At 37.3% G+C, this 433,284-nt stretch overlaps 6 protein-coding genes across 12 annotated transcripts; 3 read left to right on the top strand and 3 right to left on the bottom strand.

Moving 5' to 3' along the window:
* The first annotated feature begins 16,101 nt into the window (after positions 1–16,101).
* LOC117338381 (serine/threonine-protein phosphatase 4 regulatory subunit 1-like) lies at positions 16,102–38,735 on the top strand. Of its 6 annotated transcripts, none has more exons than XM_033899721.1 (21): positions 16,102–16,332; positions 16,417–16,461; positions 17,993–18,104; positions 18,709–18,818; positions 19,176–19,318; positions 19,503–19,563; positions 21,514–21,599; positions 24,126–24,230; positions 26,124–26,189; positions 29,020–29,178; positions 29,457–29,584; positions 30,085–30,956; positions 31,409–31,473; positions 31,834–32,019; positions 32,932–33,093; positions 33,230–33,330; positions 33,813–33,933; positions 34,062–34,177; positions 34,682–34,842; positions 35,003–35,187; positions 35,512–38,735. In XM_033899721.1, exons 1-21 carry the CDS (start codon positions 16,326–16,328, stop codon positions 35,521–35,523), a joined length of 3,003 nt encoding a protein of 1,000 aa, XP_033755612.1. In that variant the 5' UTR covers positions 16,102–16,325; the 3' UTR covers positions 35,524–38,735. The 6 variants fall into 6 exon arrangements, with proteins under 6 accessions (XP_033755612.1, XP_033755610.1, XP_033755608.1 ...); XM_033899719.1 differs by having other exon boundaries at positions 30,085–31,007; XM_033899717.1 differs by having other exon boundaries at positions 16,103–16,332; positions 30,085–31,007; positions 31,813–32,019.
* Positions 38,736–39,640: 905 nt separating this feature from the next.
* Positions 39,641–84,152, bottom strand: LOC117338309 (carboxypeptidase B-like). Its single transcript, XM_033899601.1, has 12 exons — positions 84,043–84,152; positions 72,804–72,865; positions 70,301–70,376; positions 67,744–67,880; positions 63,201–63,297; positions 59,542–59,646; positions 59,195–59,299; positions 56,608–56,700; positions 55,738–55,825; positions 49,272–49,474; positions 42,921–43,008; positions 39,641–39,878 (listed from the first exon to the last, which is right to left on the bottom strand). The coding sequence occupies exons 2-12, from the start codon at positions 72,863–72,865 to the stop codon at positions 39,685–39,687; spliced, it is 1,248 nt and encodes a 415-aa protein (XP_033755492.1). The 5' UTR covers positions 84,043–84,152; the 3' UTR covers positions 39,641–39,684.
* A 4,791-nt stretch (positions 84,153–88,943) lies between these two features.
* LOC117338266 (carboxypeptidase B-like) lies at positions 88,944–109,792 on the bottom strand. Its single transcript, XM_033899537.1, has 12 exons — positions 109,782–109,792; positions 108,624–108,700; positions 103,723–103,798; positions 102,302–102,438; positions 99,809–99,893; positions 99,114–99,215; positions 98,187–98,291; positions 96,300–96,401; positions 95,218–95,314; positions 94,522–94,727; positions 93,909–93,993; positions 88,944–89,415 (listed from the first exon to the last, which is right to left on the bottom strand). The coding sequence occupies exons 2-12, from the start codon at positions 108,695–108,697 to the stop codon at positions 89,231–89,233; spliced, it is 1,254 nt and encodes a 417-aa protein (XP_033755428.1). The 5' UTR covers positions 108,698–108,700; positions 109,782–109,792; the 3' UTR covers positions 88,944–89,230.
* A 12,009-nt stretch (positions 109,793–121,801) lies between these two features.
* LOC117338496 (circumsporozoite protein-like) lies at positions 121,802–126,298 on the top strand. Its single transcript, XM_033899852.1, has 2 exons — positions 121,802–121,807; positions 125,837–126,298. The coding sequence occupies exons 1-2, from the start codon at positions 121,802–121,804 to the stop codon at positions 126,296–126,298; spliced, it is 468 nt and encodes a 155-aa protein (XP_033755743.1).
* A 10,705-nt stretch (positions 126,299–137,003) lies between these two features.
* On the top strand, positions 137,004–148,839 carry LOC117337615 (dysbindin protein homolog). Of its 2 annotated transcripts, XR_004534876.1 has the most exons (9): positions 137,004–137,133; positions 138,913–139,008; positions 139,539–139,599; positions 140,406–140,538; positions 144,290–144,445; positions 144,821–144,961; positions 145,061–145,174; positions 146,095–148,001; positions 148,051–148,839. XR_004534876.1 is itself a non-coding variant. In XM_033898678.1 (8 exons), exons 1-8 carry the CDS (start codon positions 137,093–137,095, stop codon positions 146,337–146,339), a joined length of 987 nt encoding a protein of 328 aa, XP_033754569.1. In that variant the 5' UTR covers positions 137,004–137,092; the 3' UTR covers positions 146,340–148,839. The 2 variants fall into 2 exon arrangements, 1 of the variants encoding a protein (XP_033754569.1); XM_033898678.1 differs by having other exon boundaries at positions 146,095–148,839.
* A 5,727-nt stretch (positions 148,840–154,566) lies between these two features.
* LOC117338495 (ATP-dependent DNA helicase Q4-like) lies at positions 154,567–418,209 on the bottom strand. The gene is made up of 23 exons (XM_033899851.1): positions 418,077–418,209; positions 385,780–385,865; positions 385,522–385,555; positions 385,217–385,257; positions 383,642–384,316; positions 383,055–383,369; positions 382,315–382,424; positions 379,846–380,039; positions 379,211–379,384; positions 378,865–378,981; positions 377,337–377,429; positions 373,685–373,821; positions 357,668–357,931; positions 340,615–340,797; positions 340,189–340,351; positions 338,417–338,688; positions 176,304–176,441; positions 175,478–175,868; positions 174,616–174,746; positions 171,017–171,185; positions 167,383–167,569; positions 156,482–156,623; positions 154,567–155,236 (listed from the first exon to the last, which is right to left on the bottom strand). The coding sequence occupies exons 2-23, from the start codon at positions 385,861–385,863 to the stop codon at positions 155,000–155,002; spliced, it is 4,251 nt and encodes a 1,416-aa protein (XP_033755742.1). The 5' UTR covers positions 385,864–385,865; positions 418,077–418,209; the 3' UTR covers positions 154,567–154,999.
* Positions 418,210–433,284: the final 15,075 nt, after the last annotated feature.

Genomic DNA, 433,284 nt, shown 5'->3' with positions numbered 1-433,284 from the left:
AATACTGTGTAATTCATTAGAGATGCAACGTAATACTGTGTAATTCGCTAGTGAGATACAATGTAATACTGTGTAATTCGCTAGTGAGATACAATGTAATACATGTACTGTGTAATTCGCTAGTGAGATGCAATGTAATACCATAATTCACTAGTGAGATACAATGTAATACTGTGTAATTCACAAGTGAGATACAATGTAATACTGTGTAATTCACTAGTGAGATACAATGTAATACTGTGTAATTTACTAGTGAAATACAATGTAATACTGTGTAATTAACTGTGAAATACAATGTAATACTGTGTAATTCATTAGAGATACAACGTAATACTGTGTAATTCGCTAGTGAGATACAATGTAATACATGTACTGTGTAATTCGCTAGTGAGATGCAATGTAATACTGTGTAATTCACAAGTGAGATACAATGTAATACTGTGTAATTCACTAGTGAGTTACAATGTAATACTGTGTAATTCACTAGTGAGATACAATGTAATACTGTGTAATTCACTAGTGAGATACAATGTAATACTGTGTAATTCACTAGTGAGATACAATGTAATACTGTGTAATTCACTAGTGAGATACAATGTAATACTATAATTCACTAGTGAGATACAATGTAATACCATAATTCGCTAGTGAGATACAATGTAATACTGTGTAATGCTCCTTGAGATGCAATGCATATTACTAGTTCCGTCATACAGTAAACAGTACAAGTCTTCAAAACAAATACATCCTCATCACTTGCTATAAAATATCTTATCTACATTCTTTGTTGGCCGACACTGTTTATAGCTAAATACAAGATGTGTATCATAGGATACCCTCACTAGGATCTGAATCTTGCTTTACTAGAATTTTAATTTAAACAGAGGCAATTTGTGATGCTATAATATTTCCATTTTATAACATAATAATATTGCACGTACAGTAATATACTATTAACATGTTCGATGCTCCCTACCCGCATCAGTTTATGTTTCTCAGATAGCAGAGAAATGGGCCAGTCTCTGCTGTTATGGTTGTGTCTTTGGGCAAGATATTTTACCCTTATTACTCTAGATGGCATGCAACAGGCCTCCCATATGATGTTCAGTGAGGTAGTCACCAACTACTACAAAGAGACCCCCAACCCTCAAAATGACCCCCAACCCTCAAAATGACCCTGGCTGGTCATGGGGAGATAAACCCAGCAAACAAACAAAGAAATATAAAAATGTCATAAATATGTAACATCCAGCTACAGTCAGGAAAAAATGTGTCGTTTTATCAACCACATATAGAGAAATACAGTAAGTATAGATATACAAAATACATGTGTAAGCTTGCTTCTGAAAGTATAAGATATCTAAAACTTAATGTTGTCCCCTATTGGTGAAACTATACATTCTCTCCGTTTGTCTTGTATGTACGTACACATACAACACCAAAGTTTGTCTGCTCACTAGCGTCATCATTCCTTGAGGGATTTTGGGTCAAGGTGACGATTACTATTTTTAGCGGAGGCCAGTAGGGGACATATGTGGCTTTAGCAATACACAGTATGCTTGTTGAACCTAATAGTTTGTCCTGAACATTGGTGTTAGGTCCTCTATATGATATGTTTAGTATACACTCTGTATGATGTATTTTGTGTTATTTATATTTATATATTTAAAGGCTGAGTGATTTGTTACCACTTGTTACACTGATTTTATTGTCATGAGGACAACACAAATCATTTTTAACTGAAATACAGCAGAATTGTGTATAAATAAATAATCTATTGTGATAATTCTGATAAAAGTCTTTTAACATGACCAATATATATCAATTTTACATGTTTTATGATATTGTTGGAATCAATTCAAATTGGTTTGTTTCCAAAAAACAATACAAACTTGAGTAATTTAAAACCTTTTACTGTCTCCTACACTGGTCACATGATTATCACATGATAAACTTTTACTTGCAATATGGTCACATGATATGATATACACAAAATTCTTCTCTGCTAGTTTTATAGAAGATATTTAAGCTAATTTACATACCTAGATAATTTTGCCAAACATATCTCATGCTTTGATAAATCCTGCACTGTATGTACTCAGTAGAATATACAATCAAACTATGGATGCCTGAGCTATGTACATTTATGTGAACGAGTGGCAGTTCAGCGAACTCCATGATTATTTTTTTTAATCTTTTATACTAACGTGCATTATTTTTTGTAACAGATTATGGCCACCATCTTAGATGACACTGAAATGTTTTTGAGCTTTAATGTAGGGTGTCCCACCTCTTTCTCTGTATACAGCCTATAAAACATTAACCATGATATTTTCTCTATATTTAACAAAGAAACAAAACAAAATGGAGAAGGAACTCAGAAGATTCTACTTTAGTACAGCTCCATGATAATGTGCAACAGTTAAAGGGACATAACTCCTTTCCTGAGTTTGTGTTTTGATATATCCATTTAGCTATCTCAGAGACATTGCATCCAATATGCCATTACTTACATTAAATCCTGTTTGATGAATGTCTGTATGATGGGACTATTATATGTGTTGAGATGATTGCCACGCCCTGACATATGTAGTAACAAGTTCTGTATCTTCAAGTTTTACTCTCACATAAAATGTGTTTGTTAATATCCTTTTCATCAAAGAAGAATAAAAATATAATTCAGCTGGAATAATTTATGGTTTAGCATGAAGTAACTGCCAGTGCTAAGGTCTATCTTTCTGGCTAGGTATGTAGTCTACTGACTAGAAGTTCTTTAGGGTTCTACCATGCTGGCTAGTTCTATAGTCTACTGACTAGAAGCTCTCTAGGGTTCTACCATGCTGGCTAGTTCTATAGTCTACTGACTAGAAGCTCTCTAGGGTTCTACCATGCTGACTAGTTCTGTAGTCTACTAACTAGAAACTGATTGGAGTTCTACCTAATCATGCTGGCTAGAAACTGTCTGGAGGTTTAACCAATCTTACTTGCAAAAAAATGTCTGGAGTTCTAACCAATCTTGCTGGCTAGAAACTGACTGGAGTTCTACCTAATCATGCTGGCTAGAAACTGTCTAGAGTTCTAACCAATCTTGCTGGCTAGAAACTGTCTGGAGTTCTAACCAATCTTGCTTGCAAAAAGCTGTCTGGAGTTCTAACCAATCACGCTGGCTAGAAACTGCCTTGAGTTCTAACCAATCACGCTGGCTAGAAACTGTCGGGAGTTCTAACCAATCTTGCTGGCTAGAAACTGTCGGGAGTTCTAACCAATCTTGCTGGCTAGAAACTGCCTGGAGTTCTAACCAATCTTGCTGGCTAGAAACTGTCGGGAGTTCTTACCAATCTTGCTGGCTAGAAACTGTCTGGAGTTCTAACCAATCACGCTGGCTAGAAACTGTCGGGAGTTCTAACCAATCTTGCTGGCTAGAAACTGTCGGGAGTTCTTACCAATCATGCTGGCTAGAAACTGTCGGGAGTTCTAACCAATCTTGCTGGCTAGAAACTGTCTAGAGTTCTAACCAATCTTGCTAGCTAGAAACTGCCTTGAGTTCTAACCAATCTTGCTTGCAAAAAGCTGTCTGGAGTTATAACCAATCACGCTGGCTAGAAACTGCCTTGAGTTCTAACCAATCACGCTGGCTAGAAACTGTCGGGAGTTCTAACCAATCACGCTGGCTAGAAACTGTCGGGAGTTCTAACCAATCTTGCTGGCTAGAAACTACCTGGAGTTCTAACCAATCTTGCTGGCTAGAAACTACCTGGAGTTCTAACCAATCTTGCTGGCTAGAAACTGTCGGGAGTTCTAACCAATCTTGCTGGCTAGAAACTGTCTGGAGTTCTAACCAATCACGCTGGCTAGAAACTGTCGGGAGTTCTAACCAATCTTGCTGGCTAGAAACTGTCTGGAGTTCTAACCAATCTTGCTGGCTAGAAACTGTTGGGAGTTCTAACCAATCTTGCTGGCTAGAAACTATCGGGAGTTTTTACCAATCATGCTGGCTAGAAACTGTCTGGAGTTCTAACCAATCATGCTGGCTAGAAACTGTCTGGAGTTTTTAGCCCACCATCATCAGATGGTAGGCTATTCAAATCGCCCTGCGTCCGTGGTCCGTGGTCCGTCCCTCCGTCCCTCCGTCCGTAAACAATTCTTGTTATCGCTATTTCTCAGAAAGCACTGAAGGGATCTTTCTCAAATTTCATATGTAGGTTCCCCTTGATGCCTAGTTATGCATATTGCGTTTTGAGACCAATCAGAAAACAACATGGCCGACAGGCAGCCATCTTGGATTTTGACAATTGAAGTTTGTTATCGCTATTTCTGAGAATGTACTGAAGGGATCTTTCTCAAATTTCATAAGTAGGTTCCCCTTGGTCCCTTGTGTTGCATTTTTGGACCAGTCTGTCCTGAAAACAACCTGGCAAACAGACAGCCATTGTTAAATCTCAAATTTCTTATATAGCTAGGATTCCCTTTTTTGAAAAGTACTGGAGGGATGTCTCAATTTGCACAGATTAGTAAAATGAAGGGAAAAGTAGAGAAAAGATCAATCTGACATGGAACCTATGAAGATCATTCAATGGTGGGCGCCAAGATCCCTCTGGGATCTCTTGTTACCAATCATGCTGGCTAGAAACTGTCTGGAGGTCTAACCAATCATGCTGGCTAGAAACTGTCGGGAGTTCTAACCAATCTTGCTGGCTAGAAACTATCGGGAGTTTTTACCAATCATGCTGGCTAGAAACTGTCTGGAGTTCTAACCAATCTTGCTGGCTAGAAACTGTCAGGAGTTTTACCAATCATGCTGGCTAGAAACTGTCGGGAGTTCTTACCAATCATGCTGGCTAGAAACTGTCGGGAGTTCTAACCAATCTTGCTGGCTAGAAACTATCTGGAGTTTTTACCAATCATGCTGGCTAGAAACTGTCAGGAGTTGTTACCAATCATGCTGGTTACACACATTATGTGTTCTACTCAATCATGCTGTAGACATTTTCTGGAGTTCTACCATGCTGGTGATACAATATAATTTCATTTAGACAAATATGATAACCATGTTTTCCTGAGTGAATCCGGTACAATTACAAGGGTATACAGCAGCAGTATACGGAAAATACTAAAGATACAGTTAAATGCTTTAAATTAATGTTAGGACAAGGATTTAAACATAAATGATGGGCTATGTAATCCTAAACAATTTAATCCAAAAGTCTTTACATAGATTTTCTTTCACTTTCTTTTTTTGAGAAAATAATAATATTTTACAAACATTTACTCACAAGGTGATCTTAATCAATTTCATTGTAATTATTATCACTGTTAATAAACACTGTTTTCTGCTTATTTTGTCGTTCAATGTTACTTCTGTAATGAACATACCTGGTAAATACATTATTGTGTCTGATAACTACAAACACCGTAATAATGTAATCCATGATTACAAGGAAGGAAATGGTTCCCTACAGATGACAAAGGGAGGTAATTCTGATCACTACAAACACCGTAGTAATGTAATCCATGATAACAAGGAAGGAAATGGTTCCCTACAAATGACAAAGGGAGGTAATTCTGGTCACTACAAACACCATAATAATGTAATCCCTGATTACAAGGAAGGAAATGGTTCCCTACAGATGACAAAGGGAGGTAATTCTGGTCACTACAAACACCGTAATAATGTAATCCCTGATTACAAGGAAGGAAATGGTTCCCTAAAGATGACAAAGGGAGGTAATTCTGGTCACTACAAACACCATAATAATGTAATCCATGATTGCAAGGGAGGAAACAGATCCCTACATACACCTTCATATAGTGTATTGGTAGTGATTACCAGGGGAGGTAATTCTCACCACTACACACATCATTATGGTTTAATTGATAGTAATAGCAAGGAGAGGTAACTCTGATTCAGACACTAGTGACTTTACAAAGTTTATTAGTCCCCTACCATGGAAACCAGTATCATTACACAAGTGCTTTTAAACTTCACACAATGATAAAAGACCATAATAACTTAAATTAAAGTTTTAAGGTTTTGGGGACAATGACACTGTTACTATTTTTAGCAAAGACTGGTAGGGGACATGTATTGCTTTATGGATATCTTCATCTCTATCCATCAGCCATAGCTTATACAACTAATTGTACAATATTGTATTGATTAACCAAGGGTGTCATCTTAGTACAATATTTAAAAACAAATGTGAAGCCCACATTCGAAATGATACCTGTTTCTTGTGTTTATTCATCTTTAAGAAAATTAGTGTTCCGGTTCAAAGATGTTAAAATTACATTTAAGTAAACTGGAATCAACAAAAACACCCTTTTTTTACAAAAGGCACTTACTGTTTAATCTTGGTTGTTCATTCAAAACTATTTGATAGGGGTGACACAACCCAGTGGGATTGACATTAAAACAGTGTGCTCCATACGTCAATGTTGTATGCTAAATTCTCCCACACACAGTGTCTAACTATACTAACTACAACCTAAGAAACAGAGATGACTATCAAAATCCTTACTATAGACTGCAAATTACAAAATCATCTTTTATCCCAAACACAACTAATTCTTGGAACAACCTACCAACTGAAGCAAAATCATCGCAATCCATCAGACAATTTAAGACCTTTCTAACTCACCAAGATACTAATCCACCACAAATTCAACAATTCCTTGAATATGGTTCAAGAAAAGCCAATATTTTACATTGTCAATTACGTAATCGCTGTAGTCCTTTAAAGCACGACCTTCATAAAGCCCATCTTTCAGAAAACGCTATCTGTGACTGTGGACACTATTGCGAAAATTCTTCCCACTTCTTCCTACACTGTAAAAACCATGAACATTCCCGTAACAAAATGATTGATTCCTTGAACTGGTATAACAGAATCACCGTAGAACATCTTTTGTCTGGGGACCCAAATCTAGACACTAACCGTAATATTCTTATCTGTAGGTCTGTACAAACGTTTATTCTAGATTCCAAAAGATTCAACATATAGTATCTACTTGCTTGTTTCTACTAATAAGATATCTACCATTTGTATCAAAAGCCGGGTTGTTAGTGCTATTCTTATGTTTCTTCCTTTCTTTTTTCTCCTTACTGTTTTCTCCCTTTTCAATTATTTTTTTTAATAAATCTAAACCTCTTTTTCGAACACCATAAGTATATCATAAGTATCCTAAAGTATCATTTAAATCATATTACTTTATCATGAAATTACATATATAGACTGCATCGTGTTTCAGTGGTCCTGCCGGCGAAGTAAGGTTAAGTAATTAGGTATTCCATGGAGTGATCAAAGATGGACAACGTCAGACTGGAGAAAGCTTCTAAGCACAGGATGTGACGAACTCTTAGAAAGTAGAAGGATCGGAGTGTATGAACAGTAGTGTTTTACTTGCGCCGTCAGGGCCACTGAAACCTCTTGCATGTATAAACGATAAACATTATATCATACTTGGTGTTCACAATCTATTTCGCTGCTTTACATTTTCCAACCTTTTGTTTAAAAAAAAGTTTAATAATTATGTCACGTGAAACATTGTATATACACATTTGTTACGGAAAGGACGTTGGTAAGTTGCATAACTTTTGTCCAATCCATTTGCCATTATGCAATAAAATTGATTTAAACTAAACTAAGAAATATTGTGTACTGTACTGAAGACAGACTGGAGAATTAGCCTAGAAATCACTGTCTACAGAAACACCTGGGTGGATTCTAAAATCATACACACAGATGAAAAGATGCAATCCTACTCATTCTCTTGACTTATTCTTTAATTGACTTGCACCATTGAACTTTTGACTGATATGAGCAGAAGATTTGCTTTTGAGTAAGTTTTATCTCTTGTCCTCCTATCTTAACCTAATTCTCTTTAATGATTAATTATAAAGCAATATATTCTACAGTTTTTGTGCTGCTTTGTTTGAAATTATTCAAATATATTTCCCAGGACATCGGAGTGTAACAAGAAAATGTCATGCTCATGATGTTGCATGCATAACTATAGGTTCCTTATTATGAATCACTTAAGTGGTTTTGACAAACAGTAAAATTTACAAAATGCTAGGCTTCCATAGAAAAGAGGCACCCAAAACTAGGACATATACTGAAAGGTCTTTCATGTTTTAAGTACACATGAAGTCACCTCTCAGTCCTGACATCAACATGGTGGGGAACACATGTAGTCACATCTCAGTCTTAACTTTATCATTGTAGGGAACACATATATTTACCGCTCAGTCCTGACATTATCATCGTGGGGAACACATGAAGTCACCTCTCTCATGGGGAACACATGTAGTCACCTCTCAGTCCTGACATTGTCATTGTAGGGAACACATATAGTCACCTCTCAGTCCTGACATTATCATTGTAGGGAACACATACAGTCACCTCTCAGTCCAGACATCAACATGGTGGGGAACACATACAGTCACCTCTCAGTCCTGACATTATCATTGTAGGGAACACGTATAGTCACCTCTCAGTCCTGACATTATCATTGTAGGGAACACATACAGTCACCTCTCAGTCCTGACATTATCATTGTAGGGAACACATACAGTCACCTCTCAGTCCGGACATCAACATGGTGGGGAACACATACAGTCACCTCTCAGTCCTGATATTATCATCGTGGGGAACACATATGGTTACCTCTCAGTCCTGACATTATCATTGTAGGGAACACATGAAGTCACATCTCAGTCCTGACATTATCATCGTGGGGAACACATGTAGTCACCTCTCAGCCTTGACATTATCATTGTAGGGAACACATGTAGTCACCTCTCAGTCTTGACATTATCATTGTGGGGAACACATACAGTTACCTCTCAGTCTTGGCATTATCATTGTGGGGAACACATGAAGTGACCGCTCAGTCCTGACATTATCATCGTGGGAAACACATGTAGTCACCTCTCAGTCTTGACATTATTATTGTGGGGAACACATGTAGTCACATCTCAGTCTTGATATTATCATTGTGGGGAACACATGCAGCCACCTCTCAGTCTTGATATTATCAGTTTAGGGAACACATGCAGTCACCTCTCAGTCTTGATATTATCATTAGGGAACACATGAAGTCACCTCTCAGTCCTGACATTATCATCGTGGGGAACACATGTAGTCACCTCTCAGTCCTGACATTATCATTGTGGGGAACACATGTAGTCACCTCTCAGTCCTGACATTATCATTGTAGGGAACACATGTAGTCACCGCACAGTCCTGACATCAACATGGTGGGGAACACATGCAGTTATCTCTCGGTGTCACATGTAGTCACATCTCAGTCCTGACATTATCATTGTAGGGAACACATATAGCTACCGCTCAGTCCTGACATTATCATTGTAGGGAACACATGTAGTTACCTCTCAGTCCTGACATTATCATTGTAGGGAACACATACAGACACCTCTCAGTCTTGACATTATCATTGTAGGGAACACATACAGTCACCTCTCAGTCTTGACATTATCATTGTAGGGAACACATGCAGTCACCTCTCCGTCTTGATATTATCATTAGGGAACACATGAAGTCACCTCTATCATTGGGAACACATGCAGTCACCTCTCAGTCCTGACATTATCATTGTAGGGAACACATACAGTCACCTCTCAGTCTTGACATTATCATTGTAGGGAACACATGCAGTCACCTCTCGGTCTTGATATTATCATTAGGGAACACATGAAGTCACTTCTATCATGGGGAACACATGCAGTCACCTCTCAGTCCTGACATTATCATTGTAGGGAACACATACAGTCACCTCTCAGTCCAGACATCAACATGGTGGGGAACACATACAGTCACCTCTCAGTCCTGACATTATCATTGTAGGGAACACGTATAGTCACCTCTCAGTCCTGACATTATCATTGTAGGGAACACATACAGTCACCTCTCAGTCCAGACATCAACATGGTGGGGAACACATACAGTCACCTCTCAGTCCTGACATTATCATTGTAGGGAACACGTATAGTCACCTCTCAGTCCTGACATTATCATTGTAGGGAACACATACAGTCACCTCTCAGTCCTGACATTATCATTGTAGGGAACACATACAGTCACCTCTCAGTCCGGACATCAACATGGTGGGGAACACATACAGTCACCTCTCAGTCCTGATATTATCATCGTGGGGAACACATATGGTTACCTCTCAGTCCTGACATTATCATTGTAGGGAACACATGAAGTCACATCTCAGTCCTGACATTATCATCGTGGGGAACACATGTAGTCACCTCTCAGCCTTGACATTATCATTGTAGGGAACACATGTAGTCACCTCTCAGTCTTGACATTATCATTGTGGGGAACACATACAGTTACCTCTCAGTCTTGGCATTATCATTGTGGGGAACACATGAAGTGACCGCTCAGTCCTGACATTATCATCGTGGGGAACACATGTAGTCACCTCTCAGTCTTGACATTATTATTGTGGGGAACACATGTAGTCACATCTCAGTCTTGATATTATCATTGTGGGGAACACATGCAGCCACCTCTCAGTCTTGATATTATCAGTTTAGGGAACACATGCAGTCACCTCTCAGTCTTGATATTATCATTAGGGAACACATGAAGTCACCTCTCAGTCCTGACATTATCATCGTGGGGAACACATGTAGTCACCTCTCAGTCCTGACATTATCATTGTGGGGAACACATGTAGTCACCTCTCAGTCCTGACATTATCATTGTAGGGAACACATGTAGTCACCGCACAGTCCTGACATCAACATGGTGGGGAACACATGCAGTTATCTCTCGGTGTCACATGTAGTCACATCTCAGTCCTGACATTATCATTGTAGGGAACACATATAGCTACCGCTCAGTCCTGACATTATCATTGTAGGGAACACATGTAGTTACCTCTCAGTCCTGACATTATCATTGTAGGGAACACATACAGACACCTCTCAGTCTTGACATTATCATTGTAGGGAACACATACAGTCACCTCTCAGTCTTGACATTATCATTGTAGGGAACACATGCAGTCACCTCTCCGTCTTGATATTATCATTAGGGAACACATGAAGTCACCTCTATCATTGGGAACACATGCAGTCACCTCTCAGTCCTGACATTATCATTGTAGGGAACACATACAGTCACCTCTCAGTCTTGACATTATCATTGTAGGGAACACATGCAGTCACCTCTCGGTCTTGATATTATCATTAGGGAACACATGAAGTCACTTCTATCATGGGGAACACATGCAGTCACCTCTCAGTCCTGACATTATCATTGTAGGGAACACATACAGTCACCTCTCAGTCCAGACATCAACATGGTGGGGAACACATACAGTCACCTCTCAGTCCTGACATTATCATTGTAGGGAACACGTATAGTCACCTCTCAGTCCTGACATTATCATTGTAGGGAACACATACAGTCACCTCTCAGTCCTGACATTATCATTGTAGGGAACACATACAGTCACCTCTCAGTCCGGACATCAACATGGTGGGGAACACATACAGTCACCTCTCAGTCCTGATATTATCATCGTGGGGAACACATATGGTTACCTCTCAGTCCTGACATTATCATTGTAGGGAACACATGTAGTCACATCTCAGTCCTGACATTATCATCGTGGGGAACACATGTAGTCACCTCTCAGCCTTGACATTATCATTGTAGGGAACACATGTAGTCACCTCTCAGTCTTGACATTATCATTGTGGGGAACACATACAGTTACCTCTCAGTCTTGGCATTATCATTGTGGGGAACACATGAAGTGACCGCTCAGTGCTGACATTATCATCGTGGGGAACACATGTAGTCACCTCTCAGTCTTGACATTATTATTGTGGGGAACACATGTAGTCACATCTCAGTCTTGATATTATCATTGTGGGGAACACATGCAGCCACCTCTCAGTCTTGATATTATCAGTTTAGGGAACACATGCAGTCACCTCTCAGTCTTGATATTATCATTAGGGAACACATGAAGTCACCTCTCAGTCCTGACATTATCATCGTGGGGAACACATGTAGTCACCTCTCAGTCCTGACATTATCATTGTGGGGAACACATGTAGTCACCTCTCAGTCCTGACATTATCATTGTAGGGAACACATGTAGTCACCGCACAGTCCTGACATCAACATGGTGGGGAACACATGCAGTTATCTCTCGGTGTCACATGTAGTCACATCTCAGTCCTGACATTATCATTGTAGGGAACACATATAGCTACCGCTCAGTCCTGACATTATCATTGTAGGGAACACATGTAGTTACCTCTCAGTCCTGACATTATCATTGTAGGGAACACATACAGACACCTCTCAGTCTTGACATTATCATTGTAGGGAACACATACAGTCACCTCTCAGTCTTGACATTATCATTGTAGGGAACACATGCAGTCACCTCTCCGTCTTGATATTATCATTAGGGAACACATGAAGTCACCTCTATCATTGGGAACACATGCAGTCACCTCTCAGTCCTGACATTATCATTGTAGGGAACACATACAGTCACCTCTCAGTCTTGACATTATCATTGTAGGGAACACATGCAGTCACCTCTCGGTCTTGATATTATCATTAGGGAACACATGAAGTCACTTCTATCATGGGGAACACATGCAGTCACCTCTCAGTCCTGACATTATCATTGTAGGGAACACATACAGTCACCTCTCAGTCTTGACATTATCATTGTAGGGAACACATGTAGTCACCTCTCAGTCCTGACATTATCATTGTGGAGAACACATACAGTCGCCTCTCAGTCCTGACATTATCATTGTGGGGAACACATACAGTCATCTCTCAGTCTTGACATTATCATTGTAGGGAACACATGTAGTCACCTCTCAGTCCTGACATTATCATTGTGGGGAACACATACAGTTACCTCTCAGTCTTGACATTATCATTGTGGGGAACACATGTAGTTACCTCTCAGTCCTGACATTATCATTGTAGGGAACACATGTAGTCACCGCTCAGTCCTGACATTATTATTGTGGGGAACACATGAAGTCACCTCTCAGTCTTGATATTATCATTGTAGGGAACACATGAAGTCACCTCTCAGTCTTGATATTATCATTGTAGGGATCACATGTATACATATATATATAGTTACCTCTCAGTCTTGACTTTTTCATTGTGGGGAACACATACAGTCACCTCTCAGTCGTGACATTATCATCATGGGGAACACATGAAGTCACCTCTCTCATGGGGAACACATGTAGTCACCTCTCAGTCCTGACATCAACATGGTGGGGAACACATGAAGTTACCTCTCAGTCTTGACATTATCATTGTAGGGAACACATGTAGTCACATCTCAGTCTTGACTTTATCATTGTAGGGAACACATACAGTCATCTCTCGGTCTTGACATCATCGTGGGGAACACATGTAGTCACCTCTGAATCCTAATATTTCCCGGTAACATCGTTATGTTATCATGGTGGAAAACTCGTGTAGCCACGTGCACCTCTCTATCCTGACATTTCCCGGTAAATATCGTCAACTTGGTCGTAACACATCTATTACATCTTTATCTTAGCACTAGAGTTCCCGGTAACATCGTTTTCATGGTTTGGAACATGAGAAGTCATCTCTCTATTCTGACATTTCCCGGTAAAGATCGTCAACTTGGTGGGGAACACCACAGGTACTTGGGGTCAGGAACTAAAATTATTATGGAATTGTCTAATTTTAATTTGTAAGATCATTTCATGTCTATTTATGCACCGATACAACATTGGAATCGATTATAAAGCGCTTTTTAAAAAACACCCGTTTCTGGTTGTTATAATATAGAGTATAACAACCAGAAACGGGTGTTTTTTAAAATTCCAATGTTGTATCGGTGCATAAATAGACATGAAATGATGTTACAAATTAAAATTAGACAATTCCATAATAATTTTAGTTCCTGACCCCAAGTACCTGTGGGGGAACACGTGTAAATACTGAATATGTCATCATGGTTGGGAATATATTTTGGAGATCGATAATATAAACTTCTAGATTGTTTTCTTCAGTCAAAATGAAAAGGCTGTAATTATATATTTTAAACTATTTGATAAGATATTGTTTATACTAACATTTCCTGGAAAATATTGCCGGGTCATGCACGAATTGTTCATACTAGGCGCTGTGGCAGCAGCTTCAGATATGAGTTCGAGGCTCGATCAGAGCAGCCCTGAGTCAAAAAATGTCTTGCTTTTCATTTGTTTTTAATTTACATGACTAACATTTGATCAGCCATGCATTTATAATGACAGCTGCAGTAATGTCGAATCATGAACAATACATGATTCTTCAATGTTATGTTCGATGCTAAAAGTGTGGAAATTTAGAAGGAAAGTTGGGGAATCCTAGCTAGGAGGGGGCGCGTAAACATTAAACGTGGTGCGCTGGGTCAGCACTGGTGTTGTTACCGACCAACCATTTCAAACGATTTTACAAAATTATAGAATTAGAAAAAAAAAAAAAAGATAAACAGATTAATACATTACAATACATTTTGCTTTATTTATGAAATATTATAAAAATTATAGAGTTCAAAATCAAAGATTTGATTGTAGTTTCCATATACCCCCGAGAAATTCAACTGAAATGTTTTAATAGTTACTGTGCTAATTTCACAAATAGGTTGAAATAGCATACTAATTACTATAGATAAACGCTGTACCCCAGGGGAGGGCGGAAGTGATTAGTAAGGAGAACAAACCTACCTGTCGAAAGATACCTACTATACACAGGTAACAGGTGTGATGGAGATAATTAGGGTGGAGAGGTGCTAACGTTAACAACAATATGCCACTGGCTGTTGTATTTGGGAATATATGAACAAGGGACAAGGAAATCCACGTGTAGTTGTACGTTTGTATACGTCACAAGTATATCCTTATTCTAAAGTATCTTATACAGTCTGAGAGGAGTACAAAGTTCAGGAGATGAACATATAACCTAATTGAGATGAGATTGATACTAGGTAAGTTATATTCGTTGTATACAGAATGCAACTTCTTGGAATTTCTTCACACCTGTATTAGTGCCGGGATTAGAATGGATTCAATGGTATTTTTCGTTCAGTATTCAAGGACTATTCCTATTATGGAGATAACCATATACGTAATATTAATTAGCTATGCAAAAACACTTTAATATAATTTAGGACGACTATTAAGGTATATGTAACTGATAGTATTTCAGCAGACAAAACATCTTCTGCTATAGCTATACTTAATACACAGGGGAGTAATAAACTACTTATACTATGTATATATATATGTGTACATGTACCATACATGTATCCGCCATTGGTTGTATCTGCAGAGACTAGTCCTTTTCTCAAAAAAACGTAGTAGGAGTGTATTATTTATACAGAAAATAATGATAATAAAATAAAATAGCTAACGTGCACATGAAGATCCACAACTATATAAATCTCGTTATAATATACACACACGTGTCGTTGGTATTATTCGTCTTTCGTCATCAGTGTTTATCATAGAATCTCAGGAACTAATAATATAACAATATCAGTATTATTACAGATAGGTGTCATTGCATGCATTTGCATTTAGGTGACATATTTAACTAACAACAAATGGCGTAATTTATGTCCGCGATAAGCGATTGGTATCGATCGGTTATTTGGTAATTATGTAGGCGACCGTTGTTTTCACTGGCATCAACCTAATCACGATGGTAGCTTTCCTGCTACATTACATATAATTATATTTTGTCGACAAACGATTCTTCATTAAAAACATAAAATATTACAAACAACAATGCAATAGGGTAATTATTGTATTAACATTAGCCAAATTTGTGCGGAAATAAATATTGTCAATTATGTAGTACACAAAAAAGTTTATTTATCTGGCCTATTTTCACTACGCGGACGCACCCACTTAGAACCAAATTGCACCAGACGCCCTATCACACCCTACCAGCACACCCCTTTGTCTTCCTTGAAGATGTAACCAAGAAATGACGACAAGGTACACACATTCCTGTGTACAGGAAAGGTAGTGCAACCCATATGCAACAAATAACAAATCGATGTAACAATATGCACCACAATAAACGACGAAAATGCATTAGTAGTACGATGCAAATGTCAGACAAATAACCCGATTTTCTGACTCATCGTGAACCTTCGGTAAATTTCGGCACGATCCGAAAAACAAAATATTACCAACCAATCAAATACGGAAAATTCCAACAAGCCGACCAATCGTATCGCCTGTTACATATTGATGGGCCTTTTCCAACATGGCGGGTGAGTCCTCCTCACATATCAATAGTTTGTTATACGAAATTTGAACTTTTGCGCCTTCACTGACGTAATTATATTACCTTTCAGATATTGACTTTTATACCGACTTAAACGATGACAACCCCGAAGATGGTATGTATTGCCTCCATTATATTATAATCGTATGTGGGTCAGTTTTGATGATGCGGAGAAGAAAAATGCCGTCCCAAGTTCTATATAGATTCGATATCCTTTCGCGCCGTTATTTGTAAATTTCTCATTCATAAAATCGTTTTGTGATATGATTTTTGTGTTATAGATAAGTTTATTTTTGTATTTTGAGTAAGAATAGTGTGAGAATTGTTGAATGGTATCTGTGCACGTGTAATTTAGTCGAAATTCAAACACGACGCCGAGTTTTTCCGAATATCGTGATGCCATGAAGGTGGGTCACGTGACCTTGGGTTTCCCTGACCTTTTGAACTGTTGTGTTCGCGCGCACTGATGTCCCGTTCAATTTCGGGGTGATTGTATTCGTGATTTCGTGTATCATTTACATGTTTTCACATGGAAATCTTTTAGTATTCTATCTTTCGATGGTGCTTACTTGGATTGTGTCACAGTATTGATTTCGAAATTATGGCACTTAGTCATATATGAGTAAGAACATCTTTCATGAGTGGTTCTGTGATTAATGGTAAATTAGGTCACGCTGCCATCTACTTCAGCGGGGGGATTCGACAGGAGCCCGCCAATTTTGGGGCTTTTATCTTGACGTGAGTATATTGAAAATTGTACAGCATGTGAAAACAATTCATTTTGCAGATAAGTATGTTTCATAAGTAACACATGAGATTATATTGGAGGGTCAAAGAAACGTCGGGAGAACAAAGCCATTGTGCAGGAAGCCATCTCCCAATATAAATAGTCCGCGCACATGTCCCATGACTATTACGGGCAGGTGTGGCTGTAACCGTAAATACTTTTCACGATTTTTTATCAATTTTAATTCAGTTTGCACTTGAGCAGTTTGTTTACATGTTTTTTAATCCATTATCAACACGTGTTAACCTAGTAATTCGGCATTTGTAAACAATATTGTCCCACATCTTGCCCTGTGTTGAACTACAAAACTGACTGGTATTATTTACGAAAATTACGTGGTGGAAGCACACGCACACCGACTATATACTGTTTTCCTTTCAAATTCATTAAGTTTGATCCATAAAAGATGGAAAATGTGCTATTACTAGTTTGAATAAATTGGTTATATGAATTTGTTAATTTTCACTATTTTACCAGGATCTCTTTTGTAACTGGCATTTATGAATGTTATCAAGACAAGTAATTGTTAATAACAATATCTTTTTATTTCTTCAATGAAACTAATGAACAATTTAGTTGTATGAGAACTATTATTAACAAGATTTTCATTTTCAGTTTAATATAATTTCCACCAAGCTATGCTGTAAATTTTATTATCCTATTTCTGTTAAATTCTGTTCAGAATGGTGAGTTTTACCACTTTTCTCTCTTCAGTTAATGGGCATGTTTGGATTTTAGATTTGTCTGAAACTTGTAAAAGTAAACTGAAATCACTGAGTTGAATGATTGAAGTTGGAAAAAATTCAGACTTTTCAGATGACTTGCTCTTTACATGATAAAAAAAAACATCTGTTTGTAGGATTTGGACTGGACGACAGCCTTGATGGAGAAGATAGTTATGGAACAGACGACAAGCTTACTCCACTACAGAAGCTTGAGAAATACATGCAGAGCGACAATGTTTACACAAGGTAAAGAAGCGTCTTGTAGGGCCCAATCAAATGCCAAATTGATTTCTGGTTTATCTTGTTAATTCTTTGGTAAAAATGACATCAATTTTATGTCCATCTTGACTTGGAGTTTGACTTTAAGAATGCTGATGGTGAATGTTTACAGGGCTTTTTCTCACTAGTTTGGGAAGGGTCCTTTTTGTCTCATTTTGGGAAGAAAATTGGTGAATTGGGAAAGACTTTTTCAGGAGTAAACTGCAAATTTTGTGAATTTGGCTTTAAAATGAAATATTTCCAATTGGGAATGGGGCCTATTCACGGCCCCAGAAAGCCCTCAGAAAAAGCCCTGGTTTAGCACCCACAAGTTTACTTTTGCAAAGTATGAATTCATTCATTATGAGCTTCAGCTGCCTTTCAGTATTTGCATATTTAGTAATGACACCATAATGTATGTATCTTCAAAGGTTGGTATCAAACACATCACACGCAATGTTAATGATTACTTTATTCTTTATAAAGCCAACTATGTATTTGCTAATTACATAATTTTGCTATCTGCCACATACATAGATTCTAGTGCATAATTACTTAGTAAAATAAATGACAACCTTATATTTATGAACAGGCAAATGGTGGCAAGAGGTCTGCTGGACACTCTACGAGCTGTGGAAGACACAACTGATGGAGAATGTGTTGCCGTCCTCAATGCAATGGTCCGGCTGTCAGAGGACAGTGGTCAGTATCTGCATGTTCTTTCTTGACCACATTTTCAAAATCAACCTGTTCAGGCCACAAACTGGTCATTTTCAGTTTTTCTGCACAAAAAAGTAGATGGAGAAAATTATTTAAAATGCTTGTTCCCATTTTCCAAAAAGACCAGGGAACACTTAATACTAGTATGATGCTAAATTAATGGGTGAAACAAGCTTTCAGCATTTTGGGTAAAAACGTGTCTGTTTGATTTTGGCAATACTGACTTAAAGTATATTTTAGAATTTGACACTTTCACTATGTAAATGTCAGATGTATATATAAGAAATAAATGCATTCAATCATTTGATTATAATCCAAGTTTGTATTGGTTTATTTCAGATCCAATTGTTCGATCCGAGTTGATGGAACAGGTTCCACACATAGCAGTGTATTGCCATGAACATGCTATAGTGTTTCAAAACTCTGTGCCTTTGTATGTCCTGCCTATGGTAGTAAGGTACCTAAATGACCACCATAATCAGGTAATTGACCGCTGGTAATGCTATACTAATGATCATTTAAAATCCTTGTTCCTATCATTGAAAGTTAATTGAATTTAAAGCTGATATTCAGTGAGGGTAAAATTCTAAGTAAATACTTGATACTGAAGTATTAAGTTTCTGATAGCATTCTGCTTGTTGTTCATATTTACTTTGATGGTTTTAGGTTAGAAAAACGAGCCAAGCTGCCCTATTGGTGCTGTTAGAACAAGAGTTAATAGTGAAAGGTGAGTGTTCAGTCTTTTCTGGAGAGTTTAGGGCCTATAATTGGTTTGATTACCATTTGAAAATTGGTAGAAAAGGTACCCATGGCAGCAAACAGTTTTCTAATTTCATTTCATAAAAACTGTTATTAATGTTAGTTTGCACTCTGGTCTTGGTTTGTAAGTATTTAACCAACTTGTCTGTGAACTTTGAATTGAATGACATTTAAAAACTTAATTACTAATTATCTCCATGTTAACTCTGCCTGCTAACATCAGAAAATCATGTCTAGATGCCAATGGTTAGTTCCAGTAGTTTCAGAGTTAGTTGTTGCTAGAGCTGAAACGAATAGCAGATTTTGGCATTCGAATATTTGTTTGGTATATTCGAATAGTATTCGAATATTCGGTAGTGTACAGTCGATACTTAAGAAAATGTAATAATTTCTGATTTACTAAGCTTGATAGACGACTGAAAAGCTTTAAATAAGTAACAGTGATATATACAACTGAAGAATGGCTAGAACTAAGTCGGAAGCTCACTTTAATAATCGTAAAAAATTCACCAAGTTCGCCTATTGACGACAACGTAAACATGGCTGGCCTACCTGATTGACGAGCTTGTGTCTGTCATATTGTCAATGTCAAGAGAAGGAATATTTGCATTATAAGACCAATAAATAATTAAAAAAATCAACGTTCACTACATTCGGTCCGTATGTAAAATAACATGAAATAAAACGACCGCGAACTGTCCACATGGTAAATTTCCTCTGTCGGTTGAGCGCTTGTAACCGAGGAATGTTGCTATTGTTTCAAAGCGTTTTATTGACACTGACGTAATGCATATGTCGCACCACATGGTTGACAGTACTGTACACAGTACGGATATGAAAGATAGCAGCACTGTACCTTATTTACGATGTCATGTCAGAAAAATGTTTATATTTTTTCATTCAAGCGTTTTGGAACCTATTCATGTCAAAATAGTTGTATATACATGTATTTTTATGTTAAACTGAATGCTGGATTGGAACGCAAATCTGACGTTTGAACACGTTTTCAATGAGTTTGGCCCGGAGATGATTTGCTATGTTGGATGTATAGTACCTTTGTACGTTAAAACCCCTAAGCATAGCTTACATTCTGCTTAAGAATTATTGGAATTTAGCTGGAAATGCTCCCAAACTCAAATGGAACGTTTGTACATGTTTCAGATCAAAGGAGTAAGGGAAGTAAATATCGTACCGAATATTCGAATACGATTCCACTATTCGAATATTCAGGGAATTGGTATTCATTCGCGAACATTCGTTTCAGCTCTAGTTGTTGCACATAGATGGGGTTTATAACTGCTTTACAATAAAAACTATTTGGAATCAATTTCTGGGCAACATTTGTTAACAGGGCTCAAAGTGGATATTTTTACCAGGTGGCCTATTTGGCTACCAAGTCATAAAATCTATGAGCAAATTGGAAAAGTTTGTTGCCTGGCCTAGTTGTCTTAAATTTGGTGAGGGGGAATCTTTTCTTTACATCAGTATAACATCTCTGTAACTTTTTCAATTGTGAATGTCATTTTAGCATTGACTACAACCTAGGCTTTGAAAAATTAACCAAATCACAAATTTACACAATTTTTCAAGTGGCCATACAGGCGCCTTATAGGTCAATAACTGGTCGCCAATGGTGAATTTAAGGCACCATGGCCACTAAAATAGGCTCCACTTTGAGCCCTGGAAGGAGTCAGAACATTTTCAGCTGCTTTTAATCATTAGACATCAGAGATATCACATTAAAAATGAATTAAAATAAGATTGATCTTGCAATGATTCAAAACTTTGGAATTGGAAAACTGTTAAATTTCAGGAGGTATTACATAGTAGCTAAGAAAATCATATAGGGGTGATTGTTATACTACACAGCAGACAGGGGGGAAATGTTGATCTGAAACTTTCTGTTTTTGTATTGCAGCGGATATAGAGCAACAGGTAGTGAGTGTCATACTAGACCTTGCCAGTCCAGATAGTTTGGACGACTACAGGACAGAAGCTGTGGCTGTAAGTTTTATCAATTATCACTTTGAAATATTCGCTGTGAAAATGAGAATAACATCGTTGTGAAGGTTACAGGGATCTTAAATTTGCAATATTGTGAAGTATCATTATTTAGAATTGAAAGTCTATTAGTTCCCTTTTTCCCCTCATTCTGAAGAAATGCTGCATTTAGGAATCTGCTGAAGTCTTGTGAAGGATCCATTTACTTCTACTTTGTGAAAGACATGGGTAGTGAGATGTTAACTATAACATCACCTTACTACCCTGTCTTTTGCGAAGTGGAGGGGTGTGCTGCCATAAGTGAAAGTTAGTAGGACAAAGTTAAATTGCATTACTACTTTTTTCATTTGAACAAAAATAATCTCTAGTTGCAGAATGGGTAAATGTTGTAATTTGTTTAAGTTGTTGCAGGTGATAAAATTGTATTGTGAGGATTGTGCCTACCGGAATGCTTGACATTGTAAGACTTCTGTCAGTCGGGTGTGACTGTCAATGCTGGATGTTATAGTCAGCTATAAGCCCTATCACAGCCAGCTTTGATGAGCCATACTGTCTGTTTTCTCACCATTATTATTGTTCATTGGCTGCTTAGGTCCACAGTCCCTATTATATTTTACTAGGTTTCTTCCTGCATGTTTAATGATATTTCAGGTTTGATGGAAACCTGTTGAGCTGAATTGAGGTTCTGACTAAGTGGTTGTGATTCATTGATATTAATTGTATCACAGCCTGCTTGGATCAGTACCTGGGTTTGGAATTACCACTTATACGTCTTTACCAGTAGCCTTGTCAAAATGTTCTCATCAGATTCATTAGAAACATTATCTTCATGATTATGCTACCTTTGCATAAATGATAAGAGATATCTATTGCAGCTGTTGAACTTCCACAAAGTGGTTATAGCCAAAAAAGTTAATTTCACAGTATAAAGTTTTTATCAGAAAGCCTAGAGTGGCAATAAGAAAACTTTTAATTGAGGTAGGTTGGGTTTATTGCAAAACATTGGCGTTTGCTGATTTTCCTACTGAACTGCAATAGATATGATGGACCTATTACAAAGTATGCTTTCCTTTGCTAGATGGAAATACATGATTTGTCTAAAAATAATCAAAATGCCTATGCATGAGTTATCTTATTTTCCTTTTTGTTGCATGTTGTGTATATTTACACCATTTTGTACCAATCGTTTGCTGCATTTTAAAATTATTAACTGTTGTACTGTGTTGCAGTTAATTCTCTTTTAAACAGTTTAGGGTTGCATCATTTGTGCCTATAGTATTGGTCAGAGGCATCAAAGTGGTTGTGAAATGTTCGTCATTATCATATCACAGCCAGCTTTGATGAGCTCAGGGCAGTATCAACCTCATCTTGCCATATCACATCAAGAATCCTTTTTATAGCATGTTTTCTCTGGTAGGTGATTCTGTGAAACCTTTGAATTGGGACTGACAGAATACAGACTTCTGACTCGTCAAAGTGGCTGTGGTTTATGTTGTTATAAATTCATATCACAGCCAGCTTTGATGAGCTCAGCAACTGTAAATAACATTGTCAAGTCTCAGAATAACCTGTTATGTGCGGGCATGCTGTAGAGCATTGTAATAATACCTTTAACAGTTTATTTTGTTCACGTTCAGGAAATGATAAAATGATATAAGAATTTGATGTTCATGAGCCCATTAAAGTGGTTGTGATGTGTTTTATCTAGTTCATATCACAGCCTGCTTTGATGAGCTATTGGGCATATGTTGCTGCAGGAGAAATGATATCGGCAATGTACATAGGTAAATGATATACCTAGTATGGAGAACATGTCCCATCTAGACTTTTAAAGTGGTCATGTGCAGCTGAACCAGAATCAAGTCCTTTAGGACTGGCAGCTAGTGTGACTTGCCAAGTGTAGGCTGAAGCAGATGTGGAATCCAGTCTGTCAAGACTGTCAAAGTGGCTGTGATGTGCTACACTTTCCCATATCACAGCCAGCTTTGATGAGCTTTGACAGGAAAACCAAGCTGCAACCTGTTGCCAAATCTGGAAATAGAAAAATGGCAGTTTGTATAATTGAAGATTTCACTGTCTAATGATGAAGTGATAATTTATTTTCATGAACCATTGGAAGGGTATTTATGTACTTATATGAATGTTCAAATATAATAGAACTTTATAATAGAACTTTAAGTCTTGCTAGATACATGTTTTGAATGGTCATTGATCTTCAGAGCCCTTATTTCAGCTGATGTCATTTTGTTGTCAAGACTTGTTTTTTTGTTTTATTACATTTCTCATGACTTTGAAGGAAAAGACAGAAAATGTTGCTGTCAAAGTGGCTGTGATGTGTTAATATCTCTCATATCACAGCCAGCTTTGATGACAAACATTTCTGTCCTGTCAACATTTATTTGTGGGTGGTTTAATGTCTTCAACATCTCCATTCATAACTGAGCATGAAATACATAATAAAGTCTTATTAACAGTGTATTTTGGTTTCCTTTCAACAAATTTAAATTCAGTGAATTTTAACTGTTGCAGCTGATGAGCAAAATGGCTCCATTATTAGGAAAGGAAATGACAGAGCGAGTATTCCTACCCAGATATTGTGAGATGTGCACAGATCCCCTTTTTCACGTTCGAAAGGTAATTTTTTATGCCATTGTGACTTGCCTATGATGTTCAAATTAATACTGTAGCTGTTTTGATAATAAACAAAATAAAGTTTTCAGCTTGCTGTGGACTTGTTGCATATTGACCTCTGTATATTTTAAAAGGCAGCCAATATATTATATATTCACTTTGGTCAGATTTTGTGTTTCATTATGTAAGAAAATGTCCATCAGAAACATTTCCGCACCAGTACTTACATGTACACCACATTGCCTCTCAATTTTGTAAATTAGTTGAAGAGTGTGAGTTGAGGGGTATGGTGTATTAAAAGATAATGGCAAGAAATATCCTGGTGGTATAAACTTAATAAGACAAAGTTTTTTCCAATTCAAAAAAATATAACTGCAAAAGAAGGAAAATTTTAAGGCAACATTGCCATGCAACACATGGAAGATTTACCATTTTGAGCATTGATAAAGATTTTAAAATTAAATCCATAGTGTTACAAAGGTGTCAGATGTAGATGTTGATTTAATTGAATAAATTTGACCATTATTCCACTGAAAATATACCTAATATCATTTTATCCGACTGTTATCTTTATGTATGATTGAATTACAATCTCAGAAACAGTAATTTGTATGTAAGATCAGATTCAAACCAGTTACCAGCATGAAAAAAACTTATAAAACTGTCCAGCTAGTAAATTGCTTTGAACTCTTAACTAGATTTTGTCCCTAGAGACCGAAATGTCTAAGATGCTTCCTTGCTGCTTTTCATCTCTGATTTTCAAAGGCATACATACTATTGATAAACGATGCAAGGCAGAGGGTTCATGGAATGCAAATGGTTCCCATTAAAATGAGTATCCAGTCTTGTCAAACTTGAGTTACTATATGCCAGTATGATGAAAGATCAATTTAGTCATGCTGTTTATTTATTCTGTTGATGTTTCATTATTTAAGTGAATGAACTTTGACCATATAGTCTTTTACCTTGGCATGGTGAAAATGCAGATATGAATCCGGTCTATAATGCAAAACATAATAACATTAGGGTGGCAATTTCACAAGATGTCTGACAGATTTTGAAAAATAATACTAGACCTAAAGAATTAATTGATCATTAGAAGCCATCCAAGATTGTTCGACCGTTAATGACACAATTTAGGTCATCAATACATGGTCAGCACCACAGTTTACATAGGTACACTAAAATTCAAAGTATTTTGTAACTGACACTTAAAGTGTACAAAGATACATTTCATGATGATTAAAATACAGCAAATGAAGGTTGTTAAGATAGATGCAAAATTGTTGAGATTTTGACAAAAAAAATTGACATGGCTATCCCCGAAAATGATAATGGGGCCTGTGATGAAACTGTAGGAAATCATTTTTGTTTTCCAAATTATAGCTTTAAAATAGTCACAGAATTTTGATCTTGTTTTCTGCACAGATACCTCCCTAACAAGAGAGACAAATCTATTGATAAATTACATTTGTACCAATTGCCTCGCTTTTAGTTATTGTGTCTGCAACTGTCATCCAGCATGTACCCATTTGACCACAACAGACTAATACTGATACAAGATACATGCATGAACACAATCAACTGGATACCTGTATAAATGGTTTGCACAGACAAAGGTGCTGGAAGTTTGGGTCAGTGCTAGAATTTGCTCGCAAGTGCTTGAAAGTGCTGGAATTCTTAAAATAGAAAAAAAAAAATGATTCCTTTGAAAATATCAATCACGGGAAATATCCACATCTAATTCCGAGACCGAAGTCAACAGGTATTTTGGTAGGAAAAATGTGTACAAACCAGGTATAATTCCTGACACCATTAATTGGGGGTAGGGTTTTATGTTTTAACTGATTGCAAAAGTGTTTTTCTCTATTTCATAAAGATCTGTTGAATTTTCAGGTGTGTGCTGCAAACTTTGGAGACTTCTGTACTGTGGTTGGACAGGGAAACACAGAGCAGCAATTGGTAAGGGCAGTGCAAGGTGGTGTCACAATATTGACTGCACTTCTATTGTTTTTCTGACTCTATACGGTAAACCTCCGATTAATTCGAACACGCGGATAGTTCGAACACACATTTTTTTCTAGAAAAACAGTAATTTTTTAGCTAGTAATAGTTCGAACTCTGGCTGTTTATAACTGACACCATTTCGGATAGTTCGAACTTGTCAAATGAAGAACGTAAAGTAAGGTTTTTTTTATCGGCAAACTCAATTGAAAGCTCGCGACGACCCGGCCCCGATGACCGGCCCAGAAAAAATGCCAAGATTTAAATTTGATCAACAAGCACGTTTAGGTTAAAAGATTGTATGCGTGATCATTAGAATGCGTCTGTGATTTAATGTATATGCCACATATTTTAGCTTTAATTCGGTTTTTGTTACATTGCAAAATACACCACGCACGATGATTGCAAAATTTAGGCCCCGACAATGTATAAATAACATGCGATATTTGTATTAGCGCTGTGTATGGCAAACTTAGAAATCATCCGTGTATTTTCACATATAACTAGTGTTAACTTAGCATTATGATTATTTAATTGTGACTGGACAATCTCTTAAGTATTGCCAATCAAGGTATTACCTGAAAACCTGCGACCTCACGCTAGGTAAGCAGGCCACGCGAGGTGTCGCTTGCCGTAAAGTTGAAAGGATCGACCGCCCGATCGTGCTGAGTGACGTGAAGAGCATTCATATCCAGTCAAAACAATCCACAGGTGTCCCAATTAGTGATGGATAATTTTGCAGGTATCAACTATGTTTTGTAGATAATACGACTGGGCATATTTACATGTAAAAGCAGACATGTTGATGTTCTGACCTAATTTTACCAACACATATCGCCTATTTTTACAGTAGTGGTTTCGTAAACGGAACAGGTTATGAAGACTGCTTTTGATGTATTTTAAGAGACCATTTATTACAATAATAAAGTGATAGTTTCTCATTCAGATAAAAAATATAATCATGAAAAGAGTATACTGTACAAATGTTTAACTTTTGTGTCACAAATGAAACGTGTACTGTAGTGTTATGGGGCCTACTGTAGCTACGCATTGCCCGATCCGCGAGCGACTTCGTGCAAAAACCATCATAATTATCGCGAAATGAAGAACGTTTAACGATCAATTAATATTGAATTAAATGAAAAACTATCATTTTACTTACTTATAAATGTGCCATTGTTCAGGCCGCCGTTGTTACGTATCGGATTTACGATGGATGTGTTTGTGTCTAATGATTTTACTCTGCCGAGATTTTCGCCGATATTGTCTCGAATAGTTCGAAATGACGCATATTTTCTGGAGCATAATTTCGAATAATTCGAACAGGTTCGTCAATATTTATTTAATTTTGTTCGAACTAACCGGAGGTTTACCGTAATCACTTTTATAGTTTGAAACACTCAAGCCTGCAAAACTGTTGTCATGATTTGGATATTTCAAAGGAATATGAATTAAAAAGAATATAGAATACTGGTCATTACTGAGGTTAAAATAGAAATTGTGACTTGTCCTAGAGTGAAAAGACGAAACAGATTACCTTTATAGATATTAAAGGCCACTTTTGAAATGGTGATTCTATCCTTAAATGATCATAGCTGTTGATAGGATGTCAAACAATACAAAATCGAACTAAATCTATACCTGATTAGATCAAAGGTCACACTTGACCAGTTTAAATGAAAAATAGAAAAACTTGTGAGATTTCTCTTTGAAATCCTGGATAGATTTGGTCCATATTTATGCATAACATCAGAACATGAGATTCAACATCCAGTAAGATTTTGGTAATTTCTACATCGGACAAGATTTTGGTGTCATTGGTCAAAGTTAAAGGTAAGAAGATCAGTGATCTAGAAATCCCTTGAATCCCTGGATAGATATATCATAATGATGGAGGTTGAGGTATTTCTATGCGAGCCCCTGCACACTTTGCTTTTATTGTTTCAGAATGTTTTCATTTTTGCATAAAGTTTCTTTTCGGACAAAATACTGATGTGAAATTAAGGCGTAAAAGATACCAAAATGTTCTCAAAGTTATCAACTTTTTATATGGGTTGAATTTCACATTTCTGTAGAATTTAGGACATGGTTCGTACAGATGATGAAAGGGCTCAACAAGTTTTGGAATTCTTACTTGCTGTAAAAATGTTTTCGGATTCCTTAAAAATGATTAATTATCTTTTAAGAGATTATGAAAATATCTTAAATCATCAGTACTATTTGCCAGTATTTGGTTATTTATTACAAATGCAGTCTTTTGAGCACTTTATAAAATACAATTTTGAGTTTTTTTTTTTTAGCTCACCTGGACCGTCAACATTTGCTTCAAATCGCTACTAGTCAAAAAGTTTTGCATTAATGATGATTTTGACCCCTAATGGGCCAAAGGGGTGGGGCCCCATAGGGGAAATAAAGGTAATTCCTTTAAATCAGTACTACTACTAGTCATAAAGTAATGAATGCATGTTGTAAAAACAATCCTTGAGGTCTTTCAGACCCTAAGAGAGTCTGGACTTCGTTATTTCTTTAAAGCAGTTGGGATCCTCACACTTTTTCACCATCTATAGCGTTAGGAGATTGACAAATTGAACATGAACATTATTTTGACATTTGGTCAAATCCAACCAGGTGTGCGATACAGGCCCCGTGGGCCTCTTGTTATCATATTTCAAAAAAAAAAAAAAAAAAAAAACAGTTCCATGCAAGTTTGGACAATATGTAGGGCATATGTGTTTCCCAAACATTGTCTACTCTTTGTGTTGAATTTAATTGGAGATTTGTTTTCTAGCTTCCAAAGTTCTACTACCTTTGTGAGGATGGCGTTTGGGGTGTGCGGAAAGCCTGTGCTGAATGCTTCATGGCCGTGTCGTGTGCCTGCTCACCAGATGTCCGACGAGGAGAACTGTCAACACTTTTTGTCAATTTGCTCTGTGATCTCTCTAGATGGGTATGTCTTTGAATTTAAAGAGTAATTCATTATTTTTAGCCCCCTGGTTACAAGTAACCCTTCTTATTTGGTTTAATCATGAAGAAAAAAATTGTGATATTGCTGCTGGTGAGCTTCACAATCATTGATTGTACTTGTTTGATTACTGGTGCTTACAAATAATTCAGGGGAATATAGATAAAAAGATTAACAAAATGATCACAGAGAAAGAAAACTTCATATTTAAGGTTATAAGCTACTTGCAGTAAGTTTGAGAATTGTTCTGGTTATATTTGAAGGTACGGATGGCAGCGTTTCAACAACTTGGCCCTTTCATTTCTACATTTGCTGATCCAGGAGTGACAGGACTATATGTTGATGATGATGGCATACTTTGCATCAAGAATCCTGAAATATTATTAGCATTGTAGGTATATGTAATCTGGTGAAAAATATCACCTGTCAGAAATTTTTGAAGTTTGGGTATGCTCTGAGAAAGGTCCTTTGTGACTGGTTTTAAAATTCCATGAAAATGAAAGATGTTCCTCAAAGATGTGTACTTCTATACACTGAATATAGAACCTATTGAGATGAAATTACACATTTGTTTTGTTTGCACGAATATATTCTTAGTATTGATTCTGAAGAATACATTAGTTTTATGGTATGTTCTAGTTGATCAATTTCAGGAAATTATAATCTTTCAGAATATATACCTGAGCATCTTTGTTTTAGTTGCTGAGAGCAATGTCTAAAATCTTATATGACCAGGAATAGAGGTGGCCAAAATCATTTATTGTGCCATATTTTTTACTCATCATTCAGCCAGGATTCAGTACAGGATTTTCGTTTAAATAGGTTTATTTTCATATACTCTGTAAAATTAACTCTTCAGCTTGAGGTAATATTGTTTTATCCTTTCTGCAGGGAAAGTGGTGAAAGACTACAAAACATAGTAGGACAGATTGACAAAGACGACATGCTTGCGTCTCCTCCAGTATGTGAAGATGAGGCTGATGGAAAAGATGAGGAGAATGTGGATGAGGAAAGTGGTAGTTTGAACCGTGACTGTGATAATGACAATACAGGAGAACCAATGGAGATCTCCACTAATGACAATGAAAATGATGTAGGTATTCTTAAATCAGAAACAAGAGACACGCCAGATATTTCACCTGAAGAGTTGCGAGCGAAGTGTTACAAAGATGCAGAAAAGTCAGTGTCGCATGAAGATTCCAAAGTTGATGTAGCTGTAGACAATAGTGAACCGAGTGAAGTAAACAAATGTGAACAGGTCTGTGATAGTGAGGAGCCAGTTTCTGTACAGCAACAAGTGAAGGAAGAATCGAAAAATATTTCTGAAAGTTTTTTATCAGACTCTGCAATGGAAAAAGAAAGTTCTTCTGCTGGACCAGAAGATGTAGTGCATATACATTTAGATAATGTAGGAACCAATTTCAATTCTTTCCAGTATTGGCGAACTCCATTACCTGAGATTGATTTAGATTTTGATATTGTTAACGGAGCTGCCACAAACTTTCAAGTGACCACCAAAGTACGGGAGGATAAGATGTACAGTATGTCGGGTCCCCAGGACAGTAGTACGACTAACAACACATCAAGTAGCAATACACAAGCATCTAGTGATACATTGTCGGACACACTCAACTGGCTTAATTTGGGTGAGGATAGGGAGTCCAAACAGTCTGTGATAGAGGAGGGAGTCACTTTTCACACTGCCTGTGTAAATACAGTGTGTGATGAAACAGTTGATAACATTGGAAGTACACATGTCCTTGGTGAGCATTTGAATGAGACCACCAGTAAAATTGTGGATGGTGTTGTAAAAGGTTGGTTTCTCATCAGATGAATTATGAGTAGGTGTAGAAACCATTTTTCACAAGACACTTTCTTTGTTTTCAATTTCAACAAGATATTTTGCTAGCTTTTTTTTTGGCAACACTTGTGTAGCAAAGGTCTGGACAAAAAGTTTTATGTTGAATAATAGGAATTGTACATAAATCATAGTTAAATGAACGTATACGAGAGTCAAGTGATTATAAAACCCGCTGCTTGAATATCAAAGGGAGATGAGCCAGAATTAAATCAATTTGAATGAAATGATTCATTTGATAAAATTGGTTATCACTAAATAAGTCAAAAGATTCCCATTTCTCTTTGTGACATTTGCAAGTCTCGGGTTGTTTATTTTGCAATTAAGTATATATATATACGTTTTCATTTTCTACAGATATGAATGGAAGTAGTTTATCGGAAAATGCAGAAATGGATGAGGCTCAACTAGCTCAACAACAGGTATTAATTCTGATCATGCTACCTCAGATGATGTTTTGCTTCTATACTTAGCCAGTCATATTTCAATATTAAGTGAAATAATACCATTTGTCACATGAAGTGTTGTTTGTATACCCCCACCTATTAACAGACTCGATAATAATCATAAAATCACACTGTGCACCTGATTAGATTTTGGTGGTCATCACTCAAGATTAAAGATTCGATGCTTGAAATAAAAATAGTTACATTTTGTATCTAAAATTAAATTTTTGTGCTTAAAGAAGTGTATATTCTTATCTGGTATAAGAGAAGCTATTTTGTTTGATTGGTGAAGAATAGGTTGTTATATTGAAGCAGATGTTGATGTGTTTAAACCAGGATATAGTGCCTCAGAGCCTGCTAGAAAGCTACCTGGGAATGGCAGACCCTTCTCGGGCCCAAACAGTCGACACAGAGATCACTCGTCACTGTGCCTACAATCTGCCAGCGGTGGCCTACACCTTGGGTCGGAAAAACTGGAACTGCATCAAGATGCTTTATGATGTGCTGGCCACAGACATGCAGGTAGGTTGTGAGGCATATTACTGTGTACTGAAGTAGTTTTGCCATCTTGTACACAATCAAATTCATATAAAAGCAAGTTATTTTGCGTCGGTTGTTTCAGTTGAAACTAATAATCTGTCCATCATGCCTAGTTTAAGGGGAATAGTCATGGCATCAATTAAGTTTCTGAAAGGAGTTTCTGACTTCATCCTGATTGATGTTGGACTAGTAAACTGGTAGAACATTGTTCCTTCAGATGAAAAAATTGCTGGAATTTGCTCACAAGTGCTTCAAAAGTTCTCAAATTCATACATGTCCTTCTTGTAAAAATGCTTTTCAGATTATTAATCATTGGCATTATTAGCTCACTTCCCATCCGTCAGCATTTCCTTTAAATTGCTTAATTGATTTCGATGAAATTTGGTCTGGAGAATGATTTGGCAAAGGAGATCTAATGTGTAAATGTAGGGTGTGGCTCCCTTGGGGCTGGAGGGTCAGGGTCAAATAGTGGAAATTAATGTAAATCTTTTAATTGATTCATGTCCTTAACAACTGTCCTCTTGGCTATTGTTTACTTTGATTTTTCCATGATGTCGAGATGGCTGTGTTTGCTTATGTATTACAATGCTGTCTTTTTAGCACTTCACCTATTTGTTATTGTGTTAAAGACAAAAATTTCCTCAATTCCCAACAAGTTTGGAGGAAATTGCTTGAATTTTGGTATGAATAATAAGTACAAACCATGTTAAATACACTGCACAGGTCATTGTATGCAGTGAAAGGTGTTTTAATTAATGTAGGTTTGACAAATATTTCAAAGTTATTGGTACATTATCTTTGATAACTGTTTGTGCCTTGGCAAAAATATTGTTGTGATGTTAGGAACTCGTTTGACAGAATGGTTACAATTAAATTTTGTATACATTTCCACAGTGGAAGGTAAGGAGGACGTTGGCCTTTTCCATACATGAAATGGCATTGATCCTTGGAGAAGAAATAACACACAGAGACCTTGTTCCTGTGTTTGATGGATTCCTAAAAGATTTGGATGAAGTTCGCATAGGAGTTTTGAAACACCTAGCTGACTTTTTGAGAGTAAGTAGTGATTTTCTAATCTGGTACCCTGTCATTTGTACAGATGCGTTTGCTTTTCTGTTTTTTTGACACAAATTTCTATCGAATGATGTAATAAGTTAAAGTGATTTAAATGTATATGCATTTGACATTGCAGCTTTTGAAACCCGACATGCGACAACAATACCTTACCAAAGTGGAATGTTTCATGAACACAGACAATTGTCGCAATTGGCGATTTCGACTGGAATTGGCAGAGTAAGTGAATGAATTTGATAAGGAATTGGCTAAATACAGGACTTGATGGATTTGAAGGAGTAAATTTAAAAATCCAAGTTGATTTTATGATTCTTCAAGTCGAAGTAGTTATGGAGTGTTTTAGCCCATCAGTAGATTGCGGACTGATCAAATTACCCTTTTTCGTAAATAATCCTTGTTATCATCTGAAGCTTAATATGTAGGTTTCCCTTGATCCCTAGTTGTGCTAACTCAATTTTTTTGAGTGGGATTGGGAAATATTAAATCATAAACAGGTGCTATCTTTTTTAAATTGCTAAATATTTCAATTCCATATTTACCGCCATTTCTTGAAATAAGGAAGAAAAGATTTTATCTTGGGTGCCACACTTTTTGAATTGTACTGTTATATATGTCAAATGAGGTTCAAGATCTAGATCAAAATATTGAGTTTCCGATTGATTTACAGAACATGGATTGATATTGTTTTGTTTGCATTGTAGTCAGCTGATGTTGATGTCCGAGCTTTTCTCGGCCCATGAAGTTAGCCACTACCTCCTTCCCTTGGGCATCACTTTAGCCGAGGACAAGGTGTCAGAAGTGCGTCAAGCAGCATTTAGACTGGTAAGATGGCTGTCTTCTCACTCTGCTTACAGTTATTTGAAACTATTCCTAGTGCAAGATTTTAAATTGTACAAAGTCTAGTTATGTGTCTGAAATTGAGATTAAGTCCTATGTTTTATTATTTACAGCTCAGTATCATGATGAAACGAATGGCTGATCAGAATGATGAAAAATTGACTGTAGGTCTGGTGAAGGCCTTGAAGGAAAAATTCGCCGAGAGCAACAAATGGGCTAGGAGACAAGTGTAAGTGGATTAACATGCTCGTTTAGATAAACACTACCTAGTCCAGTTGGAGAGCTGGAGTTAATAATGCTAGCACTGCTAGAATGGGTAATTTCATAAAACATAACAAATCATATTCCTTACAAGATTGAGGCAAGAACAGGTATCATTTGTCATATATATAGTTTGGCTAATTCATTGTTTTCTTTTTTATCCTATATCAAATATTATCTCATTGGGAAATCTTTTTCCTTGTAGGATATGAAGTTGTGAATGTTATTTTCAGCTAAAGTATGAACGTTTTGCCAGCTATCCCAAAAACTAAGATGTGAAAGAAAAAAGTAATTGTTTCAAAGTCTTTATTTCCTACCAATCTTGCTGCTTTTGACAGATTTTGATATAAATTGGTAAGGTTCAATGCACTTATTAGTTGTCATCATCATCTAACCCATTCAATAACCTTTATGATCATGAGCTTTAAAAATATTTTTTGAGTATAAATAAAACAAAAAAATTATCTTTCAGGTATGCTCAATTAATAGAATATGTACTGGAGGAAGATGCTGTTCCCATAGAGATCTTCACTACAGAACTGGTGCCAAGTCTTTTATCTCTATGTCATGATGTTGTGCCAAATGTGAGAATTTCTGTTGCCAAAACGATGTCTCGACATATATTCACTCGTGGTAAGACACCAGATTAACTAAGTTTACAAATATTTACTTTTGAGTGCTTTGTATTGCAAACATTTGTACTTTTGAAAAGGTGATTCTGAATAGAATAAGTAATATCCTGCAGGTTTTGTATCATCTGTCATAACCTGTAAATTCTCATTTTTTATTTCAGAATATTTCACATCACCAAAGAACCCTTTGTATGATGAGATGTGTAGGACCCTGCAGAATTTACAATCTGACAGTGATCGTGATGTGCGTTTCTTTGCTTGTCCCCAGCAGGATACTTTTGTTGACCACGAGGAAGACTTTCATCTTGATCATATACAAGAAAATAATTTTTCACAGGAAGAAACGGTAATTTTGTTACAGTTCATCAATGGAAAAATATCTAAATATCTAGGTTAATGAAACACTGACCCAAATTTAAAGGGGTTTGGCTATGAAAGTTAAAGAAAAATAATGCAAACTGTAACTGCTGTTTCATGTAACTACCTTGTTTATGTAGAGAGAATTGATTTATAGGTTAGATATATAATATCATACCTTGGATACCATAATGTTATTCATACAGTAAAAATCTATCATTCTCCCCAGCACTTATTTTAGTTAGCCTTTGTATTTAGGTCTTCTTTCAGACAGGGAAATTTGTATTGTTAATATTGCTATATTCTTTTACAGCTTCCTGTGTAAAAGAGGAACCCAGATGTGTCCATTGTATCTGGACTCAGGGACCAAGATTCAACTGTATGCAATGTGACAGGCTGTGATAATAGCTTTGCACATGTAAATTGAACGATTTGTGATAACCATGCCAATAGTACAAGACAGATGCTGGTGTCTTTAGGCCATGTTTGAAAAATCTCCTGTTTTCTATATACATAATCCAACATCATGCATGAAGTCCAAAAAACACACAAAAAATGCATTGCTTCCAAGACTTGGATCACCATTTTAACAACATGATGTTAATGCAAGCTATTGAAAGATGGACCAACAAGTTTGTGCTCCCCCAAAACGTCTTGACCTGTTTATAGGAATCACATATTTTTTTTACTTGGCCTAACTTGTACAATATATATATTATAATCCAACTGGGGCTGTGACTTTTATGTTGTGTTTGTGTGAGAAATACGGTCTGCATCTTTATTGTTTGGAGTGGGAGGAATGCGACGTGTGAAGTTAGAGAAGTGTGTGACTTTATGTTGTATGTCATGTGAGAAGTGTAGTATGTGACAAAGGTTGTGTGATGTAGAAGAGACTTGTGTTTATGGTAATATGAATGCAGCTGAGTTCAGCATATAACATTGTTGTTTGCCATATTGGCATATTCATATTACTTCAGTTATGAGATATTATTGTCAAGAGAAAATTTTAAATGCCTATATGCCAAACTTGTGTATCTAAATTGAGCTCACCTTGGTAGATTCTATAGAACTCATTGACAAAGGTTTTTTTCCTCCCTCAGCTTTATTTTTCTTGTTATTAAAAGGGAAACAAATACTATTATTGGGGAATAAATCTCGAGCTGTTGGTTGTCTTAATTCTTAGGTATCATGATACCAATGACTAGAAAATGATGCATCAATTATGTCCAACTATCCACCATTCGACCTGTGGAAAGATGACACTGTAAAGACTACATAGATTTGGTTGGGGATTTGAAAGGATGGTGAACTCAGAAGCTTTATTTCAGGGCTTTTACTCCATCTATTTAGTTTCATTTTTTGATTGGCAGTTGAGCTACACAAGATTATCAGTTTTAAGTGCTGTGTAACTGTTAAAAACAGAAACAAAAAAAACTACAGTTTAATTGATCTTAGTCCCTGAATGCTGGTAAGTTGTGCTGGTCATGTCACTAGTTTAGAGTACAATGTTGATCTGTCAAAAAGACATGTTCTTAAGTCCAGATTAGAGAACATCATGAGTGACAGAACCTGGTGGCCATTTGGTTATTTATTTGTATGTTGTAGGGATTTATGTACGGGTTTATATGGAAATTATTTTATGTAGACTGCTTAGGGACCAGTTGTTACAAGTTTATGAATTAATTTCAATTAAATGGGCCAATACCTCGGAAATTTTAAAATTTAATTGTTTTTAGCTAGCTGAAACTAGAGGCCACCACAATTTAAATTTCATTAGCCATGGACATGCATTATATTTGAAGCTTTTGATGTCTGGTAACAGCACTTAGGGCAACTGGACCCAGATATTTAGTGCTGACTTAGAATCCTGATGGCATATATTCTTTTTCATTGTGCCTTAAAGATGTTTTACTTTAATATATATCCTCCTTTGGGTTACCAAATGATTTTATCAAGTTATATTTTTATTGTTTTGGCAATAGAATTGTAAGAATAATATATATCGTAAACTAATCATCTTTTTCATTCCCATTTTCTGTTTGGCAATACTTAAAAGATTAAAGCAAATTGTGCATTATCATGGGATGATCCAAGGTGATAAATTTGCTATAAATCTACCTCGTACTAGTCATTGGTGAATCAAACCAAACCCTTTCAACAGTATAAATTCATTAGACTAATGATATTTTTTACCTGGGAAATTTTAACATAACCTGGTAGGTCACTCAATCAAGCCGTGGTCAGTGTTTAATTCACTTGTAATGCATCTTTATTGTTGACTGTTTTGCTGAAAATATTAATAGAAGCAGCAGCCAGTTGCCATGTACTAAAAAGGCCTTCAAACATGTTTTCATAGGACCTTTGGGCTGGGCCAAAATGGTCAAATTGACTGAAAAAATGCTTAAATATAATACTCAACTTTGAGTATACGGAATAAGTCAGTTTACTAGTTTTTTATAACAGTTTGAAGCTGTAAAGTAATATGTGTGTTGATTATGTCGATAAATTCACAGTTGCTTTATTAGCTCATATGTACTAGAGAACTTATGTTTATGTGATAATTGTCATATTGGAACACTACAATAAAACAACGATCAAACTCGTGTGACTGTTGAGGCCCCTGGTCTGCTGCTTTTAAGTGGGTATTAAGCCAAGATTGCATAGTATGCATAAGAGATGTCCCAAGAAACGTATTATGTAGGGTGCTAAGAGTTCAAAGATTTGTAGGTCTGAAATGCTAATAATACTATTTATACTTATTTAAGAACCCGCAAATTAACACCATGTTGTTGGTAAAATTATATAAGATGGTTACTTAAAAACCTGTTTAATTTAATTTTGAGGTTGAATAAAATTTCTGTGCATTATGAATGTTCTGGAGTTTCAAATTGATAATGAGTGATTATATATACTTGCTAAAGAATGGAATTCCTACACAAGATAATGAAATTTCTAGTATATATTTTGTGGGCAAAAATTCATCTGCAAGAGAAAAATTAAGTATGTAGATGAAATATGTGTTGTTGATGCGATAATTCTTTATAACTTCAACAAGTTGTCTGTACAAAACCTGGAAATATCAATTTACAGCACCTTAACCTATCTGCTGTGTTTTGACAAGGCAAGAAGATTAATTGAGAATTATTTTCCTATAAAAATGGTTGGCTTAAAAGTTGTTTGGTTGGATAATGAATGATGTTGCTGGTTGTATGTATATTGTTCACATGGAATGGAAACTGATCTAGACTGATCATGTTGAAGCAATATTTATACCTTTGAATGAAGTGCTGCGTTTAACGAGACATACTGGAGTTTTGGGATATTTCTGATTGTCTTTCACAACCTGAATCCATTAATTTATTGGATATGTGATTTTGAGTGACCAAGTATTTGATATTATTGATTTTAAGTGGTAAATAAAAACCTAAAATGATTGAAGTGTTCTAAAGTTGTAATAAATATTTATCTAATTTTATGTATTCTGTTTGATAACCTGTTCCTGCAATAATAGGTGATAAAACATTTTTAATAATCCCATCAGCCTTTTTTTTTTCCTTCTTTTTCTTTTACAACCAGATGGACATGGGCAGTTTTCGTTGTCGCGGTACAAACGGATGGACCCGAGTTGTTGGTTTAGGAAATAAGGACGAACCTAGTGATTTTATCTTTATTTTAAACTAGTCTTGATAAGTGTTTCCAATGCCTGTAATAATAACTACAGGCTCGTCAAGATTCGGTATTACAATTAAAAATTGACGGACCGTTTTGTCCGCATTAACGAACATGCCAATGTCTTTCGTTAGGTTCACAATTTTATATCCCTTTCCTTCCTGGATGTTGCAGAAACGTAATGTTTTCACGAATTTTAGTGACTGGTGTTCCACAACATCCAAAACAGTAACGGAAATGACGAGGCTTTGTATGCAGCGAGAGTCATTACTACTTGTCAATAGGTGGCGTCCGAGCTACATGTATATGAAGGTGCGCTCGTGCATGCATGCAGATGCTACATGTATTTCATTCATACCCAGGATTGTCACCTCAGCTACTGTTTTGGATATTGTGGACATGGAAATGAATGTAGTTTTGTGACGTTTCCCGCCTGGTTTCTCAAAAAAAAAAAAATCGATAAATTGATAAGTTAAGAAAATAATTTATATTTCATAAAACGAGAATGCTGCAGCCCCGTGAACACTGACAAAATGTTATAACTTTTAATGAAAACGACAAATTTCACTTGTGCCATCATTTCCCCATTATTTTATCCTCTATTAGCGCTAGTGAATAAATAATTTAGTGTAATAACCTTTCTATACATGTTTTCTGAATAACCTAATGGTGTCGGCCATTGCACTCGGCAATACCCCTTAACCTGTTTTAGTGTTCTTTGCTTTTACTAATGGGAGTGGTCTTTCCATGATTCATGATTAAGAAAAACTAAGAACCATTTGGAAATGTTTATTGGAAGTTTTCGTTACGTAACTCGTCAGTTACATGTATTTCCGGAAATGGCACAAGCCATGGCCCGGACACCATCCCAGGTCTCCGCCACAGTATCTTCGATCTGATCTTCAGGCAATAGAAAGGCATATTGTCCTTTATCCCTCAGCTCCAGCGCGTAGGAATATTTCACACCCAAGTAACCTTTTGCCCAATCATATGCGCCCCCAGCAGCTGAATCTAAAAATAAAAAGAACAGGACGTGATCTAGGACTGACTTCGACATCCGTCTTTAATCGCATGCACCAATTATGCTAGGATATTGCAAGTTGTGAAAAGTTTGTGTCAATACTGGTGTGTGGTGTTAAGTGCAGACAGGTCAAGACGATAGCCAGATACATATCTTAAACAAATACTGTTGCTACATTCTTCAGCCTTATTTAATCACCGTCTAATACGAAACAAACGCAAATTTCAGTTTCCATGTGACGCGTGCCTTGTTACCACGATCGAGAAGACGCTAACCACAAGCCTATCGCACGTTTTCGGTCAATCTACGAAACGTTTCAAAAGTCACCGCCTTGGTAACTCAATAGTTAGATTACAAGTTAAACTACGTTTAAGTAAATTAAACTACGTCAAATTAGGGGTTAATTTTAAAGTTAAAGTACGGTAGATTGAGGGTAAATTTGAATGGTAACTCGCTTAAACGACGTCAAATTGGGTGTTAATTGTAAAGTTAAAACTGTCAAATTACGGTAGATTGAGAGATAAATCGCTTAAACTACGTCAAATTGAGGGTTGATTGTAAAGTTAAACTCGTTTAAAGAGTAAACTCGGATGAAGTACGTCAAATTGAGGGGTTAATTGGTAAGATAAGCTCGAATAAACTACCAAAAGTGCGGCAAATTGAGCGGTTTATTGTTAAGTTAAAATACGTCAAATTGAGAGCTTAATTGTCGAGATAACCTCGTTTAAAATACGTCAGTTTGAGGGGTTAATTGGTAAGATGAACACGGTTAGACTACGTGAAAGTACAGAAGATTGAAGGGTAATTGTTAAGTTATACTCTGTTAAAATACGCCAAATAGGGAGGTAATTGTCGAGATAACCTCGTTTAAAATACGTCAGTTTGAGGGGTTAATTGGTAAGATGAACACGGTTAGACTACGTGAAAGTACAGCAGATTGAAGGGTAATTGTTAAGTTATACTCTGTTAAAATACGTAAAAGGGTGAGGTTATTATCAAGAAAACCTCGGTTAAACTACATTGTACGTCATTTTGAGGGGTTAATTCTAGGATAGACCCGGTTAGACTACACCGTTGAAAGTACAGCAGATTGAAGGGTAATTGTTAAATTATACTCTGTTAAAATACGCCAAATAGGGAGGTAATTATCAAGATAACCTAGGTTAAACTACGTCAGTTTGAGGGGTTAATTGTAAAGTTTAAAGTACGATAGGGAGAACGGTGAACTACGGTAGGTAGACCCCTATAGAACGCTATAAACTAGGAAGTTCCGTTACTGGAATATGTTAAAAGTACGTTCAAAAAAATGTGCATGCCGTATACGTAGTTATCTTTTGAACATGTTTAAAAGATAAATCGTCACTCACGGCTCTCCCGAGATTTAGCAAATTATTTGAAGTAAAACTGTGACAAGCCACATCAGATAGTACGTTAATATACGTTATCTAACAAATATGCGCGAGTCGTTATTTTAGCTCGGCATTGTCGGAATACCTCCTGTGCAACGTGCGTGGGTGCGAGGGGAAGCAGTGCGTTTTTATGTTAAAAAGAGGATCATTGCAATGAAGGGAACCAATGTTCAAGGGTTGGTCTGGCTCCCAGGGGCCTGAGAGTCGAGGCTAAACAGGGGAAATATAACTTAATGGGAATAAAAAAAAAAAAATCGAATAAACGGTGGGTCTGGTCACCAAAGGCCTGAGGGGCGGAGAAAAATTAAGCTTTAGAGTACTTCGGAACAGTCTGGTGGATATATCAAATTTCGTTTGGAGGATTACTGGGTGAAGGAGACACAATGTTCAGAACGTTGTATAAATTGAGGGTCTATCTTCCTTAGAGGTGGAGGGGCGGGGCCAAAAAGTGGAAAAGAGGAATTTCTTTGAAAGCTTTCTTCTACAGCATTGATGGTATTTTTTTGGCCTGCAGAATTCTTGGGCATTATGAACTTAAAACGGAATTACTTTTTCTGCCTTGAGACAGAGGGGAGGGACCCAATAAAGGAAGTCAATTGGTTAATTTGAGTGGTTCTCAACTTAATTATGTCTTGAATCTTCATTGGATCAAGAAAGCGAAATCTTACTGTAATAGAAGTGTTACAATACATGGAACTGAGAGGCAAATCCCAAAACGGGAAATGTATTTGTTGTAATATAACTTGGGAGTCCTTTACCATAATCACTGAAATATCAATGTCCGCAATGCAGTCCCATGGTCTTCCTGTTAAAGAGGACATGTTGAACGGGGATATGGAATCTAGTTATTCGTTCAACAAGCCTCGTCTAACTACCCCTGTCACTAAAACACTAACACTGCCCCAATATACCCAAATAGCTTACCACTAACTCACTTCAATCACCAAAACATTGTTGGTCTAAATACCACAGGGACCGGATACTTATAAGAACAGGATACATACAGAGACCGGATACTTATAAGAACAGGATACATACAGAGACCGGATACTTATAAGAACAGGATACATACAGAGACCGGATACTTACAGAGACAGGATACATACAGAGACCGGATACTTACAGAGACTGGATACTTATAGGGACCGGGTACTTACAGAGACCGGATAATTACAGAGACTGGATATTTACTTCGACCGGGTACTTACAGAGACTGGATACTTATAGGGACCGGATACTTATAGAGACTGGATACCTACTGGGACCACTTACGTACTGAGCCTGGATTCTTATAGGGACTGGATATTTACTTGGACCGGGTACTTACAAAGACCAGATACTTACAGAGACTGGATACTTATAGGGACCGGATACTTATAGAGACTGGATACCTACTGGGACCACTTACGTACTGAGCCTGGATTCTTATAGGGACCGGATACTTATATGGACTGGACCGGGTACTTACAGGGACTGCAGGTACTTATAGAGACCGGGTAGTTACATAGACAAGGTGATTTTAGGGACTTGGTACTTACAGGGGCCGTGTACTTATATGGACTGGATACTCACAAAGATCGGATATTTATAGGGACAGGATAATTATAGGGACCGAATACTTACAGTCAAGTACGTCCCCAGGAGGGCCGACTTCATAAGAAGTGCCGCTTCTTTCAGCGATTGCAGCTGTTGCTATGGATGCTATACGTTTCTGAAATGATAATAGAACACGCTTTTGTAATAACACCTTTTAGGAGTATATTTTAAATTAACCATCTCGTATTCAAAATCTCACGTTGGAAGACTGCTTTTACCTATACATATACAGTAATACAGCAGAATAAACTGTACCCCTCTCTGCGAAGTTGTGTTTTGTTATCACACGAGGCTAATTTCCTCCGAATACATTCTATTTCATAATTAGATACATATTTGTAACATGTTAGGCTCGTTGCACTGAGTGAGCATGTCGCGTGTAAGGTCGAGCGAATACACGAGTATCTCGATGCTCGAACCAAGCCTATGGTGGGTGACATCCGTATACCATAGTAATAATCATGTACATAGAGGTTACACAACGAGTGGTTGTTGGATATGGAATTTATTTCACACGAGTAAGTTATTTTTTAAAAGTTACAAAAGACACGAGCTTTAGCGAGTGTTTTTTGCAGCTTTTAAAAAATAACTTACGAGGGTGAAATAAATTCCATATCCAACAATCACGAGTCGTGTGACCTGTTTCTACCACAATAATATCGGTTTGAATCAAAGGGAAACGTGGCCAAATATAATTTCGCGTATGCAAATAAAGTGTACCGGTGACGTCCGGGACCCGGTGATGTGACGTCATTAGATTATTGATGACATCAATAACAATTGCAGCTTGGGTCAAAGTTCACCGTGTTAGCCAATCAAAATGCGTACAGAGTTTATACCACGTGTGGTATAAACAGATTGTTAATCAACAGCTGTAATGATTAACTGATGGTCTGAGATTTGAATAACACAGGGTATTGTGGTAGAAATAGAGGTTACACAACGAGTGGTTGTTGGATATGGGATTTATTTCACACGAGTGAGTTATTTTTTAAAAGTTACAAAAGACACGAGCTTTAGCGAGTGTTTTTTGCAACTTTTAAAAAATAACTTACGAGTGTGAAATAAATTCCATATCCAACAATTTCGAGTCGTGTGACCTGTTTCTACCACAATAATATCGGCTTGAATCAAAGGGAAACGTGTATAATTTCGCGTGTGCAAATAAAATGTACCGGTGACGTCCGGACCCGGTGATGTGACGTCATTAGATTATTGATGACATCAATAACAATTGCAGCTTGGGTCAAAGTTCACCGTGTTAGCCAATCAAAATGCGTACAGAGTTTATACCACGTGTGGTATAAACAGATTGTTAATCAACAGCTGTAATGATTAACTGATGGCCTGAGAGTTGAATAACACAGGGTATTGTGGTAGAAATATACCACAATACCATGTGTTATTCAACTCTCAGACCATCAGTTAATCATTACAGCTGTTGATTAACAATCTGTTTATACCACACGTGGTATAAACTCTGTACGCATTTCGATTGGCTAACACGGTGAACTTTGACCCAAGCTGCAATTGTTATTGACGTCATCAATAATCTAATGACGTCACATCACCGGGTCCCGGACGTCACTGGTACACTTTATTTGCATACGCGAAATTATACTTGGCCACGTTTCTCTTTGATTCAAGCCGATATTATTGTGGTAGAAACAGGTCACACGACTCGTGATTGTTGGATATGGAATTTATTTCACACTCGAAAGTTATTTTTTAAAAGTTGCAAAAAACACTCGCTAAAGCTCGTGTCTTTTGTAACTTTTAAAAAATAACTCACTCGTGTGAAATAAATCCCATATCCAACAACCACTCGTTGTGTAACCTCTATCAGCATAATACATAGTGAACATTATTACATAATGCGATTGATTTTCCTTAACTATACGCACAAGGTATATTTCGAAATTTTTACATCTCTCCCTTCTTCAGTTTAGGAAACTATGACTGCGAATAAATTAGCATATACGCAGTGAAAAAAGGCTCAGTGGATTAATAAGCGCGGGAATCGGTAACATAATGATGACGTGGTCTATTGGTGACGTTACCGGAACGTCAACTAGACGGCGCCATTTTGAAAGGACTGGTCAACGAAATTTTAGCGTTTTCTCCTGTTACCCGATGATCTCGGCACAAAAAGCTAACGTCAAGTGAGTATTTTGTCACAAACTAAACTGAATATTGCGAAAATTGGTGAATATTTAACTTTTCCACGTGGTAAGCTAAGGACAAATTGCTGAAGCGTACAGAACATTTGACCACGTCACTACTAAATATGTGTCAATACACGCTGTGTTTGACAACCATAGTTAATCTAAGACGGAAATTGTGAATTGTGAATATATCAAATAATTAGAAACGTAAAAGGGTTCTTTTAATTTTGTTGAAAATACTGGTGTCTTTAAGTAGATTCACTGAAACTATATTATCTTAGCAACCACGGATGTCGTAGTTACCAACGTCGCAACACACACTGAATTTTATTTCTTTGTAGTGTATTTAAACAATTTGTTTGATGTAAATATAAGGATTGTACCTCATTTTTACTGCGTATACGTTAGTATGGCCGCAGTTGGCAAAGAACATTTCCTATGGAGCTCTAAAGCGCTAACCATAGGGAGTGTTCGTTGCCAACTGCGGGGCCTACCTTATTCGCAGTCAAAATGAGGTAAAATCCTTAATTGTTATATTAGTGTATATAATTTCCTATTCAAACTTTAATAAACAAGAGGCCCAGGGGGTCAGTCAGGGCCAACATGTGCATACCATCCAGCTGTCATCCCATGCTGATATTAGTGATTATGTTGACAAAGTAAGAATGAATTCCGATAGAAATCAAACAAATGATAGTCAAAATTGTGATTTCCCTATATAAACTAAAGTAAACTTTACCCCCTCCCCAGGGGCAAACGTGAGACCCCAGGGTCATGAAATTCACAATTTTGGTAAAGTACCCTAAGACCCTTCCATCTATGAAGAGTATTTAATTCTACGTTATTTAGGTCTTGAGAAGAAGTTTCTTGAAATTTCAGTTAATCTTACCCTTTTTGGCCCCGCCCATAAGCCCTGCTGGTCAGTCAGTGTCAATATACATGTAGTTTACAACAGGCATCCCATACTGATAATTCTAACTAAGTCTGTATTATTTCCAATGACAATTGGAACAAATAATGCTCAAAAATGTGATTTCCTTATAAATAAACTTCAGTAAATTTTACCCCCTCCGCAGGGAGAAACATGAGACTCCAGGGTCATGAAATCCACAACCACGGTCATAGTGACTTTTAGGCCTACAGGAAAGTCGAGATTTCAGTGATTCTAAGTGTGTTTTAGCGATTATGTAAAACAAAATCAATTATATCATGGGTGTCGGTGCAATAGTCCAGAATATTTGACCCACGGTAATTGTAATTGACCGATGTTCTATTGCACTCGGCCTTTCGGGAATATTACACAGACACCCATGACATATTTGTATACTATTGCACGGCTAAAATGACTATTGCACGGTCACGTGCGAACCATCGAACACCTGTGACCTCTCGGAAATAAGTGCTACCATTTCAAGCGTAGCCCGACTCGATTTGCACTCTTCTCAGAAGAGAAGCTTTCTAAGAAGATCGAATTCCGTTAGATGTAAATCGAGTAAACCAGGAGAATATAACCCAAAATAAACAAGTTTTTAAGTTTTCTCAAACACTATGATACAAACACATGCATGTATGTTTCATATATCCTTCTCTAGTGAAACTCATCACTCGCACACTTAAAACATGGTCGCCGCCATCTTGGAAGAGAAATCTTCCAGCTTCGAGAGGGAAGAGGTCAAAGATCTTCCAGAAGCAGAAGAGCTTCAAATCGAGTGACCGGAAGATATATTCTAGACGGAGAAGAGTGCAAATCTGACGACTCTCATACTCATGGCGACTTCTATGCCTACAGGAAAGTCGAGATTTCAGTGATTCCTAGTGTGTTTTAGTGATTATGTAATAAAACAAGTATATCATGAGTGTCTGTGCAATAGTCCACAATATTTGACCCTCGGGGTACCTCGTGTCAAATATTCTGCACAGACACTCATGATATATTTGTATATTATTTAATATTCAATAAAAAAAACATAATTCATATCTGTATAAATTAACACATGATAGTTAAAGTACGAAACTACGTCATGTACATTCTAGTTTCACTTTGTACAATGGTGAATGTTATATTCATAATGCTGTTTCATGTAAAGAACAGGAACCAAACAACCCGTGTTCTTATATGAGTAACGGCGTTACATGTTGATAAATCTTTTTTTCTATAAATAGCAAAAATATTACTGACTGTGGTTAGGGTATACCCGGAGAGCTTGAAATATCAGTCGCTTACGTAAATTAATAGCTGATTACCCTGTTGTTAATATTCCATTTCTAGATAGTAACATATTCCTTCCTCAACCTACAATGTTTATATTTCACATCTGGTTCAGTATTCAAGAGTTTGGTTCTCAATATTTTGATTTCTGGTATAGATGTCAACTGATGATAAAAATAAACAGGAGTTTCGAGAGATGCCGGATATTATCGCTATGGGAAGCGGTATGGTCAGTTTTGTGACTTCAATGGGGAATCTTTTAATTATACTCGTGATTTGAGGCAGTTCAATGTCCCATTGATAAGCCTGGCGGTTCATTCTGCACCAATCTATTTCTAATTTTGAGAATGAAAGACGGCAAAGATAAAGACAAGACCTTCATACTCTGAAATGGGTGTCGGCGCTTAAGGTTTTGTTTTTTGGATTTAAAGCCCCGTGAACAATCAGGGTCATTTTGAGGCGAGGTCTCCTTGTAGTGACATTAAAAAAAAAATCTCTTCACAAACTTTGATGTACAGAGAAAAACATGTTGGCGAAGCAAATTTGATGCATATGGAGGACAACTTTTTGACATTTTTTGTGTTCATTATTTCTGAAAATTTGATAACATTTGATATTATAGGAGATAAAGACAGTATTGTATCGGCGCTTACAGGAGACAAGGACAGTATTGTATCGGCGCTTATAGGAGATAAGGACAGCATCGTATCGGTCCTTACAGGAGATAAGGACAGCATCGTATCGGTCCTTACAGGAGATAAGGACAGCATTGTATCGGTCCTTACAGGAGATAAGGACAGCATTGTATCGGTCCTTACAGGAGATAAGGACAGTATGGTATCGGCGCTTATAGGAGATACGGACAGTATTGTATCGGCGTTTGGGAGCTTTAAGGGGGCAAGAGTATTGGCATATCGGCAAAATACGCGCTTGGTAGGGACACAAATTGTCGTATTGGCACAATTCGCGCTTGGTAGGGGCACACGTATGGTCGTATTGGCACAATTCGCGCTTGGTAGGGACACAAGTATGGTCGTATTGGCACAATTCGCGCTTGGTAGGGACAAAAGTATTGTCGTATTGGCACAATTCGCGCCTAGAAGGGACAAAAGTATTGTCGTATTGGCACAATTCGCGCTTGGTAGGGACACAAGTATGGTCGTATTGGCACAATTCGCGCTTGGTAGGGACACAAGTATGGTCGTATTGGCACAATTCGCGCTTGGTAGGGACAAAAGTATGGTCGTATTGGCACAATTCGCGCTTGGTAGGGACAAAAATATTGTCGTATTGACACAGTTGGCGCCTAGAAGGGACAAAAGTATCGATGTATTGGCACAATTGGCGCCTTGTAGGGACAAACGTATTGTCGTGTTGGCACAAACAGGAAGCGTATAGTTGTCATTGTAGGCAGCGCTACTACCGCGTTATAGCTTAATGGAAACAAAGCCAATACCGTATATTGGAGAGATGTGAAGACGATATGGCAAAATATGTAAAGAAGCTCAAACGTGTTATAAATAACATCAGAATAAAAACCATCTACAGCAGAGATAATGACGCTTTTCTTTTTTGATTTGATTGCAATGTCATTGCTGTACATAAGGCTGGAGTGTAGGCAATCCTAGCTGTTGATTTGATTGTTATCTAGCTTCACAGTTATACGTTAAAGTTGTTAATCGAACGTATTCATTAACAGAGGAGTAAGTATATTTCAGCATCACACTTTCTTTAACACTTTTGTCAAACATTTTAAGTTCTCTAATACACTTGTATTTTTATTCACATGAAGTTTCTTAAGTAATTTTTCTAACAGACTTGCATTAATTGAGCACACTTAATTTTTTTCAGGCATACTAATATCTTAATAAATTACAATTGCAACCCTATTGCTGATAGATAATGAGTTTACAGTCTGCCTATAGCGCCATATTCCCGTAGTCGGAGTTCATGATGACGTGTGTAATTGTTTTCTTCGCGCTTGTGATTATTCAAGCAACTTACCAGCTCATTGTAGTCCGAAGGCTTTGCATTAATAGTATAACCCCAGGGTGTCATCCAATACTGACCAAACGCGTGCACGTTCAAGTAGGCAACGACTTGGTTAGCTGACTGCAAGGCGTTCATCATTGTAACAGATTCTGATTCACTGAAAGCCTTAACACCTTTGTAGATGTCGGAGCACGTATTGGAGCTTGTCCCAGTATCTAAAATGATGTAAAATACTAAGTTTACGTATCAGTAACAATGTCGCATTAATGTAGACAACATATGGAATTACAAAGACACCACTCACCGTTATATAGACAGCACGGGATGGGACCCAGTATTACACATAGAAAACACGAAATCACAAAGACGGTATTACATAGATAACACGATATTACATAGACAACACGACATAACATAGATAACACGACATTACATAGACAACACGACATTACATAGATAACACGACATTACATAGATAACACGACATTACATAGATAACACGATATCACTTAGATAACACGACATTACATAGACAACACGACATTACATAGACAACACGACATTACATAGACAACACGACATTACATAGACAACACGACATTACATAGACAACACGACATTACATAGATAACACGACATTACATAGACAACACGACATTACATAGATAACACGACATTACATAGACAACACGATATTACATAGACAACACGACATTACATAGACAACACGACATTACATAGACAACACGATATTACATAAACAACACGATATTACATAGACAACACGACATTACATAGACAACACGACATTACATAGACAACACGACATTACATAGACAACACGACATTACATAGACAACACGACATTACATAGATAACACGACATTACATAGATAACACGACATTACATAGATAACACGATATTACATAGATAACACGACATTACATAGATAACACGACATTACATAGATAACACGACATTACATAGACAACACGACATTACATAGATAACGCGACATTACATAGACAACACGACATTACATAGACATCACACAGTGTTATATAGACATCACACAGTGTTATATAGATATCACAGTGTTATATAGACATCACACAGTGTTATATAGACATCACACGGTGTTATATAGACATCACACAGTGTTATATAGATATCACAGTGTTATATAGACATCACAGTGTTATATAGACATCACACAGTGTTATATAGACATCACACGGTGTTATATATACACCACACAGTGTTATATAGACACCACATGGTGTTATATAGACATCACACATTGTTATATAGACATCACACGGTGTTATATAGATATCACAGTGTTATATAGACATCACACGGTGTTACATAGACATCACACAGTGTTATATAGACATCACACAGTGTTATATAGATATCAGTGTTATATAGACATCAGCGTTACATAGACATCACACAGTGTTATATAGACACCACAAAGTGTTATATAGACATCACACAGTGTTATATAGACATCACACGGTGTTATATAGACATCACAAAGTGTTATATAGACATCACACAGTGTTAAATAGACATCACATGGTGTTATATAGACATCACACAGTGTTATATAGACATCACACAGTGTTAAATAGACATCACACGGTGTTATATAGACATCACACAGTGTTATATAGACATCACACAGTGTTAAATAGACACCACACGACATTACATAGATAACACGACATTACATAGATAACACGACATTACATAGATAACACGATATTACATAGATAACACGATATCACTTAGATAACACGACATTACATAGATAACACGACATTACATAGATAACACGACATTACATAGATAACACGACATTACATAGACAACACGACATTACATAGATAACACGACATTACATAGATAACACGATATTACATAGATAACACGATATTACATAGACATCACACAGTGTTATATAGACATCACACAGTGTTATATAGATATCACAGTGTTATATAGATATCACAGTGTTATATAGACATCACACAGTGTTATATAGACACCACACGACATTACATAGATAACACGACATTACATAGATAACACGATATTACATAGATAACACGACATTACATAGACAACACGACATTACATAGATAACACGACATTACATAGATAACACGATATTACTTAGACATCACATTGTTATATAGACATCACACAGTGTTAAATAGACACCACACGACATTACATAGATAACACGACATTACATAGATAACACGACATTACATAGACAACACGACATTACATAGACAACACGACATTACATAGATAACACGACATTACATAGACAACACGACATTACATAGACAACACGACATTACATAGACAACACGACATTACGTAGATAACACGACATTACATAGATAACACGACATTACATAGATAACACGATATTACATAGATAACACGATATTACATAGACAACACGACATTACATAGATAACACGATATTACATAGATAACACGACATTACATAGATAACACGACATTACATAGATAACACGACATTACATAGATAACACGACATTACATAGATAACACGATATTACTTAGACATCACATTGTTATATAGACATCACAGTGTTATATAGACATCACACAGTGTTATATAGACACCACACAGTGTTATATAGACATCACACAGTGTTAAATAGACATCACACGGTGTTATATAGACATCACACAGTGTTATATAGACACCACACAGTGTTATATAGACATCACACAGTGTTATATAGACATCACACAGTGTTATATAGACATCACACAGTGTTAAATAGACATCACACGGTGTTATATAGACATCACACGGTGTTATATAGACACCACACAGTGTTATATAGACATCACACAGTGTTATATAGACATCACACGGTGTTATATAGACATCACACGGTGTAACATAGACATCACACGGTGTTATATAGACATCACACAGTGTTATATAGACATCACACAGTGTTATATAGACATCACACGGTGTTATATAGACATCACACAGTGTTATATAGACATCACACAGTGTTATATAGACACCACATAGTGTTATATAGACATCATACAGTGTTATATAGACATCACACGGTGTTATATAGACATCACACAGTGTTATATAGACATCACACGGTGTTATATAGACATCACACAGTGTTATATAGACATCACACAGTGTTATATAGACATCACACAGTGTTATATAGACATCACAGTGTTATAGAGACATCACATGGTGTTATATAGACATCACACAGTGTTAAATAGACATCACACAGTGTTATATAGACATCACACAGTGTTACATAGACATCACACAGTGTTATATAGATATCACTGTTATATAGACATCAGCGTTACATAGACATCACACAGTGTTATATAGACACCACAAAGTGTTATATAGACATCACACAGTGTTATATAGACATCACACGGTGTTACATAGACATCACACGGTGTTATATAGACATCACACAGTGTTATATAGAGATCACAGTGTTATATAGACATCACATGGTGTTATATAGACATCACACAGTGTTAAATAGACATCACACAGTGTTATATAGACATCACACGGTGTTACATAGACATCACACAGTGTTATATAGACATCACACAGTGTTATATAGATATCAGTGTTATATAGACATCAGCGTTACATAGACATCACACAGTGTTATATAGACACCACAAAGTGTTATATAGACATCACACAGTGTTAAATAGACACCACACGATGTGATATAGACACCACACAGTGTTATATAGACACCACACAGTGTTATATAGACATCACACAGTGTTATATAGACATCACACAGTGTTATATAGACATCACACAGTGTTATATAGACATCACATAGTGTTATATATACACCACATAGTGTTATATAGACATCACACAGTGTTATATAGACATCACACAGTGTTATATAGATATCACTGTTATATAGACATCAGCGTTACATAGACATCACACAGTGTTATATAGACACCACAAAGTGTTATATAGACATCACAGTGTTATATAGACATCACACGGTGTTACATAGACATCACACGGTGTTATATAGACATCACACAGTGTTATATAGAGATCACAGTGTTATATAGACATCACATGGTGTTATATAGACATCACACAGTGTTAAATAGACATCACACAGTGTTATACAGACATCACACGGTGTTACATAGACATCACACAGTGTTATATAGACATCACACAGTGTTATATAGATATCAGTGTTATATAGACATCAGCGTTACATAGACATCACACAGTGTTATATAGACACCACAAAGTGTTATATAGACATCACACAGTGTTAAATAGACACCACACGATGTGATATAGACACCACACAGTGTTATATAGACACCACACAGTGTTATATAGACATCACACAGTGTTATATAGACATCACACAGTGTTATATAGACATCACACAGTGTTATATAGAGATCACACAGTGTTATATAGACATCACATAGTGTTATATATACACCACATAGTGTTATATAGACATCACACAGTGTTATATAGACATCACACGGTGTTACATAGACATCACACAGTGTTATATAGACATCACACAATGTTATATAGATATCAGTGTTATATAGACATCAGCGTTACATAGACATCACACAGTGTTATATAGACACCACACAGTGTTATATAGACATCACACAGTGTTAAATAGACATCACACGGTGTTATATAGACATCACACAGTGTTATATAGACACCACACAGTGTTATATAGACATCACACAGTGTTATATAGACATCACACAGTGTTATATAGACATCACACAGTGTTATATAGACATCACACAGTGTTAAATAGACATCACACGGTGTTATATAGACATCACACGGTGTTATATAGACACCACACAGTGTTATATAGACATCACACAGTGTTATATAGACATCACACGGTGTTATATAGACATCACACGGTGTAACATAGACATCACACGGTGTTATATAGACATCACACAGTGTTATATAGACATCACACAGTGTTATATAGACATCACACGGTGTTATATAGACATCACACAGTGTTATATAGACATCACAGTGTTATAGAGACATCACATGGTGTTATATAGACATCACACAGTGTTAAATAGACATCACACAGTGTTATATAGACATCACACGGTGTTACATACACATCACACAGTGTTATATAGACACCACACAGTGTTATATAGATATCACTGTTATATAGACATCACACAGTGTTATATAGACATCACACGGTGTTATATAGACATCACACAGTGTTATATAGAGATCACACAGTGTTATATAGACATCACATGGTGTTATATAGACATCACACAGTGTTAAATAGACATCACACAGTGTTATATAGACATCAGACGGTGTTACATAGACATCACACAGTGTTATATAGACATCACACAGTGTTATATAGATATCAGTGTTATATAGACATCAGCGTTACATAGACATCACACAGTGTTATATAGACACCACAAAGTGTTATATGGACACACACAGTGTTAAATAGACACCACACGATGTGATATAGACACCACACAGTGTTATATAGACATCACACAGTGTTATATAGACATCACACAGTGTTATATAGACACCACACAGTGTTATATAGACATCACACGGTGTTATATAGACCACACACAGTGTTATATAGACATCACACAGTGTTATATAGACATCACACGGTGTTATATAGACATCACACAGTGTTATATAGATATCAGTGTTATATAGACATCAGCGTTACATAGACATCACACAGTGTTATATAGACACCACACAGTGTTATACAGACATCACACGATGTGATATAGACACCACACAGTGTTATATAGACACCACACAGTGTTATATAGACATCATACAGTGTTATATAGACATCACACGGTGTTATATTGACATCACACAGTGTTATATAGACATCACACAGTGTTATATAGACATCACACAGTGTTATATAGACATCACACAGTGTTATATAGACATCACACGGTGTTATATAGATATCACAGTGTTATATAGACATCACACAGTGTTATATAGACATCACACAGTGTTATATAGACATCACACAGTGTTATATAGACACCACACAGTGTTATATAGACATCACACAGTGTTATATAGACATCACACAGTGTTATATAGACATCACACAGTGTTATATAGACATCACACAGTGTTATATAGATATCAGTGTTATATAGACATCACACAGAGACATCACACAGTGTTACATAGACATCACACCGTGTTATATAGACATCACACAGAGACATCACACAGTGTTATATAGACATCACACAGTGTTATATAGACATCACACAGATACATCACACAGTGTTAAAACAGACAAATACCACATATACAAGTCTTACATCCAAACATATAGCCAAAATTTCTGTTGAGATCCACTCCATAGCAATTCCCAATATTGGGTCTCCTTCTATTTTTCCTCCACATTCGCTAAAAAATGTAGAAATTAATAAATTAAAAAAATTGAGGTTTTTTTCTAAGTTATTGTGGTAATATTGAAAATGTGGACAAATATATATATATAAGAATCAACAGAGAAAGGAAGTCGGAATGAAATGCAGTGGTGAGTTATGAATCGAGATGAGTGGGCCAGTATAATATCGTGGCATAATCGATTTGTCATTTCGTAGATTGTTGATATTAAGTGTCGTACGCCTAAGCATTAGCCGAATCAACGTATTAATTTAACTATCGTATCGTACATTTACATGATAAAGGTGGCTGGGTACATACTGTGCTGGTAACCGAATAATCCGAATAAATCTGACAATCTTTCCTCCCCTAGCCATCTATTAAAGCGGATCATTCGGACTAGTAACCGAACACAATGTACTGACAATCTTTTTGCCCGTGTGGACATACTAACTGACTACCGAAGCAGCCGTCGGCCGGATTCATCTTACCATGTATATATACACCACACAGGACACTATCTCGAATTTCACGAAGATTAACTAATTGAATATCAGACCGGGTTTGTTGTTTAATAATACACTGCTGGCTTATGATTGCTGTGTTTGCAGGGATTTTGAAAATTTAAATCATCATAGCAATATAGCAATATGTACCTAAACGAACTCACATATATATAGTATTTGAGATGCATAATTCAGTGCTTTCAAATGGAGCAAATTAGATATGAAACACATCTTGATTTAAATGGTTCGGATGGATAACTGATAGGTGTAACATATTAATCACAGATCACGAACATCGAAGGTGTGTGAGTAGAAGTAACCGTCCGGGTTAGAAACGGGGATGATAATCCAGTCGTACAGATCCAGCATGACATCGTCCATCGTCAACTGTAATCAACAAAGTATTTCTATAGAGTAATATTTCGTCCTCAGTTGTAATCAACAAAGTATTTCTAAAGAGTGACATTTCGTCCTCAATATAATCAACAAAGTATTTCTATAGAGTAATATTTCGTCCTCAATTGTAATCAACAAAGTATTTCTAAAGAGTAATATTTCGTCCTCAATTGTAATCAACAAAGTATTTCTATAGAGTAATATTTCGTCCTCAATTGTAATCAACAAAGTATTTCTATAGAGTAATATTTCGTCCTCAATTGTAATCAACAAAGTATTTCTATATAGCAATATTTCGTCCTCAATTGTAATCAACAAAGTATTTCTATAGAGTAATATTTCGTCCTCAATTGTAATCAACAAAGTATTTCTATAGAGTAATATTTCGTCCTCAGTTGTAATCAATAAAGTATTTCTAAAGAGTGACATTTCGTCCTCAATTGTAATCAACAAAGTATTTCTATAGAGTAATATTTCGTCCTCAATTGTAATCAACAAAGTATTTCTATAGAGTAATAGTTCGTCCTCAATTGTAATCAACAAAATACTTCTATAGAGTAATATTTCGTCCTCAATTGTAATCAACAAAGTATTTCTATAGAGTAATATTTCGTCCTCAGTTGTAATCAATAAAGTATTTCTAAAGAGTGACATTTCGTCTCAATTGTAATCAACAAAGTATTTCTATAGAGTAATATTTCGTCCTCAATTGTAATCAACAAAGTATTTCTATAGAGTAATATTTCGTCCTCAATTGTAATCAACAAAATATTTCTATAGAGTAATATTTCGTCCTCAATTGTAATCAACAAAGTATTTCTATATAGTAATATTTCGTCCTCAATTGTAATCAACAAAGTATTTCTATAGTGTAATATTTCGTCCTCAATTGTAATCAACAAAGTATTTCTATAGAGTAATATTTCGTCCTCAATTGTAATCAACAAAGTATTTCTATAGAGTAATATTTCGTCCTCAATTGTAATCAACAAACTATTTCTATAGAGTAATATTTCGTCCTCAATTGTAATCATCAAAGTATTTCTATAGAGTAATATTTCGTCCTCAATTGTAATCAACAAAGTATTTCTATAGAGTAATATTTCGTCCTCAATTGTAATCAACAAAGTATTTCTATATAGTAATATTTCGTCCTCAGTTGTAATCAACAAAGTATTTCTATATAGTAATATTTCGTCCTCAATTGTAATCAACAAAGTATTTCTATAGAGTAATATTTCGTCCTCAGTTGTAATCAACAAACTATTTCTATAGAGTAATATTTCGTCCTCAATTGTAATCAACAAAGTATTTCTATAGAGTAATATTTCGTCCTCAATTGTAATCAACAAAGTATTTCTATAGAGTAATATTTCGTCCTCAATTGTAATCAACAAAGTATTTCTATAGTGTAATATTTCGTCCTCAATTGTAATCAACAAAGTATTTCTATAGTGTAATATTTCGTCCTCAATTGTAATCAACAAAGTATTTCTATAGTGTAATATTTCGTCCTCAATTGTAATCAACAAAGTATTTCTATAGTGTAATAGTTCGTCCTCAATTGTAATCATCAAAGTATTTCTATAGAGTAATATTTCGTCCTCAATTGTAATCAACAAAGTCCTCAACTGTAATATTTCTATAGATTGACAGTTCGTCACCAACACAGGGATAAGACGCGATACAAATTTCATCTCATCAACAAATAACCTTAAAAGTAAATTAATTTGTAAAGAGGGTAACATCATCTTTGACCTCTGCTACTTGAAATGCAAATTCGTAAAAGAGATGATTGTTAAGAAGCCGGCTGAGTCGTCGAAAAGTCTATTCATAGTAACAGTGGCTTCAATTTTGACTCCAGTTGGTTGAAACACATTCTCGTACAAGATTGTGGCTATGAGTGAGTGTACGAAGAACTAGGTATAGCGATGATTTTTAAAATGATATTTATAGTAACAATTAATAACCTCAACTGAAGACATGTGGTTAAGGTGGCAACAAGATGGTCGTGAGTACGAAGTTTCATGATACAAATGTAATTAATGATTTTTTGGTTTGTTTTTGTTCAATGTCCTATTAACAGCCAGGGTCATTTAAGGACGTGTCAGATTTTGGAGGTGGAGGAAAGCCGGAGTACCCGGAGAAAAACCACCGGCCTACGGTCAGTACCTGGCAACTGCCCCACGTAGGTTTCGAACTTGTAATTAATGAAGTCTCTTGATGGCGGACGTGGTTTAGATATATGATACAATGACTATACTGGGGTGTTGTAACGCACATTCCTTTATGATATCACATATCATGTTCAATACATTGTTTACTGGTGATTGAGCAAATGAATCAGTTAAACTTTTTAATAAATTCGCCATTCGTTATCAAATAATATCACGAAGTGTAAAGAAAGAGATACCATATTATAACACATTTCGGAATTGACACATTTTAGCTATAGGGGTACACCTGCGATAAAATGTGTACTTACCATCTCGATAAGGTACAGACAGAAGGCTGGTGTGATCCACTCCCTGGCATGTATTCCACAGTCTATAAAGATGGTTTCTTTGTCTGTGGATCCTTCTCGTGACATCTGTCATATGATATTTATAGTAATTACATCATGTAATTACTCTTTAATTACATAAGTATAAGTATAAGTACAATTGATATGATGTCATAATTAATCTCCAATTACATATACATTTGTATTAGTATAGAGGCTGTCACGTAACTAAGTATGTTTAATTCCTGGGTACGGTATTTGCCAGGTATTGATGGCCAGTCTTTATCCATCAAGTCGTTTTTAATATACTTTCTCATGCTTTTACTTACAGTGACGATGCGAATTCTTCGATTATCCACCGTTGTGTTCTCCGATTGGCTCACGGTTATTTTAACATTGTCCACGGACTGCAGGTCATCCAAATGTGCTTCTATCTAAAATTAAACAAATATGGCATACTAAAGTAGTTCAGGATATTACATTAACAGTTTATTTGGTATCCTTGATTATGAATACTTAGAGAGAACATGTTCCCCTACTTTTCAATTAACGTTTTATATATTACTTATTACTCATCATGATGACGTCATTCAAGGAATGAAATCCACGATTTATGGTAAAATGTCCAGGAAACCAATGTTGCTATGACCTCATGAATGTTGAAAAAAAAAAGTTTTATTCTTTATATTTACATTACGATTATTTTAGATTTTATCTGTAAAAACACTCAATAATTTATAAAAAGAAAAATGCATTCTTTCATGTTTTTATTTGGGAGTGACGTGGGAGAGAGAACGGCCATTTTCGCGGGAAAACTTAGCAACCGTCATAACAACAACACAAACAAAATGTAGTTCCATCTAGAACAGTTATTATGTGAGAGTGATTTTTCTGTTTTGAACATTTAGAATACCATACCAACAATGGATTTATGTAAATGTTACACGGACAGTGTTTATTCAAATGAATACGAGAAGAGGGAAAAAATCCGACGGCGGATAGTACTACCCGTGGTAACGCGATTCGCGACATCATTACACACTGTGGTGAGGCTAATGTTATGAAAAATGAATACGATTTTCACCAATGCATTTAAGCATGCTGAATGTATATATATTTATATATATTTAGTATGCTTGAAATGGTTTGAAATAGTCTTATGGTTTGAATTATGCTGGCTGGTTTCTCCGCTTTCTTGTTAAATGAAATATTTTGTAATATGTATGTTTGTTAAAATCCTATATGCTACTGCATACGGAACAAAATGAAATAATAAATAATACTAATTGAAAAGAATACCCTCCGATAATTCGGAGACAAGGTCGTTTTGGGACAGAGACACTAACAGGAAAGCAGTGATATTTCGACTTGATTTATTAGTCAATCCATCCTAATTATACTGTTTATGTTTGTGTTCGCTGTATCTGGTTTGTATAGACTGTATCTGATTTATATATACTGTATCTGGTTTATATATACTGTATCTGAGTTATATATACTGTATCTGGTTTATATATACTGTATCTGGTTTATATATACTGTATCTGGTTTATATATACTGTATCTGATTTATATATACTGTATCTGGTTTATATATACTGTATCTGATTTATATATACTGTATCTGGTTTATATATACTGTATCTGATTTATATATGCTGTATCTGATTTATATATACTGTATCTGATTTATATATACTGTATCTGGTTTATATATGCTGTATCTGATTTATATATGCTGTATCTGATTTATATATACTGTATCTGGTTTATATATACTGTATCTGATTTATATATACTGTATCTGGTTTATATATACTGTATCTGAGTTATATATACTGTATCTGGTTTGTATATACTGTATCTGATTTATATATACTGTATCTGATTTATATATACTGTATCTGATTTATATATACTGTATCTGATTGATATACACTGTATCTGGTTTGTATAGACTGTATCTGATTTATATATACTGTATCTGGTTTGTATAGACTGTATCTGATTTATATACTGTATCTGATTATATATTCTGTATCTGATTTATATATACTGTATCTGATTATATATTCTGTATCTGATTTATATATACTGTATCTGATTTGTATATACTGTATCTGGTTTGTATATACTGTATCTGATTTATATATACTGTATCTGATTTATATATACTGTATCTGATTGATATACACTGTATCTGGTTTGTATAGACTGTATCTGATTTATATATACTGTATCTGGTTTGTATAGACTGTATCTGATTTATATACTGTATCTGATTATATATACTGTATCTGATTTATATACTGTATCTGATTATATATTCTGTATCTGATTTATATATACTGTATCTGATTTATATACTGTATCTGATTGATATATACTGTATCTGGTTTGTATATACTGTATCTGATTTATATATACTGTATCTGATTTATATATACTGTATCTGATTTATATATACTGTATCTGGTTTATATAAGCTGTATCTGATTTATATATGCTGTATCTGATTTATATATACTGTATCTGGTTTATATATACTGTATCTGGTTTATATATGCTGTATCTGATTTATATATACTGTATCTGATTATATATTCTGTATCTGATTTATATATACTGTATCTGATTTATATATACTGTATCTGATTATATATTCTGTATCTGATTTATATATACTGTATCTGATTTATATATACTGTATCTGGTTTATATATGCTGTATCTGATTTATATATGCTGTATCTGGTTTATATATGCTGTATCTGGTTTGTGTATACATGTACTTTATCTGATTTATATATACTGTATCTGATTTATATATACTGTATCTGGTTTATATATGCTGTATCTGATTTATATATACTGTATCTGGTTTATATATACTGTATCTGGTTTATATATGCTGTATCTGATTTATATATACTGTATCTGATTATATATTCTGTATCTGATTTATATATACTGTATCTGATTTATATATACTGTATCTGATATATACTGTATCTGATTATATATTCTGTATCTGATTTATATATACTGTATCTGATTTATATATACTGTATCTGGTTTATATATGCTGTATCTGATTTATATATGCTGTATCTGGTTTATATATGCTGTATCTGATTTATATATACTGTATCTGATTTATATATACTGTATCTGATTTATATATACTGTATCTGGTTTATATATGCTGTATCTGATTTATATATACTGTATCTGGTTTATATAGACTGTATCTGATTTATATACTGTATCTGATTATATATTCTGTATCTGATTTATATATACTGTATCTGATTATATATTCTGTATCTGATTTATATATACTGTATCTGATTTATATATACTGTATCTGATTATATATTCTGTATCTGATTTATATATACTGTATCTGATTTATATATACTGTATCTGATTTAAATATACTGTATCTGATTATATATACTGTATCTGGTTTAAATATGCTGTATCTGATTTATATATACTGTATCTGATTTATATATGCTGTATCTGATTTATATATACTGTATCTGATTTATATATACTGTATCTGGTTTATATATACTGTATCTGGTTTAAATATGCTGTATCTGATTTATTACTGTATCTGATTTATATATACTGTATCTGGTTTATATATACTGTATCTGATTTATATATACTGTATCTGGTTTATATATGCTGTATCTGATTTATATATGCTGTATCTGATTTATATATACTGTATCTGATTTATATATACTGTATCTGGTTTATATATACTGTATCTGATTTATATATGCTGTATCTGATTTATATATGCTGTATCTGATTTATATATACTGTATCTGGTTTATATATGCTGTATCTGATTTATATATGCTGTATCTGATTTATATATACTGTATCTGATTTATATATACTGTATCTGATTTATATATGCTGTATCTGATTTACATATGCTGTATCTGATTTGTGTATGTAAATATACTTACATCAGCTAGATTGTGATAGGTGTAAAAATCTGTGATTCTTGGTCCAGTCTTGGCTCGGCGTTTTCGTCGAAGTTCGGACGTTTCACGGTCAATAAGCCTGTAAGAAGTATTCAATTCTACACATTGTATACACATTTATCCAGCGATTGTCTAAACAGGTATCCAATTGTTCGTATTTTTCACAAACTAAGAATCCAATTGTACGAATTGTATACAAACTAAGTACTGCATTGTAGAAATTATGCACATTCAAATTGATGTATCGTACAAAAATTAATTTGTCAAATTGATATGATATACACAAATTGATTGTTGAAATTGATATAATGTACACCAATTTATTGTTCAAAACTATGTAAGGTACAAAAACAAAAATTGATTGTTCAAATTGATATAATGTGTACAAATTGATTGTTCAAATTGATATAAAGTATACAAATTGATTGTTCAAATAGAAATAATGTACACAAATTGATTGTTCAAATAGATATAATGTACACAAATTGATTGTTCAAATTGATTGTTCAAATTGATATTAATGTGTACAAATTGATTGTTCATTTTGATATAATGTATACAATTGATTGTTCAAACTTCATACCATTACTTTTTTGAATGCTGCTTATATGAACAGCAAAGGCAAGAGTTGAAACAAAATATCAATAACCAGCATCATCTAACCACTATAATATTAGCACATGGAAATTACTTGTTGTCTGATGAAATTAATATCAACATTCTGAATGCCGTTCAAAAATACATTAAAGATAGTAAGAGATTTGATTAAACTCAAAATTAACCATACTTATTCAAATGTTATTTTCTAGACCCAGACGCGCTCAATTAGTTTTTGATTATTATTTTACCTGTATTTACATATATTCTATATTGTTCATTATATCTTGATATAAGAATATGGTGAACCTGCGACCTGCTTCAAAAGTCAGCTGATCCCTGAATATCTCTGATTGATTTACTTAATTCAAAACTAGTATATTCAACTAGAATCTTTTTATTCAAATGTATAATTACACAGTTTGTTATATCTAACATATGAAAGCTTTGCTTGGATGCAGGGGCATTCAGTCTGAATCTAGCACACTAAGATGGATGGCTACAGAAGGAGGAGTAAGACATTTTATGCCTGAACATCTATAGTGCTGCTGGATTTAAGGTTGGGTGCCAATCCTGTATCTAAGCAATAGCTATTAACTGAGAACAAAATCTTTTTATAACTCTGTAACATGATCATAATTTGACAAAGGATATACTAGAACCTTATTACCTCCCTTTTCCACTAATTGTTAGTTCTTTTTATAATTACCTCCCTTTGACCATATATAAAAATCAATATATTCATAAAAAAAATTTCATCTCCATAGATATTTCATCTCCATTGACTTAATTTATATACATATTTCTTATACTTTTCACTTTCAATTGTTGTAGTTTAATTATACTATTGTTCTGTTTGTATTGGGGAAGACTTATATAGGCCAAGCCTGCTGTCTAACCCATTTGTATAAATGTTATACAATAAAATATGTTGAAATGAAATTGTTCAAATTGATATAATGTACACAAATTCATTGTTCAAATTGATATAATGTACATAAATCGATTGTTCAAATTGAAATGATGTACACAAATTGATTGTTCAAATTGACATAATATACACAAATTGATCGTTCAAATTGACATAATATACACAAATTGATTGTTCAAATTGATATAAAGTATACAAATTTATTGTTCAAATTGATATAATGTACACAAATTGATTGTTCAAATTGGTGTTTGTACACAAATTGATTGTTCAAATTGAAATAATGTATACAAATTGATTGTTCAAATTGACATAATGTACACAAATTGATTGTTCAAATTGACATAATGTACACAAATTGATTGTTCAAATTGATACTTGTATAATGTATATAGATTGATTGTTCAAATTGACATAATATACACAAATTGATTGTTCAAATTGGTGTATGGTACACACATTGATTGTTCAAATTGATATAATACATTTGATTAATGTACACACAAATTAATTGTTCAAATTGACATAATGTACACAAATTGATTGTTCAAATTGATACTTGTATAATGTATATAGATTGATTGTTCAAATTGATATAATACATTTGATTAATGTACACACGAATTGATTGTTCAAATTGATATAATGTACACAAATTGATTGTTCAAATTGGTATAAGGTACACAAATTGATTGTTCAAATTGATATAATGTACACAAATTGATTGTTCAAATTGATACTTGTATAATGTATATAGATTGATTGTTCAAATTGATATAATACATTTGATTAATGTACACACAAATTGATTGTTCAAATTGATATAATGTACACAAATTGATTGTTCAAATTGGTGTAAGGTACGCAAATTGATTGTTCAAATTGGTGTATGGTACACACATTGATTGTTCAAATTGGTGTAAGGTACACAAATTGATTGTTCAAATTGGTGTATGGTACACAAATTGATTGTTCAAGTTGATACATGGTACGCAAACTGATTGTTCAAATCGATTTATCATACAAAACCTGATGTATTGTAAACAAATTGATTGCATAAATAGAAGTATTTTATTGAAATTGATTGTATGGATTTATGTATTTGGTTCAAATTGGTTGTACACATTCGTCCAGAAAGCCTCTAAAGCGTGTCCAGTTGTACATACTATTCACATTTTTGTCAGCATCTCCATTAAAATGTGTTAAACTGTACACAGTCATTAATTAAAACTGTTCTCAGTGTATATCTCTGGAGTGTGTGTGCCGATCAAAATACAGAATTCGTATGTAAAGCTCTACCGAAACATAAAAGTCACTTATGGCATTATCAAGGAAAATGAAACATGGTACTCTGTGACATAGACTAGTCTGAGGTTTGTAGTCCGTGTGACCACAGCTAGTATCAGAGTTTCCATTCAATGTTTTGTGGATTTGACGCGTGTCATTTATATGGTATATAAGTCGCTCGTATCCTATCGACATTTCAGGTGTTAAGGCCCTTTACAAGTTAGAAATTGTTGACATCTGTCAGGTGTGGGAATGATAGTGTGTGATGCAGCGTTGAGAAATGAAAAATGCTTTATTACAACACATTATGAACCTGTAATTTTCACTGGCGGACAAACCTGCTATACCTTGGAAACATTGAACCACGAAATGTTAACCACCATATGTACAACTTCATGTCAAAGCCAAGACGCATGTGAGATTTCTTAAATTCGTATATAAATTGATCGTCGGTCTCTTCCTACGTGCCTATTTGTTTTAAGGGTCATCTATAAAGGAAAACATTGTCGAATTTCAAACACAAATAACTACCTAAAAACGTACACAAAAATCGTCATGTAATATACCAAAATGTTTGTTTGAACATGAAGTTTCTTAAAATCAACAGCAATTTCCTGTAGATGTTAACAGTTTCTTGTGGTAAGATGTAGCACAGAATAATTCTGAGTCACACAAATAACCAAATGTGAAATATATCCAAGCTGTGATACCCACAAGTGTCTATAACACAGGGTAGGAGCATTTGTTCGACCGGATTTGACTGTATGTACGTATAAACACTTATTTTGTTTTGACCTTGAAATGCAAATGGCGGCTGTAAATAATATTACACAGATATGATATAAAGGGAGGCATTTCAATCAATCAAAATACTCCTATATAATACTTTTAAGGCATCTGACTATAGTAAGAGGGACCTTTTCAAGACAAATTGTTAAAGTGGTGAGTTTGGGGCCCGTTTCAGAAATATTTTACCCCAAACTGAACGGTTGAATTTTTTTTAAAGAAATCTTCTTGCCATGTTCTTTATAGTATCTAATAAGAGCATTTTTGATGTTTGAAATACCTCCTTCCACGCCATATTTGAGTGATATCATTCATAACCGCCATTTGCATTTCAAGGTCAAGATAAAAACAGTGTTTATAAACTCAAATCTGGTCACACCAATGATCCTATTTTGTTCTTAAGACTCTTGTGAGCAAATAGACATGGCTACTTTGTGCAATATATGCGAAAGAAATGATCTGATTATGTCCCACTGAAAGATGCATTTTCGCATGTTTTGTTTAAATTTGCAAACATCTTAACAAGTTACATGTCAACAGCAAGTCCCACGGTTTGCCATGATACATACTAAAAGTATATTACTTCTGTTAAATTGCGCCATAGTAGGACTTTAAAGGCTTGTAAAATATCACTGTTTTGACTGGATGTGCTGTTTAGATACCCCTTAAGAAATATACACACAAAGGTTTTAAGGAATTAAACTAATCACCTTTTGAACAACCGTACCCTGGCCATACTCTCCTTGTAATTTTTCACGACTATCTATGATAACGCTTCATTTGTTGACGTCCTGTACTAGTCCCATGTCCTTTAGATATAAGCACATGTTAATTTACACGTCATTAGCCTAGCAATGCCTGCCACTCGTTTCTTATGTTATATAATTGTTTTAGTAATATTTGTACGGTAATCAGAACACTTACTTTTGTACATCATCGATCAACACGTCGACACTCAGTTCTAAATTTCTGAGTCCTGTCAGGAAAGGGCCAAAGCCTTCCGGGGACACTCGCACGTGGAAACTGTCATTCCCGTGGTGAGGATAGTGCCAGAAATCAACCTAAAACAGGATTAATAACATAACTAGGGGTTCTGTTTCGATTTTCAGTCTTTTTTCTCTCGATTTTTCCATTTGTTTTTATGAGGGGTTTTTTTGTTGCTTTTACTGTTTTTTGTTTGTTTTGTTTTTTCGAGATTTATTTCACAATAGAGAAATTCGCAATTACGATCATTGTACCACCCGATTTTATGTTTTCTTTGTTGTGCTGTTCGGCCTCGGTACATAAAGGCTCGCGGTATATCAAGTTATTGAACTTGTTTGATAAATTCCGTTTGACATAGGCACAGATGTAAGCCTCTACTGAGAAAACCAAGCCATACATCAACTATGTTGGCTGATTTCGGCAATCTCGCATTTAACTGTGGTATACTACTGTCCATCACATGCCTGGGTTAACATTCTCCTGGTCATTCCGTTCGTTCGTTAGATAAAACGACATTTAAATTTTTATTTCATCCTTTGACCACATTATGGCTGAAAGGAGGAGAAAGGGAGTGGGTGGGGGCTGAAATCTGTTTGAATCCTAGATATAATTCTAAGTATCTTGAAATTTAATGCATTTTCCTATTCTATCATATTGGAATTTCAATATTAGTATTACAGTTAAAAAGTAAATGATAGGTGTATTCGATAGGAAAACCACACTAACAGCGTTGATCAGCAGCAGGGTTGGCTCTAAATAAGTGTTAATTGCGGAGATTTATCGGGGCGTAAAGGAGATGTATCGTCAGCAAAAGGTTTTGAGAAGCTAACAGTATTGTCGGTTATATCACTGTTATATATGACGAATAAAAATGAGTCAAGGACGGAGCCCTGAGGTAACCCAACATTTGTATATTTTACAGCAGATTTACTCCATCAACCAGCTTCTTACCTACCTGATACACCAGAACTCTTTAGTTTTACTTCAGATCCCCTATGACACAACCTGTCGAAAGCCTTGGAAATATCACAGAAAACTACACCTGTATTCGTTTTCGTATTTTTACATATTTTATGGCAAATTCCTATGAGCTGGTGAAGAGTTGAATGACCTGGTTGGAAACCTGACTGATAATTGTCACAGAAATGATTAGAAATATTTAGTTACTTCTCCTTCAAATACCTTACCAATAGTACAAAGTAGTGCAATAGGTCTTTACATTGGAATGATCTTGCTTATCTCCCTTCTTAAAATTTGTGTTGGGGAAAAGATCCAAATTAAATGCGAAAGATTAACGACAAAGGATAAACATCTGAATTAATAGCAATGATTTTATGTATAATGTGACTTTATTGTATCTTAATCTACAGCTTTGCTATGTTTTAATGCTTGAGTATGACAGTGATGTCATTTATAATGAAAGGTGTGTCAAAAATTCTAGAGTCAGATCTTGATTCAGTATCGTCAATAGTTGATATAGAAACAGTATAATCCCATAGTTCACTAGCTTATCTCCAGTTTTAGACGTGAGAGATTTCTCCGTCAACCCCTAGGGTATGACAGATTGCATGTGCTAACCTTCTGAACCGGAAGTACTTGCGGAGGTACTTTATGAGTGACGTCACTAATAGTTCCCGCGTTGTTATTTAAGCAAAGTATGAAAAAAATCATAAGATAAGAAAGCCGCATTCTGCGTACAATCACTGGACAATTAGTTATTTAATGTTAAATATGCGTATGAGACACAGAGTTTTATGAAATGACAAAATGTACTGTTGCTAACATCAAATAGTATCACTGATACCTTATTTCAGTGTATGCTTGAAAAAATATTGTAAATTAATTTTATACCTACTTCTTCAAATGAGGATATTCCATCGCCGACCATGTGCATTTGTTTACAAACATACCTTAACCACCGATTTCATATGCAATTGAAAATAATCATTCCCTACCTAGGAAGTGTGACAAAGAAATATCGGCAAGCCTCGGGTTGGATGTTCATGAATTCCCCCTCGGGTTGAGATTTCTTTGTCACACCCCCAAGGCAGGGAAAGATTTTAGTAGTCATTTGATATATTTGTCTTTATGTTATCGTCTATTTCTATATTCCCAAACGTGCTCATCATTAGTGTAAAATATAGCTTGCCGTCACAGTTTAGAATTTCTAAAAATAGAATATTAAATCACGATTTGTTTATAATTTTGTATCACATTTTTTCTGAATCCTGAAAGTTCAGCGACATGAAAATTTTCCTTTTAAAGAAAGATGACTCGGATTATGTATGACGTCACACCTGAAGTTCAGAGAAATGAAACTTCCCCTTTAAAGAAGGATGACTCGGAATTTGTATGACGTCACACCTGAAGTTCAGAGACATGACACTTTCTCCTGAAAGAAAGATGACTCGATTGTGTATGACGGCATACCTGAAGTTCAGAGACATGACACTTTCTCCTGAAAGAAGGATGACTCGGATTTTGTATGACGTCATACCTGAAGTTCTTCTCCCAAGGCTGCCACGGCATCCACGTCGCTTTGAAGTTTGGGGAACACGCTAAGGACCTGATGGCTGTAATTGAATATTTAAAATCTTAGCGACATATCTTGTATCCCTTCACGATATGTAATATAAAATGAACATTGTGTTTATCACACAAGTCACTCTAGCATTCAAGCATCAAACGAAACAATTTTGGGACTTACAGAATGTGTTGGTACATGTAACCTCCAACAAGCAAGAGACCAATATACTATTATCCCATAACTACAAAAACTTCAAAACATCAACATGAACACGTTTTGTGGATTTACCGGGAGGTCAACCTTGGCATGACTGGGTGAGAGGGGTGGCCTCATGGAAAGGTCGATTAATCTTGGGTTTGAGTCTTGCAAAATTAAAATATGATGTTGGAAAATAAGACTACGCGCGGAAGTAGATATACATTTAACATTTACATTTGCCACCACAGTCTCCCATTGCCTCAGTGTTATTCTGGGCTGTATCTATGAGCGTATAGATACAGTCACATGGTGTGATTGTTACGTCATTTTGATAAACATCATGGAAATGCTTCGCTATGCGCTACGAATGAATCAAACCCATTGAGGATAATCATTGAGAACCATTGCTTTATTATGACGTCACTTTTGGCGCTTTGTTGATCATCCTCACGTAAAGACTTTGTACTGTGTGACAGATTCGTTGCAATTCAATCACAGAAAGGGAGTTTGAACATACAAGGATATACAAGGACATACAAGTAAATGGATGAATATTAAGAACGTATTTATTTAAGAAAGGCAGAGTTTAACATAAGAAGATGTAAATATAACATTCGTTCATTCATTGTAAGAGCAAAATTCCTAGATAAAGTCCTTAAAAATCCTTGTCAAATGTCAATATAAGCATTGAACTGCTTTCAGTTGGAAGTTATTGGCCAATGAATGCCAACTGGACGAAAGCAAACTAAACGTATTTCATTAAATTTGCCTTTGTTCAATGCTTATATTTACATCTGACAAGGATTTTTAAACAACGAAAAGTACCAATTATCAAATCTGACAGTGGTTAGTCTAATATTCAGCTGTGAAGCTCGACTTTGCGGTGTCATCAAACAAGTGTTACACTAATACGTATGTATGTTTTTCTTAACGTCCTATTAACAGCCAGGGTCATTTAAGTACGTGACAGGTTTTAGAGGTGGAGGAAAGGCGGAATACCAGGAGAAAAACCCAGAGATGGAGGGCTAGTGATAAAGTGTCGGGGCACCTTAACTACTCGGCCAACGCGGCCCTTACATTATTACAAACACAAACATAATGGTTATCATACTAATATTTCATATTGTAAAGTATATAGGTAAAATTACATGTTTTACGAATTAATTACGGTATAATGCGGCTAATATTTACAAGGGTTACACACAATGGTTAGTCATCTAAAATAGATAATAAACTTTCCTTCATTACAAAATATATTTTGTCGTGTAGTGATTCGGCTCACATAATTTAGTCGATACGTTGGGAGAATTTGAACTCGGTACATTTGTAGGTAAAGAATTTATGGGATAAGCATGTTCCCTAATGAGCGAAAGTTGTTTATCATGTTTATCTATCACTCGTTAATATTTAAATTTAGAAAAGACACTTGCTACATCTCGTGTCTTTGCTAATTTTGAACATTAACTAACTCGAGTGAGATTTAACATGATAAGCAACCGTCACTTGTTGGGGAACCTCTATGTACACCACTGTATAGAATTTTGATATGTGGTAAAATAAGTCAATACATACACGGTCATCCAAGTCAACAAAACGTTTGACACAAAGGTATTGCATATTTGTACTGTTTTACGGCCCATTGGCAATTTGAGTAATTTATGGCCAAACACAAAAAGTAAAGTAAGTGAATTATCGATTTTATAACTTTACCTACTGGCGTTTCATATCTTGATATCACATATTCAAATGCTTTTAACACAAGGTTTTAGTGGTCTATTTCAAACCACGTCACTCACCCACGGGGATTTTTCTAATGAATATGTATCATACTCTACAATTTCTGACCTGTTTCCTTCATTATATATACAATTATTCTGTTTCTAAATTGCTTTCTACTATGCTAAGATAACAAGAGGTTTGCCAAAACGCTCAATATCAATATTACTCATTATTTGCCATAACATCAATTACCCATCCGGTCGCGAGCATTGGACATACACCCAGACTTACCCCTTTATACGCCAAAATGTACCCACCGTATCCTCCGGCAGTGACCATTAGATACATCCCCAGACCTACCCGCCGTATCTTATGGCCGAGACCACAAGACAAACATATACCCTCAGACTTACACATCGTATCTTAATGCCGAGACCATTTGACATATGTATACCCCCCCTCCCCCCGACTTACCCGTCGTATCTCCAGGCCGAGACCACTGGACATACGTATACCCCCCCCCCCCCCCCCCCCCCCCCCCCCCGCCCCGACTTACCCGTCGTATCTCCTGCCCGAAACCACAATCGCAGCTAGCAACAGCAACAACACAGTCGTCATCTAAAAAGGAGAAAATTTTTGATGTACCATTAAAGGATGAAATACCTACTAAATCAACATGTCCTATATACTGATTTAGTTAACTGTTATCTATAACCTATATACTGATTTAGTTAACTGTTATCTATTACCTATATAATGATTTAGTTAACTGTTGTGTATTACCTATATACTGATTTAGTTAACTTGTATATTACCTATATACTGATTTAGTTAACTGTTGTATATCACCTATATAATGATTTAGTAAACTGTTATCTATTACCTATATAATGATTTAGTTAACTGTTGGAATATTACCTATATACCGATTTAGTTAACTGTTATCTATTACCTATATAATGATTTAGTTAACTGTTGTATATTACCTATATAATGATTTAGTAAACTGTTGGTCTATTACCTATATACTGATTTAGTTAACTGTTGTATATTTCCTATATAATGATTTAGTTAACTGTTGTATATCACCTATATAATTATTTAATTAACTGTTGTATATCACCTATATAATGATTTATTTAACCGTTGTATATCACCTATAAAATTATTTAGTTCACTGTTGTATATCACCTATATAATGATTTAGTTAACTGTTGTATATCACCTATATAATGATTTAGTTAACTGTTGTATATCACCTATATAATTATTTAATTAACTGATGTATATCACCTATATAATGATTTATTTAACCGTTGTATATCACCTATATAATGATTTAGTTCACTGTTGTATATCACCTATATAATGATTTAGTTAACTGTTGGTATATCACCTATATAATTATTTAGTTCACTGTTGTATATCACCTATATAATTATTTAGTTCACTGTTGTATATCACCTATTTATTACATTTTTACCAGTGAAATATCAAAAATATTCATTCTATAAAAGTGATATTTTTCACCAGTGAAGAATATCATATTTTTCACTAGTGAAAAATATCACTTTTGCTGATTCGACCAATCAAATCAATGCTTAGAAAATACCAAAATAATTGACCAATCAGAAAGCCTGACATATATGTCAGCACCTGCACAGGGGGAACTCCTTTTTTTTTGTATGCAAACTTTCGTTGTAGGCCTAGTTAGCATGCGGGTAGGTTTTTCGTTGATAAAAAATGTAATAAACAGAATATCTAACAGTGTCTCCAGTAATACCAAATATATTTCACTCGTGTGGCTAATATTTTGATATTTTTCACTCGTGCTGCGCACTCGTGAAAAATATCAAAATATTAGCCCCACTAGTGAAATATATTTGGTATTACTGAAGACACTGTTAGATATCCTCTATATAATGATTTAGTTCACTGTTGTTTATCACCTATATAATGATTTAGTTCACTGTTGTATATCACCTATATAATGACTTAGTTAACTGTTGGTATATCACCTATATAATTATTTAGTTCACTGTTGTATATCACCTATATAATTATTTAGTGAACTGTTGTGTACCACCTATATAATGATTAAGTTAACTGGTGTATATCACCTATATAATTATTTAGTGAACTGTTGTATATCGCCTATATAATTATTTAGTTGACTGTTGTCTATTACCTATATAATTATTTAGTGAACTGTTGTCTATTACCTATATAAGTATTTAGTAAACTGTTGTATATTACCTATATAATGATTGAGTTCACTCTTGTATATCACCTATATAATTATTTAGTTAATTGTTGTCTATTACCTATATAAGTATTTAGTAAACTGTTGTATATTACCTATATAATGATTGAGTTCACTCTTGTATATCACCTATATAATTATTTAGTTAACTGTTGTCTATTACCTATGCTTCGCATTCGTGAAAATATCGATATATTCTGTCATACGATTTAAATATATGTTATATCCAATGGGAAACCATTCAATTTTCATTTAAATGCATTTTTAAGCTAAAAAGTAATGTTAGTGTCAAAAAGTGCGGGAATCAGTGACATAATATTCATGACGCCGTCTGTTGACGTTAGGCCTACTCCATGTCAACTTGACGGCGCCATTTTGAAAGGATTGCAATTTAATCGGTGTTTTTTTACCGGAGAATCTGTGCATCAAAAAATAACGTCAAGTGGGTATTTTATAAAAAAACAAACTAGTCTCGATATTTCAGAATTACAGCAAAATAACCCATCGGTCTCTCTTCGCTTCGATTGGAGAAACCAGCAAGTTTCAATGAGGTAAATACAAAGTTTGATCTGACTGGTCAAAAACGAAAAACTAACTCAGTATTTAGGTAATACACAACAGTTAACTAAATCAGTATATAGGTAATAGATAACAGTTAACTAAATCGGTATATAGGTAATAGATAACAGTTTACGAAATCATTATATAGGTAATACACAACAGTTAACTAAATCAGTATATAGGTAATAGATAACAGTTAACTAAATCATTATATAGGTGATATACAACAGTTAACTAAATCAGTATATATGTAATAGATAACAGTTTACTAAATCATTATATAGGTAATACACAACAGTTAACTAAATCAGTATATAGGTAATACACAACAGTTAACTAAATCAGTATATAGGTAATAGATAACAGTTAACTAAATCGGTATATAGGTAATAGATAACAGTTAACTAAATCAGTATATAGGTAATAGATAACAGTTAACTAAATCAGTATATAGGTAATACACAACAGTTAACTAAATCAGTATATAGGTAATACACAACAGTTAACTAAATCAGTATATAGGTAATAGATAACAGTTAACTAAATCAGTATATAGGTAATAGATAACAGTTAGCTAAATCGGTATATAGGTAATATACCAACAGTTAACTAAATCAGTATATAGGTAATAGATAACAGTTAACTTAATCGGTATATAGGTAATAGATAACAGTTTACGAAATCATTATATAGGTAATACACAACAGTTAACTAAATCAGTATATAGGTAATAGATAACAGTTAACTAAATCATTATATAGGTGATATACAACAGTTAACTAAATCAGTATATAGGTAATAGATAACAGTTAACTAAATCGGTATATAGGTAATAGATAACAGTTTACGAAATCATTATATAGGTAATACACAACAGTTAACTAAATCAGTATATAGGTGATATACAACAGTTAACTAAATCAGTATATAGGTGATATACAACAGTTAACTAAATCAGTATATAGGTAATAGACAACAGTTAACTAAATCAGTATATAGGTGATATACAACAGTTAACTAAATAATTATATAGGTGATATACAACAGTTAACTAAATAATTATATAGGTGGTACACAACAGTTAACTAAATCAGTATATAGATAATAGACAACAGTAAACTAATTCATTTCATAAAAACGAAAATTATCACATCCTCTCACTGTGCTGTAATAGAGAAATGGCGGTTCCCATGTTTGACGAGACGTACTTACCTGGGGTAGTGACATGTTTACCCGGACCCTCCAAAACGTTTGGTAGATAATCAGTAATTTCGACTATTTAATACATTTCATCAAGTCCCGCCCATCTCCTCATCTCGCTTCTATCCGACACATCAACACGTGGGAACGCGCACATGTGTCAGAATGCACGTCACAAGACAGACACTAAAGAAGTCATCGAGTAGCCACGACTATGACCGAATTTCTTACACTGGACAGTTTTATGACGGTTATTTGTAACTAAAATGTGTTTTTGAATTATATTAAAACGTATCAAGGTCCATCCATGTTATAAAACAATGGATAAACACGGAGTTTGTATTTAAAGTGGATGATCCATATATCTGGGGAAACTGTTGTTAAAACTGAGGTTATAGAGGAACTATATATGAAAGAAAGTTCTCTAGTTGGGGATGATAGCAGAAACAATTCTTAAGATAGAGGATGGTCACAATATCGGGAAAAAAAGTTGTTAAACTAGAGGGAATGTTACAATATCGGAAAAAAACAGTTGTTAAACTAGAGGGAAGGTTACAATATCGGAAAAAAACCAGTTGTTAAACTAGAGGGAAGGTTACAATATCGAAAAAAAACAGTTGTTAAACTAGAGGGAAGGTTACAATATCGGAAAAAAAGTTGTTAAAATAGAGTGAAGGTTACAATATCGGGGAAAAAAGTTGTTAAAATAGAGGGAAGGTTACAATATCGGGGAAAAAAGTTGTTAAAATAGAGGGAAGGTTACAATATCGGGGAAAAAAGTTGTTAAAATACAGGGAAGGTTACAATATCGGAAAAAAAGTTGTTAAAATAGAGGGAAGGTTACAATATCGGGAAAAAAGTTGTTAAAATAGAGGGAAGGTTACAATATCGGGAAAAAAGTTGTTAAAATAGAGGGAAGGTTACAATATCGGGAAAAAGTTGTTAAAATAGAGGGAAGGTTACAATATCGGGGAAAAAGTTGTTAAAATGGAGGGAAGGTTACAATATAGGGAAAAAGTTGTTAAAATGGAGGGAAGGTCACAATATCGGGGAAAAAAGTTGTTAAAATACAGGGAAGGTCACAATATCGGGAAAAAGGTTGTTAAAATACAGGGAAGGTCACAATTTCGGGGGAAACAGTTGTTAAAATAAAGGGAAGGTCACAATATAGGGGAAAACAGTTGTTGAAATAGAGGGAAGGTCACAATATAGGGGAAAAAAGTTGTTGAAATAGAGGGAAGGTCACAATATCGGGGGGAAAAGTTGTTGAAATAAGGAAGGTCACAATATCGGGAAAAAAGTTTGATAAAGGGAGTTTACAATATCAAAAGTATTAAAATACAGATTAATTAAAGTTATTTACACGGTTACACGGAAGAAAGTGTTAAAATTAAAGTTTTTCAAAAAGTTATAAAAGGGGAAGGTACATCGGGAAGTACAATTTGACTATGGGGAGTGTCCGACTGGGGGGAAGTGTTTACAGTCGGTCATGTACAAATCGTGGGGATAAAAGATTTTAAAAAAGCGGAATTAAAAGGCAAAATATCTTAAAATACAGGGAAGGTTACAATATCGGAAAAAAGTTATTAAAATACAGGGAAGGTTACAATATCGAGGAAAAAAAGTTGTTAAAATAGAGGGAAGTTTACAATATCGGGGAAAAAAAGTTGAAATAGAGGGAAGGTTACAATATAGGGGAAAACAGTTGTTGAAATAGAGGGAATGTCACAATATCGGGAGAAACAGTTCTGATGCACGGTCAGTTTTCGCTATTATATCAAATGTACGCCCACATAAAAACATTGATTTAAGCCTTCATTTTAACCGTTCCCCAAGCAGTGTTGTATACCAACTTAATTGTTTTCCAGCATTATCACAAGGCTGGTGGCCTCGAAGTACCCATTTGCCCTATGGGTTCTGATGTCCGGCTGTGTGGAGTGTCTTCCAGTTTCGTTTCCATCGTCAACATGGTGAGTATGTTATTAAAGTAGATTTCCAAGAAAATCGACTTAAAACCACATATACTCCCGAAGAAACATTTTTACAGTTTTCGGACTTGATACATACCCAACAGATTACCGTGAATCAGAAACTGAAAGAATTATTTATAAAAGTATACGGGGAATTCCCAAAAATATTAACTGTGGCTGCCGGACCAAGTTTCTCTGAAAATTAGTCCCACAATGCAACGGCTGGTTTTAGACAGTCCATACATAATGGCGGAACTCCGCAAGCGTGGACCTGCGAAAACGCAGACAGATTCTGCCAAAAAAAGACGCAAAAGTGAGTGGAATCGGCAAAACGCGAGTATTTCCTTTGGAAAGGAAATGAATCGTTGGAACTTAGCGAGAGAAGGAAAGAGAATAGACTCGAATTCCGATTTTAGATTGCTTGTTAGCTTTTGTACATTGTCAACTTCACCGATCTAAAAATTATCGATATTTTGTTGTATGCATATTGCTTCATTTTTAAATCAAATATTTAAATATAAACTATGTTTATTTTGTTCAGTTACCTGGGTATTAGGCGAATATTTTGTTGATAGCATTATGAGGCAAAGTTCACGTATGCTCGATATGTAAACAACGGCCATGTGTGTAGTTTATGTGCAGCGCACGTTGTTATAGCCTCGTTCTCGGCTCCGTGACAAATCTCGCGATAAATATAAATGCGGCGAGTTATTTTTATACACTGATGTCTCAAGGAATCGCCCCGGTCAAGCGTCCAGGCCAGTGGTCATTTTAATGTGAGGAGAGCGTGAATGAGCATCTTGGATTGCCATTAATACATGTGTGCAACTAGAATTTTAGGTTGTTTGGGAGTATGTGGCTTTAATGCAAAAATGTGACGGTTTTATTGAATACATAACATTATACGTATATCCAAAAATTTATATACAGAAATGTATTCATATTTTTGGCGAAATAAAAAGGAATCTTTAAATAAATAAAGCACTGTTTCATGACGGTAAAACTCTGAAGTGCGCTAGACAATTGTGGAATTTTTACCTGTAGAAAGGAGACGGTTAGGCAGCTTTCGTCTAACAGAACATCTCTGATACCATTCTATTCTTCATTTGACTATATAAGTAAATATGTCAATGATTTATTGGGTTTTTGGTTTATCTTCCAATCTTATCTATCACCAAACCAGAACATCGTATCATTGCTGGCATCAATTTTTAAAGCTTTAATGTTTTTCTGATCACTGTTGCACTGTCTCTGTTTTTAAGAAATTGTCTTAAACTCAAGGAACAAGAAATACGTCCGAAAGTAAACTGCGTTGGGACACACGTACAAATTAGAAACACGACTACAACGACACGCTGTGCTATTCCACTCTCGGATCCTTGTATATTGATGTACCACTAGTCGTATATGGCCTTCGTGGTATTTTGATTGGTTGAAATTTTGAGCTTTGAGCCGATATGCCTTTACACGTGTACTTTATGTAACGCAATCTTTTGTTTACGTCACCAGGAATCGCTTCAATGTCATACCCTCGTGTCCAGGTTGTGACTCGGCGTTCTCTCCATCGTTGCAAAATTGTCAATGGAAGACTTGTCAGGAATTCTCTCGATTATCTTGAGATGATTCATTGAATCAGAGGTAAACACAAAAAACTTTCAATGATTATTACTGGTTTGTATGGCTAGTCTAACACTGGAAAAGTCAGTCTATATATAGAAACCTGTTAAATACTGAGCCAGATGGTTAACCTCTTTGTACAGTTAAATCTTGTAATACTATGAGAAAGCAAAATAAACGTATCATAAGTTAAAGACACATTTGGCGAACATTCATCTAGAGTAATTCTATGTATAGTTATATTCATCCACATAAGGCAATGCAAAAACACAGTGAACAACTTTGTGTATTGGTGCTAATAAATGTCATAAACAAGACAACTCCGCAAGTTACAGTCCCACAACCGAATGTTAAATTATTTGACAAGAATGCACAATGATAAGTTTACAATAAAACGGGTGAACACATACACCAAGTATGACATTCCAGTGACAAGTAGTGATTGAGATGGAGCCCGGACAAACGTTTTCGTTGATGTTGGTCAAAGGTAAAAATGTAGGTCAGGAGGACTTCTGTTAGAGGGACATTACTCATAAATGAAGATAAATTGGTCTGTTATTTTCCTTGCTCTCAATCATTAACACTGTTTTGGTAGGGTTAAAGTTAACAAGCCAGCCACTTTTTCAACCAATAACTGATCAGTGCACGTGCAATGTAAAATGATGTTACTTTATAATACGTACATATTAAGTGAAACCGTGTTTGTATGTAACAGCGGGTGCGTTGCCGAAAGAACATAGTGGATGTTTAGAACCAAAAATGTTTTTTTTCTGATGAAAAAGTGTGCATAGAGTTTGTAGAATTTATGAAATTGTGTGGATTTAACGATGGCGAGTAAAATTAGTAAAAGGACGGAATAGCCATTTCATCCCTGGTTTGCAGCAACTTATTCTGGTTTTAAAATTAATTATTGACATCTATATAAAACCAATGGTTTAGTGTTAAAGACATGTGCAAACTACGACATAGATGTCACTTCCCTCACTTTTTGTCGCCATTGTTGCCTGGGAGCTGGTATCCTTTTACCACTGTGTGTGTATGATGCGGGTCTGTCACAGACATGGACCAGGAAGTTGTCACTGTTTATACTTATTCCTTACCTACACGTCCAGGAGTTGCGCCATGTCTACCTGTTGGTGATCTAGCTCCCTATATCCACTGTATCAACAATCACTGTTATATATCAGGATATGTATATGCATCAATGGTGGTATAGATTTATTTTGAAAACAAATTTTAACATATGTTTTGAGTTATTGGAACATTTCCGGTTACCTGTATTAGACGTGTTTGTCTCCATCTCATAGCTGTCTACCGACCATCCTGTTAGGTAGGGTGGGTGCTTCCGTCTCCATTGCCATCAATCCATTGACAACAGACATTTGTCCCAATTCCAGGTCTGTTACCCTGAATGTCTTTATCGGTGCCAACTATACGACACCAACACTGTCCTGTGGGTAGGGCACAGGGAATCGTAAGAGGCGACTAAACTTGGGATGTTCTTTCTCGCAACTAACTTTTCTTAAATTAAACTTATTCCTAATGTCTCTTTTGTTACTGTCTCATATTTGGCCTTAAGGTGACCGTTCGCAACTGTGTTGAAGACCTTGGGTAATGTTCCCTGCCCGAGACTATAATATGGTAATTACGACTCCTGCTTAGCGCAGTGTCTTTGGGAGTGGTGCTACTAGTTTGGTCGTAGTCATTATAACGTGTCCGGATGGGGTGTCCTGCTGGGTGTCTTCGTGAGGTAGCATTATAAAGTCAGGATCAGGTCCGCGCTGTTACAAGGACACAAAACACACAAATGTATCTCGTAAAAAGGGGGAGACCGTCCTTAAATTATCTTAGCGGTTTGATAGGATATGTTAAACAATAGCAAACCAAGCCACTATCGTTAACGTGGTATGGAATGGTCTTTTTCAAGATGGCGGACCAGGAAGAGCGAAGAAGGTAGGTCTTAACTTCAAGCTACCAGATAAGTTCTTTGTCCACACATTGTGACCATGACACGTACCATACTGAACTGAAAAAGGGTTAACAAATTATATTATTGTGTATGTGTCGTTCAGATCTAAAATTCTTGTAAATCCACTGTGAAGTTGACCGAATTGTTTAAATCGTAATCGAGGTGGAACCTGCCATGACATTTTGCCGATATTGAATTATTTATCAGAAATACTCTCACTAGAAAATTAAGAGACAAACGCTATAGATTGGTTGCAAAAAATCAAGTTCTTTGGCCTTGTTCTGAATTCAGTAAAGTACTTGGCATGGTCACAATTTGTATTCAAACAACTGATCTGGTAGCTTGAAGTTAACACCTACCTTCTTCGCTCATCCTGGTCCTCCATCTTGAAATGACCATTCCGTACCACGTTATCGACAGTGCAAACCATACCAACACAGGGGAGGCCGTCCTTAAATGACCGTAGATGTTGAGAGGTTGCTAAACAATACTTAACCAAATCCTACCCATACAGGGGAGACGTCCTTTAATGACCGTATATGTTGAGAGGTTGCTCTACAATACTTAACCAAACCATCCCCATACAGGGGAGGCCGTCCTTTAATGACCGAAGATTTCGATAGGCTGTTAAAAAATACTTGACCAAACCATCCCCATACATGGGAGGCCGTCCTTTAATGATCGTAGATGTAGATAGGTTTTTAAACAATACTAAACCAAACCATACTCACATAACCAAAACCATCCCCATACAAGGGAGGCCGTCCTTTAATGATCGTAGATGTAAATAGGTTTTTAAACAATACTAAACCAAACCATACTCACTTAACCAAACCATACCAACACAGGGGAGGCCGTCCTTAAATGAACGTAGATGTTGAGAGGTTGCTCTACAATACTTAACCAAACCATCCCCATACAGGGGAGGCCGTCCTTAATGACCGTAGATTTTGATAGGCTGTTAAACAATGCCAAACCAAACCATCCCCATACAGGGGAGGCCGTCCTTAATGACCGTAGATTTTGATAGGCTGTTAAACAATGCCAAACCAAACCATCCCCATACAGGGGAGGCCGTCCTTTAATGACCGTAGATATTGAGAGGTTGCTCTACAATACTTAACCAAGCCATCTCCATACAGGGGAGGCCGTCCTTTAATGACCGAAGATTTTGATAGGCTGTTTAACAATACTAAACCAAATCATCCCCATACAGGGGAGGCCGTCCTTTAATGACCGAAGATTTTGATAGGCTGTTAAACAATACCAAACCAAACCATACTCATGCAGGGGAGGCCGTCCTTAAATGACCGTAGATGTTGATAGGCTGTTAAACAATACTTAATTAAACCATACCCACATAACCAAACCATAATACCATTCAAAATATGCATTAAGGATACTACATTTTTCTATCCGAGCCCAAACTTGTACAAAAGACACTACCACTTTATGCTATATCTTAGAAAGACATACCTGACATTGGTATCCCTATCTACTTTATAACGTATAACAGATGTTATCCTGAAGAGTGTACATGTTGGTTGTTACTATTATAAACTATCTAATGGGCCACGTGAACACTCAGGTGTGAGAAAACACCTGGTGACATTAATCATACCTCAGGTGTCGTATTAGTTTATACCTATAGTCTCTACTTCAGAATCAATAATGCACTTCAACATTCGATGAGCAGCAGATGTTTCAATTTGTATCGAGATGTTAAACATTAAGTCCTAATTATATTCCGTTTTGAACACGGTCGTGTAATTTCCATATAGTTATTTACACAGTCTGCTTTCGTATTTATAGAAATACCGTGACATGAGCCAAAACCACAAGATTTTTCTTTCTTTCTTTCTATTTTTTTTTAGATTATATACTCGAGTTATAAATCTGTTATATATATTGATATACATTCAACCACAGCAGTTCTTGGAATTCTAATTGGAGATTTAAGTACTACTGGAGGGGACTATAGGTTTGTACTCATAGTTGGTGAAAAGTGCAATGGTTGCTTTTAGTTCTGATAGAATATTGATAAATCATGTGTTATACAACTGAAAAGTAAAGTAAAGGTAGCTTCAAAGTACTCAAATGGAAAAAAAAAAACCAAACAAACAAACAAAATAAAAAAAAACCCAAATAATAATAATACTAAAAGAACAATTCTGTTCAATGTAAAACAATATGCTCGATTATAAAATTTACCAACCTCATTCACAATTAACTACTGGGCGTTGTGCTGCGTCATATTACTACTGAGTCGGAGAATTGTACCACGATGTATGTTAAGGTCTGCATTGCTACGTCATATTCGTTCTAGTGAACACGTGTTTACAAATTATTCGAATGTTAAGGTATTTATTAGTTTTGTGTTCGTTACTTGTTAAGAAGAAGGATGGGAAGAGTTTGCTTAATATTACCCAAAACATAAAACAGCACATCTCTCAATAATACAAACTAGGAAATAATAAACAATTAAGAACCCGTCTCCTGTCAATACGGTGGGAATTATCGAGGAAATAATTCCAACGTATAATGCCCTTACACTGGGAATATTACATGCATGCACAAAACGAGCTCACTGAATGTAAAAAACATGAAATGCACCTGCATGACTTTACATGTACGTTGTGTACAGCCCATTTTAGATATCAGGATCTGATTAGACATTAATCATTGTTATCTTCATACAACAGAGAATACCTACATTAAAATGATAAAACAAGAGCAACTACGAACAAAAATATAGATTTAAATGGAGACCCATGATAAAGTACAAAACGAATAAGGCCCGGTGTTCCGAAGGGGCCAGAGTCTTCATACACGACACATGCCATGTATGTCTATGTTACAATCTTATATTAAGAACTAAGATGGTAACAATGGAGTCACAGTTCGTATATATATGGTAGCCATCTTAAGCCTTTCTAAAAAAAAAATCAAAATGTTTTGGAAGTCTCTGTTCTTCATACGTCATTCACCTTATCGATATATATAGATTTACATGACACGTCATTCACCTTATCGATATATATATAGATTCATTTGAAGCGTCATTCACCTTATCGATATATATAGATTTACATGACACGTCATTCACCTTGTCGATATATATATATTTATATGACACGTCATTCACCTTATCGATATATATATATAGATTTACATGACACGTCATTCACTTTAATACCAGGTTCTACCTGACCCATACTCTTGTTTACAAACTTTCACCATTTCCCCTTATAATTCCTCCTCAACTCTTTTGATTTCCTTCCTAATCATTTGAAAGAATTTTATTTCCTCTTGTGTCTTCAGTTTCTTACATTGCTAAAAATGGGAAATAGAAAATCTCCCTGTCTTCGTCTATCACCAAGGATAATCTAACAACCACAGAGCGCAAGGAATGATCCCTTCCCTTTCCGGTCTTCTTCAGCACGTTCTTGTTCTTATCGGCATACAGTGTCTAACTTCTTTTTTAGAAGAAAAATCTGACTTAATATGCATCTGTGTTATATTCTTTCAGATTACAGGTAAATAACGGATATGGTGCTGCCTCATTTATACTGGATTGCTAAACTTAACAAGAAGTCTCCTTAACGATATAATATCTCTTCTACAGCATGTTGTTCAAATAAACCATTATTCAAACGTCTGAATGATATTATAATTGTGCTGGTTACAGACATATTATGTATATTTACATCTCTCCCTCTCAGCTTAATAAACTCAGACTGCGTTAAAATCAGTGTTATACATATATTTGTATTACATTTGAATGCATGCTCTTAGTCAACTATTGAATTTAAACGTGTCTATGAGGGCATTTGACATTTCGAAAAAGGAAAACAATTCACTTAGAAGAGTTTAATGTATCATTGAACGTATCAATATCAACATGGACAATGCGTTACTTCTTATTTGAAGACATCCTTATATTTGAAACGAAATGCATATTTAGGTTCATATGAAAACAGGAAAAGTCAACTAAAAGAGGGGCAGGTGAAAAAAATAGATAAGTGAATCACTATGGAAGATCTCGTCAACAAGGCTATTGTCAACATGAACTTCTCTTATCATGCAGTTAAATGCATTTTATGTTTCATCTTTGCCTAAGTCGCATTTTCATAAAGTGTTCTCCAGTTAACTTCTCAAGCACGTTTTGATAGTCTTTCGACTTTTTATAAGAAGAAGAAAAACTTGCATTGTTTTTTTTCCAAAACATAGAAATGGACAGGATCGCATAACCTTTATAGCATTGAGAATGCCAATTGATGAATTATTGGCAGGGCCCTTTCCTTATAAAGAAAAACCTTTCGGATGTCATCTTCGTTATCTGTAAACCGGGCAGTAGGCATCAACAGGTCGTCCATTTTAATCGTCTTAAGCCCTGTTATGAAAGGGATAATAGCGCAGAGCTGGTGAGGAGGGGGTGGGGGGCTTCCGAGGAGACATAGGGAACTTCCAGAGAGGGGTCCATGCGAGTTGACCGAGCTGGAGGGATTGGAGACAGTTATTCCGTTGTAATTGGATCCTGACTGGCCAGAGGCGAGTTCATTCGGATACCCAGCTCCTCGGGTCGGAAGCCGTCGAAGACGTCCGCCTGACTGGATGCGGTCGGGGTTTATGACCTCACCTCATTGTCACTATCATAATTAAGTCTTAGTTATATAGCTAATATATATTTTTTTCAATCCTGGGTTGCTGGGACCCCTCTGACCAGGGAAGGGGAAACCCGGAAGAGGACCCAGGCCCCTGTGACCATATGGAGCTCCAACACATGTCTGCATGCAATATCCCTATTCGGAAAGACACTTAACTTCCCGAGGTGCCATGACCTTAGACAGCACATGACGTTTGATCAATATGGTGAATGTTTGACGGAACCACATGGGAATTGCATACACACTTTTGGAAATACCTTTGGAGACCCGCCTAGGTTGAGCTATACGATGGTGGATGTGAACACAGGACATTGGGGTAGTCAACCTCGCCCCCGGGTTGGCCGTGACCCATAACCGGGGAGTGCTTTATCTATATCAAAAAAGGGAATCGGAGACGTCCTCATGAACTTTCATGGGAAACAAAGGTATATTTTGTGTACTTTTGTAATTAGAGAACTTTTAGTTGATTACAGTTTTTCGACGGGCAGGCAACATTGGCAGGGCAATGGAGGACACCGCGTCAACCCCTGAAATTGTTCCCTCCCCAGGAAGCGTATCAGTGACATTCTATTGACCATAGTACTTGAGAAGGGAACAGGGTTATTATGGTAAGTTGTGATGACTTGTAATCTGTGAAATTAATTAGTAGCTGTCACCCATTCTTTCCTAAAGTTGATATTAGCCTGTCTGCTGGATATTACTTGACACTATCGTACATACATTTCATTTATTCTTATATGTAATATTTCGATGTATTTTCGATGTAGAAATTGGTGTTTACTTTGGGTCTCGTGAGCCGGTGTGGTGTCGAAAGTCAACTTGTTGATTGTAAGGAATTATTCCTTTATTAGAGGACTCGCGGAGTGGCTAGTGAATATTTCCGCCACTCGGGCTGTTGCTTTACCGGTAAGGCGAGTGATGGTTGTTGAAAAGACGGATGGTCAGCAAATGTTTAATTCTGACCGGACATGCCACGTGCATGAGACACATGGTGATAAGACGTACCTCATATTTCATTAGTGATTAAAACGATGGTTGACAATTGAATATCTCTAGCGTATCTTTATTTGAGTAAAACCATCATTGCGTCCCGCGGGTTTTTTCTTTTCTTTTCTTTTCTTTTGTTGAACATGGTCATATTATTCTATACCTATTAATACATTTTTGCATTTTATCCGATGAGTCTATTTTCGTTCTCACCAGCTTGTCTAATCACTTCATAATTCATTTCTGTACTGAATCCGCAAGCGAAAGCGGCAGTCGAACCCTGTGCAAAAACTAGGTAGCAGGACGAGGAACGTGGGGCCCCCTGCGGTACACGTGCTGTGCGTTACATATGCCTAATGCTTTTAATGAAATATTTTCGATATATTGGAAACTGACACGGTAAAAGAGTTGAATGCTGTTTCCACGATATGTCCGTCTTCACTTCAACCCAGAATAACAGTCTTACCAGTGGCAATAGATGACGAACAGAACATCCTCTTCTTGTTCATCCTGTCAAGGCTTTACAATCTGCATTATCGACAGAGGAGAAACGCAGAGAAAAGAAAGACTTCTGCTTTGATCGCATAAGTGATAGACCCAAAAAGATCATTGATGATATCCTGTGGCCTAGCAAGTAGCTGGGAAGTCAACATTTCTTTTTCATTGGTGCAGATTTCAACGTTAGGATTAAGATATGAGATGGTGTGAACAAATGCGTTAGGACCAAGGACTCAAAAGACTGTGATGAAAGAATAGTTGGTCTTTTGCGAACTTGGACAAAATGAAACTCTTCATACATATTGTGCATTTGTCATGGGAAGACTGGCCAAAAACATATCCTCTATGGATAATAATGGGATGTTTCGCCACGTATCATCATCAACACCGACGTTGTGATCTTTAGGTTGCGGTTTCGTTTCTGATAATCCTTGAAACACCACTTTGCACACATACCAATCTCTTGATCATCAATAAGTAATTGCCATCTGCTTTTAAAGCAACTGATTGTGCTTGGGAAGGCTTATGTTTCTAGCAGATTTCCTTGTGTTATTGTCTCTCCAAGAGACAAATTTACAACCCGCACCTACTTACCTACATCTCATTGTGAAAACGGTACGGTATTAGGTATTTAAAGTCTCTTTCAGCTTTAATGTATATATTTTTTAATCATGAACATATTTCTTTAGTAATTCTGTTATGTAATTCGCTATCGAGGAAAGTGCATCTTCGATTAATTTGGGTTAAATGTATAGCCAAGGGAATTTTGATGACACAAAACAATGTATCGGTGAGTGGTCTGTAAGTGTAAACAATAATCTGCTGGAAAACCTACCTTAGACGGGCGTATAAAACATATGTATATTGCAAGGAGAGGAACGGAATATTTTATGCAAATTACACCCCAGACCAGTTATCGATAACACTAGCTGAATGATCGGAAAATAATTGAAAATAGAACTGTTTTAGCTGTTTATACAGATGTCATAGGAACAATCAAAAAGAGAAAGTACTGCTACTTTTTTTAAACATTTTATTTCCAGCTTTTAATTTTAGAAGCTTAAAAGGAGTCTTGTTTGTCTGTATTTCCTCCCAACGTTCTACGTGGATGACACATATAGTGAAACTTAAAAGGCTCGCTTGCCAATCTTTTCACAGCAATAACAAAAAAGAACAATATCCGAGTTAACAACATGACTAAAGGCCACTTGACTGTTAAGAGGAAACACGAACAAGACATCATGACCCCTTTTACTCGTTTGCAATGAAGAAGGCCAGAGCTTTGACTCCTTCCCATGTCTCTAAAACGGTGTCTTCGATCTGATTTTCAGGAAGTGTGAATCCAAAGAACCCCGTATCCCTCAGCTCGAGCGTGTACGAATATGTAATATTAGCTCCGCCCTTAGCCCAGTCGTCGGATCCTCCTGCTGCAGAATCTAAAAAAAATAAAAATAAACAATTTAATTTTCTTAAAATATGTACGTTCAAACTGGAAGTATTTAATCGTATCAATACAAAAATATTATAGCATTTATTGTTTAAATAACAAATGCCTTTCAATTTAGAAGGTTAATTATTTTGCTGGGGTTATTTGCCTTCGTCAATTGGATATTATTATAGAGCCATTAGCTTAAAGTTATGGTTCTTGAAATTCTACTTACGTCTGGTACCCGTCATTTTAATAACCAAGCTATATACGAGGTAATATATCCTCGTTAATTGGTTTATGTTATTGATTTTTTGATTCAATTTAATACAGTGATTAAGTTTAAAATGTATTGAAGAGGGATGAGTCACGATTGTTGTTGAATGTTACAGTTTTGATATATTGATGAATAATTGAAATTAAATATTTGACCCATTTTGCATGGCGAGATGCCATTGTCCGGTAAATAATTCAAACTGCTATAGAGAATGAAAAGGGGGGTTGATCTAAGATGTCTAATTTCTTGTGTACCTGATAGTCGGAATATTTTTTATGGAAACGTTTTCGTTATTGATTTACTTTTGCTTAGTACTCTATATACAACTACGTTAATCAATTTAGATGGACTACCGGATATCCGGGCTGACCTTGCTAGCATCATTTGAAATTGGGGGGTCATTTCAAATCGAAAGTTGGTTAATTTTGGATCGTTATTGCTCAGAGTGCGAGTTAGGACCTATTGTTTCTTAAAAGAGGCAGTATACTTGGACTTCATTACCGTGGATATATCCGTGATATGTTTTTGTCGTGTATCCATTTGTGTCGTAAAGAATTGGCACTTTCTGGTTCGGTATCTATGTAAGTTCTATAGTAAGTATGCCTATATACAGTAAGTAATAAACATGAAATAATTTCAAATTATTATGTTGTTCTGGAACATGTATCATTAATTTAAGCTATAGTAATATAGGTATGTCATAATGCAACTACTTAATTTTAACAATGTAATGTAAAAAAATATTTACAGAAATAAATTATGATGTAAAACTACATAGCTCTGTCTACATATTTTGTATATATATATATTATATATATATAATCTGGTGCTCGAATAAATCCTATTCATATAAAGGAAATACTTAATAAGAACACTATTAAGTAACAAAATTGTAAAATATAAACAAACTTATTATTGTTTTATTCCTTGTGTGGACAACAGGTCAAGCGGAAAGAAAAGGCGAACGAAAACAACGGCGAGGGTACAAACAGATGTTGAATCCGGGAGGGTGAAGACCACAATATGACTAAAAGCCGATTACCAATTACTCATCATCTGGCACGATTTATTGATGTCAAAGGATTTTGAATCAGACCAGGGTGTGGCTCCGCAACAAATACTGTACGGTTCTTTGGGGGCAAATGTGTCAGAAGCCAATAAAGAGACCCCCCCCCCCCCCCCAAAAAAAAAACAAAAAAAACAGGCCAATACATTGATCTTGGTTCGATGACACAACATGGGGTGAGGACAAAGATCCAAAGATTTCATGTAATAAATAGGGACAGTTCGTGGAAAAATATGATGCATCATCAGAAAAAATCTTCACCATAGAAAGGTGGACTGATACTTTCTGATCTTTATAACCATATATGGGTAAGAAGAAAAAAAAACCAACAATTCAGATTAAAGATGAGTTCAGACCCAAAAAAACTTGGGCAGCAGCTGACAATGAACTCTGGTTATTATATATATGTTTCGAAACTCTTACCAATCAACAACCCCTGTCTAGTGTCCTAGTTTTGGGGGTAATTACCGGAGTAATCATTGCTATGATTGCAATTACTAGGGGTCGTGTGCAATTCAAATACCCATGAACATTTTTGCATAGCTGTATGCAGTTTTCAGGGAATCATCCTTTGATCAGTTAGGTGTTATGCTTGACGGTGCATATTTTGAAGACAAATGTCGGCCAATGGGCTGTGCTATATCTTGAAATATATTTGAGACGATTTCATCTTCCTTCATTGACTAATAGAGTTTAGATCCAAGCTTAGTTCTCTTAACCATTTCCTTGATGACTTTAGATTTGCTGGATAATCTCCATCTGATAGTTGTAAAACATTGATGATTTGAAGTTTGTCAGGAGCTAGGCGTTCCTATTTCCTAGAAAAAAAACAGCAGACCCTTAAATTGCTTAGTATTCCTAAGTCTGGAGATTAAAAAAGTAGAAATAGTGGTTCAAATACTGAAAAAGAAAATACGAGGGTTAAAAAAACCATTTGAGTGATCTTACGGGTAGAGAAAAGATAACTTTAGGAGGACTCCAATAAGTGATGGGAAGTTTGAACTTCTTTTGTAGAGCTCTTTGAGCAGCCAGGACTTAACTTATCTTAGAAGATTCTATGATGCTATGAGGTTACTGAGCCAAATAATTTTGTGAAGATAATTATACTGATATGACGTCAGATGTACAAAAGTGGTTACAACTTTTGGGGACATTTTCAGGTCAAGCATATTATCCTAAGTTTTCTTAGACTCAACTGAGCATGGTTGTGTGGCATTTTTAATGGAAAATGGGCATTTTATCAGTGGCCACATGATTGGGCAGGAGAGGCTGCTATGAAGATATTACTCTTTTGAATGGGTACATGTTATGTTAGCATTGGTTCTCTGGGGTTCCATGCTTAAGAAAAATGAAATCGAAATGAACATTGACATTATTTCGCTAGTGTCCATTTAAATACTTCAAAATCAAAGTGGGTAATGCATTTGGTAAGGTTTGTTCTCTTGGTGACGTAAACTAATATTTCATATACAGGTATTTTTATTCTTAGCCACCATACTGAAAACCATTTTCAATTCTTTCATGTTTAACATTGTGTTGTGTTGGTTCGTTCATCGGTAAAAGTGCACAGTTTGAGGCAATGCAGAGACCTCGGTGTACAGACTTTGGATTACAATGGTTAGATTGTAAATATTTTGTTGCAAGGTTATGGGCGACGTAAGCTTAGGGACCTTGATAATAATGGAGGGTTGCATCCAAGAAGAATATGATGCAATGGACAACTGTAGGGTTAGATTGAATAGTGCCTGTGCAAAAAAACTGTTATAGTAAATGTTTTTTTTTATACCAAACATCCAAATATTACTTATAAGAGCCATAACCTGTATTGTGACGGGGTTCATTTGTCTGTCACAGGGAATAATATGTTTCTGAATGGTTTACAAGAAGGCCATGAAGATCTCTTAATTAACAAAAGGAATGGTCTATTTTTCCTCCAGATACAGCTTGAAGGGGTTTATTGAACTTTATTAATAAGTTCTATAAAAATCATAAGGAGAGGCATATGTGGTCACTAGCAGTAAATTTTCCGTTCCCACCCACTAGTGTGTGGCGGTGGTATCAGAGGTGCTGGCGTCGCACATTGACCATTTGTTAGCTTCACGGCAAATGCTATACGTTCTTGGACAATTAATCAATGTATTGTTTTTGATTACCGTTATCGGTTTCAAAATATACTTCTTTAACAAATGATTGAAGTGAATTGGATTGGTTAATTCTTATTATTTACTGAATATGTTGAATCGAGTGAATACTGCTGAATATTCATTGATTCAATAAGTGAATGCAGTTGAATACGTTAAATTGAGTGAATAGAATTAAAAAACTGAATTTGAATGAACTAAAGTGAATATCATATTCAATGAATTCAAATGAATATTGAATTAAGTGAAAATTGAATTGATTGACTATTGAATTGAGTGAATATTGAATTACGTGAATATTGAACTGATTGATTATTGAATTAAGTGAATATTGAATTTAGTGATTATTGAATTGAGTGAATATTGAATTGAGGGAATATAGAATTGTATGTAAATTGTGGCTGACCATTTGCGGCAGCCAAACATATATGAAATATAACAGCCGTTACCAAACATCGCCAAACAATAAAAAAACATTTTAGTAGTCTTTATTACTGTGTTGCTTGGTCCTTTCTAAAATAATACAGCTTCAGGTCAAATAGTGTTAGCTTAATAGTCCAGCTTCTACGCCACCATTAAACATATCAGCTTGATTTTTAGCAATAAGTGTAGCTACTTTCTTCTGTGGTAGATTACCGTGCGAACATGACTTCTAATCTACTCCCTTAATCCGTAGTAGGTATTCTAGGTACTTCATACGTACAAATGGACTTCAACTACCTTCGTTCCAATTGATAATCCGATCAACTTAACTCCCAATAGATAATACAGGTATATCCACTTCAGTAGGTTATCCAGCATATTCCCTCTCAAATATAGATTTAGGTCGTTAACATTAATGACCAAGGTCTTTAAATGGACATTGGGAACGCATTGATGATGACGTTTCTTTCTTTTCTTTTCTAAGATAATCATTGCTATCTGATAATAGAATGTGTGCTTTTATTCAGGGTTTTTTTCGGGCTGACAAACTAGACAACTCCCAGATTCATCTGGAATATATGGATAGTCATACTTACATAATATCTCTGTTGATGTTCCTTCTACATAGTCTGTTCCAATGACACTCTTAAGTGCAGCAGTCGCATACTTAGCAGCTAAACTCTGATATACATAAAAGGTGTGTTATTACTTCGTCCCGACAGACATAAAGGGTGTGGTATTACTTCGTCCCGACAGACATAAAAGGTGTGATATTACTTCGTCCTGACGGACATAAAACGTGTGATATAATTTCGTTCTGACAGACATATCAGGTTTAATATTGCGTCGTCTCAAATGGTCAAGTTGAAAAATAATCTGTTAAACTCCTTTTGATGATAGTGGTCTATATTTGTGGATTAAGCTGGTTGACGATATTGTTATCAAAGCTCGATTCAATAATTTGATTATAATATTGCTTAGAAAGCTATAGAAGTAACTACTCTAAAACTTAGAATTATACTATTTTATACGGACGTGTTGCATCAGAAATGATACTATTTGTTTGCAATACGATTGTGTAACATCAGAATTGATACTATTTTGTGCAATACGGACGTGTTACATAATACATGATAATGTTTTTTGGAAGCGCTGATGTTTGGGTATTGATGGGAAATTGAGTTGACAATCTAGTGGAGCTATACTTACCAAGTTTACAACGTCATCGGGATATTCAGCTTTATATCCCCAGGGGTAAAGCCACATCTGACCATACGAATGAATCGTCAAATAGGATAGGAAATTTTCGTCCAGATTATCCATGATATAACGACGCAGACCATCCGACTCCGCTTCACTAAAGGCATTAGCACCCGTGTATATCTGCGAACAGTGCCTTTTGCTACCCCCAACACCTGCATCACCAGGTAATCATTTATAAATATTTCATGTGTGCATGTTCTGCGCAAACACGTCAATTATTAAATCAACCAAAACACAAAAATGAAGAAATGAAGCAGATTTATTGTTACGTCATTTGCTTGTGAGCGTAACGTCATTAGTTTTAATTCTAGAAAAAAACTAACCCTACACTGTAACGTAACGTATGGAGAAAAATTAAGTCATCCCAATTTCCAAGACTTTTTGCGAACTTTGATACGTAAAATGTAGAAAGGAAATAAGATTGTTAGGTTATTGAAGTATTCCATCAATGACTGCACATCATTTATAGTAGACACATCTGAAAGGATATCATAGTAATTCATTGAAATTCTAGTTCCTACGCCCTGTCGATTACAAATCCGCTAAATATTTTTATTGGGCCGCATGTGTCTGAGGTATTCAAATAGATGAAAATTATGTCACATTCCAGACGAGTCTGCTCATAGTCTTGTTTGTTTATACCTGGGTTGTATTCGTAACCAAAGTTACGGTTTAAATCCACTCCTGGACACTTGCCGTTGTTGCGGTTTTGCCTACGGTTCTTTCGCCAAAGACGATTCTAGACGCCAAAAAAAGAGAGTCCCGTTAAGGGAGCTAGTGACCAGAATAGACATTTGATACAATGATAATGCCTTAAAAGTAAATATGCCACCGCGTCAAAATATACTAAAACAAACATATATTTTCACAAAATGAAATTGTCAAATCCTATAGTTTAACACAAAACTTTTACGCAAAGATATAAAACAGTAAGATTATAGCTTTGACCGATCTATTCATGTTACATTTTAATTTCAAAGCTAGGCGTTAAGAATTGTAAAATCCTACTTCAACAGAATAAAACAAACAAGCTTAAAATTAAACCCTTTCAGTGAGTTGATAATATATGATACATCAGCCATGTATAGATCTCTATACTCACGTTAGTGTGACTAGATACCTATACTCACGTTAGTGTGACTGTAGATCCCTATACTCGCGTTAGTGTGACTAGATCTTTATACTCACGTTAGTGTGACTGTAGATATCTATACTCACGTTAGTGTGACTGTAGATCCCTATACTCACGTTAGTGTGACTGTATATATCTATATTCACGTTAGTGTGACTGTAGATATCTATACTCACGTTAGTGTGACTGTAGATCCCTATACTCACGTTAGTGTGACTGTAGATCTCTATACTCACGTTAGTGTAACTGTATATCTCTATACTCAGGTTAGTGTGACTGTAGATATATATACTCACGTTAATGTGACTGTAGATATCTATACTCACGTTAGTGTGACTGTATATCTCTATACTCACGTTAGTGTGACTGTAGATATCTATACTCACGTTAGTGTGACTGTAGATCCCTATACTCACGTTAGTGTGACTGTAGATATCTATACTCACGTTAGTGTGACTGAAGATTCCTATACTCGCGTAAATGTGACTGTAGATACCTATACTCACGTGAGTGTGACTAGATCTTTATACTCACGTTAGTGTGACTGTAGATACCTATACTCACGTTAGTGTGACTAGATCCCTATACTCACCTCAGTGTGACTGAAGACATAGCCATCCGGGTTTAGTACTGGAACAATATGCCAATTGTACATGGCGAGGAGGGCGTTTTCCTGCCTCTTTCCTGACAGTAACTGTTATAAGATATAAACGTTTAGCATAGACGTTTTTGGAAGTGAGGAGTTCGTATTCAGGAAAACAATGGTGTTATGAAAAAAATGCGCATGCATTATGAATTTATCGGACAAAACACAAATCAGCATAAAAGTCCCTCCCCATGTAGAGAGATTACATGTGATATCTATACTGGCCATTATCTAAACCTATACTTAATATGAACATTGATTGACGTGGGGACGCCATGTTCTCACAGGACTGAACAAAAGGTAGAATATATCAAGAAGACAACGGGACCATATGACATATCAATAAGCATTGATATATATTCACATGAAATCGTAAATCAGAAACATCTAAAGTTTTCATCAATCTGCATCTTTTGAAATCTTGTATTGTCAGCGAGTTGTTCAGTCAGCAGTCGACATTTGGTAAACATGAATCACAATATTTGGAAGAACTGCTTGATTTCCGAGTCAACATTAACAATGAATGTTGGGAAGCAGGGATGTCACTATATATTCATCACAGTACGACTACGACCGGAAGGAAGACAGCTTTATGACTCGTGCCCTGACCGGGCCTCGAACTTACGATCTACGGCACCCAATCGCCTAGCCAGAAATATAACCGCAGCTTATACCGCTTGCAATGGCGCGGTGATGGTCGCCTGGGACCCTGACATGATTATAGTGAAAGTCGGCTATAAGATGATATGAATACCAGGGTCGCAATGTAGATACATACATGGATGCGGATTGTAAACATATTATAAATATTCACCACAGTACAACTACGACATGTACAGGAACTTCAAATCTTTACCCTCGGACCAACAACACATATGATACATTGTGCTTATATAAGATATATGACATAGTTACCCGCCATTTGTGTTACTGTATATTTATATAACTTAGCAACACAAATGACGAAGGAAGACAACTTTTTGACTCGTGCCCTGACCGGGCCTCGAACTCACGATCTACGGCACCCAATCAAATACATGGATACGAATTGTACATATATAATATATTTCTCTCGGTACAACTACGACGGCAGGAAATTCAAATCTATATCTTCGGATTAACAACACATAGTGTATATGATGCATTGTGCTAATATATATATATATATAAATGGAGAATTGTTCACTAGTGATTATTAACTTACCAGATTAAATTAAGGCATAGTTGTAAGGAAAGATCAAGATTAGATAAAAGGATATAATCTGTGTGAAGTTGGCTCAATGTTCAACATACGACATTCATCATTCAGAATTTGAATATCTGGCCAGGTCGACACATGGCATTCAACATTCAGAATTTGAATATTGTGCCAGGTCGACATAAAACAGTCAACATTCAGAATTTTAGTATCCTGTCAGCTCGACATTCATTATTCAGAATTTGAATCCAGCTCGACATATGACATTCAGCATTCAGATAGGAATATCGAGTTGGCTCGAATAGGAATTCGGCCAAGAGAAGGCGAGCAGCTTTAAACGTATGTAAACTGTATGTACAGTCCAGAAAATGATTGGATTTCTGTTTGAAAATGTATGTTAGGTAGGAAGCAAGAGATACCAAAATACTTTTGGAAAGATATTTGAATGTCGTGCCAGCTCAACATACTACATGCAACATCTCGACATTCAGATTCTGAACTATGTAGTTGTATAGCTGCTTGCATTTCTTGGAGAAGGACATTTTCTTGACTTAATTCCTTTGAAGAAGGCGTGTAATAAACGCAAGTGTTAAAATAATCAGTTGATCTAACAGATTGATAAAAAAATCTGGTACCTTTTTGATAACAAACAAACAAAACGCAGGGGATATCCACTCTCTGGCATGTATTCCACAGTCTATGAATATAGACTTGTTAGCTTCTTCAACCAGGTTAGTAATCTGAAAAATTAAAACGCAATTCAAAATTAAGCAGAAAAAACATGAACGTTAAAATAAATAAAAAATGTATAAACCTGACAATTTGGCGAATTACTGTCCTCTACTGGATGTGAAAATATACCAAGCAAGCACAGATGATGAATTCGTGAAGGAAGTAATTCTACGCTCTGAATGCTTGAAAAACCTACCATATTTAACAGTTCAATTTGATATTGCCTTTGGTGGCGTAATGTGAATGAATGCCCCAGGTAAGACGTTGCAGGAGATGAGGTCCGAACACACGTTTTCTCTAATTTAGATTAACCGTCTTTTGGAACATGGCACACTGGCCTAATGTGGGTAAACCATGTCCTAAGAATGAAGTTCCAGTGACTAGTAGGTTATGAGACTGAGACCAGATAAGATAAATTGGGGAGAAATTGGACGGATACAAAGCAGAACTTTAGTCCTCCCGATTCCCGGTGAGGAGTAACATGCACCAAGCACAGACAAATGTTGTTTTTTATGATTTATACCAGCGCTGTATCCATGTATCTCAGTCACTTCTAGTGTGTGTGTCTGTCTGACCCACACCTACCTTTACTACAGGTATGTACCTCACCTGAGTCTGTCTGACCAACACCTACCTTAACTACAGGTATGTACCTCACCTGAGTATGTATGACCAACACCTACCTTAACAACAGGTATGTACCTCACCTGAGTCTGTCTGACTCACACCTACCTTAACTACAGGTATGTACCTCACCTGAGTCTGTCTGACCCACACCTACCTTAACTACAGGTATGTACCTCACCTGAGTCTGTCTGACCAACACCTACCTTTACTACAGGTATGCTCTTCCCCAAATATGTATTGTTTTGGAGATAGGACACTTTCATGTTTGAGTGTTGGGCAGCTTGTCCGGCAATATAGGCGTTGATCTGTAATGGTCGATGTGGCCGCAGTTTATTGTCATGTGTTGAGGTAAAACATAGATGTAATAATTCAATCTACACTCTAATGAAGTTGTGTGGAATATTGATGTCATTATCACATACATTTGTTACGAGATTTCTAGTATTATATTTGCATTTCACATTGCGACCTCTCTTGAACTCTTTGCTATCTATAGATCTTATTTATAGCAGTATACAACAACATGATGTCATGTTTGCAGCATATTGACGTACGTTTCGTCGACACTTTCAACACCGCTTCAGATAACATATATTATAGATTTGCATCAGTCTTTTTAGATGAATATGATTTTTCAGGAAATTTTCCTGTTAGTTAACATATAAGAAATATCTTTTTTGTTAGACACGATCATCGTTTCTTAACTATCTCAGCAATGTTCAGTGTAAATACAGTTGATAAACGCTCGTCACATTACGTTTATGTCGATAGGAATGTAATGTGAATGAACCATCATGGAAGGCATTTTATTTGTCCACCAATTATGACATTGATATCGACAATAAATGACGATCAAAAATGGTTAAATATTCCAGTTATAAGATCAAATTAAACATACTTGATCAAATGTGAGATAGGTCTTCAAAATATCAATCTCTGTTGAACGCCGCTCTCGTCGACGTCTTTCCTCCATGTCCACCATTCTGTAATTAACGCCATATAATGTCAGCACCTATTATAGTCAGTCTAATGTATTATATTATATGACTTCATTGTGTTGTTCCGTTATTATACCGTTGCATGCTTTTTTGTGTCAAATTATTATAGATAGATTAAAAAAGTTCTCAAAGTAACATAACCCGTGATCCATTACAAATGTTGACTAAAGTAACTTAACCCCTGATCCATTACAAATGTTGACACAGATAACCTTACCCGTAATCCATTACAAATGTTGACTAAAGTGACCTAACCCGTAATCCATTATAAATGTTGACCCAGATAACCTAACCCGTGATCCATTACAAATGTTGACTAAAGTAACCTAACCCGTGATCCATTACAAATGTTGACCCAGATAACCTAACCCGTGATCCATTACAGATGTTGACCCAGATAACCTAACCCGTGATCCATTACAAATGTTGACCCAGATAACCTAACCCGTGATCCATTACAAATATTGACCCAGATAACCTACCCGTAATCCATTACAAATGTTGACTAAAGTGACCTCACCCGTAATCAATTACAAATGCTCAGTCAAAGAAACTTAACATGCAGTCCACAGCTCTGTTAATGAATCCATTTAAAATGTTGCTTAAAGTTATGTTACTCAATCAATTTCAACCGTTGACTTGAATTATTATAACTCTATTCTATACAGATGTTGACTCAAAGTAATCCAAATCAAGCTATTGCCAATAGTGAATAATGAATGCATGCATATGTTAAAGTTCGTCGGACCGCTATAACGTAAAAATCGTTACAGTACGGTAAATTAAGTGATTACCTGTTAAGTTTAACTCGATTAAACTACATGGACTTTTAAGGACGCGCGAATACCCTAAAGGACGCTAAACTAGGTGTGAAAGTTCGTTAAAAAGTCTTTCATAAAGTAGTTATCTTTTGAACATGGATTATCCTGAATATGTTCAAAAACAAACCACTCACAGCTCACTGACTAAAGGCACAATTTAATTTGGATGTAGTTAATATTCACACCATAGCATCATACCATCAAGTTCTCCGTCTGATTAGATTTTGGTGGTCATCGGTTGAGAGTAAAAGGTCGTACTTGATCTCTTTCGAAGTAAAACATACTAATGAACAAACTATATCATGGTGTGGAGGTGGTGGGTTTGATAGCAAGCCACAGACTTCAATATCTTCTTTAATATATACATGCATGATATGGCAATGATATGTATACCATATTGAAATTCATCACAAAAGAAGCTTTTTTTCCAATTTATTTTGTAAGTCTATGTTATTTTTGTACGCCTTATGCCTAATTATTGAAACTTTATGGGATATGCGTTCAAAGAATAAATGGTTCTTTACACTTGAAATGTTAATTTCATTTTCCAAATATTTTATTTTAAACAAGTATTGTTTAATCAGTAGTAAAATAAGATTATCCACAATCAAATCAGCTTCATTAAATTTGAATGGCATTAGCTGCAAGCAGTTGTTTTAACTCTCTCAATATAGAACAAACTTTACCACAATCACAAAAAAAATGTTCAATGGTTTCTGGATTGGTTTTACAAAAGGTACAGGATGGATTTTGTTTAATGCCTATTTTATGTAGAAGTGTATTCGTCGTTAAAATTCTATGATTAATTCTATATTGTAAACATCTTAATTTAGTACTGAGTGTTGTTCTGAAAGGAGATGTTAAAAATTAAAGACCATTTCATTTGTGAGGTAGGTTTTATCTCATTATGGCATAAGACTCTATATATAAGACTCTATATATACCATGTACAGCTTTGTTTCTTTTCAAGGGATTTACCTTTTTGATTCCCCATATCTCATGGACCCCTGGACAGATTAAGTGTACTGATGAGTGGGATTTACATTGTTGATTCCCGATATATCATGGTCACCTGGACAGATTAATTGTACTGATGAGTGGGATTTACCTTTTTGATTCCCCATATCTCATGGACACCTGGACAGATTAAGTGTACTGATGAGTGGGAATTACATTGTTGATTCCCCATATATCATGGACACCTGGACAAATTAATTGTACTGATGAGTGGGATTTACGTTCTTGATTCCCCATATCTCATGGACCCCTGGACAGATTAAGTGTACTGATGAGTGGGATTTACATTGTTGATTGCCCATATATCATGGTCACCTGGACAGATTAAGTGTACTGATGAGTGGGATTTACATTGTTGATTCCCCATATCTCATGGACCCCTGGACAGATTAATTGTACTGATGAGTGGGATTTACGTTCTTGATTCCCCATATATCATGGACCCCTGGATAGATTAATTGTACAGATGAGTGGGATTTACCATTTTGATTCCGCGCTATCTATGCTTTGTCTTAGTTTATACTATGGTCATCCATATCACACATTCGTTCTTACCTTTGTACGTCATCAATCCAAACTCTTACGGTTGCTTCCATCTCTCGGAGTTTAGACAGGAATGGTTCGAGATCATTTGGACTCACTCTCACGTGAAAACTGTCGTTGATGTACTTGGGATAATGCCAGAAGTCAAGCTGATCGGCACACAGAGAAAGACAACAGTTACATGTATATCAACCATACGGACAAATTTTGCGTTGCTTTCATATATATATTAACGTCAGCGAAACAGTTAATGTATACATATATTTTAAAGGTGCAATTCGGTAGATACTGTTTTAGATATTGAAATTAACGTAGAGCTGGGCTTAACACTGAGGGGATCGGATGTTAGAAAACTAACATAATGTGCTGAAAATATAACATACGATTACAGCTTTATTGGACTGGACTTCAATATATAACCAAAATAGTTATCACATGATCGACATGTTATTGACGTGTCATTGTCGTGTTATTGACATGTTATTGACATGTTATTGACGTGCTATTGACTTGTTATTAACGTGTTATTGACGTTATCAACGTGTTATTAACGTATTACTGACGTTATTGACGTGTTACTGACTTGTTATTGACGTGCTATTGACATGTTATTGACGTGCTATTGACTTGTTATTAACGTGTTATTGACGTTATCAACGTGTTATTAACGTGTTACTGACGTTATTGACGTGTTACTGACTTGTTATTGACGTGCTATTGACTTGTTATTGACGTGCTAATGACTTGTTATTAACGTGTTATTGACGTTATCAACGTGTTATTAACGTGTTACTGACGTTATTGACGTGTTACTGACTTGTTATTGACGTGCTATTGACTTGTTATTGACGTGCTAATGACTTGTTATTGACGTGCTATTGACTTGTTATTAACATGTTACTGACGTTATCAACGTGTTATTGACGTGCTATTGACTTGTTATTAACGTGTTATTGACGTTATCAACGTGTTATTAACGTGTTACGGACGTTATTAACGTGTTACTGACTTGTTATTGACGTGCTATTGACTTGTTATTAACGTGTTACTGACGTTATTAACGTGTTATTGACGTGTTATTGACGTGTTATTGACGTGTTATTGACGTGTTATTTCCGTGTTATTCACGTGATAATTTGGTTACGTCAATGTAAATTTTGTTCGTTTAGCACTAAATTGCCACATCATCAAACGATAATGAAATGACGTCATGCTCTCACATATTACAGTATAATGTCACAATGGAAATAACAATTAAAGAACCTTCATCACTATTTGCAAGCGGTTTGGATTACATAAAAAAGAGTTTCCATATCATGCGCGATTTATATAAGAATATAAAAAGGTATATCTATGCGCTTTGTCAGTACTAGATATGAAACATTTCGCAGTTCGGCATTGTCTCGAAATTAAGTGAATTGCTCGTTTGTTACCTGGAATTGCTCCTCCATATTTGCGATGTTGTGAACATCGTTTGCTGTCTTCGGAACAATGTCCAGCACCTTGTGGCTATAACAGACAACCATAACAGTTATGAATATTTCGCTACACACTTTTTTCCTAGTCTATTTTATACCGAAGCGACTATAACTGCAAAAATAATAATTCGAAAGTATTGTCAGGCGTAAAAAGGAAAAAAGAAAAAAAAAGACTTTCCCTTATTTCAATACATAAATGAGTGCAAAACAGTAGGTAGCTCCTAACAGTAGGTAGATCCTAACAGTAGGTAGTTCCTTACAGTAAGTAGCTCCTACAATAATGCAAATGTTACCGCTTTTAAGCACCTACGTGGCACATAGGTTATTTACGTGTATCATTCTTTAATAACATCATTCGGTGCTTTAAATCACGTAAAGATATATTTACAGAACTTGTTTACGATATATGCTCGTGCATCGCTTTTTTTGAACCCATATTTCAATCGCAATATAATGAGAATGAAATTATAGCATAGTCGCTTTAAATAAAACTACTTCACATTCAATGAAATATCATTAATTTATGCAATAGCAAATGTGAAAACTAGCAGTAAAACCTTTAAGAAAAACAATAAAATAAATAAATATATATATATAAATACAGAAATCAACCAGAAACCTCTCATCTCAAGAAACATCATAGAAATGTTTTCCTAGAGATTTTAACACACTGAAGATATTCCGTTTATGTTACAGGATCAACGTTTTTGTCGTTACTGTACCATATTGTTATAATAACAGCATTCAGAGGACATGCTGTTTCTTTTTACTCGTCAGAAGGGACATTATCGCAGCCATGGACATATTCATTATTAGCCATTCACATATATGTCTAATTCTCAATTCACATTCGAAGGTCATTTATACTTTTTCCGGATTGTTGGGTGGTAAGGATTGTCACATTAATACTTGACTGACGGGAGTGATGCTCGGGTACTACACATTATATTACATGATCCCTGTGAAATTATTAGATTCCCGAAAGTTCCAATATCGATTAAATAAGGGGGCAGTTATACTTCCCTACTCTATTAAGAAGAATAAAAAAATCCAAATTGCTGGATTTCCATAATTCCGACCCCATGTATCGCTAACATCGCAGCAGTATGATGCAATACTATATACATTATTCTTCATGTTCTGTATACATCACCGAATTCACATACTGTATACATCACTATATTACACACTACATGTATCAAATTCATCTACTCTATATATAACTAAATTCAAATATATTATGTATCACTGAATTCATATATAGTATAAATCACTAAATTCATATACTTTATGCATCACTAAATTCACATATTTTTAAACATCTAAATTCATATGTTATATAAATCACTACTTTCTTATATTGGATATATCACCAAATTCATATATATTGAACTATATATACAACAAAATTCATATATATATTATGTAACACCGAATTAATAAATAGTATAAATCACTTAATTCATATATATTGTATGTTAAATCCTATATATCGTGTATATATCACTAAATTCATAATAGTAAACATAAATAAATTCATATATAGTATATATCACTTCAATCATATATAGTAAATATCACTAAATTCCTAATTATATAGTACATATAATTTATAATGATATAAGCTGCGAGTATTTCTGGCTAGGCGATTGGGTGCCGTAGATCGTGAGTTCGAGGCCCGGTCAGGGCAGAGTCAAAAAGTTGTCTTCCTTCGTCATTTGTGTTGCTAAGTTATATATCTATTTATTAGCACAATGTATCATATACACTATGTGTTGGTGATCCGAAGATATAGATTTGAATTTCCTGTCGTAGTTGTACCGAGAGAAATGTAGATCATTTAATGCATATATTCATATTTTCTACTGTATATATAAATATATCCCATATTTTTTTTTATATTTATCTTAATTTATATGCTGTATATCTCACTATATTCATGTATAGTACACATCAATAAATTCATATATATACTATATATCACTAAATTCATATTCTTAGTATTGTGTACATCACTAAATTCTGAAAAAGTATACATCAATAAATTGCTATATAGGGTATATATCACTTCAATCTTTTATAGCTCATATCCATAAATTAATTTAATGTATATATCACTAAATCCATATAATGTATATATAACATACTCATATATTGTATATATAATTAAATTCATATCCTTATTATTGCATATATCACTAAATTCATCAAAAGTATACATCACTAAATATTCTTTTTAATCAGACTTTTATGATATTATGGATGAATATGAATAAATGAGACAATTTCTCCTGTCCATACATGTAGCCAGTAACTGTAAGAAAACAAAGGTAATTAGTATCAATAATGTTCTACGTCAGAAGTGCTTACGATCGTTTTAATTAAAAGAAAACGCAATAATTGAATTTGGAGGACCTAAAAAAGACTTTTTATTCAACATGATGCCTTCCAGTAAATGGATTTTTAATTCGGGTTTTTATGAATTCAGTGAAATAGAATGAATGAAACGAAAACGTTCATTCCGGATGGATCAAATCCATTCGGTCCATGAATATTAAAGGAACTGGTAGCTTATAATCCAGATGGAAAACAACGCCCAAATACCATTGACGTGATCCTGATGGCCAAACCACACTTAACGTCCTACATAGCCATTCTTCCAACGACGAAATAATAGTAAGTCTTACTTCAGAATTGCAATCTTTCAAATTACCGATTAATGATAGAGATTAGGACTTGCCTCGCTTGCATTGGTTTCCAAACCTTCATCGTTTAAAAAAAGTTTCGTATTGTCTGCTTGGCCTGGTGCGCAGTAAAGCCTTTTTCTCTTACCATTTATGATAATATTTGATTCAACGTTGCATATGTATTATGATATTTAATGGAATATGTTTTATAAAACTTCAAAGATATTTTGAACATTCTTAGACATCCACACCTTATCCTTCTATTAAAACATTTACCGTTTTCCTAGTTATCTCTCTTTAATCCAAAAAAGGACGAACGACGTTACAATTATACGGTTATGATATATACCGGAGCTTAATTAGAGAAACACGCATATGGCCAAGGTTAAATGAAACACACATATGGCCAAGGTTAATGAAACACACATATAGCCAAGGTTAAATGAAACACACATATGGCCAAGGTTAATGAAACACACATATGGCCAAGGTGAAATGAAACACACATATGGCCAAGGAGAAATGAAACACACATATGGCCAAGGTTAATGAAACACACATATAGCCAAGGTGAAATAAAACACGCATATGGCCAAGGTGAAATACACCGAGGATGAAGTCTCGAGAATTGTTGAGTTTGGTGACAAGATTGGAGTGGAAACAAAATGTGTCCCTCTTCTGGACGGAGTTTTCTATTCAAACAGGTTACAGAAACCCCGTAAATACCTTCAGTTAACCTTATTTGATGCTAGATAACAAAATCTTGTTTTAGTATTAAACACAGTTTATACCGAATCCTGAATATGGCTGCGGCATCAAAATTTGTTTTGTTCTTCTGCGAGTCGTCATTGATGTTAGGAGGTTGTACAAAAGTCACATAAGATATTAGCACCTTTCGGAACAAATTGAGACTTGGATACTGTAGAGTCATAATAAATCAGACTGCAACATACAACTACTTCGTCATTCCAGGACTCGTCAGTGATATTAGGGATATCGAACAGCTGTGTTCTACTTCTAGTGCTTGTCAGCGATGTTAAGGTTTTGTCGTTCTAAAGCTCGTCAGTGATGTAATGGACACCATACAGTTATTTGGTCATTCTAAAACAAATAAAAAATCTAAAAAATACAGCTGTTTCATCCTCCTAGGACTCGTCAGTGATGTTAGGGCCACCATACAGCTGTTTAGTCATTCTACGGCTTATCAGTGATATTATGGGCACCATACAGCTATTTCGTCATTCTATGACTCGTCAGTGATATTAGGGACATCATACAGCTGTTTCGTCATTCTAGGACTTATCAATAATATTAGGGGCACCCTACAGCTGTTTCGTCATTCTATGACTCGTCAGTGATATTATGGACAACATACAGCTGTTTCGTCATTCTATGACTCGTCAGTGATATTAGGAACAACATACAACTATTTCGTCATTCTAGGACTCATCATTGATGAAAGTTACCAAAAACGAGGAATTCCATAAAGGAACACGCAACTCAAGTCCTTAATTTTGGATGTTGGGTAATTTAGATTTAATAAAATGTCGAATAAGTAGGCAAACATAAAAGTTATATTAACGCAGATTATGTCTGCGAGGATGCATAGATATATAAATAATAAAAAACAGGTTTATATAAATCTTCGAGATTCCGAAATTTTATTGGTTTGTTTTTCGAAATCTGTGACAAATGCTGCATTATTTTTTTTTATTTCTTTATGTGAAGTATTTCAACACTAGTTGATTATTTAACTGACGTGCGATTGATTAGATATTAAAATCGTAAACTGCACGGCAAAATATTAAATTATTCTAATTAAAACACATAGATGAATACCCTAACAATATGGAGTTAGTGAATACAGTAGATAGTGTATGGTGATCCATCCATCAAACTGGATCATACGGCTCTTTCTTTCAGAGGTCTTAATTAATTAAATATTTTAAACAATAAAATTTGGCCTTTTCCAAGAAACAATTTACATGTAAGGATCTTTCATTAATTCCTTTAATTAAAATATATGCCACTTAGGGAGGTCGATATACAATTACATACACAGCACAGTAGTCCCATTTTGACATAATCTCATCATTTACAATACTGACACACAATTAAACAAATTAATAAACATCTACACATTGTTAATAAAACAGCTTGTATACATACCCATCGAACCGTACTTTCTCAGCAAGGATGACATCCAAGGCACAGAGCAGCGTTACTATTCCTAATATCTTCATTGTCTGAGGAGCAATGAAACGGGCATCAGTCGAAATTAATAATAAAAAAAATAGCACGGGTCGTTTGTACAAATTGGTCTGATTGAAGAAGCAAGGATTGGTGACATGTCTTATAACTAAGGCCATCGATTATAATACGGGCAGGCTATCTAAATAATTTATATTTCTGTAAGACGCCTACAATAGTGATTCCTTGGTTCCTTCCATACGTAAAGAATCACAAGTTTAGGAATTCCAGATTTGATATCAAGGGTAACATCTATCGAAAGACACGGCGATAGTGAAATCGGGTGCAATTTCAGTGAAATTACCTGATAAGTACTTTTAAAATAGGTACTATAGGACAATTCAAGATAAACATAAGTTCACATGTTATATATACACTGTCAAAACAAATTCATAGAGTAATCTTAACAAATAAATAGTTCCCTGATTACACGTACATATGGACGGCATTGAATAATTCCACACCTATCTATCAAATCAAGAAGTAACGTAGCCAAATGTCTGCAGTCTTCACCGATCAGTCATTATCTTAAAACGGAATTTAGCCAGCAAATTACAATTCATATAAGGTATATGCTACAGGTAACCAAGGAAATGCTTCGTTCATGTTGGCGACCACCCAGTGAATACTTACCTGTGCAGATGTTGGCGACCAACAAGTGAATACTTACCTGTGTAGATGTTGGCGACCACCCAGTGAATACTTACCTGTGTAGATGTTGGCGACCAACCAGTGAATACTTACCTGTGTATATGTTGGCGACCACCCAGTGAATACTAACCTGTGTAAATGTTGGCGACCACCCAGTGAATACTTACCTGTGTAGATGTTGGCGACCACCCAGTGAATACTTACCTGTGTATATGTTGGCGACCACCCAGTGAATACTTACCTGTGTATATGTTGGCGACCACCCAGTGAATACTTACCTGTGTAGATGTTGGCGACCACCCAGTGAATACTTACCTGCGTAGATGTTGGCGACCTACCAGTGAACACTTACCTGTGTATATGTTGGCGACCACCCAGTGAATACTTACCTGTGTATATGTTGGCGAACACCCAGTGAATACTAACCTGCGTAGATGTGGCAGAAAACTCGGATGGTATTGTGTTGTTGGTCAGTCTAATTTATATCTAGCTCAGAGTTATAAATTACTCTTGTGACGAGATAGTGGGCACGTGCAGAACACACTTAGAAGTGGCTATAGTCGTCAATGTATAATTTACAATGTGAAATACCTCAACTGTTAAGTACTGTAAAACAGTCAATTTTGCCGATCTTGTTTTTCGTTTCCCCCCTGGTTTATCACAATGATGCACGGCAAAATAGGAACTGATAAATATGTTTATTTAAATAGAATAATGAAGGTGATGAAACAGATTACCTTACTATTTGATAAAACACTTTTTCATATGGTTTGGGTCCTTTGTTGAACCAAATACAAAAGGTCCAATTGGCGTTTACAAAGAACTGTTGATGTTTTCGCGTAACGAATTGAAACTGACAAACGACAGGCAGAGTTAGTGAGTGGGGCTGGGGACTAGGAACTACCGATACGTGTTGGTTAGTGGGTCCAAACATGCTTATACCAAACTAAACAACTAACTATCGCCAGTTTTCAGAATTGTTTTTCAAAACGAGGTCGATACTCATATATTTTCTAAAATGTTATATATATTACGTGTAAAAGATTACCTTTAATTGTCTTGATTATTTTAAACGTGACAAACGAATCCAAAACAGTGCATTTTGAGCTTGTCATGTTAACCATATCCAGTACAGTGTGTTCGCCCGTGCCATTTTGATCGGGTAAATCGAAAGCCTCACATGGAAATATTGTGAAAATTACTTGAAATCGAACTATAAGACTGCGGGCTATTTTTTCTAACATTATAACAATGTAACATTCAAGCACATTGCACCGATATCTTGAAAAAGTGACAACGTGTATTCATAAGGAAAATGAAATATTAATCTACCACTGTATCAGTGCTATAAAACATCAATGCTATGATTAATATTACCGATATTTGCTTTAGCCGCATCTCTTTGTTATAATTAGTCTATAACACCTGTTCTACCATTGTAATGTACGATTACTGGTGCACCATTGGCATACACAACTACGAGTGTATCATTGTCATCTAAAATAACTGGTGTACCATTGTTATCTACAATAACTGGTGTACCATTGTCATCTACAATTACGTGTGTATCATTGTCATCTACAATTACTGGTGTACCATTGTCATCTACAATTACTGGTGTACCATTGTCATCTACAATTACTGGTGTACCATTGTCATCTACAATTACTGGTGTACCATTGTCATATACAATAACTAGTGTACCATTGTCATCTACAATTACTGGTGCACCATTGTCATCTACAATAACTGGTGTACCATTGTCTTCTACAATTACTGGTGTATCATTGTCATCTACATTTACTGGTGTACCATTGTCATCTACAATAACTGGTGTACCATTGTCATCTACAATTATTGGTGTACCATTGTTTTCTACAATTTCTGGTGTATCATTGTCATCTACAATTACCGGTGTACGATTGTCATCTACAATTACTGGTGTACTATATTGTCATATACAATTACTGGTGCACCATTGTCATCTACAATTACTGGTGTACCATTGTCATCTACAATAACTGGTGTACCATTGTCATCTACAATTACTGGTGTACCATTGTCATCTACAATAACTGGTGTACCATTGTCATCTACAATAACTGGTGTACCATTGTCTTCTACAATTACTGGTGTATCATTGTCATCTACAATTACTGGTGTACTATATTGTCATATACAATTACTGGTGCACCATTGTCATCTACAATTACTGGTGTACCATTGTCATCTACAATAACTGGTGTACCATTGTCATCTACAATTACTGGTGTACCATTGTCATCTACAATAACTGGTGTACCATTGTCATCTACAATAACTGGTGTACCATTGTCATCTACAATTACTGGTGTACCATTGTCATCTACAATAACTGGTGTACTATTGTCATATACAATAACTGGTGTACCATTGTCATCTACAATAACTGGTGTACCATTGTCATCTACAATAACTGGTGTACCATTGTCATCTACAATTATTGGTGTACCATTGTCATCTACAATTACTGGTGTACCATTGTCATCTACAATTACTGGTAAACCATTGTCATATACAATAACTAGTGTACCATTGTTATCTACAATTTCTGGTGTACCATTGTCATCTACAATTACCGGTGTACGATTGTCATCTACAATTACTGGTGTACCATTGTCATCTAAAATTACTGGTAACCATTGTCATATACAATAACTAGTGTACCATTGTCATCTACAATTACTGGTGTACCATTGTCATCTACAATTACTGGTGTACCATTGTCATATACAATGACTAGTGTACCATTGTCATCTACAATTACTGGTGCACCATTGTCATCTACAATAACTGGTGTACCATTGTCTTCTACAATTACTGGTGTATCATTGTCATCTACAATTACTGGTGTACCATTGTCATCTACAGTTATTGGTGTACCATTGTTTTCTACAATTTCTGGTGTATCATTGTCATCTACAATTACCGGTGTACGATTGTCATCTACAATTACTGGTGTACTATATTGTCATATACAATTATTGGTGCACCATTGTCATCTACAATAACTGGTGTACCATTGTCATCTACAATTACTGGTGTACCATTGTCATCTACAATAACTGGTGTACCATTGTCATCTACAATTACTGGTGTACCATTGTCATCTACAATAACTGGTGTACCATTGTCATCTACAATAACTGGTGTACTATTGTCATCTACAATTACTGGTGTACCATTGTCATCTACAATAACTGGTGTACTATTGTCATCTACAATAACTGGTGTACCATTGTCATCTACAATAACTGGTGTACCATTGTCATCTACAATTAACTGGTGTACCATTGTCATCTTCAATAACTGGTGTACCATTGTCATCTACAATAACTGGTGTACCATTGTCATCTACAATAACTGGTGTACCATTGTCATCTACAATTACTGGTGTACCATTGTCATCTACAATAACTGCTGTACTATTGTCATCTACAATAACTGGTGTACCATTGTCATCTACAATAACTGGTGTACCATTGTCATCTACAATAACTGGTGTACCATTGTCATCTACAATTATTGGTGTACCATTGTCATCTACAATTACTGGTGTACCATTGTCATCTACAATTACTGGTAAACCATTGTCATATACAATAACTAGTGTACCATTATCATCTACAATTTCTGGTGTACCATTGTCATCTACAATTACCGGTGTACGATTGCCATCTACAATTAATGGTGTACCATTGTCATCTAAAATTACTGGTAAACCATTGTCATATACAATAACTAGTGTACCATTGTCATCTACAATTTCTGGTGTACCATTGTCATCTACAATTACTGGTGTACCATTGTCATATACAATAACTGGTGTACCATTGTCATCTACAATTACTGGTGTACCATTGTCATATACAATTACTGGTGTACCATTGTCATCTACAATTACTGGTGTACCATTGTCATCTACAATTACTGGTGTACCATTGTCATCTACAATTACTGTTGAACCATAGTCATCTACAATTATTGGTGTACCATTGTCATCTACAGTAACCGCTCGGCTGACTTCCTTACAAGTCTCCATACATCGACAAAGTAGCCGTTATGATAAGAGGTTAATATGAGGGGTTGATGAATGTGTAGCTATCAGGAGAAGCGAACACATGTCAGCTGTATAACAGCTTTCAAATGTCAGATACTCAAACAGAAATATATAATTTTATGGGGACACATATCAGTTAAGAGGAAAGTTCCGAAACTCGTGACAGCAGATCGGTATGGTTTGATGTGAACCTTTCAATAGAATGCAGACTTCGTGATGCTACCAAGCATAGCAAAGTCTCGTCTATTTATCGGGACTGTTAATCACACGCAAAAAAAACTACGGATTTCGATCATGTCTTGCCGTCTTCAACGACCTTGACGTTAAACAAGACTTGAACAATCAACATTGCATCATATTCACTCAACACACTTAATATGATATACAACTCTTTTCAGTTCAATCAACATTTGCATTACTGCACCATCGTTTTGTGCATATCATTGTGATATATCTTGTAGCCCAAAATTATCAAAATAAGAGATTTTATTTACAAGTTTCTAATTGCATTTATCTTTGTTTTTTTTTTTATTTCTTGACCCATGTGTTGATCAACACTAATGGGGTTTTTTTGGGAGAAGACGGATTTTTTTTAACTTGTGTCTGTTCCTATCTGTGTATTTACAAATAAAATATGATCAAATCAAAGTTTATTTTATTTCTCCATTGAACAAAAAATATTCTGCAAAACCGTCCAGTAAAATCCAATTTCACAAACGTCAGGAATGCTTTCATAGGATTGTGTAAAAAGGCACACAGATACTTGGCTTGTTTTGATACGAATGTATTAGACCCTATACATTAAATATCAAATGATGAATCTTAAACTCAGCATATAGTTGCTTCTTCCATCTTGACTGATCAGTGACTGCGATACTAGTACTCTATAGTGTAGAAACCCATTAGTGAATCTAGCGGGATCTGAACGGGCTAAAATGTATAGAATTGGTTCATTTACCTCTTAATTGTTTCATTTTGACATATTATTCTGAAATATACAAATATGAGTAATGTGATATCTTTTCTGAACAGATTTATCTGTATTGTTTACAGTCTTACCAATTATCTGAGGTAATTAAATTTGACCTGGTATTGTTAATATACCACGAAATGATATATATATATATATTGTTCAGTTTTACTCTACTGAATAAAACATAACTGTTAAGTATCAAGAAAGAATTTTCGTTTTATTTAATGAAAACTGGGTTTCTCCCAATTCTGAGAGGAACTAATTGTGAAGTACTTTAAGCCGATCTGCATTGCTGTTGTTTTACTGATAAAACGGCAGTCCTATACAAAAGTACAATTCATTTGTGCTGGTAGGTATAAGAACTAACGGGGAAAGATTTTAACTACTTCTTGCGCGAACCAAACATTGAATGCCCCCTATTAATGTCGATAAAGACAATTTAAAGATTTTTTCAAGTCGATATCCTCATCTCATTTGAAAGTACAGTAACCCTTTATACCGCCACCTTTTGTCTCGTGCCGATTTTACAGTTGGATGTTCGATTTGACGTGTCCAATGCTTTTTAGTATGTCTGAATGTTCAGTTTTCACATAACACCCATTTCTTGCTATGTGGCATTACCCGGATTTGATTAATTTTAGACATTACCCGGATTTGATTAATTTCATACATTATCGGGATTTGGTTAAATTTCAGACATTACCTGAATTTGGTTTAATTTCAGACACTACCTGGATTTGGCTTACCAGGTAATTTCAGACTTTACATGGATTTGGTTTGATTTCTGACATTACATGGATTTACTTTGGTTTCAGATATTACCTGTATTTGGCTTAATTTCAGACATTACTGAGTTTTGGTTTAATTTTAGACATTACCTGGATTCGACTTATTTCAGACATTACAAAAAAAAGTGTACTTGCTTTTGGTTTGATTTCAGACATTACCTGGATTTGATTTAATTTCAGACATTACCTGTATTTGGCTTAATTTCAGACATTTAAAGTTTGAATAAAAGGCGGCATTCTCTTGTAATGTTTAATGTGCTTCATACCTAATTACCATGTACGTGGTTCTATGATAAAACACATTACTTTATGGTTACTTTATATAGTATGTCTATGAAACCTATGAAGACGTCGACCAGAAAAGCACCACGAGTTATTGTATTCAGGATAGTTATTTATGGCTCACCTCCGATAAGAAACCCACATTCGGAAGTATTGTCCTCTGGGAGTATGTTCTTTACCCATCTGTCAATGAACACTTGTGCTCAAATAAATCGTTGTAATAGGGTAGCTTTGGTTACACCGTATGAAGGACACGTGACAGTGACATATAACATGCGCACTGTAGTTTCCTTCTGGGACATGCTCAGTATCCGGCCGTGTCGCCATTTTTTTTTGTATTTCTTGTTGTTGATGAAGCTTTCCTTTTAAATATACTTCAACTTTTCGTGAATGATGAATGAATGTCCCAATTTTGAGAGTCATAGGGCAACAACTAGGGTAATCAGACTATATGTACATTTTATTTTAGTAAAGTGTCAATATATTGTTTTCTTCGGATATGTTACAGCTTACATGTATGATAAGCGTGATGCTTTCAATTTCTCATTGTTAATTTTCCATTGATAGATAGTAGCATCTATGCTTCCCGTCCGTACGGTGTTTATATCTATAAGTCCAGTCAATTCGATGTTCAAGGACGTGTGTCTAATATCTAGTCTGCTGTGACAGATGTCGACTGCTGACGGAAAAAAAGCTTTCGAGAGTACAAGTGATGGAGATGATGGAAAACGTTTTTGGTCCACCTCACGGTCTTACGTGGAAACCTTATTTTCTTGTACAACATGACGTCTGACCTGTTCGATGCACGTTCATATAGCTGTTGGTGCCAATGTCACATTTCTGCTAGTTCTCATTTGATTGTGACAAAATAAAGCAGATTTGAGCGATATTTGCATTGCGTGAATATAAGGAGGACGATTACCATTCCGGAACCTATAGTCTGATTATCTTTGTAATTTTAAGGGTTTCCATGCGAAAAATATTTTGCTCATATAATGCCCTCATTTGATGAATTTTGAGTTAGAATTGCGATTTCGAAGGTATGTCGGCATTCTCTGATTTCTAGTACATTTTGGAGATTTCCTGTAATTACATGTTAGTACTTTATGGTATTTTGTAAAGTGTTTTTGTAATTACTGTACAATTTACTTTCGCAAAGTACGAGTTTATTGTAAAATTTTCTTGTAATTACTGTACAACTTACTATAACAATGTACGAGTTTGTTGTAAAATGTTCTTATAATTACTCTACAATTTACAATGGAGTAAATTTTATTTACATTTTAATTTATATTTTTTATCATAATTAAGTTATAGTACAATTTATCTCATAAAATATGCTTGTAATTGATTCATATTTTGTTATGTTGAAAAAGTAGTATATTGTTACGTTTTCTTGTACTTCCTGGACATTTTAAATCATACCTGACAAAATATGCAAAACGATATTACTATTACAAAGCACAGTCATTTATATAAATTCTCCTAAAGGGAAAGCAATACCACTTCGCAAACAGCTATTTCAATCTCTGCGTCAAACATCCCACAGCCAACAGCTAACAAACAAGTGTATACGTTCCCCTGTACGGTCAATCACTCGTATTCTGAAATAACAGGAAGTTATAGATCAAGCATGATTGGCGTAGTTCCGGTGACAATGTAGAAATCATATCGATAGTACCTAACGCTTCTTGTGAACTTGAGATTAATTAGTGGTATTAGTTCAGCTGATACGCGAGTTGTGAATGTGTTTGGTCAATAAATCCTTTAGATGATAGGTGTTTTCCGTGTCGACAATCATTTCCTCCGAGACTTGAGGAAGTCTCGCGGAGTCTCGTACTTACATCCATCATTTCTTAGCCCACGTGTTTTGTATGATTAATAGTCTTCGATTCGTTATTTCAGGTCACATATGCTAGCATGTTGTAATCTACAAATTCTGTCAAAAGAAGTAATGTCTTGATATAATTGTAAGCATTGGAAAGTTCAAACTTAAATTTAGAATACAATTAAATACATTTAGCATATTTGGTGCCTTTTTAAATAATTGCATCTCTGCTTCGTTGAGATATAGAGTAAGTTTCTCCTTTTTGACAACAATATAAGTCTTATATACACTGTGAGTATGAGCAAAGCAATTCCTCCGTAACTTTATTGGCATGCTATGATACATATATGTTGTATTTATTATCTTTGGTTCAAATCTTCTATCAATCTGCTGAAATCTTAATTCGGTTTAAACCCAACATGAAAGACAATTGTAATGAAAAGATAACATTTAAGTCTTTTATTACATGTCCTTGAAACAACTCTGACGCTAACAGACTACATTGTGTCATATCTGAATAGAAAGAATTGCATGTTATACTTTAGTTTTGATATATGTACAGTTAACATATCTATAGCATGTTTTCATTGCTCATGTACATTGTTTATATATAGTTTGTTTGTTTGTTTGTTTTTGTTTAACGTCCTATTAACAGCCAGGGTCATTTAAGGACGTACCAGGTTTTGGAGGTGGAGGTAAGCCGGAGTACCCGGAGAAAAACCACCGGCCTACGGTCAGTACCTGGCAACTGCCCCACGTAGGTTTCGAACCCGCAACCCAGAGGTGGAGGGCTAGTGTTAAAGTGTCGGGACACCTTAACCACTCGCCAACGCGGCCCCTTCATTATTTATATTGTTTATAGGAGAGATAGGTAGAAAGCGACGATTGTAAATTCTTGGTAAATTTAGAGTTACATCATATCTACTTGAATCGACATCATAACATCAAAGTACAAAACACACACAAGATATTAACACCTTTCGATACCAATCGAGAGCTAGTACAGTATAGACAAAATAAATCAAAACTGGACCTTATAGTTGTTTCGTTTTTTTTTTTTTTTTATTATTCAGTGATGCTAAGAACCTGAAGTGCTGACGCCTAAGTGATAAAAATAAAACAATAGGAAAGAAATGCCAATATCTGGATGGGGAGGTTCAAGAGATTTGTAATTCAATAAATTTCATAATTTTCAATACTGGGTTTAAAAGAACCTTTACATATACATTAATAGAGAAAATTATTATATTTAAATGGATTACACCATATGAAATGAGCACTCAGTGATTGTGTCATCAAAATAAACAGTTTGTGAAATGGACATACGGTACATGTATAAGTGATAGTGACATTGGTGCGGTTTCAAACTTGTAATGATTTAAGAGCATATATTGAAATATTATTTATTAAATGAAGATTATTATTAATTAAATTGTAAGAAACAAACAATTGTCTTTGATTTTATTTAAAGTTAAGACTATGGCATGTATTTAGCCAAATCTATACAACTTGCACCTGAGTTCAGTCAATTAAGAGTTACGGTTCCTGATGGTCTAGCTCAATTTGGTCCACCTCGGTATTGAGACCACCTCGCTATTAAAACCACTTTGACCCGGACCCCCAGGTGGTCTTAATAGTGAGGTTTCACTGTATATATATTCTGAACCGTGTCACTTTTCAGATATACATGACAAGATACTATAAACATTGGGAACTGAAATGTCCAACAGTAGTGTCTACTACTGCAATCACGAGGGGTTGTACAAAAGAAATACACGACATCAGATCATCTCAAAACAAGCTTAGGGTTAGATACAGTAGGTTTGGTTTATTTTGTTTAACGTCCTATTAACAGCTAAGGTCATTTAAGGACGGCCTCCCGTGCGTGTGGCATGCATGCGTGTGGCGAGTGCGTATGTGTGATTTGGGAGGCTGCGGTATGTTCGTGTTAAGTCTCCTTGTGATAGGCCGGAACTTTTGCCGATTTATAGTGCTACCTCACTGAAGCATACTGCCGAAGACACCCAGTAGATACAGTAGATCATAAAGCTGTGTGATACATCTAGGACTCGTCAGTGATGCGAAGGTTAAGAAAAAAACAAAACAAATGGGTCACTATCACCTGGTTAGTTGGAAATCTACAGAAATCATTTATGATTCATTAAACACGTGTGTTTTACGAGATAGTGTTTCATTTGACGGTATACATTAATTGATATATATTACTTGAGTTGGGATGGGTTATTCAGCCCTAGAAAGGATTATAGAGAATACATCCTGCTGTTACTGTCCGTACAGTACTGAGAGGTTGTAAAGCGACAATTATGTTGATAAGCCCCATCCTATTTAACAACAGCAGGGGACTACTTCTACTCGACAGGAACACGTGGTTCATGCTGGGCCTGTATCAATTGGACAATCACACACAAAGCAGGCACGCCGGTCTATTATGGGGGCAGGCGTGTATCGATGGCGCCGATCACAATCTCGGGGTATATCTTGTATGCAAATTACACAACAGGATTCGCCGACAATATCCATTTCCGATTAGATGCTTGATGGAATTAAATCCATTTTTTGCATTTCATGATACAATTAATTGACGGCAAACACATTAGAGTACTGTTCGTACAAAATATTGTCTAATAAAACTAACAACAAATATTCTACAGAAAGCAAGACAAAAATGTGTATGATATACTATACGAAAATAACAGAATACCGACTTAATAACGAAACCACAATTCTAACCGAAAATCGATTAAACAATGGCATATTATGAACAAAAATAGATCACTGAACAACTACAAGGACAATAAGACCAGGTGTCTGGAAGAGTAAGCGTCTTCTGCTTCATCGACGACATCAGCCATACAGTCTAGGTCACGACGACATCAGCCATACAGTCTAGGTCACGACGACATCAGCCATACAGTCTAGGTCACGACGACACCAGCCATACAGTCTAGGTCACGACGACATCAGCCATACAGTCTAGGTCACGACGACACCAGCCATACAGTCTAGGTCACGACGACATCAGCCATACAGTCTAGGTCACGACGACACCAGCCATACAGTCTAGGTCACGACGACACCAGCCATACAGTCTAGGTCACGACGACACCAGCCATACAGTCTAGGTCACGACGACACCAGCCATACAGTCAGTCTAGGTCACGACGACACCAGCCATACAGTCTAGGTCACGACGACACCAGCCATACAGTCTAGGTCACGACGACATCAGCCATACAGTCAGTCTAGGTCACGACGACACCAGCCATACAGTCTAGGTCACGACGACATCAGCCATACAGTCAGTCTAGGTCACGACGACACCAGCCATACAGTCTAGGTTTAACCCGGGTTAAGCCACATATCAAAATGAGAGCTATGGTGGTGAAAACGGAACCACTAGACATATCAACAAACGTCGGACACGTCTGACCATATCGCCCAAGGAAGTAGAATATTTCCGTATGAGATCATGACGTGGACTATTAAAGTTTCCAGTGGTCTTCATCAACCTACATCTCTCGAAAGGCCGTGTTGTTAATTTCACAGTCGGTAGTCAACATATGTTATGGAAATAATGATAATGGGGACAAACCCTTAAGTATCGAATCAACTGAGACATGTAAACACCGTAGTTGAAGGATGCAGTGATGTTGCTATCTAGAAATGGAAAAGTAACGACTGGAAAACTGAAATCGTTATGCTTATCATACAGCTGTAAGCTGTCCCTGTTGATTGCGTTTAAGTAAAGATCGAGTAAGCAGCTGATATTGAAGAATCTGTGGTGTGCTTCATTTCAAATTATGCAGGGTATATCCGGCCGACATGGTCAATTAGGTTTTGCATTTATCTATAGGTGAAATTAAAAGACGTTTCAAGGTTTCTGTTACCTGTTCTGTTAAGGTCTCACACAACGTTTGCGGCCTATCAGCTGATGTTCCAACGGAACCAAGTCAAGCTGTTTCTAAGGTTTGTAGCTAATTCCTTGAGTAATAAACATATGGAATAGGTACTTCCTATAAACGACAATAAAGAGTGATGTCTTAAGATTTGAAAAACAAAAATATACACTACTAATGAAAAAGAATGACGTAGGACTGCAGGTAAAAAATGCGGGAATTCACCTGGTGGGGCTCCCCTGTCCACAGCGAATAACTGTGAGTTACGGTCTTTCGAGTAACCATGAGTTTTGATATGCCATTAAACATATACAATAACATCATTTCTCAAGTAGTGAAAACTTCCAACCTTAATTTGATATAAATTTTATACCATTTGATCTTCGAATGAGCAATCGAGGTGATGGAACCACAAGTAATAATATATAATAAACTATTTTGTTGTGCGAGTCCTAAAGCTCTGCCTCGTATAAAAGTAATAACAAGTCGGACAACAAAGGGGCAATACATATATATGTATATCACCTACAGTACGCCTGCTCTACAAGTAGGGCGCAAGATGATCGTAAGAGGCGACTAAATTTGGGATCTTATCTTTTCTCTTCTTTCTTAACAACATTCTTCTTCCTAATGTCTCCCTTGACAATGCCTCACTTTTGGCCTTTAGCTGAGCGTTCGCCCCTGTGAGGAAGGATTAGGGTTCTGTCCTCTTGCCGAAACATACCGGAGTCTTTTAAAATGGTAGTTGCTACTCCTGCTTCGCGCTCAGCATGTTAGAAGACTGGTTCGCCCGTTGTCAGTATAGTGTGACCGGCTGGAGTGTCTTGCTGGGTGTCTTCGGCAGTATGCTTCAGTGAGGTAGCGCTATAAATCGGCAAAAGTTCCGGTCTATCACAAGGAGACTTAACACAAACATACCGTAGTCTCCCAAAACACACATACGCACTCACCACACGCATGCATATCGCACGCACAGGAGGCCGTCCTTAAATGACCTTAGCTGTTGGACGTTAAACACTTCAACATATACATGTGTACGTATATGATATGGTCTACGGAAATTGCATCGCATACGTATATGAAATAGTCTACGGAACGTACAACATATATGCATATGAGATGGTCTACGGAACGTACAACATTATGTATATGAGATGGTCTACGGAACGTACAACATATATGCATATGAGATGGTCTACGGAACGTACAACATTATGTATATGAGATGGTCTACGGAACGTACAACATTATGTATATGAGATGGTCTACGGAACGTACAACATATATGCATATGAGATGGTCTACGGAACGTACAACATTATGTATATGAGATGGTCTACGGAACGTACAACATATATGTATATGAGATGGTCTACGGAACGTACAACATATATGTATATGGAGATGGTCTACAAGATATAGTCTACGGAGAATATTATGATATAGGCTAGTCTACAGTAAGAATACTACACATTGATATGCGACTGTCTATAGAGAGTACAATACAGTGATACATTATAAACTTACAGCCTACAAATGTATACAGAATATTATAATGTACAGAATACACAACACATACTTTGATGTATATCCTTTATCCTTCCAGATTTTCGGAAAATCATTCGCTATAGATACAAATGTACATGCGGCATCCTCAAATCATGGTCTAGTCTCATAATATAATTCCAGTACAAACAAAGGTCTTTTTTAGATATTTTCTTGAATGAAAGTTTTTTTTATTTATAAAACACTCGAGGGAAAACGAAATATAAAAGGGATAAAGTTAAGGGATATGATATAATGTCATGTTTTTTTTACTATTGCATATGTCTTTTTACATATGTATGGAATGAAGTAATACTACTCTTTTGATAATAATCTAGAAACTATCAGAAAGAAACTACTACTTGTAATAATAAACTCACCTTTATCCGTATTTATGATCGATGTTGATTTCACCTGAATTTCGCTGTCTTCCTGTAGCACCCGTCTACCTTCAGTCCTTTCACTAGCACCGCAAACTTTTGACCAAAGTAATATACAGTATAGTGATTCCATAATTGAATTCTAATTTGGAAAACATGTTTGAGCTGTCCAGAGCAAATGTCACTATTATAGTATGGCTGTCCTGATAATTAGTCGCCCACATACACAAAAACACAAGTAACACTTCAGCACCTTTTTTGCGCCATACCTCGTTGTCAAGCACACGCCAAGTCCTTCTCCATCCCGCGAAATTGATCGTTGTTCGATAAAACACCGGGGAATTTCAGTTTGTGAAAAGTAAGAAATGAATACATGCCGAAGCACTATCGCTTCTTTCTTGATTTGCAATAAAATACTTGGACGGAGGGTGTCTTCCTTAATTAGCTACATTGAATATAGCGAGCACTGCAACACCGCCATTATTTCTAGGAACCAAGACCGGTTATCGGGTGTCCACTTTCGACTGAAAGTCGCTATTCTATCACGAAAATCCCTTTGGTTGATTAAATGGCGAAGTGGGATCCATCTTGTTTGTGTATGGTCGCTTCCTACATCACTGATTTTAGTTTAGTTTTTATCGCCAGTCTGTTTTTTATCGGCTAGCTAATTGGCCGGTGTTATCTGGATTGGTGACACCCAGGTTAAACTAACCAATATCTTACATGTGTTTTATTGAGCATGGCCGACAATCAATACCACTATCTAATTATGCTAAGGTCTGATGTAACGGTTTCTAACGGATTAAAATATCCGAATTTAAATTAACTGATATGGAGGTTTTTGTGAAATAATTATCTATATTCCGATGGTATCAAGTTAACAACACAACGACAACGACGACGACTACGACAACGATGACGACAAAAGTATTCCTTACAACAACAACAACAACAACAACAACAACAATAATGACGACGACGACAACAACAACAATAATGACGACGACGACAACAACAACAACAACAACAAAGTTCTGACAACAAGACCCAAATTGGTCCAACGCTTCATATGTGCTAAAATGTGGATATAAAAGGGGAACTATAAAATTAATTTTGATCAAAACAAAAGCCAAGGAGTTGAATAATCTTATAAAGAAATATAGCAAAATGCGTTAAGTATATTTTAAATACCGCTAGCGCCAAGTACGCATTAAGTGTTTTAATTAATAGTAGAGATAGCACAATTAGGCCACTTAGTACAAACATGCATAGTTACACAACGTCCATCAGCCAGAGTAAATAAGATTAATTTGGAAATGGCAACAACATACCACAGATCTCAATGTATTCATCGTCTCAGAAAAAAGGCAAAAACAATTTCCATACGTTTTGGCCCTTCACACCACTAACGAGTCCTAGAAGGACGAGCAGGTTATGAAGCAGTTCTATGTTCATTATTCTGTATTAACTTTACTTAATTAATATGTTCTCATGCATTCTTACATATCCAAATGACTTTATACTGACACGTAAACATTGAAAGAGTGACAATGTGAGAGTTGGAGCGGGACGTGTTGTGACAGTAGAACTTTAAGCGACAACTCATTTAACTGTTGTCCGCGGTGGATATGGATTCTGCCGGAAATCGAACTTCCTAAGTTTAAAGAATAAATCAATCAATCATACGTGGAGATCAATACAGTAGATAACCTTTATATTGTTGGTTCTAATTATTTTTTGATTTACTCACGGAAGCTGAAAGATAAGGTTGTATAGGCGCATTGTAGATAGCGGAGAGGGGGAGCGGGGAATGGCGATGATTTGTGGGCACACATATCGACGCCAGTAGAGGCGAAGAAAGTGGTGATATAGAGAGAGGCGAGGGAAGTGGTGATATAGAGGGGCAAGGGAAGTGGTGATATAGAGAGGCGAGGGAAGTGGTGATATAGAGAGAGGCGAGGGAAGTGGTGATATAGAGGGGCAAGGGAAGTGGTGATATAGAGAGGGGCGAGGGAAGTGGTGATATAGAGAGGCGAGGGAAGTGGTGATATAGAGAGAGGCGAGGGAAGTGGTGATACAGAGAGAGGCGAGGGAAGCGGTGATATAGAGAGGGGCGAGGGAAGTGGCGATATAGAGAGAGGCGAGGGAAGTGGCGATATAGAGAGGGGCGAGGGAAGTGGTGATATAGAGAGAGGCGAGGGAAGTGGCGATATAGAGAGAGGCGAGGGAAGTGGTGATATAGAGAGAGGCGAGGGAAGTGGTGATATAGAGAGGGGCGAGGGAAGTTGCGATATAGATAGAGGTCAGGAAAGTGGTGATATAGCGAGAGGCGAGGGAAGTGGCGATATAGCGAGAGGCGAAGGGAAGTTGTGATATAGAGAGAGGCGAGGGAAGTGGCGATATAGAGAGGGGCGAGGGAAGTGGCGATATAGAGAGAGGCGAGGGAAGTGGTGATATAGAGAGGGGCGAGGGAAGTGGTGATATAGAGAGGGGCGAGGGAAGTGGTGATATAGAGGGGCGAGGGAAGTGGTGATATAGAGGGGCGAGGGAAGTTGTGATATAGAGAGGGGCGAGGGAAGTGGCGATATAGAGAGAGGCGAGGGAGGTGGTGATATAGAGAGGGGCGAGGGAAGTGGCGATATAGAGGGGCGAGGGAAGTGGTGATATAGAGGGACGAGGGAAGTAGTGATATAGAGAGGGGCAAGGGAAGTGGCGATATAGAGAGGGGCGAGGGAAGTGGCGATATAGATAGAGGCCAGGAAAGTGGTGATATAGCGAGAGGCGAGGGAAGTGGTGATATAGAAAGGGGCGATGGAAGTGGTGATATAGAGAAAGGCGAGGGAAGTGGTGATATAGAGAGAGGCGAGGGAAGTGGTGATATAGAGAGAGGCGAGGGAAGTGGTGATATAGAGAGGGGCGAGGGAAGTGGTGATATAGAGAGAGGCGAGGGAAGTGGTGATATAGAGAGAGGCGAGGGAAGTTGTGATATAGAGAGAGGCGAGGGAAGTGGTGATATAGAGAGAGGCGAGGGAAGTGGCGATGTAGAGAAAGGCGAGGGAAGTTGTGATATAGAGAGGGGAAAGGGTGAAGAATGTCAGAGGAAGAGATATGTGGTTATTCGGGTGGCATGATTAACACCCAGAGGGAAGAGAAGGAAAGTGGTGAGTTAGAAACAAGGACAGCTAATTGGGGAAGTCCACTAAACGGATGTGTTGTTCGGGTAAGGAGATGAGTATAGGTTGTAAGGAATGTTGGATGAGGAATAGCATTTGAGGCTCTCTAGGTAGAAAGGAAACGAAAATAAATGAAACGACGAAAGAGACTAAGTGAGATAATGGCTTAGGACAACGTAGGGACGACGTGGCGTTGGTACTATAGGACATGTGTCATGTATCCTGTTGACGTGGAATATTTATAACTGGTGGAGATATGAACGGAAGGAGTAGTTGCCGTGGTGTATAGCCCTATCAGTTATCTATTAAACCATGTGTCGTGTTGATATCGATGAAGTAGTGCAATAAAGAGACGTGGAATATGTGTTTTATATCTGGTTAGTTTCATAGTCAAGAGTCAAAAACATGTATCATGGTGTTGGTTCCAATACCGAGAGAAACTAGGTTTGATTGCTTACTGAAATTAAAGGCATGAAACAAGTATTTTGTTACCCGAATGACCAAAAATAATCAGATATAAGCCATTTAAAAATGACATTATATTTGAACAAAACTATTTTTCTAGAAATTGTTGGCCAACAATTTGACGAGCTTTTCGCCTACATTACACACAAAACTTAAAGGCTTTAAAAAGTAATATCTAGTGCAAAAATAATTCATAGACATCAATCCAAATTCTATAGTTTTATGGCTAAAATTAAACCACCATCGGAGATGTTATGAGTTTTCTAGGGAAATTAATGATTGGAATAGGCATATCATTTATACGAGAATGAAAGGTTACGACTAATTTGGAAAACAAATACATACGATCATATCAAAACAGCATGCATTGTAAGTCAGGTGCGAGGGGGAAATATTCGAAATTGCGTAACACGTTAACGGCAAATGTTACCGAAAACTAGTGACACCAAAACCATTGGAATGACATACTATATCGATCTATGAAAGATTTTTTTTAAATGTTGAAAAATAAAATTTTTCTAAAAATAGACTTTGACCCTTAGCGAGCTTTTTAATTAGACATATTTTATCTTAATATGGCACGAGAAAAAAATAGCCTCAAAGATATTCTACAAGTGATATAATTGTATGAACCCTTTCAAGTCAACGGTTTTGGGGCTAAAGCCATTAAAAACGTTTAAGGTATGACGTCAAGGCGACCATATTGGATTATTGATCTACTTTTTGATAGGTGACTTCACTCCTTTGACATATGCCATACAATGGAAAAAACATTGACATACCTCTTACCATTGTGGAGAGTTATTCGGACAAAATCGAGAGCAGAAGAAAAAGAAGAAGGACCGAACAGAACAATAGCCCTAAGTATATCAACTGAATGCCTGGACGCGCTGGGATATTCCATGACGGTTAACAGTTTTGGATATTAACCGGCTTGTTACAATTTTGTAGCATTTTGCCATGGAAACAGTCGAAAATAATTATTTTAGCATCTTCACTAAATATTGGTTTGTGGATAAATTCAACAAATTTTTTCACGAAAGATTGCTCTTAATACAAAGGTTTAGTAATAACAATAAATGCAACCCTTCACGCGCTGCTGTCCGGGAAAATAAGTGTCACCAATATAACTTGATATATAACTACTCCGCCATTGTTGTAAAATAAATAAAGTCTCTATCTACAGAATCTTGATTTGAAATAAAATAAATGTTGATATATTGTTGTCCTATTTGGTATACTATGGGAAAAGGTATGGGCGGCGGAATGGGCAAAAATCCATTAAAACAAAACCAATGTCAAAATTCATATCAATAGACATCCTTTTCAAATCAACATATGTGTAACAGAGCACATGATAAATTAAATTTTAAATTAAATTTAAATCACTGCCTCCGTCAGGGTTCGAACCCGGGACCTCTGGCTTATTAGTCTTACGCTCAACCGATCGAGCTAAAGAGAAGATCTCCCTAGCCGAGCGGTATATTGCGGCTAGTATTTACCAGGGTTACATACTCCCCCTCCAGGAAAGAACTCGTCCTCGAGTTTCCAGGGGTAACAGCGATGCTTTCGCAAGCAGCGATGAGTATCATTCCCGAGTCCCTACATGGGCGCCAATTGTAACAGAGCGCATGATAATTTAAATTTAATTTATCATGCGCTCTGTTACATTGGCGCCCATGTAGGGACCCGGGAAAAATACTCAGCCTTGCTCCACAAGCATCGCTGTTACCCCTGGAAACTCGAGGACGAGTTCTTTCCTGGAAGGGGAGTATGTAACACTGGAAAATACTAGTCGCAATATACCGCTCGGCTAGGGAGATCTTCTCTTTAGCTCGATCGGTTGAGCGTAAGACTAATAAGCCAGAGGTCCCGGGTTCGATCCCTGACGGGTAAAAATAGGCGATATATGTTGATAAAATTAGGTCAGTACGTCATCATGTCTGCTTTTAAATATGGCCAGAGGATGTATCTACCAAACATTATTGATACCTGCAAAATTATCCATCACTAATTGGGACACCTGTGGATTGTTTTGACTGGATATGAATGCTTATCACGTCACTCAGCATGACCAGGCGGCCGATCCTTTCAACTTTACCGCAAGCGACACCTCGCGTGGCCTGCTTTCGGGTAATACCTTGATTGGCAATAATTAAGAGATGTCCAGTCACAATTAAATAATCATAATGCTAAATTAACACTAGTTAGAAATTTAAATATTAAAAAATATTTGAAAATACGCGAATCATCGTTAATTATTCCTTAAATATACAATGTTATATACTCAATAACTATATATTGCCGACAAAGGCATGTGTAGTCTACGATCACGCGAGTGAGGTACGTAAATGAGATTTATTCATCGAGTCGTTGTTGAGAAAAAAATCAATATTCCTAGTACGGGGATCGGATCCGGGTCCGGGTGCGGCGTACACGAAATCACGGGGACCTGTATCGATGGCGTATACTGAAACACAACGCCATCTAGCGTCAGTTTGTGAGTTCATTGATTTAGATTTCTTGATTCTGCAGTCGTGACTATTGATTTCCGTTTGTCTATTGGTTTAGTTTTCATGTCTTTTGGTTTGGTTTTCTTATCTATTGGTTTGGTTTTGAACATTGATTGTTCCATAACATATGTTGATTTGAAAAGAATGTCTATTTTGATATCATTTTTGACATTGGTTTTGTTTTAATGGATTTTTACCTTTTCCGCCGCCCATAAAAAGGCCTACAGAACGAGCTGTGTTAACCGTGCCCGTCTCTCAAAGGGACATTCCGTCATTGAAAGGAGTTTATGCTTTAAAAATAAAGGTAAACGGAAATCTAGTATTTTATCAACCAGTAACAAGTTATAAACTTTACGGTAATTCAACACTCAAAGTCCAAAGTTAACCCAAAGTTATTAAAAAAATGAAAATGTAACTTCGTCCATTGCGAAATTTAATTGCCGGCAAAGACTATCAAACAAGTAAATGATGGACGCGTCTCCCCGAGGTAGTGATTCGCTAATGGGTCACTGAAATCGGAATTAGCGAGAAAATGAGGACAGCGAACGTCATAAAAAGTCATATAAATATCGGCAACTAGATGGAAGGATGGGAGAAAGCGAAGATGGTCGCGTCGGTCGGACCGAATTGCTTCTGCGGGATACTCGACTCGACAGCCCGACAGGTTCGTAATGAAGTTATGCTCGAAGTTACATCATACCACAATAAACGATTTTACAAACATATTGTGTATTTGTCTTATCTTGGTACTAAATCTATAGCTATTTCCGTCATTTACATGCATGTCACATGTTTTGTTGACACGGCACACGTGTTTGTGCAGTGTTGTGCTTATATTTATGCGACTGCGCACTTGTAAGTTAATTTGTGAATGAATAATTTCAATCAAAATTCTGAACTCATTTATTAGCGATACATATTACCAAAACATGTTGTGATCTGTTTACGGTGGTCTGTTTACGGTGATCTGTTTACGATGATCTGTTTACGATGATCTGTTTACGATGATCTGTGCTGGCACGTGATATCTTAATGGTCCAGTGCGGATGCTCAGCGGCAGATTTATTTAGGATTTTCTGTAAAAATATGATATTTATTCCATCACAGTTAGTCACAAATATGAGTGCTTCTTTCATTTATAAATCATATGAATTACTGTACGACTCATATCTGCTGTTCGAATGGATTTTGTATATGTCTATTAAACGCCGAATTAATTAAAGAGCTTTTCAGAATAGCTTAAAAACAAGAGAAAGTAGATAAAACGGGGCAAGATATCAACAAAATATAGCTCTAAACGAATGTTTTTGAAAACGTACAAAGGGAATAAACAAGGGGTATCCGAGAGTACGAGTTTTCTGCTTCATCAACGACACCTGTGAGGTCATTCTATATCAAAAACAGGTGATTGATAGAAACCTCCTCTACTTTGACGGTGTGATAGAGAAATCTCCAAACCGAGGGATAATGATCACTCTGTCATGTCCTCAAGGTAGGGGTGATTATTTTTCCTATTACACTATTTTAATTACGCAGTGTCCAGTTGTTCCAATATTGAAAAAGTATCGCAATGCAACACAATGTTAACCTGACGTCATCGTATTGTCGCCGCGGCATCAATGTATACGTAGTATTGCAAGAACTTGCGATCCGTCATAACCTAGGGGTTGACAAAGATATCACACCCTAGGAGATGATAGATTTATCTTAAACAAGTAAAATGTAAGACAAAGAGATGTTAGAAATAATGTTCTCAAAATGAGAATCATGCTGGTGAAGATGGAACACCCGGGCATATAAGCAAGCATCGAAAACGGCTTACATCGTATAAAACAAAGAAAATATGTCCCTTGGAGATTATAATGTTGAAAATAAAGATTTCTCCTGATCTCCACTACTCTATCGAAACCCTGTGCTGGTAGTTTAATCAGCCGACATCTATCACGGAAATTGTGATACTGGGAATTAGCCCTTGAATATCAAAGCTTGTTAGAGATATAAGCACTAGAATCTAAGATTAATGATAGGGAAACTTAAATCAACAAACGCAGTAGAAATCTGCCACCGTTCTTAAGAAATTCTCTAAAATTTACCCGATCACTAAGGTCCATATAAACGAGATTCATAAAAATCTCATAAGAAATGAAAACAAAGAGTTTAAGATACTTTTTTTTATTTTGACAGGTTTTATAATCAAAAAGGGTTTGCTCAATTCACACCTGATATTATATACACATTTTACCTAGTGTCTGAATATAAATTTTGTTGTTCATAGTGAGTCCTCGTTTTCAGATTATGAGTTAAATCTACTATTTTCAGTACGATCATACCAGAAGTTTCGGTTTACAAATTGTGTTGCTGATGCTGATTTCAGTACAAAGGAAGTAGTACAAAGCAATGTAATTGAAAGTTCCCAATAACAGAATGAGAAACAAAAAGCAACTCACGTGACTAGACAATGGCAGAAGGGCTACATCCCTACACATTCCAAATGGGCCACTGTCGGCGGAAACTCTGGTCATTTCAAGCTTGTCTTGGGGTCGTTACGTAAACACAAACTCATTTTTGGGGTGGACTAGAACGGAACGACTTCTTCCTTCTTTCCTATACCCAATATATTCCAGCTTGTCTTGTGGTAGTAGGGGCCGCGGTGGCCGAGTGGTTAAGGTGTACCGACACTTTATCACTAGCCCTCCACCTCTGGGTTGCGAGTTCGAAACCTACGTGGGGCAGTTGCCAGGTACTGATCGTAGGCCGGTAGTTTTTCTCCGGGTACTCCGGCTTTCCTCCACCTCCTAAACCTGGCACGTCCTTAAATGACCCTGGCTGTTAATAGGACGTTAAACAAAAACAAACCAAACCAAAGTCATGTGGTAGTTACACGAGCTGGAACTCATCATTCGATTATACTAAAACGGAACAACTTCTTATTTCGTTTTTTCTAACTTCATCATGTCGACATTTGTCCTCCTGTATTTCTTTTTCTGAAATTATAAAACCCCATTTTTATCAGGTATAGTACACAACGATTCATGCAACAGTGATAAGACAAGCAAAATACAAAGCATATACATTAAAAATCAGACTGGTGATGCATAACCGGTTTATTTGTGAGTAAACATTTTATAGCAGACTAGAAATCTATGGAGGCATCTACATTCCCGGTCACCAAGAAAATTGTCATCAATGGTTGTCGCTTTAAAATGACGTTTTTCTTTTTATACGCTCCCTACATTCCTATGGAATTCTAAAACTGTTGCATTTTTAAATTCCGTAATTTCACTCTAATTGCAGGCATTTTATTTATTTTGCGTAAACATCGTTAAAATTAGGTAAGCTTTATCCTACGTGTGGCATTTTGAGGTAGAGTGTTCATCTGGTGTCCTACTACACTATCAGTGTCTGTGTATGGTCTGGTGTCCTACTACACTATCAGTGTCTTTGTATGGCCTGGTGTCCTACTACACTATCAGTGTCTTTGTATGGCCTGGTGTCCTACTACACTATCAGTGTCTTTGTATGGCCTGGTGTCCTACTACACTATCAGTGTCTTTGTATGGTCTGGTGTCCTACTACACTATCAGTGTGTTTGTATGGCCTGGTGTCCTACTACACTATCAGTGTCTTTGTATGGTCTGATGTCCTACTACACTATCAGTGTCTTTGTATGGTCTGATGTCCTACTACACTATCAGTGTCTTTGTATGGCCTGGTGTCCTACTACACTATCAGTGTCTTTGTATGGTCTGATGTCCTACTACACTATCAGTGTGTTTGTATGGTCTGGTGTCCTACTACACTATCAGTGTCTTTGTATGGCCTGGTGTCCTACTACACTGTCAGTGTCTTTGTATGGTCTGATGTCCTACTACACCATCAGTGTGTTTGTATGGCCTGGTGTCCTACTACACTATCAGTACTAGTGTCTGTGTATGGCCTGGTGTCCTACTACACTATCAGTGTCTTTGTATGGCCTGGTGTCCTACTACACTATCAGTGTCTTTGTATGGCCTGATGTCCTACTACACTACCAGTGTCTTTGTATGGCCTGGTGTCCTACTACACTACCAGTGTCTTTGTATGGCCTGGTGTCCTACTACACTATCAGTTTCTTTGTATGGCCTGGTGTCCTACTACACTATCAGTGTCTTTGTATGGCCTGGTGTCCTACTACACTATCAGTGTGTTTGTATGGCCTGGTGTCCTACTACACTATCAGTGTGTTTGTATGGCCTGGTGTCCTACTACACTATCAGTGTCTTTGTATGGCCTGGTGTCCTACTACACTATCAGTGTGTTTGTATGGCCTGGTGTCCTACTACACTATCAGTGTCTTTGTATGGCCTGGTGTCCTACTACACTAACAGTGTCTTTGTATGGCCTGATGTCCTACTACACTATCAGTGTGTTTGTATGGCCTGGTGTCCTACTACACTATCAGTGTCTTTGTATGGCCTGGTGTCCTACTACACTATCGGTGTCTTTGTATAGTCTGATGTCCTACTACACTATCAGTGTGTTTGTATGGCCTGATGTCCTACTACACTATCGGTGTCTTTGTATAGTCTGATGTCCTACTACACTATCAGTGTCTTTGTATGGCCTGGTGTCCTACTACACTATCAGTGTCTGTGTATGGCCTGGTGTCCTACTACACTATCAGTGTCTTTGTATGGCCTGGTGTCCTACTACACTATCAGTGTGTTTGTATGGCCTGGTGTCCTACTACACTATCGGTGTCTTTGTATAGTCTGATGTCCTACTACACTATCAGTGTGTTTGTATGGCCTGATGTCCTACTACACTATCAGTGTGTTTGTATGGCCTGGTGTCCTACTACACTATCAGTGTGTTTGTATGGTCTGATGTCCTACTACACTATCAGTGTCTTTGTATGGCCTGATGTCCTACTACACTATCAGTGTGTTTGTATGGCCTGATGTCCTACTACACTATCAGTGTGTTTGTATGGCCTGGTGTCCTACTACACTATCAGTGTATCTGTATGGCCTGATGTCCTACTACACTATCAGTGTGTTTGTATGGCCTGATGTCCTACTACACTATCAGTGTCTTTGTATGGTCTGGTGTCCTACTACACTATCAGTGTCTTTGTATGGCCTGATGTCCTACTACACTATCAGTGTCTGTGTATGGTCTGGTGTCCTACTACACTATCAGTGTCTTTGTATGGCCTGGTGTCCTACTACACTATCAGTGTCTTTGTATGGCCTGGTGTCCTACTACACTATCAGTGTCTTTGTATGGTCTGGTGTCCTACTACACTATCAGTGTCTTTGTATGGTCTGGTGTCCTACTACACTATCAGTGTCTTTGTATGGTCTGGTGTCCTACTACACTATCAGTGTCTTTGTATGGTCTGGTGTCCTACTACACTATCAGTGTCTGTGTATGGCCTGGTGTCCTACTACACTATCAGTGTGTTTGTATGGTCTGATGTCCTACTACACTATCAGTGTCTTTGTATGGTCTGGTGTCCTACTACACTATCAGTGTCTGTGTATGGTCTGGTGTCCTACTACACTATCAGTGTGTTTGTATGGTCTGATGTCCTACTACACTATCAGTGTCTTTGTATGGCCTGGTGTCCTACTACACTATCAGTGTGTTTGTATGGCCTGGTGTCCTACTACACTATCAGTGTCTGTGTATGGCCTGGTGTTCTACTACACTATCAGTGTCTTTGTATGGCCTGATGTCCTACTACACTATCAGTGTCTTTGTATGGTCTGATGTCCTACTACACTATCAGTGTCTGTGTATGGTCTGGTGTCCTACTACACTATCAGTGTCTGTGTATGGCCTGGTGTCCTACTACACTATCAGTGTCTTTGTATGGTCTGGTGTCCTACTACACTATCAGTGTGTTTGTATGGTCTGGTGTCCTACTACACTATCAGTGTCTTTGTATGGTCTGGTGTCCTACTACACTATCGGTGTCTTTGTATGGCCTGGTGTCCTACTACACTATCAGTGTCTTTGTATGGTCTGGTGTCCTACTACACTATCAGTGTCTTTGTATGGCCTGGTGTCCTACTACACTATCAGTGTGTTTGTATGTTCTGATGTCCTACTACACTATCAGTGTGTTTGTATGGTCTGGTGTCCTACTACACTATTAGTGTCTGTGTATGGTCTGGTGTCCTACTACACTATTAGTGTCTGTGTATGGTCTGGTGTCCTACTACACTATTAGTGTCTGTGTATGGTCTGGTGTCCTACTACACTATCAGTGTGTTTGTATGGCCTGATTTCCTACTACACTATCAGTGTGTTTGTATGTTCTGATGTCCTACTACACTATCAGTGTGTTTGTATGGTCTGGTGTCCTACTACACTATTAGTGTCTGTGTATGGCCTGGTGTCCTACTACACTATCGGTGTCTTTGTATGGCCTGGTGTCCTACTACACTATCAGTGTCTTTGTATGGCCTGGTGTCCTACTACACTATCAGTGTCTTTGTATGGCCTGGTGTCCTACTACACTATCAGTGTCTTTGTATGGTCTGGTGTCCTACTACACTATCAGTGTCTTTGTATGGCCTGGTGTCCTACTACACTATCAGTGTCTTTGTATGACCTGATGTCCTACTACACTATCAGTGTCTTTGTATGGCCTGATGTCCTACTACACTATCAGTGTCTTTGTATGGCCTGGTGTCCTACTACACTATCAGTGTCTGTGTATGGCCTGGTGTCCTACTACACTATCAGTGTCTTTGTATGGCCTGGTGTCCTACTACACTATCAGTGTCTGTGTATGGCCTGATGTCCTGATGTCCTACTACACTATCAGTGTCTTTGTATGTATGGTGCTCTACTACACTACTACTGACTTGGGAAATGACCATACCAAAATCAATATAGGGAACGCCATATTCATGGAAGTTTAAAACTTGAAATCATCCACGAGCAGAAAAAATCTTAAACCTTACGTATTATGAACTATAAGTGAAAGAACAAGACAATAATTTCACTTATGCACATTATACAGCTGACATTTTGTCTTTAGAAATGTTGTTTAACTTACCTCACAGGAAGGAAACATTCAAATCACCTTAATCGCACAATAGTTACTTATATATATAGGCCTACTTTGCAACGACGTCGATTCTTTTTTTCGAAACATCTAGGATAGTCTAGCTTGTTCAAACACCTATTTCTATGCATACAAATCATCAATATTTATTTACTTAGTGATGTTAACAAATAAACGAAAAAAAAATTGTTACGAATCCCTAAAAGCTCCATAAGAATCCATGACGTAAGCTTTATTCTGTACATCCAGAAATTTGAAATCAATATAGACCTAGACGTATATCTGTATATCATATTTCGATTTATTATTAATATTATATCGGCTAGAGTAGCTTACCTTTTTTGTTTGCCATCCGAATTGTTTACTCTTATGTAAAAAGTGTAGGCCTATTTTACAGGACTTCCCTCTCGTTCGTGTTCATTTTCAGTAAGACCTGCATTGTACCGCCTGATTCTGGATTTCTCCTCTTCTGTTATTCATTTATACAAAAAGACTACTATAAATTCCCTCCGTTTTCTGTAAAAAAACATAATTAATATTTATTAGTATATAGAGTAGACTCGTATTTCCCCGCCATTACATATTTGCCGCGAACTCTTCAATTAGTCACATGACAGTGCATGTGATCATTCAAAATGGCGGCGTTGTGACTGTCAGACCAAATTTTCTGTTTCAGATACTGTATTTGGTAGTATCGACTGACAGCAATGTAAAATGAGTGTCTTTCAAAGCATCAAAGGGACTTTTGCAGCAGGGTAAGGCTAATGTCATAGGATATAGTTTGTTTATGTTAAAACACGTGGACACTTCGAAAGTGTGTGTATTCATCGGCGACCTAAGATGATAAGGGCGGATTAAAACCTATTATATTGTACGTGTATATAGGCCTATTACATGGTGTTCATAAATCGCTATCGATTATATTCAGGAATCATTCTATTACAGAAAGTGTGTAGTATCCTGCCGGGTCCATATGTTAGACTAGCTTATACATGTATTCTTGTATCATAATTTTCTGTAGCACGCGTTTCGTCTGGCCCAAACACCATGTCTGCAGATCATGTCAGGGCAAGCGGAAATCCGGGCAACATTTTCTGACATCTAATCTTCTACATGTATGATGTATTTGTATTCCAATATTACTGGTTATTTTAGTATCCTTTTGTACATGTAGGCAACACATTATATATGCTACATATGTAAAAGTGGAGAGCATTTACGGTCACCTTACTAGCTCATCAGTTTAGAGTACAGTGGTGGATTTCTTCTAGCATTGCAAATTAGTGGTAGAATGCATATGTCTGTTTGGAGAGCAAGAGATTGCTAGTTCAAGTCCTAGTGCGGGCAGGACATTGCCCATTACTCCACAATGTAATAGGAACGAGTAATCACATGCGTCTTCTTCTGGTAAGGTATTTATAGAAAAAAAATATTAGTCCCTACACTAATGTAGCGGAACTGGTCACGGCACCAAATGTAATAGGAGTGGGAAAATGCACGGCCAGACCGGGGTTCGAACCCGGGACCTCCGAACACTAGCCGGATGCTCTACCGATTGAGCTAGCTGGTCGCCGATGATCGACCGGTCCAGTTACTCGAAAAAGTCGGAAGTGGAGGTGATCATGACCTTCGATTCACTTTGAATTGAAGTTCAATACAACTAAACTCAAATGCGCACAAACTTCTGTAACATATAGCTTGGATTAGAATCCTTAATGTATGTTATTATTTTGACGTGTGACAATGATTTAAAGATCGAATAGATAAAAAGTGGTGTGATAGCTGATGATGCATCGACTGTGGAATGGATGTAGTCTGTATATTTTAGAGCGGTATGCAATTGGTCAACATCTCTAGATATAATCAATACTAATTATAATTGTCTACCAAACATTAGTCTACTTCTGTTCCACAGTCGATGCATCATCTGATCTTCAAGTGTTACACCTTGTTGATATAGTAAGAGTAGGGGCTAATATTTTTTTCTATAAATACTAACCAGAAGTAGACATCTGTGAATATGACCTTCCTATAACATGCATCACTCAAATGAAAGTAACCATGCAGATCTCCAATTGAAGCAACAGTTATGAAAGTCCAGACACTCACCAACATGATCAACTCCTTCCAGATTCCTCACCAACTTGCAAATTCTCTTTATTTCCAAGAATTGGATAAACTGCGATCTGATCTTGTATCATTCAAAACTCTTGACATCCTTAAATCTCAACTTCCTCTCAAAATCAATTCATTCTCCCTGTCTTGCAACAGAATTAAGTATAGATTAATTAACTGGTAGAAGTTGAATATCGTAACAAATTTAGATACCCAATACAATTACTTTCTTAGCATTTATTAGAAAGTTAGTAACCCAAATCTACCTCCAAAAAGCCTTATGATATAATGAAACATGTCCTTGATGACACTCAAAATTTTAAAAAACTATTTCCAAAATATTGGAACTCCAAAAGTAGATAAACAGTGAGTAGTTGGTTTCCAATATTCAAGTAAGTAAGTAAGTTTTAATATTTTAGATTGAAGTCTATCACCTCTCGTGATGATAAAGAGGAGAAGCTGCATCATGTAAAATCAGGAGTATGTGTGGATGCTGGGGCTGATCTATTGGACAGGTGAATATCAAGATCTAGGCAACTTTATTTACAAAAAGGAAGTTGATTTTTACCCGACATACATGTAAATGACCGGGTATATTGCATTTGCCTTCTCTGCTGACATCTATGTTAACGGCTGAGGCTTAGAAGTTTATAGGCTGTGACTATAAATTTGTTGATAATAGTTGATAGATTAATTCTGTAAACTCCTAACTTTTATGTATGTCTGTCCGTCATCCATCTGTTGGCCTGTCCATCACACCTTGGTTAAATTTTGTGTTTAGGTTACTAAGGTTCAATTGGCATTTGTTGTTATTGTTATGAAGTTCAATTGATTTTTTTTTTTAAAATTTTTGTTTAAAGTTTTGAACTTTGTATGTAGCTCCATTTATGGAAGCGGAGGTGGTATTATAAATATTCTCTAGTTAATTGCAATAAAACTTTAATTTGAGCTTGATATCTTTTTATGAAAAAATATGATAACTCACATGTGTGTTTTTAACGACTGAAAATTTTAACCAAATAATTCAACATCTCTAAATGTACAGGTACCAGAACAATTGGAGAGAACTTCACCAAGATGCAGAACAGAATGCTACATTAGCTGAGGTAATTACAATGTGTTCAGATAGTGGCTGAATATATAACCTGACAAATCTGGATTGATTTGGGATAAAACCCTGGACTGTTGGGCTACTACCTTAATGATCTACTGATTAAAAAGAAATAATTCCTTGCTAGCTGAGTTGGTAGGAAGCAGTTAGTATTTATATATACCAGGTTAACCAATAGATGTTCAATCCTAAATCTTTCCTGATCATTTTGAGCAGATTTTTAGAAAACAAATTCTGGTCAAAAACATAAATATAGCTTCTATTTTCTTTGTGATTATTACTTTTTGCAAACCTTCAGCTGTTTATATTTTAAAATCAATTTTACTGAAACAGGAGATATACATCTTACAAAAGATATATAGCTTACACGGAAGTTATTGCCCCTCAATCAGACATTTGAAGTTCTATAATCGTGATAGCAGATTCTCTTCAAATACCAAATAGTCTAATAGTCTTAATGTTGGTTTTAATATAGGATAAATGTTGATCAAACACTTGATATTCGATGCTGTGGTTATATATAATTTAATATTTTAAATACATTGTAAATTTCTTTAATTGCAAATGTAATAAAGGATGAGTTATAATTATTGGTACATCATGTTCTACCTCGACTTTCCTGTTGTGGTCATGTCATACCATCCTGGATCCTCCAGGGGTTAAAATTACATATGTTCTCACCTTCAAGAAGAGTGTATGTGATCGAGTATTGAGAATGATGTCAGACATTCTCTCCAGGACCAGAGTGTTGACATCACAAAACCTTGACCTCTTAACCTTGACCTCTTTTCTTTCCTACAGAATGTGGATAGTCAAATCACACAGTTGTTTGTGACTATTGATAGACAGGCAGAAATGTTGGGACAGCTCCACACCACCGTGGCTGATCTCCCTGTTATACTAAACAAGCTTCAGGAGCTCACAGATGTACTAGGTTGGTAATCAACAAATATATCTTTAATAACCTGTATTTATGTAACAAAGGTACACAGTATATAGCCTCTGTAACTAAGGTAACAGTATAGTCTCTGTAACTAAGGTCACAGTATAGTCTCTGTAACCAAGGTCACAGTATAGTCTCTGTAACTAAGGTAACAGTATAGTCTCTGTAACTAAGGTCACAGTATAGTCTCTGTAACTAAGGTCACAGTATAGTCTCTGTAACTAAGGTAACAGTATAGTCTCTGTAACTAAGGTCACAGTATAGTCTCTGTAACTAAGGTAGTAGTATAGTCTCTGTAACTAAGGTAGTAGTATAGTCTCTGTAACTAAGGTCACAGTATAGTCTCTGTAACTAAGGTCACAGTATAGTCTCTGTAACTAAGGTAGTAGTATAGTCTCTGTAACTAAGGTCACAGTATAGTCTCTGTAACTAAGGTCACAGTATAGTCTCTGTAACTAAGGTAACAGTATAGTCTCTGTAACTAAGGTAACAGTATAGTCTCTGTAACTAAGGTCACAGTATAGTCTCTGTAACTAAGGTAGTAGTATAGTCTCTGTAACTACGTAAGGTAGCAGTATAGTCTATGTAACTATGGTCACAGTATAGTCTCTGTAACTATGTAAGGTAGCAGTATAGTCTCTGTAACTATGGTCACAGTATAGTCTCTGTAACTAAGGTAGCAGTATAGTCACTGTAACTAAGGTCACAGTATAGTCTCTGTAACTAAGGTAGCAGTATAGTCTCTGTAACTACGGTCACAGTATAGTCTCTGTAACTAAGGTCACAGTATAGTTTCTGTAACTAAGGTAACAGTATAGTCTCTCCAACTAAGGTCACAGTATAGTCTCTGTAACTACGTAAGGTCACAGTATAGTCTCTGTAACTAAGGTAGCAGTATATAGTTTCTGTAACTAAGGTCGCAGTATAGTCTCTGTAACTAAGGTAACAGTATAGTCTCTATAACTTAGGTCGCAGTATAGTCTCTGTAACTAAGGTCACAGTATAGTCTCTGTAACTAAGGTAACAGTATAGTCTCTGTAACTAAGGTAACAGTATAGTCTCTGTAACTAAGGTCACAGTATAGTCTCTGTAACTAAGGTAGCAGTATAGTCTCTGTAACTAAGGTCACAGTATAGTCTCTGTAACTAAGGTCACAGTATAGTCTCTGTAACTAAGGTAGCAGTATAGTCTCTGTAACTAAGGTAACAGTATAGTCTCTGTAACTAAGGTAACAGTATAGTCTCTGTTACTAAGGTAGCAGTATAGTGTCTGTAACTAAGGTAGCAGTATAGTGTCTGTAACTAAGGTCACAGTATAGTCTCTGTAACTAAGGTCACAGTATAGTCTCTGTAACTTAGGTCACAGTATAGTCTCTGTAACTAAGGTCGCAGTATAGTCTCTTTAACAAAGGTCACAGTATAGTCTCTGTAACTAAGGTCACAGTATAGTCTCTGTAACTAAGGTCGCAGTATAGTCTCTGTAACAAAGGTCACAGTATAGTCTCTGTAACTAAGGTCACAGTATAGTCTCTGTAACTACGGTAACAGTATAGTCTCTATAACTAAGGTCACAGTATAGTCTCTGTAACTAAGGTCACAGTATAGTCTCTGTAACTAAGGTAACAGTATAGTCTCTGTAACTACGGTCACAGTATAGTCTCTGTAACTAAGGTAACAGTATAGTCTCTGTAATTAAGGTCACAGTATAGTCTCTGTAACTACGGTAACAGTATAGTCTCTGTAACCAAGGTAACAGTATAGTCTCTGTAACTACGGTCACAGTATAGTCTCTGTAACTAAGGTAACAGTATAGTCTCTATAACTAAGGTAACAGTATAGTCTCTGTAACTACGGTCACAGTATAGTCTCTGTAACTAAGGTAGCAGTATAGTCTCTGTAACTAAGGTCACAGTATAGTCTCTGTAACTACGTAAGGTCACAGTATAGTCTCTGTAACTAAGGTAGCAGTATAGTCTCTGTAACCAAGGTAGCAGTATAGTCTCTGTAACTAAGGTCACAGTATAGTCTCTGTAACTAAGGTCACATTATAGTCTCTGTAACTAAGGTCACATTATAGTCTGTAACTACAGTCACAGTATAGTCTCTGTAACTACGGTCACAGTATAGTCTCTGTAACTAAGGTAACAGTATAGTCTCTGTAACTAAGGTAGCAGTATAGTCTCTGTAACTAAGGTAACAGTATAGTCTCTGTAACTAAAGTATTAACAATATAGTCTCTGTAACTAAGGTAGCAGTATAGTCTGTAACTAAGGTCGCAGTATAGTCTCTGTAACTAAGGTAGCAGTATAGTCTGTAACTAAGGTAACACTTAAGTCTCTGTAACTAAGGTCACAGTAAAGTCTCTGTAACTAAGGTCACAGTATAGTCTCTGTAACTAAGGTAGCAGTATAGTCTCTGTAACTACGTAAGGTAGCAGTATAGTCTCTGTAACCAAGGTCACAGTATAGTCTCTGTAACTACGTAAGGTAGCAGTATAGTCTCTGTAACTACGGTAACAGTATAGTCTCTGTAACTAAGGTAGCAGTATAGTCTCTGTAACCAAGGTCACAGTATAGTCTCTGTAACTAAGGTCACAGTATAGTCTCTGTAACTAAGGTCACAGTATAGTCTCTGTAACCAAGGTCACAGTATAGTCTCTGTAACTAAGGTCACAGTATAGTCTCTGTAACTAAGGTCACAGTATAGTCTCTGTAACCAAGGTCACAGTATAGTCTCTGTAACCAAGGTCACAGTATAGTCTCTGTAACCAAGGTCACAGTATAGTCTCTGTAACCAAGGTCACAGTATAGTCTCTGTAACTAAGGTCACATTATAGTCTCTGTAACTAAGGTCACATTATAGTCTGTAACTACAGTCACAGTATAGTCTCTGTAACTACGGTCACAGTATAGTCTCTGTAACTAAGGTAACAGTATAGTCTCTGTAACTAAGGTAGCAGTATAGTCTCTGTAACTAAGGTAACAGTATAGTCTCTGTAACTAAAGTATTAACAATATAGTCTCTGTAACTAAGGTAGCAGTATAGTCTGTAACTAAGGTCGCAGTATAGTCTCTGTAACTAAGGTAGCAGTATAGTCTGTAACTTAGGTAACACTTAAGTCTCTGTAACTAAGGTCACAGTATAGTCTCTGTAACTAAGGTAGCAGTATAGTCTCTGTAACTAAGGTAGCAGTATAGTCTCTGTAACTACGTAAGGTAGCAGTATAGTCTCTGTAACCAAGGTCACAGTATAGTCTCTGTAACTACGTAAGGTAGCAGTATAGTCTCTGTAACGACGGTAACAGTATAGTCTCTGTAACTAAGGTAGCAGTATAGTCTCTGTAACCAAGGTCACAGTATAGTCTCTGTAACTAAGGTCACAGTATAGTCTCTGTAACTAAGGTCACAGTATAGTCTCTGTAACTAAGGTAACAGTATAGTCTCTGTAACCAAGGTCACAGTATAGTCTCTGTAACTAAGGTCACAGTATAGTATCTGTAACTAAGGTCACAGTATAGTCTCTGTAACCAAGGTCACAGTATAGTCTCTGTAACCAAGGTCACAGTATAGTCTCTGTAACCAAGGTCACAGTATAGTCTCTGTAACCAAGGTCACAGTATAGTCTCTGTATATAATCACTGCGCTATCTATTTTGGTGATAGTTTGTATATTACCAGTTTATAGGAGCTAATGGGAAAAATAGTGGTTTCGAATATAATTTGTTGCTCTCTTCTGCATTAACAGCATCTTTGGACGAGGAGTATGAAAATGTAGAGGTGGCCTTGATTCGTTTAGAGGACATGTGTGAGGAACAAGAGCTTGCACAGGCCAAGGTGTACGACGCTCAAAAACTGTCCACCTACACTCACAGGAAGAGTGAAGATCTCCAGAAAATTAAAGGTCTATATCTTTAATTAAATAAAAGTTAAATTTCAAAGTAACTTTTTTCTTTCTAACCATTTTTGTGTGTTTAGTATACATGTGTTGCCGCGGTGGCCGAGTGGTTAAGGTGTCCCGACACTTTATCACTAGCCCTCCACCTCTGGGTTGCGAGTTCGAAACCTACGTGGGGCAGTTGCCAGGTACTGACCGTAGGCCGGTGTTTTTTTTTCCGGGTACTCCGGCTTTCCTCCACCTCCAAAACCTGGCACGTCCTTAAATGACCCTGGCTGTTAATAGGACGTTAAACAAAAAACAAACAAACATGTGTTGCTCGGCATTTGTCTGTATAGAATGCATTGATCATGTTTCAACATCAAATTTTTCTAATTTTAGTGGAGTTAGCTAAAGATCATGCCAAAAAGATGGAGGGTTACGAAAAAAATCGTCAGACAAAACTGAAGGAAAGACAGGAAGTTTTTGAACAGCAATTTAACAATGACCTTGATTACTTCAAATCCCATGGTCGACTAGAAAGTAAGTAGTAAACAACTTCAGGACTTTATTTCATTAGTATTCAGACAAAAACTTAAAAAGAATTACTGATAATATTTATGTATGTTTGCTTTCTGACAGGACTGTCCACTAGCAGTAATGATAGCAGTAAAAAGACAGACCTAGCGGATATCAGCTGGGAGATGGAGAACACAAGCCTCGATGAATTCCTGGAGACAGACACTACAGTATCAGGTGATAGTCAGACACATTTTGCAACTTTGTTTTAGAAGGGATGTGTATGAGTGATAATATTTAAGGATTAACATCAATAATTTTTTCTGTTATACAGTCATAACAGAAAAAACTGGAGTGTACTCTAAATAAACCGCGAAGCAGTTTATGAAGAGAGTACACTCCAGTTTTTTATGTTATGACTGTATAACAGAAAAAATAATTAATGTTAATTCTTATAATTTAATTTCGTCTTATACACACCAAGATATTTCACTTTCTTTGGCGAACTCTTTTCTGTGATAAATTATTACGCAACGTCATCAGCCAATCAAAAATGACGTTACATTTCGCAACATCAAAATTTTGTTATGGAGGTATAACAAAATTATTTCAGCCAATGAAAATGCATGTTTCATACAAAATTAAATTATATATGGATGATTGGAGAGTGGTGATGTAGGCCAGAATGAGATATAGATAAAAACAGAATGAACTTCTGGATGGGAGAGTAGGGATGATTGATTATAGATGGTGGTCGACGTGGGTAGATATATGACAGATTTCTGTACAGTAAGGATGATTGGCTGTTGATGAGAATATTAATATAACTCATTCAGTTATTTTGTTCCCATCAAATACAAGAGCTGCATATCTTGTCTATTGATGGCAGATTAATACAAATTGATATTAAAAGATATACCTCTCTCCGAAGCACACTGTAGCCCGGTGAAGAATTTACTGTAAATAAACATGTCAAAATTCCACATAACTTTGCTAAATGAATCAAACAAGTGGAAAATACCTTCATATATTAGCATCCTAGAGAATTTCAGTGCTTGCAGCAACAATCTCTCCCCCCCCCCCCCCCCCCCCCCTTCCCTTCTTCAAATGGGTGTGGGAAAATTATGCTTTAGCTAATTCTGGACATACCTCAACAGGTAATGTGGATGTTGAACTAGAAGATGAGGTTGAACAGATCTCCGAGGAAGAGGTGGAGGAAGAAGACAGCGAGGAGGAGGAACGCATTGATGTGACATTGCCTTACAAAACAGGAGGGGAGACAACTCAGTCTGATAATGTGGAACAGGAAAGTGGTGATGCATCAGAGCAGACCAGTGAAAGGAACTCAAATGTTGACGACTCGGTTGGGAATCACTCAGTACCCAACACAAGTGGCGTCTAGTACAGGAAACAGAGCCATATTTTACAGACATTCCTGGAGTGGATATGATAAATGTTTGGTGCTGACCGTAGGGAGCCTGTAGCTGGCTCAGCTCTAGATAAAACATTGTATAAATTAAAATTCATAAGACTATAGCAGGGAGTCAGGCCCTGAATCTGGATATAAATTAAAGTTTATAAGACTATAGCAGGGAGTCAGGCCCTGAATCTGGATATAAATTAAAGTTCATAAGACTATAGTAGGGAGTCAGGCCCTGAATCTGGATATAAATCAAAGTTCATAAGACATTAACAGGGAGTCAGACCCTGAATCTGGATATAAATTAAAGTTCATAAGACTATAACAGGGAGTCAGGCCCCGAATCTGGATATAAATTAAAGTTCATAATTTGGGATATGAATTAAAGTTCATAAGACTCTAGCAGGGAGTCAGGCCCTGAATCTGGATAAAATATTGTATACATTAACTAAGAATGTAAGTCTTAGCTATAAGTACCCTGATGGTAGTTATAGTCAAGTTATATCAACTGAAAACTTAACTCTGAAGACATTGCAGTTAAGATATATTACCTTCATATTTTTGGAAGAAGTGAAATGGTGATCCATGTATGGTCTTTTGATTGATGTATGATACTTTGATTTAGAAAACATGATCTTGCTCTTGTTGACATACTTGTTCCACAATTTGGTTAAAAATTGTTGTTTTTTTTCTTATATAAATTTGTTGTAAATATTTCCCTTGGGGAGAATAAAATTATAAAATTGATACTTTTTCTTTCATCATGAATCTGAATGAACCACTTTTACTGTACATGTCAATCAAGACAAATGTTGATCCCGTCTAAGCTTGAGGTCCTTGGGAATATAAACCATTGTTAGGTAAGAACAGGTATTATCGACTCTCATGTCGCCATATACGTGTAACATACTTTATATACTGTAAAGTGTTGTTTTGTCAAGAGGTCAAACTTAAGAAGTTTTGTTCTAGGACTTTAAGTTTCTACAATATCGTTATAAGTATAACTCCATATTAATATCTGCTTCTATACTGAATTTTACACAGTGACCAAAACAGCAAAACTTACACTAAAGGCCACCTAAATGTGACAAAAACCTGTCAATAAAGGTCACCTGTATGTGACAAAAACCTGTCAATAAAGGCCACCTGTATATGACAAAACCTGTCATTAAAGGTCACCTGTATGTGACAAAACTTGTCAATAAAGGCCACGTTATGTGAAAAACCTGACAATAAAGGCCACCTGTTATATGACAAAACCTGTCACTAAAGGCCACCTGTATATGACAAAAACCTGTCAATGAAGGCCACATTTATGTGACAAAAACCTGTCAATAAAGACTGTTATGTGACAAATCTGACAATATAGGCCACCTGTCTCAGTTCCCAAATGTTAATTATAAAAATTCAGTGTATATGGACCCCTATTAGAGAACCTGCCTATGAAGGTTAAAGTTCAGTGTATATGGACCCCTATTAGAGAGCCTGCCTATGAAGGTTAAAGTTCAGTGTATATGGACCCCTATTAGAGAGCCTGCCTATGGAGGTTAAAGTTCAGTGTATATGGACCCCTATTAGAGAACCTGCCTATGAAGGTTAAAGTTCAGTGTATATGGACCCCTATTAGATAACCTGCCTATGAAGGTTAAAGTTCAGTGTATATGGACCCCTATTAGAGAACCTGCCTATGAAGGTTAATGTTCTATGGTTCCTTGATGGCTGCTATAGACAGGTTTGACTGGTGATACAATTTTAGGTAACGTACAGTTTACGTTTATATCTAATGATACATATATGGTATATAATATGATGGTGCTCTAACATGTACATATTGTCAAGTGAAAGTTAGCATAATGTTGTCTGAACTTGGAACAATTCTAGCAGAAATTGATCCAATCGTCAGAAAGGGAACTACACTACTGTGGGACCAGGGTACAGTTAGACACTGGTGTGGGACCACGTCAAGGAAACATTATCTTAACTCATCTTAATATAGTTTTGTTTGAACAAATGCACAATTGTATTGTTATTGTGTGGCGGGAGGCATAGCATTCACCCTGTCTATCCGTCCAACATGTTCTTAGTTCATTGTTTTGTTTAGATTTGCCTCTTGATCGATAATCATTTTGGGATTCAGTTAGATTTTCTGCATTGAGGAAATAATTTATATGTCTAACATTAATGGAATTAAATTAAATTTTCATTTCAAATCTTCATTTTGGACTTTTTGGGCTAGGTGATTTTTGTTTGGTTTTGTTCATATCCATCTCACCGAATTCTCTTGTATTCAATTTTGATCTCCAGACACGAGTCACATTCCTGTATCATGTATTCCCTACACTTACCACAGATCAACACCTCAAAGTTATTTCAGCTTATTGTCATACCGTTTTGTGGATTTGAACCAGTGTTAACCGTTTAAATGTGATGTGTTCAGGTTGTAGAACACGATTTATAGATGTAAATAAATGATGTCCTTGATCATCATGTGTTTGTGTTACATGTGTAAGTAAAGTGAGCTGTGCAGCATAAACATGTGAAATTACCTGGTAAGTTGTTCAATTTCCAATGTTTACTTTTTAACTTTTCTTCGCATCAATGAAACTGGTAAACTATGATCACTTCATTTCCTGATGATTTTGGGTCACGGCGTGTGAATACAGTTCGCTTCGCAGTTCATTTCATTTGCACAAAATTCACTTCCCTTCATCAGTCCATGCAAAAGCAACAAAATTGAAAATCCTTAATTAGTTCACCTTGTCCTTGTGACAATCCTTGATTAGCTCACCTGGTCCTTGTGAAAATCCTTAATTAGCTCACCTGGTCCTTGTGACAATCCTTGATTAGCTGACCTGGTCCTTGTGACAATACTTAATTAGCTCACCTGGTCCTTGTGACAATCCATAATTAACTCACCTGGTCCCTGTGACAATCCTTAATTAGCTCACCTGGTCCCTGTGACAATCCTTGATTAGCTCACCTGGTCCTTGTGACAATCCTTGATTAGCTCACCTGGTCCTTGTGACAAACCTTGATTAGCTCACCTGGTCCTTGTGACAATCCTTGATTAGCTCACCTGGTCCCTGTGACAATCCTTGATTAGCTCACCTGGTCCCTGTGACAATCCTTGATTAGCTCAACTGGTCCTTGTGACAATCCTTGATTAGCTCACCTGGTCCTTGTGACAATCCTTGATTAGCTCACCTGGCCCTTCATTCACTACTTGATCTATGTACAATGAAGTGGTAAGTAGTGTACACATTAACTTAATTGGGGCTTTGCTTTTATCTTCCTGTTTTGGATCCGCCCCTCTCTCTATGGGGACAGATAATATATACTACTCAGTTACATGTTGCTTTACCAAAGAATGCTGCAGACCAAATTTGATAAAATACATTCATCCAAACAAACAAAGAAAGTCTTTATCAAAATCAGTTTCCCCACCTACCTAGCCAGCCATAGACTTTAACAAAATACATGTACTCAATTTCCCCACCTACCGTTACCTAAAAGTGGAAAAAAATTGTCTAAGGCTGGTAGGAGTTATCTACCCTTGACCACACATGTATTCCTCTTCTATACTACATATATATAGCATCTATAATAGTTACAGGGAAAACTGGTTTTCTTCCCAGAGTGAGATGAAGTCAATAATTCTTCATCACTTCACACCAAAGACACTATTATTGGGAATAGTTCAATCTGACACAAGTAAACTGGTCTTACAATTCCATATCAACATGGTCAGAGCATTGAACTGTACGTCAGTGTAAACACTCGATGAATTCGAAAGTAATTACCTTTTTGAAAGCAATGCATAAAAAGATACATATAGCAAGAGACCTATTGGGCCTGTATCACTCACCTTTTATCTAACTTTAAAAGTACCAGGTAAGTGATATTAAATTAAAACAACATATTAGAAATGTGTATTTTGTTTGTCTTACAACATAGAAATGTGTATTTTGTTTGTCTTACAACATAGAAATGTGTATTTTGTTTGTCTTACAACATAGAACAAATGTGTATTTTGCAACACATCATCAAAACTTGGTTGGACAATTTTAACTTAATTTCAAAGAAAATCTAGATAATATATTTGGAACAATGATAAATAATTTTAGTATGTTACTGGTCTGCCAAGGTTATGACTTTCCTGTTGTCATGAACGTTAAGACTTGGGTTTTGATCAGTTTCTTGGAGAGCAAATAAACTTGGAATATAGACAAACCTTATTACGTTGTATCTTGAGCTCTGATAATTATCTCACAGACCCTGCTTTAATGCCATATAAACATTCAGTTCCATGGTAAAATTCTATGTAAAATATAACTTAACTTGAATACCCGGGATATCTCAAAAGTCTTTTCATGGCCACGTTGACTTTGAGATAATGAGGTTGGACTGTATGTGTAAAAGTCAAAACATGATGAACTAACAGATCTGGAACATTCATACTTAAATGGTTCAATTTTTTAGAGTCTTTCATTGAACAATGTACAGTGTACTTTAATATATAAAGCATTCTTTTAATCAGAACTTAATTTGAGTTTCAATCAGAACTTAATTTAAGTTTTCTAATTAGGTTTTAGATGTTTTGAGACTTAATCATTTAACAGAGTCATATATGAAGCCTGGACAACAAGATATATCTTAATAGTTTTTTGTTCTTGTGGTCATCAACAAACTATTACAAAAGAAAAACATTTTTTTCTTTTCCATTTAATGATAACAAACACTTGCATTTCATTCAAAAATATAATTTTTATCACAAATCAGTACATGTATATTGAGACTTAAATACTTCAGTGATATAATACAGGTAGACAATAATAACACGCTTATCACCTGTATACAGGTATCAACATTAAAACAAGAATTCCACGAAAGTGGATGTGTCGTCAACATGGAAGCAGATTTTCTATTTTTAGTAACAATGACCTTGACCTTTGACCTTCTGACCTGAAAAGCAATCCCAAGCAAGCACTTGTGATAAGGTAGATCTGCATGCAGTTTGAGTTTGATCGACCAAAGTGAACTAGAGTTATGCTTTTTGCAGGCGACACAAAAATGATGGAACTTCAATAAACATCTGATTTTACAACATAACATGGCGTAATGCATTTAACATTATTTTCCCAACAATTACTACTTTGTACTGTTATATCAGCTTTACTGTAATAAGCTTGCCAATAATCTTGTATTTTAGAAAGAGTTGTCTTTCTTAGGACAATTTTAAGAATGAACAAGAGATTCCTCACATTAAAGGGGATTCCTACAAAAAAAGTATGCAAATACTGTATGTCTTTGCGGTAAATAGTGATAAGGTCGACTTAAGAATTTTCAGGACTTAATACTCAGAGAACTTTGGTTTATCTTGAGAGTAAAACTGCCTTATTAATGTAAAGATTATAACTTTTACTACCTGGAAAAAATACATATTTTCCAGTAAGTTTAATTTTTACGACCTAAACTTTATTCAAATGACGGAATGCCCCTTTAATAGAATCTTTCACCCTCTTGGGAGTGAGACAGGGGAATCTCAACCAAAGGGGGGACATTCTAAAGTTGCCAGATGAGAGGCTTACCGAGAGAAAATGGTACATCAAAGAGAAAATGGTATATAAATGCCATAAAAACAGACAGACCTTCCCATACACTGGTATAGGTTACAGACTTTCCCATACACTGGTATAGGTTACAATCTATACCAGATTTACACAATTTATCTAGCCCATATAGAATTAAATTGTGAACAATACCAGATGAAAGTTGGTATAACTATTTCCATATTTCTCTTGCATGACTGGTACACGCCCATCACATGACTGGTACACGCCCATCCGATGACTGGTACACGCCCATCACATGACTGGTACACGCCCATCACATGACTGGTACACACCCATCACATGACTGGTACACGCCCATCACATGACTTGTACACGCTCATCACATGACTGGTACACGCCCATCACATGACTGGTACACGCCCACGCCCATCACATTACTGGTACACACCCATCACATGACTAGTACATGCCCATCACCTGACTGGTACACACCCATCACATGATTAGTACACGCCCATCACCTGACTGGTACACACCCATCACATGATTAGTACACGCCCATCACCTGACTGGTACACACCCATCACATGACTAGTACACGCCCATCACCTGACTGGTACACACCCATCACATGACTAGTACACACCCATCACATGACTGGTACACACCGATCACCTGACTGGTACACACCCATCACATGACTAGTACACGCCCATCACCTGACTGGTACACACCCATCACATGACTGGTACACACCCATCACATGACTGGTACACACCCATCACATGACTGGTACACACCCATCACATGACTGGTACACACCCATTACATGACTGGTACACCCCCATCACATGACTGGTACACACCCATCACATGACTGGTACACACCAATCACATGACTGGCCCCTGCGAGATGATATTCATGAGTTCATGAATGTTCATGAATCATTCATGAACTTTCAAGAATACTGTAAGTTTTTGATTCATGAAAAAATGTTCATGAATATTCATCAAATACCTCTCATGAACTCTTCATGAACTTTTATGAATAATTTTACAAATTCATTAAGATTCATGATAGTTCATCATATGTGATTATGAACTATTCATGAACTTTCATGCATAGATGATATTCATTAAAATTCATCAAAATGAATGAAATAGTAAGAACAGTTGATAATGAATTTTGAAGAACTTTAATGAATGAGAATATTATGTGATTATGAACTATTCATGAATTTTCATGCATTGATGATATTCATTAAAATTCATCAAAATGAATAAAATAGTAATGAATTTTGAAGAACTTTAATGAATGAGAATTTGACCTTAAAATTGAACATTTTCTTGAATAAAAAAATACCTTACATTTTAAATTGAATAACAAACTTAATATCTAAAAAGTTTTAAATTTAATTCCATGTCTATATTACAATTTTGATGTTGGCTTAAAGAAGAATAAGGAAACAATAAGAAAACTTCAAATTTCCCGCCAAATTTTCCCCGCCCAAAAAGTTCTAGCAGGAGAGTTCCAATACATGGCAGCCATGAGGCTTTTCTCACAGAGATGAATAACATGTTATTTTACAAATGAAGGCAAGTATTTATCTTTCATACCTGTTTCATGATCAATACAACACTACCAGGAAATGAAATATTCAACTCTGGAAATATGTCAACCTGTTTATAGGTAAGAATTAACTTAAAATCAATCACCATGCATGTGACCTAAATTTACATAGTGTACATAATTTTCAAATAGCTTTGGCATTTCTTAAATTGCATTGCCCATTTAACTAAATTGTTCAAACACACATCATATGTGCAATGAGAATTAATGCAATAATGAAAATAAATCACTCTTATCTGAAGAATATTAAAAGGATTTTCCATCCAAATGATTGTGTGAATATACTCATTTCAAGCAGTTATGAATTTTGAAACAAGTGATGGATCCATTTGAATGCAATTTTTAATGGAAGGACTACAAGGATATTGTCAAACATGCATAGTGATACAGTTCATGACAAACTTTGATGAAATTAAGTGGTAAAATGCATGCAAATTCATTTTCTAAATAAGTTCATAACTCATGAATTAATCATGAATTATCATGAATAGAATAGTTCATGAATATTCATGAAACATGATGATTTTATGAATGAAAATCTTGATTTCATTCATGAGTATTCATCATAGTTTTAAGTTCATGAATATTCATGAAGGGATCATGAATGTTCATGAATATTTCATTCATGAGTATTCATAATAGTTTTAAGTTCATGAATATTCATGAAGGGTTCATGAATGTTCATGAATATTTCATTCATGAGTATTCATCATATTTTTAAGTTCATGAATATTCATGAAGGATTCATGAATTATCATGTATGGAAATGTTCATGAACATTCATGAACTATGATGATTTCATGAATCCAAAACTTTTTGATATAATTCATGAATGTTCATGAACATAATTTCAAAAAAATATTCATGAAGTTTTAAGTTCATGAATTTCATGAAAATGTTCATGAACAAATCAAGAATATTCATGAACTAAGTTCATGAATAATTCATGAACTATTCATGAATGTTCATGAATTATTCATAATCGTTTCGCAGGGGTCAGGTACACACCCATCACATGACTGGTACACACCCATCACATGACTAGTACACACCCATCACATGACTGGTACACACCCATCTCAAGCAGAATCAGACATTGATATGCATTTTTTCCTGATCTATTTCCTCACACTCTTGTTTCTGATGCCTTTTTATGGTTTACTTCAAAATGTTGATATTTTAATATTGTACAAGCTGTGGCAAGTTAACGACGAAACACGATTAAAAGTTGAGCCGATTATACCTGTTATATGATGGCACAAACATCTCTTGGAGTAATATGGCAGTGTGTGTCGACATAATGTCAACATCTTTTCATCCAGTGTTGACATATTCTGGCAATTAATTTAGACAAGTCGGCAGTCTGCATAAAGGAGGAGCTGTTACAAACCCAATTAGTCCATACCAAGTGTTTGTGTTGGTTGAGAGTTAGGAAGGGGTCACCTCATACTGATTAGCTCCTTAGTCGCTGTCTTCACCACCAAATTAAAGTCAATGTTCATGTATGCTCGCCAATAGCGACGGTTTCGTCCCCACACATTGGCAGGGAAGCAGGGACTACCAATTCCGTGGAACACTCTGGCAATCGCTCGACCATTAAGCTTGTGCTCTGTACCGTAAACGTTCACAAATTGACGAATGTCTGACACAAGTTGTCCCAGCTCATATTGTGGAACCTATCAAAGTAAAGGGAGAAAACTCTGTAGGACTGCATTATAATCAACGTTTTTTTAAATACCCTAATGAGCTTCCATCTGGGCCAACCAGAGTGATTTATATAGTTGAAAAAAATATTTTTGCAATTGTTAAAGGAATTATTTGTGTTTTTTTTTTTTATTGTTTACTGGTGAGTAAACTGCATTTTTTTTTGATACTTTAAATGACACACGTTAGTATGTCATTGAAATATCTGTAAAAAAAATGCAACAAGAATTATTCCTTATATTCACATTTTAACCTGTCTTTATTGTTATTACAAAATTAAATCGGCATTCTTTTTTTTGGCGTTATACAAACAGACCTAACAGCAAGACGATTAATGGAATCGCTAAACAGTTGACTCCAATTTTGTGGGAAAAGTTTGTCAACTGTAGGAATCAACAAAATATAGTTTCACAGTAACATCATATTTTTTTCCGATTCCTTAAGATATTTCAAACATTTTATTTTTTCACTGTCATATTCAAGTTTATTCTACCATATTGCATTCATATTTTATTGGAAAAAAAGTCAAAACAAAAAGGGGGAAAAAAAAAAAAAAATCATTGTGCATTCACAATAATTGCGCATGTGCACTGATCTGGCTTTTATTCCTATGCATCGATCAAATTTGATGTTTACACACTTGTAAATGATGTTTTGGTAAGTGAAGTTATATAACGAACACATACCGGAAATGAAAATATTGTAAAACAAATAAAGTTTGATATATTTAAAATATAGTATGCATATCTGTGCCCAATTGTGAATTGTCCTATCAATTTCAAGAAGATCCTGTAGTCATTCTGAAAAACTAGTGGTAACAAACTTCGAAATTTGCAAAAGGCCATTGGGCTTAACAATTATTTGACTTTGAAGACCCAAGTTAACTAGTCAAATATTCATACTAGGTACCTGCTACTGAATAAGGTGAAAACTGTTGTGCAATATATAATTGCTCAGAAAAATAAGAATCCTCAGTCAACACAATTTTTAGATCATTCCAAGTAGGTTTCAACTAAATCCCATTGGTTGAGCTGAAGAAGTTTAAAATATGTTTTGTTTTTATGATGGTGGCCATCTTAGATTCCAGATTAACAAAAAAAAACAAAAAAAAACAATAAAAAAAAATTAAAAAATAATAAAAAATAAGGTAAAAAGATGACTTGTAGGACCAATATAAAATCTTTGAAGTTTCAAACAGTTCCTGTCAGTTTACTTACCTCTGGTGTGTCATCTGCTTCCTGTTGGGCCTTCTTTAACAATGTCTGTTCCTGAAAGTAGTCCACAATAACCACCTTCAATTTCTCATCTTTCCTTTTGTCAAATTCGTCTGAGCACATCCAGTAGTTTTTGTGGGAAACACTGAAACAACGCACAAACATTATTGTAGTAATTTTGGCTGTTTGGTTTTATCAATATTTTCTCTCTGGATATATAGTTTGATATCATACAGAGTATAATACTGGGGATCTGGAAACAAGAATAGGCTCTTATTTAAACCATCTCCCAAAATTTGGCTGTTTCGTGATGGAGACATTTCTAGGATCAATTATTTGTTGATGATGAAAAGTGTGGAATACATATGAGTAATGGAAACATCTCCATGAAATAATTTTTGTTAGTGACAGAAACAATATTCCAGGGATTACATATTTGTTAGAGATAGAAACAATATTCCAGGGATTAAATATTTGTTAGAGATAGAAACAATATTCCATAGATTAAATATTTGTTAGTGACAGAAACAATATTCTGTAGATTAAATATTTGTTAGATAGAAACAATATTCCAGGGATTAAATATTTGTTAGAGATAGAAACAATATTCCATAGATTAAATATTTGTTAGTGATCATTATCATATCTTAATCATTTGATGATAAATTACTGATCGATCATGAATAAAATTAAGGGAGATATCTGCAAAAACATTAACCAAAATGGGGGAAATGCAGCTGATATGTTTTAAGGCATCTAGCTATGTTTTAAAATGTTGTTTTCATGAATTTTGATTTCAATTTACCATGAGTGATATTTTTCACATATAAATATTGTTGAAGTCGGCTGTAAACATTGAAAATTTCCATGTTATATTCAAACCATGATCACTCTAAAAAAATCATGACTGATTTTAGTCATAGTCAGAAGTAAAACGACCAATCATCGATTTAATTGATTAATGAAAACATTCCTGTGAATTAGATGTTTGGCCGAGACTTAAATTTACGGAAGGTTTAGAACCGGTGTCATGCATAATATGTACCCCCCTACCAAAAGGTATCCGGATACTTTTTATTCCTGCATAAAATGTACCCCCCTACCAAATTATTTTAAATTTTGACTTTATCAATGTGAAATTGGGAAGATATGATAAGAGGACCCAAAGGATGTCATTTTCAATGTTTCTCACCTCTTAGTCATATTTGGAAGTTTAAGCAAAAAAAAAATGTTTTTCATTTTTTTGGCCCTGGGGTGGGGATTTGGTGGGATGGGGTCAAAAATATTGAAAATGACATCCCTTGGGTCCTCTTATCATATCTTCCCAATTTCAGATTGATAAAGTCAAAATTAAAGATTTTTGGTAGGGGGGTACTTTTTATGCAAGGGGGGTACGTTTTGGTAGGGGTATAAAAAGTATCCGGTTACTTTTTATGCAGAATAAAAAGTATCCTGATACTTATTATGCAGGAGGTACATATTATGCATGACACCGGGCACCAGCATATCAACTTTGACTCTAGATAGAGTGGGCCTATTACCATTTTCACTGAACTGCGATAAACAATTGACTGGACCTTTTGCTGGTTAACTACAGTACAATCACAAATCTCTAATTGAGGGTTGAAGTATCTGTTTTAATCTCGAGCTAGTCAATACAGTTATTGATGATCTTCAAATCCTCAAAATGTAACATGTTTGCAATTTCATGTCTTTAGACATTTTGCTTAATTGAGATTGTTGAACAGCCAGGTCATTTTGAGGCAAGGTATCCTTGTAGTAGTTGTTGACTACCTCTCTGAACAACACAGCAATTAGGATAAAGTGTTTTGCCCAAGGACGCAACCAAAGACCATCTGATTTCTTAGCTTCCCAAGAAACACCAACCTACACAGGTAGGGAGCATCGAACCATGAACCTCAGATCTTCACCTGAGGTTATGTGGCCAGCACTATACCGACTGAGCTATCACAGCCTTCTTATTCATTTATCAAATTGAGAGCATATAATCACAGAATAACAAAATTTTTGGAAGAGATATCTTCATAGTGTAAAGTTATGATATGTTACATCTTTCAAAAAAACTTTTTTATGCATTTTTAGAATATCTTGGAAAATACCCCGTAGGTCCCTCCTTGGCCTTCTCTGATACTTAATGAGGTTGGTTATTTTTGTAAAAAATTGCAATTATCACTGACAAATTAATAAAAGTGCAAAGTTAAAGTTTGTGATGCACTTATAATATTTCAACAAGTCAAAACATTGTGTATATATATATATATTTTATGGATGGCAGTGCTAAGATTCTAGATCTAGATATAGTTGTGTTATCAAATTATTCATTGGAATGCATTTTCTACAATCAAGATCCAAACTTATCTTTTCCATTAAAAATTTTCAGCTTGAAATAAATTTTGAATTTGAAAACATTGCTGAATTATTAATGCAAATGCAACATTTTACACAAATTGATTCTTTCTGTTTCCGACTAATTTTATAGACTTTATATAACTACAGAACTTTTAAATACAATGCTTTTAGCACTTTATATAACTTGATTGTTCCATATGTGTTGTAAATGTGTGATCGTGAATGTACCATTCTCTACATGTTTAACACACAATGTAAGTCAAAATACCTAATGGTTCAGTGTATACAGCCATTTCCATGTCATGGTAAAATAAATTCAAACCCCATGGTAATGTGAAACTGCTATTTATTTCTTGAATACTTCAATTATTTCATATTTCCCCATTAAATCCATATCATTTTATTGTTGCATAGTTGCTGATAGAGCAGTGAGGAAGGAAGTGGATTAACTTTACCTAAGTTTTCACAATACCATACTACACTAGGTCTTCAGGCAAGTACTGTATAAGACAGGGGTAGTCTGGAACACTAGGTCTCAAGACACTTAGAGCATGGTATACCAGGTCTAGAGACACTTACAGCCTGGTATATATTATAATAATCTAGCGACACTTACAGCCTGGTATTTATATAATAATCTAGCGACACTTACAGCCTGGTATATATATATAATAATCTAGAGACACTTACAGCCTGGTATATATATAATAATCTAGCGACACTTACAGCCTGGTATATATATAATAATCTAGAGACACTTACAGCCTGGTATATATATAATAATCTAGCGACACTTACAGATGCCACGACACTTCACAGCTGGTATATATATAATAATCTAGCGACACTTACAGCCTGGTATATATATAATAATCTAGAGACACTTACAGCCTGGTATATATATAATAATCTAGAGACACTTACAGCCTGGTATATATATAATAATCTAGCGACACTTACAGCCTGGTATATATATAATAATCTACCGACACTTACAGCCTGGTATATATATAATAATCTAGAGACACTTACAGCCTGGTATATATATAATAATCTAGAGACACTTACAGCCTGGTATATATATATAATAATCTAGAGACACTTACAGCCTGGTATATATATAATAATCTAGAGACACTTACAGCCTGGTATATATATAATAATCTAGCGACACTTACAGCCTGGTATATATATAATAATCTAGCGACACTTACAGCCTGGTATATATATAATAATCTAGCGACACTTACAGCCAGGTATATATATAATAATCTAGAGACACTTACAGCCTGGTATATATATAATAATCTAGAGACACTTACAGCCAGGTATATATATAATAATCTAGAGACACTTACAGCCTGGTATATATATATATAATAATCTAGAGACACTTACAGCCTGGTATATATATATAATAATCTAGAGACACTTACAGCCTGGTATATATATAATAATCTAGAGACACTTACAGCCTGGTATATATATAATAATCTAGAGACACTTACAGCCTGGTATATATATAATAATCTAGAGACACTTACAGCCTGGTATATATATAATAATCTAGAGACACTTACAGCCTGGTATATATATAATAATCTAGAGACACTTACAGCCAGGTATATATATTAGATCAAGAGACATTTACAGCCTGGTAAATATACATGTATTAAATCTACAGCCTGGAAGTACGGTATTTGCCGCAATAAGTGCTAAGCAGCTACTTATCGTGAAACAATTTCAAAATAAGTCATATTACGTACATTTTTCTTAGTGACTTCCAAAGACTTTTTTGTTCGTAACATAGATTTTAAAATGATATCTATAGAAATAATTAATTTACATGAAAAGGAAAGTGAGCGAGGCTTATATGGATTTACCCTACGGCCACTGAATTCATCAGTAAATACCATTTCTATGAGATCATTAAAGGGCTAAACTGTCTTCTGTGGAAAGTTATTAGATAAGGTAAATGTACTTCTGGGTCAGGACTTATATATATAGGCCTCCACACCAGACTCAACGAGCTCCGCATGCGGGAGCATGATAAGTCTGTCACTAGAAAAGCTACCATAGGGAAATGTAGCGATAAGTAACGAGGTAGATATGTTGGAAGTTTAAATTTAAGTTCCCAGGTTGGAATTATATGTTTTTATCCCCCCCCCCCCCCCCCTCTAATTTTTTTGTTTGTGAATACAAATGTATTTGTATATTTCAAGTCAATACACAAATTTGATATATTGCTTCGTTTAAAAATGAAAATAGCTGAATTGGAAAATAATATGACCTGTCGCGTTGACGGGCGTATAAATACCCTTAATATATGTTGAACATAATTGCTTCTTGTTGTAGTGAACAAAATCTTAGAGATATTGAATAAGAAATAGAAAACTTGCATATTCTACACAATGCCCATATGTGCCAAAGAATATTTGAAGCAAGTTTCATATCTGTTAAGGCTAGAGAGCTAGCGCTACATGTAACAAGGAAAAGTTAACGGACTGCCGATCTTATCGAAAAAAAGAATTTTTCCTTAGCGTGGTAGAAGAGCATTTTGGGTATATCATTTTGAATTTACTCAAAGATTGTGTCGTTGAGGGGCGTCTTCCCATATCACTACAGCATTGTATGGTTTGTGTTCTCCTTTAATAGTTATTGATAGTTTGATAGTTAATAGTTAGTAATGGTTATAGCTGATGTACTTCTATCATGACTTTAATAGTTATATCTGATGTACTTCTATCATGTGTTTAATAGTTATAGCTGATGTACTTCTATCATGATTTTAATAGTTATAGCTGATGTACTTCTATCATGATTTTAATAGTTATATCTGATGTACTTCTATCATGTGTTTAATAGTTATATCTGATGTACTTCTATCATGTGTTTAATAGTTATATCTGATGTACTTCTATGTGTTTAATAGTTATAGCTGATGTACTTCTATCATGTGTTTAATAGGTATATCTGATGTACTTCTATGTGTTTAATAGTTATAGCTGATGTACTTCTATCATGTGTTTAATAGGTATATCTGATGTACTTCTATGTGTTTAATAGTTATAGCTGATGTACTTCTATCATGTGTTTAATAGTTATATCTGATGTACTTCTATCATGTGTTTAATAGTTATATCTGATGTACTTCTATCATGACTTTAATAGTTATAGCTGATGTACTTCTATCATGTGTTTAATAGTTATATCTGATGTACTTCTATCATGACTTTAATAGTTATATCTGATGTACTTCTATGTGTTTAATAGTTATAGCTGATGTACTTCTATCATGTGTTTAATAGGTATATCTGATGTACTTCTATGTGTTTAATAGTTATAGCTGATGTACTTCTATCATGTGTTTAATAGGTATATCTGATGTACTTCTATCATGTGTTTAATAGTTATAGCTGATGTACTTCTATCATGTGTTTAATAGGTATATCTGATGTACTTCTATCATGTGTTTAATAGTTATAGCTGATGTACTTCTATCATGTGTTTAATAGTTATATCTGATGTACTTCTATCATGTGTTTAATAGTTATATCTGATGTACTTCTATCATGTGTTTAATAGTTATATCTGATGTACTTCTATCATGTGTTTAATAGTTATATCTGATGTACTTCTATCATGTGTTTAATAGTTATATCTGATGTACTTCTATCATGTGTTTAATAGTTATATCTGATGTACTTCTATCATGTGTTTAATAGTTATAGATGATGTACTTCTATCATGACTTTAATAGTTATATCTGATGTACTTCTATCATGTGTTTAATAGTTATAGCTGATGTACTTCTATCATGTGTTTAATAGTTATAGCTGATGTACTTCTATCATGTGTTTAATAGTTATATCTGATGTACTTCTATCATGTGTTTAATAGTTATAGCTGATGTACTTCTATCATGTGTTTAATAGTTATATCTGATGTTTTTCTATCATGTGTTTAATAGTTATAGCTGATGTACTTCTATCATGTCTTTATAGTTATAGCTGATGTACTTCTATCATGTGTTTAATAGTTATAGCTGATGTACTTCTATCATGTGTTTAATAGTTATATCTGATGTACTTCTATCATGTGTTTAATAGTTATATCTGATGTACTTCTATCATGTGTTTAATAGTTATAGCTGATGTACTTCTATCATGTGTTTAATAGGTATATCTGATGTACTTCTATCATGTGTTTAATAGTTATATATGATGTACTTCTATCATGTGTTTAATAGTTATATCTGATGTACTTCTATCATGTGTTTAATAGTTATATCTGATGTACTTCTATCATGTGTTTAATAGGTATATCTGATGTACTTCTATCATGTGTTTAATAGTTATAGCTGATGTACTTCTATCATGTCTTTATAGTTATATCTCCCCTTACTCTTCAGAAGGCTGTAAATGATGATAGATGTAGTCTCCAGTCTCTGGCTATAGCTGAGGTTACTGACCTATAATTCTCACAGCATTGCTGACAAATTGAATAACATGTGTTATGATTAATTTGTCTGCAATCCTGTGAGAATTATAGGACAAATAACTCTCTACAGAAAAAAAGTTCAATATTTATTTTCCAATTTTAAATCTAAGTATTTAAATTTCGAGCTGTCAATGGGACGTGTTCTTGTGACCTATTGTCTAAATGCAACCGTTCCCGGCAAAAACACATAGTTCATGGAAATAAAATAAACACGAAATCATCAATTTAGTTCAATTTCAACATTTTTTTTAACACATTCCACCGTGAGGATATTTACCTTTTATACAACATAACTACATAAATTGTTGTTTACATTGATCAATCAGAACTAATACAAGTAACGTCAGGCAAAACGATGTCATATTTAGTGACAACATCACAAACATTGTGCTTCATATCACTACACTAATGGAAGGTTTGGGAGAATTATGATCTGATAACTAACCAGACACTATATACAAGAGGCCCAATAGGCCTGTATCGTTCACCTGCTTCTAATGTAATGCATTTGAAGTTGATCTAGGTCATTTATGCAGATGCTAAGCTGATAAATACTTCATTTTATTTACACTGTACAAGCATTTAGGAGATAATGTGTTATTGATTTTTTTAGGAAGAATAATTTCCAGTCCCATCCTGAATTCTTCAGGATTTATCATAGAAATAAATGATATTTTGATTCCCAAGAGTTTCAAATGAAGTTGTAGCGCGACTTCTCTGGAAAGTTGGCAATTTTAGTTATGTATAGGTGACTGTGTTCCACAGTACCTAAAAATGTATTAAACACATTTGACACCTGTTAAAATTTACTTGAAAATAGGCCAAGGTAATCAAGTCATTCATTTGATCAAACTTGGTCCTTCATCCCAGCATATGCTACTGTTCTACTATCTTTACCCTCGACCTTTCGGTTATAGAGCAGAAATCGAAAATGTGAATTGTTTACTGAAGCATGACGATAGACGAAATGCAATTAGAAAAGGTAACTTGAGCTTTGTCTCAGGTGGCCTAACAATATTGTAACAGGTTAAATCAGTCTCAGGTGGCCTAACAATATTGTAACAGGTTAAATCAGTCTCGGGTGGCCTAACAATATCGTAACAGGTTAAATCAGTCTCAGGTGACCTAACAATATCGTAACAGGTTAAATCAGTCTCAGGTGACCTAACAATATCGTAACAGGTTAAATCAGTCTCAGGTGACCTAACAATATCGTAACAGGTTAAATCAGTCTCAGGTGGCCTTACAATATCGTAACAGGTTAAATCAGTCTCAGGTGGCCTAACAATATCGTAACAGGTTAAATCAGTCTCAGGTGGCCTAACAATATCGTAACAGGTTAAATCAGTCTCAGGTGACCTAACAATATGGTAACATCAGTCTCAGGTGACCTAACAATATCGTAACAGGTTAAATCAGTCTCAGGTGACCTAACAATATCGTAACAGGTTAAATCAGTCTCAGGTGACCTAACAATATCGTAACAGGTTAAATCAGTCTCAGGTGGCCTAACAATATCGTAACAGGTTAAATCAGTCTCAGGTTGCCTAACAATATCGTAACAGGTTAAATCAGTCTCAGGTAACCTAACAATATCGTAACAGGTTAAATCAGTCTCAGGTGACCTAACAATATCGTAACAGGTTAAATCAGTCTGAGGTGGCCTAACAATATCGTAACAGGCTAAATCAGTCTCAGGTGGCCTAACAATATCGTAACAGGTTAAATCAGTCTCAGGTGGCCTAACAATATTGTAACAGGTTAATTCAGTCTGAGGTGGCCTAACAATATCGTAACAGGTTAAATCAGTCTGAGGTGGCCTAACAATATCTTAACAGGCTAAATCAGTCTCAGGTGGCCTAACAATATCGTAACAGGTTAAATCAGTCTCAGGTGGCCTAACAATATTGTAACAGGTTAAAACATCAGCTGATACACCTCTCAATTTTATCTGGAGTAATAAAGTAAAACTAATATACAAATCAGTGAGTCCTTAATCAGATTATGTTTCTCAAAATTTTTAATTGATGAATTTCGGATCCAAATTTCACCTTAGGACCATGTAGCCATGGTCTCGTTCCACCATGGAAAGATGATTTTAGAATTGAGAACTATTTTCAATTGTATGAAAGGCACCTGATCTGCATTCCCTTTGAGAAATAATGGACCTAACAATAAAGCCCTACAGTGTTGATTAACACTATAACCTGATTACCTCCTATATAAGTGGTTCCTCCTTTACCTTTCTCATCATTTAACCTTCCTCTACAATCCACGTACACAAGGAGACACATTAGGCCTAGGATGAGGACTCCAGCAGTCCTATTTGATTATAGCTTAATAGAAAAGTACATAACCATAAATTGATGTTTTCCTGGAAATCAATTTGAAGCTATACATACTTTAGAGAGAAACACACACGAGGCTATCTACTAAAGGGAATGAATTGAAATGTTTGGCACCAAATGTGGATTTGATTTTTTAACAATAATCATAAATGTGTATCAAAACACAAGTCTACTTTAGCTCACAAAATCTGTTAATAGATAGAACTGTCTATATATGCCCCAGGCTATCAGAGTTTCAATGAATGACTTAGAAATGTCTACAGAGAGTGTTGTAGAGATATTTGAGTTACATATCTACTGAGAGTGTTGTATAGATATCTGAGTTACATATCTACTGAGAGTGTTGTATATATATCTGAGTTACATATCTTCTGAGAGTGTTGTAGAGATATTTGAGTTACATATTTACTGAGTGTTGTAGAGATATTTGAGTTACATATTTACTGAGAGTGTTGTAGAGATATTTGAGTTACATATCTACTGAGAGTGTTGTAGAGATATCTGAGTTACATATCTACTGAGAGTGTTGTAGAGATATTTGAGTTACATATCTACTGAGAGTGTTGTATAGATATTTGAGTAACATATCTACTGAGAGTATTGTAGAGATATTTGAGCTACATATCTCCTGAGTGTTGTAGAGATATTTGAGTTACATATCTACTGAGAGTGTTGTAGAGATATATGAGTTACATATCTACTGAGAGTGTTGTAGAGATATCTGAGTCACATATTTACTGAGAGTGTCGTAGAGATATTTGAGTTACATACCTCCTGAGAGTGTTGTAGAGATATTTGAGTTACATATTTACTGAGAGTGTTGTAGAGATATTTGAGTTACATATTTACTGAGAGTGTCGTAGAGATATTTGAGTTACATACCTCCTGAGAGTGTTGTAAAAATATTTGAGTTACATATTTACTGAGAGTGTTGTAGAGATATTTGAGTTACATATTTACTGAGTGTTGTAGAGATATTTGAGTTACATATCTCCTGAGTGTTGTATAGATATCTGAGTGACATACCTTCTGAGAGTGTTGTAGAGATACTTGAGTTACATACCTCCTGAGAGTGTTGTAGAGATATTTGAGTTACATATTTACTGAGAGTGTTGTAGAGATATTTGAGTTACATATCTACTGATAGTGTTGTAGAGATATTTGAGTTACATACCTCCTGAGAGTGTTGTAGAGATATTTGAGTAACATATCTACTGAGAGTATTGTAGAGATATTTGAGCTACATATCTCCTGAGTGTTGTAGAGATATTTGAGTTACATATCTACTGAGAGTGTTGTAGAGATATATGAGTTACATATCTACTGAGAGTGTTGTAGAGATATCTGAGTTACATATTTACTGAGTGTTGTAGAGATATTCGAGTTACATATCTACTGAGAGTGTTGTAGAGCGATATTTGAGTTACACACCTACTGAGTGTTGTAGAGATATTTGAGTTACATATCTACTGAGAGTGTTGTAGAGATATTTGAGTTACATATCTACTGAGTGTTGTAGAGATATTTGAGTTACATATCTACTGAGTGTTGTAGAGATATTTGAGTTACATATCTACTGAGAGTGTTGTAGAGATATTTGAGTTACATATCTACTGAGAGTGTTGTAGAGATATTTGAGTTACATATTTACTGAGAGTGTTGTAGAGCGATATTTGAGTTACATACCTTCTGAGAGTGTTGTGTAGGTACTTCAGCTGTTGTAACTCAGTTTTCTCCTGGGTCTGGACTCTGTCATGTAAGAACTGAAGAACATCATCCATCTCTTCGTCCTCAAGATCACCAGGTGAGCGAAAGTGAAATGCAAGGTCGGAAAACTCCACAAGTACTCCACTTCTAACTGGACCTGTGGAACCTGTCAGGGAAATATACACAACTGAGACAACACAGCAGGGTCAAAGGTGAAATACACACAGGTGATACAACACTTAGAGCAAGGTCAAAGGTAAAATACACACAGGTGAGACAACACTTACAGCAAGGTCAAAGGTTAAATACACACAGGTGATACAACACTTACAGCAAGGTCAGGGGTAAAATACATACAGGTGAGACAATGCTTACAGCAAGGTCAAAGGTTAAATACACACAGGTGGGACAACACTTACAGCAAGGTCAGGGGTAAAATACATACAGGTGAGACAATACTTACAGCATGGACAAAGGTAAAATACACACAGGTGATACAACAGTTACAGCAAGAACAAAGGTAAAATACACACAAGTGACTCAAAACACTTACAGCAAGGTCAAAGGTAAAATACAGACAGGTAATACAACATTTACAGCAAGGACAAAGGTAAAATACATACAGGTGAGACTACACTTACAGCAAGGACAAAGGTTAAATACACACAGGTGATACAACAGTTACAGCATGGACAAAGGTAAAATACACACAGGTGATACAACACTTACAGCAAGGTCAAAGGTAAAATACACACAGGTGATACAACACTTACAGCAAGGACAAAGGTAAAATACATACAGGTGAGACTACACTTACAGCAAGGTCAAAGGTAAAATACATACAGGTGAGACAACACTTATAACAAGGTCAAAGGTTAAATACACACAGGTGATACAACACTAACAGCAAGGACAAAGGTTAAATACACACAGGTGATACAACACTTACAGCAAGGACAAAGGTAAAATACATACAGGTGATACAACACTCACAGCAAGGACAAAGGTTAAATACACACAGGTGATACAACACTTACAGCAAGGTCAAAGGTTAAATACACACAGGTGATACAACACTTACAGCAAGGACAAAGGTAAAATACATACAGGTGATACAACACTCACAGCAAGGACAAAGCAGATACTTGTTTAACCAGGAAATCGTTGCCCTGTGTATGTCGTAAACGTATGCACCATGATTAGATTTGTTCTGTGTAGACAGAAATCTACACTTCATGAATTTCAATGCATGATTCAGGTTATTAGTTTGATCAGGACAAATTTACGTAGAGGAACAGAACAATATTTCTTCCTGTAGGGAAATATACTAATTCATGGAAATGTCAGACCAGACCTATCATTCAGTAACCTGTTTACCTCGGGTTACACCAGAAATCAGGGCCCAATACCAATATCCTCTCAACGTAAATCTGCTGTTTAACTGTCTCTGTTACAACTGTTTCAATTAGACTAAATCTGCCATGTCCAGAGGAATAAAAACCATCCTATCTATAAACTGAGTCCCAATCTATTTTATTATCCTTTTAAGGTATACCAACTAAACCTGTTATGTCTATATTGCTCTACTTGTTACGTTACAAAAGCTCTGGTGCCATTCAAACTATCATTTAATTGGATTTTGTATCTTTTATAGAGAGAAAATGCTTTTCTTTGAAGTTGAAATTTAATCAGAAGCATTAGGACTCAATATCTGTGTCCAATAAATATTATTCAAGGTCAAATTTACATCACCAAGCTATTGTCTGTAGGAACAGCAATACCAGCAGATCTGAAGGTCATAGGATGTGGACAACAGGAATACTCGATATCATCTGTATGGAATCAGAGTATTGTTCATGTTGAATGAATATCAAGGTCATTAATTTGAACAATCTTGATAGCCCTTTACCTCAGCATACTTTAGGCCCAATATCAAGTTTCTGGGGCTCTTGCTTAATGAGAATAAGTCATTTAAAGGTTTCAGCATATCTGACCCATGTGACCTTTAATGAAGGTTAAGGTCATTCATTTGAACAAAATTGATAGCCCTTCACCCTAGCATGGTAAAGGCTCAATTTCAGGTCTCTAGGCCTCCTGGTTATTGAGAAGAAGTCAAAAACGTAAATTGTTTACGAACTGACGATGGACGACAATGCACAAAAGACAATTAGAATAGGCCACTTGACACTTCATCTCAGGTGACCTAGAAATTCTCACAAAACAAGAATAAGACCAGGTCTGGGATATTCTGGAAAGAGAACAAGAGGTCGCCAGAGTTTTCAAATATTTGTCAATTCCATCCTTTTTGACCCCGCCCATCAGCCCAAGGGGGTCAGTCATGGACAACATGTGCAACCCATCAAAATCTCATCCCATCCTGCTAATTTGAACGACTTTAAAATGAATTCCAATAGAAATCCAACAAATGATAGTCAAAAATGTGATTTCCCTTATAAAAACTATAGTAAAGTTTACCCTCTCCCCAGGGGCAAACATGTGACCCCAGGGTCATGAAAGTCACAATTTTGGTAAAACACCTCAAGATCCTTCCATCTATGAAGAGTATTTGATTCTACCTTAATTGGGCTTTGAGAAGAAGATTTTTAGAATTTAAGACATTTTGACCCACCCCTCAGTCTCCTGGGGGTGGGGTGGGGATGAGGACCATATAATTCACGGTTTTGGTTGACCTTAAATAGAAAACTGTCTTGTAAATCTAGGTCAAGTAGTGCCCCAACTTGTATGTCTAGGGTGGAGACAATGGTACCACAATTGTATATCAACAAACATAGAACATATATGTCATATCGCACAAAGAGTTATTGTATATGACCTAATAAGGGCATCCCTACATTTTTCCAAAGAAAAAAAAATCTTTGACCGAGTGTCAAAATGGTGTTCAAAAATAACAATCCATGTGAAATGTTTTGCTACTTATGTTAAATTTTCTTCAGCAAATTAAGTCACTGGAACAGCAGTTTTCGCCACATTTTGTCTATTCATACAGATGTCAGTACAAAGTGTGCCCGAAACTAATGCTAAAGACACATACAAATTCATGTTATTAACTAAATGTTTTTAAGAACAGAAAGCTAGTAAAAGACACTGTAAATCAACGATGTCTGATATGATCTGGGAAATCACCTGTGTCTATAAATAGAACACAAAAGAGTTCCATTTGGACATAAATGGTGGACCACACATTCTCTGTTCTGGAGAAGAGCTAGCATGGTTAACAAGTTTACAGGAATATTCAAGTGATGTTTATGCTTGATAAATGATAATGAATAGATATCTTAATGTTTTTATTACTGAATATTTTACCGTTTCCACAGACTTGGGTATTCTGCTATAAGGTATAATCTGTTTCATAAAACCTTAGAAGAACGAATCTTAATAAGGGCGCCCCTAATGTCAATTACCCGCGCCCTGTGCCCTTCTTAGGTCATATACGGTATGTGTTATTAATATAAAACATATAATATCACCTAGCTAAACATGCTGATGTCACATGGCCAAAATATCGGTGTAACAGTATTCATACAGTTCTACCAAGCAAACAATGGGATGAATCGTACACAATAAGGCAGCCATATTGCTGTACTTAAAGTACCTGGTTGGTTGAAGTCCCAAGCTAGTGTCTTAAGCTCTTGCTTGACCGGCCCGGATGCCCAGCCCATACAGTCACTGACCTCCACGACAGAAAAAGACAGGCTGTTAGTGTCACTGAAGGTCTTTCCACTCTTCTTAGCCTTTGCAATTGCCACGGCAATAGGTGGACACTGTAGAAACAATGGTATATACTAAGTTAACCTCAAGTGTATTCTTCTGTCTATTGTATAACAGTTGGCTTTAATTTTATTTCATTGATTTTGTTTGAGTTTCTGTAACTGACAGGGCCTTAAGAACACTGTTTAGTACATACCCTGGTACCTCCCTAGTTCTCCCATGTGTCATTGATAAAAAACCCTGTGTTTTAACACATTTGTGCTGTCATCAATTAGCAGACCCAGCTAGCAGACATACGTTGCAGAAACGTCATAGATGGTTGCAAATGTTGCAGTTGCATTTCAACGTTCGTTTAACGTTACATTTCTGTAATGCCAAACGCAGTTTCTAACGATTAAACTGCAACGGGCAATAAACGTGATTAAAACGCCGACGTTTTTTCAGTAAATATTCCAATTCTTCGGTTGAAAGTTAAACGTTTATGAAACGTTTGTCCAACGTGTAATCTTTTAGCATATAAATTTCCATGTTTTACGTTAAAACATAACGTTTTCAGACGTTGCTGAAACGATTGTTTTCCCACTAAAAGTCATAATATTAACCGTCTTACTTGCAACGTCTACATAACATTTTCTTAACGTAGCAAATCAATACGATGATTTTGTTTCAAAAGATAAAAATTAAGTTAAAACGTTTCACAGGCGTTGTTAAAACGTGTCGTTTTTGAAACAAGCAATGATTGATGCACTTCATGGTTAAGTTAATTTCACTATCGTGTAATTCACGATTTTTCAAATTAACATTTCGTGTAGTTAATATATATTATCTTTAACGTATATTTCCTACTCTACAATTGAGTTTTTTAAAACATACAATTAAGACATCTAGATATACATTTAACATCCTAGCATGATGGTAATATATTTTATATTTATGTAACTGATGTACGTTATTTTTTATATTAAATTTATTAAGTATTAACTTAATGTCTATGCCACGTTTGGCAAACGTAACAAATTTTTGCGATTTTCCCTGTATTACTGAGGCCTGTTGAACGTTTCCCTAACGTTAATGAAACGGTATGTTCTCAAAACAAATCGTTTGGTATGACTTAATTGTGTCGTCTTAATTAAACTCGTATATTTTGCGTCAGTAATTGTTTCTCGCAATAGTCATTTCAATGCATATTTTTATATATGTGGTCAAAGAAGATTTATAAAAATAAGTCTTTAACATATAATCCATGCCAATTACCACATTTTCTTTGAAATAATATTATATTATGATATCATAAATATTCAAAAGGAGTTAAGGACAATGTTTTTTTTTTTTCTTCGTTTTCTGTTGTGATATATATATACGCATACAAATAATTGCTAGTACTGATATTACCCGGGCCCTCACTAACCATCAATGTATGTGTGGTGTAATGTCCGGAGGCTGACCACATGTGTGTCAGTGATATGTCGGTCAGATGATTATATAAGCCTCGGTCGCAAATTCCCGCTCGTAAAATTTCTTTGTCTACCCATGCACTCCATCTTTAACTGAGCTGTACACAGCTGATAGTTTTTGTACTTTTATGTCTGGCACTTTTCTGATGGCTTTTGAAACAATTGTCTACTTCAAAATATCTCTCTAGTGGTACATTTCGACGAGCAAAGTCCGTAGGAATACCACAATGCAAGATATAATTAGATTAACTAAATATATTACTATAAAATAAAAATAATGGCTGAAATACAGCTCCCATAGGCTAAACAGGCGGAACCAATGACACAACACAACGTAACAGACCAAATGATATGCTACTTTTAAACCTTTTTAGAAGTAACAATGAAAAGTGTACTATCTAATCAATCATATTACACGTACAGATAATTCTTGCATGCAAGTTATTTATCATTCTAGACAACCTATTAAGACGCTAGTTCCGGGTCCATCCCTCTTAATAAGAACTGGAACTATAGATTTTATTAATTCAAAATGCAAAAACAGAAATGACCGAGCATAAAAATGGTCTCGATGTTTATTGCTTTTATGTTTCAGAAGGAATGCACGACACTGTGACGAGCAGCAACGAGTCGGAGTGAGACGAAGAAGGGACTGGATATTAAATGATAAATAAATAGATATCACTAAAATATATAGCAGGTCATGTTTTGTATAAAACAGTACATTGGTGTACACTGGAAAACGTAGCATGTTGAAAAGACTTGAAGTGAAATACAACGTGGCGATCCATTCATTTCAACAGATTTCATTTTGTTACGAAATTTTCTGTATAAAGTCTATTTCCAACTAAAATACGTTTATGCAATGTTGCAGAAACGTCGAATAAATGTTGCAGAAAAGTTACATTAACGTCGTACGGTAATTGCAAAACGTTGCCTAAACGTTTACCTACATTACGAAATAATTAGAGAAATGTCCATTTAAACTTAAGTACGTTTATGCAACGTTGCAGATACGTGAAATATATGGTAGATAAACATTGCGGAAAAGTTACATTAACGTTACATAAATGTTGCAGAAACGTTATGTTAACGTTACATTAATGTCTGTGCAACGATTCGTGGTACGGTAAAGAAACATTTTTTCGACGTATGTCTGCCAGCTGGGTGATAGCCTGATGACCACAAATGATGGTTTTGGTAACAGAAAACTCTGTTACTGTTGGAGTCGGTCTTAAAATAGGGAAATACCATTTTCATAAATTAGATATGTGTTACCCAAAATCTGATTCTTGTGTCAATATTATGTGGAATTTATTAACTTCTTACATAATCTAATAATGTCACTTAAACTGACTAAAGTCCTCCTAAAATTAAAAATATTGAACGTTTTATGAATTTTGCATGGCATTGACACTAGTGGTGTACCGATAACCGGAAACATCGATTAAATCGAGTTGGACCCAAGATCGATTGGATAATCGATTTTGCACTTAAAAGATCGATTGTGAAATTTGGCTATGAATAGATCGTTTCATATGTTTCTTATTTGAATGGCTGAAGTTATTCAGATACGTACTGTTGTTATGAATGCTTTTATTTTCAATAAACCAAAATAAAACATCCATTTCGCTTGTTCTTGTTATGTCTCGCTTGAACCACGCCGGCATTCAAGCGTTGTAGCTACCTTACGTAATCGTGGTCGATGCAGCGTTTTGTACAAAGCTATACTAATTTGCTAATATATGACGAAATCCGGACTTTCCAGAATTTATTTAACACATGGTCGGACCTAATTAAAAACCATTTCCAGCCGATAATCGATTATCGATCGATCTTGACAGCCCGATAATCGATCTTCAATATCATGGCGATTCCCAGCACTAATTGACACTCATACGATACTGTATCTTCTATATATGACAGTTTGGATACACTTGATGAACTTATACCTTATTTACAAGTTTCTGTAACTGATTGGGGCAACCTTAACTGTATATGACAGCTGTCATACACTTTACGTACTTACCTTCTTTGCCAGTTTCTGTAACTGGCTGGGGCCACCATAACACTGTATATGACAGTTGACGTAAATATTTGACATGGATGATAGCCACATCTGAGAATGGTTCTCCAAATAACACATCAGTGTACATAGTCCTTAAACAAACAGAAAGTAAAGAGACTAAATGAAAAGGATCCCTATCAGACAGACTGAGGACCGAGACTGGATCAGATAGACCCCTATCAGACAGACTGAGGACGGTACTGAGACTGAATCAGACAGACCCCTATCAGACAGACTGAAGACTGAGACTGAATCAGATAGACCCCTATCAGACTGACTGCATGAGGACTGTAAAGGACTAACATTTACTTTCTAGAACAAATGTAAACAAGAGAAAGTTTTTCATCAGTGAAACTAAGGTTATTTGGAATTAATGGAAATCTGGTGATAGGGAAAAATAATAATGGAATTACGAGCAAGTTTCAAAGAGAAATAATAATTTGAACACTTCTGATGTAATAAACAATAGGCCTATGGGCCTTAACGGTCAGTTTTGATATATATTTTAGCATATTTGACCCCTGGGACCTTGAATGAAGGTCAAGGTCATTCATTTGAACAATCATTATAGCCCTTTACCCATGAATGCTACAAACCCAATATCAGGTCTCTGAGCCTCTTGGTTATCAAAAAGTTGTTTAAAGATTTTAGCATATTTAACCCCTGTGACCTTGAATGAAGGTCAAGGTCATCCATTTGAACAAACTTGGTAGCACTTCATCCCAGCATACTACAGGTCAAATATCAGGACCCTTTTGGGTTATTGCATAAGAAGAAGTCGTTTGAATGAATGTAAATGTAAATTATTGTTCTGTGAACACACCTTCCTCCTTCACATCCATACTTGTGACAGTGTCCTCTATAGGCATGGCTCTCTCATGACCCAGACAAAGCCGAGGCTTTGTTGATACACCAGTGTCTCCCCCTGGTGTTGGTACATCAGTGTCTCCCCCTGGTGTTGGTATATCAGTGTCTCCACCTGGTGTTGGTACACCAGTGTCTCCCCCTGGTGTTGGTACACCAGTGTCTCTCCCTAGTGTTTGTACATCAGTGTCTCCACCTGGTGTTTGTACACCAGTGTCTCCCCCTGGTGTTGGTTTATCAGTGTCTCCACCTGGTGTTTGTTTTCTAGTCTCCTCCCCTTGTGTTTGTTCATCTTCTTCATCCCAGTCTGTTGCAAAAATCTTAGCAGCTTGCTCAAATTCTTCCTTCTCCTGTTAAAACACAACAGAAAGTATTTTGCTTTGCAGGTATGAAATTTGAATGGGTTGATACCAAGAAAAAGGCTGCGAACATCACCCCTCAGACCTTTCAAATTTCATCAAAATTGGTTCAGAAGTTTTTGGGAAGAAGTTGAAAATGTGAAAGTGTAAACTAAGAACGGACAGGGACAGATGAGGTCAGATTGGAAAAGGTCACTGAGCTATGCTCAGGTGACCTAGAAATGTAAATATGAATATCATTACTTTGAAATATTAAGGTTAGTTCAAGCACCATTCAACACTCTATATTACAAAGTTAAGAACGACTTCTAAACCCCGACAGTGGCAGACGAGGACTACATCTATATCCAAAACTTGCTTGTTGGCATATCAATATACTATACTTTATAAGCTACAAGTCTGATATGTATTGGAATGCATACTTACCCTTTGAGCCTGTTGTTGAAGTTTTTGTACAGCCTTACAGTGACAGGGTACAAAGATGTGCTGAATGAACCTTTTCAGAGTGCGATAGTCAACAGTATTGGCATAGGTGTGACGGCGCAGTTCACACAGGTCTTTTCCCTACAACACATGAAACAGAGGAGGTAAGTCAGGATATTGGCCCTACAATACAGGAAATAAGTCCGATATCTAATGTCAGGATCATATTATTATTATTAAGACCTAACCCTACAATACAGGAAATAAGTCGGATATCTAATGTCAGGATCATAAGACCTAACCCTACAATACAGGAAATAAGTCGGATATCTAATGTCAGGATCGTACGTCCTAACCCTACAATACAGGAAATAAGTCGGATATCTAATGCCAGGATCGTACGTCCTAACCCTACAATACAGGAAATAAGTCGGATGTCTTATGTCAGGATCGTAAGTCCAAACCCTACAATACCGGAAATAAGTCGGATATCTAATGTCAGAATTTTAATACAGGAAATAAGTCGGATATCTAATGTCAGGATCGTAAGTCCTAACCCTACAATACAGGAAATAAGTCGGATATCTAATGTCAGGAACGTAAGTCCTAACCCTACAATACAGGAAATAAGTCAGTTATCTAATGTCAGGATCGTAAGTCCTTAACCCTACAATACAGGAAATAAGTCGGATATCTAATGTCAGGATCGTAAGTCCTAACCCTACAATACAGGGAATAAGTCGGATATCTAATGTCAGGATCGTAAGTCCTAACCCTACAATACAGGAAATAGGTCTGATATCTAATGTCAGGATCGTAAGTCCTAACCCTACAATACAGGAAATAAGTCGGATGTCTTATGTCAGGATCGTAAGTCCAAACCCTACAATACCGGAAATAAGTCGGATATCTAATGTCAGAATTTTAATACAGGAAATAAGTCTGATATCTAATGTCAGGATCGTAAGTCCTAACCCTACAATACAGGAAATAAGTCGGATATCTAATGTCAGGAACGTAAGTCCTTACCCTACAATACAGGAAATAAGTCGAATGACTTATGTCACGATAGTATAAGTCCTAACCCGACAATACAGGAAATAACTTGGATATCTAATGTCAGGATCGTAAGTCCTAACCCTACAATACAGGAAATAAGTCGGATATCTAATGTCAGGATCGTAAGTCCTAACCCTACAATACAGGAAATAAGTCGGATATCTAATGTCAGGATCGTAAGTCCTAACCCTACAATACAGGAAATAAGTCGGATGTCTTATGTCAGGATCGTAAGTCCTAACCCTACAATACAGGAAATAAGTCGGATATCTAATGTCAGGATCGTACGTCCTAACCCTACAATACAGGAAATAAGTCGGATATCTAATGTCAGGATCGTAAGTCCTAACCCTACAATACAGGAAATAAGTCGGATATCTAATGTCAGGATCGTAAGTCCTAACCCTACAATACAGGAAATAAGTCAGTTATCTAATGTCAGGTTCATAAAGTCCTTACCCTACAATACAGGAAATAAGTCGAATGACTTATGTCACGATAGTATAAGTCCTAACCCTACAATACAGGAAATAAGTCGGATATCTAATGTCAGGATCGTAAGTCCTAACCCTACAATACAGGAAATAAGTCGGATATCTAATGTCAGGATCGTAAGTCCTAACCCTACAATACCGGAAATAAGTCGGATATCTAATGTCAGGATCGTAAGTCCTAACCCTACAATACAGGAAATAAGTCGGATGTCTTATGTCAGGATCGTAAGTCCTAACCCTACAATACAGGAAATAAGTCGAATATCTAATGTCAGGATTATAAGTCCTAACCCTACAATACAGGAAATAAGTTGGATATCTAATATCAGGATCATAAGTCCTCACCCTACAATACAGGAAATAAGTCGGATATCTAATGTCAGGATCGTAAGTCCTAACCCTACAATACAGGAAATAAGTCGGATATCTAATGTCAGGATCATAAGTCCTAACCCTACAATACAGGAAATAAGTCGGATATCTAATGTCAGTATTGTAAGTCCTTACCCTACAACACAGAAAATCAAACTGATATTTTCTTTTTTTTTTTCTGGAAAAAAGCTGATGAGTCAAATTTCAAGCATTGACAGATTACACCTGATGAACTATGGGCCATTACACAAAACCTGTGACAACAATTTTTTTTATAAAACAAATCAAAACAAAACAAACTTGAGTGCACATACAAATATGGTTCCTAACATTCCTGTGCAGCTTCACTAAAAATAGTTTACAAATTCAGGAGTTATCCAGACAAAACCTCAATGACAGATAAACAAGATGATTCCAGTATTACCCCAACTTTGTAACTGGGGTATAACAAGTCAGGGTATCTACTGCCAGGGCTGGCTCATGGTTTCAGAGCTCAAATCATCATTACAAATTCTGGTGAACTCACAACACTCTAATGAACTCCTATAGACTGGTGTACCCATAGATTGGTGTACTCCTAGAGACTGGTGTACCCATAGACTGGTGTACCCACACAGACTGGTGAACTCCTACAGACTGGTGAACCCACACAGACTGGTGTACCCATAGACTGGTGTACTCCTACAGACTGGTGAACCCACACAGACTGGTGAACTCCTAGAGACTGGTGTACTCCTACACACTGGGTGTACCCATAGACTGGTGTACTCCTATAGACTGGTGTACTCCTACAGACTGGTGTACCCATAGATTGGTGTACTCCTAGAGACTGGTGAACTTCTACCGACTGGTGAACCCACACAGACTGGTGTACTCCTATAGACTGGTGTACTCCTACAGACTGGTGTACTCCTATAGACTGGTGTACTCCTACAGACTGGTGTACTCCTACAGACTGGTGTACTCCTACAGACTGGTGTACTCCTATAGACTGGTGTACTCCTATAGACTGGTGTACTCCTATAGACTGGTGTACTCCTACAGACTGGTGTACCCATAGATTGGTGAACCCATAGATACTGGTGAACTCCTATAGACTGGTGAACTCCTACAGACTGGTGAACTTCTACAGACTGGTGAACCCACACAGACTGGTGAACTCCTAGAGACTGGTGAACTCCTACAGACTGGTGAACCCACACAGACTGGTGAACTCCTACAGACTGGTGAACTCCTACAGACTGGTGTACCCATAGACTGATGTACTCCTACAGACTGGTGAACTTCTACAGACTGGTGTACCTATAGATTGGTGTACCCATAGATACTGGTGAACTCATAGAGACTGGTGTACTCCTATAGACTGGTGTACTCCTACAGACTGGTGAACCCACACGGACTGGTGTACCCATAAATACTGTTGTACACATTCAGAAAGTTGTACTCATACAGGCTGTTGTACTCATACAGGCTGTTGTACTCAAATGGGATATTGTACTCAAATAGACTGTTGTACTCATTTAGATTGGTGAACCCACACAGACTGGTGAACCCACAAAGACTGGTGAACCCACACAGACTGGTCCACCCACACGGACTGATGAACCCACACAGACTGGTGAACCCACATGGACTGGTGAACCCACACATACTGGTGAACCCACACAGACTGGTGAACCCACACGGACTGGTGAACCCACACGGACTGGTGAACCCACATGGACTGGTGAACCCATACAGACTGGTGAACCCTTACAGACTGGTGAACCCACACAGACTGGTGAACCCACACAGACTGGTGAACCCACAGAGAATGGTGAACCCACACAGACTGGTGAACTCCTACAGACTGGTGAACCCATATGGACTGGTGAACCCACACGGACTGATGAACCCATACAGACTGGTGAACCCATACATACTGGTGAACCCACACAGACTGGTGAACCCACACAGACTGGTGAACCCACACAGACTGGTGAACCCATACATACTGGTGAACCCACACGGACTGGTGTACCCACACGGACTGGTGAACCCATACAGACTGGTGAACCCTTACAGACTGGTGAACCCACACAGACTGGTGAACCCACACAGACTGGTGAACCCATACAGACTGGTGTACCCACACGGACTGGTGAACCCACACGGACTGGTGAACCCACACAGACTGGTGAACCCATACAGAATGGTGAACCCATACATACTGGTGAACCCACACAGACTGGTGAACCCACACGGACTGGTGAACCCACACGGACTGGTGAACCCACACATACTGGTGAACCCACACAGACTGGTGAACCCATACAGAATGGTGAACCCATACATACTGGTGAACCCACACAGACTGGTGAACCCACACAGACTGGTGAACCCACACAGACTGGTGAACCCATACAGAATGGTGAACCCATACATACTGGTGAACCCACACAGACTGGTGAACCCATACAGAATGGTGAACCCATACATACTGGTGAACCCACACAGACTGGTGAACCCACACAGACTGGTGAACCCACACAGACTGGTGAACCCACACAGACTGGTGAACCCACACAGACTGGTGAACCCACACAGACTGGTGAACCCACAGAGAATGGTGAACCCACACAGACTGGTGAACTCCTACAGACTGGTGAACCCATATGGACTGGTGAACCCACACGGACTGATGAACCCATACAGACTGGTGAACCCATACATACTGGTGAACCCACACAGACTGGTGAACCCACACAGACTGGTGAACCCATACATACTGGTGAACCCACACAGACTGGTGTACCCACACGGACTGGTGAACCCATACAGACTGGTGAACCCTTACAGACTGGTGAACCCACACAGACTGGTGAACCCACACAGACTGGTGAACCCATACAGACTGGTGTACCCACACGGACTGGTGAACCCACACGGACTGGTGAACCCACACATACTGGTGAACCCACACAGACTGGTGAACCCATACAGAATGGTGAACCCATACACACTGGTGAACCCACACAGACTGGTGAACCCACACAGACTGGTGAACCCACACAGACTGGTGAACCCATACAGACAGTTATACTGATTCAGACTGCACGGTGAACTTAAGACTAGGTAATGGGATTACTAGACAAAGCAGGTGAATGACAACATAATTAAAGCTCCTTGTTTGCTGTGGGCGATGCCTCCTCTATATTCTACCAAAGGTATATCTTTCTTATTTCTAGGATGGAACCAAATAATTACAGAGAAGGTGACAAGGTATATCTTTCTTATTTCTAGGATGGAACCAAATAATTACAGAGAAGGTGACAAGACTAATTAACAGACAGTCATTGTTATCACTGGCATCACTGTAGGAAACCATCTTTTTCTGTCAGACAGCTAACAGTTCAATAGCTACAACTATTTATATTTCTGAGATGGATGCTACTGGCTGGGACTGAAGCGTAAATTGCCTTGGTAACTTGAGTAGTTTGACTTTAGCTGGATGAATTTAAACATTGATTTTATATTAATGTAATTAATTAGTTGCAGTATTATAAGCTCATCTGTTATTGTTTTTTTATATCTTATATCAGGTGTATTTTGAGCGTATCTAATTTACATGAATTTAACACCCCTATTACAATCACAATCAAGAGATCCCACATGGATCTGTGTGCTCATCATTGAATGATCTTTATTGTTTATATGACAGACTGGTATTTCTCTACTTTTCCCTTATTTCATCTTTTCCTTTTGATTATTCAGTAACAAGGGGAACCTAAAAATAAAATCTTAGAGGAGTCCAGGAAAAACTTTTAGTGAACAAGAAATAATGATTAAGTTTATCTGTCAAAAACAAAGATGGCTGCCTGTCAGCAATTTTTGTTTTCAAATCAAACTCTGAATTAAATGGGCACAAGTAAGGACCAAGGGGGACCTACACATTAAGTTTGAGAAATATCACTCCAGTACTTTTGAAGTAATAGTGATAACAATCTTCAACTGTCAAAATCCAAGATGGCCATATGTTAGCCATTTTTCCAATCAGTTTCCAAATTCAAGTTGAAGCAACAAAAAACAAGAGGCCCAGGGGCCTTAACGGTCATCTGACTCTAAATTAAAACCCTTATATTATTGTAGTATGCATTCTCTGTAGCAAGTATATAGTGGCACTGTTGGCCATGGTGGCCATCTTGGATATCTGACCGACCCAATAAATAATAACACTTGGTCTGGACCATCTAAGGATCATTTCTGGTAAGTTAGAGCTGAATCCCACCAGTGGAATTTGAGAAGAAGTTTGAAATAGGTGTTGTTCAGGAAAACCATGATTGCGCAATCATGTTACAAAATGGCTGCCATTGCTGCCATGCCAAAGTTTTTACAAGGCCGAAAAAATAGCAACACTTTGTTGGCACTCCTTCCTTAACATCCTCACCAATTTCAAGCTCAATGGCACCAGTGGAACTGGAGAAGAAGTTTAAAATGTGTTTTTTAAGATGGCGGATATGGCGGCCATCTTGCATTTCAGACCAATCTAAAAAATAACAACACTTGGTCGTGATCATCTCAGGAACATTTCAGGCAAGTTTCAGCCCAACAGCACTGGTGGAACTTGAGAAGAAGTTTAAAATGTGTTTTCAAAATGGCGGCTATGGGGGCCATCTTGGATTTCGGACCGACCCGAAAAATAACAACACTTGGTCGGGATCATATCAGGATCATTTCAGGCAAGTTTCAGCTCAATAGTACTGCTGGAACTTGGGAAGAAGTTTAAAATGTGTTTTTCAAGATGGCGCCTATGGTGGCCATCTTGGATTTCGGACCGACCCGAAAAATAACAACACTTGGTCATGATCATATCAGGATCATTTCAGGCAAGTTTCAGCTCAATAGCACTGGTGGAACCTGAGAAGAAGTTTAAAATGTGTTTTCAAAATGGCGGCTATGGCGGCCATCTTGGATTTCGGACCGACCCGAAAAATAACAACACTTGGTCGGGATCATATCAGGATCATTTCAGGCAAGTTTCAGCTCAATAGCACTTGTGGAACTTGAGAAGAAGTTTAAAATAAGTTTTTCAAGATGGCGGCTATGGCGGCCATCTTGGATTTCGGACGGACCCGAAAAATAACAACACTTGGTCGGGATCATATCAGGATCATTTCAGGCCAGTTTCAGCTCAATAGCACTGGTGGAACCTGAGAAGAAGTTTAAAATGTGTTTTTCAAGATGGCGGCTATGGCGGCCATCTTGGATTTTGGACCGACCCGAAAAATAACAACACTTGGTCGGGATCATATCAGGATCATTTCAGGCAAGTTTCAGCTCAATAGCACTGGTGGAACTTGAGAAGAAGTTTAAAATATGTTTTTTCAAGATGGCGGCTATGGCGGCCATCTTGGACTTCAGACCGACCCGAAAAATAACAACACTTGGTCGGGATCATCTCAGGATCATTTCTGGCAAGTTTCAGCCCAACAGCCCTGGTGGAACTTGAGAAGAAGTTTAAAATAAGTTTTTCAAGATGGCGGCTATGGCGGCCATCTTGGATTTCGGACGGACCCGAAAAATAACAACACTTGGGCGGGATCATATCAGGATCATTTCAGGCCAGTTTCAGCTCAATAGCACTGGTGGAACCTGAAAAGAAGGTTAAAATGTGTTTTTCAAGATGGCGGCTATGGCGGCCATCTTGGATTTTGGACCGACCCGAAAAATAACAACACTTGGTCGGGATCATCTCAGGATCATTTCAGGCAAGTTTCAGCTCAAAAGCAATGGTGGAACTTGAGAAGAAGTTTAAAATGTGTAGTTCAAGATGGCGGCTATGGCGGCCATCTTGGATTTCGGACCGACCCGAAAAATAACAACACTTGGTCGGGATCATCTCAGGATCATTTCAGGCAAGTTTCAGCTCAATAGCACTGGTGGAACTTGAGAAGAAGTTTAAAATGTGTTTTTCAAGATGGCGGCTATGGCGGCCATCTTGGATTTTAGACTGACCCGAAAAATAACAACACTTGGTCGGGATCATCTCAGGATCATTTCTGGCAAGTTTCAGCCCAACAGCACTGGTGGAACTTGAGAAGAAGTTTAAAATGTGTTTTCAAAATGGCGGCTATGGCGGCCATCTTGGATTTCGGACTGACCCGAAAAATAACAACACTTGGTCAGGACCATCTCAGGATCATTTCAGGCAAGTTTCAGCTTAATCCCACTGGTGGAACTTGAGAAGAAGATTGAAATGTGAAAAGTTTACGGACGGCGGACGGCGCACGGCGCACGGCGCACGGCGGACGACGACGGACGAAGCATGATGGCTATAGGTCATCCTGACCCTTCGGGTCAGATGACCTAAAAACCAAACAAACAAAAACTCAAGAAAGATCTATAAGAACTGTATGAGAAATAGTGATAACAAACTTCAAGTGTAAAGATTCACAACAGTTGTCAGAAGACAACAGATCTTGCTGAGTGTTGAAATTCAGAAATATTATTTCAAAAGTAGGTCAAAGGTCAGCAGATGTAGTACCAATGGAAAGGTCTTGTCACATGTACAGAACACTCATGTCAAATATTAAAGACCTAATAATCTTGCAGTTTACACACTGTGACCAAGGTTAAAGATTTTTAAATGTAGGTGAAAGGTCAGCAAGTCCCCAAATGTCAATGTCAATGAACACACATGTCAAATACCTCACCATGCCGCTGATGGTATCGCAATAGCTCCGCTAGACTTCCTCCAAGCGAGCTAAAAATGTCTGTCTGTCCGCCATTTTGTTTCCAATCTCCAAATAAAACATATATTGCACAACTAAGGATCAAGGGGATCAGTACATATGAAATTTGAAAGATACATTTGTATATACAGTACTTTTTGAGAAAATAGCAGTAGGTTCAACCTGTCAAAAGTCAAAATGGCTGCCTGGAATTGAACATGCACAACTAAACACAAAGGGCAAAGATATATTCTGTACTTCCTGAGGGCAACACTTACATATAAAATTTGAGAAAGATATTGTCAGTACTTCCCAAGAAACAGCTTAGAATCGTTTACTGTCAGGGACAGAAGGAGATTTGAAGTCAATCAGCTGATGAAGGTAAAATTTACCAGTGTCAGTTAAATTGTCTGTAGTTACTTCCCTTGAATTTGTGTGTACATGAAATAATAGTCCTTAGTACGTCTCAAACTAACTATACCACTCTAATGGTCAGTTGGATATCTGTAATTGAACTAATGGTCAGTTGGATATCTGTAATTGAACTAATGGGCAGTTGGATATCTGTAATTGAACTACTTGTACTTCTTCAAAGCCAAAAGTACCCAATGTTGATTCTAAAGTATCTTAAATCCATGAAAGAGACCAAAATTTTCCCAGATAGTTACAAAATCCTTTTAAAAAGTGTTTAATGAGCTTGCATGGTGAGGTTGAAATGAGTCACCACAGCTGAATGGACCAGTGTGGGGACCTTAACAATCTTGATTCGAGAACCTTTTTTTCCCCCACACACGAGCAATTTTGCGAATGGTTTTTACTCTATCTGTGGTTGACAGTCATTCAGATTTTGACTTCATATATTAATATCAATATTTTGTGGGAGAATGAAAGCGTTTGTGTGTTATGCCTGGCAATGCTATACTTGTGAAACCATCTAATCGACATTATCGAATACCATAACAGGAATATCTACACAACACCAAACCTTATATAAAATCGACATTATCGAATACCATAACAGGAATATCTACACAACACCAAACCTTATATAATCAGCAGACTTTTCCTCAAACAGCATAACTAAGTTACATCATCACATATTTCAAGATCTCAGATGAATTTTCATTTGCATGGCTGCCATGTAGATTAAAGGCTTTGATTAAGGATATTGAAAGTCAGAGATTCGGTCTCCAGCCTAAAGTCTACAATGCACTAGAGATTAAGATGCATGCACTCAACCTGATTATGTTAAAAAAAAAAAAAAAAACCCCAAAACCCAAATTAGATTGTTAAAAAACAAAATGCATGCTTTGTAATTATTTTCCCATCACACTGGAAATCTGTCTGTTTATATCATCAAAATTACATTTGTGCTACAAGGCCAACGAAGGTCATCAAAGGTCAGCTGCAGCAATTCCTGTCCTGGTGTTTCTACATATCATATAATGGTGTGTAGAGATTCTATAATGGGGTATAGAAATTCTATAATGGGGTATAGAGATTTTATAATGGAGTATAGATATCATAAAATGATGTATAAAGATTCTATAATGGTGTATAGAGATTCTATAATGGTGTATTGATATTCTATAATGGTGTATAGATATTCTATAATGGTGTATAGAGATTCTATAATGGTGTATAGAGATTCTATAATGGTGTATAGATATTCTATAATGGTGTATAGATATTCTATAATGGTGTATAGAGATTCTATAACGGGGTATAGAGATTCTATAATGGGGTATAGATATTCTATAATGGGGTATAGAGATTCTATAATGGAGTATAGAGATTCTATAATGGGGTATAGAGATTCTATAATGGGGTATAGAGATTCTATAACGGGGTATAGAGATTCTATAATGGGGTATAGAGATTCTATAACGGGGTATAGAGATTCTATAATGGTGTATAGAGATTCTATAATGGGGTATAGATATCATAAAATGGTGTTTAGAGATTCTATAATGGAGTATAGATATCATAAAATGGTGTTTAGAGATTCTATAATGGTGTATAGAGATTCTATAATGGAGTATGGATATCATAAAATGGTGTTTAGAGATTCTATAACGGGGTATAGAGATCCTATAATGGTGTATAGAGATTCTATCACGAGGTATAGAGATTCTATAATGGAGTATAGCTATCATAAAATGGTGTTTAGAGATTCTATAATGGAGTATAGATATCATAAAATGGTGTTTAGAGATTCTATAATGGAGTATAATATTTGGAAAAGTGCTCACTATGAGTATCAAATACATCAATCATCCCCCCCCCCCCATTTTTAATTATATTGGAACTCCTTGATCTTTCTTCGGTGAGAAAATGTTATTACTGTGATTCAAGCATTTATATGCAATTTAGCATCGAGCCCAACCTCAGTTTCCACCCAACGTCTCGTTGAAATATGTTGTTACCGGCTTCTTTGTAACTGCGGTAATTGATAATATTCATATGCGGGACTGCCATGCCACATACCACTCCCGCCTGCTTTATTATTACCGCATCAGTATAACACAAAGCCTATAGCAGATTCTCAGTAGATTGAGCCCATTTCAGTAAAAATCATTTGTATAACACAAAGCCTTCAGCAGATTCTCAATATATTGACATTTCAGTAAAAATCATTTGTATAGGTCTATTTGTGAGATTTTATATTTCATAAAATTGAGTCTTAATTTCATGCGGAGTAGACCTTGGTCCCCACATGCTATGCTTCCTCTCCAGTGTTCGGTGATCTCTCTCGATCAGTTGTACATCCCTTTCAACATCATATGTTTTTTTTTTGTCTGAATACTGTATATCCTAAATAAGCCCCCTCCCCTAGCTTAAAATTGAAGTATGGGTTCGGCGTATTTGTGAAACATAATTTTAGCTTACTTTTTAAAAATTCATAATTCTGCTGAAATGAAGGAGGTAGGTTCTTTTTCGTCAGGGCTTATTTTGTGTTTAAATACGGTATATATTAACTGACCACTCTATCCTCTTGTGGCTCCTCTTCACAGTACTCTCTCCCCATTGGTCTATAATATAGTGACCACTTTGGTCTCCAGTCTGTGAGGACCTGATTAATGCCAAATAAATTCTGACCCTGATTAAGTTCTTGAGATTGATCACAACAGGGTATTGACCACCATGCATGAAGCAATCTCTTGACTTTGTATAGGATGGTTTCCTTTCTCGTCCAAAATCAACACATCACTATTGCAAAACATTACATACGCATGGGCACGCATCGCACACAGATATTGTGTAAGCAGATTCATTGTACGTGAAGAGGATTAGCCATCACACAATGATATAAAGTTTACCAATGAAATCAGATACAAAGTAGTTAATCACATCAATTTCTGACAGTAATGATATAGAATTGCTGCTTGAATTGAATCCCTTTGACGGAATTGACTTGTAGTTATCCTGGGAGAATCCATAAACAGACAATACTATTCTTTTATAATGACCAACTTACTGATGCCTTTAGAGAGATGTGCACTTTTAACGAGACTAATGTAAATTTTACCTCACCTCTGTAGTCAGCCATTTGCTGAATATCTGTTACTTCATATAAGTTATGACATGTGTCCTGATATAGTTAGTGTATGGTTTCTCTAACGACCCCCAAAGGTATCCATCTACAGCCCAGTCAACTCCCTACAGCCCCAAAATATATCCTACAGCCCAAAGTCATCTCCCTACACCCCAAAAATATATCCCCCTTTTATAGCATCAAAATGTATCCTACTTCCTTCAAATGTATCATATTGTCCTACAACTGCTAAATAAATTCTCCTACACCCACCAAAGTATAATTCTATAGCGTCTAAATTTATCTCTCTACATACCCCAAATGTATCCTCCTACAACCACCAAAGGTATCCTTCTACAACTGCTAAATATATCCCCCTATAACTTGATTGACATGCTCCTACAGCCCCAAAAGTACTAATGGTGTCCTCCTACATCTACCAAAGGTATCCTCCTACGACTACAAAATGTATCCTCCTACATCTACCAAAGGTATCCTCCTACGACTACAAAAAGTATCCTCCTACATCTACCAAAGGTATCCTCCTACGACTACAAAATGTATCCTCCTACATCTACCAAAGGTATCCTCCTACGACTACAAAAAGTATCCTCCTACAGCTACCAAAGGTATCCTCCTACGACTACAAAATGTATCCTCCTACAGCTACCCTCTTACTTAAGGTATCCTCTTACTATTGAAGTTTTACCCACATATTTTAGATGTTGTGTTGTAATGTTATTTTTGCTCCTATCTGCATTGAAAATATCAGCTGTATTACAACTGGCCTAATTTCAATATTCAGTGACAATTATTGTTGGTGCAGGAACTCACCAATTAACTCTGTTATAATTTGATATTGCACTGAAATTTGAGTGTGCACAGTGGGCAGGACTATAAAAATACCTCCTTTACTCTTCTGGGTTTTTGAGTTAATTAATGCATCAATATTCCTGTAATACAAAGCTGTAATATTTGTAATTTTCTATTAATAATACTTTTGATCAGACATTAAATGGAGCTGGAATAAACCAGGCAAGAGTGCTTTATCCACTTGTGTTGCAAACACACCTGTGCATCTGTCAGGTAAATATTGATTGTTCGGAAGATGACAGAGTGACACAGCTAGAAGCAGTTGCATTTCAATTAATTGTGGTTCAGAGGACAAGGGTGCTTAGTTAATTAAAACAGTTTACAGTAAGACTGGCCACATAGTAGGCCTAGAGCTTCCATATATGGGTACACATTGAGGAAATAGGTACCTCTTTGTACACATATATAATCCTAATAGCAAGGCTGGTATTGAATCAGCAAAGGACGATATACTGTATAAAAGGAATGTCACAAAAACAGGTATTGTTAGACAAACACAGCAATATCACTGGGTATCTAACAGTGGAGATACAGACCATGTAAACTATCACCGGGTATCTAACAGTGGAGATACAGACCGTGTAAACTATCACTGGGTATCTAACAGTGGAGATACAGACCGTGTAAACTATCACTGGGTATCTAACAGTGGAGATACAGACCATGTACACTATCACTGGGTATCTAACAGTGGAGATACAGACCATGTAAACTATCACCGGGTATCTAACAGTGGGGATACAGACCATGTAAACTATCACCGGGTATCTAACAGTGGAGATACAGACCATGTAAACTATCACCGGGTATCTAACAGTGGAGATACAGACCATGTAAACTATCACCGGGTATCTAACAGTGGAGATACAGACCATGTAAACTATCACCGGGTATCTAACAGTGGAGATACAGACCATGTACACTATCACTGGGTATCTAACAGTGGAGATACAGACCATGTAAACTATCACCGGGTATCTAACAGTGGAGATACAGACCATGTAAACTATCACCGGGTATCTAACAGTGGGATACAGACCATACAGACCATGTAAACTATCACCGGGTATCTAACAGTGGAGATACAGACCATGTAAACTATCACCGGGTATCTAACAGTGGAGATACAGACCATGTAAACTATCACCGGGTATCTAACAGTGGAGATACAGACCATGTAAACTATCACCGGGTATCTAACAGTGGGGATACAGACCATGTAAACTATCACTGGGTATCTAACAGTGGAGATACAGACCATGTAAACTATCACTGGGTATCTAACAGTGGAGATACAGACCATGTAAACTATCACTGGGTATCTAACAGTGGAGATACAGACCATGTAAACTATCACTGGGTATCTAACAGTGGAGATACAGACCATGTAAACTATCACTGGGTATCTAACAGTGGGGATACAGACCATGTAAACTATCACTGGGTATCTAACAGTGGAGATACAGACCATGTAAACTATCACTGGGTATCTAACAGTGGAGATACAGACCATGTAAACTATCACTGGGTATCTAACAGTGGAGATACAGACCATGTAAACTATCACTGGGTATCTAACAGTGGAGATACAGACCATGTAAACTATCACCGGGTATCTAACAGTGGAGATACAGACCATGTAAACTATCACCGGGTATCTAACAATGGAGATACAGACCATGTAAACTATCACTGGGTATCTAACAATGGAGATACAGACCATGTAAACTATCACTGGGTATCTAACAGTGGAGATACAGACCATGTAAACTATCACTGGGTATCTAACAGTGGAGATACAGACCGTGTAAACTATCACTGGGTATCTAACAGTGGAGATACAGACCGTGTAAACTATCACTGGGTATCTAACAGTGGAGATACAGACCATGTAAACTATCACTGGGTATCTAACAGTGGGGATACAGACCATGTAAACTATCACTGGGTATCTAACAGTGGAGATACAGACCATGTAAACTATCACCGGGTATCTAACAGTGGAGATACAGACCATGTAAACTATCACTGGGTATCTAACAGTGGAGATACAGACCATGTAAACTATCACTGGGTATCTAACAGTGGAGATACAGACCATGTAAATTATCACTGGGTATCTAACAGTGGAGATACAGACCATGTAAACTATCACCGGGTATCTAACAGTGGAGATACAGACCATGTACACTATCACTGGGTATCTAACAGTGGAGATACAGACCATGTAAACTATCACCGGGTATCTAACAGTGGAGATACAGACCATGTAAACTATCACCGGGTATCTAACAGTGGGGATACAGACCATGTAAACTATCACTGGGTATCTAACAGTGGAGATACAGACCATGTAAACTATCACCGGGTATCTAACAGTGGGGATACAGACCATGTAAACTATCACTGGGTATCTAACAGTGGAGATACAGACCATGTAAACTATCACTGGGTATCTAACAGTGGAGATACAGACCATGTAAACTATCACTGGGTATATCTAACAGTGGAGATACAGACCATGTAAACTATCACTGGGTATCTAACAGTGGAGATACAGACCATGTAAACTATCACTGGGTATCTAACAGTGGAGATACAGACCATGTAAACTATCACTGGGTATCTAACAATGGAGATACAGACCATGTAAACTATCACCGGGTATCTAACAGTGGAGATACAGACCATGTAAACTATCACTGGGTATCTAACAGTGGAGATACAGACCATGTACACTATCACTGGGTATCTAACAGTGGAGATACAGACCATGTAAACTATCACTGGGTATCTAACAGTGGAGATACAGACCATGTAAACTATCACTGGGTATCTAACAGTGGAGATACAGACCATATAAACTATCACCGGGTATCTAACAGTGGAGATACAGACCATGTAAACTATCACTGGGTATCTAACAGTGGAGATACAGACCATGTAAACTATCACTGGGTATCTAACAGTGGAGATACAGACCATGACTGGTGCCATTTAAATTCAACTGAACAAATAACACAAAATATGGTGAGTTTCTATTTGCCTAAATCATACAAAAAGTCTATCAAATGTCTATACTATAAATAATTCATATACCTTAAAAAATGTCCAAATCATAAAACAGACATTCCACAATATAGAAACCATTCAAAACCAAATGCCTTCTTTTTAATTTGTCCAGACAATAGACAATTTTTCTAAAATCAATTTCTAAAATGTCCAAACTAATACAAATTAAGACACTTTTTAATGTCAAAATCATACAACCGCAGACAATTTCTAAAATATCCAATTCATGCAGAAAAAGAGACCTTTCTAAATATCAATATCCACCAAAAAGTCTTCAATGTCCAAATCATAAAAAAATTCATACCTTCTCACATAGCTGTAGTTTGTAATGAAATCCTGTTTCCTAGTTCTTTTGTGTCAAGGCTGTTTGCTATTAATCAAATTGTTTTTGTTCTCTGAATTTTTCTGTGTTTACCAAATCGAGCAAATATTGCTGACACTGGTTTCTATAGAACATGTTCTCTGTGATTAACTTCTACAGCGAGTGGATGGAATGCCAACTCTGGACAATCACAACACTATATCTCCCAAAAGCAGCAGTCTGCAAATTCAATTGTGCACCATTTCTATTTTTTTTTACATGACATCTAAAAGATGGTATTGATAAAAATATAATATAAAGTGATGACATTTTGCACTCAATATCTTCTGATAAACTGGACGATTACAATTCAACACAGCATCATTAACATACTGTTTTCCTATATATTTTCTTTTATGTAATTAGACTATCAAATCAACTCCTTTATATGTGTAGACATAAAACCTGATTATAACCAAAGCTGTGAAGATAATCTCCAGCCTTTTACACCAATAATGTATATTCTCCCATTATTTTACATCAATAATGTATATTCTCCCATTATTTTACACCAGTAATGTATATTCTCCCATTATTTTACACCAAAAATGTATATTCTTCCATTATTTTACACCAGTAATGTATATTCTTCCATTATTTTACATCAATAATGTATATTCTTCCATTATTTTACACCAGTAATGTATATTCTCCCATTATTTTATACGAGTGATGTACTCTCCCATTATTTTACACCAGTAATGTATATTCTCCCATTATTTTATACGAGTGATGTATACTCTCCCATTATTTTACACCAGTGATGTATATTCTCCCATTATTTTACACCAGTAATGTATATTCTCCCATTATTTTACACCAGTAATGTATATTCTCCTATTATTTTACACCAGTAATGTATATTCTTCCAATATTTTACACGAGTGATGTATATTCTCCCATTATTTTACACGAGTGATGTATATTCTTCCATTATTTTACACCAATAATGTATATTTTCTCATTATTTCACCCATTATTTTATATCAGATCTATATAGACTATGACTTGGGTACCAGATCTATATAGACTATGAGTTGGGTACCAGATATGTATAGACTATGACTTGGGTACCAGATCTATATAGACTATGACTTGGGTACCAGATCTATATAGACTATGACTTGGTACCCGATCTGTATAGACTATGACTTGGGTACCAGATCTATATAGACTATGACTTGGGTACCAGATCTGTATAGACTATGACTTAGGTACCAGATCTATATAGACTATGAGTTGGGTACCAGATCTATATAGACTATGACTTGGGTACCAGATCTATATAGACTATGACTTGGGTACCAGATCTATATAGACTATGAGTTGGGTACCAGATCTATATAGACTATGACTTGGGTACCAGATCCCAGATCTATATAGACTATGACTTGGGTACCAGATCTATATAGACTATGACTTGGGTACCAGATCTATATAGACTATGAGTTGGGTACCAGATCTGTATAGACTATGACTTGGGTACCAGATCTATATAGACTATGACTTGGGTACCAGATCTATATAGACTATGACTTGGGTACCAGATCTATATAGAATATGAGTTGGGTACCAGATCTATATAGACTATGACTTGGGTACCAGATCTATATAGACTATGACTTGTGTACCAGATCTATATAGACTATGACTTGGGTACCAGATCTATATAGACTATGACTTGGGTACCAGATCTATATAGACTGACTTGGGTACCAGTTCTATATAGACTATGACTTGGGTACCAGATCTATATAGACTGACTTGGGTACTAGTTCTATATAGACTATGACTTGGGTACCAGATCTATATAGACTGACTTGGGTACCAGATCTATATAGACTGACTTGGGTACCAGATCTATATAGACTGACTTGGGTACCAGTTCTATATAGACTATGACTTGTGTACCAGATCTATATAGACTGACTTGGGTACCAGATCTATATAGACTGACTTGGGTACCAGTTCTATATAGACTATGACTTGGGTACCAGATCTATATAGACTGACTTGGGTACCAGATCTATATAGACTGACTTGGGTACCAGATCTATATAGACTATGACTTGGGTACCAGATCTATATAGACTGACTTGGGTACCAGTTCTATATAGACTATGACTTGGGTACCAGATCTATATAGACTATGACTTGGGTACGAGATCTATATAGACTGACTTGGGTACGAGATCTATATAGACTGACTTGGGTACCAGATCTATATAGACTGACTTGGGTACCAGATCTATATAGACTGACTTGGGTACCAGATCTATATAGACTGACTTGGGTACCAGATCTATATAGACTATGAGTTGGGTACCAGATCTATATAGACTATGAGTTGGGTACCAGATCTATATAGACTATGACCTGGGTACCAGATCTATATAGACTATGAGTTGGGTACCAGATCTGTATAGACTATGACTTGGGTACCAGATCTATATAGACTATGAGTTGGGTACCAGATCTATATAGACTATGACTTGGGTACCAGATCTATGTAGACTATGACTTGGGTACCAGATCTATATAGACTATGAGTAGGGTACCAGATCTATATAGACTATGACTTGGGTACGAGATCTATATAGACTATGACTTGGGTACCAGATCTATATAGACTGACTTGGGTACCAGATCTATATAGACTATGAGTTGGGTACCAGATCTGTATATGATGCTCTCAGCTGACTCCAGCAGCTGTTGTGGTATGTTCCTGTCCAGCACCGTATGGATTATTGATACGGTCACAGAGAGAATCTCAACTTTGTCAGTTGCACGATACTAGTCGTTTATTCCTCTAACATATTGTGTTAATTCATTACCTTTTATTTGACAGTAATGAACAGCTGAACCATTCTCGTAGATTAATTCAGCATAACCCAGACCCTTTTTGAACGTGCTAACTGGGCAAGTTTTCTGGACACTCGGACATAACTGGACCTCACAGTGACCTCTCTAACACCGATATCCAATGGCTTCATTGACACAGAAGGAATATGGAGAGATGAAGGTAAGATATTGTACTAATTAGTGTTTTGACTGTGTGATACACATATTGTCACCTTTACAAATCTCAGAAAATGCATTGTAAATTCTGAAATTTGATCTCATTTTTTTTTTTTATCTCTTAGTCATATTCCAGTATATTGCCAAAGATTTTTGTAGGCCTTTTAAAAGACAGAAGCTTGATAACCAGGAAATTCTGATATTGTTGTCGATATTATGTATATGTTGTACACAAATTCAACATTGTTGTTCATAGCACAATACCACAAAAATAGCATGAGATACACCCATCCCCCTAAAAACTGTATACTACATTGTCAACTTCTAAAATTGATCACAATGTATCATTAGATGTAGACAGAAGATTTGGGAAAAAAATCCTTTTCTATTCAAGATTTTTAAGCAATTAATGGCATAATTACAGTCAAATGTTCCAGGTTTCATACATCACATGACTTACTTAATATATCAATTATTGTTTAAACAGATTTTTTTTTTATCTTTGGTGTATTTATTTTATTTTCTATACAAATCTGCACACTATATGCATGAAATTTTGTGATAAAAATTTACGGTAACCAAGACTATAAGTAGCCCTTTATACAATGTAACAATGATATTGACTGTATCCTTCCTTGGTCATATATACCAAGTATGTCTTTTTGGAACTGCTATTATCTTGTTGTGTGAAGTCAATTTAAGTTTAAGAAATATTTGTGTTTGTGTGAAGATTTGAATGAAAGTGCAGTGCATGTTGAAATTAGATATTATTATGTAAATTACATATATTTATACTTGGGCTCTCGACGCCTGCAATTTGAAGATTACCAGGGAAATGATTTTCATCTTACCATGAAAACATGAAATTGTGCATAATTCTATGTTCAGTGTAGCAGTATTATGGGTGATTTTTGATGACTTCTGTTAGGGGAATCCAATATAATGAACCATCATAGAAATTCTGACAATGGACATCTCTTGTCAGGTTTGTAAAGAATATGGATGAAAACGTCTTTAACCATATTACTTTGTTAATGTGCCAAGAATGTAGAGCTGGGCAGGAAAAATAATTTCAGCATCACTATCCTTCAGGCAAAGTTTGGGCTCAGAAGTATTTTCTCAAAGGTGAAACATAGTGGTCCAATTAAATTGAATTATTGTAGTATCTTAAAATTCCTCCGACGTTTATATTAAATATCTCAAAACTGACTGTCACTGAAAAAAAAAAAAAATTTTTTTAGAATTCCATAGAAGTGAATGTGTCGGCTGCATCCACTAAATCGAAAGAGAGTAATTTTGAAAAATTTCATGGTAACCATATAAAAAGCATCATGATTTCTGTTGTTATTTCAATGAAGAGAGGAAATATTGGACGACCCTCCCAGATATGTGACAAAGTTAGGCTCGTTAACTGGTACCAAACAAACAGTGACTTTACTGTCATGAAGATTTCTCAGGCATGATATTTCATACATTCATTTCCAATGAAATATTTTAATACATCACAATCCAAATAAATTTATATGCCGAAAATTTTTGGTAAACTTAAAAATAAATGACTGCAAACAAAATTTTGGCTTTCACACGAGTCACGATTTCAGAGATAATCATTGCAATATTGTTGATTAAGAAAATGTGACAGATATTTGTAACACATACTTCAAGTCTAATGATAACGATGTTTCCAATCAAGTTGAATTTCAATCAGCAGTGCAGAAATCGAAATTGTTGACATCTGGCATGGCATTTTTAGCTCGCTCACCTTGGTGGACTGATAACTATAGTGAGTGGGCACTCACATTGATATACCCCCTCCCCCCACTCCCCTTATTAATAAATCATATCTACTCAGAGGTTCACAAGTTTTTGTACACAAGTTTTTGTACACAAGTTTTTCTTATTTCAAAGTAGTTAAGTGTGACCTCTGACCTCAACCTTGAACCATGAACATCAAAATCTAAGCAGGTGCACAATATTATGGTGTGAATATGAACTAAGTCTGTTCAGGGGTTCAAGAAATATCTTGTGTACTAAGCTTTTTGATTTCAATTAAGTGGGCAAGTGTGACCTAGCTTAGACCTTTAAACTTGACCAATGACCACCAGAATCTAATCAGGTGTAGAATCTTATACTGTGATGTTATCGTGTGAATTATATGATCTGAATCAGTCCAGGGATAACAGAGATATCTAATGTACAATGCTTCATTTATTTCAAAAGTGGTCAAATGTGACCTTTAACCTTGACCAATGAGATAGTGTGACGTTTATTAGCTAAATCTGTCCAGGAGTTAATGAGATATTTTGTACACAAGCCTATCCTGGACAGATGGATGCACAGACAAAGTGATTACTAACATACCTCTTTTACTATAACCACATTTTTATCTGTCCAGAAAGACACCACTTATGAAATGCCCAGCATAAACCATTCAGGCCATTTTTCACAAACATTGTCAAAGTTGACCTCCCATATATATAAGATGATTCTATAAGAAGTTGTTGACTCACTTGCCCAGTGGCCTTTTGGGTCCATGTAATCAACCCATATCCCCTCCTTTACCTTTCAATTTCTAGTGTCATGTGAAAATGGAAAAGTGAAAAGCATATTCCTCAATGTACATATCAGGTATTGTTAGCAGGATTGGGGCCTTAAGCTGGGCATATAATATATTAACGAAGATACATGTTCTGAATACAACTTTTCAAAATTCACAAATAAACTGCCATGCATAAACAAGAGGCCCATGGGGCCTGTGTCACTCACCTGGATATTTCAGTAGTTATGGCAATTAAAGCACTTTTAAGTTACATATCAAATATTTTTCTCATTTTGGGATCTGCCTATCAGTACATGTATTTCTGTCAACTGTTTCCTTTAACTAAATTTGGTGTTCTGGTTCAAAAGAAAATTCAAAATATACCAATATATTACTCATTTGTACTTGATTTATTTCATCTAATCCAGAGTCCTTGCCTATAGGACCCAAATGGCCTTGAACTTTAATCTGTTGACATCTTGTTTGATTCAGACAAACTTTGCTTCGTAATATCCCCGTTACTTTGACCTGTGGTTTGTTGACTCATAAAATTCCCACCAACTTAACTTCATTATTGTGGAAAGATATTTTATTTGACCTTGCATGACCTTGGACCCAGTGACCTTCGCCTTTGGTTAGTTGATTTAATTCTGACCAACTTTGCTTGATAAATTCATAACAAAATTTGACCTTGGCCTATGGTCAGTTGACTCTATATTTAATTACAAACAACTTTTGATTCATAATGTCATAACAAAATTTTCACCAGTGAAAAGATACAAAATTTGACTCTGACCATGACCTTTGACCTTGACTTCTGGTCCTTTAAATTGTTTAATTTTAACCCAAGGTTTATACAAAACTGATTCCCCTCCACCCAATGATGCTTCGAGCCAAATATGGACCACATGTATCCTTTCATTGCTACAGAAGAAGAATGATTTGCTATATTTCTTGTATTGGGGCCTGCCCTCAGAGCCCTGGCCTCAGAGCCTGGCCTCAGAGCCCTGCCCTCACAGGCCTGTAGGACCAGACTCACTGTTTATACCCTTCAGGCCGGTGAGCTAAAAACTATACACACTCTGTTGATTTATTGAAATATTATCAGTGCATCACAAACTTCAACCTTCCACTTTTATTAATTTGTCAATGAAGATTGCAAGTTTTTATGAAAATAACCAACCTCAATGAAATTCCAGAGGGTCAAGCGAAGGACCTATTTTCCAAGAAATATTTCCTAAGATGCATAAAAGCCTTCTTTTGAAAGATGTAACATATCATATGTACTATTCTTTCCAATATTTTTTTTATTATTCTGTGAAAATTTAATACGCTCAGAATTTAACAAAATTTCTAAAGAAAACCATAATATTGCAAAATTGTTATTTGAGGATTTGTAGATCATCAGTAACTGTATTGACTATTCATTGACTATAACAGCATCATGATCAGACGAATTACAAGACAAAAAAAATGTACAACACAAATATTATAATCTTATTGATTTAATTAAAAAATGTTGTCTCCAAAGTGACACTTAATGGATGGCTGCGTACAGTGAGGGCACTATACTGACCTGTAGATTATGTCAGCGTACAGTTAGGGCACTATACTGACCTGGAGATTGCATGGCAGTGTACAGTTAGGGCACTATACTGACCTGTAGATTACATGGACGTACAGTGAGGGCACTATACTGACGTGGAGATTGCATGGACGTACAGTGAGGGCACAATACTGACCTGGAGATTACATGGCAGTGTACAGTTAGGGCACTATACTGACCTGGAGATTACATGGACGTACAGTGAGGGCACAATACTGACCTGGAGATTACATGGACGTACAGTGAGGGCACTATACTGACCTGGAGATTACATGGACGTACAGTGAGGGCACTATACTGACCTGGAGATTACATGGCAGTGTACAGTGAGGGCACAATACTGACCTGGAGATTACATAGACGTACAGTGAGGGCACAATACTGACCTGGAGATTACATGGATGTACAGTGAGGGCACAATACTGACCTGGAGATTACATAGACGTACAGTGAGGGCACAATACTGACCTGGAGATTACATGGACGTACAGTGAGGGCACTATACTGACCTGGAGATTACATGGACGTACAGTGAGGGCACTATACTGACCTGGAGATTACATGGACGTACAGTGAGGGCACTATACTGACCTGGAGATTACATGGACGTACATTGAGGGCACTATACTGACCTGGAGATTACATAGACGTACAGTGAGGGCACAATACTGACCTGGAGATTACATGGACGTACAGTGAGGGCACTATACTGACCTGGAGATTACATAGACATACAGTGAGGGCACTATACTGACCTAGAGATTACAAAGACATACAGTGAGGGCACTATACTGACCTGGAGATTACATGGACGTACAGTGAGGGCACAATACTGACCTGGAGATTATGTCAGTGTACAGTTAGGGCACTATACTGACCTGGAGATTACATGGATGTACAGTGAGGGCACTATACTGACCTGGAGATTATATGGACGTACAGTGAGGGCACTATACTGACCTGGAGATTACATGAACATACAGTGAGGGCACTATACTGACCTGGAGATTACATGGACGTACAGTGAGGGCACTATACTGACCTGGAGATTACATGGACATACAGTGAGGGCACTATACTGACCTGGAGATTACATGGCAGTGTACAGTGAGGGCACTATACTGACCTGGAGATTACATGGACGTACAGTGAGGGCACTATACTGACCTGGAGATTACATGGACATACAGTGAGGGCACTATACTGACCTGGAGATTACATGGCAGTGTACAGTGAGGGCACTATACTGACCTTGAGATTACATGGACGTACATTGAGGGCACTATACTGACGTGGAGATTGCATGGACGTACAGTGAGGGCACAATACTGACCTGGAGATTACATGGCAGTGTACAGTGAGGGCACTATACTGACCTAGAGATTACATGGACGTACAGTGAGGGCACTATACTGACCTGGAGATTACATGGACATACAGTGAGGGCACTATACTGACCTGGAGATTATATGGACGTACAGTGAGGGCACTATACTGACCTGGAGATTACATGGACGTACAGTGAGGGCACTATACTGACCTGGAGGTTATATGAACGTACAGTGAGGGCACTATACTGACCTGGAGATTACATCGACGTACAGTGAGGGCACTATACTGACCTGGAGATTACATAGACGTACAGTGAGGGCACAATACTGACCTGGAGATTATATGGACGTACAGTGAGGGCACTATACTGACCTGGAGATTATATGGACGTACAGTGAGGGCACAATACTGACCTGGAGATTATATGGACGTACAGTGAGGGCACTATACTGACCTGGAGATTACATGGACGTACAGTGAGGGCACTATACTGACCTGGAGATTATATTGACGCACAGTGAGGGCACTATACTGACCTGGAGATTATATGAACGTACAGTGAGGGCACTATACTGACCTGGAAATTATGTCAGCGTACAGTGAGGGCACTATACTGACCTGGAGATTACATGGACGTACAGTGAGGGCACTATACTGACCTGGAGATTATATGGACGTACAGTGAGGGCACAATACTGACCTGGAGATTATATGGACGTACAGTGAGGGCACTATACTGACCTGGAGATTACATGGACGTACAGTGAGGGCACTATACTGACCTGGAGATTATATTGACGTACAGTGAGGGCACTATACTGACCTGGAGATTATATGAACGTACAGTGAGGGCACTATACTGACCTGGAGATTACATGGCAGTGTACAGTGAGGGCACTATACTGACCTGGAAATTATGTCAGCGTACAGTGAGGGCACTATACTGACCTGGAGATTATATGGACGTACAGTGAGGGCACTATACTGACCTGGAGATTACATGGACGTACAGTGAGGGCACTATATACTGACCTTGAGATAACATCAATTTTCTTCCACTAATTGCTTGTTACATTGTAAGATGGCAGTGGTAGGTGTTTTTCAAATCAAAGCCAGAAATAGGATTCCACTTTGAATAATTTGGAAGCGAGATGTCTATTTTGAGGTTCCACAGAGGGTCACACAAAGTGTATACCCCAGAGAATATTCATTATTTGGTGAGTAACCTAATTAACCTTACTGCCCTAAATGTTGATGTGACTGACACCTCCTGTATTTAGAACATCAAACATACATTTGTCATTATACTGAGAAACATCAGTCCCATGGCCATTTTGTAATATAGTGCTGTAGTTACTCATAACTTAGTGATATTTACTGAAGTTTACTCAATTGTACAAGGATAATTCATAACTGAAGTCTGAAGAACATAAGTAGTATCTCAGCAGAAAAGAATATTTTTATTTTACAAAACTGCTGACAAACAAATGATTAGGGAAGCAAAACTGTGATGTTGACTTATGTCATAATTAGGAGTGAGGGAGATGCCATTGTGTTATTTTAACTTTCAAGTTGTCACAACTCACACCACAATTCATAACCCTGTGATTGATGGAGCTTATAAAGACCTCAATATTGCTCTGAATTAAGTACACCGTAATATTGATTTAACATAGAAATATACTGGGAAAAAGGACTGTGGTCTGAAATGCACCCTTCTGACCCTGGCACTTGTTGAGTGTCCCGAGAACATCCAAATTTAATATTGAAGCTGGCTGTTTCATCTTAATTGTTTCAATAATTGTTTTCTTTTATAGGCAAATATTTCACTTTTTTTCTGGGATTCCTTTGATTGATCTGTCAATTTGGCTACATCAAACTCTTGCTGATATTCATTACTTATGTGTTCATGGGTTTTATGTGATCAAACTCGAAACGATGGATCAGTTGAGAAGATATTAATGTTGACAATAGACAATTGATGTTCAGGCTGACAAATATTAAGAGGAATAAAACCATATATAAAACATCACCAGCTCTTAGTTTAATGACAAATCAGAAATAACATTAAGCATTCTCATTGAGCCATTAATAAATAGCAGTGACATAGACTCATTGTTTTACCATCCCATCGGGCCTTCTCCAGGAATCCCAGCATAGCAGTATAATTACATGGGTGTAAACTTTATACCCAGTGCAACTCCACCTGAGAAATCCTCTTACCAATGGCAAATTGACCTTGAAAATTCATTTGCTAAGGGTCAATATGCCATAGAAACCCACTTGCCCATGGCAGGGTTAATCCACTTGCCCAATAAACAGGATTGGGGACTTAAAAGCTGGGCATATTGTATATTAATGAAGATTACATGGATTTTCTTACATTAAATGCTGGTAACATCATAAGAGTACAGTGGTGGTCTTTTCAACCTCAAAGCCAGAAATAGGATTCCACTTTGAATAATTTGGAAGCGAGATGTCTATTTTGAGGTTCCACAGAAGGTCACACAAAGTGTATACCCCAGAGAATATTCATTATTTGGTGAGTAACCTAATTAACCTTACTGCCCTAAATGTTGATGTGACTGACACCTCCTGTATTTAGAACATCAGACATACATTTGTCATTATACTGAAAAACATCAGTCCCACGGCCATTTTGTAATATATATAAAGTGCTGAGGTTGCTCATAACTTAGTGACATTTACTGAAGTTTACTCAATTCTACTAAGATAATTAAGTAGTACGTATCTCAGCGAAAAAGAATATTTTTATTTAGTAAAACTGCTGACAAACAGATCATTACGGAAGCAAAATTGTGATGTTGACTTATGTCATAATCAGGAACTTTCAAGTTGTCACAGCTCACACCACAATTCATAACCCTGTAATTGATAGAGCTTAAAGACCTCAATATTGCTCCTAAGTAAATCACAATATTGATTTAACATAGATGAAATAAACTGGGAAAAGGGGCAGTGGTCTGAAATGCACTCTTCTAACCCTGGCATTTGTTGTGTGATCAAACTCGAAACGATGGATCAGTTGAGAAGATAATGTTGACAAAAGACAATTGATGTTCAGGCTGAAAAATATTAAGAGTAATAAAACAATATATAAAACATCCTCAGCTCTTAGTTTAATGACACATCAGAAATAACAATAAGCATTCTTATTGAGCCATTAATAAATAGCAGTGACAAAGACTCATTGTTTTACCATCCCACTGGGGCAATCTCCAAGAATCTCCAGCATAGCAGCATAATTACACGGGTGTAAACTTTATACCCAGTGCAACTAATCAGACCGTAGAAATCCTCTAACCAATGGCAAATTGACCATGGAAATCCACTTGCCAAGGGTCAATACATCTTTAAATTCAAACTGTCCAGGCTCGATATGCCTTGGAATATATTTCCTTAGTGTAGCACACTCATAAATTAGTGTTCTTGTTTAAAATAGGTTTACAGGTAAAGTCAAATTTCAGATAAACAACATTCTCAGAGCTCAATCTCATATCTGTCGACTATAGTATATTACCAGTACATGTTGGTGGTAAGTATATATCACCCCATGCCTCTTTGGACAGATCTTTAGACAGATCTTTGGACAGGACTTTGGACATATTTTAAGGTGTACATGAAATAGAAATTGTGTCTATTGCTAAAATCTGACCTCTGCTAAACAATACACCATTATAGAATTCAGAGGACAAAGTACACTATACTGTTTTAAAATATTTGATGTTACAGTAGTGTGACCTTGAACATCGGGCTGACATCTGATTTAACTGAACAAACTTCATTCTTCAATAGCAGGATGCTACTGGCCAAATATCATGACCCGAGTCTCCTTTGAGAAGTGAACACATTTGACCTAAAAACTGTGATTAGTCCATACATGCAGGTAGCAAACCAAAATGTCTGGTCTATTGGACATTACATATACTATAGGAAATGTTTGTTTCAGACCAGACAGGTTCCAGAGATCTCCAGGAAACCGTGTATTATCTCACAATAAATCAGTGTTAGAATTAGCCATGCTATATATCCCCATGTTGTAAATGTCTGCCATCATTCCTGATTGGAACACAACACTTACATTTTTCCTCTCTGATGGCAATTAAATTATATTGCTGTCTACATCATTGTTGCCAGGGGCTACAGAATCAGAACTGATCCCTATTTCATATTTGTGATGGTACAAGTGTACCCCTGTCTAGTGACGGTACAATGTGTCACACTGTCTAGTGACGGTACAATGTGTCACACTGTCTAGTGACGGTACAATGTGTCACACTGTCTAGTGACGGTACAATGTGTCACACTGTCTAGTGACAGTACAATGTGTCACACAGTCTAGTGACGGTACAATGTGTCACACTGTCTAGTGACGGTAATGTGTCACACTGTCTAGTGACAGTACAATGTGACACACTGTCTAGTGACGGTATAAGTGTACCCCTGTCTAGTGACAGTACAAGTGTACTCCTGTCTAGTGACGGTACAATGTGTCACACTGTCTAGTGACGGTACAATGTGTCACACTGTCTAGTGACGGTACAATGTGTCACACTGTCTAGTGACGGTACAATGTGTCACACAGTCTAGTGACGGTACAATGTGTCACACTGTCTAGTGACGGTACAATGTGTCACACTGTCTAGTGACGGTACAATGTGTCACACTGTCTAGTGACGGTACAATGTGTCACACTGTCTAGTGACGGTACAAAGTGTCACACTGTCTAGTGACGGTACAATGTGTCACATTGTCTAGTGACAGTACAATGTGTCACACTGTATAGTGACGGTACAATGTGTACCCCTGTCTAGTGACGGTACAATGTGTCACACTGTCTAGTGACGGTACAATGTGTCACACTGTCTAGTGACGGTACAATGTGGCACACTGTCTAGTGACGATACAATGTGACACACTGTCTAGTGACGGTACAATGTGTCACACTGTCTAGTGACGGTACAATGTGTCACACTGTCTAGTGACGGTACAATGTGTCACACAGTCTAGTGACGGTACAATGTGTCACACTGTCTAGTGACGGTACAATGTGTCACACTGTCTAGTGACAGTACAATGTGTCACACAGTCTAGTGACAGCACAATGTGTCACACTGTCTAGTGACGGTACAATGTGTCACACTGTCTAGTGAAAGTACAATGTGTCACACTGTCTAGTGACAGTACAATGTGACACACTGTCTAGTGACGGTACAATGTGTCACACTGTCTAGTGACAGTACAAATGTGCCTCACACATGTCTAGTGACAGGTACAATGTGTCACACACTGTCTAGTGACAGGTACAATGTGGACACATGTCCTAGGGACAGGTAACATGTGTACCCACTGTCTAGTGACGGTACAAATGTGGCACACCCTGTCTATGACAGTACAGTGTACCCCTGTCTAGTGACGGTACAATGTGTCACACTGTCTAGTGAAAGTACAATGTGTCACATGTCTAGTGACGGTACATGTGTCACACTGTCTATGACGGTCACATGTGTCACAACTGTCTAAGTGACGGTTACAATGTGTCCCACTGTCTAGTGACGGTACAATGTGTCACACTGTCTAGTGACAGTACAATGTGTCACACTGTTTAGTGATGGTACAATGTGTCACACTGTCTAGTGACAGTACAATGTTTCACACTGTCTAGTGATTGTACAATGTTTCACACTGTCTAGTGACAGTACAATGTGTCACACTGTTTAGTGATGGTACACATGTCACACTGTATTCGAGCAGGAGCAACTCTTTTTGGTTAAATGTTATGTGCATACTGAATCTTAATCTGCGATATCTAGCTATGTTAATTAGTTATGAACATGTAATGGTTTATAAAGACACAGACACCAGATTTTGAGCATTTCTAATGTTGTTTAGAAATGTGTTTTGTTAAGAAATGGGACGACAGCAGGACTGTTTATGCCCAGTAGTAGCAGATCCTTTTTAAGGAAACTGTTCACAGGAAAAACTGATGGTGAAAAGGTCAAGAATACTGACCGAGTAATTGTAAATACATCCAGAAGAGATGTGAATACTCGTGGTCACTTTACTATTGGTAGCCAGTGGGCAGGTCAGACTGAGGTTAAATACTCTGTAAGGTGATTATCATTTCTAATTACAGGATAATAACAGAACACCACCTGATACTCAAACAACCTTTAGTTTCCTGGTTTTAATTGAATACAAATCAAATAAACACATTTCAATAGAGATGGAAGACTATAGGGTGTGGCTGATTTGTCCCCAGACTCTAGGGAGTGGTTGATTTGTCCCCAGACTCTGGGGGGTGGTTGATTTGTACCCAGACTATAGGGTGTGGTTGATTTGTCCCCAGACTCTAGGGTGTGGTTGATTTGTCCCCAGACTCTAGGGTGTGGTTGATTTGTACCCAGACTCTGGGGGTGGTTGATTTGTACCCAGACTATAAGGTGTGCTTGATTTGTACCCAGACTATAGGGTGTGCTTGATTTGTCCTCAGATTATGGGGTGTGCTTGATTTGTCCCCAGAGTATAGGGTGTGGTTGATCTGTCCCCAGATTATGGGGTGTGCTTGATTTGTCCCCAGATTATGGGGTGTGCTTGATTTGTCCCCAGAGTATAGGGTGTGGTTGATCTGTCCCCAGATTAAAAGGTGTGGTTGATTTGTACCAAGACTATAGGGTGTGGTTGATTTGTCCCCAGACTCTGGGGGGTGGTTGATTTGTCCCCAGATTATAGGGTGTGGTTGATTTGTACCCAGACTATAGGGTGTGCTTGATTTGTACCCAGACTATAGGGTGTGCTTCATTTGTCACCAGATTATGGGGTGTGCTTGATTTGTCCCCAGAGTATAGGGTGTGGTTGATTTGTACCCAGACTATAGGGTGTGGTTGATTTGTACCCAGACTATAGGGTGTGCTTGATTTGTCACCAGATTATGGGGTGTGCTTGATTTGTCCCCAGAGTATAGGGTGTGGTTGATCTGTCCCCAGATTAAAAGGTGTGGTTGATTTGTACCCAGACTATGGGGTGTGGTTGATTTGTCCCCAGAGTATAGAATGTGGTTGATCTGTCCCAGATTATAAGGTGTGCTTGATTTGTCCCCAGATTATCGGGTGTGGTTGATTTGTCCCCAGACTATAGGGTGTGGTTGATTTGTCCCCAGACTCTGGGGGGTGGTTGATTTGTCCCCAGATTATGGGGTGCGGTTGATTTGTCCCCAGAGTCTAGGGTGTGGTTGATTTGTCCCCAGACTCTGGGGGGTGGTTGATTTGTCCCCAGATTATGGGGTGCGGTTGATTTGTCCCCAGACTCTAGGGTGTGGTTGATTTGTCCCCAGACTCTAGAGGGTGCTTGATTTGTCCCCAGATTATGGGGTGTGCTTGATTTGTCCCCAGAGTATAGGGTGTGGTTGATTTGTACCCAGACTATAGGGTGTGGTTGATTTGTCCCAGACTATAGGGTGTGCTTGATTTGTCCCCAGATTAAAAGGTGTGGTTGATTGAACCCAGACTATGGGGTGTGGTTGATTTGTCCCCAGAGTATAGGGTGTGTTGATTTGTCCCCAGATATAGGTGTGCTTGATTGTCCCAGAGTTATGGTGGGTTGATTTGTCCCCAGACTATAGGGTGTGGTTAATTTGTCCCTAGACTATAGGGTGTGGTAGATTTGTCCCAGATATAGGGTGGGTGGAAGTACCATTATGGTTCCCCCCAGATTATGGGGTGTTGTAGATTTGTCACCAGATTATGGGGTGTGGTAGATTTGTCCCCCCCCCCCCTTCCAGGTTATGAAAAGTGAAGGTTCATCCCCTTTCAGGTGATGGAATGGATTTGAAATGTCTCCTAGGTAAGGTATGGTTAGCTGACACCACTACACCCCATAGTACAAGAAAGGTATGGTTAGCTGACACCACTACACCCCATAGTAAGAGGAGAGTATGGTTAGCTGACACCACTACACCCCATAGTAAGAGGGGAGTATGGTTAGCTGACACCACTACACCCCATAGTACAAGAAAGGTATGGTTAGCTGACACCACTACACCCCATAGTAAGAGGGGAGTATGGTTAGCTGACACCACTACACCCCATAGTAAGAGGGGAGTATGGTTAGCTGACACCACTACACCCCATAGTACAAGAAAGGTATGGTTAGCTGACACCACTACACCCCATAGTAAGAGGGGAGTATGGTTAGCTGACACCACTACACCCCATAGTACAAGAAAGGTATGGTTAGCTGACACCACTACACCCCATAGTAAGAGGGGAGTATGGTTAGCTGACACCACTACACCCTATAGTACAAGAAAGGTATGGTTAGCTGACACCACTACACCCCATAGTGAGAGGGGAGTATGGTTAGCTGAGATCACTACACCCCATAGTAAGAGGGGAGTATGGTTAGCTGACACCACTACACCCCATAGTACAAGAAAGGTATGGTTAGCTGGCACCACTACACCCCATAGTACAAGAAAGGTATGGTTAGCTGACACCACTACACCCCATAGTAAGAGGGGAGTATGGTTAGCTGGCACCACTACACCCCAAAGTACAAGAAAGGTATGGTTAGCTGACACCACTACACCCCATAGAACAAGAAAGGTATGGTTAGCTGACACCACTACACCCCATAGTACAAGAAAGGTAAGGTTAGCTGACACCACTACACCCCATAGTAAGAGGGGAGTATGGTTAGCTGACACCACTACACCCCATAGTACAAGAAAGGTATGGTTAGCTGGCACCACTACACCCCATAGTACAAGAAAGGTATGGTTAGCTGACACCACTACACCCCATAGTAAGAGGGGAGTATGGTTAGCTGACACCACTACACCCCATAGTAAGAGGGGAGTATGGTTAGCCGACACCACTACACCCCATAGTAAGAGGGGAGTATGGTTAGCTGACACCACTACACCCCATAGTACAAGAAAGGTATGGTTAGCTGACACCACTACACCCCATAGTAAGAGGGGAGTATGGTTAGCTGACACCACTACACCCCATAGTACAAGAAAGGTATGGTTAGCTGACACCACTACACCCCACAGTAAGAGGAGAGTATGGTTAGCTGACACCACTACACCCCATAGTAAGAGGGGAGTATGGTTAGCTGACACCACTACACCCCATAGTAAGAGGGGAGTATGGTTAGCTGACACCACTACACCCCATAGTACAAGAAAGGTATGGTTAGCTGGCACCACTACACCCCATAGTACAAGAAAGGTATGGTTAGCTGACACCACTACACCCCATAGTAAGAGGGGAGTATGGTTAGCTGACACCACTACACCCCATAGTAAGAGGGGAGTATGGTTAGCTGACACCACTACACCCCATAGTAAGAGGGGAGTATGGTTAGCTGACACCACTACACCCCATAGTACAAGAAAGGTATGGTTAGCTGACACCACTACACCCCATAGTAAGAGGGGAGTATGGTTAGCTGACACCACTACACCCCATAGTACAAGAAAGGTATGGTTAGCTGACACCACTACACCCCATAGTAAGAGGAGAGTATGGTTAGCTGACACCACTACACCCTATAGTACAAGAAAGGTATGGTTAGCTGACACCACTACACCCCATAGTAAGAGGGGAGTATGGTTAGCTGACATCACTACACCCCATAGTACAAGAAAGGTATGGTTAGCTGGCACCACTACACCCCATAGTACAAGAAAGGTATGGTTAGCTGACACCACTACACCCCATAGTACAAGAAAGGTATGGTTAGCTGACACCACTACACCCCATAGTACAAGAAAGGTATGGTTAGCTGACACCACTACACCCCATAGTAAGAGGGGAGTATGGTTAGCTGACACCACTACACCCCATAGTAAGAGGGGAGTATGGTTAGCTGACACCACTACACCCCATAGTAAGAGGGGAGTATGGTTAGCTGACACCACTACACCCCATAGTAAGAGGGGAGTATGGTTAGCTGACACCACTTCACCCCATAGTAAGAGGGGAGTATGGTTAGCTGACACCACTACACCCCATAGTAAGAGGGGAGTATGGTTAGCTGACACCACTACACCCCATAGTAAGAGGGGAGTATGGTTAGCTGACACCACTACACCCCATAGTAAGAGGGGAGTATGGTTAGCTGACACCACTACACCCCATAGTAAGAGGGGAGTATGGTTAGCTGACACCACTTCACCCCATAGTACAAGAAAGGTATGGTTAGCTGACACCACTACACCCCATAGTACAAGAAAGGTATGGTTAGCTGGCACCACTACACACGAAAGTAAGAGGAGAAACATGAAATTATCATCCTAATATCGGTCCAGGAAGGAACACTCAGGGAAGACGTTTTTGTTTCGATGATCAATGAAGCCAGCTATCATTGCAGTATCTGCCTGATCAACATTGGTATCCCCTTAAGCTCTTAGCAATAATACATTTTCTGTTGCATTGAACATAAAAATCTTGCCATTTGATACCTTTATCCTGCTGGATATCATTGTTAAGATCATGGAATACACTGGGCAGAAAATTTACAGAAGAAAGCTTTCCACCAATGGAATGGAGGCACGATGGTCTACTTTAATGGAAGGATGAAGTGCTGTGTGACTGAAAGGTCATTAGTTGGAGTCTCGGCATGGATACTGTACATCCTTAAGATACTTTACTCTGTGTTGTGTTCCAGTCGACTCAGCTGTAAATGAGTATGTGGTAGCTGGGCAGTGTAAGAAGTATTGTAGTTGGGTGTAGACTAAAGGTTACACAAAGTGCACTCCGAGTGCACTCCATTTGGACTTGGAGTGCACTCTGTTTGGACTCCAGGCATATTTTTTTTGTATGTTCCAAAATGGCAGCTCTAACTGGTATGTTCCCCAAAGAGTTGAGAAAGTCATTGGCTGGTTGCATTTGTTAAAGGCCTTATAACCACACATACTAATTTGTGAACCACTTTGATTTGGCTGTATTGGTGTGATATAGTGGTATACAAGAGATCTCAGGGGATCTTGTACCTGTCATTGAATTATCTTTATCAGTCCTATGAAAGACTGATCTTTTCTCTAATTTTCCCCTCTTCCTCTTTTTAATTAGATTACAATAGGAACCTATATACATGAAGTCTAAAAAGAACTATCTAAATCCAATATTTCAACCTTAGGCTAATACGTTTTCACAATCACACCAAAAAGAGAATGGGCACTACTAGTAACCAAGGAGAATCTTCTTGTGAAGTTTGAGAAATATCCCTCCAGTACTTTTTAAGGAATAGCACAAACCTCATAAAACTAAATAAACAAATACTAACATCTGAATTTCAAATCAATGAATACATATGTATGTACAGATAAAGGAGAATTACTCCCTTATTACTTAAATCATCAGGAGAGGTATTTTTATAGTAAGTTTTTGGTTGTTGTCAATTTTTAGAAAAAAGTTATAGGAATTACCTCCCTTCCTCCCATATTTTTTATTAATGTGCAGGCCATATCTTGTCAGAAATTCCCATATTTATTATACATAATATATTAATGTATACATACAAAAGATGAGTCATAAATATATAGTTATCAATTGTAGCTGTGGTCATCAAGATCCTATACTTTAATTAAACAATAGGCCCATGGGCCTTAATGATCGTCTGACTATAAAATCCCAAGTATGGGGTACTAGTGTATTGTATACAAGCTCATTAGCAGTATAATGGTACTGAGAATAATAAAGATTGCATTCAATATGGGACTAAATTGGACCAGCTTGAAAAAATATCAACACTTGGTCAGGAACATCTAAGTATCATTCTTGGCAAGTTTCAACTAAATCCAACTTGATTTTTTTTCTAAAGTGCAGCCACAGCAGCCATCTTGGATTTTAAATCAATCCAAAAATTAAAAAAAAAACAACACTTGGTCAGGATCATTTCTGGCAAGTTTTAGATAAAGTCTACAGGTGAAACTGGAGAAAAAATTAGAAATAAATTTTTCAAGATGGTGGCCATCTTCGATTTCAGGACCAGCTCAGCCTAATTTCAGGTAAGTTTGAACTGAATCACACTTGTGGAGCTTACAGACAAGTTTCGACCAGATTGTTCTGTGGGTAAATTTTTAGTACAGGTGTTCCTAAACAATTTATTAAATGTACAACTCCTAGTAATGGTATTTATGTGTGTGTACTCTGGATATGTTGGTAATACCATACATTACACTGGTCGCTAAAGACAGGCTATAAAGTGGCGTAAACAAGACTGTTTCTAGCCTTGCATTCCCATTTCACCAACATGGCTGGTGGATATCTTGCCTTCCCATCTCCTAATGTGGACACCGTTTGGACAGAATGGCCCTATTTGTGTTTGGTAACACACCAATTATATTTCTAGCCCATTAAACTCACCATAGTCTCAGACCAGATAAACATTACCATACTTCACCGTGTAATGTATAGGCAGTGATAACACACATTTCCTACATTAGCCCTTAGATACTGTCTGTAATATGAATCTTATTAACTAGTGTATGGAAGGTCATCAAGTCTTAATAACTTCCTTCCTTTATCATATTTATATACTTATAATACAACGATAATCAAACAACTTTAATTAACTCGGATATTCACACCCCAGCCATACTAGTCAACTTTCATAGTTTCAAACTACTTGTAAAGTAGTCACAAACCTATCATCTTCTCCGATTCAGCAATAGTTAGGTAATTGAGGGCAGAAGGACTGAAACGGTCCTCACTACATATTATGTGCATATATGAAATGCTGAAAATTTTGAGTCGGTTGAGAATTTTCATCTCGGTTGAGGTGAGTTTTCATAAAGGTTGAGGAGAATTTTCATCTCGGTTGAGGTGAGTTTTCATAAAGGTTGAGGAGAATTTTCACCCCCCTGTTCTAACTATAACGATGAAAAGATAAAGTATCAGTGGAACTGATGAATGTTCCCCTAAAACAATGGAGGCTTTTCCTGTCTGTGACTTTAGTATTTGGTAATATTAATGACACATTTTACAAGTAAAAATAGCTAGGATAAATGGAGTTTGGAAGAAAAAAAAGAATAATATTTTAACATAACTTACAAACCTGTATTTTTGTCCGTCACATACTTATACTTCAGCTATGAAAGTTAGGTTTTATTCCGCTCAGTCTGATAATTCATGTACACATCACCTATAAGTTTCATCTGCATCAATTCAAAATACAGTGATAACAAGGCATCGCAAACGATACAAATCCCCTCGCGTACTAACACATGAACTCTGACGCAAAATGGGGGGTGGGGTTATTGCAGGACATTGAAATAACATCAGTTGTCATTTGCACTGAACTGCAATAGACATGGATGGGCTTATTATCAGGCATGGGCTATCGAGGTATTGCCATGCTGGACCAATATATGAAGTTTGGTCAGGATCCATTCAAAAATGAAGTCGCAACAACGCTGACAAAGATTTTCTATAAATAGTAACGGTGACCTTGACCTTAACCTTAGCGCCCTGAAACACGAACTTGCTTGAGGTATTGCAATGCTTGACCCATATATGAAGTTTGGTCAGGATCCATTCAAAAATGAAATCGCATTACAGCGCTGACAAAGATTTTCTATAAATAGTAACGGTGACATTGGCCGTGACCTTGGCGCCCTAAAACACGAACTCGTTCCAGGTATTCCCATGCTGGACCCATATATGAAGTTTGGTCAGGATCCGTTCAGAAATGAAGTCGCAAGAGTGCTGACAAAGATTTTCTATAAATAGTAACAGTGACCTTAACCTTGACCTTGGCACCCTGAAACACGAACTCGTTCGAGGTATTCCCATGCTGGACCCATATATGAAGTTTGGTCAGGATCCGTTCAGAAATGAAGTTGCAAAAGTGCTGACAAAGATTTTCTATAAATAGTAACGGTGACCTTGACCTTGACCTTGGCACCCTGAAACACGAACACGTTCGAGGTATTCCCATGCTGGACCCATATATGAAGTTTGGTCAGAATCCATTCAAAAATGAAGTCGCAAGAGCGCTGACAAAAAGTGAACATACGTACGTACGTACGTATTCTTACGTACGAACGGAACGCTATATCCCCTCCCCGACTTTTGTCGCGAGGGGATAATAATACAGACAGTAAATTTTAACAAAGGGCAATAACTCAGTAATAAAGGGGTTGTGGGTCCTGAAGTTCACTGCACATCGTCTTAGCATTACAATTTAAACATCGAACATTACCGGGGGGAAAAAAATGACCCATTTAGTAACTGTTCACAACAGGGCATTATTATCTCCCTTGATTCAAGACAAACTTGTACTTTTGACATAGTGCTTGGTACAGTTAGGGGGAATTATCAAATATTTGCTTTGGGATCAAAGTTACCATATCCTTTTAGTACATATTTGATCAGACAAGCTACGTGTTCTGGTGTAAATATTTCACTTATCTTCTTCTCCCACAAGGGGACTGGACACTGTAAGATGACCAGTGTAAAGAATAGTAGAATTAGGCCAGGTGCTACCATCACTTAAACCCGTCAAAATATGCTCTCCTTTCTTTATTAATGAACAAAACAATTCAGAATCAAACTGAAGTTTTATAATATCATAGCATTCTACTTGGCATACTGTTTGCACATAAATGCAGAGGTATTTGATACATAATATATAACAATACTACACACAGGACCATATGATTGCCATTATCTATAACAATAATACACACACAGGACCATATCTATAACAATTCTACATTACTACCATTTGTATTTTTACCGTATATCAATCCAGAATACAAATAAAATCAGGAATGAATACCTTGACAAGGGCGTTAACTCTCAGATTCTTTATTAGAGCATGAATACCTTGACAAGGGAGTTAACTCTCAGATTCTTTATTAGAGCAGAGTACTCCAATTTGAAAAAAATCCACAAAAAAACACAACCCCCCCCCCCCCCCCCCCCCAGACTTTGAAGTGGAATTTGTGATCATAACTGATAAAGTTGTATGCTGAAGAGGAAGACTACAATAAGATGACATATCATGGATTTGGCTATTGTTACCCTGGATTAGACATCAGACAATACTAGAACAACCATGATACAATCACACAAAGGTATATACACTTCATTAACAAGGATTTCTGTCAGATGTACAGAATCATTATGGACTACTGATATTATCATTCTGTACAAACACTTGAAAGAAAAAGTGAAAATTAATGCAGCAAAAAATGCTACTTTGTTAATTGGCCTCTTTGAACACAGGAACATCAATATACACATGTATATTTATATATAGCATGGATACCTTTTATGTTGCCAAGTTTGATTTTACCATGAATTGATTTCACCATGAATAAACTTGTCTTAAGATTAATTTGCTATTAGTGTTCAATATATGTTAATTAGCATTAAGGTTACAGTGTTCAATATATGTTAATTAGCATTAAGGTTACAATGTCCATCAATGTCCATACACAACACTGATGGTGTCACCATAGTTACATAAAACAAGAGGCCCCTTGGCCTTAACAGTCACCTGATTTTTGAAATACCTCAGTTAATTTGAACCTTTTTAGCCCACCAACTCAGGGGGTCAGTAAGGACCAAAGTGTCCCTACCATCAAACTGTCATCCATAACCTGCCAATTTGTACCAAATTAGAATGAATTCCAATAGAAATTCAACAAATGTGATTTCTCTATACATTAACTTTAGTAAAGTTTGTCCCTTCCCCAGGGGCAAATGTGAGACCCCTGGGTACTGAATTTTTACAATTTTGGTAAATTTCCAGAAGACCTTTCCCTCTATAAAGAGTATTTGATTCTAATATATTTGGGTCTTGAGACAATGTTTCTTGAAATATCAGTTAATTTGATCACTTTTGGCTCCTTCCATCAGCCCCTGGGGGTCAGTCAGGGCCAACATGAGCATACACAATCAAACTGTCATATCCTATGCTGATAATGTTAGCCAAGTTGAAATGAATTCCAAAAGAAATCAAACAAATGATCATCATTAATGTGATTCAATTAGAAAACATCACTTGAGACTTGTCTCAGGTGACCTAACAATGTACATACATGACATTGATGGTGTCACCATAGTTACATGTATGTAACAATGTACATACACGACATTGATGGTGTCACCATAGTTACATGTATGTAACAATGTACATACACGACATTGATGGTGTCACCATAGTTACATGTATGTAACAATGTACATACACGACATTGATGGTGTCACCATAGTTACATGTATGTAACAATGTACATACACGACATTGATGGTGTCACCATAGTTACATGTGTGGTGTCCAGATACTACAGACTTGAGTGGTTTTTGTTACTTGGTGATATATTACCTAGCTAAGTAAGGCATTCAACCATCAGTGTGATCACTTCAGGGAAAAATAGTAGCAGCTTTAAGTGTACATCAAATCTACATTGTAGTAGCTCTAAGTGTACATCAAATCTACATTGTAGTAGCTCTAAGTATACATCAAATCTACATTGTAGTAGCTCGAAGTGTACATCAAATCTACATTGTAGTAGCTCTAAGTATACATCAAATCTACATTGTAGGAGCTTTAAGTGTACATCAAATCTACATTGTAGTAGCTTTAAGTGTACATCAAATCTACATTATATCGTCTTTAAGTGACAGAACATTGGTATGCTATATTAATTAAACAAGCACAAATAAAAACACCTTAACAAACCAACCATGTAACCAGGATACTTACTGTACTGAGCACAGAAGACACAATAGTGTTAGTGTAATGACCATTGTAATGATTATCTCCACACCTTTAAACAAGGAATCCAAGTCATCCACAAAACCAGCTTTATATCACGTAAATATCAACTTCTCAGGAACATTTTCAGCTGTATGGCACTGTCAAAGTTATATATTTACAATGTATTTCCATAGGTAAGTTTCATAAAAATTACTGTTTGAATCTAAAAAACAACTAAAAGTGGTTGTAGAAGATAAGATCTCTCCACGGTATGCACTGTTAAGCTGTCAAAGCTAAGACTGATAGGACCTTGGACTTTAATATGGCTCTCTCCAATAGGCTCTTGTCTGTACCTCAAATTGGTGTTCGAAACATCATTACTGCAAATAGGTATTGATTGTAATGTTCCACCACTAATTTCTGTCATTAAGAAAATCTTTTGTCCAGAACATAATTTGTTTAATGAAATTTACAAATATTTCAATTTTAAACAACACAGAAAATTTGTGTTGTAATTGTTATCCTGGGGGATGGAGGTGTGTTCTCCTGGGGATGGAGGTGTGTTCTCTTCAGGGATGGAGGTGTGTTCTCCTGGGGGATGGAGGTGTGTTCTCTTGGGGGATGGAGGTGTGTTCTCCTGGGGGATGGAGGTGTGTTCTCTTGGGGGATGGAGGTGTATTCTCTTGGGGGATGGAGGTGTGTTCTCCTGGGGGACGGAGGTGTGTTCTCTTGAGGGATGGAGGTGTGTTCTCTTGGGGGATGGAGGTGTGTTCTCTTGGGGGATGGAGGTGTGTTCTCTTGGGGGATGGAGGTGTGTTCTCTTGGGGGATGGAGGTGTGTTCTCCTGGGGATGGAGGTGTGTTCTCTTGGGGGATTGAGGTATGTTCTCCTGGGGGATGGAAGTGTGTTCTCTTGGGGGATTGAGGTATGTTCTCCTGGGGGATGGAGGTGTGTTCTCTTGGGGGCTGGAGATGTGTTCTCCTGGGGGATGGAAGTTTGTTCTCCTGGGGGATGGAGGTGTGTTCTCTTGGGGGATGGAGGTGTGTTCTCCTGGGGGATGGAGGTGTGTTCTCCTGGGGGATGGAGGTGTGTTCTCTTGGGGGATGGAGGTGTGTTCTCTTGGGGGATTGAGGTATGTTCTCCTGGGGGATGGAAGTGTGTTCTCCTGGGGGATGGAGGTGTGTTCTCCAGAGTGATGGAGGTGTGTTCTCTTGGGGGATGGAAGTGTGTTCTCCTGGGTGATGGAGGTGTGTTCTCTTGGGGGATGGAGGTGTGTTCTCTTGAGGGATGGAAGTGTGTTCTCTTGAGGGATGGAAGTGTGTTCTACTGGGGGGATGGAGGTGTGTTCTCCTGGGGGATGGAGGTGTGTTCTCCTGGGGGATGGAGGTGTGTTCTCTTGGGGGATGGAGGTGTGTTCTCCTGGGGGACGGAGGTGTGTTCTCTTGGGGGATGGAGGTGTGTTCTCTTGGGGGATGGAGGTGTATTCTTTTGGGGGTTGGAGGTGTGTTCTCTTGGGGGATGGAAGTGTGTTCTCTTGGGGGATGGAGGTGTGTTCTCTTGGGGGATGGAGGTGTGTTCTCTTGGGGGATGGAGGTGTGTTCTCTTGAGGGATGGAGATGTGTTCTCCTGGGGGATGGAGGTATGTTCTCTTGGGGGATGGAGATGTGTTCTTTTGGGGGATGGAGGTGTGTTCTCTTGAGGGATAGAGGTGTGTTCTTTTGGGGGATGGAGGTGTGTTCTCCTGGGGGTTGGAGATGTGTTCTCTTGGGGGATGGAGGTGTGTTCTCCTGGGGGACGGAGGTGTGTTCTCCAGGGGGATGGAGATGTGTTCTCTTGGTGGATGGAGGTATGTTCTCCTGGGGGATGGAAGTGTGTTCTCTTGGGGGATGGAGGTGTGTTCTCTTGGGGGATGGAGGTGTATTCTTTTGGGGGTTGGAGGTGTGTTCTCTTGGGGGATGGAAGTGTGTTCTCTTGGGGGATGGAAGTGTGTTCTCTTGGGGGATGGAGGTGTGTTCTCTTGGGGGATGGAGGTGTGTTCTCTTGAGGGATGGAGATGTGTTCTCCTGGGGGATGGAGGTATGTTCTCTTGGGGGATGGAGATGTGTTCTTTTGGGGGATGGAGGTGTGTTCTCTTGAGGGATAGAGGTGTGTTCTTTTGGGGGATGGAGGTGTGTTCTCCTGGGGGTTGGAGATGTGTTCTCTTGGGGGATGGAGGTGTGTTCTCCTGGGGGACGGAGGTGTGTTCTCCAGGGGGATGGAGATGTGTTCTCTTGGTGGATGGAGGTATGTTCTCCTGGGGGATGGAAGTGTGTTCTCTTGGGGGATGGAGGTGTGTTCTCCTGGGGGACGGAGGTGTGTTCTCTTGGGGGTTGGAGGTGTGTTCTCTTGAGGGATGGAGGTGTGTTCTTTTGGGGGATGGAGGTGTGTTTTCTTGAGGGATGGAGGTGTGTTCTTTTGGGGGATGGAGGTTTGTTCTCCTGGGGGATGGAGGTGTGTTCTCTTTGGGGATGGAGGTGTGTTCTCTTGAGGGATGGAGGTGTGTTCTCCTGGGGGATGGAGGTGTGTTCTCTTGAGGGATGGAGGTGTGTTCTCTTGGGGGATGGAGGTGTGTTCTTTTGGGGGATGTAGGTGTGTTCTCCTGGGGGATGGAGGTGTGATTTCTTGAGGGATAGAGGTGTGTTTATCTATAGGAAATAGTACAGTGTATATAAAATCAGTTCATTGGTTGAACAGTCAGTGACATTTAAATTTTCTATAATCTGATATTACACCTGATGAAGATAAAACTAGTCTTCAATTCCTTTCATAGGTGATGATTATATATAATGCAATCTAGACATTAAATTCACCACTGATCCTAATAATTACTTATATAATCACTGGGTACACTACTGTAGTTTTCTTTATATGCAATGCTAGATACAAATAAAACAAAAACAAGCAAGAGGCCGATTTGGGCCTGTATCACTCACCTGGTTCTACTACAACTTTGAAGCTGATCTAGGTCACTTCTGCAGATGATATGCTGATTACCACTTTATTCAAATATCAGATTAGTTAATTCATGTTGATACATTTTCTAGTCCTTCATTCCAGCATACTATTGCCCTAATATCAGGTTTTGCAGTCTCTTGGCTGTCAAGAAATCATTGTTTGAAAAATAAGTGTATTTGAACCTTGTTAACTTGAATGTAGGTCAAGGTCATTCATTTGAACAAATTTGGTAGCCCTTCACCAAGCATGCTACAGGCCTAATATCAAGTCCCTGGACCTTTTGGTTATTGGAAGATGTTTGAAGGAAAAGTTGATGCCAGCCGGACGACAGACACCACACCACGGCATAAAGTCTCTTGCCTTTCGGGCAGGTGAGCTAAAAGCAAAAACAAAGACAAACAACACGCCCATGGGCCTTAACAGTCACCTGAGTTTTGAGATATTTATAAGTTTATTCAATTGACCCTTTTTGACCCTTCCCATCAGACCAGGGAGTCAGTCAGGCCAACATAAACCATCCAGCTGTTATTCAATATTGATAATGTTAACAAAGTTAGAATGAATTCCAATAAAAATCAGTGAAGGTTTTTACATCACGCAGACTATATATACATCAATGCAGGGAATATCCAGGAAATTAGGGTCGTTACAGAGATCATTTGCATCCTACAGGATATCGAAGTGGAGTGAGGATCATAAGGACTCTATATAGTTACACCTGTACGATACACCCACATACATTAGGACTTGACACCTGTATGATACATGTCACCCACACACATTAGGATCTTTCAAAGTAACCAACCATCTCTAACAGTAAACCTATGTTTTTAGGGATCATTTAAATCCTTTTCCTCCCCTCAATAGCATTTTTACTATATGTCATATATGTCATACACCATTTATTTGTTGCAGCAAATTACTATGCCTTTCCATGCTGATTTTCTTGATGTCTAGACATTTTGGGAAAATCATGCAATGATTATTTCAAAATAAGGATGAAAAAACCCAACCTTTCTCTGTAAATGTTTATTGGTTACATGGGGGATCATATACTAGTTGACAAATCTGCAAGTACTGATTTTATTTTTGGGAGCAATTTTATTTCACAAAAATATTGAAATTTGAACATTTTTTGCAAAAAAAATAAATAAAATTTGTCCTGAATTAATGAAAATAATGCAACACATTATAGTGGTTTTTTTTTTATTTAATCACATAAAGGAGAGTTATATCACTCAAATATAACACTTTGCTCTGTCATTTTCCTGGTGTCACAAAACAACATGCCACTTATATACATAATAACAACATCCTAATATGTATCAGTGCTCACAGGGGGGATAACTCTTACTCAACAAGTGCAATCAATGATTGTGAAAGCTCACCGGCAGCAGCAATATACTACGCATTCATTTTTTATGCATGTATAAGCATGTCATTTTGAAATTGTACATCACATAATATCGCTCCTAGACCTGTAATGGATGTATAAACCAAATTAGAAGGGTGTGGACTTACAAGCTTTCCAAAAACTTACCCCAAAAACTTTAAGCAGGTTTTGGTGCCAGGTTTTGGTGCCAATAAAATTAAGTCCACAAAATGGTAAAATGCGAAAAAATCACAATTTTTTGTCTGTATGATTTTGCCACAACATCACGCCTAGACCTCCAATAAATGTAGACACCAAATTAGAAGGGTGTGAGGTGTGTACCTTTCGATTTACAAGCTTTCCAAAAACTGATCCCAAAATTTTAAAGTGAGGTTGGGACGCCAACGCCGATGGTACAGCATTAGCTCACGGTTACTCATAACTGGCGAGCTAAAAATATAAGGTCCGATGTTCAATTGGAAATCTTTTTTCTCAAGAGATAGCATTTAATGAGTGTTTCATATCCCATTAAACACACAACAATCACTTATGAACAGAAAGGAAGATATCTACAAAAATATTCACCGAAATGAGAATAAATATTTTACGGTATTTAGCTATAATTTAAAATATTGTTTAAATGTATTTTGATGTAATTTACCAGTGACTTTGTTCATTTATTCATTTTTCAAGTCTGAGCATAGATCTCAAAATCTCAGAAAATGTCCATGTTATAGTCAAACCATGATCAATCATGGAAAATCGGAGTCAATCAGTCACAATGAAATTTTCCTCTGTATATGCTTCAACCACAAGTCTGTGTGACTTGTTTCTGAAATAAAGGAAAAGCTATTCTGAGGATGAAATATGACTGATGTTCTTTTCACAATAGCAGGTGAGGTGTAAGGAAATGACCTAAAGTAAAATGCTGCTGATTAATAAACAAAACTGACAATTTGAGAAATGTGTGGCAATTCTGCGACTCAATTATCGCCCAAAGGGGTGATAAACACAAACATAACGGTATTGTTTGTTGTTTATCTAATAAACCGGTATAACTGTTCCATGTCTGTATGTCATCATTTGTAATCTACTTGTCTGTACTTTTGTTATATTTGATGTATATATAATTCACTTGGTATATATAGAGGTTACACAACGAGTGGTTGTTGGATATGGAATTTATTTCACACGAGTAAGTTATTTTTTAAAAGTTACAAAAGACACGAGCTTTAGCTTGTGCAAATAAAGTGTACCGGTGACGTCCGGGACCCGGTGATGTGACGTCATTAGATTATTGATGACGTCAATAACAATTGCAGCTTGGGTCAAAGTTCACCATGTTAGCCAATCAAAATGCGTACAGAGTTTATACCACGTGTGGTATAAACAGATTGTTAATCAACAGCTGTAATGATTAACTGATGGTCTGAGAGTTGAATAACACAGGGTATTGTGGTAGAAATAAATCTTATATATGCTACACTCAATTATTTTTATGGAAATTAACTCTATATAGAGCTACACTCTGAATAACTCAGTATACCAGGTATTTTTCTCATATACCTAATTTTCATGAATTTTGCGACCAAAATCAAATTATATTGCTACAACACAGCACTGAAGAGACCAGTATTTTGCTGAATAAAAGCAATAATCTGTAAAAGGAATCTGTGATGATATAGGTCAGGAAGAAATCAAGAAAATGAATCCAGACATTGTAATTAATGGATTTGTAAAGTTTGTGAATCAAGACTGAGCTGATTGAAACAAGGCTATTGAAAAAAATAAATTGCAAAAATTGTAAATGGTCCAATCTAATAATTTTTACAAAAAATGCATCTCGTGAAAATGCCACAATATATGGTATAATATTTATGTACATTAGCAAAACATATAAATTTAAGGTAAACTTCATAGATTATAGACCAAGATAATTGGTATCACCATACCTTTACTGTAACAGCATGTCAACAGTAATCTAACTAATCAGGATCCAGTCTTGATAGAACATCACAAATCGTGATTTACACGTTTATGAGAGCCCTAATCTGCAAAAGTGGAGCAAAATTTGATTTGTTATTGCACAAAGAGAAATTTGCAGCAGTATTCTCAAACAACTCTCAACAAGTTATCAAGAGAACCTGTTTAGTTCTATTGATCTGTGTCATACACATGCTTGTCCTTTTATTGATTGATCATCATTCTGGCGTCTGGCTCCATGGCGAAATCCAACCTCCGTTATACAAGTAAAAGTACATTAGTTTACCTTCTTGTTCACACAATATCAAATTATATATTCTATCTTCCACTATATCAAGTCTTTAGGTAGCAAATGGATTTCTGATCTATAGATATTTCACCATTCTGCAGATTAATTCAAAATAATCAGGACATAATTCTGGAGACCTTTACTACAGCAGTATATATTCCATGTCCTCAGGGAGTCGTTCACACTATGTGCAGCACGAAGATATGGAATTGCAATAAGATCTCATTAGATTGTATTTTAAACAACATTTTCATCTACAAAGAATTTGTTCCTTCCTACAGATATTTCTACTTTTATCTTACCACTAACAATTTAAAATGCGAGTTCTCATCTTAAATGATAATGAATTTTCATTAAAAATCTTCTAAATTATTTCTTTTAAATCAAGTAATCGATTTATACTGATTAAGCAGTTAAATTGACTGATATTACAATGCAATGTTGAGGCAGAATTTACCAGGACATTTTGTTATCTACAATAAGATCAGTCAATCTTAATTACCAAAATCATTCTCCCTCCTCCTACGATGCCATCATTACGACACGACGGAAAATTATCTAACTCCTTTGATGCCAGCATTATGGGCATTACAGAACATTATCTAACTCCTATGATGCCATCATTACGGGCACGACAGAACATTATCTAACTCCTACGATGCCAGCATTACGGGCACAACAGAACATTATCTAACTCCTACGATGCCAGCATTACAGGCACGACAGAACATTATCTAACTCCTAAGATGCCAGCATTAGGGGCACGACAGAACATTATCTAACTCCTACGATGCCATCATAACGGACACGACAGAACATTATCTAACTCCTATGATGCCAGCATTACAGGTACGACAGAACATTATCTAACTCCTATGATGCCATCATTACGGGCACGACAGAACATTATCTAACTCCTACAATGCCATCATAACGGCATGACAAAACATTATCTAACTCCTATGATGCCATCATTAACGGCACGACAGAACATTATCTAACTCCTACGATGCCAGCATTACAGGCACGACAGAACATTATCTAACTCCTACGATGCCAGCATTAGGGGCACGACAGAACATTATCTAACTCCTACGATGCCAGCATTAGGGGCACGACAGAACATTATCTAACTCCTAAGATGCCAGCATTACAGGCACGACAGAACATTATCTAACTCCTACGATGCCAGCATTAGGGGCATGACAGAACATTATCTAACTCCTATGATGCCATCATAACGGACACGACAGAACATTATCTAACTCCTATGATGCCAGCATTACAGGTACGACAGAACATTATCTAACTCCTATGATGCCATCATTACGGGCACGACAGAACATTATCTAACTCCTACAATGCCATCATAACGGCATGACAAAACATTATCTAACTCCTATGATGCCATCATTAACGGCACGACAGAACATTATCTAACTCCTACGATGCCAGCATTACAGGCACGACAGAACATTATCTAACTCCTACGATGCCAGCATTAGGGGCACGACAGAACATTATCTAACTCCTAAGATGCCAGCATTACAGGCACGACAGAACATTATCTAACTCCTACGATGCCAGCATTAGGGGCATGACAGAACATTATCTAACTCCTATGATGCCATCATAACGGACACGACAGAACATTATCTAACTCCTACGATGCCATCATTACGGGCACGACAGAACATTATCTAACTCCTATGATGCCAGCATTACGGGCACAACAGAACATTATCTAACTCCTACGATGCCAGCATTACAGGCACGACAGAACATTATCTAACTCCTAAGATGCCAGCATTAGGGGCACGACAGAACATTATCTAACTCCTACGATGCCATCATAACGGACACGACAGAACATTATCTAACTCCTATGATGCCAGCATTACAGGCACGACAGAACATTATCTAACTCCTATGATGCCATCATTACGGGCACGACAGAACATTATCTAACTCCTACAATGCCATCATAACGGCATGACAAAACATTATCTAACTCCTATGATGCCATCATTAACGGCACGACAGAACATTATCTAACTCCTACGATGCCAGCATTACAGGCACGACAGAACATTATCTAACTCCTACGATGCCAGCATTAGGGGCACGACAGAACATTATCTAACTCCTACGATGCCAGCATTAGGGGCACGACAGAACATTATCTAACTCCTAAGATGCCAGCATTACAGGCACGACAGAACATTATCTAACTCCTACGATGCCAGCATTAGGGGCATGACAGAACATTATCTAACTCCTATGATGCCATCATAACGGACACGACAGAACATTATCTAACTCCTACGATGCCATCATTACGGGCACGACAGAACATTATCTAACTCCTATGATGCCAGCATTACGGGCACGACAGAACATTATCTAACTCCTACAATGCCATCATAACGGCATGACAAAACATTATCTAACTCCTATGATGCCATCATTAACGGCACGACAGAACATTATCTAACTCCTACGATGCCAGCATTACAGGCACGACAGAACATTATCTAACTCCTACGATGCCAGCATTACAGGCACGACAGAACATTATCTAACTCCTACGATGCCAGCATTAGGGGCACGACAGAACATTATCTAACTCCTAAGATGCCAGCATTACAGGCACGACAGAACATTATCTAACTCCTACGATGCCAGCATTAGGGGCACGACAGAACATTATCTAACTCCTAAGATGCCAGCATTACAGGCACGACAGAACATTATCTAACTCCTACGATGCCAGCATTACAGGCACGACAGAACATTATCTAACTCCTACGATGCCAGCATTACAGGCACGACAGAACATTATCTAACTCCTATGATGCCAGCATTAGGGGCACGACAGAACATTATCTAACTCCTAAGATGCCAGCATTACAGGCACGACAGAATATCATCTAACAAGAGAACACTCCCTACCTATGGTCATTACAATGGTATATGAAGTGAGGGGAACGGTGGCTTCAACATTGAAGATGATGGAGAGTTTGTAGTAATTAACTCATAATGCACGTTATTTTGAAAGACAATAATAAAACAAATACATTGTATTTAATTAACTATGCTAGAATAACATGTTGGAAAAACTCCACAATACACTTGTATCCTCCGGAGTATTCTAGTTTTATTGACAGAACAAGTCCCTCTGAGACTTTGTTACCTCTTTATGTGCCATAAATGTACTTGTGCAAGTGGACAAATTTGTTTCGTCCAATCAGATTACAGGACTGTCACATAAACCATCAAACCTGTTATCAGAAAAACAAGGATTGGGGATTCCCCGATATAGACACAAATGCCTAAAGTAGTGTTCAAAACATATAATGTTATAACAACATATACCACAGGCTAGGTGCATAGATGTCAACCTCTGAAACCGCAAACCTGCAGGCAGATCTACCTCATTCCATATCCAAAATGAGAGAGAGAAAGTGTGTGTGTGTGTGTGTGTGTGTGTGTGGGGGGGGGGGGGGGGGGGGGGGGGGGCGGGTCGGAGTCACCATTTATGAGAAATCTGTTTCCTATATTCCCCAATGATGTTTCTGGCCAAATTTGGTTTGAATCCATTCACTACTATATGTGTCAAGTAGGAAATGTTGACAGACGATTGCATGGGCCAGGTAATCTTAAAACAAATAACTGTTTTCTTTATAGAGGGGAGTTGTATTAAGAGACAGTTTAAACGTGTGAAGTATTTCTATTTTGCTACAAAATATTTCTAAATGTATTTGTCAGATTATCTTCCTACTACTAGTTCTGTTGAGATATAAACAAATTTTTCAAAAGACATATATTTCCATCTGACCCAAAATAAAATCTAGAATTTTATGGAAGTTTATGACGTTTTATTAGTATTGTCCAATTAAAGATGGGGCAACAAAAAAAAAAGTAATGACAGCTATGATTAAGTATGGCCTTCATGGCAGGAAATCTTGTTCACAGATTTGACCACTGTTTGTTCTTCAAGTGATGGATTCTAGTTGTATAATCACAAAATTAACCGACCATGTCAAATGAAGCCACCTATAAGCACAATTGTAGTACATACCAGGCCAGGTCAGGTCTAAGTGTCCCATTTTTCGACAGGTTTTATGAGGGATAAGTTTTCTGGAGCTATACTCATCGTAAACATAACACAGACCCTGGCCAGTCCTGACTGGCATCCAAACATCACACAAACCCTGACCAGTCCTGACTGATGTCCAAACATAACACAGACCCTGACCAGTCCTGAATGGCATCCAAACATCACACAGACCCTGGCCAGTCCTGACTGGCATCCAAACATCACACAGACCCTGGCCAGTCATGACTGGCATCCAAACATATAACACAGACCCTGGCCAGTCCTTACTGGCATCCAAACATAACACAGACCCTGGCCAGTCATGACTGGCATCCAAACATCACATGAACCCTGATCAGACCTAACTTCACCAGACATCCAAACAATTCACACGGACCCTGACCAGTCCTGACAAGTGTCCAAATATAACACAGACTCTGACAAGACCTGACTGGTGTCCAAGTATCACATAAAGTATGACCATTAATGACACATGTCCAGACATCTCAGTAGTTTGCTATCTTTTTTTCTAACACTGGGTTACCTATACATTGGTCACTGCTGTCAATGGTCAAGTTTTGATAAACTACAATCATTAGGACAACTAGATTGATTTTCCCGAACTCAAGTGTGCACTTAATCCGGTAGCATCCAAACACAGAGCGATGGCAACAATTTACATGATCACACGCTGCCAGTGACAAATAGAGGTCTATACAGTGTACAATCGGCTGCGACGGATCTCTGTAATTATAGTCGTACCACTTAACACACGTAGATATAGCTTTCCTATTCTAATGTAATCTAAAAGTAGTCTCCAACCGGGTTAACAAAAACCCACAACCTTATTCTCTCAGAAATCTTCACCAATTTTCACTCACCATTTTACTACCAACTTTTAATTCAGAAGGTGATGAGACAATTTTGCAGCAAGCCCACATGTATTTATCTTCTGTAGGGCTTTGGTAAATATAACTGAGTCTTTACAATTGTCTAGTGCATTCCATAATAACCATCATGATAAAATTTAACATAAAATGTTAAAATACATGCTCTGGACATAAAGTAGGTATATTATTTAGCAATGGGAAAATTTATTATCAGAGGTTAAATGTTAGAAATTAATTGATGTTATGAAAATGATAGAACAGAGAGAAAACAGATTGTAACTAGAACTTGTAACTAGAACTGTCGCCAGGATGGCTGACTAATACCCCCGCAATCTGCACCAATCAATGGTGAATTGGAACTCTTAATTAGAGGCTAACTAAGATAACCCAGTAATATATATGGTGACCAGTTGCCATAGCAACCATAATTTTGAGGAAAAGAAAGTGAGATGCACATCTGCATATGGTCCTCTATATTTGTGTGAAGTTTCATTGAAATCGGCCCTTCGGTTTAGGAGGAGTTGTCTGGACAAACTTAAAGTGATGGTTCTTATCGGAAAACCTGTTTATAGTGACCAGTTGCCATAGCAACCATAATTTTGAGAAAAAGAAAGTGGCATGCACATCTACACATGGGTCCTCTATATTTGTGTGAAGTTTCATTGAAATGGGCCCTTCAGTTTAGGAGGAGTTGTCCGGACAAACTTAAAAGTTATGGTTCTTATCAGAAAACCTGTTTATAGTGACCAGTTGCCATAGCAACCATAATTTTGAGGAAAAGAAAGTGAGATGCACATCTGCATATGGTCCTCTACATGTGTGAAGTTTCATTGAAATCGGCCCTTCGGTTTAGGAGGAGTTGTCTGGACAAACTTAAAGTTATGGTTCTTATCGGAAAACCTGTTTATAGTGACCAGTTGCCATAGCAACCATAATTTTGAGGAAAAGAAAGTGAGATGCACATCTGCATGTGGTCCTCTATATTTGTGTGAAGTTTCATTGAAATCAGCCCTTCGATTTAGGAGGAGTTGTCTGGACAAACTTAAAGTTATGTTTCTTATCGGAAAACCAGTTTATAGTGACCAGTTGCCATAGCAACCATAATTTTGAGAAAAAGAAAGTGCCATACACATCTACACATGATCATTAATATGTGTGTGAAGTTTCATTGGAATCGGCCTATCGGTTTAGGAGGAGTTGTCCGGACAAAATGTGTCTACAGACAGACGGACGGACGGACAACCTGATTCCAGTATACCCCCCTTACTTTGTTGCGGGGGTATAATAACACGGTGATATTGAGAACTGATGTGATTTTAAATAAAGGAAATGTATACTGTAGTTAAAAGAGGAAGGGAGATTAGCATCATTAGGTATATAAGTAGTCTGAGATCCTCCAGTGTGTTAGTGCCATATGACCACCTAATGTGTTTCTGTCTCAATCACACAGTGCAACCATATAAAGTAATTGACCAATAGAAATAATCATTATGTAATTTCCATTCTATACCAGAGCCAATAAGCCCATTCACACATTTTTCCTGGTAAAGAGAATGATAGAATGCTCTGTACATGATTGATATGCCGACAAAGTCAGATAAATCTTTGCAAAATGATGTTCTAGAGGGCCAATATAGAAAATATTTATTTCATATGCTTTTCGCAGTTTTTTTTTCAGTCCTGATTTTACATAGAAACATTATCCCAGTAATTGATTCATAATTGTGCAACCCTTTGGTGTGTTGGTATAGCTTAAAACGACCCTAGCTCACAACAACCCTAACTCGCAATGACCCTAGCACACAATGATCCTGGCTCATAATGACCCTGGCTCACAATGACCCTAGCACACAATGATACTAGCACACAATGACCCTGGCTCGCAAAGACCCTATCTCACAATGACCTTAGCTCAATTACAAGGTAATAATCTAATTAATATTCCATTACAGGGTTATCATCTAATTAATACCCAATTACAGGGTTATCATCTAATTAATACCCAATTACAGGGTTATCATCTAATTAATACCCAATTACAGGGTTATCATCTAATTAATACTCCATTACAGGGTTATCATCTATTTAATACCCCATTACAGGGTATCATCTAATTAATACTCCATTACAGGGTTATCATCTAATTAATACTCCATTACAGGGTTATCATCTAATTAATACCCCATTACAGGGTTATCATCTAATTAATACTCCATTACAGGGTTATCATCAAATTAATACCCCATTACAGGGTTATCATCTAATTAATACGCTATTACAGGGTTATCATCTAATTAATACTCCATTACAGGGTTATCATCTAATTAATACTCCATTACAGGGTTATCATCTAATCAATACTCCATTACAGGGTTATCTAATTAATACTCTATTACAGGGTTATCATCTGATTAATACTCTATTACAGGGTTATCATCTAATTAATACCCAATTACAGGGTTATCATCTAATTAATACCCAATTACAGGGTTATCATCTAATTAATACTCCATTACAGGGTTATCATCTAATTAATACTCTATTACAGGGTTATCATCTAATTCCAATCCTGACATTTCCATGGTAACTGATACCTGATATTAAAAGCTTTAGAGTGTCAACATAAGTAAGATACTTATACTGTATAGATGTGTTCAATGATATAATTGATTATATTCAAATACAGAAGCTGATTTATTATCTTTTTTTATTTAAATATTCTTGAACACTTCATCATTTAAGATTTAATGAGAAGGGGCTACCAAGCTGACAAATCATTGGTCTGTTAATGAAATAGTACCTGTAATATTACTCCCCAATAACAGGTATGAATAATTAACATACACTATAGTTTGTCCGTAAGGAGGCGAAGCATCTTTTGGATATGAGGCGACGCTAAAATTGTCTTTTAACTTTCGTCATGAAGATCTACCCTTCTTTACATAAAGACAAGTATGTTACGTTGGTTTCTCAGTATGACGATCCAAACCTGGCACGTCCTTAAATGACCCTGGCTGTTAATAGGACATTAAACAAAACAAACCAAACCAAACTCAGTATGACGGTTGATAACGGAGGTCTGTGACATATTATATCTGTAACTTTTATCTGTCTTAGTGGGAAGTATAGAAGACTCGATCTAGTCTCGAAATAATTATATCTCCAAATGATAGGTGTAAAAAGGACAGGATATTGAATACACGTTAAAATTATACTGCCATTACTGGCCAAACAACGGCCTCTGCTTGTTAATATGACCAATTAATTCTTTGAGCATTGATTGATGATAATTTGATGTTTATATACAGATATGAAAAAATAGGTAACAGATTCTTACAAAGCTGAATATATTGTTCTTTTAAATAGCATGTCAGTGCTGATTCAAAATCAATATTGATATACTTTGGAAAATAAACATGATCAGAAAAGTGTTTAAAATACATGTATCCCCTTTTTACTGTGTACACAATACAACATTGTCTTATATTTCACAAAGACAAGCTGTTTGATGATAAATCATATGGCATTTTTGAAATGATGATCATTTCTATCAGTAGGACATTAAAATGTGAAGTTTGACAGCTTATTTTTGGAGGAGAGTTTATTTCTTGTGATGGTTTGCTTTATAATTTATAAACGGTATGATATCTGTGACATGTTGAGCGGACCAACATAAGAAAGATACTGGACGTTTCCTACAGGAATTCTAGGTGATATAGACCTATCATTAGATGCCTTTTACATTCGTACATTTTGATGTTTAGAGGACTTTTCCATTAGACAAACTGATACTATTACCGAGACATTTTCTTATGTTGGTTGATACAGTTTAACATCTTATCAACAAAAATATGATGCCTTCTTGAATTAAGGGCTGTTTTTTTTCCAACGAAATGTCACATATAGCAGGCACAATTCCTCCGTCAATTACAGCGACACATGAGAACGATAAGCTGTGTTTCCCTGTGTATCCATTACACTGTTAAAGGACAATCACAATGGGGAACAATTCACAGAAAGCCATGGAGATCTTATCCTTTCCCTCGTATAACTCCAAGGGGAACGTCCCTTGAAACCACTTATTACCAAAAATCCCTCCGAAAGCACGATCTGTCGCATCAGTAAATAAGTGCATGTGAGCCGCCTGTGTAACATTGTCGTTGAGAAAAAATGAAATCCCATTCCACCGCGAGAGAAACAGGAGCCACATATTTAAGTCCAGTCTACATGACTCAGTTAACTTGACGTGATGATGTAATTCTCTGACTTTGGTAGATAAGCTGATGAGATATGACACAAATGAACGACCATGTGGAATAACTCTACTCGCAAAATTTAAATGTCCAAGTAAGCTGAGGAGTTCACGTTTAGTACAACATTTTTTGTCTTTAAACTCAGTTAATATCTCACAAATTCTGAAAATCTTTTCTCCGGGTAGTCTTGCCTGCATGAGATCACAATCCAGGGTAACTCCCAAATAATCTAAACATAGTGACGGCCCCACCGTCTTATGTTGAGCAATGGGAATACCTAACGATTCGAACAAACACATAAGTTTCTCCATGGTACTGGTGGCTTGGTGAAAGTTTGGTGGATCCACAGTTAGGAAATCATCTAGCAGGTGAAGGATATTCGGAATGTTATATCGGTGAACTGCTATCCAACACACAGCTTGTGATAAACAGTCAAAAATCTTGGGACTCGATCTACTTCCAAACACCAGTCGAGTATAGAAATAATACAAACCATCCCATTTGATACCATGGAAAGGCCACAGAGATGGGTGAATGGGTATTAGCTTAAAGGCGTCGGAGATATCTGTCTTACATAAATAGCTGCCTTTACCAAATCGCTTAATGATATTGATAGCGTCATCGACAGTCACATATTGCAGAGAAAACTCATCTTTGTTGATTAAGTCGTTTAAACTCGGGTTATCATCATTGTTGTGTGGAGAAGACAAATCAACGATTAAACGTTTTTTCCTAGAATATTTGCTCTCCGCTATGCCTATAGGATTTATCCTGTAAGTGTCGAAAGGGCACTCATGGTAAGGTCCTATCAGAAAACCTTTGTCAAGCTCTGATCCTATCAGTTCCTTCACAACGTCAGACTGATTCCTAGCGGACAGCAAATTGGCACACTCAATGGAGTTTCTAGGGAGAGAAGTAATTCCGGTGTGGAAACCCGACCTTAAACCAGTTAAAAGGTAAGAAACAAAGTCTCTGTCTGGATGTAATGCTAGATCTCGTTCAAGCTCCTGAATGTCAATAGGTGTCGAAGCAACCTGCATACCCCCTACTGTCTTCCCTGATGTTGTTTGTGGTAGGGGGTCGAGTCGTTTTTTGTAGAAGAGTGTTGGGGACACACACGTTTAGAATGGTCTTTTTTACATACCAAACACACATGAAGATTATTACATCTTGCGCGATGACAACCTCTGTCGTTGAAGTTATTACAAATCTCACTGCCTTTGTACAGCACTTTGTGTCTTCCATAGCTGTCTGCGTTGGGAGAAGATTTATATTGGGGATTTGTAGACTGTTGTTTCATATCCAAGGTGTTAAGTGTCATAAGAGGGCAAAAACCAGCAGTGTGACTGGTACTCTCGCACTGTGAACATGCCAACGGGGGGAGATTTGTGAAAATGTTGCAAAACATGGTATTGTTCCTTAAGGACCAGTCAACCATAACGTTTTGAAAGCGTAAATGAGCTGCAGCCTTACTACTAAATTGTTTATGGTACTCATAGAAACCCTGGCCGCCGTAACGCGACGCCATGTCGACCACGTCTCTCTCGTACATGTCTAATTCATATCGTCTATTGGGGTAGGCCTGACACATCACATGTTTAAATATACTGAATGCCTGTACAAATTCCCCGATGGATAAGTTCCTCATTAACCTGGGGTCGGGTTTGTCGGGGTTATGGCCGGATGCTGGGCCGTTGAAATATGGGATCAACAAACACGCCAGGTTGATATCCTTACCTTCCACTATATGTTTCCTTATGGCAGGTGAGATAGTCTCCACGAATGGTAAAGATTCCGATGAAAATCCAAATTGGGTCCTCCCCGACGTACTTGATGTGGCGGAAGGCGTTTGGAAAGCTGCCATGGCCGACTGCAGGGTGAATGACTCGCCGCCCGAAGGTCCCTGAACGGGTACTAAGCCAGGATCTGTCGCTATTTGCGATACACCGCCTGCTGCTGCTGCTGCCGCCGGGACCTGCCGTTCTTCCAGAAACGACATCCTCTGTCTAATGGATGACATATCTTGTCGCATGGACGTTAGCGTATCAGTCAGCTGTGAAAGCATCTCCGTAACTCCGCCATCTTGGTGTGTATTGCGCGATGCATTCTGGGAATCCGTAAACTCCATCCGCCCAGGGGTCGGGTCAGATGTCATGGTTGAATGAACCCCGTTTGAGACTTGGGTTTTGTCTTTGTACAAAGCCAATAAACGTGACTTACGGTAATTGGAAGGAACGACCACACCGAGTGAAGTTAACTCTTCTCGTAATTTCTTTGCTGTCCAATTCTCGGGCATAGAAAGGTCGTACGGCGCCGATCTCGAGTTATTACGTGACGGTCTCATCATGATCCTTTGTTTCAGAGAGGATTTAGCCGTAGGTCAACAAAGCTCAAAACAGTTCATCGTACAAGCACCGATATCGTAGTAGTTCCAAGCACACACGATGTATAATATGTATGAAAGTATCCCCTATAGCAGTGATGGAAAAAAGATCGTGGCAGGAACCGTGCGGTGAGATATGTTGACGATCAAGCAGATGAACTATCTCTAGAGTCTGACTTATCCTCGCATCACAAAGATGGCTGACTGGATGCTTCCTGCTGACCATTGGTCAGTTAGGTCACGTGACTACTATAGCAGTTACTTCCTCTTGGCCTAATTAGCATATATCTCCCTTACGATCTACCTCCAATATACTAACCTATTTAATAACATGTTTAGACGATAAGAGGATGGACTTTTCACACTTGTATAAACTTAAATTAAATAAATTAAAATTTGATAAGAAAATAAAGAAAGAAATCAAATTATTCATCAAGTTGAAGAAAAAAAATATGATATAATTTTAGAAAACAAGTACAGCTAGTCAAACAATCCAATTGTTAAATCTGCTGATGGGATACAATTAAACTGGCTGGCAGTATAAAGTTACCACTCTGATGAGATTAAGAACCCATCTTCAGAGTTGTTATTTTTAACACGAAATGATGAGCTCAGCCTAGCTGTTGTAAGTCACAGATGATCGTGTTGATCCAGTTTGAGAAGAAGCTGAACTCTACCTAATTAAGTGACTTAACACTTAAGGGTATAGCCAGTGTCTCTCTTGTAGAATTATTTTTATACCATCAATTGGAACTGATTGCAAGAAGGACCAGAATAATGAAGATTACAATGACTGTGGAAGCAAATCTTCCACTACATGTAATAAACAAGAGGCCCATGGGGCAAAAGTTATATCTTGGCCATCTTGGATTTCTGACCGACCCAATAAATAACAACACTTAGTCTGGACCATCTAAGGATAATTTCTGGTAAGTTAGAGCTGAATCCCACCGGTGGAATTTGAGAAGAAGTTTGAAATAGGTGTTGTTCAGGAAAACCATGATTGCGCAATCATGTTACAAAATGGCCGCCATTGCTGCTATGTCAAAGTTTTTATGAGGCTGAAAAAATAACAACACCTTGTTGGCCCTCCTTTCTTAACATCCTCACCAATTTCCAGCTCAATGGCACCAGTGGAACTGGAGAAGAAGTTTAAAATGTGTTTTTTAAGATGGCGGATATGGCGGCCATCTTGGATTTCAGACCAATCTAAAAAATAACAACACTTGGTCGGGATCATCACAGGCAAGTTTCAGCCCAACAGCACTGGTGGAACTTGAGAAGAAGTTTAAGATGTGTTTTTGAAGATGGTGGTTATGGTGGCCATCTTGGATTTCGGACCGACCCCAAAAATAACAACACTTGTTTGGGATAAAATCAGGATCATTTCAGGCAAGTTTCAGCTCAATAGCACTGGTGGAACTTGAGAAGTTTCAAACGTATTTTTCAAGATGGCGGCTATGGCGGCCATCTTGGATTTCGGACCGACCAGGAAAATAACAACACTTGGTCGGGATCATATCAGGATCGTTTCAGGCAAGTTTCAGCTCAATAGCACTGGTGGAACTTGAGAGGAGTTTTAAATGTGTTTTTCAAGATGGCGGCTATGGCGGCCATCTTGGATTTCGGACCGATCCGAAAAGTAACAACACTTGGTCGGGATCATATCAGGATCATTTCAGGCAAATTTCAGCTCAATAGCACTGGTGGAACTTGAGAAGAAGTTTAAAATGTGTTTTTCAAGATGGCGGCTATGGCGGCCATCTTGGATTACGGACCGACCCCAAAAATAACTACACTTAGTCGGGATCATATCAGGATCATTTCAGGCAAGTTTCAGCTCAATAGCACTGGTGAAACTTGAGAAGTTTACAATTTGTTTTTCAAGATGGCGGCTATGGCGGCCATCTTGGATTTCGGACCGACCCGAAAATTAACAACACTTGGTCGCGATCGTATCAGGATCATTTCAGGCAAGTTTCAGCTCAATAGCACTGGTGGAACTTTAGAAGAAGTTTAAAATGTGTTTTTTCAAGATGGCGGCTATGGCGGCCATCTTGGATTTCTGACCGACCCGAAAAATAACAACACTTGGTCGGGATCATCTCATGATCATTTCTGGCAAGTTTCAGCCCAACAGCACTGGTGGAACTTGAGAAGAAGTTTAAAATGTGTTTTTCAAGATGGCGGCTATGGCGGCCATCTTGGATTTCTGACCGACCCGAAAAATAACAACACTTGGTCGGGATCGTATCAGGATCATTTCAGGCAAGTTTCAGCTCCATAGCACTGGTGGAACTTGAGAAGAAGTTTAAAATGTGTTTTTCAAGATGGCGGCTATGGCGGCCATCTTGGATTTCAGACCAATCTAATAAATAACAACACTTGGTCGGGATCATCTCAGGATCATTTCTGGCAAGTTTCAGCCCAACAGCACTGGTGGAACTTGAGAAGAAGTTTAAAATGTGTTTTCAAAATGGCGGCTATGGTGGCCATCTTGGATTTTGGACTGACCCGAAAAATAACAACACTTGGTCAGGACCATCTCAGGATCATTTCAGGCAAGCTTCAGCTTAATCCCACTGGTGGAACTTGAGAAGAAGATTGAAATGTGAAAAGTTTACGCACGGCGGACGGCGGACGGCGCACGACGACGGACGAAGCATGATGACTATAATAAAATAGAATTTATCTTATTATTCCTATGTAATAAAACAAGTATTTCCTGGCTTACTGTGCTAGTCCAGAATACTTTACCCGAGGGGGTGGTAATCAACATGTGTTAAAACATTAAAGGCCAAAGTGAAATACAACACTTGCTGATTACCACCACCTTGGGTAAAGTATTTTTACTAGAGCACAGTAAGCTACAGAGTATTTGTATAATAAATCCCTCACAATTATCAGAAAGCCATCTGCCCATATTGCTGAGGTTCAGTTTAACATCTGACATTTTGACTTCAAAGGCAATTGCAAATTAAGGAAGCAAAATATATACACATACATGTACTTTAATGTGACTCTTGTTTCCTCCACCTCCATATATACCAGTATAACACTCATTTGCAATATTTGATTTGTTTTATCAAATCCAGAGCTATCATATTTGTCCTTGACCTTAGAACCCAAATGACATTGAACTCAGACCTAGTGACCTTCACCTTTGGTCAGTTGACATCTTGTTTAACCCCAACCAACCTAATTCTTCATATTGTCATGGTAAATGTTAATCAGTAAAAAATAAGAAAATGTGATCTCAATGGACCCAGTAACACTGGCCTTTCCCTGTTAACCTGGACATTTTTTATGTTCATTAGTAAAAAGATAGAAAACTTGACCTTGATCTCTGACCCAGTGATCTTGAGCTTTGGCCAATTGGCTTATATTGTTTAATTCAGACCAACTTTGCTTCATAATGTCATCACAAATTGTTCATTTGTGAAAAGATACAAAATTTGACCTTGACCTTTGACCTTGACCTATAGTCAGTTGACTCATGTACTTTCATGAAAGAATGTCAATAGATACTTTATTTGACCATGACCTCTGACCCCGTGACCTTCACCTTTGTTTGGTTGATTAAATGTTTCATTCCCTGACCAACTTTGTTTCATGATGTCATAAATTGTTCCTCAATCAAAAGATTCAAAATGTGATCTTGACCTTTGACACAGTGACCCTGACCTGTGGTTAGTTGAATCTATGTTTGAATCGGATAAATTTTGTCATAACGAAATGTTCATTAATATAAAGATACAAATGTTTTCCTTGACCTGTATATAGTATGAAAGATTTAATTTATGCCAATAAATCACATCATCAATGCAAAACAAATTTTAAAATACTCATTATTCCATAGCATCAACATTACCAGGTAGACTTGGAAAAAAACTTCTATACCAAAATATCAGTGCCCGAAATACAGCCAGGATGTGATTGACAGGTAGTTCATTGGTAGGGCATCATATTTAGTGGCTAGATAATGACAATAAATGTTTATTTTTTATCCAAGTTATGTCAGTGTTGAATGTGTCAATATATCTCTTTACTGAATTGCTCCCCACATTCAGATTCTGCCATCATGGAGGGCGAACATTACGTATGTGTTGTTTGTTCTTCAGCAGAAAGCCAAGAAAAGCAATCACAGACATATGAATACACTTGGGGTCATTCAAATAATTTTAGGTAATATTAACTTCTTACGATCATGTCTGGACAAGCTTATTGGAAAATCTGATTATTACGTTTCACCAAACCTGTCAGTACAGACAAATGTTACAATGTCTGCAATAGACTGAACTAATTTCCTAAGAGATAATTTTCCAAATATCACAGATTTTATTTTGTGTTATTACAATATGGTGGTGGAATAAGGCTTGGCAATAATGACAAGACACGGCCTCGGAAATGTAACCTTAATGAAAAAAAGTTAGCGTCTTTATAGAGTATCTCATTACAACAAGGTGTTACCATGGAAACAGATCGCTTTGGAAATTGGGCAGGCGGCAGTGAAATAAAGGAGTGACCACTAAAGACAAGGCCTGGAGACTTGACAACAACAGTCTAACAAGGCAAGCTCAAATTCTCTATCTGTCCTCAGACCAATGAACTCATTATCACAACTAAATTATGCGTCTTCTTCCACCAAAAAACATGTTTACAAATAAATAGTTCTCAGGGATCAACAGATTTCTATGTAGTCTAGTAAAGTTCCCAAAAATCAACACATATTTGCCTGAATTCTTGAATCCTCCTTAATTTCATTTTGAAAAAGTTCAAGTGCAATCTTTCACCTTAAACCTTGACCACCAAAATCTAATTAGGTGTAGCAGATCATGGTGTGATGTTATGGTGTGATGTTATGGTGTGATGTTATGGTGTGATGTTATGGTGTGATGTTATGGTGTGATGTTATGGTGTGATGTTATGGTGTGATGTTAGGGTGTGATGTTATGGTGTGATGTTAGGGTGTGATGTTAGGGTGTGATGTTATGGTGTGATGTTAGGGTGTGATGTTATGGTGTGATGTTATGGTGTGATGTTATGGTGTGATGTTATGGTGTGATGTTATGGTGTGAATATGGTGTGATGTTATGGTGTGATGTTATGGTGTGAATATGGTGTGAATATGGTGTGATGTTATGGTGTGATGTTATGGTGTGATGTTAGGGTGTGATGTTATGGTGTGATGTTATGGTGTGATGTTATGGTGTGATGTTATGGTGTGAATATGGTGTGATGTTATGGTGTGATGTTATGGTGTGAATATGGTGTGATGTTATGGTGTGATGTTATGGTGTGAATATGGTGTGATGTTATGGTGTGATGGTGTGAATATGGTGTGATGTTATGGTGTGATGTCATGGTGTAATGTCATGGTGTGATGTCATGGTGTGATGTTATGGTGTGAATATGAACCAAAAATCTGTCTAGGAATTCATGAGATCGTATACACATGCAATCTTATTGTTTTAAAAAGTGACTGTGACCTTTGACATATGATTGACAGGATATGAAACAGGAGATAAAGATATCCCCCCCTGTCAGATAAAGATATCCCCCCTGTCAGAGCTGATACATATTAGATACAGACAGATAAAGATATCCCCCCTGTCAGATAAAGATATCCCCCCCTGTCAGATAAAGATATCCCCCCCTGTCAGATAAAGATATCCCCCCGGTCAGATAAAGATATCCCCCCTGTCAGATAAAGATATCCCCCCTGTCAGATAAAGATATCCCCCTGTCAGATAAAGATATCCCCCCTGTCAGATAAAGATATCCCCCCTGTCAGATAAAGATATCCCCCCCCTGTCAGATAAAGATATCCCCCCTGTCAGATAAAGATATCCCCCCTGTCAGATAAAGATATCCCCCCTGTCAGATAAAGATATCCCCCCTGTCAGATAAAGATACCCCCCCCCCTGTCAGATTAAGATATCCCCCCTGTCAGATAAAGATATCCCCCCTGTCAGATAAAGATATCCCCCTGTCAGATAAAGATATCCCCCCTGTCAGATAAAGATATCCCCCTGTCAGATAAAGATATCCCCCCTGTCAGATAAAGATATCCCCCCTGTCAGATAAAGATATCCCTCCTGTCAGATAAAGATATCCCCCCTGTCAGATAAAGATATCCCCCCCTGTCAGATAAAGATATCCCCCCTGTCAGATAAAGATATCCCCCCCTGTCAGATAAAGATATCCCTCCTGTCAGATAAAGATATCCCCCCTGTCAGAGCTGATACATAGTAGATACAGTCAGAGGTATGTTGGGCTATGTCTCTATGAGGACAAAACAAGGTGATGACGTATATACAAAGCTTGTTCAGATTTTACAAACCAAATTCAAGCACTTTTACAGCACTTTATCCTGGTGCATTTTTTGTGAAATTTGTAGAGAATTGAGGTAATTTTTGTCTTTAACTTAATGAAAAATAACAAAATTGTTTAAGTAAAGTGGTAAAAAGTCTGTAATAAATAACCAAACATCGGAATCTGTAAATAATCCTGATAACAATCTTTTTATAATTTTCTCATGATAAATGACCTATTTTTAAGGAATCTGAAAACCATGTTTTCAAAAAGTATGAATTCCAGTAATTTTCTAGCACGTGTGAGCAAATTCACACACTTTTAAAGCACTAACTGACCTCAAATTCCAGCTCTTTTCCAGCACTGACCATATATCAGCTTTTTTCCAACACTGACCCCAAATATCAGCAGTTTTAATCATCTGTATGAACCATGATATAGGGGAGACAACTCCCCTTTATGTGATAAAAAATGTGTTGTTGATGGTAAGGTCATATTCTATTCTTCAATTATCTAATATTTATCATAATCTTTTCCTGCAAGAAAAGTTATATAAGTTCATTCATGACCAAATAGTTCTTTTTGTAAACAAAGTTCAAATTTCAACATTTTTGTGAATTAAAATTCACCCCAAAATAAATTCTTACTTGTAAGGTAAGTTTCTTAACTAACATAAAAATCCTCTGGTAACAACGAAACATTACAGTGAATTAAGGCATTGTTTCATGCTCATTTTGAAATAATCACTTATTAAAAAAGAATTGAATGGTTTCTCCAAAAAGTCTACATATCCTGAAAATTAGCAATGGAAAGGTATAGTAATTTTTGGCAAAAAAACAAATGGTGGCACGAAGATGACTCATGTTAATTTTCATGACAATCCGTTCATTATTTTTTGAAAGTGTTGTATCCCCTTAACCTTGACCAGTGCATTGCATAGACTGATGCACAAAGTAATTGTGTGTGTGCATGGGTGTTTATGCGTGTGTGTGCATGTGTGGGAGGGGACGGAAATGAGGTAATCGGCACAGTTATAAAACTATGCCTCTTACCAGCAAATCCAATGAAAACAAATGTTAACATAAATTTTCTGTAAATTTTGCTGAAGGATTTCAATTAAGAACCCCAGAATCAATTAGAATGATAAAACAAATAAGAATTAGAAAATTTCATGAAATCCCATCTTGATGCCTAAAAGTAATTGTTATGTAGGTGTGTAATGGGACCATATCACTTTATAGTGTGTGATGAAACCTGATCTGACCAAGCACCATTTTGCAGAATGTTTTGAGACATTACAACAGTTTGAAGGCTCTTTGAGGATCCTCTCTAACACCGAGACACAGATTATCATTCCCAGATGACAGTGCTAGTCACAAGAGTTGTTGGGGGGGATTGCATACAGCTTTCCACTCTTCAGCACACCGAGTTAAATTTTAATCAATGAAAAGACATTGATGAATGTTAACATCACCTTATATTAAGCTGGCATAAAAACTCGACTTTCTTGTTAGATTTGTCAACATTCAATACCTTGATAATTTGCCCATCGTGACTGCTGCTGATAACCGCGCCTCAATGTTTCCATACATGTCAGACTCCATGTAATCAAACACTCTTTAGGAGAAAACCAGAGTAATGCTACAATCTTCATGGCACCAGATTTTTGCTTAAATTAGTATATATCATTTAAAACAACGACAGAAAACGAATAGAATTCTATTCAACTTTTACCAGAGGTAACTTAAAAATTGGCATCCACCAAATACAGCAACATAAAAATTCAGAGAGATGTATTTTGCCTTTTGTTAGCCTAATACTTGTACTTTTATTGAAAGGAATGTAAAAGTCACCTCCAAGGCATTGGTCCTCCAGTCTGCATCAGTATTTTGGATGAATGAAAAGATTGCAATATAAATGTGATTAGGTATTGAGATTGATGAACGCTGTTATAAACTGCTGGCAAGATTCCCTTCATGTCATGGATTAACAGCTTTACCTACCAGAATCACAAATATTGAATCAGAAATTTTGGTTTTATAAACGAAAAGAGATCCCAGAAGGATGTTTGCACACCAAGTGATCGCAGACCAATGTTGACACAATAAGAAATCTGACAAATGTTAGCACAACAAGAAATCTCAGACCAATGTTGGTGTATGAAGTTTATTGGTTCTCTGTAATTTTGAACTTTTCTGTACTTTTCTCTGCCCTTTTCCTCCTAAATTATCTGTTCAATGAAATGTAGTATTCAATAAATATTTGAGTACTTTTCCTCTTCTGATAAGAAACAAGAGGCCCAGAGGGCCTGCATCCTTCACCTGGAAATTTCAGTTAGCATGGCAAAATACTCTGATTTAAGTTAAATTTCAAATATAGAATAATTAATCATGTTATTCTTGAAAAAGAAGAAGCATTTTAAAGTTTGTTTGTGTTTTTTCCCTTCTTTCCCTTATTGGGCCCCCTTTCTCCCTTTTCTGGTTTCTCAAGACTAATAGCGTTTTTAAGAGATTTACCCTTTGGGCAAGGTGAGGTAAAAAATTATAAATAATATTAATAATATTATTACAAAGGGCAATAACTCTGTTCGTTACAACTTGATAAATTTTCAAACTCGTCCAAGATCCTGTTGATATATGGCTGCATACAAAGTTTTGTCAAATTTGGTTGGTATTTTTTCCAGTTATTATGTTCACAAGGTCCAATAATGATATTATTACAAAGGGCAATAACTCTGTAAGTTATTGTCAAATAATTTCAGTTTTTGTATTGGTCGGAGATCTTGTCGATATATCGCTGCATACAAAGTTTTGTCAAATTTGGTTGATATTTTTTCCAGTTATTGTGGTTACAAGGTCCAATAATATTATTATTACAAAGGACAATATTTCTGTAAGTAACGTACCGTTGATCATTTCAATTTTCAAACTTGTCTGAAATCTTGTTGATATATGGCGGCATACAAAATTCAACACATTTGGTTGATATTTCCTCCAGTTAGTGTGTTATCAAACTTCAACTGTCAAATACAAGATGGCTAACTGTATTAACTATATTTTCAAAATATAATTGACAAAGTTAGAGTTTAATATCCTCCCAGTATTTAATTCTCATTAAATAGTAATGTTAAAGGACAGACGGATGGACAAACTGACAACTAACAAGGGATAAAGAATGGTTTAAATAGCCCGCCATCAGATGATAATGGGTAAAAAGCCTTGTAGCCCTATCTTTTCTGGGTTATTATGTTACCAAATCAAATCAACACAGAGAATTAGCTGGATGGGAAGAGTATAGCTAGGTCTCGTGGGGAGAAGCCTGATTGAGAGAGGTCACCCTCCAACAACTTACATCCGGACTAAAACACAGTGATACGTAAACTATCGTTTCACATCACCCAGAGAAGAATGCTTAATGACAATTACAGAGACATTCTCCAATACAATTCCAATTACTATAAAATCCCAGAGGAAGCGATGCCCTGAGAAGTTGAAATCCAGATTTACATGTCTAATATCTGGATTTCACTTTCATTCAATGTAACAGATACCGCAGGGCTACACAACACTGCCTTACAAAGCCGTGAGTTGGTAGGACACATTCACCGGATCCATGTGACATGTTCAGATAACACTCTGCAACAATGGTTTTTTATTTGTTTTGTTTACTGTTTCTTGTTTTTAATAAAATCAATAAACTATAGAAATTATACAGTGAAATAAGCACACATGCTCCATTAAGTTGCCAAGTATACTAATCACCTTCCGTATACAGTCTATATGTCACTGTATAGTTCCTTATATAACTATAATCTATCTCTTATCAGCAGTTTATTCTAATTATATATATCTATATCCAAAAGTAAATAATACAACATCCCTAGAGGTAATGGTGTTTGGAACAATAAACTTTCTAAAGATTTAAAGACGAAGAATGTGCTGATTGGCAGATTGTTGTGGAGACTTTTGGGATGCAAATTGCAGTTTGGGAACAATTAAGTCAGTTTTTAAATTAGCTCATATATTTTTTCACATATCTTTCATCAACTTTTAGTTTTTTTGATTACTGAATTTAACTGTTGACATATTTTTATTTACCACTTGAGTTACTGTAAACGTGATTATTTTCGCGGGGGGTTAAATTCGCGATTTCAATATGTAAACTATATGCGTGGGGGTAATTTTCACGACGGATCCACTTCCGCTTGTAGTTCAAGATTACGCAAATTGATATCAAAATAATACGCATGGGGGAAATTTTCGCGAACAAATTTTAGAAGCCAGCGTAATTAGCGTGAATTTTCCCCTCGCGTAAATTTCAACGTTTACAGTATATATAGTTATATATCTTGGAAGAAAACAATAGATCACTGCTAATTTTAAAATAACCTCCAGCTACATGTACCTCTAGACTACGACACCCTGTTATCTCTGAACCATACCAGACCAAAAATAACCCTAACACTTTGACACCCTGTTATCTCTGAACCATACCAGACCAAAAATAACCCTAACACTTTGACACCCTGTTATCTCTGAACCATACCAGACCAAAAATAACCCTAACACTTTGACACCCTGGTATCTCTGAACCATACCAGACCAAAAATAACCCTAACACTTTGACAACCTGTTATCTCTGAACCATACCAGACCAAAAATAACCCTAACACTGGGAACACCCTGTTATCTCTGAACCATACCGTCCCAAAAATAACCCTAAACCTTGACACCCTGTTGTCCCTGAACTATACCAGACCAAAACAAGAGGCCCATGGGGCCTGTATCGCTCACCTGGTTGAATTAGACCAAATTTGTAAATCTCAAATAATGCTATATATGGTTATAGTGTGGGAATCGGAACTGCTTTAAAGATTAATGAAGTCCAGACTATCTAAGGTCTGAAAGTCCTCAAGAATTGTTTTTAGAACATGCATTCATCACTTTATTAGCAATTTAAAGGAATTACCTCTATTTCCCCTATTGGGCCCCGCCCCTTTGGCCCCTTTGGCCCCTTTGGGGTCAGAGTCACCATTTATGCAAAATCTGTTCCCCTTCCTCCAAGGATGTTTCTGACCAAATTGGGTTCAAATCCATTCATAACTTAATAACTAGTAGCGATTTAAAGGAATTACCTCTATTTCCCATATTGGGCCCCTCGGGGGGTCAGAGACACCATTTATGCAAAATCTGTTCCCCTCCCCCCAAGGATGTTTCTGACCAAATTGGGTTCAAATCCATTCATAACTTTATGACTAGTAGCGATTCAAAGGAATTACCTCTATTTCCTGTATTGGGCCCCGCCCCTTTGGCCCCTTTGGGGTCAGAGCCACCATTTATGGAAAATCTGTTCCCCTTCTGCCAGGATGTTTCTGACCAAATTGGGATAAATCCATTCATAACTTTATGACTAGTAGCGATTTAAAGGAATGACCTCTATTTCCCTTATTGGGCCCCGCCCCTTTGGCCCCTCGGGGGTCAGAGTCACCATTTATGCAAAATCTGTTCCCCTCCCCCAAAGGATGTTTCAGACCAAATTGGGTTCAAATCCATTCATAACTTTATGACTAGTAGCGATTCAAAGGAATTACCTCTATTTCCCATATTGGGCCCCGCCCCTTTGGCCCCTCGGGGGACAGAGTCACCATTTATGCAAAATCTGTTCCCCTTCCCCAAAGGAAGTTTCTGACCAAATTGGGTTCAAATCCATTCATAACTTAATAACTAGTAGCGATTTAAATGAATTACCTCCATTTCCCATATTGGGCCCCATCCCTTTGGCCCCTCGGGGGTCAGAGCCACCATTAATGCAAAATCTGTTCCCCTTCCCCCAAGGATGTTTCTGACCAAATTGGGTTCAAATCCATTCATAACTTAATGACATGTAGCGATTTAAAGGAATTACCTCTATTTCCCATATAGGGCCCCGCCCCTTTGGCCCCTCGAGGGTCAGAGTCACCATTTATGCAAAATCTGTTCCCCTTCCCCCAAGGATGTTTCAGACCAAATTGGGTTCAAATCCATTCATAACTTAATAACTAGTAGCGATTCAAAGGAATTACCTCTATTTCCCATATTGGGCCCCGCTCCTTTGGCCCCTCGGGGGGTCAGAGTCACCATTTATGCAAAATCTGTTCCCGTTCCCCCAAGGATGTTTCTGACTAAATTTGGTTCAAATCCATTCATAACTTTATGACTAGTAGCGATTCAAAGGAATTACCTCTATTTCCCCTATTGGGCCCCGCCCCTTTGGCCCCTCGGGGGTCAGAGTCACCATTTATGCAAAATCTGTTCCCCTTCCCCCAAGGATGTTTCAGACCAAATTGGGTTCAAATCCATTCATAACTTTATGACTAGTAGCGATTTAAAGGAATTACCTCTATTTCCCCTATTGGGCCCAGCCCCTTTGGCCCCTCGGGGGTCAGAGTCACCATTTATGCAAAATCTGTTCCCCTTCTCCCAAGGATGTTTCAGACCAAATTGGGTTCAAATCCATTCATAACTTAATAACTAGTAGCGATTTAAATGAATTACCTCCATTTCCCATATTGGGCCCCGCCCCTTTGGCCCCTCGGGGGTCAGAGCCACCATTTATGCAAAATCTGTTCCACTTCCCCCAAGGATGTTTCAGACCAAATTGGGTTCAAATCCATTCATAACTTAATAACTAGTAGCGATTTAAATGAATTACCTCCATTTCCCATATTGGGCCCCGCCCCTTTGGCCCCTCGGGGGTCAGAGCCACCATTTATGCAAAATTTGTTCCCCTTCCCCCAAGGATGTTTCTGACCAAATTGGGTTCAAATCCATTCATAACTTTATGACTAGTAGCGATATAAAGGAATTACCTCTATTTCCCCTATTGGGCCCCACTCCTTTGGCCCCTCGGGGGTTAGAGTCACCATTTATGCAAAATCTGTTCCCCTTCCCCCAAGGATGTTACTGACTAAATTGGGTTCAAATCCATTCATAACTTTATGACTAGTAGCGATTCAAAGGAATTACCTCTATTTCCCCTATTGGGCCCCGCCCCTTTGGCCCCTCGGGGGTCAGAGTCACCATTTATGCAAAATCTGTTCCCCTTCCCCAAAGGATGTTTCAGACCAAATTGGGTTCAAATCCATTCATAACTTAATGACAAGTAGTGATTTAAAGGAATTACCTCTATTTCCCCTATTGGGCCCAGCCCCTTTGGCCCCTCGGGGGTCAGAGTCACCATTTATGCAAAATCTGTTCCCCTTACCCCAAGGATGTTTCAGACCAAATTGGGTTCAAATCCATTCATAACTTTATGACTAGTAGCGATTTAAAGGAATTATCTCTATTTTCCCTATTGGGCCCCGCCCCTTTGGCCCCTCGGGGGTCAGAGTCACCATTTATGCAAAATCTGTTCCCCTTCTGCAAAGGATGTTTCTGGCCAAATTTGGTCAAAATCCAATAAGAACTTTTTGACTAGTAGCGATTTGAAGCAAATGTTGACGGACGACGGACGGACGACGGACGCTGCGCCATGACATAAGCTCACCGGACCTTCGGTCCAGGTGAGCTAAAAAACCTTAACGCTGGGATGATTATTTCTGAAGCACATTACATTAAGAATGATTCTAAACACAAATATTTATCCTTGATCTACTTGAATAATGGTTTTATAAACTACCCTGTAGGGATATTATAAGCTGAGTCTATTATGTCCCGTCTGGCTTTCAGATCAAGTCAAGGAGCACATCAAGATAATAAAACAAGAACAGCACAAATCTTTTACATTTACAGAAACAAGGCCAAACTTTGAGAACAGGCTCCTGACACGATGCATAAAGGTTATGTTACACAGGGGTTTGAGGGATGTTCTATGTTACACAGGGGTTTGAGGGATGATCTCCTGACAGGGTGTATATAGGTTATGTTACACAGGGGTTTGAGGGATGTTCTATGTTACACAGGGGTTTGAGGGATGATCTATGTTACACAGGGGTTTGAGGGATGATCTCCTGACAGGGTGTATATAGATCATGTTACACAGGGGTTTGAGGGATGATCTCCTGACAGGGTGTATATAGGTTATGTTACACAGGGGTTTGAGAGATATTCTTCTGACATGACAAGAGATAGATTAGTTATATAAGTAACTATACAGTGACATATAGACTGTATACGGAAGGTGATTAGTATATTTCACAATTTAATGGAGCAGTTGGGCTTATTTCACAACGCTATTGTATAATTTCTATAGTTTATTGATTTTATCAAAAACAAGAAACAGTAAACAAAACAAATAAAAAACCATTGTTGCTGAGTATTATCTGAACATGTCACATGGATCCCGTGAATGTGTCTTACAGAACTCTGGTTGAGCAGTTTGTACTGACCCACAGAGAACCCTGGTTGACCTGTTTGTACTGACCCACAGCGAACCCTGGGTAAGCTGTTTGTACTGACTCACAGAGAACCCTGGTTGACCTGTTTGTACTGACCCACAGCGAACCCTGGGTAAGCTGTTTGTACTGACCCACAGAGAACCCTGGGTGAGCTGTTTGTACTGACCCACAGAGAACCCTGGGTGAGCTGTTTGTACTGACCCACAGAGAACCCTGGGTAAGCTGTTTGTACTGACCCACAGAGAACCCTGGGTGAGCTGTTTGTACTGACCCACAGAGAACCCTGGGTGAGCTGTTTGTACTGACCCACAGTGAGCTCTGTGTGAGCTGTTTGTACTGACCCACAGTGAGCTCTGTGTGAGCTGTTTGTACTGACCCACAGAGAACTCTGTGTGAGCTGTTTGTACTGACTCACAGAGAACCCTGGGTGAGCTGTTTGTACTGACCCACAGTGAGCTCTGTGTGAGCTGTTTGTACTGACCCACAGAGAACTCTGTGTGAGCTGTTTGTACTGACTCACAGAGAACCCTGGGTGAGCTGTTTGTACTGACCCACAGTGAGCTCTGGGTGAGCTGTTTGTACTGACCCACAGTGAGCTCTGTGTGAGCTGTTTGTACTGACCCACAGTGAGCTCTGTGTGAGCTGTTTGTACTGACCCACAGAGAACCCTGGGTGAGCTGTTCGTACTGACCCACAGTGAGCTCTGTGTGAGCTGTTTGTACTGACCCACAGTGAGCTCTGTGTGAGCTGTTTGTACTGACTCACAGAGAACCCTGGGTGAGCTGTTTGTACTGACCCACAGTGAGCTCTGTGTGAGCTGTTTGTACTGACTCACAGAGAACTCTGTGTGAGCTGTTTGTACTGACTCACAGAGAACCCTGGGTGAGCTGTTTGTACTGACCCACAGAGAACCCTGGTTGACCTGTTTGTACTGACCCACAGAGAACCCTGGTTGACCTGTTTGTACTGACCCACAGAGAACCCTGGTTGACCTGTTTGTACTGACCCACAGAGAAACCTGGGTAAGCTGTTTGTACTGACTCACAGAGAACCCTGGGTAAGCTGTTTGTACTGACCCACAATGAGCTCCGGATGAGGTGTTTGTATATGGACAGACAATAAATCAGGCATGTTGTCTAGTGTATAATCAGAAATGCTTTCCCTATCATCAAACAGAAACAAACTCTCAAACATGTTTTATTCAGTTAGAACACCATACATGCCATAGTTTTTGGAGACCAATAAGGGAGATTGATTATTGCTTTAAGGGACTTTGGTCTTAAACAAGGGAGATTTATGCGCATCACAAATATAAAAGTTTTACTCAACTTCAAAGCATTGAATGAATTTGAAAGTTAAAAAGAATGTTTATACCAGTCCCGCTATTTGTTAGAGATATTATATGAAACCAACAAACAGTTGTATAGGGTAAAATGCAATTAATATACATTTAGATAATCTAAAAAAATAAATTTTATGTTACACAAAAGCTTCACGGCTTTGTGTATACATTACATAAAGACATCTGAAGGCTACATACATCTATCAGTTTGGAGTTTCTCTAAAACGTGAAAGCTCCTCTCTGAGGCAAAACATCAGTTTGGAGTTTCCCTAAAACGTGAAAGCTCCTGTCTCAGGCAAAACATCAGTTTGGAGTTTCCCTAAAAAGTGAAAGCTCCTCTCCGAGGCAATACATCAGTGGTAAAAAAAATGCCATAAAATGCCATTTCAGTAGGATCCCTAATGATGGACCATTCAGATCTAAAAATATTCCAAGTGTAAGTAGTCATGGGAACTGAATCAAGATGTTTGTGGTAGGATTTCTTATAATAAGGCCACTGCAGTAAATCTTGTCAAGAAACATTTAGATATTATTGTCTCTGTTGGGGAAAGTAGTCAGTATCAACATCATTAATGACCACTTTGACCAACTGACGCGCTAGTTTTGTAAAAACAAACTACCACTGATCCATGATACATGTTTTATATCAGCAATTATCAGGTTGGATTCAATGAAAACATGTGATTTTGTGGTCAGATCAGGCTAAAGTTTTGGCATCTCTCACTGACCTAAACGAAGTTTCTTCCTGTAGAAACAGACACTATACACCAGCCAGAGCTTCGTGTGGAGCATGTGTCTATATATAGTTTTGACAAAATGATCACTAAATTAAGCCAAATCTTATAAAATCTTGTAGAAAAAACTAGTGAGTTTGTGAATAAAAACGGAGTCTGTCAAATACTGGAGGGAATTATAAATATGGGAAATTACTTAAAAACAAGTATGCTGGCCTGGTACGTACATGTCCCCTACTGGCCCCTGCTAAAAATAGTAACAGTGACCTTGACCTTGACTCAAAATCCCTGAAACTCAAACTTGATCTGTACCTACTCATACTTAAGATGCATACTAACTTTCATCAACATACCTTGAAGCATGGCTGAAAAAAGTGAGGAAAACTGAGTGGACAGAGAGTGGACAGTGGAAACCTATAGTCCCCCTGTTTCATTGGTGGGGGACTAATAAGGGAGATTTTGTCCCCTGACAATACATACAAATATATGAACCAGCTATTCATATTTTTCCTCTGTTGTCTTGTGACTTCTTATCCTTCCCCTGTTCCCTCCTGAGTCTTTCCCATTTTTTTTTGTTGCTTCCTCACAAGTTCTCCCATTTCCTCCTGTTCCTTCCATGTTCTCAATGTTCCTATTTCCCTCCTGCATCCCCCATGTTCTAAGCTACCTCCTGAATTTCCCACCTTTTCTCTCTAATCCCACTAGACTTACCCCATTTTTCCTCTGTTCCCCCTGAATTCCCTTCTTTTTACTTTGCTCCTTCAGGAGTTCTCCCCATTTTTCTTCTGTTGCCTCCTCAGTTCCCTAACTTTTTTCTCTGTTCCTTCTGGTGCTCTCCCAATTTTTCTTTTGTTCCTCCAGAGTTCCCTGCTTTTCCCCCCTTGTTCCTTTCGGAGTTCTCTTATTTTTCCTGTTTCCTCCTGAGTTCCTCACCTTTTCCCTCTGATCCTTCCAGAGTTCTCCCCATTTTCCCCCTGTTCTCCTCTAAGTTCCCCACCTCCTTCCTCTGTTCCTTCCAGCATTGGCCCATTTTTCCTCTATTCCCTTTGGGGATCCCATTCTTTTCTCTCTGATCCTTCCAGAGTTCTCCCCATTCTTTTCCCTCTGATCCTTCCAGAGTTCTCCCCATTTTTCCGTCTGATCCTTCCAGATGTCTCCCTATTTTTCTCCCTGATCCTTCCAGATTTCTCCCCATTTCCCCCCTGTTCCCTCCTGAGTTCCCCATCTTTTCCCTCTGATCCTTCCAGATTTCTCCCCATATTTCCCTCTGATCCTTCCAGAGTTCTCCCCATTTTTCCCTCTGATCCTTCCAGATTTCTCCCCATTTTCCCTCTGATCCTTCCAGATTTCTCCCTATTTTTCCTTCTGATCCTTCCAGAGTTCTCCCCATTTTTCCCTCTGATCCTTCCAGATTTCTCCCCATTTTCCCCTCTGATCCTTCCAGAGTTCTCCCCATTTCCCCCGTTCCCTCCTGAGTTCCCCACCTTTTCCCTCTGATCCTTCCAGAGTTCTCCCCATTTTTCCTTCTGATCCTTCCAGAGTTCTCCCCATTTTTCCCTCTGATCCTTCCAGAGATCTCCCCATTTCCCCCTGTTCCCTCCTGAGTTCCCCACCTTTTCCCTCTGATCCTTCCAGAGTTCTCCCCATTTTTCCCTCTGATCCTTCCAGATTTCTCCCCATTTCCCCCTCTGATCCTTCCAGATTTCTCCCCATTTCCCCCCTGTTCCCTCCTGAGTTCCCTACCTTTTCCCTCTGATCCTTCCAGAGTTCTCCCCATTTTTCCCTCTGATCCTTCCAGATTTCTCCCCATTTCCCCCTCTGATCCTTCCAGATTTCTCCCCATTTTCCCCCTGTTCCCTCCTGAGTTCCCCACCTTTTCTCTCTGATCCTTCCAGATTTCTCCCCATTTTTCCCTCTGATCCTTCCAGATTTCTCCCCATTTTTCCCTCTGATCCTTCCAGATTTCTCCCCATTTTTCCCTCTGATCCTTCCAGATTTCTCCCCATTTTTCTCTCTGATCCTTCCAGATTTCTCCCCATTTTTCTCTCTGATCCTTCCAGATTTCTCCCCATTTTCCCCCTGTTCCCTCCTGAGTCCCCTCCATTTTCCCCTGTTCTCTTCTAAGTTCCCCACCTCCTTCCTCTGTTCCTTCCAGCGGTGTCCCCTTTTTCCTCTATTCCTTCCGGGGATCTGATTCTTTTCTCTCTGATCCTTCTGGAGTTTTCCCCATCCATTTTTCCCTCTGTTCCTTCCCCCTAAGTTCCCCATCTTTTTTCCTCTGTTCCCCTAAGTTTCCTACTTTTTCCCTCTGTTCCTTCCTCTGTTGTCTGTTCCTTTTCCAGTTCTCATTTTCCCCCGTTCCCTCCTACATTTCCCTATTTGTACCCTGATTCTTCGTGAGTTTCTGTTTTCCCTCTAATCCAGTCCTCTTACACTCAAGGTCTATCTGTTCTCCCTCTAATCCAGTCCTCTTAACACTCAAGGTCTATCTGTTCTCCCTCTAATCCAGTCCCCTTAACACTCAAGGTCTATCTGTTCTCCCTCTAATCCAGTCCTCCTAACACTCAAGGTCGCTATCTGTTTTCCCTCTAATCCAGTCCTCTTAACACTCAAGGTCTATCTGTTCTCCCTCTAATCCAGTCCTCTTAACACTCAAGGTCTATCTGTTCTCCCTCTAATCCAGTCCTCTTAACACTCAAGGTCTATCTGTTCTCCCTCTAATCCAGTCCCCTTAACACCCAAGGTCTATCTGTTCTCCCTCTAATCCAGTCCCCTTAACACTCAAGGTCTATCTGTTCTCCCTCTAATCCAGTCCCCTTAACACCCAAGGTCTATCTGTTCTCCCTCTAATCCAGTCCCCTTAACACTCAAGGTCTATCTGTTCTCCCTCTAATCCAGTCCTCTTAACACTCAAGGTCTATCTGTTCTCCCTCTAATCCAGTCCCCTTAACACCCAAGGTCTATCTGTTCTCCCTCTAATCCAGTCCCCTTAACACTCAAGGTCTATCTGTTCTCCCTCTAATCCAGTCCCCTTAACACTCAAGGTCTATCTGTTCTCCCTCTAATCCAGTCCTCTTAACACTCAAGGTCTATCTGTTCTCCCTCTAATCCAGTCCTCCTAACACTCAAGGTCTATCTGTCCTCCCTCTAATCCAGTCCCCTTAACACTCAAGGTCTATCTGTCCTCCCTCTAATCCAGTCCTCTTAACACTCAAGGTCTATCTGTTCTCCCTCTAATCCAGTCCCCTTAACACTCAAGGTCTATCTGTTCTCCCTCTAATCCAGTCCTCTTAACACTCAAGGTCTATCTGTTCTCCCTCTAATCCAGTCCCCTTAACACTCAAGGTCTATCTGTTCTCCCTCTAATCCAGTCCCCTTAACACTCAAGGTCTATCTGTTCTCCCTCTAATCCAGTCCTCTTACACTCAAGGTCTATCTGTTCTCCCTCTAATCCAGTCCCCTTAACACTCAAGGTCTATCTGTTCTCCCTCTAATCCAGTCCCCTTAACACTCAAGGTCTATCTGTTCTCCCTCTAATCCAGTCCCCTTAACACTCAAGGTCTATCTGTTCTCCCTCTAATCCAGTCCCCTTAACACCCAAGGTCTATCTGTTCTCCCTCTAATCCAGTCCCCTTAACACCCAAGGTCTATCTACAGACATGTCATACTTGTCTCATTCCTGGTACAACAAAATTTAGGTGAAAAAAATAACACAAGAAAATAAACAGGAAAGTTATTCCTGAAATTGCAAGTATTTGACATTAAATCAAAATGAGGAATTTCTTGTACAAACTATGACTAAAACTGTACTCTTACTAACCTGTGCATCCTAGAGATAACTCTATAACCACACATATGATAATAATGGTCAGACAGGAAGTAAAGGTCCTGCGGGACCTCCTAACAGATTCATGCTGACAGGTGACCGATGATTTACAGTATAGTCACCGGTCTATAACGACAATAATGAGAGCAACAATAACTCGGCTGGACTTTTTTAATTAAATAGATGAGCAGATATACGTTACACGATCCACAGCTTTGTGTCAGGCAGGCAGGGAACGTAATAACAGCGGTTGTTAAATCCTAACTGTCATATACATTACCTAATTATATTTAATAATTAATGGAGGAAATTACTATTTAATATACTGTTAGTCAGTATGCATTCAATACCTGGCATCCAGGAAAGTTATGTTTCTGCTGTATTGCCAATTAATTTAAACATAAAATGGTTCAAACATTGTTATCTATAATCGACCATTCTTTGGGAGTATCAACCCTGGTCTCCATGGTTATTCTAAAGCAATGACTTAAGACTTTAACACATTAGACACAGTTAACCTTGAAAATAAGTCAAGGCCGTTCACTTGAACAAACTTTGTAGCCTTTCATCACAGTATGCTAATCTGAACAAATGTCATGACCCTTGGCTATTTTTCATTCACAAGAAGTTGTTTAATTTTTTAAATAGCATATTTACCCTAGCCAAGACCTTGAAAGTAGGGCAGGGTCATTTATTTGAACTAACTTTGTAACTCTTCATTCCTGGATGACACTGGCTCATCACTGTTAGCTTTATCTTATTCAGAAGCTGTTCAAATAAAAATGTTTACACCATACAGGCAGTGGACACATTCACCCCACAACACTTGGACAGGAGTTTACACCATACAGGCAGTGGACACATTCACCCCACAACACTTGGACAGGAGAACTCACAATGTAGCATGGGTATGTTGGGGACACTGTCACAAAAGATGGATGGAAGGGATGACTAATTTCATGAAATCTTATATGTGATGGAATTCAAGGGGCAAATTACTCACACATGTTATATATGCATGGATACCACAGGTTGTCCAAAACAGAGAAATATTGAATTTATTACAAAGAGAAAAAATTCCCATTTATTGATATCGATTTGAGGCATTCCATTAACCCTGTGAATACTTGACAAGTCAATGATACACCATGTTCACATGTAGAGAGTGTAAAATGTGCCCTCTGAGATACAACATCCATCTCCATGAAGCGCTGCATTCACACTCGTGTTGTAGCATATCAGATAAATATTTCAAACTATTATCCACTGTAATGGGCGAGAGCATTGGAACGAGGACAGCATAGGACATTTTTATTCCAAGGGAATGTCCAAAACGAAATGAAAAAAAAAATGTTTAAATTTTTTTTTTATTAAAATGCAGGAGGATGGTTTGAAATAACTACGTTACATACACTGTATTCTTTTATGAGGTATTGATAAGGAAACAGCAGAAAGGAAAAATAAAACGTCATGGTGTAATCATCCGTGTTATACAGAAAAATGGTGTTTATGTAAATGGGAGTCAAAGTGTGAATGTTACAATTCATCATAAATATTTCAATATGTCAGTCAAGTTTATGATCAATTTTTACTCTGTCGGGGTATCATATGACATTTTACTGGTACGTCAGCATCATTGATGATATGGGTGTACCTTTTATGGAAGGCAGGAAATTACTCCAAATCAGATACGAAACTTTAAGTACTAGAATCATTATACAGTACTCCAGCTGACAGTTACCTGTTTGATAAGGTTAATAGATCAGCCATGTTAAAATACAAACATTAAAGTTACAGGCTACATAAACATCTTATCAAATAAATATCTGATTACCTGTTCTACTTCCTCCCTATAACTTCATCTCCAACTATTTCACAGGGCACTTTCAGAATTTAGACTAAAACCGTTAACACAAATAGTCATATTAATGACTAAATGTTGTTTATTTTTTCACAAGTCATTCTCAGAGTTATGTTAAAAAATCATTTCACAAGTCATTCTCAGAACTATGATTAAATGATTATTTCACAATTCATTCTCAGAACTATGATTAAATGATTATTTCATAAATCACTGTCAGAGTTTGAGTAACTGTTGATTTTATAATTCAGATTTTTGACTAATTGTTGATGATTATTTCATGAGTCATTATCAGAATTAAGACAAAATGTAGAGAAAATAAATGTTGGGGTATCAAATGTTGAGATTAACTTTCAAATATTTCATTAATAAAGGCTAAATATTAAAATAGATAAGATTAATATTAGCAAAATTTTATAAATCTACTCTTCATTTTCCCATTCAAATGCCCAGAAGATGTGATATGCATTTCGAAACTATAACACCATTTGGTCATGTGACTAAGTGCTTGTTACAGTAAAATCTGTTTATAACGTTTTCCTTGGGACTCAATAACTAAAACGTCCCCCCTAACTTTGTTGTGGGATGGGTTGGGGTGGCAGTGGGGTTATGATATCTTGATATGTCACCAACTTTTATATCAGATTCAGTTAATCATATATATATATATATATATATATATGAGTATATAAGTGAAAATGCTTCACATCGATCTCGTATATCAGACAGGTGGATTTATGTCTCGCTTGGTATGTTTTTCTCCTCAGAGACAATCAAGTGACAGCATATGGTAATTGTGATGTCATAAAATACATATGATGTCACATTAGTAATATTACACACGTATTTCAATATTATGACATGGTAGAATGGGCCAGTCATGTGATACATACAGGTTCTAGTATAATACAAGGTTTACTTAAGGTGAAGAAAATTAATCATGGTAAAGCAACCTTCATCTTTAAGACATTATTTAAAAATCACACTTTTTGTATCAAAGTGTAATATAAAATGTTCTACCTATTTCAATCATTGCATAATTTCACTAGTAGCTTTGACAAAAACATCACATTTGTGTAAATAAATCCATCATTTACTTCAAAATTAATTATAAAATCTGGCAATAAATCCATTATCAATGTGTCAAAACAGCAACAAGCAATATAATACACTGCTATAGGAAATGACTTGATCTGGCAATCATTAACTCTATTGACAGTTACATGTACAATCTTAAAGCAAGCTTTATTTACCTCAACATGATGGCTAAGTTCAGATCAATTAATTTTCAAGTAGTTGTATTTGAGATAAAAAAAGACCAATGAACTTTCTCCACAGGGATAAAACACTTTGTAAACCCAGGGATACAGGGGGATACAGCACCCTCTCACAGGTGTTATTTGCTGGTGGTAGCTGTAAACATGGACTGTATACCCAGGGATACAGTATCCTCTCACAGGTGTTATTGGCTGTAAACATGGGCTGTATACCCAGGGATACAGCATCCTCTCACAGGTGTTATTGGCTGTAAACATGGGCTGTATACCCAGGGATACAGCATCCTCTCACAGGTGTTATTGGCTGTAAACATGGGCTGTATACCCAGGGATACAGCATCCTCTCACAGGTGTTATTGGCTGGTGGTGGCTGTAAACATGGGCTGTATACCAAGGGATACAGTATCCTCTCACAGGTGTTATTGGCTGTAAACATGGGCTGTATACCCAGGGATACAGCATCCTATCACAGGTGTTATTGGCTGTAAACATGGACTGTATACCCAGGGATACAGCATCCTCTCACAGGTGTTATTGGCTGTAAACATGGGCTGTATACCAAGGGATACAGCATCCTCTCACAGGTGTTATTTGCTGGTGGTAGCTGTAAACATGGACTGTATACCCAGAGATACAGCATCCTCTCACAGGTGTTATTGGCTGGTGGTGGCTGTAAACATGGGCTGTATACCCAGGGATACAGCATCCTCTCACAGGTGTTATTGGCTGTAAACATGGGCTGTATACCCAGGGATACAGCATCCTCTCACAGGTGTTATTGGCTGTAAACATGGACTGTATACCCAGGGATACAGCATCCTCTCACAGGTGTTATTGGCAAGATAAAGTACCATCCGTGTGTTGTTATTACCACGTCTATAGAAAACATCTCACTACCTTATACCACTTACATTCAAACCTCTTTATCTCAAACTCTGATAACAAGAACATGCACCCTGCTTAACTTCAAGAAAACTTTCAGTTACGATGGTAGAAATTTTATGTAACATATACTTGTTTACCTCCAATACTCTGAATATCTCGGATATCTTAAGTTTTTCATGACCCAGTGAATTCAGGAAAAAGAGTTCCACTGTACAGGGTTTGGTTTTGTGTTGTTTTATTTCCTCTAAACAGCTATGGTCATTTATGGACAGAATCTGATCCATCTTCTGCTGGTGACCACCCGATGGTCAATGTTGACCAACTCCACATATAATAGCTAGGTCAGTTTTGACCGGAGAGAGATATATCACTTGTGTATAATTGAATGGACAAGACATATAATTGGTCAATAATAACCTCCATTGCTGGACAATCTGTCTGGGTATTTTTTATCAGATATATTATGTCGATACACTGAAGAAAAACGTGAATGGTGATTCTGCTGTAATCGGTGAGAATTAATAGATATTAGCTTCTATAAAAGAGGTGATATTAGCTGCTAAAAAGGCCTCTGGTGAATCCAGGGCCATCCCTGACAGACACTTTCTGGTATATACCAAGTAATATCTTTATGATGGTGGAGATTTCAGGAATTTAGTGCTCATTAATATCCTCCATGAATGTTATAGGTTTGGACAGGAAGATCCTCTAGCAATGCTGAGGTATATAAGTAAGTCACTCAGACAATAGACCATTGTCTTAAACAACCTCTAATTAGACAATAGACCTTTGTCCTAAACAATCTCTAATTTGACAATATACCTTTGTCCTAAAAAACCTCTAATTAGACAATAGACCTTTGTCCTAAAAAACCTCTAATTAGACAATAGACCTTTGTCCTAAACAACCTCTAATATTAGACAATAGACCTTTGTCCTCTAAACAACCTCTAATATTAGACAATAGACCTTTGTCCTAAACAACATTAAGACAATAGACCTTTGACTTAACAACCTCTAATTAGACAATAGACCTTTGTCCTAAACAACCTCTAATTAGACAATAGACCTTTGTCCTATACAACCTCTAATTAGACAATAGACCTTTGTCCTAAACAATTAACCTCTAATTAGACAATAGACCTTTGTCCTAAACAACATCAAGACAATAGACCTTTGACTTAACAACCTCTAATTAGACAATAGACCTTTGTCCTATACAACCTCTAATTAGACAATAGACCTTTGTCCTAAACAACCTCTAATTTGACAATAGACCTTTGTCCTAAACAACCTCTAATTTGACAATAGACCTTTGTCCTAAAAAACCTCTAATTAGACAATAGACCTTTGTCCTAAACAACCTCTAATATTAGACAATAGACCTTTGTCCTCTAAACAACCTCTAATATTAGACAATAGACCTTTGTCCTAAACAACATCAAGACAATAGACCTTTGACTTAACAACCTCTAATTAGACAATAGACCTTTGTCCTATACAACCTCTAATTAGACAATAGACCTTTGTCCTATACAACCTCTAATTAGACAATAGACCTTTGTCCTATACAACCTCTAATTAGACAATAGACCTTTGTCCTAAACAACCTCTAATTAGACAATAGACCTTTGTCCTAAACAACCTCTAATTAGACAATATATCTTTGTCCTATACAACCTCTAATTAGACAATAGACCTTTGTCCTAAACAACCTCTTATTAGACAATAGACCTTTGTCCTATACAACCTCTAATTAGACAATAGACTTTTGTCCTAAACAATTAACCTCTAATTAGACAATAGACCTTTGTCCTAAACAACCTCTAATTAGACAATAGACCTTTGTCCTATACAACTTCTAATTAGACAATAGACCTTTGTCATAAACAATTAACCTCTAATTAGACAATAGACCTTTGTCCTAAACAATTAACCTCTAATTAGACAATAGACCTTTGTCCTATACAACCTCTAATTAGACAATAGACCTTTGTCCTATACAACCTCTAATTAGACAATAGACCTTTGTCCTAAACAATTAACCTCTAATTAGACAATAGACCTTTGTCCTTAACAACCTCTAATTAGACAATATACCTTTGTCCTAAACAACCTCTAATTACTGGCAATTGGTAAGTACATATGCATTCTTGTAGGACCTTCTGAATTGTAATGATATTGTTTTGCACTGACTTACTGAGGTATTTAAAAAACAAGGTGGCAGACACTTTTATTATCATAATTAAGGGAAAGTCTAATTTGATGATACATTATTTAAAAATATTAGCCCTAACAAAAAGCAGTGATTTTTATAGTAAAAGTCCCTTTTGAAGTGCAGAACAGGTAAACAAACACCTTGAGGAAACCTAGTCTATGCTGTTTTGACTGGAACCTTTACGTGATGTGAATGACACTACAAAATGTCTGTCTTGGCTTTATTTTGTCCTTCATATTCTGACTTTAAAACTAGTCAAAATGTAAGTTCTCTGAGTTATTTGATAAAAAGTATCTTGAATTTGTTTTCATTTCCTATGTGATTTTATGAAACTTGTCTCAAAGTTTTAATTTTTGGCTTGCAAAAATAAAATTTCTATGACTCATTTCAGATAATCTCATGAAAAGAAAACTCATCTAGGGTTCCTTCATATGTCAAACATCTAGAGGCTTGTGTGTCCCTAAATAAATGATGTCACAATTATATGATCGTTTCTGCGTGGCGTACAGTCTGAATCAATATTTACCAGTTTGATATTTTTATTTCTATGATCAGGTGTCATACCATATGGCAAGTGAATATTATATAGCACATCAGACTAGAGTTTTTTGGTTTTTTTTTTAATTTCAATATCTTCGGTATCAAAAGATCTATTTCAGCCATGCAGACTAGTTTTGCTGCCAACAAGCCCGAAAATAATGACTGTAGTTTATAAGCACATGACTGACAAAAGAAGATCTTTATACGTCACATGATAGTTTGTCTCTGGTGACCTAAAGAACCCAATCTAAATGACTTGATCCCTTAATGAATGCCTTCAGCTTATGGGGAAAGGCTACATCTATTCAGAAAACAGTCTAGCTTCAAAGCATTTTAACTTGCAATGCCAGCTTTATAGGAGTAAAGTTTCGACAGATCAATAGGGTTTTGATAAATAAAATCATCAGCTTACCTAAAGTAAACTGTCATCGTAGCGTAGGCAAATCACAGCCAAGAAGACACCACTTCCTGAATTTATTGAATTATACAAAACAGGCAGACATATTTATTATAAGTCTCACAAGCCAGACAGAATAACCTATTGTGCAATTATAAACATCAACGGTTTAACAATGCCGCAGTATTCCCAGATACTGAATAGACTCTCCCCTCAGCCAAGTCTATTGTGTATTGATAGAGTACACAGTATACCCTGATAGGATATGAACTCAATTTCCAATCCCTTCAACTCCTGACAAGTTGGAGGGATTAGAGCTCAATGCTCACTTCCTTCAAACTCATTACATATTAGAAATATCAGAGCTCAATACTCACATGCTACAAACTCCTGAAAAGTTGGAAAGATGAGAACTTATTGTTGACACTTCCTCCAAAGTCCTGACAATTTTGAGATCATAGTTCAATGCTCACTTCCTTCAAAGTAATGACAATTAAGTTGTTAAGATCTGAGCTCAAATTGCTCACTTTGCTCAATTGCTACGAAATAACAGACAAGTTGGAGATCAAAACTTAAATCATACTTCCTGATAAGCCAGACAGGTTTAAACTTAAATTAAGATGCATACTTCCTGATAAGCCAGACAGGTTTAAACTTAAATTAAGTTACATACTTCCTGATAAGCCAGACTGGTTTAAAATTGAATTAAGATGCATACTTCCTGATAAGCCAGACTGGTTTAAAATTGAATTAAGATGCATACTTCCTGATAGTCAGACTGTGTTTAACTTGAATTAAGATGCATACTTCCTGATAAAGCCAGAGCTAGGTTTAAGAAATTGAATTAAGATGCATACTTCCTGATAAGTCAGACTGGTTTAAAAAACTTGAATTAAGATGTATACTTCCTGATAAGCCAGACTGGTTTAAACTTGAATTAAGATGCATACTTCCTGCTAAGTCAGACTGGTTTAAACTTGAATTAAGATGCATACTTCCTGATAAGCCAGGTCAGTTTAAACTTGAATTAGGATGCATACTTCCTGCTAAGTCAGACTGGTTTAAACTTGAATTAAGATGTATACTTCCTGATAAGCCAGGTCAGTTTAAACTTGAATTAAGATGCATACTTCCTGATAAGCCAGGTCAGTTTAAACTTGAATTAAGATGCATACTTCCTGATAAGCCAGACTGGTTTAAACTTGAATTAGGATGCATACTTCCTGATAAGTCAGACTGGTATAAACTTGAATTAAGATGCATACTTCCTGATAAGTCAGACTGGTTTAAACTTGAATTAAGATGCATACTTCCTGATAAGCCAGGTCAGTTTAAACTTGAATTAAGATGCATACTTCCTGATAATTAAGCCAGACTGGTATAAACTTGAATTAAGATGCATACTTCCTGATAAGTCAGGCTGGATTAAACTTGAATTAAGATGTATACTTCCTGATAAGCCAGACTGGTATAAACTTGAATTAGGATGCATACTTCCTGATAAGCCAGACTGGTTTAAAATTGAATTAAGATGCATACTTCCTGATAAGCCAGACTGGTTTAAACTTGAATTAGGATGCATACTTCCTGATAAGTCAGACTGGTATAAACTTGAATTAAGATGCATACTTCCTGATAAGTCAGACTGGTTTAAACTTGAATTAAGATGTATACTTCCTGATAAGCCAGGTCAGTTTAAACTTGAATTAAGATGCATACTTCCTGATAATTAAGCCAGACTGGTATAAACTTGAATTAAGATGCATACTTCCTGATAAGTCAGGCTGGATTAAACTTGAATTAAGATGTATACTTCCTGATAAGCCAGGTCAGTTTAAACTTGAATTAAGATGCATACTTCCTGATAATTAAGCCAGACTGGTATAAACTTGAATTAAGATGCATACTTCCTGATAAGCCAGACTGGTTTAAACTGGAATTAAGATGCATACTTCCTGCTAAGTCAGACTGGTTTAAACTTGAATTAAGATGTATACTTCCTGCTAAGCCAGGTCAGTTTAAACTTGAATTAAGATGCATACTTCCTGATAATTAAGCCAGACTGGTATAAACTTGAATTAAGATGCATACTTCCTGATAAGTCAGGCTGGATTAAACTTGAATTAAGATGCATACTTCCTGATAAGCCAGGCTGGATTAAACTTGAATTAAGATGCATACTTCCTGATATGCTGGTTCGGTTTAAATTTGAATTAAGATACCAAGATCAAGTAAAACAAGATGTTAGAAGTAACAAAATGTGTTGATAACAGATATTCTAATAAGAACACTGTAACATACTGTGGAGTGAGAAGATATAAAAGTTTCATTTTATACTGGAATTAAACCCTAACTGACTTGAATGGGGAGTGTCGGTAGATATTACGTTTGACACAAATTGTTTCATCAATGAGGAATAAATGAAATATTTAAGTAAAAAAACTGTTATATTTGTTCTGTTTCCTATTTACCCTTTATATACTGAACTAACTCATATGTTTTAATCATTTACCGGAGGCTCTCTGGACAATAACATGTAAATCATTCAGTTTTCTTTAAAAAAAAAATTCAATTACGGAACATTATGCTTACTGAAGAGGGTTTTTAACAGGAAACAGGGCGACTGATTGGGCTGTAACGTTGAACTGATGAGTCTTCTGTATAGGCTGAAACACTTGTACAGCTATCTACACCATACACAGAGACGCTCTTGACACAGGAGATGGAATCCCACACAAACACTACAGACTTTACTTCAATTTAACAAATTATGTTTTGTCATCTGAAAAGAATATGTACACATGTATGACTTCAGTTTTCTTCTGCAAATACTGTATAACGAACTACTCAGAAACAAGAGGTCCAATGGGCCTGTATTACTCAAATGATACTATAATAGAATGCCACTTTAAATTTGTTCTGTCATTTATGTGGCTGTTTATGAAAGCATCATCCTTTTTGATAAACTTTGCAGCCTTCAACCCAGTATATTCCTGGCCCATATCAAGAACCCAACTCTTTTATTCATTTAGATAAATAAGAGGCCTAATGGGCGTGTATAATTCACGTGTTTCTAATGCAACTTTAAAGATGATCAAGGTCATTTATGCAGATGCTAATCTGATTACTGCTTTAATCAAATATAAGAGTAAGTTAGGTTTGTTTATCCACTAAAATAAAGTTTGTAGCCCTTTATTCCAGCATACTACAGGCCCAATATCAGGTCTCTGGGCCTCTTGGTTATTGAGAAGAATTTGTTAAAAGATTTTAGCCTAAAGGCCCCTGTGACCTTGAATGTAGGTAAGGTCATTCTTTTGAACAAGCATCATAGCCCTTTACCCCAGCATGCTACAGGTCTAACATCAAGTCTCTGGGCCTCTTGGTTCTTGAGAAAAAATCATTTAAAGATTTTAGCCTATTTGACCCCTGTGACCATGAATGTGGGTCAAGGTAGTTAATTTGAACAAAGTATCTTTGTCCCTGCATGCTACCACCCTAATATCAGTGAGGTAAGGAACTTTTTTTGCTTATTGCATCCACTTTTTTTTCTGAAAAGGTGAGGGTGCCCTTATCGAGGCAGGTGTACTTTTTAGGCCGAATACCATAACAATTTTCATACAGAACATGAGGATCCAGCCATTACTATGACATGATTGCCTACATCAGAAAAGCTTCATAACAGGATCAGGACTGACTGACAAATTTAGTACAACTAGATTTCCCTGATCAAGACAGAGTGACAAATTCAGTATCATTAGGTTTTCCTGATCAAGACAAACTGACAAATTCAGTACCATTAGGTTTTCCTGATCAGGACAGACTGACAAATTCAGTTCCATTAGGTTTTCCTGATCGAGACCGACTGACAAATTCAGTATCATTAGGTTTTTATGATCAGGACAGACTGACAAATTCAATACCACTAGATTTCCCTGATCAAGACAAACTGACAAATTCAGTACCATTAGGTTTCCCTGATCAAGACAAACTGACAAATTCAGTACCATTAGGACTTCCTGATCAGGACAGACTGACAAATTAAGTACCATTAGGTTTTCCTGATCAGGACAGACTGACAAATTCAGTACCATTAGGTTTCCCTGATCAAGACAGAGTTACAAATTCAGTATCATTAGGTTTTCCTGATCAGGACAGACTGACAAATTCAGTATCATTAGGTTTTCCTGATAAGGAAAGACTGACAAATTCAGTACCATTAGGTTTTTATGATCAGGACAGACTGACAAATTCAGTATCATTAGGTTTTCCTGATCAGGACAGACTGACAAATTCAGTACCATTAGGTTTCCCTGATCAAGACAGAGTGACAAATTCAGTATCATTAGGTTTTCCTGATCAGGACAGACTGACAAATTCAGTACCATTAGGTTTTTATGATCAGGACAGACTGACAAATTCAGTATCATTAGGTTTTCCTGATCAGGACAGACTGACAAATTCAGTATCATTAGGTTTTCCTGATCAGGACAGAGTGACAAATTCAGTACCATTAGGTTTTTATGATCAGGACAGACTGACAAATTCAGTATCATTAGGTTTTCCTGATCAGGACAGACTGACAAATTCAATACCACTTGGTTTCCGTGATCATCAGCCGAATCAGGATAGGAATTGAGAATCTTACATGATTGACTTGTCATATTGAAGTTACTGAAGTAGTTCAATAATTTGGCATATAAAAATATGAAACAAGTTTAATTGATTCCGTATGACATAGTCACAAGTTTAAGATTATGTTTATAACAATTAACTCCTCATATTCATGAAATATAAAACAAGAAGCCCATGGGCCTTAACTGTCACCTGAGACTTCTTACAATGTATTTCTAAACATTTCTTAAATAAATAGTAGTATAGTTTTGCCCTCATATTTCTAAAAATTTTGAATCATTTCCATTAAAATGTGACTTCCCTGCATAAAATATAGTAAAGTTTAAATTAGCACCTCTTCAGGGAGAAACATGAAACCTATGGCCCATGAAATTGACAATTTTGATAAATCACCTTAAGACCTTTCCATCCATGCAGAGCATTTGACCTAAAACATGGGATTAACATCAAGGAAATGATCTAAGATATGTTATCGATCTGAGGGTCACATTAAAACGCTATACCTATGTTTTCTCTTCATTTCCGTTCTTTAACCAGTCATTTGATTACTGTGACCTAGAACTTTGTTGGTCGAGGTCAACTATTTGCATAACTATTGCAGCCAGCCACTTGTGCTGTGCTAATGAATAGCAATTTATGGATAATTTTGCATTTTGGCGGGAAAACATTCTTCAAAGTGCCGTATCTGTGACATTTTTTATAATTTGACCTAGAAACCCTGCACACACCTTCATAAGAGCAGGTTCTTTAAAATGTGACCCAAACAAATCATTTTAAAAGAATTTGGAATTGAAACCCCTGTGACCTTGAATGAAGGTCAAGGTCAAAGATAAGCGTTATATTTGTAGCAAGTCATACATACTATGCTACATGTGCCAAATATTCAGCCTTAATTTATATAGATAAAAGAGCAGAAACATTTCATGTGCAGTTTTGAGTGATTTTTGAAAATTTTGGCAGGATTTTTTTCTTCTTTTTTTTTTTCCAAATAGCCATATCTGCCTAAGTTTGATTACTTGACCTTGAAACATTGCACACACCTTCATAAGAGCTAATTCTTTAAATGTGATCCAAATAAATCATTTTGAAAGAATTTTGAATTTTTTGAATATTTCATCAATGGACTCCTGTGACCTTGAATGAAGGTCAAGGCCAAAAATAAGAATAAAGTTTGCAGCCAGCCATACATACTATCAAAGTGCCAAACATCAAGCCTTCATGTGTTAGATAAAAGAGCAGAAACCTTTTATCTGCAATTTTGGATGAATTTTGAATTTTGGCGGGAAAAAAATTACTTTAATTTTTTATTTTTTTCAAAGTGCAATATCTCTGTCATTTTTCATCTGATGATCATAAAGCTTACACATTCTGTTTCAGTGGATCATGTTCTTTCATATAAGATGAAAAAAATTACCCAATTTGAGATTTGTATTTTTGACCTACTTTTGACCCCATAACAAGGCCTTGACCTTGACATTCTCTCATAACATGTCACTAAGAAAAGTTAGCCCTGACCAAATGCTAACCAATTTCCAATGAATACGATAGAATTTATGCTAAAATATGTGAGTTTCCTATATAAACTATAATAAAATTTATCCCCTCCCCAGGGGGAATGTGACACCCAGGGGCCATGAAATTTACAATTTTGATAAAGCACCTTAAGAACCTTCCATCCATGAAGAGTATACCATGCTGCCATATCTGGGTCTTGAGAAGAAGACTTTTGAAATATCAGTCAATTTGACCACTTTGAGCCCGCCCCTCAGGACCCTAGGGGGTAGGGACCATATAATCTACAATTTTGGTAGATGTTTAGCTAAGGATGGTTTCTGCAAAATTTCGTCAAAAATAGTTCAGGAGTTATTGAGAAGAAGTTGAAAATGTGAAATGTTAACTAACGATGGACGACAACGGACGACGACCGACGAAGGCGGATTGCTGACCTAATAAAACTCGCAACTTACTTTCTATATAGACAGGCAAACTCAGATAATATGTTTTCGAGACAATTGTATGGTTATTATGATGTCATCAAGTATTTGTGATGTCACAATAGTGTTATTGCACATATATGTCTTACGTTATTTATGACCTGACCATATTACGTAGAACAGGTCAGGAAGGTGATAAGATAGGGTGTCTTACAAGATGTCAGTGATTTGTTACATTTTCAAAATATGGACGGATTTACAGAAGAATCCTCCTGTTTACAAGTCTGTACAGTCATATACTGTTCATCATAGACAGCAAAGGTTAGCATGGTCACTGGGAAATACAGACCTGCCAACACATCAATGGAGAATTTTTCAATTCTTGTGTATAAAACAGAAAAAGACATATGTCTTTATACCAAATATTTGACATTTGTAGCTAGAGTATGTAATATGCTTTGAAGTTTTTATCTTTCTTTAGAGAGGACTTACATCATTACAATGGACACACGTCTCCTTTACTTCTGGCAATTCATCACTTCTCCATTTATTGCATGAAGATCAATATATCTTATGAGTCAACATGACATTTTCAAAGAATTAACAGAAGAACAGATTAATGTTCTAAGGAAGTGATAAGCATTTATCATGCATCAAATAATCAGAACTTGTATTCAATGCAGCAAAATTCAAGCACAATACTATTGTTCTGAAAACATTACCAAGAGAACAAGGACATAGTCGTCAAGATCCCCCGCCCATACAAATATTGTATTACATGAAATTTAAGTGGGCAACATGCATAAATACATGAAACACATGACATAGCATTCAGAATCATTACATGTATTTGTGTTCAGTCATCAAGTTCCTGTGAAAGTAATCAACATAATTAGTAACAAGTCTACCAAGCGAGTTTCATTAAAATCTTACCATTCCTTCAAAAGATATCGTGCTGAAAGCTATTAGCCAATCAAATCACAGCAGCCTCATTAAATATGTGTGGCATACGCCGATAATCAAACGTGAGCAAGGGATTTAAGTAATATAGTCTACCAAGCAAGTTTCATAAAAATCCGATTATTCCTTCAAAAGATATCTTGCGAAAAGCAATCAGCCAATCAGATCAGAGCAGCCTCATTAAATATGCAAAGAATATGCCGATAATCGAACGAGAGCGAGGGGTTTAGGTAGTAAGTCTACCAAGCAAGTTTCATCAAAATCTGATTATTCCTTCAAAAGATATCTAGGGGAAAGCAATTAGCCAACAAGATCACATCAGCCTCATTAAATATGCACGGAATATGCTGATAATCGAACTTGAGAGAGGAGATCAGGTAATAAGTTTAGCAAGCAAGTTTCATCAGAATCCGAGCATTCCTTCAAAAGATATTGTGCTGAAAGCTATCAGCTAATCAGATCACAGCAGCCTCATTAAATATGCGCGGCCTATACCGATAATTGAACTTGAGCGAGGGGTTTAGGTAAGAAGTGCGATATCTGTTTACGGTAACACTGATATCCCTGTCTACGGTAACACTGTGATATCTGTCTACAGTAACATTGTGATATCTGTCTACAGTAACACTGATATCTGTCTACAGTAACACTGTGATATCTGTCTACAGTAACACTGTGATATCTGTCTACAGTAACACTGTGATATCCCTGTCTACAGTAACACTGATATCCCTGTCTACGGTAACACTGTGATATCTGTCTACAGTAACACTGTGATATCCCTGTCTACAGTAACACTGTGATATCCCTGTCTACAGTAACACTGTGATATCTGTCTACAGTAACACTGTGATGTCTGTCTACAGTAACACTGTGATGTCTGTCTACATTAACACTGTGATATCTGTCTACAGTAACACTGTGATATCTGTCTACAGTAACACTGTGATATCTGTCTACAGTAACACTGTGATATCCCTGTCTACAGTAACACTGTGATATCTGTCTACAGTAACACTGTGATATCTGTCTCCAGTAACACTGTGATATCTGTCTACGGTAACACTGTGATATCTGTCTACGGTAACACTGTGATATCTGTCTACGGTAACACTGTGATATCTGTCTACAGTAACACTGTGATATCTGTCTACAGTAACACTGTGATATCTGTCTACAGTAACACTGTGATATCTGTCTACAGTAACACTGTGATATCTGTCTACAGTAACACTGTGATATCTGTCTACAGTAACACTGTGATATCTGTCTACAGTAGCACTGTGATATCTGTCTACAGTAACACTGTGATATCTGTCTACAGTAACACTGTGATATCTGTCTACAGTAACACTGTGATATCTGTCTACAGTAACACTGATATCTGTCTACAGTAACACTGTGATATCTGTCTACAGTAACACTGTGATATCCCTGTCTACAGTAACACTGTGATATCTGTCTACAGTAACACTGTGATATCTGTCTACAGTAACACTGTGATATCTGTCTACAGTAACACTGTGATATCTGTCTACAGTAACACTGTGATATCTGTCTACAGTAACACTGTGATATCTGTCTACAGTAACACTGTGATATCTGTCTACAGTAACACTGTGATATCTGTCTACAGTAACACTGTGATATCTGTCTACAGTAACACTGTGATATCTCTGTCTACAGTAACACTGTGATATCCTGTCTACAGTAAACACTGTGATATCTGTCTACAGTAACACTGTGATATCTGTCTACAGTAACACTGTGATATCTGTCTACAGTAACACTGTGATATCTGTCTACAGTAACACTGTGATATCTGTCTACAGTAACACTGTGATATCTGTCTACAGTAACACTGTGATATCTGTCTACAGTAACACTGTGATATCTGTCTACAGTAACACTGTGATATCTGTCTACAGTAACACTGTGATATCCCTGTCTACAGTAACACTGTGATATCCCTGTCTACAGTAACACTGTGATATCCCTGTCTACAGTAACACTGTGATATCTGTCTACAGTAACACTGTGATATCTGTCTACAGTAACACTGTGATATCTGTCTACAGTAACACTGTGATATCTGTCTACAGTAACACTGTGATATCCTGTCTACAGTAACACTGTGATATCTGTCTACAGTAACACTGTGATATCTGTCTACAGTAACACTGTGATATCTGTCTACAGTAACACTGTGATATCTGTCTACAGTAACACTGTGATATCTGTCTACAGTAACACTGTGATATCTGTCTACAGTAACACTGTGATATCTGTCTACAGTAACACTGTGATATCTGTCTACAGTAACACTGTGATATCTGTCTACAGTAACACTGTGATATCTGTCTACAGTAACACTGTGATATCTGTCTACAGTAACACTGTGATATCTGTCTACAGTAACACTGTGATATCTGTCTACAGTAACACTGTGATATCTGTCTACAGTAACACTGTGATATCCCTGTCTACAGTAACACTGTGATATCTGTCTACAGTAACACTGTGATATCTGTCTACATTAACACTGTGATATCTGTCTACAGTAACACTGTGATATCTGTCTACAGTAACACTGTGATATCTGTCTACAGTAACACTGTGATATCTGTCTACAGTAACACTGTGATATCTGTCTACAGTAACACTCTGATATCCCTGTCTACAGTAACACTGTGATATCTGTCTACAGTAACACTGTGATATCCCTGTCTACAGTAACACTGTGATATCCCTGTCTACAGTAACACTGTGATATCCCTGTTTACAGTAACACTGTGATATCTGCCCACAGGAACACTGATATATGTCTACAGTAACACTATGATATCTGTCTACAGTAACATTGTAATATCTGTCTACAGTAACACTGTGATATTTGTCTACAGTAACATTGTGATATCTGTCTACAGTAACACTGTGATATCTGTCTACAGTAACACTGTGATATCTGCCTTAGTATCCCTCTGATACCACTATCTTTCACTACAGACTAGTATAGGTGGTATTATTGATCCCAAGCATCCTGTGAATGAGTTGCTAATTTCCTCACTGAAGCAGAGAGAATTTCCCGAAACCTTTACCTGGTGTATGGTAGTTATTAACTTTATAACAGTGTAGGAACTCACTGTAACCTGTCTGTATCCCGGTCTGACATCCTGTAACCGGTGCTACCTTACGTGGACGTATGGATAAAAACTCAGAAATTTCTAGTTAATGGAGCTAATTACTCTCAGCCAATTCCAGTGGAGTCTGTGATGTGTGCAGTACAAGGTGAGCTTTGCAGTGTACCAGATGTTTTCTAGGATTATTTTGTGAACCATGCAGAGGTATGTTCTAATCTACATTTCTTACAATCTTTAAAAATTGTCTGGCATTATCATTCCAATAACTCAGTAATATTCACTTAAGTTAATCTATAGTTGTTTGTATGTAATTATTTCAGATAAGACAGATTAAAAAGGATATATTGAATTTAAAAATGGTCTTATGCACTTCTTCACCTTAATAAATTACATCATGGTTATAAGTTAAACAATAGCAAACTACTTTTTTTCTCAGTAAGACACTACAATGCAGATAAATTCAAATGACCATTGAAGACCAATTCGCTAGCTCCCCAAATATTTAACTTCTTAACAAACAAATGCTGAAAACTTGTTCAATACCTTATTTTTATCTTTTTGTCACCCTCTATTATATCACATTTTAAAGTCATCCTCTATTATATCACATTTTAAAGTCACCCTCTAGTAAATCATATTTTAATGTTATCCTCTAGTAAATCATATTTTAATGTCACCCTCTAGTAAATCATATTTTAATGTCACCCTCTAGTAAATCAAATTTTAATGTAACCCTTTATTATATCACATTTTGATCTCACCCTCTATTACATAACACTTTAATGTCACCCTCTATTACATAACACTTTAATGTCACCCTCTATTACATCAGGGCCGCGGTGGCCGAGTGGTTAAGGTGTCCCGACACTTTAACACTAGCCCTCCACCTCTGGGTTGCGAGTTCGAAACCTTCGTGGGGCAGTTGCCTGGTACTGACCGTAGGTCGGTGGTTTTTCTGTGGGTACTCCGGCTTTCTTCCACCTCCAAAACCTGGCACGTCCTTAAATGACCCTGGCTGTTAATAGGACGTTAAACAAAATAAACCAAATCTATTACATCACACTTTAATGTCACCCTCTATTACATCACATGTTAATGTCACCCTCTATTACATCACATGTTAATGTCACCCTCTATTACATCACTTTTTAAAGTCACCCTCTATTACATCACATTTTAATGTCACCCTCTATTACATCACTTTTTAAAGTCACCCTCTATTACATCACATTTTAATGTCACCCTCTATTACATCACATGTTAATGTCACCCTCTATTACATCACTTTTTAAAGTCACCCTCTATTACATCACATGTTAATGTCACCCTCTATTACATCACTTTTTAAAGTCACCCTCTATTACATCACATTTTAATGTCACCCTCTATTACATCACATGTTAATGTCACCCTCTATTACATCACTTTTTAAAGTCACCCTCTATTACATCACATTTTAATGTCACCCTCTATTACATCACATGTTAATGTCACCCTCTATTACATCACATTTTAATGTCACCCTCTATAACATCACATTTTAATGTCACCCTCTATTACATCACTTTTTAAAGTCACCCTCTATTACATCACATGTTAATGTCACCCTCTATTACATCACTTTTTAAAGTCACCCTCTATTACATCACATTTTAATGTCACCCTCTATTACATCACATGTTAATGTCACCCTCTATTACATCACTTTTTAAAGTCACCCTCTATTACATCACATTTTAATGTCACCCTCTATTACATCACATGTTAATGTCACCCTCTATTACATCACATTTTAATGTCACCCTCTATTACATCACTTTTTAAAGTCACCACATTTTAATGTCACCCTCTATTATATCACATTTTAATGTCACCCTCTATTACATCACTTTTTAAAGTCACCACATTTTAATGTCACCCTCTATTACATCACATGTTAATGTCACCCTCTATTACATCACACTTTAATGTCACCCTCTATTACATCACATTTTAATGTCACCCTCTATTACATCACACTTTAATGTCACCCTCTATTACATCACATTTTAATGTCACCCTCTATTACATCACATTTTAATGTCACCCTCTATTACATCACATTTTAATGTCACCCTCTATTACATCACTTTTTAAAATCACCACATTTTAATGTCACCCTCTATTATATCACATTTTAATGTCACCCTCTATTACATCACTTTTTAAAGTCACCACATTTTAATGTCACCCTCTATTACATCACATGTTAATGTCACCCTCTATTACATCACACTTTAATGTCACCCTCTATTACATCACATGTTAATGTCACCCTCTATTACATCACATTTTAATGTCACCCTCTATTACATCACATTTTAATGTCACCCTCTATTACATCACACTTTAATGTCACCCTCTATTACATCACATTTTAATGTCACCCTCTATTACATCACATTTTAATGTCACCCTCTATTACATCACTTTTTAAAGTCACCACATTTTAATGTCACCCTCTATTATATCACATTTTAATGTCACCCTCTATTACATCACTTTTTAAAGTCACCACATTTTAATGTCACCCTCTATTACATCACATGTTAATGTCACCCTCTATTACATCACACTTTAATGTCACCCTCTATTACATCACATTTTAAAGTCACCCTCTATTACATCACATTCTAATGTCACCCTCTATTACATCACATTTTAAAGTCACCCTCTATTACATCACATTTTAAAGTCACCCTCTATTACTTTTTAAAGTCACCCTCTATTATATCACATTTTAAAGTCACCCTCTCTTACATCACACTTTAATGTTACCCTCTATTACATCACATTTTAATGTCACCCTCTATTACATCACATTTTAAAGTCACCCTCTATTACATCACATGTTAATGTCACCCTCTATTATATCACATTTTAATGTTACCCTCTATTACATCACTTTTTAAAGTCACCACATTTTAATGTCACCCTCTATTACATCACATTTTAAAGTCACCACATTTTAATGTCACCCTCTATTATATCACACTTTAATGTTACCCTCTATTATATCACTTTTTAAAGTCACCCTCTATTACATCACATTTTAAAGTCACCCTCTATTACATCACATTTTAAAGTCACCCTCTATTACATCACATTTTAAAGTCACCCTCTATTACTTTTTAAAGTCACCCTCTATTACATCACATTTTAATGTCACCCTCTATTACATCACATTTTTATGTCACCCTCTATTATATCACATTTTAAAGTCACCCTCTATTACATCACATTTTAATGTCACCCTCTATTACATCACATTTTTATGTCACCCTCTATTACATCACATTTTAATGTCACCCTCTATTATATCACATTTTAATGTCACCCTCTATTATATCACATTTTAATGTCACCCTCTAGTAAATCATATTTTAATGTTACCCTCTATTACATCACATTTTGTCACCCTCTATTACATCACTCTTTAATGTCACTCTCTATTACATCACATTTTAATGTCACCCTGTATTACATCAAATTTTAATGTCAACCTCTACAACATCACATGGTTGATGGTTTAGTAAATATCAGACATACTTTACATATAAATTATATTTAAGGGTTTTAAAGAATCGAAAGATATTTTATACTTAGCTAATCCGTACAGAACTTATGATATTGTGTAGAAATGGTGATCCAAACAGAGAAATCTGTCTTAGAGAATTCATCTATCTTAGAGAGCAGAAACTAATTTTTTATCAAAAGTAACATTGAGAAATCCTAGTTAAGCTTTCCCAATAAGTGAAAGTTGAGCTGTATCAATCCTCATTATATCCCAAGTAAGCACTCCCAAAGACTGAAATTTGAGCTTGTTCCATCCTCATTAACTTGAGTTATTGTCTGGAAATGAGGATGTGGAAGGAAGGACAGAGACATCACAATTTATCTACTCTGGAGGAGTGGAGGGTGGGGGGTGGGGGGGTGGGGGGGGGGGGGGGGGGGGGGGGGGGGGGAGGTACCTAGTTTTTGTAGGAACAATATCATGATGTTGCATATGAATTAATATCACGTTTATATATATTTATTTGTTCACACCTTGGTAGCAAAAAATATGTCTTGCATGGAAAATACATTTATAATCAATAAGCAAAACCCTGTTCCTGTTAATACATAAACTTACTCATTAATTTCACAGGAAACATGTTTCATATACAAGATTTAATGTCCAATTATACATATAATCCAACAGGATATGTACGTTTGTGTTAGGTCCTCCATAGAAGTCTCTAATGTTTTTCTGTGATCACACCACACATTCATATTTCAATTTCTACTCAAGTTGGACTCAATGAAACTACCAAACTTAATCTGTTTCATTTGCTCATGAATTTGACCAGATTAACACTGAATACATGGTTAAAATCCTTCCGCGGAACGATTTCACTTTTTCTACATTGTTGTTATAAACATGGAATAATTATTAAAATTATTAAATTTGTAATGTATTCTTGTATTTTATGAAAGGCCAGATATGCTAAATACTTTTATTTTGACAAAATAATCCTGTTTTTAATCCTAAAATTGCGGCCTATTTTACTCGACCGACTAGACATGCATAATTCGGAACTCCTCTGGCTTTTCCGCATTTGGACTTGCACATGCTTCGAGACATTAATGTCTAGACCGACCTTTTTATTCCAAAAAAAAACCAATTGAAATATAAGGATTGAATCTTGATTTGGTCGATTTCATGGGGTCATGAATTGAGTTGCTCTTGAGACAAATTCAACATGAACTGCTTTGCGGTTCATTAAATTTGTCTCAAAAGCAACTCAATACATGACCCCATGAAATCAACCAATCAAGATTCAATCCTTAAATATATCTACTCTTATCGCTAAGATCACACACACAATGATACATCACCTCGATGAACTAAGGGAACCGCATTAAAAGGCTTCAGTTTGATTTCAACACAATAGATAATGTAGGTAAACAGAATAATGTATGTCAATTTATTAATAAAACACCCAATAAAAAGCCACCCACTTGGCCTAGATCGACTGTTCCAACTTGACCTTGGTGTCCCCATCCTCAATCATCTCAGTCGACAGTTCATCATCATATCAGCTTAATATTTCTAATATTTAGATATTTTGGGAAAAAAATTCTCACATACTTCACTGGGTTATCCTGCGGTTGCTAGGGAAAAGATAAATTGATCTCATACAGGGGGTAAAGACAGCTGGCACGCGCTATATGACGTAACGTAATCATTTTACGTTGAGAAGTTATGTTGTAAATTATGACGTCATTAATTTTGACGCACATTCCAAGGAGTATTGTAGATGGCATGATGATAACTTTCATAAAAACATACATTTGCTTGCAAGTTATGTGAGAAAAATAATCAATCATTATTGATATATATATTGAATATTGAATATAGATTCAACGAATCCCTCCACAAGTAGGTCAGTCATTGAACATCTCAATATAGATTCAACGAATACCTCCACAAGTAGGTCAGTCATTGAACATCTCAATATAGATACAACGAATCCCTCCACAAGTAGGTCAGTCATTGAACATCTCAATATAGATACAACAAATTCCTCCACAAGTAAGTCAGTCATTGAACATCTCAATAGATACAATGAATTCCTCCACAAGTAGGTTAGGCATTGAACATCTCAGTAGATACAACAAATCCCTCCACAAGTAGGTCAGTCATTGAACATCTCAATAGATACAACGAATCCCTCCACAAGTAGGTCAGTCATTGAACATCTCAATATAGATACAACAAATCCCTCCACAAGTAGGTCAGTCATTGAACATCTCAATATAGATACAACGAATCCCTCCACAAGTAGGTCAGTCATTGAACATCTCAGTAGATACAACAAATCCCTCCACAAGTAGGTCAGTCATTGAACATCTCAGTAGATACAACAAATCCCTCCACAAGTAGGTCAGTCATTGAACATCTCAGTAGATACAACAAATCCCTCCACAAGTAGGTCAGTCATTGAACATCTCAATATAGATACAACAAATTCCTCCACAAGTAGGTCAGTCATTGAACATCTCAATAGATACAACGAATCCCTCCACAAGTAGGTCAGTCATTGAACATCTCAATATAGATACAACAAATTCCTCCACAAGTAGGTCAGTCATTGAACATCTCAGTAGATACAACAAATTCCTCCACAAGTAGGTCAGTCATTGAACATCTCAATAGATACAACAAATCCCTCCACAAGTAAGTCAGTCATTGAACATCTCAATAGATACAACGAATCCCTCCACAAGTAGGTCAGTCATTGAACATCTCAATAGATACAACGAATCCCTCCACAAGTAGGTCAGTCATTGAACATCTCAATATAGATACAACAAATTCCTCCACAAGTAGGTCAGTCATTGAACATCTCAGTAGATACAACAAATTCCTCCACAAGTAGGTCAGTCATTGAACATCTCAATAGATACAACAAATCCCTCCACAAGTAAGTCAGTCATTGAACATCTCAATAGATACAACAAATCCCTCCACAAGTAGGTCAGTCATTGAACATCTCAATATAGATACAACAAATTCCTCCACAAGTAGGCCAGTCATTGAACATCTCAATAGATACAACAAATACCTTCATGACTCGTTCTGTATTTGAACATTTCATAGATTGGAACAAAACCAGTTAATGCATTCTTCAACACATAAGCTGGAAGGCGTCTTTCTCGAAAAAAGCTTATTGCGTTAATTTCCAAAAGAAAGCTGGAAATATTTATCAAACCTGAACCCCTTAGTTGCCATCACTGTGATAAGAATGTTCCATTGACAATACAATTAACATTGTCTATACAACAAGGTATTAGGTCATTACTGTAACAGATTAACATGGCAGTGATGATATGTTTTATCCCGTTGATAATATACGACATTCCAATAGCAAAAATGTAATCAATATATTGTAGGCTCGGTCTTATCGGTCCCCTGAGTTACATTGAATCAGTCTCATCGGTGAACACATTTAACCTCTTAATGATATAAAACTAAATACTAAATTTATCTACATCCATTCATATTTAATCAAATCAGCATCAGTTCACATGGCCCTTACAAGAATTACACGTAATTATATATGATTCATCTGTTCTATTTTTTGTGAGTACGTAAGTTTTAAATAAATAGAGGATATCTAACAGTGTCTTCAGTAATACCAAATATATTTCACGAGTGGGGCTAATATTTTGATATTTTTCACGAGTGCGCAGCACGAGTGAAAAATATCAAAATATTAGCCACACGAGTGAAATATATTTGGTATTACTGAAGACACTGTTAGATATTCTGTTTATTACATTTTTTATCAACGAAAAACCTACCCCGTATACTAACTAGGCCTACAGCGAAAGTTTGCATACAAAAAAAGTAGTTTCCCCTGTCCAGTTTTTTTTAATTACTGTATTACAAAAGGAAGACAATTATCTGCTGTTCTATCTATTCTGGTTAATATGAATTGACAGAATCACAAAAATATGTAGGAATGTCTTCCAATATCAAAATGAAAACGACCACTGTTGTTCGATATCCCAATAAAACCTCATTTAACTTCTTTCAAGTAATGGATGATATGGTGCATGTGATACATATATTTACGTTGCACATAATCCTCTATTAACGTCGCTTCATATTGTCATTTAGTAATTTGGTTTTACACAAAAAAATAGAACTTCCATTTTTGTTCATACATACTTATATTAGAATTGTATCCATATAACAAGAGGCCCAATTGGCCTGTATTGCTTACATGGCTCTACAACAACTTTGAAGACGATTTAGGTCATTTCTGAAGATACTATGCTGATAACCACTTTATTCAAATATCAGAGTAGGCTAGGTTTATTCATGTCAATAAATTTTCTAGTCCTTCATTCCAGTATAAAATTGGCCTAATATCAGGTGTCTTTGCTAAACATTGCTAGAAGAATTTAGCCTATATGACCTATGTGATTTCGAATAAGGTCAAGGTCATTCATTTGAACAAACTTTGTTATCCTTTACCCCAGCATGCTACAGGCCTAATATCAAGTACCTGGGCCTCTTGGTTATTGAGAAAAAGTTGTTCAAAGGAAAAAGTAGCCCTTCATCCCTGCATGCTATAGTAGACCCAATATCAGGCTTCTCGGCCTGTAAGTAATTTAGAAGAAGTTGAAAACGCAAATTGTTTATGACGGACAATGCTGGACAAAAGGCGATCCCTAGCAATAGGTCAACTTCGTCTCAGGTAACCTAATAAAATTCACTCCTATTTGGTTATCAACTTATTCGTAATTCAATTGGAGAAGCAATCAAGATTTTATATCCTTTTCTGAAAATATAAGGTTTCTAACTCAAAATTACGACAGACAATTTTAAATTCATGCAATCTGAAGGGTGTGGTGAGATGTCCATACTACAATGCAACTTTATCCCAGGTTTAATGGTTAAAATACTTTGCTACTTTTTGAGAAACTGAGCTAAACACAAAACTTTAAAGTCCAGATTTCCAGCATCCTTAAATGCCTGCAGAGTTGCTGGACCATAAATTCTAGATGTTATTCCGTAAATAAGATGTCCACTATGTGATCTAACTAAATGTACCAAGATTGGCTAAAGCTCGACTTTCTGAGTAACAGATCTCAATGCAAAACTTTAAAGTGAAATATTGATGATGCCACAATCTCGACAACAAAAAGTTAAACGCCTGGACTTTGTCGAAGCCGAGATAATAAAACTGGAAAGAGCCATAACTCTGAAAGTTACAATGAAATTGGTCCCATTATCAAACTTGTCAAAAATCTTATTTTTATAAAGCTGCATACAAAGTTTCATCAAAATCCCTTAATATTCATTCAAGTTAACAAGTTCACAAGGTCCAAAGGTTATAAAACTGGAAAGGGACGTAACTCTGTAAGTTATAATTGAATAGGCCCAAATGTCAAACTTGTTTGAGATCTTATTGATATAAAGCTGCATACAAATTTTCATGAGAATCTGTTCATATTTACTATATAGTTATCATGTTCACAGGAAAAAGTTAATACACAACAGACAACACCCGGCAACAGAAAAAAGGCCATTGCAATAGGTCACTATGACCCCTTGGGTGATGGTGACCTAAAAATTATGATCAAACAAAAAGCATATTACAAGTATACAATTTGTAGATCCTAATTGTTACACCCAGACAGAGCTGTCTGATAGATACCTCAGATATAGACCTGTATGATAGATACCCAGACAGAGCTGTCTGATAGATACCTCAGATATAGACCTGTATGATAGATACCCAGACAGAGCTGTCTGATTGATACCTCAGATATAGACCTGTATGATAGATACCTCAGATATAGACCTGTATGATAGATACCTCAGATATAGACCTGTATGATAGATACCTCAGATATAGACCTGTATGATAGATACCTCAGATATAGACCTGTATGATAGATACCCAGACAGAGCTGTCTGATTGATACCTCAGATATAGACCTGTATGATAGATACCCAGACAGAGCTCTCTGATTGATACCTCAGATATAGACCTGTATGATAGATACCCAGACAGAGCTGTCTGATTGATACCTCAGATATAGACCTGTATGATAGATACCTCAGATATAGACCTGTATGATAGATACCTCAGATATAGACCTGTATGATAGATACCCAGACAGAGCTGTCTGATAGATACCTCAGATATAGACCTGTATGATAGATACCTCAGATATAGACCTGTATGATAGATACCCAGACAGAACTGTCTGATTGATACCTCAGATATAGACCTGTATGATAGATACCTCAGATATAGACCTGTATGATAGATACCCAGACAGAGCTGTCTGATAGATACCTCAGATATAGACCTGTATGATAGATACCTCAGATATAGACCTGTATGATAGATACCCAGACAGAACTGTCTGATTGATACCTCAGATATAGACCTGTATGATAGATACCTCAGATATAGACCTGTATGATAGATACCCAGACAGAGCTGTCTGATAGATACCTCAGATATAGACCTGTATGATAGATACCTCAGATATAGACCTGTATGATAGATACCCAGACAGAACTGTCTGATTGATACCTCAGATATAGACCTGTATGATAGATACCTCAGATATAGACCTGTATGATAGATACCTCAGATATAGACCTGTATGATAGATACCTCAGATATAGAGCTGTATGATAGATACCTCAGATATAGACCTGTATGATAGATACCTCAGATATAGACCTGTATGATAGATACCTCAGATATAGACCTGTATGATAGATACCCAGACAGAGCTGTCTGATAGATACCTCAGATATAGACCTGTATGATAGATACCCAGACAGAGCTGTCTGATAGATACCTCAGATATAGACCTGTATGATAGATACCAAGACAGAACTGTCTGATTGATACCTCAGATATAGACCTGTATGATAGATACCTCAGATATAGACCTGTATGATAGATACCAAGACAGAGCTGTATGATAGATACCTCAGATATAGACCTGTATGATAGATACCCAGACAGAGCTGTCTGATAGATACCTCAGATATAGACCTGTATGATAGATACCTCAGATATAGACCTGTATGATAGATACCTCAGATATAGACCTGTATGATAGATACCTCAGATATAGACCTGTATGATAGATACCCAGACAGAGCTGTATGATAGATACCTCAGATATAGACCTGTATGATAGATACCCAGACAGAGCTGTCTGATAGATACCTCAGATATAGACCTGTATGATAGATACCTCAGATATAGACCTGTATGATAGATACCTCAGATACAGACCTGTATGATAGATACCTCAGATATAGACCTGTATGATAGATACCTCAGATATAGACCTGTATGATAGATACCCAGACAGAGCTGTCTGATTGATACCTCAGATATAGACCTGTATGATAGATACCTCAGATATAGACCTGTATGATAGATACCCAGACAGAGCTGTCTGATTGATACCTCAGATATAGACCTGTATGATAGATACCTCAGATATAGACCTGTATGATAGATACCCAGACAGAGCTGTATGATAGATACCCAGACAGAGCTGTATGATAGATACCTCAGATATAGACCTGTATGATAGATACCTCAGATATAGACCTGTATGATAGATACCTCAGATATAGACCTGTATGATAGATACCTCAGATATAGACCTGTATGATAGATACCTCAGATATAGACCTGTATGATAGATACCTCAGATATAGACCTGTATGATAGATACCTCAGATATAGACCTGTATGATAGATACCTCAGATATAGACCTGTATGATAGATACCTCAGATATAGACCTGTATGATAGATACCCAGACAGAGCTGTCTGATTGATACCTCAGATATAGACCTGTATGATAGATACCCAGACAGAGCTGTCTGATTGATACCTCAGATATAGACCTGTATGATAGATACCTCAGATATAGACCTGTATGATAGATACCCAGACAGAGCTGTCTGATTGATACCTCAGATATAGACCTGTATGATAGATACCTCAGATATAGAGCTGTCTGATTGATACCTCAGATATAGACCTGTATGATAGATACCTCAGATATAGACCTGTATGATAGATACCCAGACAGAGCTGTCTGATTGATACCTCAGATATAGACCTGTATGATAGATACCTCAGATATAGACCTGTATGATAGATACCTCAGATATAGACCTGTATGATAGATACCTCAGATATAGACCTGTATGATAGATACCTCAGATATAGACCTGTATGATAGATACCTCAGATATAGACCTGTATGATAGATACCCAGACAGAGCTGTCTGATTGATACCTCAGATATAGACCTGTATGATAGATACCCAGACAGAGCTGTCTGATTGATACCTCAGATATAGACCTGTATGATAGATACCTCAGATATAGACCTGTATGATAGATACCCAGACAGAGCTGTCTGATAGATACCTCAGATATAGACCTGTATGATAGATACCTCAGATATAGACCTGTATGATAGATACCCAGACAGAGCTGTCTGATTGATACCTCAGATATAGACCTGTATGATAGATACCTCAGATATAGAGCTGTCTGATTGATACCTCAGATATAGACCTGTATGATAGATACCCAGACAGAGCTCTCTGATTGATGCTCCAGACAGTGTTGCTGTGGTGGGGAATTAGAAGGAAACAAAAGATGTATGTACAAGATTCATTATGTGCTGTACATATCAGAGCCATTTGTCAATATAGCACCAGAATTATTTCCACCACTGACAATAGATGGAAAAGAAAAATTTCAAATCTCTTCCTTCACCAATCTGCCTGCTGCCTACACAATAACACGGCAATGCATCGCTAACGACCCTAAATGTCGTTTATCTAATCACTGCTTCACTAACAACCAATTCCACTACTCCTAGACATCTTTCATCAGTAGCCCTCTCCTGAAGAAGTAAAATTTAATTATACTAATGTAGACACCGCTATGTCTTCACAAGTGTCTCTGTATTACATTCCTTACAGGTAGGTTTCATAATGTGCCAATCATCACACCTTTTAACGACAGCTAGGTTTCATTACATCCTCCAACGAAGTCTAATTATCACACACAAATCTCTGGATCAATTTGTCTGTAGAACACCCTATTGTTCATTAAGTCTTAACCTCATACAGGTAAGAATTATATAATCTCTACACCAAACACAAAATTTCTAAACACAAAATAGATAAGGAATTTTATAATCTCTATATCAAACACAAAATCTCTAAACAATATACAGATAACGACTTTATAAATCTCTACACCAAACACAAAATCTCTAAACACTATACAGATAAGGACTTTATAAATCTCTACACCAAACACAAAATCTCTAAACACTATACAGATAAGGACTTTATAAATCTCTACACCAAACACAAAATCTCTAAACACTATACAGATAACGACTTTATAATCTCTACACCAAACACAAAATCTCTAAACATCATACAGGTTACTCTATAACAAACACAAAATCTCTAAACACTATACAGATAAGGACTTTATAAATCTCTACACCAAACACAAAATCTCTAAACACTATACAGATAAGGACTTTATAAATCTCTACACCAAACACAAAATCTCTAAACACTATACAGATAAGGACTTTATAAATCTCTACACCAAACACAAAATCTCTAAACACTATACAGATAACGACTTTATAATCTCTACACCAAACACAAATCTCTACAGACTATAAACAGAGAAATAGATGTCAATAAGGAGTTATGATACCATGGTGTAAATAGGAACCAAATCTTCTGAGGAGTTCTCAAGGTATGACATTGATTACAAGGCCAAACATCATGTTTCATTCTGTAGGGGTCAAAGGTGACCTTTGACCTTCAAACCTTGACCAATGACCACCAGGTGTAGATCTGGATGTCATGATACTATGGTGTAAATATGAATCCGATCTTTTGAGTGGTTCTTGCCACTGATTTACAACGGAATGGGACATGGCAGACAATCATGAGCGACACTTTACAACGTCCTATAAAATGATGAGAGATAAAAGGAAATCCATGACAAGCAGTCCATGTCCACGGCTAATTCTGATACACAATCAAATCATCGTCAATACATCCTGGGTTAAACAAAGAGGATATCTTAGTTGTAGTACCACTAATTAAAAATGTCACAATATCTGGATAACACATTGTTAATTTGATTATATGTCTCACTGACTTGAGATATTTAATGATATTATCATCCAGATCCTTATCATGAGGAATTAGTGATTCTTTATCACTAATCTAACTGAACAATATTGTATAATCATTGTGTGCAGGGGATAACATTAACTCAAGTGAGGTATCATCGAGTCCAGGGGATAACATTAACTCAAGTGAGGTATCCTTGAGTCCAACGGATAACATTAACTCAAGTGAGGTATCATTGAGTCCAGGGGATAACTCAAGTGAGGTATCATTGAGTTTAGGGGATAACATTAACTCAAGTGAGGTATCATTGAGTCCAGGGGATAACATTAACTCAAGTGAGGTATCATTGAGTCCAGGGGATAACATTAACTCAAGTGACGTATCATTGAGTCCAACGGATAACATTAACTCAAGTGAGGTATCATTGAGTCCAGGGGATAACATTAATTCAAGTGAGGTATCATTGACTCCAGGGGATATAATTAACTCAAGTGAGGTATCATTGACTCCAGGGGATAACATTAATTCAAGTGAGGTATCATTGACTCCAGGGGATAACATTGACTCAAGTGAGGTATCATTGAGTCCAGGGGATAACATTGACTCAAGTGAGCTATCATTGAGTCCAACGGATAACATTAACTCAAGTGAGGTATCATTGAGTCCAGGGGATAACATTAATTCAAGTGAGGTATCATTGAGTCCAGGGGATAACATTAACTCAAGTGAGGTATCATTGACTCCAGGGGATAACATTAACTCAAGTGAGGTATCATTGACTCCAGGGGATAACATTAACTCAAGTGAGGTATCATTGAGTCCAGGGGATAACATTAACTCAAGTGAGGTATCATTGAGTACAGGGGATAACATTAACTCAAGTGAGGTATCATTGACTCCAGGGGATAACATTAACTCAAGTGACGTATCATTGAGTCCAACGGATAACATTAACTCAAGTGAGGTATCATTGACTCCAGGGGATAACATTAACTCAAGTGAGGTATCATTGAGTCCAGGGGATAACATTAACTCAAGTGAGGTATCATTGACTCCAGGGGATAACATTAACTCAAGTGAGGTACCATTGACTCCAGGGGATAACATTAACTCAAGTGAGGTACCATTGACTCCAGGGGATAACATTAACTCAAGTGAGGTATCATTGAGTCCTGAGTGAGGGGATAACATTAACTCAAGTGAGGTATCATTGACTTCAGGGGATAACTCAAGTGAGGTATCATTGACTCCAGGGGATAACTCAAGTGAGGTATCATTGACTCCAGGGGATAACATTAACTCAAGTGAGGTATCATTGAGTCCAGGGGATAACATTAACTCAAGTGAGGTATCATTGACTCCAGGGGATAACATTAACTCAAGTGAGGTATCATTGACTCCAGGGGATAACATTAACTCAAGTGAGGTATCATTGACTCCAGGGGATAACATTAACTCAAGTGAGGTATCATTGACTCCAGGGGATAACATTAACTCAAGTGAGGTATCATTGAGTCCAGGGGATAACATTAACTCAAGTGAGGTATCATTGACTCCAGGGGATAACATTAACTCAAGTGAGGTATCATTGACTCCAGGGGATAACATTAACTCAAGTGAGGTATCATTGACTCCAGGGGATAACATTTAACTCAAGTGAGGTATCATTGAGTCCAACGGATAACATTAACTCAAGTGAGGTATCATGGAGTCCAGGGGATAACATTAACTCAAGTGAGGTATCATTGAGTCCAGGGGATAACTCAAGTGAGGTATCATTGAGTCCAGGGGATAACATTAACTCAAGTGAGGTATCATTGAGTCCAGGGGATAACTCAAGTGAGGTATCATTGACTCCAGGGGATAACATTAACTCAAGTGAGGTATCATTGAGTCCAACGGATAACATTAACTCAAGTGAGGTATCATTGAGTCCAGGGGATAACATTAACTCAAGTGAGGTATCATTGACTCCAGGAGATAACATTAACTCAAGTGAGGTATCATTGAGTCCAGGGGATAACATTAACTCAAGTGAAGTATTGAGTCCAGGGGATAACATTAACTCAAGTGAGGTATCATTGAGTCCAGGGGATAACATTAACTCAAGTGAGGTATCATTGAGTCCAGGGGATAACATTAACTCAAGTGACGTATCATTGAGTCCATGGGATAACATTAACTCAAGTGAGGTATCATTGACTCCAGGGGATAACATTAACTCAAGTGAGGTATCATTGAGTCCAGGGAATAACATTAACTCAAGTGAGGTATCATTGAGTCCAACGGATAACATTAACTCAAGTGAGGTATCATTGAGTCCAGGGGATAACATTAACTCAAGTGAGGTATCATTGAGTCCAGGGGATAACATTAATTCAAGTGAGGTATCATTGAGTCCAGGGGATAACATTAACTCAAGTGAGGTATAATTGAGTCCAGGGGATAACATTAACTCAAGTGAGGTATCATTGACTCCAGGGGATAACATTAACTCAAGTGAGGTATCATTGACTCCAGGGGATAACATTAACTCAAGTGAGGTATCATTGAGTCCAGGAGATAACATTAACTCAAGTGAGGTATCATTGAGTCCAGGGGATAACATTAACTCAAGTGAGGTATCATTGACTCCAGGGGATAACATTAACTCAAGTGAGGTATCATTGACTCCAGGGGATAACATTAACTCAAGTGAGGTATCATTGACTCCAGGGGATAACATTAACTCAAGTGAGGTATCATTGACTCCAGGGGATGAGGTATCATTGACTCCAGGGGATAACATTAACTCAAGTGAGGTATCATTGACTCCAGGGGATAACATTTAACTCAAGTGAGGTATCATTGAGTCCAACGGATAACATTAACTCAAGTGAGGTATCATGGAGTCCAGGGGATAACATTAACTCAAGTGAGGTATCATTGAGTCCAGGGGATAACTCAAGTGAGGTATCATTGAGTCCAGGGGATAACATTAACTCAAGTGAGGTATCATTGAGTCCAGGGGATAACTCAAGTGAGGTATCATTGACTCCAGGGGATAACATTAACTCAAGTGAGGTATCATTGAGTCCAACGGATAACATTAACTCAAGTGAGGTATCATTGAGTCCAGGGGATAACATTAACTCAAGTGAGGTATCATTGACTCCAGGAGATAACATTAACTCAAGTGAGGTATCATTGAGTCCAGGGGATAACATTAACTCAAGTGAAGTATTGACTCCAGGGGATAACATTAACTCAAGTGAGGTATCATTGAGTCCAGGGGATAACATTAACTCAAGTGAGGTATCATTGACTCCAGGGGATAACATTAACTCAAGTGAGGTATCATTGACTCCAGGGGATAACATTAACTCAAGTGAGGTATCATTGACTCCAGGGGATAACATTTAACTCAAGTGAGGTATCATTGAGTCCAACGGATAACATTAACTCAAGTGAGGTATCATGGAGTCCAGGGGATAACATTAACTCAAGTGAGGTATCATTGAGTCCAGGGGATAACTCAAGTGAGGTATCATTGACTCCAGGGGATAACATTAACTCAAGTGAGGTATCATTGAGTCCAACGGATAACATTAACTCAAGTGAGGTATCATTGAGTCCAGGGGATAACATTAACTCAAGTGAGGTATCATTGACTCCAGGAGATAACATTAACTCAAGTGAGGTATCATTGAGTCCAGGGGATAACATTAACTCAAGTGAAGTATTGACTCCAGGGGATAACATTAACTCAAGTGAGGTATCATTGAGTCCAGGGGATAACATTAACTCAAGTGAGGTATCATTGAGTCCAGGGGATAACATTAACTCAAGTGACGTATCATTGAGTCCATGGGATAACATTAACTCAAGTGAGGTATCATTGACTCCAGGGGATAACATTAACTCAAGTGAGGTATCATTGAGTCCAGGGAATAACATTAACTCAAGTGAGGTATCATTGAGTCCAACGGATAACATTAACTCAAGTGAGGTATCATTGAGTCCAGGGGATAACATTAACTCAAGTGAGGTATCATTGAGTCCAGGGGATAACATTAATTCAAGTGAGGTATCATTGAGTCCAGGGGATAACATTAACTCAAGTGAGGTATCATTGAGTCCAGGGGATAACATTAACTCAAGTGAGGTATAATTGAGTCCAGGGGATAACATTAACTCAAGTGAGGTATCATTGACTCCAGGGGATAACATTAACTCAAGTGAGGTATCATTGACTCCAGGGGATAACATTAACTCAAGTGAGGTATCATTGAGTCCAGGAGATAACATTAACTCAAGTGAGGTATCATTGAGTCCAGGGGATAACATTAACTCAAGTGAGGTATCATTGACTCCAGGGGATAACATTAACTCAAGTGATGTATCATTGAGTCCAGGGGATAACATTAACTCAAGTGAGGTATAATTGAGTCCAGGGGATAACATTAACTCAAGTGAGGTATCATTGACTCCAGGGGATAACATTAACTCAAGTGAGGTATCATTGACTCCAGGGGATAACATTAACTCAAGTGAGGTATCATTGAGTCCAGGAGATAACATTAACTCAAGTGAGGTATCATTGAGTCCAGGGGATAACATTAACTCAAGTGAGGTATCATTGACTCCAGGGGATAACATTAACTCAAGTGATGTATCATTGAGTCCAGGGGATAACATTAACTCAAGTGAGGTATCATTGAGTCCAGGGGATAACATTAACTCAAGTGAGGTGATATCAATTATTTATCGATAGCGATATCACAATCATGAATCAAGGATATCACTTAATCCATTTATTGATAAAATTATTTCCCTTTAATTTCAAATTTTTCCAACTTAATATTCTAAATACAGCCTTAATAAGTCTTATTGGTTTTTTTATCTTTAACTTGATACATTTGCTATGCACAGCCAAGTTGAGTTTTTTTCCTGTTATATTTAACATTTACCTAACTAAATATTCTCTACAGCTAAATTGAGTTTTTTACCATTTTCTTTTTACTATTTTTGTGTGTGTTTCCCTGGGTTATGTGACTGTCCACCACCCACCTAAACATGGTGAGATCAGAAAAGTCATTACCATCTGATTACCTCCCTATATCTTTAGTTTTAATCTGAAAAACTCAATCTTCACATCAATTTCTGTACATAATAATTCTATCTGACATTATCTAGCAAAATAACATAAATTTTTGTCTAATTATGAAGCCCTTTTGGAAGAAACTTTGTCTAATGATGAAGCACCTGCAACACTTCCTGTTATAACTTGACACGTACACCTTCAACAAACACAAAACCTCTATACAGTTAAACAGTTTTACAGTCTGTTCTGCCCCCGCTGTTTGCCTGAGTTTCCTAAATATATCACAAAGCTTTGTTTTATGTTTATTTGGTGTGCAGCTAACCAATTTATTGTCATGTTTTCCCTAATAAACTGCCACCATTAAATTATCCAGTAGCAGACTGTATATTACACCATTAAAACTTATAATGATCGAGTGCTTCTAAATACAGACAAAAAGTCTGTCACCCAAACGGTACTTGTGTATGTCAATAAGATTTCTAATGGTCCATCAACATTACAGTACATGTAACAATACAAACACGGCAGTGGACATGTCTGTAGTCGTAACGGTACAAACACGACAGTGAACATGTCTGTAGTCGTAACGGTACAAACACGGCAGTGGACATGTCTGTAGTCGTAACGGTACAAACACGGCAGTGGACATGTCTGTAGTCGTAACGGTACAAACACGGCAGTGGACATGTCTGTAGTCGTAACGGTACAAACACGACAGTGGACATGTCTGTAGTCGTAACGGTACAAACACGACAGTGGACATGTCTGTAGTCGTAACGGTACAAACACGGCAGTGGACATGTCTGTAGTCGTAACGGTACAAACACGGCAGTGGACATGTCTGTAGTCGTAACGGTACAAACACGGCAGTGGACATGTCTGTAGTCGTAACGGTACAAACACGACAGTGGACATGTCTGTAGTCGTAACGGTACAAACACGGCAGTGGACATGTCTGTAGTCGTAACGGTACAAACACGGCAGTGGACATGTCTGTAGTCGTAACAGTACAAACACGGCAGTGGACATGTCTGTAGTCGTAACGGTACAAACACGGCAGTGGACATGTCTGTAGTCGTAACAGTACAAACACGGCAGTGGACATGTCTGTAGTCGTAACGGTACAAACACGACAGTGGACATGTCTGTAGTCGTAATGGTACAAACAAAACAGTGGACATGTCTGTAGTCGTAACGGTACAAACACGGCAGTGGACATGTCTGTAGTCGTAACGGTACAAACACGACAGTGGACATGTCTGTAGTCGTAACGGTACAAACACGGCAGTGGACATGTCTGTAGTCGTAACGGTACAAACACGACAGTGGACATGTCTGTAGTCGTAACGGTACAAACACGGCAGTGGACATGTCTGTAGTCGTAACGGTACAAACACGACAGTGGACATGTCTGTAGTCGTAACGGTACAAACACGGCAGTGGACATGTCTGTAGTCGTAACGGTACAAACACGGCAGTGGACATGTCTGTAGTCGTAACGGTACAAACACGGCAGTGGACATGTCTGTAGTCGTAACGGTACAAACACGGCAGTGGACATGTCTGTAGTCGTAACGGTACAAACACGGCAGTGGACATGTCTGTAGTCGTAACGGTACAAACACGGCAGTGGACATGTCTGTAGTCGTAACAGTACAAACATGACAGTGGACATGTCTGTACACGTAACAGTACAAACACGGCAGTGGACATGTCTGTAGTCGTAACTGGTACAAACACGGCAGTGGACATGTCTGTAGTCGTAACGGTACAAACACGGCAGTGGACATGTCTGTAGTCGTAACGGTACAAACACGGCAGCGGACATGTCTGTAGTCGTAACGGTACAAACACGGCAGTGGACATGTCTGTAGTCGTAACGGTACAAACACTGCAGTGGACATGTCTGTAGTCGTAACGGTACAAACACAACAGTGGACATGTCTGTAGTCGTAACAGTACAAACACGGCAGTGGACATGTCTGTAGTCGTAACGGTACAAACACGGCAGTGGACATGTCTGTAGTCGTAACAGTACAAACACGGCAGTGGACATGTCTGTAGTCGTAACGGTACAAACACGGCAGTGGACATGTCTGTAGTCGTAACGGTACAAACACGGCAGTGGACATGTCTGTAGTCGTAACGGTACAAACACGGCAGTGGACATGTCTGTAGTCGTAACGGTACAAACACGGCAGTGGACATGTCTGTAGTCGTAACGGTACAAACACGGCAGTGGACATGTCTGTAGTCGTAACGGTACAAACACGGCAGTGGACATGTCTGTAGTCGTAACAGTACAAACACGGCAGTGGACATGTCTGTACACGTAACGGTACAAACACGGCAGTGGACATGTCTGTAGTCGTAACGGTACAAACACGGCAGTGGACATGTCTGTAGTCGTAACGGTACAAACACGGCAGTGGACATGTCTGTAGTCGTAACGGTACAAACACGGCAGTGGACATGTCTGTAGTCGTAACGGTACAAACACGGCAGTGGACATGTCTGTAGTCGTAACTGTACAAACACGGCAGTGGACATGTCTGTAGTCGTAACGGTACAAACACGGCAGTGGACATGTCTGTAGTCGTAACTGTACAAACACGGCAGTGGACATGTCTGTAGTCGTAACGGTACAAACACGGCAGTGGACATGTCTGTAGTCGTAACGGTACAAACACGACAGTGGACATGTCTGTAGTCGTAACGGTACAAACACGGCAGTGGACATGTCTGTAGTCGTAACAGTACAAACATGACAGTGAACATGTCTGTAGTCGTAACGGTACAAACACGGCAGTGGACATGTCTGTAGTCGTAACGGTACAAACACGGCAGTGGACATGTCTGTAGTCGTAACGGTACAAACACGGCAGTGGACATGTCTGTAGTCGTAACGGTACAAACACGACAGTGGACATGTCTGTAGTCGTAACAGTACAAACATGGCAAATAAAGTCTGGGAGAAATGGCAATCGAAGCCAAGCCCTAAAGGCATTTAACTTAATTGTTACCAAGTTTGAAGAAAATTCGTTTACATTTGTTGCAGTTATTGCACAGAATTGAAGAATGAATGACGGACAACAGTCTACAGACAGACCCAAATTAATACCTCCCGTTTCAGTGAAAGCAGGGAATAAGAATCATCAAAATAAATTTATACGATATCTCTTTCTCTATCTTTCTTTAGCTTTGATGTCAGATTGTAGTTGGTGTTAGCAATGTTTTTAAGCCCCCAAATCTTTATACCAGATCACGTAGCTTGAAGGCGGAGCTGTATTGAGAGGATCGACTCATATAGTCATATATATATAAAGAAGAACCTCGTGTGTGACACATGTTTCAGGCAGTAAATAAACCATAATAAGTTATCTATTATCAGCTCAGTAGGAATAAATAGATTTCCATTTGATTATTCTATATATATTCCTGGGTAAGCCCAACATCAGTTGGTTTAGTAGTATTTTAGTAGGTGCACATGTTATTTAATTTCCTTTATAGCTGGGTCCATGGATGAAATCATTGTTGATAAAAAATCAGGGGAGATAAATATGATCTTTAAAGTCCTGCTACTTGATCCTGCCTATACATATGTTTCCAATTTACAGTTTACTTGTTATAATATTTTATCATGTATGGGAGTAATTATTCAGGTGTCCAATTTATCTATGATATACAAAAATCACAAATAAACAAAAACTAGCTTCATAAAGAATACAATTTAGTAGATATACAGCAATTTAACAGTGATTAAATCCTACTTATGTATCGAATAGTTTACTATATATCACAAAACATGTCCTGGTGTTCCAAAGCTGAAGGTGGTTTGTGTGTGTGGATGAATTTCAGGGCTCTATATATACAGAATATCAAAAGCAAAAATAGAATTATAAGCCACATGAAAAAATAAGAACAAGGAACTATTCCAATAAACAGGTAAAAAAATTCATCTCAACTTTCCAACCACCTATCATACAAAATATGTCAAGTTCATAAGTAGGTATGTACTGTATTTGAGCTATTAAGCATACTGATTCAACATCCTAACAAGAGATCCAAGAGGGATCTTGATGCCCATCGCTGAATGGTAAGAACTTACAACAACAACAACCCCAATCAGTCTCAAAATCAAGCATGCAACAAAAAGGGACTAAGGGGAACCTACTTTTGTAATCTGAAAAAGTTTTATCAAATAATTTCCTGAAACAATTGGGATGCATAACTACTGCTAACGGGAACCTACTGGTACGATAATATGAAACTTGAAAAACAGCAATAACCATCCAAAATACAAGATGCCCCCCCCCCACACACACACACACAAAATAAGACAAGCATACACCTTTAGTTTGAGAAAAATACTTCTTCAAGTATGTATATATACTTCTCAAAAACAAACTTCAATTAGCAAAAACCAAGATGACTACCTCTTAGCTTTTTTCCCCCAGAATCAAAATTGAATGGGCACAACTAAGGACCAAGGGGAACTTAGAATAAAGTTTCAGAAATATTTTTCACTTTGCAATAGCAAGCTTTAACTGTGAAAATCCTAGAGTGTCAGCCATTTTGTTTTTCCAATCAAAATCAATATTGATTGGGTTGTTTTTTATATATATGGATGGGCTTTTCACTAGGCAAGAGCTTATCATAGATACGGATGGGCTTATTATAGATACATATTAATTGGATGGGCTTATTATAGATTGGCCTTTCAGTTAGGTAGGGCTTATTATAGATATTGATGGGCTTATTATAGATTGACTTTTCACTAGGCATGGGCTTATCATAGATATGGATGGCTTATTATAGATACATAATAATTGGATGGGCTTATTATAGATACATAATAATTGGATGGGCTTATTATAGATTGAATTTTCACTTAGGCATGGGCTTATTACAAATATGGATGGGCATTTATAGATTAAATTTTCACTTAGGCATGGGCTTATTATAGATATGGATGGCTTATTATAGATACATAATAATTGGATGGGCTTATTATAGATACATAATAATTGGATGGGCTTATCATAGATTGAATTTTCACTTAGGCATGGGCTTATTACAGATATGGATGGGCTTATTATAGATTAAATTTTCACTTAGGCATGGGCTTATTATAGATATGGATGGGCTTATCACAGATTGGCTTTTCTCTAGGCAAGAGCTTATCATAGATATGGATGGCTTATTATAGATACATAATAATTGGATGGGCATTTATAGATTAAATTTTCACTTAGGCATGGGCTTATTATAGATATGGATGGGCTTATCACAGATTGGCTTTTCTCTTGGCATGAGCTTATTATAGATATGGATGGGCTTATTATAGATACATATTAATTGGATGGGCTTATCATAGATTGGCTTTTTTACTTGGCATGGGCTTATTATAGATATGGATGGGATTATTACAGATGGGTTTTTTACTGGGTGTGGGCCTATTGTTGGATAAACATGGTATGAGTTGTATATGTAATATTGGAGAATCTCTGTAGAGCATCAGACAACAGTTACAGAGCTGGCCTGGCCCAGTAACGGATGATGGAAGACAACAGATGGGTATAGTGTGTGTGGGTTAATTCTATCATAACATCATAAGTAAAATCTTTACTGCTAAAAATTTTGTTGTTTTTACATAAAACCTCAAAGATTTGTGTCATAATTAAGGAAATGATGGATGTTCCGACACAAAAGAAAGACAGAGTCATTAATCATTATAGGTTTCCAGAACGGACATAAAACGGTAAACTTCAATCAACATTAGTATTCCTTTCTGTATAGTGTATATAACATTATACATAAACAATGAGTATAGCTTAGTGTTCACGTATGTAGCAAAAACATCAGCAATTATAAAATTCTGCTGATTCCTAGCTAATTTAAAAGCATTCTAGGCACAATTTCTTTGTTGACACTATTTCATAATTCCGATTATTGTAAGTAGACTTAGAAGTCATTAAAGATGATTAAATCTGCAGGCTCTAGTGTAGTGTAGTGTAGTGTAGTGTAGTGTTATAATCTGGTCATAGAAAAATTGACTCTTTGATCATCCTCCGTAACTTTGCAAAGTTAATAGTTAATATGGCTTTACTGTTACATCAGGGAAAATGATCAACACCCAATTTCCACAACTTTTAAATTCAAAATATGTACTCATAATTTCAAACTGTAGATATATTCTTCAGATTATAACCTGCAAACAACATCGACTGAAACATCTTGAAAGATATATTTCATCAGAGTAAACAGATTGAAATTGGAAATGGTTAAACGTAATCCTACATGTACTGTAAACCCTATAATTGTGGAGAATATACACTACAGAGAATATGCTATATAACAATAGAAACATTATACCTAACACATAGGAATTAAAAGAAGATTTATCTCTAGTAGGAGAGTCTTTCTGTTATATATCATGGTTTATGATGTCATAAAGCTGTACGTCATAACTGCCTAGAAATGGCTACACGTATCAGGCTACACGTATCAGCCATTATCAGTATTGTCAAATCAATGAAGTTTACATATCATCAAAGTAATTTTCTTGTTCTACTATTTTAGTGATATCTTCTATCTTATAATCTATTGTACCAGAGCCATGTCTTCAAGTCCTCTATATATAGTCCTAACACGTAAAACAAATTGAAATATATAAAGCAAACACATCAATATCAATTAGCTCTTCCACAGATAGCACTCAGAGAGTCGGCATTTATTCAATATATTTATATATATTTCATTTAACAGTCAACATTCTTCCCATTCGTACCCTCATATGGACCATCGCTGTACATCTATGCTAAAAATTAAGCGGCACCACCCATCCTAAAAACAAGATGTGGTATCATCCCAACAATGCTTAAGTTTTTTCACAAAATTTGTGCTGGGATTTCTAAACAACAAACTAGGCTCGTACAAGCACCCTTTGAAAGAAGATACGTTAAATAAATACCTGTACCGAATTGTGTGACATTCAAAGCTTGAATGAACCATACATGTACCCTTAGTAAACCCATAGCATGTGCTTCAATCTGATTGGTCCAAGTATCCCAACAATGTCCTACAATCCCCAGTACCACAATAACGTCTTACAATCCCCAGTACCACAACAATGTCTTACAATCCCCAGTACCACAACAATATCTTACAATTCCCAGTACCACAACAACAATGTCTTACAATCCCCAGCAACACAACAATATCTTACAATCCCCAGCACCACAATAACAATGTCTTACAATCCCCAGCAACATAACAATGTCTTACAATCCCCAGCACCACAACAATATCTTACAATCCCCAGTACCACAATAACGTCTTACAATCCCCAGTACCACAATTACAATGTCTTACAATCCCAAGCACCACAATTACAATGTCTTACAATCCCCAGCACCATAACAATGTCTTACAATCCCCAGCAACATAACAATGTCTTACAATCCCCAGCACCACAACAATGTCTTACAATCCCCAGTACTACAACAATGTCTTACGATTCCCAGTATCACAACAATATCTTACAATCCCCAGCACCATAACAATGTCTTACAATCCCCAGCACCACAACAATGTCTTACAATCCTCAGTACCACAACAATGTCTTACAATCCACAGCACCACAATAATGTCTTACAATCCCCAGTACCATAACAATATCTTACAATTCCCAGTACCACAATAACGTCTTACAATCCCCAGTACCACAACAATGTCTTACAATCCCCAGTACCATAACAATATCTTATGATTCCCAGTACCACAACAATGTCTTACAATCCCCAGTACCACAACAATGTCTTACAATCCCCAGCACCATAACAATGTCTTACAATCCACAGCACCACAGCAATATCTTACAATCCCCAGCACCATAACAATGTCTTACAATCCCCAGCACCACAACAATGTCTTACAATCCTCAGTACCACAACAATGTCTTACAATCCCCAGTACCACAACAATGTCTTACAATCCCCAGTACCAAAATAATGTCTTACAATCCACAGTACCACAATGATATCTTACAATCCCCAGTACCACAACAATGTCTTACAATCCCCAGCACCATAACAATGTCTTACAATCCTCAGTACCACAACAATGTCTTACAATCGATCCCCAGTACCATAACAATGTCTTACAATCCTCAGTACCACAACAATGTCTTACAATCCCCAGTACCACAACAATGTCTTACAATCCCCAGTACCATAACAATGTCTTACAATCCACAGTACCACAACAATATCTTACAATCCCCAGTACCACAACAATGTCTTACAATCCCCAGTACCACAACAATGTCTTACAATCCCCAGTACCACAACAATGTCTTACAATCCCCAGTACCATAACAATGTCTTACAATCCACAGTACCACAACAATGTCTTACAATCCTCAGTACCACAACAATGTCTTACAATCCCCAGTACCACAACAATGTCTTACAATCCCCAGTACCATAACAATGTCTTACAATCCCCAGTACCATAACAATGTCTTACAATCCCCAGTACCATAACAATGTCTTACAATCCACAGTACCACAACAATGTCTTACAATCCACAGTACCATAACAATGTCTTACAATCCACAGTACCACAACAATGTCTTACAATCCCCAGTACCATAACAATGTCTTACAATCCCCAGTACCACAACAATGTCTTACAATCCCCAGTACCATAACAATGTCTTACAATCCCCAGTACCACAACAATATCTTACAATCCACAGTACCACATCAATGTCTTACAATCCCCAGTACCACAACAATGTCTTACAATCCCCAGTACCATAACAATGTCTTACAATCCCCAGTACCATAACAATGTCTTACAATCCCCAGTACCATAACAATGTCTTACAATCCCCAGTACCACAACAATGTCTTACAATCCCCAATACCACAACAATGTCTTACAATCCCCAGTACCACAACAATATCTTATAATCCCCAGCACCACAACAATGTCTTACAATCGATCCCCAGTACCACAACAATGTCTTACAATCCCCAATACCACAACAATGTCTTAAAATCCCCAGTACCATAACAATGTCTTATAATCCTCAGAACCAAAACAATGATATCTTACAATCCCCAGCACCATAACAATGTCTTACAATCCCCAGTACCACAACAATGTCTTACAATCCCCAGCACCACAACAATGTCTTACAATCCCCAGCACCACAACAATATCTTACAATCCCCAGTACCACAACAATGTCTTACAATCCCCAGTACCACAACAATGTCTTACAATCCACAGCACCCCAACAATGTCTTACAATCCCCAGTACCACAACAATGTCTTACAATCCCCAGCACCACAACAATATCTTACAATCCCCAGCACCACAACAATGTCTTACAATCCCCAGTACCACAACAATGTCTTACAATCCCCAGTACCATAACAATGTCTTACAATCCCCAGTACCACAACAATATCTTACAATCCACAGTACCACATCAATGTCTTACAATCCCCAGTACCACAACAATGTCTTACAATCCCCAGTACCATAACAATGTCTTACAATCCCCAGTACCATAACAATGTCTTACAATCCCCAGTACCATAACAATGTCTTACAATCCCCAGTACCACAACAATGTCTTACAATCCCCAATACCACAACAATGTCTTACAATCCCCAGTACCACAACAATATCTTATAATCCCCAGCACCACAACAATGTCTTACAATCGATCCCCAGTACCACAACAATGTCTTACAATCCCCAATACCACAACAATGTCTTAAAATCCCCAGTACCATAACAATGTCTTATAATCCTCAGTACCAAAACAATGATATCTTACAATCCCCAGCACCATAACAATGTCTTACAATCCCCAGTACCACAACAATGTCTTACAATCCCCAGCACCACAACAATGTCTTACAATCCCCAGCACCACAACAATATCTTACAATCCCCAGTACCACAACAATGTCTTACAATCCCCAGTACCACAACAATGTCTTACAATCCACAGCACCCCAACAATGTCTTACAATCCCCAGTACCACAACAATGTCTTACAATCCCCAGCACCACAACAATATCTTACAATCCCCAGCACCACAACAATATCTTACAATCCCCAGTACCACAACAATGTCTTACACTCCTCAGTACCACAACAATGTCTTACAATCCCCAGTACAACAACAATGTCTTACAATCCCCAGCACCACAACAATATCTTACAATCCCCAATACCATAACAATGTCTTACAATCCCCAGTACCATAACAATGTCTTACAATCCCCAATACCACAACAATGTCTTACAATCCACAGCACCCCAACAATGTCTTACAATCCCCAGTACCATAACAATGTCTTACAATCCCCAATACCACAACAATGTCTTACAATCCACAGCACCCCAACAATGTCTTACAATCCCCAGTACAACAACAATATCTTACAATCCCCAGTACCACAACAATGTCTTACAATCCCCAGTACCACAACAATGTCTTACAATTCCCAATACCACAACAATGTCTTACAATCCACAGCACCTCAACAATGTCTTACAATCCCCAGTACCACAACAATGTCTTACAATCCCCAGTACCACAACAATGTCTTACAATCCCCAGTACAACAACAATGTCTTACAATCCCCAGTACAACAACAATGTCTTACAATCCCCAGCACCACAACAATGTCTTACAATCCCCAGTACAACAACAATGTCTTAAAATCCCCAGTACAACAACATCTTACATTTCTGAGTACCACAGTAATGTCTTATAATTCTATATACAGTCCTCTACATACCCAATATTTTCAGGATTTAAATTGTAATGGTAGCATCTCTGCTAATACAGACTAAATAAAACAACATTAAAATCTATTTTTTGTTTTTGTTTTTTGTTTTTTGTTGAAAAAGACCTCAATTCTAATTAGTGTTCATCTGATCACTGATGGATAATTTGTAGGTGTATCCATTAGGTTCACCACAGGATAATTAGTCAAACCATGGGGTTCCCCACAGGATAATTGGTTAAGCCATGGGGTTCCCCACAGGATAATTGGTTAAGCCAACGGGTTTCCCATGGGATTCCTAATAAGATAATTAAATATTTTTTTAGTATTGATTTTTGTAACTAGTTATTTAGTTGGACTTAATTAATCAAAATAAATATTCATCAGGTTAGATATTTTTGAGGGATGAACAATTTATTGGATACCAGTACTGCTGACAACCCCATTAATTAAACATTCTCTATAAATATTGTTATCAAACATATAGATTGTTATCATTTGTGCAGTTGTTTCATACAAAATGAATCTATATTAAAAAAAACATATATCTCAATTCAACATGTCGTCTCCATAGAAATTCAGTACAGAACCCAGGGTTTATTTCTCCCCAGTGATTATATGTCTCTTTAAAAGAGAACACCAACCTGTAATGAGTTCTGATAGTCATTTGTACTACTTAGTCTCATACCTTTACTCTTCCCATCAGAGACACATGAATTCCCGGAATCAGAGACACATGAATTCCCGGGATCAGAGACACATGAATTCTCTGGATGTTTTGATTTATCTTTACTCATCCCATCAGAGACACTCATCCCATCAGAGACACTCATCCCATCAGAGACACATGAATTCTCTGGATGTTTTGATATACTTTTATCACTTCCCATCAGACACATGGATTCTCTGGATGTTTTGATATACCTTTACTCATCCCAACAGAGACACATGAATTCTCTGGATGTTTTGATACAATTGTTACTCCTTCTGTCAGAGTTGTATAAATCTCTGGGTTGTTTCAAATCAACATACAATAATACATCTTATGGTCATACAAACCTATGGGTTGTTACACTACCTGTCATAATTCTCTTCAGGGCTATAGGTTGACAGGCTGCTTCAACAATAAACCTACTTCTGTTCTGAGGGACAGGACATGTTTCTAGTTCATTGTTGTAGTGACAATGGATTGTAGTGACAATGGATCCTTGTTGTTGTATCTTTGGTCCATTATTGTTGTGTCTTTGGTACACTTTTGAGGTGTCTGGTACATTGTTGTTGTATCTTTGGTACATTGTTGTTGTATCTTTGGTACATTGTTGTTGTATCTTTGGATCATTGTTATTGTGACCTTGGAACATTGTTGTTGCGACCTTCAATCATTGTTGTTGTGACCTTGGATCATTGTTATTGTGACCTTGGAACATTGTTGTTGCGACCTTCAATCATTGTTGTTGTGACCTTGGATCATTGTTGTTGTGACTTTGGATCATTGTTGTTGTGACCTTCAATCATTGTTGTTGTGACCTTGGATCATTGTTGTTGTGACCTTTGATCATTGTTGTTGTGACCTTGGATCATTGTTGTTGTGACCTTGAATAATTGTTGTTGTGACTTTCAATCATTGTTGTTTTGACCTTGGATCACTGTTGTAGTGACCTTGAATCATTGTTGTTGTATCTTTGGTACATTGTTGTTGTGACTTTGGATCATTGTTATTGTGACCTTGGAACATTGTTGTTGTGACTTTGGATCATTGTTATTGTGACCTTGGAACATTGTTGTTGTGACCTTCAATCATTGTTGTTGTGACCTTGGATCATTGTTGTTGTGACCTTTGATCATTGTTGTTGTGACCTTGGATCATTGTTGTTGTGACCTTGAATAATTGTTGTTGTGACTTTCAATCATTGTTGTTTTGACCTTGGATCACTGTTGTAGTGACCTTGAATCATTGTTGTTGTGACCTTGGATCATTGTTGTTGTGACCTTGGATCACTGTTGTAGTGACCTTGGATCATTGTATTTGTGACCTTGGATCACTGTTGTTGTGACCTTGGATCATTGTTGTTGTGACCTTGGATCATTGTTGTTGTGACCTTGGATCATTGTTGTTGTGACCTTGGATCACTGTTGTTGTGACCTTGGATAATTGTTGTTGTGACCTTGGATCATTGTATTTGTGACCTTGGATCACTGTTGTTGTGACCTTGGATCATTGTTGTTGTGACCTTGGATCATTGTTGTTGTGACCTTGGATCATTGTTGTTGTGACCTTGGATCACTGTTGTTGTGACCTTGGATCATTGTAGTTGTGACTATGGATCATTGTAGTTGTGACTATGGATCATTGTAGTTGTGACTATGGATCATTGTAGTTGTGACTTTGGATCATTGTAGTTGTGACTATGGATCATTGTAGTTGTGACTATGGATCATTGTAGTTGTGACTTTGGATCACTGTATTTGTGACCTTGGATCATTGTTGTTGTGACTTTGGATCATTGTAGTTGTGACTTTGGATCATTGTAGTTGTGACTTTGGATCATTGTAGTTGTGACTATGGATTGTTGTTGTTGTGACCTTTGATGATTTAAGTTGTGAACTTGGATTATTGGATTATTGGTGTCATATGGCCTTGGTTCTTTGTAGGCTTAACCTTGCTTCCAATTGTTTGGTTTTCACAATATTATTAATTTATGCCACTTTTGTGCAATGTAAAACTTTTGTTTGTTGTTGAGTTTGTTATTGTTTGCTAGATTACAGAAATATTTTATAAGATTCATAAAAAACCACCAGCTTTTTGTGTATCTAATCTTACATCTCCTTTTTTTTTCATTTCAGATAATGGCAGAATGTCTGAACAAAAGCCTTGACAATGTGACAGTTCCAGCAACAGAGATGTCACCTGAGGCCGTGCTGGAGAAACAGTTTGACCATATATTCATGGAGGTGGGAGTTCCAACAGTATGTGCCTTCGGACTCGTAGGCAACGTGTTAAACCTGATGGTTCTTACACGTGAGAAAATCCACTGTACCTTAACAAAGATGGAGAAGTCTGCCCACATCGGACTGATCGCATTGGCAGTGTCTGATTTCATGTTTTGTTTTCTGGCGTTAATGTTCACCATTCTGCCACTAGAGGGTGTGTATAAGGAGCTATCACCAGTCCTGTATTATCATTGGCTAGGACCTAGTTTTATCACCATCTTCATCATTACAAGTACCTGGCTCATCGTTGTCATGGCAGGAGAGCGTTACCTTGCTGTTTGTCATCCATTTAAAGCCAGGAAAATCATATCACTGAAGCGTACCCGGATCACAATTTTACTTGTCTACAGCGCGTGTATAGTACTAACACTTCCACTGTTTTTTGAAAAAGTAATCACAGAAACAAGGTGTTTTAACAACAGTTTTCGTTACAAAATTGAAAAACGAAGCGAATTTGGTGATGACTTTGTCCCTATTCGTCGTATGATATGGGCAGTTTTGTTTGATTTCCTTCCAAGTGCCGCCTTGTTATATTTCAATATCTGTTTGATCTGGAAAATCCACAGAGCGAAAAAGATACGGCGTGAAATGGCACCAGGCCATAATAAAGACATGGTGATATACCGACATGGCCGTGAGAATACCAGCACTCACACAGAACGGGACTACACACAACTACAGTCCATGGTTCATAATAAATCAAGTGTCGTCACAAGGCACAATGGCCATTCCTACGATATCACAACAGTGAAGAAGGCCCCATCAAAATCTCATTTCAAGTGCCGTTTTGCAAATGCCAAGCTGAAGAAACGTCATTCAGAAAGTGCATTGAATAGTGTTACCGCCACCCTTGTAGCAGTAGTTGTCCTGTTCCTCATCCTTGTGTCACCCTCAGAGGTGTTAAAATTCATATACACTAAACTCAATGAAGGCAAGATTGGACCTAAGTACACCAGCAAGATGATCACTTATGTAACAAATTTCATGCAAGCGCTCAATTTCTCAATTAACTTTGTGCTTTACTGTGCAGTGAACAAGTCTTTCCGAGATACATTGGCCAGTATCTTTTGTTTCTGCTCAATCCGTAATTTTCATGATCCTGCCACAACACGTCTTCATCAATCCACAGACATGCATGAGCTGTCATAAACAATAGGACTTCATAAATCCAGAAGAAGTCAATTGTTGACGGACGGACGGACGGACGGACGGACGACGGACGCCACGGTATGGCATAAGCTCACCTTGGTCCTTCGGACCAGGTGAGCTAACAATAGAACTTCATCAATCCAGACATGCATGACTCGTCATAAACGATAGGACTTCATCAATTCAGACGTGCATGACTCGTCATAAACGATAGGACTTCATCAATTCAGACAAGCATGTTAAAACATGTTTTTAGGAGTAGTCCAGACAGAATTTGTCTTATCACAAGTTTTCTTATGGTTACCATGGCAACCAAATTTCATTTATTATTTTGGAAAATAGTATCATTGTATTTGCCATCCCTCAAAACCTTTAAATACCAATTAATAAGTTATGCCACTTGACAAAGGTAAAAAAAATCCCTTGTGTTAATTTATGAAAGTAAAATAATTAATAATTGATCAAAGGATTGATGACCTATTGGCCATACACAAAATCTGTGTAACATCCTGTTTCCATTGCATACACAATTTCTAATTAAAACAAACTGGTTACCATGGCAGCCACAATTTAAGAATTAAAACAACAGCATGCACATCTACACTTGTTCCTAAATATTCCTTTGGTGAAAATTGGTTCAAAGGTTTCTTGTTTTTTGGACAAGATGTGTGTACAGACAGACGGACAGACACACAGACAGACAACCTGATTCCAGTAACACCCCCCCCCCCCCCCCCCCCCCCCCCCCCAGGGGTTTAATTACTCATCAGGACAACAGCTAAATGTATGGTGTTAATACATGTGGTGATACAGTTGGCTAGCCATGTGCAGCCTTGACACAGATGTTGACTAATAGGAGACACAATGTCGAGCTTTTATAAGGTCAAGGCTGTCTAAGGCCAAGGTAGGCAAGGATTTGTTCTCACTGAAGAGTTGTAAGGTATTTGTTTCTCCCATGGGATTGAACGATCTAATCTGTGTACTCACACAATTCAATAATCCTGTGGAGCTAATTAGTGTATACAAAACAACATGCTGATTTTTCAAATAAGCACATCTGTTTATTACTAAGTTGACATTTTGAAGACTTCCTGTATATATCCAAAGTTATGCCCTTTGCTTTACAGTTAGGCAAATCAATTTATTGTCATTTTCTCATTACTGAAGCAATATTGTCTACTCAACAATAAGAATTTGGTCTGAAGCCAGCAAAATCGAGCTTAGTTGAGAATATCATCAAATATCTATATACTGTAAGGATCTGCTGGAGTAATATCTATATACTGTAAGGATCTGTTGGAGTAATATCTATATACTGTAAGGATCTGTTGGAGTAATATCTATATACTGTAAGGAACTGTTGGAGTAATATCTATATACTGTAAGGATCTGCTGTAGTAATACCTATATACTGTAAGGATCTGTTGAAGTAATACCTATATACTGTAAGGATCTGTTGGAGTAATATCTATATACTGTAAGGATCTGTTGGAGTAATATCTATATAATGTAAGGATCTGTTGGAGTAATATCTATATACTGTAAGGATCTGCTGTAGTAATATCTATATACTGTAAGGATCTGCTGGAGTAATATCTATATACTGTAAGGATCTGCTGGAGTAATATCTATATACTGTAAGGATCTGTTGGAGTAATATCTATATACTGTAAGGATCTGTTGGAGTAATATCTATATACTGTAAGGAACTGTTTGGAGTAATACCTATATACTGTAAGGATCTGCTGGAGTAATATCTATATACTGTAAGGATCTGTTGGATTAATATCTATATCTATATACTGTAAGGATCTGCTGGGGTAATATCTATATACTGTAAGGATCTGTTAGAGTAATATCTATATACTGTAAGGATCTGTTGGAGTAATATCTATATACTGTAAGGATCTGCTGGAGTAATATCTAGATCTATATACTGTAAGGACCTGCTGGAGTAATATCTATATACTGTAAGGATCTGCTGGAGTAATATCTATATACTGTAAGGATCTGCTGTAGTAATATCTATATACTGTAAGGAACTGTTGGAGTAATATCTATATACTGTAAGGATCTGCTGGAGTAATATCTATATACTGTAAGGATCTGTTGGAGTTATATCTATATACTGTAAGGATCTGCTGTAGTAATATCTATATACTGTAAGGATCTGCTGGAGTAATATCTATATACTGTAAGGATCTGCTGGAGTAATATCTATATACTGTAAGGATCTGTTGGAGTAATATCTATATACTGTAAGGATCTGTTGGAGTAATATCTATATACTGTAAGGATCTGTTGGGAGTAATACCTATATACTGTAAGGATCTGTTGGAGTAATATCTAGATCTATATACTGTAAGGATCTGCTGGAGTAATATCTATATACTGTAAGGATCTGTTGGAGTAAAATCTATATACTGCAAGGATCTGCTGGAGTAATATCTATATCTATATACTGTAAGGATCTGTTGGAGTAATATCTATATACTGTAAGGATCTGTTGGAGTAATATCTATATACTGTAAGAATCTGTTGGAGTAATATCTATATACTGTAAGGATCTGCTGTAGTAATATCTATATACTGTAAGGATCTGTTGGAGTGATATCTATATACTGTAAGGATCTGTTGGAGTAATATCTATATACTGTAAGGATCTGTTGGAGTAATATCTATATACTGTAAGGAACTGCTGGAGTAATACGTATATACTGTAAGGATGTATTGGAGTAATATCTATATACTGTTAGGATCTGTTGGAGTAATATCTATATACTGTAAGGATCTGTTGGAGTAATACCTATATACTGTAAGGATCTGCTGGAGTAATATCTATATACTGTAAGGATCTGCTGGAGTAATATCTATATACTGTAAGGATCTGCTGGAGTAATATCTATATACTGTAAGGATCTGTTGGAGTAATATCTATATACTGTAAGGATCTGTTGGAGTAATATCTATATACTGTAAGGATCTGTTGGAGTAATACCTATATACTGTAAGGATCTGTTAGTAATATCTATATACTGTAAGGATCTGTTGGAGTAATATCTATATACTGTAAGGATCTGCTGGAGTAATATCTATATACTGTAAGGAACTGTTGGAGTAATATCTATATACTGTAAGGATCTGCTGGAGTAATATCTATATACTGTAAGGATCTGTTGGAGTAATATCTATATACTGTAAGGATCTGTTAGTAAAATCTATATACCGTAAGGATCTGTTCCTATATACCGTAAGGAACTGTTGGAGTAAAACCTATATACTGTAAGGATCTGTTTGAGTTATATCTATATACTGTAAGGATCTGTTGGAGTAATATCTATATACCGTAAGGATCTGTTGAAGTTATATCTATATACTGTAAGGATCTGTTGGAATAAAATCCATATACTGTAAGGATTTGTTGGACAGAGTAATATATATACACTGTAAGGATCTGCTGAAGTAATATATATTTATATACCGTATATGACCTAATAAGGGCTCCCCTACCTTTTTTCCAAGAAAAAATCTTTGACCAAGTGTCAAAATGGTGTTCAAAAGTAATAATACATGTGAAATGATTTGCTTTGTTTAATTTTCTTCTGCAAATTAAGTCACTGGAACAGACGTTTTCGCCACATTTTGTCGATTCATACAGATGTCAGTGCAAAATGCACCCAAAACCCAAACACACATACAAATTACTTATCTATAGCTAACCATCTTTATTTGAAGATAAAGAAAGACTTAATTCATGTTGTTAACTTAATGTTGTAGAGAACAGAAAGCTAGTAAAAGACATTGTGAAACAATTATTAGGTCAAAGAAAAAGATGTCTGATATGATCTGGGAAATCACCTGTGTCTATAAATAGAACACAAAAGAGTTCCATTTGAACATAAATGGTGGAACACACATTCTCTTTTCAGTAGAACAGCTGGCATGGTTTACAGGTTTACAGGAATATTCAAGTGATGTTTAAGCTTAATTTATGATAATGAATAGATAACTTCATCTGATATATTTTTATGACTGAATATTTTACCGTTTCCACAGCCTTAAGCTTGGGTATTCTGCTATAAGATACATAGTCTGTTTCATAAAACTTCAGAATAACGAATCTTAATAAGGGCACCCCCACTGTCAATTACATGCGCCCTGTGCCCTTATTAAGTCATATACGGTATATATATATATATATATATATATAAGCTGTAACAATCTGCTGGAGTGATATCAACATATTGTTAGGATCCGAGTTGTAATGCATGCTTGCTGATGTCTGCTTTTAATATCTGGGTACCTATCTTTCTAATGCATTTGTTTTATGGTTGATTTCAGCAAAATTACATTTACTTCAAGCTCCAACAAATTATAATTGTGTTTGATTGTGTTCCCTATCTCATCTCACTTTTAAAATCCCAACCATGAAGCTTTGGCTTTTGTCTTATTTAACTTTTTATTGATGACCCCCTTTAAGTAGTTGTTATTTTTTGTAATTCCTCTGTAATTATATGTCATAGCAATCACTGTGTTAAATATATACATCATTTAAGCAAATTATTATGTCTATTATCAATATTCTAATTATATGTATTATATCTATGTATTAGTTTATGTTACAAAAATTGTCTATTTCAGTGTACATCAAAATAAAAAAGACATTTCAAATCTTAGCTGTGATGTGTTATGTAACTGGTTATCAGACATTGATCACTGGATAAGAGATTTCCTTGAAAGTTTCTCATATATTACCCTACTAACAATTTCAACCTAATAACGACATCATATATCATGATAACAACCACAATATAATCATGATTATGATATATCACCAATATAGAACATCGTATGGTGATCCCAGGACTTTTAAAACATGGTGATTACATTGATCACAATAACAGTGGTCACATCAATCAAGGGGCCGCAGTGGCCGAGTGGTTAAGGTGTCCCAACACTTTAACACTATAGCCCTCCACCTCAGAGTTGCCAGTTCAAAACCCAAGTGAGGCAGTTGCCGAGTACTGACTGTAGGTCGGTGGTTTTTCTCCGGGTACTCCGGCTTTCCTCCACCTCCAAAACCTGGCACGTCCTTAAATGACCCTGGCTGTTAATAGGACGTTAAACAAAATAAACCAAACCAAACCAATCATAATTATAACAATCTCATAGATCAGGTTAATGACAATGACAGGTAATATTTTATCATATTTCAGTTAGGCCGAAAAAACAACAAGGATATAGTCCCCTGCCTGACCTAGGAGTGCATGGAGTAGTACTTTAGAAGGGCCAGGTGACAAGACATAGCCATTTTTACTCACATTTCAGAATTTTTACTCCGAAAAAAATAAAATGTGGGATGCACAACTACATGTTATACTGATCATGTATACCAAGTTTCGTTAAAATCGGAGTAGTACTTTAGGAAGGAGTTTTCCGGACAAGCCTCAACCAATGAGAAGCCGCCGGCCATTTTGAAAAATGGTCTTTAGAAGGAGTTGTTCGGACAACTGATGCGTGACAGACAGACGGACGGACGGACAGAGTGTAAACCTATAGTCCCCCCGTTTTTCAAACGGCAGGGGACTAACAAGCATGTCTCCTACCAACCCCCACTAAAAATATTAACAGTGACCTTGACCTAAAACCCCTGAAACTCGAACTTCTCTTCTTCTCTTATTGAAGTTACATACCAACTTTCACCAACATACCTTGAAGCATGGCTGAGAAAGTGCGGAAAACTGAGTGGACGGACTGACAGGGAGGAAACCTATAGTCCCCCCTGTTTTACCGGTAGGGGACTAAATATAGGTCAGAATAATTTAAACAAGAGTCTTGAAGAGATCCTAAAGGATCTTGACATAATCATTGAATGATCTTTATTGGTCCTATGAAAAATTGATGGTTTCTCTACTTTTCTCTTAATTCAATTGATAACAATAAATGGAACCTATACGAGGGGTGTTCCAAAAATAATGTCACTTGCATTGGTGCTCATATAGCGGAAGTGCTTTTGTTCATTTTAATTTGCTCTGCCCTTCAAAATACTCTCCGCCAGCCAGAACACACCTTTTTAGCCGGTCAATCCATTTTTGGAAGCATTTTTCATACTCTTCAATGGGTACACCCATCAGACACTGATAAACAGCAGATCCAAGGGCATTTCTCGAATTGTATCTCCTTCCAGATAAATGATATTTAAGTTTTGGAAAGAGAAAATAGTCGCAGGGGGCCAAGTCTGGCGAATACGGAGGGTGCGGAAGGACGGTAACCTTCTCTGACTCCAAAAAGTCAGTCACAATATGTGCCTTGTGAGCGGGTGCATTATCATGCAAAAGTCGGACATACTTAAGTCCTGTTTTGGGGCGGCGACTTTTGTAGTAGTTCTTCAACTTTCTCAGAACAACGTTTTTATAGAACTTGCCTGTGACCGTTCTGCCTTTTGGCACCGGGATTTGAATAGCTGGACCCTTATTAGTGAAAAAAATAGCATACAAAATCTTCTTTACCGTTCGTATTCGTTTGGCAATACTTGGGCGTCTGGCATTTTCAGTGGCCCATATTCGGTTGGCAACCTTCCGCTTTGGTTCAAAATAATACACCCAGGTCTCATCACCAGTGACTATATTATCAAAAGCCTTTTTACTATATTTTGGGTACATTTTGAGAAGTTTTTTTGCCATTGTTACACGCGTCTTCTTTTGCTCATCCGTTAACAAATGGGGTATCCATCTTGCATTTATCTTTCTAACTTTTAGGTGTTTCTTCAAAATTGCATGAACTCTTGCTAACGACAAGTTTGTCATTCGAGCCAATTGTCTTACGGTGAATCGAGCATCAGTTTTGAGGATATTTCGGATTTTTTCTATGTTACCTTTGGTCGTAGTTGTTGCAGGACGACCTGGGTGAGCAGCATCTTTCAGTTGCTGCTGCCCAGCACTAAATTTACCTACCCACCTACAAACAGTCCTGTGAGACATTTGGCCCTCCCCATAAATGTCACACACCTCGCGGTGAATATCTACAGCCTTTATGCCGAGTAATGACCTACCTTTTATATAGGCCCTAATTTCAAGAACATTTTCAGCTCTTTTTCCTGTCATTTTGTGTCTAGTCTAACGAATAGGCTATGAAACGATGTACACTGTACCGAGGCCAGTGAACGTGTGGACGAGATATTTACCTGTGTCACGAGCCAGTGATCACTCAATCGACACGAGGTGGTTTTGTGCATAAATTGCACGATTTCCGCGAAATAAAGCACAGATGACATTATTTATGGAACACCCCTCGTATATGAAGTCTAGGAAAGATCTAAGAAGAACTTTCTTAAGATATATATTGATGACAATTTTTTTTCCACTCTCCAAATCAAAGATGGTGACCTGTCAGCCATTTTCTTTTCTTGATCTGACTCAACTGAATGGGCACAACTCAGCATTAAGCACTAAATTTGAAGTTTGAGAAATATCCTTCAGGTACTTCTCAAGAAACAGAGATGACAAACTTAATTGTCAAAATCCAAGATGGCTACCTGTTGGCCATTTTGTTTTCCTGGTCAGCCTCAAAATTAAAGGGACTTCGGATCTGAAAAGCGATCCCAAGCAAGCGGTTTTGGTAGGGAAGATCTGTGTGAAGTTTAATTTTGATCGCCCCAAGGGAACTTGAGTTATCACACAGAAACCTCTTCGGACGACGCCAATACAGTGCACAAGTGCTTTATTTACATTGGCTTCCTGAGTTTCAGATCACAGTATAAGATTTTAAGGTACATATACTAAGCAATAAATGGAACAGCTCTGGAATGTTTACAGGAACTTGTCACTCACTACCAGTTGTTGTATATTATCATTATTTCATCATTATACCTAAATGTAGCCTACTTTTTGCAGGTGACATGAAATTGGCGATGATGTTAAAGCAATATGGATGGGGACAGGACATTAGAGGATGGGGACAGGACAAGAGGATGGGGACAGGACATTAGAGGATGGGGACAGGACAAGAGGATGGGGACAGGACAAGAGGATGGGGACAGGACAAGAGGATGGGGAGACACAAACCTGTGTAATGCTATACATATCTCCTAGCTCCAATAATATGGCTGTGGCAAAACTAGAACTAAATCAATGAATACCCCTGCTAACCCTCATTTGCAATCATGGTAATCAAATGACATCTGTTGTTTTGGAAAATTGTATTTGTTAATATATCTCAAAACAATCACATACAAATTTTCAGCTTAATGAGACAACTATAAAATTTTGACCATAAGCTTCATTATGTTTCAATAGTAAACCCCTGATGTCTTAAATAATATAGGCTTTAATAAGTTACACCACTTAACAAAGTGAGATATGGTGAGATATTACCCAGACAATACAATCTGGGTGTATTGAATTATAAGTCCATTTGTTACCATGGCAACCAAAACTTACAAAAAAAACCAAAAAAAAAAACATGTTAGTTCATCTACACATGCATTGCAGGTATAAAAAGTAAACTGCATAACTACATACCTAAATTGTTTACCAATCAAATGATGAGGTTCAATTGTAACTGACTTAGTAATTAAGAAATAGCCTGGAAAGATATGCAACAGAAAACAGATCTACAGACAAAGCAGAGAAAATTATGGGCACACCATGTTTTCATTCCAGCATTCCACAGTAAATTTAATATTCCAAGGAATGTTACCCTTGTCACTCAATCATTGCATAACTATAATGTATAACCGATACATTATACATTTTTCTTTCCAGATAATACATAATAACTCACTGTTTTGAAAACAAATCATTTGTAAAATAACGAGAGCTTCCTAATGCCAATCTTGGCACCCACCATTGATCCTTTATTGATCCTTTGAAGATTGATCTTTTCTCTTCTTTTTTATTCTTTCCTTTTATTGGCAACAATTTAGCATGATTTAGTTCTTAATTCAGGCTGAATATTGAATATGTACAACAAGCGACAATGAAGAAACCACTAATGACATTTGAAATATTTTAGAAGAAAATACCAACTAATCAGGATCTTTAGAGGGAAGTACCAACCAATCAGGATGCTAGAGGGAACTACCGACCAATCAGGATGCTAGAGGGAACTACCTTAGACTGATGAGGAACTCAGGAGGGAACTATACCTATCAGGAACACTAGAGGAATCTAACGACCAATCAGGATGCTAGAGGGAACTACCTTAGACTGATGAGGAACTCAGGAGGGAACTATACCTATCAGGAACTCTAGAGGGAATTAACGACCAATCAGGATGCTAGAGGGAACTACCTTAGACTGATGAGGAACTCGGGAGGGAACTATCTTCCCATCGATCAGGAATGCTAGAGGGAACTACCTACCAATCAGGAACTCTAGAGAGAACTACCGACTGATCAGGAACACTAAAGGGAACTACCTACTAATCAAGAACTCTAGAGGGAGCTACCTATCGATCAGGAATGCTAGAGGGAACTACCTACCAATCAGGAACTCTAGAGGGAACTACCGACTGATCAGGTTAACATGTAGAGGCATCAGTATAAACCTCTAGCTAAAAATTCCTACTGCCTGAATATCCGATACAAATTTACTTTCTATCAACTGTATCCAAACATTGTTTCTCTTACTAATAATATAGATCTATATACTCTGTACTGTGAAAGGTGAATAATGCATGGTTTTACTTTGAAGTATTTTTATGAGGAGATGTGGTATACTTAATTCCATAAGCTTCAGCCATGTAATATAGTGTCCTTATGTCATTCCATTTAACAACCATCAATTGATATGTAGTGTGAAAACCCAACATCATCAAATTGACAGACTTACTGGACACTGTAAACACATTTAAATTGATGCTGAATATGTATGAAATGTTATTACTATACCATATGATCTTGAACAGGAATGGGTCAGTCTGGCTTCTACATATTTGTTACATGTAAATACAGTCTCTGTCACTCAGCTGACAAAGCATGCTTCTTTTGTTCCAAGTTGGTCGAGTGTAGATTATCATATGCATGCTGCAGATTTGATTCCTGTTGGAATACTTAACAGAATTTTGTTTCCCCTGTTTTCTCAGGAATGTATAACTTTGTTTCCAATGTTAAATCCATCAAAGGTGTTGTTCATACTATGGTTAGGGAATTATGATGACGCATGGGAAAGCTTGTTGATGTTCATTAGGAAACAGTAAAACTGATAGGGTCATATATACTCCCTGAGAAGTCATCGTGACTTACAAGTCGACACATAGTACAGTATAGGATTCAAGTGAAATCCAAATTTAAACAAAATTTGAGCAAATGGCCATTCAAAGGTGTATACAAACAGGAATTTCAAAAAAGAAGTGGTCACTTTACACAGGTTAAGTGACAAATGGGTCAAAAAATGGCAAGTACTAGCTATTACACTGCCTAGTCGCCCCTTGTACATATGAAATAAACATTATTTTATTATAGCTAAAAGTTATATGGAAGAAATTAAACATCACCTGTGACCACAATGTCACACCTTGAAATTTAAGCTAGTTTCAAACTTCATTGCCCTAATTCCTTGGTTACAGAGTGATCCTCCCCCTGGAATCGGATCACCAGTTTAGGAGTTAATTGTCAGGGTTGTCAGAAATCAACAACAGCCATCTGTCACAGACTTGGTTCATTTCATTTGTAGTACAGGTATCACAACTACATATTTATGCAAACTTCAGGTAGAAATTTTAATGCTATCTGTGTATTATATTACAGAGACATTTTTTAGATAATTATGCATAAGGATACCAACATTGACTTGAAAATATCAATATTGTAATGTGGGCAATAACACTTGCTGTAAAGATCACCATGCAATATCTATATATGGTCACTGAAAAGTATGTATTAAAGTTTCTGACAATACTCTCCACAAGGACAGTATACAGTTATAAAATGGGTATGAGGACGATAGTAATTTTGTCAGCCCCGAAGCAACAACTGTTGCAAGAGGGCTGACAAAATTACTATTGCCCGAATTACCCCCTTTGATAACTGTTTTATTATATCTTTACGTTGTTTTCTCTATATAAAAGTAGTTATTCGCTACCCCCCCCGCCCGCCAATAAAACTCATTTGATAACTGTTTCTCAGGAAATGACAAAAAACTCTATTAAACTCAACAAAACTCTGTCCGTTAATAATGACTCGATCTCTGCGTCTGTGGCGTTTTGAAAACGCGTGTGTTGATCCATGTTTGACAGTTTCGTGAGAGAAAACAAAATGCAAAATGTTAGGCTACCGTCTGCAACAACAAACAATCTGTGTCAATTAAGCGCTTCATGTCGTTGTGTCTTTCAAATGTTCTGACGACGTTACAGCAATGGTGTGACAGTTCGCCGTGTGACAGTTTTTTTTTCGAACTGTCACATGGTGTGATAGTCCTGGAAACACATGCGCAATCCTCTCGATGCTGATAGTCAAATTATCACATTACTTTTATATAGAGAAACAAGGGCCTTAACGGTCATCTGACTCTAAATTAAAGACCCTTATACTATTGTAGTATGCATTCTCTGTAGCAGGTTTAGTGGCACTGTTGGCCATGGTGGCCATCTTGGATTTCTGACTGACCCAATAAATAACAACACTTGGCCAGAACCATCTCAGGATCATCTCAGGATCAGGATCATGGCAAGTTAGAGCTGAATCCCACTGGTGGAATTTGAGAAAAAGTTTGAAATAGGTGTTGTTCAGGAAAACCATGATTGCGCAATCATGTTAAAAAATGGCTGCCGTTGCTGCCATGTCAAAGTTTAACGAAGCCAAAAAATAACAACACTTTGTTAGCTCTCCTTCCTTAACATCCTCACCAATTTCCAGCTCAATGGCACCAGTGGAACTGGAGAAGAAGTTTAAAATGTGTTTTTCAAGATGGCTGCCAAGGTGGCCATCTTGGATTTCTGACTGACCCGCTAAATAACAACACTTGGCCAGGACCATCTCAGGATCATTTTTGGTAAGTAAGAACTGAATCCCAGCCTGGTGGAACTTGAGAAGAAGTTTGAAATGTGAAAAGTTTACGCACGGCAGACGGCGCACGATGACGGACGAAACATGCTCTTCATCCTAGTAAAAGAAACTCGGAAAACTCGAATTCGGAAAACTGGAAAAACTTGGATAATTCGAAAATTTAGTCCCAACAATAAAAATCCTACCTGAAATGAACGAATAAATCGAAGTATTGTTTTTGAGTCTGACAACGATCAGTGGTAAACGCCAACATTTTTTTAACATCAAACTTGTGTTTGTAACACTGAAGATATCGGCACTACAAAAATAAATTAATTAAACAAATTGTCTATGGAATCTTATAACAACAACTCTCGGCTATAAAAAGTATTGCTTTACTTACATCAGACGGTTGCCGATAATAATTAAGACACACTATACAGTCAACAACTCATCTACCCGCTCGGTCAAGCGGAACTAATCCCTGACATGCTGGTACTCAGCTGATGTTTGTACAAGTGTAAAAATGAAACAGACACTGTTGCCTATGAAATCTTTAAACGACTGAAACAATAGCGTAATTACTTCCGAAATGTTCATAGTATGTCTGTATAAACTGTCACCGCTGTCTATTAAATCGGATAACATGCGAACTCAGTAACAGTAACATTTTATACCCACATGCGCAGCTCAACTTCCTGTGCCAATACACATGGAAATGGCATGATTATCGGTAAAACATAAGTAGGACTATCGATCAGTATTCTATATGTCTAATAGAAGGTTATGGTTCTGTTACATATAATATGCGCTAAATTTAAACGGTTATTTGGTATGCTGTATTAAGTTGATTTCCTTTTTTTTCGTTATTCCTTTTGCAAACATAACATGAACGTTATACCGTTATTGAAGTGACTAAGTGAAAGAAACTCTTTCGTGACTGTCTATCGGCAAAACTACACCAAACTATGAGAGACAGAAGGAAATGTTATACATGTATTGACCAGTCTTTACACTAAACTGATGAGTGACAGAGCGAAGTTAAATGATCATGTAATGTTGACAAATACGGACCAAACTTTGTACCAAAAAAGACAACTTGTTTAATTAATTCGAACACTCTGATAACTCGAAGTTTTCTCGTGGTCCCATCAAGTTTGAGTTAACGAAGTTCCACTGTATGTATCAAAGTTGAAGACACTCAACAATACTCTACAGACACATTATTTTGCTTGTTTTACAATTCAACACTTAAAGCTAAATCAACAACCAGAGTAGGATGGCACGTATCCAAACTCCTGCTGTCTCTAACATAACCTGTTGTTAAGTAACCCCGTCTTCCAACTGTATCAGAACTGATTACCTCCCCTGAACAGTATGGATATGACTTAGTAGCATTCTACAATATTCCAAATACTGATTTTGAACCCAAATAAACACTCATTAAAGCAATCACATCTGATTTTAAAGAAATCCTATGAAGCTTTTTACCTTCCCTTTTCAATTAAACCATAATACCATGGTAATTTGCTGTAAAAGTGCAAGTCGCAAGTTCAAACTTAGGAGCTTTGAGATTTCTAAGCTGAAGTCAATAAGAATTTGTCCTTTTTCCCCTATCTCATTTCAACAGTGCATGGCATTTAAACCTTGATTGGAGAAGCTGGGGGTTTGGCTCAGTAATATGAATAGGAAAGAATTAGTGCCATTACAGCAGGAAACAGCTCCGAGTGATATTGTTACAGACAAGTCACACGACCCACTAAACCAAGGTAAGCTTTACCCCAGATCTATGTTAGTCCTTTCCCATGGATATCACTTTGACTTATCAATGATAATAATTAGAAACCAAACCGTTAGGCCGTAATCAAGTCCAAATCAACACAGAAACACAAATAAGTGTCAGTATACAAATGCTCTAATGTCTGCTGACACAAATATAACTCGAAGGCTGGTCTGATCCTGTGGTATCAGCCAGGCCTAACATGGTTCTTCATCCCACTCAAGTTATCTATAATCATGTTATTGAAGTTTAAAAAACACAATCACAGCAGCTCAGAGGACAATTATGTAATGAATGAGGCAGTAATAGCAGCGATGGAATTTTACCCGATGGGATAGGCTTCTAATGAGAACACAGAACCAAGGGCAGGGGAAATTATGATAATTTAAATCTGATTAGATAGCCATTATAAATAAGAAAAGCTTGCCAACAACAATTTTAGATCATGAAGAGAGTGGAAACTTTGTCTTGTAAAGTATAGCAAATAAACAATTATGAAAATTTACTACATCCTCTTAAAATTTATATCAGATAGAAATAACCTTACTACATCTTCAGGGGGCCGCGGTGGCAGAGTGGTTAAGGTGTCCCGACACTTTATCACTATAGCCCTCCACTTCTGGGTTGCGAGTTCGAAACCTATGTGGGGCAGTTGCCAGGTACTGACTAGGCCGGTGGTTTTTCTCTGGGTACTCCGGCTTTCATCCACCTTTAAAACCTGGCACGTCCTTAAATGACCCTGGCTGTTAATAGGACGTTAAAGAAAAAACAAACAAACTACATCTTCATAAAACATCTCTAAGTTAACAAAGTCTTTAACTTGTATGGTTTCAGGAAAGGTCTGTGTTACTATTGTATAACCTACAATATATAAAATTTTAGAGAGAGATCGAGGCAGACTTTCAATGACCAGGTGGCTTTGATATGGAAACATGGCAATTTGTATTATCTATACCATATAAAATATTCTCCAGGAAAACTTCACAATTTCATATTCTTTGTTTTTCTTTTTCAATTAGGAAATTGTAAACATAAAATCATTATGCATTAATTAGCATACAGATGAACAGTTATTTTAAATATTTCCAAGGAGAGTGTAGGTGACAAAAATGTCCCGGAAGTCAATTTGAAATATGTGCAGCCTCGTGACGTAAACATACAATCAGCAGTCAGGGAGACAAATCTCCTGTCAGTGGCTATAATATTGAAAGTAGAATACTTCTGATTAGTTCTGACATCAGTATCTTTTATATTCTCGAGAGTTTAAGTTTAAGCTAATAGAGATGAAAGGTGTAACAGAGGTCTCAAGTTGGAAAGTTGTCTAACAAAATTGGCCGCTGATGTGTCTGAGCCAGTCAAAGTGAAGTGAAATATTACTTCCCTGACAAACTTCCAAAATTAATGAAGAGTTTTCAAGGTTTAAAGCAGTTGACAGTGAAATGCTTATTAAGGTGGAACATAATCATCAGAACTTAAATTATATCCTTTTATATTGACAAAGGAAATATCAGACAGACACTTATGTGACAAAGTCAGGCCCATTCATCAGTTCCAAATTTTCAGGCAGATTATTTCTTACAACATTTATTTATAATCAAATATTAAATCATATCATGATCCAGATAGATAAATCTGCAAAAAGTTTGAGGTATATGAAAAAACTTAACATCATATTATCGGCTTTGATTCTTCACAAGTGAAAACAACAGCAATGTGTCAGGGGTCTCATAATGTGGTTGATAAAGTAACGTGACAGATATTTTAACACTGTTTAATTATTGTGTAATGATTGAATACTTAACTAAGGCATATACATATTTCCATAAATATTTGGACAGAATCTGTTTAATTTCTAACTTGACCAACATTCACTTGACATACAAATAATTAGATCTGTAATCAGGTGATACTGACCAGCAGACTTGTGCGATTAACATATTTGGAAATTCATTATTGAATAGTGGTTTTGAACATAACCAAATCTGTTAGTTTAAGCTCAAAAGTCATTCAGATTTTAAAGTTTTTGCCAAGAACATAATTCAGAAATCCTACAACATAATTCAGATCCTACAACATATCATTCAGAAATCCTACAACATTATTCAGATCCTACAACATAATTCAGAAATCCTACATCATTCAGAAATCCTACAACATTATTCAGAAATCCTACAACATAATTCAGAAATCCTACATCATTCAGAAATCCTACAACATATCATTCAGAAATCCTACAACATCATTCAGAAATCCTACAACATGTTAATTCCTTTCAGCTGTTTAAGCCTAAAAAATTTGAAGTTACCCGACAGTTTGACCTGATCCAGAATCATTATGGAAATAATTAAACTTTAGAAATAGAAATGAAGTTGGTTTCTCTGTTAGGATTTACAATTTAAGATAATGATAGTTCATGTGGTCAATAAACTCAAAAGACAAACAATTCAACATATCTTATATCTTTTCCTTTGTCTAGGACTCAAATAGTTGTTTCAAAATATGTGAGTCCCATTTTGACTCATTGGTACGTTACAGGATAGAACTCTAAGTTTTGAAATGTACGAGTCCCATGGACTCATATCCTTGAATTCCTCAGTGCAATATAACTATGCAAATATTTGTAACGTTATACAATTATTGCCCTCGTTCCGGGTTGACATGAATATTTGACCACCCGAGAGGTGTCATGTCACCCGAGGGCGTAGCCCGAAGGTGACATGACACCTCAAGGGTGGGCAAATATTCATGTCAACCCGGAACAAGGGCAGTAATTGTTTTATTATACCGAAAAAAAACATAAGTGAATCAATTTTGGTATCAATAAGTTTATTTATTACTAGACTATCAACAGTTTTTAAGAAAATTTATTTCATTAATTCATCAACTATTCAACAAATGCTCAATTGTAATCAACCTATAGCCATAGGATTCTAACCTGACCACTGATGTCTATACTCATTTTGTTCAATGTGTATTTCTTCAAACCATATTTTAGACTGTTCAACGAAGATCGTTTAAGAGGTACCCCATCGTCTTTCTGGGCCCCGGCATAAAATTCTCCCAGTCGAACGTTCAATGTATGGACGTCGAAGTTTTCAAAATCCTTTGGTCTACCTGTTGCAGATAGGAAATGTATAAAGGAATCCACGGCCCCATTGATGACCCTTTTGGTGTTTTTAGAATCCTTTTCTTGCAATAATTTCGCCATTTCCTCCACTGTTGGCAGACGATAGCGTCCGCCGGCAGCCATTGTTGTTATCGAGCAGAATACTCGGAACTCCTCTGATTCGACTACTTTTGAAGACGTTACGGAAGAGAGTTCCGAGTTGGGGCTCACGAGAGGGTGACATAACGATTTTGGAGGGCTCACGAGAGGGTGACATTATGATATTCAGAGGGTGACATGATGTTTCGAAAGCGACAGCAAGTAAATAATGAATTATTTGGAAATTTGTGGTTGACATAACGAATGTTTTTAATCACGTGACATGGTTTTCACTAATCAGAAGCTGTGATACAAGTCTGAGGTATAATAACATCTATTGTCCATCAATTGGTGACGTCAGAATCGTAAAAGGAGCACATAATATGGAGGTTGTAAACACCAATTGTATCCTATTTAAGTCTGGCTTTAGTATTTCTATGACTTCGTTTTCCTCTGCTTCCCTTTGAACATGATTAGGTTTTGTTGCAAATACATACAGTGGAAATATTTTTAAAAGTCTGCTATTTCACTGTGAAATTTGTCGGCTCACAAGATGACAATTACGTTATTGACAAATTTTTCCATGAGTAACCTTTCATGTTAATTGCCGAAGGCTCTAGGTATGTCCCATATAGCAACTGTCACATTTAGGACAAATGATTAGATAAATCAAATTTTTGGATTTGCAATTCACATGGGATTTTACAGTCCATATATATATATAGATCTGGCTCGGAAGACATTTGCCTGTTGGGCAGAATCACTGTTTTATATCACATACAGGTAGCTCATTAAAGAAACCAAGAACACAAAATCTGTATCGCTCGTGCTATCTGAACATATAACACAATCTTAACAAACCAAATGAAATTTCTGACCCATTTTTGGTTTCAATTCCAGGTCAATAATTGTGAATGTTTTTTGCTTGTCCAGACATACACATAAGATATTAATTAATATAATCAATATACATTTTTGATCATTTTTTATGAACAATGACATTTTCAAAACAAACATTTGTGAAATTTTCTTGTAATTCTAAGCTTTGATATGCTAATAGTCAACAAAACAACCTATAATACCGTCCTTTCTCTACATAAACTCAATAATAAATACAGTACTTTTCTTCGCTTAAATTCTGCACCATTCATCAACAGTAATTACCGTATACAAAGATGTACAGATATAGGTTCATAAGCTGCTGATTAGCTGATTTCCAGCTGTTACTGTTTGTGATTTGACCATGTTGTTACACTGACATTTTCAGGTGTATACATTAACACATTACTAATTACATAATCAATACAAACTACCTTATAATGACACATTCTATTTTTATCTGATGTCTTCATGCATGTTCTTGAAGCACAATTTTACATCGGAATAAATGACATCACACAACTATTTACACTGGAAACTATGACATTACATTACTACACTGGAAACTATGACATCACATTACTATTTACACTGGAAACTATGACATCACATAACTATTTACACTGGAATCAATGACATCACAACTATTTACACTAGAATCAATGACATTACATTACTATTTACACTGGAAACTATGACATTACATTACTATTTACACTGGAAACTATGACATTACATTACTATTTACACTGGAAACTATGACATCACACAACTATTTACACTGGAAACTATGACATCACACAACTATTTACACTGGAAACTATGACATCACATAACTATATTCACACTGGAATCATGCAATGACTTCACACAACTATTTACACTGGAATCAATGACATCACAACTATTTACACTAGAATCAATGACATCACACAACTATTTATACTGGAATCAATGACATCACACAACTATTTACACTGCAGCAATCAATGACATCACAACTATTTACACTAGAATCAATGACATCACACAACTATTTATACTGGAATCAATGACATCACAACTATTTACACTAGAATCAATGACATCACACAACTATTTATACTGGAATCAATGACATCACACAACTATTTACACTGCAGCAATCAATGACATCACAACTATTTACACTAGAATCAATGACATCACACAACTATTTATACTGGAATCAATGACATCACAACTATTTACACTAGAATCAATGACATCACACAACTATTTATACTGGAATCAATGACATCACACAACTATTTACACTGCAGCAATCAATGACATCACAACTATTTATACTGGAATCAATGACATCACAACTATTTACACTAGAATCAATGACATCACACAACTATTTATACTGGAATCAATGACATCACGCAACTATTTACACTGCAGCAATCAATGACATCACACAACTATTTACACTAGAATCAATGACATCACACAACTATTTATACTGGAATCAATGACATCACAACTATTTACACTAGAATCAATGACATCACGCAACTATTTACACTGCAGCGATCAATGACATCACACAACTATTTACACTGCAGCAATCAATGACATCACACAACTATTTACACTGGAAACTATGACATATCACACAACTATTTACACTGTAGGAATCAATGACATCACAAAATTATTTACACTGCAATCAATGACATCACACAACTATTTACACTGCAATCAATGATATCACAAAATTCTACACTGGAATCCATAACAGCACAAAATTACCACACAAACCAACATGGCCAGTTAATCACAGTTCCCTGTTACATCATTAATCTGTAAGTAGGATACACAGAAAGCTTTTTTTGGTAAAAAGAACCAATGAATTGCTTTTAATATGTTGTTTGATGATATATGGCATTTCCTGCTTCCCAAAGTCATCTATTTCTTATACAGGATGATACACGAACTTGCTTCTGGTCAGATCTGTAAAGTTGATTGATGATATAATGTATTGTCTGATCTCACTGCATTTAGTTTGCTACAGTTCTGCAATGTTCTGATCAATAGCTTCCTGTCTCCTCAAATCCGGTTTATACAAGTAGATATCATAATGACAATCAATGACAGCTGATCATATCCGGGAATGACTGGTGTTATAAGAATATAGGATTAAGGGATAAGAACTACAGAAATCGGGGAACACTTGGAGATTTGGAAACAATATACTCGGACACTTCTTTATCTAGTGAAATCATTTAAATATATAATTCCACTGAAAACAAATCATAAACCAATCCCACATGGTATCTGTTCACATGTGTAACACCATGGAAACAGGAACTTGACATAGACATAAAGGGTGATGAATATTTTGGATTCCATATCAAATAGTAATATTCTGACCCCATATCAAACAGTAATAATCTGACTCCATATCAAACAGTAATAATCTGACTCCATATCAAACAGTAATAATCTGACTCCATATCAAACAGTATATCAAACAGTAATAATCTGACCCCATATCAAACAGTAATAATCTGACTCCATATCAAACAGTAATAATCTGACCCCATATCAAACAGTAATAATCTGACCCCATATCAAACAGTAATAATCTGACTCCATATCAAACAGTAATAATCTGACCCCATATCAAACAGTAATAATCTGACTCCATATCAAACAGTAATAATCTGACTCCATATCAAACAGTAATAATCTGACCCCATATCAAACAGTAATAATCTGACTCCATATCAAACAGTAATAATCTGACTCCATATCAAACAGTAATAATCTGACTCCATATCAAACAGTAATAATCTGACTCCATATCAAACAGTAATAATCTGACTCCATATCAAACAGTAATAATCTGACCCCATATCAAACAGTAATAATCTGACTCCATATCAAACAGTAATAATCTGACCCCATATCAAACAGTAATAATCTGACCCTATATGTAGTCACCAGACCATGACAAACACTATGGACACCCTAACCATGGTAACATGTAGTCACCAGACCATGACAAACACTACAGATACCCTAACCCTGGTAACATGTAGTCACCAGACCATGACAAACACTACAGATACCCTAACCCCGGTAACATGTAGTCACCAGACCATGACAAACACTACAGATACCCTAACCCTGATAACATGTATTCACCAGACCAAGACAAACACTACAGATACCCTAACCCTGGAAACATGTAGTCACCAGACCGTGACAAACACTACAGATACCCTAACCCTGGTAACATGTAGTCACCAGACCATGACAAACACTACAGATACCCTAACCCTGGTAACATGTAGTCACCAGACCATGACAAACACTACAGATATCCCTAACCCCTGGTAACATGTAGTCACCAGACCATGACAAACACTACAGATACCCTAACCCCGGTAACATGTAGTCACCAGACCATGACAAACACTACAGATACCCTAACCCCTGGTAACATGTAGTCACCAGACCATGACAAACACTACAGATACCCTAACCCCAGTAACATGTAGTCACCAGACCATGACAAACACTACAGATACCCTAACCCCGGTAACATGTAGTCACCAGACCATGACAAACACTACAGATACCCTAACCCCGGTAACATGTAGTCACCAGACCATGACAAACACTACAGATACCCTAACCCCGGTAACATGTAGTCACCAGACCGTGACAAACACTACAGATACCCTAACCCTGGTAACATGTAGTCACCAGACCATGACAAACACTACAGATACCCTAACCCTGGTAACATGTAGTCACCAGACCATGACAAACACTACAGATACCCTAACCCTGGTAACATGTAGTCACCAGACCATGACAAACACTACAGATACCCTAACCCCAGTAACATGTAGTCACCAGACCATGACAAACACTACAGATACCCTAACCCCGGTAACATGTAGTCACCAGACCATGACAAACACTACAGATACCCTAACCCTGGTAACATGTAGTCACCAGACCATGACAAACACTACAGATACCCTAACCCTGGTAACATGTAGTCACCAGACCATGACAAACACTACGGATATCCTAACCCTGGTAACATGTAGTCACCAGACCATGACAAACACTACAGGATATCCCTAACCCCTGGTAAAATGTAGTCACCAGACCATGACAAACACTACAGATATCCTAACCCTGGTAACATGTAGTCACCAGACCATGACAAACACTACAGATACCCTAACCCCGGTAACATGTAGTCACCAGACCATGACAAACACTACAGATACCCTAACCCCGGTAACATGTAGTCACCAGACCGTGACAAACACTACAGATATCCTAACCCTGGTAACATGTAGTCACCAGACCATGACAAACACTACAGATACCCTAACCCCGGTAACATGTAGTCACCAGACCGTGACAAACACTACAGATATCCTAACCCTGGTAACATGTAGTCACCAGACCATGACAAACACTACAGATACCCTAAACCCGGTAACATGTAGTCACCAGACCATGACAAACACTACAGATACCCTAACCCTGGTAACATGTAGTCACCAGACCATGACAAACACCACAGATACCCTAACCCCGGTAACATGTAGTCACCAGACCGTGACAAACACTACAGATACCCTAACCCCAGTAACATGTAGTCACCAGACCGTGACAAACACTACAGATACCCTAACCCTGGTAACATGTAGTCACCAGACCGTGACAAACACTACAGATACCCTAACCCCAGTAACATGTAGTCACCAGCTTGCCCTGGGATCAAATCACAGTGCTTAATTGTCCACGAGGACAATCACATTATGACATGCTCAGTCATTCCATATCTTTAATTAAATAATCAACCAAAGCCGTAGAAAATATAAAAAATCTGATAATGGAGAAATGACATAAACCATTATGTAGGTTCAACATGTAGTCTAAATATTGTATCAGCAACAGTTCAGTGACCTACAGGACATTACACTGTGTCACAAACAGAAACACTTAGACACGGACAATAGCAGTAGGACAATAGGGAAAACTTGACAATGAATAGAGAGGTATTGGACCAATCTAGTGACGTTTTGTTGTGTAAATAATGGTATTCAGTAGGAGGGGTCACTTGATGGTCATTTGTCAATCCCACAGATCAATATCTAATAGAAAAATGCATGTTTACTTGCATGTATCCCTCTTGTTTACAAATATAGGGACAGGCACCAGTCTAAAGTAGTGATATTGACAGTAAATTAAACCAATAAATTGTCTGTGGATCATCAGTATTTTGAGGATTACAAACAATAAAGTTTGACTGATAATGAATGTCTATAGCCCTCAATTTGTGAGCCTTTCTCTCAGAGAGGATTGGAAATATATCCCCATTTACACTGAATCATATCTATCACTGTAAACCATCTCTATAACTGTGTACTGTTGGAAAATGTTAGCATGCAGCCATGATCTTTTTTAAAAGTATTTCAGATAACTAAGACTTTCCCTTAATTAAGAAAATTAAAAGTGTACATGTTTTGTAAATAGCTAGTTAACTTTTTCAGTACCGTTGTCGACTATAGTCGACATAAAAATGTGCTCCCTTTTCCCCGTTCATAATTTCAAGCTCCCTCTTCCCCACTGTCGACTATAGTCCACAGGCTAAGTCGACGTTATTAAAGTGTTGATTTGTTGAAAACATCAACCGACATGTAAAATGATCCAATGAAATGACATATAAAATGTGTTAAGAACTTTAGAAACAAACATTTTGGTTGATAAATTCGTTTTTATTTCATTTGTGTTACGTGTTTTCCGTTAGAGTAATAGGTGATATTTTCTCAATATGTTGTTAACTGTAAACAATATGGCGGCTTGCTACATTTGCATTTTAGATATCAGAGTCTAGGATGTTTCAGAGTGTTCAATCTGACATCTAGATCTAATTTTGTTAAATATTTCTTAATTATGTACAAAGATAACACTAACCTTTCTGTTTCTATATGAAAAAACAACACACCAAAAATGTACATGTAGTCTGCCATTTTGTTTAAACTTCTGGGGGCGAGCCTAATAACTACTTCCGGTACGGAATCCGGAAAGAACACAAAGTACGGAAAGAGTTAAGCTGCAGAACAATAAAATTACAATTCGTTAGGTCCCACAAGAATGAGAATGTTACCGTATGTAATCAGAACGCTTTACAGACTTATCACTTGTACCCACACGACTTCATTCAGCTTTGACAGTGTAGCATTATTTACAAACATCAACTGAGGTAAACAGTTTTTTAAAACTTGTAAACAAATTTTTAGGTGAAGGCTCCGATATACCTATTTCATAATTTCACTATTTATATGAAGACATCATCGTTAAATGAGTAAGAAATACGAAATCGTTTATTGAGTATGAAACAAGAAATCATCGTTTATTGAGTATGAAACAAGAAATCATCGTTTATTGAGTATGAAACAAGAAATCATCGTTTATTGAGTATGAAACAAGAAATCATCGTTAAATGATTATGAAACAAGAAATCATCGTTAAATGATTATGAAACAAGAAATCACCGTATAATGAATATGAAACAAGAAATCATCATTTAAATGAGTATAACAAATATATATTTGTAGTTGCTTTAAGCTTCCTCTTTATGTACAGAATTTACAGCAATTGTAAAGATTGGAGTCAGATTAGCTAAGCATAGCAAAAAAATGATTGATCCAGTCCAGACTAAAATAAAGGAAAACGCTGAGATATACAAGTGTATCTTAAACTGATTAAAACAAACATGACTCGCAATAGGACATCATGTGGTTGTGTAGAATATAATTACATATATAAATAGCCCTTTTGACAAACAGAGTTGCCTCTCTTTATCACAGCTGGCACCACTCTTACTGCCACTTTCGGAAATGCCATGAGAAAGTATAATGGCAGCAAACAACGAAAATTTCATACTTCAGTAACGATGAATTGAATTCATTTAAGGTCCCCCGCAATAAGAACTACCCGAGACAGTATGACCAGTATGATACAGAAAGAAAGCTGATTGGATACGGCCAAAGGAGTATGGAAATGAAGGACATAAACATCAAAATGACAATGAAACTGGATTGGCCTTGAGATAAAATGAAGTTGACAACTCCACTTGGTGAAATCATGCCGAACCCGTTTTTGCTGAATGGCTGGGCTTCTGATATGAATGATATTCCGGATTTTGTCAATGGCGATCTATAACAATTACCTTGTGTTGGAAGTAAACGCAAAGAGACAATTTTGGAAGTAGGGAAGTAGTAAGCTGTCTTCTGACATCATTTGATTATTTCACTTCATGTATCAAACAGTTTACATCCCTTTGTTAAATATGAAAAATACTTCTCAAGGACAAGAATAAACTTGACAAAAGAATGTAAAGAAAATATAACATATATAGATAGAATAATTTCCATAAAAAAAAAAAATAAAATAAAGCTAGAAAATGTCTGTAAGACCATAAATACCCCCACATCCACTTGACAACCCCAAACACAGTGGTGAGGATCGCATCAGCAGTTCCTGAGAACAGCTAGTTACATTGCGTCAGGACGGGACATGACCCAACGGGAGAGGATGCGACTGGACAGCCATTTGATGGCTGGGGCATAAAAATCAGAAGTCCAAGTTCAGCCTTCTTTTTTTATTATTAGAGTGTCATATTAATATACCTGAAGTATCAGACGTACATCATAGAATGTTTTGATTAAACAGTTAACGTTGACATCCGACCAATATTGGCTTATGAGACACTTAAATATACAAGTTATCCGACTTCCATCATTAAAATCTACAATACAAAGAAGGAAGTTCAGGTTAGAGACTAACACTAGCCCCCTATAGGTACAACCAGACCATATTAATTATACTAGAAAATTTGGTTTAAAAAGTAATAATTGTATGTGATCATTATATATAATCACTGTGAGCACGGCCTCAAAAAGATCATTAATTGCTGAATACAGCAATATACATAACTTATATATAAACCTTTTAATGAGACACAAAGTCAATATCCAATTTACATTATATTGCAATAGTCTATATTTTTATTGAATGAAAAGGACAAGCAAATAACTGATGTAGTTAAGTTGTCGTGTGAATTCCTTGATATATAGCCGTAGGAACCATATTTTGCTACACAGGCTTTAACCATTTACCCTGCTCTGTATTAATACGGTCTTTTATGGGATAAAATCCAATCTTACATTTTTTGTAGTGCAGCCAAAAAAAGGTGGGTTACAATGAGACTGTGACCTGTTTATGTAATGTACACTCATTTGTGTTCATTTAAGCATTGAACGGCTTTCAGTTGGCATTCATAGTCAATATGAATGCCAACTGGACAGAGGCAAATTCAACATGAAGCAAAATTCAACATGAAGCGCTATGTTGTAATAGATAATATCATTTGAATGTCTTCAAATCTTTCATATAAAAAAACCATCAATTTTCATGACACCACTTAAAACCTGTTAATATACAGATTTCCTGTAGTACACGTAACAAGTTTTCGTGTATATATTACAATATCGTTTTACCTCCGTATAAGTGGTGGCTGCAAATTTCAATTAGGAGATGCCTAAGGAACCATTGTTATTGGCACAGTAATTTGTACTATACAAAATCTCTTTATCCTTTCTATCAGCATGGATTCTCAGGTTAGCAATGTTCCTGGTCTCTTGAACCTTACGTTTTGCAAGTTGTTTACGGTTTTTTTAATGGTGGAATGATTAGTTCAACACTTTTTGATGTCGTCATGTCAGAAAATTTAAAACCTTTATCAGCCTCGATAGCATCACCCTGTTCATGTAAGTCGATTGACCCACTTAGTTTAGGTTTATTTGTACAAGTCAGAAACAAACATGACTTCATGTTCTTAAAATATAAGGCATCTCTAAAACTTACTGATATCTTAAATGTTTTAGTTGGGAACAATGTTGGTGGCAGAGTATGAAGAGATGTAGGCCCTGCATGAAGCAGTTTATGATGAGAGTACATTATGTTTTTTTGTGTTATGGCTCCATAACCTAAAATAGAAAATATATTGAAGTTAATTCTTATAATTTAATCTAATGTTCACAATCCCTGTGGAAATCTACTATTACTGATGAACTCTTTTCCCTCAGAAATTAGAAATCGCTGTATCAGTCAATCAAAAGTGCCATTACAAACGGTGACATCATTTTATTTTTTTTTTTTTTTACATCATGGACTGATAACATTTATTTCTAAGCCAATCTTAAAATGCTTGTTTCAAGCAAGATTTAATGATTAAATATTACTATTTAATGTTTTTGCATTTTACATTGTTTGGCACTCTTAGCCAAAACGACTTGATCAATAAAACGATCCTTTTGTACGTCTGTCTGGTGTACTGGTTGACAAATTTAGTAGCCTGGTGCGTGAGGACAGGTCCCTGTAGGTGATTACCTTACACTCCGACGCCTTGTTTGAACAACAGCATGAAACATCAATATTCCAAGAACCACTCAACATATAGATATTTGGAATTTGAAAACTCTAAGCATGTCTGTTGACCAGGAACAACCCCAACATTCATTCAGCACCTATCCATTTACAGATGCTGGTAGCAGCTTTTAACTATGTACATAATGTAACTTTTCACCAGTTTCAATGGAATGTGATCCTAAATTATTGATGGAAGCAGCTATCTGCACTTGCTTATCAGATGATAATTTTGTGTGAAGCCATTTGTGCTGACAGTTTTAAATATCTCTCATACATGGTTTGAATTGATGTAGACATTTGTTATGTTCAATTTAAAGGAAAGACATAATGTATTGATAAAAAAAGTCAGGCTCAATTGCTTAGGTCATTTATCAAATGCATTTAAATATTAATGTAGAAATTGGTGACAAAGACAAGCAGCATGCAGCCAAGGACGAGACTTATTTATGGTCTCAGCACTTGAGGGGTAAAGCTGCTTCAAACAAATTCCTTGTCACTTGACTACTTCTTGAGGCAGCACTGACTCAACAAAAAGAAACAAGAGGCCCAATGAGCCTGCATCACTCACCTGGTATTCACCACTTTGATATGTTTCTTAGCCTGTCAGTTATTCAAAGGGAGTTGTTGGAGTGTTTTACCAAAGTTACCTCCCGTAACCTTAAGTGTGGTTCAAGGTCATTCCTTATTACAAAATGTTTCCGGCTATATCTCAGAGACCTATCACTATATATCATGATACTAAGTGATTTGGTTACTGAGAAGTTGCTTAAATATTTCAACAAATTTGATCTCTGTGACCTTGAATATTGGTCAAGGTCATTTCTTGTCATAAATCTTGTCATCCATCATCCTTAAAACCTACCTGCCAAATATCTTGATTCTAGACCTTTGATCAATCAGAAGTCATTGGAGCATTTAAAAAATTTAACCCCTATGACCTCAAGGGAATGTAGATTAAAACTGAAAGTAACATGCCACATTGAACAGTGATCTTTGATATTTTTATGTTACATGACAATGAACCAATGTGAAACAGATCTGGAAAATACAGTTATGACAGACAAATACAGGAAGGGAATCGAAGCAACAGTCAATTTCACAATGCAATTTATGTCTAAAATCAACTCCAAACAAAACTTCAATAATATCATTTTACATCAATTATATATATTATAAATCTGTCAATCTACAATAATTTTCTCTGATTTCTGCCACATCTAGTACCCACCTGAGAGTTCAAATCACAAGTATAACTGAGAGCACCAGAGGAAATAAATGGTGGATTTCCTCCCGACTCAATTCCCACACTTTACATCCCAAGCATCAATGACAAGTCCTAGAAGGACAGATGTAGGATGAAGGTTTACATTTGTTACAGACCCCAAGCATCACTGAAGAGTCCTAGAAGGACAGATGTAGGATGAAGGTTTACATTTGTTACAGACCCCAAGCATCACTGAAGAGTCCTAGAAGGACAGATGTAGGATGAAGTTTTACATTTGTTACAGACCCCAAACATCACTGAAGAGTCCTAGAAGGACAGATGTAGGATGAAGTTTTACATTTGTTACAGACCCCAAACATCACTGAAGAGTCCTCAGAAAGACAGCTGTGTGATGAAGGTTTACATTTGTTACAGACCCCAAACATCACTGAAGAGTCCTCAGAAAGACAGCTGTGTGATGAAGGTTTACATTTGTTACAGACCCCAAACATCACTGAAGAGTCCTCAGAAAGACAGCTGTGTGATGAAGGTTTACATTTGTTACAGACCCCAAGCATCACTGAAGAGTCCTAGAAGGACAGATGTAGGATGAAGTTTTACATTTGTTACAGACCCCAAGCATCACTGAAGAGTCCTCAGAACGACAGCTGTATGATGTAGTTTTATATTCCTTACAGACCTTTAGCTTATATCTGTAATTTGACTTATACTGTATCTACCACAAAATTCATATGTAAAGGCGTAATCCACTTACACCTGTATCTTACATCCCTGTCATTAAGGTACACACAAGTACATCACAAGTAATACTAATGATATGTATACATCAGTCAGGTAAGACTACAGTAACAGGTATCATCTGGGTTGTCCTGTAGGTCTTCCCTTGTGTTGTAAAAACTTACCTTTATCCCATTTTCATTTTACCTGTCTGTCCGAAAAAAACAAAAGTGTCCAAACAAATGGAACTTTGCTGAGCAATATTCAGGTAAAACATAGAAAGATGGCAATGTTACATGAACCATGATATTCAACTTTAAAAAGAAAATACTTGCCAACTCTTCATTTTTTTTGAAGGAAACAACCAATTTTGGACCTGTTTAGACATAAAATACCAGTAGAAATTTTTCATTGATCAAAAAACCAATAAGTCCAGAAGGGCAGCATCAAATATATAGCCCAAGATTTGTTCTTACATAGTTCCCCTCCTTCCCATCCCCTCCCAAAAAACTTGAAAATTTCCACAAAAAGTTGGCAAGCAAGAAAAGTCCTCCTTGTAAAACTGATTGAGTACACTGTACGGTAACATAATAAACATCCCCTACCTCCGAGTCCAAGAATAGGTGACAATGGGAGTCTCTTCCATCCCTTCCTGCTCGACCAATCTCCTGAACATAGCTCTCAAAACTCTTCGGGAGATTATAATGGATGACTCCACGGACATTGGACTTATCCAGACCCATACCAAAGGCCACTGTCGCCACAACAACCCTCAGTCGCCCAGACATAAAAGCATTTTGGACTCTCTTGCGTTGAGCTGGAGTTAAACCTGCATGGTAACTCTCTGCATCCCAGAAAGCATATTTTTTCCTTCCTCCTAAAGGAGACAGAAGTTATTAGATTTTCTGCTGAAGTAGCAATCGGTATCAACAACTTCGGCCATTTCATATTTCTTTCTGAATAATTCAGGTTTATGTAGATTTTATCAAACTTTTTTTATCTCAAAAGATATGAACATCTACGAGGGCTGAATGATAAGTTGTGAGCCTCATAATGAAGGATTTGAATTTTGCCGGACACATTGTATTATTTTTCAACTTTTGCCTGTGGTGTTTATGGGCCTCAATGCCACTTTTAGAAGTCCTTTTCTTAGCTGCTCAGAAAGTCATCCACTGCATGTTAGGATTAGGGTAAGGGTTAGGGTGCCTGAAATAGCTGTTATCAGTTTTGGAAATAGATGAAAGTCTGATGGAGCAAGTTCAGGTGAATAAGGCGGATGTTCAATCAATTTAAAGCCACAATCGTGAATGCATGGCAGTCATGGCAATGACAGACTCTTTCACCCTAACCGATTTTGTCCATTCTGCAAAAGCTGCTTATCTTGTTTACTATAGAGTGCTACCTCGTAGATATAAACTAACCAAATGAGACCAGTCCTTGGGTACACGGCCCTATATAGTCAGAATAGTAGGACTTAAAAAGAACATCCTTGAGTACCTCCTTTAATACGAGGCTCACAACATATCAATCAACCCTCGTATAATGTACCCTTGTCAACTTGAAATCCTGATTTTGGCATTAGATTTTGGCATATAGATCTAGGTTCAGGAGTGTTTATATAAATAATAGGGAATATGTTTATATGGAAACGCACAAATAAAAGGTACTCAACTTATGAAAGCTCTAGGTAGTCTTCATGTCCCTACTTCTTGTCACAGTTAACAAGAGTGCCATGTTTGGAGACACTGACTACTTTATAACAAGAGGCTGATGGTCCTAACGATCAGTTGAGTGTGACACACACTTAGGAGTAGATCAGACTGATTAGGAATAAATGTATATAAATCACAATACACTCACTAGCTTTAGTCGGAATAGATTCCTCTTTATAATGTTAGACGTCAAGCTAGGAAGCCTGGGGTTATTCTATCTACAAGGCCATCATCTCAGGTCCTAGAGGCAATGTTAAAGTATGTGATGACCTTGATCTATTATACTGATGTCTTTTAACAAAGTCTATCTTCTCATTCATAAGCTTTTCACTAAGGCCATAATCTGAACGCTGAGACTTGTGACCTTGACTTATAACACATATCTTTAGTACTGACCTTTCTTTTTACGAAGGCCATCCTCCCAATCCTATGACTTGTGACCGTGACCTTAAATACTGACCTATCACTTTACTAATGCCATCATCCCAGTTCTGAGACTTGTGACCTTGACCTATAACACAGATCCTTAGTACTGACCTTTCTTTTAACGAAGGCCATTTTCCCAATCCTAAGACTTGTGACCTTGACCTTTAATACTGACCTTTCTGTTTACTAAGGCCATTTTCCTAATCCTAAGACTTGTGACCTTGACCTTTAATACTGACCTTTCTTTTTACTAAGGCCATCCTCCCACTCCTGAGACTTTTCTTCCTTCAGACATGTCCTGATTAGTGTAGCAAGTCGCTCGGTCTGTTCACGTCGAGTACAGTAGATGATGATAGACTCACAGTCACTAAATCTCTTCCCCTGTAGCATCCCGATCAGAGACTAAAACAAGAAAACATAATAGAACTTAAAAAGGTAGTGGGACAACCTCCCTAACCCCTACCGCCCCTTCCTGTAATTAACTGTAGTTGGATGTCCGCAGAGGATCAGGAAAACATCAACCTCACAGGAACACTACAGCATTTACAGTAATTGTCGAGTGGTGCTCGCCCATTAATTTGGGAAGATATCGACAAATATTTTTAAGTTAGGAACAGTGTGGAACATACAGTAATTCAGAAGTGTTAGAGTAAAGGTAGGAGTACCTGATCTCTATCCTCATCCCGCGATACCGACAGGAAGAGGTTCCTAGGTACTGGTGGGCCCCGGATTATCGCCTCATCACAATCTTCGATGCCGATGTGCTTAGCAACATCAGCAGCAGTGGACTGTGTGGCAGTAGCAGTCAAACCAAGGAAACAATGTACACCAAATTTGTCACGTAGAACCTGTACGAAAAAAGCAATTCATGCTGACACCTGTACGATAAAAATGATTCATGTGACACCTGTACGATATATTTTTTAGCTATTCACGGTGTCAGGTAATATGTGTATGATATAATAGTACAGTTATTCATGGAGTGATGTAATACATCTATACCTGTACGATATAATGTTAGTTACTCATGGAGTGATGCGACACCTGTACGATATAATGGTATATATAGTTATTCATGGAATGATGTAATACCTGTACAATATAATACCTGTACGATATAATGGTATATATAGTTATTCATGGAATGATGTAATACCTGTACAATATAATACCTGTACGATATAATGGTATATATAGTTATACATGGAATGATGTAATACCTGTACAATATAATACCTGTACGATATAATACCTGTACGGTAATACCTGTACGATATAATACCTGTACAATATAATACCTGTACGATATAACACCTGTACAATATAATACCTGTACGATATAATACCTGTACGATATAATACCTGTACGATATAATGTTAGTTATTCATGGAGTGATGTAATACCTGTACGATATAATGTTAGTTATTCATGGAGTGATGTAATACATCTATACCTGTACGATATAATGTTATAGTTATTCATGGAGTGATGTAATACCTGTACGATATAATGTTAGTTATTCATGGAGTGATGTAATACCTGTACGATATAATGTTAGTTATTCATGGAGTGATATAATACCTGTACGATATAATGTTATAGTTATTCATGGAGTGATGTAATACCTGTACGATATAATGTTAGTTATTCATGGAGTGATGTAATACCTGTACGATATAATGTTATACTTATTCATGCAGTGATGTACTTTATACCTGTATGATATAATACATTATAATACGTTATACGTTATACTTATTCATTGTAGAGGTACTGGCATTTTCTTAAGTTGGGCCTTCATCACACACTTGAAGGTTATGAAGAGAAGGCAGTTGCATAATTTTATCTTTTATGACTTGTTCTAATGCATTCATTTATGATTCCATTTAATACCCTTTCTTGCCAAATAACAGACTAAATATCACACACTTGTGGCCTTCAGAAGAAGCTACATAGAAAAATTAACACATTTAACCCTCATGACCTTGAAGAATCTAATGGGTTGCAAAGTAAAATTGCTATCTGATCTATAAAAAAAGACAGATGTAGCTAGTGATGGTACTCTTATATCTAATATAAACATTTTTATGACTCCAAGCCTCGGTCTATCAACAAACAAACGGATCAGTTCTGACACTATAAGAAACAAGATTTAGCCCACTCATCTCAAAATTTCTCTAAATGAAATCATCATATAAACGAATAATAGTCAGGATGGTTCAGTTTCAGTACCCAGGCACAATATCAAATTCCTACTGTACCCATGAACAGAATATAATACTCCAGATACCTACCGGTAGTATTAAATTCAACCTGTACCTACAGACAGATCTAGCTACATTCCCCCTGTACCCACAGACAGAGCTAGATTCTCCCTGTACCCACAGACAGAGCTAGATTCTCCCTGTACCCACTGACAGAGCTAGATTCCACCTGTACCCACTGACAGAGCTAGATTCCACCTGTACCCACAGACAGAACTAGATTCTCCCTGTACCCACTGACAGAGTTACATTCCCCCTGTACCCACTGACAGAGCTAGATTCTCCCTGTACCCACAGACAGACAGAGATAGATTCTCCCTGTACCCACTGACAGAGCTACATTCCCCCTGTACCCACTGACAGAGCTAGATTCCACCTGTACCCACTGACAGAGCTAGATTCCCCCTGTACCTACAGACAGAGCTAGATTCCCCCTGTACCCACAGACAGAGCTAGATTCTCCCTGTACCCACTGACAGAGCTAGATTCCCCCTGTACCCACAGACAGAGCTAGATTCTCCCTGTACCTTTAAACAGAGCTAGATTCTCCCTGTACCCACAGACAGAGCTAGATTCTCCCTGTACCCACAGACAGAGCTAGATTCCCCCTGTACCCACAGACAGAGTTAGATTCCCCCTGTACCTACAGACAGAGCTAGATTCTCCCTGTACCCACTGAGAGCTAGATTCCCCCTGTACCTACAGACAGAGCTAGATTCTCCCTGTACCTACAGACAGAGCTAGATTCCCCCTGTACCCACAGACAGAGCTAGATTCTCTCTGTACCCACAGACAGAGCTAGATTCCCCCTGTACCCACAGACAGAGCTAGATTCTCCCTGTACCCATAGACAGAGCTAGATTCCCCCTGTACCCACAGAAAGAGCTAGATTCCCCCTGTACCCACAGACAGAGCTAGATTCCCCCTGTACCTACAGACAGAGCTAGATTCTCCCTGTACCCACTGACAGAGCTACATTCCCCCTGTACCCACTGACAGAGCTAGATTCCCCCTGTACCCACAGACAGAGTTAGATTCTCCCTGTACCCACTGACAGAGCTAGATTCTCCCTGTACCCACAGACAGAGCTACATTCCCCCTGTACCCACTGACAGAGCTAGATTCCCCCTGTACCCACAGACAGAGCTAGATTCTCCCTGTACCCACAGACAGAGCTACATTCCCCCTGTACCCACAGACAGAGCTAGATTCTCCCTGTACCCACAGACAGAGCTAGATTCTCCCTGTACCCACTGACAGAGCTAGATTCCACCTGTACCCACTGACAGAGCTAGATTCCACCTGTACCCACAGACAGAACTAGATTCTCCCTGTACCCACTGACAGAGTTACATTCCCCCTGTACCCACTGACAGAGCTAGATTCTCCCTGTACCCACAGACAGAGCTAGATTCTCCCTGTACCCACAGACAGAGCTAGATTCCCCCTGTACCCACAGACAGAGTTACATTCCTCCTGTACCCACTGAGAGAGCTAGATTCTCCCTGTACCCACAGACAGAGTTACATCCCCCCTGTAACCACAAACAGAGCTAGATTCCCCCTGTACCCACAGACAGAGCTAGATTCCCCCTGTACCCACAGACAGACAGAGCTAGATTCTCCCTGTACCCACAGACAGAGCTAGATTCTCCCTGTACCTACAGACAGAGATAGATTCTCCCTGTACCCACTGACAGAGATAGATTCTCCCTGTACCCACAGACAGAGATAGATTCTCCCTGTACCCACAGACAGAGCTAGATTCCCCCTGTAACCACAGACAGAGCTAGATTCTCCCTGTACCCACAGACAGAACTAGATTGCCCCTGTACCCACTGACAGAGCTAGATTCTCCCTGTACCCACTGACAGAGCTAGATTCTCCCTGTACCCACTGACAGAGCTAGATTCCCCCTGTACCCACAGACAGAGTTACATTTCCCCTGTACCCACAGACAGAGTTACATCCCCCATGTAACCACAAACAGAGATAGATTCCCCCTGTACCCACTGACAGAGCTAGATTCTCCCTGTACCCACTGACAGAGCTAGATTCTCCCTGTACCCACTGACAGAGCTAGATTCCCCCTGTACCCACAGACAGAGTTACATTTCCCCTGTACCCACAGACAGAGTTACATTCCCCCTGTACCCACAGACAGAGCTAGATTCCCCCTGTACCCACAGACAGAGCTAGATTCTCCCTGTACCCACTGACAGAGTTACATTCCCCCTGTACCCACAGACAGAGCTAGATTCTCCCTGTACCCACAGACAGAGCTAGATTCTCCCTGTACCCACAGACAGAGCTAGATTCCCCCTGTACCCACAGACAGAGCTAGATTCTCCCTGTACCCACAGACAGAGCTAGATTCCCCCTGTACCCACAGACAGAGCTACATTCCCCCTGTACCCACTGACAGAGCTAGATTCTCCCTGTACCCACAGACAGAGCTACATCCCTCCTGTACCCACAGACAGAGTAACATTCCCCCTGTACCCACAGACAGAGTTACATCTCCCCTGTACCCACAGACAGAGTTACATTCCCCCTGTACCCAGAGTTACATTCCCCCTGTACCCACAAACAGAGCTACATCCCTCCTGTACCCACAGACAGAGTTACATTTCCCCTGTACCCACTGACAGAGTTACCTTCCCCCTGTACCATCACAAGACAATGATCTTTATAGGTTCTAAATCAATGTAAATTTGTTCTTTTTCTTTATTGTCTGTTGTATTTACAGTCAGGTTAATAGTGAATGAATTACAATACAATGTATTAACCTCCTTCTTATGCAAACATAAGACAACGGAGAGCCAACAAATAAAAGATATGTAAGATCTACCAAGTACTTCTCTAGGAATATCCACCCAGTACTTCTCTAGGAATATCCACCAAGTACTTCTCTAGGAATATCTACCAAGTACTTCTCTAGGAATATCTACCATGTACTTCTCTAGGAATATCTACCATGTACTTCTCTAGGAATATCTACTATGTACTTCTCTAAGAATATCTACCAAGTACTTCTCTAGGAATATCTACCAAGTACTTCTCTAGGAATATCTACCAAGTACTTCTCTAGGAATATCTACCAAGTACTTCTCTAGGAATATCCACCAAGTACTTCTCTAGGAATATCTACCACGTACTTCTCTAGGAATATCTACAAGTACTTCTCTAGGAATATCTACCAAGTACTTCTCTAGGAATATCCACCAAGTACTTCTCTAGGAATATCTACCATGTACTTCTCTAGGAATATCTACCAAGTACTTCTCTAGGAATATCCACCATGTACTTCTCTAGGTATATCCACCAAGTACTTCTCTAGGAATATCCACCAAGTACTTCTCTAGGAATATCTACCAAGTACTTCTCTAGGAATATCTACCATGTACTTCTCTAGGAATATCTACAAGTACTTCTCTAGGAATATCTACAAGTACTTCTCTAGGAATATCCACCAAGTACTTTTCTAGGAATATCTACCATGTACTTCTCTAGGAATATCTACCAAGTACTTCAGACAGAGCTAGATTCCCCCTGTACCCACTGACAGAGTTAGATTCACCCTGTACCCACTGACAGAGCTAGATTGCCCCTGTACCCACTGACAGAGCTAGATTGCCCCTGTACCCACAGACAGAGCTAGATTCCCTCTGTACCCACAGACAGAGCTAGATTCCCCCTGTACCCACAGACAGAGCTAGATTCCCCCTGTACCCACAGACAGAGCTAGATTCCCCCTGTACCCACTGACAGAGCTAGATTCCCCCTGTACCCACAGACAGAGCTACATTCCCCCTGTACCCACAGACAGAGCTACATTCCCCCTGTACCCACTGACAGAGCTAGATTCTCCCTGTACCCACAGACAGAGCTAGATTCTCTCTGTACCCACAGACAGAGCTAGATTCTCCCTTTACCCACAGACAGAGCTAGATTCCCCCTGTACCCACTGACAGAGCTAGATTCTCCCTGTACCCACAGACAGAGCTAGATTCCCCCTGTACCCACAGACAGAGCTAGATTCCCCCTGTACCCACAGACAGAGCTAGATTCCCCCTGTACCCACAGACAGAGCTACATTCCCCCTGTACCCACAGACAGAGCTACATTCTCCCTGTACCCACAGACAGACAGAGCTACATTCTCCCTGTACCCACTGACAGAGCTACATCCCCCCTGTACCCACAGACAGAGCTACATTCCCCCTGTACCCACTGACAGAGCTAGATTCTCCCTGTACCCACTGACAGAGCTACATTCTCCCTGTACCCACTGACAGAGCTACATTCCCCCTGTACCCACTGACAGAGCTACATTCTCCCTGTACCCACAGACAGAGCTAGATTTCCCCTGTACCCACAGACAGAGCTACATTCCCCTTGTACCTACAGACAGAGCTAGATTACCCCTGTACCCAGAGACAGAGCTAGATTCCCCCTGTACCCACTGACAGAGCTACATTCCCCCTGTACCCACTGACAGAGCTACATTCCCCCTGTACCCACTGACAGAGCTACATTCTCCCTGTACCCACAGACAGAGCTAGATTTCCCCTGTACCCAGAGACAGAGCTACATTCCCCTTGTACCTACAGACAGAGCTAGATTTCCCCTGTACCCAGAGACAGAGCTACATTCCCCCTGTACCCACTGACAGAGCTAGATTCCCCCTGTACCCACAGACAGAGCTAGATTCCCCCTGTACCCACTGACAGAGCTAAATTCCCCCTGTACCCACAGACAGAGCTAGATTCTCCCTGTACCCACAGTCAGAGCTAGATTCTCCCTGTACCCACAGACAGAGCTAGATTCTCCCTGTACCTACAGACAGAGTTACATTCCCCTTGTACCCGAAGACAGAGCTAGATTCTCCCTGTACCCACAGACAGAGCTAGATTCTCCCTGTACCCACAGACAGAGCTAGATTCTCCCTGTACCCACAGACAGAGCTAGATTCTCCCTGTACCCATAGACAGAGCTAGATTCTCCCTGTACCTACAGACAGAGCTAGATTCTCCCTGTACCTTTAAACAGAGCTAGATTCCCCCTGTACCCACAGACAGAGCTAGATTCTCCCTGTACCCACAGACAGAGCTAGATTCCCCCTGTACCAACAGACAGAGTTACATTCCCCCTCTACCCACAGACAGAGCTAGATTCCCCCTGTACCCACTGACAGAGCTAGATTCCCCCTGTACCTACAGACAGAGCTAGATTCCCCCTGTAACCACAGACAGAGCTACATTCCCCCTGTACCCACAGACAGAGCTAGATTCTCCCTGTACCCACAGACAGAGCTACATTCCCCCTGTACCCACAGACAGAGCTAGATTCCCCCTGTACCTTTAAACAGAGCTAGATTCTCCCTGTACCCACAGACAGAGCTAGATTCCCCCTGTACCCACAGACAGAGCTAGATTCCCCCTGTACCCACAGACAGAGCTAGATTCCCCCTGTACCCACAGACAGAGCTACATTCCCCCTGTACCCACAGACAGAGCTAGATTCTCCCTGTACCCACAGACAGAGCTACATTCCCCCTGTACCCACAGACAGAGCTAGATTCTCCCTGTACCCACTGACAGAGCTAGATTCCCTCTGTACCCACAGACAGAGTTACATTCCCCCTGTACCCACAGACAGAGCTAGATTCCCCCTGTACCTACAGACAGAGCTACATTCCCCCTGTACCCACAGACAGAGTTACATTCCCCCTGTACCCACAGACAGAGCTAGATTCCCCCTGTACCCACAGACAGAGCTAGATTCCCCCTGTACCTACAGACAGAGCTAGATTCCCCCTATACCCACAGACAGAGCTACATTCCCCCTGTACCCACAGACAGAGTTACATTCCCCCTGTACCCACAGACAGAGCTAGATTCTCCCTGTACCCACTGACAGAGCTACATTCCCCCTGTACCTACAGACAGAGCTAGATTCCCCCTATACCCACTGACAGAGCTACATTCCCCCTGTACCCACAGACAGAGTTACATTCCCCCTGTACCCACAGACAGAGCTAGATTCTCCCTGTACCCACTGACAGAGCTAGATTCTCCCTGTACCCACAGACAGAGCTACGTCCCCTGTACCCACAGACAGAGTTACATTCCCCCTGTAACCACAGACAGAGTTACATTCCCCCTGTACCCACAGACAGAGCTAGATTCTCCCTGTACCCACTGACAGAGCTACATTCCCCCTGTACCCACAGACAGAGCTAGATTCTCCCTGTACCCGCAGACAGAGTTACATTCCCCCTGTACCCACAGACAGAGTTACATTCCCCCTGTACCATCACAAGACAATGATCTTTATAGGTTCTAAATCAATGTAAGTTTGTTCTTTTTCTTTATTGCCTGTTGTATTTACAGTCAGGTTAATAGTGAATGAATTACAATATTAACCTCCTTCTCTGAGTTTAATGTGAGGGAAAACATTAAACATGCAAACATAGGACAACGGAGAGCCAACAAATAAAAGATATGTAAGATCTACCAAGTACTTCTCTAGGAATATCCACCCAGTACTTCTCTAGGAATATCCACCAAGTACTTCTCTAGGAATATCTACCAAGTACTTCTCTAGGAATATCCACCCAGTACTTCTCTAGGAATATCTACCAAGTACTTCTCTAGGAATATCTACAAGTACTTCTCTAGGAATATCTACCAAGTACTTCTCTAGGAATATCCACCAAGTACTTCTCTAGGAATATCCACCCAGTACTTCTCTAGGAATATCCACCCACTACTTCTCTAGGAATATCTACCAAGTACTTCTCTAGGAATATCTACCATGTACTTCTCTAGGAATATCTACCAAGTACTTCTCTAGGAATATCTACCAAGTACTTCTCTAGGAATATCTACCATGTACTTCTCTAGGAATATCTACAAGTACTTCTTTAGGAATATCTACAAGTACTTCTCTAGGAATATCCACCAAGTACTTCTCTAGGAATATCTACCATGTACTTCTCTAGGAATATCTACCAAGTACTTCAGACAGAGCTAGATTCCCCCTGTACCCACTGACAGAGTTAGATTCACCCTGTACCCACTGACAGAGCTAGATTGCCCCTGTACCCACTGACAGAGCTAGATTCCCCCTGTACCCACAGACAGAGCTAGATTCCCTCTGTACCCACAGACAGAGCTACATTCCCCCTGTACCCACAGACAGAGCTACATTCCCCCTGTACCCACAGACAGAGCTACATTCCCCCTGTACCCACTGACAGAGCTACATTCCCCCTGTACCCACTGACAGAGCTAGATTCCCCCTGTACCCACAGACAGAGCTACATTCCCCCTGTACCCACAGACAGAGCTACATTCCCCCTGTACCCACTGACAGAGCTAGATTCTCCCTGTACCCACAGACAGAGCTAGATTCTCTCTGTACCCACAGACAGAGCTAGATTCTCCCTTTACCCACAGACAGAGCTAGATTCCCCCTGTACCCACTGACAGAGCTAGATTCTCCCTGTACCCACAGACAGAGCTAGATTCCCCCTGTACCCACAGACAGAGCTAGATTCCCCCTGTACCCACAGACAGAGCTAGATTCCCCCTGTACCCACAGACAGAGCTACATTCCCCCTGTACCCACAGACAGAGCTACATTCTCCCTGTACCCACAGACAGACAGAGCTACATTCTCCCTGTACCCACAGACAGAGCTAGATTTCCCCTGTACCCAGAGACAGAGCTACATTCCCCTTGTACCTACAGACAGAGCTAGATTTCCCCTGTACCCAGAGACAGAGCTACATTCCCCCTGTACCCACAGACAGAGCTAGATTCTCCCTGTACCCGCAGACAGAGTTACATTCCCCCTGTACCCACAGACAGAGTTACATTCCCCCTGTACCATCACAAGACAATGATCTTTATAGGTTCTAAATCAATGTAAGTTTGTTCTTTTTCTTTATTGCCTGTTGTATTTACAGTCAGGTTAATAGTGAATGAATTACAATATTAACCTCCTTCTCTGAGTTTAATGTGAGGGAAAACATTAAACATGCAAACATAGGACAACGGAGAGCCAACAAATAAAAGATATGTAAGATCTACCAAGTACTTCTCTAGGAATATCCACCCAGTACTTCTCTAGGAATATCTACCAAGTACTTCTCTAGGAATATCCACCCAGTACTTCTCTAGGAATATCTACCAAGTACTTCTCTAGGAATATCTACAAGTACTTCTCTAGGAATATCTACCAAGTACTTCTCTAGGAATATCCACCAAGTACTTCTCTAGGAATATCCACCCAGTACTTCTCTAGGAATATCTACCAAGTACTTCTCTAGGAATATCTACCATGTACTTCTCTAGGAATATCTACCAAGTACTTCTCTAGGAATATCTACCAAGTACTTCTCTAGGAATATCTACCATGTACTTCTCTAGGAATATCTACCATGTACTTCTCTAGGAATATCTACAAGTACTTCTCTAGGAATATCTACCATGTACTTCTCTAGGAATATCTACCAAGTACTTCTCTAGGAATATCTACAAGTACTTCTCTAGGAATATCTACCATGTACTTCTCTAGGAATATCTACCAAGTACTTCTCTAGGAATATCTACCAAGTACTTCTCTAGGAATATCTACCAAGTACTTCTCTATAGGAATATCTACCAAGTACTTCTCTAGGAATATCTACCAAGTACTTCTCTAGGAATATCTACCAAGTACTTCTCTAGGAATATCTACAAGTACTTCTCTAGGAATATCTACCAAGTACTTCTCTAGGAATATCTACCAAGTACTTCTCTAGGAATATCTACCAAGTACTTCTCTAGGAATATCTACAAGTACTTCTCTAGGAATATCTACAAGTACTTCTCTAGGAATATCTACCAAGTACTTCTCTAGGAATATCTACAAGTACTTCTCTAGGAATATCTACCATGTACTTCTCTAGGAATATCTACCAAGTACTTCTCTAGGAATATCTACCAAGTACTTCTCTAGGAATATCTACAAGTACTTCTCTAGGAATATCTACAAGTACTTCTCTAGGAATATCTACAAGTACTTCTCTAGGAATATCTACCAAGTACTTCTCTAGGAATATCTACCAAGTACTTCTCTAGGAATGTCTACCAAGTACTTCTCTAGGAATATCTACAAGTACTTCTCTAGGAATATCTACAAGTACTTCTCTAGGAATATCTACCAAGTACTTCTCTAGGAATATCTACAAGTACTTCTCTAGGAATATCTACCAAGTACTTCTCTAGGAATATCTACCATGTACTTCTCTAGGAATATCTACCAAGTACTTCTCTAGGTATATCTACCAAGTACTTCTCTAGAAATATCTACCATGTACTTCTCTAGGAATATCTACCAAGTACTTCTCTAGGAATATCTACCAAGTACTTCTCTAGGAATATCTACAAGTACTTCTCTAGGAATATCTACCAAGTACTTCTCTAGGAATATCTACAAGTACTTCTCTAGGAATATCTACAAGTACTTCTCTAGGAATATCTACAAGTACTTCTCTAGGAATATCTACCAAGTACTTCTCTAGGAATATCTACAAGTACTTCTCTAGGAATATCTACCAAGTACTTCTCTAGGAATATCTACCAAGTACTTCTCTAGGAATGTCTACCAAGTACTTCTCTAGGAATATCTACAAGTACTTCTCTAGGAATATCTACAAGTACTTCTCTAGGAATATCTACCAAGTACTTCTCTAGGAATATCTACAAGTACTTCTCTAGGAATATCTACCAAGTACTTCTCTAGGAATATCTACCATGTACTTCTCTAGGAATATCTACCAAGTACTTCTCTAGGTATATCTACCAAGTACTTCTCTAGAAATATCTACCATGTACTTCTCTAGGAATATCTACCAAGTACTTCTCTAGGAATATCTACCAAGTACTTCTCTAGGAATATCTACAAGTACTTCTCTAGGAATATCTACCAAGTACTTCTCTAGGAATATCTACAAGTACTTCTCTAGGAATATCTACAAGTACTTCTCTAGGAATATCTACAAGTACTTCTCTAGGAATATCTACAAGTACTTCTCTAGGAATATCTACCTACTTCTCTAGGAATATCTACCAAGTACTTCTCTAGGAATATCTACCATGTACTTCTCTAGGAATATCTACCAAGTACTTCTCTAGGAATATCTACCATGTACTTCTCTAGGAATATCTACCAAGTACTTCTCTAGGAATATCTACCAAGTTCTTCTCTAGGAATATCCACCAAGTACTTCTCTAAGAATATCTACCATGTACTTCTCTAGGAATATCTACCAAGTACTTCTCTAGGAATATCTACCAAGTACTTCTCTAGGAATATCTACCATGTACTTCTCTAGGGATATCTACCAAGTACTTCTCTAGGAATATCCACCAAGTACTTCTCTAGGAATATCTACCATGTACTTCTCTAGAAATATCTACCATGTACTTCTCTAGGAATATCTACCATGTACTTCTCTAGGAATATCTACCAAGTACTTCTCTAGGAATATCTACCATGTACTTCTCTAAGAATATCTACCAAGTACTTCTCTAGGAATATCTACCATGTACTTCTCTAAGAATATCTACCAAGTACTTCTCTAGGAATATCTACCAAGTACTTCTCTAGGAATATCTACCAAGTACTTCTCTAGGAATATCTACCATGAACTTCTCTAAGAATATCTACCAAGTACTTCTCTAGGGATATCTACCATGTACTTCTCTAGGAATATCTACAAGTACTTCTCTAGGAATATCTACCAAGTACTTCTCTAGGAATATCTACAAGTACTTCTCTAGGAATATCTACAAGTACTTCTCTAGGAATATCTACCAAGTACTTCTCTAGGAATATCTACCAAGTACTTCTCTAGGAATATCTACCAAGTACTTCTCTAGGAATATCTACCAAGTACTTCTCTAGGAATATCTACAAGTACTTCTCTAGGAATATCTACCATGTACTTCTCTAGGAATATCTACAAGTACTTCTCTAGGAATATCTAAAAGTACTTCTCTAGGAATATCTACCAAGTACTTCTCTAGGAATATCTACCATGTACTTCTCTAGGAATATCTACCAAGTACTTCTCTAGGAATATCTACCAAGTACTTCTCTAGGAATATCTACAAGTACTTCTCTAGGAATATCTACCAAGTACTTCTCTAGGAATATCTACAAGTACTTCTCTAGGAATATCTACAAGTACTTCTCTAGGAATATCTACCAAGTACTTCTCTAGGAATATCTACCAAGTACTTCTCTAGGAATATCTACCAAGTACTTCTCTAGGAATATCTACCAAGTACTTCTCTAGGAATATCTACCAAGTACTTCTCTAGGAATATCTACAAGTACTTCTCTAGGAATATCTACCATGTACTTCTCTAGGAATATCTACAAGTACTTCTCTAGGAATATCTAAAAGTACTTCTCTAGGAATATCTACCAAGTACTTCTCTAGGAATATCTACCATGTACTTCTCTAGGAATATCTACCAAGTACTTCTCTAGGAATATCTACCAAGTACTTCTCTAGGAATATCCACCAAGTACTTCTCTAGGAATATCTACCAAGTACTTCTCCAGGAATATCTACAAGTACTTCTCCAGGAATATCTACAAGTGGACGATGGACAACAGGCCACAGTTAGATGTTAATTGATAATGGTAGACTATTAAATAAACTCCATTTTACAACAATCTTGCTTCATGTCAAGATTTACAATTTAAAAAACATACTCCTGGTTCACACACTCAACACAAGACATTGGGAATACTGAATGTACTGTTAATTTATAGAGTACAAGCATTGCTACCAGTTAATTATACACATAGGGCCCATCTCACAACTTTTACGTCACTTTTATGAGAATAATCACTAGTGGAGGTTGTATTCATGATCTTTTTATTCTTCTAAAGTCGCATTTCCACTGATACCTAACGGGGAACAAATACTGTGGAGAGATCACGTGTACACTGTTAATAACCAAATTACTGACACTGTCAGTGAGGGGCCCCCCAATGTGTCTATCTGTAAACCTGAACTGAACCCCAGTGCTACATTGATATCTAATTACTTTTTATATGATGCAAATATACACATTCCAACATACTTTATTTTGATATCATAGAAGTATGGTGAAGGAAATCGAATATCCAAATTCCATTTAACATATTTTATTTTGACATTATGAAGGGGTCATGAGATTCTTGCTTTCACTTTGACCTTTAAACCTTCTTTAGCTTTGAAGGCTGCATACCCACCAAATTTTAACCTTGACCTTGGAAATTATGTGATATTTGATTAAATGAACTACAGATTTGGTCATTTTACCCCTTGTTTGATTCCAATCAACTTTGCTTCATGATAACAAAATGTTAACCAGTTAAGAAATTTAAAATTTGACCTTGACATTTAACCAAATAACCTTAATCATTGGTCATTTGAAACCTTAATTGTTTTAGTCTCCCCAGCTTTTTTTCACAATGTCAAAATAAAATATTAACCAATTAAGAGATGAAAATCTGTCCTTGAACTTTGACCCAATGACCTAGAGCTTTGGTCATTGATGCCTGTTGATTGTGGGTTGTTTTTTTTCTTCATCATGAAACCACATTTTTTCTGTGTTTTATCCAATTGAATACAGTCAAACCTGCCTTAGCGACCACCTGAATTAAACGACTTCCTTTCATATGCGACCGTATTTTTTCCTCCCAACGTTATTTACTATACTAGTGACCTGAATTAAGCGACTACCTGTCAGACGCGACTAACGACCATCATTTCCGTGTCCCAAATGCTGAAAAGCGACTTTTTTCAGCGACTTTCCAAGTTTTAAAACGGAAGCAGAAGTCATAATCAAGAAGAAACCGGACGAACTTGTCTGCTTTTAAAGATTAAAAAATACTTCAGAAATGCATGAAATGTCTTATTCTGTCTCAAAAAAATGTATTGGATTTATTATCTTTGCCCTGATAACACCCAAAAACGAACGAAACTGTACTTTACTTCTAAAGAATGAAAGAAGGAGATGGGATATGGCGAAAAAAAGTCCTCTCCATTCAGACGATTTTCATGAAATTTTGACAGATAAAAATACAAACATTCGCTTGGGAAGTATGAAAAAGAGTGAATAAACAGTCAACTTACTGTTTAACTGAAATTTATGTTCTTTTTGAGACATTAGGACAGATATTTGCCAGTTAAAAACGTCTCCATCGTTATGAAGGAAATGCAGTTACGTGACTAATAATCCGGACGGAAGTCCGGACCAGGAATTCAGGAATGCAAAAAAAAAATAAAAAATTGTAAATGTAATCCGGCACTGGAAATATTTAAATTAGCCATTCAAACTCTTTGATTATTTTTTGTATTTTAAAATTAAAAAAAATTATTGTAACATGCTAAAAGAATTTAAATGTATATATTAATGAAAATAAAAGAAACTGAATTAATTTTTTTTTTAAATAAATATTGTACTACATATGTATAAATGGGGATATTTTTATATATTGTCCATTATTATAAGCATTTTATTTCATTAAGAGAAAAGTGATTTTTTTTTCTTTTTTTTCTTTCATTTTCCTCAAGAGGTCTCTTACAGATTTTATTATATTCACAATCTTAATTGATGACTGAGGTAATTCCTTTTCATATATGTACTAATACTTGCAGCTGATAAATTTTACATATGTGGCAGAATAATTATGAACTTTCCTTTTTGGGTCATTTTCTTTGAACCTGGATTAAGAGACCACCTGTCATATGTGACCTTTTTCATTGCCTCCCTTGGAAGGTCACATATGACAGGTTTGACTGTATGTCAAATATTGCATATTCTATAATGCAAAATAGGTACAAACATTTTCAAGATTTTAAATTTGACACAGCTATAACATTCGTCACACATCATTATATTGCATACATGTCAACCTCTGAAACCTCCAATGAGGGAGATCTCCCTCATTCCACATCCAAAATGAGGGAGAAAGTGTGTGAAAAAAATCGCGACATTTTTGTTGCATTTAGGGGATGTTCCTCATGAGCTTGTGCCACTTTAGTTTATGGCATTTGTTTGAAAAGGTCACTCTTTTGATTAGAATTGGCCTTCGTCTTGAAGATCAAGTCCTCTGTCATCCTTTTTCAATCCATCCAAATGAGGTAAATAACACTGATTTTTTTTCAATTTTAATCGATGAGCTCTGTAATGTCCCACATGTCACTGTAGTCCATGGCCAACACGTCTTAGTTTCATTTCCAGTTTTGACATATGACACCTCATCTGTGTCCATACCAGGATAAACTGGTCGGACATTGTCAGGAAGGGTAATTTCCCGTTCAGAAGAAATAGTCTCAATTTTAATTTAATCGTCCATATCGGTGGCAGTGGAGTTATTATAAAGCCCCAGTCACACCGGACCTACGACCAGGTTACGACCTAGTTGCGACCGAAGAAAATCGGAATCGCAGGGAAATCGCAGCATGAGCGCACGACTAGTCGCAGTGGTCGTGGGTGATCGCACGCGCAAAATCAGTCGCAGCAAGGTCGATGGTCATGTTCAAAAATTCTGACCTGCGATTCTAAATCGCAAGTGGTCGCAGAACGGTCGTACCACCAGTCGCACATGAACGCAGGACCAGTCGTGCATGATTGCGGGCCAAGTAGTCGCAAATTGGTCATGCTACTGGTCGTGCCACTCTACGATTGGTGGTACCACCGATCGTACGACCTCACAATTGGTCGTACGATCAGTCACGACCTGTCCTGAGTGTTTGCACGACCTTACGATCGGTCGCACCACCAGTCTTTACCTCGCAAACCACTTTCCTGGGTACAGGTAACAAAAATGGCGGATATACAAGCAATGTTGTTACAACTGATTGCAATTGGCTACGACTGATCGTGCGAGCAATCGCAGGTTGCCACGACTGATCGTGCGAGCAGTCGCAGGTTGCCACGACTGATCGTGCGAGCAGTCGCAGGTTGCCACGACTGATCGTGCGAGCAGTCGCAGGTTGCCACGACTGATCGTGCGATTGGTCACTCATCGCACCACTCATCGCACGATTGCCTACGATTGCCTTTGATTGCCTACGATTGATCTTGCGATCAATCTTCTCCAATCGTAAGTCATTGCGCGACCAAGCGCACCACCAATCGCACGATGACCTACCACCAGTCGTAGGACCAATTGCAGTATGCGATCGCGAATAGACATCGCACCAAACATTGCCGATCGGTCGTAACTCGTCATCTGGGTACTCCGCAATATGGGACTCTCGAGAGGAAGTCTCGTTTGGATATTTAGCAGTCTCACTTATCTGACACAATTACATAAATTCTAATATTACAGAGGTCTAGCTAGGCTTACTTTACAGAGGTCGAGCTAGGCTTACTTTACGGAGGTACACTTACCTTACAGAGGCGGAGGTAGGCAGGTCGAAAGTTATGTGACCATTCTGACAGACAGTGAGCCTCGTCTATACACACAAAGGAGATCGGTGGCAGATTTGCACGAGAGTTTAGCAGAGTCATACTGCCACCAGCCACTGCTTCCGGAGACACCAACAGGAAGTGGACACGCCCATCTTTAACAGAGGCCAGTACTCCTTCCCTCTGGGCAGGGGTCATATTAGTGTGGAGACAGGCCCCATGTAGTCCAGCAGGTAGACCTGTGATCTATCAGAGAAAGTAAACGTGTAATTTTCATGCTTAACAAACATACTGAGTATCACTAAAGCAATACATGTCCTAGCCTCAGCTAGCTATTATAGTCCTTTACAAGTGTCTGAAGGTTGATCCAAATACCTTCAGAAATAAAGCTCTAAAGCGCTGACAAATATCTTCTAAAAATAGTAATGGTGACCTTAATGTAATAACCCTGAAACTTGTCCAAGACATTATGGTCCTTAACAAGTGCTTAACAAGTGCTAGAGCACTGAGGATTTTCTAAAAATAGTAACAGTGACCTTGACCTTGACCTAACAACTCTGAAACTCAAACTTGTCCAAGATATTATAGTCTTTATAATTGTGTTGAGCTTATCAAAATACTTCAAGGAAGGAACCTGCTAGAGGCTGACGAAGGAATATCTAAACAAGAGGCCCATGGGGCCTGTATCGCTCACCTGGTTTGATTAGACCAAATGTCAAAATAATGTTCATATTCAATTTTTTTTATTTGTAAATCTCAAACAATGCTATATATGGTTATAGTGTGGGAATCCAAACTGCTTTAAAGATTAATGAAGTCCAGACTCTCTAAGGTCTGAAAGACCTCAAGAATTGTTTTTAGAACATGCATTCATCACTTTATGACTAGTAGCGATTTAAAGGAATTACCTCTATTTCCCCTATTGGGCCCCGCCCCTTTGGTCCCTTTGGGGTCAGAGTCACCATTTATTGGGCCCCGCCCCTTTGGCCCCTCCAGGGTCAGAGCCACCATTTATGCAAGATCTGTTCCCCTTCCCCAAGGATGTTTCTGACCAAATTGGGTTCAAATCCATTCATAACTTTATGACAAGTAGCGATTTAAAGGAATTACCTCTATTTCCCCTATTGGGCCCCGCCCCCTTGGCCCCTCGGGGGTCAGAGTCACCATTTATGCAAAATCTGTTCCCCTTCCCCCTAGGATGTTTCTGACCAAATTGGGTTCAAATCCATTCATAACTTTATGACTAGTAGCGATTTAAAGGAATTACTCAAATTAACTTGTGCAAGATATTATCATGATAATTTGACATTTTAATGTTAAATTATAGTTTCTATACAGCAATATGTTTTTTCCTCTGCTACATATTTATGTAGTTTGTATTTTTAAGATGTGTATTAACTTAGGTTGGTTCTAGATTTTGTTCCGTAGTTGTAGCATGTTGTTTACTTTTTTTATGTTAATTTTGTATCCAAGGGCTCTTGGTGTATATGCTAATTAGATGAAGTCATTATTGACCAATCAGCAATTCCCTCTAGAGGGGTACGTCTATTAGCTATGCCCCCATTCTGAGATTTTGGCGGATGTATGCATATGGGCACTTGTTTTCACGTCCCACCCACCGTCCCCAGCAGCACCTGTTCTTGTAGTGGTGTCTTGTTGTTTTTTTTCACAGGCTCGAAACTCTACATACATGCTACTGGAACTATTTCAATATTCTAGTTCGATTCTATAGTTGAGATTTATAGTTGGGCTACTCACTCTATCTTAGGGGTGGTTTTTTTATTACAAGGGCTTCATTCCTTGGGGAATTTACCCCCAATACTTTAGTAGTATAATTATAAGTATTTAGTTACTATATGTTTTTATCTTTCCTTCTTGAATGGCTCAAGAGTTATTTGTCTCTTGAATCGCTCAAGAGTATCTTCTCTTAAAACGCTTAAGAGTTCTTTCTGCTCTTGAAACGCTCAAGAGTATCTACTCTATTTTCATTGTTACTTAGTTAAGGTATAATCTTACTAAGCCTCTCTGGAGTTCGGCAGAGTCTTGCTTGGTATTGTTATTAGTTATTAGTAAGGTATTGTTTTATAAGTTTGTATTTGTAAGTGAGGTTTGTTTTTTGGAGTGAGTAGCCCCTGATACGCCAAATATGTTTTTATAATATGTGCATGAATCTTATGAACAAGCAAGTAATAAACAGGTAAACTGTTTCCGATGTGTTTGTTGTATATAAAGTTCGTTTTGAGTGTGTGAAGGTTGATAAAATCCCTCAAGGAATGAAGTCTCCAGAGCTTGAGTGGTAGGGGACTAATAAACTGAGATCTACAGAGATATGCCAGGGAGATGACTCTAATCACAGACATAATTTGTATGGAAGTGTTTAATCTTCAATGGCAATTAAATCCTCCTTGCAGTGTTACTATCCCACAAACATATTTCACATTTTCGTTTTCTTTTCATTCTCATTCATTCTAAATAATCATCCTAGCCACATGGATCTTATTGTCTCCAGTCAAATAAACAACTTCTCTTCAACATACTTTTTTCAGGGACAGTCTCAAAATAGATTATTTAAATTGATGAATATTCCTGTTTTTTCCTGTGTTTGAAACATCAATCATTTTAGTACAATATCCACTGTGTTCTCCTCGCTTCCTAATTCCAACCTCAGTGGTGATGTTTATCAGCTATTCACAGGCGAGTGCTGACTCAAGGTTCATATGGCGAATCACGACTTGAATCATGCCGACTAACTTAGATTAAATGATGCATGACTGTTGACGGTTGAGAAACAAGATTCCTGGAGATATGCCAGTTTCTTAACCAATAAAAAACAATCTTATCAAGCTGAAAAGACTTTGCCTTGCCTCAAATTTGTAATGTACTACTTCATTCACAAAAACAATGGATTCCATTGACATGACCAACTTGAATTTTGACAGATTTTCTGCAGAACATATGGTTTTAGTACAGTCATGGTCAGCATGGGCCCCTTATTGTGACAATCCCCCATAATCATCAAGACATCTACCACTAAGCTGAGGTTGGTGTTTCACATTTGGTCTTCAAATCACAAGGAAGAACATAGGTACTATGCTGTTACTCTTGTTTCCTTCCACCTCCATATTTACTGGGCAAACAGAGATGTAAATACAGGGGCAACCTTCATTTGTTAGATTCTATCTCATTTTTTCTCAATTTAGAAAACCTATTCCATCAAGAGCCAGGGTTGTAGTCCGAGATCCACTTTATCTTTGATTTTTAGACCCCAAAAGGCTTGACCTTTAATCCAGTGAGGGGCTTCGATAGCTCACATGGATACAGCATTAGACACATAACCTCAGGTGAAGATCTGAGGTAATTGGTTCAACAATCCCGACCTGTTGCAGTTTGTATTTCTCTAGAAGCTAAGAAATGGACCTGTCTGTGCTGATATGGTTGTGTCCATGGGTGAGACACTTTACCGGAATTGCTCTGGATGGCATACGACAGTTTTCCTCTATGTTGTTCAGAAAGGTAGTCTCTAGCTACTACAAGGAGATCCTACATCAAAATAACCCTAGCTGCTCATGGGGCAATCAACCCAACAAACCAACTATAATCCAGTAACCTTGATCTTTGGTCAGTTGACTTATCCTTTAATTCAGACCAATTTTGCTTCATAATGTCGAAACAAAATGTTCATCAGTGAAAAATACTTACCCTGACCTTGACCTTGAACCTTTGGACCCAATGACCTTGACCTTTGGTCAGTTCTGACTAACTTTATTCACAATAACAAAATATTCATCACTAAAAAGATACAAAACTTCACCATAACTCTGACCCATAGAGCTCGACTTTGAATCAGTTGTTTCCTCTTTAAATTCCAACTGACTTTGCTTCATAATGTCATCAAAAAAGTTCATCAGTGAAAAGATACAAATTTGGACCTTTGACCTAGTGACTTTGATCTTTGGTCAGTTGATCCCTTATTAAAATCCAAGCATCACTGCTGCATAGTGTCACAACAAAAATGCTCATTAGTGAAAAGCTACAAAATTTGATCTCGACCTTTGACTTAGTGAGTTTGACCTCTGACCTGGTGGTGACCTTGGTCAGTAAACTTCTTGTTTAATTCTGGACAATTTTGTTCATCATGTCATAACAAATATTCATCAGCAAAATAAGGCATATTTTGACCTTAACCTTTGAACCTGATGAACTGGACCTTTTACCCGAGAGTGCATTTTGTGCACTAAACATCTTGACCCAGTTTCGTGTAAACTGATCAATTAATACCAAAGTTATCAGCCAGGAACAAAATTTGAGGATAGATGGACAGACAGAGGGATTACCTGGGGCACCAACATCTCCGATACAGGGCCCTAACTATTGGGAAATACTTCTGACAATGAATTCTGTGATATGCCCGAGAATGACAATGATGAAGACGTCTGCTTGTTTGCCAAGATTTACCATAGTTAGAACAAACAAGAGGCCCAATGGGCCTGTATCGCTCACCTGGCTCTACAGCATCTTTGAAGTTGATTGAGGTCATTTCTACAGATACTATGATGATTACCTCTTTATTCAAATATCAGAGAAGGCTAGGTTTATTCATATCAATAAATTTTCAAGTCCTTCATTCTAGCATACTATTGACCTAATATCAGGTCTCGGAGACTCTTGGCTATCGTAAAATTATTGTTTACAGATTTAAGCCGATTTCACCCCTGTGACCTTGAATGAAGGTCAAGGTCATTTATTTGAACAAACTTGGTAGCCCTACACCCCAGCAGCCTACAGGCTCAATATCAAGTCCCTTGGCCTCTTGGTTATTGAGAAGAAGTTGTTTGAAGATTATAGCCTATTTGACCCATGTGACCTTGAATGAAGGTCAAGGTCCTTTATTTGAACAAACTTGGTAGCCCTTTACCCCAGCATGCTACAGGCCCTATATCAAGTCCCTGGTCCTCTTGGTTATTGAGAAGAAGTCAGTTGAAGATTATAGCCTATTTGACCCATGTGACCTTGAATGAAGGTCAAGGTCATTTATTTGAACAAACTTGGTAGCCCTTCACCCCAGCATGCTACAGGCCCAATATAAAGTCCGTGGGCCTCTTGGTTATTGAGAAGAAGTTGTTTTAATGAAAAAGTTGACGCCGGACGGCCAGCCAGACAGACGCCGGACGCCGCACCACGGCATAAGCTCACTTGCCCTTCGGGCAGGTGAGCTAAGAATGTAATCTATTTATTTTACAACAATTGCTATAGCTATATTATCTTATATTAATCACCCACGATGGAAGATCACTTACTGTGGGAGGAAACCAGAGTACGAGAGAAAACCCACATAGTCAGGGCAGGTGACCCGATACCTTTTTATGTCTGTTTGGGGAATCGAACCCCGGCTGCCTAGGTGAAAGGCAACTGTGTTACAATTGTGACAGCCTACTACCTTGGTAGACAACAGTAGACATTGTTGATGATGTTGATTGCTATTTATCACTGCCATGTGATGAACCTCAGATGAGAACCAACATAGTTAGAGAAAATTTATGAGACCAAAATGGAAGATAAAATTTTGTTTATATGAATGTACGATGTTTTGTGTGTTTTTATTTCTTACTTATAAAGTTGTGAATGTTTTTATTTCCTTTGGTAGTTTGTGTAGTTGATATTGCAGCTGTAGCTATCATGACACCAGGGAAATCCTTGCCATGTTACCAGGCTGGCTGTCAGGGAGACCAGGTGGATACATACGTTCGAGGTATTGCCATGCTGGACCCATATATGAAGTTTGGTCAGGATCCGTTCAAAAATGAAGTCGCAAGAGCACTGACAAAGATTGTTTATAAATAGTAACGCTGACCTTGACCTTGACCTTAGCACCCTGAAACACGAACTCGTTCGAGGTACAGAGGAGCCCACTTATTTGCATATCGCTTATTTGCATATCCCGCTTATTTGCATAAAATTATCATGTCCCGATTTTTTTCTTCTTTATCTTTGTATTTTAATCCCGTGTGTTTGCATCGACTAAAACACTGACTCCCACTTCTATGCATATAAAAATTCCAAAAAATCGAAAAATTTTAATTGATTTTAGGGTATTTTTGTGATTTGAACTTGCATATTGATTTGACACGATGTACAACGTTATCTAATCATTGGTTACCACTTCGTCAAAACAGGTTATGTTCGATGCGCGCATCGATATGGACATTTAGTTATTATCCAAACCATATCAGTAGCATTGTGCAGAAGAATTACTGAATAAAATATTTATATGCCTCATCTTTTGATGATATTTGTTTATTTATTATAGCATCGATCCAAACCTGTGTTCTGTGCACTTGAACACTCGCTGAGGCAGGTTGCGATCGCCATGATTGTTTACTAGGCGCGTTGCATTGTGGGGGCATATGTGTAATGAACGACAACTCTTTGTGTGTATGCGCCATTTTCCAAAACAGACCCAAACAACAATACACATGTCACGGTCATTTAAGACAGTCTATTGCTTCAGCAGTTCATCATCTATGGTCAAACAACTAATATACTCATAGCAGGAACACAACGCATCTCGAGACGATAATGAATCTTAATTAAAACGATGACATTGTACATCGTAGGCCTAATGCCAACCCACGCGTGTATGACCGCTATCGGACCCAGCGACGACGAAGTAAATGCTAGTGGTGTTCCGATTAATCGAGTTCGTCGAGTATCACTTGTTTGAGACGTTTGATCAATTAATCGAGTAAGAAATCTGTAGTCGAGTTTCGTCGGAAGTGCTCTACATCAGGTTTTATGAAAATATATTAGCCGGATTTCAGATAAACATACCCAAATTCAGCTTGACAATGTCTACAACACAGTCGCTTGCGGGAAATGGTTATGCTTGTATCATACAAAATCAAGCGTCACATTAACTGGTACAGTGTAGTAAAAATACAGGGAATGCAAACGTACTGATGACTAAGATTTCTTTTGTGAGAACATAAGCGACTAGCTATGTAAGCAACGTTAACGTATACGATCTTTCTTCCCGGTAAACGCACATGGTGTGTTTTATGGAAACATTTTGTTTTTTAATGAAAACAAGAAGCAGAAGGTCCGTTGAGTACTGATACTTTAAATACGACGAAAACTATTTGTAAAATGTGCAGAAAGTCGTATTCCTTCAATGGTAAGTCACAGTTCTACCTTCGTTTTCAAAGTATATTAGACTTTCGATAACGGATGGATTAAAGCATTTTACGACCCGTGCAAAAAAATTCAACTAGCTAAATACTCCAATAAACAATCCTTTTGTTGTTTTTTTACATGTTGAATAAAGTTACTAAAAAAACAATTTTGGTTCATTTTTATCTGTGTAATAAACAAATAAACACACAGGAAGATAGTATACATGTAGGTATAAAAATAGTATACATAGGTATAACAGTTTATTAGTTACTGAAATTGTTGTTGAAAGCATTTCACGAAATATTGAGACATAAATACAAAAAACACATTTGGAAATTAATCGATTTTAATCGATCATCGATTGGTTACACACAAGTGATGATCGATCACAAAAAATCAACCGATTCCCAACACTAGTAAATGCAAATATTTTATTTGTACATTTACAATGAATAACAACCCATGTATTTCGTATTTACTCTTATATTTTAAATAATGTTTTTTTTTCTTAAATATATTTTTAATGCAAATAACGTAAACAATCATATAGCGCCCATTTTGAGTACCTACCTGACGATCTACATGTGTATAAGAGGGGCCAAAACCAAACTCCGCCTATACGAATACTCCGGTTATTTGCATATTTTGTCATGGAAAAAGGGCTATGCAAATAAGCGGGTTGCTCTGTATTCCCATGCTGGACCCATACATGAAGTTTGGTCAGGATCCGTTCAGAAATGAAGTTGCAAGAGTGCTGACAAAGATTTTCTATAAATAGTAACGGTGACCTTGACCTTGACCTTGGCACCCTGAAACACGAACTCGTTCGAGGTATTCCCATGCTGGACCCATATATGAAGTTTGGTCAGAATCCGTTCAAAAATGAAGTCGCAAGAGCGCTGACAAAAAGTGAACATACGTTCTTTCGTACGAACGGAACGCTATATCCCCTCCCAGACTTTCGTCGCGAGGGGATAACAATACAATATACTGTTATAACAAAACAATATACCGATATAACGATACAATATACCAATATAACGATACAATATACTGATATAACGGTACAATATACTGATATAATACAATATACTGATATAACAATACAATATACTGATATAACAATACAATATACTGATATAACAATACAATATACTGATATAATGATACAATATACTGATATAACAATACAATATACCGATATAACAATACAATACATTGATATAACAATACAATATACTGATATAACAATACAATATACTGATATAATGATACAATATACTGATATAACGATACAATATACTGATATAATACAATATACTGATATAACAATACGATATACTGATACAAGAGGCCCAGAGAGCCTGTATCGCTCACCTGGTTTCATGAGATATGAAACAAGAATGATGCTTAAGGATATTTGTCGCTGGTATTGCTATGTCAATATATATCATAAGCATTTTATATGGGTACATGTACATTGGTTTTATTTTAATACTAAAAATGCCAAAAGGTGCATTAATCCATAAAATGAAATTGACTTTTGGCGCGACCCCATAGGGATGCTACCACACAAATGTGAGTGATATCCATTGCTTAGTTTCAGAGAAGATCTTGTTTAGACCAATTGGCCCCTTTTGACCCTGCCCTCTGCCCCCTGGGGGTCAGCTCCTTCCTTTATACAATTTTGAATCCCTACCCCAATAGGATGCTAATAGTCAAATATGAGCTGTTTCAGAGAAGTTGTTCATATCAATTTAGCCAAATTGACCCCTTTTGACCCAGCCCCTCAGCCTCCAGGGGGTCGGCCCCATCATTTGTACAATTTTGAATCCTTAACCCTAGGGAATGCTACCAGTCACATATTAAAGATATCCATTGCTTAGTTTCAGAGAAAAAGTTGTTCATATCAATTCTGCCAAAATAACCCCTTTTTGCCCCACCTCTTAGATCCCCTGGGGTCAGCCCTGTCATTTGTACAATTTTGAATCCCTACCCTAGGGGGTTGCTACCAGGCAAATATGAGTGATATTAGTTTCAGAGAAGAAGTTGTTTTTATCAATTTAGCTGAATTGACCCCTTTTGGTCTTGCCCCTCAGCCCCAAGGGAGGTAGACCCCACCATTTGTACAATTCTGATTCCCTACCACAAAGGGATTCTCACAGTCAAAATTGAGCAATATATATTGCTCGGTTTCAGAGGAGAAGTTGTTCATATCAATTTAGCCAAATTGACCCCTCTTGGCCCCGCCCCTCAGGCCCCCCGGGGGTCAGCCACACCATTTGTACAATTTTGAATCCCCACCCCATAGTGTTGCTACCAGGCAAATATGAGCAATATCCTTTGCTCGGTTTCAGAGAAGAAGTTGTTTAAATCAATATAGCCCAATTGACCACATTTGGCCCCGCCCTTCAGGCCCCTGGGGGTCAGCCCCATCATTTGTACAATTTTGAATCCCCACCCCAAAGTAATGCTACCAGGCAAATATGAGCGATATCCATTGCTCGGTTTCAGAGAAGAAGTCGGTATTATCAATATAGCTATATTGACCCATTTTGCCCCGCCCCTCAGGCCCCTAGGGGGTCAGCACCACCATTTGTACAATTTTGAATCCCCACCCCATAGTGATTGCTTCCAGGCAAATAGGAGCAATATCCTTTGCTCTTTTCAGAGAAGAAGTCGTTTATATCAATATAGCCAAATTGACCTCTTTTGGCCCCACCCCTCAGGCCCCTGGGGGGTCAGCCCCATCATTTGTACAATTTTAAGTCCCCTACCCATAGGGATGCTTCTGACCAAATTTGGTCAAATTCTGATCAGTGGTTATGAAGAAGAAGTCAATTGTTGACGGACGGACGGACGGACGACAGACGGACGACAGACGACGGACGACGGACGCCACGGTATGGCATAAGCTCACCTTCGGACCAGGTGAGCTAATAATGATACAATATACTGATACAACAATACAATATACTGATATAACGATACAATATACTGATATAACGATACAATATACTGATATAACAATACAATATAGTGATATAACAATACAATATACTGATATAACGATACAATATACTGATACGAAATCTAGGGAAACCGATATATCATGACTGTTAATATATTAAGTATTTATAGTTATATACATGGTACTTGCATTTAATTGGTTCACAATAACACCACACATGTTTTTGGTGAACTAATAAAATGTTTGAATACACTACCAATAAAACCCAACCAAGAGTGGTCACTTTGAAAGTGAGCAAATTACTGCATATGGCTGACATGGACACTCTCCCTCTGGTAAAGAACATACATGCAAAGTCATCAATATGGACACATTTTATTTTCAGCTAAGAAAGTAAATATAAAGATCACTGACAATATGGCAGTTTGTACATCTAGATGATCACTGTAGCAATATGACTATATAGGCAATCCTGGGATATATATGTTATAAGTAGTGATGTGACTAGAGGCAATCCTGGGTAATATGTAGTGATGTGACTAGAGGCAATCCTGGGTCATATGTAGTGATGTGACTAGAGGCGATCCTGGGTTATATGTAGTGATGTGACTAGAGGCAATCCTGGGTAATATGTAGTGATGTGACTAAGGCGATCATGGGTTATATGTAGTGATGTGACTAGAGGCGATCATGGGATATATGTAGTGATGTGACTAGAGGCAATCCTGGGTCATATGTAGTGATGTGACTAGAGGCAATCCTGGGTCATATGTAGTGATGTGACTAGAGGCGATCATGGGTTATATGTAGTGATGTGACTAGAGGTTATTCTGGGTTATATGTAGTGATGTGACTAGGCAATCCTGGGATATATGTAGTGATGTGACTAGGCAATCCTGGGTTATATGTAGTGAAGTGACTACGCAATCCTGGGTCATATGTAGTGATGTGACTAGAGGCAATACTGGGTCATATGTAGTGATGTGACTAGTGGCAATCATGGGTTATATGTAGTGATGTGACTAGAGGCAATCATTGGATATATGTAGTGATGTGACTAGAGGCGATCATGGGTCATATGTAGTGATGTGACTAGGCAATCCTGGGTTATATGTAGTGATGTGACTAGAGGCGATCATGGGTTATATGTAGTGATGTGACTAGGCAATACTGGGTCATATGTAGTGATGTGACTAGTGGCAATCCTGGGTTATATGTAGTGATGTGACTAGAGGCGATCATGGGTTATATGTAGTGATGTGACTAGAGGCAATCCTGGGTTATATGTAGTGATGTGACTAGAGGCAATCCTGGGTTATATGTAGTGATGTGACTAGAGGCGATCATGGGTTATATGTAGTGATGTGACTAGAGGCGATCATGGGATACATGTAGTGATGTGACTAGAGGCAATCCTGGGATATATGTAGTGATGTGACTAGAGGCAATCCTGGGTTATATGTAGTGATGTGACTAGGCAATCCTGGGCTATATGTAGTGATGTGACTAGAGGTAATCCTGGGTCATATGTAGTGATGTGACTAGAGGCGATCCTGGGTCATATGTAGTGATGTGACTAGAGGCAATCCTGGGATATATGTAGTGATGTGACTAGGCAATCCTGGGATATATGTAGTGAAGTGACTAGAGGCGACCATGGGTTATATGTAGAGATGTGACTAGAGGTTATTCTGGGTTATATGTAGTGATGTGACTAGGCAATCCTGGGATATATGTAGTGATGTGACTAGGCAATCCTGGGTTATATGTAGTGAAGTGACTAGGCAATCCTGGGTCATATGTAGTGATGTGACTAGAGGCAATACTGGGTTATATGTAGTGATGTGACTAGAGGCGATCATGGGTTATATGTAGTGATGTGACTAGAGGCGATCATGGGATACATGTAGTGATGTGACTAGAGGCAATCCTGGGATATATGTAGTGATGTGACTAGAGGCAATCCTGGGTTATATGTAGTGATGTGACTAGGCAATCCTGGGCTATATGTAGTGATGTGACTAGAGGTAATCCTGGGTCATATGTAGTGATGTGACTAGAGGCGATCCTGGGTCATATGTAGTGATGTGACTAGAGGCAATCCTGGGATATATGTAGTGATGTGACTAGGCAATCCTGGGATATATGTAGTGAAGTGACTAGAGGCGACCATGGGTTATATGTAGAGATGTGACTAGAGGTTATTCTGGGTTATATGTAGTGATGTGACTAGGCAATCCTGGGATATATGTAGTGATGTGACTAGGCAATCCTGGGTTATATGTAGTGAAGTGACTAGGCAATCCTGGGTCATATGTAGTGATGTGACTAGAGGCAATACTGGGTCATATGTAGTGATGTGACTAGTGGCAATCATGGGATATATGTAGTGATGTGACTAGAGGCGATCATGGGTTATATGTAGTGATGTGACTAGGCAATCCTGGGTTATATGTAGTGATGTGACTAGAGGCGATCATGGGTTATATGTAGTGATGTGACTAGGCAATACTGGGTCATATGTAGTGATGTGACTAAGGCGATCATGGGTTATATGTAGTGATGTGACTAGAGGCGATCATGGGATATATGTAGTGATGTGACTAGAGGCAATCCTGGGTCATATGTAGTGATGTGACTAGAGGCAATCCTGGGTCATATGTAGTGATGTGACTAGAGGCGATCATGGGTTATATGTAGTGATGTGACTAGAGGTTATTCTGGGTTATATGTAGTGATGTGACTAGGCAATCCTGGGATATATGTAGTGATGTGACTAGGCAATCCTGGGTTATATGTAGTGAAGTGACTAGAGGCAATCCTGGGTCATATGTAGTGATGTGACTAGTGGCAATCATGGGTTATATGTAGTGATGTGACTAGAGGCAATCATGGGATATATGTAGTGATGTGACTAGAGGCGATCATGGGTTATATGTAGTGATGTGACTAGGCAATCCTGGGTTATATGTAGTGATGTGACTAGAGGCGATCATGGGTTATATGTAGTGATGTGACTAGGCAATACTGGGTCATATGTAGTGATGTGACTAGTGGCAATCCTGGGTTATATGTAGTGATGTGACTAGAGGCGATCATGGGTTATATGTAGTGATGTGACTAGAGGCAATCCTGGGATATATGTAGTGATGTGACTAGAGGCAATCCTGGGTTATATGTAGTGATGTGACTAGAGGCAATCCAGGGATATATGTAGTGATGTGACTAGAGGCAATCCTGGGTTATATGTAGTGATGTGACTAGGCAATCCTGGGCTATATGTAGTGATGTGACTAGAGGCAATCCTGGGTCATATGTAGTGATGTGACTAGAGGCGATCCTGGGTCATATGTAGTGATGTGACTAGAGGCAATCCTGGGATATATGTAGTGATGTGACTAGGCAATCCTGGGATATATGTAGTGAAGTGACTAGAGGCGACCATGGGTTATATGTAGAGATGTGACTAGAGGTTATTCTGGGTTATATGTAGTGATGTGACTAGGCAATCCTGGGATATATGTAGTGATGTGACTAGGCAATCCTGGGTTATATGTAGTGAAGTGACTAGGCAATCCTGGGTCATATGTAGTGATGTGACTAGAGGCAATACTGGGTCATATGTAGTGATGTGACTAGTGGCAATCATGGGTTATATGTAGTGATGTGACTAGAGGCAATCATGGGATATATGTAGTGATGTGACTAGAGGCGATCATGGGTTATATGTAGTGATGTGACTAGGCAATCCTGGGTTATATGTAGTGATGTGACTAGAGGCGATCATGGGTTATATGTAGTGATGTGACTAGGCAATACTGGGTCATATGTAGTGATGTGACTAGTGGCAATCCTGGGTTATATGTAGTGATGTGACTAGAGGCGATCATGGGTTATATGTAGTGATGTGACTAGAGGCAATCCTGGGTTATATGTAGTGATGTGACTAGAGGCAATCCTGGGTTATATGTAGTGATGTGACTAGAGGCGATCATGGGTTATATGTAGTGATGTGACTAGAGGCGATCATGGGATATATGTAGTGATGTGACTAGAGGCAATCCTGGGATATATGTAGTGATGTGACTAGAGGCAATCCTGGGTTATATGTAGTGATGTGACTAGGCAATCCTGGGTTATATGTAGTGATGTGACTAGAGGCAATCCTGGGTCATATGTAGTGATGTGACTAGAGGCGATCATGGGTTATATGTAGTGATGTGACTAGAGGCGATCATGGGATATATGTAGTGATGTGACTAGGCAATCCTGGGTTATATGTAGTGATGTGACTAGAGGCGATCATGGGTTATATGTAGTGATGTGACTAGGCAATACTGGGTCATATGTAGTGATGTGACTAGTGGCAATCCTGGGTTATATGTAGTGATGTGACTAGAGGCGATCATGGGTTATATGTAGTGATGTGACTAGAGGCAATCCTGGGTTATATGTAGTGATGTGACTAGAGGCAATCCTGGGTTATATGTAGTGATGTGACTAGAGGCGATCATGGGTTATATGTAGTGATGTGACTAGAGGCGATCATGGGATATATGTAGTGATGTGACTAGAGGCAATCCTGGGATATATGTAGTGATGTGACTAGAGGCAATCCTGGGTTATATGTAGTGATGTGACTAGGCAATCCTGGGTTATATGTAGTGATGTGACTAGAGGCAATCCTGGGTCATATGTAGTGATGTGACTAGAGGCGATCACGGGTTATATGTAGTGATGTGACTAGAGGCGATCATGGGATATATGTAGTGATGTGACTAGAGGCAATCCTGGGATATATGTAGTGATGTGACTAGAGGCAATCCTGGGTTATATGTAGTGATGTGACTAGAGGCGATCCTGGGATATATGTAGTGATGTGACTAGAGGCAATCCTGGGATATATGTAGTGATGTGACTAGAGGCAATCCTGGGTTATATGTAGTGATGTGACTAGAGGCAATCCTGGGTAATATGTAGTGATGTGACTAGAGGCAATCCTGGGTAATATGTAGTGATGTGACTAGAGGCAATCCTGGGTCATATGTAGTGATGTGACTAGAGGCAATCCTGGATCATATTTAGTGATGTGACTAGAGGCGATCATGGGTTATATGTTGTGATGTGACTAGAGGCAATCCTGGGATATATGTAGTGATGTGACTAGAGGCGATCATGGGATATATGTTGTGATGTGACTAAGAGGCAATCCTGGGATATATGTAGTGATGTGACTAGAGGCGATCATGGGATATATGTAGTGATGTGACTAGAGGCAATCCTGGGTCATATGTAGTGATGTGACTAGAGGCAATCCTGGGTTATATGTAGTGATGTGACTAGAGGCGATCATGGGATATATGTAGTATTGTGACTAGAGGCAATCCTGGGTCATATGTAGTGATGTGACTAGAGGCAATCCTGGGTTATATGTAGTGATGTGACTAGGCAATCCTGGGTTATATGTAGTGATGTGACTAGAGGCAATCCTGGGTCATATGTAGTGATGTGACTAGAGGCGATCATGGGTTATATGTAGTGATGTGACTAGGCAATCCTGGGTTATATGTAGTGAAGTGACTAGGCAATCCTGGGATATATGTAGTGATGTGACTAGAGGCAATCCCGGGTTATCAATAGTGGTGTCACCAGAGTAAATCATGGGTTATATATCAGTGGAATACTGGATTATAGATAATCATGAGGCAAGGGTAAATCCTGAGTTATACATAGTGATATGAACTGAATAAACATTGGAATGAAGTGTAGCTGAGCATGACTGATAACTCATTAGTATTTAAAGATGAAGGCATCAGGGCTGGAAGTGTTGACAACCCATCGTATCAAGATTTACTTGCCTGGTCCTCCATTAGTGAAACTAACGGTGATATCACTAAGGTAATACTCTTGGAGCGCTGGGCATAAAGGTAGGCTGGTAACTGGTAACATAGAGATTTACCTCCGCCAGTCGATAGGACAACCAGAGTTGACTGACCTGTCAAATATATAACACAGACTTATCTCCCCCGTCAACAAAACAAGAGGCCCATGGGGCCTGTATCGCTCACCTGGTTGGATTTGACCAAATGTCAAAATAATGTTCATGTTCAATTCGTTTTATTTGTCAATCTCAAACAATGCTATATACATGTATGACTATAGTGTGGAGATCCCAACTGCTTTAAAGAAATAACGAAGTCCAGACTCTCTAAGAGTCTGAAAGACCTCAAGGATTGTTTTTACAACATGCATTCATAACTTTATGACTAGTAGCGATTTAAAGGAATTACCTTTATTTACCCTATGGGGCCCCACCCCTTTGGCCCCTTGGGGGTCAAAATCATCATTAATACAAAATCTGTTTCGCTTTCCCCAATGATGTTTCTGACCAAATTGGGTTCAAATCCATTCATAACTTAATAACTAGTAGTGATTTAAAGGAATTACCTCTATTTCCCTTATTGGGCCCCGCCCCTTTGGCCCCCCGGGGGTCAGAGTCACCATTTATGTAAAATCTGTTCCCCTTCCCCCAAGGATGTTTCTGACCAAATTGGGTTCAAATCCATTCATAACTTCATGACAAGTAGCGATTTAAAGGAATTAACTTCTATTTCCCCTATTGGGCCCCATCCCTTTGACCCCTTGATGGTCAGTCACCATTTATGCAAAATCTGTTCTCCTTCCCCAAAGGATGTTTCTGACTAAATTGGGTTCAAATCCATTCGTAACTTTATTACTAGTAGCGATTCAAAAGAATTACCTCTATTTCCCCTAATGGGCCCCGCCCCTTTGGCCCCTTGGGGGTCAGAGTAACCATTTATGCAAAATCTGATCCCCTTTCGCCAAGGATATTTCTGACCAAATTGGGTTCAAATCCATTAATAACTTCATGACTAGTAGCGCTTTAAATGCATTACCTCTATTTCCGCTATTGGGCCCCATCCCTTTGGCCCGTGGGGTCAGAGTCACCATTTATGCAAAATCTGTTCCCCTTCTCCCAAGAATGTTTCTGACCAAATTGGGTTCAAATCCATTTGTACCTTTATGACTAGTAGCGATTTAAAGGAATTGCCTTAATTTCCCCTATTGGACCCCGCCCCTTCGGCCCATTTGGGGTCAGAGTCATCATTTATGCAAAATCTGATCCCCTTTTGCCAAGTATGTTTCTGACCAAATTTGGTCAAAATTCTATAAGAACTTTTAGACTAGTAGCAATTTGAAGCAAATGTTGACGGACGACGGACGGACGGACGGACGACGGACACTGCGCCATGACATAAGCTCACCGGACCTTCGGTCAAGGTGAGCCATGACATAAGCTCACCAAACCTTAGGTCCAGGGTAGCTAAAAACCAGTATTGACTGACAAATTAAATACCTAACGCTAAGAGGTTACCTCCCCTGTCAACAAGAAAACCAGTATTGACTGACCAGTTAAATACCTTACGTTAAGAGGTAACCTCCCCCTATCAACAAGAAAACCAGTATTGACTGACAAATTAAATACCTAATGCTAAGAGGTTACCTCCCCTGTCAACATGTAAACCAGTATTGACTGACAAGGTAAATACCTAACGCTAAGAGGTTACCTCCCCCTGTCAACAAGAAAACCAGTATTGACTGACAAATTAAATACCTAATGCTAAGAGGTTACCTCCCTGTCAACAAGAAAACCAGTATTGACTGACTAGTTAAATACCTACGCTAAGAGGTTACCTCCCTGTCAACAAGAAAACCAGTATTGACTGACCAGTTAAATACCTAATGCTAAGAGGTTACCTCCCCTGTCAACAAGAAAACCAGTATTGACTGACTAGTTAAATACCTACGCTAAGAGGTTACCTCCCTGTCAACAAGAAAACCAGTATTGACTGACCAGTTAAATACCTAATGCTAAGAGGTTACCTCCCCTGTCAACAAGAAAACCAGTATTGACTGACCAGTTAAATACCTTACGTTAAGAGGTTACCTCCCCCTGTCAACAAGAAAACCAGTATTGACTGACCAGTTAAATACCTAATGCTAAGAGGTTACCTCCCCCTGTCAACAAGAAAACCAGTATTGACTGACAAATTAAATACCTACGCTAAGAGGTTACCTCCCCTGTCAACAAGAAAACCAGTATTGACTGACAAATTAAATACCTAACCCTAAAATGTTATCTCCCCTGTCAACAAGAAAACCAGTATTGACTGACTAGTTAAATACCTACGCTAAGAGGTTACCTCCCCTGTCAACAAGAAAACCAGTATTGACTGACAAATTAAATACCTAATGCTAAGAGGTTACCTCCCCTGTCAACATGTAAACCAGTATTGACTGACAAATTAAATACCTAATGCTAAGAGGTTACCTCCCCTGTCAACAAGAAAACCAGTATTGACTGACAAATTAAATACCTAACGCTAAGAGGTTACCTCCCCTGTCAACATGTAAACCAGTATTGACTGACAAATTAAATACCTAACGCTAAGAGGTTACCTCCCCTGTCAACAAGAAAACCAGTATTGACCGACAAATTAAATACCTAACGCTTAGAGGTTACCTCCCCTGTCAACATGTAAACCAGTATTGACTGACAAATTAAATACCTAATGCTAAGAGGTTACCTCCCCCTGTCAACATGTAAACCAGTATTGACTGACCAGTTAAATACCTAATGCTAAGAGGTTACCTCCCCTGTCAACAAGAAAACCAGTATTGACTGACCAGTTAAATACCTAATGCTAAGAGGTTACCTCCCCTGTCAACAAGAAAACCAAGGACCTGTTTTTAAATGTAATACTTCAGACATATATCTTGACGGACCTGTAAATGTTAATACAGGCCTTGGAAGTCTTTGTCAAGGCTTGTCTTTATTTCATAAACGAACAACACCGGCCCAACTGGTCCAACCGTTTGGACTGCAAAAACGAAAAAGGCCCAGTATTGACTGATCAACCTAATACCAAACACTAACAAGTTCCTCTCCTTTCAATAAGAAAACCAGTATTGACTGACCAGTTAAATAAACAATGTTAAGATGTTATCTCCCGTCAACAAGAAAACATGTATTAACTGACCAACCAAATTACAGGTTACCTCTCCCTGTTGCACACTTAACAACGACCTGACTTTTTAACATCAATTTTATCATTTTAGCTGATCCAGGACCAAATTTATAATAAGATGTCAGCAGGGCCTGTATTATTTGATATTCAATGGTGTTAAATTTAAATCTAAACTGCTAATATCAGTCAATCAGGAGGCTACAGTCGACATATTATCATCATTCATTTATCTTGACAAAGAACAATAAGATTGAGCGCCAGATTGAATTGAATTGTATTTCATTTCTAATATAATTTCAAGATGCGCAATCAATTATCATTTTCTCAATATAGGAGATCTTGATTAACAAATTAAATCAAAATTTCATGGCAAATGTCAAAACTAGTAAAATCATGAAAACCAGCCTGTAGATAAATGAGAATACGATGTAGTTCTGAGTGTCTGTTATAAATAATCTACCAGAAAGAATCCTGATGATAGCCTGCTCTTGTCCTCTCCTGAACTCATCAAACCCAAACATCTTCAGGCCTTTCCAAACATCAGCTGGGGTTTCTGAAAATTCCATATTACTCATTAACCACATAGTGATACAATCTCTGTATGAAACATCTTAACAATACATTAAAATTGTAAATTTCAAATACACCATAAACAAATTTATGGTAAATAAAAATTATCTGCTTCAATGATTGGCCATCAGGACACTTCTCTTAGAAGTCCAATATTGGCCTGAGGAAGTGATTATCCTGGAACATTGGACTCAGACTAAACGAGGTATTAGAGTAACAAGCAGACAGCCTTACAGCAGTGCTCCACGTATCATATGTGACACCCAATACCTGTGTAATCTATCATTAACGTTCATGTCTTGTCTCAATTGCTATAATGGCTGAAGCCTTAACGCAGATCCTGGGTGGTGTGATGATTGACAATGATGGCAGATTAAAGATCCCCTAACACAGACAAATATCTTTACTTTAACAGGAATTCCCTGGTATTATCTGTCTCCCTGTCCCTGTTATAACTCTTAACTCCTATAGCACGCAAAAAAATCTGAAAATCTGCTTTCATTTTAAAATTATATATACTTTAATGATCGTACAATTTGAATATTTTTGAAGAGTTAGTATCTGCATTTACTCAAAATCCACCAAAATTTCAGTTTTTCATCCTGAAATTGGATAATGGTCATCCAAATCACTATGTTTGTCTTTATCATAGCTATAAATTCTATAACAACATTTGTTAGAATTAGGATTTGTAATACATACACTTAGTCTAAATGTAAGTTTTGTGGTTTAGATGAGTACACCGACAGTAAAATAACAACTCAGTCTAACTTCTTTTAGTTATGGCAGGACAAACTAATATCATAACACATCTCATGTCAAAGGAAAGGAAACACAGAATCTGCACTGCAGCAATCCCAATAGCCTTTATAAGCATAGTAGTTCAGTAATTCTATTCAAACCATACAGACAGACCCAATTAGTCTGACCCCATTTATACCCCAATTAGTCTGACCCCATTTATACCCCAATTAGTCTGACCCCATTTATACCCCAATTAGTCTGACCCCATTTATACCCCAATTAGTCTGACCCCATTTATACCCCAATTAGTCTGACCCCATTTATACCCGAGATATGTAGTGGTAGACAATCTTAGTCCATCTGTACTTTAATAACATCCATTATCTTCTGTCTAGTAATGTGTGATATACATCAGTAATAACTGTTGTCAATTAAAACATTATCATGTAGGTGTAGCTCACGCTAACTTCCTCAAATCACAATGTGTACTGTGCTTTCCTAATTTCTTGACTGAAAAACATAAGTTTATTTTGAAGGTTTGAAGCACTACTAGTTAGTACCCGGTTTACTGCCTACATGACTCCATCTACTTCTAGATTTCCTCTCACCGACTACAGTAAGGGTTTTATTGGTGTTCAAACACTACTACGAAAAACTTTGCAGATCATCTTTACCTTGGGTACCTGGTTCGATTAAGGGCGAAAAAGGGGGCGGAGTTATCATATACTCCGGAGCTGACCTGGTGATTCCAGCCTCTATTTGAACTTCTTCTTCGTCTTCTTCGTCTTCTTCTGAGGCATACCGAGAACAATCGATAAACCAATAATTAAAACAGTGATTCTACAGATGAGAGCTAATCACAATACTTCTAGTTGTATTCATCTAAAGGATAAATCATCAATCTAATTAACTTCTATTGGAAAGAAATACTATGTAATTGTAATAAATGTAAAAAAAAAAACATTTATTTTTCAAGCAAACATCTTCCAACAGTCATATGACTTTTAAAGCTGAACATACCCTCTTTATCCTCTTTTGTCTTCTTTACATTTTTCTCTTTTTTGACCTCTGACCTCTTGACTTTGATACCCTTAGCCATCATGGCTGCCTCCTGAAGACTTGGAAAATCCTCTTCATTGACAGGTTCCTCGTGTCGGTCACCACTTCCCATTTTTCCTGATTTTGAGGAGCCACCTTTGTGAAAATCAAAACCTCATCAGTTACCATGGTGTTTAACGACTTAAACGTAAGAAATACCTACAGGGGTAAAGAGGCTAATCAGACCTGTAATAACCACCTCACTATAAAATTCTGATGGACTGGGAAATAAGCACAATGACACTATTTTCCATGGATCTAATAGACAAGATATTGAAAATCAAACTGATATAGAGACCGTATTTATGAAACGATTCTCAGCCTCAAACATGAAATCTGTGCTCAATACAACTTTCTTTAACCTTGCTTAAATCATGAGAGAGCAGTTGAAAAGAAAATCCTAAACATTGAAAATAATATCTCACCTGACGTCTCAACAAAATTCCTTCAGATCTTTGAAAAAATATTATATAACTTTGTTTCTATCGATATGATAATTCACACCAATTGAAACGAAGTGCCATAACTGCTTATTACTTTTGAATCCAGAAACTTACCAGGACATTTGTTTGCCCAGTGACCAGATTGTCCACACTTGAAACAATTGTCTCCCCTACTGGCACTGCGAGCGGCCATCTTTTGTTTCCACATGAAGCGTTTGTGTTGTGGTCCAGTCATGCCTTTCCCTCCCTTCCGCTTATAGGTCTTCACTTTCATATTCAGACGTACAAAATTGTCCTGCGAGATTTTCCTGCATGAAAATATATGTATACTATTTCGATAATAAGATTTTCTTAACTAAATACATAAGTTTAATCCCAGTGGAAATGAAGGTCTAAGTTTTAACTCCAGTACAATAAGTCATGTTTTAATCCATAATACAATGTCATGATTCAACTCCAGTACAATAAGTCAAGTTTTAACCATAATACAATATGTCATGTTTCAACCCAAGTACAATATGGCATGTTTCAACCCATGTACAATATGTCATATGTTTCAACTCCAGTACAATATGTCATGTTTTAACCCCAGTACAATATGTCATGTTTTAACCATAATACAATATGTCATGTTTTAACCATAATACAATATGTCATGTTTTAACCCAAGTACAATATGGCATGTTTTAACCCCAGTACAAATCATTGTCCAACAGGGGTGTGGTCCCTGTCCAACAGTGGTATGGTCCCCGTCCAAAAGGGTGTCTGTCTTCCCTATCCTGCAGGGGTATTGTCCCTGTCCAGTAGGGGTGTCATCCCTGTCCAGTAGGGGTGTCGTCCCTGTCCAGTAGGGGTGTCGTCCCTGTCCATTAGGGGTGTCGTCCCTATCCAGTAGGGGTGTTATCCCTGTCCAGTACGGGTGTCATCCTTGTCCAGTATGGGTGTCGTCCTTGTCCAGTAGGGGTGTCGTCCCTGTCCAGTAGGGGTGTCGTCCCTGTCCAGTAGGGGTGTCGTCCCTGTCCAGTAGGGGTGTCGTCCCTGTCCATTAGGGGTGTCGTCCCTATCCAGTAGGGGTGTCATCCCTGTCCAGTAGGGGTGTCGTCCCTGTCCAGTACGGGTGTCGTACCTGTCCAGGAGGGGTGTCGTCCCTGTCCAGAAGGGGTGTCATCCCAGTCCAGCAGGGTCTGGTTTGCTCTACAAGGGGTCAGCTGGCATTGAGAACACCTGAGATCAGGATCAGGTTACATCAAGCTGTGTTATGTAGCCACAGACATCACCAATAACAAACAACCATATTTGGTTATTTGGATGGGCAAGATTGATCATCGGAAGAACAATGGACTTGCTTCTACTTCCTATATATTAGGGCATGCCAAATTTGGTAAAAATCCATTCTGTACATTATAATTCGTAGCAATTTAAATGGAAAGTTGAGGGATCTATGCCAGATACCACAATATGGCATAGACTCACAAGTCCTTTGAACCAGGTGAGCTGAAAACAATTATATTGCTTATCACTATTTTACGGTTTTATATTTATGCAATTTGTGCAAATAAATTGTGGTCTGAGGTTCACTCAAACCATTTTTTAAGTTGTCTCTATTAGAGTGCTATACATATTATGTTGTCTTCCCTTAGCATGAGCATCTTTATTTGAATTTGGATTAATGTGTTACACACTCCATCCCTTGTCAAGCTTCAAATCAGTCGCACACTTTTAGCTTAATACGGAATATACAATTTTATCTGTAATTTGATATTTGCTGTCACACAATGATTTTATAAAAGTACACATTGTGTCTGTTGCCTAACATAGGTTATTGGAATGTCCTGAACTTTTACAGAACATACAAAAGACAAGTCTTCAAATTAATCTGCTGACAGAAAAAATCAATTTGACAAAATTGATTTTACTGTGTTAAAAATCCTGCAATTATAAGTGCATACATAAGAAATCTGCTACAAAAGTCTCCTTCAACACTGCTATAAATATCCTAATAGATACGTTAGACAATTAAAGCACTGCCAGAAATGCCAGACAAAGCACTGCTGTAAATATCCTAATATATACGTCAAAGCACTGCAATAAATACCCTAATAGATATGTCAGACAAAGCACTGCTATAAATATCCTAATTGATACGTCAGACAAAGCACTGCCATAAATACCCTAATAGATACATCAGACAAAGCACTGCCATAAATATCCCAATAGATACGTCTGACAAAGCACTGCCATAAATACCCTAATAGATACGTCAGACAAAGCACTGCTATAAATATCCTAATAGATACGTCAGACAAAGCACTGCTATAAATACCCTATTAGATACGTCAGACAAAGCACTGCTATAAATACCCTAATAGATACGTCCGACAAAGCACTGCTATAAATATCCCAATAGATACGTCAGACAAAGCACTACTATAAATACCCTAATAGATACGCCAGACAAAGCACTGCTAAAAATACCCTATTAGATACGTCTGACAAAGCAATGCCATAAATACCCTATTAGATACGTCTGACAAAGCACATCATCATTCCAACAAACAGTGTGTACAAACAACTAAGTCTTACCTTCGAGAGCCTGCAGCGGACTGTTTCTTTGGAGCAATGCTGGGTTTGACATCATCTTCACCTCCGGAGAGATCTACTTTATCAACCGGTGGTACATCTGTACAGGATACCTAGGAAAACAAGTAACCACAGAATCTGAGAAATGTTCAACAAACCTTTGGCCATTTTGTTTTTCCTGACCAGAATTAAATTCAATTGGACCATTAACTAAGGATGGTGGGGAACCGGTCCATCATGCTTGAGAGGTATCTTTCTAGTACTACTCAAGAAATAGTGATAAAAACTATCAAAATCCAAGATGGACACCTGTCAGACATTTTGTTTTCCTGATTAGTCTCAAAATAAAATAGACACAACTTAGGACCAAAGCGAACCTTGCATCAAGTTTGAGAAATATCCTTTTGATACTTTTCAAGCATTAGCAATAACAAGGATTGTTTACAGATAGACCATGGATGGACTACAGACATAGGGCAATTTGAATACACACCATCTGATGATGATAGGATATTTTCTTTTAGTTTTTATACCTTTTTCCTTTTTATTACATTCATTAGCTTGTCAATTATGCCTAAGTTTAAACTAGAAGAAAAGTTTGGTAATCTATTCATTAACCAGTGAGAAACCTAGTTATACTACTACATGAAGAGCCTATTGGCTTCACACTTTTCAACTGAATTTCATCTGTCAGTCTGTCCTATGAACAACTCAATTTAGAAGGACATCAATTACATATTTACATTTTCAGCAACTTCTGCTTTTTTCCTTTTCCTCTGAGCACCATCTTCACATTTATCTTTCTTTCGCTTCCTGTTTTGTTTAGAAATGACAGGAACATCCTCTACATCCTTCAAGTCACTAACTTCCATAGGAACACAGTCAGGTGTCACCGTCTCGCCCGTCCATTTCTGGGTAGTCTTTTTGACCGACACATTGTGTGTAGGAACAGGCATCACCTGTCTCTCCCGTCCATTTCTGGGTCGTCTTTCTGATTGGCGTAATATGTGACTGTTCCGTTTCTTGATCTCCACTCTTAGATGCAGCTTGGTTGGTGATATCCAGGTTTACTGTGTTGCTGTCTTTGTGGGGTTCTGTAGTGTGCGAGTGTTCTTCATGCTCCTGTGATGTATTTGGTTTTCTCTGTCTAGGCTTCTTGGGCACCGGACTTTGTAGTCCAGTATAATGCTCAGTAAAATCTGACTTTACAGTACCATCGACTTCATCGTCCATGGGTTCACTAAGACTGTAACTTGATGATTTTGGTAGAACCGGAATCTGATTTCTGACCTTACACATTGTACTGTATTTATCAGAAACAACAACCTCATCTACAGCAGAGTTTGGAACATTGGATGGCTTTCCGATTAGACAGAGAGACAGCTTTCCTAAACATACCAAGCTTGGAGCATTCCATACCTTTGTTTTCTGTCTCTTTGCTCACGTGATCAAAAACCATTTGGTCCGTGTCATCTGCCTCATCACTAAAACAAGCAAAACTTTCCTCCTCCTCATCTCGAGATGTTGTTACCATGGAAACATTTTGCTGGATTGACTGCTTCCACTGCCTGGAGACAAAGGCCTGCTCCTTCACCTCTTTTTCACCTATCTGTTTGGAATTTGCAAATAATTTACTGCTAAGGCCTTTCAAGTATGTATTGTTTTTCTTTGAATTTGAACTCTTTGGCTTCACCTTTGCTGAACAACTTGAAAGTTTTTTATCAAACTGCTTCCCCCAGACTTCTGGTTCTAAAGGTGGTATGTCTTCATTATTCTCAATTTTATGGCTGTCTGGATTTGTGTCACTTGAAACATTTTCGAGTTCCACCTCCTTCCCTTCACGTTCCCAATCTTTACACTGAATCTCAGCGGTTACTCCGTTATCAGGACCCACATCATGTGAACTATCTCCATTCATACCCTTCGTTGAATTATTTGTAGATAGAGTTTCATGGGCTTCATTGTTCATATCTGCAACTTTGGAGTCAGATGAATTTATCCTTCTCTAAAAATAAGAAATAAAAAAAAATAAGATGAAATAAAATTACAAATCAAAATTGGTTCCAACAGCTACAGGAAGTTTACTTACTATGTAATGACAAATAGTGCATTTAAAACAAAGAATAGGCCTGCTACATCAAACTTTTATCAAGTGGCCAATTAAAATTTCAATAAAATTTCTAATTCCTTCTCCAGTCAGCTATATATCTCTCAATTCTATTTGTATAGGAAGGAATTATTTGTGAGATTTGATCAATAATTTGTTCAAACGAGAAAAAATTACATGGTATGATGATTCACCACAAAAGTTCAGAGAAAATATGTATTGAATAAGTTTATTGACTTCATGTGAATTTATGTTCAATAGAAATTAATATTACATGAACACTAGTGCTAAAATAACTTTTCGTTACATGGAAAACTGTTTTACAAATGTCTTTTTAATGATTCCAATCTATTATCAAATTCCAAAATTTTTCAGGACTTTCTGTCATTAAATTCAAGGATTTTTCCAAGACATTTTCTAAGACAGTGATCCACTTTTGGTAAAATTAAGTAAGTATATATATAGAATTATACAAAATTATATACATGTAGTCGGATTTCAGTAGCAACACTGTTATGTACAAGATCTCACAATTTTGATGCGGCACTCTGAAGATTTTTTTATTTTTTTTTATTTTATGAAACTAAACCATCCTTTATAGATTATTTCAACACCAAAGACATAAATGGTCAAATTCCAAGATTTCCAAGGCATGAAATTGGATTCCAAGATTTTTCAAAGCAAGGGCTGTGAGGGCTGAAGACAAGGATCTGATGACAGCATCAGCTGATCCTCTATTACTCTGGCTTATGTGGGTCACACCCAGATAAAAAAATAACTAGTTCTGTTTCATCTTACCTTGTCTTCCTTCCGTAGTTTATTGTACTGGGAATAGGCAGCTAAAATATAAAACCCATTCATATACATCTACTATACGATTCTCAATAACACAACTTCAAACTCAATAAGAGCCCATGTTTCCTAATCATTCACTGACATAGTTGCACCAATAGTGAATGGTCCTATACATTAGAAAGACAACTCTAATAAGATGTTATATGTGAAACTTGATTAAAAATAAATTGGAACTGCATGTATTTGTTATTCAGTTGATTAGTTTTTTTTCCAATTTCACTATGATACGTAATTTAATGAATTAGTACCTTTGATGTTATCTGGTGCTGCTCCAATGTCTTCCTGAAAAAAAATCATCAACAAATATTAACTTTTGTTTTCAATTGTGAGCAAAAAGACATGAGACACACAGTAGGTTAGTTCATGTACATCCTCAGTGAAAGTGGGAGAGGTTAAAGGTCGACAGTCACAATTGATATCTTTCAAGCTCAATAGTGAAGGATATAATTAGGTGGGATTTATGATTAATCGAGTCACTTAAAGTTTAATATCAACATCTATATTACCTGCTTTGGTTTCCTATTATGTTCTTTATAGAACTGGATTTCCCAATGCTTCAGGGTTTTCTTCAGATTAGATATTGTGTCCATGTCTGGAAAATAGGAAGAATTTATATGATAGGTCACCAAATTGTTATACACCAGACTGATCCGAGATCAGACCTCCACATCAGCTCGTATATCAATAAAGACAGCTAGCTGCAGTCAACAAATAAACAATTCCTTATTGAAAACTTCTACCGGTTATTAATACTGGACGTCTAGATCTACAGACACAGACAAAATATCGTTTCGACAATGCCCTTTGTATTTTCAGGTTTTGACAATCATATTTCTTGTCTATATTTACCAAGAGATAAATTGAATACTTTATTTCACTGTAAACAAAATTTTGAAAACAACTTTTTTGTCTGCTGATAGAAACTATCATGACAGCTAGAGAATTAACACAATAACCAGGGCCTCTAAAAACAGACAAGAGGCCCAACGGGCCTTAACGGTCACCTGAGATTTGAAATATTTCAGTTAATTTAATTGACCCTTTTTGGCCCCACCCATCAGTCGTTGGGGTCAGTCAGGGCCAACATGTGCATATTAAGCTGTCATCCCTTGCTGATAATTTTAAGAAAGTTAAAATGAATTCCAATAGACATAAAACAAATGATTGTCAAAGATATGAATTCCCTATATAAACTATCGCAAAGTTTACCCTCTCCCAAGGGGCAAATGTGAAACCCCAGGGTCATGAAATTCACAATTCAAGTAAAACACCATAAAACCATTCCTTCTATGAAAAGTTTTTGATTCTATCTTATATAGGTATTGAGAATAAGATTTTTAAATTTCAGTCAATTTGACACTTTTTAGCCCCGCCCATCAGCCCCTGGGGGTCAGTCAGGGCCAACATATGTGTACTATCAAACTGTTATCCAACGCTGATGATGTTAACCAGGTTTGAATAAATTCCAATACAAATCCAACAAATAATAGCCAAAAATGTGATTTCCCTATATAAACTATAGTAAAGTTTACCCCCTCCCCAGGGGCAAAACGCGAGACCCCTGTGTCATTAAATTCACAATTTTGGTAAAGCACCATAAGACCCTTCCATCTATGGAGATTTTTTTATTCTACCAAATATGAGAGTAGAGAAGAAGATTTTTGAAATTTCAGTCGATTTGACCCTTTTTAGCCCCGCCCATCAGCCCCTGGGGGTCAGTCAGGGCCAACATTTCCATACCATCAAAATGTTATCCTATGGTGATAATGTTGACCAGGTTAGAATGAGTTCCAATACAAATCCAACAAATAATAGTCAAAAATGTGATTTCCCTATATAAACTATAGTAAAGTTAACCCCCTCCCCAGGGGGCAAACATGAAACCCCAGGGTAATAAAATTCACAATTTTGGTAAAGCACCATAAGGACCTTCCATCTATGTAGAGTTTTTGATTCTACCAAATAAGAGAGTAGAGAAGAAGATTTTTGAAATTTCAGTCAATTTGATACTTTTTAGCCCCGCCCATCAGCCCCTGGGGGTCAGTCAGGGCCAACATATGCATACTATCAAACAGTTATCCAACACTGATAATATTAACCAGATAAGAAAAATTTCCAATACAAATCCAATAAATAATAGTCAAAAATGTGATTTCTCTATATAAACTATAGTAAAGTTTACCCCCTCCCCAGGGGCAAACGTGAGACCCCAGGGTCATGCAATTCACAATTTTGGTAAAGCACCACAAGACCCTTTCATCTATAAAGAGTGTTTGACTCCACCATATCTGAGAGTAGAGAAGAAGATTTTTGAAGTTTTAGTCAATTTGACCATTTTTGGCCCCACCCCTCAGGCCCCTGGGGGGTGGGGACCATATAATTCACAATTTTGGTTGACCTTCAGCCATAGAAACTTTCTGCCAAATTTCATTGAATTTTGTTCAGTGGTTTTGGAGATGAAGTCGAAAATGTAAAAAGTTTACGGACGCACGACGGACGACGGACGACAGACAAAAGGCGATTAGAATAGGTCACTTGAGACTTCGTCTCAGGTGACCTAAAAAGTCAAAGTTGGCGGCACCAAGTTAAGCAATGGACTGATCTGGAGGTTTGACATAACCGTGTTTCTATGTAGAGCTTGTAAAATGGTTTATTCAAAGCTTAGTAACTCAATTTAAAGAGATTGAAACCTTCACCTGTACTCATATAGACAAGGGGACTAATGATCAATCATAGCCATCAACTATAACAATAAGGTCTGTTAACAGTGATATGGCTGACCGGGCAAAATCAGTCCATCAGATTGAAGCCTGGATGCTCTACACAAACAAGAGGCCCAGAGGGCCTGTATCGCTCACCTGGCTTTCATGAGATATGAAACAAGAATGATGCTTAAGTATATTTGTCACTGGTATTGCTATGTCAATATATCATAGGCATTTTATATGGGTACATGAGGTTTTTATGCCAAAAAATGCATTAATCCATGAAATGAAATTCACTTTTGGCCCAACCACATAGGGATGCTACCACACAAATGTGAGTGATATATATCTATTGCTTAGTTTCAGAAAAGAAGTTGTTTAAACCAATTGACTCCTTTTGACCCTTCCCCCCAGGGGGTCAGTTCCTTCCTTTATAAAATTTTGAATCCCTACCCAAAAAGTATGCTAACAGTCAAATATGAGCTGTTTCAGAGAAGAAGTTGTTCATATCAATTTAGCCAAATTGACCCCTTTTGGCCCCGCCCCTCAGCCCCCTGGGGGTTAACCCCAAAATTTGTACAAATTTGAATCCCCACCCCCTGACCATGCTACCATACAAATGTGAGTGATATCCATTGCTTAGTTTCAGAGAAGTTGTTTATACCAATTTAACCAAATTGACCCCTTTTGGCCCCGCCCCGCAGCCCCCAGAGGTCAGTCCCGTCATTTGTACAATTTTGAATCCTTAACCCAAGGGGATGCTACCAGTCAAATATTAGAGATATCCATTGCTTAGTTTCAGAGAAAAAGTCGTTTTTGAGTCCCCAACCCCTACGTATACGGATGCTACCATACAAATATGAGCAATATCCATTGCTTAGTTTCAGAGGAGAAGTTGTTCATATCAATCTAGCCAAATTGACCTTCTTGGCCCTGCCCCTCAGACCCCTGGGGGGTCAGCCTCACCATTTCTACAATTTTGAATCCCCACCCCATAGTGATGCTACCAGGCAAATAGGAGCAATATCCTTTGCTTGGTTTCAGAGAAGAAGTCGTTTATATCAATAGAGCCAAATTGACCCCTTTTGGCCCCGCCGCTCAGATCCCCTGGGGGGTCAGCCCAACCATTTGTACAATTTTGAGTCCTCACCCCATAGGGATGCTTCTGACCAAGTTTGGTCAAATTCTGATCTGTGGTTATGAGGAAGAAGTAAATTGTTGACGGACGGATGGACGACGGAGGCTACGGTATGGCATAAGGTGAAAAAAAAAAGGATTTTTTTTATAATTAAGAAGGGACTGACCAAAGATATATTTTACACAACTGCAGTATTAAATTCAACAGAGCTCAAAACGTCTGTGTGTTTTGCTTTTAAACCAATATTTAACACATCTCAGCCCTGTGACCTTGAAAGTAGGTCAAGGTCAATCATCCCAGCATGCTACTGGCCCAATAACATGACCATGGGCCTCTTTGTTATCGAGAAGAAGTCTCGAAAACTTAAAGTTTTAAGATTTTAAGTCATTTGACCCTGTGACCATGAAAGTATACCTATGTCAAGGTCATTCATTTGAACAAACTTCATCACAGCATGCTACTAGCCAAATATCATGACCCAATTAAAGCATCTTGGTTAATGAGAAAAAGACTTTAAAAGATCTTAAGATATTTGACCCCAGTGACCTTGAAATATATATATATTAATGGCCCGTGCTAAAAAAGGAACAGTGACCTTGAATTTGACCCTAAAACCCTGAAACTCTAACCATTGTAATACTCGGCTAGATCTAGGTCTGGATGTATCTGACATCACTGTGAAAATAGGTTTTCAAGAGATATTTTGAGTCAAACATGCCAAAATCGTCATTTTGACTGAGAGGTTCTGTTTAAATTGCCCTCAAAATTCCAAAAAAAATCCAGAAACGTATATATTGCTCATATTAATAGATAAATGCTTCTTGATAAAAACGGTCTGTTTGTTTTTCGTTATCTTTTACAGAACAGTCACAAGATTGTTTTGAAAATGGCCTATTTTTCCGACCTTCTCAGTATTTTTTCACTTGACTGGGGTATTTTCCTATAAATAGACCGACTGTTTTGATGACGTAAGACCAGGCGTTTCCTTCCTTTTGGCACGGTTGAACAGATGGACCGGGTCGGGATACAAAGTTGTTAGCATTAAAATCATTATGGATCAACTGGTTTTATATTTGTTTTCGGCCAGCCATCTTGATGTCTTTCAAAGCCTGCATTAACATCAACAGGTCCGTTAAGATTGATGTATGAAATTGATACGTAATAAAAATCATTAACACAACTGGTTTGGTCTGCTTGTCTGCATATATAAAGGAAAACTATTGATGTCTTTCAAAGCCTGCATTAACATCAACAGGTCCGTTAAGATTGATGTATGAAATTGATACGTAATAAAAATCAATAACACAACTGGTTTGGTCTGCTTGTCTGCATATATAAAGGAAAAACGCCATCCTGAACTCATCGGGTATTGTCACTGAAATTATGCCCCGAGGAATTCCAGGATGGAATAACATCAGGACTTCACGCCGCTTACTCGTTCAACTCAAAGGCTTTAACTGCAGTCTAAGTGAGTTTATTACATTTTCCCGTCAGGACCAGGAATTTTTAATATTATATCATATTGAAAGTGACATTGGAGGTTATAGCTACTGTACTATGTCCAAATTTGTTGCTTGACAGGATCAGTATTCATCGTCAACCCAGACCAGCCTTCAATTCTTTTCTCTAAGTTGCTTCATTATAAATTCCATATCAACAGATTTCAACCTTTTGCTTACATGTGCCAAAGAAAAATGTGTGCGAGAAAACTGTTCTGGCAAAATTTTACTAAAATTATATCAGTTCTTATATAGCATTAAGTTAATTAACTAATTTAGGGTGTGGAACCATGTTGTATTTTTTTATCTTTCGAATTTCAAATCAATTTCAACTTATTACAATAGGTATTACATTGTATAGAAAACTACTTCACAAAATTAAAGAATTACCAATATTTTATTATCACTACTTTACAAAATAGTTTTTCTTCAAAATGTCATCTGCACACAGGTAGCAATTAGTAAATTTTGAAATATATTTGTTTTAAATACTATTCCAACATATTTCAACCTTTAGCTTACATAAACAAAAGAAAACAATGTGCAAGAAACCAATTCTGACACTTAATTATACTAAAAGTGTTTGAACTATTATGTATCAATTGTGTCACACTAAGTGAAATCAAATCATTTTGGGATGGGGAACTATGTTGTTGATTTTTCTTTTTTATCTTTTAAATTTAAACTTATCTCAACTTATTGCTAAAGGTATTATAGAAAATTATTTGACAAACTCAAACAATGACCAGGATTTAATGTTCGAAATGTCATCTGCACACAGGTAAAATATAGTAACACAGGGACTAGTGTAAATAGTTAATATGTTTCTATTTTCTAGGCCCACACCACCATAGGCAAATATTTACATCTATGATCATGAGATGCCACTTATTTTTCAGAAACCAGCCAAACAGGTGTACACTGCAACCTAAAAAGAGGTTGAAAAAATCATTTAAAAAGAAAAACATGATTTATTATATGTACTTCATTTACATAAATTATTGCTGAAATTCACTTAAAACATTTTAAAACTTGCAAATTACCTAATTTGTCATCTGGGATGGCTCATCTTGTCATGATATTAAATCAATTATAAATTATAATGTAGTGATTATTGATTTATTATTCATATTAATGTTTTTGCAGATATTTCTCTTTCTATTCATGATCAATCAATATTGAATCGTCAATCATTTATGAAATGATGATTATCGATCATGAACTTTATAGTGATTCCCAACACACTAATTATAAGAAGTTGGAAAAATTTTCAAATAAGAAAAAAACTGTAATAGACATTTCCCAATTTGCTTGACATGGATTACTGACACAGACACTGATACTGACTGAAATATACGGGTGATGTCTCAAAATATATTGTTTTGATAAAATGCATGGCTAAAGCAAAAACCAAACAATTTTCCTTCTCTCATTTGTATTATTATGTTCAACTGGGGAATACAAAAATGGGAATTTTCCTCGCACAAGTGTGAATTATTCACCTTTTCCTCCAAGATGAATTTTGGGGTGAGGTCTTCCACTCAAATCATGAAGATTTACATGTGATGGAGTTAATCCCCATTTTTCGAGGCGATTGGTCCAAATTCAGATATTGTTTGATTGTAAAGAAATTTGGTATGTAGGTACATCATGGGACACTGGTTACTCCTGTAACCTCATTTGAACTTTTTTAACAAAATGGCCACCATTTCCTGGCCTCTGATTGGTCCAAATTAAGATATTGTCCGATTTCAAAGACATTTGATATGTAGCTACATCATCGGACACTGTTCCCTCTCGTAACATAATTTTCACATTTTAACAAAATGGTCACCATTTCCTGGCCTCTGATTAGTAAAAATTTAGATATTGTCTGACTTTAGGCCACACCAAATTAATCAATTGTTCTTCGGGAAACTGGTAAAAAAAATTGGGGCGAGCGAGCGAAATTTTTTTTTCTAGCAAAAAATTTCCATTTAGAGATTTCAAGAGGCGAAGCGTTCAAATGATGTGCGAGCGATATTTTTTTCCATTTTTTTTTTTTTCATCAAATGTTGGAAATAAACTGAATACCATATTGAACAGATGTTTGTGTCTATTTGTGATCAATTCAAGTACATGTATATCATGAAGTGATTTCATACACAAATAACTAAACAATTGTATGTAAAATCCAACAACAATTTAATACCTGATCTACTTGATCAAATCAAACTTAATTAACACAGTTCTCTCATTTGTATGGAACAAATACCGGTATAATAGAAAATAATGTATAAAACAAAAGAAAATTGGCACAGAAAAAACAAAATCACTATATCATATATAATTATCTGGAACAAAAATAATAATACCATATAAAACAACAGAAAATTGGCATATTAGAAACACAATCATTAAAATGTATATGGCTGGGAATTCAGCATCTATCAAATATAATTGACTTGTATTTAACAGTAAAACTAAGGGCTTTTCCAGTAAAACATCTACCCTACCCCAGGAGTCCAGTTTGTTTTAGGGGTACCACCCAAAGAATTTATTTAATTAATTTTAATACACAGAAGTAATTGGAGCGAAATCTAACCATGGACAGAGGTGAATTGTTTTGGAATCCTGGGGTCATTTAGATATTTTAATGGAATAGCCCTAATACTAAGAGGACAACTGTGAAATGATGAAATTGGAATAAAATAATTCCACATTTTCTGATTATTATTATGGAATATAAAAAAAATATCACATAGGTACTGACCTGGTTTAACAAAAAATATCATTCTTCAAAATAAAATAAATACTTTGATTGTTACCACATTACAAAAAATTTCCAAGGTGGTAGTTTCCAATTATTGTATATAATGACCCATGTATTGTATATACCATTGATAATAAAATACTGCTTAAACCAAGGTGGTAGTTAATACTGCGGAAAAAAAGGTCATAAAACGTTTCATTGTTCTCCGCTTCGATCGCTGTATTTAACATTAGTGCACCCGACCCCCTCTGTACACTTACTATAAAAATACCCATACTATTCCAAGAATTTACAGCAGACTATCCTCTACTCCTATACGTATATGAGGTCTTATTCCACCTGATTACAATGGTTGATATCGTTACATGATAGCCTGTCAAAAGTTTCCTGTCGTATAAACCTCTAATGTTATTGGAGTAACTATCCTCGTGCTAGGCCGGAGCCTTTCCGCCATTTTTTTCATCTCTGCATCAGGTATCAACGAAACGCTTGTTTGGGTCGGTGTTTCAAGCGTCGAAATGTGTTGTAATAACCGGAAAAAGAAGTCGGAAAACGGGGAAAAAAATCCGGATTTGACGATTTTTCCGGAGGTGCGGGAAAAAATTATTTTTATTTTTTTCTCGACTTTGATATTTTTGGAGCGGGATTCCCGACGAACAACTGATTAATTTGGTGTGGCCTTAATGATATTTGGTATGTAAGTCACACTTGTAACCTCACATTCACATTTAAAGAAAATGGCCGCCATTAATTAACTGGCCTTTGGTAATGTTCCAAATTTAGATACTATGGATTTTGATGAAATTAGATGATGATACAGGTGCATAATGGGACACTGTTTACTCTTAACCTCACTTTTACTTTTTAACAAAATGGCTGCCATTTACTGACCTCTGATTGGTCCAAATTTAGATATTGTATGATTTCAATAAAATTTGGTGTGTAGGTACATCATGGGACACCGGTCACTCTCGGAATGTCACTTTCGCATTTAACAAGATGGCCATTCACTTCTTCCAGACCTCTGATTGGTCCAATTTAAGATATTGTCCGATTTTGATAAAATTTGATATGTAGGTACATCATGGGACACCGGTTACTCTAATGACCTCACTTTCACATTTAAACAAAAGGCCAACAATTCCTGGCCTCTGATTGGTCAAAATTTAGAAATTGTTCAATTTTGATTAGATTTGGTATGCAGGTGTATTAGGGACTGCAAATTCAACTTTATGGGTTTCGTTGCCATGGGAACAACAGTCTTCTTATTGGTTGAAATTTAGATAATCAGTGGTTTTGATGAAAACCGTGCTGAAACAGCGTAATCGCCCCTCACTACACTTCATTCTTTCTGTGACACTCTTTTAGGTCTTTTAAGTCATATCATGAATGCAGAATCAACTTTGGCTATAGGGACATCATACAGCTTTTCTGTCCTAGGCTCGTGTTTTAGGGATATCATACAGCTTTTCTGTCCAAGGGCTCATTAGTGGTTTTAGGGATATCATACAGCTTTTCTGTCCAAGGGCTCGTTAGTGATGCTAGGGAAATTCAGATCTTGGAAAATTAGGAAAAACAGACAGGGTGAACAAATGTAAAACTGTGACAGATAAACATCTCACAAAATAAAACAGTTCAATCCATGTTACGATCTGTAGCAAGACAATCTAACAAACATGACCTCAGTTACAAAGTGATATGTATCTATATGACAATCATATAGCAGTTTTAATGGAAAACACTGTTGTTGAGATATCTAACTCAGAAATGAGTATGTTCAACTCAAAGAGGCCCACACATGATCCAGGATACAGCATCAGCCTTCACAGTGCATTCTGAGAGGCCCACACATGATCCGGGATACAGAATCAGCCTTCACCGTGCATTCTGAGAGGCCCTCACATGATCCGGGATACAGCATCAGCCTTCACCGTGCATTCTGAGAGGCCCACACATGATCCGGGATACAGAATCAGCCTTCACAGTGCACTCTGAGAGGCCCTCACATGATCTGGGATACAGCATCAGCCTTTAACTCTTTCCGTACTCACGACGACTACAGACGTCACAAAAACGTGCTCTTGTATCCTTCATGACGACTACACATGTCACAATTAACATGCCTTCCATCCTTTGTGACGACTCAAATCGTCGTAAAACATCGCGAAAGATGTTGATATTACTTGCTGGTTTAGCATAGTCATACGAAGGAATTGACACGGAAATGATGTTTTTAAGAAAGAAAAAGCAATGTAAATATTGTATTGATGGTATATTTTACGTACCAGAAGCATATTCATTCGTTAAGATTGTCTATTTCAAAGAATTCCGCCGGTTCATGCCGAGTTGTTTACATAGCTACAAAATGGCGGCCTCAAATTTACTTTCGTTTTCTGCGAGATTGTTGAGGTGTTAAACACAATAAAACAATTAAAAACGATAATATATATATAATTGAGTAACGTTTATCATCAAAATAAGTAAGAAATACGTAAAATATTTTTACACACCGAAAAAACGATGTTTTGGCTGCGTGATTTCTTGCACACGTGTGACACATGTGCCGATCAACATGTCATTTCCCGCGATTCTGCCTGGTGATTTCGCCGTATTTTAAAGGAAAAATTGGGTAAAAGACTTTCCGTACTCAGTACTTGTTCCATATGATAAACTTCAATTAATATTAAGCATTATACAACAGTAAAAGATCAGTAAAAGATCGTTTTATCGACGTCTGATGTGATAGCCATATGCTCCAATACACAAAGGACCTACCCAGCATTCACTTCCGGTAGCGACCGCGAAATTTGAATGAGTACGTAAAGAGTTAAAGTGCACTCTGAGAGGCCCACACATGATCAGGGATACAGCATTAGCCTTCACAGTGCATTCTGAGAGGCCCACACATGATCCGGGATACAGCCTCTGCCTTCACAGTGCATTCTGAGAGGCCCTCACATGATCCGAGATACAGCATCAGCCTTTAAAGTGCACTCTGAGAGGCCCACACATGATCCAGGATACAGCCTCTGCCTTCACAGTGCATTCTGAGAGGCCCACACATGATCCAGGATACAGCATCAGCCTTCACAGTGCATTCTGAGAGGCCCTCACATGATCCGGGATACAGCATCAGCCTTTAAAGTGCACTCTGAGAGGCCCACACATGATCCGGGATACAGCATCAGCCTTAACAGTGCACTCTGAGAGGCCCACACATGATCCGGGATACAGCATCAGCCTTTAAAGTGCAGTCTGAGAGGCCCACACATGATCCGGGATACAGCATCAGCCTTTAAAGTGCAGTCTGAGAGGCCCACACATGATCCAGGGATACAGCATCAGCCTTTAAAGTGCACTCTGAGAGGCCCACACATGATCCAGGATACAGCATCAGCCTTCACAGTGCACTCTGAGAGGCCCACACATGATCCGGGATACAGCATCAGCCTTCACAGTGCATCAATCAGGTTATGATTTTCATATCAAAGACTTTTCATGTAAGTTTTTAAGATTGAAATCTTTTCCGAGTAGACAGCAAGACTGTAGCTTGCCTGATGCAAATGAAGTTCACATACCCCTTGGTATGATAAAATCTATATTAACAACTTCATATAACACCTATGGCTAGAACATCCAGGCACACACCACAAACTCAGTCACTTAAAGCAATGACTTAACACCCACAGCTGATATCTACTTTGAAGTGATACTGAGAGCTTTTTGCTTTCATTTACAATGTAACATTTTACTAATTATAAAACAGCAAAATTTAACTTCAATATTTGTATTTGAATGAAAGCCAGGATTTAATTGATTGTTTTCTATAGATGATATAGATGACGGGATCAAAGTGATAAGAACCATTGTCAGTCTACATTGGTGAAACATCTCCACTAATGGAAAATATGAAATTATAGACTATCAATTATAATTCCAGATAAAATGTGTCCAACCAAAATATCATTACTTTGTTAGAACAACAATTCATATTAAATCATTACAAGAGATCCCAGACAGATCTTGGTGCCCACCATTGAATCATCTTTAATGATTCTATGTAAGAATGATCTTTTCTCTATTTCTACCTTCTTTTCCTCTTAAGCATTTGATACGGAGTAAAACTTTTATATGAAATCAAAGAATGATCTTAAGAACTTTCAGAGAAATAGTGATATCAAACTGCAACTAACAAAATCCAAGATGGCTGCCTTTCTGTCCATTTTGTTTTTTGTCAGTGCTCAAAAATTTATTGGGCATAACTAGCTTTAGGAACCAATTTAGGTAACCTATCTCTGAAGTGTGAGAAAACCCTCAAAGTACTCCTGGTGAAATAGTGATAGCAAACTTCAACTGACAAAATCAAAGATGGCCACCTGGTGACCAATTCATTCATTTTCTGAACAGTCTCAATATCCAATGGGCACAACAAGTGACCAAGGCAACCTACATATGAAGTTTCGGAAAATCCTTCCAGTACCTCTCAAGAAATAGCAATAAGATCAGGATTCTTTAGGGAAGGACAGAGGACAAATTTCACCCATCTGACCTACAAAGTATACCACAGCCATTCATTTGAACAAGCTTGGTAGTCCTTTATCTCATCATACTAATAGAAAAATATCATAACCTAGATATTAAATTAAAGTAGCTGCTTTAATTATTTTCACACATTTCATTCCTTTGACCTCTTAAGTATGTCCAAGTTGTCAACTTTGTAGCATGCAGTCATCCAAGCATACTCTTGATCAATTATCACGACGTTCTGTTATGTTAAGTGACCTTGATCCCATGCAACCTAGCATGTCTCCATAATGGCACACCAAAATGTTAATAAGTGACAATTTAAGATTAACAATATGACCTTGACCTTTGACCAAGTGAGCTAAATATTTGGTCAGTAGATTCCTTGTTTGATTTAAATGAACTTTGCTTCATAATATCATAACAAAAAAACAATCAGTAAAATTATACAAAATTTCACTTTGACCTTGTGACCATGACCGGTCAGTTGACTCCCTGTTTAATTCCAATTCCAACCAACATTGTTTCATAGAGTGACATAACAAACTGTTTATCAGTGAAAAGATACGAAATTTGACCTTAATCTTTGACCCTAGCCTGTGACCTTTCATCATTTGACTCCTCCTAAAATTTACCACTGAAAAGATACAAAATTTGACCCAAACCTTTAAACCTAATGACCTTGACATTTGATCTCGATTTTGATCTCAGTATCTGTACTTTTCCAAACTGAATATCTGACCAAACTTCATTTAAATATGTAAATTAAACAAAATTTGTGGATGGGCAGACAGGGTGATTACAATAAGGCACCTGTATATCCAATATGGGGAGAGGTACAGGGTCCTAGTAAAGGAAAGAACAAAAGAAAAGAACCAGCAGGGAAAAGATGTATGATAAAAGGTCATTCCATACATAATGGGATTATCAGAAACAGTGGTAACACTGTGACTATGGCTTCTCAATAACCATCCTAAAACACTTAAAGTCACAAAACTGTATATGAAATCAGATGAAAGAACCAAACCCAAAATTACTCACAGAAGCTATAATACTCCAATCAAATTTTGATTAGCGTATCAAAACGGTTTTCCTTTGTCATTAACTATTACAATTGCTGCTCTAATTATAATGCTGGTGCAGTAATATTTCTGTAATTACGATACAGGTACAGTAATATTCCTCTAATTATAATACTGGAATGGTAATATTCCTTTGATTCTGATGCTGGTACCTTATAATGTTCCTCTAATTACAATCATGCTGGTACTGTTATTATATCTCTCTAGATGTAAACCAACATCAATGTGCAGATACATTTAAGTCTAATCTTATCACTATTTGTAGTGATGTCAAATCTGTTGTTTAATTAAAATACGTAAAATTGGTTGTCAGCAAACAAATGACGATCGGTCAACGATCGCATCGGAACTTCCTCCTTATCATTTCTACTTTACATAGATTATACTGGCTAGTGTAACTTGCTAACGTTGTAATGAGACTGTCTATGGTAGACATGGTAAGAAACATGTTGTTTAGGCCAGAAGAAACATTTGAAAGGCTTACATATTGTGGACACTGTTTGGATGTACTTAAAATTAGTAAGTTGATGCAATGTTATTTGAGTGGCCTAAATATCTTCTGAAATCTACTTATATCCTATGATTATAATATATACAACAAATAAATATTGTAAAAAAAAAATAAAGACTTCAAAAATAATTTGCAGAGATGTAGGTGGCAACTACAGTAGTGCTGAATCTGAAATTATCAGAAAGCAAAATCATCATGACAACACTAACTACATATGTATTTGGAAATCCTAGCAGTGGATGTACTCTTTGATATATAGAGGATCTGTCATGAGTTTCCCTTCATATTAGATTTATGATACGAGTTTTGAATTTTTTATTTTTGCGAGCCTCTGGCGAGCAAAAATAAAAAATCTAAACGAGTATCATAAATCTAATATGAAGGGAAACGAATGACAGATTCTTTTTATCATATGACGTTTTCTTTCATCGTTCCCCATCAAAAACTGATTTTCTCTTTTGCCTTGAATCGTCACATCTCAACCAAATCACCCGAACCTTCGAAGTAGGTCAATTATACCAACGAGAGAAGAAATAGTTCTAACACAACTGACTCTTGAAAAGGATTCATTTTATTAAATACACGTCTCAAAACAAAATTTCAGCATTTTTTCATTTAATCTATAATAGATAAATTGTCCTTGGTGTTTGAAACAATGAGGAAAATATTTTAGTTTGAAAGTTCATGAGCGACTGTTTTTGATGTGACGAAGCCGTGACGTCACTTGGCGCGATAATGGAGGCTTCGTTGTACAAATGTCTATTCGCTGTCGCTGTCGTACAGAACCATTGTACGGCGCCTTTTCACTGCTTTGTGTTTATCCTCGTCCTCGCGGGAGTTTATGGAGATGTGAAATGTTCCACCGTGAATATTCCCACTGAACATTGTGTTCAGACTGCCGTGAAAAGCGACTTTGGATGCCGATTTGTTGGCAGTGTTGTTTGTTTTGACATTACACGTGTTTGTCGACGACAGTGTCAGCATGTTATTCTGAGTAACCGTTGAAGGCAAGTTGTAACAAACTACATTGCCGTTTTTCATGAGGATTTTATTAAATAATGTTATTATTTGTTTATTTGAAAAGAATCTAGACTAGATATGTCTTATCGGACAACGCAACCGCAATTTTCTATCGGAGTTGAAATATGTTACTAGGGGTCATAAAATAGATGTTTGCCAGGCCTAATTTAACATCTTATAGTATAAATATAATTAAAAAACTTAGGATGTTTACATATTGGATTTTATCTTTGATTGTACAATATGTTATGTTAATAGACCAATTTGTCGTTCAGTTGATTTTTTTTCAAAGTTTACAAGCACTAGTCGCCATTTTTACGAGTCGTAGTAAAAAGAAGTAGGTCGTTCCCACGCGTATGAATACAGTTCTCACGGAACCAGCCAATCAGCGTAGCGAAAGGTGTTATTACACTAGTGTCATAAAGAAAATTTATGTGATGGGTTTATGACACCGTATATAACGGTAGTCATATGATAAACAATATTATAATACAGTACATTCCAGTTAATCGGGTAACGCTTAATCGGGTATTTCGTTTAATTGGGTAAACCCAATAGGGTAATTAAGATGGTTAAAATGTCAAATAAGGGCAAAATATTACCTTAAACGATAATGTTATGTCGGGGTTTTGTCATGTTCAGAACTGTGTTGTTGTTAAATCTGCCTCGTGGGGTTTTTCCCCAACAGGAAGTCGATTAAGAAATGAAGGTAAAATTAAATGTTATTTTTAGAGTCAGCAGCAGGCCAACGTAATGGGGATTTAAAAGCATAATTAAGCTACTAGACAATTAAACTTTTACTTCTGGGATGTAAAATCTTCGAAGCAGAAACCAAAACAATAGGTTTTGACCTGGGTCTGACATTGCTACAGATCGATTGATAGCACCGCTTACTGTATGTGGCGAATCCAAAGTGAGGGGTTTGCCACAGGGAAATATGACGACACCGGTACACAGGTGAGTTATTAAAAAAACAGTAGCGAGCAGATAAAAGGACAGACGCCCGACGTTAGCTCATAATTCCTATTCAGGTAAGGATTAGAACTGGTTAATAAAAAACATTACATTGGATTTCGTGTTGTTTTATCAGTGACTGCCAGTGCCAAGTTCGTATGAATTTATACCACAGGAAACGACGTAAATAAACTCGGTTTCTCCGATCTCTGTGCTTTGGCAATTGAATATAATATGGAATATTTTAAACTTCATAGCGAACATAAGAATGTCTCTATGTAATTGTCGCCGAGTCCTTAGATCGTATGTCAAATTAGGAACACGTGGATGAAACAGGGATGTATGACCCCCCGATTTGAGGTGCTACGATTGTACTGTGTTGCGAATAAGAAACAATCTTTAAGGTTTTATTATTTTAGTACATGTATTTTTATACAATCAGTTAAAGTAATCTGATAATTTGACATCAGTAAAAGCACAAACAAAAACACCGTTTATTAACAATAATAACGCAAATATTTTCATCCAAAATCGACCTAAGTCTTAACCATTACGGACCAAATCTAAGATGGCGACGTGCATTTCGGCTTATTGCATAAGTCGGTTAATCGGGTAAAAAGTCCCCGCAAATAGGCAACCCAATTAAGCGGAATGCACTGTATATGCAAATGTCTTTGTTAATTCTATCCACTTCGACATCAAGTTGTACTTGGGCTTATTTATTTGTAAGTGATTGCTTTAAATTTAGTTTCCAGATATGCTAAAATGGCACTCCAAAGAAGAAAAAAATATTCTTGTTCAATATTGAAATTTATGGAATCAGAAGATCTGTCCCTAAGAAAAGAGGCCCATGGGCTTTAACGGTCAACCGAGTTTTGATATATTTTGGCAAATTTAATTCCAGTGACAGTAAATTGAGGTCAATGTCATTCTACAGGCCAAATATTAAGTCTCTGGACCTCTTGGTTTATGAGAATAATTCGGATTTCAGCATATTAGACCCTTGTGAGCTTGAATGAAGGTCAAGGTCATTGGTTTGAACAATCTGGATACCCCTTTACCCCAGAATGCTTTAGGCCAAATAAAAGTCTTTAGGTCTTTGAGAAGAAGCTTAAGCTGTTTACGGTAAATATTTTACCATATTATATCCATATAAGCTGGTGACCTTGAATGAAGCTCAAGGTAATTCTTTTGAACAATCTTGAAAGCTAGCCCTTTACCCAAGCATGCTATAGACCCAATATCAGGGCTCTTGGGTTCTTGCTTAATAAGAAATTGTTTTAAAATGTTTTAAATTAGCATATTTAATTTGACACATGTGACTTTGAATGAAGGTCTTGGTCATTTCTTTAACAATCTCGATAGCCCTTTACCTTAGCATGCTATAGGCCAAATATCAGATCTCTTGGTTTCTTGTTTAATGAGATGAAGTTGTTTAAAGATTTTAGCATATTTGTCAAAAATGACCTTGATCTTGAATAAAGTTCAGAGTCATTCACTTGAACAATCTTGAGAGCCCCTCACCTTAGCACATTTAGGCCATATTGGGTCTTGGGCCTCTTGCTTAATGAGAAGTTGTTTAAAGATTTTAAAATATTTGACCCCATGGCCAGTGACCTTGAATGAAGTTAAATTTAATTAATTTGAACAAACTTGGTAGCCCTTCATCCCCTGCATGCTACAAACCCAATATCTGGTCTCTGGGCCTCTTGGTTATCAAGAAGTTGTTTAAAGATTTTAGTATATAGTTGACCATATGACCTTGAATAAAGGTCAAGGTCATCCATCCAACTTAACAAACTTGGTAGTCCTTCATCTCAACCTAACAAGGAGATATAATGGTGGTCAATTATGATATGTAGGCAATTTTATGTCACTAGTATGGCAGAACCATTGTTATATGTAATTGTAAGACAAATTAATCTAAAATTAACAATAATCTTTTATTCAAAATTTGTTTTCTAACTCCATTATTTGTAGTTTCAAAACTTCACAATTTGAAAACCTATGGAATCATTCTACAATGAAGCTGTGGAATAGATGACTACACTGTTTCCGTGTCAGGGTGCATTTCTGATAGAACAAGCTTTGACCGAGGCCAAGTACAAGAATGTAAAATAAACAATGGGTGTTCGGAACGTTTGTATCACCTGTAAATGTGTTATCACCACCAAATCTTCGCAGCTTAAAACAATCTGTTATACAGGTCAAACACTCATCAAATGAATAAAATTCTGTGAAATATAAAAAATTATTTCTACTTTTTGTTTAATGTTTAATGAAAAACCTCTTACACTTTACCATTGATTTAAACCCTTTCACCCTTGTTTTCAAGGATATTGATCTGATATTGCAATCTGAGATGTTAAACAAGAGGCCCAGAGGGCCTGTATCGCTCACCTGGTTTCATGAGATATGAAACAAGAATGATGCTTGTCCCATCAAAAAAAAATCACTTGTACAATTTTAAATCCCCACCCCATAATGATGCTACCAGGCAAATATCAGCGACAGCCATTGCTTGGTTTCAGAGAAGAAGTCGTTTATATAAAATATAGCCTAATTGACCACATTTGGCCCTGCCCCTCAGGCCCCTGGGGGGTCAGCCCCATCATTTGTACAATTTTGAATCCCAACCCCATAATGATGCTACCAGGCAAATATGAGCAACAGCCATTACTCAGTTTCAGAGAAGAAGTCGTTTATATAAATATAGCCCAATTGACCACATTTGGTCCCGCCCCTCAGGCCCCTGGGGGGTCAGCCCCATCATTTGTACAATTTTGAATCCCCACCCCATAGTGATGCTACCAGGCAAATATGAGCGATAGCCATTGCTTGGTTTCAGAGAAGTCGTTTATATCAATATAGTCGGATTGACCACATTCGGCCCCGCCCCTCAGGCCCCTGGGGGGTCAGCCCCATCATTTGTTCAATTTTGAATCCCCACCCCATAGTGATGCTACCAGGCAAATATGAAAGACAGCAATTGCTCGGTTTCAGAGAAGAAGTCATTTATATCAATATAGCCGGACTGACCACATTCGGCCCCGCCCCTCAAGCCCCTGGGGAGTCAGCCCAATCATTTGTACAATTTTGAATCCCCATCCCATAATGATGCTACCAGGCAAATATGAGCGTCAGCCATTGCTCGGTTTCAGAGAAGAAGTCGTTTATATCAATATAGCCCAATTGACCACATTTGGCCCTGCCCCTCAGGCCCCTGGGGGGTCAGCCCCATCATTTGTACAATTTTGAATCCCCACCCCATAATGATGCTACCAGGCAAATATGAAGGACAGCCATTGCTCGGTTTCAGAGAAGAAGTTGTTTATATAAAATATAGCCAAATTGACCCCTTTTGGCCCTGCCCCAGAGGCCCCCAGGGGGTCAGCCCCATCATTTGTACAATTTTGAGTCCCCTACCCATAGGGATGCTTCTGACCAAATTTGTTCAAATTCCGATCAGCGGTTATGAAGAAGAAGTCAAATAAGTCAATTGTTGACGGACGGACGGACGGACGGACGGACGGACGGACGACGGACGCCACGGTATGGCATAAGCTCACCTTGGTCCTTCGGACCAGGTGAGCTAAAAAGGGCACTACTCGATTATGTGGTGCAATTTTAGCAATTTAAAATCCAGTGATATTCAAATTAAATATTACCTTGTTGATAAATGTTTGACTTCTTTATCACATAAGCCTCTATGGCCTTTCCTCACAAAAATATTGCCGTCTTAATTGATACTACTTTAATATATATGTCATATGTAATGATAAAACTTGAAACTTAATTTTTATGTAGAAAATGTGTCTGTTAACCAAGTCTGGTAAGTACCTAATACATTACAATAAAAAAAATAGTCATATGAAACTTCGCTGTAATTCATATGACCTTGAACTGACACTCAATATTTGCACATGTGCATCTGATAAAGATGACCAAAGATGTCAACAAAAACCAGGAGGTCATGTGTTCAGGGTTTTTGCCAGCTATTTTGGGAAAGGGTCCCTGAACAAAAATTGGGAAAATATCATTGGCATTTTCCACAAATTGGAAAAATACAATCGGTGTTTCATTAAATTTGGGAACATATTATAAAATTGGAAAAATATATGAATTATACAAGCTTAGCTGTTTCTTTTCATAATATTTGTACAAATGAATACAAGTCAGCATCTCTTTTCAGGATATTTGTTTTAATCAATCAGAGAATGTTTAATTTTCTGTCTTTAGTGTGCTTAAACTCATTAACAAGCTTGTCAAGAGTGAAATCAGTCAGGTTGGAGATCGTTTGAAGCAGCTGCCTGACTTTCAGATCGCGAATTACCAGTATTTCGCTAAAGCTCGTAACTTTCATTAAATCTTTCGAATCTTTGAGCAAAATCTTCTTTGCGTAATATTTGGCATTGTGTGACATCGTCCCGAGTCCAGTACTTGATTTGACCTCGGTAAATAGAACGAGTCAACGTACGTAAACGCTTTGCATTAAACTCCCCTTTAAATGGGCGATTCAAACGCAGATATGATATGACTTCAATAAGACTATCCAAGCGCATGCGCGAATCGCAAAACCAACAACAACACGATGACTCACGGTAACATTTTAATGTTGACAAAACAATAACTGGAAGCTTGTATAAATCTGAATTTTTAGGTTGTCTTATGTTAACAGCGATTGGGAAAATACAGACCGGAATTGGGAAAATATAGACCGAAATTGGGAAAATAGTGCCAATTTTCAAATGGGAATGGGTCCGTGTACCGGACCCAAAATATGCCTGGCAAAAACCCTGGTGTTGGAGGTGGTTGTGACAGGTGATCAAGGACCAAAACTATACCCCGATGACAAAGTATATTGTCATGGCAAAAAAGGTATTAAACCGACTAGCCTGCCACGAAGAGTACGGTAGCCAGAGTTTATTATAATTTTGCATTTTTGAGCAAATTACAAATGTAACATGACCTCGCACATATATATTTTGTCATATACTCAGGCGATCAAGGACCAAAACTATACACCGATGACAAAGCTCCTTCCCTGTCTGATTTTCTGTCTGATGCACACACACAAAAAAATCAAAGTACTGAAAGTACTGCAGGAGGCGTTAGTCAGATGTAAAAGGTGATATTTGAAATAAAGCAAGAATAGAAATTAAACTGATACAGTAAACTCCACATTTCACGAAGTCGGATTTAACGATATACCGCATTTCACGAAGTCTTTAAAAATCCCCTACTGAGCCTCTATATAAACCTTTGTAAATTAATCCTGTATTCACGAAGTCGCTATGTACGAACTATCGCTTTGTGCGATATGGTCCGGGGGTCCCCACGGGATAATTTACCTGTATGTACGAACTGTGAAAACAACTCATTAACCCTACCCGATATAACAAGTCACTGTTCATTTGTTTGTCACTTTATACACGAAATGGATAACAAATCGGAAGACTCTGAGTCGGACAGCGATAGTGATACCAGGGTTGAATTGAAAATTCCTACTCTCGTAGAGTTCGTGGACAGTGTTGACAAAATAAAAATGTTCGTAGAGTCACGCGAGAATGTCGATGAAACAATGTTTGCGTGTATCACCAAACTTTCTGACTTTGCTGACAAGTGTCATTATTCTTCAAAACAGAAACAAATGACTGACTTTTTTACGAAAGTATGAAAAAAAAAGTTTGATGATCGCTCGCCGGTATATTTTCCTGTGTAACTGATACGTACACGTGTACTGTATATAGGCTAATGTACACATGATTCAATGCATGCGTTTAGCTTACGTTGTGTTAATAACAATTTGTAAATAATAATTAAAATGTAACACAAGTTTAACAAAATGTCCAGTGATTGTTGCTTTTAAATACTGATCATACAGCTAGTGTTTACACATTTATGCTAGGCCTAGCTAGCCAGCTGGTGAACGGTATATATATCGAGACTAATTTTAGACAGGGAGGACTGGTCGTGTTTCACGAAGTCCGGTTTCTACGAAGTTGTTTTCATGGTCCGACTGACTTCTTGAAAACCGGAGTTTACTGTATCAACATGATGAAACATTTCTACTTAAGTGTGTCAAACCAACTGGACAAAATGGTTTTCACAGTCCTGATGAATGTAATGATTTAGACTGTTCCGATGTACATAATGGTTTTTACCATCTTCAAGTTTCAAACCAACTTCTACTTAAGTAGTTAAATATTTCTAATTTCAAACAAACCTTTACTTAAGAAGTTAAACATTTTATTTGTTTTCCAAACCAACTTCTACTTAGGTACATGTCGTTAACATTCATACTCTAAACCAACTTTTATACTGAAGTAGTTCAAAACTTGCATTTATGTGTTTAAAACCAACTTATACCTAATAGGCATACAGGGTATTAGAAAGGTCGAAATGATATGATACACATTTAGATACGCTATAACAATACACGATATGTAATGAAAATACAGGAGTGTCTGCTACTTTTTTGTTGAAAGTGTGCAAAGTCTTCCAATATCTTGTAAAAAATTGCTTATTCCTTTCTATTTTGATCTTAGAATAACAAAGACATCATTTTTTTAAGGACAATTATTTCAAAATTAGGTATCAATTCCATCTATTTTAATAGATCCAATATCAACATTAACAATAAATTGTAATTTGTTGTTTTTCAATTTACCACCAAGATGTAGACACTAGCCGATTAGGTACTGTATATAAATATACAGTGTTTTACATGCAAAATATTGAAGAAAACTTTCATATCTGAAACCAATTCAATATGATTGTGTTTAAAGAAGTGCCTTGGGGTGGGGAAAGAACACAGGGCCTATTTTTACATCAGGATTGTGTTCATCTCTTGATGCCAAGCAAGGCTATGTATGATTATCGGGGGGGGGGGGTCCTGAATGATTTCACAGATAAAACAAAAGTAATCAACTTTCAATGGTGGGAAAAGCTTTACGAATTTTGAATCCCTAGCTAGGATGATAATAATCAAATATGATAGAAATCCGCCGCCTTCTTCCAGACAATTAATTGCTTGTATCAATTTAGCCAAATTGACCCCTTTTGGCCCCGCCCCTCAGCCCCACCATTTGTACAATTTTGATTCCCTACCCCATAACAATGTTACCAGAAAACTATGAGAGATATCCCTTGCTTAGTTCCAGAGAAGAAGTTGTTTACATCAATTTAGCAAAACTGACCCCTTTTGGCCACGCCCCTCAGGCCCCTAGGTGGTAAACCCCACCATTTGTACAATTTTATATGCATACCCCATAAGGCTGCTACCAGTCAAATATGAGTGATATACATTGCTTAGTTTCAGAGAAGGAGTCGTTTTATTTAATTAAGCCAAATTGACCTGTTTTGGCCTCATTATCTGGCCCCCGGGAGATCAGCCCAATCATTTGTACAATTTTGAATCCCTACCCCACAGTGATGCTACTAGATAAATATGAGCGATATCCAATGCTTGGTTCCAGAGAAGTTGTTTATATCATTTGAGCCAAATTGACCCTTTTTGACCGGCCCCTCAGCCCCCAGGGGGTCAGCCCCACCATTTGTATAATTTCTAGTCCCCATCCCATAATGATCCTACCAGTCAAATTTTGTTCAATTCCCATCAGCAGTTCCTTTGGACCAGGTGAGCTAACAATTGAATTGCAACTTATGGATAATTTTGAATTTTGGCAGGAAAACATTCTTCAAAGGGCCATATCTGCATCATTTTTGATAATTTGCCCTTGAAAATAAGCACACACCTTCATAAGAGCAGGTTCTTTAAAATGTGAATGAAGGTCAAGGTCAAAGATAAAAATACTATTTGTAGCCAGTCACACATGTACATGCTACATGTATCTGTATGCCAAAAATCCAGCCTTCATGTGTATGTGCAGTTTCGGGTGATTTTTTAATTTTGGCAGGAATTTCATTTTCAAAGTGCCATCATATCTGCGTCATTTTGATTATGTGACCTCGATACGTTGCACACACCTTTAAAAAAAGCAGATTCTTTAAAATGTGACCCAAATCAATAATTTTAAAAGAACTTTGATTTTTTCCCCCATCATTTGACCCTTGTGACCTTGAATGAAGGTCAAGATAAGCATAACATTTGTAGCCAGCTATACATGTTACGATATGCCAAACATCAAGCCTTCAGGTGTACATGTATATAGATAAAAGAGCATAAATCTTTTATCTGCAATTTAGGATTATTTTTTAATTTTGGCTGGAAAAAATAGCTAATTATTTTTCTTCTCCAAGTGTCATATCTCTGTCATTTTTCATCTGATGACAATAAAATATGCACATTCTGTTTCAGTGAACTTGGTATGTTCTTTCATATGAAATGAAAAAAATGCTCAATTTGATATTTTTATTTTTGACCTTCTTTCGACCCCATAACAAGTTGTTCACCTCGACATTCTCCGATATGTCATTGAGAAAATTTAGCCCTGACCACATGCTAACCAATTTCTAATGAAAATGAAACAAATTGTGCTAAAATATGTGGGATGAGTTTCCTTACAGTAGTAAAATGTATCCCCTTCCGAGGGGGAATGTGACACATTTTGATAAAACAGCTTAAGAACCTTTTGTACACCATTCTGCTATATCTGGGTCTTGAGAAGAAGACCGATGCACGACAACAGATCAAATTATAATTATGATGGTGTATATTATGAGCTGAATGTCAAAGGATTGTAAATTCTGTACATACTGTATTATAATTATATCAACAGGCAGTCAGCATAAATGTGTTTCATATTTATAATATTAGAAGTTTGACATTTTTGTACGTTATATATACTTAATTTTGACACAAACATTAAAGGAGTTAGTTACTTTCATAAATGCAGATGTTTTTCTAGAGCTGACTAAAATATATTTGTCAATTGTTAACAATGCTATATCTTTTCAGTCTAGGCGCCGCTGACATTGTTAATATCAGTTGATATCTCCCAGACAATGAAACACAATGTTCATCAAACCACCATGATTTTTTTTCATCACCAGGCCGGAACAATGAAATATGATATGAGCAATCTGAATAGTCAATATGAGATTTGATAGGATGCCTCTTCAGCGAATCATACAGAAATTACCACCAGAGGTCTCAAATTCCAAACTTCCGCCGAAGAGAAATTTATACTGAATATAACTTTTTTCATGTAATAGCACTTTATTTGTAGTCTTGATAGTTTTCATAAATGCATATATAGTTCAACTACATCATATATGAACCGAAAGAAACTACAAAATGAACTGTGAAAGGAAATATAACGAAAACGAAAGTGAGAGATTGTGACGTCACAACTCGTAGGTGATTGTAATATGGCAGGCGTAAACGCCTCCATAAAAACTGTATAAATTAAAGGATAAAATAAAACAGACCATATACTACAACTAGAGCTGAAACAACTAGCAGATTTCGATATTCAAATATTCGTTTGTTGTAATGGAATATTATTTGAATATTCAGATGGTTGATTGCTAATGCTAATAATGTTACAATTGCAATATAATGCCTCATTTAGCTATATCAATACACCAACATGATTTATATTACTTCAAAAACACCAGACAGTGTAAAAAAACCTGGCATTAGTATAATACTGTATTTGATTACTGTAACTTGTATTAATTTTCAATGAATCATGAAGTGATCGGGTGATGTGACAGCATGAAATACAAGTGGTATCATTATGGACGCCTACCCTTAGTTTGTCATTGTGCGCAGAAGTCAAAACATCGTCATATTTTGGCAAAATTGATCTGCATATGAAATTTTCTTGAAGTTATCAATTTGGTAGCATGTTAAACAAAAATATTCTAGACCTCCATCAATTTTATCTCTGCACAAATAAGATCCTGTACAGGATTATAATTAAGAAAATATTTGTGAGTACATTGTTATTTATTTGTTTACATAAGAAAATGCCAGCTCTCCAGATTAAAGCATCCTCTGTTTTGTCATTGTTATACATGAATATATATATATATATAGCAAATAGGAATAAGAAATTAGGAATTGGACTGAAATATAAGGATTAGGAATGAAGAATAGCAAATAAGAATAAGAAAATTATAGGCAGTTTGAATTTTGACCCTGTCAGCATTCTGTACCTCAGTGTCTTAAATTCATTCAGAAATGTTCCATGTGAGGTACCCTACAAACACATGTAGAGTATTGTATGTTTAAAGTCGAAGATTTTAGCAGATAATTTCAAAATAATCACAAGTTAAGTAAAATAGTGTATAAAAAGCGTTTAAAGCACATTTTAATGTAAATTACACACATAGTCATATCTGAATCCATGTCTAGCTGGAAATTTTCACTTTCAGGGATGATCAATGTGGCATTATAGTGATTAGTTTAAAGTTACAATCAGGGGGGAATTATTGTCAATATCTCATCAATAACAATGACCGTGAAAACAAAACAATGAAAGTTATTTTTTTATTCATTTATAATTTGAGAGTCTTTTCCATGAAAACTTGTGATGAACTGATTGTTGCGTTGAATCGGTTGTTGATAGATTAATGCTTGCCAAATGCGACAATTGATTGTGTTTCGTCATACTCGATCATCGGTAAAAAGTACCGATCGAATGCACCTTTCAGTTTTCCATTCGACCGCGCCTATAAGGGGAGATCATTCCAATCAACACACACATTTAACAACATGGCAGACGAAATCCGCCAAATATTTAACCATCCCGGAGGGAAAACAAAGTCAGCAGTATGGAAATAACTTATGTGTTCGTTTATATTCAACGAATGTATCGGAGGTTTTTTTAACATTTTGCGATGTTTGGATTAGTAGTTTTGGGACAAATGATTAGAATGAGAGAAAGTCAGAAAGAGCCTTTATCTTGAAATGATCATAGAACTTCATGATTTTGAAAGGAATGACTGTATACAATACGAGAACATTTTTAAAAAATAAACGTTATCAAATGATTACTACTAATCATTAATAATGATGATTGTCAACACCATTTGTAATGGGGAAGCCGACTGCAAATTTGCAATTGTGTATTGCATATAAAAAAGCATAAATGTATTTAATATCATTTCACTATATTGCATAAAATATTAGTATTAAAGCATTTGTACAACAATATTTATAAAACAATCTTTATAAAATAACAATTTATCCAAAATCGATCATAATCGGCAAAATCGCATCAGAAATATCAACTGATTCCAACAAATTATCAATTACAAATTTGAACCGATCATCCATCACTACTGAAAACTGCACATTACTTTTTCACATGAATATCGTAGACCCTATAACTTATCTCAATTTTTTCTATCTATGAAATTGTAATTATTGCAAAATCAACATTGGTAGGAAAATGTTTCATGAATAGTTATGTGACTAATCCTGTACTTCCATCTGGACAATGAAGTCCAATCGCAAGTCAAATAAAAGTACATGTGTGTGTCAAGGGAGGCAACTCCTATTTCAACAACATTTTGTGTTTTTCACAATTATGAAACAGGCTTGAATAATCTTTGTAAATCTAAGTTTTATCAATTAATAGATAGTGATATATAGGTCATTGTACTGTTATTAAGCACCTGCAGGTACACATGACACTTTATAGATAAGCCTAGGACACACCATACATGTATATGAACCACAATTCTTTAAAAATACCATAAAAGGTTCATGTATTCTCTGTGTAGTGATCATGAGACCGCTGTATTTCACAGGAGGCCAAACATTTTAAACATTTCGCTGCCATATTTGTAATGACCCTGTTCATGTGACCAGAGATCTCACGGGACACATGGTAGTCCTCAAGCTAAGAATAGTTTCACATGAGACATATTTATCATGATTCCAACTATAAATATGACCGCAAAGTGTTTGGAAACTCAGAGTTGAATAACAAAATGAGTTTATGTATGTTGACATGTATCCATGAATGATCAGGTATGTTGAAAAATGATCAATGTTTCTATATGTTTCGATATATATATATATATATATGTTTTCTATCCACACGACAGCATTGAATAGATGAAAAGTTAAACATACACTGAAGTGCCGACCCAAGGGACATGGGAGAGCCTTTCCCCCCTTTTCACTATGGCGGGAGTCATGATGTTAGCCGGCGGGCCCATATCAAAATTGTTCAATATCAGAAACCTTGCCAGAGAAGGTGATGTCATAAAGTGTGACAAACTTCACCATGGGGGGAAGATGATGTCAGAAAGTGTGACAAGCTTCATCAAGGGAGGAAGGAAATGTCAGAAAGTCTGACAAGCTTCATCAAGGGAGGAAGGAAATGTCAGAAAGTCTGACAAGCTTCATCAAGGGAGGAAGGAAATGTCAGAAAGTCTGACAAACTTCATCAAGGGAGGAAGGAAATGTCAGAAAGTCTGACAAACTTCATCAAGGGAGGAAGGAAATGTCAGAAAGTGTGACAAGCTTCATCAAGGGAGGAAGGAAATGTCAGAAAGTCTGACAAACTTCATCAAGGGAGGAAGGAAATGTCAGAAAGTCTGACAAACTTCATCAAGGGAGGAAGGAAATGTCAGAAAGTGTGACAAGCTTCATCAAGGGAGGAAGGAAATGTCAGAAAGTCTGACAAGCTTCATCAAGGGAGGAAGGAAATGTCAGAAAGTCTGACAAACTTCATCAAGGGAGGAAGGAAATGTCAGAAAGTCTGACAAGCTTCATCAAGGGAGGAAGGAAATGTCAGAAAGTCTGACAAAGCTTCATCAAGGGAGGAAGGAAATGTCAGAAAGTCTGACAAACTTCATCAAGGGAGGAAGGAAATGTCAGAAAGTCTGACAAAGCTTCATCAAGGGAGGAAGGAAATGTCAGAAAGTCTGACAAACTTCATCAAGGGAGGAAGGAAATGTCAGAAAGTCTGACAAACTTCATCAAGGGAGGAAGGAAATGTCAGAAAGTCTGACAAACTTCATCAAGGGAGGAAGGAAATGTCAGAAAGTCTGACAAACTTCATCAAGGGAGGAAGGAAATGTCAGAAAGTCTGACAAACTTCATCAAGGGAGGAAGGAAATGTCAGAAAGTCTGACAAACTTCATCAAGGGAGGAAGGAAATGTCAGAAAGTGTGAAAACTACATCAGGTAAAGGTTATTCACTTCATACAAGTTGCAAGTTCCTCACAGCTAGCGAAGTAACACAGTTCCTCACAGCTAGCGAAGTAACACAGTTCCTCACAGCTAGCGAAGTAACACAGTTCCTCACAGCTAGCGAAGTAACACAGTTCCTCACAGCTAGCGAAGTAACACAGTTCCTCACAGCTAGCGAAGTAACACTTTCAATACGTTTTGGCAACGACATTCAGATCAAAAATGAACACAATAGCAAACAGTCTAAGGTTTAATTGTTGCTTTCAAATTAATCATGATATATACCAACATAAAACCATACTGTAGGTCTCTGATGATGAAGATGAAATAATTTTGGTGACACTAAAGTAGCCGGCGAAAACGGTCAAAGTACCCGGTGACAAATCGCTGGTTGTCGGCTCTTATTGACAACCTTGCTGCAGGTTGTCAGGGAGATGATGTCAACTGGAGATACATGTAGTTGAGATAGAATTGACATTTATTTGGGACTTACTGAGTGCTTTTGAATATACAATTCACTAGATAACACCGAGAAAATCAGCAGAGAAAAAAAAAATCACAATTGGTCATAGCAATACCAATATAATATAAGCATTCCCATTGTGATTCCGTTGTTCTACCATCTTTTAATTCCTATCCCTATGCTAGATGAACATGCAATGGTAGCAGTATGGTAGTAATACTGTAGTAGTACAGTATACGTATCACACTGTTAAGAACGGTATTACATCAACAGGACTACGGTATATACTGTATACCTGGTAATTTTCGCCCCCGTTTAATTTTCGCCATTTTCACCCTTTGATGATAGGGCGAATTTAAGATGACAGCGAAAATTTCAAGCTCAATTGCAGGATTTACAAGTTATCATACTTCGGTTAATTGTAGTCGGATCCAAAACATACCCTCGTACTTTTCAAGTGTTTTATCCTATACAATTACAAGCAACACGTGTTTACACTAAATTTAGAAATCAATTTATTGTTTTATTCCAAATTTGCAATATCACATGGAGTTAAATCGAGAATATGGACTATGTTTAGTATATTTGATTTTTGAAAAAAACTAAGAATACTATTAAGTAACTTTTAAAATCGAATCATTTTTTAAAATGATGCACACAAAATAGCATAAAATTCTTGCCATTGTGAAGACTGATTTTATGAGTTCATCGTCGCTTGTGGCTTCCATCGATGACAAATGAACAAGAGAAAAACACTGGTCAGTAGACTTCTAATTAGTCACGGCACAGTGAACTTACCATTCATCGTGTTTGCTTAAAATCGACCATGCATACCTGATACTATTTGAATCAATATAGGCTAAAAGTAAATCTGAACACAGGTAAGCATTGTATATTTCACACCTGATTACATTTCACACCTCAGTGGGATATGCAAAGAAAAGATAATGGGGGAACTCGATAAATCCCAAGTGTTCCGAGTGCAAATGTATCGAAAATTCCGAACAGAATTTTCCGATTGTGAACGAAGAAAAGACATTTCTTAAAAGTAGTTTAGGGCGAAATTAAAAAGGGGCGAATATCTTTTGTGTTGCTCAAGGGCGAAAATAACCGGGGGCGAAAAATACCAGGTATACAGTGTAACATCTAGTAGTAGGTACACATCGAGGATATCTGAGAGCTGTTCAAGCACAGGGCACTATCATACTGGTGCTCTGTCGACATCAATGTATCAGGGCACTATCATACTGGTGCTCTGTCGACATCAATGTATCAGGGCACTATCATACTGGTGCTCTGTCGACATCAATGTATCAGGGCACTATCATACTGTACTCCAATAATATTAGAGGATTACACGACAGGAAACTTTTGACAGGCTGTCATGTAACCTCTAATCACCACCGCACATAAAACCTGTTGCTGTGACCCACCTAATTAAAGTCGTTTAAAAGTTATCTTTACTCACATTTCATATGATCTGACTTACCTTATTCTATTTGTCTATCATAAATACACAAAGTTACACAACATGTGTCCATATCTATATCCAAGATCAGTGATTATTAGCCTCTTTTGTCGTTTAAGCGTAGATCCCATTTGTATATACCGCAATACTTGTTTTGATTGTGACCTCTCGAGGTTATTTCCGGTTTATCCAAATTTGGAGTTGAAATAGACGAAACAAACGAAACGTTGTGAAAATATAACGTTACGCTATCCGTTTTATTGGTAAACCGTATTTTATAATAACCGGAACGGCAAAGTTGTTTTAGTGACCCAATATTTGAACACAGCAGGTTGCAAGTGAATTATTGTGGATATAATTATATTTAAGAGGTGTCCATCAACAGTTTGTGCATAAATGGATTGATACTTCATCAACAAGTAAGCCTACACATATTTGTTAACATGAATTATTGTTTTAGATGGTTCATGACACTTTTTTGTCGCGCCCCAGAATCAGGGCACTGGCAGCTACAAGAAAAACACGCTGAGGGGATATGAGGTCGCAATATCCACCAATGTAATCAGGTGGAATAAGACCTCATATACGTATAGGAGTATATCATACTGGTGCTCTGTCGACATCAATGAAGCCATACAGGAGTACTGTCATTGTAGTCACGTTGTTTGATCCAGCAGCACATCATCATTAATTTTTTAGCATGTTCAAAATGTGTATACTGTCACCTGCAATGTGATACCATGTAGTGCTGTGGAAATAGGACTGATTCCCAAAAATCATCAAAGTTGTACTACGGTATATATACAGCGGGGGGAAAGTATCAATGGTTCGATATACAGTTTTTCTGTACATGTGTTTTGTACCCACAAGACCATATTGAAGACGGTTTTTCAAAACGCTGGTAACAAATACACCATTCAAAAACCCTGACTAGAAAAGCTCCATTTTTTCCAAAAACTACACGAGTGGAACAATCTAGCTACCACCAGACATTGTCTCCTGTCCCATCAGACTCATTTAAATCGGCCATCTACCGTCACTATACAAACACAGAGTAGAGCCAAACATTTTATCCAATTCTCATCCTAAAATACTTAGAAAATCTTCTTCCTTTCACTCCTCTCTGGCATTTTCCCTTCAAATTGTTGAAGTTGACCAGTATAGACCACAGGCGTCTGAAGTTCTGACAGTAAACCTAGATATAATACCATATAAAAAATTAGAGTATCTACTATAAAAAAGAACTAGATACTCTAATTTTTTATATGGTATTATATCTAGGTTTACTGTCAGAACTTCAGACGCCTGTGTATAGACAAACACATCAGAAACGATCGTGTTAATATATACCCCTAAACCACCCCATTATATACCCTGTACTAACACATACTACCACATAAACTACCCCAATACTACCCGGTACTGGTACTGCTCCATATACTACCACATAACATACGAGTCATAAGTGAAACACACTGTCTATAATCAGATATTGACATATATAAACAAAACAAGGTATATCTAGGTAGTTAAAAAAAACAACGAAAGTGATTTTTGGAAGTATACATACCGCTTTTCTTTCCCTTTGGTAGTTGTCGTTACCTCATCTATCCGTGTGCGTTCTCGTGACATCACCCAGTGGCTGTCAACATGTAAACACGGCACCGCGTGTCAGTCTGAACATTTCAGCTGTCAATCGCCATGTTCCTTTTACCCGCGGAAAATGAAAACGAGGCTGGAGGGGAATTCCAAAAAATGAACGCAAATTAATATGGTGTAAGAGAGATAACTCCATCAGCTTTTCGCAATTGCTAGTCTGATATACTTATCACAGCACAGGCGTCAGCATCTGGTTATTACAGTAGGGACTAATATTTTTTCTCTATAGTAGAGTAGGGGTTAATTTTTTTCTGTAAATGGTAACCAGATACAGACGCCTGTGATCACAGCAATGCATTTTACAAAAAAAAAATAGCAATAAACAAAATGGGATATATCAGAGATATATGTCTCTGGATATGTACACGTAATGATAACACATTTTAAACATTACATTAAAAGCGTTTTTAAGTAGACAAATTCTTCAGAATATTTTTGGAGAAAAGCAATTTGGGTTCTATTAAAAGTTGAAACCGGTTACGTTCAAAATGACAAAAGGAAGGCATTGCCATAGGAGAGATAAGCAATTTGTGCCAAATGTGTATGTTTAGTACAATCCTTTGATATTACAGGTGTTAGATACTGGTGGCGGACTCTGCTTGTCATGTTTTAATTGAATAGTGACACAGTTAAGAATTTTAGGATCTGCTCTGGTGAAAAGTCAAACTTTTCTGATGACTAACTTTTTAAAATGGTATACCTCATTTTAAAGGGAGATACAGAGATATGAAAAGAAAATCATATGTCGGTGAGCTTATTTTTAAGCTATTGTAGATCAAAGATTAGAATTTGACATAATATTTGATATTTTTTAGGTTTTTTTTGGAAGGTATTTCAGATACATATTACATAAACTTTTTATGCAAAATTGAAACGATACTTCAACGTGACTGAAACCTCAGAAGAGCGGATTCTTAACGTTCTTTTGAAATCCAATATTGCGTTTTTTAAATTTTTCAATCAATTCTGAGTCTTTTGTATATTCCCGTCAAGATTTTGATAATTTTTTACGACCTATTTATAGTTTTTTTCCTCCTAAGTATCATCAACACTTTAGACCCTTAGTATCACTGAGGAGTCCTAGAAGGGCGAAACAGCTGTACGATGTCACTAGCATCACTGAGGAGTCCTAGAAGGGCGAAACAGCTGTATGATGTCCCTAGCTTCACTGATGTGTCCTAGAAGGGCGAAACAGCAGTATGATGTCACTAGAATCACTGACGAGTCCTAGAAGAACGAAAAAAACTGTATTATGTCACTAGCACCACTGACGAGTCCTAGAATGACAAAACAGCTGTACGATGTCCCTAGCATCACTGACGAGTCCTAAAAGGTCGAAATAGTTGTAAATATATAATCTAAAAACGACTTTGTACGAAATCAACAGACATTCAATGTCATGGAGGCGGTATTTCAACACCAGGGACAATAAAGTGTATGTAGAATATTGTCAGGTAAACAAATGATGATGATGATGATGATGATGATGATGATGACACTTTTAACATGAACAATCATTCTGTTTATAATATATTTAAATTTACTAGCGGTGACCTACAAAATCTGCTGCTATTTGTCGCAAGGTATTCATACTTACTTCAATTAATATTGAACCACGCGTCTTGGTTTTTATTTGTATGTATGCGTATGGAAAACATAACTTTGCTGGCAGCCACCATATTGATCAAAGACCTATATACAGTCTTATACAGTTCCCCGATCATATTATAATTCGGCCATAAAAGGTGTTTCATTATAACTTGGGCACATTTAGATAATTTTCATTATATATTTTTTATTCATATTTTTAATAACATTTTATTTTATTTTTTATTTTTTAATTCTATAAAGATTACAACTGTATTACCAGGAATAATCACGAATGCACTGGCATACCATACTATTAATTTTTTTTGGTTTTGTTTTTATTTGTATTTACTTTTTTATTTTTATTTTCTTATCTTATTTTTGATAAAGAGTATAACTGTATCAACATTGATACTCGCGAATTCATTGTCATGCTAAGATGTTATGTAGACTGAGATTTGTATTTCCTATTGTTTTGGTAACGTCCGGTTTGTCCACAACTGTAAGTGACTAGATATTATGTTTGTTTCATTGTCTTACAAAATACTCATATTTCAAACAAAGTTGTTTCTGTAAATTTTGTGCTACAATGTTCTGTACACTTGTAGAAATCAGTTATACTACGATATACAATGTACACTGATAAAGTCTCTATATAGCTATATCGAATCATTAATTAAAATGATTAATTATACAAATTTCTGGTGTATAGTGATCCGAAAAAAATATTACAACCGATTAATTGTTATTTGCGATATCGTTTTTCTGTCATGTCCAATGACCGTCCAAAAAAACGAATTACATTAGCAGTAGTATTGACATATTTTGATAAACTATTCCATAAGTCTGTTACACAGAAGTTTTGGCGACATAATTTAATTAAATGTCCACTCGTCCTTCTGCAGGCGTCTATCTGGCACATCCATTTAAGTGACTCTTGACTCGTGACTATTGTGAATGTTATTGAATATTTCTGACATGTATAGTTCTAGTTCTACAGGGTTCCCGGATTGGAGGAGCTTCATTGTCGAAAGATATTCAATCGGATACGGAACACTCATAAATACTACCTCCAAAGAAAACGACACACCATGATATATCCCCTTAAAGATATCATAAAAGTGTCAGTGATATAAATATTTTACTTGTGGCTTTATTCTTCAATTTATTAACATTGTACATACTTACGTGTAACAATGCCGCGAGTACCATAAAATACATAATAATAATGTCAAGTCATAAAACGTAGAACAGTAGGTACATCATTTTATACCACGGTTGTCCAACATGGATATAAGAGGGTTCTATAAAGACATAAACAATATGATAGAGTAATACTTAATACTAAAGTTGATTGCGCGAAAGATCAACAGACAACTTGGCCGGAATTATTGGGGAAAATCACACAGCAATCGTAACAGGATCAAACAACTATCTACCATCCGAACGGCATCGTCAAAATAAGGAACAATCCCTCAGAAAACCGAACGTTATCGTCAAAATAAGGGAACAATCACTCAGAAAACCGAACGTTAAAATATTTTACTTGTGGTTATATTCTTCAATTTATAAACATTGTACATACTTACGTGTAACAATGCTGCGAATGCCATAAAATACATAGTAATAATGTCAAGTCATAAAACGTAGAACAGTAGGTACATCATTTTATACCACGGATTGTCCAACACGTAAAAAAAAGGGGCCTATACACAAGTAAACAATTAGATAGAGTAATACTAAATACTAAAGTTGATTGCGCGAAAGATCCTTAGCCAAGGAGACAAAAATTGGACCGGAATGATTGGGGAAAATCACACAGCAAGCGTAACAGGATCAAACAACTATTTACCATAAAAAACTAAACGTTACCGTCAAAATAAGGAACAATCCCTCAAAGAACCGAACGTTATCGTCAGAATAAGGAATAATCTACTCAGAAAACCGAACATTAGCGTCAGGATATAGAACAATGCCCTCAGAAAATAGGGTCCGTAATGTGGGGCTCTTTTCGAGAGCTGTTTGTATACAGTGTACTATTTCAAGCTGATAACACATATTTATCTTCTCTTAATTGTCTTTATTGTGTTTGTGTGAGAATGTGTCAGAGGTTGTGTGTTTACTAAGGTACACTCACTATAATGAGCTTTGAGCTGGTCAAGTGGACTCGGTGAGCAGATTCACTCACTAATGAGCTTTGAACTGGTCTAGAGGACTCGGTGAACAGATTCCCTCACTGTTGAGCTTTAGACTGGTCCAGTGGAGTCAGTGATCATATTCACTTACTCATGAGCTTTGAGCTGGTCCAGTGGATTCGGTGAGCAGATTCCCTCGATCACTGTTGAGCTTTAGACTGGTCCAGTGGACTCAGTGATCATATTCACTTACTCATGAGCTTTGAGCTGGTCCAGTGGACTCGGTGAGCAGATTCACTCACTCATGAGCTTTGAACTGGTCCAGTGGACTCAGTGAGCAGATTCACTCACTATTGAGCTTTCAGCCGATCAGTAGACTCGAAGACCAGATTCACTCACTATTGAGCTTTACAGGTCGTTGTAGCAAGCCGAGTAAGTTAATTGTTACCTTGGTCTTACGTCGACTGTAACCATCTGTAATCTCTTGATTCTCATATCGTTACAGAACGGCACGATTAAGTATCTGAGGTAGTCCAGCTTTTAAGCACTACAGATGAAAAAGAGTGGCTGGATCTACAGAGTTTAAGTTTTATATGACACAACTAACTTGAGTATACCATTATTGTTATCCGTTGTCCATTCTTCATAATAAATGATATTCTAATTAATGCATGTTTATATTACACAACAGTAAATATGAATGTTACCTTTGTCGATGAGCCATCAAAATACAAAACACACGCTCGCTCTGAATACGACAATACACGCGAATTATTGATTGAGACACAGCAGGCTACTTAACGTGATTGAGTGTATGCTCGTTTGGATGTACATTGATTCGGAGGTACATTAGGACATGTGGAATCCTCAGGTCTGTCAGTTACACTTTCCTGTGGTATAACACGTATTTCCCCTCCCCATTTTGGTGGTGACGTTTTCTCTATTTCATAATCCTTTGTTTAAGAAATAATTAACGATGATTCGTGCGGCCTTCGTTATTAATTTAATTGCAAAATATCCTCGTCCTCGTTGTATATCCTGCAACAATACACGAGTCAAAGTTGATTATTTCTATTCTACCATGTATTGCTTAGTTCTGAGATCGACCTCTTTCTAATAGAAAAACAGCAAAGAAACCCCGAGAAAACCTTGTAATTTATTTCTTGAGTATTGCATTATTTGTTGATGAAATATACAGGCAATACAGTACTACGATCAAAAGCATCTATCATATGGCATTGATTTTGAAAATAAAAAAAAATAAATAAAAAAAAATAAAAATAAAAAAAAACAGAAAAAGAAAAAAAGAAGGGGGGCCTCCGTAGGATTCGAACTCGCGTCGTGATAAAAATGTATTGAAAGACTAACCCATTAGCCCACTCGGCTATCTTTTATGAAACGGGTGAATTTTAGATATATAAAATTGTAACAGCCGTGACTCACGAGCGTGTATTATTGGCACGAGCGTGTATTATTGGAAAATAATACATGGTTTTAAACCAATCAAAACTGGCGTTGCATAGCAAACATGATATAATTAGTGATAAACACGTGTAATAGCCACTAGTCAGTAGTCATGCGCAACTAGAATCGCCTGTGTTGTTTACAATTATAAGGTTTTTGTTTTAATAAGTACATCATATGAAAATTAATACGACGGGATTTTCCAATAAAACAATGCACCTCATCAAGTATTTGTCTGGCAATGCCATTAATTGCTTAATACAGCATATATATATAATTTAATGGGTCAAGGAAGTGATATTAACGGTAATAATGCCGATAACACTGGATCCTTATAAATGTATATGGCCCTAACCAGGATAGTCCAGACTTTTATACTAACATTTATGATACGATTGAGGATTTCCATTGTACTCATGTCATTATTTGTGGTGACTTGAGCCTTATTTTAAACCCTGAACTGGACTATGACAACACATATAAAAATGTTAACAATCCTAAAGCTAGAGAGAAAGTTCTGGATATAATTAATAATTTTGGTTTAATATATGTATTTAGAGAACAACATGAAAATGTTAGGAGATACACATGGAGGAAAAAAACCCAGTTAAACAGGCACGTCTAGATTGTTTGTCTCATAAAGTTTACTGTCCACATTGATCCTTTAGGTATAGATCCTAGTTACAGATCAGACCATTCATTTCCCAAGATATTAATAAAATTGAATGAATTCAAAAGATGTAAAGGGACATGGAAGCTTAACAATTCACTTCTTCGTGATTCAGGATACTTACAAATAGTTATCAACTGCATCAATGAGATAAAGAAACAATACTTCATCCTAGTTTATCTTTTAAATAATGGTTATCCCTAATTCTGAGATCAAATTTATTACTAATCATCAATTATTTTTAGAGACATTACTTATGGAAATTCGAGGAAAAACAATATCATATTCAGCATATAAGAAAAAACAACAGAACGTTCAGGAAGACAATCTCAGAAAACAATACAAGAACTTGAAGCACAGGAAAATGTTAATCTCGATGTATTAAATGAGAATAAAAATGATTTAGAATAGATAAGATCACATAAAATTAAAGGCAGTATCATTAGATCACGTACAAAATTGGTGGAATGGGGGGGGGGGGGGGGGGGGGAGGAGGGGGATACAACTTGTTTTTCAATTTAGAAAAAAGAAATTGTACCTCTAAAATATTACAAAATGACAATAGTGACGTCATAACGAAACAAGAAAATTAAACTACAAGAAGCGTGCTCCTTTTGTATAAAAATCTTTGCATGCAGTGTCTAAAACGCAACAGATACACAGAATGTAAACTTGATACACTATCTATGATATACACAAACTATCTCAAGAAGAGTTTTTATTTAGAATTTAGAAGGGAAATATAAGGAGACAGGAAACACTTTGAAACTACTAGAAATAATAAAAGTCCAGTGTCGGATGGGTTTACAACAGAATTATTTAATGTTTTGGGGGGAAATAGGAGGGAATTGTTAATCAGGTCAATCAATGTTGGTTATCAAACAGGACAATTATCTATAACAAAGAGAACAATAGCTTGTATACCTATAGTAGACAAAGAGAACAATAACTTGTATACCTATAGCAGACAAACCCAGGCATTTCATTAAAAAATGGAGACCTATTTCTCTTTTGAATATTGTGTATAAAATGCTTCTTGAACTATAGCTAATAGGATTAAAACTCCATAAATTGATCAATGATGATCAATCCGGTTTTATTTCGGGTCGTTATATCGGAATGAATACAAGACTGATATATGATATTATGCAATATACGGAAGAGAATGATATACAGGGTATGTTATTGATGATTGATTTTGAAAAGCTTTCGATTCTGTTTCTTGGTTATTTATAGAAAAAGTTCTTCTTCTCTTTGGCTTTGGTAATATCATTATAAACTGGTTTAAAACTTCACACAACAATGTTCATTCAGAGATAAATCGGGGTTTGGGATCTGTTTTTTTTTTATATCAGTAGGGGGCTGCCGACAGCGGGATCCGATCGCACCATATCTATTTATTCTCTGTGCAGAATTTTTGGCTGCAAAGTTAATAAACACTAGAAATATTAACGGTATTGATATTGAAAATTGTCCTATTTTATAATCACAATATGCTGATGATTCTTCACTTATACTTTATGGATCTGAAAAAATCACTGAATGAAGCAGTAGGGGAACTAAAGGAATTTGCTAAAATCTCTGGTTTAAATATGAATGTCAATAAAACTCAGGTGATAAGGATTGACAGTAAGAACTTTAGTGATGAGTTTTTACCTGGGATATGCCAGTAGTGTTTGGAGTCGATTTAAGAAGAAAAAACATTGATACACCTGAAAATGTACAGAGGAGAGCCACCAACATGTTACTAAACCTCAGAGAACATCGGACGAAGAGCGTCTTGGAATTCTGAAACTGCCCACTCTGAAATTCCGGAGGCTACTGGGAGACCTGATAGAATCTTACAGCATCCTAACAGGAGTTTATGACAATAGAGTAACGGAAGGATTACTAGTGAAGAACAATGACTCGATTACAAGTGGATATTCGCTCAAATTAGTTTTTTTAAAACCACAGTAAAACTGATATCAGGAATTACTCAGAGGTTGAAGGATGGAACAACCTTCAAGACTATGTAGTGTCAGCGTCAAACGTGAAAAGTTTTGAAAGACGTTTAAATACAAACTGAAAGGATCCTCCTATGATAAATGACTTAACTGTGAATTACAACTGTAGCTACACCATCGGAAGTAGCAACAACGGTGTATAAAGTGACAATGAGTGTGAACCAAAGCCAAATGGTTTGGAAACACATAGGTAGATTGTCATCGCTCATCTGTGTGCCGCTGTCAACTACTGTCGCATTGTAGTCAGACTTGAGTCTCAACTCGGCTTAGAAATCTCCTTTTGGGGTTCATATTGAGATATGTTTCTGTCATTTTTGCTCAATTTATGATAATTATTTTATGTGATTTACATGGAACTATATTATAGTTCCTTCGCGCAACAACTCTGGTGCCGCGAAGCCTCCACCCGAGACAAATGTTCATAAACAGGGGTAAGTACAGGGCTTAGGCGTTCTAGACCAGCCCACACTGGGTGCGCTTGGTGAACACTGCTTCACAATGATAGGAAGAGCCGACATCGAAGGATCAAAAAGCAGCGTCGCTATGAACGATTGGCTGTCACAAGCCAGTTATCCCTGTGATAACTTCTCTGACACCTCTTGCTTAAAACTCTTAAAGTCAAAAGGATCGATAGGCCACGCGATCACGGTCTGCATTCGTACTGAGAATCAAAATCAAGCGAGCTTTTGCCCTTTTACTCTACGCGAGGTTTCCGTCCTCGCTGTGCTCACATTAGGGCACATGCGTTACTTTTTGACAGGTGTACCGCCCCAGCCAGATTATTACGCTCTCTCAGAATCTCGTGTACTAGACAGCATTCGTGGTTTACTTTTGAGTGTGGCTCTTGGCCTCTTAAACTTGTTAATGTATCTATTAATATTATTAATCATTAGCTTCTAGAGTTTGGATATATCATCAGAAATTGTAGGAATTGCATTTCAAACTCAAAACATGCTGTGACTTATCAAGTTCTAAATAATACCAGCTTGAACTTTTATTACTTGTTTGAGTCTTCTTTTATTCGCCTGATTGGTTATTGTATAAGCTATTGAAGTGTAATCCCACACATATATATTAACACGTTTATAGAGATAGACAGAAACTGACTTGAATAGTTAGTACTGCACGCTACTATTAACTAGTAATTGATACAAACCCACGGTCAAGGTTTTGTCACAATATGTACCCTGATCAACCGTTGTTCAGTCGTTACGGTCATTAAGGGGCATTTAAACAGCCAATACAGTCAAAAAAGTGATAATTTACAGGCCTATAAATTCCTACTATGGTGCAATTTTGATTAACTTTTAGTATGCCTCATGGCAAACCTTGGGATTTGCTGTTGAAATGTTATAGAGCATATGACAACATTTTTGTATCAAGAAACAGAAATAGGATATGGAAACAAGCTTGAAAGCTTATACTAGTCCACTTCCTTCAATTGGAATTTACATTATTGAGATGGACAACAATAAACGAAATCTGAGAGAGAGAAAAATGTGATCATATATAGACCTTAATATTATCTACTAGAAGGAGAGGGTGTGTAGGGAAAAGGGGATAGGTGAAAGTGCAGTGAGCTTGCCAGCTTAATTATTAACAACATCAAATCTTTCATGATTATAATTATCTCCATTTAGAGAAAAAAATACAGGGTACCAAATGATTCGTTAACTGAGGTAGTAAACATATTATGTATGAAATCAAAAGCGTTTAGTAGCAATTATAAACTTTTGAATACATGTACATGTAAACAATTCCTTATTTTCTTCGAAAGAGAGTTTTTCATCTCCAAATAGTAACATCCTTTCAGTTAAGTGATACTGATTGATCAGATTGAAGTATGACGTGCGGAGATTGAAGTATAGTGGGCATCACAAAAGAAATTTGTTTCATTCGATAGTCCGCATGAACAGAGAGGACTAAGCCTTTCGAGTAAAGGTGGCTATTTAGGGAGCTACATTTCATTCTTAGTCTCGCAGGGAGGATCTGGCCTTGTCTGCTTCCAGAGGAGAAATATAATGGTACTTTGGTGGAAGGTCCATGCAAGTGTTTCTTGAGTTTTCGCAATGACGGATTGGTGTTAACATCAGACTGAAGAGTTCCAACATTTTAAGACAGAGGGAATGAAAGACATGTTATTTGTTAAGCTGTTTGTAAATTTCAACAAAACATAAGAAAAATGCATGTTTAAGGGGGACATGATTAGCTCATTCGTATCGCATATATTACACAAACTTGCCATGTCGCTTTGCTCACTAGTGTCTGAAGCACAAAATAGGAGCATTGGCTTGACCAGATTTGACTTTATTAGATGTGTAAACACTGTTTTTATTTTGACCTTGAAATTCCACATGATAGCGACGCCGCCAAAACCGCGGTTCCCTCGGTTATTAGGGTTTTCAGAGATACGGCTTTATTAGATGTATAAACACTGTTTTTATTTTGACCTTGAAATTCAAATGGCGGTCGTGAATAAATCACACAAATATGGCATATAAGGAGGTATTTCAAACGTCAAAAATGTTCTTATCAGACAATATAAAGAACTCTTGAAATGGCAAGAAGACTGCCTTTAGAAAAGAATGTTCAACCGTTGAGTTTGGGGTGAAATATGCATATTTCTGGAAAAGGCCACAAACGGTTTAACAATTTGACTTCATAAGGTCCTTCTTACTATGATCAGATGTCTTAAAAGTATGATAGACTTCCAATATGTCATATTTGTGTAATAGTATTTTTCCCTTTTGGGCAGATGATTTAATAGTAAGGTGAATGCGTCGGGGCCAACTGATTGGATATCCAGATGAGATAAATTTACAAATATTTATATGTGGGCTGAGCAATATATGTAGATGTAAAAATTGTAAAAAAAAAAATCCATTTAAGCAGGACAGTGGTAAACGTTATCACTATCGTCTATGAGAAATATTTTGGTTCCGTGGTTCCTATAGACACTTTTGAGCAAAACAGCTTGGATATTTTTCAGGTTTGGTTATTTGCGTGACTTAGACTTATTCCATGCTACATCTTACCACAGACAGACAGACAGATTCTTTATTTCCTCTTTACAGAGATTTTGAACAATACATAAATACAATACCTTAGTTACGAAATGCCATACATAAATTATTTGAATCAAATCATCAAATCATTAGAATGTTTTAGTTTCTAAATCAGATTACACTGATTAAGTTTTTTTTTTATATAGTTTTGAGTTCATATCAGAGAGCAGCACATCAATCCCGTCTGAGACTACCAGCATTAGGTGTTTCCATTCCTCATCATCCAACTGAACCTGCGTACGACATCCCAGTAAAAAGTCAGTTTGAACATTGTCTTCAAGAAATGAAAATTTTACATAATCTTTTACGTTTATTACATTAACAACCTGCTCTAAGAAAGCATCGCGTGTCATATAGAGTACTGGGCATTCAGTAAGTAAATGCGCAACGATATCGATGCTATTTTTCGCACACAATCTACAGATCACTTCTTCGGTTACATTAGTCACTGATAAGAGCATAAGGTCTACTAATTTCCAGCAATGTTTCGGAAACTTTGAACATAAACTCAGAATGGGGTTAGGACCCATCGATACGTGTATTCCACTATACCGTTTTAGTTCTACTTTTGATGCAAGATCATGTCTCCATTTATCATAATACCAATATGCTATAACATTTTTGATAAACCTTTTCCGTGTAGTCTTCGGATATGAAATAAAGTCAGTAACCTGTTCTTTGAAAAACATATCGATTTGGAATTTCGCCATTGATTTAAAAACATCTTGGATAAAACCCATCTTCCGTTTAAGTGTGTTGCCATAAATGAAGCTACATAATCTGACGACAAATAACAGGTACCACACAAATGACACATTGCCATCTGCAAGCTTATTCCAAAAGTTCAGCTTTCTCTCTTCTACCATACTCCACAGATCCATCAGACCGATACATTGCGAGGTAACCGCAGTAGATGATCGTTGCGGTAGACCAACTCAGCGCCTACAAGCGTGTCTTAATGTTACATTTACTTGGTCAGTTGCTTTTTGGGTATAATTATTCCACAATTCGCATCCATATACTATCCCTGGAATAACCACAGAAGTCAGTATAGTCTTACTCGTTAAGGGGTCTAACCCATTATAATGAATGCCAACACCTACAAGGGAATTAAGCGTACGTCTTCCTTTTTTACATGAGTCGAGTATGCCTTCCTCGTCTTTCAGGTTATATACGAAGCTAACTCCTGCGTAAATGGTGCTCGTTAACCAGGACAGTTCTTTCTCGCCAAGATGAACAGTGCGATTAAATGTCAGCTTCTGACGGTTTAGTGTAAACTGCATAGCGTTACTCTTTTGTGGGTTATAATTAAGTCTCCATTTGCATGAATATGTATGTACAATGTCTAGTTCATGTTGAAGATGGTCCATGGAAGCGGACAGGACCATGGTATCGTCCGCTAGCAAAACACCCGGGACATGTACATTTCCTACTTTCAAACCGTGATTGTAAGTGTCAAGTTAAGCTATCAGATCATTTATTATTACCAAAAAACACCAAGCAGATAAAGTTCTTCCTTGTCCGACGCCTTGCAACACAGGATACCGTTTGCTCAGGATTTGATTATAAAGCACAGACGCTTCAACGTTTCGATAAGAGTCAAACAAAAGACGCCAAAATTTCCCATTGAAACCAAGATGGTATATTTTGTACATCATTCCGGTTATCCATACACTATTAAATGCCTTCTGATTGTCCAAAAAGGCAGCGAATACTTTTGAATCCTGTTCTAGATAATGAGAAATTGATTCTTTTGCCACAAATGCTGCAGTTATACTACCAAAGCGACTACGGAAGCCTTGCTGTAGCGGATGAGGAAAATCCAGTTCAGAACATTTCTTCCATACTCTTTGATAGAGGATTTTTTCAAACAATTTTTGAATAACAGGAGTGATGGTGATGTCCCTATAGCTGTTCGGATATAGTTTGTCTTTCTTCCCTCCTTTGAACAGACTGATCACAACACCATATTTGAAATGCCCTGGGTAATGTTCGGTATAGATTATTCCGTTGTAAATTTTTACTAAAATGACAAGCGATTCATCGTTCAAAAGCTTTAAATGTTCCGCCACTATACCATCATGTCCACCAGCTTTCCCAGATTTAATTTCGCGCAATGCAAGCTTCAATTCATTAAGCGTTACAGGATTGCCACATATTGAATCACAGTTATTAAAACTTTCTGATTCTAGTTTGCATACACGCTCGGTTATATAAGTCATGAATTTATTATCGAAATGTTCTTTTTCAAGTGGGCTTGCAAGGAGGCTATAATGGTTTCTCCATGCGTCTCGTACAAGGTCAGGATCGCGTACTATGTCAACATTAACGCGAAGTTCCGACGATCCGTTACCCGCGTTATTCCCGCGTCTAGCCCTTACAGCTTTATAAAATGTACCTGTATCTATTTCGGCACATTGCCCAAGTTTTTGAAATTGCTTTTGCTCATACTCTGTCTTTGCTCTGATAAGTTCATTCGTAAACAGCCTCTTCATGTGTTTGTATTTAGCATAAGACTCAAAAGTGTGTCCCCTAGGGCGACCTTCAGATATCCAAATTGTGCCTCATGTCCTTATGTAGCGTTTTCACATTGCCACGTCTCCAATATGGTTTGAGGTAATGCTTGTATACTTTATGCGGAAGTATGGAATCAGCCGCGTCTTTCATACATTTTACGAAGGTTTTGATACAACAATCAGCATCAGTCACACCACAATTACTAATGTCGCAAGATCGTAAGGAAGTTACAACATATTCCTCATATGCTTGGATATGTTCCGGTGTAGCAGCTTTCCAATGAACATTACGGACATTGATTTGTTGGTTATACAATTCGGGAAGTTTACGTAGACCGATTTGCACAGGGACATGGTCCGATACATTCAGAAAATGGTCATCGCAATTATGACAAAAGTCGATTAGATCAATTTTCGAGTAATTGACGAGTATATGATCAATCATGCTAACGTGTAAACCATTACCGGAAACAAACGTATATTCTAGACCTGTGGACCATGACTGAGTGTTGGCCGATATCAACTGCCTTTCAACCATGAATTCCTCCAAGAGTTCTCCTCTGTGGTTAGCTATATCATGATTCTTTTCGCCATATATCTTTGAAATGTGAGCATTAAAATCGCCCATCACGATAACAGTTCCATCTTCGACAAGTCTATCGTAAACATCAGCTAGCGTATCGATAGTGTCACGATACTCACGTAAACTCTGATTAGACGCGTATTCCACATGATAGCGACGCCGCCAAAACCGCGGTTCCCTCGGTTATTAGGGTTTTCAGAGATACGGCTTTATTAGATGTATAAACACTGTTTTTATTTTTACCTTGAAATTCAAATGGCGGTCGTGAATAAATCACACAAATATGGCATATAAGGAGGTATTTCAAACGTCAAAAATGTTCTTATCAGACAATATAAAGAACTCTTGAAATGGCAAGAAGACTGCCTTTAGAAAAGAATGTTCAACCGTTGAGTTTGGGGTGAAATATGCATATTTCTGGAAAAGGCCACAAACGGTTTAACAATTTGACTTCATAAGGTCCTTCTTACTATGATCAGATGTCTTAAAAGTATGATAGACTTCCAATATGTCATATTTGTGTAATAGTATTTTTCCCTTTTGGGCAGATGATTTAATAGTAAGGTGAATGCGTCGGGGCCAACTGATTGGATATCCAGATGAGATAAATTTACAAATATTTATATGTGGGCTGGGCAATATACGTAGATGTAAAAATTGTAAAAAAAAAACTCCATTTAAGCAGGACAGTGGTAAACGTTATCACTATCGTCTATGAGAAATATTTTGGTTCCGTGGTTCCTATAGACACTTTTGAGCAAAACAGCTTGGCTATTTTTCAGGTTTGGTTATTTGCGTGACTTAGACTTATTCCATGCTACATCTTACCACAAAGTTACTGTATAAAAGAAACTGATAGCATCTAAAGCAAATAATTGGTGATTGTAAGAAGCTACATGTCCAAACATTTTGGTATATTACACGACTATTTTTGTGCAAATCTTTACATATTTATTCGTGTTTGAAATCCAACATTATTCTGCTATATAGATGACCCTTAACGTATAATTATGCGCTTGTTATCCGGTTTTTTTTAAAGAAAAATGCATAGAAAATGGAATGTTTTTCGTCTAATAAAACCTATATTTCACGA

The sequence above is a fragment of the Pecten maximus genome, chromosome 11 (genome assembly GCF_902652985.1).
Source record: "Pecten maximus chromosome 11, xPecMax1.1, whole genome shotgun sequence".
NCBI classification, from domain to species: domain Eukaryota; kingdom Metazoa; phylum Mollusca; class Bivalvia; order Pectinida; family Pectinidae; genus Pecten; species Pecten maximus.
The sequence above is the reverse complement of the archived record's forward strand: the minus strand, read 5'-3'. Positions and strand labels throughout refer to the sequence as shown.

What these genes read in the sequence shown, in the direction of transcription:
- LOC117338266 (XM_033899537.1), bottom strand. Translation starts at nt 108,697, where the DNA reads ATGAAGATATTAGGAATAGTAACGCTGCTCTGTGCCTTGGATGTCATC. An exon ending in GAGAAAGTACGGTTCGATGG is followed by an intron (nt 103,799 to 108,623) that starts GTATGTATACAA and finishes TGTCTGTTATAG; the next exon opens with CCACAAGGTGCTGGACATTG. An exon ending in ATGTCTTCAGTCACACTGAG is followed by an intron (nt 95,315 to 96,299) that starts GTGAGTATAGGG and finishes TTTGGCGTCTAG; the next exon opens with AATCGTCTTTGGCGAAAGAA.
- LOC117338495 (XM_033899851.1), bottom strand. Translation starts at nt 385,863, where the DNA reads ATGGACACAATATCTAATCTGAAGAAAACCCTGAAGCATTGGGAAATC. An exon ending in TCCGCTGCAGGCTCTCGAAG is followed by an intron (nt 380,040 to 382,314) that starts GTAAGACTTAGT and finishes ATTTTCATGCAG; the next exon opens with GAAAATCTCGCAGGACAATT. An exon ending in TTGGGACTTCAACCAACCAG is followed by an intron (nt 167,570 to 171,016) that starts GTACTTTAAGTA and finishes TTTCCCTGACAG; the next exon opens with GTTCCACAGGTCCAGTTAGA.
- LOC117338309 (XM_033899601.1), bottom strand. Translation starts at nt 72,865, where the DNA reads ATGACGACTGTGTTGTTGCTGTTGCTAGCTGCGATTGTGGTTTCGGGC. An exon ending in GAAGAATTCGCATCGTCACT is followed by an intron (nt 59,300 to 59,541) that starts GTAAGTAAAAGC and finishes ATCATATGACAG; the next exon opens with ATGTCACGAGAAGGATCCAC. An exon ending in TCCTGGGGACGTACTTGACT is followed by an intron (nt 39,879 to 42,920) that starts GTAAGTATTCGG and finishes TTTTATTTTTAG; the next exon opens with ATTCAGCTGCTGGGGGCGCA.
- LOC117338381 (XM_033899717.1), top strand. An exon ending in ACCTAGCTGACTTTTTGAGA is followed by an intron (nt 33,094 to 33,229) that starts GTAAGTAGTGAT and finishes TTGACATTGCAG; the next exon opens with CTTTTGAAACCCGACATGCG. An exon ending in TTTCGACTGGAATTGGCAGA is followed by an intron (nt 33,331 to 33,812) that starts GTAAGTGAATGA and finishes TTTGCATTGTAG; the next exon opens with TCAGCTGATGTTGATGTCCG.
- LOC117337615 (XM_033898678.1), top strand. Translation starts at nt 137,093, where the DNA reads ATGAGTGTCTTTCAAAGCATCAAAGGGACTTTTGCAGCAGG. An exon ending in AAAGGGACTTTTGCAGCAGG is followed by an intron (nt 137,134 to 138,912) that starts GTAAGGCTAATG and finishes TTAATATTTTAG; the next exon opens with ATTGAAGTCTATCACCTCTC. An exon ending in AGAATGCTACATTAGCTGAG is followed by an intron (nt 139,600 to 140,405) that starts GTAATTACAATG and finishes TCTTTCCTACAG; the next exon opens with AATGTGGATAGTCAAATCAC.